A 576,716-nucleotide genomic window follows, 5' to 3' on the forward strand; every position below is an offset into this window, starting at 1 on the left:
CATTGTAGAAAATTGGTATTCTTTCTTCCTTAAATGTTCATTAGAGTTCAGTCACCAGGGCCTATTGCTTTCTGTTTTGGAAGGTTATTGCTTAATCTCATTGCTTTCATACATATAGGTCTGTTCAACTCTCTATTTCTTGTATAAGTTTTGGCATATGGTGTCTTTTGTGGAATTGGTCCATTCATAAAGTCTATCAAATTTGTGGGCATATAATTGTTGGTAATATTTCTTTATTATCCTTTTTAATGTTCTTAGAACCTATAGTGATATATCCTCTTTCATTTCTGATATTAGTAATTTGTGTCCCCCCTTTTTTTCCCCCATTTAGTTAGCCAGGCTAGAAGCTTACCAATTTCATTGAACTTTTCAAAGAACCAAATTTTGGCATCATTGGTTTTCTCTATTGATTTCCTGTTTGTAATTTCATTGATTTCTCCTCTAATTCTTATTATTCCTTTTCTTCTGTTTACTTTGGATTTAATTTGTTCTTCTTTTTCTAGTTTCCTAAAGTAGAAACTTAGATTATTGATTTAATTTTTTAAAAAAATATTTATTCATGAGAGAGAGAGAGAGAGAGAGAGAGAGAAGCAGGCTCCCCATGGAGCAGGGAACCCGATGAGGGACTCACTCCCAAATCCTTGATCTGAGCTGAAGGCAGGCACTCAACAGATTGAGCCACCCAGGTACTCTGGATTATTGATTTTAGATATTTCTTTTCTAACATGCATTTAATGCTATAAATTTCCTTCTAAGCATCTTTTGCTGCATCTCACAAATTTGGCAAGTTGTTTTTCATTTAGCTCAAAATATTTTAAAATTTCTCTTGAGATTTCTTAAGCCATGTGTTATTTAGAAGTGTTGTTTAATCTCTATGTATTTTAGGATTTTCCAGTTATCTGTTATTGATTTCTATATATATATATATTGTGGTACAAGAGCAGACTTGCATGATCTTTATTTTTTTAAAAATTTGTTAAGGTGTGTTTTAGGGCTCAGAATGTGGTCTATCTTAGTGAATGTTTCATATGAGCTTGAGAAGAATTTGTATTCTGCTGTTGTTGGATAAAGCAGTCCCTGTATGTCCAACTACATTCAGTTGATTGATGGTGTCGTTTAGTTCAATTATATCCTTACTGGTTTTTCAACCCACTGGATCTGTCCATTTGATAGATTCATCTGTTTCTTTTTGCATCAATACTCTGTTATTAGATTGTTACATCTTCTTGGAGAATTGACCCCTTTGTCATTATGTAATGTCCTTATAACTGATAACTTTCCTTGCTTTGAAGTCTGTTCCTTTTGAAAATTAGATAGCTACTTGTGTTTTCTTTTGATTAGGATGATATACTTTTCTCTCTATATATCCATTTGCTCTTATTCTATATTTGTCTTTATATTTAAGGTGGATTCTTTTTTTTTTAAGATTTATTTGACTGAGAGACAGTGAGAGAGGGAACACAAGCTGAGAGTGTGGGAGAGAGAGAGAAGCAGGCTTCCTGCCAAGCCCCATGTGGGGCTTGATGCGGGGCTCGATGCAAGGCTTGATCCCAGGACTCTGGGATCATGACCTGAGCCAAAGGCAGATGCTTAACGACTGAGCCACCCAGGCGCCTCTTAAGGTGGGTTTCTTTTTTTTTTTTTTTAAGATTTTATTTATTTATTTGACAGAGAGAGATCACAAGTAGGCAGAGAAGCAGGCAGAGAGAGAGAGAGAGAGGGAAGCAGGCTCCCCGCCGAGCAGAGAGCCCGATGCAGGACTCGATCCCAGGACCCTGAGATTGTGACCTGAGCCGAAGGCAGCGGCTTAACCCACCGAGCCACCCAGGCGCCCCTCTTAAGGTGGGTTTCTTGAACACAACATATGGTTAGGTCTTGTTTTTTGATCCACTTGGACAACCTTTTTTTTTTTAAAGATTTTATTTGAGAGAGAGATCATCAGACAGTCTTTTAATTGGTATATTAAGACAGATATGCGAGTGATTATTGATAGAATTGTATTATCTGTCATATTACTGTTTTCTATTTGCTGCACTTCTTTTTTCCTATTTTTGTCTTCCATTCTTTCTCTGGTTTTGTGTTTTAATTGAGCATTTTCTCTAATTCCATCTTCTCTCCTTCCTTACATATTGGCTATATTTCTTTTACAAACTTGTTTTTTTAATGGGTGTCCTAGAATTTGCAATACATATTTGCAGCTAATCCGAGTCAACTTTCAAATAGCACTTCACAGGTAGTGTGAAGACCTTAGAATAACACAAAATCCTTTCTCCAGTCCCTTATGTCATTGCTGTCATTCATTGCACTTATGTGTGTTTATATATAGCATACATAATCAAAGACGTTGGAATTTTGAATGAACTGTTATCTGTTAGATCAATTAAGAATTTTAAAAAGTTTTATTTTACCTTTACTTATTCCTTCTTCCTTGTTCTTCCTTACTTTATTTAGTTCTGAGTTTCTGACTTGTATTATTTTCCTTCTCTCTAAAGAAGAAAATTTAACTTTTTGCAAGGCAAATTTGCAACACATTCTATTAATTTGTGTTTGTCTGAAAAAGTGCCCCTTCACTTTAAAAGGATAGTTTTGCAGAGTATAGAATTCCAGGTTGGTTACTTTTTCCTCTCGACACTAACCAGTTCATTTTCTGCTTGTTTACACAGTTTCTGAGCAGTTGGGTATAATCTTTATCTTTGGTCCTCTGTAGGTAAGATGTTCTTCCCTCTGGCTTCTTTCAGATTTTATCTTTGATTTTCTATAATTTGAAAATTATATACCTAGGTGTAGTTTTCTTTTGGCATTTATCTTCTTTGGTATTCTGAGTTTCCTGAATCTGTGATGTGTTGTCTGACATTGATTTGGGGGAAACTCTTAGTCATTATTGTTTCAAATTTCTCTTCTTCTTTTGGCATTCCAATTACACATATGTCATACATCTTGCAGTTGTCCCACAGTCCTAGGATATTGTTTTTTGTTTTGTTTTGCTTTTTAGTCTTTGTTCTCTTTACTTTTGAGTTGTCTATTGATATGTCTTCTGGCTCAGAGATTCTTTCCTCAGCTGTGTCCAGTCTAATACACTGACCAAAAGCATTCTCCATTTCCATTAGTGTTTTTTAACTTCAGAATTTCTTTTTTTTCTTTTCTAGGATCTCTCTCTCTGCTTCTATTGCCTACATTTTCTTGCATGCTCTCTATCCATTAGAGCCCTTACCCTATTGGTTGTAGTTTAAAATTCCCAGTCTGATAATTCTAATACCCCTGCCATGTCTGGTTCTGATCTATTCTCTCTCTTCAAATTGTATTTTTTGCCTTTTAGTATAGCTTGTAATTTTTTGATAGCTGGAAATGATGTACTGACAAAAGAAACTGCTGTAAATAAGCATTTAGTAATGTGGTAGAAGGAGAAGTATTCTATAGTCTGATTATGTCTCAGTCTTTCAGTGAACCTCTATCACAAAACTATCAACTTTACAAGTGTTTCTCAGTAGCCCCCTACCTGCTTAGGTAGGGTAGGATGGCTAGAGTGGGTTAGAGTTGGGTATGTCCCTTCCTCCATGACAGGTTCTGGTTAACTGGTTTCCTTTGAGGGTAGGCCTTCTTAAAAACAGAGTACTCTGGCATATTTCAAAGTTGTTCCATCCACCCCACTCCCAGCACACACATACCAATTACTGGAAGCACAAAGAAATTTTCCTCTTATATTTACTGTGGGAACCTATCCAAGCTCCTGAAGGTAAATCTCACAATGTTTATGGAGCCCCATTATGACTGGGTTCCTTGGAGTTTAATTCTCAGATTTGTCTATGTTGAACCTCCAGCAATTTGCCAATCACAGTTCAGGTTTTCTTACTCCAGCACTAATTCCTGTGTTGGCTTCTGCTCCTGCATTTTTGCTTTCAATCTGTTCAACTTTTTACTTGTTGATAGGATGCAGTGGTAACTTCTAAGCTCTTTAAATAAATGTGGAACCAGAAACAAACTCTACAGTGCACTTGGAACACTCACCAAGAAAGATCAAATGCTGGGTTTTTATATATTCCCAAGGATTGAAATCATACAGAGGATGTTCCCTAACTATAAAAGAATTGTAACAGGTTAAAAAAAAAAAAATCATTGACAAAGCTTAATTTAAATTTAAAGCATAATTAGCATAAAAATTAAAACTTACAAAGCTAGTATGAAGGTTAAAAGACAAAAATAGTAAAAATGGATACACGAAAATTTACAAAAATTGACATCCAAAAGAGAACATGGTGGAAAAAGAGTAAAAATGTAGAGCTTTAAGAATGTATTCAGGGTGCCTGATGGCTCAGTTGGTTATGTGCCTACCTTCCCCTTGGGTCATGATCTCAGGGTCCTGGGATAGAGCCCCACATTGGGCTCCCTGTTCTGCCAGGGGTCTATTTCTCCCTATGCCCCTCTCCCTGCTTGTGCTCTCTTTCAAGTAAAATCTTTTTAAAAAGTACTTAAAGAGGGGCACCTGGGTGGCTCAGTGGGTTAAGCCTCTGCCTTCAGCTCAGGTCATGATCTCAGGGTCCTGGGATCGGGTCCCACATCGGGCTTTCTGCTCAGCAAGGAGCCTGCTTCCCCCTCCCTCTCTGCCTGCCTTTCTGCTTACTTGTGACCTCTGTCAAATTAAAAAAAAAATATATTTTTAAAAAAGTACTTAAAGAATGTATTCAAACTTAAGTTGTTATATATAAGCCTTACAGTAACCACAAAACAAAAACCTATAGTAGATAAAAAAGAAAGGAATCTAAGTATACCACATACACACAAAATCATCAAATCACAAATGAGTGCAAGAAAAGAACAAAATAACTACAAACAGCCAGGAAACAATTCACAAAATGACCATAAGGACATATCTATATCAATAATTACTTTTAATGTAAATGGACTAAATTTCCCAATCAAAAGATACAGTAGCTAAATGGATTTAAAAACAAGGTCCATCTATATATGGCTCACAAGAAACTCACTTCAGATATAAGAACACACATAGACTGAAAGTGAAGGGACAGAAAAAACTATTCCATGCAAATGGAAACCAAATGAAAGCCAGAGTAGCTACACTTACTATATTAGACAAAATAGACTTTAAGACAAAGACTAATAAAAAAGAAGAGCATTACATAATGATAAAGGGGCCAATCCAATATGAGAATATAACATTTGTAAATATTTATAAATATGCACCCAATATAGGTACACTCAAATATATAAAGCAGATATTAACAGATTTAAAGGGAGCAATTTACAGTAGTACAGTAATAGGGGACCTAACACCCCACTCTCATCAATGGATAGATCATCTAGACAAAACCAATAAGGAAACATTAGCTGTAAGTTACACATTAGACCAGATTGACTTAATAGAGATATACAGGACATTTCATCCAAAAGCAACAGAATACATATTTTTTAAGTGCACATGGAACATTCTCCAGGATGGGTCATGTTAGGCCACAAAACAGGTCTTAATAAATTGAAGAAGATTGAAATCATATGGAGCAACTTTTTCAACCAAAATGGTATAAAACTAAAAATCAATTACAAAAAGATAACTAGGAAAATCAAAAATATGTGGAGATTAGACAACATGCTACTGAACAACCAAAGGGTCAAAGAAATCGAGAAATCAAAAGTACCATGAGATGGATGGAAATGGAAATACAACATAACCAAACTTTGGGAGGGAGCAAAACCAGCTGTAAGATGCAAGTTCATAGCGATAATTAACTATGTTAAGAAACAAGAAGAATTTCAAACAAGAAATCCAACTTAACACCTCCAGTAGAAAAAGAAGAAATGAAGCCCCAATTTAGCTGAAGAAATGAAATAAAGATCAGAGTAGAAGTAAGTGAAACAGACTAAATAGTAGAAAAGATAAAAGAACAGAGAAAATAAGAGCAGCTTCTATGAAAAGATAAAATTGACAAACCTTTAGCTAGACTAAAAAAAAATAAACCAAGTGCCTGGGTGGCTCAGTGGGTTAAAGCCTCTGCCTTCGGCTTGGGTCATGATCCCAGGGTCCTGGGATCGAGCCCCACATCGGGCTCTCTGCTCAGCATGGAGCCTGCTTCCCCCTCTCTCTGTCTGCCTCTCTACCTACTTGTGATCTCTCTCTCTGTCAAATAAATAAATAAAATCTTTAAAAAAAAATAAACCTTCAAAATCAGAAATGAAAGTTGATAACACAAAAATACAAAGGATAAGATACTCTGAACAATTAAATGGACAACCTAGAAGAAATAGATAAATTCCTTGAAACATACAACCTACCAAGGCTGAATCAAGAAGAAATAGAAAATCTAAACAGACCATCTACGGGTACTGATATTGAATCAGTAATCAAATACCTCCCAACAAACAAAAAGTACAAGACCAGACAGCTTCACTGGTGAATTCTGCCAAACATTTAAAGAAGAATTAATACTAATCCCTCTCAAACTCTTCCAAAAAATATAAGAGGAGGGAATACTCCCAAACTATTTTTATAAGGCCAGCATTACCCTGATACAAAAACCAGACAAGGATACCAGAGGAAAAATTAAAGCAAATATCCTTGATGAAAGTAGATGCAAAAATCCTTAACAAAATGCTATCAAATTAAATTCAAGAATATATTAAAAGCATCACACACCATGATCAAGTAGAATTTATTCCACAAATGCAAAGATAGTTCAACATTCAGAAATTAAACATAATACACCACACTAACAAAATAAAGGATAATAATCATATCAATAGATATAGAAAAAGTATTTGACAAAATTCAACATCTTTTTAAAATAAAAAATCTCAAAAAGTGGGTATAGAGGGAATGTACCTCAACATAATACAGGCCATATATGACAAGCCCACAGCTAATATCATATGCAATACTGAAATTCTGGAAGCTTTTCCTCTAAAATCAGGAAAAAGTCAAGGATGTCCACACTCACCATTTCTATTCAACAGAGTATTAGAAGTCCTCATTATAACAGGCACAAAAAAGAAAAGCCATCCAAATCAGAAAAAAGAAGTAAAATAACTATCTAAAATATATGACATATTATACATATAAATTCCCAAAGACTCCACCCAAAAACTCTTAACAACTAATATATTCAGTAAAGTTGCAGGATACAAAATCAATGTAAAAAAAATCTGTTGTACTCCTATACACTAATAACAAATAAAAAGAAAAAGAAAGGGAAATTAAGAAAACTATCCCATTTACAACTGCATCAGAAAGAATAAAATAGGGTGCCTGGGTGGCTCAGTGGGTTAAAGCCTCTGCCTTTGGCTCGAGTCATGATCTCAGGGTCCTGGGATCGAGCCCTGCATCGGGCTCTCTGCTCAGCAGGGAGTCTGCTTCCCCTCCTCTCTCTCTCTCTCTGCCTCTCTGCCTACTTGTGATCTCTGTCAAATAAATAAATAAAATCTAAAAAAAAAAAAAAAGAATAAAATACCTAGAAGTAAATTTAGCCATGAAAGTGAAAGACTGAAAACTATTACATTGAAAGAAATTGAAGACACAAATACATGGAAAGATATTCCATGTTCATGGATTAGAAGAATTAATACTGTTAAAATGCCCATACTACCTAAAGCAATCTACAGTTTCAATGCAATCACTATTCAAATTCCAATGACATTTTAAATTCAATTAACATATAGTGTCTTGTTCATTTCAGATGTAGAGTTCAGTGATTCATCAGTTGTATATAACACCCAGTGCTCATCACATCATGTGCGCTCCTTAATGCCCATCACCCAGTTACCCCATCTCTCCACCCCCTCCCACGCACCTCCAGCAATCCTGTTTCTTTCCTGTGGCTAAGAATTTTTTATGGTTTGTCCCCCTCTCTGACTCCATCTTGCTTTATTTTACCCTCCCTTCCTCTATGCCCCTCTGTTTTGTTTCTTAAATTCATATGAGTGAAATAATATAATTGTCTTTCTCTGGTTATTTTGCTTAGCATAATACCCTCTAGTTCCATCCAACAAAATTCCAATGACATTTTTCACAGAAGTAGAATAATCTTAAAATTTGTATGGAACCACATAAGACCCTGAATAACAAAAACAATCTTGACAAAGAAAAAAGCTAGAGGCATCACACAACCTGACTTCAAGGTATATTACAAAGCTATAGTAATCAAAACAGTATGATATGTATTAGAGCACCCAGAAATAAACCCATGCATATATATGGTCAATTAATTTACAACAAAGGAGACAAGAACATACAGTGGGGGAAGGACAGTCTCTAATGTTGTTGGAAAAACTGAACCACTATCTTACACCATACACAAAATTAACTCAAAATGGATAAAATTCTTGAATGTAAAACCTAAAATCACTATAAACCTCCTACAAGGAAAAAAAGGAAGTTCCCTGACATCAGTTTTAGCACTGAATGTTTGAATTTGACCCCAAAACCAAAGGCAACAAAAGCAAAAATAAACAATGGGACTACATCAAACTAAAAAGCCTGCACAGCCAAGAAAATGAACAAAATGCAATCAACAAAATGAAAAAGTAACTTACTGAATGGGGAAAAAATATGTGCAAATCATATATATGATAAAGAGTTAATACCCAAAATAAACAAGGAACTCCTACAACTCAACAGCAAATCAAACAATGTGATTAAAAAGGGGGCAGAGAATCTGAGTAGACATTTTTCCAAAGAAGACACACACGGCCAACAGACACATAAAAAGATGCTCAGTGTCACTATCAGGGAATGCAAGTCAAAACCACAATGAGATGTCACTTCACATGTGTTAGAATGGCTACTCTCAAAAAGACAAGAAATAACAAATGTTGGTAAGGATGTGTAGGAAAAGGAATGCTTGTGCCTTGTTGGTGAAAATATAAATTGGTGCAGCTACTGTGGAAAACAGTATACAGGTCCCTCAAAAAAATTAAAAACAGAACTACCGAATGATTAGGCAAGTCACCTCAAGGTATCTATCAGATGAAAACAAAAACACTGACTTCTGGGGATGATGGCTGAGGAGGACCCTAAGCTCACCTTGTTCCACAGATACAACTACATAACATTCCCGTCAGTGTAAATAACCCAGGAAATGGCTGGAAGACTGGCAGAACAACTCTTCAAGCTACATATAGAGAAGAAGTCCCATGAAAGAGGGTAGGAAGAGCAGAGGTGAGGTTGGGAGCTAAAAGGACCTAAGGGACTGTAAGCAGGAGGGAGGGATGCTGCGGGCTGGAAAAAGGGAGTGAAAAGGATTTACACCAGGAGACCCACATAGGAAAGATGAATTGTCATAATATTTGGGTTTGAAATCCAGAGAGGCTCGATTTCATAAGTTCTTACAATCAGTGGGACTTAAAACCTGGAACTTTAAAAACCAGTGCCCTTGGCTCTGAGAAAGCTGGGAAGGCAGAAGGGAACTGGGTCCCTGCCCTTAAAGAGACAGCACAACAGCCTTGCAGAGATGTGACATAGAAGCAGCAGTTTGAAAAATGCCTGGAGTATACTGGAAGGAGATTTGTTTACTAATTTCAAAGCCCGTGCTAGAGAGGCAGGTCTCATTGGGAGACTTCTCCAGAACAGAGGAACTGACAGGCACCATTCCTGCCCACATCCCTAGCCAGCATAACACACAGCCACCTTGGGAACCAAGCAGTGCCAACACTCCCTACGGAACTTGCTAACCATACACCTCATCCCACTCTCTTGTGGAAACACCTCTTCCAGACTGGCCTCTGCTCCAGATCTCCCACAGCGGAAAAATTTCTTTCACATTCAGCATGAGTAGTGGTTATATAAGGCCATATGCTGCAACAGACACCCAGCAACAATAAAGAGGATTCAAGAGAAGAGGTATAATGTTTTGTGATTACAATCTGTGGAGACTTCCAGTCAGAAACTAGCCCTGTTCCATGAAGTCATTCAGGGACTTGCATTTTTCTTCCTGATGCTCTGCCATTCTAGGGCATTGTCCCCACCTGCGTGGGTGGAGTTGAGTTGACATGGGTTCTAATTGACAGGAAGAGAATATGTGGAAAAATAACGATGGTTAAGGCACTAATCCAGAACTAAGACACATCAAATCTGATTGTTCTATGGTAATAACTTTGTCATAGAACTACCACTTAACTATAGGCAGAAATCAAGCAATATCCCAGGCAGGTAACCATGTACCAACTACAAGAAACTATGGAAGTAGAGAAGAGCCAATTTTGAGGGATTTTGTCACAGCATTTGTGGAACTAGGTTTTTATTCAACACTTCAGGTTACTCAATAACATCTGTTCCACCAAAGAATGAGCCAACAAATTGGAGACAGTCTGTTGCATGTGTCTCACATGAAGGCATTATGGAATCAGGGATTATTGATAGAGAAGGAACACTTATTTGACAGATGTAAAAACAGATTCAGTTGAAACACCCTTACCCTCAAGTTCACAATGATCAGTAATAGAATCAAGGCCATATCTATTTTTCTGATACTTGCCAGAATGTAACCATGGAAAAACAACCATTCCCAACAGTGTCCACCTCTGCTAAGCTAATATCCAGATGTACACATTAAATAACTGGTCATTCATATAACCACCTCTAAAGCTGCTTATGGGCAATAGTTGAAATCATCCCATGGTATCTCTATTCCATATTTTAAAAGCAATGTGTTCTATGTTGAATTCATAAAAATCCTAATGATAAGGAGTAAATCCATCCATTTCTTTAGAGTACTGAGTACTTTAGTAATCCAAAAATGAAAATGAGTTATAAAATGCAATATGAAATAGTTACTCTGCAATAGAGTTCCAGTTCTTTCAGAATTTTTTTTTTATAAACATATATATTTTTTTTCCCCAGGGATACAGGTCTGTGAATCTCCAGGTTTACACACTTCACAGCACTCACCATAGCACATACCCTACCCAATGTCCATAACCCCACCCCCCCTCTCCCAACCCCCCTCCCCCCAGGAACCCTCAGTTTGTTTTGTGAGATTAAGAGTCACTTATGGTTTGTCTCCCTCCCAATCCCAACTTGTTTCATTTACTCTTCTCCTACCCCATTAACCCCCCATGTTGCTTCTCTTCTCCCTCATATCAGGGAGATCATATGATAGTTGTCTTTCTCCAATTGACTGATTTCGCTAAGCATGATACCCTCTAGTTCCATCCATGTTGTCGCAAATGGCAAGATTTCATTTCTTTTGATGGCTGCATAGTATTCCATTGTATATATATATACCACATCTTCTTTATCCATTCGTCTGTTGATGGACATCTAGGTTCTTTCCATAGTTTGGCTATTGTAGACATTGCTGCTATAAACATTCGGGTGCACGTGCCCCTTCGGATCACTACGTTTGTATCTTTAGGGTAAATACCCAGCAGTGCAATTGCTGGGTCATAGGGTAGTTCTATTTTCAACATTTTGAGGAACCTCCATGCTGTTTTCCAGAGTGGTTGCACCAGCTTGCATTCCCACCAACAGTGTAGGAGGGTTCCCCTTTCTCCGCATCCTCGCCAGCATCTGTCATTTCCAGACTTGTTAATTTTAGCGATTCTGACCGGTGTGAGGTGGTATCTCATTGTGGTTTTGATTTGTATTTCCCTGATGCCGAGTGATATGGAGCACTTTTTCATGTGTCTGTTGGCCATCTGGATGTCTTCTTTGCAGAAATGTCTGTTCATGTCTTCTGCCCATTTCTTGATTGGATTATTTGTTCTTTGGGTGTTGAGTTTGCTAAGTTCTTTATAGATTCTGGACACTAGCCCTTTATCTGATAGGTCATTTGCAAATATCTTCTCCCATTCTGTCAGTTGTCTTTTGGTTTTGTTAACTGTTTCCTTTGCTGTGCAAAAGCTTTTGATCTTGATGAAATCCCAATAGTTCATTTTTGCCCTTGCTTCCCTTGCCTTTGGTGATGTTCCTAGGAAGATGTTTCTGCGGCTGAGGTCAAAGAGGTTGCTGCCTGTGTTCTCCTCAAGGATTTTGATGGATTCCTTTCTCACATTGAGGTCCTTCATCCATTTTGAGTCTATTTTCGTGTGTGGTGTAAGGAAATGATCCAATTTCATTTTTCTGCATGTGGCTGTCCAATTTTCCCAACACCACTTATTGAAGAGGCTGTCTTTTTTCCATTGGACATTCTTTCCTGCTTTGTCGAAGATTAGTTGACCATAGAGTTGAGGGTCTATTTCTGGGCTCTCTATTCTGTTCCATTGATCTATGTGTCTGTTTTTGTGCCAGTACCATGCTGTCTTGATGAGGACAGCTTTGTAATAGAGCTTGAAGTCCGGAACTGTGATGCCACCAACTTTGGCTTTCTTTTTCAATATTCCTTTGGCTACTTGCGGTCTTTTCTGGTTCCATATAAATTTTAGGATTATTTGTTCCATTTCTTTGAAAAAATGGATGGTACTTTGATAGGAATTGCATTAAATGTGTAGATTCCTTTAGGTAGCAGAGACATTTTCACAATATTTATTCTTCCAATCCAGGAGCATGGAACATTTTTCCATTTCTTCGTGTCTTCCTCAATTTCTTTCATGAGTACTTTATAGTTTTCTGTGTATAGATTCTTAGTCTCTTTGGTTAGGTTTATTCCTAGGTATCTTATAGTTTTGGGTGCAATTGTAAATGGAATGGACTCCTTAATTTCTCTTTCTTCTGTCTCGTTGTTGGTGTAGAGAAATGCGACTGATTTCTGTGCATTGATTTTATATCCTGACACTTTACTGAATTCCTGTACAAGTTCTAGCAGTTTTGGAGTGGAGTCTTTTGGCTTTTCCACATATAGTATCATATCATCTGCAAAGAGTGATAGTTTGACTTCTTTTTGCCGATTTGGATGCCTTTAATTTCTTTTTGTTGTCTGATTGCTGAGGCTAGGACTTCTAGTACTATGTTGAATAGCAGTGGTGATAATGGACATCCCTGCCGTGTTCCTGACCTTAGCGGAAATGCTTTCAGTTTTTCTCCATTGAGAATGATATTTGCGATGGGTTTTTCATAGATGGCTTTGATAATATTGAGATATGTGCCCTCTATCCCTACACTTTGAAGAGTTTTGATCAGGAAGGGATGCTGTACTTTGTCAAATGCTTTTTCAACATCTATGGAGAGTATCATATGGTTCTTGTTCTTTCTTTTATTAATGTGTTGTATCACATTGATTGATTTGCGGATGTTGAACCAAACTTGCAGCCCTGGAATAAATCCCACTTGGTCGTGGTGAATAATCCTTTTAATGTACTGTTGAATCCTATTGGCTAGTATTTTGGTGAGAATTTTTGCATCTGTGTTCATCAAGGATATTGGTCTGTAGTTCTCTTTTTTTGATGGGATCCTTGTCTGGTTTTGGGATCAAGGTGATGCTGGCCTCATAAAATGAGTTTGGAAGTTTTCCTTCCATTTCTATTTTTTGGAACAGTTTCAGGAGAATAGGAATTAGTTCTTCCTTAAATGTTTGGTAGAATTCCCCCGGGAAGCCGTCTGGCCCTGGGCTTTTGTTTGTTTGGAGATTTTTGATGACTGTTTCCATCTCCTTACTGGTTATGGGTCTGTTCAGGCTTTCTATTTCTTCCTGGTTCAGTTGTGGTAGTTTATGTGTCTCTAGAAATGCATCCATTTCTTCCAGATTGTCAAATTTGTTGGTGTAGAGTTGCTCATAGTATGTTCTTATGATTGTCTGTATTTCTTTGGTGTTAGTTGTGATCTCTCCTCTTTCATTCATGATTTTATTTATTTGGGTCCTTTCTCTTTTCTTTTTGATAAGTCTGGCCAGGGGTTTATCAATCTTATTAATTCTTTCAAAGAACCAGCTCCTAGTTTTGTTGATTTGTTCTATTGTTTTTTTGGTTTCTATTTCATTGATTTCTGCTCTGATCTTTATGATTTCTCTTCTCCTGCTGGGTTTAGAGTTTCTTTCTTGTTCTTTCTCCAGCTCCTTTAGGTGTAGGTTTAGGTTGTGTACCTGAGACCTTTCTTGTTTCTTGAGAAAGGCTTGTACCGCTATATATTTTCCTCTCAGGATTGCCTTTGTTGTGTCCCACAGATTTTGAACCGTTGTGTTTCATTATCATTTGTTTCCATGAATTTTTTCAATTCTTCTTTAATTTCCTGGTTGACCCATTCATTCTTTAGAAGGATGCTGTTTGGTCTCCATGTATTTGGGTTCTTTCCAAATTTCCTCTTGTGATTGAGTTCTAGCTTCAGAGCATTGTGGTCTGAAAATATGCAGGGAATGATCCCAATCTTTTGATACCGGTTGAGACCTGATTTAGGACCGAGGATGTGATCTATTCTGGAGAATGTTCCATGGGCACTAGAGAAGAATGTGTATTCTGTTGCTTTGGGATGAAATGTTCTGAATATATCTGTGATATCCATCTGGTCCAGTGTGTCATTTAAGGCCTTTATTTCCTTGTTGATCTTTTGCTTGGATGATCTGTCCATTTCAGTGAGGGGAGTGTTAAAGTCCCCTACTATTATTGTATTATTGTTGATGTGTTTCTTTGATTTTGTTATTAATTGGTTTATATAGTTGGCTGCTCCCACGTTAGGGGCATAGATATTTAAAATTGTTAGATCTTCTTGTTGGACAGATCCTTTGAGTATGATATAGTGTCCTTCCTCATCTCTTATTATAGTCTTTGGCTTAAAATCTAATTGATCTGATATAAGGATTGCCACTCCTGCTTTCTTCTGATGTCCATTAGCATGGTAAATTCTTTTCCACCCCCTCACTTTAAATCCGAAGGTGTCTTCGGGTTTAAAATGAGTTTCTTGTAGGCAACATATAGATGGGTTTTGTTTTTTTATCCATTCTGATGCCCTGTGTCTTTTGATTGGGGCATTTAGCCCATTAACATTCAGGGTAACTATTGAGAGAGATGAATTTAGTGCCATTGTATAGCCTGTAAGGTGACTGTTACTGTATATTGTTTCTGTTCCTTTCTGATCTACTAGTTTTAGGGTCTCTCTTTGCTCAGAGGACCCCTTTCAATATTTCCTGTAGAGCTGGTTTGGTGTTTGCAAATTCTTTCAGTTTTTGTTTGTCCTGGAAGCTTTTAATCTCTCCTTCTATTTTCAATGATAGCCTAGCTGGATATAGTATTCTCGGCTGCATGTTTTTCTCGTTTAGTGCTCTGAATATATCATGCCAGCTCTTTCTGGCCTGCCACGTCTCTGTGGATAAGTCTGCTGCCAATCTAATATTTTTACCATTGTATGTTACAGACTTCTTTTCCCGGGCTGCTCTCAGGATTTTCTCTTTGTCATTAAGACTTGTAAATTTGACTATTAGGTGACGGGGTGTGGATCTATTCTTATTGATTTTGAGGGGGGTTCTCTGAACCTCCTGGATTTTGATGCTTTTTCCCTTTGCCATATTGGGGAAATTCTCTCCAATAATTGTCTCCAATATACCTTCTGCTCCCCTCTCTCTTTCTTCTTCTGAAATCTCAATTATTCTAATGTTGTTTTGTCTTATGGTGTCACTTATCTCTCGAATTCTGCCCTCGTGGTCCAGTAGCTGTTTGTCCCTCTTTTGCTCAGCTTCTTTATTCTCTGTCATTTGGTCTTCTATATCGCTAATTCTTTCTTCTGCCTCATTTATCCTAGCAGTTAGAGCCTCCATTTTTTATTGCACCTCATTAATAGCTTTTTTTATTTCAACTTGATTAGATTTTAGTTATTTCTCCAGAAAGGGCTTTTATATCTCCCGAGAGGGTTTCTCTAATATCTTCCATGCCTTTTTCGAGCCCGGCTAGAACCTTGAGAATCGTCATTCTGAACTCTAGATCTGACATATTACCAATGTCTGTATTGATTAGGTCCCTAGCCTTCGGTACTGCCTCTTGTTCTTTTTTTTGTGGTGAATTTTTCCACCTTGTCATTTTGTCCAGATAAGAGTATATGAAGGAACAAGTAAAATACTAAAAGGGTGGCAACAACCCCAGGAAAATATGCTTTAGCCAAATCAGAAGAGATCCCAAATCGTGAGGGGGGGCGGAAGGGGATATAAAAAGGTTCAGAAAGAAAAAAAAAGGAAAAAAAAGAGAAACAAATAAAAAAAACCAATAATGAAAAAATATAAAACGGAAAAAAAAAATATATATATATATTAGATAAACTAGTTAAAAAACGTTAAAAAAGAAAAGAGTAAAAGTTAAAAAAATTTAGGAGAAGAGAAAAAAAATTGAAAAAGAAAAAAAAATTAAATTAACTGCAAGGCTAAAGAATCATGGGGAGAAAGCCAGGAGTTCCGTGCTTTGCTTTCTCCTCCTCTGGAATTCCGCTGCTCTCCTTGGTATTGAAACTGCACTCCTTGGTAGGTGAACTTGGTCCCGGCTGGGTTTCTTGTTGATCTTCTGGGGGAGGGGCCTGTTGTAGTGATTCTCAAGCGTCTTTGCCCCAGGCGGAATTGCACCGCCCTTACCAGGGGCCGGGCTGAGTAATCCGCTCGGGTTTGCTTTCGGGAGCTTTTGTTCCCTGAGCGCTTTCCATAGAGTTCTGGAGGACAGGAATGAAGATGGCGGCCTCCCGGTCTCCGGCCCGGAGGAGCCGAGAGCCCGGGGCCCCACTCCTCAGTGCGCCCTCAGAGAACAGCGCCCAATTACTCCCATCACCCTGCCTCCGGCCACACTCCGAGCCGACCGAGCCTGCGACCGGTTCAAGGTAACCCCGAGCTGAGAGCTCACTCCTCGGACCTGTCTCTGTAGCCGGCTTCCCCGTTCTAATACCTGTAAGCTCTACGACACTCAGACACCCCTGATCCTTCTGTGACCCTGTGGGACCTGAGGCCACGCAGACCCCGCGTGCGCTTCACCCCAGTTAAGCCTCTGGAGCGATGTCCCTCAGCGGAACAGACTTTTAAAGGTCCTGATTTTGTGCTCCGTTGCTCCGCCGCTTGCCGGGAGCCGGCCCCTCCCCCCACCATCTATCTTCCCATCGCTTTGGATTCACTTCTCCGCCAGTCCTACCTTTCAGAAAGTGGTTGATTTTCTGTTTCTAGAATTGCTGTTCTTCTTCGATCTCCCGTTGGATTTGTAGGTGTTTGCAATCTTTAGATAAGCTATCTAGCTGATCTCCCGCTACCTGAAGTAGTCTCAGCCTGCTACTTCTCCGCCATCTTGACTCCTCCCAACAAGTTGATGTTAATATTTGTATGGAAATGCAAAGGACCCAAAATACAAAAAAAAAAAAAAAAAAAAAAATTGAAAAACAAGTTGTAAGAGTCCTGCTTCTTAATTTCAAAACTTAACTACAAGGTTACAGGAATTAAGATATGTGGTTCTGTCATAAGGAAGGGCATACTGATGGGCATTAAGAATCCAGAAATACACCCATACATTTATATGTAATTGGTTTTCAACAAGGGTGCTAAGACCATTCAATGGGGAAACAAAGGATAGTCTTTTCAACACGTGGTAAGGGAACAGCTGGATATTCACAGGCAAAATAATTTGCTCCCCTATTTTATGCAATATACAAAAATTAACTCAAAATAGGGCAAAGACAAAGATAAGAACTAAAACCATAAAACTTTTACAGGAAAACATTTAAGTGTAAATTTTTTGACATTGGATTAGGCAATGGTTTCTTAGATTTGATATCTAAAATGCGAGCAACCAAAGAAAAAAATAAATTGGATTTTATTAAACTTTTGTGCCACAAAAGTAAAAAGAGGATCCACAGAATAGAAAATATATGTAGAGGGGCACCTAGGTGGCTAAGTCGGTTAAGCATCTGCCTTTGGCTCAGGTCATGATCTCAGGGTCTTAGGATCAAGCCCCACATTGGGCTCCCTGCTTACCCTCTCCCTCTGCCCCTCCCCCTGCTTATGCACTCACACACTCTCTCTCCCAAAGAAATAGATAAAATCTCACCATCCCCCCCCCAAAAAAAAAAAAAACCCAAGAAAAATATTTGTAGATCATATATCTGGTAAAGATCTAGTATTTCAAATATATAAAAACACTTACATGTCAATAAGAAGTAACTCAATATAAAAATGGGCATATGACCTAACTGAATACCTAAATACTGAAGAAACAGGAAAAACTGAGCAGACAATAACTAGTAAGAAAACTGAACTTGTAATCAAAACCTCCCAACACCGAAAAGCCCAGTACCAGATGGCTTCACTGAAGAATTCTACCAAACATTTAAAGAATAATCCTCCTCAACCTTCCCAAAAATTGAAGAAAAGGAATCCTTCCAAACTCTTTCTGGAAGGCCAGCAATGCTAATACTAAAGCCAGACAAGGAAATACAAGGCAGCTACAGACCAATATCCCTGAGGAATATTGATACAGAAGTCCTCAACAAAATATAAGCAAACCAAATTCAACAGCACATCAAGGAATTAAACACCACAAGTGGGAGTCAGTCCTGGAATGCAAGGATGGTTCAACAAACGAAACTCGGTGATTCTAATACACCACATTAACTGAATTAAAAACAAAGCCACATGATCATCCTAATTGATGCAAAAAAAGCAACTGACAAGACTCAACACCCTTTCCTGATTTAAAACAAACTTTTAACACACAAGAAATGGAAGCAAACTATCTCAACATAATAAACACCATACATGAAAAACCCACAGCTAACGTTAAATACGATGGTGCAAGATGTTAAAACTTTTCCTCTAAGAAAAGTTTGGAACAAGACAAAGATGCCCACAGTTCTTTTTAAAAGAGCAAATATTAACAGACTTAGAGGGAGAAATGGGTAGCAATATAATAATAGCAGGGAACTTCAATATCCCACTTTCATCAATGGATAGATCATCCAGGCGGGAAATCAATAAGGAAACATTGGACTTAACATGTTAGACCAGATGGTTAATATCTTGAATATCAAAAGAACACATACCACTCAACAAGAAAATCAAATAACCCAATTCAAAAATGGGCAAAGAACTTGAATAGACATTTCTCCAAAGACATACAAATGACCAACTATACAAAAAGATGTTCAACATCATTGATCGTTAGAGAAATGCAAAACAAAATCATAGATATTGCCTCACACCCATTAGGATGGCTAGTATAAAGAAAAAAGGATGTGGAGAAATTGGAACCCTTGTGCATTGTCGGTAAGATTGTAAAATGGTATAATTGAGATAGAAAACAGTTGGGGGGGGGCTGCAAAAGTTTAAAAACAAAACTACCATATGCTCCAGCAATCCCATTTCTGTATATATATCCTAAAGAACTGAAAGTAGGGTCTCAAAAAGACATGTATACACTTAATTTTATAGCAGCATTATTCACAATAGCCAAATGTTCACTGACAAAATTGTATATACCTACAGTGAGATATTATTCAGCTAAAAACAAAAGAATCCCTGTCATATGCTACAACACAGATGATACTTGAAGATATTATACTAAGTGAAGTAAGCCAATCACAAGACAAATACTGTGACTCCCTTATATGAGGCATCTAAAATAATCAAATTCATAGACACGCAAAGTAGGTGTTTTCCAGGGGATGGAGTGTGAGTATGTATTTTCAATTCTCTTATATTCTTAGAAGTGGAGTTGCTGGATCATATGCTGTTTAACTTTTTAACAGCCTGTGTTCCAAACCAGAAGCACAGCTTTACATTCCCACCAACGTACATTCCCACCCTTTACATTCCAGTTTGTCCACATCTTCATCAACGCTTGCTATTGTCTTTTTGATCAAAGCAATCCTAGTAGGTGTGAAGTCCTTGTGGGTTTGATTTGCATTTCCCTAATGACTAATAATGTTGAACATCATTTCATGTGTGCAATGGCCATTTGTATAACATTTTTGGAGAAAAGTCTATTCAGATTCTTTGCTCATTTGCAAAATGGGTTGTCTTTTTGTTAAATTGTAAGAGATTTTTATATATTCTCGATATAAGACCCATTATAATTTTAAATTAAGGAAACATCTGTTGATTTTTTATAGCTTTTTGGACCACTCTTCATTAACTTTCAAAATATTTTCAAGTTAGAATACATTCTTTAAGCACATGAAATTTCACCTTAAACATAAATTGCATAGATATTTAAAAATTTAAAGCAACCACTGCTTTTTCAAACTTAATGTACTCCAAGCCAAGGAGTTGGGGGTGTACAGGGACCCACAGGTGAAAAGATTTAGAGATAAATGCAATGTATGAACTTTATTTGAATTCTGAATTGAACTAGAAAAAGAAATTTTTAAGACAATTTAATAATGACTGGAAAACTACTACGAAATTGTTGATATTTAAGTGTGTTATATTTAAGCATCCTTATCTTTTCAATATAAATACTGAAACACAAATGGAATTATCTGCTCTGTGGTACTTGCTTCAAAATAAATCAGGGTTGCAAAGATGGGTGGCATATAGATCAAGATTGGTCATAAATTGGCCATGATGAAGTAGGTTTATTATACTATTGTACTTCCGTCTTTGTCTGAAATTTTCCATTAAAAATTTAAAAAGCACTACTCCAATGTCCACTATATGTAAGAGCACAAGTAGCTGGAGGCAACTAAATACCAGCTAAATTTTTATAAATTTAAGAAATTCCCAGTTATCTTAAAGCAAAAGAGCTCTGGGAAACTTAAGAGACTGTGACATGGCTGTGCAGTGCGAGGTCTGTACAATGTTTTAAATATTACCACCAGTCACAGCAGCTTTATCAACTATGATCCACACAATAGCACCAAGTACCAGCCACGAGCACTACTCACCTACACACTTCCTCTCCTTAGCAGAGTCCCAAGGGACCAGCACACTCGCACTGGAAGGCTGTAACTTCTCTCACTGGCTACAGAAAATACTACCTTTAACTAACTACATATCTATAGTAAGTAATTTTATAGTGATCTCTCAGACCATCTTATACTCACCCACCCAATCTATGGACACACAGGTTAGGATTGCAAGGTATAATTTGCACACTTAAAATACATACTCACCAGAATGACTATAATAAAAAAAGACAAGTATTCACAAGGATGTGAAGAAACTGCAATGCTTATGCATTGTGACAGGAATATTTTTAAATAGTACAGCCACTCTGGAAAAGAATTTAGCAGTTTTTTTAGAAAATTAAACAAAAACTTTTCAGCCAACCCAACAATTTCATTCTTAGGGATCTACCTAAGAGAAATGAAAACATACGTCCACACGAAGGCAAATATGTGAATGTCCATAGCATCGTTATTCATAATACCCCAAAAATATGAACAATCCAAACGTTCATCAACTGGTGAATAAATGAAACGTAGTACAGCCATATGCTGAAAGTTATGCAGCAATTAAATGAACGAAGTACAGGCATAGGCTAGAACATGAGAGAACATCAAAAACATCATGCTAAGAAGCTGGCCACAAAAGACCTCAAATTGTGTGACTCCATGCATGTGTAATTTCTAGGTAGGGAAAACTTACAAAACAGAGGAAAGTGGCTGCCTGGGGCTGGGGTTAAGAAAGGGAATCAACTGTAAAGGACCACGAGGGGAACTTTTATGGGCTGATGGAAATGTTCTAAAACTGGATTGTGAGGATGATTGCACAACTCTATAAATTTACTACAACCATCAAATTGTATATTTACAATGGGTGAATTTTATCATGTGTAAGTTATACCTCAATAAAGTTTTGTTTGTTTTAAAAGTACCATCACACCAAAGTCTTAGGAATTACTGTTTTAAAGCTCTGGCTGACAGCCTATTCTTTTAATTTCAATAGAAGGACTTTAAACATATTCTCAGGATTAAAAATATTAGCATCTGCTTGAAACCTAAACATGCTATTTTTAAAGGATTCCAAGTACATACATCTCTAAACTTTACTGATCAACTACTACTCTTTTAGCTACATCATGTTAATTGTGAGACAAATCATTGTCTATAGCCTACACCAGCATTCTCTCTTAGCCACTTTTTCCCCTGAATGTATGCCCGACACTATTCCTTTTGGTAAAAATCTTGTTTGGTATTGCCCCAGTTTCCCATTAAATACAAAGTTTTCTTAGAGTACTTCATAACTTGAACTAGAATTTTAAGTAAATACTTATATTGAACATGCTTCTAAATATATACATTCTTAAATACAAAATATTATCCTCTTTTTGTTTTGTTTCATCATTAAGCCATTCACGTATTGCCTCTGGCAAGTTTCAGACTTCATTGTTTCAAATCAAGCTTTGCTTTCACTATGGTTCAAAATTCTTCACTTTAAAATCATTTGATGGATTCTTCTTTCAAAGCAGTTGTGGTCTTCTATGGTCAGAACTGCTTTAATTTTGGTCTAACTCCATCTATTTCCATTCCACTGAAAAATTGGCCAAAGTGGTTACGTTCCCGCTTAAACCAGACATTTAAAAAAAAAAAAAAAAAAATTTAACCAAGCATTTTTCCCAAACCAAATTTCAAACAAAATGCCATTAATCTGTAAGAGATAAAGTAGGTAGCTATGGATAAAGTGGACGAAGAGGCACCCTGGCTCCATGACCCAACCTCACAGAATACAGCAGACTCAAGGGATGGCTTAAAAACCAATGCTCTGCGTTAGAAGTCAAATTTCAGCACAGCACAAATACAAAAAGATTAAACTCAAAATATTTAAGCACTATTCATATGAAAAACTTGGGATATACTTAAATAAAAAATTGACTTTTGGGGACCTCAATTTTAAAAACAGATAATTCTAAAATAATCCCCAAAATAATGTCTTTTAAACTCCATAAATATATTACTTTTTAGGAATCCCATCTACTACAAAGACTGTGTACCCTTTATCATAATTTCCTTATTTATGACAGATTTTAAAAATAGATTAAGTAAAGCCAAAAGCCACAGTAAAACAGAACATTGAGCCTAGTGGAAAGCGGTTAAAAAAACAAGTTGGTCAGCAGGAAATGCCAATTACCCAACAGGCAGTACAGGAAAGTAAGATGGCAAGAATGCTCTGGTAAAATCATTTATGTATCTGTATTATGAACTAAAAACAAACAAACAAACAAACAAAAACACAGCACTATCTGCCTCCAGAATCAGATACAAATCAAGCAAATAGTCAACCAAAATGGCAACAAACAGTAAGGATAAACCTGGAAAAGGGGATTTGTATTGATAAGAATTTTCAAGTTTATATTAACTACAAAATATAAACCCCTTCCCCTCAGAAATCAAAGGTAAAGATACCATGACATATAACTTCACCAAATTTCTATAAAATAAAAATAGAAATTATTGCTATATGACTGTAAAAATGGAGGCAAGTAAAGAGTTTAGAAATATACTCGTTTATAATCAATTAAATGATGAGCCATAATTTGAACCCTAATTATCACATTATGTAAAAATCACAATTCAGGTATTGTGTCCTCAGTTATTAAGATATATGTTAAATAGTTCACATTTTAAAAACATTTTATCATTACATAATCAAATTTGATAAAATTTTATCAAAACATCTATGTATTCAATATAAATTATATTGTTAAAAAGTTTTATAAAGTAACATTTAAAGAAAACTGCTGAGGTGCCAAATAATTATTTTCTATTAAATATACAACTTAACATTTAAAACTACATAAATTAATTCTTGCTAAAAGTTGATTCAGGTTTACAAAGGCATACTTTGTGAACTATAGTAAATTTCCCCAGCACCACTTTCCTTTTCCATTCCAAAATTCTTTCATTAGGTTTAACTTTCTTCTGTCATTCATATGTAAAAGTTACAGGTTTACAATACGTAGTCTTCATAGTAACATGTTTTTAAAAAATCTAAGCAAAGTGCACATTAAACTAGCTACAACTACCCAAATTCCTTATCATCAAATAAAAAATAGATAAACACTTCATTCACTTAAATCTTTCTGAGGAAAAAAGAATAGTATAGCCTTGCTTAAATAAGAATTCCCCAGTAAGGATATTATATAAAAGATTTCCCATGTTATTTACTTTCTCTCATTAAAACTTTTTAAAAGTCTAATGAAGAACACACACTTATAATGCCATATTACACAACTACAGTACTGTTAATAAAGCAGCCCAGTATAGTTGTAAACATTTTAGAAATGTAGTAAACAAGACTTGGCATGTCTTTTCTTCCCAAAACTTGCCATTACAATGCTCTTTCCATGAATAATTATTCTTCCTGGAAAAGTTTAAGGTATATTTTAGTCCTTAAAATATTACACTGAAATAATATGTGAAAAGATTTAGTCATGGCAATTTCACTGAAGCTTTTATTGCCTCTGTTGGTAATATGACAGGGATTGTAAGAAGCACAATTGAACTTACAGAGATATGCAGGTGATAGTCACTAAAGATAATCTTGATCTCAAGTATTTTTTATGTGGGCACTTCTAATTTTATACACTTTACTATTTAAAAAGCATTACATTTTAAAATGTGTACCTGTTTTGACATTTGGCAAAAAGGAAACTGTACCTGTGGTTCAATTTGAAACAAAGAATCAGCCTGGGGAGTTTACCGAAATGAAGACTGAAACACTTAATGAATTAAAGCATTTCAAGTTGTGTGTGTTTGCACATGTGTGTGTATCTTTCAACCTCTCTCTCTGTCAAACTCTCCCACAGACACATTCACACACATACATGGCCATATGTATAAGCATTTTTTTAGTACAAAATATTCCCTGTAACCAGACATTTATCCTCAAAATAATCACACCACATTAAACCAGTCTTCTCTTTTCAGCCCTAGTAATAGTACTGTTTAATTCTAAGATGCCATCATAGAGTGAACAACCTTAACTTTTATGCTACATAATTATATTCAAAGCTTTATGTATTTTTTGTTTATAATTACACAGTAATTATAAATGTTTAGTACCAAAATGATGACAAACACTATTTTGTTGAAAAAGGTCTTGCATTTAAAAGGAAAAGTCTGTAAACCCAAGGCACTAAGCCATGAACCAATGTCAGACTTCTAAGAAAAACCATTTATATTGAGGGAAGAAAAAAAAAAGCTAATGGGATCTCATTTTAAAACACAGCATACTCGAATTAATCAATCCGAAAACAATACCATAACTCAAAATCTTCAAGACAAAAAAACAAAATAGTACATATATATATATATCTTTTTAAATTTTTCATAATTGAAGTTCCTCTTTATATTTACAAATATGAAATCAGGAAATACTGAAAGCAGCAGGATTCTTCTTTTTTTCTTTTTCCTTTTTTTAAAATAACCAATTCCAGTAACCCGAACAGAAGTTTTCAAAATATTCTTTTGGTAGAATTATATTCTTGAGTTAAAGTTATGATTGGAATATTAATATAGTTATCTCTGGGGAAAGCTCCATTTCAGAAACTGTGTAAATAAAAAGTAGTTGTAAGATGTCATTGTTTCTTAAAATCATTTCCACATCTACATAAAACGTACTGCTGTTCTGAAGTACATTCCTTTGATAATTTTAACATTGGTATCTTAAGAGAGTTGCCTGGATATACCAAGCAAAAACCTATTCCTTGCTAAAAACCAAAGCCATCCAATATATGAAGTTTTATGTTTTTTTTTTTACTTGCCTTACAGAAATGTTTAAGAAAGTAAGAAACCCTTCACATGTCAGGAAGTGAACAGAGAAATGAGGCATTTTCAGCAAGAAAGCAGTTCATGGGTCTTGTAATGAAAAAAATACATACAAGATAGAATTCTGCTTTGATGTGAAAACTGAGCTAATTTGAACGAAACAAAAAAAGTGAAGAAACTAAATAATTTACAAGAATAAAAACCAGATTGGTATTTTGCATCAAGTACATGCTTGCTTGAAAATTTTTGCTCCTGAAGTAAGTATTTGGCAACCACAGTGATTAGCAGTTAAAGCAATTTCAACAAAATAAGAAGTCATCAAAAATGGACTATTTGTCTGAAAGCAGTACCTATAAGGATTGAACTTCATGGCTCATCATGACCATTTCCAAAATTTAATTCCTACTATCTTCTTATAAATTAAGAGAATTTCATTTGTGTTCCATAGTGTGCTGACAAAAACAAACAAACAAAAAAACTCCAAAACAAAACAAAAATAAACCCTCATGCCTAAATTTAGAATATTGTATTGTGTAGCAATCTAAAACATTCAAAACAAATTAAATAGTTTAACTTATTCGACAGGCATATAAGCATTTCAAAATCATAATGAAATCCAATTATGTAGTGCATAATGTAGACAGGAGTAGAATCTAACATTATGCAGACATTTCCTAAATAAAAGTTCCCTGTAAGACAACTATATATAAACATGGGTAAGGTAAGTGCAGACTAGTTCTGTGGAACCTTTGAAATCGAGGGTCTGAAACACAATAAATTTTTCAGGTAGGCACACCAAGTTATCCTAAAAATTTCTCACGTTGGTTATTTTGACATCAGTTACTCTACTCACATCAACAATACATGTGATTTGCCAGGAAAAAAAAAAAAAAATCCCCCCAAACCAAACACCATTCCAGATCTGGTACACTTAAATATATCACTCTTATTGGAAGTGCTATCAGCATAGTCTTTGCAACTAGCCCAAAGCATATATTTAAGAAGTTTTTATAAATTTTTTGTGATGTTCATATGTTTAATTCTTATGCCAAACTGTTTTCTGATGAAGACAGCATTGTGCTTTATGCAAGAATGGAAACCTCAAAATAATCACCATAAAGCTTCTAAGACTTATGGGAGAATAAACTAGGATGGTCCACAGATATAAGATGAAATCCACAATGTTGGAATTATAAATGTTTAGAGCGGCCCAGACTAGAAGACAAGCCCAAACCACCATTAGAAGAATGAAATACGATATGGTCCAAGATGTATCCTTAAAGTTTTGACACAACCCTCAGTCTGAATTGTGAGGATTGATCTTCAGTTCAGTCCAGCCAGCAGAAATTGACTGTGCAATTTTCCGTTGTATTTATTGTACAGACTATGTACATTCTAGAAGGTTCCTTTAGTGCTACACTGTTGTACTTTTTGTCCCAGCAATTTGAGGGCGTGCAAATTCCACAAAGTCATCAATAAGAACAGGCCATGCTCCTGGGAGGGGGAGGGGGAGTATGGGAACAAAGAAAGGAAGAAAAGCAGAAATAAAACGTTTTAGAGAATCCTTTACTTCTTAAAATACCTTCGCCATAACAGTTAGAGTATATCATTACAAATATTCCCACTGGTAAGTCTTCCAAAATTCTGACTTTTTAGAGTTTCTACCTAAAATATTCCTGTATTCTCTCTATTATTCTAAAACTTGATAATCCCCTGAATAATAAATAATAACTCTTCTGGTAATCAATCAACAATATCATGGTTTTCTGAAGGCCACTGAACTGGCAGCTTAAATGGCAAGGCTATAGTGGCATGCTGTCAGCACTGGGAGTATAGGTAGGAGGAAAAAAGTTTCCAGGTGTTTTGTGGCAAACTTACAACAGAAATCAACAGTAAGTATCAAACTCTATCCTCCTTCATGATAATAAGTTACTAAAAGACTTTGAATAGCACATATGCATGCCTCTAAACATCCACATGCGAACCTCCGCATCAGGAAGTTCTCCAGTTTTGTGTAAGGCCTTACAGAAAGCACAGGATTAGGTATTTCTCACTTGTTACTGAAGACTGTACATCATATGAAAACAAAGAGAAAAAAAAAATCATCTCTGATTAAATAGTTCCACGACACTTTTAAGGAAGCCAAAGGCATTGGAGATTTTCCAAAGAGCACCTCTGTCTATACAACAATCTCAAAAATGCATCATATCCTGGTAATTCTCAAGGGAGGCTAGGTAAGGAAGTGTGAAGAAATCAATGTAAACCACTGCCACTTCTCAAAAAATAAAAGCACAGGTCCCCGTAGCAGATGGTATTATCATCTTTTTACATATATGAAAAAATATCAGAAAAGAATCCAACTGATGATCATTTATTGAATGCCAATAGTACTACAGTAGGCAGCTGAAGTACATTTCAAATTTAACAAACCAACTAACCTTGAGTTTACAGTCAAGTTCAGAGACAAGACAAACAGGTAACAATAAAAACACAAATACTAAAGTATATTAAGACAAGCAGTATAAGTAAACTGAAAACTTCTAAAACATGGATGGAAACTACTCATGCCTTTCTGGAAGACAGGATGACTGAGGTGGTGTTTAAAGAAACAGAACAGCATAGACTAGTAAAGAGGACAAAAGCATTTTACACATTCAAAACAACACAAATAAAAGGTCAGAGGACAGAAATCCAACTCCATGAAAAGCAGAAGTAGATAAGAAGTTCAAAAGTATGCAATAAAGTAAAACAAAACAAAACCAATATTAGTAAGGCAAAAACATTCATTACCTTCTTCATCATAATTAGACATGTCATCTGCAATCATTGTACTGAAGTCTAAAAGAAGATTCCAAGTATCTTTTGGTATGGATCGTTTATGATGTTCCTATTTTTAAAAAATAAGCAAAAAACATCCAAATCACCAAAGAGAATTTCACAATATCAGCCCAAATGATGCTAAATTCAAGAATGCAAAATAACTTGTGTAATGAAATTCTGGTAATCAAATTTCTCATTCTATGTCCACTACAAACTCTGAGATGAGTTAGTCATGCTTTAAAAAATGTTAATTTATCTTCAAAGAAAGTAAAAATGTACAGAAAAGATGGAGCTGCAGAAAACATGAACTTACCAACAAAAATTTATTCCATAAGTCTAAGAATTTAAATCTTCCATTAAGCACTAAATTCCAGTAGGCAATGGCCATTTCTAGATCTGTAATATTAAAAATAAATTATGTATTTCAAATTCCATGAATATTTATCCCTGAAAAAAAAAAAACCAAGTAAGACCAAAGATAGCCCTTTAAAAAATTAAAAAAAAAAAAAAAAGTTTTGTCCTGACTACTTATTCATAAAATTTTCAAGTACGATAAGACCATGGTTTGTATCCTGACTCCCTCACTAATGAATAGTCCCTTCAGGGCAGGAAGAATACCACTTACCTCACAGGGGGGTTCTGAAGCCTACACTGCATAATGCAGAGAAGCATACTTGACCGAGATAAGTATTAAAGAGAAGTATTAAAATGTACATCACTGTTTCTCAACTTCAGCAACTCTGACATTTGGGATCCAATAATTTTTCGTTGTCTGCCCCCAGTTGAGACCCACTAATGTACAACTCGTTTGTAATGCAAACGACTGCTTTCCACAATGACTGAACCTGACTCCAGAGACACTAAGAATACTGATTTAAAAATTAAAATTCATCAACTAAGATTTGCTTTTGGAAAAGTTTTGAAGACAATATAAATGGCTACTTAATTGGGTTTTATAGCAGAGTGAAACCATACCACTACATGATAAAGTACAATACCTGTCATGACAGAAAGAACTATGACCTCTTTCAAGGAACTAAACCTGTTAAGAAAGTATCAAGCTTTTATGAGTAAATTCACATCTCCAGGTCAGGAAAAATTATATCCCAAGGAACGTAAAAGTCCTTTCAGATATCTCCAAACCACCCCTAAAGAATCCTGAGACCAGGAAAGACGCCAAAAAGGCTCACATCCTACTTCAAAGAACAATATACAGGCCGTAAGAAAATAATCCCCTTCTGCACTGGAACTTCAGTTCTTCAAGGATAGGAACTGGGTATCCCCAAACGAGCAGACCGAAACACACAGTATGCATTCCGAAACCGCTGAATCAATGAACTTCCGACAGTTCCATGTGGAAATACACTACTTACCTTCAAGTCCATTATTATGTCTTCCTTCAAACTCAGTGGAAAAGGTGTCACTTTATCTCTTACCCAAAGATAAGCCCCTAACACCACTGTTCTCAAGCCAATACCATCCTTCAGGAATCTTACCTCTGGTTAATTTTCCTCTCTCCCTACATCAACTTTGCCCTGTCTTCTGACTTTTCCCCCTTCATAAAGAAATATGCTCAGGTTATAGAACTTACCTTTAAAAAAAAAAAAAAAAAACTTTCTTAGATCTCTCATCCCCTTAACTAGCTAACTAGCTACCTCTTTCTCTTTTGCTTCACAGATAATCTTAAAACAGCACATGAAGTCTTCTTTTATACATAATGTGCTCCTGAAATCAAATCTAAAAGTCAAATTCGGATCCCCAGGTTTTAAGAAAACTAGAAATATGACACTAACTCCGAATTGTAATACCTTTAAATCTTTGCAGTCTTTAAGGCTCTACAGCCTATATTCCTCTAAGGTTCTTCAATTTTGTTCTTTTCTTTTAACGATTAAACATACTAACTGTGTGGCTCAAGTGCAGCACAAAGGCTGTCATTAGCATGTTAATGATTTTCTTCCTCCTTTCAAATGCATGAAATGTATAACTAAGCTTATTGCTAGTGCTAGCATTTTTTTCCCTTTTCAACTAATTTTCACAAAATAAGGATAAGAAACAACAGAGATATTCAAATAACTACAAACCAGGAGACACCTATAAATGCCCATTTGTCAGCTGATACATGAAAGAAAGAATCTGACAAGGGCAGAAGTGTATGTGAATGATGTATGAAGGTTTAGGTTGTTCAAGAAGAGAATTTTTTTTTTTTTGTAATCTACATTCATTGCCCCATTTCCTCACCTCCCACACATTTTTTAAGATTTTTATTTATTTATTTGACAGACAGAGATCACAAGGAGGCAGAGAGGCGGGCAGAGAGAGAGGAAGGGAAGCAGGCTCCCTGCTGAGCAGAGAGCCCCATGCGGGGCTCCATCCCAGGACCCTGGGATCATGACCTGAGCGGAAGGCAGAGGCTTTAACCCACTGAGCCAACCAGGCGCCCCTCCCACACACTCTTTAATTCTATAAACTAGCGTGTACCTCTGTCACTCTACTGAAAGTAATCTCTACCTATTAAACACTTTTTATGTCCTTATTTTGGTTGCCAAATAAACACTTTGATGTCCTTAATTTACCTGGCTCTCTGTCATATTGACAGAGAGCCAGGTCTGAATACACCTTCTACATGGAACTGTCATTCAGCTTTAACTGATAGCACTCTATTAATAATTTTCCTCTGTCCCCTCTGGCTTTCTCTTTTATTGGCTCCCCTTCCTCCATTTTTCCATTTGATGTTGGTGTTCTGTAATACTGTATGTCAGCAATAACCATTTCTACCCTCCGCAGATTTTTCAAACCCTTACACCTTTTCCCACGTCATACTCTTCAACAACTCCTAAATATGAATCCTTTATCTCTATGTTCTAGATTCACATATAAAATTGTCCAAGGACATCTTCAACTGGGTATCCATAAACAGCTCAAATTCAACAGAGCTCAAACTGAACTCATTATCCTCCTCTACAGACCTGCTATTCCTTCTCTCAGCATCCTCACCCTAGAGTGTTTCTCAATGAAACACAATGTCCACATTGTGAAGAACTGCCCTATACACTGTATGACATTCAGCACCCTCCTAATGCCAGAAGAAACCCTCAGTCATTAGGACAACCAAAAAACACATGCATACATTTCCAAATGTTCCCTAAAGGTGTTCAGAATTGATAGAGAAACTCCTTTTTTCCTCATCACGCACTTTCAGTCAAAGCACTTTCATTGTAGCTTCTAAGTACGTTTTTTAAAAAATCTCTTCTCCATCCCTACTATAGGACCAATGCTAGAGTCCTCTTCCAGCTAAATCACTGCAAGAGCCTATAACCAATCACTCTTCCTTTAGTTCTGACTCCACTCCTTTTGAAGAACCACAATGCTTTCACATGAACCTTTCAGGCATATATATTGTCACCTCCATGTTAAAATTCTTCAATGATTAAAACAACGAGATACCACTACACACCTTTTGAAATGGCCAAAATCCAAAACACTGACAACAACAAATGCTGGCGAGGATGTGAAGCAACAAGAACTCTCATTCATTGCTGGTGGGAATACAAAACAGTACAGCTACTTTGGAAGACAGTTTGGCAGTTTCAAAACTAAACATACCCTTACCATATGATTCAGCAATTGCAATCCTTGGTATTTACCCAAATGAACTCAAAACCTATGTCCATGCAAAAACCTGCACATGAATGTTTATAGCAGCTTTATTCATAATGGCCAAAACTTTGAAGCAACCAAAATGTCCTTTAGTAGATAGATCATATAAACTGTGGTATAACCAGACAAAGTAATACTATTCAGTGTTATAAGAAAATGAGCTATAAAGCCATGAAAAGATATGCAGGAAAACAAATGCATATTAATATTACTAAGTGAAAGAAGCCAGTCAGAAAAGGCTAACTCTGAAAAAGGAAAACTATGGAGACAGTAAAAAAAATCAGCAGTCGCCAGAGGTTAGGAGGGAGGAAAGGATGACTAGGCAAAGCAGAGGACTTTAAGGGCAGTGAAAATTCTCTGCAGGATGCTATAATGATAGATAACATGTTGTTATTATGTTTGTCCAAGCCCACAGAATGTACACCAAAAGCAAACCCTAACGTAAACCTGAACTCTGGGTGATGATGATGCATCAGTACACCTATATTGTATACCCAACTGTAAAAAATAGTACTACTTTTGTGAAGGATGTTGATAGTGGAAGGAACTATGTATGTGTGGGGCAGAGGGTACATGGAAAATCTCTGTATCTTCTGTTCAATTTTGCTGTAAACCTAAAACAGCTCAAAAAACAATGTCTACTAAAATTTTTAATCTCCAATATTGTTTTCCTATTGCCTTCAGATAAAATCTACACTTCTAGTTAAATGAACTTATTTGTAGTTCCTCAAAGATGCTAGGTCTCTCACCTCTGAACAACTGAACTTGCTAATCACTCCACAAGAGATGGCTTCTATTTTTATTTTTGGCCTCAAAAGCACATACTCATTCTTCACAGCTCAAAAATTAATCATCTTTGCTTGTAGATCCTGCACTGGAGGAGACGCACGCAGCTAACATTGTCTTCCTCGCTCGACTCTTACAAGCCAGTTCTCTCTGGGCACGATGGCAACTCTTAAGGAAACACCTGATTGCACCAGTTGCAGAAGAAGAGACAACCATTCCCAAACAAGATCACTGTAGTGGGTGTTAGACAAGTTGTCATGGCATGCGCCATCAGCATTCTAGGAAAGTATCTAGCTGATCGACTTGCCCGTGTGGATGTTTTGGAAGACAAACTCAAAGGAGAAATGATGGATCTGCAACATGGGAGCTTATTTCTTCAGACATCTAAAATTGTGGCAGATAAAGATTGCTCTGTGACTGCCAATTCTAAGACTGTGGTGGTGACTGCAGGAGTCCACCAACAATGGAGAGAGCTGGCTTAATCTTCAAATTCATTATTCCACAGGTAGTCAAGTACAGTCCTGACTGTATCATAATTGTGGTTTCCAACCCAGTGGATATTCTCAAACATGTTACCTGGAAACTAAGTGGACCATGCAAGCACCATGTCATTAGAAGTAGGGATAGTCTGAATTCTGCTAGATTTTGCTATCTTATGGCTGAAAAACTTGGCATTCATCCCAGCAGCTGCCATGGATGGATTCTGGGAGAATATGGTGTCTCAAGGGTTATGGGTGTGGACACAAGGTTGTGGAGTGGACTGAATGTGGGACGTTTCTCTTCAGGAACTGAATCCAGAAATGGGAACAGACAATGACAGTGAAAATTAGAACAAAGTGCCTAAGACAGTGGTTGAAAGTGCCTATGGAGTCATCAAGCTAAAAGGATATACCAACTGGGCCACTGGATTAAGTGTGGCTGATCTCACTGAATCCATGTTGAAAAATCTATCCAGGATTCATCAGATGTCAACAGTGGTAAGAGGATATAAGGCACTGAGAACGAAGTCTTCCTGAGCCTTCCATGTATCCTGAGCGCTCAGGTCTTAACCAGTGTGATCAACCAGAAGCTGAAGGATGGTGAGGTTGCCCAGCTCAAGAAAAGTGTAATACCTTGTGGAACATCCAGAAAGACCTAAAAGATCTGTGACTTCTGGCTTCTAGGCTGTAGAAATTTAAAACTACAATGTGATTAACTTGTGAGCCTTTCGTTTTTCATCCATATACATGATCACAGTGTGCTTTTATTTTCCTAAATATGTGAATCTGGGCTCACAGAATCAAAGCCCATGCTTGGTTTAATGCTTGCAATATGAGCCCTTGAACAAGTAAAATTAACCACTGTTGTGTAAAAAAAAAAAAATTAATCATCTTTGTGAAGACTTTGCAAACTCACCCAGACAAACTTTTTTTTTTTTTTAAAGATTTTATTTATTTATTTGACAGACACAGATCACAAGTAGACGGAGAGGCAGATAGAGAGAGAGAGAGGAGGAAGCAGGCTCCCTGCTGAGCAGAGAGCCCGATGCGGGACTCGATCCCAGGACCCTGAGATCATGACCTGAGCCGAAGGCAGCGGCTTAACCCACTGAGCCACCCAGGCGCCCCCACCCAGACAAACTTAAGATGCTCCTGACTCTATGCTCACAGAGTAAAGAGTCAATAAATATTTTTGAATGAAAAAAGTATACTATAAAAGATTTAATAACTTATAATTAAGACCTGAAATGTAGGGGTGCCTGGTTGGTTCAGCTAGTTAAGTGTCCAACTTAGTTTCAGCTCAGGTCATGATCTCAGGGTTCTGAGACTGAGTCCCCCATTGGGCTCCACATGAAGTAAGGAGTCTGCTTGAAGTTCTCTCCCTCTAACCCCTTCCATGCCCCCCACCTGGCTCGCTTATGTTATGTATGTATGCATGCCCTCTCTTTCTCCTTCCCTCCCTCTTTCCCTCAAATAAATAAATAAAATCTTTAAAAAAAAAAGAATTGAAATGCATAAGAGATAAAACAGCAATTGCCTTTTAGCAATTTAGAAAAACTGCCCTTTAGAAAGAAATGACTGCATGACAGAGAGAAGAGCCTAGCTAGAGAGAAGTAGTTTGAAATAGTATTTTAGCCTCTTAAATTCCAACTCTACCACTAGTTAAGGAAACTTGGGCAAGTGATTCACGTCTCTATAATTCTGTTTAAAATATATTTAACAGTACCTACTCTCACAGGGTTGCTGTAAGGATTAAATGAGTTAATAGACATAAGACATTCAGAACAGTGCCTGGTAAATAATAAGTGAGTCCTTACTATCACTATTATTTATTTTTAATAATTTTTAGAATTATTATTAGAGATTCTGAAGCAGCATTGGAAAACAGAGCAAATTCGACAAGAAGGTAACAAGTGGCAACAATGGTTATAATAAATAGAAGGAAAATATAGAGGAAAAAGAGACAAGCACAAGCAAATAACAAAACTGCCTATAACTGATACTTGCAGAACAAATTTTTAAGCCCTTATAGTAAAATTAAAAATTTGAGGTAATTCCGGTGTCAAACAAAATCAACAAGGCAACGTGGGATTTCATAAAAGGTGATAAACTGAGTGCTGAATGAACATGGAAATGAATTGAGACTGGATCCAAATACTGTCCCTAAGGGAAACAAAATGTTGCCAATTCACTAGGGAAGATGGAAAGGTGATTAACAATCCTATTCACAATGTCTTCATTTATTTAGAAATATCCACAGTTAGCACAATGTAATATTAAAAAAAAAACAGAACAGGGAGCCAGAAAATCTCAGACTGAATCCCAGTTCTACCAACTCTAAAGTTACATTACCTTAGTAGGTCAACCTTTCTATCCATGAATTTCTCCATCTCTACGACAAAGGGGATGATAGGTTTTTTACACAGCTCAAAGGGTTGTTACAAGAACCAAATGGGATTACACAGATGAAAATATACCTTAAAAACACTCTATAAAATTATTTCTAAATATTAAATGTCTAACAAATAATCTTAAAAATTTTTTTGAAGATTTTATTTATTTATTTGACAGAGAGAGATCACAAGTAGGCAGAGAGGCAGGTGGGGGGTGGGGGGGGCAGGCACCCTGCTGAGCAGAGAGCCAGATGTGGGGCTTGATCCCAGGACCCTGGAATCATGACCCGAGCCGAAGGCAGAGGCTTTAACCCACTGAGCCACCCAGGCACCCCAATCTTAAAATTTTTTAAATCAACTGCACAGGTATAAGATTCTAGCTGAACCACGGTTCACAAGAAAATAACCTACAATCTGTAGTCTGATAAAAGTTCAGGATGGTCCTAAAAAGGCATGGTTTGTTAGAGAACAAACGTAATTTTTGACCAAACAGAATGAACAGTCTCACAAAAAATAACAGACTCATGGCGTTCTACATTAAACAGCCTCCTTCTGGAGTATTCAGCTTTAAGAGCTCTATTTTGAGAGAATCTGAGAAACTGGAAATGTGCCTGGTAGGGGACAGTAACAGGAATAACAAGGTCTTCTCAAATGAAGAACAATTAAAATAATTGGGATGCTGACCTGGAAAAAAAAAAAAAAAGAAGGGGGTAAGTGACAGCAGTCTTTACATGGTCAGACTTCCTCTGTGCTCTGCTGAGGGTGGAGGACAAATAAGGGCAATGGTAGAAGTTAGCAAGACAAAGATGCTCACTTCATAAGGAAGAACTGTGTGATAAGAAGTAGGAGTATTCTGTGACAAGAACCGACCACTTCCTAAAACAACGTGTGTCCAATCCCTGAATGTTCCAAAGTAAAAACTACATAAGCATCAGCTATGGATGCTACTTTGGACAGGTTAGACAACTTACGAAATCTCTTTCAAATTTAAGATTCAGAAGACTATCAGAAATGCCAGATGCCTGAAGCAGACAGTGAGAGTGGAAGCACCCCATCCTGGTGTCAAAGGAAATCAAGTAATAAAAAATGGGAAAATATGGAAAACACCAGCTCTCATTATAACTAGCAGAGCTATTTATAAATAAACCACAGTGCTGTCACTGTCACTCTGCCAGTTTGTTTTGGGCCTCACCTCCTCTCCTATGATCTTCTAATTCTTCTCTGCCAAATACTGTAATTTAAGAGCCCTGTGAGCCCTCAGAAAGGCTGTCAAGAAAACGGTTTTCTTTTTAATTAAGTTCTTCAACCAAGCAAGTTATTACATTTCCTGATACTCAACACCAATGCAAAACAAAAGGAGAAACTAGGATTTGTATTCCTATTATGTTTTTTCCCTTTTTAAATTAAAAAAAAATTTTAATTTCAGACTTACAGAAAAACTGAGAAGTACAGACAGTTCCCACATACCTCCCCACCTCACCCCCCCCCGTTTCCACTATTTTTAACACCTTGCTTTAGTGTGGTATATTTCTTACAACTGATGAGCCAATATGGATATACTATTATTAACTCAAGTCCATATTTTACATTGGGGCTCACTCTGGGGTGTACAGTCTACAGGGTTTTTTTAAAATAATTTTAAAATTGTGGTTAAATATAACAAAATGTATCATCTTAACCATTTTTAATTGTACAGTTCACTTAGTATTAGGTTCATTCACACTATTGTGCAACCAATTTCTAGAACTCTTTTCTCATCCTGTAAAACAGGAACTCTACATCAAAAATACTACAATTTTCTTAAGTTCAGCACTCTACATTAGATAGTAAAATTTTTAAATCTAATTCTGTACCATCTTTTTTGCAGTTTTCCCTATAATCCAAAATTCCAATTTAATATATCTAATATCTAACAAAAATTTAATTTTGCTTTATTTTCACCACATATAATGAAAACTAAAATTCAATATCAAAACTATATATTAATCCCAAAATATCATTAGTTTTGTGCTCCAATAAAGGAAAGGGATATAACTAAAGGAATAGACTCAGCCCATTTAAATCAACATTTTATATTCATAACATTTTATTTAATCTTACAAAAATATTGTGCTACATTTCTAAACACAACAAAAATAGTTACTGCAGTGTATACATACAAATTCAAAAATTTTAATCAGTTTTTACTTGTGGGAAGTAAGGAGGAAACAAGGAAAAAACAGCCCAGTTAACTGATGGCCACAAATAGTAGAGAAACTAACCCAACATATCATCCATCTCAGCTTATTTTGCCTGCAAAATGAGGAATTTTACTGCAAGAAGAAAATCCAAACTAAACTGAATAATCAGTTGGAAAGGAGGCTTCACTATTTGTAATTTTGCTTTCCAGATATCTTGTCTATCTTCAATCAATTCAATCACACTCAGTCATTCATTAGGCCAAATTTCCAATACAAATGTACACCTATCCCTTCCTCACTGGCTTTCAAGCACTTCCTTGGTCTAATCCCTATTCACATAATCCTTTTCTCAGTGCATTTTCCCTTCTAATTTAAAATATAAAGAAGGATTAGTACAAGAGGCCCCTATTAGTCTAACTACTAACTTCAAAATCAAAAACAAACTTACTTCCATCACTGGGTAAGTTATTTAACCTTCCTGTAGGCATATGAAGGTTTCCTCATCTGCAAAATCAGGATAGAAAAATGGCCAGCACTCTATTACTATGTATACGGCACACGGCAGGTGACAAATTATTGAATGAAAAAATGAGTAACTCATAGAACTGTTAAACATGAAATGAAGCAGTGGATGTACTTAGCACACTGCCAGGCACTCAGTAAATGGAAGATACTGATACCATCAAAATCTTCAGTGTATCCCAACTGCCCACAAATTCTAATTTAAACTTTTTCTGCCCTGCTTTTAAAAGAAGACTGTGGTTGTCAAGCCTTACAATGTCTCACCAACTTTATTTTCAAATAAGCAATCCCACTAAAATCACATTAATGTTTTCTCTCTCCTACAAAGAAGTCAAGCTTATCTCTGACGTTTCAGATAGTCATTCATAACCATCTTCTCGAGCACCTTTTATCTTTCCTTACAGAGTTAAATACCATATCCTTTAGTTCATATCCCATCTTGCCCAGGAAGTATTTCCCAACCACTCCTGCTTTTACTCTTTACTCCTTTTATCTAAAACCCTCACACACGTTTATTATTGTGTATTACCTGCTATCGTCAAATCTTTCTAGGTAAACTGTAAAATTACATTGTAGCTTTTACTTTCATATCCCTTAGCCATCCCCAAAGCAAGTGTATGGATATTACATACAGCACAAACTGACTGATCTAAATTGTTAAGAGTGGTGATTATAGATAGGATTTCTACATAAGATTATACCTGATAATCTTCATTTTTATTCTTTCTTATAGCTTCCAAACAAATCATAAACAAAAAGAATAGATTTCTTTAGCATTCTATGACTCAAAAATCTTACAATGCTATTTCTACAGATCCACAGTGAAACAATTTATGGTCCTATGAGCCTATAACATCTTCTAGATAATAAATATTTATATATATATACATATACACATATATACACATAAATATACACAAGTAAATAAATGTATACATGTATGCCAGTGAAATTTTAATAACTATTTATTTTCTATATTACAGTTCTTAAAAAAAAATCAGTGGTTCAGATATGGTATCCAGGGTAACCTTATTATCTAACGTGTATGGTATTTTCTGATTAATTAAAAGTTCATTGTTTCTTATTGTTTTTCAGTAACTGGTATTTTCATGATGACTTAATGCTCAAAACACAAACCTTTCTATTACAAAAAAAAAAGTAACACTGTCAACGTATTTTAATGTATTTGAAGCACCAAATATAATTTTAAAAATTCTTACCTAATCCTTTTTGTCCTGGATTCTTTGCAAAATTAAAAGTAAACTGGTAAAAATCCTTAAACCGTCCTGGCTCTTTCAGTTCTTGTTCCATCTTGGGTATCTGGGCCTTTAGTTTTTCTATGCTGTCACATCTACATTATAAAATTAAGGTTTATAAAAGATAAACTTTTTCAGTATAAAGGACTTACATATTCCTATGGTAGCTTTTATTTATTTCATAGAACTTTTTTTAAAAATCAGTTGAAATTTTACCTTTTTACATTACATAAACAAGTATGGGGTTGGCTGGAGGAAGTAAAGGTCTGGAGTGATTGTCAGAGTTACCATTTTTAAAAGAAATGCAGTATTACTTTTAATTATGTAATTCACAGGACTATCAGCATACCCAAATTATAGAAGTCAGCTACAGTGAACAGAATGTATAGTAATCACCATAACAATCACCAGTTTAAACAGTAGTAGATACTCCTTACCTGGTAACAAGTCACATGTCTAGCTCTCTAAATGAAAGCACAGTGTCTCTTCCTTAGATGAAGAAGCATTCTCCTTGAAAAGGTGTTGTTATACAAACTATAATAATAAATACCAGATGAACCCCCATCATCTCCAACTGCTTATCTCAAATCAGTATTAAGCTTTTTCTACATTTGCAAAGCATTCAACTCCAATTCAAGGAACTGAAAGGGTCTATGTACCCATCTTACTTTCCACATAATAGCCTGAAGGCAGAAACCCTCTTTTTTTTCTTAAGATTTTATTTATTTATTGGGGCACCTGGGTGGCTCAGTAAAGCCTCTGCCTTCGGCTCAGGTCATGATCCCAGGGTCCTAAGATCCAGCCCTGCATCGGGCTCTCTGCTCAGCAGGGAGCCTGCTTCCCTTCCTCTCTCTCTGCCTGCCTCTCTACCTACCTGTGATCTCTGTCAAATAAATAAATAAAAATCTTAAAAAAAAAAAAAGATTTTATTTATTTATTTGACAGAGAGAGAGAGAGAGCGAGCGAGCGAGCCGGAACACAGGCAGCGGGAGTGGGAGAGGGAGAAGCAGCCTTCCCGCCTAGCAGGGAGCCCAATGTGGGGCTCAAGCCCACAACCCTGGGATAATCCGAGATCAAAGCAGCCACTTAACGACTGAGCCACCCAGGTGCCCCAGAAATTCTTGTTTTATAGATTCTACAAACCATCACTGCATTTTTCCTTCTAATCATTTCTGCTTTTATTTCTCTTCTGTGTTCTTCATAACACCTTCTAGCTCATTAGTCTGTAGATTAAAATTTTGATTTGGAAGTTCATTACATTTTATATGAATTCAATTTCAAATGAAAAATAAGTGAGTTCTAATGGAAACTGTCCTAGTACAGAAAATTCTAACAAGTTCAGGATAGGTCAGGTGCAGGAGGCAGAACACAGTGTCTAGGCCAGTTATTAATTTATTGCTCCTCAACTTCCCTACCCTTCTTTGCCCTACTTTGTGACTATTTGCAGTCAACTACCAATTGTCAGGCGTTGTTTTCTGACCAGTTAGCTCACTGTTAGGTTCTACCAATAGAGGGCGACGAGTGGCTGGAAAAGGAAGAAGGAACTTTTTCTCTCCTCGACTGTTTTCCGCAGAGAGCAAGGGTTTCTGTGTGCCCAGGGAGCTCCCAGCACTGTTCAGCAATGGTGGCAACTCACATGGCCCGGCCACAAGTGGACTGCAGCCAGTTTTTCTCGACTAGAGTGGCAGGCAAAGCAAGCACCACAGGCCTGGTGTTCCTGCAGCAGCCACACCCTCTCCTCAGAACTCCTCAAATCAGCCTTGCAGGGATTTCTTCCTTTGTAGGTTCCTTCTTTGTTCACTTCCCATCGCCGATAAGGGTGATGGTGGCTTCCTGCATCTGCCTCTTCTGTTATACCTTAGAAATTTCTTTTACCTCTTTTACACAGTACTCTTTAAAATAAAATTTTCCTTGTTCAAACTACTGACATGGTTTTTGTGTCTCTTCTGGACCCTGGCTGATTATAATGTTCCTAGGCTCAAGAATCAGAATGCCTGGGTTCAAATTCTGGCTCTCATCCTACCTAATTCCGTAATTTCTCTTCCTCTTCTCTAAAATGGGTAAACATTACTTCTCTCACAAAGTTGTTGTGTAAGTGAAATACTTATTTACTTAGCATAGTTTCTGAAATAAAAATGAATGTTCAACAAATGTTAGTAGCTATTATTACTCGTCATCTACTGAACACAGAAGAGGGCAGCAACCCATTACCGCTCCATATACTGAATACTTTTTCATATTCTCCCTTACTATGGACAATTAGATACCACAGGTAAAATCTCTACCCATGACTTTTTAATTTATTTATCCCAAGACATTTAGCTAATCAGCTGTTCAAGGTATAAGTGGAACAAAAAGCAATTAGTAACTTCTAAGATTTTACATTCTAGGAGTTTGTTTACAAATTCAGGGTTCACAACCTCACAATGAGAAATAAACTACAGCTTGCTCATTTCACTTATCCATGTTAAATATTAAAGCATAGTAATTTATTTTAATATAATGAAACCTCCTTAGAAACAAATGATAAAAGCATAATGCAAATGGAATAGGCTAAACTACACAGAAACCTTGACAAACCCAGGAAAGTATACAACATGGGAAGAAGCTAGCAAACTACCCCATTTCTCTTTACACCAATGTTTATAGGCTGGTAAATTTAAACACTGATATTTACAAATTCATAACACAATTCATTTCCACAGTTAATTCTCATAGTAATGTACCTATAATTTCCTGTGGTGATTACAGACTCACCCTAACTCTGTCATTCCGTCCATGAACTCTTGTTTGGAGAACTCGCACTGTGTTGCTGCTCTGAACTTCCATGCAATGATCAACACACTGATGCTGGCGGGATCGAGTGCCAGGTCATCACAGAATTGCTGTATACCATCTATTCCAATTTTATTTTCATCTTGAGGATCTTTAAAAATAACAGTGCAATATTAAATTAGTGCCATACTTTATTATGCTATGCTTAAAACTGACAAAGTAATGCTCTATATTCCATTTTTAAAATGTTCATAATGGATCAGAGATATGAAATGGTAATACTCTAACATATTTTCCCACTATAATATTTTTAAAAATTATTTTTACTAACAAATAATGTATTATTTGCCCCAGGAGTATAGGTCTGTGAATCATCAGGTTTACACATTCCACAGCACTCACCAAAGCACATACCCTCCCCAATGTCCATAACCCAACCATCCTCTCCCTATCCCTTCACCCCAGCAACCCTGTTTGTTTTGCGAGATTAGGAGTCTCTTATGGTTTGTCTCCCGCCCGATCTCTTCTTGTTTAATTTTTCCTTCCCTACCCCCACAAACCCCACCCTGCCTCTCAAATTCCTCATATCAAAGAGATCTACAATAACTGTCTTTCTCTGATTGACTTATTTCGCTCAGCATAATACCCTCTAGTTCCATCCACATCGTTGTAAATGGCAAGATTTCATTTCTTTTGATGGCTGCATAGTATTCCATTGTGTATATATACCACATCTTCTTTATCCATTCATCTGTTGATGGACATCTAGGTTCTTTCCATAGTTTGGCTATCGTGGACATTGCTATATAAACATTTGGGTGCACATGCCCCTTCGGATCATTACATTTGTATCTTTAGGGTAAATACCCAGTTCCCACTATAATATTTAAAGCCATTTTGTCCCTGAAATGGCATTCTTGAGATGAACAGGAAGATTTGGGGGGGGGGGGGCCACTTGATTTTTAAGTTTTATTTATTCATGTGAAAAATGTCCCATACTCGTACACACTCAGAAAATCAGACATTCCTATACCAAAAAAAGGATTTTTTTCTGAACATATGTATAGAATTTGTTTTCTTACAGCAAAGTTCATTTTATAATGGCAATCATTTCTTAATATCAGAAAAACTATAAACTCTGAAATTCAATCCCAATCTCAACAATATAAACATCTGCTGTTCAAATTAAAGAAAAAAAACCCAACTATCAATATATTTACTGATCAGATGGCAAAAATTTAAAGTAATGACAAATACAAGAAGAGCCACTCATACAATGCACTGTTGTAGGTGATTTGCTAATATCTCTAAAAATAAAAAATAGGTGTATCTTTCGGCTTCTGGGCATAAGTTAAGCATAAAATGTAATCCCACTTTAGGAAAATTTTTGAAAGAAAGTATATATACTTCTGCATAAACATAAAAGATATGGAAGGATCCAGACCAGGCTATCAAATATTGGTTCCCTCAGGAGAATAAAGAGGGAGAAGCTATCTACTTCTTTATTCATCTGTTATATGTTGTTTAACTTTTTTAAAGTATTATTTCATAATTCTTTAAAGGTTGTTAAAATTATTTCTTAAAATTGGTTCAGCAGAATTTTATGAAAATGAGGGGAAAAATCCAGGCCCCCAGTGACTATTCTAAAACTGGATCTTGGGGGAAAAAAGAGGGTGGGGAGGATAAGGGAGGAAGAAATAAAGAGGCTAAGAAGAAATTTTAGTGAAAAGAGGGAAAGAATTTCTCTCAGATCTCTTGAAGTAATTCTAAGATCTACAGAGCTCTGTTGGACACATTCACCCAATTTATGTTCTATGTATGCCTGATATCTCATAAGCATATAACTGGAAAACCTGGTTCAAAATATTTAAAGTCACAAGCACTCACCTTTGTATCTATTGTATAGTTGTTCTAACTTCTTCCTGTCCAATGATCCTTTTACACTCTCTCGTATATAAAGTTCAGGATTTTGGAAAAAATTGTCTGTTGCAACATCTAACTTCCAGTCATTTTGAGACAAACAACTTACTGCTGTTTTTTCACTAGATTGTGTGAAGATCATAAACTGACGAACTTTATCCTTCTGCGATGATTTCAACTTGTTCTATTGAAACCAAAAAATAAATTGAAACTCTACATAAAATCAGATGACTATATCTACATGGCTAACTAATCACTCTTATCAATACTTTTTCCTCATAAAATATTAAAATATTTCAAGTCAAGCCTTATTTTTTATCTATTAACCAGATAGACAATTTTTTAATGTAAAGCACAAAGTTTGGTATTATTTTACAGAAGAAATTAAAAGGCGAAGGAAATTCAACCACCCTGCTCTTCTCTTAAAAGTGGATCCTGAGTGCATATATAAAGGTTCTAGAAAGGGAAATACAGCTATTTTCAAAACCTTGACCAACCACAAAGCTCTAAAGGGATGCATAAGGGGTGGTCGTGAAGAAGTGACATTATCTAGCCAGCCAGAGTCAATGACTCCAGAGAACAATGAAATTAACAGGTGTTACTTGCAGTCTTAAAACCTTTTATAACGGATATAGGGTACAATTCTCCCAACCCCACCCCTTGTTTTCTTGCTGTTTTTACCAAATGTGAAAAAGAAATAGGAGTACCCTACATTTCTCCTGATGGTGTTCAGAAACCAAGTTAATTATCAGAAGAATTTCCCCATACTTGCATTCAAATAGAAAGCAGTGCAATATGAACAAATACCCTGGATCCTTCCAACAAAGGTAATTTTAATAGATTTCTTCTTTCTTTCCCCTGAAAGAATCACCTCTTTCCCTTGGCCCAAGCCTAGCAGAGGCTCTCCCCAAACAGGCTCTCTGCTGTAATAACCTCTTCTTATTTGCCTTATGCTAACACAGATTCCTTTCTCATCTGACCTGAACCCTGTGCAAAATTAAGAAGGGCAAATAGGCCCTTTACTCTCCCAGTATCAAGGACCATGTTTCTCCCTCTCCTTCCACCCAAAGTGATCTCCTGTGCAATTTTAACCTCCCCATTATTATTCTTCCCCTACCAAGTCCTATAACCATCTCTCAGCAAAGTACGTGAGTTCTTGCTGAGCTACTACTTCAAGGGGGAAAAAAGCACATGAGTAAGGCACACATTAATAGACAGAGTTCCATGGATTAAGCAACACATCTGAGAATCCCAGCCTCTTTGATCTAGCCCAAACTGACAGATCACAAACCTCAATCCCGATTGTACAGATGAGAAGAGACCCAGAAAGTTAAGGAATTTGTTCAAAAATCACCAGGTTATTATTAGTAGAAATGGAACAGGAAGAGAAAGATCTCATTAATCTGAGTCTTCGTAATATTTCCACAAACCACACTACGTACTGTACACAGTTATGAGCCTTTTGAGATTTTCAAGAAAAAGACTACCAAAAATATAAATATTTCCACCTTAGTGCAGAATAAAAATAAGAACATGCAAAATCAAATATGAAAACTAAATCTATCTCTTACAATATGAAAAATGTTTATGCCCTAGAGTCTGATTTGTCAGCCACACTCCTCTCTCTGTAAATATGTTATTGTTTAGGATTACAGATTAAAATCTCAACCTCTGTTCTCATTAAAATAAAGAAACTACAAACTCACAAACCTTGTGCTACCTCACTAATAACTCTATCACCTCTGGAAACCAGATAACTCATACCACATTACACAACACATCTCTCAGATGTCTAGGATTCTTCCCTTTTGAAAAGTATCTTCTCATATGAATCACAATGAAATCAAATGCCAATGAAGATACCCACCTTATTTTAATATACTGTTTAACTGAAAGGAAGCCACTTTGATTTCAACTTGTATTAGGAAATATTTTTAAAATTAGTATACCTTTTTCCCTTGAGAGAGATTGTCTACTGATATACATTTTAATTTTTCTTTGAAGAATAGAGAAGTATCTGATGGTCACTATGATCACCAGTGACTATTGTATAAGGCTGTAAAGTGTTGGGAGATTAGTCTGAAGTATACCAACTACAGGCTACATCCTGGAAATTACTTTTTTTTTTTTTTAAGATTTTATTTATTTATTTGACAGAGAGAGATCACAAGTAGGCAGAGGCAGGCAGAGAGAGAGAGGAGGAAGCAGGCTCCCCCCTAATAAGCAGAAAGCCAGATGGCGGGGCTCGATCCCAGGACCCTGGGATCATGACCTGAGCCGAAGGCAGAAGTTTTAACCCACTGAGCCACCCAGGCGCCCCTGGAAATTACTTTTTTTAATTAAGCCTAAATTAACTTCTTTGTATTAACTTCTTCCCATTCCCCTAAAGTTGAAGATAGAAAAACAATCAGCATTATTTGGAGTTTCATCATTTAATATTAAATCCAGTGCTCTGTTCCCTGAAACTTGAATCATTTTTGCTGAAAAGAGGAAGGAAAAATATAGCTTAAGTCACTTATGCAAGCCAAAAGAACGGTTCAGTCTATAATGACTTCTTGTCACAGTGCCAGATATAAGAAAACTGGGGAACAAAGATAAAAATCATCCTACCCACACAAATTAGTAACAAAATTATACAAATGAATAATTTATCTTATTTGAAAAAGGTATATATAATAAACAATGTCTTTGTATATATAAATTAAACTGTTTTAACTGGTTAAAGTTTCCAGTATATAGGGCAATATCAATATATTTTGAGGAAAGGGCTGCAGCTACCCACTTCCAACACCATAAAGGTTAATGAGTGAAACCTGGCACAGAACTGATAGGATGGGTTTCTGCTAGGCCAAGAAGTAATAAGCAATCCCATTCTTACAAAGTCTGGTTAAGTGCCCTCCCCTTTTTGTACTTATAATGCACTCTTACCATTTTTCTGTCAGCTCTCTGTCCCTGTCTAGGGACAGAGCCATGTGCTCCCCTACTAGGGAGGATATACTCAATTCTATAGTCTCAAAGTCTGTCCTAGAATAAAGCTGGAATATACTACATACAGTTTGCCCCTTCCCCAAGTTCTCTAGGAGACCTCTAACACTCCCACCCTCTTTTCCCAGGCTACATGGCGACATCAGGCAAGGTTTTCTGATTTTAAGAGCATGGCATTAAAGGTTTAAATTTCTATCAACTTAAGGAAGAGAAAAACGGTATCTAGCCAGCAAAAAATTATTTACAGGGGATGAGAGGGTGGATAGAAAACTAAAGTACAAGACAAAAACAGATGGATTTTCTCTATTTCTACTACAAACACAGTGGGGATCTTCCTGAGAGCAAAAACATGTAACAACTACAATGATTCAGCACTCAAATAAGTATATGTCATTTACTTTGTTTTAGTTTGTTCCTTTTAATCTTATTTAAATCAATCATTATATAAATCATTAAATAAGATAATACAGTCTTCAGTACTCAAATGTGCTATCAAATTTTCAAGGAAATTCAGTACTGAAATATGCAAAATGTATAAAATACAGAATATATTCTGGTTATTTTTAATTCTAGCAAAAAAGGGGGGAACAAGAGGTAAGGGGAGAGAGGAAGAATAGGAGAGTGAGAGGAAGGGAAAAAAGGAGAGAAGTGTTATCTTTTGTAACAGAAAGCTAATTAAAATTGTATGCAGTCACCAAAGTTAGAGATACTATAATAATTTTGGACAGTAAAAAACACTTATTTGTTCACCTTTCCAAAATAAAAAATCCAGTTAACAACATGTATTGTTCAATACTTAAGTCTAACATGTCTGCAACTTTTTTTCATTCAAGAAATTCATGAATCACATTTAAAATAATAGTTTAAGGGGCTCCTGGGTGGCGTAGTCAGTTAAGCGTCAGCCTTTGGCTCAAAACATGATAAGGGTCCTGGGATTGGCTCCCAGCATCAGAGCCCAGCATCTCCCTCCCTGCTCAGTGGGGAGTCTGCTTCTCCCTCTGCCCCTCCCCCCACCAGTCCTTTCTCTCTCACTTTCTCTTTTTAAAAATTATAAAAAAGTAAAATAGTTTATCTGGGAAAAAAATGCTTTGGATGTAGCCAAGTATCATATAGTCAAGTACATTTTACCACTGAACCTATAAAGTCTTTATGATAGAAGAATGGGGACTTAGAAAGGCTTGGGATGCCTGTATGGCTCAGTTGGTTGGGTGTCTGCCTTGGGCTCCAGTCACGATCCAGTCCTGCGTTTGGCGCCTTACTCAGGAGGGAGCCTGTGTCTCCCCCATCCTTTGCCTGCTGCTCCCCCTGTTTGTGTTTTCTGACAAATAAAATCTTTAAAAAAAAAAAAAAAAAAAAAAAAAAAGAACAGGGACTTAGGCTCTACAATAATGATCATAATGTTAAGAAATTCCTTTTAAGTATTACCCTCCAGAAAAATAATGAACATGGAAAATTATTTCCTAGTCAACTAAGTCCTAATAATTCCAAAATGGAAATAATTTTAAAGGGCATTTTGAAATGCATTTTTAAAGCAAAAAATTAAAGATACATAATTTCTATTATTCTGAATTTTCATCATCTCACCGTTAAATTTCAAATACAGCGTGAACGCAAAAAAGAAAAAAGACAGAGAGATACTAAGGTCTTTACACTTTTAAAAGAATTAATTTTCTAACTTAATTCTAGTTCTCTCAGGATTTGATGAATCTAGCTCACAAAAGGCAGTTTAAAAATCAAAATACTGTAGTGATCACCCATAATACTCACTAAATGCTCTGTATATTGAATCTCCTGTGTTTACCAATGATTAACAGTTTAACTTTACCTGAAACTTAGAAGAGCTAGTTTAAGTCCAGAAAAATCACACTTTCCATATATGATACATAGTATTCAGCAGCTATAACCAAACGTTACAATATCCCAAGCCACTCATCCATAAAAGAGTCCTGGTAAGATTACCAGTATGAAGTCAAAGTGGGAAGAAAAATCAATTCAACTAATGAGACTACCCACTCCTAGAGAAGACTTTCACCTAAGGGCAAAGTTCTGCAGGAAATCTAGACTAAGAATCTAGGTAGAAGTTAGAAATCCTCTTCTCTTCTACCTGTACAGAGAGGTAGTATATGATTAGTGTAGACTCTCAAACCAGACTGGCAGGATTTTAATCCCACCTATGCCTCTTAATTGCTGTGTGACTTTGGGAAAATTACTTAATCTCTGTGTGCTTCAATTTCCTCATCTATAAACAGGGTGTGAGGTTACACGAATTAATTCAGGTTAAACTCTTAGAACTGTACCTAGCACAGAGTAAGGCCTCCTTTCAAGTTCATGAAGGAAAGAATACTCCAGAGGAAAAAAAATATTTATGCAAATGATAGAATAATCATAACCAGAAAACTAGCAGCTAACATTTGAGCTCCTACTGTGTGCCAGCACTACACTAGATATTTAATTATTAACAATCATACAAGGTGGTTATCACTGATTCCACTTTACCAATGAGAAAACCAAGCCTCAGAGCTCAATTTATCTAAAGATAGACTTATACAAAAAGTAGCAGAGCTAGGAAAGAAACCCTGGTGCCTGGCTTCAGGGCATGCAGTCTTTCCATTTATTCCATATTGTCATCAAGTGAAAGAGAAAACAGAAAGGGCAAAAGTGCAACCACTGACTAATTATGTGTGAACTGGAGGGAGGAGGGGAATTGTGAGCAATATTTCTTCACCTATTTTTACAGAAAAGTTAAGTGATCAATTGACCTTTCCCCAATCTCATGTAAACAATCTACATTCTGACTAATAACTGTCCATTAAGCATTCCCTCACGACCTAAATAAAAGGCTAATTTAGGGATGAAATGTCCTTTTTAGGGTTTTTGGGAGGAAGTGGAGGGGAGAAGAGGGAGATGGGTCATTTTTTAAGAAAAGTAATTCAACAGGAAGAAAAATGTGTTTATTGTCATGTCATCGTCTATTTTTAGAGCTGTCCACAATCTATATCTTTAAATGTAGAGATGGAAAACTGCAGGGTACTCAAAGTCAGTATTTCCTTCTCCAATGAGAAGGCTTGAAACCCAGAGAAAATAATAACACGTGTAGGTTATGCCCCCAAAATATAAACAAACATGTACGATTTCAAATATTAAGCAAAACAAAAACACTCAGTATTATTTTAAATTATAATCTGCAGGTTAGAATAATTATTTATGGTTAGGCCTGTGCCTCTTAACTTTCTTCCATAAACTTCCTGTACTTACAATGACCAACTCTTCTTTAAGATGTGTTGTACTAACACTAAATTGAATGTGCATTTATACAATTATTGTAGTCAATGAAGTTTTATATAATAGCAATTCATCTGAAAAAAATATTACAGAAAGTATACTTGTAAGATTCAAACTGGTTTTGTATGTTCCTCAGTTTTGTTTGGTTCAGTATGATTTTCCTCATAGTTTTTAAAAAAGTATCCCAGGGTGCCTGGTTGGCTCAATCAGTAGAGCAGGAGACTCTTGACCTCAGGTTTATGAGTTCAAGTCCCACGGTGGGTATGGTGCCTACTTAAAAAATTTTAAAAAGTGTTTTTAATATTTTAATAAAAGTACTGTTGACAGAAATTTAAAGGATTTTCTTCTCCTCACCCTAAGAATTACTAGATATCCAAAAGATGACTTCCACTATAAACAGAATATAATGTTTTGATTTCAGCAAGACTGTTCTATTAAAAAGTTATTTTTACTAAATCCTGATTATCTATAATAGAACAGAAATAACCTCCTTAAAATACTTCTGTTAGCCAACATATTTCAATTGGCTCCCCCAAACTAATTTCTGAACTTCTAACAATCAGTCAAGGTAGCTAATTTAAACTTGCTCTCCTCTCCATAAACATCTTCTCTAAAGAAATCTAGAATTAACAAAAAGATTACTCAGGTGAAAACAAAACAAAAAGAATTAAATGACATTTTAAGAGTTTCATAGTTAAATAACTTATAATGATGACTAATATTCAAGAGTCATGTGATATTTATTTCATAAATAAATGATCCTTGAAAAATGAAATCTCCTAATTCTAAGATCTGGTATCTATTCAGATCCTAATTCCAAAAATTTTAGAATCCTATGAATAATAAATAAGCACTCTAAATGTTTACTGAAATGAAAATATCCTAATATAACAAAGATATGGGCCATGAACTTCAGCAATTTATCTCTGTTGCTGAACACCATGTTGTGTCGAAGGATTCACAAGTGTAATGCAAAAGAATTCTTTAGAAAAGAACTTTTTTTTTTTAAGATTTTATTTATTTGATAGACAGGGATCACAAGTAGGCAGGGAAGCAGGCAGAGAGAGAGGGGGAAGCAGGCTCCCCGCTGAGCAGAGAGCCTGACGTGGGGCTCGATCCCAGGACCCAGGGATCATGACCCGAGCCGAAGAAGGCAGAGGCTTTAACCCACTGAACCACCCAGGCACCCCAGAAAAGAACTCTTTAAAAGTAAATCTCTCTTAAAATTTTACAATGCAAACAAGCAGCCAAATCACCATTTGTAATTAGGTACTAATTACATAAAAGGGATTCAACAAAGTGATGAAAAATACTTTAGTGGCATTTTTCTCTGCTGTTTTTGCTTTTTCTTAGGTGGGGTATGTACACCTAAAATGACTAGGTAAACTAGTAAACTAGTCAGCAGGTTATTCAAGAGCTTATTTGTGTCCACAAAGCAACTGAATCCTATCTGGAACTATTTCTCTTCATCAAATGTCATGGCTCATACTATCACAACTTGAACAACACACGCTGAAATTCAAAAAGGAGGTTTCTCACAGATTTTCATTATGCTTGACCCAACCCATAAGACCATAATGGAAACAGCAACTTGACTCAATGAGCTCGGCTTTTTTTTAAGCTTAAAACAAAACAAACCACCACCACCAAGAGAGTTCATTTTACTTTCAACTTTTTTACTGTATGTACTGAGAGAGTTTAAAGTTTTTCAGTTACTTAAATGTTTACATCAGATCATTTCATTTGATACAGAAACAACTAGGTCACTAGGAAATATGTTAACAAAGAAACAAGAGTGAAACTAATAAAAAATTCCACACCTATACTGAAAGAGCACTTGCTGGGTTAAAAAAAAAAAAAAAGGTGGGGGGAGGAGATGGGGACGTAGATAAAGTGTGCTAATCAGAGACCAGGCTTCTAAGTCATGCTCTGCCACATACTAGCTCTTTAACCCTGGTCAAATCATTTAGAACTGCTAAATCCCCATTTCTAGATATGTTAAAAGGACGTAGCAATACCCATGTCAAGACTGAAGATTAATAACAGTTGTAAATTGCCTGACTAGCAGACAGTATGTTCTCAATAAATGTTAATGTCCTTCTTTCTCTTCAGAGGCCCAACTTTCTGCATATAGCTATTAAACTACGTACAAACTACTAGAACATATTCAATAGCAATACATGGAAGAGGTTTTGTTGTTTTTATTAATCAGCATGGTTAGGTAAACTCAATGGTCAACTAGTTTTTAATGAATATTAGAGAGTCATCTCAAACAGAATTGAAAACCCTATATACAGAAGCTGCAAGGTAAAGAAAATTATACTAAGGGTTTTGTTGTTTTTAAAAACTGCTTTAAAAAATTACTGCCTACAGGGGCACCTGGGTGGCTCAGTGGGTTAAGCCTCTGCCTTCAGCTCAGGTCGTGGTCTCGGGGTCCTGGGATAGAGCCCTGCATTGGGCTCTCTGCTCGGCAGAGACCCTTATTTTCCCCCACCTACCCCTGCCTGCCTCTGCCTACTTGTGCACTGTCAAATAAATAAATAATCTTTAAAAAAAATTACTGCTTACAATATTGTAACTGGACACTATAGGAGAACAGAAATAGTCTATCATACCACTCAGAATCCTTCAGTGGCTTCCCATTTCTCTTGGAGTAAAAACCCAGTATCCTTACAATGCCCACCCATACCCACCCATCTCTACTCCTTACCACTCAGATCTCATCGACTCTAATGCCCAAATACCCCTTGCCGCCTTACAGTGCTCCAGCCACACTGGTCTTACTACATTTCTTCATGGCTTAATGCTTCATCTCCTAGTCTGCTCAAAATTCACCTCATCATTGATGCAGACACCATTTTGCAAACCCACTACCACTGTGTCCCCACCCTTCTCCCATTACCCCTCCTTAACACTGTTTTCTCCCACAGCAGTTAATACCTTCTAACATAGTATAAGAATAATATATACTATATTTATTTGTGTCTCCCTACTAAAATGTAGCCCTCACAAGAGGAGGGATTTTCATTTTTTCTGTAAAACACAAAAAATACACACATACACACACACATTCCCAATGCCCAGAACAATGCTTGACACAAAGTGTTTAATAAATAATTGCTGAAATGAATTAAGGCCCTCCTTTAATTTACTTGTGGATATGCAAAAGAATGTGAAATAAGTTCTAAAGAGACAAACTTAAACAGGACTACCTTCATTTGGACTTATAAACTCTGTATTTGCTGAAGGTACGATCTTAAATTTCTAAGTCCACATTTAAAAAAAAGTCATTAAAAGCATTATAATTAACATCATTAGTCATCCTTTTGAAATTTGTTATTAAACATATTCATTAATAACACATGGGTTTTCCTCTTATATGAATACTATAATTCAATATCAAATCCAATTTTCAACAATTTCTCTAGATTCCATCTGAGTTAAGATAACATGTAACACAAATACTGGCAGAAATAGTAAACCAGGAGAAAAAGTTTCAGTTCTGCAACAGTTTTGCAAATTTGAACCTCAAAACCTCCTTGATCCTCAATTTATTCTTCTGTAAAAGGGAAGAGGAATAAAACAGATGATCTCTGGAACAATTTCTGGTCTAAAAATCCTATGCCATGAATATAAAAATTTAGTAGGTTACCTGGTACACACTTTTTACACTTGATGAAATTAAGAGTCAAAATTTTTATCTGAATAGAACTTTAGAAATCATCAAATTCGATCCTGTCATCTTACAAATAAGAAAACAACCCAGAAATGCTGAATACTTTTTAAAAGATTTTCAGGAATAACAGAATATTGTCTAGTTTTGAAGTTATTTTTGGTCCATGTATGTGTCAGGTAGGGCTAACTGAACACTTTTTATACAAAATATTTCAGATATCCTATCATTTAAGCTAGCCTGGAATTAACAATAACATGTCTTCTAGAAATAGGCTGAGTTACACATACTGAGAAATACCAGCCCAAAAATTTTGTCAAGAAACAATTTTAATTTATGATGAGAAACTTAACTAGAAAAATCTATGGCCTAACTTCTATGAGTGCATGGTGACTGAGTTTCTAAACTAACGAGAGCATACCAAGACAATTCTAGTGACATGATCGGAGTTCAGCCACAGAAAGTGTTTTAAATTAGTGATATGTTGCCACTACGGGTATCATTAGATGAGTTATGGCTAAGTTCCAAAACTAGCTAATGTAATATTAACAAAAGGACAGAAGATTACAAGCTCCAATCCAAGCTGAACTCTTGCATGAACCACATAAATCCTGAATTCCTGAGCAGGTGAGGAGCACTATCAAGAGCCAGTCAGAGGATGCTTCTGATTTACAGACTATTACGAACAGAGCACATTTTAGTGCTCTCACAGAGTGTTTACCAGGGAATTACATTTCATTACTTCAAACTTCCTACTTATCTACATGCCAAGAGCCTAAAAAAACTCCAGGAGTAGTGTCTATGACCCTCAAAATACTTTAAAATTTAGAAAATGTTTAGATGCCCTCCTAGATCTTTGAACACAGCAATGTCAATCCAAACATTAACCTGTACTTTACGGCAAGTTTTCTTACAAATACAAATGGCAAATTTTCATGAAACTTACCATGGAATGTATGACAAACCAAACCACATATCCATACATGACACCGAAATTCTGCCAAGTTAGAGGCTGGAGCTAGATAAGTGTTATTCAGCAGAAATAAGCCCAACTAAAAACAAAGATACTGGGGCATTCCCTTAACACAGACACACACATATACCGTCCTCAAAGAGGCCTTTATGTTCCCCATGAGCAAAAGGACAACAATATCATTTTTACTGTCTATTCATACAGTAACCTGCATGGAATTCAACTCATGCTCAAACTATAATGCAAACATCACTTCTGGAAAAAAAGAGAACCCAAGAGAGTCAGGTACAAGATTACCAAAATGTAAACAGATAACTTGACTACACTTTTTCAAGCTACTAAGAAGACTGTTGTTGGGGGGGGGGGGTCCCCCAAAAGAAAAAGAAGAGGGGAATAACTTGACAAACTGTTTTTCAGAAATCACAAATGGTCTTTAACTGGCATAATAAAGCAATTACTCCTCCCATTCCAAGCAAATTAAACATGTGCTCAAAAGGTAGCAAGTCTGTTTCTCCTAATTTTATAAAATGAGAACAGGTTGCACTTCCGTACTCCCTGCCCCCCCCCCCAAGTCCCCCAAGCTCAGCGGTTTCTCATGTTCTGAGCGGAGAGGCGACTATAACCTCCACCAACTGGCCAGTTAAACTCTCATTTTCCAAAGGCATGGGACGCATCAAGAGGTGATGGAGAAAGGAAAAGGGCTAATACCCAACCCCAAGCGAACAGCCTGGAGACTTGAGGGGTGTTGGAACCGTAGAGGAGGAGGGAGAGGAGCACCGGGAAAGTCTTTCCTTCTCGCCGGCTGGGCGGAGGTGGAAGCCCCGGCTCCGGGGCGGGGGGAGGTTCCTCACCCGGAACCCCGGACCCCGGTCCCCGGCCAGACACAATGGAGCCGGCGAGGGGGCCCGGCAGGGGCAGGGCCGTTGCCCCATCCCCTCCCCCGCCCCAACGCCTCCTCCCCCCGCGCCGGTCCGGCGAGGGGCACCGGGGGCCGCGCCCCGCGCCCCAAACTCCCCAGGGCTCCCGACTAGGCCCAGCTCCGCTCCGCCTCCTCGGCTCTCGCGTAGCGGCGGCGCCCGGGCGGGAAGGGGCGAAGGAGGAAGGGAGAGGAGGGAAGGAGAGCCCCGCCGGGGAGCGGACGGAGGCCGCGGGCAGAGGCTTGGGGCGGCGGGGTCTCCACGGGGCGGAGGGCGGCGGGGCGGGGGTGCGCAGCTGCGCCGGCCCCCAGCCGGCGGGGCGGGCGGGCGGGCGGCCGCAGTGCCTCACCATGTTGGTGTCCTCCAGGCCTCTCCCCTCCTCCTCCGGCTCCGCAGCGAATGGACGGCGGCGGCGGCGGCGGCTCCTCTCACGGGCTTGCCGGGCTCCCGCTCATGCGCAGTGCGGGGCGGCCCCAGCGCGGCCCGAGGAGGCAGCCCCGGGCCTCGGGGAGGCGGAGGGACTGGGGCGGGCGTCCGGCACCCCGCGTGGGGCTTCCCCTAGGCGCGGGGTCCCCCAGGGCGGGGGGCGCGGGCGGGGGAGGAAGGGGGGCGACGCATGCCCCTCCACGCGCTGACATCCTCCCGTCGCGCTGGTCGGTCTCCGGCGGGGTGGGGGGCCGGGGGACACCCACCTCCGCTTCCTACGCGCTCCTTCCGCCGGAGGACACTGCCGGCTGTGTCTACACCGTTTCGAGGAGGGGACGAGTGGTGGCCAATAACCTGAGCAGCCGAGGGAGATTGGAAGGGATAGGACCGAGGCGCTAGATCCATCCCAAGCCACCCCTCCCCATCAATACCAAAAAAAAAAAAAAAAAAAAAAGAAAGAAAGAAAAGAAGTGAAAACACTTCCACCCTGTGTTTCCTTCTTGGCCCCCCGGGTGCAATATCTGGACTGCATCAGGTCCCCTGTGTGGACATACCAGAGGAGACCTTAATCTAGCCACGTGGGATCCATAATGTCCTTTAGCATGGCACAGGTTCTTCCCAGACCTAAGTGTCCACTGGGAGACCAGTGTGGTGGCCTTGGAGTTCTTGGCCAGGAGTCCTGAGGGGTCAAGGCCCAGCGCATTCAAAAATTGCAGTATCAACACCTACTATTTGCTCTAAATATCCCCTCAGGTCAACCTTACTAGGATAAGTTTTGGGAAGTATTGTGGAATTTTTTTTTTTTTTTTTTTGCTGATGGTTGACGTCAGGCCAGGTGCACCATACAGGCTTGATCTATTCTTGGTTCTAAGTCCGGTGAGGCTGAGGATACCAGGATTCTGAGCTAGGGTTCAGTTGGACAGGAATGTGCTTACAGGGGGTTCAAAACAGTTTGGAGTATGGTCCCTATCCTTAAGAAATTGATTAACCAGTTGGAGAGATGAGACTCTTACCTATGCGAAGGAAATAAGAAAACAGGTAATAAAGCAAACCTAATCAGGAAAATCACATCTAAGACTGAGCCAAGAGTTTGGATGTGTTCCAGAACAGAACCAACTTGAATCAACCTCTTAACCACTATCCTCACCAACACCTTTTTCCCTCCAACACAGGCATAAGCTACCAGATCAACCCTGTAACTTCAGGGCTTTGAAGTTTTTATCAAAGCCACAGAACTTCTTTGGCAACTCCCCAGGGCCACTTAACACTTTCTGGAGCCAGCCATATATCAGGAGTTCCCAGACCTCTACTAAGACAGATCTGTGGCCACCACAGCCCCTTGCTAGGTTCTGGGTAAACAGCTCCTTGAGGGCAGGACAGATCTGCTTTGTGTAGCCAGCCTGAAGCTGGCCCACATCTCTGGAGGTTCTCCAGGAATTCCCCTAGAGTTGACCTGAAATATGAACTAACATCTAGGGTCTTAATGAAAAGGATTCACTGTATCTCTTTCTCCACAGTGTTATATTTAACCAAGGTAATAACTCACAGGTTTTCTTAAGCTCTTTTTCTAATTGCCAGATCCAAAGTACATTTCTCAGTTCTCATTCTACTTGACCTCTCTCCTGCATCTGAACACTTCCTCCTTGAATTTCCTCTCCATCATTTTCCATGATTCCACTTTCTTCTACATTTTCCTCCTTTTTCTATGAATACTCCCCTTTGCTGGCTCAGCTTTCTTTGGCTCTGAAATGGTCCTGAACCATCAATGAATCTCCTCCTGTATACAACCTGCACCGTGTTACACTCATTTCCACAATGTCAGCTGCTACCTTGATCTTGAGGAGTACTGAATCTTGACTTCCAGCTCCTGAGTGGCAGGCCTAAACACTAATTTGTTCCCATCACCATCACAGGCACATCAATTTTGACAAATCCCAAACCTTATCCCAAGCCTGCTTTTCCTCCAGTCTTTTTACCACATCACCCAAACTAGAAGTCCAAGAGTCATGCACAATTCCTTCTACCTCAGCCCCTTAATCTAATCGGTCACCAGGTCTTATCAATTTTAACTTTGACTCTCCACCCTACCCTCCATCCCCCAGCCGAGCCTTGATCATATCTCTTCTCATCAGTAACCTCCTAACTAATCTGGCCTTTACTCATTCCCCATTGCTCCAGACTTATCTTTCTATAATACAAACCCAAATTTGTTCCTTAAAATTCTCTACAGGTCCCATAAACATGAGCCTCATGGGTGTGGCATATGAGGCTCTCTCGCCCTACTCTGTCCACCAACCTTGTCATTTCCTCCCACCTTCCACACAAATACACCTCAAATTTCAGTTTTGATAAGCCAAGTACTCATTTAGGTCTCCTTGCTTTCTCTCCTCCTGCTATCCCTGGTATTGAAGCTGATACTGTTTGAGAGCTTTCCATGTGCCATGCACTGTTCTGTGCCCATGGCACACACTTACAAAATCCTCACTTCAGCCCTATGAACTGTGCCCAGTGATTATGCCCATTCTACAGAGGAGGAAACAGAAGCACAAAATGGTTAAATAACATGCCTAAGTTTCCTTGGCTGGTAAGCCGTAGAGCTGGGATTTTTAAACCCATGTAGTCTGGCTACAGACGATTCTTTTAACCACCACACTGTATTTCTAACCAAGACCTCATACTCAATTCAAAGACCATCTTCTCTGCGGTTATCTCCTGACCTCATTCATTCCCAGATTCCAGCAGTTAAGCATTGTTTTTCTTTCTGCACTTGTGACACCTTATATATGCTTCTATTACATTTAGGACATCGTGACATCACAGGATAATCATCTGCCTGCATGACCACCTCCCCTGCCAGACTGTGTACTCCTCCAGGTCAGAGACCCAGCTGCACACATCTTGGACTTTTCAGTGTCAAAGCAAGTATCTGACATATATGACATAGAATGTGCTGCATGATAATAGATGGGAGATATCTGATGTCTGCCGATTTGCCTTTAGACTATGCCTATGTTTGTTATTGTAAAGGAATGTCTGTCCTCTTTGGCAGATGTATGTTACACCATATGGTCAGATGGTAAATGTAGTAGCAACTGTACCCATTACAGCACTTACAAGCTACAGAACTGAATGTGAAATGGAGAATTATCACTCAGTCATCGTTATTGAGAGAAACATATTTGTTAAAATTGTCCCGATTATTTTTGAAATGGAAAAGTCCCGAAGATAAAGCACAAATTACAATATGTGATCAACTGAGGAATATTCCTTAACATGTTCATGATACTTTTTTGTCATGAGGTTTCAGATATTTAAGTTAAGACTTTGAGTTTTTTTTAAGAGCAGAATTTGCAAAGATTATTTCCTAAGTGACAATCTCAACACAAAATAAGAAATAAGGTGGAACCATCCAGCTGAAATCCGCTATTCTCATTCCCTCTGTATCTATAGACACACACATCTCTATATATAACATATGTGTGTGTATATACACAGAGAAAGTACATGCATACATATATATATTCACTGTGCATTATAGCTACATGGACACATTAATATAGAGTATTTATAGATAGTGTAACTTTTCAAGGTAAAACATGCAACTATTTGAAAATGCATATTGCTTTGGATGCTTAAAAATTCATGTCAAGATAAATATAATCACTGATAAAATTGTTACAGTTCTGTTTAAAGAAACATGTGAAACCAAGGATTCCATACTTTTAAAATCTGTCTTGTAGCAAAGGGAAAGAGCAAAAGTAATCTGAAGAGACAGATTGCTAACATTTCGGGTAGTTCATCTAGCTAAAATTAAGCTTGCAGGGGAACCATGTATACATAGTTACAGTTCAAAGGCACTAGTCTGGGATCCACAGCCACCACCCTCCCACACTTCACTTGGGTGGACTTGATTTTGCCCAACATTTACATAAATGTGCTTATTGAATTCAAGCCCGCCTAGTTATAAATACATAGGAGTAAATGAGACTGACCAATGCAACCTATTTTAGTTTGAGTAAAACGTGGCATTTCAGTCTTATTGATCCAGAATGATAATATTTTAAAGGGTGAAGCAGACAGGACGAGGCCGCAGGGGCAGGGACAGGCCCTAGTGCAGTTGCAAGGAATCTAATGTGAGAGCCAGAGCCCCAAATTAATGCCTAACTCACCGGAGTAGGGGAAGAAATTGAAGCCTTTTGGCTCTCCTTTCTCTAGTAAGAATGAACAGTGTGGCCTGAAGAAATGAATGACTGCCTGGGACTCTTTCCCCCACATTCTGAACTATTTGAATAGAAATCCTTAATCAGGACAAAAGGATAAACCTTAAGGAAACCTTAGAAAAATGAGCACCATTGTCCTCTTCACACAAAAGAGCAAAGAGAAGGGTCTCCTCTAAACAGGAAAAGGGAGTATTCACCAGAACCAGTCTGTCACCTCAAGGTACATGTGGATCTGTTGATTTTAGCTGCTCCACACTCATGGTAGAGGAATGAACTTGCAGTATCAGCTGAGACTGGAGGCCCAGCAATGGGAAACCATTTGAGACCATCACTGATGATGTCACAATGTCCCACATGTCAACCCCATGTGTCAATAATTGACACAATGTCAAGTGTCAATCCTGGACCTCCCCACCCAGTCCCACTTGGCCCCTCCCACATGAGACTTCAGCTCAGCCTACGTGTCTTAGACAGCTCTGGTCAGTTGCAGATAGTAAATTCATTGAAATTGTGAAAGCTAAAATAGTTCTAACAGGTAGTACAGTTGATAGCCCTCCAGAATCCAGAGTGTCCGTCCCTGGATACTTTGGGTATCTTCACTAAGGCATTTGCCACTGATGATGACAGAGAAAATGCCAGTATTAAATCAACAACACCTTGCCTTCCTGTCTTTATTCAGCACATAGTACAGAAGGCATGCAAATTTCTCTGGGACTGGGTATTCTCAATTACAAAATGAGAAGATTGGGTTGAATTGTGGTAAGGTGCAATCAAACCGGAGTTTGTTTGATTCCTTCCTGGTAGACAATTAGGAGCTGTCCTCAGAGATCAGGAAAGTAGAGCTTATCTCCCTCATTCGCTCATCCATTCATTTCTAAGTATATGAAGTACCTAGACTAGCACTGTATGGCAAATATAATACATGCTGTGAATGTGAGGCACATAGGAAATTTTAAATTTTCTAGTGCTGACATTTAGAAGACTGGGAAGAAACAGGCTTACCCTGTTTCATTTTTAATATTTAACCTAAGAGATCCAAAATATCTACATGTACTTAACCTAAGATACTACTGAGAGAGTTTACATTCTTTCTTTCAGAGAAGGTCTTGAAAATCTGATCTGTATTTTATACTTAAAGTACAACTTAATTTGGACTAGTCACATTTCAAGTGTTCTGTTGCCACATATGGTAATGGATACTACATTGGCCAGCATAGGTCCAGTGTCTTGCCTGGAAATAGATAACAAGTGGGAGAAATAAGTACTCTTACTTCCAGGAAATAAATGAAAACCAAATAAATTGGTTATATCTATATATAACCAAGAGTAGGACAAAACTATTTAGAATTGGGGAAGCGAAGGTGGTTCAACTAGAAAAAAAATTGGGTTCAGATTAGCTTACAGCCCTAAGAAAGAGAAAAAAATGATAAAAATCACAAAGAAGCTCCTAATGTAAGGTTATCATTTTGAAAGCAAATCTACAGAAAGAAGCAGTCAGTGAAGCGATCTGCAAGTGAAACCCAAATGGGTTAATACATTGAGAGGAGCCTTCAGGACATTTAGGAGAGGAGACGATTGGGCCGAGATCTTCAGAGAGAAAATGCGTGACATGGCCACCCTCAGACAACTGGAAGGAAAATATTGTGGTTGCATATCACCACTTTGAAACAAAACAATGAATTTTAAGGAATTTGAAGCGGTCCCCTGATTTTGTTGACAGCCTGACCTGAAAGAGGGGTGCGGGGGATGAGGGTTCAGTGGTGAGGAAGCATGGTGGCCCAGGGTCAGGCCTGGTGGGCGAGCGCTGGTGACAGCACAATTGGCAGATCAGGTCTGGCTGGAAGAAACAGCCAGTGGGAGGAGTCAGGAGAGAGGAAGGGATTATTTTCATTCCTGATCTATAGGATGCAGCCCCACGGAGTAACAACAGAGCTGCAAAATGTGTAAGCGGACACCTCACTCAGGCTGGGCACATATGACAATCACACCCTGGGTGAAGTGTCTGGCTCAGAGCCCAAGTTCTTAGTCCAGTCCCCCAGGCCCAGGGGTTTGGTTGATGTTTCAGCTGAGAAAAGTCTTAAAATTTGATTCCAATCCTTCAGATGATTTCTCAAAAGAAGTAATGAATAGTCTTAAGTCCCTCATGAAGTCACTGTAGTTAGAACTTTTTTCATGCAATGTTACCTCTACATGATTTAAAAGTCAGATCCCTTGTTATTACTTTTACATGTGCATTACCTTTATATACCTTACAAACTGAAGAGCGGCATCAGCTTTGAAATGTCGGAAACTGGCCTACGGGTTCCCTGAGAAAGCCATGGACTAAGACAACTGTGTTCCAATTTGGCTATCTCCGGATGACTGGGCAAATCACAGCTCTCTTCTTGGAGCCTCAACTCCACTGACTGGCAAGTCTGGGTTAGATAAATTCCTGATTTCCTTCCAGTTTCAAATCTGAGCTTTCCTCAAAAGTCTGGGAGGCACAATTTCTCTCACTAGGTCATTATTTCAATGTTTGTTGAATACCTGCACATCAGCCACAGTATGAGGTACTAGACATACAAAGAAAGAACCAAACAGTCCTCGCGTCCCTGCCCACCCACCCCAGGAACCCAGGATCAGACGATGTGGAAACTCTGGGGGAGGGTGAGAAAAGGGTCTCTGAGACGGCTTACAGGTACTGCATCCGAGAAGCCCAGCAGGACTCCGGGGTGCGGGGGGGCCAGTGGCTGTGTGTAGCAGGAGAGGGTGGGCTTCAATTACCTAGATCAGCACTGGAACCAGACTCTACCATTTTATTATAAAGGTGATGCTGGCAGGGAACCTGAGTCACTCAGTCAGTTAAGCAGCTGCCTTTGGCTCGGGTCATGATACCGGGATCCTGGGATCCAGCCCCACTTCGGGCTCCCTGTGAGGAGACTGCTTTTCCTCTCCTCCCCACTTGTGATTTCTGTCACTATCTCAGTCTCTCTTTCTCAAATAAATAAATAAATAAAATCTTTTGAAAAGGTGATGTTGGCATATTTTTTTAAAAACATTTTATTTATTTATTTGCCAGAGAGATCACAAGTAGACAGAGAGGCAGGCAGAGAGAGCGGGGAAGCAGGCTCCCCACTGAGCAGAGAGCCAATGAGGGGCTCAATTCCAGGACCCTGAGATCAAGACCTGAGCCGAAGGTAGAGGCTTAACCCACTGAGCCACCCAGGTGCCCCGATGTTGGCATATTTCTTAATATGAGCCCCAGTTTCTTCATCTATAAAATACCTATACCTCCAAGTACTGTGTGGAGAATAACTGAGACAGCATAGGTAATGCTCTGGTGGTTACCTGCTCAATCTAGAAGAGGTAACACATGAGTGACCTTCTAAAGAATGAATAGCAGTGAGTCTCAGTCTGAGGTGACTTGGTTTATTTAGAGAAGAAGAAAGTTGTTTAAAGTGATGTTGGGGGGAAAAAAAGGCAGTTCTTTCCTATTATGTTTGGATGCCTCTTTAATCAAAAGGTACCCTCAAGTAGAGCATTGTGATTGTTCTTTATGTTTCATACACTGAAAAATAACCCAAATCAACCATGATCATAACAAATATTAAGATTACATAAAGAGGGAAACACTGGCTAGATAGTCGATTCCTTCCAAACACTGTATCAACACAAAGATTCTTCTAACACTTGATATGGCTTTGGCATCTAGAAACACTTTGGGGGCGCCTGGGTGGCTCAGTCAGTTAGGCATCGGACTTCAGCTCAGGTCATGATCTCAGGGTCCTAGGATCGAGCCCTGTGTTGGGCTCCCCACTCAGCAGGGAGTCTGCTTGTCCTTGTCCTTCTCCCTCTCCTTCTGTCCCTCCCCCACTGTGCTCTGTCTCTCTCTCAATAAATGAAATCTTAAAAAAAAAAAGACACTTTGATCAGCAGAGTGAATTTGACTGGTGATATATATAATTATCACATTTCTTCCCCATAGCTCAAGGGTCTATGATAAGAAGTTACAACAATGGTAAATGACTACTCAAGAAACATTTTTCTATCCCTCTACACTACAGAAGAGAAAAAGAAGGGGGCAGCTTTCTCTTCTGTCTGTGATCAGTTGGGAAGTGTGACTTTGAGGTAGTTAGGTCCTGGTATGCCATCTGTCTCTGCCCCTGTCTGCAATCAACAGACAGATAGTGAGAAGAGAGGACCCTGCATGGGTTCTCAGATGAAACATCTATTAAATTTTGGTGATCAAACCAGTAGATAAGATCTAGTTTCTGTTTTAAAAATAACTTATAAAACTTGTTTCTCAAAAGGAAGAAGAAACAAATAAATGCAAGAATTACAATAATGCAAATTCTATTTACCTGTCTATAGAAGCAAGACAAATGTCAATTCAATGAAGTCAGTATTCTCCTGATGTGAAACCAAAAAGAACAACAAAAAAAATACCCTCACAAAACTACAGACTTAATACATAAATGCAAAAACCCTTTAAAAAATATTAGCAAACCAAATTCAATGATGTATGAAAGAATTATATACCATGACCATGTACATAGAAATGCAAGGTTGGTTTAATAGTTGAAAAGCAGTTAATGTAAAATACTATATTAATAGGATTAAGACAAAAACAATACAATCAGGGACACCTGGGTGGCTCAATCATTAAGGGTCTGTCTTCACCACAGGTCATGATCCCAGGGTCCTGGGATTGTGTTTCGCATCACGCTCCTTGCTCAGTGGGGAGCCTCCTTCTCCCTCTGCCTGCTCTGCCTGCTTGTGTTTTTTTCTCTCTCTGACAAATAAATAAATAAAATCTTTAAAAAGGAAAAAAGAAAAGTGATGGAAGAAAAAAAGGATTAAAAAAAAATATAGCCATCTCAATAGATTCAGAAAAAGCATTTAATAAAACCTAACTCCATTCATGGTAAAAATGCTCAACAAACTAGGAATAAAAGGGAAGTTCCTTACCTGATAAAGAGCATCTATAAAAAACCCCAAAACAAACAAAACAAAACTAGTGTTATCATACTTGATTGTGAACAACTGACTACTTCTCCCTATAATGGGAATAAGGCGAAGATACTTACTCTTTCCACCTCTAATCAACCTTGAACTGAGGTTCTAACCAGTTCAATAAGAAAAAAATGTTTAAGGTATCCAGATTAGAAAGAAGAAGTAAAACTATCTTTATTCTCAGATGATATTGTCCTATACATAGGAAACTCTATGGAGTCCCCCAGCCCCTGCCCAAAGCAGCTAGAACAAAAAAATGAATTCAGCAAGGCCACTGGATACAAGATCAATATTTTTAAAATCAATAGTATTACTATATACTAGCAACAAACAATCTAAAATTAAGAAAACAATTTCACTCACAACAGGATCAAAAAATAATAATTGGGAATAAATTTAACAAAAGAAGTGAAAGATTTGTACACTGAAAATTATAAAACATCGCTGAGAGAAATTAAAGAAGATCTAAGTAAGTGAGAAATGTCCCATGTTCATGGATTCAAAGACTCAAGATTGAAAGGATGGCAAATCTCCGCTAAATAGTTGTATAGATTCAGTGCAATCCCTATCAAAACCCCAATAGGCTTTGTAGAAGTTGATGAGTCGATCCCAAAATTTATATGGAAATTCAACATCATTGGTCATTGGGAAAATGCAAATTAAAACCACAAGATAGCACTACACATCCACAAGAATGGCTATAATTAAAAAGATGGACCTTCCCAAGTTTGGGTGAACATGTAGAGAAACCTGATCCTCATGCCCTGCTGATGGAAATGTATAATGGAAACCTGGACAATAGTTTGGCAATTTCTTACAACTTAAAGTTACCATATGACCCAGCAATTGCACTATTAGATGTTTATCCAGAAGACAGGTACAAAAGTATTTACAGCAGTATTATACATAATAGAAAAAAAATGGAAAATATTCAAATGTTTGTCAGTGAATGGATAAAGCAAATGTGGAATATCCATGTAACAGCATACTACTCAGTAATAAAAAGGTGGTTCTGTTTGGTGCCTGCTTCTTCCTTTCTTCTTACAAATTGGAGTCTCCCTAGGTTAAAAGTAAGCTGACAGTGATGTACCTGCTTCCAGCAGGATTCTTAGTGAGAAAAATTCCCCAAACCCAAAAAGGATTTTCAGTTGCTATTGTTGGGTGTCATAAAACATGACAAACATCCACTGATCTTCTCTCTTTAGGACCACAAACTTCTAGGGTTACAAACTCGGGACTTTGACCCAGGCCACTGAAATTTTTAATGTTGAAGAAAATGGATGGACAAGTGCACCAATGTCAAGGGCGGGCAGTGCTTTGTATGTAGATCCACTCTCTTCACCAAACATACAAAAGCAAGCTTTGTGTACTGGCCATAGCAGTGAAATTTCTAGGCATAGCTTTGCCACTTCCCTTTCTACTCCAATCTCCTGAATCCCCTTGCTACTACTCACCAGAGTTCTGAGCTTCCTAGTCAGGCCCTCCAATCTGTCCTGCTCACCACTTCATTGTCCTTAAGATCAACTTCACTGTTGGTCCTCTGTCTCAGAAAATTCCAATGGCCACTTATGTTGATACCATCTTAATTCTTTAGCTTAATTTTTAGAAGCTCCATACTCTGGATATACTTTGTGATGGTGTGGAAAGCATCTGGTCTATATTTCCCTGAATTCCCTTTCTTATATGTTTTCTATTAGGGTGGGCCAAAAGGGTGATTCTTGGAGATTTGGAGGGCAGAAGGGAAGTGGCCATTTTGTGGCTCACACACAATTTGTTGATGTGCTGATTCATCTCATTGGCATGAATCAGCAACTAAGCTTGCAGTTTCGCTTTGTCCTGGATTCTCCCTTCAGCTTCTCCAACTCCTGAGCCAAGTATTTGTGTTCAGCTCTGTGACCTAGGGTCCTCCCCTCTGCAGAATAGCCTGGATGCCAAGGTCAGAGGTCACAAGAACTGACACAGCTTTCAGTCCATCCTCACGAAATCCCATCTCATGCTTGTGACTTCCAGCCTTCTCCTGATCTCCCTTACTTTTAACATCCAACATCCATTCCTGACTGTCTGGATGGTGGCCTTTAAGTTCCAACGTTAGACATGGAGACAAAGGCTCAGAGAGACTGCTTAACCAGCTCACACAATTAAGTAAGACCAATTCCATAGATAGACAAACAAGACAGATCTCCTGATGGTACTGCTTCTCTGTCAGCAACACCCTTGTCCCCATCTCCCTATCTTTACCTTCCTCAGGCTTCCTCTTCTTTCAATATCCAGTTCCTCCATCATGCTCCTCAGTCCCTATAGCTAGAAGTGACAACCCCCTACGCGTTCGTGCGTGTACACACACACACACACACACACACACACACACCCCTGTTCAAGTCCAAGCAGGCTGTTTGAAATCCCTAGAGCACTTGGCTCATTTTGCCTCTCAGCTTAGGTATTTCTGCCCATGTCATTTTTCCTCTACTGATGACTAGACTTCACGTCCTCCAAAGCTGGGACCACGCGTCCTACATTTGTAGGTCTCCTAAAGTATTGTCTACTGCGCTAACACTCTGCCCAATGAACCGAACTGAACCAGGCTGAACACTCAAGGGGGAGAAGAGACGGTCAGTAGGGAGATAAAGAACTTCCAAATCAGCCCCTTGTTTTACCACCTGCCTGCCTGATGAGCCCATGTCCACGTGTCAGCCTCAAGATGCCTCTCCTCCCTGGCAATGGCCAGGGACATTGGTTTTACAGCAAGAAAACACAGAAGGAAAAGAATATAAGAAAGTATATACCCAAAAGATTATTTACTAGTTCACGCAATTTTATGTGTAGTAATGCCTATCAATGAGAAAGGGAAAAATCATCTTTAAGAAAACCTATCATTTTTTTTGCTACCAAGGCTCTTTTATAGGAGCTCTGAATGACACAATTTAATGAGTAGAGCTATTACCACAACTACAGTTTGCAAAGGTGGTAATATAGATCACAGACCATTTTCACTATGTAAAAAAAGTCTAACAGAAATGGCTTAGCTAAAGAAAAAATAAAAGCTTTCACCTGCTCACAAATTGGAATTCTTTCCTTTTCGCTGGGGCTATTTTAGTTCAGGGTGATAATACATATTTTTCCAAGCTCGTTATGAACTACATGTGTTCTTTGAACACTTTGAAAAAATGGAGAAGTTACTTGATGACCTGTTAATAAATATATGTTTTTTGTTAGGGGGAAAAATTGTTTTAATGCCGAAAGCCCCTGTTTATAGAAATAATTAAAAAGAATCTAAAAGGCAAAGAGGTTGGGAACCATTAAACTGGTTATTTAAATTAGAATAGATGTTAGGTCTTCAAAATATTAAAAATTTACTCCCTTCTCATTGATAGGATCATCTTGTCTACTGTAAATCTAAAATAAAAATGGTGGCACAAGATTTTTTATTTAATGACAGTGACTTGGGTAATTACAGTGATATAATTCAATGAGTTAAGGGGGAAGAGCTTCAACAAAGAGGGAATACAACAAAAGAAATGGTTTCTGAGAGTATCTCAGGTTTATACTATCCGTTTCAATTTTAATTCAAAACAATTGAAATCGAAAGAAAAATGAATCTCTTTTACCTGACTTGAAAAGCTGCAAAAAGTTAAGTTCTTATCTTGTAATTTTCCATTTGCTTTACTGGAAGAGTTTCTATTTGGCTTTTTTTTGTGTGTAAGTTATATACTCTATTGATTAATTCAACCCAATGCCAAGGAAGCAGGAATTGAGATGTTGTTTCTTCGAACAGATAGAATATATAAGAGAAGAGCCAACCGGTTTCCACACTGCGGTTTCAATTAGAGCTTAGAATGAATAAAGTCATCTAAGAGAATTCAGGATTCCACCGGCCCTGAGGAAATTCATAAGCTGAATCATTTCTATTTTATTCCCAAATAAACATAGATCTGAAAGTTCAAGCAGGGGTCAAAGGAAGCACGATTTCTCACTAACCAAGCTTCTTTGTCAACATCTCCCTTCCAGGTAAGGACCTCAAAGTAATGCAGGACAGATGCTGCGAGCTGATCAGGCTCATGGTGAGAGTTGGGGAGAGGCCCAGGAAGAAAGGCCAGGCAGGCAGGCTGGGTAGGATATGAAGGTTGAGAGAGTACCATGTGCTGTTGGTGGATCATTGAGGCTCCAATCATAATTAGTGCTTTGATTTCATAGCCCAAGGAAAGCTAAATATGGTGTAGTAATTTATAAAATTTTTCAAATACATACAAAAGTAGACTAAATCCCCCAAATGTACCCTTCCCCCAACTTTGACAATTATCAACTCAAGGTCAACCTTGTCCCAACCATTCCCATGGTCTGCATAATTTTGATGCAAATCTCAGATATAGTTCATTTTATTCTAATTCATTTCCAGCTCTCTAAAAGAAGGGGATTTTAGAAAAAAAAATATAACATCATTAACTCACCTAAAAAAGTCACCCCATCATTCCTTAAGATCTTCAACTGTCCGGTTTGTGTTTACATTCCTTGGAGTGTCATATATATATACATATATATATGTATATATATACATATTTTTTTAAGAACATAAACTTTACTTAGAAGGTTAATTGACTCACGTTTATGTTCCTTATTGCTTAAAATATAAACTGCTTGAGCAGAAGGATTGTGTTTTGTTTATGCCTGTCTTTGAGTGTTTTGCCCATACTTATGCCCAGATTTCATAGACAAGGTAATTAAGTGTATAATAAAAAGCTTTTTATGACTCTTCACGCAATTACATTGACAAATCAGAAAAAAAAATCACCACACTACTTGTCCAGATTTTTGATACAGAAGATAGAAACAATATAGATGCTCAATTTCTTCAATTAAGTTGGAATGAAATGTCATCTAGAGCATAATCAGGCAATTGCAAATCTGCAACATTTGGCTACTAAAAATCTTTCTTGATAGCTATCATAGTTTCTGACAACCTGAGAAATGGATTCTCCAGAGAGGGACCTACCCTGCCAGTTTGGGCGGAACATCCACCATGACCAACGGAATGTAGAAGAACATCCCTGATAGGAGAAAAATGTGTTTTATGAATTTTAATGCAATAAAATTGAAGTCCTGTCTTGGATTCAATCAAGGTGAACAATTTTGAATATCTCTGGGCAGGGATGTTCCCTTTCGTATCATCTCCCCACCTTTTTCCTTCTCTCACTTCCACTCTAATTCTGGTTCTTTCTCAGAGTGCACAAATGAAATACATGCATTTATAAGAAAAAGAAAATTGAGGGATACGTATCCTGAGGCATATGACTGTAATATGAAAAGAAAGCGATGTACATCCAAATGTTAAGTACTGCATTATTTTATAATAGCAAAAATTAAAAATAATCTGAATGTCTAAGATTAGAAGCATAGTTATATAAATTATATTCTATCCATTTACTGGGAATAGCTAAGGAATAATTATGCAGTTTTTAAAACTGGAATTATGAAGACCATGTACCAACATAGACAATGCTTATGATGTGTTAGGTACAGACAATCAGGATTGAAATTTTATAGACACTATGAATTTTTTAAAATATTTATTTATTTGTAGAGTGAGAACTAGATTGGTGGGGTGGGGGTGGGGGGAATAGAGGAAGAGAATCTCGGGCAGAGTCTGCATCAAGCACAGCCCAACGCAGGGCTCAGATCTCACAACCCTGAGATCATGACCTGAGCCGAAACCAAAAATCGGACACTTAACCAACTGACCCATCCAGTCACCCACTGGACAGTAGGACTTCAACTATGTAAGAAGTGTACCTATAAATAAAAGATTGAAGGAAATAATAGTGGTTATGTTAGTGTGTGGAATTACACATGATTTTAAAATATTATTCAGCTGACCTTTAGAATATGTTAAATAAATACTAATTTCTTTTTTTGTATTCCTTCTACCTAACATTTTAAAAAATTGTATGATTGTAGATTAAAAAATTTTAAAGCTATAAATAATAGAACTTTGGTTAATGGTATTAATTTAAATCTTTACTTTTTAAAGACTGTATCCAGCTTATATATAAAATATTTTTATATTTTTAGTTTTATATATAAAATAATAAAAAAATAAGATTAACCTTTTAAAATTATGAAATAAAATAATTATTTTTTTAAGTAAGATCTACACCCAATGTGGGACTTAAACCCATCACCCCAAGATTAAGAGTCACATACTCCACTGACTAATCCAGACAGGTATCCCTATTTTATTTCTTTCATTAAATTTTACTTAGGGGCACCTGGGTGGCTCAGTCAGTTAAACATCTGACTCTTGATTTCAGCTCACATCATGATTTCAGGGTCATGAGGTTGAGCCCCTGGGTGTGGAGCCTGCTCAAGATTCTCTTTCTCCCTCCACTGCCACCACCCCTCCAACCATGGTGCATGTATGAGCTCGCTCTCTCTCTTTCTCTCCCTCTAAAAAAAAAAAAAAATCTTTTACTTCTCCTTCTACTTAAATAGCAAATACTATAATGTATTTTTTTCAAAGATTTTATTTATTTATTTATTTATTTATTTATTTATTTTTGACAAAGAATGAAGGAGAGCATGAGCAAGGGGAGCAGCAGGCAGAGGGAAAGGGAGAAGGGAGCCTGAAGGGAGATTGATCCCAGACCCTGGGATCATGACCTGAGCAGAAGGCAGACGTTTGACTGACTAAACCACCCAGATGTCCTACTATAATGTATTTAATAACAAAATACCTAGCAGGGACCCTTATACATTTAGGCCCTTGATATACAGTGGCTGAATAGATTTGAAGGTAATCATTTACTTGTGCATTAATTCAACAAATGTTTATTGAAGAACTAGTTTACCCAATGAAATGTGTACTTTTGCTGACTTAGAAAAGGGCCAAATGTTTCTTCAAATTATGAAAGATACATAAAACTATAAAAAAATGTAAGTGAATAGCTTAACAAATCACAAAATAAACCCCCCTGGTATCCACCTTCCCATGCAGGTCAAGAAATAGAACATCACCAGAACCCAGAACACCAGCCCCTCCAGTTCCCTCCTAACCCCTGCCTGCCTCCCAGTGGTCACCAGGACCAAGGCAGATGTGTGGGGACACCTGACGCCCCAGGGCCCGAGCTTGGGTGGGCCCTTCCAAGGCAGTGGGCATTTGCTCTTTGTAAAATTTGCAAGCGTAAACATTTCCCACATTTGGTTAAGATTTCTTTGTACTTTCATAAGTAACTTTGTATTCATAATTTCACATATTTTTCTTAAATAAGGTCCCTCCAAATTGTATAAGCCTCAGGACTCATGGAATCTGTATCTGCCCCACGGCAGAGCTGTCCTTTCTTCCAGATGGATCACACAATGTGACACTGACCATCTTCCAATTACAAATGTTCCACATGTTTCTATGAGCTCAAACCTGTGGCTGCTCCAGGAGCTGCTTAGAGAAAAGAATTGACAGGCTTTTCCCAGGAGCGTGATAAAAGGTTTGGGTTTGGGTTTTCCAGCAAGGACCTCCAGAGCCGGCTCTCTCTTCTTCAGGAGCCAGGCCAGTGAATCAGTGGCCTCCCTAACCAGTCCTTCCAACATGCAGCTGCTAACAGAAGCCTTGCTTGTTAGGCACACAGAATAGTGACAACAATACTGAATAGTTTGCCAACATTTAAAAATCACAAGATTCCACGTGAAAAGTTGGTTTTCTGGCTTCCTGTAAGCAGTCGGAGAGGTGACTCCTCCGAGCCCACTTCCCCGCCTGGCCTGGCACCTGCTGAGGGGAGCAGAGGCACAGCCGCTTTCTGAAGCCAGACCTCATCCCTGAAACCCTGCCACTTTGCTTTAACCTCTTCTCTCTTGAGCGTCTGGTCCCTTTAAGCATTTGCGAACCCTGCTCTGGCCAAAGAATAAGTCCCCCCTCCCCCAATACTCTAAGATGAGTTTCTTGCCAATATTTCCCAAACACTTGACAAAGGTGCTAGTAAGGGATCATCCCAAATAGAGTTAAACTATCTGAAGGCAGACAACGTGAATCGAATCAGAAATGTGCGCAGTTCATCTCCAGTGAAATAACCTCCCAATCAGAAACAGTAAGCAGCAGCGAAGCAGACCTATAGATCACTGATTCTTGAATTTGAGTATGCATCAACATCTCACCTGCGGGCCTTGTTAAAACAAATTGCTGGGTCACAACCCAGTGTTTGATTCATTACGTGTAGACTAGGAATTGGCACTTCTAGGAGGTTTTGTGGCGCTGCCCAGGCTGCTGGCCCAGGAGCACCTTTTTGAAAAGCACCACTGCCTCTTACTCAAAATGCCATCTGTCCTCTGGCCAGAGGCCTGGGGAGCTTGTTAGGAATGGGGAATCCAGGACCCTCTCCAGACCAATGGCATCAGGAACAGGTGATTGTAGGAACATTACATTTTGAGATACACTGAACCAAATGTTCCCAAGCCCTCCTGGTAAAAATCACCTGTGTGTTAAATATACAGAATGCCAGACCTTTCCTTTAGAAATTCTATTCAGAAATCTTGTTTGGTCAAGCACTCCAGGTGGAAAGTTCAGGAAAAATAGATTAATGGTGGTATTAATAAATCTAAATAAAGAATAGGTTAATAAAATGGGGGCAAGTAGACAAAACATGGGAAAGTAGGAAATCCCAGGAAAGCAAAGTGGTAGCAGGGTTTCAACCATTTGGGGCTCCTTAGCCCTGAATGCATTCCTTTCGTGGGAATCAAATTGTTAGATCCCATACCAGGCACCAAACTCCTCTTATCTTGGTCCCTGTCCATCAAGAACCTTGGTCATTCTGATTGGCTTCCCTGTGCTTTTCACACCAGGAGAAACACGGACAGTCAAATCAACAGGACTATCCGAATTGGAGTGATAGGTGCGTCTCTCAGTGTGAATCAAGAACTCATCATTAAGGTGTTGATATATTTTTCTGTGGGTTCTATTAGTGTCTCTAAGAGATTAAACCACTTTTAATAACAAAATCTCATTTCTGGGCATGTGTGCATGTTATCTGAATTGAAGAGGGGACAAACTATTTTGTCCACAAAATTGTCTTATGTGGATTCCACTGTGTAGTTTTTAACATTTTTATGCATTTGTTTAAGTCAGATTTTTTGGGGAAAGAATTGAATTAGCAAATAAAATTCTGCAAAATAGATAAGAAATAAAATATTTAAAGCAGAGTTGGTGGGGAAATTGCCTTTTAAAAAAATATTTAGTCTAGTTGACACATATTAGTTTTAGGCATAGTGATTGGACACCTTCATATATTATGTTGTGCTCACCTCAAGTGTAGTTACCGTCTGTCACCATCCAGTGCTACTACAATATCATTGACTCTATTCTCTATGCTGTATCTGTCATTCCTGTGACTCATTCATCCAAAACTAGATCTCCTACTCCCCTTCACCCATTTTGCTTCCCCACCTCCTGCAATCATCAATTTCTTCTCTGTGGATGTTGTCTTTTATTTTTATTTAAGCAGGCTCTAGAGCCCAGTGTGGGGCTTGAACTCAGGACCCTGAGATCAAGACCTGAGCTGAGATCAAGAGTTGTCCACCCAACTGACTGAGCCACCCAGGTGCCCCTGGAAGTGGTCTTTAAATTAACAAAGTTTTTCAGTTTTTGTAATGAAATAATGGCCTTGATGAGTCATATATTTTCTTTTAATCTGTCTCCACAATTCTCCACAGGAAGCGCAAAATTTTACCCTTCCGCTAAAAAGAACTGAACTGTCACTGAATCTAAGTTTTTCCAAATTTCAGGTACACCCAAAGTCCTTTAGTGAAGTAAAAATCCCTGAAAATTAGAGCACATTGCCCGCTCCCCCTTCTATCCCCCAATTCTACAGTTTTCGTCTGGCAAATTAACAAATTCCTTGTCGATGTTGAGACACGGTATTTCTCTTAAGGTTTCAAGAGAATGATCTTATTCTGGAAATAAGACCACCAGAAGATCAGTTTATCTGGAGGGTATTTTTGTTTTGTTTTATTAAGTAGTCTCCATGCTGGGCCCAAACTCGAAACCCTGAGATCAAGACCTCAGCCGAAATCAAGCCGGACGCCCAACTGAGCCACCTTGGGGTCTCTGGAGGGTGTTTTAACGTTAAACCCCATTCTGAACAAAACGGCTTTAATTTCCAGTTCCAATTCCACCTTAAGTTGCACCGACTTTTTAAGTAGGATGGTCTGGCAAGTAGCTTACCTGAGATTCTCTGGCCAAACAAGCATGGGGGCCATGGTACCACTAAGTTCTCCAGGTGGAGATCTAAGAGAGTGAGGAGATATTCAGCCAAGGAGAGAACTGTTTTCAGAAAATGGTAAGTTCTGGATCAGTAAAATTGCCTTTCCCCCTCCCTTGCTAATTCAGAAGTCAGCATTATACATAGAAAACAGGGAATTTTGGAATGAAAAGTCCCCGTTTCAGTTTTAGTCCCAGCAACTACGAGAAGCTATGAGAAGTAGGATTGTGTGGAATTCTCTCTCATAATTGCAGTTCCCTCAAATTTCCATGAGGACGGTATTGATAATTCCTCCCTCGGTGATAAAATATCAGCACATCATAAAATGCTTTATAAATGTGAGTTCTTACTGCGGGCACAGTAACACTAACCTCAAACTAAGTGTTTTAGCTTAATTTTTCAATATTTCGTTATTAGTCTCTGACCAAGGAATTGGCTTCTAGGAATTTATCCTAACAGAATTGCATATGTGCAAAATGAAATATTGTCAGGGTCTTCACTGCATTTTTGGGGGGGGGGGTGTCATAGCAAGGATTTGAAAACAACCTAAATGTCCACCAGTAAGGGTCTGGAAGAAGTTATGTCCATTTAGTGGAACAAGCGGAATCCCATGCAGCTGTGAAACAGAATAAAGAAACTCCCTGTATGTTGTTATGGAAGGATCTCTAAGACACATGGTTAAATAAAAAAAGCAAAGGGCAGAACTTGACCTTTATCGTCAAAGGTTGGAAATTAGATAATAGAGTTGTATTTGGTTTTGAGCACATAGACGGAAGGACACACAGGAAACAAATACAAGCAATTACATGTTGCTGGGGGCGAGGAGGCCGTGGGTAGAAGGGAGATTTCCACTGCAGGCCTTTTAGTATACATTTTTAGATTTTGAACCATGAGCATAGATCACCTACTCACAAATTAAATACTTATGGAAGAGACCAATGGTATTTACATGGCCAAGGAAAGAAAGACCTGTGACTTATCTTGCACATAGACCCTCAGTAGCCGTTTGGTTTATTGGATTACTGTGGAATGACCAGGGGTTCAGATGTGTGATGGGCCTGGCCCACAGAGGAGGAAGGAAGGTCGAGGACAAGCGTTGCCCATGGTGGATGAGGCAGCCTGCTTAGCATGGCCCATCCGAAATGGAAGGTCTCAGTGAGGCCGGATGAGCAATGGAAGAACAAACTTAGGCGGGATGCCGGTCCCAATGAGGACTAACATGACACATGACTTCGGGAGTGGGAACAAAACCACAGGGCATACATAGGTGGTGAGGATAAAGGAGTAAGAATAACCAAGAAGAGGGAGAAAAGCCCCAAGTTATCTTTTTGTTGTTGTTCTTAGTGGTTTTAGGTGGTTTTTGTTTTGTTTTGCTTTTGTGTTTTTGGTGGGGGTGATGGATTGGGAATGAGGACTTCTTTCTAATCTAAACAAAGCGTTTAGCATCAAGCTAATGCAGAGTCCTCTGTATAGAGAATGACGTTGGCCATCTTAGGGGGAGGGAGTTACATCAGGGCTGGGACTTGGAGGTTTAAGGGGCGAGTGCTCCTTGTACCTGACACCCGCTGCAGGAGACTGAGCCAGTTAGAGGCACCAGGGCATTCTGATTCCCATGATCCAGCATGTGGGAGAAAAATGTCAAGAGTGACAGGGTAATCTTTGGTATCAGCTCTGATCGCTAACAATCCAGCGACCCCCTGGTCCGGAAGGAATGGTGTCCTCAGGGTTATTCACAGGAGCTGGGGGCGGATGGGCAAGACTGCTTCCATCCTGGTGCGACTTTGAAAGCCATGAAGCGTGGGCAGAGCCTCCTGGGATGCTGTATACTTATAGTCTGGTGACGTAGAACCACTCCCCCCAAAGCCGCAGCTCCCTGCGGCCAGCCTTCAGGGAGCAATGTGTCAGTAGCGGGAAAGCACTAATTACCCAAGGCTCCCTGATCTGGGGACAGAGAAGAGCATTTAGGGACATCCATCTCCCTCCCTCTCACCACACAGTTTAAATCACGTTTTCCTCTTCCTGGGTATCTTGAAGCTTGGTGTGAGTATCTAGGAGTGCTTTTAGAAATCCTCTGATGAAGGTACGACAGAAGTGCAAGGTCTTACTATCAACACTGTAAAGTATCTTTTTTTTTTTTTAAATTATTTATTTATTTATTTGACAGATCACAAGTAGGCAGAGAGGCAGGCAGAGAGAGAGAGAGAGAGGGAAGCAGGCTCCCCGCTGAGCAGAGAGCCTGATGCGGGGCTCGATCCCAGGACCCTGGGATCATGACCTGAGCCGAAGGCAGAGGCTTAACCCACTGAGCCACCCAGGCGCCCCAATACTGTAAAGTATCTTAACATGGCAGAAGTGTTATGTGTAGACAGAACATAGATGCACATTTCAACTTCTAATATTCCTCAGAGAACTATTTGAGGGTTAAGAATGGTAAGTGCAAAAAAAAAATGGTAAGTGCAAAGGTGAGAAGAGAAGACAGTCGTGGGGAAAAAACAGAGAAGGAGTTCAGCTCACAGAAGAGAACCCCTACTCGACTGCACCCCATGGGAGTCGTTAACACCCACTCACATGGACCCTGAAGCCAAACAAGGAAGGTCCCCCCTCACAGTGCCATCTACACCCATGTGACAACTGGAAGATGGAACAAGTCCAGCCCATCCTTTGTGCAAGAAGCAAGCTGCTTCTGGGAATGCTGCTGTCCCATCAGCATGCAGGCTCTAGGACATGCTAGCCTAGCAACCCACGTCGCAGAGGGAGGGAACTATAGAGCCTACCCCAGACGTTGCGGCAATCTGCCTGTGGTTGACAAGAGCCTGGGCGACTCTGGAGCAGGCTGAAGATGAGGGGTGGAATGACGAGGGGCGACAGAGCAATGCATGTCCAGGTGGGGTTGCTCACCACCCCAGCACCTGGGAATTTTGCTGGCAAGGGTAAGCAGCTGAGCTGAATTTAGAGTGGTTCCTTAATTGCTCTAACTGCAGTTAAAAATTAATAACTATCAGTTGTGAATAAATGATGTTCCAGGCACAGTGCTAAAAGCAACCTATACATTTTCTCATTTAATATCCCAAATAACCCTGTGATGTAGTGTTGATACCCCCCATTTACAGATGATCCTCAGAGTGTAAGTGACTTTACTCAGGACACTCCAGTGAGTGGCAAGGCGAGGGTCTAAATGCCAGAATTTTAACTCCTAAGGCTGTTTTCACTACAATGTTTTGTGGCCTCACCAATTATTAAAAAGCAACCATCAGGGCTCTCAACTTTTGTTTTCTTCATTATTCTAGATGTGAACACAATGCATCCAGGATGCTATTGGCAGAGCTAAGGGAGCAAACTGCTTTCTTCTAATCATACAGCTCAGGTTTTGACCCATGCTTGCAAATGGAGGTTACCCAAAAGAAAAGCTACTTATACGCCCGTCGTGGACAGGTGTACCGAGCTCTGTCTTCTCCGCCTGAGCCATCCAACTCAGGCATCCGTATTTGGTGCCTCTTTTGGACTTACTCACTGTCTCTGGGCTTACTCCACTTTCCAGTCTGTGCTCCAGACTGTGGACAGAAACAACTTTGAAAAACGTTGTTTGAAAACCTCCAGGGCTCCCAACTGCCTCCAGAATCAAGTGCTTTCCCTGCTGGGCAGCCACTTCCCCAAGCCCCTCTCTGCTGCACCCGTGACCCAGCCCAAGCTGGATGGCTCTGTGCCCTGAACGCCGTGTGCACTTTCACGCCTTACTGTTATTATTAGCCCTTGCCAGTCCCTCTCCCTGTGGCGGCCTTATCTTACCTTCTTTCTCTGCTGGCAAATGGCTGTACTCCAAAGCCCAGGTCAGATGTCACCGCCTCTCCTTCAGCCTCCCGGCCCCTTTAAAGTAGACGTGATTATGCCACTCACCTGACCCCCGCCATGGCACCCAGTGCACAGGTATATCATACTATCAGTTAGAGGACATTTTTCTACATAGCTGGATCCCATTTTCCATTAATTAGGGTGGGAGCAAAAACCATTTCTTGCCATTTTGGTTTCCAGAGGCCCTGGTCTACCGCAAATGGTCTTTAGAAGGAACAGATGCAGTCACATGTAATCAGGAACCCTGCTCTCACAGCACCACAGCTGGCGATGCTCTCAAAGGATTCCACCAATATGTGGGTAATTGGGCTGGCGGGCTTGAAATTCCTCCTATGCACGCTATTACCTATGACCAAGAGAGTCAAGTAACAAGGAAATGAGAGCTCGATCTTGTTCCATGAAAGAGATGAAAGGGAGAAAATAGCAACCCCAAATTTCCACCAGGATACCTTTGCTTTTCCCTCTGTAGACAGTTTTGCTTGGATCCAGGCAAAGCCTCTGTTGCTAAAAATAGATTTTTAAAAGCTGTGTTTGAGATGGCCTTGTCCTTTATGACCCCATGCCTAACTGGTTTTCTAGGCTCTAGTTTTTTCCTCCTCTGTCCACATTCATATTGCTGCCCGACGAAATTTTTAAAAATATTATTTGAATTATGAAAAGTTTCTATGTAATAGGTTATGAAACATAATTGCATGAATATAACCAACCAACTGGTCAGGCCTGGAACATTTCCAGTACCCTGCATCTAGCTCTATAGGCCTCACCTGTCTCAACCACTGGCCTGATTAATGCCCGAAGCTTATCCCGGTCTTTAAATTTATGATTCCAAAACCCATGCCTGATGTTCTTAGCCTGTTTATTTTGTTGTTAGATAGTATTCCATTGTGTGCCATACCAGAGTTATTTATCCCTTCTCCTGCCGACCAACCGGGATTGTTTCCAGTGTTATGGGTAACGTGGCTATGAACATTCTCGGTGCACAAGAGCGTTTGTGCATTTCTAGAAGTTAGGTCATAGAGTATGCAAATGTTTAACCTTGTGAAATAATGTCAAAGTTTCTTAAAAGGGCTCTACTAGCCAAATTTTCTACAAATCACTGTGTTCCCTGCTAAGAAACAATTCAATGTAACTGCTACTTGCAAGGTAAAAATCCAAAAGGGGTCTTCCTTGCCAGTTAGTTTGGCCCCAAACTAAATTCCACACATCTTCTCTTATAGGCCTCAAGTACCCTCTATTTCAGTTGGGCACATCTGTTTTTGGATGTGGAACCCACCTTACTCTTTTTTTTTTTTTTTAATTTATTTACAACAGAGATAGAGCACAAAAGCATGGGGAGCGGCATAGGGAGAGGGAGAAGCAGGCTCCCCGCTGAGGAGGGAGATTAATACAGAGCTCGATTCCACGACCCTGAGCTCGTAATCTGAGCCAAAGGCAGTCACTTAACCAGCTGAGCCACCCAGGCACCCCATTCATTTTCTCTTTCCTTCCCTTTTCTCTTTCTTTCTTCTTTAGAGCAGGAGAGAGGGGGCAGAGGTAAAAGGAGAGGGAGAATGAACTTTTTAATTTTTAATTTTTTAAAGATTTTATTTATCTGACACACATACACACAGGGGAGGAACAGCAAAGGGAGAGTGAGAAGCAGGGTCCCCACCAAGCAGGGAGCCAGATGTAGAGCTCAATCCCAGGATCCTGGGATCAGGAACTGAACTGAAGGTGTACTTTAACTGACTGAGCCACCCAGCTGCCCTGAGAATTTTTTTTTTTTTTTTTTTTTTAAGATCTTATTTAGTTAGAGAGAGGGCGCATGCACGAGTTGGGGGAGGGGCAGAGGAGGCGGGGAGAACAGACTCCGCTGAGTGCGAGCCAGATGCAGAGCCGGATCTCGCGACGCTGAGATCATGACTTGAGCTGAAATCAAGAGTCAGACACCAAACCAACTGAGCCACCCAGGCGCCCAGGAGAATGTTAAGCAGGCTCCACGCCCAGCGTGGAGCCAGATGTGAGGCTTGAACTCACAATCCTGAGATGACAACTTCAGCAGAAATCAGGAGTCCAACACGCGTATCTGACTGAGCCACCCAGGTGCCCCAGGAAAATTACGTTCAACTCAATCATGTTTTCAGATTTGCTTCTGTCTCTGAAATATGCCTATTTTCATCATGATTTTAAATGGGAAATAATTTAAACCACCTTTCTTCCTCCAGTCCTCCTCTTTTGATCAAAGTGCTACTTGCCTTCCTAAAGGACATTACAGTGTATAATATTTGAGGCAGAAACAAACTATATTAGCTTCCAATAAAGTATAATTCGGTTTATTAGTATGAAATATTTTGAGATGATTTATTGTAGTGGTGACCCAAGTACATGATTCTCAAAGATAAAAAGGTGTTTTAGCTTAATAATAATCATTTAGTAAAACTGCTGCTTATTAGACTCCGAGAAAAGCAGGAAGGCACTTTCTCTTTTTGGCATAGATACTATACTGAAGATACTGCTTAACGGGGCATTTCTTTGACGGAGTTTATTTTGCTTTTCTTTGGTCAGATGCCTCTTCCTCAAACTCGATTAAAGGAGAGTGTCTGTTGGCCTGAGAACCTTCTTTGTAGAACACGGTCTTGATCGTGCCATCCTTTGGAGCCTTTATGGTGTGCTGCAGGGACACAAAACAGGACAGTGACTGCAATACCAACGAAGACTGAGCACGCAGCAAGGCAAGAGAGATGGAAAGTAAAAAAGCCGGTTGTTTTGAAGTTTTTCCAGCTTTTAGATACCAGAGCACCCAGAGAAAGTAACATTTAAAAAAAATTGTTTTTCATTTTTTCAATAAACATTATTATTAGCCCCAGGGGTACAGGTCTGTGAATCGCCAGGTTTACACACTTCACAGCTCTCACCATAGCACATACCCTCCACAATATCCATAACCCCAGAGAAAGTAACATTTTTATGGTGTGCTTTGGGGCTGTCAGGAGTCACTATTCTGACGCACCTGTATCGCACTCAAGGTCACTGACTGGGACACTCTGGCCTACCTGGTATTTTGCCACAAGCTTCACCGCAGAGTCTCACTTGAGAAGCTGTTGAATAAAACTATCAATCCCTGGGCCCCAGCACAGGAGATCCCAATTCAGCCATTCTGGGGAAGTAGTTTGGAAAAGCTCTCCCCATCAGGTGACTGTAATATATGGCCAGGCTGAGAACTACCGGCCTACAATTTCCAACCATCTACAAACCTCAGGAGCTCATCTAGTTTGACTGAGGTTTTCACCCTGATACTGATGCTTGGCATCCCAAGTTTGGTCTTAGAAAATACCAACAGCTTAACAATCAGCTGGGGTACTGCCTGAATTTAAGCTACTGATAATTTCTTTAATTTCAGTATCAGAACTGACAAATGCTGTTTCACAAAATTAAAATGAAAACCTATTTAAAAGAAGTGTGGTTTGGTTTTATGTCCTGCAGTTAATGGTTCATCAACCCATGGCTCTTACTATTTAAAATGGTATTAACTTATAAAATAAAGCAAAAAGCCAATTAGGTCTGAAAGTTCCCGAAGTTTAACTGGCAAGTGAGCTTGTGATTTCATTACCTCCATTTTCATGGCAATCATAACCATTAGAGAATCTCCAGCTTTTACTTTGTCTCCAACTTTCACAAATATCTAGAAATTAAGAGTGACAGGTTAATACTGAAAAAGACAGAGGTCCCTCATGGTCTACAGAGTTGGTGTAAGGATGCATACAGTGGAAGTACGGATCTATGTGGTTGTCTCATCTGCCAAAGACGGGTGCTGGGGCCAATCAGAGACCTACTCGTCAATCTGGCATTGCTGGCCCTCATGCCTTTGGGGAGCACTGTTTAGCTCCTCACCTCCATCCTCAAACCCTCTAGTTTTCCTGGAATTGGATGAATATGCTTTATATATCTTGAGATCCTTTTCTGTTTTCACATATGTACAGACAAGCCATACGACCAAGGAAGAACCAATATACTTCAATATTATAGGCATTGGAGGGTCATGCCTGGTTTTCCTGATTTTATAGTGCTCCTAGCTTTGAGGCCCCTGTGTAGTAAATGCATAGACTATCTTCATGTGAAAGAATTAAACTTATTGGCAACCATGGAAAAAAATCTCTATTTTCCTTTTTACATGTATAAATGAACTCATATATCCCATGTCTCACTGTCTTCTTGGTTAACATGGTGATGAAGCAGTTTCTGGAAACATCACACAGTGGAGTTAGGTTCTAGAGTCAATGTATAGAGCCCAAAGTGTGAAAAATGAGAAACACCTCTGAAAGCCCTCAAATCACCCAACGCTAGATGATGCCGTAATAGTGCTTGGTGGAATCCATAGTCTAGGGGGCAGTTATGGGGAAAATCTTTTCCCCACAGGTGTGCAAAGATGCCACATTATGGAATGTCCATGGGAATGGAGACTGAGTGATCCAAGTCTCTGAGCTTATACTCCCTTTGGGGCAAACATCTGTAGAGGGGAGTGGTGGGTGCAATCATTTTCACTACTTAAATGGTTATTTTCTTTTTCTTCTTTTTGGGTACCAAGAATACAGAGTTGAGTTTTTATGACTTAGATGCATTTACAGGGACTCTACTATATTCAAGTGTGTAACAAGAAGACTACTGATCCACCACTATTTGAAGTTATTTCAGTATGAATCTTAACTCTGACACATACAGCATTCAACACCAAAGCTCATTGTTCTTCACCAGTACCAGCCTTTCAAATTTTATTTTAACATACATGCAGTTAGGTACATTAGAAAAAATGTTATTTTAAATTGTTTGCTGTTAACATTAAAAAACAGCCCTTTGGCTAATGCTTGATGAATGATCCATTTTAATCATAAAAAGACAAATTTAGATTATTTGTACTTTGATGGAAATTGCCACTTTCAAAGATAATAGTATCATAAATTAGGTAAATGGATATTTTCACTGAAGACTGAACAGAGAACTTGAATCTATCATAGCCTCTTGTTTTCTCTTTTTTAAAGATTTTATTTTTAACTCATTTCTGCACAAAACATGGTGCTTGAATTTACAACTCCGAGACACATACTTTTATCTACTGAGGGAGCCAGGTGCCCCCATCTCTTGTTTTCCGGAGTAGGATGTTTTCCAATCGGAAAGATTTGGAGAGGGAAAAATGATGTATATGCCATTTACCGGGCCTTACTGAACATCCGTCTACATACGTTCATGTGATTACCTTTTCAATGGTACCCGTCATAGGAGCTATGGCTCCTTCCTGAGTTCCATCTGAGCTCATTGAAGACAAGTATTTGGGGACTGGAATGCCAATCTGAGTACTTCCTTCCTATAAATAGAAAACAAACTAGAAATGAAATCAAGATCAAACCACTGCAGTTTTATTAATATACCTAAGATAATGACTATTTTCAAGCTATTTGTTAACTATTAGTCATCTTTAACACAAGGGTTCTAATCTAGCTTGGTGACCTTAAGCAAATTATTAACCCCCTCTCAGTCTTGGTTTCCCATCATATAAAGGAGTGATGGCATCATGCCTCACAGGGAATTAAAGGATTTAATGTATTTAACTGTTGACAAAAAGATAGCCACTGTCTGAAAGCCATTTTGGGCAGCATCCCCACTTCAAGTGCTTGGTCAAAGCCAGGAAATGTTCTTAACTGCCATATATATATATATATATATTCATTGATCGTCATAGGAAGCTTATGAGGTAGGTAGATACTGTTATTTTTCCTGTTTAGAGAAGGGGGAACTGAAGCCAGAGAGTTTAACTAGCCCTAGCTCACACACCTGTTCCAAGGTAAAGCCAGGATTTGAACCAAAGCAGCTTCACATTCCAGAACTCCTACTCGTCACCACTCTACCATACTGCCTCCACCACCATATTGTTATAGCAGAGTAACTATGGAAAGGAATGCCTGATCATGTGAGATCATCCTTGACTCTCTATACGGTAAGTAGTTTAACTACTGGAATACTAAAGGCGTCTGATCACAAAGGAGTATGATCTATAAGCGGGTTCTCAAATGTGAGAAGACTCTGAAGAGGCCACAGTGTATTTGATAATACATTTTCTTTTCTGCCCATGTAGAAACTATGGGCTCATCAGGCAGCAGGCTCCTAAATGGGACCAATAAGACAGGAGACATGCTCTGATCCAAACCTATGCCACGTCTGCCTCAATCACCAACCATCCTTTGATTGCCAAGACATCACCATTAACCCCCACTACTTCCCTAATGCCCACCTTCCCCACAAGGAATATTAGTTCCACAGACTCTTTCCTCAATGGTCACCTCCTCCCAAATGCCCAGAATTCCAAGTGCCAGGAGGATGGTGGTTGCAAAAGTATTCAGGCACCAAATGCCTGACAAAATACTGCACACTGGGCAGTGAGACACTCTCTGACAAGTAGGGTGTCAGGACTTGTTTTAGAATTAAAGGCAGAGAATGGATATATGTCTATCAGTGAGGAGCTGTGTGAATAAAAGAACCAGGGAGAGCAGGAATGTGGCAAAGAAACAGGGTGGAGAGGGTGACACAGAGGGAAGGTCATAGCAGTGATGGAAGGAAGCAGGGTCTTCCTAATGTTTCAGTGGGGTGCCTCTGGTCAAGCAATGTTCTCTCAGACCTCAACAGTGTTATTATAAAAAAAGAGACGTTACCATGGAAAATAGGTAAATAGTATTTTCCAGGATAATTAGCTTAGTTTTACTAGCAACTCCATTAACAGAACATTTCAGGTAAGTGCAGTCTCCCTCAGTACAAAGATCACCAAGGACTTGGAAAGTTTCATCTTCAATCTGAAAAAAAAAAAAAAAAAAAGAAAAAGAAAAGAGAAAAATAAGATCCTTAAAATAAATAAACCACCCTATAGAATTAATAAAATCAGAGTCAATTCTTTACTATTAATAGTTTCAAAAGGTAACAGGTGAAATATATTTTTTTTTAAAAAAGCCATGTAGGAACTTAAGACTCATAAACAAAGTACTCTGAATAGAAACAACATATGATAATTAAAAGAAAAAAAAAACAGATAACTTATCTATAGCACTGTTAATGCTACAGATAAATGTTCAGAATAACAATAAAAACATGAAATAGAAATACAAATCAAATTAAGCAAGATTATTAAAATTCAGTTGACTATATTACACGTTAGAATTCATATCTGAGTACCTGAAGTCAAATTTGGCTTTACTATGCCAATGTTAGTAAAGAAAAAAGCCAGAACCACCTAATTAGATGGTACGTCTTTTCTCTCTCCAATATGTAGCTAAAATTTATGGGTTTCAGTTTTGAGTTTAAGAAGATAAATTAGCTGGAGACTAGCCACAGTTTTCTCACTGTAAGAGAAAATGCCAAAGAACAGATTTCACACTTGATCTTTCAGGGAAGCTGACAAAGGGACACGAAACCTTTCTGTTTTAAAAAATGTTTTCTCACATACACACCCAAGAAAAAAAAATTCCTTTACACACAGGAAATCCATTTAAATCTTCTCTATGTTTCATTTCAATTCCCACGGGGTTACTGTCAAAGTCCCATGGCTATTCTTTTCAAATATATTATAGAAGCTGAGGTGAACCAGGTTACACCGTAGTATTTATACGCCGGTTCTCATCTATCCTAAGTTAAATATGACATTTACTGGGTTTTGTAACCTACTAAAACAGCCATTTGAATGTTTGTGAAATTCTCAGGACATAAAGGTTAGATCGGGAACAGTTTTGGTTAAAGGTTTACACAAGCTCATTCTAAAATTGTGAATATAGTTCAAAGAGCAGATTAGAACAAATCTGTAGTTGACTTTACCAAGGGAATAAGAAGGGGTCCCCAAACCCGAGGGACCAATATGAATTACAACCCTCATAGACTTCCCAGTTTTTCTGAATCTCAGTGAAACAAAAATGGTATCTCATGGCACTTGGCAGATCTGCAGCATATCCTTAATCAATCATTTTTGTAGGACTTAAAGTCTCTTGGCTCATATTAAAAGTGATTTATTCTGCTCTATGAATTTGTACCTTACTATATAGGAATTTGGTTGCGTTCTCAGATTACTGTTGTTATTTTTTTAAATCCCTTGCAGCATTTTATTTTGTCAGTGTAAGGACTTCTTTTAATTGAGGACTACCATGAACACTTTTTGATAGGGATTCTCAAAGTATGATCTGCAGATCCCCTGGGGTCTGCAAACCACTTCATAATAACACTAACGTTTCTGGCCTTTTTTAACCCTCGTTCTCTCATGAATATACACTGGGATTTTCTAGAGACTGCAGAGCATGTGATGTTACCCTGACAGCTAATGGAACATGTGCTTGTGTAATCTTAGGTTTTAAATTTTCTCAATTTATCCTACAACTCAACAACAACAACAACAAAACCCAACCTGAGTTAAAAAAGAGGCAAAGGACTTGAATAGACATTTCTTCAAAGAAGATACACAAATGGCCAATTAGCATATGAAAAGATGCTCAACATCATTATTCATTATGGAAATGCAAATCAAAACCACAGTGAGATAACACTTCATACCCATTAGGATGGCTATTATGAAGAAGAAAAAAAGAAACAGAAAATCAATGTTGGCGAGGATGCAGAGAAAAGGGAACCCTGTGCACTGTTGGTAGGAACATGAAATGGTGCAGTCACTGTGGAAAACAGTTCTTCAAAAAATTAAAAATAGAACATGACCATATGATCTAGCAATTCTATTTATGAGTATATGCCCAAAAGGATTGAGAACAGGGTCTCAAAGAGGTATTCGTCCCCCACGTACGTAGCACCATTATCCACAATAGGCAAAAGGCAGAAGCAACCCAAGTCTCCATCAAGAGATGAATGAATAAACAAAAGTGTGGTATAGAGAGGCAATGCAGTATCACTCGACAGATGAACACCGAACATATGCTACAACACAGAAGAACCTTGAAGACATGCTAAGTGAAACAGCCAGTCGCAGAAGGACAAATACTGAATGATTTCATTTATATGAGGTACTTAAAGTAGTCAAATTCATAGACCCAGAAAAGTAGGATGGTGGCTAACAGAGGCTGGAAGGAGAGGGAGGTGGAAAAGGGCAAGTGGAGTGTTACTGTTTAATGGGTACAAATTGTCAGTTTTGCAAGAGAAAAGAGGAGATGGGTGGTGGTGATGCTTGTAAAACAATGTCTAATATGATAAATTTAATATATAATTTTTAAAATATACATTAAAAAGAATAGTAAGAAATAAAAGTATGCTTGATTTAACTTTCTAAATGGTAAATATTAATACATGTAATTAACACAAAAGCTCCTTGGGGAGTCTTAATAATTTTGAAGGGTGTACACGGATTTTGAGACCAAAAAGTTTGAGAATGGCTGCTTTAGATGTAAATACATGCACATACTTTAGAGACTTGTCAGGAGTCTGATTCAAAGCTATTATTACTATTTTTTTTTTTTTTTTACAAGTTTTCATTCTTAAGGGAACCACAGCCAAATTGAGGAGACAATCAGAACCGGAGAGGGGGTAATTTCATCAAATTGGTCTGAAATAAAAGCACATGGCACCCTCCAACTATAGTCATACTGGTCACTGGCTTAGGAGAAACCAGAGTGTAAAAAATACAAAAACAAAAAACAAAACCCTTCTCTGTATGGAAGAGATCAGATTTAGCTCTAAACTGTAGAACAAAACCAGTAAGACTTACCCGCATGCTATACGACCCATCATGGTTATATGTTACAGCTATGGCTACATCTTTATGGAAAAAGGGGGAAAATTGAAGAAAAATTAGAAGACAATCATTTATTCAGTAACTGACATTCTACAAATCTCTTTCAGCCTTAAAGATAACCATCAGTTAGGGATGTTAACACCTTTTAACTCTCGGAAAATAAAGATTAAAGAAAAAAAGTCTATAGGCAGGTTCCAATAAAGGTGAATTTCAAAGGTTTCTTTAAAAACAAACAACCAACAAAACATGGAGTTTTAGAGGTCTCTTAACTATAGAAAATAAACTGGTGGTTACCAGAGGGGAGGCTGGTGGTGCGGGGGTGGGGGGAAGGGGGGAAATCACCCAAAACAGGTGATTGGAATTAAGAGTGCTCTTATCATGATGAGCACTGAGTAATGTATAGAATTGCTGAATCACTCTACTGTATACCTGAAACTAATACAACACTGTATGTTAACTACACTGAAATTCAAATTTTTTAAAAAGTGGGAGTTTTAGCTCTTCTAATGTTGTAGGATATTTTAGATGATTTTCCTTCAACAAGAAAAGTTGCAGTGTTAAAGTAGGAAATGCAATGGATTGGAAGAGAGTAATTCTGGTTTAAGACCCAAAGCTGCCATCTGTGGCATGATCACCTCTGTGATCTTGACTAAATCATTTCAAATCTCAGAGTCCTGATTTCCTGGTCCATTCTGACCCATTAAATGGTTATGAGAATGTAACAATAATTTACTAAATGTGAAAGTGCTTTGCAAACTGTAACAGAGGATACAAATACAATATGTATTTCATAGTATTATGTGAACACAGAATTGGTTAAGGACTTTCCTAGGCGATGGATGTGGGGGTGGGTGGTTGGAGAAGACCTTTCTAGGAGATGGAAATCAAAAGTTTTGCGGCCGAGAAAATGCAGACCAAAGTCATTTCATCCACTCCTGATACTTTAACCACCATTTTGATGCTGCCAGCTCAAATCTATTTCCAGCCCTGACCTTCCTTCTCCAGAACTCTGATTAGTCATTCCCAGCTGGATGCTCTATTGCACCTTAAAGTGAATATGTAGGGCCCAATAAATCATCTCCCCGCTCTTCCCGCCTTCCCTCTCACCCTGTGAGCTCCATGACCGGCGCTACTACTTTCCTTGTCATCCAGGTTGAAAACCTGTCATTCTTACTTTCTCCTTTCCTTTCCACATTTGATAGTCGCTACAAAGCTGCCAAATTCTTTCCTATCTGTCCTACTCATGTCTTCCTCTCATTCCCCACTCAAACCGGATTCAGGGGGAAGGCAGGCCTTGGTAACACTGAAGTCTTCTTGGGACTTCCTGCTTCCTGTCTCAGCCCTCCCAGCTGATGCTTCCTAATGTGTCTCCACTATAATCAGAATACTTGGGCTGGTATTGAAGGCCCTGACCTCTCAGTCTTACTTCCCACCCTTCTTCCATAGGGTCCTATATTACAACCAAATGGGAAAATGGGCTAATTAATGTTCTCCATTATGTGCCTCCAGTCTTGCCCCTGCTGTGCCCCTTTGCTCATGCTCCCCTTCAACACGCTGTCAGTCCCCAGCCATACCAAACTGAAACCTCGCCCCTCGGTCATGTCATGCTCAGTCATGGTCCCTGGGAAAGTCTGTCTAGCTGGAATGAATTTACTCTCCTCCGAACACTTCATTAAATATTTGCATATAAAACACCATTATGATTCTTCCCTCATCCAGTTTTATGACAGAATGATTTTTCTCTTTATCAGCTGTTTTTTAAAAAAGTACAAAAATAAAACTTCACAAAAGTCAAATACTGAAGCATATAAAGTAAAAATGGAAAGTCCTCTCTATTGCCTACTGTAACTACTGTTAAACTCTCTAATGCGAGTCCTTTCAGAATGCACAAACTTATATTTTTCTTTTATAAAAATAGTATATTCTTAAACATATTGTTCTGAAACCAACTTAAAACTTTTTATTTATTTTTCCAACTTTTTTTTTATTAACATGTGACATATATATCTACTTTGTCTTTCAATAGTAGCAAGGGGATAGTTTCACCATGATGATGATGAGGAGGAGAACAGCTAATGTCTACTGACTGCTTCCTATATGCTGCACGACGAGCTTTCTATTGTCTCATTTAATATCCACAACAACCCAAGGAAGTAACTATTACTATCATTCCTATTTATGGTTGAGGACCTTGACCTTGACGCTTAGAGAGAGTGTGTGTCTTGCCCAAGGGTTACAGACAACAGAGGAACCAGGATCACACTCATAACAGCCTAACCCCAAGGTCTGCATTATGTTTATTTTATTTTATTTTTTTAAAGATTTAGTTATTTATTTTAGAGACAGAGAGAGAGCACAGTGAAACAGAGAGAGAGGGGAGTCCCAAGCAGACTCCGTGCTGACTGTGAAGTCCAGTGTGGGGCTCAATCCCATGACCCTTAGGGGCCTCAGGGCCTCAGCCCAAACCAAGAGTTGGAGCCTAACCAACACACCCTCCAGGTTTCCCTAGGGTCTGCATTATTAACCACCACACGACCTATCTTTCCAACATACCCATTTCTCCTTTTTTTGCTAGGTGGTGAATTCCTAAAGAGAGAAAAGTAGGGACAAAGACATGTTTTTTCTTCTTTTTCACATTACTCAAAACATCTGTTTTTTTGAAAACTTTGTAATGAACATATGAGTAAATGAAACCTCTCCAACCTAAACCTTGCCTATATCTTTCAACCCTTCTTAAGAGAAAATGCACCAATTAAACATTAGGGTTTTTTTCAATTTATGAAATATGAAATATATTCAGATTACAGGAATGCCAACAGAATCACAATAAACACATTGCCAGGAAAACTAAATTCTTTTAAAAAATTTCTTAAAAATTTGAATTATAGTTGGTATATAATATTAAATTAGTTTCTGGTATATAACATAGTGAATTCAGCAATTATATACATTATGAAATGCTTACCCTGATGTGTATTATATTATTGACTATATTCCCTATGCTGTACTTTTCATTCCTATGACTTACTTGTTGTATAACTAGAAGTTTGTACCTCTTAATCCCCTTCACCATTTCATCCACTGCCTCCCCCTCCTTCTGCAACCATTAGTTTGTTTTGTGTTTGTTTCTTCATTGTTTTTTTGTTCACTTGTTTTGTTTTTTAGAATCCATATATAAGTGAAATTATATGATATTTGTCTTTCTCTGGCTTATTTCACTCATTTCACTGTCTAAGTCCATCTATGTTGTCACAAATGGCAAGATTTCATTCTTTCTTAAGGCTGAGTTGTATTCCATTGTGTATATATGCCACATCTTCTTTATCCATTCATCTATCGATAACCCACAGCTAACATCATACTCAATGATAAAAAGCTGAAAGTTTTCCCACTAAGGTCAGGAAGAAGACAAGGATGTCCACTCTCACCACTTTTATTCAACATAGTACTGGAAGTCCTAGCCAGAGCAATCAGACAAGCAAATAAATAAAAGGCATTCAATTGATAAAGAAGAAGTAATTATCTATTTCCAGATAATATGATACAATACAAAGAAAATCCTAAAGACTCTACCAAAAGAACTATGAGATCTAATAAATGAATTCAATAAAGTTGTAGGATATGTAAACCAACATACAAAAATCTGTTGCATTTCTATTCACTAATAATGAAATAGCAGAAAGGGAAATAAAGAAAACAATCCCATTTACATTTGCACCAAAAAGAATAAATCCTTTCATATGTTATGGGTAACTGAATTTGTTCTTCCCTCCCCTAGTTATTTCTAAATCTCCACAAGAGAATGTTAAATATCCTCTTCTCTATTTTTTAAATTAATTTTCTATAATCAATCTATAATCTATATATATCTATAGAGAATATAGATAAAATCTATATAATCTATAAATAATCATATTCTTTGCCCAATGCGGGGCTTGAACTCATGACCCCGGGATCAAGTTGCCTGCTCAAGCAACTGAACCAGCCAGGCACCCCATCCTCTTACATATTTAATAAGGTATGGAAGTGTAGCATGGTGCAGTGTTAGGTTAGCACATATACCCTGGAGTGTGGGTTTGAATTCTGGCTCCACCAATTACTTCTCAAATGACTTTAAGAAAATTATTAATCTCTCTAAGTTTGTTCCCCATTTATAAAGTTGACACTAACAATAACACCAATTTCATTGGCCTGTTCTGAAAATGGTAATTATTCATGGAAAGCACTTAATATCTGGCATATACAAAACACTCAATAAATCTTAGCTATTATTCTTATTCTTATTATTGAGGGTAGGGCAGGGTTTTGTGAAGCATAGTCACTAGCAACAAAGTAGGAATATTCTTCAAGCCTTAAGTATTTAAAATACTTGATCATTTGCACTGAGATCATTAAGAGTTGGTTCTACTTTAGATTCATAATTGTTTCTTGGCCCTTCTGACTTCCTGTTTGGTGTATGCACTCATTCAATCATGGCTACTGTTCCTTAGCATTTATCAGACACCCATCAGAACATTTCTGAAAGCTGTTACATTCAGGCCTGGGTCACTGCTGAAAAAGACCACCAAAAGGATGTAGTGAACAGCAACCATGCTGGTTTTCAATCATGAATTCATTCTCTAATTAAAAATTTTAAAAATTTCCAAGAAATGCACCATAGTTCAAAACACTGCTAAGTGCCTTGGTGAAGATCCATACCAAATAACACAGCTGGCTCATTTGAATTTTAATCACATATGCGATTTTTCTGTTTAATTTAGGTTGAAGAGGCCACTGAAACATTACTGCTACTGATACCTATATACTCGGTATATAGGAGTCTAGAAGAAGATCATCCCTGATTTCGGAGGCGTTGTTTTTTAGAATGAAATGAATAAACATACCAGCATAAAATGGATAGGTTAACCATTTGTAGACCGCTACTCTATCAGGGATGTTTGCAAACATTTTTTTTTCCATGTATGCAACACACTGAAGGTAATGACCATCTAAGTTCAGGATGAAAAAAGATCTCAAGAGCTGTAACCCAATCAACTTCTGTGAAAAAGGAATTTGCTAAAAACCAAACAGATGTCTACAGAGAGTTGAGATAAAGAAGATCTTACTCTGTCTGGGGAGGAGGGTACTGCCATGAGCGAGCAGGAGGATTCTGTTTCACCTGGTAGGCACGTTTTTTGTAATGGCGCCTTCACAGTTCAATGAAACTTCACATTCAAGGTTATGCAGCCCTCCCAGCTCTGACTCCACACCAATGTCACTTCCCATGCAAACCGTCCTGCTGCAGAAGGGATACTGCTATCAAGGGATTCTGATCCCTCTGATATACTGTTCCAGTCACAAATATATAAAAAATTTAAAATTTTTGATGTCAGACTCTCCTGGCTTAAATTACAATAAATCAGTCCCACCCTCAGCCTACTCAAATTAGCTTTCAGTCAAAAATCAATTTTCCACTGGAAAAATAAAAACAGCATAGGCGTCAAGATCAGAAAGGCTGAGTGTCAATGTCACAAACCTTCAGTAAATTACTTCACCTTCTCTACCTCAGTTTCATCAGCTGTACATGGGAATGGTAGGGATTCCTCCTCATTCAATTATAGTGAAGACATTTTTTTTTTTTTTTAAGATTTTACTTATTTGAGGGAGAGACAGAGAGAAAGAGAGTAAGAGCGGTGGGAAGGGGCAGAGGGAGAGGGAGAAGCAGACTCCCTGCTGAGCAGACAGCCAAACAGACACTGGGCTCGAGTCCAGGATCCTGGGTCATGACCTGAGCTAAAGGTGGACGTTTAGCTGACTGAACCACCCAGGTGCCCCTATTCTGGTGAATATAAAAATTTACATGTGATCGGGCACTTAATAAACCATAGCTCCTTAATAACCCACTTCGACCTAAAACACTGCCTGACTGGTGAGTAATCCTTCTCCCTAGAGTAGTTTTGGATACTGTTCTTCGTATTTAAAAGCAGTACATTCTTGCTGAAGAAAAACTGCAAGACAAAGGAAGTATAAAGAAGTGGCCTGTGCAGGGTTGGGGTGGGACACCAACCACCTCAAATCCCGCTACCCAATGGTCACCTAACATCTTGGAATATTTTATTTTAGTCATTTTGCTACTTATGTTTTATGACATATTTTTCAAATAGTTATAAAATACAGAAAAAGGGAAAAAGAAGAAAGATAATTGTAACAAGAACTCATTAGCCTATTATGCTTTCAGTCAGCTCTTCCTAATTGTACCACCTGAGCCCATCAATCCTGGTAGTCCTACCAATGGTTAGTTAGACTAGGGAGCTTCAAAAATGTAACTGACTGCTCCGTGACTGGGATGGGTCCTTTTATTCCAGGTGAATATGAGCTATTTCTCTGAAACACATTCCTCTTTTAATAAAACATTACTTACTGTTTTTACCATCCCTCAGAGTTATGTTTCTCGTGTAAGAGATATTCAGTCTTCTTCCACTGCTGGATGCAAAAGGTGAGTACTGATCTAGAAGAAAATAAAAATTCAGCAAGAAATTTACAAACAACAGGCCTGACTTTATACTTTACAAAAGAAAATGTAAAACACCAGCCCTACGCTGGTAGCTCAAATGTGTCCTCTTTGTCCTTACTGCTTTAAATTTAAATTAGACACTTTCATTTACATCTCAGGAAATGTCATGTGAAAAATTCCAGCTTCTCTGAAAAATCAGAGTGTGTGCAGCCGAAACGTTCTTCCTCTGGGGGCGTAAGCAGCCCAGAGGTCTCCCCTTCTTGGGTAAATGCATTCCAGGTCACCAAAATCTCCACCACTCACTACTTCTCTCTCGCCTCGCCTCTTTCTGCGTCACTCGTCCCGCCCACAGGCTTGTGTGTTCATCCTCTGTTGGACGATATCCAGGAGTTACAGCACAGCTGAACTGAAGCAATTTCTTCTGAGGCTCAAATGTGTGCTGGTTATAAATTGTAAAGAGGAAGGAGAGTAAGAAGATACTTGATTCTGGGGTGTCTGGGTGGGTAGTTGGTTTAGTGTCTGCCTTTGGTTCAGGTCATGATCCTGGAGACCCGAGATCGAGTCTGGTGTTTGTCTCTCTGCTCAGTGGGGAGCCTATTTCTCCCCCTGCACCTTCTCCCTCTCACGCTTGTTCTCTCTCTCTCTCTCAAATAAATAAATATAATCTAGAAAAAAAAAAAGGATACTCGATTCTAACACTGCTATGTTCAGGCTTAGGAACACCGAGTGGGCATATTTAGAGGCCTTTCATGTAGTGTAAAAGGACAAAATGAGAAGTAGTTATATATTTTAAGATTTCAATATAATTTTCTTGAATGAGTCTAGAAATTAAAGATCCTAATAAGAAAATCCTATAATAATCCTAAAAATAATGAAAGGATAAATGGATTATTATTTTTTTTTCTTATTGGCTCCAAAGGTAGGAGTTAGCCTAAAGTAAATATTCTGAAGCAAGTTGGGAGGGTTCAGATTTTGCTCAATTTTGAGGGAAGAACTTTTAAATGAAGAGCTGACTGAAAGCATAATAGGCTAATGAGTTCTTGTTACAAATTTTAGCTTCCTGAGGTGTTAGGAAGAGGTTGAGCAACAACGCAGTGGGGGTGCTGAAGCAGAGATGTGTGTGTGAAGCAACCGGGAATCTCCGCCACAGTCCTTCCTGTGCTCAGATCCTCTGATTCGAGGAAGTACTGAGGTCTCTGGTTTGCCAGAAACTGGAGCATGGAATAGGAAAGGAAAGGAGGAAATAACACAATGATAAATCTCAGGTAACCCAAGAGAATCTGAGTCTCCAGTGCTCTGTCTTTGGTCCCTAGGACCAAGGAAGTTGCCACAGTACAGAAAATACAAGAACGTAGGACCTCGAAAGGAGCGGCAAATTAAAAAAGCTTTGGAAGGAGTCAGCACAGGGTGTAGGAAGGAACTAGCATTTGGCTGAAAAAAGATCCATCTCAACACTGTTAGGCAAGTAATTAAGTTATATTTAATGGGTTAAAAAGTCTTTAGGGGCATATGCATGATATGTGAACCCATTGTACTTCACATAAAAACCACACTGGCAGAAGATACTGTCCATCACCGAGAAAAGAAAAGGGACACAAGAGTGGCATAAAGGAAGAAAAGCACCTCCAGAAAAGCACCTTATTCACAGACTTAACAAGCAGAGGAAAGGGAAAAGCATTCCATACCTTGTGACTGAATGTTGAAAATATCAGACACAGCTTTCTCCTTGAGGATGAGACCCAGAGCTGCCCGGCATAAAAACTCCTTAGCTGTGGCCTTCCTATCGGGAAACAGTTCTTTGTGGTGTTGAGCGATGAAATCTGTGTGCACGTTCCCAGCCTCAAACTCTGGGTGGCCAGACAGGTTAAGGAGGAAGTCAATGTTGGTGTGCAGTCCGACAATCTAGGAAGAGAATAAAGCCCACATCCCCAGTGAGTGGGGAAAACAACACATTCAGAAAATCGTTTCTATGGCATCTGCTCTTTATATGAAGTATTTTCTACAATGGACAACTCTCAAGGAAAATAGAAAACCTACTAAGGTGCCACATGGTGGCAGTTAGGACAACTTGTAGGAAAAACAAAACAACACAAAAAACCCCACTTCACCATCACTATCTATGTGGACTTAACATTTAAAACTGTATTGTATAATACATTTTAAAATGTAGTAGACTACATTTCACTCTTTATGATAAAGAGGAAATAGGAAATGATGTTAGGGTAGGTAGTGTGGAGACATTTAATTGACTCATGCTAGGAAAGTGATAAATGTTAAGAAACTTAAATGAGATTTATTTGCACGATAATGAAGACATCCCACTCAGAATACTCCCACACAACAGGAAGATTGCAAACTGAGGATAGGATTGCTACACTGAAGCGGGGATAGGATTAAATGACCTCAAAGAAATTTCCGACACTAAAATCCAAACTTCGCACACTGGCATAAAAACAAAAAGGCATAAAATGAACCCATATATGCCCAATAAATGGGATCAAAGGTAAAACCAGCTATCTGAGCCTTGGGTTCATTCATTCATTCATCCAATCATTCATTTAACAGCCATTTACTGAGCACTGTTAGGTGCCAGGCACTGATCCAGGTACTGGGGACACAATGAGGAATGAAACCTCACAGAGCTTATATTCTAGGGACAGATAACATACAATATCTATAAACAAGTATCTAATATGATATCAGGCTATATGAAGAAAAATAAGGCTGGTTAAGGGGACAGAGAAGAGCAAAGGGCCTTATTTTAAATGGGATGACCTGGTTTCAAGCTACACTACAGAGCTGTAGTAATAAAAACATTATGGTACTGGCACTAAAATAGACACAAAGATCAATGGAACAGATCTGACAGCCCAGAAATAAACCCATGCTTATATGGTCAATTAATCTATGACAAAGGAGGCAAGAACATACAATGGGAAAGGACCATCTTTTCAGTAACTGGGGTTGGGAAAACAGGACAGCTACATGCAAAAGAATGAAACTAGACCACGTTCTCACACCATACACAAAAAATAAACTCAAAATGGATTATAGACCTAAATGTGAGACCTAAACAATAAAACTCCTAAAAGAAAACATAGGCAGTGATCTCTCAGCTGTCAGCTTAAGCAAAAATATTTATGGATATGTTTCCTCAGGCAAGGGAAACAAAAGCAAAAATAAGCTACTGGGACTATACCAAACTAAAAAGCTTTGCACAGGGAAAGAAACCATCAACAAAGAGAAGAATGGGAGAAGATAGTTGGAAATGATATATCCTGATAAGGGGCTAATATCCAAAATATATAAAGAACTCCTACAACTCAACACCAAAACACCTAATAATCCAATTGAAAAATGGGCAGAGGACCTGAACAGACATTGTTTTTTCCTCCAAAAAAGATATACAAATGACTAACAGACACATGAAAAGATGCTCACCATCACTCATCATCAGGGAAATGCAAATCAAAACCACAATGAGATACCACCTCATACCACTCGGAATGGACAATATCAAAAAGACAAAAATAACAAGTGTTGGTAAGGACATGGAGAAAAGGGAATCCTTGTGCCCTGTTGGCAGGAAGGTAAATGGGTACAGCTTCTGTGGAAAATAGTATGAAAGTTCTCCCCAAAATTTAAAACAGAAATACCATATGATCCAGTAATTCCGTTGCTGGCTATTTCCCCAAAATGAAATGAAAACACTAATTAGAAAAGATATATGTACCCCTATGTTTACTGTAACATGATTTCCAATAGTTGAGATATGGAAGCAATCTCAGCCCATCCATAGATGAAGGATAAAGATGTGGTGTATACATATAATGGCATATTACTCAGCCATGAGAAAGAATGAAATCTGCCATCTGTTACATGGATGGACCTAGAGAGTATTACACTAAGTGAAATAAGTCAGACAAAGATGAGTATCAGATGATTTCACTTACAGGTACAATCTAAAACACAAAGCAAACACACAACAGAAATAGACTTATAAATAGAGAACTGGTGGTTGCCGGAGGGGAGGGTGATGAGGGGATAAGTTAAGCAGATGAATGGGATCTAGAGGTACAAACTTCCAGTTATAAAATACGTAAGTCACAGGAATAAAAACAGCATATGGAATGTAGTTACTAATACTGTAATCACTTTGGTGACAGATGGTAGCTACACTTATTGTGGTGAGTCCTGTACAGAATTGAATCACTCTGTTGTACACCTAAACTAATATAATATTATATATCAACTATACTTCAATTAAAAAAAAAATGAATGGGCCTGGGTGGCTCAGTCGGTTAAATGATTCTTGGTTTCAGCTCAGGTCATGATCTCAGGGTTGCAGGATTAAGCGCTGCATTGGGGCTCTGAGCTCAATGTGAGTCTGCTGGGGATTTTTTCTCTTCCTTTCCCCCTGCCCTTCCCCCCACTTACGCATGCATGCGCACACCCTCTCTCTCTCAAGAATAAATAAAATCTTCAAAAAAAATGGAGAAGCCTGGGAAGGATTCTGAAGTGAGCAGGAGCTGAGGATGGTGAGGAGGGAGGCCTGTGATTATGTGTGGAAAGAACGTTCTGGAAGACAGAATAGGAACACATGGGTTCCAAGGAATGGCAAGGAGACCTGTGTGGTTGGAGCCACAGAGATGAGAAGTTTGGTCAAATTAATGCCATATAACACTTTGGATGTCACGGGTTAATAAATCCTTTTATGAAGCTACATCAGTGTGGTCTGGGGCTTACTCCACCAAGGAAACTAACTGCTACAAAAAAGCAACAAACTTTGTCAAATGGATAAAAGTGAAAACAATTATTTTCCTTTGGGGAAAATAAAACCAGACTGCAGGCCACACTTGTACAGCTGGCCATATCTAACAGGATGAATATGAATTTAATATCAGATGTCACTGAAGTATAACACTGACATTAACAGTTTTAGTCCTGCAATTTTTCTTTTCTAGCTAAATCAAGAAGTCATTAAACTCTATTCTGACCCATGGGAATGTGAAATCAGTTTGTTCCTGCCACCTGGGTAACTGGTAGAAATAAGCTGACAAGGACAAAGGCTGCCCAATTGTGAGAGTCATCCTTGGCTGTGGAGAGACACACATCATTGGGGTCCCCAACATGGCCCCAGGGCACTCACATTGTACTGACGAAGGCTGTACCTCAGTTTTGTTAAGGCTGCCTGGCGATCTGCACCCCATACAACCAGCTTCGCAATCATGGGGTCATAATGCACTGAAACCTCATCTCCTGAAATTGAAAAACCACAGTAACCACTCAAAGTCAAAACTCAAAGTGATAAAATATGACATGCAAGGGGCGCCTGGGTGGCTCAGTGGGTTAAAGCCTCTGCCTTCGGCTCAGGTCATGATCCCAGGGTCCTGGGATTGAGCCCCGAATCGGGCTCTCTGCTCAGCAGGGAACCTGCTTCCTCCTCTCTCTCTGCCTCTCTGCCTAACTTGTGATCTCTATCTGTCAAATGAATAAAAAAAAAAAAATCTTTAAAAAATATATATATATGACATGCAAGACATTCTGCTAGGGCTTTATGCTCATTTCACACTTAATCTTCAGGAGTTCTTGCATGATAGATATCGTTACCACTGTTTTATTCATGAGGAACTGAGGCTCGCAGGGGTTTAAAAACTTACCACAAGTCTGAGGAGATGATGGCCACCCGAGGGCACCAGTCTCAAAAAGAGTGATTGAATAACACACATGGTGGCTTTCCCCATCCTATCTTCTTCTGAACCTTCTCTTCCCTTCTCATTTTAGAAGTCAGTTCAAACTGCCTTTACCCTCTCCTGTCACAATCACTTCTGCCCTTAGCATTCCCTTCCCGCCACCCTTCGGCTTCCTCACCAGAAAAATACAGATCATAATCCTACTATCCTAGAGGGTTCTTGGAGCATTGACAATAAAAGGCCAAATGCCATACCTGGCAGAACCAATAAACAAATAGCAGCTATCATTGCTACGACAGAGTCTTAGAGAACAAGAATCCTAACAATGCAGCCCCATAAGTTCAGGGCCATGCACATGAAGGCCCAGTCGTAACCCAACCTGTGCCCCTCAAGCTGCTAGCTGGAATAGTTGAAAAAAAAAAAAAAATCTGAACCATGCACATCTCATGGTTCAAGGTTAAAAATGGTTCAAGTCAAAAGGATGTGGTATGTTATAAAGAATACTGTTCTAGGATCTTTGTGTGATTTTTGGCAGCTCACTTGACCCCTCTGAACCCCAAGGTAACATCTATAAAATCAAGGTGTTAAATTATACTCCCATATCCATCATCCCCCCACCTCCCCACCCCACCACTCACCAAGACATACAGAACACTTCTAGGCCCAGGCCTGAGCAAGGTGCTGCAAATACAACATGGAAGAAACTTACAATATAATGGGAAAGCTAGACAAGAAGTAAAAGCTTACTGTAAAAGAACATAAGGAAAGTGCCTGAGGAATACACAAGGGGCTCAGGGAAACACAGAAGAGGAAGGTTGGGGAAGCTTCTTGGAGTAGACGACCCACCCCCTGCGGAGATGTGAACCTGGGAGTCCTTCTTGGAATTACGCCTCTGTTATCCTTTGAGCACCTTTGTTAAATTACACTTCAAGTTTAGCTTGCCCTGCAGATTCTTTCTTTTCCATTGCAAGTGTTCTCTCTTCTCTCAAGTATTCTGCTGTTAAGTTCAAAAAAATGTACTGACAGTATACTAAGTCTTGCTGTGGTTCAGCCAGGGCTCTCAAAATTCTTCCAATTTGTCCTCAAGATGTCCTGACTCCTCATTTTGGCTTTTGAGACACTGTGTGACCTGCTCTCCACCTGTACCCCTAGCTGCACCATCCTGCACCCTTTCCTCCAGCCACATGTTTTCCTACAGTTCCTCCTCCACACCTGGAGTTAAGCTCGCCTTTCTTCACTGCTCTGTGTGCTGCTCAATCTGCCTACTCAGATCCACTCATGGCTCCCCTTCAAAATGTGTCCCAGCTGTACTGGCCTAACACAACTTCCGATCCTGAGAACTGCTCTTCATCACTCGCCATCCGAGTAACTTCTCTGGCAACTAGAGTCAAGGTGGTAGGAGCTCAGGGCATGGACTCTGGAGCCAGAGAGACCGGGTCTGAATCATGGCTCCAACAGGGACCTTGGGCAAGTCACCTAACTTCTCTCTGCCCCGGTTTCCTCATCTGGAAAATGGGGGTGATAACAATACCTACTCACAGGGTAGTTCTCATGGTTAAAGCAGCCCATGTAAAAAAGTCACCTGGAACAGCGTACACAGTACACTGTAAATGCTAAATAATTGCTATGACCATCATTGTGAATCACATGCTGACTATGAGAGCTCTTATGCAGTTATTGTTTTATTTCTCTTTATTTCTTTGATTGTTGTTTAGCCTGCACTGAGTTTATATATTAATTCTATATATTAATTCTCCAGCTTGACTTTAAGTCCCTTGAAGGCAGAAGGCATTGGGCATAGTGGGGATCAGAGCCTTAAATCACTTTTAGAACTAGGCAGAGTAGAAATATAAATGTGTGTTATTTAGGTTTGAAGAAGTATTGCTACATTTCAACAAAGGGCGTATTGTTTAAAAACACTAGCTATTGGGGCGCCTGGGTGGCTCAGTGGGTTAAAGCCTCTGCCTTCGGCTCAGGTCACGATCCCAGGGTCCTAGGATCGAGCCCCACGTCTGGCTCTCTGCTCAGCAGGGAGCCTGCTTCCCTCTCTCTCTGTCTCTGCCTGCCTCTCTGCCTACTTGTGGCCTCTGTCTGTCAAATAAATAAATAAATAATCTTAAAAAAAAACAAACACTAGCTATTTTTTTAAATAACTATTGCAGAAAGAAAAATAAAGATTAAGGAGAAATCAATTAAGTCTTTTATTATAAAACATACTAGACATTTCCATAAGACACAGGGAAATGATGCTGTCCGGAAATAATTACGCACCGAAAATTCAAAAAGACCGAGACTTTTCATTCATTTCACTTTACCTTGTCTCACTCCAGTTTCAATCCTAGTGCAAAGGTCTGCCTGAGGGGTGGAGAGATGCACTAATGGCCCAGCTCCCGGCATGAAGTTATTGTCAGGATCTTCTGCATATATTCTAGCTTCAAAGGAATGGCCCTGCAGAGTTATTTCTTCCTGGCTCAAAGGAATCTTCTCTCCTGCTGCAATCTGGTAAAAGAAGATGTGCTTCTATGAAAATCCCCTTAACAACACCTATGAGACTTGGGAAGTTGATGGTCTTGCCTTTTTTCATGGAAAATGTACACTTGGGCTTTATAATGAAGCCAAATAAAAATTATTATTTTATCCACCTCCCCGAGTTTGGGGCGAAAACAAAAATAGGTTAAAAAACAGATGCAGCTTGGAAATAATGTATTAATTACAATGGATTTCTAGAGTTTTTAAGTAGAAAAAAGAGGTGAACTGATGACTAAATTATAAAGATCAATGTTTTTTCAAAGTAATCACGGTTAAAATTTCTTACTAGCAAGATAATCTGTTTTCATTTAAAACATCAGTGCTCAGTTACCAAACCAATCTTTTTAAATAATTAATTATTAATTGGTGTTTAGGACCACACTCACTGCTATGGCAAAAGTGTGGCATTTGTCATCTTTGTTAACCTTTTTTTTTTTTTTAAAGTTTATTTATTTAAGTAATCTCTACACTCAATGTGGGGCTCAAACTCACCACCCTGAAATCAAGAGTCACACGTCCTACCCACTGAGCCAGCCAGGCGCCCCCATCTTTGTCATCTTCATCACCAAGTGGGTGATAAAGCAGAAGAGAAAGGGGAACACGATGGTTTTTTAATTTTATTATGTTAAACGCATATTGTGGGATACCAGATTATAAACAGGATTACCATCGTTGCTTATCGCTACTATAATTATGCTGACTGTTATGTACTAATACAACAACTCTCTCTCTTCAACTAGTAGAATTTGGAAAAGGCTATTGGAGGATATGCTGTCACTCTCTCTACTCTCTCCTTACGTTGTCCTTTAAGGTGAGAAAAGGACAAACTGAGAAAGCAAAAGATAGAGGGGAAGAAATGAAGTAATTTAGCACCACTTAGAATTAAGCAGGAAAGCATGAAACAGAGGCAAAGATTTCATCTAAGGATGTAGGTAGGAAAAATCAGGAACTACAGGAGTTAAGAATGAAAGGAAAATGGAGTACACTGAATGCCTTTTTGACACAGTCTTTCAAACCACAGACTCTGCAGCCCTATTGTCTAGGTTCCAATTCTGTTTTTATACTTTGTTCCGGGCTTTTTTCTTAATTTCTTGATGCTTCAGAGGAAAGTGCATATGGTAAGTGTTACAAGTGTTAGCTATTGTCATTTCATTCCTATCCTTTTTAATGTTTTAATGAAGAACTCTATTTGTCTTTATACAAACAAGGAGAAGAATGACCATGTGTCCGTATGTCACGATGTGATCTTATTTCTAACTACATAGCCCCATTTTAATTTGGCTTATCTTTGCTTATTTTCCTCTCAGGTTGGCTTCTGTCTGGGTTCAGAAGAAACATGCCCCAACCAAGCCTCTGGATCTTTGGAAATCTGTGTCATGTTAGTTCACTCAGGCTTAGACACTGACTCTTTGGAACTCCTAGACCTTGGCTATTTTCCCCAGCTTCCGTGGACAAGGCTACCCACCTGCATCTGCAGCCCAGATGCTGACATCACTGCAGCCTCATTCTAGGGAGTCCTTGCCTCCAGAGGCTGGTCCTGGGGCTTGAACTCTTAACTCACTAAATGGTAAGACCCCTTGTTTTACCTCTGCCTGGAAGGTGGACTCCAAAGTGCCTTGAATGTTGTAAATGAGGTCTGGTGGTATCCATCAGTTCTAGAATCCCTCCCCTGATAAGAAAAGCCTACGTCTCTTTTTAAAGGGCCTTCAAAGCTCTTGCAATTTCTTGAGAGTCAAAAATAAAGTCTACTGGTTCCCCTTATTTCCAAAAGCTTTCTCTTCCCTTCCTTAGAAACCTTTTATCCATCATGATTTCAAAATTGTAGACTCCTGGGGCACTGGAGTGGCATAGTCAGTTAAACGTCTGACTCTTGGTTTCAACTCAGGACCCTGAGATCGAGCTCTGCTTTGGGCTCTGCACTCAGTTCAGTCTGCGCGAGACTCTCCCTTTCCGCCCCTCCCACCGCCTCTAAAAATCAATCAATTAATCAATCAATCTAAAACAAAAAATAAAATCTGGACTCTCTCAATTACTGCTTCAGAAAAAAAAAAAATCCCCCTTTCCTTGAATTCTGGAAACAGAACCACTCTTTCCAAAACTTTCTAAATCTGCTATAATTTTTCCCTCACTTACTAACACTAGCCTGATGTGCCTGGTTTTCATTAGCTCCCAAGGATATAGAGGTCCCAAAGAATTTTATGGCTCAATTAAAACCACCAATCATCCCCAAGGAACCAGCAAAAGGAGCATCATATTATTGTCCATAGATGTTCTGAAAAGACAAAATTATCAAAATAATCAAGACTTTAGCATCACAACCATGCAAAAAAAAAAAATAGATTCAAATATATAAAGAACCAAGAATCCTACAGAGATCAAAAGTACTTATAGTGCTTAAATATTTTTTCATAAAAAAGGCTGTAAAATCAAATGTTTTCAATAATGAGAGTAAAACAGACTAAGTTATTATTATTTGAAGGAATATGCTTTGTGGAACTCTAGTTCAAACTGGCCAGTGTTTCTTAGAAACGATTTATAACAAAGGAATAATTATAGACTTACACTTTTGTAACATACAGTAGACATATCATAGCAATGTCAGAAATGTTATAAAAATTTCTAAGCACTTATTCTGAGTGGGCTATACTTATCCTACCAACAACAGTGTGCAAGTCAGCATTTGCATGTGGCTCACTCTATTTGTCTAGATCATTACCTTGATCTTGGTCATTATCTTCATTTCCAGCTCTTCCTTAGCTCATTTCACTGGAGCTAGCATCTGTCCTGCCTCTAAAATCAAATGATGGCCCAGGCCAGAATACTGTGGCCTCAGGCAGGGCACGAGGCTTTGGTGTTGAGATAACGTGGTCACAAGAAAGCCTCGGGGGCAGCAGCTCACCTGCCCGTTGCCTTAGGCTGCCCCATGCCGAAGAGAAATGATGGTGACAGGTTAGAAATCTGAGTCCATAAAGTAACAATAATGTCACAGCAACAAATGAAATATCATCTTTAACTTCCCATTTCCCTGTCCTCAGGACAACCTCCAAGAATTGAACCCTTGTCCAAAGTGACACCATCTTTTAGGAGGCTAGCAGGTAACATATTCTCAAGACTTATCTTTAACAGAAATAACATTCCCACCCTAAGCTGCCACTCCACCAAGTCAGTTCCTGTGATCATCTCAGTCACAGGATGTTCCACTTGCAGCCTTGTATTCATTTCCATGAAGTAGAAATTGTGCTTTGAGTCCATAATAAACTCCACAGTTCCTAAAAGATAAAATACAATGATCACATTTCAATACCATATAATCAGTAGAAATCAAAACCTTCTATGATGTATCATATCAACTTTTTATTAACATATTTTTAAAATTTTATTTTATTTAAATTCAGTTAATTAACACAGAGTGTATTGTTAGTTTCAGAGGCAGAGTTCAGTGATTTATCAGTTGCATATAACACCCAAGGCTCATTATATCACGTGCCCTCCCCAATGTCCATCACCCAGTTACCCCTTCCCCCAACCCTGCTCCACTCCAGCAACCCTCCGTTTCCTATAGTTAAGAGTCTCTTATGGTTTGCTTCCCAAAACCAGAGAGAGAAACAAATCACATCAACTTTTTTTTTAAAGATTTTATTTATTTATTTGACAGACAGAGATCACAAGTAGGCAGAGAGGCAGGCAGAGAGAGAGAGAGAGAGAGAGAGAGGAGGAAGCAGGCTCCCTGCTGAGCAGAGACCCCCCCCCCCCGCCCATGCGGGACTCCATCCCAGAACCCTGAGATCATGACCTGAGCCAAAGGCAGAGGCTTTAACCCACGGAGCCACCCAGGCGCCCGAAATCACATCAACTTTTAATGCTGCCTTCATTCAATGGTAAACAAATGGTAAACATTATGCATTTCGAGAAGAAAATATCTTACACTTTGCAGCAGCAAATGAGCCTTAATAAAAAATAGGGAGCCACACATGAAATCTAGCAACAAAAAGTATGTTTGTGGTTTTCAGCAAAGGGTAAGTTCTGAGTAGTGTCAACTGCTGCAGCAGCAAGAACACAGTCGGACCATGTGTTACGGCTTTGGTGCACCGGGATCCCTGGAGGCTCACACTGTGACATTCCATCTCACTCTCACCCGGTAGAAAAAATATAATAGTATTTTTGCCTCCTGATTGTGGGCTTTGGAGGTTTCCTTTAAAAGTCCTTTTGCTGGTGATCCAGTGGAAGACCGCTTAGCAACAAAAGCTACATCTTTCCCAACCTTATTAAGGTGTAATTTCATATAATAAAATTTTTAAGTGTATGGAAGTGTGTTGAGTTTCAATCGCAATTGAATACAGTCATAGAACCACCACCACCACCACCATGAAAATGCAAAACATTTCCATTCTCCAAAATGTTCCCTTGTTCCCCTTTGTAGTCAGTCCCTTCCCTGGGTCACTGGCTCCAGGCAACCATAGTTTTTTCCTAGTGTCATATAAATGAAATCATATACTACGTAGTTTTTTGTGTTTGAGGTTTTTTCACTTAGCTGAAAGTTCCATATAATTTAAGACAGTTTCTCAAACTGTGGGTCATAACCCATTAGCGCCTTGTAAAAATTCAGCGAAGGCTTCCACTTTCTGGTCCGTAAGAAGCTAAGAAGTCACCATTCTAACCTGACAGGAGTAAAAAGCCAAATAAACTGAAAAATCAACAATTTTTCTCAGACCCATCAGAGATATAAAGTCGTAGGGCAAACTGCTGCCCCCAAAATCGGAGAGACAGGCAAATGCAGAGATTCAAAAACTTACTGGAACAGAAACTCATGAACAAAACTTCTAAGAGAATAAGTACCAGAGGAGGAAAAACTGGGCTGTAACTGACGAGTTGCTGGACGCTCAGTGTGGACAACTCTGTGAGTTACAACCTCCAAGGACAGCCCCCTGTACTTTTGTGTTTTACCTGCAGAAGCTCTAGCAGGTCCTCACAGTGAATACTGGAGAAAAATCCCCTTGAGCCTCTCACAGCAGAAAGGGAAAAGGAATCATTTGAAGTACACCAGAGTTCTGTTCTGACCAAGATTTGTCCATAAGAGAACTATTTTACTAGAGCCTAAACTATGGGTTTTTCATCAGAGCCTAAATAACAGACGAGGAGGAAGGGAAATACACAACTCCAGCCATCCTGCCCCCATAAGTGGATAAATCACAGCAAGTAAGCAAAAACAAAAACAAACAAACAAACAAAAAACCCCAAACTGAGACCCGCTGGTGAAATTCCGGGCCCAAGCTCACCAAAACACGTAAGATGTAATCTTAGGAATACAGGACACCTCTCCTTCCCCACACCTAACCACCACATACTAAAGACCTGTTCACCACAGTTCTTTTTACCTGGTACCTCAGGTCGGGCTATCAAGAAATAAATTACAAGGTACAGTCAGAGGCAAAAAACACAGTTTAAAGAGACTGAAAAAGCATCAGAACGTGACTCAGAAACGACACAAATATTGGAATAATCAGACCAAGAACTTCTTTTTGAAATATATGTATTTTTTAGTTTATTTGTCAGAAAGAGGGAGACAGGACAGCAGGGAGAGCAGCAGGCAGAAGGACAGGCAGGTTCCCCTCTGGGCAAGGAGACTGACGTGGGACTCGATCCCAGGACCCTGAGATCATGACCTGAGCCGAAGGCAGATGCCTAACCAACTGAGCCACCCAGGCGCCCCCAGACCAAGAACTTAAAAACATTCTGATTAGTACAGTAATAGGTTTAATGGGAAAAGTAGACACATGCAAGAGCCTACATAGATAAGATTCCTTGGAAATTCAAGGAGTCAAAAAGAAATGCTAGAAATCAAAACATGGTAATAGAAATGAAGAATGCCTTTGGTGGGCTCATCAGTAGACTGGACACAGCTAAGAAAAAGAATCTCTGAGCTTGAGAATATGACAACAGAAACTTCCAAAACTAAAAGTGAAGACAAAAGACTGAAAAAAACAAAACAGACTATCCAAGAACTGTGGACAACTAGACAAGGTATAACATAGACATAAATGGGAATACCAAAAAAATAAAAGAGAAAGGACCAGAAACAATATCTGCAGCAATAACGACTAAGAATTTTCTCAAATTAATGTCGAGACATTGAATACACACCTCTGGAAGGTCAGAGAACACTAAGCAGGATAAATGCCAAAAAACACCCAAAACCCTATACCTAGGCATAACACTTCCAAAGTACAGAAAACAAAAATGAATGAATGAATGAATCCTGAAAGAATCTGGGGCTGAGGGGACACACCTCACTTAGAAAGGAGAAAAGGTAAGAATTACATATGACTTCTCTTCAGAAACCGTGCAAGCAAGAAGAGTAGAATGTTATTTAAAGTCTTAAGTGAAAAAAAAATCAACCTGGTATTCTGTTATTTTGTGGAGTTATCCTTCCGAATGAAGGAGAAATAGGGACTGTTTCAGATAAATAAAAATTGAGAAAACTTATTGGCAGCAGATCTGTCTCACAAGAAAATAGGTCGATATTCCAAAAAGACAAAAACCTTAACGTGTATGCACCTAAGAAGAGAGTGTCAAATACATGGAATTAAAAACTGAGACCTGCAAGGTAAAAACTGAGACCTGCAAATAGATGAATCCACTAATACAGCTAGAGATTTTAACACCACTCTCAGAAATGGACAAATCTAGGAGGCAGAAAAATAAGGACATAGTTGAACTCAATAGCACCACCAATAAATTGGACATATTGATGTCTACAGACTACTTTATCCAACAATAGCACACTGCATATTCTCAAACTCACATGAACATTCAACAAGACAGACTACATTCAGGGTCACAGAAAAAACCTAAACAAATTTAAAGGAATAGATATACAATGTTTGCTCTCAAGACCATAATTAAATTAAAAATCAATTGAACTAGAAATCAGTATAGAAAGATAGCTAGGAAAAAAGTCCCCAAATACTTGGAGATTAAATAACACAGTACCAAGTAACACATGGACCAAAGAAGAAATCCCAAGTGAATTTTAAAAATATTTTAAACTAAATGAAAATAGAAATACAACTTTTCAAAAATTGTGAGATGTACTGAAAGCAGTGCTTAGGGGGAAATTTATAGCACTGAATCCATATATTTGAAAGAGAAGAAAGATCTAAAATTAAGCTTCCATTTTAGGAAATTAGAAAAAGAACAGCAAATTATTTCTAAAGTAAGCAAGATAAAAGAAATAATAGAGTAGAAATCTATGAAATTGAAAATAGAAAATCTACAGAGAAGACCCATAAAACCAGAAGTCAGTTCTTCGACAAGATCAATAACATACATAAGCTTCTAGCCACGTTGTTTAAGAAAAGAAAAGAGAGAGGAGACAAATTATTAATATCAGAAATGAAAGAAGGGAAATTACTATAGGTCTTATGGTTGTTAATAGGATATTAAAAGTATTTTATGAACAACTCTATGCCCATAAATTTGATAACTTAGATGAAAGAGACCAATTCCTTGAAAGACACAATCTGCCAAAAGTAACATAAGAAAAAAAAAAATCACTCTGAAATAATCTGAACAGGCCTCTATCTACTAAGGAATTTGAAATAATCATTAATAACCTCCCAAGCCTCTAAAATGGACCCAGATTGGTTCACTGGTGAGTTCTACCAAACACTGAAGGTAGAATTTATACCAATTTTCTATAATCTCTTCCAGAACATAGAAGACAGGATACTTCCTAACTCATTTTATGAGACCAGCATTACCTTAATACCAAAACAAGAGAAAGATTTTACAATATCTCTTATGAACATGGATGCAATTCCTCAACAAGATATTAGCAAATCAAATCCAATAATGTACCAAAATAAGAATATACTATGACCAAATAGGATTTATCCCAGGTATGCAAGGCTGGTCCAACATTGAAAAATCAATTAATGTAATCCATAACATCAGCAAGCTAAAGCAGAATCAAATGACTGTATTAATAGATGCAGAAAAAGTATTGGATGAAATCCAATACTTAATTATAATAAAAACTCTCAATAAACTACTAACAGAGAGGAACTTCCTAATTTGATAAAGAAGATTTACAAGAACCCACATCTAACATTATATTTAATGGTGAGAAACTAGAAGATTTCCTACTAAGAAGAGAAATAAGGGAAGGATGTCCATTTTCACCACTCCTTTTCAACATCACACTGAAAGTTCTAGTAATGCAATTAAAAAAGGAAATAAAAGGTATGTGGATTGAGAAGAAAGAAATGACACTGTCTCATCACAGATGATTTGTCTATGTTGAAAAATCCAAAAGAATTGACAAACTCCTGGAACTAAAAAGTGGTCATTAACAAGCAGGATATAAGGTTAATATAAAAAGTGAATTGTTTTACTATATACCAAAGATGAACAAGTAGAATTTGAAATTAAAAACATAATACCATCTACACAAACACCCCCCAAATGAAATAGGTATAAATCTAACAAAGTATGTGTAAGATCTATATAAGAAAACTATAAAACTCTGATGAAAAAAGTCAAGGAAGAACAAAATGGGGAGATATTCCACGTTCACAGAAAGGAAGACTTAACCTTGTTTAGATGTCAGTTCTCCCCACTTGTTGTACAGAGATAACATAATCCCAATTAAAATTCCAGCAAGTTATTTTGTGGATATCAAAAAACTGATTTTAGTGTTTTATAGGGAGAGCCAAAAGACCCAGAATAGCTAATTCAATATTGAAGGAGAATAACAAAGTTGGAGGACCGACACTGAGCTCAGGATTTACTATAAAGCTACAGTATTCAAAATAATGAAGTACTGGGGAAAGAATAAACAGATCCGTGGAACAGAATTGGCAGCTCAGAAATCGACCTATATAAATATAGTCAATTGATCTTTGACAAAGGAGCAAAGGCAATACAATGGAGCAAAGACAGTCTTTCAAAAAAAAAAATGGTGCTGGAATGGTGTTATTGTATATGTCTCACATATCAAAAGATGAATCTAGACACAGATCTTATGCTCTCAAAAATTAACTTAAAATGGACCATAGAGCTAAACTGGGAACACAAAACTATAAAATTCCTAGAAGATAGTAGGAAAAAACCTAGATGACCTTGGGTATGGTGACACCTTTTTAGGTACAACAGCAAAGGCATGATTCATTAAAGAAATAACTGATGAGCCAGGCTTCATTAAAATGAAAAACTTCCGCTCTGCAAAAGATAATGTCAAGAGGATGAGAAGACAAACCACAGACTGGGAGAAAATATTTGCTAATGACACCTCTGATGACGGACTACTATCCGAAATTTATTAAGGAGTCGTAAAACTCAGTAACAAGAAAACTAACAAACCAATTTAAAAAATGGGCAAAACACCTAAACAGACCTTACTAAAGAAGAAACACAGATGGCAAGCAGGCATATGAGAAGATGATCCAATCATGTTATTAGGGAAATGCAAATTTAAATGAGATACAACTACACACCTATTAGAACAGAACACTGATAATACCAAATGCTAGTGGAGATGTGGAGTAACAGGAACTCTCCTACATTGTTGGTGAGGATGCAAAATGGTACCGCCACTCTGGAAGAAAGTTTGGCAGTTTCATACAACACTAAACATATTCTTACCATACAACCCAGTGATTAAACTTCTTGATGTTTACCTAAATAAATTGAAACTATGCCCACATAGAACTCTGCACACAGGTTCTTATAATAGTTTTATTTATAACTGCCAAACTTAGAAAGCAACCAAGATATCCTTCAGTAGGTGACAGGATAATCATGGTGCATCCAGACAATGGAATATTATTCAACACTAAACAGAACTGATCGACCCATGAAAAGACATGGAGGAAACTTAAATGCATATTATTAAATGATAAAAGCCAATCTTAAAAGGGTACAAACTATTATGTTTAGCGAAATAAGTCAATCAGAGAAAGACAATTATCATATGATCCCCCTGATACGAGGAAATTGAGAGGCAACATGGGAGGTTTGGGAGGGTAGGAAAGGAATAAATGTAACAAGATGGGATCAGGAGGGAGACAAACCATAAGAGACTCTTAATCTCACAAAACAAACTGAGGGTTGCCAGGGAGAAGGGGGTAGGGAGAGGATGGTGGCGTTATGGACATTGGGGAAGGTATGTACTATGGTGAGTGCTGTGAAGTGTGTAAACCTGGCAATTCACAGGCCTGTACCCCTGGGGCTAGTAATACATTATATGTTAATAATAATTAAAAAAAAGGCTACAAACTGTATGATTCCAACTATATGACATTCTGGAAAAGGCAGAACTATGGAGGCAACAGAAAGGTCAGAGACTGTTAGGAGTTAAAGATAGGAAGGGATAAAGAGCAGAGCACAGAGGCTATTCAGGGCATCGAAAGTACTCTGTGTAATACTACAAAGGTGGATACACGTCATTACACATTTTTCCAAACGTATACTGTACAACAATGCCACAGAACGCACAATATCAAGAGTGAACCCTAATGTAAATTATGGATTCTGGGTGATAAAGATGTGTCACTGTAGGTTTGTTGACTGTAACAAATAAACCCCTCTGGTGTGGATGCTGACACTTGGGGAGGCTGTGCAAGGGTGGAGGTGGGGATATGGCAACTCTCTGCTCAATTTAGCTGTGAACCAATTAAAGTTTACTAATTTTAAGAGGCAAAAGAAAGCATTTTAGTGATTTTATTTTAAAATGGGATAGAAAATATCAAATAGCATTACTCATAATTAAGATAAGTACTGTTTAGTGAATTTTTTTCCAACTATACATGTATACAGACATAAATACATATGTATACATACTTATGTGTACATGCGGGGTCTCAATGTAAAACATATTTCTTAATGTGGGTATAATTTGTTTGAAAGACAATGATTTAAAAGTTGTAAGTTTCTTTTGCCTTCTAAACATCAGTAAATGATTATTTCTTCTTGTCCATTCAAAGTAAATCTTAGCATACCTGCTCCAACATAATTTACAGCTTTAGCAGCTCGGACTGCAGCTTCTCCAAGCTTTTTTCTTATTTCAGGTTTAATACCAGGCTATGAAAAAATATTTAAAATAAATTTCCATTAGTTCTTTGCCCTACTAGAAATTTCCACTAAGATCCAATATTGCATTTCTAGGTATCAAATATTACATTAAAGAGTTAATATGGATAAATAGCTAATGCTATATATTTCATCAAGAAATATATCCTATACCACAGTCAAAAGCTCCATATCAAAGTTTAATCATTGTTAGTAATTTCTATGAACTGTAGATATTATTCAGCATAATGATATATCAATCTCCTTTGTACCTACATAAGAACTTTCATGACTATATCCAATTACATGTATCAATATGAAAACTCTGAATGATCATTATATTATTTAAAGATGGTAGAGCAATCTGGGCCATGTGACCAATAATTATCTTGGAATAATGGTAAACCTTAAGAGTCCAACCTAGTAAGAAAGGTTCATAGAAAGAAATGTAGGTTAAAAAGTAGGCAAAGGTTTTAACATTTTAAAACAGTGTTCTACAGCCACATACTTAAGCAATCACTACTTGAAAATAAGGCTTTACCGAAATTATTGTTGACATTTACTTTGAATGATACAATATAGTCTGCAGCAGAAATTAAAATCTGAATACAGTATGAGAGCAACAAACTGATTAACCAGAAACCTCAGATCCCTGACCTTTTACAAGTACTGAAAAAAACAAAAAACAAAAACCGTGTAGAAAACCTTGGACAAGAAAGCCTACGGCAGTAGTAGGCTCAAAGAAATGTAAACCCAAAAAGGGGTAGGAGTAGGCCTTCTAGGCTTAGGCCTTGACCCAGAGGACAACAGAAACCAATCAAGAGACAGACCCAAAGAGATGTAACAATTAATTCCAAGGGGGAAAAGTTGCCAAATAAGAGCAAATCTCCCTCCTCTACAATAAATTTCTATGGTAGGAAGATGACTAAAATATTTTAGGGACATCTCAAACAGAAGTTAAAAGAAACTTCAAAAAAAAAAAAATTCAGTGACCCAGGCTAACCCATTCCTCAAACATTCCCATTAAATTTTAAAATCCATATGGAATTATTACACAATTGCTCCCTATAAGTCAGATTCAGCTCTTCCTCAACTTACAGTGGGATTGTGCCCAGATAAACCCAACTTAAGTTAAAAATATCGGAAGTTGAAAATTCACTTAAATATATGTACCTACCAAACATCCTAACTAAGCTTAGTCTACTTTAAGCGTGCTCAGAACACTTACAGTGGCCTACAGTTGGGAAGAATCATCTAACACAACAGCTATTCCGTAATAAAAAGCTGAACATCTCATGTGATTTGCTGAATACCGAGTACAGAGGGTGTATGAACAGGTACAGGTAAGAACGATTTTGTTTACCCTCCTGACTGTGTGGCTGACTGGCTCACTGATGCTGCCCAGGAGAGTATCATACCACATATAGAGCCTGGGAAAAGATCAAATTCAAAATTCAAAGTACTTCTATTAAATGTGTCTGACTTTTGTACCACTGTAAAGTCAAAATATTCTAAGTTGAACCATGGTGAAGTCAGGGACAGTCTGTACTTGGATCAGAGTAGATTTTCCTAGATACCATCCAGAAGGATCATGGTCCTCAGTATGGTAGCCTGGGAATTTCAACCCCCTGATCCCCAAGGCTTCAGTGGGGCCTCATCTTTATACTACCCCTGGGAAGCAGTTATTCAGCAGGACTCTGGAGGAGACACTACCTTCACCGATTTTTGATGTGAAAATCAGAGGGATTGAGGTTTACATTATAGAGAAGCTTGCAAATTTCTTTACAAGGTCCTTACCCCTGGGGCTTCCTCAATGATCTTCTGATGCCTCCTTTGTACACTACAGTCTCTTTCAAACAAGTACACAGCATTGCCATGGTAGTCACCAAACACCTGGACTTCTACATGCCTATTTAAAAACCCAATGAGAAAGTTTCCACTTGTAGAATGAACACTCTAGGAAAAAAATTACATACATGAAGTGACTAGGAAATAAGAAAACATAGGAGACTATATTTACAGCCTCAGAGTAGGTACAAGTCACAAGTACAAACTGTCAAGGAAAACTGATAAATCTCACATCAAAATTACAAATTATAGTCACTTTTCATGCACTCTCAAAAAACCAAAGATAACTTTTTTATGATCAGGGGATTTTTATTTCATTTTTTATTATTTTTAAAAAGATTTATTCATCTATTTCAGAGAGAGAGAGCAAGCAAGCAGAGAGAGGCAGAGGGAGAGAGAGAGGGAGAGAGAGAATCCTGAAGCATACTCTCCACTGAGCACAGAGCCTGATACAGGGCTCGATCCCAAGACCCTGAGATCATGACCTGAGCTGAAATCAAGAGTCAGCTGCTTAACTGACTGAGCCACCCATGCACCCTATAATCAGGGGATTTTTAAAAATCAACTCTCATGGTCAGATTTTATAAACTCAGGCAGACTAAAAGTTATAATGGCTCATCCATAAGAAGGTTAAGGAATAAATCAGTATGGATCATGAATTTTTAAAAAATATTACTAATGTTATTATCATAAAAACAAAAAAGGCACTTTAATGTTGAATCTAAAATAGTAAAATTAAGAGAAATCATATTAAGAGTAAATACACAGAACACTTAAGAAAATGAGGGTACACAGACCATTTGGTGAACATGAAAGCATTCTTCTCAGTAGGTTTATTCTGATAGGTTCACTGTGTAGTTTACCTCACATATTCACCACCATGATGGAGAAATGAATGACCAGCAAATGTTTTTTCTATTGATTTTTTAAAATAAAAATTGTCAAAAAGAAATAACGATAAAAGAAAAACCAAGAAGGGTCTTGTAAATGTACTGTTGTAGCACAATAGTTCTTTTGTTTCTTTTTGTTCACCTCATGAAGCCACTTCATTACACCACTTGAAAAATTGAGTTTCTTGATATACCATTTCTACTGAATGTTCAATTTTAACATTTTCCAACCTGTCCAATACATGCTCTTGACAAAATAATAGGAACTGATTTCTTCCTTTTAGATCTGCCTGCTTGAGTTTTCCTCCTCTTTTCATTTATCTTTAAGCTATTATCACCACTTTCTTGCTTTTACTTCTCTGGACAAACTGTTGTCTGTGAGATCAACTGAAGAGAAAAATGAGATTTTATTTTAGCCTCATTTAGTCCTTCTCGAATGTTCTTCTTTTCTTTAGGGAGATCCAAATTTCTGGCCTGTATCATTTTCCTTCTCTCTGAAGAACTTGTTACCATTTCTTAGAAGTCAAGTCTGTGGTAACAATGTCCCTCAACTTTTGTTTGTCTGAGGAAGTCTGTTTCTCCCTCCTATTTGAAGGATAATTTCACTGGACACAGAGTTCTGTTAGTTTTTTTTTCTCCTTTCAATGCTTTATAAATATTTCACTCCCCCAATTCTTTCTTAAGCCTGATATATTTCTTACCTTGTTTCTCTATAGGTAAGACATTCTTATCCCCATGTTTTCCCCAAGATTTTCTATTTGTCTTTGGTTTCCTAGAAGTTTGAATATGATTCAAAAGATGTTTTGATATTTATCCTGCTTGGTATCCTGAGAGTTTCCTAGTTCTGTGGTTTGGTGTTTGTCATTAATTTCAGAACATTTTTGGCCATTATTACCTCAAATATTTCTCCTGTTCCTTTCTTTCTTCTAGTAGTATTCAAATAAAACATAGGCTATACCTTTTAAAACTGTCCCACAGAGCCTGGATATTAACGTTTGTTTTCATTCTTATTTCTCTTTGCATTTCAGTTTGGGAAATTTCCATTGACCTATGTTCTAGGTCACGGATTCTTTCCTCAGCTGTGTCCAGTCTACTGAGGAGCCCACCAATTGCATTCTGCATTTCTGTTACATTGTTTTTGATTCCTAGCATTTTCTTTTGACTTTTCTCTTCGAGTGTCCATCTCTCTGCTTACATTTCCCAAAGGGTCTTCTTGTTGTCCCTTCACTCCATTAGAGCCCTTCACATATTAATCAGTTAAACAACTCTGTGTCTGTAATTCCAAAATCTGTGGTTCTGATGTTTGCTTTGTCTCTTTACACTGTGCTTTTTCTTGCCTAAGTTTTGGCATTTTGGCATGACTTGTCATTTTTTTTTTTTTGTAAAAGCTGGACATGAGGTATCACTTTACAGTAACTAAGATAAATATAGACGTTTACTGTAAAGTTTAATGTGAATCTGGCCAGGGCGCTGGGTTTAATGTCTGCAGTAGCTGTAGGTACCAGAGGCTTGTTTCCTCTAGTGTCCTTGTTTTGTTTTGCTTTGTTTCTCCTGTTGTCTTTGACTAGGAGCTCTTCTTAAATAGTCTGTGTCTTACAGCTCTTTCACTTGAAACCCTATTATTATACTAGGTCCCTGGTGACATGGTAAAAGGGTGCAGGGGAGGGAACGCAGACTATGATCTAGTGATTAAATCTCGGTGTTTTAGTGGGCTCATATCCCTGTGTGCTTCCAGTTTCTGTGTTCATGAGCACCATCTGTTTGTATGTATGTGTATATATATTTTTTAAAGATTTTATTTGACAGAGAGAGCACACAAGCAGGGGGAGGAGGAGAGGGAGATATTTATTTTTAAAGTATGCTGCACAACCAGTATGAAGCTTAAATTCACGACCCTGAGATCAACAGTCACATGCTCCACTGACTGAGCCAGTGAGGTGCCCCCAGAAGTGTTTCTTAGCATTTTTTCTCTCGTTACATGAAACAGGAAAGCTAGAGGGGGTTAGAGTTGGCTAACTACCCTTCCCACACAACAGCAAAGTTTCCCTTGGAGAGCTGGCCTTTGTTAGGGAGAACAGACCACTCCAGGCCTATCTCAGATGGTTACTTTTCTCCTCCTTCTGCCCCAGAATGGGAGGGAATTTTTCCTGGATTTTCACTGTGAGAACCTGGTGGTGTTCTTGAAGGGAAAACATGAAAATCGGGGGTTCCCCAACACTGGACCTTGAGGGGTTTCTCACTATCATGCTAGTCCACACCCAGACTCCAGGAATTTATCATAATCCCTGCAGAAGCGTCCCTTATCAGTTTTTGGCTTTCCGTGGCTTTTGCTCAGGGCGAGTGGCTCTTGGCTATGATTCACTGTATTCACGTGTGCTATCTGGATTTCAGGGTGGTGGTTTGCCCTGCGGTCCCCACTCTCTGATAGGTCTAAAATTCACTGACTTTCATTTTGTTCAGAATTGCACTTGCTTTTTTGGATGTGAGTGACAACTTCCAACCTCTTTACATGTTGGAACTAAATGGGTTGTTTTTCAAATTCCAATTGTAAAATTTTACTACTCTCTTATCTGTTAGCTGCTCCAGGGAAGGAGTCAGGAGAGCAGGGACTCCAGGTTCTGAAAGGAACACATACCAGGGCCACAACACAGCTCTTTTCTGAGTTATCAGAAGTTGGACACACTTGTTCCTGTGGCAGCTTACCAGGGAAACTTTTTGAGGATCTGTGTTCTGTTCTGATTTCTGTAGTGATCTTTTGCTTTTGTTATTTTCCTTTTCCTGACTGATCCTTTTTCTGTGCTGCTTTATCTAATTTAGAGATTCTGCAGCCGACTGTCTGAGAACCAGGAGGTACACCAAACCCCAGCTGTTCCAGTTCAGCCATTGCTGGGTTCTGGCCACATGGACAGATACAGCTGGAGTCTACCAAGAATGCCTTGATATCTTCCAAAAGTTCGACAGTTTTTATTTTCCTATTTGCATTTTTAACCATCTAGAATACATATTGAATGTGAACTGAGAAAGGAACCTGATTTCCTTTTATATCCTCTGAAATAGTACATTTTGAAGACTGTTTCTATACCAGCCTTTCAGGTAAGCTCAACAGTTCTGAGCAGATTTATAAAACATCTTGATATGTACTTTTCTGAGTTATAAGCACCACCTTGACAATCTTCTGGCACTCCATTAACTCAACAGGTAATTACTTGGCAGCATACAAAATAGTGTAATTATCATGATATTAAAATATTATTACTAGAAAACAGAATAAATATATACAGAAATGCTATTACTTGTATTAAGAGAATGAGATTATGAGTGACTTTGTTTTCCATCTTCCGTATTTTCCATGTTTGTAATGTATATTACTTCTATATTTCAAAAAATACTATTATTGATGCTTGTCATGAAGAGAGTAGCATGCCAGCTGATATACACGGAAAATTAAAAAGAAATGTACTATCAGGTCCTTGATTCCCAGGAGCTTTCCAGCTATTGGGTGAAAAATTACAATGTGAGGTAATATTCAGCTAACATTTTACATGTAAAGAATTTACATCTTTAGAGAACGTTGTAGGCATTGAGTTACGGTCACTGAAATAGCTAGCCGACATCTCCAGGATAATTCTAACTCAGAAGCATGCCAGTCTGGACAGTCAGCCTATTTTTTTTTTGAAACATGTTGTGGAAGGGAGCCCTCAATTTCCCTTAGAACTTCTTCCATTTTTGCCTTACTTCCCACTAACAGGTGGCAGACTTTTTAACTATTAACATTTAAATGAATTTAACTTACCATGCTGTGTTTGGGGACAGTTCAAAGTTTTGTAGCACTTGAAACAAAAACAATTTGGGGGCTGTCCTTAAGAAGAATATAAAATTAGGTATAGGATCTTAGAAGAGGCTCACACAAGGGAGGGGCCTGAAGCTTTAGTATATTATCATCAAGGTAAAACCCTCTCTGCTCATGGTTCCCAAGTGAATTACTCTTTATGAAGCCACCTGACTTTCTCTCTCTCTCTCTCTCTATATATATATAAATGTGTGTGTGTTAATACATAATTACCACAAAATCTATGAAACAAGAAGCTTTTATAGTCAGTATCTTATTTTAAGCAATACATAGGAAAATAAAGTTTCAGAAAATAAAAAAAATTGGAAATTCACATGGTATTTGTTACAGCAGTACCTAGAGAAGCAGTTTAGTACAGTGGCTTAGAGTGTGAATTCTGAATTCAAATCCCAGCTTCATCACTTCCCAGCTGGGAGACCTGAAGCAAGTTGTTAACGACCACTCTGCTCCTCAGGGTCTTCACATGCAAAACGGGAATAGGGCCTACCTACAGGATTGTTGCAGGAATTAAATTAGGATTAGGAAAGCAAAATTTTTGGGTATATGTAAAATGCTCAGAATGTGGCAAATGGTAATTGTGATATATGGGTGAGATATTAGTATTATTTGTTAACATATCACTACTGGCCCAATTTAGATATCTATTCCCATTCTCTGAGCATCTCAACTGATGCTTATAGAGTTCTGTAAGATAAAACTAAGTTTTTTACAAGAATTCTTTTATTTTGAAAAAAATCCCTAAGTTCCATCAACAAGAAATGGATTAGGGATGCCTGGGTGGCTCAGTCGGTTAAGTGTCCACCTTCGGCTCAGCTCATGATCCCAGGGCCTGGGGATCGAGTCCCACATCGGGTTCCCTGTTCGGTGGGGAGTCCGCTTCTCCCTCTCCCACTCCCCCTGCCTGTGCTCTCTCACTCTCTCTGTCAAATAAATAAATAAAATCTCAAAAAAGAAAAAAAAAAAAGAAATGCATTGAATAAATTAAGGGTATGCCAATATCATGGAACCATTAAGCCCAATAAAAAGAATACAGAAGACTTATATTTACTGACATGGAAAGATGGCTATGGTATCATATTAGCATATGATATTATGTAAGATTGTACTCACTGTACTTTTGTATGTATTTTACATTCTGTGTGTATATGCATAAACTTTCTATTTGATTAGAAAATGCTTGGAGGAAAGCACACCATATATACTAAGTGGTTACATCAGGGCTGGGATTGGGGAACTTAATGTACTTATGTACTAGTAGAACTTTATATTTTAAATAATTTTTTATAGTTTGCATACATTTCTTTTATAATTTAATTTTAAAAATCTGAGTTGGAAAAAAGACCGAACTCACCTTGGAGTGTCTACAAATTTCTCAATCAGCATCGCATCATCATTGAAAGACTTCTTAGCTTCTCTCCGCGCTGATTCTAACTGTTCTTGAAATTCCTCTTCGGATCTGACGATCCTCATGCCCTAAGACAGCAAGACAGTATGACTACGACCTAAATAAAACCAAGAAGACTAGCCTGAAGTGAAAACACGAGCACGCACAATCTTACTTTCCCTCCTCCACCACGGACGGCTTTAATCATGACAGGATAACCGATTCTCCCCGCGTGCTCCCTCAGGCACTGGTCTGACTGGTCCTCGCCATGATAACCTTCCACAACAGGCACTCCGGCAGCAGCCATTATGGATTTGGATGTGCTTTCGAATAAGAAAGGTGAGATGCCCCATTTCTATGCGTTATTTCATACAAACAGCCCCATCGACAAATACAATGGAACTTTTTAAAAATAAAACATTCCCAGGTAAAGGAAAGACTACAGTCTGAGACAATTAACACAAATATTAAACTATTAGTTTTTCTGTGATAACTATGAATCTAGTGCTTCATGTGATAGCTCATCCCACCTTGTTCTTTATCCCTAAAACTAATTCATATATTGATTAGAAACCCTAATTAGATAAACATTTTCTGTAACTCACTGGAGTGGCAGATGAACAGCTTACGCCCATGACAACCAAAGGTTCTAACTGCCATGTCTGTTAGAGGTTAAACAAACAATTTCAGTAGACCGTCCTACAGTTATATTTAAAAGGTAGAAATGAATACCTCTTTATACCCATGTCTTTAATTGCAGATGAAGGAGGACCTATAAAAAGAATTCCTTCTTGTTTGCACAGTTTGGCAAATTCCGTGTTTTCAGAAAGAAAACCATATCCTGGATGGATAGCCTAGAAGTGAAAATGAAAGGACAAACTTACTAGTACTCCACTGGCACGCCGTGAGGAAGGAGATGGCATTTTCCTCTGGGGAAGCCCCTCCCGACACTGGTGGTAAGTACACTATGGGCTCTATCAAAATCTGTTTCCAAGAGGTATCTGAAACATTCTTACTAAAGTTCCAAAGCCTGGCCTGAAACGGAAAAATCTATACTTCTTTTTATTGTGGTAATATATACACAACATAAAGCTTACTGTTTTAACTGCTTTTAGGTGTACGGTTCAGTGGCATTAAAGTACCTTCTCAACGCTGTGCAACTATTAACACCATCCATTTCCAGAATGTTGTCCCCATCCCAAACAGAGACTCTGTACCCATTAAATATCAATTCCACATTCCCTGATAACCTCTATCTTACTTTCTGTCTCTATGAATACCCCATCTAGGAACCTAATATAAATGGAATTGTACGACATTTGTCCTTCTTTGCCTAGTTTATTTCACTTAGTGTTATGTTTTCAAGGTTCTTCCATGTTGTAGCATGTATCAGAATTTCATTCCTTTTCATGGCTGAATAATGGACCACTGTGTATATTCCACATTTTGTTTTTTTGCTTATCCATTCATGCATTGAGGGAGGTGTGGATCGTTTCTACCTTCCGCTTTTGTGAATAACACGGCTATGAGCATCGATGTACAAGCACCTGTTTGAGTCCCTGCTTTAAATTCTTTTAGGTATATATCTATACGTGAAGCTGTTGGATCATACAGAAGAATCTAAAATAATACTGCTATTAGGGTAGAGCGTCAATGAGTATTTGCAGACATGAGTAAAGGGCTCCAGAGTAGCAGAGGGGAGGGCTGTTTACTCTGCTTCCATATAAAGTTGGCCTAGAACTGAAACCATGGTACCCCAAAACTGAAAGGAACACGTTAGCACAATAATACCTCATTTATCTTCAGTTCACTATCTGCCAATATCACCTTTCCAGAAAAAAAGCTAAGAAGCAAACAAAAAGTCATATGTTAGAGTCTACATATACTTAGTGAAAGAGGATCCCCTCATATGTTAATCTAGTCACTTGAAACTTACTCGGAGTTTTAAGAAATTTATTTGTCTGGCTTTCTAGCCCACAGAAGGGGAAAATTAATACCTAAAGGACAGTAAGATTTCCAAGAACAAACATACTCACAGCAAAAAAGGGAGGATACAGAGGAAAACAAAAGCACAACAGTATAACATGATTCAGTGAGGGATAAAGCAACTTTCTCTCCAACCTCAACAGCCCTGATGTCATTTCTGTTCTTCTAAATTAATAAGACTATATAATAATTATAACCAAGAGAATGTAGAAAGAAAAAAGTTCAGCCAATACTATTTCAAAACAAACATACTGAAAGAATAGTTATGTTTCAGGGGCACTGGGTGGCTCAGCTGGTTGAGCGACCAGCTCTTAATTTCAGCTCAGGTCATGATCTCAGGATTTTAAGGCCCCATCCTGGGCTCGCGCTCAGTGTGAAGTCTGCTTGAGATGCTCTCTTCTTGTCTCCCTCTGCCCCTCCCCTGGCTTGTGCATATGCTTTCTCAATCTCTCTCTCTTTAAAATAAACAAAAAACCAAATAAATAAATTCTTTAAAAAAAAAAAAAACAAAGAACAGTTATATTTCAAAATTAAAGGAGTATGCTTCAGACATCTGGGAAACTCATGAACAGAATACCTACATTTTAGTGAGAATAAATAATAAAATGCAAGATAATCACATTTTGATATCAGTTTGATCAGTTTGATGTTTTTTAAACCAAAGTTCAATTTTAGTAATTTTATATGAAATGTCAAATATTATTTATGTGAGGCAAAGTCAAACAGATCTATATCCTAGTCTTCCCAATGTCTTAACACCCTTTCTTTTTTTACTTACAGTACATAACATTCACTCATTTACAGTTTGATTAACTAAGCAAATTTATACAACTGTGCAACTATTACTATAATCCAGTTGTAAAATACTTCTGTCACTTGAATAAATTCTTCTGTGCCCCTATGCATAATTGATAAATCCTTGCTCCCAGAACCAGGCAATTCCGACCTGCTTTTGGTCTCTTATAATTTTGCCTTTTTTAGAAATCTCATATAAATGGGATGACATAGTACAGAATCTGATGTGTTCAGTTTCTTCAACTTAGCATGTTTTATGGCTCATCCTTACTGTGTGCGTGGGTAGTTCATTTTTTATAGATCTTTTTTTATTTGTTGATGCACTGAATGGATAGCCCACATTTTATTTATCCATTTATTTGGATTTTTTTTCCAGTTTTGGACTATTATGAATAATGCTGTTATGAACACTCATGTACAAATAACATCTGTGAACATATTTTTCATTTCTCTTGGGTAAATACCCAGGAATGCAACTGTTAGGTCAAATATGGTAAGTATATATTTAACTTTTTAAAACCAGCCAGTTTTCTAAAGTGGTTGATGATAATGATCTAAAGATCATTACTATAATCTAAGATACTGAGTAAGATCTAATAACGTAACTTTTTGTTACCCCCCAAACAAACTCTATGTCTATTAGTGGTTATTGTCCATTCCCTACATATCCCTAGCCCTAGATAACCACTAATTTACTCTGTTTCTACAGATTTGCCTATTTTGGACATTCCATATAAATAGAATTATACAATACATACAGTCTTCAGTGACTGGCTTCCTTCTTCCACTGAACACAGTATTTTCAAAGTTCATCCACTTTTTAGCATGTATCAGCACCTCTTTCCTTTTTATTGCTTATTTTAGGTTTATCTTTTTGTATATAAATATCTAATTGTTCCAGCATAATTTGTTGAAAAGACTATCTTTCCTACTGAATTACTTTAGCTCTTTTGTTCAAAAATTAATTGACCATACATGTGCATGTTTATTTTGGGACTTTCTATTCTGTTGCACTGACATACATATTTTTCCTTCTGATACCATACTGTCTTGGTTACTGTAGGTTTATTGTGAGTTTTGAAATCCAAAAATCTAAACCCTACAAATTTATTGTCTTTTCAAAAAAAATTTTTAAAGATTTTTTTAAGTAATCTCTGCACCCAACATGGACCTTGAACTTACAACCCCAAGATCAACAGTTGCATGCTCTACTGACTGAGCCAGCTAGGTACCCCTCAAAATAGTTATAACTATATATTAGACTTTTGGGGTATTTTAGGACCAGCTTGTCAATATTTACCAAAAAAAAAAAAAAAAGCCTATTGGGATTTTGATCAAGATTCCCTTAAATCTACAGATCAATTTGGAAAGAACTGCCATTTTAATACTACTGATTATTCCAATGATATACGTATCCATTTATATATACACCATATACATATAACATATGTAGAACTTAGAATTTAGAACTTCTTTAATTCCCCTCAGCAATGTGTTATAGTTTTCATGCATAGATCTTAAAACTGATTTTTCTAAAGTTAGTGCTAAGTATTTGATTTTTTTGATGTTATTTTGAATATTACTGTTTCCTTAACTGCATTTTCAAAGTGTCACTAGCATCCCTTCTTTTGAACAGATACTTAATTCAATGGAATTCTGATGAACCAGATAAATACTCTCCCTTCAAACCTAAAAAAAAAGCACTATCTTCTTGCAAAAATTAAAAAAAAAAAGAAAGAAAGAAAGAGAAAGGTCCAACCACACATTACAGGAATGACCTCAAGAAGTTTTAATTAATTTATCTTAGGAAGAATAATTTAATATATCCAGATCACAGTATTTCTCGATCATTTGAATATATTAAAAAGGAAAAATCAGTAATACTATTGTTAGCTGGGGGCTAATTCTCTAGCCACTGGGCATGTATTTAGCAGCCAATTTATCCTGGGCTCCCAGGATTATAAGCCCCTATTTAGATCCTTCATTCCATAACACTAATGTGCCTGTAACAGTAAAGATAAAAACTGTCATCTCCTACCCTTAAATCTCTGCCAAAATAATTTATTCCATGCTTTTAGTTTGTAACCTTTCTGCTGCACTTTCCAAGCATATGTATAGATCCAAAGTTGTTGTTGGCTCTGCCTTCAAGCAGAAATGAGGTGTCCTTCCTTTGGTGGAGAGAACAAGTCATACTCTTTAAATTCCTACTACCAAGAATTTCCTATCTACAGCTGATACTTAAAACATATGGATTTCCATTTGGTCAACTACACAGATGATCAGCATTTAAATAACTTGCAATATTCATTAAAGTTACTTACCAGTGATCTTGAAATGCCTGTAATAAAGTTATTCATTCCTGGTGGTACAGTAAAAGAAACTGGAGCACTTCATAAAACATTAATGCTCGGAACTAATCCTGTCAACTGAGGGGATAAGTTTTTTGTTTGTTTGTTTGTTTGTTTTTTAAATCCTCCACTAAAGAGGAATACACATACAGAAAAGTGCATGTCATAAGTAGACAGCTTTTATAAACACAGTCTTGACTAACTGAATACACCTGTGTAACCAGCACTCAGCTCAAGAAACAAAATATCACTAGTATTCCACAAGACCCTTATGAGCTCTCTTCTAATAACTAACTATAGGGCCCTCCCCCAAAGCACTATGGCAACATTCTCTTTAAAAAAGGCTGCTCGGGTGATCTTAATCTTCAGCCAGCACTCACTACTTGATTTTCCCATGCAGAGAAGGTCTGAGACAAATGACAATCAGAAGAACTACAGAACCATTACATTTTCTAGATTCTTTCAAGTTAGCCATGTCACCAGGCAAATCACAAGAAATGTAGCTCACGTGCAAATGTTACTCTAGCATCTGTAAAAATGCCTATGCCAATATGACTACATTAACAATTCTACATTCTGGGCAACCTTTCAAAATCACTAGACAAATGTTATTCAAAGTCCTATATCAAAAAGATCAGTAAGTTTTTTCTTCAAAGTTAAAGCAAGGTATACTCCCCTAATTGACAAGTAACCTTTTATTAGAGAGCCTCATTGATCGTAACCCACCAAATTTCCTTCTGAATCAGGATTCCAGGAAGAACTGAAGCAGGTTTCTTTGGCCTAAGTTTTCTGACTTAATTCCAAACCCTATACCAAATAATAGTCCTATATTACTGATTTTTCTGATGTTATTCTTTGTTTTACAAACATTACAGGTAATGTTTACAAGCCATCTCGAATCTTGAATATCCAAAGTATGTGAAAGTTATTTCTTCTTTCTTCATTGTGTATTAGTATAACATCTAAATAATACTAGCCCAGATAGATACAGAGTTAATAAATTCCCCAGAATTAGCAATATCATTCACTTGCTACAAGGTTATTATTTAAACTGAAAACGGTCTCAGCAAATTATCATTAAAAAGGGAGATTTCAGGAGTGCCTGGGTGGCACAGTCGATTAAGCATCTGACTCTTGGTTTCAGCTCAAGTTGCGATATCTCAGGGTCATGAGGTTGAGCTCTGGTCAGGCTTGCACTCGGTGTGGAGTCTGCTTAAGATTTTCTCTCTCCCTCTGGACCCCTCCACTGCTTCTCTCTCTTTCTCTCAAAAAAAATTTTTTTAAAAGGAAGATTTTCACCTCTAAAATAACGATTAGAGCACAAAACAATGATAAAATACGGAAGCTGGCTGGCCTATGAGAAACTTTTTTTTTTTTTTAAAGATTTTAGTTATTTATTGGAGAGAGCGAGACAAAAAAAACCATGAGTGGGGGGAGGGAAAGACAGAGAAGCAGGCTCCCCGCTGAGTAGGGAGCCAGACATGGGGCTTGATCCCAGAACCCTGGGATCATGACCTGAACCAAAGGCAGGCAGCTGAGTCACGCAGGCAGCTGAGTCACCCAGGCGCCCCTATCCTATAAGAAACTATTTTTAATTAATTGAGATTTCTGATTAAATAATGCCTTCCTTTTTACCAAAATACAGGGCAACAAAGTTCTACTGCTCAGCATGGTCTAACACAGGGCTGTACGTCAGGAGACTCTTATTTAATCCTCTCTTTCAATGTTAAATTCTAAGTTCAAGGTACCTGGGGATCTTAATAAAAAGGCAAATTATGCATAAAAATGTAAATCACAGTGGTTTGGGGTAAGGCTTAAGAATCTGCATTTCTAGGGCACTTGGGTAGCTCAGTGGGTTAAGCCTCTGCCTTCGGCTCAGGTCATAATTTCAGAGTCCTGGGATAGAGCCCCGCATCAGGCTCTCTGCTCGGCAGGGAGCCTGCTTCCCTCCCTCTCTCTGCCTAATTGTGATCTCTCTCTGTCAAATAAATAAATAAAATATTTTTTTAAAAAGGAAAAAATAAAAAGAATCTGCATTTCTGCTGAGCTCCCAAACAATGCCACAGACCATGCTCTGATTGGCGAGGTTGGATGATTTGGGTTATTATGTAACCTTCTGTGCATGAGAGTTTACATCTGTAAAATGAAGGTAATGATACTCTCTCCTAAAAACAACAAAAAAAGAAATATGTAATGGAATTTCAGTGTTCCTGACTGGATCGTGAATGACAGCCTCTCACTGCCTTTACTCCATCCACACTGAATACTATTGTTCTTTGAACAGCAAGCTTGTTTTCAGCGTCTCAGAGTCTTGGCAATTACATTTGCCCGAATCTCGCTCTTCAAATTCTTCATATGGCAGGCTCCTCATCAGTCAAGGTCTTGGTTCAACTGTCACCTCTTTGGAAAGGCCTCCACTGACCAGCTGATTTTAGAGTATCTCCTAACCCATCTTCACCCCCTTAATCTGCTTTACTTTTCTCCACCACTTACAACATTTTTAATTATATTATTTCTTTACCTGGTTAAGTATTTAGCATCTGCCCCACCTACAAGTGTGGCTTCACAGGGTCAGAACTACGTGTCTTACTCCCTGCTGCATGTATGCTTAGAAGCTGGCACAAAACAGACCAAGGAATGCCTGCTGAGAATAAAGCCATGAAGGAGAAGGGGGAACAGAGTACTTCAGGCAGGTGAATAATACATGCAAATGCTCAGAAGAAGAAATAAGCATGTGTCTAATAAAGGAGATGGAGAAAAGTTCATGGTAGTGATAATAAAAGAACTGGTGATGAGAAAAACATTTTGACAAATATCGGACACCCTTAAATGCTAGGCTAACAAGTTTGAACTCTAACCTGTCACCACTGAAGATTTACTCACTAGGGGACACGATGAGAAAGGGTGAGGTTATTAAAAAAAAAGAGCAGGGAATAATAATGAAACTAGTATTTAAGAAACACTTGGATAAATAGTATGGAGAATTCACTGGATAGGTAATGAACTTAGGAGGGAAACCAGCTGAGAATCAGAAACCTAGAGGGGAAATCATATGGTCCGGTTGTGTGATAAAGAAAGAACTACTTCTGGGACACCTGGGTAGCTCAGTAGGTTAAGCATCTGTCTTTGGCTCAGGTCATGATCCCAGGGTCCTGGGATCAAGCGCCACCTTGGGCTCCTTGCTCGGCGGGGCGCCTGTTTCTCCCTCTGCCTGCCACTCCCCCTGATTATACACGCCCTCTCTTCCTCTCCCTGACAAATTAATTAATTAATTAATTAATTCTTAAAAAAAAAAAAAAAAAAAAAGAACTACTTCTGAAGAAATTTCAAACAAAGACTCTACACAGTTGGTTCCTGTTTTATGTTGATGTAATAATATTGGAGTTTTGAACCTGGGAGACTGGAAAACTTGGGAGTGGAGCCTAGAATGGGACTGGGAAGTCAAGAGAGAAACAGATTACTTTCTCGATTACATTTCTTCTTGAAAGTTAGAGCACAATCTACTTCCCACAAAGGAATGTTCCTAAGCTCTGGTTTTAATGGGAAGGGCAGAATTCCCTCTCAACTTTAATTTGTAATTTAAACCCTTCCTCTACCTATTTTTCAGAAGATCTAAAGTGCACACGTTTCAGTGAGAAAGTGGAGTGACTGAGGAATAAGGACATGTCTAGTATACAACAACCCAATAGTCAAATGTAAAAATCTTGGGAATAGCTAAAAACAGAGAATGTGTTCTGAAAATGGTTAAGTAATTTTGTGTAAATTGTATAAAACTTATTCCTTTTCCATTGTAAATCTCGTCAGGACTCTTACCTGAGCAGCAGAGGTCTTGGCCACGTGAATGATTTTCTCCATAGAAAGGTAGCTCTGCTGAGAGGGAGCGGGGCCGATGGAATATGCTTCATCTGCCTGTGTAAGGAATATTACATGCCTTGAAAGATCTCACAGCTAGCACACACTCGTACACAATAGAACTGCTTCAGGGTCGTTTGAGCGTTATAAATAAAAAGACTGGCTCCCCAAGAACAATGTAAGAATTAAGAAACAGAAGGACCAGCTCATGCCTGCTATTAAAATAAGACTGTTTTTGGAATCTTTTGCATGAAGAGGCTGCCCAAGCTTGATTTTTGTGTATAAAGCAATCACTAGCGTGAAGCAAAATGTCTTTAGGATAGAAAGCAACAGACATGAATCATAGTCTCATCATTAACAATAATAACCTTAAGTGCATCTAATGCCGAAAGTGTACATTTTGACGAGATAAAATATAAAGGTTGTATTCAGCAAGAAATAAAATTATGAAGTTTATTAAAGTTTGTATAATTATTCAGGTATGATGATAATGCTCTATCTATACATTTGTGAACTACTTTACACTGTCCTTTAAAACTTCCACATAATCATGGCAGCCCTTGAAGCAGACTGGATAGAAAAAACATCCCTCATTCATTTAAAGATTTATTGAACACCTACTACATGCCGTGCTTTGAGGTGGAAGCTACCTACAAGTAAATAAATGTCCCTGCCTGGAGTGAGAGACAGACATCAAACATACATCCACAAGCTTAGTGACAACTGTGATAAAGGCCATGAAAGCAAAACAAAGGACATGATGCAGATGAAGGGGAAGATGGATCAGGCCTGAGGGCACTCAGGGAAAGCCTGGGAGGGAAGATCAGGGGCTCCTCCAGGAGCACTAGGACTTGGCCAGGCAAATGGGTAGAGGATGTGGAGCTGGGAACAGGAATGGAGAAGGGGGCCAGCCTCCCCAACCCAGAAAGCAACATATATGGACATCCTGAGTAGGGAAGAAACTTGGCCCATTTGAGGGACTGACAGAGGCTTGTGTGGCTGGAGCCCAGTGAGCCAGGGGTCCATGTCCAGAGACGGGGCTGGAGAGACCAGGGAGCACAGGTTTCAGGGGACCTCCTGGGAGGCTAAGCTTTGGATCTTCTCCCAAGGGAACACATAATGAAGTTTCCTGGGTATTGTTTGTTTTTAAAACTTAATTCCAGGGGTGCCTGGGTGGCTCAGTGGGTTAAAGTCTCTGCTTTCCGCTCAGGTCATGATCCTAGGGTCCTGGGATCGAGCCCCACATCAGGCTCTCTGCTCAGCAGGGAGCCTGCTTCCTCCTCTCTCTCTGCCTGTTTCTCTGCCTACTTGTGATCTCTATCTGTCAAATAAATAAATAAAATCTTTAAAAAATTAAAAAAAAACCCAAAACTTAATTCCAGGGGCGCCTAGGTGGCTCAGTGGGTTAAGCCTCTGCCTTCGGCTCAGGTCATGATCCTAGGATCCTGGGATTGAGCCCCATATAAGGCTCTCTGCTCAGCGGGGAGCCTGCTTCCCCTCTCTCTCTGCCTGCCTCTCTGCCTACCTGTGATCTCTGTCTGTCAAATAAATAAATAAAATCTTAAAAAAAAATAAAAAATAAAAATAAAACTTAATTCCACAAAAACACAGATCCATTCTTATTCTAAAGAACATGAACCATGATACAAAGGCAAAGGAGCCTTCTGGCACCTCCCCTCCCCCTCACTGCAAACCTCTTCCAGACAGTACTATTATCATCAATTTGGGACACATTCTTCCACATCCATATTCTTATTTATTTGTATATATTTACATAAGCACATACAGTTTTAGTTTTTATTTTTATACAAATAGGATCAAACTTCTGTGTTGCTTTTTTCATTAACAGTATGTCTTGGGAGCTCTCATCTTGCTAGGGCCCATATGTCTACCTCATTTTTTATGACAATCACATAATGTTCCACAGGATGGAGGTCCCACAGTTCAGTTAATTATGTACCTCTGAACAGACACTTAGGTCATAAAGGCAAAAAGCTTGATGCTGGCAGCGTGCCCATATATGCCTTATTTGCACGTATGTACAAGCATGTCTCTAGACTGAGATCTAGAGGAACGTTTGCAGGGCTGGGTGTAAGGGTATGATGTTTTCATAGCTCCTGGCTAATCACCCCTTGAAATGGTATCACCAACATACATTTCCATCAACATACTAATTCTTCAGCACATTATAACCAACAATACTATCCATCTTTTAAATTCGTGCTAATCCAGTAGATGATGAAAATGTTTAAGCCATTTAAAGCAGAGGAGCACCATGAGAAAATCTGCTTTTAGGCTACTGGCCTGGCTGCAGTGTAGAACATACCACGGAAGTGGTCAAGATGCAAGTAGGGAGACCACTTAAGAGGCTGTGGCAAAGGTGCTGGTGGCTCTGACTTAAGCTGCCAGGAGTAGAGGGCAGAAAGAAGTGGAAAGAAGTGTTTGGGAAACAGAACAAACAGCACCAGGTGACTGCCTCGATGGGGAAGGAGAAGGATGTAGAGTGGTGGGAAGACAGAAGATGTCCAAGGACTCCTGGATCTCGGGCACTATGGCTGCTGTGGGCAACAGTGTTACCATCTGCTGGGTTAGGGAAGTCTGCAGGAAAAGCAGCTTCACTACAGAACAAAGTCATGAGTTCAATCTCAGGCACATTAGTTTGGGAGCTGTGACACATCCTCATGGAGATGTCAAGTGGGCAGCTGGATGGACCTGTACCACATTCAAAAGAGAATCTGGGCTAGAAACAGAAACAGAAATTTGAAAGGGCTTAGTAAAGCCCTAGGAGCAGACAAAATGATCTAGAGTGAGATCATTGAGAAAAGAAGCTGGAAGATGCTTAAAAGGGTAAGAGGAGGACTCCAAAGCATAGGAAGACAACTCGCCTTGGACGGGACAACGACAGACGCAGACACAGTGAACAGAGTAAGTGCATTTCTTCTTCCTCTGTGAATCAAGATCATCAGTTGAGAATAGGTGGGTAGAGGGAGAGTCAGAGGCTGGAATGGAGAACAGCAAGCTTGAGCTGGTCACTCCACAGAATGAGAGAGAAAAGTGGCCAGAGAGCCCACGGGCCTGCCATGCAATGCTGAAAGCCCAGGGGTGGCCAGTTGCCACGAATTTCTGTTGCTGCTTGGTCTTGCCACAGGCATAAGGAAGACCAAGGGCTGAATTCATCCAGGGCTGGTTCTGGCTGATGAATAACTGCGAGTAACAAATGGTAACACTCGGGGGAGTAGGATCCTTTCAGTTATAATCTTATAGTTAAGCCTGCACTCAGAAACATTAAGTGACTTGTCGAAGATCCATTGGCCAGTAAGTGGTAGCTACTAAGACTGGAACCTGGATCCTTCTTGCACATCGGGGATCCAGATACATGCCCCTCAAAGTAAGATCTATGGCCACATTATGTGAACTGTCTTTACCAACCCTTGATGAGATAAGACTTTGCTTGTAAGTCAACTACACAACCAAACACATTGTTTAGTTCAACTAGTGTTATGTTTGAAAAATGTTCCCAATAGGGATGATTGAACTTTCCCCCTTATGCCCTGTTAACACAGCAAACATAAACTATTAACATAAAGAAGTACCAACCCAATAAAAAAGCCAATCACTTATAAAATTTGACTTTGTTTTTCACCACATACCATGTCAACATGCATGGAATTCCTGTCGGCGTCACTATACACAGCCACGGACTGTATACCCATTTTTTTGGCTGTTCGTATCACCCTGCAGGCAATTTCTCCTCTGTTTGCAATGAGGAGCTTGGCAATGTTTCGTCCTGTTTAAAACACCATGAAAATCACACACAAATCTTACTGGAGAGCAAAAAATGAGAAAGCAAAATAAACATTCCGTGATATTAACCAGCTGATGAACATCTGTTTTGGTAACATCAACACAGTAGAGCCTCAAATAACCATTTTAACTGATATCAATTGTGTCTTTTTATCCTCTTCACTGAAATTCAAGGTGCCCTCATTAACATCAACTCTTATTTTACTCAGCTTTTTCAGCTTTAAAATGAAAAGATGCTTTGATATGATAAGGTCAAATCAAAATAGCCCCAACCCCCATCATAGTTAATAGTAATTAATCTTTCCTAAGTACCTTTTGTGCCTCAGAACCTTTGCTAAAGACTCAACCTGGACTTAATTGCTCACAATAAGCCTATGGAGTAGATACTATTATTATTGCATCAATTTTAAAGATAAAGAAGTTACAACTCAAAGAGATATTACTTTCCCGGAATAATACAGCTAAAACAAATAGTGGATCCGGGATTTGAACCCAGGTTAGCGTCACTCCAGATTCTGAACTCTCAGTCACTCTGCTCTATGGCCTCTAGCCCCTGTACACAGACAGGGATGCGTGGTTCTCTTGCGATATAAATACAAGTGAGGACCATGCCAGGACATTGGTACCAGTGTCATGATTATGAACATAATGTTATTGTATTAATACATAAAATGCATTTCCATCATCACACATGAAATAAATGTTCCCTGGCAGTTTATGAAAGTTATCTTTCTCAAAAAATACGGTTATAGAACTTAAAACAAGGTCATTCTGTGGGTATCTACAGAGCCTGAGCTGTCACAGGAGCTGCTGGGATGATGTAAGCACGTGTGTGTTGTGGGGAAGAAAGGGCATCCAATCAACCAGGAGTTACACTTATATATGTTTCAGAGGTGGGAATTCCATGTAACGTTTTATTTGGAAAAACATTCTGCTACTTAACAGAGCTGTTGTAAAGCACTGATTTAGACCATCATAGTTATGCCTTTGCAATTCACTGCACTAGAGATGATGAGAGAGGCAGAAATAACAACATACGTTTAAATGTTCTCAATTATTTCTGTATGTATTTCAGACTCAACAACAGAGATCTGACATAAAAAGAGATGGAAACCATGACTCAAAGTATTGAGCTTCTTAGTAAGTAACTAAGAAAATGATTATGAAAATCCCAAACTTCAAAAGTATAGGGAGAACTAATTCTACATACACAAATTAAGGAATTTAACATTTCACAATCTGACGCCAAGCCAAGTAGAGCAGAGACTGTACCTGTGGTCGTTGCGTACTTCATGGTTCTCTGCTTCCAAGTCCATCTCCTAGCAAATGAATCCAAATGGAATTATAATTCAACAGGATACACAGATCAGTTGTTTCAAAAGAATCAAAATTGTTTAAAACTTGAAACCAAGTCCAGATATGATCTTAGTTAAGCCTGAAGCCCACAAAGTGACTTAGTAAGACTTTCTTGTGGGAAGACAACCCCTCTAGAAACCGGAAGTTACAGTCCTGGCTGTTTTCCCTGGCACCGTGTGTCCTTGAATGGATCACCTATCCGGCTCGTTCCAGAGGCTGGCGTATGGCCACAGAGTCACCAACAATTAGAAAGTCAAGGTACTTCAAGAACATCCAGTTCAGCTTTTTCAAACTCTTCTGACTAGAACCCAAAGTAAAAACTATATTTTCACATGACTTCACAAGCTGGTACGCACACCAAAGAGAAGTTTCATGACAGATTTCCCTGTGTTTTGATACTCTTTGTTCTGTTCCAGTTTATTACATAAAATACGCTGGTCAAACTACAGCTTGAAAAATACCGATCTAAGTTAACGCCTAGTAAGACAGGTTTGAACAATTAAGCCCAGAGAAGTAAAGAGAAGGAGCTGATCAAAGGCAGCAGAAAGAATGCTGGTTATGGGGCTGTGAAACCCCCAACTAGCTGCTGGTGATCCCAGGCAAATCTCTTTACATCAGTGTTTCTCCAGCCTTTTTTCATTATGGCCCCCCTAATGCAAAACTATGAATACTAAGATTTTGTAGGAGGGGTTGAGCCTTGGAGGGTATGGTAACTATGGTTATATCTGAGGTTTTTTCCCCTCTCTCAAGACCCAATTTTCACTTTACAACTCAAATTTCAGTGTCCTCACAGAAGAAGACTTCTCAGTTTTCAAAGAATACAATTTAAGCTGAGTCTTTATGTTAATAAGAAATGGAGAACCAGGGAGGCTAAGTGACTTGTTTGAGGTGTTTTTTCTTTTTTTAACATTTTATTTATTTATTTGACACAGAGAGAGAAATCACAAGTAGGCAGAGAGGCAGGCAGAGAGAGGGGGGGAAGCTGGCTCCCTGCTGAGCAGAGAGCCAGATGCGGGTCTCAATCCCAGGACCCTGAGATCATGACCTGAGCCGAAGGCAGAGGCTTAACCCACTGAGCCACCCAGGCGCCCCTGTTTGAGGTTTCTTAATTAGGTAGAAGTTCATTAAGGTCTAAAGCAATTTTTAAGTTCCATGATACCTACTGATACAGTAAGTTACAAAACTTTAACCAAGAGCTGACAGAAAGCAGGCCATAATCTCTTTGGGAACAAAAGAGTATAATGCCTATCAGTTGTCAGCTAAAAGAAATACACTGGGAAAACAACAAATTGCAGAAGGAATTCCACCTGTCTTTTCCATCCAGATCTGGATGATGTGACAAAACTATAGCTATAAACAACTAACCATTTTAGATCATTTACAAAGCAGGTGATAAAAAGCATAATGTATGTTAGATACTATTCAATTATGTATGTGTAGCATGTATATGCTGTGTCTATAACTAGGTACCTGAACAGAACTAGCATTCCACTGGGGCAGAGGTGCAGGAGACGGGATTGTTACAGTGGGTTTGGCAGTCATTGGCCTCTGATGGACACTCAATCAGCTACTGACATCCATCCAGGGCTGGTGGGAAGACCCACAGCTATGGCACTTGAGTTCCACAAGAAGGCTTCCTCAGGAGGCTCTTGCTTTCCCCCATCTTCCCAATTCCACTAACCTCACTCTCTGGATCTTTAAGGAGAAATATCGTTTTTCCTTATCTTTAAAAGGCACCTTCTAGTTCACAGCATCTTCCCATCACATTCTTCAGATAGGTTTTTTTTTTTCAACTAAGATTCAAGGCCTGTATTGCACAGTTGTATCTATAAAATGCTTCTTGATAAATCCAGCTTAAGACTCTGATCAAGGCCACTGCTGAATTAAAGTGTTCTTCTGCTATTCTAGTCAAGACAATCACATACACACACACCATTTAACATAATCCTCTATCCTATTGATGTTTTGATCGATCTATTCCATTTCTCACCATTATCTAAGCTCAACTTAAAACAATGGCTTACAAAACAAAATTAAGAAGTTCCTTCCATGAGATAATTCCATCTTACTTGAAGATAACTTCTAAATCAGTTTATTCTCATTTCTAAAATTCCACCACCAGACTTCTTTTCTCTGAGTTACTAGAAAATCATGACCTACAAGACATGTAACGACTCTCTATAATGACAAGATTTGTAATTACTTTACCCATTAAGAACACTAACATTTTCCAAGAAAACAGTTCTATACACACTAGGGAAAAGGGAAGAGAGAGAAAATGGGTCTGTATAATATCCTGAAGAGCCCTGGAAACCTAAGAAAAGAAAAATGAGGAGAAAGAGGAAAGCACTGCTTTCACCACCTGTCTTACTTTACTCTGGGGCTAGTCCCACAATTAAGCAACTGAAATCTAAATACCTCTACCTTAACTTGCGGAAAATAAAAGTGAGCAAAAAACTTGACCCAAATGGGGGTCTGCAAAGGCTGCATTTATGGATTCATCTGTACCATACTGTTTGAATCCCTTCCATGCATTAATTCATTTAATTCACACAATCCTAGCTACCAATATTATCTCCTTTAGGAAGAGTATCATCACCTCCTCCTAGGTAAGTAAACTGACGCACGGAGACATTAAGTAACTTGCCCAAAGTTGCTCACAGGCTACTGAGCAGCAAAGTTGAGATTCCCTGGCTTCTGACTGCAGTCTGAGCGCCCTTCAGCACCAAGCAACGCCGTCTTTCCAGAATGGAGAAGGAGGTGAGGAGGAAGAGGCAAAGCAAGATAGAGAAGCCTGGTAGTTGGGAACCCGAGGGTGTCTTCACTAGCAAATTTATTGTCATTGAAGCTTACAGCTCATAATTTGACACTGATCTGGAGTCACGTTAGTTAACTTGCCTCCAAGACCTTTTGACAAAACAGCCTCTCGGCCCTCTGGAAGATAAATTTGCTTTTGTTAACTTGACCCATTCCAACAATAAGAACTCCAGGTCTCTGAACCGGACACCTGACCCGGGATAGCTGAACCCAAAAGCGCTTGAGGGGGTCCTGGCTCCATTTCTTTCCACTTGTGTAAACTCGGGCAAGTCGCTGAGCCCTCTGGGGCTCACCCGCACGGGGATTACCAACACACCCACACGGCGAACGCAGAGAAAGCGCCGCGTTAACCGCAGCAGCTGTGCTGTGCCGCGTCGCTCTCGCTGCAGTAGTGAGCGGAGCGTGGATGTGGCAGACCCAGCTCCACCCCTCCCCCACGCCTCAAAAATGGACAGAGGCAGACGGCTGCGGGGTGGATATGGGGAAAGGGAGGAACAGGAAGGGCCGGGGGTGAAGACGTCTCCCTCCCGATGCTAAGACTGAAAGCACAACACCCCGAAAGGGGCTCAGGTTGTCCCTCCGTCTCCACCCTCGGCCCCCGCGCGCCTCTCGCAGCGTGCAGGAGTTCATTAACCACCACGCCTGCCCCGGGCCCCAGACACAGACGCATCGCCCCTCCACCTCACGTTACCTGGACGGCAGCAGCAGGCCCGGGACTCGCAGCCACCGGTTCCTCTCCGCCGCTACTAGCAGCACCGACACCGCAGAGGCTGCGGCCATGTCCCCACAGCCCAGTCCTCCTCCGACTCTTTGGTATACTGGCTGCTTCGCACTCGCCGCAAAATCTTTCCCCCGGCTCCGCAAGCCTATTGTCCTCTACGAGCCACCGTCCAGGTCTGAGTCAGGCTCTAGGCCTCTCTAGCATGGAGGGGGCGTCTCCATTAAAACCAATCAAAGAGCAGAGCATGGCATCGGGGGCGACGATTGGCTAATCGGCCACGAACCCGCGGGGGTGTGGTCCCTGCCTCCTAGGGCCGCTTTGCGTGTAGCGCCTACCGGACGCGAGGTCCGCCCCTCACCTTCCTTGGCACCCCTGGGTCCTGGGTTGCTATTTCTTCTATTGGGCCGCTGGGTTCCTTCGTTTTCTTCGCGCTTTACGGAGAGCCCGCCTCTTGACCTTCTTCAACGCCGGGAGAAAGTGGTGGATGCGGAGTCCTGGGGGAAAAGTCAAATGGAAAGAAGAGCAAAACACGTAATTTTTCTAGTGTTCTCGAGAAAGGGGGAAAAAAAAACCCTGAAGTAAATAACTAAAATAAATTTTTAAAAAGTTAAAATTACCCGAGTTTTTAAAAAAGTGTTTTAGTTCAGAGGCGCCTAGGTGGCTCAGTGGGTTAAGCCTCTGACTCTGGATTTTGGCTCAGGTGCAGAGATGGAGTCCAGGGTGGGGCTCTTTCCTCAGCCCGAAGTTTGCTTGAAATTCTTTCTCTTCCTTTCCCCCCACCCCTCCTGTCGTTCAGGAGCTCTCTCTCTCTAAAATAATAATAGTAAATAAAAATAAGGAAGTGTTTTAGTGCACTATTGGGAAATAGAGGAAGTCAAAACCCAAATTGCAGAATATCTAGAAAATAAAAACACTACATACAAATGCTTATTTGAACATAGTTAAAGCAGGGCTTGTAAGCAAATTCATAGTGGAAATAAAATAATCAATTCAAGGGTTAAAAAAACACAAAAATAAACACAAGGAAAGCGAATAAAGAAATTAGCAACAAAAAAGAAGAAATTAATGAATTGAGGAAACATATTAAAGAATAAATCCAGAGGTTTAGAAAAGAAATTAATAATGTAGTTAACTGATTTAATAAAAGTAAATGGAGAAAAATGCATAGTTGCCATGATTAAAAAAAATAAGTGGGAAAAAGTCACAGATACAGACAACAAATTATAGATTTGCTGGAGACTAATTTTGTTCAACTTTAAGCAAATAAATCTGAAAACTTGGATGATGTTACAAGAAATGATTCAGTATTCATATAATTGATTAATTAATCTTATTAATAGTTTAAAAAATCTTATGTTCATAGATGCTTAACAGGTCATTAGTAAAATTCAACATACATTCTAGATTTTAAGACTCAATAATTCAAGAAGTGCTATTGATACAAGTGGCTAGCTCTTTGAGGAATAAAGTTGAATCCTTACTTCTCATACCTAAAATCAAAATAAATTCTAAAAGAATAAGAGATTAATATAAAAGATGGAAGCATAAAAGAGGCTAGAAAACACTATGGGAGATCTTAAAAGAGGGAAGGTTTTTCTAAGTGGAACACAATACTCAAACTATAAATGAAAATTAATCAAATTCAGTTTTTTTAAATCTGCACAGCAAAACATACATAGGAAAAAACAAAGAGTAAACTGGGAATAATTTATAACTCATCACAAAAAAGCACTACTTTCCTTAATAAATAAATATCTCCTACAAATCAATAAGAAAAAAAGAACTGTAATGCAAGAGAAAATTGGGGACTGGTTTCAGATTGCTCCTGGGAAGCTTCCAGGAGGGTTATAAACCAACAGGTTGATATGTAAAATATATAAAGAATTCATACAACTCAATAGCAAAAAATAGGGTTTCCTGGGTGGCTCAGTCAGTTAAGTGTTTGCTGTCGGCTCAGGTCATAATCTCAGAGTCCTGGGATCAAGTTCCACATGGAGCTTCATGCTCAGCCGGGAGCCTGCTTCTCCCTCTACCTGCTGTTCTCCTTGCTTGTGTTCTCTATCTCTCCTTCTCTCTGACAAATAAATGAAATATTTAAAAAATAAAATAAAATGAAGTGATGCATGCTGTTCACTAATTGTAAAAAAAATTAGCAAAAAACAAATAACCCACCTTAAAATGATCAAAGGACCAGAATAGACATTTTTCCAGAGAAGACATACAAATAGCAAACAGCTATGTGAAAAGGTGGTCAGTATCATTAATCATCAGGGAAATATAAACCAAAACCACGATGAGATGTCACTTCACACCACTTGGGTTGGCTATCGTCAAAAAGACAAAAGATAACAAATGTTGGTGGGGATGTAGACAGAAGGGAGCACTTGCCACTGTTGGTGGAGATGTAAAATGGATAGCCATTATGGAAAACAGTATGGAGGTGCCTTAGAAAATTCAAAATAGAACTACCATATGAGCCAGCAATCCCACTTCTGAGTATATATCCAAAAGAAAGGAAATCAGTACCTTGTAAAGATATCTCCACTTTCACCTTCATTGCAGCATTATTCACAATAGCCAAGTTGTGGAAACCACATAGGTGTCCATTGACTGGATGAACCAAGAAGATGCAGTATAAATGTACACAATGGAACAATATTCAGCTATGAGAAAGAAATCCTGCCATGTGGGACAACATGGATGAACCTGGAAAGACATTATGTCGAGTAAACTTAGCCAGATAGAGAAAGACAAACACCATTTTGGAAAAAACCTTTCAGCAGTTTCTCATAAATTTAAACATTTAACTACCTGAAGGCCTGGCAAGTTTTCTGTAAAAGGGAAGATAATAAATATTTTAAGTTTTGTGGACCGGTTTCTGTTAAAACTATTCAACTCTGCTGTTGTAAAGCAGCTGTAGACAATACATAAACACATGGGCATGGCTGTACTCCACAAAACTTTATTTACCAAAGCGGGTGGCCAAACCATGAACTGTAGTTTACTGACCTCTGTCCTATTACCATTTTAAGATTGACTTCATTACTTAGTGGATTTGACAGAAGTCAGCTCAACCTGGGCAATTCTGGGTATGTGGTAACAGTGTCTTAAAGTCAAGTGTTCCAGGACCCAGTAACATGCCACAAGCTGCATGTTAAAGGGCATCTATTTTTCTGCAGCAAATGGCATGGCCTCCAGAGTACTCAGGACCTGTGTTATGATTCTTCCACTGGAGTTTGCCAAAAATTCCATACTGTATGTTTCCCCAGCACTGATACCTCCAACATGAGGTTTGCCTGATTGTACACTCAAGCAGCAGAGCTGATTGCATTAAAGCCTAGAGTTGTTGTCCTGCCCTCTCCTGCTCTGGCCCCACTAAAAACTGATGGCTTTCTATGTCACCTGGTAAATGGGCCAGAGGAATTTTCCTAGCTGTGTAAAGTTGTCTCCAGACCCTCTAGGTCTCTAGACTCTAGACCCCCCCCCTCCCCTCTCCCCCCCCCCCCCCCCCCTCCCCCCCCCCCCCCCTTCTCCTTTCCCCTCCTCCTCCCCCTCCTTCCCCTCCTCCTCCTCCTCCTCTTCTTTTTAAGATTTTTATTTATCTATTTCACAGAGATCACAAGTAGGCAGAGAGGCAGGCAGAGAGAGAGGAGGAAGCAGGCTTCCTGCTGAGCAGAAAGCCCGATGCGGGACTTGATCTGAGGACCCTGAGATCATGACCTGAGCCGAAGGCAGAGGCTTAACCCACTAAGCCACCCAGGTGCCCTATGGTTTCTTCTTCATGGAAAGGATGCAAGATGCAAAATATTTGTGTTTTATTTTGGGGGGGATATCTGGCATGCCTCTGACCCCCTGAGTCCCTAAAAACTTCAATGAATTAGTTAGTCCCTACCTAAATCTTCATCGGGTTTGTCTCCTATTTCCTGTAATACACATGTCTTCCCCGGGCCTCCAACATAAGAATGGCTCTGTGCTTGTCCTGTCAAATTAGCATAATGTCATCAAAGTAATTGTTCGGTGTGATGTCTTGTGGGATATCTGTGTGGTCCAGATCTCTTTGGATTATATTATGACGAAGAGTTAACAAATTCTTGAGGCAAAGCCATCAATTAACATTGTAGACCAATGAGCCAACAACCAGGCCTGGTGAACAGGCAAGTCTGCCTGAACAGCTGCTGGTCAATAGACTGTTAGCACCAGAGGTTGAGGAGCTGCTCTCCTGGGCAGGTGCTCTACTTGGGGCAGAGTTGGCAGCAGGCTGGTTAGGGTCCTACCATCATTATCCTTTGTATAGTTTCCTATTAAGCCACTTTTCTTTGTGTACATACTGGAATTTATTTACCTGAAATGCCCCCAAAAAGTAAACCAGTAATTCAACCTTGACAGTGGACCTGGAGTAGCCAGCATCCAAGATGGCCCCCACTGATTTCCACCTCTCCTGGTCTTCACTCCATAACATACCAGAAATGGTTGGTGTGAATTCAACACAAGTGAATGGTATGTAAATTTTGTGAATAGGTGGTCAGTCTCTCTCTCTTGAACCACTCACCTGGGGAAAGTCAGCTGTCATGTTGTGAGCATTCCTGTAGATATGCCACATGATGGGAACTCGGAAGCAGAGCCTTCAGCCCCAGTTGAACTTTCAGATGACAGCTTAACCGTAAGAGAACTGTGAGAGAACTGAACCAGAACCACCCAGCTAAGCTGCTCCAGGATTTCTGACCCTCAGAACCTGTGTGAGATAATAAATGTGTGTTCTTTTAGTCTGCTAAGTTTTGGGTTACCTTGTTCCATAACTATATAGGACTAATACAGCTAATACAGGACTTCTTATTTATCTCAGCCCCTACCAGAGTGTCTGGCATTTAGTAAGGCCTTAATTGATGTTGGTTGAATGAATGAATAAATGAATGGATAAACGGTGGCAGCAGTCAAGTATACCAGTAATCTAGTCAGTTAGTCTGGTCTAAAAGTTGAGAGATTTAATTTATAATTTTAATGTGGTTTTCTTCTCAAAAATTCAGATTCTCTCATTAGGTCTTCCTAGTTAGTAGTAAAGTGGCGGTAGAGAATAGTCTATAAAATAAGTCATAAAAAGATGATGTACTGTATTGATTCAAGCAAGAACCTCTACTATGATAGTAAACAAAAATCAAATTATAAGACAGGAATGACATAAATTCACCTCCAAATAAAGTTTTTATTACAAAAACTTCTAATACAATTCAATATTCTGTTAAGACTAAACAGAGAATCTTGCCAACCCTACTGACTCATAAGAGAACAAGTCAAGAAAGTCAACCTGTCTTCTAGGGTGACCTGAATTATTCCTTTCCTAAAGAATGCTAGGGTTATGTGGTCTTTTCTGTTAGTAGACTTAGCTCCTTTCTTTAGTTGTAAAAATAAGCAGGAATTCAATTCTTGGCAGGTTGCTCTACTGAATAAAGTGAATTAGGATAGAAAATGTGGCTGTAACAGTGCAGAAGAAGCAAGTTACCACAAGAGGGGGATCTACGGTCAAGAAAGAAAAGGTGGTTGGTGGTTAGATTTCTCTATTTTCAAAGAAATAAAAAATGACTTAAGAAGTTTCCTCCATTCCTTTATCTTTAGAGCCACAGTGGCACGATCCTATACAAATAAGAAACCCGTGTTTTTCATTCAGAGTCCCCCAGTCCCCCTTCAAGGAGGTAGAGAACTTTGTTGAAGATCAGCTATTTCATTACCTATCAAGTCCTCATTTCGTGTCTCCTAATCTCTCATGACTCTGGAGAAATTAATTTTCTCTGTGAAAAAGGAGCGTGTGCTGGTGTGAGGCTTCAGGTAGCAGTCAGTGTCAATGGTGTAATGAAAAGTCCAGAGATCTTACCACAGACCAGCTGGCACTCAAATTCTGCGTCTGCCACTTGTGAGCTGGTGACATGGAGGGGATTCATTTCCTGAAGTTTGAGTTTACTCATCTATAAGTTGTGAGAATTAAATGGGCTGTATCTAAACTTAGCCTAGTGTCTGGCATAGATGCGTTAAAAAATTAAGGGCTATTGTTTCTGGCTTATTAGTGAATTCTGTTGTCCATAGCCACCGAGTTCTGAGTCTCTAGTGATTCTGAAGGAGGAGTCATCAAGATTATAAGTTGATTTGTTCTTCTTGTTAGTTTCACGTCAAACGTAGACAACCTGTGATATGATAGTTTTTTTCATGATTTTTAAAAAATTAATGTGGAAAGAAGGCAAGCACGTCATCAGATATATGTATATCATATAAAACATGGAGAGTAAAAGCACTAGAAGTCCATTTCATAGGTAAAGTAGAGGCATTTTTTTTTTAATGGGAAAGATGAAGGATAAAATAAAATCCCCAATGTGCACAGGTAGCTTTAATTACAATTGACATTTTAGTTTATAATTTGGAAGCATATACCACTTTGCATACATTATGTTAATTTAACATATCTCAAATGTTGACTTAGGAATGGTTAAAATATTTTGCAGGAAGTTGGAAAATACTCTGAAACAACTCACTAGATCATTCATAAAATGAACAAACACTCTGCAGAAATTGATTTGCTGCTTGGACTTCAATCAGAAATGACTTGGGGTTTGTGAAAGATGGTGGTTTACATTGTTGGAAGCACTAATTCTAAGGAAATATCCTGGAAATATCCCCAATATCCTGGAACCGATGAAGGAATTCTCTAAATGCCATTACATTCTTTTCCCCTGGGCACCAATTAGATTCTCTGGTATCCAGATGATTCGCGTCTTAGGCGGATTCCATAGACAATCAAACCCACAGCGCAGAGACCAAGTACAATGGCCCCAATCACAGGAAGCACAATTGTGTAGTCAGACGAACACTCGTCCACTAAGAGAGAGAGAGAAAAAAAAATACAAGATAGCAGGTAAGGTTCAGTGAGGACAGACCAGAAAGTGGGCTAGAGTAGGAAGGATATGAACTTGAGAGTCAAATCCTAACCTGACTTTTTTTTTAAATTTAAGTATAGTTGACACAAAACCGGGCTTGACTTTTAATTCCACCACTAACTGTGTGAACTGGGATGAGTTATGGAACCTTGCAATTTCCTCATTCATTTTATATATATATATATATACACAAATATATATATAAATAATATATAAAATTGTTGAAGGATTAAATAAGACACATTTTTCTTCTCAGCAATTATTCAATATTTAATAATTGTTAGACCCATTTTCTTCCAGGTGTGCTCTCTGCAAAGTAGAATGTGTTTACATAAAGAGACTTTTGTTAGATTACACATGATCTCTTGAAAACGTGTGATGTTTAACCATGTTTTCAAAAATGTAAAACATTTTTGCTACACTTAACATTCTTTTTATTGTGTTTAATGAGCTAAAAACATTAGAAAACAGACCTAAATATTCATAAGAGCTTAAAAATGAGAGATTGTAAATTTGTCAAAACTTTTTTCTTTATTTCATTGGAGAGTGCTTATTCAGTTCATGTAAAATGTAATCAGTCTCCCCTTGGAGAAAGATGGAGAGCCCCAAGGAAAAGAGGGAATGTCATTGAACACACATAAGTAGAAAACTATATCTATATCTTATTCAAGGATAGATAAGAGCCAGTAGATGAATGGATAAAGAAGAAGTGGTATGCACACACAATGGAATATTATGCAGCCAGAAAAGGGTGAGATCTTGCTATTTGCAACAACGTGGATGGACCTGGAGGGTGTTATGCTCAGTGAAATAAGTCAGACTGAGAAAGACAAGTACCATGTGATTTCCATTCATATATGGAATCCAGAAAAACAAAACAAATGAATAAACAAACAAAACAAAATCAGACCTATAAATACAGAGAACAAACTGTTGGTTGCCAGAGCGAAGGAGGCTGAGGGGATGGGCAGAGTAGTGAAGGGGAATGGGAGATACAGGCTTCAATTATGGCATGAATGAGTCACAGGAATGAAAGGCACAGCATAGGGGATAGAGTCAATAATATTGTAATGGCATGCATGGTGACAGAGAGTAGCTACACTTGTGAGCATAGCATAACCCATAGAGAAGTTGAATCACTATGTTGTACACCTGAAACTACTGTAACACTGTGCATCAAAAAAGAAAAATCTCCAGTATATGTTAAGGGGGGGAAAGCAATGCATGGAAAAATGAATATAGTACTAAAATGCTTTGTGTAAATAAAGAAGAAATGAAGATATATTTGCTTGCATTTACTTAAAGAAAACTTGGAAGAATAAGAATGCATGATAAACTAATAAAAGTAATTACCTATGGGTGGCTAAGGGGAGAATAGGATGGAAGAATAAGGTGGGGGCAAGGATTTGTAAGGTAAAACTTCTTATCATCTTTGTTTTAAACTACATGCAAAGAAAATTTTTGGTCAAAATTTCAAATATTAGAATAATATCTTAGAAGAAAAAGAATAGATAATATATCCATGAGATCCTTGCATGAACCAATATCAAAATGAATCAAGGATCAATTCTTACCTGAGGTCAGAGAAAAAAGAATCAGAAGGGACCAGGGGAGAGCGAATGATAGAGATTCCAGGAAACAACAAATCGCTACAGGATAGGAACTGTGCTTGTCCTACACTTTTGACATGGCAGTGGAAATACTTACATAATTATAATAATATATACCTTATTAATTTGGCAAAAAACAAAGATATAACCATAAAAGTAATGGTGTAAGAGTATGAAATCCTTATCTGCCATAATAAGTAGTTTAAAGCTAATAAATTAAGAAATAAGAAAGCTTTTTAACATTTTTAAAAAGAATTACCAAAGTAGTTACAATAAGAAATTATTAAAATTAGTTAAAAGTACTTTGTCTCTTAGAGGAAGGACAGGGAAATGTTGCTTTTCATAAGTCCTTTTAGAGTACACAATTTTGTCATATATGTGTTTCTATATATGTATCTAAAGTCAAAGATTTATTTATCTTAGAGAGAGAAAGAGCAGGCACACATGAGGTGGGGGAAGGGCAAAGGGAGAGAGAATCTCAAGCCGACTTCCCGCTGAGTGCAGAGTTCCACACAGGGCTCGATCCCAGGACCCTGAGATTATGACCTGAGTTAGACACTTAACTGACTGAGACACCCAGGCAACCCTGTTACATATATATATATATATATATATATATATATATATATATATATATATATATATATATATATATATATATATATGTGTATTTCTTAGATAGAAAAGAACATTGACAAATTAAGAAGTTAATTTGATTAAAATGATTCGGAAAAAAAATACAAAAAAATGTAGAACACATACCCTAAAGTAATTCCACTACTAGGAACTTATACTAACAATATATTCACGTGAATATACAAAGACATGTTACAACAATCTCATTTTATGAGAACAAAGTGGATAATCTAGATATCCATCCAAAATTTAAAATGTCATATCCATACAATACAATATAATGTAGCCACACAAAGAATGTGGTAGATCTCAGTGAGCTGACAGAGAGGTCCCCTAAGATCTGCAGAGGGTTGCATGAATACAAACAAATGTGCCCATGCACCTGAAGTGAAAAGATAAGCAAGATACTGGGGAAGGGCTAGGATGAGAATAGAGAGAGCAACTTTATTTTTTTTTAAGATTTTATTTCGGAGCTCCTGGGTGGCTCAGTAGGTTAAGAGTCTGCCTTTGGCTCAGGTCATGAACTCAGGGTCCTGGGATTGAGTCCCACATCCAGCTCTCCACTCAATGGTGACTCTGCTTCTCTCTCCCTTTGCGCCTTTTCTCCCTGGCTCTTGTGTGCTCTCTCTCCCTGTCCAATAAATTTAAAAAATCTTATTTTTAAAAAATATTTTATTTATTTATTGCAGAGGGAGAGAGAGTATGAGCAGGGTCAAGGAGCAGAGGGAAAAGGAGAAACAGATTCCCCACTGAGCAGGGAGCCCGATGTAGGACTTGATCCCAGGACCCGGGGATCATGACCTGAGCCAAAGGTAGACGTTTAACGCACTGAGCTACCCAGGAACCCCGAGAGCAACTTTTTTTTTTTTAAAGATTTTATTTATTTATTTTACAGAGAGAGATCACAAGTAGACAGAGAGGCAGACAGAGAGAGAGAGGGAAGCAGGCTCCCTGCTGAGCAGAGAGCCCGATGTGGGACTCGATCCCAGGACTCTGAGATCATGACCTGAACCGAAGGCAGCGGCTTAACCCACTGAGCCACCCAGGCACCCCCGAGAGCAACTTTTACTCTCCATATAGTTTTATACTATTTAATGTCACATTGCTGAAATGTTTTTAAAGTTCAGAAAAGTACACAAAGAAAATAATTATCTGATCACCGCAGTCCTCCCACTTGAATGAATCACTGCAAACCTTTGAAGGCATTTGCTTCCTCTGTACATATCTGAGTGTGTGTGTGCGTGCTGTATGCTTAAAGAAACATCATTCTATTTGTTTAAAATGGTATTTTCTCATTATAAATAATTGAGATGATTTACGAAAGCTCAAAAAAAAGTAAAAACTGTAGGAGAGGAAGACATTTCTTCTTTCCTCCAAGATTCTTCCAATTGGTTTAAGAATTACAGATTAATAAAAAAAAAAAACACCTTAATTTTATTTTGTGTGCACAGAGGGCCAATAATGAAACTGACACCCAAAGAAATGACCAAGGCAGGCAGTTTTGATACATTTTAGACAAAGAGATAATATACTTGCGAGGAATTGACAGGATAAAGAAAACAGAAGTTTGGAAAGTTCAATTAGTAAGGAATTCTAAGTGGAATTTGGGCTGAGACAGTAAATTAGTAAAAAGTAACAGGATTTGTTTCTATAGCTTTCGTGGCTTTCAAGTTCCTTTCTCAGGCGATAAGAATGTCTTTTTATTTCTTAGTACAGGGGTGGTATCTTTCACATGGGACATTAATTTTCTGCTTTCAGTGTGACAGAGGAGGATCTGTGGATGTCCTTGTTTTCCAAGTAGCTTCAATTCAAAATAATCAATATGCCTTTGTGGAACATTTTGGGTAACCCTCCCCTGGACCCCTGACAAAACCAATCACCTGAAAACTACCCACCCAGAAATTATCCTTGCTAAAACATGAACCAATATAACTTCACCTACAAGGATGGGTGGGTAGAAAAATAAGTACAAGCACTTGTATTAATATAGAATCATGCAAGTGCTATTTTACCAAAATTGTTGATTTTCATTTATTTGATTTCACAGAAGAAAAAAAAAGCTAAAACAAAACTGGGACAGTTACTGAACTTCAAATTAATGTATCTTTGTTTCAGAAAGTATTGTTTCATAAAAGATCCCTTTAAGGTTCAAAAAAGAGATTATAAATACACACTAAAGGATTATGAAATGAATTAAGAGGGTTATGAAATAAATGACAGGACATTATATGTTTTCTACATCCTGTGTTTCCAATTTAGACATTATCTATTGATAGTGTTTTAAAAAATGAGCACAGGCAGATTCCTTTCTATCTCTCTTCCTCCCAACTCAAACTTTGAATAGATATATTATTTTTTCAATCATTGTTTGGGTTTACATTATTTCAATTCTATTTGATAACTATCATTCCTATGGTTAAAAAATTTGTTTCAAATAGCACATTCACAATTCAAAGTCAAAATACTATAAAATGCTGTACATTGAGAAGTTCCACTTTCACCCTTTTCCATCTCAGTTCCCCCTGCTGTAACCATTTGGCTTTTTAAATTTTTTTTTTTAATTTATTTGACAGAGATCACAAGTAGGCAGAGAGAGAGGTGGGGAGGCAGGCTCCCTGCTGAGCAGAGAGCCTGATGCGGGGCTCGATTCCAGGACCCTGGGATTATGACCTGAGCTAAAGGCAGAAGCTTTAACCCACTGAGCCACCCAGGCACCCCAACCATTTGGCTTTTTATATACATTTCCAATCTCTCAGATATAAGCAAAAATCAAAGTATATTTTTTCCTCCCTTTCTCTCTCCTTTTTAAGATTTTTATTTACTCCTTTGATGGAGAGACAGTGAGAGAGGGATACAAGCAGGGGGAGTAGAAGGAGAAGCAGGCTTCCTGCAGATCAGGGAGACCGATGTGGGGCTCGATCCCAGGAATCATGACCTGAGCCGAAGGCAGATGCTTAGCAACTGTGCCATCTAGGCACCCCCTCCTTTTCTCACTATTATTGTACATTATGCTTTTTTTCATTTAACAATACATTTTGAAGATTTTTATTTATTTTTTTGTGGGGAAGAGAGAGAGTACAAGTGGAGGAAGGGGCACGGGGGAGGAAGAGGGAGAGGGAGAGAGAATCTTGAACAGACTCTGCACCAAGGGCAGATGCCCAATTTGTTCACTTGTAGGAGTGTAATCTCCCGTTCACCCCACTCTTTCATTATAACCATCACCATTACCCATTTCCAGATTATTTTTCATCTTGCAAAACTTAAACTCTACAGCCATATTTTGATCTAAGTCTTATGTTATTTTGCTGCAGTAATGTTACATAGTGGTCATAGAGCTTGTTTTTATCTTGCATATTCCTTTTTTTTAATATTTTTTAATTTTTAAGAAATCTCTACAACCAACGTGGGACTCGAACTTACAAACCCCAGATCAAGAGTTGCCAGCTCCGCTGACTGACCAGCCAGGCAGTCTTTTTCAGCTCATCCTTGAGCATCTCATCCAGGACATTGCGTTACCTTTAATATCATTCGGGTAAATTAGGGCTTTTCTTCCCACTGTGTCTGAGATCAGTTAATGTTTCCCATTGAGCTATCTATTTGGAGTCTATCTTCTTTTCTGTACCTTGGGACTTAGCCACATCCTGGGGATATCCAGTGATCTGGGGTTGGCTCCCCAGTTCACCTCCATCAGTCTCTGTGTTTACTCTGCCTCCTCTTCCCAGTAGCCATTTTCACTACTCCTAGATGAGAAGAGATGAAATAACCAGTCTTTTTCTCTCCAGTTTTAGGAATGGTAGTTAAGTGTTGAAGAGATTTTTTTCTCTCATCATATGGCTTCCTGGTGAGTATACTGGGGGGGACAGGTGCCCAGAGCCCAGCTCTGCTGTCCTGTCAACTGTTCTTCTGAATATTTTTTCTTTTTTGTTCACCAGTTTTAAAAGTTTATTGCATTAGATTATATCTTGACGGCCACTGTTGATTTTAAACACTCCCCCCGACCCCAATCTATTTGATAATGAGGAAGGAAATTCTGTGAGGGAAATTCAAGTCACGATTTTAGCTCTGCTTTTTCTTTTCATATATTTCTGTAATAAAATCTTTAAACCATCTACATGTATTTCTTTTGTTTCCACTTTTTCTTAAAAATTAAGAATCAGTACTGCAGAATAAATTATAACCATTTTAAACAGTTTATGAGGCAAAAGCGAAATTCAGGCACACATTTATACACATTTGTTAAGCAATGTCTTGTCTGTTTTTTAATTCATGTGTAATTCTTTAATCACCACGTATTCGTGAAAACCTAAAAACAATAAAAATTCTCAACAACACAATAATTAAGTAAATTATTATAGAATGTTGATAGCGTATTCATAGCAGCTGTAATAATGACACTTTGCACCTTTAATAGCACAGAGAAATGCTTATGATGCACACGTAACAAAGGATTCCAAATTGTGTACTCTGTATGCTCCAGTTTATAAAACAATATTCATGCCAGGGAAACACATCAAAATTAACAATGGATACATTATCTCTAGCTGGGCGTTCCTGAAGGTTTCTATTATCCATAGGTGGATTGTACTGGGAAGGGTGAATTCAGGATTCTCTACCCTCCGCATAAGAGAAAAATGGAGTTGAAACCCTCGGGACGGGCAAGCAGCAGGTGCGCTAAAGGTAAGGGGCTAGCACAGCCACTGGAAAGGCCCACAGAGCAACCCCCCCCACCACCACGGCTAGGGCTTCGGTCGGGGGGATTCCAGAAAGCGACCAGGAGCGCTCTGCAGTAAGCCTGGGACCCCTGGAACTACAGCTGTGAGAGTAGGATTCCGGGGCAGCACCAGAGGAACCCAGGGGCGGGGAAGGCCACTTGTCGCAGTTGCAATCTGAGACCCTCCCCAGAAATCACTACAGAAAGTGGGCAGAACTGCGGGGCAGGAATGCATTGGGGTGTATTTACTAGTCTTCCAAATGAAACCTTTGCTCTTTTTTGCTTACTAGAATATTAATTCATTGATAACAGGACTCCAAGCAGCAGCTGTCACCCCAAAGAACTCACTGAAGATGGTAGAAAGGAAAATTGAATTTATGTGAACTGCCTTATCCCTCTCTTCTTGATTTTAACTCCACGTCCCTTCCCATGGACATTTCCACACACTCGAAGAGTAACCTTCCTTTAGTCATTCTACAGGCTGGTCAGTGGCACGGTGAATAAGCAACTCATGCTCCTTGGTATAGAAGCTCTTGAGCACACTTGAGACAGAGTTGGAAAGGGGAGTAGGGAGACGGGTATTTGTGGATGGCTGCTGGAGGGACCTGTTGGAGGTCCTGCTGGAGATGGAGATGGCATCTCTCCAAAAGCAAGCCCTTCATGGTAAGCTTGAGTCACTCTGGGAAACACCAGGTCCTTGCACAGCCCAGATTTTCCTCAACACCTCCTGTTGTAAGGAGGAAACAGGAATGTCCTAACACTCCAAATGTCCTAGGGGCTCTTAAAGCTCTCTTGAAGCTGCTGTGTGCCCTCCCTACCCCCTCACTTCTGAGAAAGTGGAGAGAGCTAAAATCCTTCCAGAGAAAGCCAGAATATGCCCTAGATAAGCAGAAGTTATGGAGCTGTTGCCAAGGTTCATAAACTTCCTATTAAAAACAATGAATGGCACCTCTGGCAAATAAAGAAAAAGAAGAACACTTCTGTTAGTAAAAGCAATTAAAAACACCCAGAAGCCCATTACTCTCCCTTTTTTTGGAAATAAAAACCTCAATTTTCTTATTTACTTTTTTTTTTTTTTTTTTTTTTTTAATGTAGGCTCTGTGCCCAACAGGGAGCCCAAGGCCAGGCTTGAACTCAGGACCCTGAAATCAAGAGCTGAGGGGAGATCTAGAGTCACGGGCTCAACAGACTGAGCAACCCAGGTGCCTCCTCAATTCTCCTCTTTAAACAATGTAATAGAAAATCATGAATAACATTCCAAGCCATATTTGGTAGAATTTTTCCTCCACATATCAGTCTCTCCCAATCAGGAACCTCGTGGTTTATGATTTTTTTTTTGTAAATGTTTGCTTGAGAGGAAAGTGGGTAATACTCTGGGATAGATCTACCTATTCTCTTTGCAATTCCTGATTGTTTTGATGCTTGCCTACATCCCCTCCCCACAGCGGCCCAAATTAACAAATTTGCAAGGACAGACTAAGGATCAAAGAAAAACAGAGACAAAGCAGAAAAAAAAATGTGAAGGAGACAGACAATAAATGAAAGTGAAGAAATTGGAGAACTAAAATTTATGGAGCCTCTTTTGTTTGCCAAGATCTGTGGTGGGTGCTTTACATTAAAAAAAAAAATTTTTTTTAAATGAAACGTTGGGAAGTTATCTATTTTTTTTTTACTAGTATTACATTATAATAGCATATAATGTCTTTTTAAAAACAGTAGTCTATTAACACCATTCTGTAATTCAAGTAAACCAGAAATTGGGCAAAATCCGGGAGTTTAAAATCACTTTAGAATCTATTTTGAAATGAATTTTTTTATAACTGTAGTTTTTAAAAAACTGGATACTGAGACTCTTAAAAATGTGTAAGAAAAATCAGTGCAGTTTGAAAATGTCTTTCTTATCATTCTCCCTTTAGGTATTTGCTTTCTCCTTCTCCCAAGCACCTTCTTCATGTCCCTGCCTCTTGTCCCTAATTCTCCAAGCCAGCCCTGTGTTATCAGGTGTAGAGGGTGGAATTCAAGCCCATATGGCACAGCCTCCCTGTGCCAACAAGAGAAAGTGGATGGAGGCTACCTTTTAGGTAGCCTTTCAATGGCCCCGCAGCGGAAAACCAGGTTTCCTAATCAGATTGGGAGGGTGGTATAGACAAGTAGAAAAATTGATCCCTTCACTTCAGGCTGAATATGAAGTCAGAATACCCAAGGCCTTAACCTTGCGCATTTTGAAGAAGGTGGGGCTTTACATGCGTTCATATCCTCTACTGGGCCTCTTGCTGGCCATGAGACATGCTGTTAGCAAAACGACAAGCAGTACTGCGATACTCAGGCCCACGGCCACAGGGTTTTCTCTCCTGTTTCTGTCAGTGAAGCATTCATCCGCTGCAATTGAAGTCAGATAACAGGTGTTATAGGCTGGCCGCAATGCTGGGAAGTGATACTGCCCCTGCCTGCTTCAGCCATGCAGAGAAGGAAACCCAGGGGGAAAGGCGGAGCTTCTGGGCTTCCCACCAGCTGCCTCAGACATGGATAGGTGAAAATGAGGAAGGAAAAGTCAATGCGATGATTGGAAGTGTGCAGTGGTTGTGATCACTTAAATTGCAGATACCCTGTCCCCACACCCAGGAAATTATGATTCAGTGCATTGGAGGTGGGGTCCAGGTGATTCTCTTGCCGTTAGGAGGCAGATCCAACTTTGGGAAACGTCAGTTTGGTTCAGAGAGTCAGGATCAGACCTGTAACCCCGAGTAAGTTTTGAGGCCAGGTTTTCCCATCTCTGGCAACAGAGACCTGCCCCAAATTGCATGGCCAAGGTTATCTATCCAGACTCTGCTTCTTAAAGGTTGCTGGTGGACAGCCTGGGGCTCCAGGTACTGAAGAAACCTTTTACAGGCTCTGGGATTTTAGCTCTCTAAAATGGGTTAAGAATGTGGGGGGTTGAGAATTATATGAAAAGGGGAGGAAGGGCAGGAAAAAACGAAAAGATAAATTTTCTATATCTCCTTGGGGGCACTGCTAGGAGAGGCCAGGTGTATGTTGCCAAAAGGTTTTATTTCTCACCTCTGCCACTACACGATTTCCCACCTGCTCACTTCCTGTTTCACAGAGGTTTGGAGGAGGAAGAAGAGCAAGTGTGTATCTTATTTTTTAAGACCACATGATGAATTACAGAGGCTTTTCAAACCCTCATCATGAATTTGTAAGTTTCCCCAAATTGGAAGTTTTGAGACGAGATGACAAAGTGCCACACTTTGTAGGGCCACACCTACTAAGAAATTTTAATATTTTTATCTTAGCACTGTGGTTAAGGTCCAAAATGGTGGCAGAGGTTTGAGGACTCCAGACAAAACCTACAGAAATCAGGGGATCCAAGGCCAGCAACACTTTAATCCTTCCTCTGCTCAGTGCCTCTCAGCAAGTGTATCAGAAGGTTTTTGTCAACACCTTCAAGTTTATAATGGAACACTAAGAGAAGTTGGACTCACATTCCAGAAATTTAATTTACAGCTAAACTTCTAACTAAATCTATTTATGAAAATTGAGAGGTACTCATAATGTTCTTAGTTATTAAGAGAGGAATGCTTTAGAAACTGAAATTCAATTCCTGGACATATGTAGCAATCCTGTAACCCATTTTCCCAGAAGGGAAAAAAAGGCTTTTTCAGAAAGTCACCCTCATCTGTCCCTGGCCTTCTGCCTAGGACCGGCTTCTGTCTGTGGTGGTTAGAACTCAAAGCAAAAGTTGCATAGAAACTAACACCAACTATAAGGAAGCTCTAGCCAGGGGAATTAAGCTTGTATGTAATTGAGAAGAGGGGGCCTAACATTACTATTGCAACTTTCTTTTTTCCCTCTGCAAGTGGGAAAAAAATCTATTCTGAAATCTTGAATTTTAGATATTACTACTATTCAGGATCTTTAAAGTCTCCAAATACACTTGAGGAGTCAGAATACATCATGCAAGGAGAATGTATCCTGCTGTGGGAGACTGGTGGACATGAACATGGTAGTGTCCAATTTTGAGGTTGGTATTGACTCAAAGGAATGGCAGGAGGGAAAGTTAGAGAAACTCGGCCCTAAGAGCTTCATGGAACCATACTGTTGTAGGAAGTTCATGTGATTCTTGTCCCTTTTGACAGACACGCACAAAACAACTTGAAACTACTCTTGGGTCTCCAAAGTTTTTGTTTGTGACATGATGAAGATTTGACTTACCATTTCCAAAGTGGTCATCTTCGAAATCAAAGGCTTGATATTGGACATTCATTGTTTTCAGTTGAAGGTGATTTGACAACTGGATGCTCTGTTCACTCACACATTTGAAGGAATGCCCAACCACAGTCTCAAACATCACCACAGAACTTTTCATTCCTTGGTAAATTTTCTCTGAAAACACAAGAATGAAATATAGACACTTGTTGGCATATATCCATTGAGTGTCAGCTGTTACCAGGGGTCCATGTGCAGTTCAATGGCCTTCACTAAGATGTGGCTCTCAGGGGTTCTGTCTTCTCTTCATGAAGACCCACTCTGGTGCTCTTTGGGGACTTTTTTTCTGGTATTATGTAGTATGTAGGGCAAACTCACATAAATTAGAATGTGATAACATTAAAATGAGAATGTTTAGGAAATTTTTCTTCAGTTGTCTTGAATCATTGGGGGCAGAGTTGGTGGGGACTATTGTCAGTGCTTAGGGACTACAGAGAAGTGCCGGCAAAAACCTCAGAAATAAGAGAAGTAAGATTGCTCTCTGTGACAATCACATGTACCCTTAGTGAATCAGAACAGACATGTGCAGTCACCAAGTGGAGCATCTGCATGTTACCAGACTGTATTAATAGAGCAAAAGGACAGGCTGATCCCATCATTTGGAGGGGTGTTATATCCATCCATAGGGACACAGAGAAGGGAGAGGCCCATCTCTGTCTACCCGAGTGCTGCCGGGGAGAGAAAGACCTGCTCAGGGACTGCTGGTGTTTTAGGAGAGGTACACCCTTTTCAAGGAAGCATATGCTTCAAGGCAGGTGGGGTTAAACATTTTAATCATATAATTAACTCCATTTGCTCTAATGCTACATTCATCCTACACCCTTCTGATTATACTTTGGCTTCTTAAATGGGAGAAATTTCACTGGCCAGAGGACCCAACTGTCTGGTCTCCTTGGCAATTACCATAAGAAATAGTTGCATGATAAACACACACGTTTGCATTTTGATTTTATACATCAGTTTCATGACCTTGGTTTAAATGTCTCCTTGAAGAGATGTAGGGGGTGCTTGCTGACAGCTCTCATGATTGAGGACCGGACTATGGACCTTCATGAATTTATCAAAGATGTGCCTGAAAGGAATACCCATAGGCTATTAATGAGGCGGCTTGAAAGTCTCCCTCCTTTCCTGCCTCTGTGGGTGTGTTTGCCTGTGTCTAAGGTAGCCTTCCACATTAAGGGTCTTCTTGCTATGTGCCAGGAATAACCACACAAGTACTCTGCAGGCACTGTCCTGCTTAATTCTTTGTTTCCTTTCCTTTCCTTTCCTTTCCTTTCCTTTCCTTTCCTTTCCTTTCCTTTCCTTTCCTTTCCTTCTCTTTTCTTTTTGAGAGAGCACACAAGAAGGGGAAGGCGCAGAGGTTGAAAAGCAAACTCCCCGCTGAGCAGGTAGCTCAATGTGGGGCTCGATCCCAGGACCCCAGGATCATGACCTGAGCTGAAGGCAGACGCTTAACCGACTGAGCCACCCAGGCACCCTTGTCCTGTTTAATTCTCATATAATCTTTTGAGATCGGTTCTACTGTTTCCATTTTATAGACAAGGAAATGGAGAGTCAGAGAACTGAAAATATTTATTTGCCTAAGAGCCTACAGCTAGTAAGTGGTATTTGGACTCAAGCAGTCTCACTCTGGAGCCTGCTATCTTCACCACTACACTATTGTGTCTCCTGCCCATCACTGTACTATTTACTGTAGACTCTCGCATATGTACGTTCAAATGCCCTACACGATGCCCTGAATTATCCATGGACACCGCTATATCATGTGTTATATCCCAGAATAGTTTACTTCGATCACTCCCACTAACATTACAACAGTCATTACCACTGTAATTACAACTGACTACTGTTATAATACCACCACTGCCACCGCTGACGTGCAAATTATCATCATCATGACTCCTACAGTTCCTCCTGCTTCTGTTGAGCCTGGATTTGGAGGACCTAGAATTGTTTCATCCCCTTTCTCAGCCTCTAACTCAGCCTCTGTTCTCACTTTCCCTTTCCCTGCCTCTTGAGACATTACTACCCAACTCCTGGCTAAAATTCATCCATACCTTGTGATAACATTAGCTAATTTATGTTAGCGTGCACAATATTTATTCCCCAGCCTCTGTGAGTACAGTCGTCTAAGAGAGGTACTATATATGAAAGTGAATTCTCAACTGTGACATCTTACTTACTTTTAACCAATAATCATGGATAATATCCTCTTGAACAATATCAATAAAATACGTTATATTTTAAATAGACATTTCTCGACATTTTCATTTCTTGGCAAGTTTCTTTAGTGTAGGTTCCTTAATAAGATAAGCTTAAGCACGTCATAAGATAGAATTTTAAAAAGGAGAAAACAGACATGAAAACTTTGTACAGTAAGTGACACAGAGGAGGTGCCCAGCAATGGTTTGCTATCAAACTCTGGGCTTTCCAGAGAAACATTTGAGTCGCCTAAGAAATTTCCCCCCACTGGACAGGGAGCATTACTTTCCTGGATGGGAACCTTACTGGAGTTCTCTCAACTGGCCCCACTGTGGGCCATTCTCGATACAGCAACCAAACGGAATCTTTATCAGTGTAAATCTGATATACCGTTTCCCTACATCAAACCCTCCACTGACATCCTTTCACACTTTAAACTCAAATTGAAAGTCCTCAGCTTGCCTCACACAGAAGCCCTACATGCTCTGGCCCGGGTGTCCGTCAGACCTACTCTGTTGCTCTGCTCGCTCTCTTGGGGACATGTGACATTTGCCGCTCCCTGAACCCATGTGCAAGCTGGTTTCTAAGGGCTTGTGCATCTGTTGCTCCTGCCACCTGAAAAAAACCTTCCCCAGGCCCAGATGCTCCCAAATGGGGATATCTCTCTGCTCAAGTCTCACCTCTTCAGAGAGGCCTTCCTCCCCTGAGAGCTTCCCAAAGGCCCTACCTAAAAATATCTTTCCAGTCCTCTGCACCCCACCCCAACCTGCTTGTGTTTGCTCATAGGACTTAATACTATTTAACTGTTATACTTTAATGTGCCTGTTTGTGGTCCCCTCCCCACTTCTAGAATGTAAGCTCCATGACAGCAGGGACCATATGTTTGGCTAATATGCATTTCTATTGCCTCTTACAGGGCTTTGCACCTAGCTGGCACTAACCACATTTTTGTAGAATGAATGCATGATTCCAAGAGTACTGAAGAAACTGCACCATCACTAGCAAATCTGCCCCGGAGTCACTCAACTCTTTCGAGTTGCTGATAACGATCTCCGACATAACGTAGTCCCCCCTTCTTCACAGGCAGCTGAGCAAACGGAAGCATACAAAGATGCATGGCCTTCTCCTGGTTACTTTCTCCATTGGCTTCTCCAAAGCAGCATCAAAGATGAGCAAATTCAATGGGCTGAAAAACAAGCTAACCCGAGGCACAGTGTCACTGCTGGTGGAGTGGCCTTCTCTAACAGCTTACCTGGGTTTGTGACTGTCAAATAGGCTCTCACTTCACTGATGTAATACGAGTTTTCATCCTGTAAAACAGCAGTGTGTTAACCTTTGGGCACTCTGTCTTTACGTTTATGATCCTGCTTTATAAACTTTGTTCTGGCAGGATTCCAGCTATTCAATTCTCGATATGGGGATTTGGGGGTCTGTGGGTACAGAACCATAATTGTATTGGAAGCTTCAAAAAAGTGAAGATACCACACAACAAATAAATAATAAGTAATGGCTTACTCCTGGTCCCGAATTTCTCTACTGCATACTTGTTCCTAGAGCCTGAAATTCAAATTCCCCCAGTCTAGAGTCCATTCAGTTAGACCAAGTTTCTTCCTGTTAAAATGCATATACGTCTGGAAGGTGGAGAGCATGGAGGGGTAAACATTAAGCTTTTACTAGTAATGAATATCTTAGGGTAGAGATTCAAATGGAGACCACTCATCTTTTTTCTTAAAGGCATAAAGAACTTCAGCATTTAACGATGTATTTATTTATTTTAGAGAGAGAGAGAACAGAGGGGAGGGGCAGAGGGAGAAAGGGAGAGAGAGTCCCAAGCAGACTCCATGCTTAGCACAGAGCCTGATGCGTGGCTTGATCTCATGACCCTGAGATCGACCTGAGTTGAAATCAAGAGTCTGTTGCTTTACTGACTGAGCCACTGAAGTGCCCTGAGACCACTCATCTTTAAGGCTACCATAGGTGGACTTAATGGGGCTCATAAACTCTCATAAACAGTGTGTGCAAAATTTTTCATGCAATTTATCAATTGCTTTAAACAGATTAAAGGGTTCATAGCTCCAGTATGGTTAGATGGGGCCACCATGAGGGATTCTGAGAAGAAATGGTTTACCCTGAGATATCTGGATATTCTGTAAAAGAGGACCCCAGGAGGTTGTGTTCAGAAATATTAAGCAGTGTTCTACATTTTATTCAAGGATTGTCCTTTCAGAAAAACAAAACAAACAAACCATTACAAAATAGCTCTAGAACCTCCTGAGAGACTAAGGGTATGAAATAGTAAAGGGAACTGAAATGAGATATGGAAGTGTAAGCTGAAAAAGGAGGTTTTGGGTTTTTTTTAAAGTAGGCGATTTAGTTCTTATTTGTAAACATTCATTAGAAAACTATCCACAAGGGTGCCAGGGTGGCTCAGTTGGTTAAGCGACTGCCTTCGGCTCAGGTCATGATCCTGGAGTCCCAGGATCGAATCCCGCATCAGGCTACCTGCTCAGCAGGGAGACTGCTTCTCCCTCTGACTCTCCCCCCATCGTGCTCTCTCTCTCTCATTCTCTTTCCTCTCAAATACATAAATAAAATCTCTAAAAAAGAAAGAAAGAAACTATCCACAAGTAAGAGGTGAAGAAATGGTAGAGCAATGATAATCAGAATCTGAAATTGAAATTACCTTTAGAAGTTCTAGGTTTAGTCATAAAGAAATTTAACAGTAATAATCTCAACTACATTCAGTCCATTTGTGTATTATTTGTAGATGAAATGATGAAGGGTTGTAAAAATACAAGCTGTTTTAGTAATGTAACTACTAGTGGTACACTCAAGTCTAGAGCCTGTAATTCATTGAATAGCACCTACCATATATTGGCTTCTTACCTTGTGCCAGGCACTGGAGCAGACACTTCTCTGCCATGTTTTATTTAATCCTCACAGCAACTCTGAGAAGAAATAGAGGCTCACCAACTTGCCCAAAATCCTAGCCCTAATAGGTGGCAGGGGAAGGTATGACCCCAAGCTTCTTGTCTCCATGTCTAGCATTTAATTTCTCTTATATCCTCTCCAAACCAGGCATTGCTCTAGGTCCTGGAAGAAGAGTAAGACCTGGCTCCTTCCTTCAAGGTACTTAATCTTGGTTCTCAAAGGTAAGGTGAACAATGTGCTTGGCCCATCCATTTCTTCTAGAGAGAACATCTGTGAGCCAGGCCCCTCTTTGGTCACTTTCACAAACCATTTATTCAGGTTATTCTTTATTTGGGGTCCTTTTTAGCATATAAGAGACCTGTACTTCAGGCCCCAAGACCCTTCCCTATCCTAAGAGCAGAGAGGATCCACTGATGGGATTTAAGCAGGACAGTGACATGAGTGTGACTTTCTTTTTTGAACAATTGCATGGATTGCAGCGAGAGATTGCATTAAGGAGCAGCAGGAGAACAGTGATAAGACCAGCTCCGAGCTCCATAGGGGACCTCCTGGAATCTTCTCCTTTTTGTGGCATTTCCTTGATCTATCCTCACATAAGGAAAGGCTTTTTGTGGGGCACCTGGGTTGCTCAGTAGGTTAAGCTTCTGCCTTCAGCTCAGGTCATGATCTCAGGGTCCTGGGATCGAGCCCCACATCGAGCCCCACATCGGGCTCTCTGCTCAGCAGGGAGCCTGCTTCCTCCTCTCTCTCTGCCTGTGTCTCTACCTACTTGTGATCTCTGTCTGTCAAATAAATAAATAAAATCTTTATTAAAAAAAAAAGGAAAGGCTTTGTGTTTCTACAAAGGCTTCACAATTTACTAAGGGCATGCTGTCACCTAGATTTCCCCCTTTGATCCTCACAACAACCCCCTGGGACAGAATAAATATTATCATCCCATTTTGCAGCTGAGAACAGAGGCTTAGACGAGTTAACCATCTACCTCTAATTCACATTGTTTGTAGGTGACACAAAGCAAAATCTGGTCTATAGGATCCTGCCCTACATTTTCTTCCATAGGATGTGTGGGTATGGAAAAAAAATTCGTTGTGCAAGAACTTTCTTTCCCATTCCCTGTAATGCAGTTTTCCGTATTTAACCATCTATCAGAAATAGGACCAGCTACAAAATTTATGGGGCCTGCTATAAAACCAAAATGTAAGATTTCTTGCTCAAAAATCATTGAAGAATTTCAAGAAATGATACCATGCTTAAACTACACATGGGCTCGGCTGACTGCTCAAGTCACATGCTCATGAATCCAGCCCTGACAGGAAGGGCCATTCCTGCTCCCCAAGAACTAGTACTGTATAGGGCTAATGCCAAAAATGAGGCCTTCCAAAGCAGATGGCAGAGTGCTCACATTCACTGTGAGTTCAACTTTCTTAAGATTTTTAAAATTTATTTATTTGTGAGAGAGAGGAGGAGAGAATAAGCAGGGAGAGTGGCAGAGGGAAAGAGAGAAGCAGACTCCCCAGTGAGCAGGGAGCCTGATGCAGGGCTCCATCCCAGGACCACAGGATCATGACCTGAGCTGAAGGTAGACACCTCACCAGCTGAGCCACTCAGGCACCCCACTATGAGTTCACCTTAATGATGCAAGAGGACAGAGTCCAGAGCCCATATCCAGGTTTCCTTCTATTAGCCAAATGCTTCTTGGGCCTGTGCTTATGTCCACGGTTAAGATAAAAGAAAAACATTTGTTAGGTGAACTCATGTAAATAAAAGCACAGACAGATGTTTAGTTCCGTTGAGATTCCAAATTTTGTAAAATTTATGCTACTGGTACCAAGTGAGTCTTATCTAGACAATTGTGCCCACTTTTTCTGTAAAGTTTTAGAATAGAAATAGAAATAAGAGAATAGAAATAAAATTGTCTTTTTCTTTTTAAGTAATCTCTGCACCCAATGTGGGGCTTGAACTCATGACCCTGAGATCAAGAGCAACACACTCCAAGGACTGAGCCAGCCAGAAACTCCGAAATTGTCTTTTATTTAAACTAGAGCAAGGCATTTCTTTTTCAACTCAGAAGTTCAGAATTTGGCATAATTTGAATGGTAGTAGGGCTGAAGTTTATTCTATAAAAGGGTTTGGCAAGTTTGTTTATGTAAAGAGCCAGATGGTAAATATTTTAGGCTTCCTGGCTCTGTGTAGTTGACACTCAATTCTGCCGTTGTAGCACAGAAGTAGGCACAGACCAACACGTACACAAGTAGGCACAGACCAACACGTACACAAGTAAGTGTGGCCATGTTCCGGGAAGCTTCATTTATGGACACCGAAATTTGAAATTCATATGATTTCTATGTGCCATGCAACATTCTCCACCCCCAGCAGCCATTTAAAAATGTAAAAGTCATTCTTAGGCTGCAAACTGTACATTTTTTGGAGGCAGACTGAATTTGGTCTGGGGGGCCATAGCTTGTCAACTCCTGGTCCCCACCATCCATGAAAAACAAAGTTGCAGTTCATTTTTCAGTTGGTTAAAACAAAAGCAAAAATGAACTGTGAGGACTTTATCAAGATAAAAAGTGTTCGCACAGCAAAGGAAATAGATCACACAACTAAAAGGCAACCTACGGAATGGGAGAAGATATTTGCAAATGACATATCTGATAAGGGGCTAGTATCTAAAATCTGTAAAGAACTTAACAAACTCGGGGTGCCTGGCGGCTCAGTGAGGTTGGACCTCTGCTTTTGGCTCAGGTCATGATCTCAGGGTCCTGGGGTCGAGCCCTGCATCGGGGCTCTCTGCTCAGCAGGGAGCCTGCTTCCCCCCTCCTCCCCGTCTGCCTCTTTGCCTACTTGAGATCTCTGTCTCTCTCTGTCAAATAAATAAATAAAATCTTAAAAAAAAAAAAAGAAACAAAACACATGGACATAGGGGAAGGGAAGGAAAAATAAAATAAGAGGAAGAAGAGGGAGGCAAACTATAAAACATGCTGAGCTCTAGGAAACAAACTGCCGGTTGCTGGAGGGGAGGTGGGGGGCAGGGGATGGGGTAACTGGGTTATGGGCATCAAGGAGGGCACTTAATGTAATGAGCACTGGGTGTTATATGCAACTGATGAATTACTAAGTTCTACCCCTGAAACTAATAATATAGTATATGTTAACTAAATTGAATTTAAATAAAGATTTAAAAAATAATTTTAAAAATGTTATAAAGAGAGCAATTAATCTCCTATTTGGGAGGACAAAGTTTTGCTAAGACTTTCTAAATACCAATTTAAAAATATCTTTTTGTTTCCATGTATCCTAGTTTGAGTTGACAAATACTTGTGGGCATTCCAAAAATTTTATTTTTTTGCATATTCAATAGGATGGGAAAAATTATAACAGGACTCACCTCTTAGTTGGATGTGAAGATTAAATGAAGGAATGCATGTAAAAAATTTACCACAGAGTCTTCACTCAAATTTTAACCAGTGTTTTTCACAATGATGACAAGATATTAGATTGCCCCTTCCCAGTAAACCTCTCTCATTGAGCTCAAATGATCCTTTCTTGTCTATTTCTTAGAGCTCAGATCTACCACAGATGGAAAGAGAGAGCAAGCAAATTAAGCTTCGACAGCCCTACTCATCAAAGAAATACAGTGAAACCTCAGCTCTGGAGATGGGAGACAGGTGGGCACAGAGGAAGGAGACAGGTGGGCACAGATGTCACACTTAACCCAAGGCACAAGGGTATTTACATGCTGCACATTATGTAGTTAGTAGTATCTGCTTTCTCCTTTGATGCCCACACAGTGATTCTCTGCCAGATGTTTTTTTTTGTATTTGGGGTTCAGGTTGGAAAGTGACAAAGATGAACCATGTCAGATTCTTGAAAACAAAGTGAAAATCCTTTGTGCACCTATCAGGATTGCCAAAAGGGGCTAAGGACTCCAAAGAGCGAGCTGTGGTACTTCAGCTCTTACAGTGTGTCCATGGGAATAGACCACTGGCACATGTCCCAGCTCACCACTCAACTGATGGAAGGATGATACAGGGCTCCTCATCTCCAGTATCTAAGAGCTCAGCAGTATCTCCTCAGAGGGCCCCTAACTCCCCAAGGGACCTAAACAGCCTCCTCAGCAAAGGACTAGGTCCAGAGCAAACCAGTCAATCAACCTATCCCGGGAGGCATACTAATGACCTTGAGGCCCAGGGTCCTCTCCCTAAGGTCAGCAAAACGCATTGTGGGAGTTTCATAGTCACCGATGTTCAGGATGTGGATTTTTGTCTTCAACATCAATCAGGCCTTTTTTGCTCAGCATTGTTGCGACTATGTCAAGAAACTTTTGCTCTGTATATACCAAGGGAAAGCCAAAGAGGCTGTCTCTTTGCAGCTGCCGATCTACTTTTTGGCAGCCTGGCCAAGAGTCCCTGTGAAATTCAGATTCATTCCTTTATTGATTCATTTCTTCAAACAATTTGCTAAAGATATACTTATGTACAAAGTCAGGGCTTGGCACTGTGAGTAAATCACAAACATGCCTTCAAGACAGCAAAATGTGCAATGAGTGCATTAATGGAGTTTGAGGAACAATCAATGGAGGGTCCAGAAACCAAAGGAAGAAAGCCTCCCAGTTTTACCTGGGATGGAGGTGAGGGGTGGGGCAGTGAGGGAGACTTCACAGGGTAAAGATCTATGAGCCATCTTAAAGCATGAGTGCAAAAGGGGCTGAGGGTGAGAGGGGCATTTCAGACAGAGGGGAAGCATAGGGGAAAACGGGGCATGAAATAATACAGCATATTGGGGAAGCTTTAAATAGTACACAGGGTGTTCATATTTGAACACTGAGAACAGTTTTCCGGAGTCTCTAAGTTAAGAGGGCTCCAAATACCCCTGCAAGGCTCTGGGTAAACACCATGGCGCTGGGCAGCATTAACTTTCCAGACCTTGTCTGGCCAAAACGCTGCCTGGCTGGGTGTCCCTCCCTCTGCCCCCAGCCCTCCCACTGATTTCTCCCATGTCCCATCCCCAGGTCAGGAATGGAAGCCTCACTGAGCTGTCCTGACAGCCAGGTGGATGAGAAAAGGGTAGTGTTGAGCTGGAAAAAATAAACTCTACACTAAGTTACTGAAAGATGTTTTGAAACAAACTAACCTAGCAGGAAGGACATTGTGGGGCATGGGGGAAGGGAGGTCTATTTATCTTGCACCTGGAGAGCCTGAACAACTTTCAGTTTGTGACCTGAATTAAATGAGACACTGACATGGGAAGGTTTTCAGTTCTTTAAAAAATGAAATGAGAGAGATGAGAAAAAAAAAAAAACAACAAAAAAAACACCACTCCTAACCTGGCTAGGGGCCTGATACTGCGCTCTGCACTGCCATGTACACTAGACTGTTTCACCTTCACGGCAACCTAACAAAACAGGAGGTGGTTGGCTTCATCTCACAGAGAAGGAAACAGGCTCAGAAAGAGAGCTAGCGACTTGTCCGTGGTCACATAGAAATGACATCGATAATTTAAGTCTTGACAGAACAACATCAAGAGACAGGGAGACAGACTTCTTTACATTTCTGTCATTGGTATTATTTCAAGTAAAAAAAAAATTACATATTATTGTCTATGTTTTGAAACCTGGAACTATTGCCTATATTTCTTTTATTTTTTCTCATAATGTCTGGTTCAGTGTTCAGGACACAATAGGTGCTCAGTAAATTCCCATTAGTAATTTGTTAATTCAGGCTTGCTTACCAGCATCCATTTGCCATTCTCCAACTTGGTTCTCATTTATAACATTTATGATGTCATAACTAACATAAACTATTTTCCAAGACTCTTTTTTTCTCTAACTTGGTCGTTCTTAACCAGGGGTGATTTTCCCCCAGGGGACATCTGGCAATGTCTGGAGACATTTGGGGTTGACACAAATGGGGCTGGGTGTTGTCACTGGCATCTAGTAACTAGGAGGCCAGGGATACTGTTCAGTATCCCACGAGGCACAAGATACCACAGACTTATCTGGAGCCAAACATTAATACTGTTGCTGTCAAGAAGCACTGGTCTAGAGGGTAGCAACGTTTTGAAAGCGGCTGACAGAATTGCCAAGACCATTTCTCCTGTGGAAGAAGCTAGATGGCTTTCCTGCCTAAATGCATTTCACACAGACCATCTATTAGGGCAGAACATCCACAGGCCAAATCTGGCTTACCACTGTGTTCTGTTGGACTAGCTTTGTTGAAGTTTTCCAAAAAACGTGCTGCCAACATTTAAAGATAAAAAGATCTGGATTTCTGCCTTGTCTTGAACAGTCAGAAGATCTACAACACTGGTTTCTGGTGACCAACTGAGAGAGATGATATGTAAAATATTTAACAATTGACATAATAGGGCAGCAGCCACTCAGAATGTATACCCAGCCATCTAGGATGGATGTCCACCATAAAAGACAGTGACAGCCTCCAGGGAGTGATGCCTGCCCAGCCACTGGCATCTCTGGGACTCCCTACCCCTCCCTTGTGTCTCCTCACTTCTGAGGCTCGCCTCCGTCATCTCAATCCTCCAGTGTTTTTCTTAGGCAGACTTAATGGGAAGGTGAAGTCGTCATCAAAAGTGGGGAGAAAAAAATGACTTCCTGTTTCAAGGAAAAAAAAATTACTGGCCTACTTCTCTCTTTCAATTCTATACTTAGCCCCTGTGATCTTTGAACTTGTGGTCACTATTTTGGCTTAAACAAGTTCTCTTTTACAATGTGGAAATTCTCCAAAAGGACTAAGGCTGGTGGGAACTTTTGCTTTCTATAATCTTCCTTGCTTTCCTCTTGCAATAAAGCTAAGGTCAGCTGCTTGAGGAATTGGTGCCAGGGAATGAAATAAATAAGGTGAATTTGGTTGGCGGGACTCAGGCAAAGCAGCTATTACAAACTTGGGGCCATGGATAGTGGCTTTCCTTGCTCCTTCCAGAAGGTGAGTGGAGGGAGGAAAACCCTGCTAGTGCTTCTAGCTCCATCTCCGAACTCATTTCCTGCCTGTACCTCTGGAGGCACAGAGATTTCCAGAAAGACAGGGGCTCAACCCTTGGGTGGAGTTTGATCAAACAGAATCCAGTCTGAAGGCACTGGAAAGGCAGGCAGAGAGGGCATCAGGAGACAGAGGAAAGGAGCAAAAAGAGACATTGAAAGGTGCCAAAGAAACTCCTGGTTGCAGACCTGCCTAAGGCAGTGGGCACAGCATGCTACAGACAAATGCTGGGCTTTGATGCTTACCAAAAGTTCATACAGGCAGTAGTCTGGGTGGAATCAAGCCCTGAACTAAAGCACTTGTACCTAAATCCTCTGCCCTTTTGCTGAAGCAACTTTAAAAGAATTCCTGACCCTTCTGTAGGTTTAACCTCAGTTGTCCCGAAGTAGAGCACACATTATTCCCAGAATGTTCTTCTGGTGTGAGAGAATACATTTTTCCCTTTTGATACTGAAAGGAAACCCCTGACTTCTCCAGTGCACCTCTACCTTAAGGAGAACCATATGCACAAGGAGGATAAAGTCTTTGACACCAAATTAAGAAAGTCAACACCCTTTGTTGAACATTGTTATGTGCCAAGCACCGTACAAGACAATTTACATATACCATTTCTGACCTTCCCATGGGTCCCACTAAAGGAGGTGTAATTATTTCCATTTTATAGATGAGAAAACATGCCCTAAGTAGTCCATGATCATGTGGCTAATCAATGTTATGACTGAGAGCCAATCTTGACTTGTTTTATGCCAATGTCTATGCTCATTCCTCTCCAAGCTTTGGTACCCAAGACCCCACTAAATTCAGGGGTCACATTCAACAGGTAGGAAGGAGACCACACCAAGTCCCAGCCGTCAGTATCCTCTCAGCACCACCTCTCCAGCTCTTACCTGGCCTATCTGAATGATACTTTGGGAGAATCCGGGACAAGTCTCTCCTTTGAGAGTGGGATGACCAACGTTGTATCCCCAAGACATTCGCCCACTTGAGTCATTGTAATCATAGCTACTGGTCTTGAACATCTACTTTCCAACTACTGAATAATGTTCTTTACAGAGGTGATCTTTAATTCTCTTCCCCCATTTCTCAAGTATTCAAATAAAGCTCAGACATGTTAAGTTGCCTGCCTGATGTCACAAGGAGAACAAGTGACAGAGTCAAATTTCAGCCAAGACTCTCTGACCTCATGTCCATAGTCTTTCCACCCCACTCTGTGGTCCACCCCTTTTGTACTATGGTCTGGAAAATCCAGTGCCCGGTTAGTCCCTGAATCTTGCCTGCTACAGTTGGAAAGAACCCATCATGACATTTGATTTTGGTCTGAGAATAATCCTGTTTCTGTGTGCTCACTGGGAATTTCAGTGGGTCTGTTAATCTGTTTAACTTCCTCCTTTGGGTCGTTTGCAAAGGGCACCTGTGGCTGGGTTCCCCAAGGCAAGTCTCCCCTAAGAGGCACTGAAGCCCTTCTTGGGATGCGCAGAGGAGGCTGAAGGGGTTAGGAGGCAAACATAAGATGTTGACACTTCCCTCCTCTCCATCTCCATGCCCCTCATTCTTATCAGGGAATGTCTCAAAAGGCTCTGAGATCTATTTCCTTTGGAACTTAAAGTGAAGTGTGGGGTTGCACCACTGGGCCCCAGGGTGAGGGAAAGGGAAAACGATGCTGGAGCCTGTTAGTAGGAAGGAGCTCAGTCCTCACCTTTGTAAATGTGAAATTCACAAATCCGCTCTGGAAATTCAAGAGAAGGTTGGATTTTCGGGAGCCACAGTTCCCAGAGGCTTGGGTTGCATTGGGGTCAATGTTGAAGTATCTCTGAGGTGAAAAAACCTAAACCAGATAAAATCATCAGGTCAATGAGATTTCAAGGAAAACTCTAGCTTGGGAACCAGAAGCACAGCTAGTTAGTGAGCCTGAAACTCAAGTCCAGTGAGAGTTCACTTGAAAACTTCCAAGTCCCCAGAAAATCTCTCTCATTTCCAAACTGCTATGTTCAAAAGATTTTTCAAAGAAGGAGTTCTCCCACAGAAAGCATTCCTTGAGAGTTCATTTATAGCCAGTCTGTTCCTGATACACTGCATGGAATTTAATTTTTGTTAAATTAAACACATTACAAGGTAAGTGTGTTACGAGTTTTACAAGGAAAGATCTTGTTGTCTAATGTACTTCTGTTTCACATGAAAACCTGAATGTGGAAGTTCAATGAAACCTGTGCCAAAAAAAAAAGAGAAAGTATTATTTTTATGGCGATTCTTTTAGTAAATTAAATAATCTTAACCCCACCCCCACCTCTTCTAATCCTCTTGTTAACCTGGAATTTTGATGTGAATGTCACAGCTGGCTGGAACCATGGAGACCATGTAAGTCAAGCCCTTCCCTTCACAGGAGAGTTGCTGAGGCTTGAGGTCAACAGGAGGGGCAGGGCCAGGCTGGGGTCAATGCAGAGCACACCCCAATACCCTGCCCACGTTGGCTAAAAGTGAGAGGTGTGCATGGTTACAATTTTGGTGTGCGCCCTCCACTAGCCAGTTGCTACCAGTTTCTATTATATGCATTCTAAAACAGATTCATCCTTTCATGGAGCACCCTGGAGAAAGAGGAGCTTGTAGCTATTTATTTCATTCAAAGACACAAGATGCAGGGGGAATGTCTATTCTTAGCAAGACACCCTCCCTCACACTTTTTGAAGGCAGTGTTACAGTCCTATGGCCCCAACTTACCGACTCTGTGTCTTGAACTGTTAGCTCTATCCCCATCTCGGCTTTGATACAGAGCCTGCTTCCATTTAGAACTTGGTACATTCCAGTCTTGGCTGACGAAGGCCGAGGTGCAAGAGTGGGCCCGGAAGTCGTGGCAGCAGGTGAGGCCGTGTGGGTGGTATTGTGTGCAGCTGTGGTTGGGCCTGGGGCATGACTGGGTTGGGCAGACTGGTGACTGGTTGTGCTGTTAAGTGGTGGGGTGGACAAGGTTGCTGGAAGGGTGGTCTGGTTCCTGGGTTGGGTGGTTTTCCTAGTTGTGTGGCTGACAGTCGGTGGGCTTGTTCCTGTCGTATGGGCCAATGGAGGGAAGGTAGTTGGCGGTGAACCTGGGGCTGCACTGGGACCAATTGTAGCTTCAGTGAGAGAAGCCGCTGTGTGTGAGTTATTGGGTGTGGCCAAGGTTGTGACTAGGGTGTGGGTTGTCGGGCTGGTAGCCGGGGTGCTGTTTGTAGTTAGCAAGGACGTTGTTACTAGAGTTTTTACTGTTGTGTGTGTGGTTGGGAGTTCAGAGCTGGAGGGTGGGGCATCTCTGTGAGAGGGGGTGTGACTGTCCATTGATCTGGCTGCTGAAGTTTGGCGAGGGATGTGGTGAGTTATTTTCAGGAAAGGCTTTGCTGTGGCCTCTGCTGTTGCTGCTGTTGTAGGTAAATAGTCCTCGGTTTCTGGAAACACTTGTGCTGTTATTTGACTGCCATAATGCAAAATCACTACGAATTAGGAAACAAAAGTGTTACCACATTATGAATTCACATTGGTGAGTCCTTCCACCATCCCCATTTTAATGTTTCTTCATTGCAAATTAAGAGGCATTTATTTATTTACTTTTCTCTTTGGGATAGTGACCTTATTACACACACACACACACACACACACACACACACACTCAGAAATGTGATTCCTGGATCACATGGTAGTTCTACTTCTAATTCTTCCCAAGATAAATAGGATTTATTTTATTATTTCTAAACATGCTCATTTAATTTTAATTAGAAATGTACATATGTTTAGATTTGGGTGAAATTTATAAGGATAGAACAATGAAGTGAAGATCACCGAAGATTCTACCATAAGGCCACAACTTAAAAATTTGGGTTGCACCCATGTTTTTTATAGGGTTGTGACCACACTGCAGATATTCTTCTATGTCCAGCCCCTTTGTCTGTACGGGGCGTGGTAATAACACTGTAAACTGGTCATGCTTAGCTAGATGTCTAAGTGCGGATACCCCTTCATTCCCCATCTTCCCTGTGAATCCAGACAGTTCTGGAAGGAGAGTGTTCCTGGGTGGGGTGCTGTTGAGATGCCCTAATAGAGCTGGACAGCATGAATGGTGGTAATAAAGACTTACACAGAGATGTGTAGTTTGCATACAACCATACAATCCCAGGTTAGAAAGGGGTCTTGATGATCATCTAGTCCAAACCCTAATCTGATGTGTAAATTGTACCTATGAATATTTGCCATGTGTTCATCCAATCGATGCATAATTACCTCAAATGATGGGAGATTTGTTTCCCTTCCATTTTGTATTTTGTTGTGAGTGTTTGTAAACATAGACCCGTTTTTGTCATTTCTTTACTTCACCCTTTGAATGGCCCAGGCTTCTCAAGTAGGAAAGAAAGAAGGACAGCCCACCAGATGCTGTCCTTTGTAGTTTGGCTTAGATGCCAGTCTTCAGAGAGTCCCGACATCCTTATATAAATAGTTCCCCACCCTACAGTTCCCCCATCATAGTGTTATATTCATTGCCTGCACTGCACTAACCACAACTAGTAATTATATAAGGGGATGGTACTAACATATTTAATAGTAAGCCTGATCACCCAGTGTGAACCAGCAGAATAATAGCCCTGATTATATGTTTATTTATTGGTTTATTTATTGACTATGTATCTCTCCCACTAGATTAAAAGCAACCTCAAGGTGGAGATTGTGTGTATTTTTTTTCACCTCCAGTACTTTTGCATAGAAAGTGTTCAGTGCATATGAGTTGGATGAATAGATAACTGGATAGGTAAATTAGGATAATAGCATTGTAGACCATCTAGGATTATTGCAAGGCTCAAACAAATGGGTTTAAATGAAGTCATCCTATGGGGCACCTGGGTGGCTCAGTGGGTTAAAGACTCTGCCTTCGGCTCAGGTCATGATCTCAGGGTCCTGGGATCGAGCCCCACATCAGGTTCTCTGCTCAGCAGGGAGCCTGCTTCCCCCTCTTTCTCTGCCTGCCTCTCTGCCTACTTGTGATCTCTGTCTGTCAAATAAATAAATAAATAAATAAAGCCATCCTAGACCATCAAGAATACCTACAACATGTGTTATTGTCACAGGTTCTCTACTGGGACCTTCCTTAGGGGTGGAAGGCCTCTGGCTCTTTTACACCCAGAGTAGTTCTTCCCTTGCCTCCTCCCAAGCACAGAGTAAATCAGAAAACTGAGCAAAATGCAGATGATGTTCCTTGAGAATTTAGGATCAGGCACACTAAGAGATGGCTCTATCTCTTCAGTGCTGTGGTTTCATCGTATTTGCCCATGGTATTTACATTCACTGCAGCTGGAACTCCCCGGTGCTGGCCAGTGACTGGGAAAGCATGGGTAAAAGGGAAAGGAGATCACTCCATGCTGGTGTTTGGAGTTCTGAAGTTCATACATAATCAAAATCATCCATAAACTCCTTTACTGTCTCCCTCTTTCATTCATTACATTTCTAAGTGGTTATTTTTCCTATAGTAATAGCACTAAAGCATCTAAGTTATTGGACACTTACTACATGACAGGCCTTAGGTCAAGGGTCATCTTTCACCAACTCCTCTCAAAAACCCTCTGTTGGTTCTATCTTTATCAACCTTTCAGATGAGGGAATTCAGGTTTAGAAAAGTCCCATCGACTTGACCATAATCCCACAACTAGTGTATTCTGGAGGTAAGGCACCTAGTAAATTTTGGAGGTGAGACTTGAGCCCCTGTCTGAACCAAAGCCTGGCTTTGGATTTGGGATAGGTGGAGGTGGTATTCATCACTGGGAAGAATGGTGAGAGAAGAGACAAAAGCAGAGAAGCAAAGAGTAGGGTGCCTCTCCAGCGATACCGTATCACCAGACCCTCATAATGGTGGTCTTTAATAAGCCTTTCAAAGCTTATATGATGCAATCGTGATTATTTTCCAGAAGAAAAGTTCATACTTCAAGCCCATTATAATGCTTATGAATTATTTCTGCACAGCTGGCTTGAAAAATGAGAAAGACAAAAGCACCAGTTTAAATTGCTTTGAATAACCTTTAAGAAAGGCTTATTAATGATACTAAGTTATGTGAGACTATTTACTAAATGGTTTTTTTTTGTATCTAAAAATGTTCATTTGGATAATTTGTATGATACTTGAGGGTTGTGGATTTTATGGACTGTAGGTTTTCTTTGTAAACCTTCATAAAATCACTATATGTGGAAACTTTATGCCTGCATTGTAGAGCTTGGAGCAAGATCTTTCTTTTCAAGATTGTTATGAAGGTTGACAGTCATGGAAGATTTATTTTCACAATTCATTTGGGCTAAACCTGGCTTGCTGGTTCCTCAGTCATGACCTCAACAGAAACCCTATTAAGTTTATACTGTCACTATGGAGAAAGAAAATTCACTCCCAGATGTACTCTCAAGGAATATCTTAGAGTGATTAGCAAAGATTGCTGTAGAGAACTCTGGGAGACTGGAAAGCACTTGCCTTTTGTTCTTTTGGGAGGATCATTAGATCCTTCATAAAAATCTCACTGTTCATGTTTTATGCTTATGAGCGAAAGCACAACTTTCTCAACTGAGTAGAATATCCTCACTGAGTAGCCCACCCTTTAAAGGGGGGAACCTTTCTCATAATGTAATTAAAAGTCCTCTCTCAGTAGTGATAAATGAACTCAGACAAGGGAGGAAAAGCACACTGGTCATTCCTGAATGCACAGCCTCCCAAACAGAAAACAATGACTCATGGCACCCGTCAAGATATACTTGGTGTGCAGGAAGTATTTGTGGGGTGGCTGGATGTGATGGCAGTCATGGTGTCTTGACATCGTGTGTGGCTTTGCAATAGGCAGAAGCCTGGGCCAGCAGGTGGCTGGACCGAAAGTGTCAGAGTGTGTTACAGATTGAAACAGAGTGTGTTCCCAGAGAGAACTGGGAAATATAGTTCTAATAGTCCTCTCCTTCCCTCTGCAGCTTCTCTTCTCCCCTTCCCAGTTCCCTGTAGAAGAGTGGTGTAAAAGATGGGCAGGTAATTAGATGGAAAACTGAAATGAGTAAGTATACTGCTCATTATAATACATTCTTCAAAGTTCACATGTTAGGTAGTTAATAGAAATAATGCTCCGGAAAATACTCTGTTTTATAAAGTCTATGTATATGAACACACATATTTGACCAATCTTCATCAAAATTGGGTCACAGTTCTTAAACAGGACCTTTGACTCAGTAAAGGCTTAGTTAAGTCACTGGTCTGTCTGAGACCCACAAAGAGGGCAGTAGGCAGAAGCAAGGGTAGGGCATAGTTCAGAATCTGTCTCAACCCTTCCTCTTCAAAAGAACACAGCCCTGGAGTTCATATGTTGATTTGTCAAGCCCACACCCCTAATCCCCTAGTATCTTCTCTCCAGGATTCAGGAGACTTAGGAAATAAGTACCCCTGAACCTAGATCCAATGCTTGGATTCCTCTAGATGATAAGCTGAAGGAAGAGGTGCTAGAAGATTTGGATTCCCCTACAACCCATAGAAGGAGCTGAGAGATGACTCATCAGCCCAGCCCTGGGAAAGTCAGTGACCATGCAAGGGCTTTTTCTCTAGGTACTTCCCGGAAGGCTGGTACTTCCCAGATAGCCTTTGTTCAGTGTCCCTGTCACACCCAATTCAGTAGATTCATAGGAGCTTCTTCTGAGCCAGGCTCCATGCCAGACACTGGGTCTTTGTTTTCAGGGGCTCAAAACCTTGTGAGGCAGACTCATAAGTGGACCCCATTCCTCAGTGTGACAAGTGTTATTACAGAAGGAGGCCCTGAGTGCTATAAGGTGGGGTGGGAATCCAACACCAAGACAAATTCTTTAGGTAAATAAGAAAGTAAGTGCTAACCCAGGCAGGAGGAAAAGTATGTGCAAAGACACTGGGTCTTCAGAGCCTGGTAAGTCTGGAGAACAGCACGGGGGTAAGCATGATGGGAATATAAGGAAGAGGGAGATGTGTGCAGTTAGGAACAGAGCTGGGAAGTAAATGGAGCCCCATGGCCACACCTAGGGGCAGGGAACTGAATTTTAGCCCCTAAATACTTTCTCCTTCCCAGGGAGCAGAGGCAGCCCCAGCTGGATGCAGCAGGAAGACTGTTTCTGGATGTGTGAGGCAGCAGGGGTGGGCCCTTGGTAAGATTCTGTTTACAGTTTCACAATTTAACCTTCAATCTTTTAGCAAAAAGATATAAATCTTACCTCTGTTACTTTCTGTGGGACTTGAGATTCAAAGAGAACCCTTATATAGAAGTAGCTCCAGTCCCGTGGCACAAACTGCTGGCAAACTACTCCCAAATCCAGCCCCCCCCCCTTTCCTTAGTAACAGAACCACAAATTCACTTGTGGAGCACTTGCTGTCTGGAATAAAGAACACTTGCTGCCTGGAATAAAGAATGCTACCTCCAAGTCTCCTTTCCAGCTGGGTGGGAATGTGTAACTGCATTTGCGCCAAAGCAGTAGAAGTGGTGGGGTTATGTGGGCCTTCTGGGAATGCTGCTGGAAGGGGGGTCCATCACCTATGGACCCTCTCTATAGCCTTTATGTTTTCCTTTTCAAACCAGCCTATAACTGGTATGTGATGGCTGGAGTTCCAGCAGACATTTAGAACCATGACAAGACCTTGCAGATGGGAGTCCCACACCGGACAGAGGGTCCACACTAGTGAGCTCCTGCACTGGACCTGATAAGGATTCTTCTGGACTTGTTTTCACATGAAAGAGAAACACACACTTATTTTGCTTATTTTGCTCTTATTTGTCCATGAGGAGCAGCTAAATCTAAATGGAACCAATACAAATTTAAATCCCCTCATTTTGTGGGGGAAATAGACCAGGGCAGCAAACTGAGTGGATAAAGACTACAGAGCTACTTTACCTAGAACCTATGCCTCTCCTACGAAAATGTCCAATGGTTTTTGCTCGTCTCCAATTCAACAAGTATGTCTTGAACCTATGCGTGCAGGGTCCTGAAACCAGGCTTCCTGGATGCAAATCTCAAGGCTGCCACTTGCTAGTTGAGTGACCACAAGGCATTCCTTAACCTGCCTCAGTACCCTCATCCAGAAAATGGGGGCCCTTCACACACTTTGCTCACTTGGTTCACCTTGGAGAATCCACAGCTCAGAGAGGAGAGGGTGGTAGAGGTGTTTCCTCTCCACCTCCCCGGGAATTTATTGAGCACGCACTGCATTTCTGAATCTGCCAGTCATCTGCTCACAGGTCCACAGATGCTGACTGCTAGACTGTGATCTTTTGCTTTTTTATTAGCTTAGATTTTGCCTTTTGCCTCTAGAAGAATGTCAAACTCTATTTCTGAAAACACGGCAGAAGTAAAACAGCCAGGATGAGGACACTGCCGTGACCCTTCACCCAACTTTCCTGACAATTCATGCCACAATCAAGTGCATCTGCTTCCCCCCAATGGAGCGTGTTAGTGGGGCCACGGGTTTCCCTCACATGTTCAACTCAGTGCTTCTAGAAGGAATTGTGAACTAACCAGCAACTAGGTAACAGCACACAGGAGGACTCAATGTCCTAGAGAGAAAACCCTCTTTGTGAAAGCAGGCAGTGGGCACATAAAATGATCATCAAAAGCCCAGTTTCCCAGACAGCTTCTCTGACCTGAAGTATAATAGTAATTATTTTTAAAAAAAGTCTTGACTGCTTGGCTTACACCTCTCTGAGATGGCACAATTTGCCAGACCGCATCTCATTCAACTTCACGGTTCATTGTTTATATAATGTAAACACAGCACTTCCGTTTGAGAAAAACAGGAAAAGCAAGGTATAATGTGTTTAGCAAGAGCCCCATTTCTAAAGTCTGGTTCAGTTCTCCATCTCTTAAATCTAAGCGATTTCCAAAACTCTCCTTGATAAGGTGCTCAGAAGCCATTCGGGAACCAGGTTTAGTGTCACTGTCTTCTGGAGTTGACACCTCCTCTGCCTGACTCACGGAAAACAAGTCCAAACTGTGAAAGCCCTTGGGAAAAACATGAAAGTGTACTCCACACATTTAAGGTAATAAGGAGGAGATCTTCCCAAGCTAAATACCTAGAGTAGCTGAAGCCATACAGCTATCTCCAGCCTGTCTGATCCCTGGCACTAGAATGCATTTGTATCGAACAGGACCAGAGGTAGGAGGGCCACCACGGAAAACGACGGGTATCACTCACCAGCCAGGGACACGAAGAGCACCACCACTGCAGAGAGCTGCCAGGACATGGCTGGGGAGCCAGAGATAACCGCTCGTCACCAGGGGCTGGCTCTGCTGCTGCTCCTCGGCCTCACTCAACACTTCTCCCTCTTCTGAGTAGCAGGAGCTTAATTCCAGGGCAGGCTCCAGAACAAAGAAGATACCTCTCTTCACCCCTTGTTCACTTGCGGCAGAGAAACCAACGTCACTTTCATTATGACAAGTAGCTGAAACGCCCTCTCAAGGGGTAGGCTGAGTGGGGAGGGAAACCAGAAGTGGCCCTTGTGTGAAAGCAGCCACTTTCATCTCTGCCTTTAGTGTTGGTGAGGGGTGGGCAATACCCACCCCCCCCACTCCAGCCAAGGTGAAGGGCATCTGAGACCATTTCTGCACAAGAGATGGAGGATCTGTGGCAGTGCCAACTTCCTTCTCTCAGAAGATGGGTCTCCAATTTTCTCTAAGATCTTGAGTACATTTCTCCTCAGCCAGGAGAAAAACAGCCCCTCAGTCATGAAGGTGAGCAGATGTCTGAAAACTCAGTGGTGAGAACACTGTTTCTGTGTGTATTCATGAAAAGTCTGAGGTAACTACTTTATGTCCATGGCCACCTCACCTTGTGGAGACCAAAAGGAGTCCGAGCTTAGGAGTCAGGGAAAGCTGGGTTTGAATGTGGCCACGAGTTGTATGGTCTTGGGTAATGCCTCTGAGCCTCAGTTTCTTCTGCCGTATAATAGGGATAATATTGCCTACTCCCAAGCTGTTTACCTGGAACACACACACAAAAAATACTCAATATCTTGGAAAAGCAACCTTTCCATGTCATCTCTCCTTCCTCTACTAATCAGACAGAACAATGATGGTCTATCTCTTAGGACTGTGAGTCCCAGGGAGGAACACACATTTAGGAAGTATATTAGGATTATCTTCTGATTACTAGGTTTAGGGCTTTCAGCTTAGTCTCAAGTAATTTCCTGAAAAACAACTTTGGCTACAATGATTTGATCATATTATGTTGTTCTAACCACTCTAATCAAGCAAATTTGCCAGAGTAGTGTGTTTCCAAATTGGATTTTTATGGTGGAAGGTGAAAATTAATGTTTGTCAGTTGATCTAATTTTTGTAACTACCTGCCTAATATTCTGGACTTTGAGTCAATTTATTCTACAGACAATAATTAAGCAGATACTATATAACAGGCATTCTTCTTACTCCGTTTAAGTCCTACAGCCACCCACCCTATGTGGGCACTGTTATCATTGCTGTCTCATTTCACCAATGGGGAAATTGAGATCTGAGAGGTTAGGTGACCTGCCCAAAGTCACTTAGGTAATATATGAAGAAATTGGGTTGTGAATCCAGTTTGGCTTGAGAGTCTAGGATTTTAAGCATCACGTTGTACTAAGTGTTCTAAACTAGAATATAATATAAGTTTTCAGGTTGCTCGATACCTAGATGAGAAACAATATTTATTAACATAGGATAATAGCCAGAGTGACTGATAAGTTGTTTGTTGCTTAGAGCTACACTAAATGAGAAAAGGAATAGTCAGAGATGACTTGGTTGTTGTTGGACCTTGGAGAGACTTTGAAGGTTGTAGGGGATGTGGATAGTTGGAGAATAGTAATAATACTATTTCTAATAGTAGTAGTAGTAGTAGTAGTAGTAAAAGTATTTCCATATAAGGAATCTCTACTATGTGCCTAGCACTGTGTAATACATATGGTACTCTTCAAGGTGGATTTTTTTTTTTTTTAAAGTAGGCTCCAATGCAGGGCTTGAACTCACAACCCTGAGATCAAGACTTGAGCTGAGTTCAAGAGTTGGACACTTAGCCAACTGAGCCATCCAGGTGCTCCTCAAGGCAGATTTTTTTTAAAAAGATTTTATTTATTTATTTGACAGACAGAGATCACAAGTAGGCAGAGAGGCAGGCGGGGCGGGCGGGGGGGGAAGCAAGCTCCCTGCTGAGCAGAGAATCCAATGCAGGGCTCACTCCTAGGACCCTGGGACCATGACCCCAGCTGAAGGCAGAGACTTTAACGCACTGAGCCACCCAGGCACCCCTCAAGGCAGATTATTTTTAAAATTCCAATATTATTGATGTGGAAACTGAACCACCCAGCATCATGCAATAGGCTAAGATTGGCATCATGACCTACTTAGCCCTGAAGTCTGTGCCCTTTCTCCTAGCACCCAGGGAGCAAAATCTCTTGAGTGGTTATAGCCCTGACTGGAGAATACTGGAGAAAAAGTTGGGAATATGGTTGAAAGGTAAAGTTAGTGTCATTTTGGAAAGGCCAAAACCCAGACTGAGGAGTTCAGCTTCAACCCTAGAGGACATGGGGTCACTGAAAGTTGTACATGGAAGCAGCAGTTAGCCTGATACATAGTAAGGGCTCTGTGGCTTTAGGGAAGAAGGCTCAACCATTGATTCAGTCAACATTTACTGGAGGGTGTCTGAAACCAGTCTCCTGAGTAGGTCAGAGGATTAGAGTTTTGGAGTTGTTTATCAGGACTCCTGCCTTTGACTAGAGGAGAGATGGCTGGGTGTTTCAGAAGCTACTGGAAACTCTAAGCACTGTGTCAGATATATTCCATAAGTTTTGGTATAATTTCATTTTAATTCATCCCAAATTATTTTCTAATTTCCAATGTGATTTCTTCTTTGACCTATTATTAGGGTTATTTAAGAGTTTGATTTTAATTTCCACATATCTGTGAATCCCCCCGAATTTCTTTCTGTTATTGATTTCTAGTTTTGTTCCATTAGGATTGGAGAACCTACTTATGATTTCAATTCCTTCATATTTATTGAGGAAACAAGTTAATATGTTATAACTTAACGTACAATCTATCCTGAAGAATATTGTTTGAGCATTTGAGACAAATGTGTATTCTGCTTTTGTTGAATGTGAAGCATTCTATAGTTGTCTGTCAGTTCTAGTTAGTCTATAATGTTTGAGACTATTTCCTGTTTGGTTTTTTTGTCTAATTGTTTTATCCATTGAAAGTAGGGTTTTAAAAAACCCAATTACTGTTGTTGTATTGTCTATTTTTTCCTTCAGTTCTGTCCATGTTTGCTTAACGTTTTGGGGGGCTCTGCTGCTAGACTTCTCTGTGTTAATGACTTTTATATATTCTTGATAGAATGACCCTTTTGTAATTAGAAAATGTTCTTTGTCTTGTAACAATTTTTGTTTTAAAATGTACTTTTATAATATTACTATGGGTACTCCAGTTCTCATTTGGTTACTCTGTATATGGTATATCATTTTCTATCTTTTTGTTTTTAATCTATTTGAGTCTTGAAGTATAAATCTGAAGTGTGTCTTTGTAGATAGCATATAGTGGGATCATTTTTTTTTTTTTACTCATTCTGCCAGTAGCTGCACCTTAATTGGTGTGTTTAATCCATTTACATTTCATGTTATTCAGGTATTCTATATTCTTCCATTTTTCTATTGTTTTATTAATTCTCAAGAGAGAAGTTGAAATATTGGACTATAATTATGGATTATTTATTCTCTTTGTAGTTCTGTTTTTGCTTTGTGTATTCTGAAGCTCTGTTATTGATGTGTAAACAGTTAGGACTGCTATATTCTCTTGATGGATTAGCTATTTTATCATTTTTTAATGATCTTCTTTATTTTGGTCATATTTTTTATTCTGAGACCTGCTTTATTTTATAGTAACATAGTTTTCGGGCCTTTTTTTTTTTTTTGGATTAGTGTTAGCATGGTGTATCTTTTTCCATGCTTTCACTTTTAATCTATTTGTGTCTTTAAAGTGAGGCATATTAAAAATTTTGTATATTTGAGGGGCACCTGAGTGGCTCAGTGATTTGAGCCTCTGCCTCCAGCAGGTCATGATTTCAGGGTCCTGGGATGGAGCCCCGCATTGGGCTCTCTGCTCAGCAGGGAGCCTGCTTCCCCTTCTCTCTCTGCCTGCCTCTCTGCCTACTTGTGATCTCTTTCTCTCTGTCAAATAAATAAATATTTTTTAAAACTTTTTGATTATTTGAGCAAAAATCAATTCAAATAGGGCAGTGTCAAACCAGAAGTGATTAGGAGCACTCCACTGTCAGGTGCTAGTGGAAAGACTTTCATAGAGAAGAGGTGGAAGTGAGGCAAGGAAATTATTCAAGTAGCTATAGCCTAAGTGGTTGCATTCTTTGAGAAAAGCTAGCTGGCTGTTTGTGATTGGTTGTACTTGGGTTTCAGTTTCCTAACCTTGAGGCATTATAGGCATAGGTTTTGGTTTGCTTGCCTAAGCTACTAAGGCATTAAAACCACCTCAGTCTGATGGCCTTCTTGTTCAGTTAATCTAAAAATACTTAAAGTGGGTTTCTTAAAGCAGGCCACAAGGGTGGTCTTTTTTTTTTTTAATATCCATTTGACAATCTCTCCTTTTTAATTGAGGTGTTTGGACCATATGATAGGTTATGTTTATATCTACCATCTTGGCAATTATTTTCTATTTTTCCTGTCTGTTCTTGGTTTACTTTCTCCTCTTTCTCTACCGACTCCTGGATTAATTGCATTTTTAAAATTCCATTTCATCTCATTTGTTGGCTTATTTATTATAACTCTGCATGTTATTTTAGTGTTTGCTTTAGAGTTTATAGGATATAACTTTAAGGTGTCACAATGTACCTTTAAATGATTCAATAACACGTCACACCTTACAACAGTATACTTTAATTTCTTCCCTCTTGGCATCACTTCTATTGTTGTTATACATTTTAATTCTCTGTTTATTATACATTCTACAACATATTGTTATTATTTTTTACTTAAGCAGCAGTTATCTTTTTAGAGATATAAATAATGCACCTACTCATGTGATGATGATTTCTTGCAGTTTTCATTCCTCTGTGTAGATCCTTGGCTTCTTGTTGCTATAGTTACACACTTCCAACTCCTCAAGTGTTACCTGTGTTTAAGGTATGGATTTGTTTGCCCAAATGTTTTCCTCAGTGTCTTCTCCACCTGCAGTTTAGGTCTTCCCTGGTGTCTGTCAGACAGCCTCTCAGCCCACTGTTGCTTATTGGCCAATGCTTATCAGTTGGCCTGGGGCTGAGGGTGAGTGCTCAGTTCTCACGGAGACTCAGTCAAGCATGCATTATGTCCCCAGGTCTTGGGGTGAGAGTTTCTGCATGGTCTTCCAAGTACCTCCTCCCCCAGCAGCTCTGGGCCTGACACATATTCCCGCCTCTCCCGCAAGATCAGATTTGGTTTTTATTCTGCTGTCTTTCCTGAGCTGCTGTTGGATTTGCCAGGCCCCTAAAGTGTGTTTATTGCCCGTTCTCTGGCACTGAGTTCTGCCTTTGTTCTGTAGGAAAGATAGGGCAAGAGGATCTGAGCATAGTTTCATGCCTTTCCTGCAGCAACTGATATTCCTCTCTCCTGGTCTGTGACAAGAAGGTTGCTTTCTTAGGACTTCTGCTAATCATTTTTGTGAGTGTGTAGTGAGGCTCTTGCAGAAAAATCTATAAGTGGATGCAAATTTCCATGATACCTGTGGCCCCCAGGGTTTCTATTTTCTCTTGCCAACTCATAGTAGGTCTTTGCTTCAGGTAAACAAGTGCTGGAGTCCCACTTCCCTTTGAAGGTGTCTTTTCTTCCATTTCAGGTTACATGGTCGCCCTATGAGCTGAGCTCTGTCATGGGTCCAAGAAAAGTGAATTTGCATATTTTCCAGGGTTTTTTTTATCTTGTAAGTATGAGGATGGTGCTCTTTCTATTTTCCTACATCTCAGGCAGAAGACATTATTTTAAACAACTGCATAGAGTTCAGTTGTATGCCAATACAATACTTTATTAACCAGCTTTTTATTATGTAATATACTTAGCTATTGTTGTTTAGCAAATGACCCTAAAACTTAGCAGTTTAAAACAACATCTATTATCTCATGGTCTTCTAGTAATGACTTCCAGAGCAGCTTAGCTAGGTTCTTCTGGCTCTGAGTCTCTCATGAAGTTTTAGTCAAGGCATCAGCTGGAGCTAAAGCTATCTAAAGGCTTGAGTAGGGCTGGAGACCTATTCCAAGGAGGCTCATTCCCATGGCTGTTGGCAGGAGGCTTCAGCTCCTGCTCCATGGGTCTCTCCATAGAGCTGCTTCACTGTCCTCTCAATATGGTAGCTTGCTTCTTCCACAGGGAGTAATCCAAGAGAGAGAATGAGGAAGAAGACAAAATGCTTTTTATAACCTAGTCTTAGAGTCAATTACCATCACTTATATCACATTCTCTTTATTAGGGCCACAAATACAGCCCACACTCAAAGGGAAGATAATTTGACTCTACTCTTTGAAGACAGAAGTATCAATTTGGGGATAAATTTTAACACTATCACAGACAGGGTGTTCCCCATCTCACATTACTTGTTTTCCTATTAAAAATAACATTAAGGGGCACCTGGATGACATAGTCCATTGAGGGTCCAACTCTTGATTTCAGCTCAGGTCTGATCTCAGGGTCATGAGATTGAGCCCCACACTGGGCTCTGTGTTCAGCACTGAGTCCGCTTGTGTTTTTTTCTCTCCCCCTCCTTCCGCCCCTCCACATTGTGCGCTCTAAAATAAATAAAATTTTTAAAAAAGAGTAATATTAAAATGAACATCTGTATCCCTTATTCATTTGTATGGATATAACATTAAAATAAATTCCTAGAATTGGAATTGCTAGATCAAATCATATATATATTTTTAAATGTTGAAAGCTATTATAAATTGTCTTCTATTATAAATTAGTAACTTAGTACTAATTTACACTTTTACCATCAGTCTATGAGGGTGCTGGCTTTCTTGTATCTTCTCCAACACTGAGTTAATTATCAAAGTTTTAAATGCTGGACAGTTTGGTAATGAAAACTGCATATCATTGTTTTGCTTCTTTTCATATATTTGTTGAATTTTTAATTAATTTTCCTGTGTATATTCATGTCCTTTGCCCATTTTTCTATTGTTTTTATTGATTTGTAAATCTCTTTATATATCAAGGAAAATCAGTCTTTTACCATATGTTCTGAAAATGTATGTTTTGAGTTTCTTTTTTTTTTTTTTAAGATTTTATTTTTATTTATTTGACAGAGAGGTCACAAGTAGGCAGAGAGGCAGGCAGAGAGAGGGTGAGGGGAAGCAGGCTCCTGCTGAGCAGAGAGCCCGATGCAGGCCTTGATCCCAGGACCCTGAGATCATGACCTGAGCTGAAGGCAGAGGCTTAAACCACTGAGACACTCAGGTGCCCCATTTTAAGTTCCTAACTGTTCCTTTTTTCTATATATGATTTTGCCTCTTACACAGCCTCTATTGTCCGGATTTTCTTTTGTAGCTTCTGGTTTTCATTTTTGCTGAGAAAGGCTTTACTCTATTCAAAATTATTTTTAAATGTTTTGATTTTCATGATTTAAGTCACATAATAGAACAATATGAATAATTTTAAGGGTCGAGGTGAAACTTCTCCCCCGCCACCATATTTGCTATCTAGTGATCCCAGTACCACTTTCACACATAATTCATCTTTTTTGTTTAGAACTAATTTGAAATGCCTTTTTCATGTTTTAAATTCTGAGATGAATTTGAGTCCATTTCAAGATTCTCTACTTTGTTCCTCTTATGTTTATTTCCATAGTATGTATTCTCCGGTACATTAAAATATTATATAAATCTACAATTTTTCTATTTTATAGCCATATTTGAGGGGCTGCTGGGTGGCTCATATGGTTAAGCATCAGCCTTCAGCTCAGGTCATGATCTCAGGGTCCTGGGATTGAGCCCCACATCAGGCTCCCGGCTGAGCCTAAAGGAGCCTGCTTCTTCTCCCTCTGCCTTTCCCCCTGCTTCTGCTCTCTCTCTCTCAAATGAATAAATAAAATCTTTTTTTTTTTAAGCCATATTTGAAAGTTTATTCATACTTAAAAAATAATACCAGATTACAGATGCAATTGACACACATTTTATAGAGAATTGGTGAAGCTATGTTTTCTATCCTCATCTGACAATAAACCTGGAACTCTAGAGGCACTTGAAACATGTTGACTGAGCAAGCAAATCTTAATGTAGTAATCCTGGCCTAGGAGTTATAAGACTGGATTCTAGTCCCTGCTTTGCTTCAGGCTCACTGGTGACAGTGACACTTAAGTGTCAAAGCTGTAGTCGAGAACTAGGTTTCCAACCCCTCTCGTAGCTTGGTGTGGTCATGCAAGAAGGTTTTCACTAAAGAAATATAAGAAAATATACCATGTGACATTTGTAGGCTAGGTCTTAAAATGTTACAGTCTTCCAAGTTCTTTCTCCTCCCTGCAAGCTCCAAGTTGGGCATCCCTGAGACATGCTTTTGACTACGTAGACAAGGACAAAGTTCTAGAAGATGGTGGAAAAAACAGAACTTGGGACACCCAATGACTGTGTAGAGCAGAGCAGGTTGCATACACAATCCAGGCTGTCTCATGAGACATAACTATTCTTTAATGCACTATATGGATAGATCTCTGCTACAGCAGCTTTCCCCTTACTAATATACAAGGAAAGTTATATTCCACAAAGAAAAGGATTCTGTGGTCAAACACGTCTGGGAAATTATGAGTTTAACAAAAATGTACAGACTTCCTTCACGAAAGACTTCTCAAATCCTTTAATTCACTAACTGAGATGAACAAAATGAGAACTAAAATACGTAGTATTTAAAAAAATATATTTAAACTTTTTTTTCCCAACATGGGATTAACTCATCGAACTCTTACACTCTTCTGCCTATTTTGCAAAATATGCTCTGAGAAATGCTGATTTAGAGGATATCTATTTTGTCTGATTATTTCATAAGGCACGGCTAGTGTTCAGTGTGGACTCAGACAGCTTTCACAGATCCAGGGCTGGTTTCAGCTGGGTCACCTTCCTGTGGGGCTGCAGCATGCCCAGTCCTCAGCAGCATGTTGAAATGAGTCCCTTTAGTGGGCAACAGGCAACTCTAGCAAGCTATGGATGACTTGAATAACTGGCTGGAAGATTGTATCTGGTTTTGAATTCTTTTCCGTTTACTCAAATAGAAAGAAGATGTAAGTTTCTTTATTATTTACCCTTTATTAATATTTCTGTTGTTTCTCTGAGAGGACACCTATAAGCTGAGCAAAAGTGTGGGGGTTAGCCAAAGGAGCCAGAGTGGACGGTGAGAGTGGGCTACCACAGAGCACCCGGGGGCATCATCAGCAATGATGACTGGTCCTGACATGGTTCCTCTGGTCGTCCACTGTGATGCAAGTTTTGGGGAGAGCCTCCTCAGGTGAGGCCCGGGGGTTTGAGCACTTTGCACTCTGCCAGTACCACCAGGTGTGGCTGGTTTTGTAAATTCAGAATATGATTGATGTCCAAAGGACTGAGAAAGCTTTGGGCACATGGCTAGTCAATGGTCAAGTGTTGAAGAGGATCCAAGTGATGCATTTTCTGATAATTCTGATAGAATCCAGAGATTCTTCTGTCCAGCTCCGGGTCTTAAATATTCTCTTGGAGAAATGTATATGGTGATTGATAAGATGACCAGAAAGCCAAAGCAGAGAAATGTGCTGAGAAACATACTCAAGACTGACTGAAAGAATGTGTTCTATAAAAAAGTGTGAAAATATGCCATCATAGGTTGGGAAGGACTCTACTTTCTTTAGACTGGGTAAACCTGTCCAGTGCTGTTCATGCAACAAAGGGCCCTGTGTGCTTTTAAAAATCCCAATCTGTTAATTCACGGGTTTGGGCTTGTTGTAAAGCAGGCTCCCCACTTTGGGAAGGCAGCATCCCCACAAACTTTCAAGGGGTTTTGCTTGCAGTTGTAGGTTATGATTGGTCCACCAAGAGCTCAGTTCCCACCGTGTTGGTCAGAAAAACTCCCCTAGAAGACCCCACAGGGATTCTCCTCTGCTTCTGTCTGCCTCCTCTGCAGCTGGCTTCACTGGCACCTCACAGCTGGCTGGTCTCAACCCTCCTCCTTCCCCACCGATGTTTAAGAAGAAGGAATAAAAAGATAGAGGATGGAGGGACTCACCTCCAAGGGTAAATGGGGAGGAGTGAATGGACCAAGGATAAAGCCAGAAATGAGCTGAAAAATTCCAGAAATGACAAGTCAGAGAACCTGCTAGGCTGTGACTAGAACGGTAAGACCAGGAAAAGCATTGACTCTTGAGGTTGCTTCCTACTCTCTTGCAGATTGGCTGTGAGGACCAAATGAGGTTCTATCTGTCAAGCACCAGGGCCAACCCTAACGTTAGTGCCTTTCTGAACCCTGTGGCCTAGCGGCCTCTGTCAAAACATCCTCCCTGCCATGCATCGCTTCTTCATGCCTCTGTGTCTCTGCACGACCAGGATGTTCTTCTCCTTCTCCACCTGGAGAAAACGCCTGCTCCAGGAGACCCAGCCCTGAAGTCAGATCATCCCTGACTACATCAGGAAGTCAGTAGCAGGGTTCCATGCCCCCATGTTATTTGTCACACTGTGTTGTGATGATGTTTCCACATCTGTCTCCCCAAACTGTACTGAGAGCTTCTCACTCATCTTCATGCCTTCCTGTTCTCTCCTGATGCCAGTACCTTCCTGAGGACAGGGGTGCTCAGGAAATAGGTACTGAACAAACAAACAAACAAACAAATGTTCTATGGCCAAAATGGAAAACAATGCAAGTAGAAGGAAATAAGATTTCCTGTGGGTTTGGAAACAACTTTATTTTTGTGTTCAAACAATCAATATTGTAGTCTACAAATGTGAAACACACTCCATCGAGAAAGATATTTTGTTGTTAGGAAAGGGGCACAAGAGGATAGCTCCACAACGTAACTTCCTGAAAATTTTCAAAGAACACTCTGTTGGACAATTTTGCCGAAGAGCCTCTCCTTGATGGTCTGTCCCTTAGTCTCTGCCCTTTTTTGGCCATGTAGTCAAAGGGCTTTTTTATGAACAAAGTGAGATACTTATTTTTGTTTTCTTGAATTCTGAAGTGATTTTCTTGAGTCACATGGGAGACAGTCCTCAGATGTTTAAGAAGTTCCCACTCCATTCCAGAAACAAATCAGGGAACCAAAAACTTAGCCAGATCCCACGTCCAGTGAAAAGTTAAAATCAAATCACGCTAACAATTTCAAAACTAACTAAATCCAAAACTAGCTTTAAAACTAAACGACTCTAGAGGTCAGGGTGCTGGTTATTAGCCTTGATTTCTTAGCTTTCAGCCCACCCTTCTAATCTCTGCTTTGTGGGCTGGGGTCACTCACCTTTTTTGCCAGCTGTTCCCTGTGAAGCCTGGCCAATAGAGCAGACTGACCAGAGGACAGAAGTGGGGAGAGGGACCTCTGTGCACCTGAGTTCCTGTCGGCATCCGCCTAGCAACTGGTCTGCACTCTGAGAGCAATATCTGGTTTCAGTTACCAACCCCCACCTGCCCGCCCGCTTCAAAGACACCAGCACCAGCTGGCAGCTCCCAGACTAACTTCCAGCTCCTGGGACACCTGTCCTATGGGGCAGCACTTCCTCCTCAGAGGACTAACCCCAGCTATGCAAGGCCACCTCCAATTTCTTCCTTTTGCTCCCTCAGCCCTTGGGCTTGTAGCAGCTTTTTGCAGTTAACATCTCCATGGTATCACATTATCACTTTTTTCCCTCTTAAACTCTCCAATATCTGGATAACAATTCTTTATACTAAATTTTCTGTTGAAATAACTGATGTCATGTCTCTCTTTTGTTTGGATCCCCTAGACAAAGTAATTCTAATATTAAATAATTCTGAAAATAAACCTGAGAATGAAAGAAGTAAAAATACAGAACAGAAAAAAAAATTTTAAGTGGCAAAGATGTAACTGAAAAGTAATAATTGAGAATAAATAACTGAAAATAAATCAAAACTAGTATCTCAAAACTCTGAAAATGAAAAATTCAGGAAATATAATGTTCAAAAATGCAACAATTGAAAATAAAATAATTTAAAACCAAATAACTAAAAGATAATTAATAAATGAATATAAAAATAAACAACCCCACTCTAAAGTAACTAAAAATAACTGTGACTATAAATAACTAAAACTAGCAAGAGAAAAACTCTAAAATAACTAAAAACACTTTTTTCTGAAAATAATTCAAAAATAATTTTAAAACTTCCAGTGAGGGGGGCCTGTGTGGCTCAGTCATTAAGCGTCTGCCCTCGACTCAGGTCATGATCCCAGGGTCCGGGGATGGAGCCCCATGTCAGGCTCTCTGCTTAGCATAGGGTCCGCTTCTCCCTTTCCCTCTGCCACTCCCCCTGCTTGTGATCTCTCTTTCTGTCAAATAAATAAATAAAATTTAAAAAAAAAAACTTGCAGTGAATTTTTAGTAGCTAAATAAGTAATAAAATATTTATAAACAAGTAACTTTAAAGCTATAAAATGAAATAACTAGAAAACTAAAAGTAGAGGTTAACTAAAAATTAACTAATACAACGAAAAATAAAAAATAACTGAAAATAACGGAAACTAATTTTAAAACCAATAAATCTAAAACGAAATACCTCAGACATTAACTTGGAACCAACCCTCTCTGAAAGGATACAATCTTGGAACAAAGTAACACAAACACCACAGGAACGTTCTTGTGGGGATTCAGGGAGAAGAGCACAGGGCTGCCCCTGTAGAGTTTCAGCTCCTCCAAGGCTCGGGGAGGAGATTCTCAACGGATCTCCCCACTCCCGCCCCGGGAAAAAATTGGCAACGTCTGAAGGCATTTTTGATTGTCATAATTTGGGTGAACGGGTGGGAGAGGGCTGTTACTGGCATCATGCGGGAAGAGGCCAAGGATGCTGTGAAATATCCTACAATGCGTAAGACTTCCCTCCCCTCCCCGACATAGAATTCCCCAGCCCCCAAAGTCTGAGTGTAACATTGAGAAACCTTGGGCAGAGCGGTCCGGGACTGGGCTTCGCTAACCTCTGCAGAAGCGCGTAGAGCGGCTCCGGGGTTCGCGAGGTTCTCCGGGGTTCGCGGGGTTCTCCGGCGCTCGCGCAGGCGCGTGAACAGCCTCGAGGCTCGCCGGCCTCCACACCGAGTCCCCGCGCAGGCGCCTGTGGAGCGAGCTTGGGAGGTTGCGGGTCTCTCTGCCCACCACCCGGAGATTGCGCAGGCGCGTGGGGAGCAGCTTCCAGTTTCTCCGCGGCTCATACCTGGAGGGTGGGCTCCCCGGCAGGCCGTGGACCCTTCCTTAGTCTTCTGGAAGGTGGTCGTGGCCCTTCCCCCGCGCCAGGGTGACAGATTCGGAGGGTCCGAGGCCCCTTGGCTGCTTTCTGTGTAAGGGTGGGCCGGGCCCCCAGCGGCCGCCGCAGCCTGTGAGCGGAACGAAGGCGGCCTGGGGGCCTCGGCCGAGCGGAGAGCCGCGGGGGTCTGGTGCCAGTGTCAGTTCTCTGGGGAGAGGGTCCTCAGGCATCATCCTTCCCTCGCCCGCACTGCTTATGCCCATAAGCTAGTTGTCCCCCGCCACCGCAGGGCCGAGCAAGCCAGTGGACCCTGGCTTAGTTTTGTTTGTTGTCCTGAAATTCCAACAAGAGTCAGGGGAGCAACGGCTAACCAGTTCGCTCACTGTTCTTTCCTCTTTCACACTCACATGTCCTCATCGCCACCTTCTTTTTTCCCCTGGATGCTTTCTCCCGTTTCCGGGACAGATTTGGAGGAACACGTTTCATAACTGTCGTCCAACTGGAAAAGTCCGGAGAGCTGTAAGGGAGGGCACAGTGGTACACACTCAGAGTTGGCAGTGCCGGGGAGTGCCCGAGCCCGGGGCCAGGTGCGAGCAGTAATTCCCGGGGGCAGGTTGGAGCCCACCCTAGCTCTCCCACGGGGCCACGCAGGATTCCGGCAGGAGCCCCGTATTTATGATGAGAAACTAGTGCATTGCTAAGGAGACAGGGCCATGCTAGTCTGGGAGGGTCTGAGGCACTTTGCAGATTCAGTAACCTCAGCTTCTCGAGTTAGGCCTGGTCCTTCTGTGTGAGAATTATGAAAAGGGGGAGAGAGAGGAAACGGAGAGGAAGAGGCAGGAAGGAGAAGCTGATGGATAGGAATAAGGGAGAAAAATGAAAGAGGTAAGAAAAACATAAATTACACTCAGAGCACTGTTCTCCTTTTCCATTTCTTCTGCACCTTCAGGCTCCTCAGAGGTTTCCATGGAGATGAACTCTCTGCTGGAGCAGCCTTGGAGAAAGGGAAGAATTTGGCCTGCTGTGTGGGGGAGGGGATGGCCAGATGTTCCAGGCAGTTCCTGTCCCCAAGAACCCATTCTCCCCCATCTCTAACTCCCAATCTCCCAGGACCTGGACTGCCTCACCTTGGGGGCAGAGGTAGAGGTCTGTGATCTCCAGTTTCCCTCTCCCAGCTCAAAATTCTGTGTGTGTGACTGAGAAGACATGTCTACATGGTGCTCATAGTCCTACTCCTTGTCCTCCAAGAAAACGGTCATTGTCTTTTTGTGCTTGACGACCTTCCTCCCCTCCACCCTTCTTCCCTCCCTTCTTTTCCCCTTGCCCCCTTTTCTCTCCCCTGATTACTGCCCATTTCCCATTACCGTGGTAACCTCTGTCACCGCTGTCCCCACCGGAAGTCAGAGAAGCAAGTACATCCTGCCTCTCTCTCCAATGAATTGATTCATTAATGGGCCAGTCATGTCACTGTGCACCTGTCATGTCCCTGGGGCTGCTAGACACTGAGGGGAACAGCAACGCCCCAAACACTGAGCCACTCTTTTTGCCTGCTGGAGTGCCAGTCGGTCAAAAGTTAAGCTTCACATAACCCTGTAAGAGCTTTAGCTCCATTTCACAGATGAGAAACTGAGAAGAGGGAGGAATAATCATTTGGCCAAGTTCTGTTGACTGAATGGCTGAGCGGCAGCTGAGTAATCCATCCCGCAGGAATCTGAGTGCAGGACCAAGTTTCTGTTCAGGTGACAATTCAAGGGCGGAGATTGGGGTGAGGCCTTGAAGGGCATTAGCAGGGCATGGGGAGTGGGGGATCCTAGACTCGGGAATCCCAAAGGAGCCTACAGTTGGGGGTGGTGGCACAGTTTTACCAATGAGCAGGAAGGGCACATGTGGGAACGCTTATGCCTGCTGCCCAGAGACCTCCCAAGCTGCATTCTGGGGCCGAGGGCTCTCCCCAGAGCAGCCAGGCAGCCCCTTCCCGAAGGCCTCCAGGGACCCCACCTGATGCTGGAGGATTGTAAGGCAGCTGGACACAGTGCTCTCATACTGCAGCAAACCTGGTTTGATTTCTAGTCCCAGGACATGGTAGGGTGAGGGGTTGAGGGTAGAGGAGAAACTGGTTCAGGGAACTGCCTCCCCCTGCCCTCCCCCAGACAGGATTCAGGGGCATCCACAGTAACACCCAGAGACATCTCTCTAGGGCAGTCATCCAACCCAGACCCCCTTACACCAGGGAGCAGACAGGGAGGATGAGGAATGGCAGTCTTGCTAAAAGGCTATAAGGGAGGACACTGGAGACATTGCTCTGGACCACCCTCTCCCCAACCCCCTGTCTGAACAGAAAGACGATGTCTCCAGGGTCCGTGGCCTCAGTGCCCCAGACAAAGCGGGGTGGGGGGGACCCCAGAGCCACCTGCTGGGAGGGCAGGGGTGGGGCCTGGCCTGAGGCCTCAGGCAACCATGGAGCACTCAGTGCCTGGGGGCAGCAGGACTAGGGGGGCGATGGTGCAGCTTAGACACCTGACAGCCAGTTCCAGCCACTCTGCAGTAGGTGACACCTGGGGTAAAATGATGACCAGGCACTGGTAGCAGGTTTCCCCTCTCTTGTGGGCCCAGCCAGAGGAAAGGGGACCCTCAACCCGGCACAGGGCTGCCAAAGGGGACCTCTCGCACATTTGGCCACAGGTTGACTGCATCATTTCAAGGTCACCTGGGCCTTTTCCTGCCTTCAGGAAGGATCTGCCTGAGCCTGGAAAGAAATGATCTTCCCAGTGCTTCATGACCCAGATGCCACCTCCTGGCTGGGGACTGTCAGCACACAAGGCCTCCTTCATTCCTGGTACCATGGGTGAGGGTCGGGGAGGCCTGGAGTCCCTCAGGCCCCCAGTTTAGTCTAAACCAAAGTTGTCTATACGCCTTAGAAGCAGCTCCAGAGAGATGCCCATTTTCCATCCAACACAGTGGACACACATAACACGTCTCTGAAATGAAAACAAGTTTGTGGAAAAATATTCCCCTTACAGGTATGATATTCTGATCTCATCTAGTCTGTTCTAGTCTACTATTGTATTTTACTCCATTGTGTTCTATTCTATTCTATCCCATTCTATTCTTGGAGACAGAGGAGGAGAGGGACCGTGGAGGTGATGGGCTCCCTCACAATCACCTTGTAAGACTCTTCAAGACAGAATTTCTTCTTACACAAACAGCAGCTGCTCTGGGCAAGCCCTCCTGTGTCTCTCCCGTGGGTCCCGGGCTCTTGGCAGCGGAGACTATATCCTATTCTCCCAGTACCCCGCCCCCTGCCCCCCCAGCTCCTGGGAAAGACTCAGCATTCTCAGAACCAGCACACCTTGAAGAAGGTCCATCTATTAAAGCCGCAAGTGCAGGGGACAAAAGCGCAGCTCCCAGTCTGAGTTTTGCTACATCTCTGTCACTTGCATATTGAAGCCCTTCCTCCTGGATTCACTGGCCGTGGGCTCTCAGGGGTCTTAGGGACTAAGTCTTAGTTCCTATAAAGGTGACAGCACTCAGGGACCCCAGAATCTTGGGCTCAGAGTCTGACAGATCCTATGAGTAAATAAATGAAAGGCCCATTGTCCAGTGGTAGGAGCAGAGACTTTGGAGTCAGTGAGACCTGAGGGTAGTTCTGACTTTGTCACTCACTCACTAGCTGTGTGGTCCTGGGTAAGTCACTTGGTCTCTCTGAGCATCGGTTTTCTTGTCTATAACAATAGTGATAATAATATCCATTGCAGTTTTGATATCAAGATTAAAAAAAGGGCTTATAAAGTAAAATGTCTGGTACACCTTAGGAATTTAATAAATAACACCTGTTGTTATTATGGTTAATAGTGATGACAATAATACTAAAGAGAAGGTTTCAGAACAGCTGTGGGTACTTCAAATATGCTATTATTACTCACCTTTTGAGGAGATTTGTTTGCCATTGTCTTCACCCTCATAAATATCTGGAGGAGAAAACAAATTATAAAAGTAATAAATGGCTTTGAAAGGAAACGGAACATGTGCATGCACGCGCACGCACACACACGCGCGCGAAAAACAGATGGGTCCTCGAAAAACAGTCAATTTGATTACAGCAAAAAAATTTTTTTAATTTGGATTTTTAATTATGTACATAAATAGCAACATGAGAACGAGTTCTAAGGCTAGGCATTCTCTCTAGGTGAAAGGATTTCTGATTAGTCCACTTGTAGTATGGTATCACCCAAGATAAGAAAGAAGCCTAGCATAGTTTACCCTGAAGAAGAACGCCAATTTACTACATTTGGTACTGACTTCTCTGCCATTTTTCTGTAGAAATATTGGTTTACCGCATGGAGTTTCCAATGTTTACCTATAACTGATTAAAATGGGCAGAGCATGCAGCATTCTATTTATTTCCAGGTGAATTCTTCACATTTCCTGGCATTTGAAAGTTCTCCTTCCACAAATCTTCTATGACTATGTATCCTCGTAAACCCCAGTCATATAATTTCTCCCCACTGACCTGGACAAATATGATGGCTTGTTGTGGGTAATAAAGAGAGGCAGCAAGTCCCATGAATCCAGGCGGATATACCAGCTTCTTTATTTTTGAGCCTCTAGCCAAAAGAAGTCCAACAATGCCAGCAAAACCGGTAACACCAAGTCTTGGAAAAAATCCAGGAGGTGCATTTTGGAGATATTCATAGCTGCCTAACCCCCACTGAAACAAGCTCTGCATCTTGGGCTTAGTTTGGGAGTACATTTCCTGACACCAACTTGTATACGGCTCGCAATAATGTCGGAGATGTGAAATGCTTTCCTCAAGTGGGGTCCTTGGCTCTTCCACATATTTAGACTGACCCTCGGGAACTGAGTAGAGTGAAAGCTCATTAACCTTCACAGAAGCTTTGTGAGGTGAGTCCTTTTTAGGTGACGCATAGACTTTGAAGGTGAGCAGATTCAGGCTGGCCGGCCCCACAGCCCTCTGAATTACCTTGAACATGTTGCTGGCAGAGGTGGCTCCGGCCGATTACAGCAAAATTTTAAGTGATAGTTGCATTCTTGGAAAATGAGCAGAATGGCTCTGGTACCAGTCAAGGGCTAGTGGTGCGTTGAGTAGGTACACTCTGAGTCTCTGGGGCATTCCAAGTATATGTACCAGAATAAGCATGAAGAATGTTGGTGGAGAAGGCAAGGTGGGCTGTGAAAATTCATGCTAGTAAGGTCTGGTGTGTATTCTCTTTTCCTTCAGTGGATGATCTTTCTAGCATACATCACATAACTCCTAAGTGGTTTTGAGAATTTAATTTTAGCACTTAGTGTATAGAACTCTGAACTTTTATGTTGGTTTAAAAATTGAATGAAATTTATTGACATGTGAACCTATTAGTGAGTTTTTATCCTTATCAATATACACGTTTTGGGTAAGTTACTACCTTTGAAGATAAAATCATGCCTTTCCTCTGCTGTCCACTAGATGGCAAAATGGGACCACTGTAGAGTCCACTGGTTCCATGGTTGCTCCTTACCCTGCCGATTTCAAACGGGCAAACTATTTTTATTTTTCTTTCAAACTGGATTTTTCACTATTTCCTACAATTATGCAAAACTTTAAAAAAGATTTTTTTTAAGAGTATGCACTCCTGCATGCTCGTACAAACTGGGTGAGGGGCAGAGAGAGAGGAAGAGAATCTCATGGAGACTCCGTGCTGAGCATGGAGCCCTAACCAGAGTTTGATGTTAGGACGCTGAGATCCTGACCTGATAGGAAATCACGAGTCTGACACTTAACCAACTGAACCACTCAGGTGTCCCAATCATGCAAAAATTTTTAAGGCCACCTCTATCACATTTTCACTTGAGGGGCAGTGGAGTGGAGACCTGGTTTAAAATCATGGACAAGCCTTTCCTTTCCTTCCCTGGAGGAAAGAATGTGGTTAACAAGTTCTTAATGATAATATGCAAACAGCCATCTAGGCACTAGTCTGAAAGCTTCATCTCATTTAATTCTCACAGTAAGACTATTCAGTATCATATGCATTTTATCAAATAAAGGATGAAAAGGACTTAAGCACAAGGAAGTGACATAATTCATCCAAAAACCCAGAGCTGGGTTTGAGCTGTGAGCTCTTCACCACTATGCTGTGCTGTTAAGGACGGTCCTTCTCTGCCTTCTGGGAGTTAACTAATGGGGTCACCTTATGCCTAATGCACCCCAGCAGCTCTCTGCAGCCCACACGACAGGAGACATCTCCAGGTTATTGCCACAGGTACTATGCTGGATTAGGATTGTTTGCTTGGTGGCCTGGGGTGTAAATGTGGACATCAGAGCTGATCTATATCTAAAGTGTCCATTTCCTTGGCAAACTTGCCTTTGGCCAAGAAGAAGGAATCACTCCTAAGCATTCAATTAATAACTTTCAGATTGCACACATTCTCACGGCATCATTTATTTATTTATTTATTTATTTATTTAATTTATTTTTTAAGTGTGTTTTCTGTTGTCAAAATCCTTGCCAGCTTCTAGGGCAGTCTGAGCTTGTTGTCTTGGATGTTTAGAGCTGCTAGGAGCTGAGGTCAAAGAAACTGCAGAACTGGGAAACCACCTCCAAGCTCAGCAGTGAGCTGCCATCATATGTTTTGAGTTGGAACAGGCCCACAGGTGGGTAGTAGGACAAGCTGATGTAGTTAGCTGGAGTAAGTCAGAGCTTATCCATTTTACCAGAAATATAATAGGAATTTTTCAAGAAGACTAAAATATGAAGACCCCTAACCTGTTCATGTAGTATGGCTCCAATTTTTTTAAATATGCATTTCTATAAATGAATAGTTTGGGGTAAAATATTTACAGTGATTATTTCCAGTAATGTTTGATTCATACTTTTATTTGTCATTTTCTTCGTTACATGCTAAATTTTTTATAATCTGCATATATATTTTTTATAATCAGAAAATGAAGCTTAAAATACTGAAAACTTATTGGTCAGGTATCTAAAATAACCCACAATCTCACCAGAGAAGACTGTTTGCCAGACCATATTTTCTTTATCATAAGACTACATGAAATCATTCTGAATAACAACAAAATAACAAAATAATAAAAGTAACCAAGTCTAGGCCTAAAAGGAAATCCCCCCAAATCAGCAAACAACCCTTATGTGTTGCACTAAATGGCCCACAGATACTAAAGCAGCCTCCCCCCACCCCCAAGACCCTGAGGAACTAGACAAGGGACCCACATTCAGGCCTGCACTTAGGCCTGTAGCTAAGGATTAGTAGACAGTCTCAACTTCTGTTACCTTTGTGGCACAGTGGTCATTCTCATTTTACGTATCTTTCAACAGCGAGGGTTTTGAAAACCAGGGGTGCAACTAAACTCAGAATTCAAAGTTTTCAGTGCAGTTCTGGCTAGTAAAATACTATTAGCGTCACTCCTTCATGTCAACCAATAGCACCAGAAAGAGCATACTCCTCTGATCTGTGACAGTCCCATCTTGAAATTGCTTTGGTTCTTAGGAGAGCTCCCACCTCAGTGCCTTCTTCCCCTGTCCAGGCCTTACCCCTACCACCATGAGGAGTTCCTCCACTCTGTCCTCATGCCAGAAGCCATGCAGGCAAAGAAAGCAGTTGCCACACGGGAGGAAGTAATTGCTCCTACTCATCATGAGGAGGTCAGGCTGTTACCTAACAGTGTCAGAGAGGAATGTGCCTGATACTCAGGTGACCCACTGGGACATCCCCCAATACCTCCACACCCAGTTGTCACTGTAAATGGGCGAGTAAAGAACAATAGGCAGACAAGAGCCTGGGACAGCCACTGTGCTGATGAGAAGGCGGGGTACCTAGAACGAGTGGGAGGAGATGGTAGTAACAGTACAACCTAAAGACCAGCCGCCACAGCAGGTGGCATAGACTCAAGTTCAGCAGGACTCTTACTCTGTCCCTGGTGCAAACTCCCCCTTGGCAACCAAGACCTCTACACTCACTGAGACCAACGCTGCAGGGATGGGGAAGACAAATGCCCTGTGCAAGTCCCTAGAGAGTGGTAATGAATAAGGTAACAACTCATTCAACCTCTTGCCTCTCAGATTCACATATTCTGCTTACTGAGGGCACAGTGCCATAACATGACCATGGGTTTAAGGTATATACTGCACCCTGAAGATTAGCACCCCAACCCCACAGTGTCATGTCTAAATTATTGCACATCCTCGCTTTCAAGAGGTTATTCCATGCCTTTTGTCTGGCTGGCAGCTTCTAAATGAGGTGGTGTGTGGAAGGACTGTAGGTCAATCCTGCGGTCGTATTTCTACAGCTGAGTCTGTCCATTAGAGCAATTTTGTATGGTTAATCAGATGCTACATGAGTCCTCGAACAGTGACGCATGGAGACACCATGAGCAGGAAAGGCACACAGGTCAACCCTGCTCAGAGTGAATTATTGTACTTTCCAGCCTAGAGGGGGTCTGATGACATCGACCGTTCTCCAGGGATAGTATCCAACTGGGAGCTCAGCATCCATCTGAGCTGGCCAGGTGGAAATTCAGCAGTGGCTGTTGGTCTTGACAACAGGAAGGCCATGCTGCTGGGCCCATGCATAGCTTCCCACTCTGCTGTGAAGCAGTCTCTCTGAGCTCACTGTGCAGGTACTGGGGTACCAAGGAGAAAGCCAGCTGACACCTGCTGGCCAAGTCATCCAGTCAGTTTAGTTGTTTGGCACCTTTTCTGCAATGGATGGTCTCTGATGGGCATGAACACAGTATGAAGATCCTCACATTTTGAGCTTGAGTCTGTAGGTCTCTGCGCTTCTTCCCCAGTCAGATCACGTTATAATTAAATGCTAATTATTATTCTGGAAGGATGGTGGGGAAACATCTTGAGCAGGGTGAGCATTGTCTTGCATGTCTCATTTGAGGATTCTGCATGATCTTTGGGGGGAGAAGGATCTTTCTCCCAACAAGGGGGTGGTGGGACACTTATGCCTGCCCATAAGCAGGGGGTTTGGGGCCTAGACCCAGATGTCCTTATCTCAAGCATTACAGTCCCACATCTTCCCTATCAGGACATGAACTGCCTGCTCTTCTACTAGCACTAGGAGCCCCAAATGATCAGGCAGCAGATTTGCCTAGGCTGAGAATTCATCTTTCTCTCACACACTGCCATGCCGTAGAAGATGAGAGGCTGAATGTTGGCAAGGAAGCCCTCTGATTCTCAGATGGGACTTTAAATTGGTGGTAAATCTGAGGTCACCCTTTTCTTCACTCTCTTCAGTGCACCCATGGTACTTAGCAATAGCCTCCAAATTCTGTGCTCCTGATACTTAATAGTCTCCCCAGACCTCTCACATGTAGAGACTTCGCACCAACTAGTACATCCCTGTCCCCCTGTATATGACCCCAGATGTCACCACAGGTGAAGATCTTAGTCACTGAACCTCTACCACAAACCAGGGACCAGGGCTTTCCACACACTACCTAACCAGAGCAATGGAACCCTCATTGCCACCTGGCCAGCAAGTGACCTTATCCCATCCTTATAGGACCTTTCCTGGTTCTGCCTTGCATCAGGTTTCCCAGAAGCAGGTTGCACAAGTGAGTGGTGGAGAAAGGGCTTTCAGAGGAAACCTGTCAGAGCACTGAGGACAGAAGACAGGGCAGGGAAAAGTGGGCTCTGCTTAAGTCTGGCGCCAGCCTGATCTCCTGGCAAACCCAGACCATAGATGGCACCCCGAGTCAGTCAGCCATTGGCTGGCTGGCCATAAGTTGTCCTTGAAGGAAGCCATAACTTCTCAGGCATTTTTCTGGCTGGACAGCTCTGGTCAGCTCTAGTCGGCAATCCTCCAAAGGGCACAACTGAGAGCTGCTAGCAGCTAACCTCACAGCAACTGGACAGTGGGTGTCTTCAGGCCCTATGACACTACAGTGTGTGGATATTTTTTTTATTAAAAAATGAATAGATTTTCTTTTTAGAGCAGTTTGAGGTTTACAGAAAAATTGAGCAGAAAAGGCAGAGTATTCCCAATCACCCCTCTCTGCTGGCTCCCTACACAGTATCTCCTATTATTAACATCTTGCATTCGTGTGGTACGTTCGTTACAATTAGTGAACCAGCACCGATGCATTATTATTAACTAAAGCCCACAGTTTACATTAGGGTTTACTCTTTGTGCTGGACAGTTCTATGCATTCTGACAAATGCGCAATTTCATGCTCCACCATTATGATTTCATACAGAAGTTTCACTGCCTTAAAAATCTCTTGTGTGCAGCCTGCTGATGTCCTCTCCCCCATATCCTGGTAACCACGGATCATTTTACTGTCTCTATAGTTTTGTCTCCTCCAGAGTGTCAAACAGCTGGAATCATGCAGTATGTATTTTCAGAAGGGATTCTTTTGCTTAACAATTTGCCACTTCTGTTTCTTCATGTCTTTTTGTGGCTTGATGGCTCGTTTCTTTTTATCCCTGGATAATATTCCATTGTATGGATATATTGTAGTTTGCAATTCATTTGGTTAAATACCAAGGAATATGATTGCTGGTCTGTATGGTAAAACCATTTTTAGTTTTTGTCAGAAACTGTCAAACTGTACCATTTTGCATGGCCACCAGCAGCTGTGAATGAAAGTTCCTATTGCTTCCTATCATCACCAGCATTCGGTGTTGTCAGTGTACTATAGACTACTTTTCACACTGTAACTCTTGAGTTCTGCTTCTTGTTTTGGGGTCTTTTTCACTTTGTTTTGTTTTGAGGTTTCCGCTAATCTTCTGAAGAGCTGACTGGTTTTTGTGAAACTAATTCGTGAAAAAGTCATCAATGTTCACATGAACATTCTGGTTATTCCCTTGTATCTTCCTGACTTCTGAAATCAGCCTGCTCTCCTAGCACAATCACACACAGCCACACATAAATGTAAATTGTCTACAGCCAAGTTTACACTAAGACACACTTAACTAACTGTTATCCATTCTTCTGCTCATCTCGCACCTTTGAGTCTGGTCACTTCAAATTAGCAGGGTACAGAAGGAAAAGAAGAAAGGCACCTGGACAAACCACATCCTTATGCTTTAGGTGAAGGAGTTACAACTCCCTCAAACAGCTCACATCTCTAAATTTATAGATTATGCCACTGTGTTGACCAATGTATGCCAGTATTGGTCTTCAAGCAAGGGGTCTTTTAAAAATCTCTTTAAGAGATTCTTGGCACATGAAAAAAGGAGTTAAAGGTTTCAAGAACAAAATATACTATAGATAAGGTTGATAGGCTCAATCTTCCAATAGTCTTCAGTCCTTGAAATATAGTCCTTGAAAATCTGAAGAGTTGCCTGTTGAATAAATAACCTGGAATGGAATTATCAATATACATTTTACTCATCTGTAGGGCCCCAGCTGAAAGGAGAGTCTGGTATCAGGGGTCTTCCTTCATTTTGAGCTTTTCAAAATAGAAAAGGAAGTCAGGATGTGACTTGATTAGAGACAGTAGTGGGGGATAAAGCCAATTATTTAGGAGATGAAAATCTGATGTTCTCTTTTCTTAAAAAAGTTTTTTTTTTTTTTAATAAGCCATTACAAGATACCCATGGAAAACAAAACAAAAAAACTTCACACCTCGCAGAGATTCTGCTATATCCCATTGAAGGATAGACCTTATCATGCAAAGCAAATTTAGGGACTATATTATATTCTATGAACCCTCACCAGCCAAAATTTTTCTCAGACTTTATTTTTCCTGGTCTGTATTTCCCAAATACAAAACTTTAGATCACACATATATACCCTAATTGGAAATCACTGCATTATTTTTATTTATTTATTTGGGGGAGGGGAGAGGCAGAGGGAGAAAGAGAATCCCAAGCAGACTTCACACCCAGCATGGAGCACAATGCGGGGCTAAATCTCATAACACTGAGATCATGACCTGAGCCGAAATCAAGAGTTAGACACTTAACCGACTAAGCTACCCAGGTGCCCTGACAATCACTGCTTTATTAAATAGCATTGCCATTCATATTTGTTGACCAAGACTGCATATCCAATTACTTATTACGTGACCATTTTCCTGTTAATTTGTGATTTCATGCTCATTAACATCCAAGGGTCTAGAAGTCTGACCAAGAAACATAACATTAGTTAGCTTTGCCCCTGAGTGGGGGTGTGGGATCTGTGTATGTTTCTTCAATGACTTGTGTACTTTGTAGACACTCAATAAATGTGTTAACTAAAATTCCTCCCAGAGACCTTTACTAAATAAATTGTAGGCCTGAATACATACCTCATGTCCCATCAAATTAATCACATAATTGTCCAAAACCAAAATCTCAAATACTAAATTCCCAAGACTTTGATTATGGGCAGTGGTAAAAGCATAAAGTAGAAGGTCTTTTGGAAAAGGTTATCTACACAGCCAGGGAAAGATAAGATGATGACAAAAGCAGCACATACAGAACCCCAAAAACCATAATCTATTCTATCATTAAGATACAAAGTATAAAAAGCTTCCACACTTGTTTTTGTGATCCCATACCAAAATTTGGCCATCTGGAAAACTGATCCATAGAGGGGTCAGGGCTGAAGTCTCATGGGGAACCATCTGGGTCAAATGCTCCTAACCTCTCCATGGAAAGCTTGGAGAGGAGGTGAAATCCATAAATCTTGGACAGAGCAAGAAAAAAAGTTGCCATGAGCCAGTGTCTTTATTCCCAAGCAGAGACATTCTGGCAATGCTCTTATCCTTACTTTCCTTAAGAGGACAGCTTTTCCAAAGAGGTAGTCACTTTCAATGTGAAACATTTACCCTTCATTTTAATCTGAGCCTAACTGGATTTACACAGATGAACAGCAAAAAAAACTAAATGATATCTTTCTTCTTGCTCACATACTTAAGGAAAGGCTGAGACTCAGGCATGTCTTTTTCAGCTTCTATCACCTATTATGCCCCACTCTCCCACTGGATCCTACCTCTAATCCCATGTATGCTGGGGACTGGGTCTTCCTTACTGTTGGTAGCTCTTTCCATATTTTCAATGCAGTGTACAAATTCCACTCCAATGTCTTTGCTTTAGAGAAATATACATGAACATTGAACCACAGGAAAGAATGGCACATACATTCCTCCTTATACCAGCTGGAGTGGTGCTGCTCACGTAGGTTCTCCTAAAGTCTCAAGGACCTGCTTATCCTCCTCCTCCACTTTAGTCTAAGTCTTGGCCCAGCTCTGTGCATGACATCCAACAAGGGACTGTTCAACGGACACCACTTGCTGGATTATACAGTTAACATCTAACTGGCTGCAAGTCTTTTTTTTTCGCTTAAGGTTTTATTTTTAAGTAATCTGTACACCCAGTGTGGGGCTTCAACTTACAACCCTGAGGTCAAGAGTTCCTTGTTTTACCAGCTGAGCCAGCCAGGCGCCCCTGGCTATAAGTCTTAAAGTGGGAGAGGTGAGGGGGAGGAATCCCCCTTCATCCTCTCATAAGCTGCCCCATTGGCTCACTATAGCTCCCTCCTTCCCTCTTCCCTGTCCTGAAATGCCAACTATTAATAGTAACTCTTTGGGGTTAGACTAGCTCAACAAATAAACACTTGCAAGGCGCTGGAGGTCTGAGGTGAATGAGATGTGTCCTGAGCTAAACCTCATCATCCCTGACTCTGCTTGCAGAGGAGTTTGCCAGCCTGACATGATTATTCAACGAGTTCTTTTATTTGTTTATTCACTAAACATTTACTGAGCACCTATGAGTGCCAGGCCCTTGTATATTATGAGGCCCAAGGGAAGCTAAAACTACTAAAACAACCTTCATGCTCTAGACAAATTCATGGTCTAGTGGGGAGAAAAACTTAAACACATCATAAAATTATAATATAGCCTGTTGGATGAGGTGATAGAGTACTCTGTGAGAGTGTGGGTGCCTTGTCCAGAATGTATGAAGTTACTATGTTCAGCAATCCCAAGGGTTAAAGGTGGTACAGGAATGCACTGGGAGGATCACTGGATATGTGTCAGAGCTCTGTAAAATGCTAGACAGACATAAGGTCCTGGTAGTCCCAATCCTGAAACCTCCCTCCCCCATTGCCTGATGCTTCTGAGTCTATGTTCTGTCTGGGAAGTCTCTTCTCCTCTCAGGGATCAGCCCAAGGCCCTGCTCTGGTCAGCTGCTGAAAAGTTGTACGAAATTGACCCCCTTTTTGGCAGTCTGTAAGAGGAAGGTGCTAGACAATGTCTCTGGGCCTGTCTTTGGGTTCAGTAGGGCTTTTTTTTTTTTTTTTAATCTACATGCTAAGGTCTGGTTCTGCTTATTTTTTTGTACTTTTCATTCCAGTAACTTATTTATTTTCTAACTGGAAGTCTACACCTCTTAATCCCCTTCACCTATTTTCCCCATTCCCCACCACCCACACCCTGGCAACCTATAGAACCCATAGAACCCTGGTTCTCTATAGATCTAAATATAATAAATATAATCAGTTATTTCTTTTTTGTTATTATTGAGTGGTTGGTTGGTTTTTTAGTCCATATGTAAGTGAAATAATATAATACTTGTCTTTCTTTGACTTATTTTACTCAGCATAATACCCTCTAGGTCCATCCCATGCTGTTGCAAATGGCCAGACTTCATTCTTTTTTAGGGCTGAGTCATATTCCACTATGTACATATATCACATCTTCTTTATTCACTCATCTATCTATGGACACTTGGGTTGCTTTCCTAACTTGGCTATTGTAAATAATGCTACATTAAATATAAGGGTACATATATCTTTTTGAATTAGTGGTTTCATTTTCTTTGGGTAAATACCCAGAAGTAGAATTATTGGATAGTATGGCACTTTTATGCTTAGTTTTTTGAGGAATCTCTGTACTGTTTTCCATAATGGCTGTACCAATTAACATCCCCACTGTACCCAAGGATTCCCTTTTCTCCACTTTCTCAGCAACATTTGTTATCTCTTGTCTTTTTGATACTAGCCATTCTGACTGATGTGAGGTGGTATCTCATTGTGGTACTGACTTGCATTTCCCTGATAATCAGTGATGTTGAGCATCTTTTCATGTGTCTGTTGGCCATCTGCGTGTCTTTTTTGGGAAACAGTCTACTCAAATCCTCTGTTCATTTTTTTAATCAGATTGAGGTTTTTTTGGCATTGAGTTGTATGAGTTCTTTATATATTTGGATAGTTGTGCCTAATTGAATATATCATTTACAAATGTTTTCTCTATTCAGTAGGCTGACTTTTTTGTTTGCTGGTGGCTTCCTTTGCTGTGTAAAAGCTTTTTAGTTTGATGTAGTCCCAGTAGTTTATATTTTTGCTCTTGATTCCTTTGCCTGGGGAGACTTACCCAGAAAAACATTGCTAAGGCTGATTTCCAAGAGATTACTGCCTAGGTTTCCTTTTAGGAATTGTGTGGTTTTGGCCTTACACTTAGGCCTTTAATCCATTTTGAATTTATTATTGTGTAAAGTATAAGAAAGTGGTCCAGTTTTATTCTTTTGTATATAGCTGTCTAGTTTTCCCAACAACATTTATGGAAGATACTGTTTTTTCCCCATTATGTAATCTTGCCTCCTTTGTTACAGATTATTTAACCATATTAGTATGGGTTTATTTCTGGGCTGTCAATTGTGTTCCACTGATCTTTGTGTCTATTTTGTGCCAGTACCATATTGTTTTGATTACTATAGGTTTATAGTAAATCTTGAAATCTGGGATTGTGATAGCTCCAACTTTGCTCTTCTTTCCTGATATAGTTTTCACTATTTGGGGGTCTTTTGTGGTTCTAAACAAATTCTATAATTATTTGTTATAGTTCTGTGAAAAATACTATTGGTATTTTGATAGGAATTACATTAAATCTATAGATTGTTTTGGGTGGATATTTAAACAATATTTTTCTTCAAAAACATGAGCTTCATATATTTTTCCATTTATTTGTGTCATCTCTGATTTCTTTCATCAATGTCTTATAGTAAAGTACGGGTCTTTCATCTCTGGTTAAATTTATTCCTAGATATTGTACTCTTTTTGATACAATTGTAAATGGGATTATTTTCTTAATTTCTCTTTCTGCTATTTCTTTAGTAGTGTATAGAAACACAACAGATTTCTGTATGTTGATGTATACTGCAACTTTACGGAACTCATTTATTACTTCTAATAGTTCTTTTTGGGGTGAAGTCTTTGGAGATTCTTAAATATAATATCATGTTATCTGAAAATAGTGAAAATTTTACTTCTTGCCTGCCAATCTGAATGCCCTTTATTTCTTTTTCTTGCCCGATGGCTAAGACCTCCAGTATTAAGCTGATTAAAAGTGGTGAGAATTGATAGCCTTGGTTTTTTCCTGATCTTAGAGGAAAAGCTCTCTCTCAGTTTTTCATTGTTGAGTATAAGGTTAACTGGGGGTTTTTCATATATGGCCTTTATTATGTTGAAGTATGTTTCCTCTAAATCTACTTTGTTGAGAGATTTTTATCATAAATGGATGTTGAATATTGTCAGATGTTTTTTCTGCATCTATTGAGATGACTGTATGATGTTTATCCTTCATTTTGTTAACATGATGTATCACATTGATTGATTTGCACAAATCCATCTTTGTATCCCTGGAATAAATCCCACTTGATTGTGGTGAAATACCCTTTTAATGTATTTTTGAATTCAGTTTGCTAATATTTTGTTGAGGATTTTTCAGCTGTGTTCATCAGGGATATTGGTTTATAATTCTCTCTCTTTTTTTTATAGTATCTTTGGTTTTGGTATCAGGATAATGCTGGCCTCATAGCATGAATTTGGAAGCATTCCTTCCTCTTCCATTTTTTGGAATAGTTTGAGAAGAATAGGTATTAACTCTTTTTTAAATGTTTTGTAGAATTCACTTGTGAAGCTGTCTGGTCCTGGACTTTTGTTTTTTAGGAGTTTTTTTTTTTATGGATTCAATTTTGTTACTAGTAATTAGTCTGTTCATATTTTCTATTTCTTCCTGATTCAGTCTTGGAAAATGGTATGTTTCTAGGAATTTATCCATTTCTTCTAGGTTGTCCAAATTGTTGGCATATAATTTTTCATAGTAATCTCTTGTAATCCTTTGTATTTCTCTTGTGTCAGTTGTAACTGCTCTTTCATTTCTGATTTTATTGGAGTCCTCTCTCTTTTTCTCCTGATGAGCTCAGTTAAATGTTTATCAGTTTTGTTTAGCTTTTCAAAGAGCCAACTCTTAGTTTCATTGATCCTTTCTATTTTTTTTAGTCTCTATTCCATTTATTTCCACTCTGATCTATATTACCTCCTTCTTTCTACTAACTTTAGGTTTTGTTTTATCTTTCTAGTTCCTTTTTTTAAAGTTCTTTTCAGTGTAACAGAATTCATTGTTTTTGCACCACACCCAGTGTCTAGTTCCTTGTTTTTAAAGATTTTATTTATTCATTTAGAGAGAGAACACATGAATGCACCAGTAGGGGCAGAAGCAGAAGGGGAAGGAAAGGCACAAGCAGACTCTGTGTTGAGCATGGAGCTCCACACAGAGCTCAATCTTACAACACTGAGATCATCACCTGAGCTGAAACCAAGAGTTGCTTAACCAACTGAGCCACCCAGGTGCCCTCTAGTTCCTTTATGTGTGAGGTTAAATTGTTTATTTGAGATTTGCTTTTCTTTCTTGAGGTACATCTGTGTCACTTAAAAGAGCTTTAGCTGTGGTACAAAGATTTTTAACTGTAGCATTTCCATCTTCATTTGTCTGCAGGTATTTTTTTCATTTTCACTATAATTTCTTCATGACCCACTTGTTTAGAAACACAGTATTTATCTTCCATGTTTTTGTGTTTCTTCTAGTTTTTTCCTGTAACTGATTTTTAAAGATTTTTATTTATTTATTTTTTATTTTTTTGAGAGAGGGAGAGTTCATGCACATAGGCATGAGCGGGGAGTTGGGGGAGGGCCAGAATGAGAGTTTCAAGCAGGTTCCACACCCATGATGGAGCCCAATGTGGGGCTTGATCTCATGACCCTGAGATCATGACCTGAGCCAAAACCAAGTGTTGGACACTTAACCAATTGAGCCACCCAGGCACCCAATTTTTGTCTTTCTTAAGTAATCTCTACACCCCACATGGGGCTTTAACTTATAATCCTGCAATCAAGAGTTGCATGCTCTACTGACTAGCTAGACAGGTGCCCCTCGTGTAACTGGCTTTTTTGGTGGGGGGCAAGGGGAGAGGGGATAGAGAATCCTAGGGCTCAATATTGCAACCCTGAGATCATAACCTGAGCTGAGATCAAAAGTCGAATGCTTAACTGAATGAGCCACCCAGACACTCCTTGGTTTTTAATTTCATATTGTTGTGGTTGGAAAAGATGCTTGATATGATTTAAATCTTCTTAAATTTATTGAGACTTGTTTTTGGCCTATCATGAGATCTGTTCTGGGGAATATTCCATGTGCGGTTCTGCTTCTTATCTAGATTTTACATTCCTGTCACAACATAGGGAGCACAGTGCTAGGACTTGAGAAGAGCTTGAGAAAGTATTTCTGAATTGTTAACTAAATAAATGCCATGTCCTCATAACAAACACATATCATTTTTGTGTGGGTTAGAGCAGGGCAACATGATTCAGTTAAAATCTAAATTGTCAATTAAGCACAATTTTGTTAAGATGTCTTTTCTTACCAAGTTGATCTATAGATTTTACACAGTACCAAGCAACATCTCGGCAAGCTTTTTTGTAGAAATTGAAAAGCTGATTCTAAAATTCATACAGAAAGATAAAGGATGTAGAATAGCCAAAACAACTTTAGAAAGGAAAAACAGAAGATGGAAGTGGAGTAGGAGGACCCTAGGCTCACCTCATCCCACAAATACAACTAGATAACTGTGAAATCATCCTAAATACACCAGAAATTGACCTAAAGACTGACAGAACAAACTCTACAACTAAAGGGAGAGAAAAAGCCACATGAAGGAAGGTAGAAAGTGCAGAGATGTGGTTTAGGGGAGAAACAGATCACAGCTGCTGCAAAGGGAAGGAAGTCATGATCACAGAGTAGGGTGAGAGAGAGAGAGGAGCACACAGAGGAATGCATAAGCAGAATGTTTCCCCATAGACACCGGCTTGGAAAATGAGAGGGGCTGAATTTTCATGAGTTCTTGCAAGCAGCAGGGCTGAAAGCCTGGAATTGTAAAGGTCAGTGGGCTTGGCTGGGATAGGGCCAGGAGAGCACTGAACTGCTCCTGGAGAGAAGGCAGGCAAACAACCCCAGACCATACAGTGTGGCAACAGTCATCTGAACAATGCCTGAGGCATGCAGTGGAGAGATTATTTGCTCTTCTTAGAGTGTGTCCCTGAGAGGCAGTATTTGTAGAGATGCCTCTCTGGGGACAAAGGAGATAACTTGTATCATTGCCCTCCCTTGCCCTTCAGCATAAACATAGAACCACCTCAGGAAGTAATTCCAACACTTGCTGCCTAACTAGCTTACACCAAGCCCCAACCCTTGCACTCCAGGGGATCTACTCTTCTCAGGCACACTTGCTTCAGTCCTAGCTTGGTGGTCTCCTCTCCCAGAAGACCAGTACAAACTCTTGCCCACACCACATCTCCCACTCAGAGAATTTTGCAGGACCTCAGTTCTGATGGAGGTAGTGACAGGTCTCATTTCACAAGCAGACCAGAGCACACTTACCTGCCACATTCAGGTAAGGGACCAATCACTACTCACAGCAGGCAAGGAGAACCTCTGCAGATAGAGTAGCCAGGACACAATAGCAGAGTGCATGCAGCACACACTGAAGATACCACCTGGAGCACCAGGCCCAGGGCACTACATGACCTCTTCTTTATAAGGCTGTTATTTTCAGGAGCAGAAGATATAACTGGTTTTTCTAACATAGAGAAGAAGACAGAAACCTGGACAAAAATGCCAAGATGGAAGAATTCATCCCAAATGAAAGAACAAGATAACTCCATGGCCAGAGATCTAAGCAAAACAGATATAAATAACATGCCTGATAGAAAATTTAAAGAAATGATCATTAGAATACTCACTAGGCTTGAGAAAAGAACAGAAGGCATCAATGAAACCCTTACCACAGAGGTAAAAGAGCTACAAAAGAATCAATCAGAAATGAAGAGTGCGGGACGCCTGGATGGCTCAGTTGGTTAAGCAGCTGCCTTCGGTTCAGGTCATGATCCCAGCGTCCTGGGATCGAGTCCCACATCGGGCCCCTTGCTCGGCAGGGAGCCTGCTTCTCCCTCTGACTCTGCCTGCCTCTCTGTCTGCCTGTGCTCGCTCTCTCTCTCTCTCTCTCTCTCTCTGACAAATTAAAAATAAAAAAAAAAAAAAAAAAAAGAAATGAAGAGTGCAATAAATGAGATTAGAAACATGGTTGATTCAATGAAAGCAGGCTGAAAGAAGCAGAGAAATGAACTAATGACCTGGAAGACAAAATAATGGAAAGGAAGGAAGATGAACAAATGAGAAGGAAAAAATATGCAAACTGAGAATAGACTTAGGGAACTTAGTGACTCCATCAAATGTAATAACATTGATATTATAGGAGTCCCAGGAGAAGAAAGGGGACAGAAAATTTATTTGAAGAAATAATAGCTGAAAACTAACCTAATCTGGGGAAAGAAAGACATCCAGAGTGAGAAGACACAGAGAACTCCCATTAAAATCAACAAAAGCAGTCCAACATCAAGACATATGGTAATTAAATTTTGCAAAATATAGTGATAAAGGAAAAATCATAAAAGCAGCAAATGAATTCATTAATTTATAAGGGAAAACCCATAAGGCTAAGCTGGAGATTTTTCAACAGAAACTTGGCAAGCCAGGAGGGAGTGGCATGATATGTTCAAAGTACTAAATGGGAAAAATCAGCAACCAAGAATATTCTATCCAGCAAGACTATCATTCATAATAGAAGGAGAGATAAAGAGTTTCCCAGACAAACAAAATCTAAAGGAGCTTGTGACCACTAAACCAGTCCTGAAAGAAATATTAAAGGGGACTCTTTGAATGGAAAGGAGATAACAAAAATGACAATAGAATGTCAGGAAACACAAAATCAGTAAAAAAATGAATTTTTCTGTAAAGATCAGTCAAGGAACTCACCAAAAAAAAGGAAATAAAAGATAATAATTATGCTTAAAACATGGGGAGAAGGGGAGAAAAGAATGGGTTCAAATTTGAACAACCATCAACTTAATATAGACTGCTATTTTCAGAAGAGGTTATATACAAACCTAATGGTCACCATATATCAAAAAATACTAATAAACATGCAAAGAATAAAAAAAAAATAAGTCCAAATATATCACTAAAGAAAATCAGCAAAACATGAAAGAGAGAAAAGTATTCAAAGATCAGAGAAAATCTCCAGAAACAACCACAGAATAGTTACTGTGAATGTAAATGGACTAAATGCTCCAATCAGAAGACACAAAGTATCAGAATGGATTAAAAAAAAAAAAAAAGACCCATGTTATGTTGCCTACAAGAGACTCATTTTAGACCTAAAGATACATGCAGATTGAAGGTGAGGGGTTGGAAAACACATATCACGCAAATGGATGTCAAAAGAAATCAGGAGTAGCAATTCTTATATTGGACAAATTGTAGTTTGTTTTTTAAGTAAGCTCCATGCCAGTTTGCAACCCAATGCAGGACTTGAACTCATGACCCTGAGATCAAGATCTGAGCTGAGATCAAGAGTCAGATGCTTAACTGACTGAGACACCTGGGTACCCTAGACAAACTGGACTTTAAAACAAAGGCTATAACAAGAGACAAAGCGGGGCATTACATAATAATAAAGAGGACAGGGGCGCCTGGGTGGCTCAGTGGGTTACAGCCTCTGTCTTTGGCTCGGGTCATGATCCCAGGGTCCTGGGATCGAGCCCCACATCGGGCTCTCTGCTCAGCGGGGAGCCTGCTTTCTCCTCTCTCTCTGCCTGCCTCTCTGCCTACTTGTGATCTCTGTCTGTCAAATAAATAAATAAAATCTTAAAAATAATAATAATAATAATAAAGAGGACAATCCTACAAGAAGATAATTACAAATATTTATGCACCCAACATTGGAGCAACCAATTATATAAAACAATTTACAACATAAAGGAAATAATAATAATACAACAACAATAGGAGCTATTAACACTCCACTTACATCAATGGACAGATCATTTAACCAGAAAATTGAGAAGTAAACAATGGCTTTGAATGACACACCAGACCAGTGGACTTAACAGATACATTTCATCCTAAAACAGCAGGCTATACATTCTTTCCAAGTGCACATAGAACGTTCTTCAGAATATATCACATATTAGGTCACAAACAGGCCTCAACAAATAGAAAAAGACTGAAGTCATACCATACAACTTTTCTGACCACAATGCTATAAACCTAGAAGTCAACCACAAGAAAAAAATCTGGAAAGATCACAAACACACGTAGGTTAAACAACATACTACTAACCAATGAACAAGTCTACCAGGAAATCAAAGAAGAAATTAACAAATGCATGGAGACAAATGAAAATGAAAACACAACAGTCCAACACCTTTGGGATACACCAAAACCAGTCCAAGAGGGAAGTACATAACAATACTGGCCTACCTCAAGAAGCAATAAAAATCTCAAGCAAACAACCTAATCTTATACCTAAAGGAGCTATAAAAAGAACAATAAATGGAGCATACAGCCAGCAGAAGGAAGGAAATAATAAATATTAGAGCAGAAATAAATGCTTTAGAAACTAAAATAAATGAACAAATCAATGAAACCAGGAGCTGGTTCTTTGAAAAATTAATAAAATTGATAAACCTCTAGCCAGAGTTATTAAAAAGAGAAAGGACCCAAATAAATAAAATCACAAATGAAAGAGGAAACATAACAACAATACAAATACAGAATACAAACAATTATAAGAGAATATTATGGAAAACTATATGCCAACAAACTGGACTACCTACAAGAAATGGATAAATTTCTAGAAACATATAAATTACCAAAACTGAAACAAGAAGAAACAGAAAACTTGAACAGACGAATAACCATCAAAGAAATTGAATCAGTAATAAAAAAAATCCTAACAAAGAAAAGTCCAGGACCAGATAGGTTCACAGCTATCTGTAGAATTCTCCAAACATTTAAAGAAGAGTTAATACAGATTCTTCTCAAACTATTCCAAAAAATAAAAGAGGAAGGAAAGCTTCCCAATTCATCCTTTGAGGCCAGCATTACCCTGACACCAAAACCAGATAAAGATACCACACACACACACATAAAAGAGAACTACAGACCAATATCTCTGATGAACATAGATACAAAAATCCTCAACAAAATCTAAAAATACATTAAAAGAACCATTCACCATGATAAAGTGGAATTTGTTTCTGGGTTGCAGGATTCCTGGTTTCAGTGTTTACACATCAATCAACATGATACATCACCTTAATAAAAAAAAAAAGGATAAGAACCATATGACCATTCTACTAAATACAGAAAAAGCATTTGACAAAGTACACATCCATTCATGACAAAAACCCTCAACAAAGCAGGGATAGAGGGAACATACCTCAACATAATGAAGGCCATATATGGAAAAAACCCCAGTTAGTATCATCCTAAATGAGGAAAACCTGAGAGCTTTCCTTCTACAGTCAGGAACAAGACAAGGATGTCTACTCTCACCACTTTTATTCAAACTAATACTGGAAGACCTAGCCACAGCAAGCAGACAACAAAAAGAAATAAAAGGCATCCAAATAGGATAGCCAGGGAAGAAGTCAAACTTTTACTGTTTACAGATGATATGATATTATATATAGAAAACCAGAGACTCCACCAAAAAAATGCTAGAAACTAAAATGAATTTGGTAAAGTCACAGAATACAAAATCAAACTATGGAAATCTGTTGTATTTCTTTTTTTCCCCTCTTTCCAAAAAAACAAAAAACTCTTTTTTAAAAATTTAAATTCAATTTAAACACAACACATAGTACATTATTAGTTTCAAACGTAGTGTTCAACATTTCATCAGTTGTATGTAACACCCAGCACTCATCATAATGCGTGCCCTCCTTAATGCCCATCACCTAGTAACCCCTTCCCCTAACCCACCTCCCTTTCATCAACCCTCAGTTTGTTTCCCATAATTAAGAGTCTCTTACCATTTGTCTCCCTCTCTGATTCCTTTCTATTCAGTTTTCCCTCCCTTCACTTATGGTCCTCTGCACTGTTTCTTACATTCTACATATGAGTGAAACCATATGATAATCGTCTTTCTCCAACTGACTTATTTCATTTAACATAATACCCTCCAATTCCATCCACATCAATGCAAATGGTAAATATTCATCCTGATAGCTGAGTAATATTCTATTGTATATATACACCACATCTTCTTTATCCATTCATCTGTTGAAGGACATCTCGACTCTTTCCACAGTTTGGTTATTGTGGACATAAACACTGGGGTGCAGGTGCCCTTCACTTCAACACACCTGTATCTTTGGGGTAAACACCTAGTAATGCAATTGCTGGATTGTAAGGTAGCTCTATTTTTAACTTCTTGAAGAAACATCCATACTGTTTTCCAGAGTGGCTGTACCAGCTTGCATTCCCACTAACAATGTGGGAGGGTTCCCCTTTCTCCACATCCTCACTAAGATTTGTTGTTTCCTGTCTTCTTAATTTTAGCCATTCTGACTGGTGTAAGGTGGTATCTCATTGTGGTTTTTTGGTTTGTATTTTGCTGATAAGAAGTGATGTGGAGCATTTTTTCACTGTCAGCCATATGTCTCCTTTGGAGAAATGTCTGTTCATGTCTTCTGCCTATTTCTTGACTGGATTATTTGCTTTTGGGGTGTTGAGTTTGATAAGTTCTTCATATTACTAGTCCTTTATCTGATAATACATTTGCAAATATCTTTTCCTATTCTATAGGTTGCCTTCTGACTATTTCCTTTGCTGTGCAGAAGCTTTTTATCTTGATGAAGTCCCAACAGTTTATTTTTGTTTTTGTTTAATTTGCCTTTGGAGACCTGTCTAGCAAGAAGTTGCTGCATGGCATTTCTATACACCAATAATGAAGCAGCAGAAAGAGAAATTAAGGAATCATTATTATTTATAATTGCACCAAAACCAAAGCTGTAGTAATCAAAACAGAAGTTCCTGGCACAAAACTAGACATATAGATCAATAGAACAAAACAGAAGCTCAGAAATGAATACACAAATATACTGTCATTTAATCTTTGACAAATTAGGTAAGAATATCCAATGAGAAAGACTGTCTCTTCAAAAAATGGTGTTGGAAAAACTGGAAATGGACAGCAGCATGCAAAAGAATGAATCTTGAACACTTATATTATACACAAAAAAAACCCCTCAAAATGGATTAAGGACTTAAATGTGACACCTGGAACCATAACCATAAAACCTCTCCTACAAGAGAGCACAGGCAGTAACTTCTTTGACATCAACTACAACAACTTCTTTCTACATCTGTTCCCTGAGGCAAGGGAAACAAAAGCAAAAATAAACTATTGCAACATCAAAATAAAAAGCTTGTGCACAGTAAAGGAAACATCCAACAAAACTAACAGGCAACTTAAGAAATGGGAGAAGATATTTGTAAATGACATATCTGATAAAGGGTTAGTATCTAAAATACATAAAGAACTTATAAAACTGAACACTCAAAAAAAATCCAATTAAAAAGTGGGCAGAAGATATGAATAGACATTTTTTCCAAAGAAGACATATAGATCTCCAACAAGCACATGAAACGATGCTCAACATCACACATTATCAGAACAATGCAAATCAAAACTACAGTGAGATATCATCTCAGAGCTGTCAGAACAGCTAAAATCAACAATGCAAGAAACGGCAGGTGTTGGTGAGGACGTGGAGAAAGGGAAACCCTCTTGCACTGTTGGTGGGAATGCAAACTGGTGCAGTCATTCTGGAAAACAGTATGGAGTTTCCTCAGAAAATTAAAGATAGAACTACCCTACAACTCACAAATTGCACTACTAGCTATTTACCCAAAGGATACAAAAATATAGATTGAAAGGGGTACATGCACCCCGATGTTTATAGCAGCATTATCAACAATAGGCAAACTATATAGAGAGCACAAATGTCCATCAACTGATGAATGGATAAAGAGGAGGTAGTATGTATACACACACACACATACATATACACAATGGAATATTACTCAGCCATAAAAAAGAACAAGATCTTGCCATTTGCAAGGACATGGATGGAGCTGGAGGGAAATAAGTTAATCAGAGAAAGACAAATATAACTTGTCATGCAATTTCACTCATATATGGAATTTCACTCATATGTGGGATTTAAGAAACAAAACAATGAGCAAAGGGAGAAGGGGGGCAAACCAAGAAACAGACTCTTTACTACAGAGAATGAAGTGATGGTTGCCAGAGGGAAAGTAGGGGAAAATGGGTTAAACAGGTGATGAGGATTAAGGAAGGCACTTGTGATGACCACTAGCTGTTGCATTTAAGTATTGAGTCACTAGATTGTAACACCTGAAACTCATATTACACTCTATGCTAATAAGTGGAATTTAACTAATTTTTTAAAAGGTAGAGCAAAGTTAAAGGATTGGATTTTAAGGCTTATTATAAATCTACAGTAATCAAGATAGTAAAGTAAAGATGTCAGGATAGACAAATAGATCAATGGGACAGAATAGAGCATCCAGAAATGGATTCACTTATATAAATAGTCAGCTGGAGAAATGGTAATGGAATAACTAGACACCGATAAACAAAAAACTGAACTTTGATCCACATTTCACACTATTTACCAAAACAAACAAAAATCTCAAAATGGATTAGAGACCTAACTCTAAAACTACAGAAATAATCTTTGTGACCTTAGATAAAGATTTCTTAGGCACAAACCAAAAATATGATCCATAAATTTTTTTAAACTTGGATTTCATCAAAATTAAAATCTTCTGTTCTTCAAAAGATACTCTTAAAAAAATTAAGTAATCTCCATGTCCAACATGGGGTTTGAACTCACCAATCCTGAAAGACCCTAAAACTGAGCCAGCCAAGCACCTCCAATAGATACTCTTAAGACTATGAAAAGATAAGCCACACACCAAAAGAAAATATTTGCAAAACATAATCTAATAAAGGATTTATATCTATGGTATATAAAAATAAACCTCTCAACACTTAAGAATAAGAAAACAATGAACAAAAGATTTGAATAGACACTTCATTAAAAAAAGATATATGGATAGCAAAGCACATGAAAAGATACTTAACCATTAGTCACTAGGAAAAAGCAAACTGAAATCTCAATAACATACTGTGCATCACCTATTATAAGGCTGGCTTAAAATTAAAAGACTGACAACAGCAAGTTTTGGTGAGGAATGTGGAGCCAGTGAAACTCTCACACGCTACTCTGGGAATAAATAATAATTTGGAAAATAGTAACTTCTTAAAAAGGTAAATATGTACCTGCCATATGGCCTAACCATTACACTCTTAGGTGTTTACCCAAGAGAAACAAAAATGCATGTCCACAAGGACAATTCATACTTGAACATTAATAGCGGCATTATTCAAAATAGCCCAAGAAAATGGAAATATTCATTAACAGGTAAATGAATAAAGAAATTGGGTTATATCCAAACAATGGAATATACTTCACTTAAAAGGGATGTACTATTGTTACACACACCAACAGAAATGAATCTCCAAATAATTATGCTGAGTGAGAGAAACCAGACCAAACAAAGTACATGCTGTGTGATTCTCTGTATGGAATGATAAAAAAAGCAAACTAATCTATAGTAACAGAAAGAAGATCAGTGACCACCTGGGAAGCAATATGGGAAGGGCAGGAGAAAGGTAATACAAAGGGGCATTTGGAAACTTTTGGGGGTGATAGATGTGTTCATAGTCTTGATTGTGGTGATGCTTTCACAGCTGTGTACATGTGTCAAAACTTATTAAGTTGCATACTTTAAATAAGTGCACTTTACTATGTTAATTATACCTCGATACAGTTGTTTTAAAAATAATAGTTTGGGGCACCTGGGTGGCTTAGTTGGTTAAGCATCCGAATCTTGGTTTCAGCTTAGGTCATGATCTCAGGGTCCTGGAATTGAGCTCTGCATTGGACTCCATGCCCAGTGCAGAGTCTGCTTGTCCCTTTCCTTCTGCTTCTCCTCCTGCTCGCTCTCTGTCTTTCAAACAAATAAATAAAATCTTCTAAAAAATAGTTTAAGGCCTCTGCCCAGAAACTTTATTAAGATAAAATGCATATCTCAAGGCATTAACCCTAGCTACCCTAATTCCACAGTTCTAGGGTAGGACACAGATATCTACATTTGTAACAAGCCCTGCAAGTAATTGTAATGCAGGCTATCCCTAAAACATTTTTTGCAAAACTGTAGTAAAGATTTCTAGAACAAATCTTGTGACTAGAATGTTGCCTCGGGGGAAAAGAAGTAACTTTTTCTGCTGGGACTGTTACATCTTCCTGTCTTATGCCTCCAGAACATTCATGCTCAATTACCTTAATATGTATTTAGCACAGTATTAAGAGTAAATCATAGTGTTTCCCCATCTTACCTTTATATAAATTAAAATAAACTATACAATGTAGTTATTATTTCTTGGCAAAGGCCAATAGTTTAAATAATGAACTTACATCACTCAGTTGTTGTGACAGAAAACTGATGTGGTGGTTTTCCAGTCACAATTCTTAGGTTATCTTTTTCCTCATCTCATCATGCATACCCACCCTTCTATCTTCCTGTCCAACTAATAGTCAGAGAAGACACAGAAAGAATGTGAAATGGTTGCATTCCTGATAAGCCTCCGAGGACAAAGTTTATCTTTTCATATTTACATAATTTTCCTTACCAAACACACAAATCCTTGTCATTATAAATGATAGGAAATCAATTTTCCACATGAGACTAGCATTTCTTAGCTCTCACATTACCTGAAGGAAATATCTGAACTCAACTGATGCAGCTTGTGGATTTTCCTACCAACTATCCCTACTGCTATGAAGATCAACTGAAAAAACAAATGTGAAAGGGCAATGCCTACTCAAAGATGATTCCTAATTAATAAAACTATACAGCAAGTAATACCTATGAAAATAGCGTAGAAAAAAATACCTTCAACAATTCTCTCCTCCATGAAAACATAGAAAAAACTGGCAAAAGTAGTCAGAAACAATATTTTCAGAACACTAGAAACTAAGCAAAGGCTTACAGCAATGAGGAGAACACTTATTCAAGAGAAATGGCTGAATCTTGGTATGAACAGTGAGCTTTGTGGCGTTTTAGCTGCCCTGTTCCCAACCTATCCCCTCCTTCTTGATGGTAGCTTTAGAAATCAACAGCCTGCAGTCACGGTGAAAATTAGCAATCTCGCAGCCATAGGAGGGGGCAGAACAGGGTTAAAGTTTGTTCAAAGTCTCATTCCCAGAGAACTATCATTATCTGACTTGTTTAGGGGTTCCTTGGAACACCCTACTTACAAGGCTGTCTTTATTAGACCTATTCATAGCTAGCACAGTGTGAAAAGCCTTCTCTCCGGGGGCATTTGTAGACAATTACTAGAGGCAATTTTTTAACTTCTTGGCTGCCCGAGGCACTGGATAACAGCTGAGGCAAAAATAGGCTAATCAAAAGTTTAAAAGGAAAGACTTGGGAATGAGAGGTCCATAGTGGCTTTGAAAAGCTCCCAAATATTTCTGAGAATCTAGAAGACCATGTATAAATGCCCAAGTCTGTGTGCATTTTCAGGACAAATCTAAGAAGGCCTTAAGCTCTCATCTTTAGTGGGGAGAGAGCTTGGGGCTCTGAACAAACAGGAAGTGAAGGCTAAGGTGGAATTGTCACCTCGCTGGCTGTGTGTTGAAGGTGTGTTGAAAGTGCACCCCAATATCCACACAAGCTCCTGGCAAAGACTGGAAAAATTACCAAACAAACAATAAAAACAACAAACAATACCAACAAAAACCACTGGAGATGGAGGATACTTGGATTTCTAAAATTGCCACATTGTGTTATTAAATGTCCAATTTGGGGACTTGGGGGCACCTGGGTGGCTCAGTCGTTAAGTGTCTGCCTTCAGCTCAGGTCATGATCCCAGGGTCCTGGGATTAATACCCCATCAGGCTTCCTGATCAGTGGGAAGCCTACTTCTCCCTCTCCCACTCCCCCTGCTTGTTCCCTCTCTTGCTGTGTCACTCTCTGTCAAATAAATAAATAAAATCTTTAAAAAAATAAATAAATGTCCAGTTTTAACAGAAAAATTGTATGCTATGTAAAGAAACAAGAAAGCATGACCCATACATAGAAAAAAGAAAGAAAGAAAAAAAAAAGCAATCAAGAGAAATTGTCCCTGAGGAATTGAAGATAATTAGACTTCCTAGACCAAGAATTTAAATCAACTATTTAAAAACTGTTCAAAGAATTAAAGGAATCCATAAAAAAGAACTAAAGGAAATTATGAGAACAAACTCTCATCATACTGAGAAAATAGAAATTATATTTGAAAGGGCCAAGAGAAATTCTGGCTTGAAAAGTATAATAATTGAAATGAAAAATTCACTAGAGTGGCCCAAAAGCAAACTTGAAAAGGCAGAAAAGAGTCAGGGAACTTAGATATAGGTCAACTGAAACTATCCAGTTTGAGGAAGAGAAAGAAAAAGAATGAAATAGAATTTTCATAGCCATAAAGACCTGTAGGACTCCACTGCATACAACATAGACAGAATGGGAATCCCAGAAGACAGAAACAAAGGGGTTAAAAGAATACTTAAAGAAATAATGGTTGAAGACTTCCTAAATTGGATGAAAAACACTAATCTCCATATCCAAATGATCTATCTACAAACTCCAAGAAATATAAATTCAAAGAGGGTTACATCTAGACATATCAAACTGTCAAAACATAAAGAATCTGAAAGCAGTAAAGAGAAAAGCAACTTGTCACATGCAAGACATTTAAAAAAATTTATCTCTGATCTTTACATACATATGTATTTTTTAAAAAGATTTTATTTATTTATTTGACAGAAAGATAGCACAAGTAGGCAGAGCGGCAGGCAGAAGGAGAAGGAGGAGCAGGCTCTCCACGGAGCAGGGAGCCTGATGTGGGACTCGATCCCAGGATCCTGGGATCATGACCTGAGCCTAAGGCAGAGGCTTAACCAACTGAGCCCCCCAGGTTCCCCTGTATATGTATTTTTTAGAGGGAGCATACACATGCACTGGGGTAGGGGCAGAGCAGAGGGAGAGAGAGAATCCCAAGCAGGCTCCATGCCCAGCATGGAGCCCAGTGTGGGGATTGATATCATGACCCTGAAATCATGACCTGAGCTGAAATCAAGAGTCGGACACTTAACCGACTTAGCCACCCAGGTGCCCCAAGACATTTTCAGTAAGACTAATAGTTGATTTCTTATCAGAAACTATGGAAGCCACGAAACAGTACATGACATGACATACTCAAAATGCTTAAAGAAAATGACTGTCAACCAAGAATTCTGTATCTACGGCCAACTGATTTTCAATAAGGGTGCTGCCTTAGTTTGGGCTGCTGTAACAAATTACCACAGACTGGACAGCTTATATACAACAGATATTTATTTCTCACAGTTCTGGAGGCTTGGAAGTCTGAGATTCCGTGCCAGCATGGTTGAATTCTGGCGAGGGTCCTCTTCTGGGTTGCAGATTGGTGACTTCTCATTATATCCTCATCACAGCAGAGAGCAGACAGAGGAAGCAAGTTCTCTCATGGCACTTATAAAGGCATTAATCCTATTCGTGATGGCTGAACTCTTATAACCACATCTACTCCTAATTACTTCCCAAAGTCTTCACTTTCTCAAACCATTAGGTATTACCATTGGGTAAAGTTCTAACGAATGAATTTTGGGGGAACACAAACATAGTTATGCCACTTGAGTCCATAACAAGTGCCAAGGCCATCCAGTGGAGAATAGAATAGTCTTTTTAACAAATGGTTCAGGGACAGCAGGATATATATATATATATACACACATACACACACACACACATACGTACATATATATATATATATGTATGTATATATATATGGAAAAATAAACTTAGATTCCTAATTCACATCTTATACAAAAATTAACTCAAAATGGATCCAGGAGTTAAAACTAAATTTTTAAAGAAGAGCATAGGTGTAAATCTTGGATTAGGTAATGGTTTCTTAGATCTGACACCAATACACAAGCAACCAAAGAAAAAACAGATAAATTAGACTTCATCAAAGTTAAAAACTTTTGTACTTCAAAAGACATCACCAAGAAAATGAAAAGACATCCCACAGAATGGGAAAAAATATTTGTAAATCATATATTTGATGAATCTAATACCCAGAATATATAGTTTTTTACAACAACCATAAAAAGACGAATAACCTAATTAAAAAATGGTCAAAGAAGTTGTATAGATGTCTCTTCAAAGGAAATATACAAATGGCCAATAAACACAAGAAAAGATGCTCAATATCACCAGCATTAGGGAAATGTAAATCAAAACCACAATGAGCTACCACTTCACACCTACTGGGGTGGTAAGAAGAAGAAGGAGAAGGAGAAAAAGAGGAAGACAATCACAAGTGTTAGTGAGAGGGGGAGAAGATGGAACACTTATACACTGCGGGTACAAAGAAGAAATGGTGCTAGTATTTTAGAAAACAATTCGGAAGTTCCTCAGAAATTAACATGGATTGACTATGGCCCAGCATTTATTTATTATTTATATACATACATACTCTTTCAGAGGTTTGCACAAAAACTTGTACACAAGTTCCCTTAGCAGCATTATTCATAATATCTAAAAAATGGAGACCACCCAAATATCCATCAACTTATGAATAGATAAACAAAAATGCCATAACATACAATGCACTATATTTCAACCATGGGAAGGAATGAAATATTGAGTCATGCCACAACACCAATGAACGCTGAAAAAATTATGCCAAGTGAAACAGGACAGAAAGTGTCATTTTTTATATGATCCCATTTATGTAAAATGCCGAGAATAAGAAAATCCATTCAGATAGAAAGTAGATTAGTGGTTGCCAGGGGCAGAGGGGAGAAGGGAGAAGATGGGGAATGACTGCTAATGGGTACTGGGTTTTTTTGCCGGGGAGAGTGATGAAAATGTTCTGGGGATGGCTGCACGACCCTGTGAATAGACTAACACCGATGGAATTGCACACTTTAAGAGAGTACATTTTATGGTATGTTAATTATATCTCAGCTTAAAAAAAAAAAGCAGTACAGCTTCTGAAAGCAGTATTGGCCATTTAAATCCTCATTCGCATAATCTTGGGTAGCTTTGCGACGTGGTGTTGAGAAAGTTGATCTTGGCAATTAGGTATGTGGGGGGAACACAGCTGAAAGGCACACATCCACACACAACCACAGGAAAAAAAACCCCACACAATGTAAAACAAGCACAGGTGCTTCCAGGAACCATGAAAATGGGACCCACAGTTCTTTTCCTGGCCAGCCATTGCCTTCAACAATATCCCCAGTGTGCACACCCACCACAAAGTTGTAATCAGTATAATCCCCAGGCTAAATTTAGCAAGGTAATCTTACCTTTAATATTGTTTTGTTGTTCCATCAGTAATTTACTTATTTCTGAAAACCAACAGTCTCTGATTTCTTTTGAAGCTGCCTGCAAGTGGTAGATAAGAAGATACTATGAATATCAGACCACCTGGAACATTAACTGGACAAGGTTTTTATTCTCTGGGTGACCTCTGGAATAATGAGATAGGAAACACTTGCCAAGCCATGGGAACACAGGAAAGAGTAGCAGACACTTATGGGGAAGACGTGAACTTTACCTGCAGGATGTATTTCTCAGGTCCATTTCGGTGGGCAATTTCAAACTTTCGGCTGCTCCCCCTGCCAAGCTGGCGAATTGACAGTGTCACCAACTATTGTATGGAAAGAAAAAGAAGTGCTGTACTACCATTTTCTCATTTTAAAATTGTCCCTGTCGGCCACTCTGTTTCTTTCTACCCTTGATAGCTCTCTTCTTCCGTCTTCTTTCCACGTGTTTTGTTGCCCTCTGTTAATGGTCCCAGGGAGCATAAAGCATAAGCACAGTGTGGCAGTGTCCTCTGTCCTTTCTTTTTCAGGAGACAACACAGACTACATCTTTTTTATATGACAGGCTGGAGCCCTCAACCTTTAAGCAAAGAGATCATCTCTCCTTTAACACCTAAGTATTTCACGAATCTGTGAAATAAGTGAATTAGTATCCATTAAGAAACATAAATAACAAAAGCTACCATGAAGAATTAACAACTTTAATCACAAGAGCACAAATATGTGTGTATGTGTGTGCATGTATGCACATGTGTGTGGTGTGGGGGTGGGGATGGGGTAGTCTCATCACCAGCTATGAAATATTTCCTACACAGGCTAGAGATGATGCTTGGTGTGGACATGGGTTCCTAGACCCCCAGAGTCTTTGTCAATGTTTGTATGCAAAGATGTGTGGTTTAGAAGGACAAGTCGGAGACAAAATCCAGCCCATGCTCTAATCATCAAATCTTTCACCCCTCTGCCTAGAGGGTACTTTCCTAATTTGTTTGTCAGGACAGGCTACCATATGGTCCCTGTTCTCCATCTAGCATGAAGGCAGCTCTATCCTAGCCCTGGCCCAGTCCAGTGACTGATGACAAGTTCTGACGTTGGAGTTAGAAAGGCCTGGGTGTGGAGTCTAGTTCTGTTGTGTGGCATTTGGCAAGTTAACCTCTCCTCTCTAGGCTTCAGTTTTCCTTAAAATAAGGATAACGATTTTCCTCTCCATAGGGTCATGCTGCTTCTCCAGTGTAACAGGACCACTTTACCTTCAGAGATTTCTTAAAGCTGTAATGAGGAGCGAGGCCCTGGTCACTGGGCTCCATTCGAATCTTACAGAACACGATTCCCCTTTCAAATAGATAGATTTGCCTCTGGCTGGGCTTAAATCGAATAAAATCCTTCATTTTATAACGATCCTTGTGAACTGTCCAGACGTTGAAAGAGCCATGCATCAACAGCTTGCCCAGTTTCTTGATATCATCCTTCGGGGAAGATAGACATACATGAAAAGAAGCTGTTACATTACTAGACAGGGAAAAAACTCTTGAGGGTCTGCTTGCAAATTCTAAAGTATGCTTATTCAAAGTTGATAGTTTAAAAAGTGCCAAACAGGTTCATCTGTCACTAAATCAAAGCTATAATTTTGTGAGCTTCACTGAGCATGGCACCGTTCAGTTATATAGATCTGTGCAAGGTAATAAACATAAAGCATGTGAGAAATACTTGAACTAAAGATATTGGTATTCTGATATTTTGGCCTTTGTAATTAATCTTAGCTAACAGAATTCTATTTCCACTTCTTTGTTTTTGATACATGACAGTCTACTTTAAAAGGGCAAGAAATTAACATTTAAGTATGTCCAGGAGAGACAGAATTTTTGCTGCATTATGGACCTTTTCCATAATCATCCATGCACTCCCTCTGCATCCCAACATCTGCTCTGGGTATGACCACCTGAGAACATGAGATTTGTTCTGAAATTTGTTATGAAAACTTCATATAACCTAATCTTCATAACATTGTTAAGAAAATAATAATGACATTTAACTTTGCATTTCTCAGAGTAAGTGGAGAGTGCAAAGATAATCCCAAATGCCAAAATTTTTTAGAAAGTCTATTTGGCTTCAGGGTGCATTTTATGCCTATCCCTCTACCAGCAAACACATCTTTCTCATATGTCTGGTTGAAAGTCCAAATGAGTGACCCTGCCGTCTCTGAGTTCTCTCCAAAGGGTAGTAGAGTGAGATGAGCTAAGAACGTTGAATTTTATCTGGCATTTTTTAAACATTAGATCACTTGAAGCAGATAATCAAGAATTTATTTCCCTGAAGGAAAATGCCAAAAGGAGAAAAGTATGTGAACAGGACCAGGACAGAGAAATTTCCCTGAGTTATGTCTAGCTGAGATAAATCCCTACAATTTCTGAGTTAATACTACAAGTATGTACATTATTTCTAATTGGGCATTTTTATAATTTATTGTTTATATTGAACAAACTATGAATATTGTTTTAAAAATAATTTACTGCACTTCTGAAATTCTAAAATAAAAACTTCAAGAGCATAAACTCGACTTATTTCTATGGTGCTTGTGGCATATTTTCTGTGCTGTTCTTCTCTTCATGCTTTGTAAAAGTTACATGTGTGAACTGTGGTGAGTGAACCCCTCAGTGAGGAATAAAGAGTCCCCAGCCATAAGGACTGCTCTCCTAAAAGCATGATACTCCTGGTTTGTTTGCACAGGCTCAGTTTGACCATACTCTGAGACACACGGGCAATGGGTTCATGAGGAACCTTGAGAAGTTTTACCACTTTATCCACATCCTTCCAGGAGCCACACTATCCCTCAGTGATTGTATTCTCTTTTAAACCCATTCAATTTCTATTAGATAGACATAAATAATGCAGGAAATACATTTTTGTCAAGTTGACTGGCAAAAGTTGGTGTTTAATATTTGCCACATGAACTACAACCAGTAGTTTCTATTTTATTTTTTAAAAAGATTTATTTGAGAGAGAGAGAGAGAATGAGTGAGGGGGGCAGAGGGAGAGAGAATCTCAATCAGACTCGGCTCTGAGCACAGAGCTGGACACGGGGCTTGATCCCACGACCCTGAGATCATGACCTGAGTCCATAGCTTCACCAATTGTGTAGTTTGTATTTTAAAATGTACTTATATCCCACCTCATTTCAAAAATGTGATCTATCTGATAAAAATATATACATTATAGGCAGACAGAAAATAACCAATTAGGGTGAAAAAAGATTTTAAAAAATGAGATGAAGAGGTTATACATAAAACCCATATAATAAAGACATGTAAACCTACTGCACACTAGGCTAGGACTTTCTAGTGGGAAATATAGAAGGAAACACAGAGAGTTGTATTATACATTATATCCAAAGACATGCCTAAACCAGTTGTTCAGAAAATGCACAGCAATTTCTGAACAACTCCATGGAAGAAATTTCTTCCATGGGTCTTGGTTCTCATAAAAAGTCACCAAGTCAAATACTGAGCCCATCCTCAACCACATCCCAGAATAGATAAACAGATGGATTTTAGGTAAAGCTGTTTCTGACAACACATTTGGTGAATGTGGAGGCATCACTTCAAATCACAGCTGTTAAAAGCAATTCTAAAAGAAGCCAAAATAGAGAACCCAGAAATGGATCCTTAACTCTATGGTCAACTAATCTTTGACAAAGCAGGAAAAAATATCCAATGAGAAAAATATAGTCTCTTCAACAAACGGTGTTGGGAAAATTAGCCACATGCCGAAGAATGAAACTGTCCCATTTCCGTACACCATACACAAAAACAGACTCAAAATGGATGAAAGCTCTAAATGTGAGACAGGAATCCATCAAAATCCTAGAGGAGAACACGGGCAGCAAATTCTGTGACTTCTTGCTAGCCATGTCTCCAAAGGCAAGAGAAACAAAGGCAAAAATGAACTATTGGGACTCCAAAAGCTTTTGCACAGCAAAGGAAACAGTCAACAAAACCAAAAGACAAGCTACAGAATGGGAGAAGATATTTGCAAATGTCTTATCAGGTAAAGGGCTAATACTCGAAATCTATAAAGAACTTACCAAACTCAACCCCCAAAGAACAAATAATCCAAGCAAGAAATGGGCAGAAGACATGAACAACAGATATTTTTCCAAAGAAAACATAAAAATGGCCAACAGACACATGAAAAAAATGTAAATATCACTTGGCCTGAGGGAAATATAAACCAAAACCACAATGAGATACCACCTCACACTAGTCAGAATGGCTAAAATGAACAAGTCAGGAAATGACAGATGTTGGGAAGGATGCAGAGGAAGAGCAACCTTCTTATGCTGTGAGTGGGAATGCAAGCTGTTGCAGACATTCCAAAAAACAGTATAGAGGTTCCTCAAAAAGTTGAAAATAGAGCTACCCTATGACCTAATAATTGCACTACTAGGTACTTACCCCAAAGATACAACTGTAGTGACCCAAAGGGGCACGTGCACCCTCATTTATTTATAGCAGAAATGTCTACTATGGAAACAAACTATGGAAACAGCCCAGATGTCCAATGACAGATGAATGGATAAGAAGATATGGTATATAAATACAATGGAATACTACTCAGCCATCAAAAAGGTGAAATCTTGCTATTTGCAATGACGTGGATGGAACTAGAGGGTATTATGCTAAGGGAAAGATGTCAACCAGAGAAAGACAATTATCACATGATTTTACTCATATGTGGAATTTAAGATACAAAATAGATGATCATAGGGGACGGGAGGGAAAAATAAAACAAGATGAAATCAGAGAGGGAGACAAACCATAAGAAACTCTTAACCATAGGAAACAAACTGAGGGTTGCTGAGAGGGAGGACGGTTGGGGCTGGAGTAACTAGGTGATGGATATTTAGGAGGCAATGTGAGGTAATGAGCACTGGGTACTATCACTGAACTTTACTTCTGATACTAAAAATACACTACATGTTAACTAACTGAATTTAAATTTAAAAAATTTAAATTCAAATTTAAATAAATTTGAATTTATTCAATAAATTCAAAATTTAAATAAAAATTTGAAAAAGGACTGATTAAATAAATAAATAAATAAAATTTAAAATAAAATTAGTGGAGACATAAAATATAGGCATCTCATTACCTTTTATTAATAAAGGTTGTCTAAAAATTTTTAAAAAGTGAAAATAAATAAATGAAGCCAGAATGATGGGGGAGGGGGAACAAGTCCCAGTGTACACTCTCTAATGACCTGTGGAGGGCTGGTAAGGTTAGTTAAGTTGTCTTCCAAGACCATGGGCTGCAGAGAAAACTGCCCTGTCTGTAGTCCTGCTAAAGAGGCAACCTTAAACAGTGATGTTGCCATTATCACCTCTGCTCTCTCCTCCTCCTCCCTCTGGCAGCCATAACTGTTTGCATCTTGGTAGTGTCAGTTGACCAATGGATATGAATCCAGAGAGGGGCCAGCCCCTGACCGTAGAGGACAATCTGATCCCTGTCCGAACTGAGGAAGTAAGTAGCAGGAGTTGTAGTTGTGAGACGCTTCATAAGAGGGAAAGAGGTGGAATAAACAATAAGGCAGTAGAGCAACAAAGAAAGTGAGTCACCAGAAGACCAGAAACTATGAGGAAGAGGAAAAGACACCGATGGAGGGAAAGAACCAGACAGCAGGTGGTAAGAGGAGAAGACAGCAGGTGTGTGGATATACCTGGCACATACAGGCAGAGCACACAGGTAAGAATCCCCACTCTCTCCCAAGTCAAGATTCTAGAACTGCTATGGGTCCTCGAATTGTCCCATTCCTACCTCCATGAGCTTGGCTCTTCCCAAGGCTCTATGGTCACCCATTCTAGTAAGCCCACCATCACTAAAGGTCATGGGAGGGAACTGTTGGGTCTTTTGAATCCAGCTAAAAAAGAAGGGTTGCATGTGATGGGATTGGATATCTCAATACTCAAGCCCATCTTGCAGTGGCTGAGGTTGCGTGCCCCATGCAATGTTGCTGAAGGGCAGGTGCACGCATATTGCCACCAGCCAGGATGCGTGGAGGCAACCCCACCTCCCAAGGGAAAGGGCAGAGGGAGTGGAGTTCCTCTAGCAAGACCAAAGATAACCTATGGTCATCTTTTCAAACATATGTATCCTTTCTTTCCAATCAGACTGCAGTTGGTCCCAAGACCAGGAACCATATGCATGACTCTTGTAAATATATGTCCCCCAGACACATAATATTTATTCATTTACTGGCTTGAGTGCCTGAGGAGACATGAGGCTAAAAGCTCAGCACCATGAGGAAACTTATTCAGTGATGCCCCAGTACTAAGTTGAACAGTGACTCCAAAAAAACTCATGTCCACCTGGGACCTCAGAATGTGATCTTATCTGCAAATAAGGTCTTTGCAAATGTAATGAGCTAGAATGAAGTCCTACTGGATTAGGGTGGGCACTAATCCAAAAACTGGTGTCCTCATGAGAATAGAAAATACACACACACACACACACACACACACACAGAGAGAGAGAGAGAGAGAGAGAGAGAGAGAGAGAAGCCAATCATGAAGAAGGCAGAAGCTGGAGTCATATAGCGGTAAGCCAAGGAACGCCAGGCACTGCTGGCAACGACTAGAAGCCAAGAGAGAAGCAAGAAAGGATTCTTTTCTGGAGCCTTCAGAGGATGCAAATGCCTGATAACACCTTGATTTTGGACTTTTAGCCTCCAGAACTGTGGAGCTTTATTATGGCAGCTCTAGGAAAAGAATATGTCCACAATCGTTTTTTTCCACCAGTGATGGCCATTGCTTGTGTGTGTTGAATCTAAGGGATATGAACTCAGAGATACAACACCATTGGGTGTTGGCTACCCCAAACAGATAAGCAAGTGAAAAGTCAGATGGACTCCTCCATATGGGAAATGATGGCAAAATAAACTAGTACATGTTACCACTTTTCATGTGTGGAATTTTGTAGTTAAGAGCTCTGGTATAAGAATTTCAAACGTGACTACATCAGCCAAATGAAGGATCTGGCTGAGCATGTCTGGGGAAGCTGGCCTCCAGAAAGAGGCCACATTTGGATGCCCAGGTTTTCAATCCTGGTGGTGACAGCAGTGTGGCAGAGCTGTATGCTTCTTGCACAAAGGAGGAAGAAACTTCTGGGTAAGTGAATCAGCAGAAAGTCAGTCCAGAAACAAAAAGTAGAAGCTGTAGGACAGAGAAACCTATAACTATAATCACTACAAGTAAAAGGGCTCCATCCTTTCCAATCTGATCAAGTATCCAAATGAGTTAGCCCAGGGCCCTTTATTCAGCCTCTCCCCGGTGCCCGGCATGGTGCTGGGTGCTTTTATTATTACTTAATCCTCATTTACTCCTCACAGCCGCTCTTGGCATAGGTGCCTGGAGTGGGGAAGGATGCACAGGCAATCCCACAGAGTCATTAAGGTTATTTACTCGGCCTTCCCTCCGCAGCCAACGTTCTGCTCAGGAAAGTGAGGAATGAAATCAGAAATAATATACGTGGGCTTAGTCCATAAAACTTGCGATAAAAATGCTTCATTTATTAAATGACATAAATTTGTTCCATAAAACAAAAATATTTCATTCAGCCTTTACTATTCAACTTTGGACCTTGTTCCTGACAAGTCAGGATTTAAAAGGACCCTATACATATTTCAGTTTTATGTGTTAGGTTGAATAGAAGGGAAACTTTCTTTCTTTCTTCCTTTCTTCCTTCCTTTCTTCCTTTCTTTCTTTCTTTCTTTCTTTCTTCCTTTCTTCCTTCCTTTCTTTCTTTCTTTCTTTCTTTCTTTTTCAAATAGAGGGAGGTAAATGACATCTCGGTGTTCCACAAAACAAAAAAGCTCTAAAGCTCCTGTGATTGAATTAAATGGAAAACTAACCGAGTGTACACAACAGGAATAAAATGTAAATATCAGGGAGGGATTTTTTTCCTAGTTGTTTTAATTATGCATTCGCCCATTCAGGTTCAATGTCTTTTCTTTTCAAACGCAGGTCAATATTGGATGTCAAGTAGAGAAACTAACAGTTAAATTCTGGTTTCATCCACACACTCAGCATGTGATTTTCAGCCCCTTGTGATAAAGTTCTACAAAGTGGAGTCAAAGAATCTTTCGATCATTAGATGTGAGTTAGGAGCAACTGAGCTGTTAGTAGACTCTAAACAAAACTAGATAAAGAATGCATTCAGAGAATGAATGGCACCCTGGACAGGGAGAGGAGAGGTCCAAGAAGTGGTCTATCTAAGCTGATGCACAATGTGATCTTGGGGGAGTTAACTCAACTTTCTGTGGATCTATTCATGAATCAGAAAGGGAAAATTTCACTGCCTGCTCTTCCATAATTCAATAGGATTATACAAAACTGTCAGGGTAAAGTAGCTAATGTACTAGATGTAAAGCAAGTTAAAATCTTAGTGAAAAAAAAAAAACAACAAATAGCGTTTATATCAAAGGGGCTATTCCAAGGACATAGGGGAGAAGAAAGTTCTTTGCATTTGATGTAAAGAGTCTCTACAATTCTATAAGCTGGTTCATCTCATTTGTATGCAAGCTGGCTTGGAATGAAATTAGAGTAGATTGCTACTTACTCACTCATGCTAATTATTTTCTCATAACTTCCTCCTCCTCTGATACTTACACTCAGAATAATAACTGGGAGTTTCCTGCCCTGTGAATGGTTTCCAGGACATTCATTTGATTCAGGAAATGGACCTCTAATAGGGGTCGCTGAGGCATGTTAAAGATAAAAAGAGCAGAAAGATGTCCCCAAATGGTTAAACAAATGGCTCCCTTGAGTTTCCTTAAATGAAGAAGGAAAAAATTATTACCAAGAAAATGATCCCCTCCCACACATACCCAGCAGTTCATGAATACCCTCCTGAATCATGCATCAGTAGTAAGCAGAGAGCACTCTTGAGTCCCAGGGGACAGGAGCAGCATTACTACCTGGATCGCAGTGGGGCTGCGTCTGAGATGCTGGCCAGAAAAATGCCAGGAGGGAGGGAAATAAAAAGATCACAGGTTTTTTTTTTGTTTGTTTCTTTGCTTGTTTCTTTTTTACCCCTAATTAATTTGCATGGTTTGACTTATGACCAGGAAAGAAAAGAAAGGTCATTTCTTTTGCCCAGACCTCAATGAACAGTATGTTAAAACCAGGTAAAAATTAAAATGAAAAAGAGAGAAGGAAAAGTATCTGTCTGAAATTTAATCCTCAAAACGCTTCACTCCTGTGTGGCATACAGACTAGCCTTCCAAAGAGGTCTACATCCTAACCCCTGGAATCTGAGAATATGTCAGGTTACGTGACAAATGGTAGTAGGGTTGCAGATGGAATTAGGGTTGTTCATCAGATGACTTCGAGATAGGGAGATACTGTGGATATGAATGGGTAGGTCCAATGTAATCACAGAGTCCTCAAAAGTGGAAGAGGAGCAGAAGAGATCAGAATGATGTGAGTCAAGAAGAACACTGATAATGGAAGGAGAAACCACGAGCAAGGGAATGTGTGTGGCCTTGGCGAGCTGGACAAGGCAAGTAAACAGATTCTGTCCTAGAGCCTCCCAAAAGGAAAGCAGACACCTCGATTTTATCCTGCTGAGACTGTGTTGTATTTCTGACCTATGGAACTATAATATAATACATTTGTGCTGCTCTAAGCCACCAAGGTTGTGGTAATTTGTTATGACAACGATGAAAAGCTAATCCACCTGAGTCAAGATCTAGAGCACCTCCCAGTGAAAACCAGTGAAATAACAATGATGTCCCGGTCCCAAGGAGCTCATATGTTTCAGAGAATGGCCTGCCTAGAATTCCTGGGACTGACTCCCTCAGGGTTTACACTCACGCCCGGCTTGAGAGGGCTCAACTCCCCAGCACTGCCTCTTCTGGTATTTTTCTTCAACCATTTGGATTACAGAATGTATAATATATCCTTGTCAGTCCTCTTCTGAGATCTGTGACATAAAAATGGAGTTAGACTTTCACCTAGGATCCATTTTCAAAGGACTTTGCACAGAGAAAATCTGAGGCATGAAGGAGCATCTTTTTAGTTTTTTAGTAGTGCCATGAGTCAGAGAATAAATTACTCCTTCAGTACCTTCCCCTGCCCATCTATGTTCTGGCCTCTGAGTTCCTGGTTGTTTCAGAGTGTGGGTCAGTCTCAACATTCAGGACCCCAAGGAGTACAACCCAAGACTCCTGAAAATACTGAGAGGCTGCTTGGATTCCCACAGCACAGATTTATTGCCCAATTTTGGCTACTTTCCTCAGAGTCAGGTTCCTTTACCACAGGTCATGTCTCTACCTTTGCCACAGCATCTCCTATCTTTGTAATATTGTGCCTGTCTTTTGCTGAACTGTTTCCACACTTGCTATGGCCCATACCGGACATCCAGTGACTGCTGCCAGGTCCATGGCCAACTCACAGGACTTGATCAAATCTTCTAACATGGCCAAAGCTTGCTGTAGTTCGGCTGAGAATGTGGAATCCTTGGTCCTCTTTGGTCCATTCTGTGGAAACCAAATGCCTTGTTGGAAATCAAAAGGTAAACCATCTAACCAAGTGAACCCGGGAAACAGGACAGAAGAAAGGAGCCAGGGATCCAGCCAGGACAGAGACAGGGAGGGTAGATACATGGATCTCTTGCCCTGTTTCCAAAGAATGGTGGCTAAAGATACTTGCTGGTTCACATATATGATATACACACACGCAAAATCATCGACCACACTTTCTGTACGTTGCACTCATGAAGAATGAAGTTCATAAAGTCATGGACATTATAGTCCTGCTGCGTAAGAAACATACTGACCTTTAAAGCATGAAAAACCCAGAGCCTTTAAATAGGCTGTTCTTTTCACACCCCTAACCAAGGAGCTCCTGAAAAGTAGTATCTGAGTATCGTATTCTTGTACGTAATGTGAAAGTCCTATTCCTACGGGTGAAATTATACTTAAAACCATCCCAGGGAAGGACATTTGCAATCTCCTACAGAGGAAGAGAATGAGCTGCCATGTGGAGGTTTGCTCACGACTAACCTGTAAATATGGAACAATATGTAACTATGTACAATGTATGTACAATGTATATAACTATGTAACAATATGTAACTGTGCCTCAGAACAACATACTGCTTAAAATGTAACCCATAAGAAATTATACCAGCCACCAAGCATGCTTAGCTATAGCCTTCTGGCAACAGGTCTCTGGGGGAGAGGACGATATACTTCCTCGAAGCCGAGCAGCAGGGAACGCCCAGCTGGCTCCAGGCGTTCCTTCGGCTTTTTTCTGTCATCTCCCCTACTCCAGAGACCACCTGTGGCTAATTAGATGAGCCCTCTGAATGTGCTTGCTCAATTATAAACTTTAAACTGCTCGACCGGATATATTTTGCCTTTCTTTTTACCTACAAGACTCATGGTCAAACCGACTCCAGCTTCTTTGTTGGTTGTGACCTGCTTTCCAAAAATATGAGACTGAGGAGTTGTTTGGGGCGACAGTCTTTTCTACTGCCGACCTGGGCTCCCTTTCTCTTCCAGCTGACTTGCTTGTGCCTCGTTCTTCCCCTGTGCCCCACCAGGAAGTGGCAGCCACAACTGCTGTTTTTGCTACGTTGAATCCCCACAGCCTGCCCCAGCTCTGCCCTTCCTCCCTCTTCTCCTTCCCTAGTCTTTCTCACAGTCTATCACCATTAAAGACACTAAAGAGATAAGCCAACACGGTCTGCCTCTCCCAACCAGGAAGACTCAGAACTGAGTGCAAACACTGTAACTGCTAATGTAAGAGACCGATGTTCCAATTATTACTACAGAGACACTTAGGACATAATAGGGATGATTGTTTCAGTGGGAAAGTCTTTTGCTTACAATTCCAGTATTTTATTCCCCTGCTACCTCCATAGTATATTCATCTGTCCTATGGCAAATGCCAACAAAAAATTTTTGGTTTCTTCCTTTTTTTTTTTTTCTTTAACACATCAATTCCTATAGCAAAGAGCGGACAGATCTTTGTTGTCCCCCCCCCCCCCCCCCCCCAGTACCGCCTCTTTTTGTCCTCTACAGTGCCCTGTACGCAAAGGTTTGTGTATTCTCCTAAACTTGCCTAAGCACTGGGGATTAGCTTCTTTGCATCAGAGATATGAGTGACAGGGCCCATAAATGGGGCAGAACACGCTGCCTCCACTCAACAATCTGCCATGGGTTCTCTCTTACCTTCTCACTCATATAAACATGCTCCAGGTGCTGGGAGAAGACAGCAGACTCTAACCTGAGTTTTTTGTAACATCATTAATAAAGGATTACGTTCGTACACCAGGGGTCTTCCCTTTTACCCAACACTTAAAACTCAGTTTCCTTTTAGAGACTCAACTGTTCCCATTCCCTCTCCTTCCGCTAACCGCCTCCCACAAACGTAGGAGGTAGCTCCTTTTACATAGTGTAACGCAGGGCTCTGGAACATCCTTACAAACATTATTAGGCTAACTCAGCCTAGCTACCCTTGCTCCAGGCTATAAAATTATTACCTGTGTCTTGAGCTTCTCTTAATTTCAAGGAGTCCCTGCCATATATAATGAGCAGAGAAGGCATGCAAATGACTGTTCCTTGTGTTTTTGTTGTTTTGTTGTTGTTAAAACCAGAATATCCTACAGAAAATTTAAAAGAAACCCCACTCCTAAGTGACAGATTTCTTCCCAATATGGTATGGTCACCATTTCTTCTGAGGGAACCTTGGCTATCTTAGAATTCACACCCACAAACACACTTAGAGGCGAGCAGGGTATAATGTATGCAAATTAGATATACTAAGAAGTACAAACAAGTAAATATAAATCATACATAATCTAACCCTGCAGGAAAACCATAGCAGAGATGTTATCATATTTACTTAGAGTTTTATATATGCATTTTACAGATTCACTTAATTTTGTATTCCTGTTAAAACATTTTTATGTGGAGGAAAGAAAATATATTACTAATTATCCTGTTACAAAACCTCACTTTGAAATTGCCTTTAATTTTTTTGTTTTTTTGGTGACTATAAATTATAGGATACATGCTATTTTAGAAAATTTAAATTATAAAGATCATAAATAAGAAAAAGAAAATTGCCATAAATTTGCCCACCCAGACACAAACACCATTAACAGTTAGTTATATAAAACAATATTTAATATACAGTACCTTAGCCAAACCTTCTTCTTGGTCACCTGGGTCTATCCCCAAATCCTCCGGAGACTCAAAATCCAGCAGGCCCTGCATTAACCCAAAAACTTTATTGGAAATCAAAAAGTAGAATGCCAACTAAAACTACTGTGCAATCTCCAGCCAACACTAAATTAACGAGGGTGTACATAAATTTGTATATCGTAAGTAAGAGGGAAAGAATGGCACAGAGTTCTTTCCAAAACAGAATCATACTGGTCACACTGTTCTGTAGTCTGTTTTTTTTCACCCAACAATATATCATGAACATTTTCCCAAGCACATGTTTTTTAATTGTAGCAGTGTTGCATCCTGTAGATAAATCATAATTAATCCCCCCTTCTGTTAAACATTAAGGTTCAATAATTTTTTATTATAATAAAGATCTTTGTGCTTTTTTCCCCCCTAAGGATAAGTTTTTAGAAGTGAAATTGTCAACGTTAAAAATTCTTTTTTTTTTTTTAAGATTTTATTTATTTATTTGGGGAGGGTGGTGGAGAAGCAGAGGGAGAGGGACAAGCAGACTGTGCTGAGCACAGAGCCCAGGGTGAGGATTGATCTCAAGACAATGAGATCACGACCTGAGCTGAAATCAAGAGTTCAACACTTAACCCACTGAGCCACACAGACACCCCAATGTTAAAAGTTCTGATCCATACTTCCAAGTTCTTCACAGAAGTACTATGTTCCCACCAGTCATATATGACAGCTTGTTTCATGAGCCCCCACCCTACACGGAATATTAACATTTAATTAAATAGTTTTGCCAATTCGATCAACAGAGAAATCCTACCTGTTGTTGTAAGTTGAATTTCTCAAATAACTGGTGAAGTGGAACTTTCAAAAAAATGTTTGCTATTAACATTTATTCTTTTGTAACCTGCCTATGTCCTCTGTTCATTTTTTTATTATTTTCTTTTTATTTCAGCTTTGAGGTAAAATTGGCATATAAAATTGTTAGGTATTCAAAATATATATGGTGATGATTTGACATACGTACATATTGTAAAAGGATTTCTTCCATCTAGTTAATTAACACATCATTACCTCATATATTTATCTTTTTTTTTTTTTTTTGGCAAGAACCTTTAAATCCTTAGCAAATTTCAATTACATAATACACTGTTACCAACAGTCACCATGTTTTATATCAGATCCTCACACCTTATTCATCTTATAAACTGAAAGTTTATATCCTTTTACCAACCTCTCCCTATTAGTTCTTTTTTCTAATAGTAGTCTATTTGATTTTTTTAAAAGAAGAAAAATGAGTATCACTCCTATGACTTGAGCTGCGTTACACAGGAAATCAGAATAACCACCTATTCTAGAACAACCTTCTTTTAATAAGCAAAATTTATTATAAACAAATAATGCATCATTTTCTACATCACATCTTAAAATCCAGGTAAGAAAAATTCTCTACATTAAATTTGATAGTTTTGGGACACCTTTGGCTCCTCATGTTAAGTGTATGCCTTCTGCACAGGTCATGATCCCAGAGTCCTGGGATTGAGCCCAGCATTGGGATCCCTGCACATTGGGGAGCCTGCTTCTCCCTCTGCCCAGTGCTCCCCCTGCTTGTGCTCTCTCTCTCTTTCAAATAAATAAATAAATAAATAAATAAATAAAATCTTTTAACAAATAAATAAATAAATTTTATAGTTTTCATATATCACTTAGCCTCTTTGGCATAAATCATGACCTCAAAAAAAGTAAACTACTGTTGTCCCTAAATGCATCTATTTCTAATACAATCTTTGTGTTTTTTTCTAATATATGCTAATAAATAATATATTGTTTAATCAGCTTGTCCTGACTCATTGGACATTATGTACATTATGTATTCAAAAAACTCTGTCACAGCTGTTAATTTTCATAATATCTCAGAAAAGATATTAAGCATTTCATAGGTATCATTTTTGTTTTTGTTTTAAATTAACAACTTCTATGGGCTCATTACTAAGCATGCTGACCATCTGTTCCATATCTTGGTAATATACTTCACCCAATTTTTCATGTGTCTGTTTTTAATGGCGTAATCTATCATTCCCTTCCCTTCCTTTTGTATTTGGAAAAAGCCTTCTCACACCAGGATTCCATGATCCTTTCGAAGCTATGAGGCCATCAGTCAGACATGCATGCTCCCAAAGAAGCTGATGGTAGGTGCTGCGAAATGAGCTCTGTCCCTCAGGGTGGAGAACACTACAAAGTTCTTCCTTTCTTCACAGGCATGCCAGTGGTTTGGGACCTGTTTTTCCAGCCCACAGCAAGCGTAGCTATGAGAAAAACTGGTTTGCCTTGAAGAGCCTCCCATGGTTTCACACAGATCCCAAGGAATATTTTATAGTGATTCTGTCTTGTTTCCTCAGTGAGATGAAACTAACAAAATTCTGTAATTACTTTTAATCAGGTTTTATCTCGTTTATGCTCCCAAAAAGCATACCAGGAAAGGACTAGTACTATCTTCACTTTACAAGTGAGGAAGCTGAGGCAGAGAGAGGTTAAGTAATTTGCCGGAGTTCATGGCACCCGGAACCATGAGAGCTGGATCCCCGCCCTGCATGGCTGACTCCTCAGTCTGGGTTTCTAATTACTGCGCCCTGTAGTCCTCTGTATGTGGTTCAGAAGTTCGCTCTTGAGGCAACATCCCTTCTGTGGGAAAACTTGGGCACTTCAGTACCCGGTGAACCCAGCCCAAAGGGGTGAAGACCCCCACTCATTCCGTTCCTTCTGCACCGGACCCCGTGGTAGGACTCGGACAGCTCGGATGACAGGAAAGATGGGTTGGTCAGAGGAGTGTGAGGCTCTACATGAGCGCTGCATGGAAGCACACTCAGAGAGGCTACTCATTCAGGCAAGCAGCGGGGGTCAACCCCATTCCCACATGCTGTGGCTTCTCTATGTATAAAACAATAGCCATGTATTCCAGGAAACTTCCTGGGGGTCAGTACTGAGCCAGCTCTCTGCGGGAATTACTCACGGGCTCCTCACAGCAATTGTCTGGAGAAGGTTCTAGTATCCCCCCTCACACATGAGAAAAACCAAGGCCTAAGAGGTCCAAGAATGCCACACCTGGTGACGGCAGGGCAGGTCCAGCTGAGGCTGTTTCTTCACACTCCAGAACCTTTCCTGTGCATCCGATTGTGGGGATTAAATAAAAAAATACATACAGGAAGGTACCCAGTAAACAGCAGGTGCTTGTGTTTTGTTTTGTTTTATTTTGTTTTGTTTCTAGAGATAATAGCCACTGGGCAAGAGCGACTTATAAAAGTTAATTCAAAAACACAAGCTGGAGAAGTGGCCCAAACCTTTCCCTCAGCTCACATATGGGGAGACAGCCTGACAGAGCCTTCTCTCCTGTTTGGGGTGTCTAGGAGTGCTCTCCTGCAGGTGTGCTGTTGGCAGACAGACAAAGAACCACGTAGGGGTTCAGCAGAGCAAAATTCACTCTGTGATGTTGCTCTTGAGAAAGATCCTTAATCGAGGGATGAGGTTAATGTTGCAAAAGGAGAAAAAACTCCAGTTTTGCCTTCTCCTTTCCATTGTTTTAATGCACAGAAAATTGTGACTTTGGGGAACATCACACCTCTTTTCAGAATTTCCTCGCCTCATCTGTAAAATGGAGCAGGTGATATGTTACCTGTAGATACCTTACATGAGAGAAGAGGCTCTAGCCGCCTTCCCATCCTCTCAGCTGCCAGCAGTGAGGTGGCGTTCCCCTTGCTCCCCAGGACCTCTCCTGCCCCAAACCAGCCTCCTTAGAGATTCATGCCTCCTTAGAGATTCATGCCTTGGGCTGCCTGTTGGACTAGCCAGGCTCCTAGGTCCCTTTCAACTCTCTGATTCTTTGGTCTTTCTCCTCACTGACGTACACTGCTTTAGACTTGGAGGACAGAAAACACCTGAAGGAGAGACATTATCTTCCCCTTTGGAAGACGAAGTCACAAATCTACATGTCTATGGAAAGGAGCACCATAGCACACACATGTTTTCCCAGCACAGGAAAGCACTGTCTCATCGACTTTACCTTCAACAGCATCTGGTATTTTATAAGTCTCTGGCTTGGTCCTCTGAGATACTTAAAAAGAGGGAGCTCATGATCCAGTTGGCGCTGGCATACCTTTAAAAGCCAAACAGAAACAATGTAAAGCAAAACCAGCAACACAGGTTGCGGGGTTGGGGGGGGGGCTAAGGGGGTGCAGCTGTGTCTACCAGCTTAGTAATGTTACTGAGTCATTGGGTGTCTTAGGAACAGTGTGTCAAATGAAAGAAAAGGGAAAGAGGATGGCTCAGCTAGTAACTCTTGATGCAGGATCATTTATTTCTTTTAGAAAACAAGTCCACTAGAAGACAGTGGGGCACTTTGAATCCTGAAAAAGAGGCAGCCTGTGTTTGAGTTGGGGGTGGAGGTGTCCATTCAGGTCATTTTGAGTCTAGAAGTTACGGGATGACTTACTAACATCATTCCAAGGAGACCTAGAGTGTGGCCTTTTGGACTTAATTCCTCTTAAAATTCCCCATCCTAGACGAGGATGCTGGTGTGCTCACCAGGCTACAGCTGCTCCTCACGGTCACATCCCACAGAGACCCAGGGTTGCATCAAAACTTCTAACGTGTAATTTCAAAATAGGAGAGACTTTTCATAAACATAAACTCAAAAGCCAGATTCCCCTGCCTTGTTCATACTTGTGATTTCTTTAAAGACTTGACATACATAAACATTGTCCAGGGAAAACCATGGGTGGGAGACTCTGTGATCTCAACGTTACCCCAAAGAAGGTGCAGTCTTGACATTCTTGCCAGATTGTCCTCGCTCGGGGAAGGTTTTTATGGTATTTAAAATATATCTGTAAATCTTCTTTCTGGGTGGGAAAAGAATTGGAACAAATTAATCAGGTAGCATTTTTCAGTAAGTGGACAGGATGATACCATTTATTCTTCAGATATTGAACAAGACTGAATATTTGCACGGTGTGAGGAACTGCATGATAACCTCATTTTGGGGTGACTGTGTGATGGAAAGGTAAACAGAGGGTTCTAAACAACCTAAAGCACTAAACACAGACCAGATATGAACAGAGTGCTGTGGGAACAACTGCAAGATTCTGGTAAATTCATAAGCTGGAGCAGGGTTTTTAAAAAAATGTTTTTTAATTTAATTTTATTTTTTCAGTGTTCCTAGATTCATTGTTTATGCACCACATAAAACCTCCTCACATAGGAGCAGGTTTTAATCTTCATCTTTCCTCCTCTGGTCTTTATCCAGGACATCACTGTCTCCCCACAATAGCTTTGCAGTAAGGGACAAAATTGACAGGAAATGTGCTGGTAGATGATAACCCCTCCTTTCTCTCTCCCTGTCTTCGTATTTTGATCATCATGATGCCAACCCCAGGGGGAAAAAAAAAAACCCAAGAGACAACTAAAAGATAGAAACATCCCGAAAGGAAAATGTGACAGCTTGGAGAAAGCTCTAAGTCCTTTGGGCCACCCCCAAAGCAGCAGGCTCTGCCTCATACATCACCTTCCTCCTAAGACACTAGGCTGCAAGACAAGAAACATTATGACTATCTCAGAGCTGGAGATCAAGACAGATTCCAAGTGCTGTGTGACCTATTTCTCATTGCACCAAACACCATGAGAGGTAGGCACATACCCACCGATACCCCAGAATGTTACTCCCAGCCTATGGTGTCAGCTTGCCGGCTTCATCCACGCCATCCCTCACACCTGGACCACAGCAGGTATGCTGGTCACAAAGCCTGTGCTGCCCTATGGAGAAGACCATGGGGCTGCAACCTGGTGAATTTCTGTGTCCTTATCTTTCTCAGGCCAACTCTTGATGGACTTCATGCAGACATAGGTTATTGTTTTCTTCATAGCTTCAACTATGTCTATTTCTCTCCATTTCTGCATGTGGAAGGAAGGGAGATGACCCTTGAGAGATGTTGTTCAGACAGGTTAAGGAACTAGAATAATAACTCAGAGCCTAACAATATGGTCATTATTTATTCATTCAAGAACTGTCTCCTGTGTGCCTTTGATGTGCCAGACACTGTGCTAAAAATATTTGTTAAACTCAACGACTTCCACAGCAGAGCCCCTACACATAGGGAACACTCCGGCCATACCGAAGGCCAGGCTTATACAATACTACAAATTGATTAAGGCATCTCACCCACATTGGGTCTGTCAGAGCACAGAAACATCGGCCTTGCTCCTGAAGGAATTTAAGGTTTCACCACTTTCAACACTAACCACCAGAAGATTATAAAAAAGCTGGAGGAGACGCTGGAGCTCCAGCTGCCCACCCAGTGAAACAGTCAGCCACCTTTCCCCAAACTTCCCCAGCAACAGAGACACCTGGTTCTCTCGGTGGATGCCAAGCTAAAACGTGTGCTCCTGAAACCCTCACCCCTTGGTACTGTGTCTATGCTTTGAGCAATGCAGAACACCATAGGCCTTCAAGCACCAAAACACAACCGTTGACCTGAACTTGCTCTTCAATCCAAAATTCCTTAAGGAAAGTATATACACTAACCAGCAGCATACAAAAGTGCCCAGGTATCCTCACCTGCTTATAAAATAAATCAGAAGGCTAAAAAAATTGCTGCCCAAAACTCCTATTCACACACTATCGTTTATGCATTAGGATGGGTGGGCTCTGGTGGTGGATGGTCCAGGTTCAATTCCTGGCTTTGTCAGTTCCAAACCAGATGGCCCAAGTTCAGTTACTTAACCTCCTTATACTTCAGTTTTCTCATATATTAAGCGGATTCACAACAGCCGTCAACTATGATTACTGTGAGATTAAATGAGATGATGTATAGAAACTTCTCAACAAATGCCCAATACATACAGAGTACCCAATACATGGTAGTTATTGACAAAGCATTTTTTACTTTGTAGAACCCTTCTGTATACACTATTTTATTAGATTTCCACAATGACTTTACATATTGGTATTATTAAGCCTATTGTATGGAGAAGGGAAGTAAGACTCTAGGGGTTTAAGTGACTTAACATGAGGTCATGCAGATAGCAAGTGGCTCAACTTAGACAAGAAGATACATTTCCTGAGTCCCACCCAGTGCTCTTTCCATTTTGCCTTGTCGCATCTCAGAGGTAATGGAACTCAAGGTAGACTATTGACAAATATTATTCTGCATAGAGCTTGGTCTCTAGGGTAGAATCTTCCTGGATTCTGCGGACTATAAATTCTGATGAAAACATTTGGCCAGTGCAATATCTCAAAACTCATTTTCATGATTAATGGAATTCTGCAAATATTATTGAGAAAAGGTCAACAGTTGTAGTAAATAATGGGTGAGGGACCCACCTCATTGGCTAAAAAATAACACAGCAGCAGCCTGTTCCCTCAAGGAGCCTCAAAGATTAGCTGATCATGGTTTTTAATTACTCCATCTGTCCCGGACTAATAACTTTATGATTGAAAAGAACTTATTACCTGTACTATGTCTCCAACATCATAGATTAAATGGGATTATATGCAGGTCTGGATTAATGATTTCTTGGGTTTCTCCCAACATGGGGGACTATAGAAGGCTTTGCAAAACATTAGGTAAGGAATTCTTCTAGGAAAAGAGGTTTTGTCAGCAATTCCCTGACAATTGCCTTATACTTGGACAATTTTTTTAATCATTTCCATTTTTCCCAACAGGAATTCGATCCTTTTCTCATCCAACAATTTAAATAAGCCTTTGCAATAATGACTTAAGCAACTGTAAAATAATCCTAAGCCCTGAAACTAGATTTCGTATTGGTGGTTTGATGAGTGCAAAATTACAAAATAGTATAAAACACGAATAATGCTATTAAAGTAATTCAAAAAGGAAATTAATCAGATTAAATACAACATACTGTTCAGTGTACCTTGAATTCTGGCACTTGACCAAAAAAACCCACGATGAGGCTGTGGTAGAAAGCCCACACAGAGCCATGGAAAAGGCTTTCCAAGCTGGCAAGAGCTCTGAGGGTTGAAGGCTCTGTTTTTCCCATTATGTCAAATGCCTTGAAGCCTGGGGGTTTGTGTTTGCTTGCTCTCAGTTTATCACACATACTGCTCTTAGACTTACCAGTCATAATTTGGGCTCTTTAAAATTTTTAAGTTGTTTGATCTGTTGTCTCAGGCTCACAAAAAAGGAAATAAAGGAAGAGAATAAAATGAAGGGCTAGTTGAGAGAGGGGGAGAAATGCAAAAGACAGTAAGTTCAGGGCACAAGGATCATCTGCATAGTCCTCCCAAGATAAGAAAGTGGTGGGGAGTGGTGCCAGGTAGGGCCAGCTCGGTAGGCCCAATCAGCTCTTCCCTGCCCAAAGCAGGGGTGCAAAGAGGGCAAGAGGGAAGAGGTCTGTGCATGGGGAAGGGGGAGTAGTCAGAGATGTTGGTATAGGGCAGGAAATAATAAATTGGGTACTAAGCATAAGAGGGACCAAACACACTGAACTCTACCTCTGAAGCTAATAATACACTATATGTTAATTAATTGATTTAAATAAAATTTAAGAAAATAAACTTTGGAATATGCTCCAAAGTTATTTTTTCATTAAGAACAAAAAATTAATAATTCCAAACTAAAAAGTTAAAAAAAAAAAAGAGGGATCACAGGCTTAACATATTCTGCCCATCCTCTCCCCTGTAAAAAAATAAAATGGAGGAAAAGAAATTTTCAGAGACTTTTAGTTTAGCATCAGTACTTCTCTTGAGAATGTTAATAGAACTTTAGTGAGGAATCTAAGCCTGCTGCGTGATTCTTTTTTTTTTTTTTTTTTCCTGCTGTGTGATTCTTATTCAAAAACAGTTAGCTTAGTCACTCAGAGGAGGATCATGTTTGGGGGGGGGGCAGTCCTCCTTGTCCCTGGGCTTTGCTGAGCCCAAGCTTATAAGTTGCTCCCATCTGTCCTATGAGCCTAGACAAACTGGACTCATCTCACACTGGGGGAAATACTGCAAAGCACTTGTGCTTTGCACTTAAAAGGCATGTGTAACATTTCTGGTGCTCCCATTTGCCCTTAACCCTTACACAGAAAAATAAGGGCAAACGTTAATCACATAGTTATTTTGACGTACTGGGAGCACAGACTTACTCTCTTGAGAAAGCAACGTGCCAGAAGTTCAGGGTTTTCGGTGCACTTTTCCAATTCTTTTAGAAAAGTCCTAGGGAAGGAAAAGTAAAATCACCTTTTGATTTTTTACATGTATGTGGTTAAAACACATAAGGTGGTTTTTTTTTTTTTTTAAAGTAAAATCACATAAGATTTTAAGTGCTTAGAAAAATGCTGTTTTCCAGGATTTATTGCTCTTGACTCATCTTCAAAATACCGATTTGGAAGAAAAAAAAAATGTTCTGTGACATTACTAGGATTCCTTGAAGCCAACCACAGCTTGTCCTGATAATTCTAGGCACTAGCTATAGACAGACAAACTGCAGTGATCCTCCCTTCTACATGAGAATCACATGAATAAGAATGGTTGTTGGCTGCTTCTACTGCTAATATCACTGAGGGCTTGAGGCAAGCCAGGCATAAGCTAAGTACTTCATAAACAATATCTCATTTAATCCCCCACCAAACCTAGTAAGGTAGGGTTTCGTAAATGTGAAATCCAAGGCGTAATAGAGGTTAAATAATTTTCCAGGGAAGGTAGCAGAAATTAGATTTCCATTTCAGTTGTGTGGACAGGAGAGAGCACTGGGAAACAACTGTGGGTCAATTCACCAAGCAGTCTCTTTCCCATCAATTACATGTGTGATTTGGGGTTATCATATTGAGTAAAGGGAAGAAACGAGCTACAAGTTCATCTGTGAAATGAAAGGCTTGAAAAATGATCTCCAAAGTCCCTTCCTCCTCTAATTCTCTAGAACTCAACATCCAAGCAGCCCTGGGCTGAAAGGACAACTTGTCTGACCAGTTAGCGTTTTCCAAGACCCTAGCTCCCAGCACAACTCGACGATAGCAGGTATGTGGACATGTGTCTTGATCATCTTTGTATTCCCAACGCTGAACACAGTGCCTGACACAGAACAGGTCCTCAATAAAGGCAGACACATGAGTAGATAAATAAGCAAAAAAACACACAAAAAATATAACATTAATGCCTGACACCTGGTACACCCTCCATTGATGTCTTTTCCCTTCTCCCTCAGAGATCTGTGGCACTTCTACCCTCCTTCTCACCCCATCCCATCCCAACCAAGTCCACTGAGTCTGGACTACTTGTTTAAGCAACATATACACATGTTCAGACAAATCAGTCTGATTTCCATTTTTCTTTTACTTTCCATTTTTCCTGATAGTTTGAATTATTATATACCTGTTGTGAAATTCATAAAGTTCCCTAATATTCCCAAAGAGAAACTCCTTGTTATTCTGAAGAACATCTGGAATCAGATGCTTCAGCCAAATAAAATCCATTGGAGTGATATAGCCCTGCAAAGGAGGAAACAAGGCAGGTTTTACAGATAGGGACATTTAAAAGATGATCTAAATCAGCTACTCCAGGGACCAAAGCTTTAATATTTGGAAAAATATGGCACACTTATTTCCTGAAAGTCATTTCATCAAATGCTTTCTTTTGATATGACTCCCTTCATGTGTCCATCTTCAGAAGATGGTTAAATTTAAATGACAATGATAATAAAATGGCATTTTATAGAAAGAATAAGCATATTTTTTAAATGTTTCTGTTATACAAGTCAAGTGTGAAAATAAAAACCTTATCCATCATGTTACAACCAAATGCAATTACTATTGTTTTATTATATTTTCTTCATGACTTTTTAAAAAGCATATTTTATACTGTTTTTAACTTAATCTTATAAGCATTTTTCAATGTTGCTACATATTATTCAAAATAATTATTTTGTAGCAGTTGAACAACATTTCATTCAGCATGAACATCAAACTTTATTAACATCCCCTTTTTATTAGGGATTTTATTTCCTTCTGATATTTTATTATAAAAATTCTGTTCTTCATACAGATCATTTATTTCTCAAGATTATTTCCTTAGGAAAATAGGAAAAATTCAAATTTTCAATCTCAAGGAAAATATCCTACTTGAAACAATTCTCCCTTATTACATTATCAAAAGCATTCAAATGATTATTTCCATTGTTGGCAACCATAGGGTGAACTTATTGGGCCCTGATAAAATCAGTATGAATTGATATAATCCTTTGGAAGTTATTTGGTTACACGGATCAATAGTCATAAGAATGTTTTTATTCCTATTGGAAAGATACTTGTGATATTATAAGAGCTGAACTCTTGGAAATTCTAGAGACATATGGCAACTATTTTAAGCCTCTATGCAAAAGAACTTCTCTAATTTGAATACATGCTTAATGTCAACTATCACAGTCTACTTACATCAATTATGCTCTTAATCTCCTTTATATAAATCTCTTCCGTCTCGAGCAAGTCACGTATGATGCGCCTGAATCACAGCAGCAGGTGGGAATATGAAAGAGAAAGAGGCAGAGGGGTCCTTAGAATTCTTTTACAATAATGCTCATCGATGCAGTTCCCCTTAGTGGCCTACCTATTTAGGTTGTGGTCAGTTCATTCTGTTCTACTGAACACCCAAGGCCAACAGCTTACAAAAGCATACTCTGATCACACTGGCATAAGGAGAAACAGTAAGGTTAGAGGACTCAAAATCTATTTATATAGCCAGTGAATGACCTGTCCTCTGGTGGGTCACCGTGTAAGGGGTCAAGAAGGCAGAGATTGTGGAGTTGGAAATGCCAGGTTTGGATGTTTAGTCAGGAAGGCCCACCTGACCCCTCCATTGTACGTGTGGTTTCTGGGATTTCCTCTGCAGCTTTCTGCTGTCTCATTGCTCATATCAAGATCTTTGACCCGCATGGCTGGACTTTGTTGTGCATGAGGTTAGATGGAGTCCAGTCATGCTCCCTTTCTCTAGCATCTAATGTTTCAGTAGGATTAGTTTCCTCAGACAACACACATGACCTCTGTCTGTTTCCCTTGAGGAAGACAGGTGAGGGCTGTGGTGGGCAGAATGCTATGATGACACCCCGCCACCGCCCCCAATTCCTGAACTCTTGTGTACATACACCTTTTCCCAGTTAATTAACTGACCATTAATTTGGGTGCGGCTGTGGAGGGTCTTTGCCAGTATGTTTTGTTCCAAATCAGCGGACCTTAAGATAGGTAGAGTACCTGCTTGGGCTTTCCCAGTCACATGAACTCATCAGACCTGGGTCTGGAATTCAGAAAGATTGTAAGCATGAGAAAGATTTAAGACAAGGGAAGCTGTCCTTGGCTGGCTCTGGAGATGGAAGAGGCTATGTGGTAAGGAACACAGGGTGCCTCTAGATGCTGAGAGTGGCCCCCAGCTAACAACCAGGAAGAAAACCAGGACTTTAGCTCCCAGGCCTTTAGCAAGGAACTGAATTCTGCCACAACCACATCAACTTAGAAAACTGAGCACAGCTGACCAACTTTATTTTAGCTCTGTGGGACCTGAGCAAAAAGCCAGTCATGCTGTGCATGGATCCCCTTTGCAGGAAATTGTAAGCTGTTAAGTTAGTGGTCATATTTTTGTAGCAGTAGAAAAGTAGTAGAAAGAGTGAGACCAGTCCCCACACCTATCTCCAGATAGACTGTTTTCTTTCTCTTCTCAGACATTTTTTCTTTTGGGCTTTCTTTTAGGCTTCTGAGTTAGTGTTTGTACTGGTGATGCTGTGTAGAATACACACATTTATGGATTCCTGTGAACTGTTGGTAGGTTATCTATTAAAAAGTAGCCTATCCCAGTAATTTCTCTGACATTGGCTATAGCAACAATATTCTAAATATGTCTTCTGAGGGAAGGGAAATAAAAGTAAAAATAAACTTTTGGGACTATTGGGACTATATTAAAATAAGAAGCTTCTGCACAGTAAACAACCAATAAAACCAGAAGACAACCTATGGAATGGAAGAAGATATTTGTAAAAGACATACTAATAAAGGGTTAGTATCCAAAATGCGTAAAGAATTTATACAACTCAACACCAAAAAAATTCCAAATAATCTAATTAAAAATGGGCAGAAGACATGAACAGACATTTCTCCAAAGAAGACAGAGATGACAACAGACTCATGAAAAGATGTTCAACATCACTCATCATCAGGGATCTACAAATCAAAACCATAATGAGATATCACCTCACACCCATCACAGTGGCTAAAATCCAAAAGAGAAGAAACAACAAGTGTTAGTGAAGATGTGAAGAAAAAAGAACCCTTGTGCACTGTTGGCAGGAATGCCAACTGGTGCAGCCACTGCGAGAAACAGTATGGAGGTTCCTCAAAAAATTAAAAGTAGAATTCTAGTAATTCCATTACTTAGGTATTTATCTGAAGAACACAAAAATACTAATTCAAAAAAATATATGCATGCATATGTTTATTGCAGCATTATTTACAGTTGCCAAATTATGGAAGCAGTACAAGTATCCATCAACAGATGAATAGATAAAGAGGAGGTGGTATAGATCTACAGTGCAATAATTCTCAGTCATAAAATGAAATCTTGCCATTTGCAACAACATGGATGGATGGAGCTAGAGAGTATAAAGTTAAGGGAAATAAGTCAGTCACAGAAAGATAAATACCATGTGATTTCACTCATAGGTAGAATTTAAGAAACAAAACAAATGAACAAAGGGAAAAAAAGAGACAAACCAAAAACAGACTCTTAACTATAGAGAACAAACTGATGGTTATCAGAGGGGAGGCAGGTGGGAAGATGAGTGAAACAGATGAAGGGGATTAAGAGTGCACTTATCATGATGAGCACTGAGTAATGTATAGAATTGCTGAATCACTAGATTGTACACCTGAAACTAATATAACACAGTATGTTAATTACACTGGAATTAAAGTAAAAATAAAGAAAAATTAAAAAGCTGAACTAGAAAAAATTAGAAAAATACATGAATAAATGGTAGTCTATTCTAACAAAGGGTTTGTCTCTCATAAAATGGATATGACAAGGGCCAAATAATCAAAGGACATAATACAGGAAATTCACACATATATAGAAATGACTATTTGTCTTATGAAAAAAATGCTCAATGCATGCTAATCCAATAAGGGCATAATAAAAAGAAGTAACAATTTTCAACTACTAGAGTGGCAGAAATGTCAAACCTCAACGAAAGACTAATAGATAAGAATGTGGAAACACTCTCAGATAATATTAGTAGAAATGTAACTACATGCAAGGTAACTTGGAAATATCTCACCAAAATTTAAAACACGTGCCCCTTGGTTCAATAATTTCATTTCTAAGAATGTTCACTATCTGTAATTATTTGAACTTCAACAACATGGGGTGCCTGGGGTAGCTCAGTCAGATAAGCATCTGCCTTTGACTCAGGTCATGATCCCAGGTTTCTGAGATCAGCCTGCTTCTCTCTCTCTCTCTCTGCCCCTCTGCCCAGCTCATTCTCTCTCCTCCACCCCTTCCAAAATAAATAAATCTTTAAAAAAAGACAAACACCAACATGAAGAACAGTTTACATAGTATGACTATGTAAAAATGAGTATGTGTGCATATATATGTAAAATTGTGTACACTCAGAAAATTCACGCAAAGAAACTTAAGACACTGTTAACAGTGATTGCTTTTGGAGAGTTGTACTGAAGGCTAGAAAACAGAGAAGGAGAATTTTTACATTTTATCCTATGCTCTTCTACAGTCTTCGGTTAAGAAAACTTCACCAAGTTTTATAATTTAAAAAATGGTTTCCATGACGTTTTAAAATGAATGTTACTGGAGTTATAATATATAATATATAATTTATAATATATAAACCCTAGTGGGGTTTATATATTATAAATTATTTATTAATATATAAATATAAGTTACTGGAGTTATATAATATATAATTTATAATATATAAACCCTAGTGGGGTTTATATATTATAAATTATATATTAATATATAAATATAAGTTTATATATATAAATATAAGTTGTTTATATTATAAACAACTTAGATATCTTCTAGCTCAACAATTATTCTTTCTTAAAATAACAATTTTTGTGTCTATTTTTTCTTTTTTTTAAATTAGTTTCAGAGGTAGAGTTCAGTGATTCATTGGTTGCATATAACACCCAGTGCTCATTGCATCACATGCCCTCCTTAATGCCCATCACCCAATTATCCATTCACCTCCCATTCAGCAACCCTCAGTTTATTTCCTAGAGTTCAATGTCTCTAGGGAGGTTTGCCTCCCTCTCTATTTTCATCTTATTTTATTTTTCCTTCCCTTTCCCTATTATGTTCATCTGCTTTGTTTCTTAAATTCCACATATCAGTGAGATCATATGATAATTGTCTTTCTCTGGCTGACAACTTCACTTAGCATAATACCCTCTAGTTCCAACCACACCATTGCAAATGGCAAGATTTCAGTCTTCCTGATGGCTGAGTAATATTCCATCGTACATATACATATCTTCTTCATCCATTCATCTGTCAGTGGACATCTGGCCTCTTTCCATATTTTGGCTATTGTGGACATTGCTGCTATAAATATTGGGGTGCATGTGGCCCTTTGAATCACTATGTTTGTATCCTTTGGGTAAATACCTAGTAGTGCCATTGCTGGGTTGCAGGGTAGCTCTATTTTTTTAACTTTTTGAAGAACCTCCATACTGTTTTCCAGAGTGGCTGTACCAGCTTGCATTCCCACCAACAGTGTAGGAGGGTTCCCCTTTCTCTGCATCCTCGCCAACATCTGTTGTTTCTTGAGCTGTTCATTTTAGCCTTTCTGACCAGTGTGAGATGGTATCTCATTGTGATCTTGATTTACATTTCCCTGATGCCCAGTGGAGCATTTCTTCATGTGTCTGTTGGCCATTTGTATATCTTCTTTATGCCTATTTATAAGCGCTTATTATAAGACAAGACTGGTAAAAAGATAGTCACTGACAGAAGATACAATTTCAAGAAGTATAGAGACTATCAAATAGCTACTTTAAGATCACATTTAGCTACAAAGTCACTAAGAGGTTCTGCTTTTTATAATCATCCCAAAATGACAACAGTTACTGACAGAAGGAAATAGGGGCCTCAATTCCAATCTATTTCTATGAGCTGTGGCTCAAGTAGGACCATAGCCACAGTTAAGTATTCATAGAAAACCAGAGTACAGCCAGCCTCTTCAGCCCTTATGAAGCACTGGGCTTAAGCAACTTGGAGAATCTGTTTAAGGACCTATTGGCAATTACATGAAGTCAGAAGACAGAAATAACTAGGTGGTGGGTAGAAATCAATTTTAGTACCCAACAGTTACATAAGAACTTAGAGAATCTTAAGAGTTTTTAAGAATCTGACACAAGAAAATATTCACAACTCAGAAGGAAAAAAAAAAAATCTTCATCAGGTCATGTCCCAGTTTATAGTTTGGAAACTGTCTAGAGATCTCATCCAACTGCTTCATTTTACTTGTTCAAGTGCAATGGGTACAACTCCAATGATAAGAAGTTCCCTGTACACCCATCCGCCTAGATTTCAGTTCAGATTCTTTTTTTAAATAGCCTTCACACCACTGTTAAGCCATTCTTTTCCCTTTCTCTCCTTAGCCTTTTAAAAAAAAATAATATTATTAAATGGGAGAAAATCTATGATTCTGATGATTGTCTGCTTTATTATTCCAAAGCACATGACTTTGTAGAAAAGGCTATCAAGGACTTCACATCTCCAATCATCTAGTATATATAATGTAGATGAAGAGCAGAAAATATGAAAAGTACTTAAATGATGTAAAAACCTTTGAACACCTAGAGCAACTTATGTCCTGATGGATATCTATCCAGAGGTAGAGCACTGTAATTAGGGCACCAAATGGAGTTGACCATGCCAAAACAGTCTGCAGTAGTAATGAACTCTGCACTAGTGTACATTTCATTGCTTTGCTTTACATTTAAAAGTGGACCTCCCCCCACCTCCTGATCCTGAGGTCATTAAGGAGGAAATGAAGGGGTAATGTTTTAAGGAACTGTTTCTTCTCTGAAGCCGTATTTCAAGGCACCATAAAAACAGAGCTTTAGATATCTGGTTGCATTCTATATGACATCTCGTGTTTTTTTCAGATGACACCATAACCAAGGGGCAAGAATTGAACTTCTTTTAAAAACTGAATGCAGGGGCTCCTAGGTGGTTCAATTGGTTGGGCAACTGCCTTCAGCTCAGCTCATGATCCCGGAGTCATGGGATCAAGTCCCACAGCAGGCTCCCATCTCCATGGGGGGAGTCTGCTTCTCCCTCTGAACTCCCTTCTCATGCTCTCTCACTCTGTCTCTCTCTCAAATAAATAAATAAAATTAAAAAATAAACAAAAAAACTGAATGCAGGATGCCTGGGTCAGTTAAGCGTCTGCCTTCAGCTCAGTTCATGATCCCAGGGTCCTGGGATCAAGCCCCACCTCAGGCTCCCTGCTCAGCAGGGAGTCTGCTTCTCCCTCTCCCTCTGCCCCTCACTACCCGCCCTGGCCCGCTCCTGCTCTTTCTCTCTCTCTGTTCTCTCTCTCAAATAAAAAAATATTTAAAAAAAAAAATAAATAAAAGCTGAATGCAACCCTATTTTGTAAGTAAGATCATTAATGTATATACATGTTAGGATTTCCTGATGTTTCTTCTTAGTCCACGCATCCTAATCCCTTCCTTCTTCCCTCCCCATTTCCTAGCTCTCTAATAGAAGAAAGAGTATCCTTTCGGAAACCAGCCTGTCTGAAGTATATTTTTATTTTTGCTCATTTAATTGTCAACACAATTTGCCATCAAGAGTTTTTATATACTTCTGGTATGAGAGATCACGGCATACACACCAGAAAGTATTACAGATTTTTCCTTTTTAACAGTTAGTTTTCATCTAAAATCCTTTTTGCCAAGTTGAAAGGACTGTTCTTATTCTTCTCAAACTCTAGCACATCTGACATAATGGATACTCACCTTCTTAAGCATTTTTCTCCCTTTGGTTTCTCTTTATTATTCAACTTCCATTCACCACCCACCTCTCTGTTTCTTCCCTATTCCCTCTTTGCCTCCTCTTCCTGCTCCTATTGCTGCTCCCACAGCTCTGAGATCAGGTTTCAACTTCCTCTTTCCTCTTCTTTCGTGCTATTGACCCTCCCACACCATGATCTTCCTCCCAGACCTTTGGTTATACTCAAGCCCATGTTGACACACTTGTCAGCTGGATGCCTCCCAGACGCCTCAATCACCTTGGATTGAAACAGAACTCATTAGACAGAAGTAGGCACCATTTCCTTGGTCCCTAAAGCACAGTTGTCATTTCAAACTCCTCCCTACCATTACTGCTTATTTAACCTATCTGGAGCCAAGCCTCATTATTTCATTTCTCAACATGCTTTTTGGAGTCACCTTTTATTCACCATTTCTGGTGTGGCCAAGAGAAAGCAAGCCTTCCACTCCTCTTATCTGGAATACCTTGGTGCACTCCTGACAGCTCCTCTGGCCTCTGAGGGCTCCCTCCCACCAATCTATTTTGCAGACTACTCGTCTATGCCCTTCCTAAAGCTCCATTTCCATCATGCCATCATTCTCCCTCTTCAGAAACTTAAAGTAGTTTCCAATTGCCCACAATCACCAAAGTTCCTTCCAGGATTTCAAGACTCTCCACTCATGTGATAAGAATCTACTTGGGGATCTTGTTCTAAAAGTAGATCTGGACCGACAGATCCAGAATGGGGAATAACATGTGGGTGTCACAGGTAGACTCTGTCATTCGCACAAGCACCCCAGACAACCTATTGCCGACATTCTGCTGTTTGAACAAGTAACACTGATCTGACCCCATTCCTTTAGCCACCTCCTTCCCTCCCCTCTGCCTTTACTTTCTTAAACCCATGTTATTATTTTACACTCCCTTTCAAATTCTAATCATTCTTGAAAACTCAGTTCCAAGTCTCCCTTTTCCATGAAAACTCTAACAGCTTTGAATGGAATTGGTACCACAGTCTTGTCCTTACTTCCCAGGCAAAAACCATTAGATCCATTTACCAAACATTTATTGGTTATAGGCACCATTATAGCCACTTGAGCTCAAGAAACTCACCATAATACTAGGTCTTAGTTTGCAGTCTAGTAGCAGAGGCAAGAAAATCAATACAGTGTGATAAGGTACGCGGTGGTCAGAGGAGTTAGGTGCAGAAAAGGGGCTGAAATTAAGCCAAGGGTAGCAGGAAACACTGCCAATTTTGCATTGAGTGAAGTTTAAGCTGAGTTTAAAAAAGAAAGGAAGCAAGGGGAACATCTGAAAGAAGTATGTCTCAGGCTGAGGGGAACAGTAGAAGGAGAAAATGAAGCGAGACACGTATGCTCTACCAGTACTCATAAATTCTTTGGTGGTGCTGGGCCAATGGTCTCATAGGTTCAAAAAATGCTAGAAGCAAATATAACCTTCAAGACCATTCAATTCGTCCTTATTTTGCAGATGAAAAAATAAGAGGTCAAGAGCCTCAAAGTGACTTGCCAAATATCATTGCCTTTGGCAAAGCCAATGTTCTTCACACTGTTACGTTGCCCCTCTCTGCCTGTGTTTAGAATACATCCAAAGTCCTATCTCCTGATTACTAAATAAAACACAAATTAAAATGAAACTAGTATGCTATTTTAAAAATACTGGGTTTCAGGACATTAGGTTTTCAAGTCTATTTCCACCTCCAATATACAAGGTGACCTTGAGCAAGTCACTTTCTTTCCCAGGGTGCTCATTTCTTTATGTGTCAAAAGGCCAAATTAGATAAGCCTGAGTATCTGTGCTGGCTCTCAGTGAACATTTCCTAAATATATTACCATTTCTAATAAATGTATGATGTGGTCTTTGGTCTAATCACAACTTGCTCTTCATCTCTCACAAGACTTTCTGTTCATCACATCCCCAATGAACTAACTAGCTAATGTGTAACTGAAGAGGGCACCTGGACGGCAAAGAGAGGGGAGTCAGTGTGGGTTGGAGATGTCCCAGAGCAGGGGAAATCTGAACCAATCTCTGGAAGAGGTGAGGGCTTGGCCAAGAAGGCAGTAGGGTGTTCCATGAAGAAGGAAACATGAGTAGGGTGTGGGACTTCTGGCCACATGGGGCCCTGGCAGGAACCATGCTGCTGGGGAGGGGGCTGGATAGGGAGCCAGGAGGCACGGGGGACCCCAGATGGAGGAGATCGTGGTCCTGCCAGGCTACAGCATAGACTCAACGCAGGAGCCCAGGGGAAGGGGCACGAGATGCTTTGGCCAGAAGGACAGGCCACTGTCCAGGAGCCGGTTTCCTTAAGAAGAGAACAGGCCCTGCAGGCTCGGACTTAAGAAAAGATGTTCTTCATTCTACATCCTTCTGTTTCGATTAGGTGTTCTGTCATGACACAATCAATTCTCAGAACTGTAAATGGCCATGAACAGCACAGACTCAAACAATGATCCTGTTGAAACCAATGGTATTTCACACATTAAGAAAAGGTCTGATGAACAGAAACTCTTCCCTGGCTCCTGGAAGGCTCACAGTTGAGACTTGCTGTTGTCCATGTGCCATCTGTTCCCTCTCCTCTTCTTTTGTTTCTCAGGTTCTATATTTCATCTTATGTCAGTTGGATCTGACCTCATTCATTACTCTGACACGTTGAGAGTAAACTACCTCAAATTCTTTTTGGAAAAGGATGGGGCATAAATAAATTATGATTAAAGTTTATCTGAATGGATGCTTGTTCCTCAATATCGTAGAATAAATAATGACAAAGTAATTCTACTCATACCACCCTTTTTCAAAGAGGGATTGATTATAAACTGAATCTCATGAATCCTAACTCAAGTTAACCATCCTGCATCTGAATAGCATTTTAGGGATTATGAAGTTTTTTTTTTAAATTACAAAATATATATAATATCAAATTTACTATTTAAACAAGTTGTAAGTGTATGATTTAGTAGCTCTAAGTACATTCACAATGTTGTGCAGCTATCACCAGAACTTCTCAGTCATCCCAAACTGAAACTCTGTATCCATTAAACACTAGCTCTCCATTCCTCTCTCACTCCCCCCAGTCTATGGTCACTTCTTTTTTTTTTTTTTTTTTTTAAGATTTTATTTATTTATTTATTTATTTCATGGAGAGAGAGAGAGACAGAGATCACAAGCAGGCAGAGAGGCCGGCAGAGGCAGAGAGAGAAGCAGGCTCCCCACTGAGCAAGGAGCCCGATGCGGAGCTCGATCCCAGGACCCTGAGACCATGCCCTGAGCCGAAGGCAGCGGCTTAACCCACTGAGCCACCCAGGCACCCTCCAAGGTCACTTCTATTCCACTTTCTGTCTCTGAGAGCTGGCCAATTCTAGGCACCTCGTTTACATGGAATCATCCAACGTCTGTCCTTTTGTGTCTGGCTTTTTTCACTAAGCACGGTGTTTCCAAATTCATCCGTGTTTTAGCATGTGTCATACTTTCATTTCTGTTTAAGGATGAATATCTTTAGTTGTTTGCATATATTACATTTTGCTTATCCTTCTGTTGATGCATACTTAGGTTCCTTTCACCTATGGCTCTTGTGAATAATGCCGCTATGAACATTGCTGTACAAGTCTCTGAGTCTCCGCTTTCAATTCTTTGAGGTATATGTCCAGAAGTAGAAACACTGGGTCATACGATAATTCTATTTTCAACTTTTTGAAAAACCACCACACCGTTTTCCACGGTGACTATACCACGACATTCCCGCCAGCGATGCACCAGGCTTCTAATTTCTCCACATGCTTGTCAACTCTTGCCATTTTCCCATTTTTTTTAAAATGATAGCCTGCCTAATGGATATGAAGTAGAGTTGTTTTCTTAATGTGTGTATTTCTTTAATCCATTCAACACCTGAAAAAGAGCTCCTCCAGGGCATATACCCTGTTTCATTTATCCTTGTCCACCTGCCTTATAGGTAGGTAAATTCTCAATAAATGTTTATCGAATGGATGAACAGTAGAGTTAAGGAACAATTCTGTGAGTAAGAGTAGGTACTAATTGTCATTCTTATTTCGCAGAAGAGGAAACTGGGACTCAGAGCATTACGTGACTTGATTGAGCTTAAACTGCTGGCAAGGCGCTGCCACGGAGGTCAAGTCCAGCCCCTCTAGCTCTACAGCCAGTGACAGGGGAACTGATGTGCCCAGGCTGAAGTCCGGTCCACTACAATAGGACCCACTGTTCTGACTCTGTAGCATGTCTCCGTAAACGACAGGGCCCACAAAGTGAGGACACAGGTAAGCAGGTTAGAGAAAAAGGGCTGGCTCAGGCTGTCATCTGTTTATGTGTAAGCTTCAAGGGATCTGCCTCAAATCTCAGAGCCACGGTGCACATGCGTATCAGCAACCCAACCTAAGATATCCTGAGCGAGACTTCTGGTACGCCAAGCAGATTCCTGGACTACTGCTGATAGGAAAACCATTATTACTTCAGTTCATGGCAAAGGGCAGTGCTGGTACTAACTCCAACAGGAATATCCAAGTAACTCAATAATTTTTGGCAAGGAAAAAAATTTGAGACTGCGAATAGGCTTCCACTTCATACAAACAAAGAGAAATCTATTGCAAAAAAGAGATTCCCAAAGGGAAAATACATATGTATAAAATAAATTTAAAAAGACCAAAAAACATTGAGAAAAGACACATTGCTTTTTCCACCTTACGTACCTCTTTTGCAGACCCTTATCTTATCTGTATCTACTCAGCAGATATTCCATTATTCTACTAACCCCTTTCCTCCCAAGAGGGTTTATTTGTTTATTTATCTGATATGATAAAAAACATACCTCTCAGAGATATTGCTCTCTTTTCTCAGTATTCCTTAGCCCTGTACCTGCAGGATCAAATAGGTGTTGATATTGGGCTTTACGACCTTATACCATCAGACCAACCAAGACTGATTCATGAAATGTATGCTGTTTCAGATTATATGATGTGTCAAGGACTTTAGAGCTGGCCTTTTGGAAGTGCTGTTATAAGAAAAATCTCAGTATAATAAAACTGTTTCTAACTCCTAATTAATGGTCCACTTATTTTAAGTAATACTCAATAAAAATCCCAGGCAGGCTTATAACTGTCCTTTAGAATTGGTTTGAGTAGGATTTGAACCACAAATACTCCACAATAAGCACTTAGTAATTATTAAATATTAAGAAGAGGGACACATAGGGAAGCCTGGCTGGCTCAGTTGGTTGAGCCGCTGCCTTTGGCTCGGGTCATGATCCCAGGGTCCTGGGATCGAGTCCTGCATCGGGCTCCTTGCTTGGCAGGGAGCCTGCCATTGCCTGCTTGTGTGTACTCTCTCTCTCTTTGACAAATAAATGAATCAGTAAAATCTTAAAAAAAAAAGAAGAAGAAGAAGAAGAAGAAGAGGGACACAGAGAATGATATTCTATCAGCACAACCAAACTTAATTTTAAGTACAACATTTCTAACACAAATTACTGCCTCTGGGCTAGACATGTAGCCCCTGTCCCACAGCCAGTAACTATTTTCTGAACATTCCCATGCTCTGTATTGTCTTCTCCTCTGTCCCAGCCCATCCCAGGACCCAGTCATTCTACTCAGTTTGGAGAGCTCTGCAAGGCTGGGGCAATTACCAGACAACACTCCAGATTGTCCCTACACAAATGTCACTCATTCACTCCATTCGGATATGCTGTCCTGAGTAGTAGGTGGAGCGAGAGGCAGCCCTTGGCCTTGCACAGAACCCCACAGGCCCGGGGTAGGGGCAGGGGGTACAGGGTGCCGGTAAAGCCTATGCCAGATCTGCAGGTGGGGAGGGGAGAAGAAATGTTGAGCGAGCCCTTGTATGGGAGTGGTACCAAGTTCACTTTCCCTGTGGCTGCCTGAGCACTGGCAACATGGAGGGGAAACGCACACCAGCCTCCCTTCCACTCACCACCTCCCCAGTGGGGCTCCCCCCATCAGCTCTGATGGGCCAAGGAGGATCCCAGCAAACAAGGCCTGGCTCCAAGACTGTCCCCACCCCTGTGGGGCCCCCAATGAGGGTAAGATGAACACATCAGAGAAGCCTTGTATGTTGATGTGGAAGGAGCTGACCATTGGGGGTCGGGGCTCCCTAGGGCAGATGAGAAGAGAAAGGAACAAGGTGGGTTCTGAGAATGGCCTGCGGGTGAGGGCCTCTTTGTGCCCTCAGTCCCCTTCAGTTTCCTGTTCTGGGCAGACTGACAATGGTTTCATCCAAGCACTGAGGTCCTGGAATTGAGGGAGGGTGCCGAAGGGTGCCAAACCACAGGAGCAGAGGCAAGAGCTGTAAGAAAGGGGCTGGTGTGTCTTCAGTGCCTGCTTTGGGGCCTTGATGGCTTTGGGAGAGAAGTACACAGGAACCTTTGTTCTGGGGGCAAAGCTTCGTGGAATGGAAATTTGAACATCTGACGAATGAAAATTCAACTTGACTGGCAGTTAATCCACACTTACTCTGTGCAAGGCATGGCAGGAGGTTTTTCAAGGGAACTGGAGGTGTGTGGGATGGGGTGTCTGCCCTTGAGAGGTCTCAGGACACTCAAGAGCAGGGAACACAGATCCGCAGACAATTTCACAGTGACAAAAGGCCACCGACTGTTACCGACATGTCACTTGTTGTGCTGGGTCCACTGATGAGAAGGAGGAGGATTCTGGCCTTTGGGGCCTTTGAGTCCCATCCCTTCACGGGCTCACTAGCATGCATTTGAATAGTTCATTTCACACGTGCTTGGCTTAAGACCGATGTGGCACACTTGAGTGGAGACACTGGAGTTTGGAGCCCAGAATCTAGATTAGAAATAGAAATCAGGCACTAATGGCGATGGATAGGATCACCAAGGAGCAAGCGTAGACAGCAAAGAAGCCCAGAAGGATATGTGTGGGGTGGGAGGGGCTGGCAGGTGGGGAGGGAAGAGGGGGCAGCCAAGGAGGGGCTGCATTATTTTCATGGGTGACGCTGTAGTAAGGGAAACTACGTTGGAAGATGCAGAAAGAAACAAGCAGATCCTTTTAGATTGTGGACGGAGGCAGCATGAAGACCCTCTCTGCTGGCTCCTCATGTGAGAGGGGCTTTCTGCAGCCTGGGGTGGGCACGAGGACAATGGCCATCCACGCAGCGCATGCAGTGGGCCCTACCCACGCTCAGTTCTCCACATACGTGATGGTTTTTATATTCAGTCTTCATTGGTCCCATCTGGGCAGGAATTACCATGAGGTGTGCAGAAGTCAGGTCCCTTGCCCAGATCCCCGGTTGGCGGGGAGTGAGGTCAGGACATCACCCCATCTCTCTAGCAGCCCAGGACTCGCAGGAACCTGGCTGGTTTGGGAACCCATGGCCTGTGGGGTGTCTGAATTCACAGAACAGTATCTGTACAAGGTCTGTGAGGGAATTTCTTATTTAAGAGAGTCCAGAAGGTACAAATTGACGTTAAATGAGTCAAGCCTGGCACCATGTCGGTATGCTTCAGCTGTGTTAGCCATTAAGCCAGTCAGTTATCAAATCCATTGCTGCTTTCATGATTTCAGTCAACATTCCTCTCTTCTTCAGGTCTCCTTTGCTTCTACCACTGCTCAGGTTCTTTTGGAGGTAGGTGAAATTCTTCTTTGCCCGTAACTCATGATAACGCCCTGATGCCCTCCCCTCTGGCCCTCTCTCCTACATCCGCTTCCCCTCTGCTTTATCTCTGCCTTGTCTTGTCCCTTCTCAATCTAACATGCCAATTGTAATTCTTCTCATTTTTCAAGTTTACCATTTTGATGGTACAGTACTTTTTCCAGTACTTTCCATAGCTCTCTAGTGTTCTGTGAAGCACATTTCTGAGAGAGAGAGAGATTTAAAGTCATTTATAAATCTAATTGTAGTGGTCTCTGTTCATAAGCAGCTACTGTGGACACCGAGGACCGTGACAGGGTCCTTTTCCGTGCTGTCAAATCAGCATCACTAGTATCACCTAATTTTATTTCCAACTAGTTTTAGGATGTTCCTATATTCTCTCCCAATAAAAGCAACATGAGTACTCTGTTCTATACCATCAACTCTATCATCCTCTTCCTCTCCCTGTGGGGTGAGATAGGGAAACAGCCTGCAGAAAGGAAATGCTCCCAGATGGGCAAAGGGCCTGCCAGGTTGCTGCCCCCTTCCCTGCATGGTGTGTGTGGGTGGGTGGGTGGAGTGTGAAACCAGAGCAGGCATTCTGGTTCACTCTGCTGGGTCCCTTCTCCCATCTACATCCTCTCCCCTCCCCTGACCGCAAGCCCTACATCCTCTTACCAACCTCCTGACTCACTTTTGAAATCATTTCTCTGTCTGCCGTGTCTATGTGTAAATAGAATGATGTAAATGAATGATTTCATGTTTTACTTCTTTATGTTTTTCAATATTTGGTTCAGTTTATATTTCTTGCAGGTACAGTCCTATGTGTTCTTGCCGGTGGAACACAGGTGCTGACATCTGTGTATGTGGATCTGGTTCCAAATGACCTGAAGGGAATATAATGGTAATTCAACATTTGCACATAAATAGAATATATACATATGACAGGTGGGAGGGTACTGTATGTGGAACCATGATCAAGGGTTTTATTTCATACAAATAAAGAAGGGAGGTGATGCGTTGTACGAACAGTGTATCAACTTACATATAGGTCACTGTCAGTGACTCCCTTACAAATCACATTATGTTAATATTTCTGTATGTGGTCTGACATGCATATGGCACTATGATCTCTTAGCAATGCTGACCATGCTCTATAGGTAACATGAAAAGAATTGCATGGTTGAAAGTATGGTGAAGTGCTTAAAGAGAGCTATTACAAAACTTCCTAAAAATCGAGTTTGAAATAACAAATACAATGTTGTGTTTACAGTTTCAAACTGATTCAGCAATCTACTTTTAACCTATTACCTGTCTTACTGCCTTTATGACAAGAAACCCAAAGTTTTTTTTTTATCTTACTGAAGTATTTGGGTTAATGTTTTGTTTTCTGTCATGTTCTGAAACATGTATAATTACAAAATCATTCAAAATATTACTTGTTAAATGATAATGTTTGTTCTATTAGGAGAAGGCTAGAACATTTGGGGGACAAGAAACCAAATCCATAAAGCATTTATTTACAATCTCTTTCCTTATTAGAAATTTATATTCTCCTGATTTTGTCCAGTTACGTGCATGAAGTATTTTGAAAAAGGGGAAACAACTCAAAGGGGCCCTTCTTGCGGATTCTGGCTCACAGTGGATCATCGAAGTTAACGATCTCAATTAAATGAAGACGCGGTAGGGTGGGTACTTCCTGGAGTCGTCAAACACCAACAAGAACTGGCGGGGCGGGACCCATCACCTTCAGCAACAAGCCGAGTTGGCGGCGGAGGCGCGGGCCACGTTCGACTTTGGCAGTGAACACCAAAAGGTGCAGGAAACAGGCACTGGCAGTGCCGCAGGGCAGGCTCCCGGGTGCCGCACCCCCACCTTCCGCGGGGAGCCCCTGATTGGGTCCTCCCCAATCCTCGGCTCCAGCCCGCCCCCGTCCGGGGAAGGTAGCCGAGTTCAGCGCTGACTGCCCAGTCCTGGCCCAAAATTTAAAGCGGGCAAGTTTTGTTCTTGAGACCACCGACTTTCGCTCCAACGCCAGGAAGACAGCCGACCTCTGACAGGAATTTAAAGAGCTGGGCTTGGACTTGGTGAGTTTTGCTTTAAGCTGTCTTCTGATTTGGGCTAGGCTTGAAGGTAAAATCATTGGGTGGGGGGGGGGGGTGATCCCTCCCCAATTGTATTTTTAAAAAAAGAACCGCTGTAGGGAAGCTTAGTTTGATGTAAATTAGGGTTTTCTTCTGTTGTGACTTAGGCCCCAGAAGCTCAAGGCTTAAGTGGCGTTACAAGAGATCTTTTAAAAGACTAGTCTGCCCTTAGAACTCTTGGCTCTAAGAATGAAAATCAGATGATCAAAGAACTGCAGCTCGGTCAAAACTTACCCACCGTCTATGCGTAACTGTTGTGTGCTCTGAACGAAAGGATCATTGGTCTAACACATTCTACTTCCTAATGAAAAGTGTCTGGACACCAGTTTCGCATGGAATTCATATGTGTGATCAGTCGTAACGATTAAAAAAATGCTCTGCAGCCCACCGCACCCTAACAGGGGCCGAGGGCCCTCGTGGATGGAAATGTTGTCTTCCCTTCCGGATCACTAAATGGGGGAAGTTCTGGCACGCTTGGAGGGGACAAGCCTCAGCTCCGCGGATGGTTGGTTCTTTGTGCCGGGAACGGGAGACCGACTCCCGTGGTCCGCAGAGAGGGCTCCGGGCCGCCCAGCCTCTGCCCCGCCCCTGCCCCGAGCGGCGGCCCCTCTGCACCGCGCCTCCTCACCGGAGCCGCTCTCGGGCTACGGCAAGGGAGACTCGGACTCTCCTTTAGCTTTCTTTGGACCGGGAGAGGTCTCCGAAGGGCGGACAGGGGAAGAAAGGAGAAGGGAGCCGAGAGGAGGTGAAGGCACGCCTGCTCGCATGGGTGGCTCCAGGACTTAAGGTTGGAATGCGCGCCGGGGCCAGGGCGCACGGCTGGAGCAGACACCCGGGCCTCGGCCCTCTGCTCTGGCCCGGACCGCGAGCGGCCCAGACTCGGGAGGCCCTAACCGCCACGGGGCAGGATTGCCCGCCGCCCGCCAGCGCGGCGGGGAAGGGGAGGGCGCGTTCCCTCTCCGGAGCGTCTTTGTTCGCTCTGGCTGGCGGGCGCGGGCGCCCGGCAGCCGACACCCCGGGGCCGAGTGCCGCCCGAGTGCGGCAGGTAGGTTGGGGCCCCGGAGCTCCAGTTGGGGTTAAGTTTTTTGGGGCCCAGCGGGTTCCTCGTCCCCCGGGGAGCTCCGGTGAGGCGGATACCGAGACGCAGCGCGGGGATACCGAAGCGGGCCGGAGCGCGGGAGCCCGCGGGCGAACACCGCGCCCTGTGGTTCCCGGATTCCGGATGGGATCCCCAATCGGGCTACCATCCCTGAGCTGCAGGGGTGAATTCGGGTAGAAAGCCTGTGTCGGGCTGGAAATTAGGAAGCCGCCAGACTGGGGAAACTTTCGGCGAGTTACCGACTAGGGAAATGGAGACAAGGAAGTGGGCAGGCGGAGGAAACTGGGAAAGGAGACCTCTTGTTACCGGTAGGTCTTGGCCACTCTATTTTAACTGCCGAATTTTATTTTGTATCCTGAAGTGACAGCCGGTTGCTTACCCAGATACAATATAAGTCAAAGTAGTAACTTTGCATCCGATTCTAACCACACAGCCTATATTTTTTCTTATCCAGTGTTGGTTTTCATAGGTTATGGGTCATGTTAAAGGGACACCGATGTTGTAACTGCACAGTGTCTGCTGGTGGCTTGTAGCTCTTATTTAGGGTAATTCTCTGATGAAAGTACATCAGTTAGAATTGGATTTGTTCCTCTGTGTCTTTATTTTGGGAACTTTGCCTGGTCCCTATGGGGGAAGGGAGAGGAATGTGAGAAACTGAAATTGACCCAGAAAAGGATGCTCAAAGATAGTTGTGTTCAGTGGTAGCGCAGAAAAGAGCCCCTCTTGAACTTTCTGAAAGGGAAATTGGTGATTAGCAGCTGAAAAATTAAGTTGAGAAATTAAGCTTCTCAAAAGAAACTTAATGATAGATTTTGTATCTTGTCACATGGGAGGGAGGACTGCTTTATTTGTTCAACTTTTTTTTTTTTTAAGATTTTTATTTTTTTATTTGACAGAGATCACAAGTAGGCAGAGAGACAGGCAGAGAGAGAGGAAGGGAAGCAGACTCCCTGCTGAGCAGAGAGCCCGACGCGGGACTCGATCCCAGGACCCTGAGATCACGACCCTAGCCGAAGGCAGCGGCTCAACCCACTGAGCCACCCAGGCGCCCCTTGTTCAACTTTTTTAATTATTATTTTAAAACAAGATAAACTCGATACCTGAAAGGTTTACATTAGACACTTCATATGACCCTTCTGTCTCCTGCTCCTTCTCTCCGTCCCTTCCCCTTCTCCTACAAGCCCCCTCCATTTATTGAGCACTGGGAGGCTAAAGCTGAGGCTCACTCCCTCTAACTCACCTCAGTTCCCCTGGGGCTCACCCCCAACACCTTCTGATGGGGATGAGCTTTATGACAGGGAGAGTTCAGGCTAAAGCTCAGAGAAGCTGTTTCCGAGTAAGTGAGAAATGAAGGGTGGTTAGGAGGCATTGGTGCTATTACACACAAATGACTTGCCCAAACAAAAAAGTCCCCAAAACCTCAGAATGTAGAGAATAATTTTCAAAATAAACTGCAGGCTCTAGCAAGTAAAAACGTCACATTACATTTCCTTAAAATGGAGATCAAATTCCCCTTTTATAAAAGATTGATTCAAATAAAAATATTGTAGGAAAGTGAAATAACTTTCTAATTCTTAAATATAGAACAGCTTGAATAATAACTCTTGGGTTTTGAAATGGGTCATCTTTTAAAATGGGTCACTTTGGCTGGAATTATTGCACTTGGTGACTTTCAAATTGTAGGTAGAGTTCTTTCTCAGGACCAACTGCCCCATAATCTACATAACAGAATATTAGGATGTTATAAGAAAGAAACTGGGAGAAATTCAGAAGGAAGTGGTCTCTTTTTGAAGTAACACTGTATCCTATCTTTTTGGAATTTTATACATGCTCAATTGAATTGCCCTAAGCTTTGCATTTTATAGCACATTAAACCTTTTTTGGAATATTTCCATAGCCATTATTTTATTCCGTTGTTAGAATAATCTTGTTAGGAGCTGCATATATTGTGTTTGTGTTCCAGAAATTAAGGCACAACAAATTATTATAAGAGCTCTTCCATTTGCCAGCAAAGATTTAGCCAGAAAGATGCAAATCCAGGATATTTTTCTTTTTCTTTTTTTAAGAGTTTATTTATTTATTTGACAGAGATCACAACAAGTAGGCAAGCGTTGAGAGAGAGGGGGAAGCAGGCTCCTTGCTGAGCAGAGAGCCCGATGTAGGGCTCTATCCCCGGACCTTGAGACCATGAACCCAGCCAAAGGCAGAGGCTTAAACCACTGAGCCACTCAGGCGCCCCCCCCAGGATATTTTTCTTATATTATGCGTGTATGTATGTATGTATGTGTATATATATACATATATATGTGTGTATATATATATATATATATATACATATATATATATAGGAGGTATAAGAATCTTCATACTGAAAGGTAAGAAACTTGATGAGGTGAAATGCAAACTTAGAATAAACAAAAGTGATTTTTTACTTTTCAATGCTGGAAGTTTAGAGACTGGCTTTTATCTATAACTTATTTTTTAAACTTTGTTTATATTCTGTAGTGAAGGCTTTGATCCTAGAAGACCGTTTTCTACAGAAAGGAATGTTCTACCATGTCTGTAAGCAATAAGCCCCTAAAAGTCCAAGTTTGAAATATTATCACACAGCTTAGATCCAAAAAAATTTCATATTTTATCTCTTTATTCCTTTTCCTACAATTTTTTCTGCAACTTTTTGATAGTGCTCTAGGCAGAGCAATTTAAAAAGCTGACTCAGCTTGGGTTTCCTCCATAATTAACAGGGCCTTATAATTTTTTGGCTGTGTCATCTTTGTAGAAATTCTTTTTTTTTAAGTGCTTGTGGGAGCCATATTGTTCTTTCCTATCAAAGATGATGGAAAGGCATGTTCAGCCAATTAGTAATGATACTACTGTTCTCAGTCTCACCAGTACTTGGGATGTGTTAGCAATCAGATCAGTATTTCTAAAAACTTGTATCTAATAAATATTTTTTTAGAACAATATTAGTGTATAGCTTATCATTTTGAAAGGTGATTAACCCCTAAAGAACATTAGCTACTGACTAATGGTATTGACATGGTACAGATGTATGAACAATTTCTAGAGAGAGGAAATTAGCATAGATTGAACACCTGATTTAGATGACACTTTGTCAAATAAATGGTCTCAAATGATCCTCAGAAAAGACTGTGGCACATTGTTTAGAGCGAAGTCAAACTCATGTGACCAGTAAATGGAAGCAACAGAATATGTCTACTTTTGTTCATGTTCTAAAACTCTTTTCGCTTTTCTACCCATGTGCCTCAATCAGGTCTGGATTCCAGATTGCACCTGCTTACTCCACTAGGGGGTTCTACACTGGAAACATCTCGGAAGCCTTCCCCGCATCCTGCCTGTGGCCTACTACACAGTATGTGGTAAATTCATATTTGTTGAATTAATTAAATGTAGGCACTACCTACTTTTGGGGCTGTTCCACCTAATGCCTGCAACAGGTAGATATTTAAATAAATGTTACTAATCTATTATAATAAATGTTGATTGAGACTGGAATGTTAAATATACATCTTGTATTTTACACCATTATTTTTTGTATTCTGTAAACTCTCAAATATTATTTCCAAATACAATAGAAGAGGACATATGAACTGCCATTAGACAAGAAGCCTGTATATCTAGTTCATATAATAGGTTTATACCAGGTTATGGTGTCACCCTATATTTTTTTTAAGATTTTATTTATTTTTATTTAGTGAGGGAGCACGTGTGCAGCAAGCAGTGGGGGTTGGGGAGGAACAAAGGGAGAGGAAGAATCTCAAGCAAACTCCATGCTGAGCATGGAAGCCCACTGCAGGGCTTAGTCTCATGACCCTGAGATCATGACCTAAGCCAAAATCAAGAGTCACGCATTTAACTGACAGAGCCACCCAGGTGCCCCGTCACCCTATTGTTAAATCACTGTTTTTCATATCATAATATTACCTCAGACGTGCCTTTCATTTCATCCAATACTTATTCATCAAATAGTTGGACTCTCTGAGTCCTGTACTTTTTGCTCTCCTCTCCTTCCCGCCTCACTTCTTGACCCCCTTCTGCCCTTAAATCCCCCAGTCTTCTTTGTGGAGGAAAGATTTTCTGAACCCAAAGGACACAAACTCACGTCGCTTTTGCCTATTCTCTTATGCTACTGGGACCAAGAAAAAGGAGGGAAAACTGAGACAGAAGGTTAAAGAAAGGGTGGGTTACAGAGAGAGTGAGAACAAGCTCTGACAAAAGGCAGGCGATAGTAAAATGTAAATGACTGCAGACTTCAGGGAAGCAGATTCTTTGCCTTGGTGGGTGCTTCTCTTGGCCCTGCCCCTCTCACTTCCCTGGCCTCCCATCCTGATGGACGCTGTAGGAAAAGCAGCTGGCCAGTGCCAGGGAGGAAGGCAGGTGCGGAGCTCAGGGACAGGACCTCCTGGAACCCATCAGCTGCTTCTGAGCTTCCACAGATTCTGGAATTAACCCATCAGCTGCTTCTGAGCTTCCACAGATTCTGGAATTTTGGAGGTTACGTGGTCAGCCCCATGTCTGGGTGCCTCAGTTTCTCCTGCAACACAGGGAGAGCTTTCTCCCTCATAGGTTGCTGTGAGGTTTAAAGAGTCTCTATAGAACTTAAAGCACTCTGAACAGAGCCCAGAGCACTGTAAACACTCTTAGGCTAGCAACTGTTGCTAGAATGGGCAAATGGAGAAATTGGTTTCTTAACTAGGCAAGAAAAAAACTGACAAGAATTGTATTTAAAAGAGCAAGCGGCCCTGTCCACACAAACAACTATGCCTCAGGAATCAGTACAGAAGGTCAAGCTTAGAGAATCAAGTGTTTGACCTCCCTGAGACCTACTTTGTATTTCTGCTTTTTTGTTTGTTTCAAATTCTGTTATCGGGAATTTTCAGTCACTTTTAATGTAACTCCTCTGAAATATAATAATACTCTATAGTCCCTCACCACCAGTTTCCTTAGTGCTTGTCTTTACTTAGGGCCTGCCTTTACTTGTTTGCTCATTTGGTATTCCCTTGTCTTTTTTTTTTTTTCCCCCTATAACCGGCAAACAGAAATCTATACCCGTGTTTAACTTATAAAGAAACATATAATTTAGTTTATATAGATGGGGAACTTGTTACTAGATTCACACTGTGGGTTTTATAACTAATTTTTCCCTCTGTCCCACATCCATGCTTGCTACAAGTTGTAATTTAGAGTCTTTGGGTAACACTGAATCCAGAACTAACTCTGTATTGTTTCTGGATAGATAACAACTCTAGATGGTTTCTGATCTCTGCCAATGGCTTCAGCTAAATTTTTATAGCTAAAGTCACAGCCACAAAAACACCTAAAGACCCCAACTAGGTAGAATTTTTCCTTTTTTATAGGCTTTATATTGGAAACACTCAAATATGGATTAAAAAATAAATACCAACTGAGGAAATATTTAATTTTTCACACTTAAGATGTGAGTTGTAAATTCAAATTTTGGGTTGTTACCTTCCGTTTTGAGCAAACGGAATAGGCAGTTTGTACTAAACTGTACCCAGTTGTGTTACTCATCACCAATGACTATAATGAATTTAACTAAGAAAAATGTAGGAGAACAAATTACAGCATTTACCATAAATTTAGGGCTAAACCTGATTTCCTTTAACATGGCAGCTGGGCTCTTGAGGATTGGTCCTAGCTCTCTTTAGGGGGAATAGATGGTTAGAACAAGCCAGGAAAATAATGCTTGGAATGAAGGGCAAAATGTCACCTAAGGATGGATAGAAATGTCATATTTCTTCCCTTTGAGTTATGCCTGGACAGGAACCAAAACTGTCTCATATGGGACTGACTATAAGTAATACAACTTTAAATATCAAGTGTTGAAGTACTCTGGCTTTTTTTTTTTTTTAAACTGATGTACTGAAGGAACATCCCTGGTTTATAATTATACTTTTATGACCTTTAAGTTTTGTGCCCTAAATGAGTGCCTCCCCTGCCTCTCCCTGAAAGTGTGCTCTGCCGAGGGGATGGAAAGGGTTGGCGAGCCTGGGGATCCGGGAAGAGGGGGCCCACATGGGGATGAGAAGGGACAATACATGTGATGTCTTCTCCTTTTTCTGTGGGCAGGAGGGGAAGCCCCAGCTAAGAGTGAGGGGCACAGACAGAGGGAGAAGATTGAGCATGGCTGATGAGGGGACTGGAGAGAGAGAGAAGGTCCAGGACAAGTGAAGGCTCCTCTTACAGCATTGAGCCCTCTGCCCACAGCTTGATATCACCATCTCTAGTAACACAGTCTGCCCAGGGGTTATGCCTCCCCTGCAGCCTAAAGGCAGGAAGGACCCGAGATCTGGTGTCATTGGGGTGGAAGAGCAGGAACCAAGGAGAGGAGGACAAAGGTGCCAGACGATTCTGCATCTGAGACAGGCAGGTGGGGAAGAAGGAAGGTCAGGAGATTGCTGGGTGGGGTGGGAGTGTTAGGGAGCAGGTAAGGGGTGGGCAGAGGATTCTGGGAGATTATTTAAGAGGCTGTGGTTGAAGAGTGATCAGACCAGAGAGTGCGAACTGGAATTTGAAATTTCAAAGGAAACGCAGTTGTAGGTGAAGCCACCTAAATGACTTTCTTGCCAATAAGTTGAGTGTGTGGGAGGGTATGTGAAAAAATGGTATACCCTTCATAACATAAGGGCTCCTTAGACTTGAGTGTTGCAGGTCTACTAAGTAAGACTTGGAAATACAGTTTCTCTAAGAATAGATGTTGGTGATCTATGACAACAATGGCCAGAAACAATGGTCAAGAAACAGATGGTTGGAAACAAAAACAGATACATTTTGAATTCAAACCCACGGGCTTTCTCTAGTTCCCTTCCTCAGCCTTCAGGTCTCAGATTCAGTGTTGCTCCTCCTGGAAGTTGCCTCCCCTGCTCCACCCACCCCCATCTCTCCCCTCCTGATTCCCAGCACAGACCCCACTCTTTGCTCCAGGACTCTCCTCCTGTTCAGAGCACCATCAGGGGCCTCATCTTTCCTGCCCTCCGACTGTCACCTTCTACTGTTCTTTACCTCATATTAACTTTCTATGAACTCGCCCTTTAAAATAGTTCCTTTTTAGGGACGCCTGAGTGGCTCAGATGATTAAGCTTCTGCCTTTGGCTTAGGTCATGATCTCCAGGTCCTGGGATGGAGCCCTGAGCCCTGCATCTGGCTCCCTGCTCAGTGGGGGAGTCCCTCTGACCCTCCCCCTGCTTGTGCTCTCTCTGCCTTTCTCTGTCAAAAAAAAAAAAAAGGAAAGAAAATAGTTCCTTCTTAGAAGAAATAACCATCTGAAGTTTTACAGAATTTGTACAGTATTCTCTTTCATTTGTCAAACGATATTACCTAGTCCTTGAACTCAAACCTGTGCAGATAAATTGAGATGCCACATAAATATACACATGCATGCACGGGCACATCAAGTAAAACACACACATGCACACAGACGCGTAAAGTGAAATACACACAGCATTTATGTGGGCATAAAGTAAAATCAGATGTTTCCTTTTCTTCCTCCTCCCGCTCCTCCTTCCCCTGAGTTTCCTTCCTCGGGGCCCCTCTGCTCCTCTCTGGTCCTCCTAGCAGCCACCTTCCTTATGCTTAGAGCACTGCCCCCTCTGCAGTCCTGCTGCCTCCTCCAGTCTCACCTCACCCCCTGGACTGCCCCACCTGCTGTCTCTCTCACACCTCTGCTCAACAGCAGCCGAAACCCAGACATGCTGTCCTCACTCCTAACTCAGGAAACCAGCTGGCCCTCCTGTGTGGCTAATGCTGGAAACCAGATGTCCCCCTCCTCCTTTCCTCCCATCCCAGGCCACTCAGCAGGGAGTGCTCGGTTTGTTTTCCTCCAAAGGGTCTTCCTTACCCCTGACTTCCCTCCTCACTTCCACCACCCTAGACCAGGCCTCCTCACCTCACTCTGCTTCAGTGTGAGGCCCCGAGGGAGCTGGGGGCCCCATCTCCAGGCATCCTCCATCCATCCCGAGAGCCACCACCAGCGTAGTCCCTTCATATGATGCTTAGTGCATGCATATTGACAAGGCAGTTTTCGTTCAAACAAAAACTGAAACGTCTGTGACTTCTTGCTGCCCTCGGCACACGCTGACTCCTCTGCCTCATTTTCAAGGTTCCCGACCATAAGCAGGCCCCAATCTCTCTGCTTTCAAATACCTGCTTGTATCTCAAATATTTGTGATGTTATTTTTTTTCCTTTCTTGCCTGAAACAGATTGCTTCTTTTCCTGTAACCATCTAAATCCTGTTCATCCTCAGGCCCTCCTATCCTGCTGTCACTGATCTCTACTACCGGGGACTTGTCTTTTTTGCCTAGAGTTGGTATTGTCTAAATTAGTGCTGTGACGCTATCTGCAATTTACTGTGATCTGCTGCTTTTTGTCCTTGGAACTGAGTTTTCAAGTGAGCATCCTGAGTCTTGTCTCAGCTAGACTGTAGATGCTTTCAGAGAGGAGACTATGAAATACTACTGTATGACTCCCACCACGCCCAACTGGCATAATGATTCCTTAGCAAATACTCACATACTTGTCGGATTTGTTGAAAGGTTGAACACTGAGGTTGTTTGACTTGAACTTAAAGTGTAGGCCTCACCATCGTGATTAAAACTTCAAAATTTTCATTAGGTTTTGTATAGTATTTCAGGATTCACTAAAGTAGACTCAACATAGAAATGGGTTACCAGCAAGAACAAAGTAGAAAAAAAAAATCAGGGGTCATCTAGGGTTACTTGTAGTCCCTAGTTGTTTCTGGAAGAGTTTAAAGAGTTCTCTTGTGAAGAAATATTCTTGAGTAACTGTGGGGCATAGCTCCCAGACTGAAAAGCATTTGGGGTAGGGTCAGCCACCTTCTTTTCTGACGTTCCTATTCTTTATTCTTCTGGCTACTTCTATTAGGAAAGAAAATTCCAAGAGAATCTGCTCCTTCTTTTTAGTCCAAATAGAAGCAAACCCAAGTTATAGTCCAAATATTTGCGTACAGGTCTTGCTCAATGGAGGAATGGGTTATATCCCAGTAAACCCACTGTAAGTTGAAAATACTGGAAGTCAAAAAAGCATTAATACACCTAACCTACCAAACAGCATAGCTTAGCCTAGCCTACCTTAAATGGGCTCAGAACATTTATATTAGCCTACAGTGGGGCAAAAGCATCTAACACCAAGTGTATTAGATACGAAAATGCTGCATAGCTCATGTAATTGAATACTGTAGTGAAAGTAAGAAAGAGAATGGCTGTAAGTGTAGTGCTTGTTTACCCTCATGATTGCCTCGCTGACTGGGAGCTGCAGCTCGCCGCTGCTGCCCAGCACCACCAGAGACTATCACATGGCACATCACTGACCTGGGAAAAGATCAAAATTCCCAGTTTGAAGTATGGTTTCTACTGAGTGCATGGTGCTTTCACACCATCATAAAATACACAAATCGTAAGTCGGGGACTGTCTGTATTTGCCTCTGAGCAGTTCTTTGTCCTGTTCTCTCCTGTAGTCTTTCCTGTTTCCTCTTCCCAGCAAGACTCTGAAGTCATCTGTAATTTCTCCATCCCCTAGATAACAATACATTGACATTCACCCCCAATCTGCAGATGAAGTCACGGACTCAGAGTGCAGGGAGAGTGGCTGAGTTGCACAGTGAACCTGGCCCCCAGTGGGGGTGGCCCTGGGGCTTGCAGCCTGTGGCCTGGTCCCTGTGCTATGCACTGTGCACACAAAGGAAGCTGCAGGCACAGCATTCTGGTGGGCTGGTTCCTGAGCTCACAGGCATTATCTGGCTCCTCTGTTCCCTGGCAGGCCCAGCATTTTCTCTCCAGCTCCGGCAGGCCTGTGGGTTTCTCTGTGTTGGCCTCCCCTCCCTTTGGAGCCGGAAGCTAGAAGGTGTGTTTGCGACAGGCCCAAAGGCTCTGTGTGAAACGGAAGAGGGGAGTCCATGAGTGTGCGTGGTGCCCACCGGCAAAGCCAGGGCTGGCGGGCAACGCTGTTTGGTTCTGATTCATGAATTTAGACCATGGAAGGGCCTTTTGCTTCTGGTTGGGCAATGCTGCCTAGGGACTATGTTTGATTTGGAGGAGTTTGGGGGTTCTTTTGTTATAAAAGTGAAGCTGGGTACTGCCAAAGAGTAGTTCACCTTTCCTAATCACCCCTTCATCAGATCAGTCCTATCAGTGGGCTTTGGTTATGACTGGTATAAATGACAGCTAAACAATTCAAGCTGCTGAGGTGGGAGGAATCTTGTTTTGGAATTGCACGTGCTGTTCTGAACCTAACTAAGTAGTGTGGGTTGTTGGCTTTGCAACAAGTTCTTTGTCATTTTTTTCAGAAACTGTTGTGACTCTTTGAGATCAATGGGGAACAGGTGAAGAAATATAGGGAAATAAGGTAAATACACATGTATCAGGGGTGGGGAGCAGGGGGATAAATGCATGTTCTGGGCTGGTTGCTAGAATGCATGCTAGCAGCAGAACACACCAACCAAAGGAGTAATAGGCCCCATTCATTGGAGAGATACTAGGGCCTCTGTGAGTCAAGTGTTTATGTGGGTGTTGGAGGAGTCAGGCCTGTGGGTTGATTGTCTAGCAAGAAGCTCAGACTTGTAAACAACTGGGAATAGGTGCAAAGCGAGCTGACATTGCAACATTATGAGTGCAGCTGCTCAGAAATGAGAAGCTGGTTTTGCCTGCAGTTCCAAAGGTTATTCTTTGTGTCTTGCCCAGGGTCTGTTGGAATAGAAACTGCAGATTAGTCTCAATTGATAATTTTCTTAGAATTCTTAAACAGTTAGGGGATCTTAAAATCTGCTCTTAAGAATTCTCTGCTGTTTTACATTAAGCATCCAGTTCTAGAGGAAGAAGGGGATATCCGCCCTCACAGGGGGACTCTTATCTAAGTGAGCACTATTAAGACCAAGAGGAAGTGTCCCCTCCCCCCTGAATGAAAGTGATTCTGCAAAGTTTACGCAGATGCCACTATCAGAAACTGGTGTTTGCCACCATCAGAAACTGATGTTTCCCACTGTCTTTCCCATTCTACTCTAGAGGATTCGGTCTACCAAGACCAGCCAAACCAAGAGGGGAAATTACTAATTCTGATCTATCCCTTGCTCTGTTGATGGTAAAGCACACACACAAAAAATACATTTTACATTACAACCTGAAGCCACATATACATAAAACTGAAAGTTTCACAAAATGATACTTAAACTACTTTCAGGGCATTATGCCATTCTCTATTTTGTTCTTTTCCTTTTCCTTTTTTAAATACTGGTTGTGACTTCCTCAGAGGCACTAGCAAGTTTTAAAATCTATACCCTATGAGATAAGATGATTATCTCTGGACAAAGTCTCTATGAGGATTGGCTCTGATCTCCCATACTCCTTGGACTTTTGCATGCCTGGTCTTTGCTGTTATCAGCCCAACATGGAGTAACTTTGGCAGATAGGGAACACAGCTATATGTAAAGGGCCAGAAGCTGGGAAGGAATTCCCATAGCCAAGGTTAGCCCAGCAGAGCAGGGTGCTCTCAATGTATGCAGTTGGTTTCATAGCACGGCCAAAGGGCGGGGGACTTGAGGTTGAGATCTTTGAGCAAAATGCAGAGCCTTTTTCCTGGGGCTTGTGATGTAGGCTCAGCTACCCAGCCAGCGTGGACTGAGTGGAGCTTGCGTGGTCTTTTCCCTGTCAATCTGAAGCTCAGGAGACTGATATGTTAACCCTGAGGGGAGAGAGTACTTCTCTAGGCAAAAGGATGTATCTTACTTCAGATAAGCCACGGGGGACAGAGTACTTGAGGACAGGAGGTGCTGTCTCCTAGTCATGAAAGAAAGGGGAGGACATGTGACTGACTGGGCCTCCTGACCCCAGTTCTTCCCAAGTGACCAGCTGTTTGAGTGAAGGATGTCTCCACCCCCACCATGGTTCTTTGTACCAACACTCAGAGAATGCCTACCAGGTCAGACACTGACCTGCATGCTGAGGGCAGGGTGTCTATGACATCATGCCCTAGTCACAGAGTTCACAGTGTAATTGGCAGAGACAGTTAAATGTAAAAAGTCAGTCCGGGAAGATGGGTGCAAGAATGTGCTGTGGTAATACAGGAAGCCACATCTTTGGTGGTAGTGCTGGAGGGTGTCCTCAATTCTGACTTCCCAGAAAAGGATGCCTATAGAATTTAGTGAAGATTATAGTATACTACTTATTAGCAGAGAGAGCAGGGCTCAGCAGGCCACAGGACTGTGGTACAAAGGCTGCCACGTGTGAACTAGCAAGCATGGCTGAGCTTCCAGCCAGCACTCTGGTACTGACAACTGTTAGAGAGAACGTCTGAAGGGGGTGAAGGAGCTCAGTTAGTCTCATGGTTAGATCTGAGTTTTATTTTTATTTATTATTTTTTAAAGATTTTTATTTATTTATTTGACAGAGAGACAAAGAGACTGCGAGAGAGGGCTCGCAAGCAGGGGGAGTTGGAGAGGGAGAAGCAGGCTTCCCGCCAAGCAGGGAGCCCGATGAGGGGCTCGATCCCAGGACCCTGGGATTATGACCTGAGCCAAAGGCAGACGCTTAAAGACTGAGCCACCCAGGCGCCCCTAGATCTGAGTTGTGGAAAGGTCACTCTAGGGTAGCGGATGGGTCGGTCAGTGATCGTTTTGGCTGCTGCACTCGTCTGGGTGAGAGGTGATGGTAACAGGAAGAGGTGAAGAGAGAGATTTAGAAGAAACAATTCACAGGATCAAGTAACTGGCTATGGAATGCAGGAAAAGGAGGACTTTCAGATTTTTGGCACAGATGCATGAACTGCAGTCAGACACAAAGAAAGAGAAAATGGCAACAGCAGGTGTTAGGGGAGAAGACCGTAGAAGGGGTGAGAAATGGCACTGGAGTGTCCCTGTGTGCAAGGTAATTATCTATCTACCTCCCTCTATCTATATTTCTGTGAATATTCCCACTTAACTTGCATAAGGACTGAGTTAAATGGGGTCATCCCAGTTTTTCAGATTCCTGGATTAGGTGCACGCCGCAGGGCAGTGGGAGTGCCAGCGCTGGTGTTCACATTGCCGGACTACAAAGACAGTGCTCTTTGGCTATAACCCTGTGCCTTCCTGGTTTGAATGTACTAAATTTGAGATGCCTGTTGAGTTTCCAAATGAAAAAGGAGGAAGAGGACTATATAGATGTGGGGCTCACAAAGTTATTTTGGTTTGAGAGAGTTTGGGCTGTGCTTTTTGAAAATATATCTCGACTCCCTGATTTACAAACCTTGATTTTTTAAAACAAAATCTTATTCTTATTCCTGTCTTGTCTGGGGTAAGCTTTAATGAATTTTAACTGTTACGAACTTTCTTTTCATCATTCATCTATTTTGCCTTGAACTATATACAGGCATAATCTTGGAGACACAGCAGGTTTGGTTCCAGACCAATCACAATAAGGCAGATATCATGATAAAGCAAGTCAAATGAATTTTTTGATCTCCCAGCACATACAAAAGTTATGTTCACACTATACTGTGATCTGTGAAATGTGTCTTAAAAAATATACATACCTTAATTAAAAAATGGTTTCTTGCTAAAAAATGCTAACAATCATCCAGGCTTTTACTGAGTCACAGTCACCTGATCACAGATCACTGTTACAAATATAATAACGAAAACATTTGAAATACTATGAGAATCATCGAAATGGGACACAGAGACACGAGGAGAGCAAATGCTGTTGGAAAAATGGCAATCCTTTGCTTGACGCAAGGTTACCACAAACCTTCAACTTGTAAGAAAGGTGTTGTGCCCTAAAACAAGGGGTCCCCGCTGCTCTTTTCATCCTGGCTGCACTGCAGATCAGTATATTCCTGGACACACCCATGTGAGATTGTGAACTTCAAGTGTATAGGCTCATAGCCATTTGGGAGGCTTTTTATTTTTTAAGGTTAAGATGAGGAAAGGGTCTCCATATGCTGAAGGGGAGGACAGTAGGGAGTGAATGGTTCTTTCCCTTTCCCTAGCCTCCTCCTGCCCCCACCAAGAAATAAACATCTGTATGCCCCTGCTAAACACGAGCTGCCTCTCATCACCTTCTGTCCACATCTGGCACGTTACATTTCATTTTGAAGAACAAAAAGTTGTCTCTTCCTTTTTGGTCACTCTCACCCATTCACTTGGCATCTTTTCTCTTCCTGACTCTAACAGGTGGCACTTTACTCTCACAGAAGGAAGCCCATGGACTAGTGACACGAGGCCTGTCACCTAAGTCAGTGAAGGATGCCGGTGTGGCAACACTCTGACGGACCAGTGTCCTCCTCCTTCTGCGTGTTGCACTCTTTCGCAATCTCAGAAAAAATGGTATGAAAAGACAGTATTTTGTGACACGAGAAGCTCCTACTTTTCTAATGATGGACGTGTATTAAGATGGACATCTGTTCTACACGATACCACGTTCTTCGGTCTCGAAGGAGCAAGCGCCCATTTAAAACCAATCCTAAGTAAAAACGGAGCTGCATGGATGTCAGAATGTTTGTGAGTGGCAGAAGAGTAAAAAAATGGCAGTTCATTCAGTTATTTGCCACTTGTTTTATACTAAGCCTCATGTTTTTTTGGGGACCCATCGATAATCACATTGTGAGCCATATGAAGTCCTACTCTTACAGATACCTCATAAATAGCTATGACTTTGTGAATGATAGCCTGTCTCTTAAGCATAGTGTGGATGGGGTGACTCGCTACCAGTACCTGATTAACCATGAGGAGAAATGTCAGGCACAAGACATCCTCCTGTTATTATTTGTAAAAACTGCTCCCGAAAACTACTACCGACGTTCCGCAATTAGAAAAACGTGGGGCAATGAGAAGTACGTTCAGTCTCAGCTTAATGCCAACATCAAAACTCTGTTTGCTTTAGGGACACCTGCTAACCCACTGATGAGAGAAGAACTGCAGAGAAAACTGGTCTGGGAAGATCAAGTGTACAGTGATCTAATCCAGCAAGACTTTGCTGATTCTTTCTATAATCTTACTCTTAAATTACTTCTGCAGTTCAGTTGGGCAAACAGCTTTTGTCCTCATGCCAAATTCCTTATGACAGCTGATGATGACATATTTATTCATATGCCAAATCTTATCGAATACCTTCAAAGTTTAGAAAAAATTGGTGTTCAGGACTTTTGGATTGGTCGGGTTCATCGCGGAGCTCCTCCTGTGAGAGACAAACGCAGCAAATACTATGTCCCTTATGAAATGTACCAGTGGCCAGCTTACCCTGACTATACTGCTGGAGCTGCCTATGTGATCTCTGGCGACGTAGCCGCCAAAGTCTACGAGGCGTCACAGACACTTAACTCTAATCTTTACATAGATGATGTGTTCATGGGCCTCTGTGCCAATAAAATGGGGATAGTACCACAACACCATGTGTTTTTCTCTGGGGAAGGGAAAACTCCTTATCATCCCTGCATCTACGATAAAATGATAACATCTCATGGACACGTACAAGACCTTCAGGACCTCTGGAGGGATGCCACAGACCCCAAAGTCAAAACAATTTCAAAAGGGTTTTTTGGTCAAATATACTGCAGGATAATTAAGATAGTTCTCCTCTGCAGACTGACCTCTCTTAACACGTATCCTTGTAGGGCCGCCTTTGTCTAATGGTACTTGAATGTTGTATGTTTTCACTGTCACTGAGCCAAACCTGGGTGAAAAAACTTTATGTATTTGTTGATACCTTAAGTAAAATGAGTATGAAAAAGCGAAGAAATATTTTGAAAACCCAGTCTATCAGAATGTTTCTTTGATTCTAGAAGCTATTCAGTGTAACTTATCTACTTCATGGCCCAAATTCATTTCAAGGAATTTATATTTAGAGAAGGGTTATGGAGACAAAACTAAAGGGAAACTCAAGTTCTCACTCGATGCCACGTGTATATTTGAGGCATAGAGAAGTTATTAAGGTGCCTTGGTGTTAGAGTAAGTGCTTTTGGAAAATACTAAGTGAATGTAAAGTACAACATTTCAGAGAAATGGGTATGTTGTCAGACCAGATTTACAAATTAGTTTTCACTGGAGAGCACATGACTGGGGGAGATGGGAGCAGCAGAGGATTGGCATAGGAGAAAGTACTTGAACCTGAAAAGAAAGTTACTGTTCTTCAGAGGGGACTTAGAAAAATGTACACAATTTCTTTAGAAACAGCCAAATCAATTGTTGTCACATCCCTGTAGCTAACTTACCTATATAGTATTAGAATCATTTAAAATATATTTATATCATTTTTCAAAGTGTAATGTGAAATTTGAGCTGTCATTCGCTCTGGCCTAACTGGTACTTCATGTGAATTTTTTGATTATTAGAAATGACACAAAACATTGGCAGTTTATTGCTCACAAGGTCTTTATCTAGGGAGAAATCATTGTTCATTCAAATCAGCCAATTTTAATGAATTTTTCAGCTGGTTTTTAAATATTCAATATCAGCCTGTTTCTAAGGTAGTTATTTGAATGTAGTTTGCAGAGAGGAATATAATAATGGAGAGGACTTCAAAAAGAAAGAACATTAAATGCCTCTTTTCTCCTTTTCTGTAATTTATAAAATAAAATTCTTAGTGTGTAAATTATTGTGACAACGAAAATTAGCCTATCCCTCCCCAACAACATCTCCTAAACCACAGTACTTTGTCAGATTCTAAAATCAAGAGTATTCAACATCAAATCAAAGCTATCCTACCTTAAAAAAAAAAAATCATCAAAATGATTATCAGAGGTGTCATCAATTTTGAAATACCTCACATTGGAAAGCAGAACGAAGTGATAAAAATGTCACCAGAATGAGGTTTAAAATATTTGCGAAGCTTCCTATTCAAAGAGATGTGGCTGAGCTCTGAAAGAGTAAGTTGCGTTCATCTCACAGGGCATGATAGAAATGTGGTCATGATGCAAAACCTCCCCTCACTACAGAAAGGACTAGGTGACGTCTATTGTCACAGGGATTATACGACGTCCAAAATGGTGACTTCAGCAAAAGCAGTTGAACTGACTGTAAAACCTCTGTTTCTGCAGAGGTGACTGTTAGGGAAAACTAAGATGTCTCATTTCATTAGATGAGATCTGAAACATGCAGAACATAAAACTGAAAGAACTGGCAAACAATTGGAGGATGATACATACTGTAATTTTTTGCAGATAGCTTTTGAATGTTTACAGGAATTTTTTGTTAATTTTTTTTCTATTTTGAAAATTGAGGCTTGTTTACATTGATTGCTCAGATTAATTTAGGATTTTTAACTAATATCCAGACTACGGTGTCCACCATTCTGGGCTTGTAGTGACTTTCGGAGTAGGTTCAATATTTTTAGATCACAACAGTTTCAATTTTCTGACCAATTTTAAGACCTGTAGATAACAAAATCACATTTTGACAAAGCTGGTTTACAATTAATTTTTATTAGTTGATTCTTTAATAATCGTTTGCCTTTTGGCCATACATACCCTGGGTATCTAACTGTTTAAATTTTCCATTGGTTGAAAACATAAGTGTCTCTCTGGCCATTGAGATGATCTTGTTTACAGCAATACTTTTGTGAAAAAATTATTTATTTGCAAAAGAGCTCCCCTCAACTGTGTTCATCTTCTTATTTTTGCTTAGAATATTAAAGGAAATATGAAGGCACTTCCTTTTTTAATAAGAAGGAAATTGCTAGATGCTTCCTTCGTTCGATTTAAAGTACTGAGAAGAATATTTGTAAATAAAAGGATTCCAGCCTTTTAAAAAAAGAAGGAAAAAATATTTTTGGTGCTTTAATGCAGGGCTGTCTCAAAAATCATCAACAAAGGGATACTGAACTATCAGAGTGGATGGTCACTTGAGTTAGACGACGGTTGTACACAGTGTTAATGCTAAAAACTTTTTACGTCTTGGTTGGTTTGCATCTTTTTTCCATATTATTAATTTTATACCAGTATGTTAAATATTTATATTATTTTGAATTTTGCTCTTGTATGGCAAAATAATTAGTGAGTTTTTAAAAATAAATCTGTGATTTCCAATAAAGAACTTGAAAATTGTCAGTGTATTTGCACAAACTTTTTAAACTCCTGTATGTGAACCCCATTTGTTTATATAATCAACTTGTTCTGTTTAATGTCAGGGAGGTCTATAGCCCACAATCTTAATCCTGTTGCTGTTCAGACCTGCTGCTGTGCCCAGCACAGAGGATTATCTTGTCCTCTCTCATGGAACCACCTAAAATGCTTCTTTAGTTTGTTAAATGATGTATGCTGGAATGTCTAAGTTCGGGGAAATCTTTTCTAATCAATTGTTCAGGAAAGAGATGAAAACCTGCAGCCATGGGGCCATCAAACACCATTGGAAAGGGTTACATTTTCCTTTTATTTGCTATCATTACTTGTTGGAAAGTAGATTCACATTAACTCTAGTCTTTGAAAGTCAGGAACGTTCTTAGGCCTCCTTCTGTCCGAGTGCTGCTTCTGTATATTTGTACATAGTATGTTTTCCTCTGCTTTTTACCTGATTCCTGCTCAGTTCTTAGCCTAAGATACGGTGTGATTCAATCTATATACGTTTTTAAAACTTGGAAGCATGCGATTTTTTTGCTTGTGGATATTTTTTCCAGGCCTCAAAGGCTCCTTACTGTCTTGAGCATCAAATCTAATCTCTTCAACCTGGTCCCCAAGGCCTTATGGAATCTTCCTTTCCTTCTTGATTTCCCATAGCAGTATTTTTCCCACTGCCACTATCATCAGTCACGAATCTTATTCATGACCACACCTTGTGTAAGTTAACCAATGGGCCATCATTTCTCCTGGACCTTTTGAAGTCTTGAAACTCCAACCCTAACTGTGCTCTTCCATTAAGCATCTCTTCCTCCCAAAATATATACTTAATCACATATGTTATTGTGCTACTGACTAATTGTTTCATGTGTTTTTTCCTAGCTAAAATACAAGTTCTGAAGGTAGGGACTGTGCACAGTGCTATCACAGGGGGCTTAAAGTAATCCCCCCGCCCCCTTAGGCGGTTAGCATCTGACTTGATTTCGGCTCAGGTCATGATCTCAGAGTCATGAGTTCTGAGCCCCAAGTTGGGCTCTGTTCTGCACATGGAGTCTGCTTAGGATTTTCCCTCTCCTACTGTCCCTCTCTGCCTTCCCTGCTCACTCTCTCTCTCTCTCAAAAAAAAAAAAAAAAAAAAAAAAAAAAAGATACACTGTCACTTAAGGACAAAAACAGAACACATCAGTCTAATGAAACTAATATGGGCTTTAATCAAATGGCAAGTTCCTGAAGACTTAGGTTCATTTACTTTACAGACATATTTTGAGGGCCTGCTAAAAGCTAAGTATTATCATAGTCCCTGGGCACAAGAGTGGCTCATAAGTCAGTAAGTTAAATGGCGTAGATACAAGTAGTGTGATGATTGCTAGAATAGAACTAATGATGTAGATTCTGAGTATAAAGAAGATTTTTTTTTAAATGAATTTCCTCTATGCTTTTGGTGTTTACCACACGAATTTAGGCTTTCTGAATGGCAGAGCAGTCACATGCATGCAAATATCTTCCTGTGGTCTGAAAATAGCATTGAATTTGTATAACTTGTGTCTTTGGGGAACCTATTCCTTTTAAATGCTTTCAAACCAGTAATTCAATCTATCAACATTAGTTTACATTTACTGTTTTGTTTTCTCTTGATAATTCATTTTTTAAAAATACTGAGTATACTTGGAACTTGGTTTCTAAGTCATGTGCAGCTCTTGCTTTTGCTTTTATGAAATCTGTGAGTTTGTTCTCAGGTACATAAATGAAGATTAGTATGCAGAATAAATATGTGATTTTACCTGGGGAAATGAGTGATGAGATTTAAAACAGAGGATCCACTCTCCTCTCCCTACCATCTCAAGGGGTTAAAATGATTCCTGCCCAGGAACTGCAATCTTACCTGGTGGGGGAAAGATTTTCAGGACTGTCAAGCTGCTCTGGCTTAGGGTTCTCCCCATCGTGACTGCTTTCCAGTATTTCTTCATTCTGAAGTGAAAGAAATTTTGGTAAGACCGTCTATTTTATTTGGGGGCTGTATATTTTTTCTTTTCCCCAATTTATTTGTTTTGTTCATTTTTGTTTTCAGTGTTCTGGATGAGCACCACGCCCAGTCCCTCATCTTTCTCTTTCTCGGATTTTTCCCAGCCCCTCTGCAGATCCTTTACAGTTTGCCCTTCAGGCTTCCTTTAGAAACATCAAAAACTCTTTCTCAAAAGCAGATAACACTTTTCCTTAATAGTGAACAGCTATTAATATTGTACTACCCCTTCCCAGTTGACTCACAGTAAGGATTCAGAGTTTGAGCTAAGGGGAAACAGTGAAGAGATCATTTGACTCAGTAGTTCCTTTCTTTCCCCTCTGGGGGTAAGAAATGAACATGTGGAGAAATTGCAACCTACCCAAGGCCAAAGAGTTAAAGACAGAGACGAAATAAACCCAGAGTCCACTCTCACAGGCTGGTAATCACAAGTCCATTCTAGCATACCATGTCCTGGGACAGCTGGTACATTACGGTGTATAGATTGGCTCCTGGTACAGGCTTGAAGCTGGGGGTCGGAAGCCTGGCTCACTACCTGCCAGCTCTGAGACCCTGGGCAAGTTCACTGAACCTTTCTACCTCGGTTTCCTCCCCTAGTACATGGACCGCACGGCACTATCTACCACACAGGGCTGGGGCTCTTTTTCAGAATATTAGGCATTTAATTATCAGAGAGAGGCAAAACTACTCATTTTACTTTCAAGAAAATATAGTTTTAACAAGGAAGTGAATTTATAGAAACTTGATATCAACAATAGAATCTTAAAGATATTGACTAATAATGAACACGTCGATAATTAGCCAGCTTTTGAATTCTTCCTGCCTTCCAGGTTCTGTTTAAATGAGTCCTTTCGTGCTGTCACAAAAGGGAGTATAGATTTTGAATGGGCCTCTAGCAAAAGTATTGTTTAAGGAAATATAGTGAGTAGATACATAGATTCTCTATAAATTAGAGCTGAAAGGTGAAGGATGAGCTTTCCCCAGACTAAGGAACAGATGAGAAGTCTCCTTGTAAAACAGCTCAGCTAGGCTCTCAGCTGGTTGTTGACAATGCAAGAAGAGAGGCCTCTCGGGCACCTGGGTGGCTCAGTGGGTTAAATCCTCCGTCTTCGGCTCAGGTCATGATCCCAGGATCCTGGGATCGATGGAGCCCCTCATCGATCGAGCCCCACATCAGGCTCTCTGCTCAGCAGGGAGCCTGCCTCCCCCCCTGCCCCTCTACCTGCCTCTCTGCCTACTTGTGATCTCTGTCAAACAAATAAATAAAATCTTAAAAAAAAAAAAAAAAAAAAAAAAAGAGGCGCCTCTCACTGGATTAACAGAAAGCAGTCAAGGTAAGGTGGTTTTTGTCATTCACAATGCCAGGCACAGAAACAGCAATTCAAAAATGTTCAATGAATGAAAGAAAATCAGGGATCATTGATCTTTTTCACTGATGTCCTCCCAAATCTGGCATATCCAGAAAGCAGGCTAACAAATAAAGGGCTGTTTGGGATACCAGTTTTGCATTCAGCTCTAAACTACATAGACAATCTTCAATTCCAAGTTCCTATTTGTTTCTTTTAAAATAGGATATCATTTCACTAGGCATCTAAATTGTTAGTATCCGCTATTACATATATATGACCAGATACTCGTAGATATTTCTCATTTCAGTCAATATACAGAAGTAAAATATCGGTCCCCAGATTCAAATCAATCTGGTTATTTTCACCACACCACCAGAACTCTTTCTTCACATTTTCTCTATAATGTGGAACTGATCACTATGGCTGTTAATGCTACATCACATCCTTCTCTAGTTCCTCCCTGTGATGTCACTATGCCTGTGACGTCACACCTGCTGGACTTTGAGCTCTAGCTTTATTTGTCTTTGGGTCCCTAAAACATCATACACGACCTTTGTAAGGAGTAACCACTATTCCTAACCAAACTTCCTCTCACCATAAAACTTACTACTGCTTATAAAATGAACTGTGCTCTTTCCAACTCTTCTGTTGGTCTATAGTAAGTGTGGTATATTGTACAGTCTTTTATTTCATGACAATCTAAGGACAGAAAAATAACAATGACTCAAGGTAGTATAGGTATGGACTGTGATCTTTTACGCTGAATGATGATGTCCTAATTTATAGATTTTGTAATGCATGAGACATGGGCTTGCTGAAATGCCTGGGCATGGACTTGGTGTCAACCCATATTCCTAGGACCACGAGTCAAATGGTTGATGTCAGGGTAGAAAAAGAATCCTCTGTTGATCAAGTTTGATGGACTATAACCCTGTTGCCACTGAGAATGTGATGGGAAGGATCCACAGCAGATCTGGGTGCTGTTTTAATAACTTTACTGTATACCAATATTTCGCTAAGGTTTAGACAAATTAGTTGTGTTCTAGTGCAGTAGCTTTCAAAGTCTGACCATGGCCCACAAGAAAAACATCAAAACATACATACACACATATTGGGATTTATAATAAATATGTATTTGATCTTGTCCTATATCTGGTACAGATCTCCTAAGACTTGCAATTTCCTAAGTGATAAGAGCCATGAAGTTTTCTTTTGTTATTCATAAAAAACCCCTTTCAATCCCACCAGAGTTTATGTTAATAAGGTAGCTTATGGGGGCTGGTTGCCAGGGGAACCAAGCACATGATTCTAATTCGGGGGTGGGAACTTTCAGTTCCCTTGACCAACACCCTCTGGGGGCTTGGGGAAGGGGGCTGAAGACTGAATTCAACTACTAATGGCCAATGGTTTAACCTGTCATGCCTATGTAATGAAGCCTCCAAAACACCCAAAAAGGGAGCCTCTGGGTTGGTGAGCACATAGAGATGGGGAGTAGGTGGCTTGCTCAGAGAGCACGGAAGCTCCATGTCCTTATACCTTGCCCTATGCATCTCTTCCATCTGGCTGTTCCTGAATTACATCCTTTTGAGATAAACTGGTAATCTAGTAAGTAAAATGTTTCTCTGAGTTCTCTGAGCCACTCTAGCAAATTAATCAAACCCAAGGAGGGTATAATGGGAAACTGATCTATAGCAGGTTGGTCAAAAGCGCCAGGGACAACCTGGACTTTTCAAATGGCGTCTGAAGCGGGTAGGGGAGCAATCTTACAGGACAGAGTCCTTAACTTGTGGGAAGTGATTCTATCTCTAGGTAGACAGTGTCAGAATTTAGTTAATTGCTTGGTTGTGTTGTATACACACACACACACACACACACACCAGACATACGTATAGCTGATATGACATACTCTATTTTTAAATTAGGCCATCCTTGTTGCATTCTGCTCTTCTTTATCTTTCAATGCTTGTGAACCCACTAAATTGAGTTCACGGTCACCATTGCCACCTGAACTTTGAAAATCTCTTAGATAGTGAAAAGAACACAGATTCTTCATGTGAAAGGTACATCTGGGTGGGAATCTCTGGCTTACTTTTTATTTAAAAGTGACCTTGGGCAAGACTTCTTTGCACCTTAGGTCTCTCCGTAAAAGTGGACTTACTGTATCTGTATCAGAGGGTTGTTGTGGTGATTTGAGGTAAGGAATTCAAGTACTTGGTACAAAGAAACCTTGATAAATGGTATTTGAGGTTGGCTCTTTAATATCTTTGTGGGGATTAAAATGGGTAATGTCTGTAAAGCACCCAGGGACACTGACCTGCAGTAATTGCTGGGCAGTTCCTACCTGCTCCTGTGTAATAGAGACCCCGTATTTCTCACTAGCTGGGAAGTGTTGGCCAAGTCACATAGGCTCCCTGGGCATCAATTTTCTTCCGTATAAAATGAGGGAGATGTGTGAATTGGTGATGAAACACCCCTCTGCTTATAATATCAAATACTAACATAGATACTATTGCTTCTGATTTTGAGATGAAAGCTAAAATGTAGCCACATTACTTTGGGGGAGAACTTTAAATTAAGCTTCCTCAAAGGTCTAGAAGGAAGACCATATTTAAATAAATGCTTGCTTTTTTCAAATATTGGGTCTTCTGCTCCTTTTATTTTGAATAATGAACCAAGAAAATTGACCACAGACCAACCAACCAATTGCTGCTATGCTTTTTGTTAGAGATTCCTTAGGAGTCTCGTGAATTATAGAATATGCTTTTTGATTTTTTTAAAGATTTTATTTATCTGTTTGAGAGAGAGAGAGAGAGAGCATGAGTGTGTACGGGGAGGGGTAGAGGGGGCAGGAGCGGGACAAGCGGACTCCATCCTGAGCATAGAGCCTGCCGTGGGATTTGATCCCACGACCTTGAGATCATGACCTGAGCCAAAACCAAGAGTTGGATGCTTAACCAACTGAGCCACCTAGGGCCCCTAAAATGATGCCTTTTTAAAGCAGAGCAACAAGTTCCTCTGGAATCATATCCTGTTTCCCTTCAGTCAACCCTGACTTAGAGTTGCCCCTAGGGTATCTCAAAGAGTGCATTTTCTCAGCCAGCTGGTGATTTAAAAGGGAATTGATCCACAAATCACCTTACTGGAGGACTAATCAGGTGGAAAATACCCTCCTCATTTATGTTTATTTTATTCTCAAGAAAAAGTGGTGGCTATGAAGGCAAGCAGCTGTCAACTGCTCTAGGCCCAACATCACTCCCCATACCCTCATCTCTACCCCAGTCTCTCCTGACTTTCGAAATGACATCAACCGACATACAGGTCCTCTAGCAACAAACACGTAACCTAACTGTTTTCGTTACATCTTCTCAACAAACATGTAACCTAAGTGTTTTGTTTCCCCCATATTTTGAAGAAGGCTGTGTTTCAAAATTGAGAGAACAGGCTAATTTCCTGGCTTGAAAGGAATTTTGTTTAAAAATTTTATTTCAGGGTCGCTGGGGTGGCTTAGTCAGTTGAGTGACCAACTCTTGGTTTCAGCTCAGGTCATGATCTCAGGGTCATGAGATCAAGCCCCGCATTGGGCTACATGCTCAGTGGGGAGTCTGCTTGAGATTTTCTCTCCCTCTCCCTCTGCCCCTGCCTCTGCTCCACTGTGTGCATGCTCTCTCTCTCCCTCTGGAGAATATCTTTTTTTTCTTCTTTTGAGAATATCTTTTTAAAGTATCAATCAACTTTTTAAAAATACCTACTTTTTAAAAAGTATCAGGGTGCCTGGGTGGCTCAGTGGGTTAAGCTACTGCCTTCGGCTCAGGTCATGATCTCAGGGTCCTGGGATCAAGTCCCACATCGGGCTCTCTGCTCAGCGGGGATCCTGCTTCTCTCTCTCTCTCTCTCTCTCTCTCTCTGCCTACCTCTCTGCTTACTTGTGATTTCTCTCTGTCAAATAAATAAATAAAAATCTTAAAAAAAAAAAAAGTATCAGTAGCTGGGGGCACCTGGATGGCTCAGTCACTCAAGTTTCCAACTCCTGGCTTGGGCTCAGGTCATGATCTCAGGGGTGGTGGGATTGAACCCTGGTTGGACTCTGCATTCAGCATATAGTCTGCTTTAGATTCTTTCCCTCTGCACCCCCTGCCCCTGCCACCTCTTGCATGCATGCACATGCACTAAAATAAATAAATGAACAAATCTTTTAAAAAAGAAAGTGTCAATAACTGATTTTCAATTGATTATTAAGGTTTTTGGTTTTTTGTGGGTTTTTTTTGTCCCCAAAGGAGAGATAGCAACATTTGAACTGAATCAAATTAGATTTTCCCTACAGTTAAATTATTACACTTTATGATTTTAGGGATGCTTGGAAAGCAATTTCAGTTCCAACACTTTTAAAGTGATGGTACCTGGTAAATCAAGGTGAAAGTATCATTTATTGTTTTATCACATTTCTTTTAAAAAGAAGCTACTAAACCTTATTGTGAGGAAAAAGTAAGGTAGATAAAGGCTGAACCATCCTCTTCATTTCCATATAAAGAGTGACCATTGCCAAGTATTTATAGTTAAGCATTTTACAAAATTATAAATTAATCTTGAAAACCAGAGGTGAAGAGGTAGGACAAGTAAGAATTACTGAAAAATTACACAATGGTGGGGTAAAGGGAGGATAATGGGGGAAAAAGGAAAAAGAAAACTCTCCAAAGGCCATTCAACCTCCAGCCTCAGGCCAGTCCAAGGTGGTCTCAGAGACAGTCCCAGAGTGAAAAGCATCAGCCCTGGGAAGGGATGGCTCTGCCTTTTCCTTTCCATTGCCAGAACTTCTGGGGGGAGGAGGGGGGGAAACCTTTTCTTTGTCATTTTTTTTGTTTTTGTTTTCTCTTTTTTTGAGATCCAGGGAGTTCTGATGTGGAGAATAGGAAGAACTTTTGAAAAACAGGACCACTTAGAGACTCTACCATGGGAACAGATTGCTAGCTGGCTAGTCTGTCCTGTTTACGCACCATCTCACCAGCCCTTCCCAGCACATCTTTTCTTATTCTTCATTGCCACTGCCAGAAGAAGCCACTGCCTTTGGATAATAGGGCAGTCTTTCTTTCTTTTTCTTTTTTTTTTTTCTTTTTAATGACAAGTATTTCCAGAAGGGTTAAGGAGCTGTCAGTCACTCATCATTCATGCACTGCTATGAATTAGCTCATTCAGATATTCTCCTACCATTAGACCAGATCAGCTGTATTGTGTAGGCACTTCCAAGAGGGAGGGGAGAGGAGACGAAGGTTTTAGCACATATTAGAGCCTTTTGGAGGAGAAGGACAGGCTTGAGAAGACAGGCAAGAGCAGTCCTGAGGCTTTGTGGGAATGGGAAATGAACAGAGAAAGACAGGGGAATGGGTCCCAAATGTAAACTTTTCCTATTTAAAAAATTTTCCAGGGTCTCTTTTATCTAAGATCTTGGATTTCCCAGCCATTAGTAATTAGTCCAATGATCTTACTGGTTAAATTGGTTTTTAAAGACTGGACTAACACTCGAAAACAATGTTTATAATATTTTGTTCATGAGAAAAGTGTCTTTTTAAAAAAAATGCAACATTGTTTTGACAATGATTTACAATGCTGTAGTTCTGTTTAAAGTATCAGAAATTGAGAAACATGTTGCAAGATACCTTTCTCCCACTCCCAAACCAAGAAATGTTGCCAAGGACATTGAAGTTTCCTATATATTTGGAATTCTCTCAAGCTATTTGATTTCATGTGGTTTTAATTCTCAATGTATAACTGTCAATGTAACATTATTTTTGTGTGTCTGTAAATCTTAACTTGTAAATAAAATCACAAGTTTGAAAGGTATTTTTTTAAACCAATCTTTGATCCCTAACCTATTTCACAAGTAATTTCCACATAACCTCAAGGTCAGCTGGCTTATTCTCTTTGGTATGTGTGTTGGAGGAGAAAGCTACAGCTCATAGGAAGAGAAGGTGTGGGTTGCTGTTACAGACGTACGAAACCCTACAAATGTTGGACTCAAATTTTTAAGTCCTCACTTTCTACTGTTTTTTTTCTGAGTGCTCTATATTAGCAAACAAATTCATCCAATTAGAAATCCATGATGGAAACCTCAAGGTATCTTCAATATCTTCTCTCCCTCTCTATTAAATCAGTCCCCTTTCTTCTCTGCCTTGATCTACTCCTCATTCATCACACTTTCTGAGACAGTCTAGTGTGTTCAGGCACTGGGGAGGATATCTGGATTAACTGGTATAAGCTCTGCCCATCTCCCTTTTTCTGCCATTAGGAGGCTCTTAACACTGGAGTTACACCTAGACTGTGATACCTGCTGGCCGCTGGTCCATCTACCTGCCTTCTTCTATTCTACTCTTCATTGCCATACCAGAGTCATCTTTCTAATACATAGGTGTCCTTCCTGGCAACAACTTCTAACCAAAGCCTTCAGCAACCTGTTCTGGTCTACCTCTCTGGCTTTCTCGAACCATTCCCAGAATAGCCTATACCCCTTCAGATTTTTGATACTTTATATCCTTCCCCATCTTGACTGCCTTTCTCTGTCTTACCCAACTTTCAAAGTTGTATTTATTTTTCAAAGCTAAGTTCAAATGCCATCTCCTTTATAAAAATATCCCCAATATTGTTGTTATGAACTGTTCCTTCTTCTGCCTTCTAACATGTTATATTCCTTTTAGCAAAGGTATGTCATTCTCATCTACATTATAAATTATTTGAAATATATAGTTTCCCTCATGAAACTTGTAAGTTTCCTGAGTTCAGGCCCCATGTTAGAATTGTTTCCATATGACCCATAGCAATTGTTTTAATATATAGTAAATGGAGCAGAATACGACACCCAGATTGGACCAATGAAATATTTTAGTCAACAGTGGTCTTAACTGTTATTCTGTCCTTTGTCATATAGCTCCCTCAATGAAAGTACATTCTCATAGATTAATATAATCACACACTTACTTCACTAAGTTCTGGACTGTATTAGCCTAAGAGATCTATATCTACCTTAATGAGCTCTCTTCATCCCGAGTCTTTATGACATATGAATATAGCCTCTAGGCAAGTGTGGCCCAAAATGCAATCCTTATACCACCTGCATTCTAGTTGCCAAATTAAAAATATTGAATTTAAAAGTTAAAAATTCAGATTCCTGGACTATACTCTAGCCCTCCTGAATCACAATCTGAGGGTAGATCTTGAGAATCTGCATTATTAATAAGCTGCTCAGGGCTACAATCCATAGGAAACCCTGATAATCTCCATTCTAGAAATTCCTCAGAAAGCTTAGTTGGGGGCTGCCTCAAAGACTTTGTAGATTCTCTCAATGACTAGACTTCAAGCATCACAGAGGGTGAACCCTGAAATGTGCTTACAGTTTATATAGTTCTCCTGTTGAGAATCAGAGGTAAATGAAAGCTCTGGGGACTCCAAGGACTGAGAAAACAAGGAACTGAATTTGGACCTGATCTGCTATCATTTGGCAAAACAGTACATATTCAAGATCAGGAGAAGCTATTCAATTTAAGACCCGGGCCTGACCTCCCTTCAGCCACTGTTCATCTTTTACACAGAACATTTTATCTATAAACATGGGATTAAATGGGAAACTAAAATTACAAAGAACCCGCTGTATGTGAGGCATCATGCTAGGTGCTCCCCACATATTTCTCATGTTTTAAATATTTTTATTTCAATTTGTTAACATTATCATTATTATTGAAGTCATGTAGTTCTCATTTAATCAGTCACCTGTGGGGTGGCTTTATCCCCATTTTGCAGAAGAGGAATTTAGTGTATGAGAGATTAAGTAAACTGGTAAATAGATTAAGTAACTAATAGGTTATAGGTAAATAGATTAAGTTAGATAGATAAGTAAACTGTTAGATTAAATAAACTACGAGTTTCAAATCCCGGTTCCACCATTTACTAGTTGTGTGACCCTTAGGGAAGCTCACTTAACTTCTCAGGGTCTCAACAGCATCACGGATAAAACAAGGGAAACATCAGCTTCCTCATCTTTTTCCTTAAGGTATTGAGGATTTGGGATGAAATCAGGTACATACAGCATGCAGCACAATGTCTGGGCCTCGCCAGTGTTAGCAACCTCTCCCTCACCTTCTCATTCTCTAACTTACAGAATTTTTTTTTTTTCCTTTAATTTTTATGGAGTAGGCTGTTTGCTTGCCAGCCTAAAAAGGCCTCTGCTATGCTAAGCCACACGAACAGGTGCCCAGCAACAGTTTGTTGGTGCTCACAGCCAGTAGCTCCGCCTTTATCCTGAGGGTTCACATTCATGAAAAAGGAATTTTCATCAGCGTCTGGCCTCTTTCCAGCTCTGAAGAAGCTGTGATGCAAAGAGCCTGGAAAAGCAGCCCTTGTGAGTCATGCTTCCAGGTTCCAGCTTCCAGCTGGTGATGTAAAGGACCCGAATCAGCCATATCACCACTGCCAGCAACCACCACAAATCCCCACGGTTGGGCTTTCCCAGACTTCGTCGGGGAGTCTAGCGCAGGGGTGCACAGCTGCCAGACGGCCCCGGAGCCACAGCCCATTTGTCAGGTTGAGTGTGCATCCCTTCCAACAAGAAAAGCCAGGAGTACCCCACCTGAGAAGATGGAACGCCTTTTTTGGAAATGAGTTCTCTGATGACGATAAAATCAGCTTGATTTGGTTGCGTGATTTTGTTGTATGTAGTGACTATCAGTGAGTCTAGGGGCAATCATGAGTGGCTTTGGTTTATTTATTTATTTATTTATTTATTTTGGTCTGTGAGCATTTATCCAAGGAAAGCAAGGCGTGGCATTTACCACAGTGTTATGATCTGCATTGTGCTTTCATTTTGTCTTTACATTCTATGTCAAAGGTCAAGGATGTCTGATTGTCCTCAGAGTCAGAGGTTATGCATTTTGGTCCTCTGTCCTGGACAGTGGCCACAAAACACAAGCAACAATGATTGTTCTCGATGTTAGCCAACCTCCTTGCCCCTCCTTTCAATAAACCATGAGTCACACAGACATAAATCGAAACCTTTTTTCTAACCTACTCTTTTTTTTTTTAACCAGTTTTCTTACATATTTTGGAATGACGATTTCCCTGGTTATACTACCTACCTTGTCAAATGCTGATGGAATTTATTGGTCCTGAATTGATTTTTAAGTCTAGGACTTGGGGATTAATTCATAAACCCTCTTCCTTCCTACTCATGGTCATTCATGACTATATGGATTCTGCTCACACTTCTCATAGCCTTGGCTTTTAGAAGTAGAAGTCTGACCAGCCTCTGTTTGCCAAATTGAGGAAGTCTGGCAGACAATTCCTACTCTGCTTCCTTCACTGCCTTGACTGTTAACATAATGTTGTTGCAGGAAAAGCCCTTCATTAAATACACAAGTGAGGTAACAATAAGGAAAAAAAAAAAAACAACAAAAGCCCAGGACAATTGTAACATGGGCTTGCATTGGCTTACCAATACCTATGCTATTGGTGATCTGCCTAACTATGAGGCAGCCAGCACCCTAGAAGGATGGGCTTAGAATCTGAATTAAATAAGCAGCACGGGCAAAGGGAAGAAACCAAAAATTCTAGTGGCCAGAGCTTCTTGGATTCTACCTAAGATTTTCCAACTCTATAGGCCTCTGGTTCTTTCCCTGCCCTAGTTCCTGCATTATCTATTTTTACCAATATATAAAATCAAAGTAAATAATAAATGTAGCTTATGGAAACCTTTCATCTTAAACACCCTAAGGTCTTCCCTGAGAAAAGGTGCCTTACACTTACTGACTATATTTTCCTTTTTTTTTTCAACAAATAAAACAACAGCACTCATATTTATTGTTCACACTTAACTGAAATAACTCACTCAATTTTTGATTCTTTTGTATGAGAACCTCCATGTACACACAACCCCTCTGGCATCTTTGTAAATTGTATAGGCCATAAATACACTGTTTAAAGATGAGGCAAAGAAAATCACAGAGCAGGGAGGTAAGTTCAAATCACACTGTGGGTTAATAGCAACAGCATGTAAGTTCAGGGGCTGGACCTGAGCTTTGGTGCAGTTGACCTAGCTCTCACCTTCAGAGATGAGATTCTCGGAAGCCCAGGGTACAGAGATGGTAAGGTGGTGCTCAGTTTTGAAGGTGATCACAGTTAAGCCCTTTTTATGTCGTGCAATAATTCCGCAAACTTCATGGATGTCAAGTCTAACGAAGCTTCATTACATTTGCCCATTTCAAAAAACTGCTCGTTACTCTTTAAAATGGCTGATCACAGCTGTGTGAAACTGCAGAGTGTTACCTAACTCTGGAAGACATGGTAAAGCAATTTCTCCCACCGCAGGGGATTCTGAAACACTACAGCAATGTTCTCATCTACCTAAACAGACAGAAGATTGCAGCTTGTTAAGAAAAGTCTGCTGGGAACTCCACTTCCCACCTTGTTTATGTCTCAAGGAAGAAAAGTCGGAGACCCCCTTTCTGCCTGACTCCATCATGGGCGGTGGAATACCTGTGGGGTCCTCTATTCAGACCACGAGGCACAGAAGCGGAGTCCAAACTGTTGCTAAAGTGCGTGTAACCCAGGGTCCACGGGCGTCTGCCTTCAGAACATTCCGTCAGTCAGATACTCACCTTTTAGGGAGGCAGGAGGAAAGGAACCCCTTCTAGGGTTGTTTTTACGGCAACACATTTTTTATTTGGGCATTTAAATATAATGTTACTTTACGATTATACGGTGCTTGGCACTTTTCAAATTTCCGTTTGCTGCTCAAAATTAGTTTCAGGTAATAGCTATTGTTATCCCCATTTTTACAGATGAGAAACGGAGGCTTAAAGTGGCTTCTGTGGCTTCCAGGCAGGTGTGCCTGATTCCAAAGTTTATGCTTTCTTTTTTTTAACTTTGATTTTGAAATAATTATGGATTCCCGTAAGGCTGCAAAGAAACATACAAGGAAGTCTCATGTACTCTTCCCCCACTTCCTCTAATATTAATATCTTACACAACTAGAGTATAGTACTAAAAGCAAGAAAATGGTGTTCACACAATCTACAGAGTTTATTCAGAGTTCACCAGTGGTGCATGCATGCGAGTGTATGTGGCTGCATGCAATTCAGCCATGGTTTTTTGCACATAAACCACACACTGTCCTAGCAATTTTAAATATGAGTCAGAGTATAGGAATGCACAAAATGACTTTTTTCTTAATAACATAGTATCTACCAACAATTACATCCATGACCAGTTTTTCTAGTTGCAATTAAGAAGAAAGAAAATGAAGAAGTCCTACCAACCTCAGCTCTTAAAAGCACTAGTCTGTGCTATGTGCCGTTATGGCCACATCGCCTGGAGGTATGATAGGTATGGGATAGGGGAATTTCATTTATTGGTAATTATGGCAGCAATATTCGTGTATGTCAGAAATCTCAAGTCATAAAAGAAAAGGTGATCTTACCTTGACTTCAAATTTAGTCTTGTCATCTTCCTTTTCCAATGTCCCTGTATAAGTTTCCTCAGATGTTCTCTGAAGAGGAGCTAGAGAAAGAAAACATGCCATTATTGGCAACTCAGCTTAAAAATACCCCAGAGCATGTAGCCTGGCTTGGATGAGCAGCTGGACTGGGTTGGGCCAACTGAAAAACAAAGCTTAATTGAGCTACTGTGATTGATTTCCGAGGTGTGAGATGAAATTGGAGGTGAAAGAGAGATGCAGAAAAGAAATAGCCTTTGACCCCAGGCATTTAACATTTGATCCGAAGAGATAAAAATCACACACAACACCACATGAAACGTTAAACTACAACAAAACAGTAAACATAATGTGGTAAAAATGAGAAAATTTCCATCATTCCCATTTTCAAGTCTTGGTGAAAAGGTCCCTTTCTTCAGGAAGTCTCCCTTGACATTCAGACTTCATGGATTCTTTTATGCACCACTGCTTTAGCATTTATCTTTGTACTGTATGAAATGCAGTTGATGTTGCTCTTGGATTAGAAGACCAGATCAATTCTAGAGACCACATTTATTGAATATATCCTTTTTATTATACAAGTAGCTAATTTGTGCTTACCGTAGACAATTTTAAAAAATACTAAAATCTTACCACTTACACATAACCATTTCCTTACAATCTTTAATAAAGTGTTCTCTCTCCCTGTCTGTACACACACACACACACACACACACGCAACCACCCCAACCCACACTCACATAATCATACTATGATTATATAAGAGGATGTCTATGCCTGCCCCAGCCAGAAACTGTTGCTAATTTAACAATTGGATTCCAAAACTGATGGAACCACATTTATTAGTGGATGAGACAACTATGCGAAGAATGAGTTAGCTTAGTCAGGATGGAACTGGGCTCTCTTGCTCTTGCTCTCTTCTCTCTGTCACTCTGTCATTTTCCCCTCCTTTCCACAGAGCTCTTGGGACACCTGGGAGATATCTTTTCTTCAGGCCTCTAAGGCCATTTGGCAGTAAGAATGGGACTTGGGGAGGAAAAGCCCTGGTTAGACCTTGAGACTTTCTAACCTAGCATTACCAGAGGGCTGCACTGGGGATGATGGCTGCAAGGCTAAAAAGTAAGTGGTACTTTGAGTTCTTGTCACTGTCAACACCCGTGTGAATACAGTTCCCTTGGAAAATTCATAGCATACCTGTGAACGACCTAAGAACGACCTAGGTCCCATGGCCAAAATGCCATCCACCTAATGGCCCCAACATAGCACCCTGATTCTTATCTGTGGTGAACAGTGGCCTGCAGAAATTCCTCCCAACCCTCAGGTTCTCTGAGTCAACTGGAATCTGCTTGGGCTTTCTATGGACTTTTTTATAGATATTATTGAAATCTGTAGTGAAGTGTCCTGTTTGCTGTCCCTGGTTATATGATCCCTGAAGCTACTTCATAACAATCAACAATCCTTTGGGCATCCCTGTAAACTGAGCAATTCCAGGCATAATAACTAGATGCTAGGAGTGCATACATTATAGCTGATAACACCCACGACTGAGAAGCACCACCCTGCCCACTGTAAGTGCAGTAATGAAGTTCAAGGCTCGGGCGAGCAGCCACATGGCCAGCATTCAAGTCTTGCTCCTCCATGTAAAAGACACATATTCTCGGAGTAATCTCTGTGCCTTAGCTGCTTCATCTGTGAAGTGTGGAGTAACGAGAAAGCCTACAGTACAGGCTTGTTATAATGGCTTAATGAGTTAATGTGTACAAAGTGTTTAGATCATGGTAAATAATATATTTTAGCTATTATTATAACCACAAAAGAATTTTTTTGCATTCCTTATAAACTTTAAAGAGGTAAAATGTTGTACCCAAGGCCCCCAGCAAACGAGTCAGAGCCAAGATTCCAGCTCCCTCACGTTCCTTACACTGTGAAATATAATGGTTTCTCTTGGAACAGACTCCGTTACTAAGGAACTGGATAAATGTGTTTGAAAATCCTGTTAGTGACTTGCCTGAATCCATACTCAGTGGTTAGTATCCAAAACAAAAGTGTAGAATTGTTCTGTAAAATGAGCAAGATGTCTGGCCAAAGTCAATGATACTTGTTCAGACGTGACAAAGATCTGTTTATGCTAGAAGGGTCATTGTCCATTATAAGATCTTGTAAAAAAAAAAAAAAGAAATGAGAAACAAGCTATCATTCCTGCTTTATTTACTTGTAACAAACATATATCCCTTAAAACAATGACAGTGGAAACATCATAGAAGTGAACATAATTTAGTTTTGGGAACGAGCCCTAAATGAAAATTAAGGAAAACCAAGTCCTATTTCTAGCCATCCAAAAAGATGTCTCTATGTGTGTGAAAATCTATTTGTATTTGTCAGTAGGATGTGTGCATAATAAGTGCATTGAGTGTGTGTAGTGGAGTGCATTGAGAGTGTGTGTGTGTGTGTGTGTGCACAAAAATTCAAGAAAAAATGCACTACACTGTTATCAAGGCTTGCTTCTAAAAATTGCAATATGTGATGGGAGATAGGGGACTGTAAACCAAACAAAATGGAGAATTACCAAGACCCCATAATTTACAGATAAATAAAAGCCAAAAGAATTCATTGTCATCTGATTTGCACAAGAAATGCATAGGAAATTCTTCAGCCTGAGAAGAATGACACAGTGATAATTCAGATCTATTATAAGGAATAAAAAGAACACTGGAAATGATTGAAAAAGAGAGTAGATGTAAAAGATGAAATATAAAATATGAGACTATACATAAGCATATATCTGAGAAAAACAATGCAAACAGGTATGGTAAAAAGCCAATAAAAGAATTAAAAGAGAACACTAAAAAAAAAAAAATTCTAACCTAAAAGAAGGCAGGAAAGGAGGAACAGAGGGAAAAAATGAGAAAATAAACAAATAATGAAATTATTACTCTAAATCCAACTATATCAATAATTGTATTGTATGTAAATGGACTAAATACTCCAATCAGAAACAGAATATGTTAAAAAGTCAAGATCCAATTGGGGTGCTTGGGTGGCTCAGTTAAGTATCTGCTTTCTACTTGGATCATGATCTCAGGGTCCTAGGATTGGGCCCTGAGCCCTGCAAGGGGCTTACTTCTCAGTGGGGATCCTGCTTCTCCCTCTCCCCATCTCCATCTGTGCACTCTTTTGTGTGTCCTCTCTCTCTCAAATAAAATCTTAAAAAAAAAAAAAAAGTCAAGACCCAATTATATGCTGCTTACAAGAGATACACTTTGAAAACAAAGAAATACAAAAATGGAAAAAATATATTATCCAAACACCAAACATAAGAAAGCTGGCATGCTGTGTTAATATCAGACAAAATAGACATCAGGACAAGGAGTATTACTAAAGATCAGGAGGGAAGGAGAGATGTTTCCTAATTGGAAGAGGGCCAGAATATCTGGAAGACATAACAATTATGGACATGTATATTCTTAATAACAGAGTTTCAAATAACAGAGTAACAAATAACATATATAAGGTATCCAAGAGTAGTTTATCCCAGGAATGTACAATTGTTTTAACATTTGAAAATAAATCATTGTAATCCACCATTTTAACAAATAAAAGAGAAAAACTATATAATCATTTCAATAGATGCACCAAAAAGAGCATCTGAAAAAGTCAACAGTGATTTATGATGAAAACTCTGATCAAACTAGAAGAGAAAGGAACTTCCTCAATCTGATAAAAGGCCTCTGTGAAAAACTTACTGTTAACATCATACTTTAAGGCTGAAAAAAGGAACTCTGTCTTAATATGGGGAAAAGGCATGGATGTCTGCTCTCACCACTTCTATTCAACATTTTATCAGATGTCTCAGCCATTATAATAAGGTGAGGGAGGAAAAAGCATAAAGATTGAAACAGAGGAAGTAAAACGTCCCTATTGACAGATGGCCTGATTATATTTTATACAGACATATATCCCTATTGGTAGTTAAATATGGTAAATTCCATTTACTATACAGTTAAATAAACAAACAAACATGAAATGCCTAAGACCTTAACACTCAAACCTATTATACTACCAAATACCATATGATTTCATTTGTATGTGAAATTTAGGAAACAAAACAAATGAAGAAAGGGGAAAAAAAGAGAGAGAGAGGGAAACCAAGAAACAGACTCAACTATAGAGAACAAATTGACGGTTACCAGAGGGGAGGTAGGCAGGGCACAGGTTAAACTGGTGACAAGGCTTAAGGTGTGCCCTTGTGATGAGCACGGGGTGACATATGGAAGTGTTGAATCACTATATTGCACACCTGAAACTGATATTACATTGTATGCTGACTAACTGGTACTTAAATAAAAACTTTTTAAAAAGAGCAAACCAAGACCAAAACCAAAAAACTTCTATACTGCCAAGTGAAATTATACAACGCCTAAATAAATGGAGAGTTATAACATTTATGAATTGTAAGACTCAATGCTGGTATGATAATAGTTCTCCCCAAATTGATCTATAAATCAGTGCAACCTCAAGCAGAATCTCAGCAGAAACTTGAACGTGATTCTGAAATTTATATGGAAATGAAAAGGACCTAAAAAGCCAAAGTAATCTTGAAAAAGAACAAAGCTGGAAGACTTACACTACCTTTCTCAAGACTTACTATTAAGCTCTCATAATCAAGACCAAGCAGGACTGGTGTAAGGACTTATCTATTGTTTTTATCTTTACAAAGAACCAACTTTACCACTGGTCTGATAATAGAATCTTGTGAGCATTTTAAAAGTCTTTAATGGAGTCTATCTCATGCTGATGTTATTTGCACATTTATATTATTCCTCTTCTAGACTGTGAGTGTCTCCTTGTACACAGGCATTCCATTTTCTCTCTCTAAAGTCTTCAATGCCTGTACGATTCCACACTGTAGTTTATTTTAAATAGTATTTGTCAAAACAACAACCATTATGCATCTTAAACAAGCACAATTTCAACCCTCATGAGTACTGATGAAACATAAGGGCACAAAGCTTCCTCTCCCCAAATAACCTACCCAAGATGCAGGGCTGGCTGGTTTTTGGCGACACCCATTTTGGGGACGACTCAGGGTGGGGGGCCACGGGTTGCACTGGGCGAGTCTGTCTGGCTGCCAGTTTCATCAGACTCATTTGCCTCTTGTGAAATATTTCCTCTACGTCGCTCAGCTTCTGCAGGACTTCCTGGGCTCTGGCCTGCAGGAACAAAAGCAAATCATGACCAGGTCTCTCTGTACTCAGCCTGATGACATGAAGATTTCCCTTTCTCCCTTCTTCCCCCTCCCCCAAACTCACTTCCTTCAGGTGACCCTTCCATCCACACACAAGTCATGGCACAGCTCAGCCTGCACCAGAATTGTGATTCTGCAAATCTGCATCTCTCATCTGATGGACAAAGATCATATCCTTTTCACTACTGTATCTCCATGCCTAAGACACTGCCTAGCACAGAGTAGTGCTCAGTAAATATATATGGAGCAGATAAATGTTCACAAAGCCATGTCCATTAGTAGAAGAGGATGCCACAGACCATGAATAAAGGATATTGGGCCACTTTATAGAACAGGAGGGTTTCAAAGGAAGAGGTGTGTACCCTGAATAAAGGCCCCTGTCGCAGAAAAGAATTTACATGTTCTGGGGGGAAACAGCTGGCTACATACTGAGGCAGGATCAAGGGAACCCCAAATACTCAAAAGAGAAACATTTAAGTTTTATTCTGTGGGACCCCTTCTCTATACCTGAGTAATAAAGAAGTAAACTGAAAAAATACCAAGGGAAAGATGAAACTCACTGACATTCCCGTAACTGACTGTATGTTCTAAAGCAAAGGTTCAAGAGAATAAGAAACAAGGCCTGGAAGTCTTCGAGCTTCACCAAGGCCTAAATTCACCTGAATACATTTTTTCTGGCCTTGCTTCCAACATGACATCCATCTACCTCTGGCGGGTCAAAGGCAGTGGGTAGTCTTTTCTTTGTCATGCCAACTCGGACGGGTGTCAGACATCTCACATCTAACATCTGCCTCCTGGATGATTTTAGCCACGAAGGAAAGGACCCCAAATCAGAAGAGCTCAACCATCACAATCCATGCAGGGTGCTCTGAGGATGCCTCATTCCGAAAGTACAGGTTTAGGACACACTCAGGGAAGTTGCCACATTTCACAACTAGTAAAGTAAATATGTCTTTTTTTATGCTGGCCATCTTCTGGAAAGAGCCAAGAGCCCAGAGCCCTGAGGGAGGACTACCGAGTCAGCTACAGAACAACCATTTCCCTTCAGCCTGAGGGTCCCATCAAGGCTGATCCCTCCTCCAACATCTAGTACTGGTCTCAGTCCTTGTAGAGTCTGAGTATAGACCTGGATGGTCTGACACAGCAACCACTAGCCATGATCCCTCCTCCAACATCTAGTACTGGTCTCAGTCCTTGTAGAGTCTGAGTACAGACCTGGATGGTCTGACACAGCAACCACTAGCCACATGAGGCTACCGAGCCCCCAAAATGCAGCTGGTGTGAACTGAGCTGTGCCATCAGTGTAAAACACACACTGGATTTTGAGGACTTAGAATGAAAAAAGAATGTAAAATATCTCATTAGTAACTTCTGATATTGATTATATATTGAAACAGTATTTTGGATTTTGGTTAAATAAAACATCATTAAAACTGATTTCACGTGGGTTTTTTTTTTTTCACTTTTTTCAATTTTTCCAGACCAAACCTTAAGAAATCTTAAGTCACATATACAACTGGTGTTATATTTCTACTGAACAGTGTTGGTCTGGATTAGGGGTTAGCAAAATTTTTCTGTAAAGGACCAAAGAGTAAATATTTCAGAATTTGCAGACCATCTGGTTTCTGTTACAACTACTGACCTCTTTGTAGCATTAAAGCAGTCACAGACAACATACACTACATAAATGAATGAGTGTGGTTGTGTTCTGATAAAACTTTGTAAAAGTAGGTGGCAAGAAATTTTCACGCACAGGCTGTAGTTTGCAGACCCCTAATCTAGATTAAGGTGGGGCTTATGTTTAAAAGGTCTGATAGGAGGAATTTGAGAGACAGGGCAGGGGGTGGTGGGAGTAAAGAGGGAAAAAATGAAGCAAGATGGGATCATGAGGGAGACAAACCATAAGAGACTCTTAGTCTCACAAAACAAACTGAGGGCTGCTAGGGGGTGGGGGGCTAAGGATAGGGTGACTGGGTTTTTGGCATTGGGGATGGTATGTGCTATGGTGAATGCTGTGAAAAGTGTAAGCCTGATGATTCACAGACCTGTACCCCTGGGGCAAATAATACATTATATGTTAATTTAAAAAATGCTAAGGTGGCAAAAAATAATTTTTTTTTTAAGAAAAAAAATGGTCTCTTTAAGGAATGTGCCTCTGGCCTCAGGAAGCTCAGCTGTACAGTGGACTAGAGGTTCTGACAATACAGCTATAAGTTCAGATCCCAAAAAGAAGCCAAATCTCCTATGTTAGGATTAAGCAATGTCAGTTTGTGTTTCTGGGGTGATGGTGATGAGACTTGGTGGCTAGCCCAGTGATAAGCTAGAACACTGAGTCACGGGTGTTAACTGCTACACAAATATCAAGAAATCTGACTGAAAGAATGACTGTCGAATTAGTGGTATATGGTGTACAGCCCTGATGTGAGATCAGTGCCACATGCTGGAGCCCCCTGGCCCACCATTTGGATTTAACAGGATTTGAATCACCTTTGCCCTTTTGTATCTCTCCCTTAAGGTCCCAGAGTGAACCCTGGAAATGGCGAGGTGGTCTCCCTCAGATGAGGGAGAGGATTGGGGCAAGATTAACAACTGCATCCCCTCCTTTCCTCTTTCTTCTTTTTACTTGCAAATCCATTCTCCATACCATAATCAGAATTCTCTTTCCCGGAAATAAATCTAATCATATAACTTCCTTGTTTAAATGACCTGCTAGGATAAAGTCCAGACTCCTCATGAAACACTGGACCCTTCATTAACTACACTGATTTCCCTCCAGTCCAACTTCTATGAGTCCCTGCCCCTCACTCCAGCTTCCAGCCGTGGCATTTACAGGAACATTCTTGTTTCCAGTCTCTCTGCTTTTGCATCTTCTGTTCCATCTGCTGAGGTTCCCTCCCTCTGCTTTGTGTCCCTTGAAAACTCCTACCCAACCTTCAAGATCAAATTTAGGCATCTTCTCCTATGAACATCCTGACTTCCCTAGGCTGAGCTGACCTTTGCATCCCCTATGTGCTCCACTGTCCCTTTCACTCCCTATGTTCTTGGACCAATGGGCACTTAACTGGGCATGTGCTTGTCTTCCACTAAACTGTCACCACCTTCATTATAGGTGAATGAAGTGAATGTTTAAAGAATTGAATTTTGCTATTTGTTACTGCAATGGTTTCATTTTTTAGACTGCGTGGTGAAAGTGAACAACGGAGGAAAATCAAAACAGCACTAAGAGGGTGGTAGAGTAGCAATGTATTGTAGAAAAGCACCTGAAGAGCCTCAGACAGACAGGGGGGTGAGTGGGGGGGGGCTGCTACAAGCATAATCTTTTAACTGTAGATGCAGTTTTCGTAATCACTATGCCTTAATTGTAACAGATTCAATTGTTTACACGTAGACTACCACTGTTTTAGAAATAAATTTTATCTTTTCAAACAGTTTTAGAATTACAGAAAAAAAAATACAAAATAGTACAGAGTTCCCATATAGACCATCCAGTTTCCACTATCTTAACAGTTTACATTAGTATGGTATATTTCTTACAATTAATAAAATAGTATTGATGTTACTTTTATTATTAAAATAAATAATTATTATTATTCAATAAAGTCCACACTTTAGTTAGATTTCTTCAATTTTACCTAATGTACTTTTTCCCCCAGGGTCCCATCCAGGATACTATATTACATGTAGTTGTCATGACTTCTTAGATTCCTTTTGGCTGTGGCAGTTTCTCAGCTTTTTCTGGTTTTTGATGACCTTGACTATCTTGAGGAGTATTGGTCAGATACTGAGGTAGCATGTCCCTCAGTTGAAATTTATCTGATGTTTTTCTCATGATTAGACTTGAGTTATGGGTTTTGGGGGTAAGACCATGGAAGTAAAGTGGCATGTTCATCATATTACATCAAGGGTACCTCAAATCTGCATGATAACACAGTTTTGATGTTGACCTTCATCACCTAGTTGAGGTCGTGTATATAAAGTAACTTTACCATAAACTCAGTTTTTGTTTCTCCCTCCTTGTACTGTATTCTTCGAAAGGAAGTCACTATACATAGCCCACATTTAAGGGTTGGGAAATTATACTCTACTGCCTTGAGGGCAAAGTATCTACACAAATAATTTAGGATTCTTCTGCATGGGAGATTAGTTTCTTCTGCCCCATTTATTTATTTATTTCACCATTTATTTATATCAGAATGGGTTCATGGATATGTATTTTATACTTTGGGTTGGAATCCAATACTACTTTATTAATTTTATTGCTCAAATTATTCTAACATTGGCCGTGGGGAGTTCTTTTCAGTTCCCGCCTATGTCCCATCACTGTGGTTTGTTGTTTTGTTTTTAGTAGTTCCTTCTGGCACTACAAGATGCTCTAGGATCATCTTGTATATTCCCCGCCCCAGCCCTAGAATCAGCCATTTCTCCAAGGAGCTCAGGAGTCTTCTACTGAAGAATGGTATTAGAAACAAAGATCTCAGGCCTAGGTGGGCTCATTGACACTAGGGGTCTCATTGATTGTAGGCTATCTCAATTGTCAAAGTAAAAAGATACATGTGTCTGTACCATATCTACACGTACATATATTTAGGAATATTTCTATATGTATAGAGTACCGTTTTGACGACAAAGTCATTACTTCTCAGTGGACACAACTTTCTCTGACACAACAAGATCTTTAAGTCTTATAACCTAAAATTTTATTCCAAACTAAAAGAAGAAAAGATGGGCTTGGGGGATATTTTTATCCACTTGACATACAGGATTTTAAAAAATATTTCTCTTATAATCCTCTCCTTCCTCCATGTTTCTGCTTATTTTCTAGAGATGGTTGATTAAGTTTACTCATTTCCTGGTAGGTGGTATGGCCAGGCAGTTTGCTGAAGTTGGCCGGAACAGCAGCTGTAGCCACATCTGCCCAAGGCCACAGCCCTTACCAGTGCCTCTCACAGTCACAGCTACAGTGCTTCCTGGGGTCTCCTTTGCCCTTTATGCTGATGGCTGGTAACTGCTTCTTATTTCTTGCTAACCCCAGGGACCTTCACCATCCCTACTGAGTTCCCTAAACTCTGCCCATATCTTGGTAAAAAGTACCTACCTCAAACTTCCTTAAATACCCTTGAGTACATAGAACCCTGAAAGTATGTGAATCAGATTCTGTGACTAAAAAGAGATCGGTGACTCAAAAGAAATAAATACGACCCTATGGGAGAGATACATACAAGGTGATGTGAATCTCAGAGGAAGGTGTGCTCTCCATAACTCTGCTGACTTCATAAAAGAGAGCTTGTCTTAAAATGCAAACCCAATCAAGTTTTCACCTGCTTAAACCCTTTAGTGGCTTAATATGAACTTAATATGGCCCACAAAGCCTTGCCTCATCTGCCCCTCTCTTGCCTCACCCCCAAACACCCTTCCTTTGCTCTTGTACTCCAGCCACCCTGGCCTTTGGGTTCTGCATTTGTGCCAGTTTACCTCCAGCCCTGTGTCCTCTGTACATGCTGTTACTTCTGGTCTGGAAAGGCTCCCCCATTATCTCTACTCAGTCTCCAGGCCTTGGCTCTAGGGATCCCCAGTCAAGGTCAAGTTCTTTTATCACATGTCCAGCAGGATCCTAAATCTCTCCTCCAGAGCACTTATCTCAGCTTGTAACACATTCTTGTGTTTTGTGTTTGACATTTATTTATTTTAAAACTGAGTGGTTTTGTTTTTGTCTTTAAAGATTCTTTTTTATTTGACAGAAAGAGAGCACAAGTAGGCAGAGCAGCAGGGAGAGGGAAAAGCAGGCTCTCTGATGAGCAGGGAGCCTGATGTGGGGCTCGATCCCAGGACCCTGGGATCATGATCTGAGCTGAAGTCAGCCACTTAACCGACTGAGCCACCCAGGTGCCCTGTGTTTGACATTTTATTAATGTCAGCCTCTCCCACTAAGTTCCATCAGGGACGGAACCATGTCTATTTCTTCTCATTGCTATGTCCTCAGCACAGTGCATGATACATCAGAGATGCTCATGAGTATCTGGAGAGAAATGAATGACTGAAGATGGTATTTGGGTCAGACCATGAAGGGTCACATTTCCATGAAGCACAGAGTCTAGGATGCTACCTGAGATTCAGGAACTGTTAAGCCTGCTCAGTACATCCTACCTGGACTTTTATTTTTTTCTTTAATTTTATTATATTATGTTAGTCACCGTACAATACATCATTAGTTTTTGATGTAGTGTTCCAAGATTCATCATTTACATATAACACTCAGTGCTCCATGCAATACATGCCCTCCTTAATACCCATCACTGGGCTCACCCATCCTCCACCCTCTCCCCTCTAAAACCCTTAGTTTGTTTCTCAGAGTCCACAGTCTCTCATGATTTATCTCCCCCTCCGACTTCCCCCCCTTTACTTTCCCTTTCCTTCTCCTAATGTCTTCCATATTATTCCTTATGTTCCACAAGTAAATGAAACCATATGATAAATGATTTTCTCTGCTTGACTTATTTCACTCACCATACTCTCCTCCAATCCATCCATGTTAATGCAAAAGTTGGGCATTCATCCTTTCTGATGGAGGCATAATATTCCATTGTATATACGGACCACATCTTCCTTATCCATTCCTCTGTTAAAGGGCATCTCGACTCTTTCCACAGTTTAGCTATTGTGGACATTGCTGCTATGAACATTGGGGTACATATGCCCCTTCGGATCACTACATCTGTATCTTTGGGGTAAATACCCAGGAGTGCAATTGCCAGGTCACAAGGTAGCTCTATTTTTAATTTTTTGAGGAATCTCCACACTGTTTTCCAAAGTGGATACACCAACTAACATTTCCACCAACAGTGTAAGACAGCTCCTCTTTCTCCACATCCTCTCCAAAATTTGTTGTTTCTTGTCTTGTTGATTTTGGCCATTCTAACTGGTGTAAGGTGGTATCTCAATGTGGTTTTGATCTGAATTTCCCTGATGGCTAATGACGATGAACCAGACTTTCTTAAGCAACAGGCAAAAGGCCCCCCAGTGCTTCCTTTCTAACCACAAGATTAAAATAACCCAGACACATTACCTTGACGTCAACGGTGAGTATCAGCTCAAACTGGTTGTAAAACTCCATGTGGCTGAGCAACTGGTACTCCTTCGCTGTACTCAGGAATGCTTCAATGTCGTTCAAGGCAACATCAACCCCCTCTCGTGATTGGCACTTGTCTACAGCTTGGGAAGCCAAAAGGTAGATTCCTGCTTCACACCACTGGCTGACCTTTCAAAAGAAACACAGTGCCCCATGCAGTCAGCCTGCCCACAGCTCAGAACACCTGAGCTTGTCTGTGGTACAGAAGGATCCTGAGACAATGGAAAATTGTTGTGGGACAGCATAAAGTTCATAGGTCTAACCACCGTTAACACAGCTGTAAGGTGGACAAACCCAAACTAATTTTACATCTGTCCATTTCTCGGGAGAGTCATTCAGTCAGTAAAAAGACTTGTATAAACATTCTCCTCTTTTCTACGGATAGTAATTGCTACATCACCAAAAGAAAAGAGTTAGGTATTCCTAAATTTGGTCTAACCATTAGGAATGCAACCAATGACTTATCGGGTTTGCCTTCTAAGCTACTCATCTTGCATCCTAACTGGTTATAAGGGCATAGGATGACCAATGAGGCATTAGACCTGGCCCCTACATGTCTTCCCAGGGGAGGAAATGTCCCTCTTAACAAAAACACTACCTTCCGCTGCTCACATTTGCGTTTACTGGCATTTGTCTGTCCCAGGGAAGCATCAAAGTCTGCAAAGCTTTGTAACTCAGGACAGCAATACTCAAACTTTCCAGATTGCTGGGATGAAATCAGATAGGTGACGAATTCTAAAAATTCAATTTTTAAAAGACTCAAACAGAAAGACAGGGGTCCTTGTGCTGCCTGAATATGTATGTGGAAAGAAGCTGCCAGTGCAAGTATGTCTGCATTTCCATTTATCATGTGACCTGAAGAGCCACACAAAAATAATTATACAGGGAGGAAAGAGCAAAAGGGAGCACTCCAAAGTAGTTAGCTTTAAGTGGGAAAATTATAGGCAACTTCTATCTGTCTTTATTTTTTCCTTTAAATTACTTACACTGAATGTGGACTACTTTTAGAATAACAAAGCATAGTAAAGGTATTTAAAAATTAATGATTATCCCTATGTGGTGATGAGGCAGGAAATGGCACATGTAGGTATTCCTAGTAACTTCTTCCGTCCTCCTTTGTACATTTTTGGATTTTCAAAACAATTTAATCATGTTTGGATATATACACTCAATGATTTTAGATATATGCTCTATATGCATGACATATGTATGCTTTTATATATTTCTCTTGAAACAACATGCCTAGATCTGTAGAAAACATTAAATTGTGTTCTTCTGCAGTCACAGTGGATACCTCCTCTCCCAGACACATACACACACACACACCCAAACATATATATTAGCACTAGGCTATTATCTCTGGAGTGGAAATGGAGTGAGGAAAACAGCAACTGATCCTGCGGAGTTCAGCACACGGAGCAGGTTGTGGGCCAGGCCCTTCTGAGGCACTTGTTTCTGGACCAGTTGTATTTCATTGACATTACAATCCCTTTGGCATCAGGATGACAGAAATAGCCTGGGTGTGTGCCTCCAGCCGTCACAGAGAAACAGCTATGGGAACGGAGCATGCTGACTCATGGCCATGGGTTACGTGCTGCCTACAAACAGCTGACAGGGAAGGCTCCAGAAGCCACTGCCCCTGCTGACCAGGCAACTGCCCCAGAGATCACCACTGAAGGGCACCAGGGGCTATGCCCCTTCTGTGTGAGCCCTCTGCACAGAGTGCTGCTGTCTAGTCTAGAGAGCCTGGGGTTTGGAATACAGCAGTCCTGACTTCAAATCTGCACGCCCTATTTTTACCCCAGGTGTGGTCATGGGCGACCACGTATCCCACAGTCTCTCGTGCCATCCCTGTACCACCTGCACCAGAAACACCTGGAAATTTGATGAAAATACCGATTCCTGGGCATCATCCTAGACTACTGAATCTGAGTCTCCAGAATGGCACATTAGAGAATCTGCAATTCTAGCAAACTGGTTCTCATGTATTAAATGCGGTGAGCCACTGATTTAACCAAGCTATCAGTTTCTGCCTCTACCAAATAATGCCATTCATACTCTTCTCATAGGTTGTCTTGAGGATTGAATAGATGACATAATTATGTTTCTGGCAGGAACATAGTAGGTGCTCAATAAATGGCAGGAGTGTATAATGGTCATTATTACTTAAGCTTTTCCAAATGGATTGATTTGATGCCTATATATAAGGAGAAGCACTTTGTAAATATAGTGTGCTTGGTTCTCTGCCTAAAGGGAATCATGGGGCCAGGCCAAAACTCTAAGTCTAGGTCCACATAGAGGAGAATGAACATTTGTTCATTCTAATGGGATATGGTGGGATGGTGAGGGCACTTCTGACTTCTAATACTTCTATGACCTAGAATCTGCACAGTCTTTAATGCCTCTTGAGACTATTTAACATGAAGTAATTACCCTCTCAGTAATTCTGTAGGGTAGGGAGGATGAGTATGATTAAGACTCTTGCACAGAAAATTTAGCAAACATCATGGTCATGGCTTTGCTGTGCTCACCTTGTCCAGCTGTCTATGCAACTCCAAGGACTTTTCTAAAATGTCATATTTTTTCTTATTTTCATTGATGAAGTCATCACAGAGGTGCCTGAGCTCTACACATCTGGGTCTGATGGAATCCACTGCATAGTGGTGGCTTTGGATGAGCTGGTCCCCAATTATTGAAAGCAGCTGGGCCTTTTCCAAGGTATCCTGTGAAGTGAGAATCCACAGCCAAGCATCAGAAGCCAGGTCATGGTGAGGGTGATATTTACCATGTGCTCCAAACCCGGAGGAAGCCTAGCAGATGTCAGGTCTTAGGCTGAGAGTCTTGGCTCCGGAACCTGGGGAAGCTCTGTCGCAGTTCAAGGTCTCCAGAAGTCTAGCCTAGTCCAGGGTCAACTACATTCTGAAAAGCAAGCCAATCATTCAAATTTCTGTTGAATTCTCATCCAGGCACTGAGGATATAGCATTAACAAGCTATGATTTTCAATGTAATGGAGAACTTAGATTACTAAATAAATAATACCAGTAATTCAGGTATTACAACTGTGATAACTTTTTGGCAGAAGAGCATGACAGGTTATACCGACCAGAACTGGAGACTCTGAATTCCCCTGTAAATTAAATGGAAAAGTAAAAGGATCAGACATGGGGCCCTGAGGGGAGAGAGGACTCAGCTGAATTTGGGAAGCTAGTAAAGATCTGGTTTGGACAACTCTGTGGGGAATCCTGAGACTTAAGAAATATGTTTATCTAAACCCCTTCCTGCAACTCACAGGACTAGGATCCCAGTCTTCTCTGACTTCAGCCTCCCAGCAACCATACCTCCTACCCCTCTCTGCATGGCTTACTTTGTTCTAATCCCATGTGCCACGTTTTACTGTTTTGTTTTGTTTTGTTTTGTTTTTAAGAGAGGGAGAGAGAATCCTAAGCAGGCTCCATGCCCAGGACAGAGCCTAATGTGGGGTTCAATCTCACAACCCTGAGATCATGACCTGAGCTGAAGTCAAGTGTTGGACATTTAACCAACTAAGCCACCCAGGTGCCCCCACGTTTATCTATTTTTAATTCATTCATCACATACTACTGAGGACCGTCCATGTGCTAAACACCGCTCTAGTTGCTAGGGGCCTGGTAGTAATCAAGGAAGCAAAATACCTGCCCTCATGGAGCTTACATGTTAATAGAAGATGTAACCATGCCTTAGAACAACATACTGCTTAAAATGTAACCCATGAGAAATTACACCAGCCACCAAGCACGCTTAGCTGTAGCCTTCTGGCAACAGGCCTCTGGGGGAGAGGACGGTAAACGTCCTCGCAGCCAAGCAGCAGAGAACGCCCAGCTGCTTCAGGGCATTCCAGTGGCTTTTTCTGTCATCTCCCCTACTCTAGAGACCACCTGTGGCTAATTAGATGCGGCCTCTGAAAGTGCTTGCTCAATTATAAACTTTACACTGCTCGACCAGATATATTTTGCCTTTCTTCTTATCTACAAGACTCATGGTCAATGTATAACCAACTCCAGCTTCTTTGCTGGTTGTAACCTGCTTTCCAAAAATATGAGACTGAGGAGTTGTTTGGGGTGACAGTCTTTTCTACTGCCGACCCGGGCTCCCTTTCTCTTGCAGCTGACTTGTTTGTGCCTCATTCTTCTCCTGTGTGCCGTCAGGAAGCAGCAAGGAGACATGGGCAATGAATAATTAGATATGTAGATTATATAATATCCTAGTTAGTGATGCATGTTGTGGAGAAAAGCCAGACATGGAAAGGAGGGTAGGGAGTGCTGGTGGAGGAGTTGCTGTTTTAAGTAGGATGGGTGAGAGAAGGGCTTACTGATAGAGTGCCGTCCACAATGTCCACTGGGGAGGTTATGTGTTGTAATGAGCACTGGGTGTTATATAAGACTGATGAATTACATACCTGTACCCCCGAAACAAATAATACATTATATGTTAATTAATTGAATTTAAATTTTTTAGAAAATGGAAAAAAGAAAAAAAAAAGATTTGTAGTTGAACTTGAAAGCTTAAGGAAAAACTAGACTTTACTGTTACTTCAATAAATTGAATATTTATTAAAAGAAAAGAAAAGAGCCATCCAAGCAATGCAGAAATGTTAACAGGCGTGAGACTGCTGCTGTCTTTGAAAGGCCTATTTGCAAGGTTAGCCCTTTGGGTGCCCTCTAGGAATGTCAAGAGGGTACCTATCATCCCCTGATAAGAATGGCTCACCATGCCTTAATTGTTTGTGCAAACAATATGGTTTACACTAAATCCCTACTTTCTTTCTGGGAATATGGAATTCTGGTACATGGCAGGTAGAAGATACCTACATGACCAGTCCCCAGTAAAAACTGGGGACTGAGCTTTCCTGATAGACAACACTTCACCATGGTGTCATAACCCTTTGGGAGGTTTGGAATCCAGGGGCATCAGGATCCTATAGGACTCCACTGGGAGACAAATCTTGGAATCTTGTACCTGCTTCCCAACAGACTTTGCCCCATGCATTTTCCCGTGCTGATTTTGCTTGGTATCTTTTCACTGTAATAAATCATAACCATGTGAGTATAATTACATGCTGACCTATGAGGCCCCCTAGCAAATCTTCAAACCTAAGTGTGGGCCTGGGAACCCCTGACAAAGGAGCCAAGGCCTAAAGTGACAGACAAAGCACGTAGTACTTGGCTGAGAGGTAGGGGCGTGTTTGCCATGTTCAGGTAGCAGGAGGTGGCCACTGTGGCTGGAACAGAGGATGAAAGCAGGAAAGGAGAAGACATAATCAGGAGAAAGAGGGAGACTGGATGGGGAATGCCCCAGTGCCATTCTGAGCACTTTAGCTTTTATTCCGTGTGTTGTGGGAAGCCCTGGAGGGCTCTGAGGAGTGGGTCTCATTCATATTTTTCAAAGAATTGCTCCTGCTATAATGTTGAGAAAGACAAAGAGGCAAAGCAGCTGGTGGCTACTGCACTAATCCAGGTAGGAGGTACAAGGATGCCAACCAAACTAGCTCCTGCATCAGGGCACCTCCCTGGGATGCTTTGCCCAAGGTCCTTCAGGTAAATTCTTGGCTCGCCTCTTCACAAGGCTATCCCTGACTACTACGTCTAAGTCACTCCCAGCAACGCACCCACCCAGGCCCAATCTCTTCCTTGTTTCATTTTTTTTTTTTAAACAGCACTTACCTCTACCTAAACTTATCTTGTTTACTTTTTTTTTTTTTAAGATTTTATTCATTTGAGAGAGAAAGAATGAGAGAGAGAGCACAAGAGGGGAGAAGGTCAGAGAGAGAAGTAGACTCCCCTCGGAGCTGGGAGCCTGATGTAGGACTCGATCCTGGGACTCCAGGATCATGACCTGAGGAGAATGGTGGCTTAACCAACTGAGCCACCCAGGCACCCTTCTTTTTTTCTAAGATTTTATTTTCACTTTCACTTAGTAAACCTCCACCCACTCTTCCTCCTCCTCTCACTCCTACCGATAAACAAGCTCCATGAAAACACTTAGAAGTATCTCATAAATATTTATTTGATCAATAAAATGAGTTAACCAGGGAACTAGAAGACGCAGTAACATACTTGGCTGGAATTGTGTGAAACAACATTGCCCTGTGAGTGAACGCAGATGACTCCTGTGTTTCCAAAGGGCTCCAGGCGCTGAGAGGCCACGTGCACCCTTGCTGAGCATGGTAAGTGTCCCAGTCAGACACACTGCCCTGGTTTAACTTCTTACAGAAATACAAGGACATCCCTCTCTCAACTGCACCAGTTCATTTTGATGCCCCTCCTCTGTGCTCCCCTACCACTCTGTACCCTTTCTTGATCAGAGCAGGTACTTCTGCTGTGATCACTGATCTATCACTCGCACTACGCTGTGGACCCTTGTGAGCACGCACCAGCTGTTATTCAACTTAAGACATCCATGATACAAATCAGCTACTTGAGAATAAATGATTGTTGTGCAAAACAAAAGTGAGTAATGATATAGGAATAAAGTGACACAGGTCAAGCAGTGGCTATTTTAAAAGAACTCAGGGATTAAAAACTCAGGGTACTTGAGTACTTGAGTCCTGGTACTTTGCCCAGCAAAGGCCAGATGCACTGGTTGCCATCCCTGAGAAAAGGCCAGAATGCTAATTCCTTAGGCAGTAATTTTTAACTCTTTTCCTCACTGCTGTGTTCTCATAACATAGAACAGGACTTGGCATAGTAGGAGATGAACAAATATTGCAAAATGAATGAAGAATGGATGAGATGCTGTTACTAGAACTGCTCGGCCACTTGCAGGTTGAACCTATGGAATGTTCCATAGCACAGAATTCGCCCCACTACCTCTGTGATGCTAATGACAGCAGCTAAGATTCACTGAGAGCTTTCTGTATGCCAGGCACCATTGTGAATGCTTAAACTGACTGTTTCTTTCACTCTCTGCAAGAAACCCTTCGACATAGGCCCCGTTTAACAAAAGAGAAGTAGAGGCAAAAACGGCCCAAAGTGACCCAGGTAGGAAAGAGAAGAGCCAGGCTTCAAAGTCAGGCAGCTTGGCTCCAGAATCTGGTTCTGACCAACCCGAGAAAAACGCCAGCATTTGTTCCGCCTAAGCTTAAACCTAAGCCTAAGCATGAAAACTTGGCAAGGAAGTCTGATGAATTTTTTTTTTTAAAGTCCAGCTTGTGAATTTACTAAGAACAGCACAAGTCTTCTGGGCCCAGGGAACTTCCCCACAGATTATTTCCCAAGTAATTTGTGGTGATGACAGCCTGCCCTTGGCTTGGCATGCAGCATCTCACCCTTCAGAACTGTTCTTAAAGCCCTGAGATGTTGGAGGAGAGATGAGCAGTAACTCAGGAGCCACACCGGACGGCTGGAAGAGCACTCAGCTGAAATGAATGGGGACTGATAAGAGCTTCCAGCTTCTGACCACCTACTACGCTCCAGTCCTGATGAAGCCTTGACCTCATTCATCTTCCCACGGAGTAGGGAATGGTTATTCTCAGTTTTACAGATGAAGGGATGTGTTCAGAAAGGCTAAGAGACTTGACTAAGGGCACACAGCTTGTAGTCTGTAGAGCAGAGATTTGAATCCAGTTCTGACTGCCTCCAAAGCCCATGTCTTGCCACCTTCCAGCCCCCTTGGCCTCCTTGCATGTGCTATAAACGATGGCTGTATAGTCATGTATAGTCATGACATCCTTCAGGCACCTGCAAAGAACTTTACTGTAAAACCTCCAATTCATAGCTTCTTTCTTAGCCTATGTAGCTGCTACTAAAGAAAATCAGGTGACAAAATCACCAAAGTCAAAGAGAAATAATGAGAAAGCAATGGCTGAAATCTGGTGCTCTGATCTCAAGCCGGGCTGGCATCTTTCAGGTGCTGAAAATTCCAGAAGGCTGGATAGTCAAGTTGTAACACGTAATTCAGAGATCATTAGTGTAATAACAGTTTTTTTCCCCAGAATCTACTGTTAAGACAGATGAAAGAGAAAAGTGTCTACTGTGAAAGAAAATGATGAGAAAGGGTGATGTTCTATGTCAGGGAACCCAGAATGAACTCACAGATAATGGCACAGGAATTAAATGTACATGTGTGGTCAGATGAAACAAGAAAGGCAGAGAGCTCAAGGTTGTGGAAACAGAGCATACACATGGGAGTTCATTGTACTAGCTGATCTGCCTTAATGTGTGTCTGAAAATTTCCATTAAAAAAAAAAGTCATGCCCCTCCAGCTAGATTATTACATCCTTAGGAATTTAATGATCAGGGTTCTAAGCCTTCCTAGACATGTACTGTAACTGCTGGCCCCTGGCCTTCTGGGGAGAGGTCAAGACTAAAATCATGTTGATTCCCCTGCCTGGTCCTTGTCAACTCTCTCCTGACCCATCACCAAGGTCCCCGGACTGCCTTATAGCCAAAACCCCACAGCAAACTTTGCCTTAAACGGAATAAGAGTGGGGACTAAAATCACCATTGTTTCTCAGAGTTAGAAATGAACATTCAAAAGATTTAAATCAGGGGCACTTGGGGGCTCAGTGGGTTGAGCGTCCAACTTCTACATTTCAGGTCGTGATTGTGGGGTTGTGGGATCAAGCCCAAGGTGGGGTCCACACTAGGCATGGAGCCTGCTTGAGATTCTCTCTCCCTCTCTTAAAAAAAAAAAAAAGATTGCTGAACCATCAAACCAGAAAAAGATAAAAGAACAGGCTCAATTAGCATGCAGCAGATGTCTGGTTAGTGAGTTGGCTCAGAGGTTACCCATGAGGATGACATCATTGTACAGAATAAGGAAGTTGGCAACAATCTAGATATCAGTGAGTGGCTCTGCTCGGGGTGGGTGGGGGGGGGGAAGCTGACCCCTGAGTGCTGAGTGAAGGACAAACCCAAGCAGATTTCGGTGGACTCTAGACAGTTATCACCTTGTTCCTTTAACACTTTATAGGTAGGACAAATGGAAAGATTAGCCAAGCCTTTAAAATTACCTGAGGAAATGCTGCCTTTTAGACATCTGAGGGAAGACATGTTACAAAGGTCCTGGTTATGATAGGATAGTTTTGTTTGGTTCATCTAAAGGCAGAGAAGTGGGTCTACTGCATCCTTTAGAAAATAAGTAAAATAACAGGGTAAGCAAGGCACAGAATAGGTAGAACTAATATACCTGGGCTCTGCAGGTCATGTGCTGTGAGTCAGTCTACCTGGTTCTGATACTTTGCCCCTGAAAGACCAATCATGGGTGCACAAAGCATACCTACGTCCCATGACCACAGGCTTCTCCCCTAGCTCTGGTCAGCAATCTTTAATGTATCCAAGATCTCAAGTCCAAGAAGAGGGGCAGAAGAGAGAAAGTGGATTCAGATCAGCCACACTATTTATTATTTTTTTAAAGATTGATTCATTTATTTGAGAGAAAGAGAGATCGGACACATATGTAAGTGGGAAGAGGGGCAGAAGGAGAGGAAGAGAATCTCAAGCAGACCTTGCGCTGAGTGCAGACCCCAACATGGGGCTGGATCCCATGATCCTAAGATCATGATCTGAGCCAAAACCAAGAGTTGGACACTTAACTGACTGAGCCACCCAGGTGCCCCTCAGCCATACTATTTAAAACCCAACCCATACCCTCCAATAGATTCCACTGAAAATAAAATCTAGTCCTCACCACCATAACTCCCACCTTATACCCCCCTGCCTCACTATGTTCCAGACACATTCCTTGAACTCACAAACCTTGGTCTTGCCTCCAATGTTTTATGCTTGAGGCTTCTCTGCCTTGTACACTATTCCCCTAAATCTTTGCATGGCTATCCAGAGCTCAGATCAAAGGTCACCTTCTCAGAGAGACCTTTCCTGACTACCTGAGCAAAAGTAACACCCCTAGTCACGCTCTTATATCCTGTTATTTTCTTCATACCATTTGTCACTGTCTGATATTAATACTTATTTGATTGCTTTTTACTCATTTCTCTCTGCAGTGGAACATAAACTCTATGAGAGCAGGGTCTTGACTGTCTGGTTTGCCACCACATTCACAGAACCTAGGACAAGGAATACCTGGTGATGAATGAAAGCCTCCTGGCAGGTCAGTAGCTATTTTCATTCATATATAAGACATGACTGTATTTTTTGAACCCAAAATATAAGGACTGGGCTTGATGAGGCTTTTTTCCCCAAAGTATATGAATGTATGCAAGTGAAAATACATAGTATCTACACTTAATAAGGAATTCTCTTGAAAAAAAAAAACCTGAAATTACAAAAAATTGGGTCTTAGAGAATCTGAGACACCAGATATATGAAATTTGTTTTTTTTTTTCATTGTTTGATAAATGTTTCTGATTACTCAAGCCTACAGTACTAAAATGTTTAGTTGTCGAATGATCACTGGTAATAGAGGGAGTGCTCATAGAGGAGGATGGGATTCTTGAGTGAGAGTCTGGGTGCACAGGTGGGTTCATGTGTTCACACACATGGAGAAGCACCTCCAGGTCAGAATCTATAACTGATACCTCCTAGGGTCAGAGGGAACCTGGTTTACATTTGTTACTTGTCCTTTGGGGAGGAGAAGGTGTATCTCAGTTAACTATAATGTACATGTCAATCACCTGGGGATCTTACTAAAATTCAGATTCTAATTCTAAAGGGAGCCTGAGATTCCATATTTCTAATAAGTTCTCACTCAGGTGACATCTATGCACTGGTCAGAGGATCACACTTGGAGAAGTAAATCTCTGATACTATAAAATTACCATATGAGAAGAATGCATTTAGATAAGCTCAGAGAGGAAGTGCTTAATCATCAAGGACTGGGTGCCCAAAAGACAAAAAGATAGAGACTCTAATTTGAGAAGAGCAAAAAGGAACTTCTCTAGAAAGAGAGGACTCGGTTTTCTTAATTCATAATAATTCAAATTCATAAGGACTTAAAATAGAATCACTACCACCTGCTGACTTGTGTGCAGATCCAGGAAACTGTCTAATACTGGTATGAGAATTGTGCAACACATATTCTTTTACAAGTTTGATATTGACAACTCTTGGGGTATGAGAAAGGAGAAAGCTTTTCCAATTCTGTGTAGCAGCAGAACTAATGTGGACCCATTGCCCACTCTGCACTGTTCTGCTTATTATAAACCCAGCTGGTATTTTTTCTGGTTTCCCCTTTTCACGTTTCCCCTCCTTACCACTGGCTCCCACCCACACATCCTGCTGGTAGATAACGTGTCTTTTGTGACCTTTCCTCCTGCTGCTTTTGTGGGGGCAGACAAGTCAACCGGAACCCTCATCTCACCTGGGGTGGCAGTGGGGACTGAAAAGGCAGGATTTGGGCATTCCTGTGTCCTTCAGCCACCTTCCAACAATAATGAATGGACATGATCTGTCACTGTACACAGAGACTTCCTTCCCAGTCCGTAAAAACAGCAAAAAACAAACCTGGCCTTTTCCTTCCAGGTTTTTGTGTTCCTTAAGAAGGTGCTCCACGCATATCACACTGTTGCCAATGTCTGTAAACTCTGCTTGCTCTGCCAACAAGCTGTCCAGGGCAAGCTTAACCTGTAAGACACATTAGAACATCCAGAAATAAGCCCTGAGGCCCTCTCTGGAGGTATAGGTTCTACATACTCAAAGAAAACTTGAAAATCCAAAAAGGATTCAAGACTTTTGTGTATCTACATATTCTTTTTTTTTTTTTCTTTTTCTTTTTCTTTTTTTTTTTTTTTTAAGCTTATAAGCTTTTAGCTTAAGCTCAGGGCAGGGGTCGAGAGGAGTATGGTGCTGAGACACATAGAGATGACAGAGTAAAGCTACATTCACAGACTATCAATCAAAAAGGAAGATAAACCAGACATGAAATAGCATGTATGCCAACAGAAAAATGGGGGTTCTAGAACATTGCTACCCCACTGAAAAAGGGAGAAGAGAATGATCAATGAGGAAGCAAGGATATAAGGAGGGGGCTGGATTAGGGAGAAGAGGGACACTCAATATCCAGAGTTCAAGGGAGAAGGGAGACCCAGAAGTAACCAAACCATGAAAGGGAGCTCTGTTCAACAAGGAAGTAACAACCTCATAAAAATTGCGCTCAAAGTGTTGTAGCTGTAGGCATTGGTTAAGCTTCAAGTGATGCTCTGACCAAAACTGATTAAAGGCTCTTTCTGTCTCGTCCAACTGAAGTAATAACCTGTCAAGAAAGAGAAAGTAACATGAGGTTAGTGTTCTCTTCCACAGGAGTCCATATAGGTTTCTGTAGATAACCCCTATGTTTCTAGCCAGTGTTATGAACTATGGGAATCTCCTTTTTATGCAAGTCTCTGTCACCTATGACCTCTCACAGTTCAGCTGGAAATGGAAAATTTTTCCATTTTTCAATTAGGACACCCTCAGAACTAGCCAGAAACTTCACTTCGGAGGCAGCTGCTATGCTTTGAAATGTGCCTCCAGGTAACCTTACCTTTGTGCCTTTTGTTTTCTAACTCAGATGACAGGTGTGTAAAGCACAGCACCCAACCAAACCCCTATTTAGAAATGAAGATAAATATGTACTACCATCTCCCCTGAAATCCTGGGATGAGAGCAAAGCACAAAAGGAGGGAATAGCATTCTCCTAAAAACATCTCTGTCGGAGAGTACCATCTTTTTGCCTTTGTTGTCACAAATATTATTCTTTCTTGACTCCGCCAACACCCAGGAGTAGCTGTGCCAATTGATCTCAGTCGTTTCAGATCATTGAGTTCTACATAATCCCCCCTCTCTCACTCACCGTTCCATGGTAGCTACATTCTCTAGTTCACTGGGATTGAGTTTGCTGGCTGGACTTTTGGTTGCTGGTTCTTGAATACATAACAGTAATGTAGTCCCTTGCTTTCCAAGTAATTTCAGCTCATCCTAGAGAAAGGAAAATATAATTTGTCTCAGAAGAAATGAACAAAAGCAAATTCTTGGTAGATTGGTGGTGAGGAGAATGGTAGATTAGGTGTATCTTTCATACAGGAAATTAAATGCTAAAGAAGTCAAGCTGCAGCTTTCAAAAATTAACTAACTCATTTATTTTTTATAATTCCAGTATAGTTAACATAGTTATATTAGTTTCAAGTGTACAATCCAGTGGCTCAACGGTTCTACTATATTACTCAGTGATCATGAGGATAAATCCCCATCACCTGTTTCTCTCATCCCCTCACCCACCTCCCCTCAGGTAACCATCTCTTCTGGGTAGTTAAGAGTCTATTTTTTGGCTTGTCTCTTTTTTTCTTTGTTTTGTTTCTTAAATTCCACACATAAATGAAATCATACGATATCTGTCTTTCTCTGACTGACTTATTTCTCTTAGCAGGATACCCTCTAGACCCCACCGTCATATATATACACCACATCTTCTTTATCTATTCATCTATCAAAGGACACTTGGGCTGATTCCATCACTTGGCTATTGTAAATAGTGCTGCAATAAACATAGGGGTGCATATATCTTTTCATATTAGTGTTTTGTCTTCTTTGGGTAAATGTCCAAAAGTGGTATTATTAGATCATATGATTATTAACTTATTTTTCACAGGAATACATATATATACATACATATGATACAAAATCCAAAATATACAAAAGGGTATATATTGGAAAAAGTTGTTTTTTGTCCCCTGCCCATCCATTTTTCCCCTCCAACGTAACAACTGTTAAATTTTATATCTCAAACTGCTGTTATATATTTAAAGCAAAAGCAATAAATCAATAATTTTAATTACTTGTTTATGTTAATTACTTAATCATTAATAATTTAAAATTTATTAATGAATAAATAAAATCGGGTTCTAATCCAAGGCAGTGACCAGAAACAAGATAATGACAGATACTGAATAATAAGTGCTAGAAACTGGCCTGTACTAACAATGTAAGAGTTGCTAGTTGACCAGGAAAAAAACTTCATCTGGTCTCAGCTGACACCTGCCTCTCCTTCTATTTGCCCACAAAGTGTGGCCTTGTTCAGTTATGGAAGTTTGGTGGAGATGGTCCACAACTTCAGCTTGACATGTAAAGAGTCATACTTCAAGGCAACTCTGTTCTGCTTCTTTTACATGGGATGTGGGGCTTTGCAACTGGAGAAGATGTCAGGTTATCTCCTGCCAAATCCATGGGCTCAAATCCTCTGATTACATGGCACCAGTCATCTCTCAATGCTCTGAGTGTGAACCACAAAACAAGCCATGGGGGTGGAGCCAGACAGGGAATTCTGCTCCGAGGAGTTAGGGGTTTGATCCGTGGGTCCCACAGGATGCTGGTTAGTATGTCCTAAGCATTAGGCTTAGGCCCATGGTTATAAAACAATATCCTCTATGCACACGAACCCTGAATCTCCCCTCCAGGCCTGGCCACCTCCAGCCTTCACACATATGGAGCTCATTCCCCGTGGGAGGAGTTTTAAGTCTCTCCATCCTGTTCACACACAATTCCTGGCCTGCTCGCCCTCATACCTTTGCTCCCTATCTCCCATCTCTCTCCAGTAGTCATCCCCTTGCAGGCTTCTGCTGTCCACATCCAGCCTCAAACTTGTCCCCGGATTTGGTTGATGATACATGTGACTTCTCTGATCTGGCCCAAGTTCTTTGGACACCACCTGTGGTTCTGTCCGCTCTAGGTAATGCCCCGTAGTCAGCCTCTTGGCTTGTACTCCTGCCTAGGAACTGAACAGATCCCTTCTTTTCCACTCTCAGATATCAACCCTCATTTCTTCTTATCTGTCCAATGCTCATTAAATATTTGTAGGTTGGATAAATTAATAATAGTCTAAAAGAAATTAGGTTGCAGATGAACAAGGACAAATAGGATATGATGGGGACAGGGGCGAAACCGTCAGTAGCAAGTACTCTTACCTTGCACTCTTCCTACCTTCTAAAAGGGTCTTGGCTTTTCTCAACTCAGTTTATTAGATGTCCTTGAGATTTCCAACATTCCCACAGGACTCTGGCGTTTCCATTACCAGATTTTATATATACAGTGTCTGTGTGTAGAGTGGAGAGGAAGAGTAGAAGAGCCAGAATAGCAGGAAAGTATTGTAGGGCAGTAGAAGACCTTTAGAAGGGGAAGAGAGATATACCCAAAGAACTGCAGAGTGTGAGGAAATGTGTGAGAGAGGGAGGGTGGGTTTGAGTAAGTGGTGTCATTCACTGTGTGTCCCTTTGCACTATCAAAAAACACAAGGAAAAATAATGACTGGTTATTGCTTTGGGACTAGGCCATACGTGGTCAGGTTCGGCGGGGTTATAAAAAAATCTGCCATAGATACATGGGGAAAGACTGAGGAACTATGGTATTGGAAAGTGAAAAGATAAGTTACCAAGGCCTAAACTGGAGTTTGCCCTTGTCCACTATAGTAACAATTCAGAATATTTAAGAACTGTTTAGAGCAGGCACTGACCAATCAGCACAGATGTCAGATGCAATGCCCAAGCAGTCCTGAGGCCAACTGCAGTCCACGTGTTAAACCCTTTAGTGGCCAGAATCCCAAGGAGGTCTCATGGGTCCTAGGAAATGGGCCAGGGAAGTAAAGTCAAACACACAGTGGGGCACCTGGGTTGCTCTCAGTTGGTTGGGCGACTGCCTTCAGCTCAGGTCATGATCCCAGAATCCCATCATTGAGTCCCACATCGGGCTCCCAGCTCAGCAGGGAGTCTGCTTCTCCCTCTGACCCTCTCCTTCTCATGCTCTTTCTCTCACTCTCTAATAAATAAATAAAATCTTTTTTAAAAGTTGGCCACTCAAGGAACATAAATATTTAACAACTGGTATGGCTGTCCCAGTGTGTACTCATCATTACAGTTCCACTATAATAGAAATAAGCCACAGGATCTGAAGACCCATTTAATAGGGAAAGCAGACTGCTTCAGGCTCAAAAGAATTTAAATTTTCTGCGGGGAATTCTTTCCTATGACAATGGTAGGCATGAATCTATACATTCATTCGTTCATTTACTGAAAATACATTTATAAAGCACAACTATCCATGCCAGGTGCTGTGTTCACCTGTGTCATGGTCTAGGGGTGGAGGTGGGGTGGGAAGTTAAAGGATGAATCAGAACCCAGAGATTATATGAATGACTAATGTTTTAGACTCCTCACTTCACTTTTATTACTTAACTCCATTTCTGTGACTATAAGTTAGCTCTGTGTGCTTCTGTGTATAATGCTGACTAATGAATTCTAGAATCTAGCCTTTAAAACTCAAGTCTTCATAACTGAGAAAAAAGAAATACCTAAAAGAAATGAAACACCCCTTTCCTCAGCAGCTACTGAGAGAAACCTTCTTGTGGTATAAAATTAATGCAAAAAGCTAATTTGTTAAGGTGTCAACACTGAAAGCATTCCTAAGTATACCAAGTTTGTCTCCCTGTACAAAATCAAGACCCCTGTGTCTATCCTTTCCTAACTTATATTTCCCATAAGTAGAGTTCTAACAAAAGGGTCTCTGAAAACTCGTAAGACTATAAAATTATTTCTATGGCCTACAAAAAGTCACTTATAATTCTGATTATCTTCCTGATTATTTGTAACCCTGGAAATACCAATAGAACTGTCATCTCTGAATACAAAATTGAATAAATCCTGAGTGGAACAAATACTGAATACTAAACAGTATTGATACATTTTTTTGTTTTTGTTTTTTTAAAGATTTTATTCATTTATTTGACAGAGATAGACACAGAGAGAGAGAGAACACAAGCAGGGGAAGTGGGAGAGGGAGAAGTAGGCTTCTCGCAGAGGAGGGAGTCCAATGTGGGGCTCAATCCAGAACCCTGGGATCATGACCTGAGCCAAAGGCAGACAGACGCTCAGCTGACTGAGCTACCCAGGTGCCCTAGTATTCATATTTGTAAAAGAGTATTTTATCACATAATCAAAATGAGAGAAAGGCCTTTAGCTCTGTTAGATTTCTTATTTCAATAACAACAAAATATGAAAGGCTTACCCTATTTAAATGAATACATGGTAAAGTGTCTCAGTTGACTTAAGCATCTGAGAGCCAAAGACCAAGACTCTGGAGTTTCTGGCCTAAGTAAGAGTGGCAAAGAGGTGAGAAACCCCTCCTTTGAGATGAGAGAGGGAGACTGCACCTGCTTCTGCAAACTGCTCCCAAAACCAGCTCAGAGGTAGATAATGGGAAGAACTGTTTTGCTAAGAAAGAAGGTCGGCAGGACCATCATAAACAGTAAGAAAAGCATATCTCTATAGGCTTCATGGTTATTTTATTGTTGTGTTAGGCCCAAAGGTCTTTTTCTTTTTTAAAAAATTGAGATATACTTCATATAGTACCATAAAATTCACCTTTTTAATCCATACGATTTCAGGATAATTTTATCACCATCAAAAAGAAACCCCATACCTATTATCCATCATTCTCCATTTCTCCCTCTTCCCAGCCCCTGGCAACCACGCATCTACCTAGTTACTCTTCAGATTTACCCACCTGCACACTCCGTGTGAGTGGAATCACACAATATGTGGCTTTTTGAGTCTGTTTCTTTCACTCTGCATAATTATTTCAAAGTTCATACATATTACAGCATGTATCAGTCAGTACTTCCTATGGCTGAGTAACATTCCATTGTATAGATATACCACATTTATCCATTCATCAGCTGGTGGAAATGTGGGTTGTTTCACTTTTTGGATGTTATGCATAATGCTGCTACAAACATTAAATGGGTAACTTTTTATACAAAGCATATGATTTCAGATCTCTTGTGCATATACATAGAAGTAGAATTTCTGGGTCATATGGTAACTCTATGTTCAACTTTTTGAGGCCCTACCAGACAGTAAATGAGGGTTCCAGTTTCCTCACATCCTCACCAAACTTGTTATTGTCCGTCTTTCTGATCAGAGCCACTTTCATGGGTATATCACTGTGGTTTTGATTGGCATCTCCTTAATGACTAATGATGTTGTACATGTTTTCATGTGCTTAATAACCATATATATTTATCTTCTGTGAAGATATGTCTGCTTGAATCCTTTGCCCATTTTTCAATTGGGTTATTTGTCTTTTTACAAAGGTTGAGTTGTAAGAGTTGTTTATATATACTGGATACTAGACCCTTATCAGATACATGATGTGTAGATATTTTCTCCAGTTCTGTAGGTTGTCTTTTCACTTTCTTGATAGTGTCCTTTGAAGCACAAAAGTTCTTAATTTTGGTGATGTCCAGTTTATTTATTTTCTCTAGGTGTTTGTTCTTTTGACATTATATCTAAGGAACCATTGCCTGATGCAAGGTCATGAAAACTTACAACTGTATTTTTTCCTAAAAGTTTTAGGATTTACATTTAAAGTCCCTTGATCAATTTTGGGTTTTTTTTTTTAAGTCTTCTTTTTTCTTTTTCTATTTATTTATTTATTTATTTATTTATTTGACAGAGAGAGATCACAAGTAGGCAGAGAGTCAGGCAGTGAGAGAGGAGGAAGCAGGCTTCCTGCCGAGCAGAGAGCCCGATGTGGAGCTTGATCCCAGGACCCTGGGATCATGACCTGAGCCGAAGGCAGAGGCTTTAACCCACTGAGCCACCCAGGCGCCCCAATTTTGGTTTATTTTTATATGGGATGTGAGATAAGCATCCAATTTCCTTCTTTGCCACGTGGTTATCCAGTTGTCACATGGCCCAAAGAGTTTAAGCAGGTTTTTGTTCCCACAAAAAGAAAATACCCTTCATCATTTGGGGGTATTTAATTATTTAACTGTCAGCACTCAGGCTACAGGAGTTCAGGGACTGGCTTCTAGGAAAATATATAGAAGTCCATGGGAGTTTCTGTGAATTTCCCCCTTGTGCAGACAGTGTCTTAGTGGCAGCCGGGTGCATGCTGCCATACTGTTTGTAAACCAAGAGATGGCCTATAGCTTGTTAAAGTCACCTTTCATCAGGAAATGGAAGTTCTCCATGGAGAAAAATCCAATATGCAGAAAAGTCTGGGAGTCCTGCGTGCACCTGTTCTGAAGATGTGCTCTAAGTCTCCATCCACGTGTAAAAACAAGTGTAAAAAACACATGGGAACAAGATGGGTTTGCTAAGTTGTGTGTATTTTTCAAGCTCGTCAGAGATATTTCCCGGGAAAATTTCTAGGATGCTTTCAGGTTTTCCCAGTGTCAAACCAGATCTTTTAACTATGCAGAGTAATGTAGAAAGTACATTTTAAACTCCTTTTGGATATCAAGCTCCTTAAAAAGAGAATTTAACAGTGCTCCCTGGCACATGGAAGAATTAATTTGCCTTAACTTCTAGACTCTGGAGACTCCCCTAATTCAGCTCTGTGTTCTTTGAGTTTACATTTTTTTTTTCATTTGTTTTCCTGGCATGTAGGGGTAGGTCATCAATAAATGTTGCTTAAATGAACAAATCAACCACATAGCAAAGCATTTTGGTAACTCTAGGGCCACAGATAAAAGAGGTCAGCTCTTACCAAACTCCGGGAAGCAAGAATACATGTAATGCTAAGATGTATCTACCTTCAAATACTGTTTGCTGCCCTATGGAGTTCTGGTCTCCCATGAAATAATGGATATGGTGCGTTTGTGCTTCTGGAGGCAGAAAAGAGCTGACGCCCATCCTGTAAGCCCCAGGAAGACTTTGCTTTACTGCATGATCTGAAAGAATCTGCCAGCCTCCATTCATAGCACGTTCTGACGTGCTTTTATGAAGTTAATAGGTGCCTCTCCTTAAACCCAGTTCAGAGCACTTTCCATATCTCAAATTATTCTCCAAATAAAAAGACATATCCCTGAGAAAGTGAAGCAACATATCAGCTTATTAGTTTGCCCCAAACTTCACAACAGCCTCAGGAAAGCTTCTGCCTTGAAAGCCAGCTCCTACCCTCCTTCCCTCACTACAGTTTTAACCATTGTATCTTGTTCTGTGAGCAGATCATAGGAGTGCAGTCCTTGAAACAATGTTCAAACACCTCTCCTACAAGCACAAAGGTGGACTGAGTCTCCCTTTATGTGGCAGCTTCTCAAAGGTTTTAATTACAATCCTCTTATATTCACCAAACAGTCTCAAGAGGTTTTTTCTTTATTCCCACACTGGCTTTAAACCCATCTAGAGGGTTTAAAATGATCAGTCACTGCCAATTCATTGGTAAAGGGGGAAAATGGGAGCTTAACTTCTAATTCTTCTCCTGGCTTTCTCCAAGAGGCTGGCCCATGAGAGGCCACTGACTACTCACCTGAAGCTTGTCCCGCTGCCTTGTGTGGGACATAAGGAGGTCTTCAGCAGACAGCACACTGCTGGGCAGCTCTTTTGTGGCGAGGCAGTCCCCAAACATCTGGAGCATCTCAGCAGTGGTCTTCAAAGACATAGCAAAGTTTTCGATGGCCTGGAAGGTCAGACAATCATAACAGTCAGGAGAGCTTAACATTCACCATTATACTCTCTGAATAGAAGGATAATAGAACTAGCTACAATCCGAGTACCTGCACTGGGCAATGCATTGTACCTGATGCTATACATTTGTTTATCATCTCAAGAATCCAGAGTGGAAGGTATTTTATCTCCATTTTATAGCAGAGGGAACTGAAGTTCCAATAGGCCAAGTGAATTGCCCAAGATGATATTATTTGGACCATAAGGAAGGAATGAAGGCAAGATTCAACCAATGTCACCAAGTTTGGGAAGCAAGTTTGACACCAAGAGAGAAGATGGACATAATGATCTGACATCCAGAAAGTACACTGTTACCCAAAAAAGGGTTTATATATATTGTATATACATGAAATGGATTGTATCTTTATAGTTTTAATTGTATGTGTGTATATATAAAATGTATACATAAAACATATAAAAGGCATATAAAGATATGTCTGATGTTTCAATATAGTTGTTTTTTAAAGTTCACTATTATATGATTAATACATGCACAAACACAAACCATGGATACAAACTAGGCCTGGGATGGGAAGGTGTGTGCACATGTCTGCTCATGCCATATCTTTAAATAATCTATGTTCGTGGTTTTTCAGTCTTCTTTACTTCTCTAAGTTCTCAGAGAACTATTCTTGTCTTTGAGGTCAATGTGCATTCATTTTTTTTCTTTATTCATTTGCTGCAAATTTGTGTTATTTCAAAAAAGATCTGAGGCAATTTGAAAAACATTAATAACAATAAAACTAAGGGTTGGTAGAGAAGCAATTGGGAGTTTTGGGGGGGATGGGTGAACCTGGTGGTGGGTATTAAGTAGGGCACCTCTTGTAGGGAGCACCGGGTGTGGTACATAAACAATGAATCTTGGAACACTGAAAAAATAAAACAAAATTTAAAAAAAAAAGCTGCTATATTAACCAACAAACAAACAAAACAAAACAAAAAAAACCAACAAAACAAAAGCTATAGAGATTCTTCTCTAGTAGAGCTGCTTTGTCCTACCTACGATGCTGGAAAATCTTGGAGACCAAAGGCACATACATCTTGGTCACATTTGTGTTTTCAACACCTAACACTGAGCTAGGCACAGAGAAAGCGATCAATAAAACTTTGCAAATGAATGAATAAAAAATGAAAACGGAGAGCTAGCTAGGCCAAATAAGACTGGCAGGACAGTAAATTCTTCTGATTATTAAAGTAATGTAATAAAATCCTAGGAAGTGAAGAAATAAAGCTTGGAAGCACTCCAGTTCCATTTTCATAGGTTTAATGAAATTGCAACACAGGACAACCCTGACCACACTTACTTGTGTGTGATATTCTACATACACTTCCTTCCATATTTTTTCTATTTAGACCTAGTGAGGATAATGTTTGTGAAGAACTTCACCATTTCTTTTTTCATTCTCAAAAGTTCTCTTGGAGTCACTGTCATTGAGGTATAACTGATGAGAAGTTAAAGGGTTCGTGCCCAGGTTGTGGGTCTTCCTCTAGGTTTTGGGAAGGGTTGTGTCTTCCTTAGAATTACATAGTGTCCAAAGAAGTGATGGAAAGATTAGTATCTGTAGTTTTGAAATAAATGTACTGTGTTGCTAGAAATCTATTTTTGTTTAGTTCTTTAATTTCCTTTTTTAAAAAATCACAAAGCTTTACACTCTAAAGAGAGTAAATTCTCCTACCTAATTAAATGTCATTCAGGTGTTTATTGGTAAATGTTGAGCAACATGGTTCCAAAGTGCCCGGATATAGAGAAGGGGGGCTGACACCACAACTTGTCACTGGGGTGGTGAAGGGAGCTTCACCTCAGCTCAGAAAACCTAGTCATTTTGAGCATTTGGGGGCTATCTATGAGAGTGGGAAAGGGGAATGGCAGCTTTATACAGAAACACTCAATTATTTGAGTTTCAATCCCACTTTTTCCTCCATATTACTGACCCTTTAGTTTAGCATAGTAACCATTACTGTGAGTGAATCAAGTAAAATACTTTATGTCAGGTGCTTTTACGCACATTACATCACTCTGTCTCACATCAGACTCTCAGATGGCTTCTGTCAGTCTGAGGTTTCTCATCATTGGCAATATTGACATTTGAGCCAGACAATTCTTTGTTGTGGGGGGCTGTCTCATGCGTGAGATGCTTCGCAGCATCCCTGCCTCCTACCCAGCACTAGGTGCCAATAACACTGCTCTTCCCAAGTTATGACTATAAAAAAAATCTGTCTAAAACTGCCCCCAGCTGAAAACCACTGCTAGTTCCATTTTAACAGGAGAAAACAAGCTGAAAGAGGTTTAACAACCGGGCAAAGGTCAGACAATAAATAATGGTGACAGTATTCAAATGCAGCTCCTCTGACTCCGTGGGTTTTATTTTTCTGTACATTAGAATCATCTGGGGAGTTTTGTGGAATGCTAATGTCTGAGACACAACCCTGATCAAGCAAATCAGTTTCTCTGAGGTATAGCAGGGTGCTGGTGTGTTGAAAACTCCGCAGGTGCATTCTAAGTCAAGTCTCCCTAAAACCCCATGCTAGATGATGAGGTGAGGCAAAGGGAGATAGTAGGACAAGCCACAGCTTCTTCCCTTCTTCCCCATTTCTCCCCCACCTGTGGCTTAGAAAATCTAATCATCCCAGTGGGCAATGACCACCCACCAGTTGATCTTTAACTGCCCTGTCTTCTGGAAAACAAGGAGAGAAAATATAAATGGCACATAAGTTGGTACTCACAGTTCGATGATTTATCCACTGACTGTGGCGGTATTCCAAAGTTCCCCCTAAGTCCTCTGTCAGTTGGCTTTTGTCAATGTAGCCATGAAGGTCAGACACAGAGTTTAACATAACAATCTATAGAGAAAAAAAATCAATATATTCCTCACAGGTAATTGAAGAGTAGCTTATCTAGGTTCTATTATTATTTAAACAGCACTTGAACTTTGCCTAATCAGGAATTCATGTACAAGGAGTTACTACTACATCTGGCAGAGAAATGTTTTATATTCCCTTTACATTTTCCCCACTTAAGCGAGGAGTACGAAAGGTTGTACAGTCTGTGACGAAATGGTGACCTGGTTCAGAGGACTCCGTTCTAAGCTACCCAGAAGTCGGGTCCTACTTCAGGTGGATTTTTGTCACAAGTCACCAAGCTTTAGTATACTCTTCAGCCACCAAAATCAAGTGTTATATTGAGACCTAAAAATATGCAATGAGAAGCCCAGTAAGGGGTAGACTGGTGAATATAAAAATAAAATTAGAATACTGGCACATACTGAGGAGTGTGTGTTAAAAAGATTTACTACACTGATGCCTCCTGTGAGGAAGGTTGATACACCCCAATTTATCCTGCATGGAGGAGATGTGGAGGTACTAGGGAGTGGATTTTTATGAATTAACAATCTGGTTGATGAACAAACCAACGCTGATGAACAAATGCCCACACACCTAGAGGGAGCAGACACATTCCAAATTGTCCCTTTCTGCTCCTCTGTAGTGGCTCTGACCAGGTCATGATCCTAGCTCTGTTTCAGCGATTATATCACACTCCCTACTCACTCCTAAAGAGAAACAAGGACCTCTCACTCCTACTTCTGAAACATGCCCCTGTAAGCCTTTAACTTATGACTTCATATTTCTTCACTCCTTGTTGATTATTTTGAAAACTGACTCTTTTTCAGAGGACGTAAGAACATAGGCTCTCTGGGGTGCCTGTCTGGGTCAGTTGGTGAAGCATGCAACTCTTGATCCCCCACATGTGGTATGGAGATTACTTAATAAAATCTATTTTTTTTTAAATAGGGGTTTTCTTCTATTATTATATAGTATTAGTCAAGTGATAAATCCACTTTGGAACAGAAGGAATGTAAATTAGGGCCCAAAGTCTATAGGTGAAAAACAAAATTGATATACTCATTCAACGAATAAGGTATTGAATTTCTAATAAATGCCAGGCTCTAAGGGATAACACAGTCAGCACAACAGTCAACAGTTCCTACTTCAAGGAACTCAGGTTTTGTGGGATTTGGTTACTACATATCACTGTTAACCTTATCAGGTCCCTGCCTTTCTCCCTCACTTCTGAAAAGGAGTTTGGGAATTTTTTAATTAATTAATTAATTAATTAAATTAATAATAATTAATTAAAAATTTTAAAACGCTAAAAATAAAAAAGATTTTTAGGCTTTCTAAAATAAGAAATTAATAGGACACAAAACAAGAAGTTGCCAATATATTTTGCTTCTTGAAATATTAATTGCTATGGTAACACTTGGAGTTTTGTTTTGTTTTGTTTTGTTTTAATACTAATGTGGAACATCTTATTAGGCTGAAGTAACTTTGCCACACAGACTGGAGTTTTAAAAAACATATCCTGGGGCACCTGGGTGGCTCAGTACGTTAAGTGTCTGCCTTTGGCTCAGGTCATGATCCCAGGGGCCTGGGATCAAGCCCTGCATCAGGCTCCCTGCTTAGCAGAGATCCTGCTTCTCCTCTCCTTCTGCTGCTGCTCCCCTTGCTTGTGTTCTCTCTTTCTCTGTCAAATAAATTAATTAATTAATACAAATAATTTTAAAAATAAAATAAAAAGTATATCCTGCCAGGTTGCACATCTTCTGTTCTACCTAATTGAACAGCAGAGGGAGGCATGTGTTCCACGCTTGCTGGGACTCTGCCTACTCATCTTTAGCTATCAAGGACTAAGAGAAATTTTAAATTGGAAGAAAAAATGAAAATTAGAAATAAAAGGAAGATATTAGGGGTGCCTGGGTGGTTCAGTTGGTTAAGCAACTGCCTTCAGATCAGGTCATGATCCTAGGGTTGCAAGATCTAGTCCCACATCAGGCTTGCTACTAGGCAGGGTGTATGCTTCTCTCTCTGACCTCTCCCATCTCATGCTCTCTCTCTCAAATAAATCTTTTTTTTTAAAAAAAGGAAGATATTAGAGGATTTAGTACTGTTAAATATTGATCAAAGCAAGCCCAATTAAAATCCCAGAAGACCTTCTGTAGAAAGTCTCAAGCTAACTCTAAAAGCTATATGGACATGCAAAATAGGTAGAATAGGCAAAACAATTTTGAAAATGAATAAAGTTTCAAGACTTATAAACTATAGTAGTTAAGAGTTTGGTAACAGCAAAGGACAGCCAAATCAATCAATGGAATAGAATAGGAAGTCCTGAAATAAGCTCACACAAATATGGCCAAGTGATTTTTTTAACTCTTTATTTTAAAGTAATTATAGTGGTTATAGTAATTTTGAAATAATTATATAAGTACAGATCCACAGGAAGTTGCAAAGATAGTACAGAGAGGTCCCATGTACCCTTCACCCAGTCCCTGCCCTCTATGGTTGCATCTTACATAATTATAGTACAAAATCAAAGGCAGGAACTTGATATTGACTCCCTGCCAAGCTGGGAGCCTGATGTGGGGCTCAATCCCAGGACCTGGAGATCACAACCTGAGCTAAAGGCAGATGCCCAACTATCTGAGCCACCCAGGCACCCAACCCTTGTGCTATCCTTTATAAGCACATCTCACCTCCTAGTCATCCCTGAACCCTGGCAAACACGAACCTGACTTTTGACAGAGGTGTAAAAAATCATTTCCATGGAGAAATAATTCCATTTTCAATGAACAGTGCTAAAACAACTAGACATCCATATACCAAAAAAGAAACCTTAATTTTCATCTCATACAAAAATTAACTCAAAATGCATCAGAGATCTAAATCTAAGACATAAAACTTGGAGAGGAAAACATAAAGGAAAAATAAGGAGAAAATCTTTGAGTTAGGAGAGTTCTGAGATACAACACCAAAAACACAAAACATAGAAGAAGAATTGATAAACTGGACTTCATCCAAATAAAAAGCATTTGCTCTTCAAAAGACATAGGAGGGTGAAAAGACAACCCATAGACCAGGAGAAAATATTTGCAAATCACATGTCTGACAATGGATCCACATCTACTCTCAAAACTTAACGGTAAAAAAAAACATATAATTAAAAATGGGCAAAGAGGACTTCTGAAAAAAATGGTGAAATAGGCCACACAGAAAGAGGTAGGAGGGGCAGAGAGGCAGTTGGGAGCCAAACTCCTCAGAGACTTAACCACAAACAGTAGGGACACCACAAGCATGGAGAAGGCTGAGAAGCAGACCCCATACCAGGCACCTGGGGCACAGGGAACCTGCAGTGGGAAGATAAGTCCTATAACGTTTGGCTTTGGAAATCCAGTGGGGCTTAACTTTGTGACTTTTTACAATCAGTAGGACTTAACTCCGGGCACTTAAAAATCAGCAGGCTTAGCTCTAGGAAAGACAGAGGGTGAAAGGAAAATGAGTTCCAGTCCTTAAAGAGCCAACACAGCAAACAACTCAGCCAAGGTACGGTACAGAAATAGCAATCTGAAAGCACCAAGAGTATATGGAAAGAAGACTTACTTACTAATCTCAGAACCTGCACTGGAGGGGCAGGAATCTTTAGGTGACTTCTCCTAGAACAAAGTCCTAGCAAGTGACATCACTCCCCAACCCCACCCCAGCCTAGATAGCCAGACACCTGTGGAAACCAGTTCAAACACTCTCCCATAGCTTGCTAATACCACAGACCCCACTCCTGCATTCTCCTAAAGAGCCACCTCATCCACCCCACCCCACCCCACTCCACAGGATTCCCTCCAAAATGGCTCCTGCCAAGACAAATCCTGCAAGCAACCCCCAGCAGGGACCAGTGCTACTCCAAAGTAACTCCTGCCCTGGGGAGAGAGGAAGATTAGCCACACACATCAGTGTGACTACAGTCCCAGCAGGTGGGACTGGAGACATCTGGTCTAACTGCCAGCCCCACACACCAATAAGGCTTTCAGGAGGCAGCATGAGAGAGCACTCTGCTGTTTAGTACCACTGCAGCCCTAGTAGATGAGCTGAGGGCAGGCATCTAATCTGACTGCTGCCATCACCCAACTACAAGCCCACAGTGGCCCCAGACAAGCCCTTTAACATCACAGGGAATAAACTGCCATGTGCAACCACAACAGGCAAAGTCGGCCATTGCAGCCAACTGGATTGAAGGCAAATGAGGCTCAGCCACAACAGTGGGACACACACAAGCCACAAAGGAGATACCCCTAAAGCATCTGGTTCAGGTAAATGGGGGCGTTGTGGTACAGGGCACTACAAGACCTCTTCTTCATAAGGCTAATACCTTCAAGAGCAGGAGAAAAAGCTGACTTTCCTAACACATAGAAACAGACACAGAGAGTTAGACAAAATAAGAAGACAGGAGTATGTCCTGAATGAAAGAAAAGGACAAAAACCACATTAAAAAAAGTTAAGTGGGGGGTACTTAGGTCCAGTTAAGTATCCAACTCTTGATTTCAGTTCAGTCATGATCTCAGGGTCCTGGGATCAAGCCCCACATCAGCTTCATGCTCAGTGGGGAGTCTGCCTGAGGATTCTCCCCCTCTCATTCTCCCTCCACCCCTACCCTGCTCACGTGTATGTGTACAAGTTCTCTCTTTCTCTCTCTAGGATAAATAAATAAATGTTAAAGAAAATAGTTAAATGAAAGAGATAACTAATATGCCTAATAAAGAACGCAAAGTAACAGTCAAAAAGATACTTGCTGGACTTGAGAAAAGAGTGGAGGATCTCACTAAGACCTTCAACAAAGAGATAGAAAATATTGAAAAAGAACCAATCAGAGATGAAAAAGTCAATAACTGAAATTAAAAATACACTAGAGGGTATCAATAGCAAATCAGAGAAGACAGAAGAAGAGATCAGTGATTCAAAATATGGAGTAATAAAAAGCAACCAAGCTCTCTGCTCTGGGTAGCCAGACCCAAGGAGGGATGGCGAGAAGCAAACAAGTTAAATGGCAAAAGGAAAAAGAATAATAAAAGCTGAGAATGGATTATAGAAACTCAGTGATATCATCAAGCATAATAATATTAGCATTACAGGGATGCCAGAAAGAGTAAAGAGAGAAAAGGAGATAGGAAATTTATTTGAAGAAATAATAGCTAAAAACTCCCCAAATCTGAGGAAGGGAATGGAAATCCAGATCTAAGAGGCACAGGGAACCCCCAACAAAATCAATCCAAGGACGTCCACACCAAGACACACAGTAATTAAAATGAAAAAACAATGATAGAGAAAGGAATGAGAAAGGAAAACAGCACGAGAAAGGAAAACAGTAACATAAAAGGAAAACTCCAGAAGGCTATAAGCTGGTTTTTCAGCAGAAACTATGCAGGTCAGAAGAGAGTGGCATGATCTATACAAAGGGCCGAAAGGAAAAAACAACAACAACAACAACAACAAAACAAAACAAAACAAAACAAAAACCCTATAAACAAGAATACTCTATCCAGCAAGATTACTATTCAGAATAGAAGGAAAGATAAAGAATTTCCCAGACAAACAAAAGTTAAAGGAATTCATCACCAATAAACCAGCTTTACAAGAAACACTGAAAGGAATTCTTTGAGTCAAAAGAAAAGGCTATAATAGGAGTAAGACAATTATTAAATGAAAAAAATTTCATAATTAAATGCAGACACAATAAAAGTAGTAGATGAGGGGCATCTGGCTGGCTCAGCTGGAAGAGCATGCAGCTCTAGTCTCGGAGTCATGGGTTTGAGCCCCACGTTGGGTGCAGAGATTACTTAAATAAACTTTTTTAAAAAGTAGTAGATGAATCACTCACAAAACCATTAGGTAGGTTAAAGCACAAAAGCAGTAAAATAAATTACATATACAGAAATCAGTAAAGGGATTCACAGAATAACAGAATGTTAAGTATGACATCATATACAAAAAACATAGAGGGTGGAGAAGTAAAAATTTAGTGCTTTTAGAATGGGTTCAAACTCAAATGACAAAAAACTTAATATAGACTGCTTTATGCATCACATGTTACAAATGGACCTAATGGTAACCATACAAACACACACACACACACAAGCTTGTAATAGTCACACAAAAAATAAAGAAAAAGTAATCCAAGCAAATCAATAAAGAAAGTCATCAAACCACAAGAGAAGACAGCAAGAAAAGAAGAAAGGAGCAGAAAAGAACAACAAAACAACTGTAAAACATAACAAAATGGCAGTGAGTACGTATTTATCAATAATTACTTTGAATATACTTTGAATCAAAAGACATAGGGTGACTGAATGGGTAAAAGAGCAAAACCCATTTATATGCTGCCTACAGGAGACACATTTCAGACCTAAAAATATATGCAGATAATGGAAAATGGAAGAACATTTACCATGCAAATGAAAAGAAAATGAGGATACCAATATTTATATCATACAAAATCAACTTTAAGACAGACTATAACTTGAGAAAAAGAAAGACTCTACATGATGATAAAGGGTACAATCCAACAAGAGGATACAACAATTGTAAATATTTTTGCACCCAACATGAAAGCACCTAAATATATGAAGTAACTATAAACAGACATGAAGGTAGAAATCAATAGTTATAATAGAGATATTAACACTCCACTTACATTAGTGGATAGGTCATCCAGACAGAAAATGGACAAAGAAACAGTGGATTTGAATGACACATTGGACCAGATGGATCTAACGATATATTCAGAATGTTCCACCCTAAAACAGCAGAATACATTCTTTTCAAATGCATATAGAACACTCTCCAGAATAGATCACATATTAGCCACAAAACAAGTCTCAATAAATTCAAAAAGGCTGAAATCATATCATGCATCTTTTCTGACCATAATAGTATGAAACTAGAACTCAACCACAAGAAAAAATTTAGAAAGAACACAAATAAATGCAGCCTAAATAACATGCTACTGAACAATGAATGGGTCAACCAAGAAACCAAAGAAGAAATAAAAAAATACACATGGAGACAAATGAGAATGAAAATACAACAGTCCAGATTTTTGGGGTGAAGTACAAGCTGTTCCAAAAGAGAAGTTTATAACGATTCAGGCCTACCTCAAGGAGCAAGAAAAGTCTTGGGGCACCTGGGTGGCTCAGGCATTAAGCATCTGCCTTTGGTTCAGGTCATGATCCTAGGGTCCTGGGATTGAGTCCAACATCTGGCTCCCTACTCAGCAGGAAACCCGCCTCTCCCACTCCCCCTGTTTGTATTCCCTCTCTTGCTGTCTGTCTGTCTCTCTCTCTCTCTCTCTGTGTCAAATAAATAAATAAATAAAATCTTAAAAAAAAATTTTTTTAAAGCAAGAAAATTCTCAAACAAACCTAACCTTATACTAAAGGAGCAGGAAAAAGAAGAATAAAGCCAGAGACAGTAAAAGAAAGGAAATAATGACAAGAGTGAAAGAAATGAAATGGAGACAGCTTTGTAATATGGCTTGAAGTTCGGATTTGTGATGCCACCAGCTTCGGTTTTCTTTTTCAACACTCCTTTGGCTAGTCATCATCTTTTCTGGTTCCATACAAATTTTAGGATTATTTGTTCCAGCTCTGTGAAAAATGCTGATGGCATTTGATAGGGATTGCATTGAATGTGTAGATTGCTCTGGGTAGCATAGAAATTTTAACAATATCTGTTCTTTCAATCCATGAGCATGAAATGTTTTTCCATTTCGTTGTGTCTTCCTCAACTTCCTTCATAAGTATTCTATAGTTTTCAGTTTCCCTTACCTCTTCGGTTAGGTTTATTCCTAAGTATCATATGGTTTTTGGTGCAATTGTAAATATAAAAGATTCCTTAATTTCTCTTTCTGCCATTGATTTCTGTGCATTGATTTTATATCCTGTCACTTTTTTGAATTCCTATATGAGATCTAGCAATTTTGGGGTAGAGTCTTTGGGTTTTCCACATAGAGTATCATGTCAATCTGCAAAGAGTGAGTTTGACTTCTTTGCCAATTTGGGTGCCTTTTATTTCTTTTTGGTGTCTGATTGCTGAAGCTAGGACTTCTAGTACTGTGTCCAAGCTATATCACAAAGTTGTAATCATCAAGACAGTGTGGTACTGACACAAAAACAGACATGTAGATCAATGGAACAGAATAGAGAACCCAGAAACGGACCCTCAACTCTATGCTCAACTAATCTTTGATAAAGCAGGAAAGAATACCCAGTGGGTAAATATAGTCTCTCCAATAAATGGTGTTGGGAAAATTGGACAGCCACATGCAGAAGAATGAAAGTGGACCACTTTCTTACACCATCTACAAAAACCTTGATGGGACTGGAGGAGATCATGCTGAATGAAATAAGTCAAGAAGAGAAAGTCAATTATCATATGGTTTCAATTACTTGTGGAACATAAGGAATAACATGGAGGACATTAGGAGAAGGAAAGGAAAAGTGAAGGGGGGGGGATCAGAGCGGGAGAGGAATCATGAGAGACCACGGACTCCAGAGAAACAATCTGAGGGTTTTAGAGAGGAGGGGAGGTGGTGGGACTGGTGAGCCTGGTGGTGGGTAATAAGGAGGACATGTATTGCATGGAGCACTGGGTGTTATATATAAACAGTGAATCTTAGAACACATCAAAAACTAATGATGTACTATATGGTAACTAACAGAAGACAATAAAATAAATAAATGAATAAATAAAACTTAAAACAGATGAAAGACCTAAATGTGAAACAGGAATCCATCAAATTCCTAGAGGAGAACACAGGCAGAAATCTCTTTGACCTTGGCTCTAGCAACTTCTTACTAGACAGGTTACAGGAGGCAAGGGAAACAAAGGCAAAAGTGAACTATTGGGACTTTATCAAGATAAAAACCTTCTGAACAATGAGAGAAACAATCAACAAAACTAAAAGGCACCCTAAGGAATGGAAGAAGATATTTGCAAATGGCATATCAGATAAAGGGTTAGTATCCAAAATCTATAAAGAGCTTATCAACTCAACATCCAAAAAACCCAAATAATCCACTCAAGAAATGGGCAGAAGACATGAACAGACACCTTTTCAAAGAAGACATCCAGGTGGCTAACAGACACATGAGATGATACTCAGCACCACTCATCATCAGGGAAATACAAATCAACACCACGATGAGCTACCACCACACACCTGTGAGAATGGCTAAAATTAACAACACAAGAAACAGACGTTGGCAAGGATGTAGAACAAGGAGAACCCTCTTGTACCGTTGGTGGGAATGCAAACTGGTGCAGCCAGTGTGGAGTTTCCTCAGAAAGTTAAAAATAGAACTACCCTACAACCCAGCATTTGCACTAGATATCTTCCCAAAGGACACAAAAATACAGATTTGAAGGGCTACATGCACCCCAATGTTTATAGCAGCATTATCAACAATAGCCAAACTATGGAGAGAGTCCAAATGTCCATTGACTGATGAATAAATAAAGATGTGGTATCCATATACAATAGAATATTATTCAGCTGAATAATGAATGAATGAAATCTTGCCTTTTGCAATGACATGGATGGAGCTAGAGTGTATTATGCTAAGTGAAATAAGCCAGTCAGAGAAAGACAAATATCATATGATCTCACTCGTGTGTGGAATTTAAGAAAGAAAACAGATGAACATGTGGGAAGGGGGGCAGAAGAAAGGGAGAGAGGGAAATAAACCATAAGAAACTCTTAACAAAAGAACAAACAGGGTTGATGGAGGGAGGGAGGTGGGGAGATGGGACAGGATGGGTGAAGGATGGGTGAAGGGTATCATTTTTGTGATGAGCCCTGGCTATTTTATGTAAGTGATGGATCACTGAATTCTACTCTAGAAACCAATATTGCACTGTATGTTAACTAAGTAACATTTAAATTAAAAAAAATTAAAGATTAAAAGAAAATAAAAACAAAGCAAGGAAGACAAACCAACAGCTTGGACTGTCATTTAAAAGGCTAAATGTAGGGGCGCCTGGGTGGCTCAGTGGGTTAAGGCCTCTGCCTTCAGCTCAGGTCATGATCCCAGAGTCCTGGGATCAAGCCCCACATCGGGCTCTCTGCTCAGCGGGGAGCCTGCTTCCCCCCCCTCTCTCTGTCTCTGCCTGCCTCTCTGCCTACTTGCGATCTCTGTCTGTCAAATAAATAAACAATGAGAGACTATGGACTCTGAAAAACAATCTGAAGGGTTTGAAGAGGTTGCGGGGTGGGAGGTTGGGGGAACCAGGTGGTGGGTATTAGAGAGGGCACGGATTGCATGGAGCACTGGGTGTGGTACAAAAACAATGAATACTGTTATGCTGAAAATAAATAAAATGATTTTTTTTAAAAATAATAAATAAATAAATAAATAAAAGGCTAAATGTATTTTGAAGTCTAGTTTCCTCAAGTTTGGTAACATTACACTGAACTCTGTGGTGCATCAGAACAGTGAGAATGTGATCATCTTCCACAGGTGAAACAGTAGTTGACAAGGTAAATGTTTAGCATTTAAAAATGTCCTACTAATAAGCCTTTAGTTTGGGTGACAGAGAGCTTTTAAAAAGTTGACTTTAAGTTTAAAATTGAAAATATGGTGGACAAGGTATCAACATACATTACCACATACAGAAGTAACTAAAAACATGGTATCAACACAAAGTAGATGGTCCTTCTCTCTTTAGTATAGATGCACCACATGAAAAGCAAGGCATAAATCACGTATGTATCTGTATACATACTATCTCTTGGAGAGGTGTGTTTTATACACAACCAGAGAAACATGTATTTGACATTTGGTCAAATGCTTAGTGTTAACTCCAAACCTTTTTGAGTGACACAAAACAATTTTCTTTATCTTTGAAGGGGAACAAGCTTATGAGGATTACAAAAAGTTCATTCATTTCCTGTAAGTCATCCCTTTCCCAGTGCTGTTACTCAGTTCAGGAAAACGGAGTAAGAAACTTATGGCTTACATTTTCTCTTAAACACTCAAGTTATTTTGAAATAAGTATTTAAAATAGAATAAGAAATACATTTTGTGTCTGGTTAATGCCCAAAATATAGGGAAGAAGTGTTTTAGGAAATTTGAGTATTCATATAAAATTAAACCAAAAGAGGGAAAATAAGAGTGGGAAAAGAAACAGAAAAATCCCTTATCTGAGATACAGTCAGTTTTCATTGAGATGGATTAAATATTTTCTCAGAGCAATTTCAATTAAAGTGAGGTTTTTCATTTTGAACAGTTAATATGTGTATGTGATAATAAATTCAAACAGAAAGAGTTAAGCTAAATTGAAAATAGTCTTCCTCTCATCCCTACCCCCAGACCTCCAGTTCTACATCCAAGAGGCAACCACTTCAACCAGTTTTTTGATGTCTTATACAGCCTTCCCAAGGTGCGCTATTATATGCAATCACATATAAGCCACTTCTATTTTATTCAAATGGGAATATATTATCCATATTATTTTCCTTTTGCTTTTATCCCCACTTAAAAATACATGCTAGAAGACCTAAAAAAGTTTTTTTAATGACCTACTATGTGACTTTCTTTTTACTGAAAGTATCTTGCTTTCATGATGGATGTTTTCTGGGTTTTGCCAGATTTTTTAATATTAAAGATTAAATTACTTTTTTATATGCAACTAGTGTAAAGTTTCCCACACAAGGGATCACTGATGATGACCTAAAATTTAAAGTGCCACTGTAAACTCTATGATTTCTGGGATAAATAAATATATTTAGAGAGAAAGAGACATATATGTCTTATGATGATAGAGATAAGACACATATATGTCTTATGATGATAGACAAATAAGGGAGAAGGGAAAGCTCTAGCTTACAGTAGAGTACCAACTTCTGATTAGTATATGTTCAGAGAGTATTATAGTTGGGAAATCATTATTTTGCAATCAATTTAATAAAGATCATTCCAGGTAAGAATTACCAATAGGTATTAAATATAGAGAGGAATCTTTTGAGGAGCAGGGTATTTGTGTGATCTTAAAATGTTTCTCTAAAGATTCTGTATTAGTTGTAATGGAAACATTTGAGAAACTAGACAACACCTTAACTAAGGGACCAAAATCAATGTTATCAATGGGGGGGGCAGACGAACACTGTGTTTTCCACATGTGATACCCTAAGAAGGACATGACATCACTTAAGCAGTATTCTAACTAGGAATGCATTATCTGAATCAAATCCCGAGAAATCATCACGTGACCCCCAAATAAGGTAAGTTTTGTCTTTAAAGGACTGTATTCTTAAAAAATGCTAATGTCATAGAGGACAAAGACTGTGGAAATATTTCAGATTAAAGGAAACTAAAGAGACATGACAACTATGTGTACTGTTTGATCCTAAACTAGATCCTATATATACAAATACACGTATACATATTCCATATATGTATAATATATATATACCTTTATATTTAAACCTATCTATATATACTATGAATAGAGAAATAAATATATATATTCATATATGTATAATATTAGAGAAAGAGAGGTTATCTATCTATAGGAGAAGCAAATAATAAGTAAATAAAGCAAATGGGGATAAAATGTTAACAATAGGTGAATGAATCTGGGTAAAGAGCATAGAATGTTCTTTGTATCAATCTTATTGAAATTTTTCTGAGTTTATTTCCAACTAAACAAAAAATGAAACAAAAATATATATTAGAAACTTTTCTATCACTATTGATTCATCTTACCTATTTTTTTCCTTTTTATGTTTTTTCTTTTTCAATTGAGATGTAATTTACATCAATCAAATGCACAGATTTTAAGGTGATAGTTCAATTAGTTCTGACAACTGTATACATACATGTAACACCATCCAATCAAGATACACATTTCCCTAGAAAATCCCCTTATACCTACTTCCAGTTAATCTCCACTCCACCTCACCCCTAACAGCAGCCATCATTGTGATTTTCTAGGTTAGTTTTGTCTCTTCTTAAATGTTACATAAGAAGAATCATAGAACATACACTCTTTAGTGGTTAATTTCCTTCTTTCAGGAGAATATTATGGAGAGTGTCCATGTTGTTAAAATAATCAATACTTCACTCTTTTTTATTGCTTGTTCTTCCATTATGTGACTATGCCACAATTTCTTTATCCATTCACATGTTGATGGACATTTGTGTTTGTAAGGGTCTTTTTGTGGACACGTGTTTTCATTTCTTTTGGTTGGGTCATTGGTTAGGTGTATGATAACTGCCACCTGCTTTTCCTGTGGTTGTATAATGCCTTATCACTTTTGCTGTCTACAAAGTATTTAGTTGATTGTGCAGACCATTATTTATTTTTTTCATTTATGGTATTTCTAATCATTGATTCTTAAAAACGATTTGGTAATTAATATCATCATATATGCAGACTTAAACGCATGTATGAGAGTATCTGTAGAATAACTTTTATTGGAAGGTCAATGAGTGTAAATCCTTTAATTTTTGATAAATGCCACCAATTAGTCCTTCATATTGGTCATTACCAACTTCATTTCAGTCAGCAAAGTATGAAAGTGCCTGTTTCCCCCCACATCTCTGCCAAAGTTATCAGTAAAATATTTACTCTTGTTATTTTAATTTATTTTTGTTTTATGAGTATATCACATATTAGTTTTACTTTTACTCTACAGTTGCCTGTATTTATTTTAGATCCTTATTTTCTTTTACCCATACTATTAAAATAACTCTCCCTCTTTCAATCACTTCTACCTTCAGATTATATAACTGCAATACCACTTTACCCAAGTTATTCCCCAACTGAAAAACCTTCACTGGATCCCCACTGCCTACTGAATAAAATCCAGAACCCTTATTCTTACAGTGAAAACCTATTCCATGTTTTCTACTTTTTTTCTTCCAAACAATTGTCCTATATATAATCCAACAAGAATGGGGCCTCCCCGTGGACCTCACGTAAAGTATGTCCTTCCTGCCTCCATGTCCTTACACATACTGTTCACTCCAAACAGAATGCCTCTCCTCTCTCTGCCTATAGAGTCCTACCTCCCTTACAAACTCAGCTCAAATGCCATTTTCTCCACAGGCCCTGACCAAATGCAGACAAGACTGAAAAGTCATGCTTACCGGCACTTTCATTTTAAATTCTTCTCGATAATATTTAATGCCAATGTCAGTGAAAGTCCTCTGGATAAAGCGAGATGGACGAAGGATGAATATGAGCTGCAAGTTTCCTGGAAATGCTACCTGGAAGGGTCATGGAAAGTTTCAGGGCAAATGTCACATCCATTGGTCTCCTCTTGCCCAAAATCACAGACAGGAAAGTTTAAGGAGACAACACAGATGCCAAAGAATTAGAGTATATATCACAGGATTTCAGAGCTGAAAAACATACTGTTTGAAAAAACCAAACCTCTCCTTAAAAATCAAAACAAATAAAAAAAATTTTTCTGATTATAAAAGTATTTCATACTTCTTACAGAAAAATTGGAAATAAAAGTACATATTAGAAAAAGAAAACCACCAAAACTACCCATGATCTCATAGCCATTTTTAATATTCCAATCTAATTATTTACAGGCTATTTTCTCAGCTGAAATATCTTTATCATGGTTAAATTCACACTGTAGAAATATTTTGTAACATGCTTTTCCCCCTTAATATTATACCATGAGTTTTATTTCTATTATTTAAAAATTCTTTGGAAATATCTTTCATGGGTGCACAATTTACTTAACCGATCCCTTATTGCTAATGATTTAGACTTTTTCATACTTTTATATATCTTAATCCACATTTTGGAACACTTTCTTTGGATAGTTTCCCAAAAGAATTACTGAGTCAAAGACTTAGTATTTTAATGATTCCTGATGCATGTTATTGCCAAGTTGCTTTCAGGAAGTATTGCCTTTCTCTGGAGGCAAGTTCCTGAGAAATGAGATAACTCAGATTCATATAACAACTTAATGGCACAAATGGGGACTCCAAGCCTCCCATTGCTCATGGCTTTCTCTCCTTCTAGTTGTTCCCAAAAAGCAACCTCCTAAAGTGCTTGTTAAAAAGTAATCTGGTCTTCATCGGGCTCTCTCCTCAGCAGGGAGCCTGCTTTCTCCTCTCTCTCTCTCTCTGCCTGCCTCTCTGCCTATTTGTAATCTCTGTCTGTCAAATAAATAAATAAAATCTTTAAAAAAGTATTAAAAGGTAATCTGGTCTTTAGCTTGAATATTCTGATTCACTAGAACAGGGATGAAGTTCACATATCTATTTTCGACAAGCACCTGAAGAGATTCTGATTGGAAGCCAGGTTTTGGGATCCCTGTGCTACAATGTCTTTTACTCACAAAGTGATAATGTAATTCTTGAACAAATTAGGCTCAAGTATTAGATTATTCAAGTATTGTCAATGGATCCTGGAAAACCAGAACTCTCTTGAGGCCAGTCCTCTAAAATATTCATGGGCACTGTCAAGGGTCTAAAGCCTCAGGCCATCAACCACCATTGTATTTTTCCCAAAAACTAAAATTTTCCCAAAACTAGCCAAAACTAAACCAAAGGAACAAAACAATCCATACCCAAGGGGAAGGGAGTCTTCCTTTCCCCCAGTGTTTGAAATGCAAGCTCCTAAACAGAAGCAGCTTGCATTTTGTTACATCATGGTAGGACAAATAGGCTGAGACACTATTTGTATTTCTGGTCGAGGCTCTAGGTCTGAGACTCCATATATGTGCATGTTTGCATGCGTGACTACCTTTGTAAGTAGGCATGAATGAGGCTTCTAAAGTCCCTCTCCCATCCCAGCCTCTACACACACATCACCCTACCATATCCCATCCTCTTCAGCCTTCTCAACTGCCCTAGGAAGCCTGTGCTTTGGTGGAAATGCTGGCATGGCTGCCCTGAGGTGTTTCTCCCTGCACATGTGGTTGAGTTCCCTGTCCCCACAGAGAGAAAGGATACGTCTACTTGCTGAAAGGCAACAAACAGGGATCAAAATCAGACTAAATAGATGAAAAAGGAAATTCATCCAAGGTTGTACAATCTCATACCAAAAACAAGCACATATTATATTTTGTCTGTTTTTTCCAGTATCTTTCAGTATGTGGAAAACTAATTTGAATACCGAAATGAAGACTGGCTTACATTGGGTGACCACCCTCACCAAAAAATCTCTAAGACAAGGATTTGGGTATAGAGTTTATTGAGGAAGTGATCCTAGGAAACACAGAGGAGTGGGGGAGAGTGAGAAAGTGATAACAAGAAAGCTGGTATAATAAGATGGGGCACTGCTGGGGGCAAGAAGGGTTGGGGCTCTCTGAGATACTGTGTGGTACATATCTCAGAATTCTGAGGGGTGTGGAGGCTGGGGCATTTATCCATCAACTCCCATATCCATCAACTCCCATAACTCATCATTTGTCACTCCTGGGGCATTAACTTCCCAGCATTCCCTATTCGCCCCCCACCTCAGTGACCAGGAGGTCAATAAGGTAGATTCAGGAAGATTTTGATGGGCTCAGGAATTGTCTGCCATGACAGGCAGGTGGCAGAGGGGACATGGATGTGACACAACAGCCTCTGCTACAAAGGCCTTCCTAAAATTTGGCATAAAACAATTGCCTTTTCCCTGTGACTTTGATAGGAAATAATTGAACAGACAATTTAAATTACTTCTTATAATAACAGCAGAAAAGTGAATATTTACAGCTATTCTTGTCAATGATGCTTTTATGGAGCTCCATTTGTCCCTTCGCCGGTCGATAACAATGATGAATCCGATGCTGGCAGCCTCCACACTGCAAAAAAGGATGGTCGGTATCAGAGACCAGGTGAGACACATGGGTTCTGGGCAGCTCCCTCACCAGGATATTCTACAGCCTCTGGTACCCTGGGCTCATGCATAAACATGCCATGTGGCAAAAGGGAAAACCTGGTCTGACTTCCCTGGCAAAAGAATCAACTTCCTCTCCTCATCTCAGCCCGGCAGCCTTAACAAAACAGAAATATTTGGTGTCTCAAACCCTCTCAAGGCTCTGTTTATGGTTGGGAAGTGTCAAAACACCCAAGGAGCACATGTGCTCAGACTTAGAGGAAAATGCACATGTCAGGTAGGCATCATATGTGTCAGGATATGCAAAGGAACACAAGGTTGAGCTCTGCCATCCTTCCACTCCCAAAACTGATGTACATGGAGCTATCAATATGCTTCCTTAGGAGTGAATTCTAGAGGTGTTCAGAAATACCACATGTTTATGGGAATTACAACCCCCTTCCAATGCCCAACGATGAACAGCCAGCAAATTATAGGCACAAGAAGATATTATTTTCATCAAGGATGAAAGGAAGATGTTTTACTCCCTTCCAAGTCCTCACAAAATTCTTTTAAACTAATGTCCCCAAAATGAAAACATTTTTCTTCTTTCTCTCTTTGGGAGGAACTATGATATACAGGAAAGAGCAAAGGCTTTGGATTCTAGTGGCTCAGATCCTAGAGCTGCCACTTAATAGCACTGTGACCCGGGGAAGCCACCCACCCTCTCTAAAGCTCAGTTTCCTCACCCATAAAATGAAAACAATACCACCAAAAATGAAGTCCTTAAAAGCATAAATTCTGAAGCCAGATTGCCTAGGTATGAAACATTAATTCTTCCATTTATATAGTGTATATGGGGGCGGGAGGTGGAATTACTTAACCTCTATAGTTTCTAAGAGACCCCATTTGTTAAGTAGGAACAAAAATAGTACCTATCTATATGGTTGACGTGAGGATTAAATGAGTATGAATAAGAAATACATAAGAGGCTCAAAACAATGCCTGGAGCTTGGTACATATACACTGTATATATACTGATATTATGATTATTTTATATGTCCTTGTCATGGCAATGAAAAGAGATCAAGTACATGAAAAGTAGATGGCCTCTAGTAAACTTTTAATAACTCTCTAATATTAGGCAAAAGATAAGCTTTACCATAATGAGTGCCTGTATGGGGGTAAGGCAGAAGATCTAAGATCTAAGCAAACATTGAGAAAACACAAGTAGTTGATCTGAAGTAGGTATTATTGGACCAAGCCATTATCACAGTTCTACAATGACCCAGGTTCTCTCACTGGGAACACTTTCCAAGCCACAGTACAAGGGGGCGGGTGTCTCACTGGGTAAAAGAGGCAGAGACTGGGGATTATATAAGCAAAAGTTGCCAGAACTTGAGGAGGGTGACTGTGAAGAAGGAACATAGAGGGAACCCCAGAAATTTTCATGGAGGTTCTCCTTTAACACTGCCAATGTCCACGCCCCACTATTTCAGGCAGGAGTCCAGAAGGCTGACAGAGAATAGCAACTACACATATGAAAACTGATGAAAAGTTATAAAGTTTGTGCAGTTCTGGGGAAAGAAAGACAGTAGGCGTTGGACCCACCCAGAATAGACAGACTTTGATGAGCACCCTGGGCCTTCAGGTGAAACTCTAGAAAGGCAATATTCTAGGATAAATGAAACATCATAGGAATTGCCACAGGATTAAGGCTATACTCTAGGAATAAGGACCAAGCAGAAATAGACTTGCCCTAAGAAAACCTAAAAAGCAGTCTTCAAAAAAATCAAGGTGATCTACCAGTAATTTAACTTCCCACCAGATCAAACTCAATAATTTTTGTAAGCAAATAAGCCTCTATAATGTATAATCTACAATATCTAGCATAAAATAAAAAAATTAATAGAAATGCAAAAAAGCAAGAAGAAAACAATAAATAAGAGATGAAATAGTCAACTACTATAGACTCAAAGATAATCCTGGTTTTTGGCAGAAAAAAGTTAAATGCAATTATGATCAATATGTTAGAAGAAGAAGAGGAAAGGGTAGACAAAATAGATTAAAAGATACATTATTTCAGCAGAGAATTAGAAACTATAATAAAGAATCAAATGAACCTCCTAGAATTACAAAACACGAATATCTGAAATTAAGAACTCAGTGGATTTAACAGCAGACTGAACATAGCAGAAGACAAGATAGGTGAAACTGAAAACATACGACTTGAAAATATTCAAAGTGAAACACAGAGAAATAGAAAGGACAGAATGTTAAAGAGATATGGGCCATGAACAGACTCCCAGAAAGAAAGGAGAGAGAGTATGTTACAGAAACAATATTTTAAAAAGTAACATTGAAGAATTTTCCATATCTGATCAAAGACATCAATTCACAGATTCAAGCAGCTCTTCTAATACCAAGCAGGATAAATACAAAGAAAACTTCATCCAGACATATCAGAGTCAAGTGGCGCAAAATTAAAGATAACGAGAAACCTTTAAAAGCAACCAATGAAGGGGCACCTGGATAGCTCAGTGGGCTAAAGTCTCTGCCTTCGGCTCTGGTCATGATCTCAGGGTCCTGGGATCGAGCCCCATGTCGGGCTTTCTGCTCAGCGGGGAGCCTGCTTCCTTTCTCTCTCTGCCTGCCTCTCTGCCTGCTTGTGATCTTTGTCTGTCAAATAAATAAATAAATAAATAAATAAATAAATAAAACCTTAAAAAATAAAAAGCAACCAGTGGGGAAAAAGACACATTACCTCCAGAAGATTAACATTTAAACAAAAAGCAATCACTGACTTTTTAACAGAAACTATGGGAGCTATCATCCAATGGAATGTTATCTTTCAAGGAGTAACCTGAAAAAAGGGACCCACTTAGCATTATATACCAAATGAAAATTTATTTTAAAAAATTAAGGTGAGGGGTGCCTGGGTGGCTCAGTTGGTTAAGCAACTGTCTTTGGCTCAGGTCATGATCCCAGAGTCCTGGAATCAAGCCCCACATTGGGCTCCCTGCTCAGTAGGGAGTCTGCTTCTCCCTCTTTTGGTCCCCTTGCTTGTGCTCTCTCTCATTCTCTCTCTCTGTGTCAAATAAATAAATAAAATCTTTTTAAAAAATGAAGGTGAAATAAAGGTGTTTCCAGACAATTAAGCTGAGAGAATTTATTGCCAGTAGGCATTCACTTCAAGAAATATTAAAGGATGTTCTCCAGGCTGAATAAAGTTGGAAGCATGAAAGGGGAAGAAAAATTAACAGCCTGAAAAGGAGATTCAGTGCTGATTAGGAAGACTTTTATTCTTACATTGGAAAAAAAAAAAACAAAAAAACAAACTATTAGAGAGTATTATGTAAGTGAAATAAGTCAGTCAGAGAAAGACAAATACCATGTGATTTTACTCATATGTGGAATTTAAGAAAACAAAACAAAGGAGTAAAGGGAAAAAAAGAGAGAGATGCAAACCAGGAAACTGACTCAACCACAGAGAACAAACTGATGGTTATCAGAAGGGAGGGGGTGGGGGGTATGTGAGAAATAGGTGATAAGGATTAAGGAGTGCACTTGTGATGAGCACTGACGGTTGAAAGTGTGGAATCATTATATTGTACATCTGAAACTAATTTTACACTGCATGTTAACTAACTGAATTTGAGTAAGGAAAAAAAAAAAAAACCTTCAGGGTGGCTGGCTGGGCTGCACAATGAATTCTGACCCCTCTTCAGCTCAGTTAGTTTTCTCTATTGCCCAAAACACTGATAGTGACACTGAGGTTTGCTGACATCTAATGAGATGCAGTGTGAGATTAAGGTGCCCATAAAGCAGCTGGTGCAGCAGCAACAACAACAAACTGGTTAAGTTAAAAACCCATATTTGGGGTACCTGGGTGGCTCAGTGGGTTAAGACTCTGCCTTTGGCTCAGGTCATGATCTCAGGGTCCTGAGATCGAGGCCCACATCAGGCTCTCTGCTCTGCAGGGCGCCTGCTTCCCCCTCTCTCTCTGCCTGCCTCTCCGCCTAATTGTGATCTCTCTCTCTGTGTCAAATAAATAAATAAAATCTTAAAAAAAAAACATATTTGTCCTTAAAAGACATTAGGGAACACTGAAAATAAAGAAAGCTAAATAAACAAATTCCAGAGAGGGTTAAGAGTCAAGAGTTGTTTCCATAGGCAGCAGCTACTACTACTAGAGGCTTTCATTTGAAGTGGTGGTTGCTTATTCTGGTAATAGGCTAAGGAATGTCCATCCATGAAAGGAAATAATGCTACACAGTAACCTGAATCTGCAAAAAGAATGAAGAGTACTGTAAACATTGCATATATGGATAAATATCATCAACTGTGTTTTTTACTTCACAAAAACACTACTGACTATTAAAAGTGAAAACAGAGGGCCTGGGTGGCTCAGTTGGTTAAGCATCTGCCTTCGGCTCAGGATCCCAGGTTCCTAGAATTGAGCCCTGCGTATAGCTCCCTGCTCAGTGGAGAGCCTGCTTCTCCTTCTCTGCCTGCTGTTCCCCCTGCTTGGGCTCACTCTCTCAGTGTCAGATAAATAAATAAAATCTTTTTTAAAAAGGTGAAAACAATAAATATTAAATACATTATATGTGCAAAATATGTATGTATATATTAAATACATGATATATAGTATTACATACTATAACACTATAGAAACCATTGCTTAAAATCCAATAGAGGAAATTAAGTGGAATGCTGAAAATATCTGAAAAATTCAAAAGAGAGCAAGGGCTATAGACTGAATGTTTCCTTCCAAAATTTGTATGTTGAAGTTCTAATTCAAATTGTGACTGTAATTACATTAAGGGCCTGCAAGGAGGTGATAAAGATTAAATAAGGTGCGGGGCGCCTGGTGGCTCAGTGGCTTAAGCCTCTGCCTTTGGCTCAGGTCATGATCTCAGGGTCCTGGGATCGAGCCCCACATCGGGCTCTCTGCTCAGCAGGGAGCCTGCTTCCCTTCCTCTCTCTCTGCCTGCCTGTCTGCCTACTTGTGATCTCTGTCTGTCAAATAAATAAATAAAATCTTTAAAAAAAAAAAAAAGATTAAATAAGGTGTAAGGGTGGGGTCCTAATTTGATAGGATTAATGCCCTTCTAAGAAGAGGAAGAGACAGCAAAGCTTTTTTTTTTTAAAGATTTTATTTATTTGAGAGGGAGAGAATGAGAGAGAGAGAGAGCACAAGAAGGGGGAGAGTCAGAGAGGGAAGCAGACTCCCTGCACAGCAGGGAGCCCGATGTGGGACTCCATCCCAGGACTCCAGGATCATGACCTGAGCTGAAGGTAGTCATCCAACTAACTGAGCCATCCAGGCACCCCAAAGCAGAGCTCTTCCTCTGCCATGTGAAAACAGAGGAAGAATACAGCTATCAGCAGCCAGGGAGACAGCCTTCGCTAGAAACAGAATCAGCCACAACCCTGATCTTAGACTGCTAGCCTCCAGAATTCTGAGAAAATAATTTTTTTCCTAAAGATTTATTTATTTATTTGTTTGAGATAGTGAGCATGCAAGCACATGTCGGAGAGGGGCAGAGGGAGAGAGGAAACTCAGACAGACTCCCCACTGAGTGTAGATCCCAAGTGGGGGCTTGATCTCACGACCCTGAAATCAGGACCTGAGCCAAAATCAAGAATCAATAACTGTGCCATCCAGACACCTGGTGGGAAAACAAATTTTGTTGTTTCAGTCATCCGGTGTGTGGGGGTTTGTTATGGCAGCCAGAGCAGACTAACATGGCAGGAAAGGAGAAAAAAAAGAATGAGTCACAAATGGTACAAACAGCAAGATGGTAGATTAAACCCAACCAATTTCAGTGATCACATTAGATGGAAATGGTCTATATTTCTCCATTTAAAAAGCAATAGTGTTAGAATGAAAATACTGATTACAAGAGCCAGTGATTATGCTTTAAACATGAACCGAAATAGGAAGAAAAAGGATGGTAAAAGGTATACTCTGCAATCACTAATCATAAGAAAGCCAGTGTGGCTATATTAACATTAAAAAAAGTAGTATTCAGCCCAAGAAGTATTGGCAGAGACATGTGATTCACAAAGATAAAAGGGTCAGTTCATCAAGACAATATAAGAATCCTAAAGGTCTACATAGGCAACAACATTGTTTCAAAATGAATTCATCAAAAACTAATAGAACTAGGGTGCTTGGGTGGCTCAGTCAGCTAAGCTTCTGCCTTCAGCTCAGTTCATGATCCTAGAGTCCTGGGATTGAGTTCCACATTGGGTGCCCTTCTCAGCAGGGAGTCTGTTTCTCTCTCTGCCCTTCTTCCCTACTCATTCTCTCTCTCTCAAAAAGAAATTTTTTAAAAACCTTTTAAAAAACTGATAGAACTAAAAGAAAAAATAGATAAATCCACAAAGTTAGAGACTTCTCTCCCAGTAACTAAAAACCAGTAAGGACATAGACTTGACTTTGAAGAACCTGACATCCAACAACTGCAGAACACCCATTTTTTTTTCAAATATACATAGGACATTTATAAAATAGTCCACTATCCTTGGTCATAAAGCTAATGTCAAAAATTTTAAATGACTACAATCATTCAGGGTGTCTGATTATTGTGGAATTAAAATGGGACTCTATTAGTCTTTTGCTTTCTTTTTCATTTACCTTTTTTCTTTTACAATTTCCTTCCCTTTCTTTTCTTTGGATTTAATTGCAAGTCTCTTATTTAACTTTTTAAAGTGGAAGATCAGATCATTGATTTTTAAACCTTCCTCTCTTCTAATAAAAGTATTTACAGCTAAAGCTACATATCACTTAAATTTTGATATACTGTTTTGTTGTTACTCAGTTTTTAAATGTTCTAATTTCCTTTGTGATTTATTCTTTGGTTCATAGATTATTTAGAGATGGTTGCTCAACTTCCAAATAATTTGCAACTTTTCTAATCAGTGGTGACAAAAGTGAGATTTTCTTGGGGGAGGAAGGTAAACAAGTGAAGAGGTAAGGCTGTAGACATTAATGGGAAAGAAGCAGAAAGGAACCTTCATAGGAATATTTCACACCCTGATTTTGCTGGTTGTTACACAGTTATATAACCAGGCAAATATTCATTGAGCTATACAGTAGAGATTTATATACTTTGTTACGTGTAAAGTGTAACTCAGTTTTAAAAACCAAGGAATTAGTTAATTCAAGTTGTGAAAAAGGAAAATTATTACAAAATTTAAGAAGATACGTCCTTATCAAGTTCCCAACATGTGTCCAGCACTGATGAAACGACCAAAACTGTTCTGCAGTAGGGCAAAAACAAACTGATGTTAGTAACAAAGAAAATAACTTTAGATAATGACAGCCACTGTACATTGAGTGCCTATTATTTTTCAGGCACATTTCTTTTTTAATTTTATTTAACCTTAAACAATAAATATTGTTATCACCACTTTACAGAAGGGGAAACAAAGGTTGCTAGAAATAAAATAACTTGTCTGATATCACACTAGCAACACTGGATTTTAAACGCTGTGTTCTCTGATACCAATGTTCATGCTCAACCCTGTCCTGCTGCCCCCTTTCAGTTTTTTCTCACAGATGATATGCTTGCAACGTGTGGAAGTTTTATTTTGTCTATTTTTCTGTCAGTAGTGTTTTTCTTTTCTTTTCTTTTTTCTTTGAACCAAATAATCATTGAGAAAAAATGTTCTAAGAGGACATCTGAGGCTCTTAAGCCAGGTGGAGCTGGGAAAGGCTCAGCAAATACATATAGCACATAAACACAGGCTGTTCTTTGATCTACGAAATAAGCAGCTGATGCCTGTATGGCCTCCCCAGCCAAACTGAGGGCAAATGCTCCTCACAACAATCTCAACCTAGCTTCATGCAGTTGAAGTTGGATGTATCTGGTCAGAAGCCAGAGCATCTGGTCAAATAGGGTGGGATCTCCTGGGAAAATACCTGTGTACATAAAGGGCTATGTTTCCTGACACAGCTGTGTACAGACCTCAGTTCAGAGAAGAGAGATAATAAATCATGACAATGATTTTGAATATAGTCAAATTCATATAGTTTATCTTGGTATAAAAAGATAAATATTTTAAACAACATGGAGTAATATCAACTACTGTGGGATTACTGGGGTTTTCTTTCTACTCTATCTGGTTCAACACAAGTGCAAAAACCTCAACTAAACCAAATGCACAAGAAATGGGGTTCCTGGACAGCATATTTCTTTAACCAAAACTTGGCTATTTTAATCCCTATTGTTCTTTTTAACATTAAGGTCCTATGATGTGCTAGATACCCACCTAAATGCTATTTAATATAATCCTTACAACCACTCTCATAACCATGTTGCTGGTAACAATTATACTTTATAGATGAGGAAACTAATCCTCAAAGATGTTTAAAAAGTAATCATGACTTGCCCAAAATCATATACCATGTGCACAGTTAAAATTCAAAGTCTTCAGACTCTGAAACCAATGCTCATGCCACAAAATTCATACCCTCTTGGTATGGAAAATGTTTTAACACTGTATTTCTTCATTTTCCAATCTCAGTATCTCCTCTATAACAAATATAACTGAATTTTTAATGAGTCAAATGCAGCATTTTAAATATGACTAAGTATAAATGTAGAAGCATACATGATAAAGGTAAATGTGGTGTGACCCCAAAACGCTGGGGCAGTTTTATGGTGTATGTGGTATTTATTTCTTTAATTAAACTCTTATGTTAAATATTTTCCTATGATTTGCCTTTTTCAGTAAGCTAGGTATGAAAAATATTTTAAGTAACTGAAATTTACCTCATTGCCATAAAAACTGAGTCAAATGTAGGGTGACCATCCATCCCACTTTGTCCAGGACTGAACAGTTTCCTGGGACACAGAACTTTCAGTGCTAAAACATGAACAGTCTCAGAAAAACCAAGACAACTTGGTAACCCCAACTCAAATGCCTAATTCCAAGTGTATGACTGCTCACTGGCATACTGTTTATGGGGCTTCTTATTGGAAAAAATCAAACTACTTTTTAGTACCATTTACATCTGTTGACAGTTACTTTGTGATCTTTCATAATTTTAGGAATTCTCTTTCGAATGGCAGTCCTCAAAGCTGTTCCTAATATAGGAGGTAGAATGATTAATCTATTTATTTATTTTTTTAAAGATTTTATTTATTTATTTGACAGACAGGGATTTGACAGAGAGAGACACAGCAAAAGAGGGAACACAAGCAGGGGGAGTGGGAGAGGGAATAGGAGGCGTCCTACCAAGTAGGGAGCCCAATGTGGGGCTTGATCCCAGGACCCTGGCATCATGACCTGAGCCAAAGGCAGACGCTTAACAACTGAGCCACCCAGCTGTCCCATTTTTTTTTAAAGATTAAGAATGATTAACCTATTTTCTTAAAAAATATTATTCTAATTCAGAAGTAAAGAATTCATAATGCTTTTAGTCTTACAGCATTCTCTTGGCATCTTCATCCGTAAAATGGCTGGCTGACACAAGTACTTCTTCCAACTTTAACATTCTATGACTCTAATTCTGTATAAAGACTTCAAGTCCTTGGGACCATGGATGTACAAATTCAGTGGGTAATTTTTAGAGTTTGGAAGAGATTATGAGATAATCCAAAATTAAGAATGGAACACATAGGGGACAATTTAGTTTGATCTCTGGAATATCTCAGAATCTTTATCACGTCTTCCCTCTCTCCTCAAACCTGGAAACTTCACCTTACCTCAACTTTTGCTATATTCTTTCATGCCTCATCAAAAGTAGAAACTTGCTTCCCATTTTCTCTGTAGGAAAATAAACGCCCTTCTTTAAAATGGACTAGAAAAGATGCAGAGGATGCTGGAGTAGGAGGACCCTAATGTCACTTTGTCTCACAGATACAACTAGACAACACCCACATCAATCTGCCAGAGAATTTAAAGTAGTGGTTTTAAAGTTACTCACTGGACTTAAGAGTGGAGGACCTCAGTGAGATCCTTAACAAAGAGACAGAAAACATTAAAAAGAACCAATGAAAAATGAAAAATTCGATACTTGAAATTAAAAATACACGGGATGGAATAAATAATAGATCAGAGGAAGCAGAAGAACAGATCAGCCACCTGGAGGACAGGAATGGAAAGCAATCTGGCTGGACAGGTGAGAAGAAAAAAAATTTAAATAAAAATAGACTTAAGGAACTTGACAACATCATCAAGCATAACATCTGCATTACAGGGATCCCAGAATTAGACAGAGAAAAGGGGACAGAAAATTTATTTGAAGAAATAATAGCTGAAAACTCCCCAAATCTGGGGAAGAAAACAGAAACCCAGATCTAATAGGCACAGAGAGCCCCCAACAAAATCAACTCAAGGAAGAACATATCCAGACATATAGTAATTAAAATAGCAAAACATAGTATTAAAGAGACAATTTTAAGAGCAGCAAGAGAAAAGAAGAGTTAGATACAAGGAAAACCCCATAAGGCTATCAGCTGATTTTTCAGCAGAAACGGCAGGCCAAGAAGGGAGTGGCATGATATATTTGAAGTGCTGAAAGAAAAACACCCACATCCAAGAACACTTTATCCAGAAAGGCTATCATTCAAAACAGAAGGAAAGATAAAGAGTTTCCCAGATGAACAAAAGTCAAAGGAATCCATCACCACTAAACCAGCCCTACAAGATTTGTTAAAGGGGACACTTTGAATGGAAAGGAAAGATTCTAGGAAGGAACAAGATAAGTAGGAAGCATAAAAGCAGTAAAACTTAGTGTATCTATAAAAAAATCCATCAAGGGATTCACAAAATACAAGAATATAAAGTATGACACCTTATACCTAAAACATAGGGGAAGGAGAGGAGGAAAGAATGGGTTGAAATTTAAGTGACCATCAACTTAATATAGACTGTTATATGCAGAAGATGTTATATGCAAACCTAACAGTAACCACAAATCAAAAACCATAAATAAAGATAAAGGAATCCACATATATCACTAAAGAAAGCCAGCAAACTGTGAGGGAAGAGAGCAAGAAAAGAAAGGAATGGAGAAGAACTATAAAAATAACCATAAAACAAGAAACAAAATGTAAATAAGTACACATCTATCAATAATTATTTTGAACATAAATAGATTAAATGCTCCAATCAAAAGACAAAAGGTGACTGAATGGATAAAAAAGCAAGACCCATCTATATACTGCCTATAAAAGACTTTCCCATACCTAATGACACATGTAGATTGAAAAGTGAAGAGATGGAAAAGTACTTATCATTCAAATAGAATTGAAAAGAAATTGCTACTGGGGTACCAATACTTATATCAGACAAATTAGACTTTAAAACAAAGACTATAATAAGAGACAAAGAAGGACACTATATAATCATAAAGGAAATAATCCAACAAGAAGACATGACTATTACAAATATTTACACACACAACATGGGAGCACCCAAATACATAAAGCAGCTAATAACAAACATAAAAGAAAAAATCGAGATGAATACAATAATAGTAAGGGATTTTAATTATCCCATTTGCATCAATGGATAGATCATATACAAAAAATCAACAAGGAAACAGTAGTTTTGAATGACATAGAGGACCAAATGAATTTAACAGATAAATTCAGGACATTCCACCCTAAAACAGCTGAATTCACATTCTTTTCAAATGCACATGGTACCTTTCCCAGAATTGATCACATATAGGCCACAAAACAAGTCTCAACAAATTCAAAAAGACTGAACTCATACCACACACATTTTCTGACCAAGAAGCTATGAAACTAAAAATCAACTACAAGAAGGATCTGGAAAAAGAAAAGGCTCAAATACATGGAGGTTAAATAACATGCTACCAAACAATGAATGGGTCAACCAAGAAATCAAACAGGAAATTGAAAAATACATGGAGACAAATGAAAATGAAAATACAATGGTCCAAAAATTTTGGGATGCAGCAAAAGTGGCTCCAAGAGGAAAGTTTATAGCAATATAGGCCTACCTCAAGAAGCAAGAAAAATCTCAAACAATAAAACCTTTCACCTAAAGGAGCTAGAAAATGAACAAACAAAACCCAAAACCAACAGAGAAAAAAGAGATAATAAAGATTAGAGCAGAAATAAATGAAATAGAAACTTAAAAAAAAAAAAAAAAAAGAATAAATCAATGAAACCAGTAGTTCTTTCTTTGAAAAGAACAACAGGAGCACCTGCATGGCACAGTTGGTTGAGCTTCCAACTTGGTTTCAGCTCCATTCATGATCTCAGGGTTGTGAGATCAAGCCTCATGTTGCACTCTGCGCTCAACATTGGAGTCTGCTTAAAAAAGACTCTCTCTCCCTCTGCCCTTTCCCCCTCCTGTACTTGCTTTCACTCTCTCTCTGAAATAAATAAATAAATATTTAAAAAAAAAAAAAGCCAAACAAATTGATCACCTTTAGCCAGGTTCATCAAAAAAGAAAAAACAGAAGAGAGAGAGGACTCAAATAAAATCAGAAATGAAAAAAGAGAAATAAGAACCAACACCGCAGAAATACAAAGAATTATAAGAGAGTCTTATGAAAAATTATATGTCCAAAAATCGGACAATCTAAAGAAAGTAGATAAATTCCTAGAAACATATAACCTCCCACAATTGAATCAGGAAGAAATAGAAAATTTGAGCAGACTGATTGCCAGCAATTAAATTGCATCAGAATCAAAAAACCAAACAAGAGTCCAGGACCAGACAGTTTCGCAGGTCAAATCTACAAAATATTTCAAGAGTTAATGCTATTCCAAAAATTTGAGGAGGAAGGAAACTTCCAAACTCATTCTACGAGGTCAGCATTACCCTGATACAAAAACCAGATAAAGATTCTATAACAAAAGAGAACTCTAGGCCAATATTTCCAATGAACAGAGATATAAAATTCCTCAACAAAATACTAGCAAACTAAATCCAACAATACATTAAAAAAATCATTCACCATGATCAAATGGGATTTATTCCTGGGATGCACGCATGATTCAATATTCCCAAATCAATCAACATGATACATCACATTAACAAGAGAAAATATTAAAACCATATGATCACTTCAATAGATGTAGAAAAAACATTTAACAAAGTACAACATCCATTCATGATAAAAACTCTTAGCAAAGTGATTTTAGAAGGAACATATCTCAACATAAGAAGGCCATATATGAAAAATCCACAGCTAACATCATACGCATTAGGGAAAAACTGACAGCTTTTCTTCTAAGATCAGGAACAAGCCAAGGATGTCGACTCTCACTACTTTTATTCAACACAGTACTAGAAGTCCTAGCCACAGCAATCAGACAAGAAAAAGAAATAAAAAGTATCCAAATCCGTAAGGAAAAAGTAACACTTCCACTATTTGCAGATGCCATGATACTATATACAGAAAACCCAAAAGTCACCACCAAAAAACTACTAGAACTGATCAATGAATTCAATAAAGTCATAGGATACAAAATCAATGCACAAAATCTGTTGCATTTTTACACACAAATAATGAAGTAGAACAAGAAGAAAATAAGAAAACAATCCCATTTACAAATGCACCATAAATAATTAAATACCTAGGAACAGACTTAACCAAGAAGGTGAAAGCCTGTACTCTGAAAACTATAAAACACTGATGAAAGAAACTGAAGGTGACACAAACAAATGGGAAGATATTCCATGCTCATGAATTGGAAGAACCAGTATGGTTAAAATGACCAGACTACCCAAAACAATCCATGCATTTAATGCAGTCTCTATCAAAATACCAATAACATTTTTCACAGAACTAGTACAAATTACCCTAAAATTTGTATGGAACTGCAAAACACCCTGAATAGTTAGAGAAACCTTGAGAAAGAAGAACAGAGCTAGAGATATCACAATCCCAGATTTCAAGATAAACTACAAAGCTATAGTAATCAAGTCAGTATGGTACTGCCACAAAAATAGACACATAGATCAATAGAACAGAATAGAGTCCAGAAATAAACCCACAATTATATAGTCAATTAATCTATGACAAAGGAGGCAAGAATATACAATGGGGAAAAAGTCTCTTCAAAAAATGGTGCTGGGAAAAGTGGACAGCTACATGCAAAAGAATGAAACTGGAGCACTGTCTTATGCCATAGACAAAAGTAAACTCAAAATGGATGAAAGACCTAAATGTGAGACCTGAACCCATCAAATTCCTAGAAGAAAACATAGGCAGTACTTTCTTTCACATTGGCCATAGAAACCTTTTTCTAGAAATGTGTCCTGAGGCAAGGGAAACAAAAGCAAAATTAAATTATTGGGACTACATCAAAATAAAAAACTTTTGCACAGCAAAGGAAACTATCAACAAAACTAAAAGACAACCTACAGAGTTGGAGGAGATATCTGCAAATGATACAGCCAGTAAGTGGTTAATACCCCAAATATATAAAGAACTTACACACCTTAACACCAAAAAAACTCCACAAATAATCCAATTTTAAAATAGGCAGAACACATGAACAGAAACTCCTCCAAAGAAGACATACAGATGGCAAACAGACATATGAAAAGATACTCAATATCACTCATCATCAGGAAAATGCAAATCAAAACCACAATGAGATATCACCTCACACCTGTAACAATGGCTAACATCAAAAACACAAGAAACAACAAGTGTTGGTGAGGATGTGGAGAAAAAGGAACCATTAGGCACTGCTGGTAGAAATAAAAACTGGTGCAGCCACTGTGGAAAACAGTATGGAGGTTCCTCAGTAGATTAAAAATAGAATTACCATGTAACCTAGTAAGTCCACTACTATTTACCCAAAGTATATGAAAACACTAACTTGAAAAGATATATGCATGCCTATGTTTATTGCAGCATTATTTACATTACTTACATTAACATTATTTACAAAAGCCAAATTATGGAAGCAACCCAAGCATCCATCAACAGATAAATGAATAAAGAGGAGGTGATATATATATTCAGGAGAATATTACTCAGTCTTAAAAAAGAAAGAAATCTTGCCATTTGCATCAACACAGATAGACTTAGAGGGTATAAAGTTAAATACCATGTGATTTCACTCATATGTGGAATATAAGAAACAAAACAAATGAAGAAAAAAAAGAGACAACCCAAAAAACAGACCCTTAATATAAGAATAATCCCCAGAGGGGAGGTGGGTGGAGGGGTAAAATAAGTCAAGGAGATTAAGAGTACACTTATCCTGATGAGCCCTGATAAAGTATGGAATTGTTGAATTACTATATTGTACACCTGAAAATAATAAAATATAACATTGTATGTTAAATATACTAGAATTAAAATTTTTAAATAAATGAATAAATGAATAAAAATAAAATAAAATGGACTAGAGGCCATCACACTAGTACTCTCTTGATGATAATGATAATTCCCTGCCCAAATCAATGAGAGAGCCAGATGTGCTAGTGCTGCACAGGAAAGCCAGCAAACAGCAGTGCATGTAGAACATGAAAAGCTCTTGGCTGAGAGAACGAGGGAGAATCTATAGAGCAACAAATGGCAATGTACCCATTCTACCTCCTTTTTTGGATTCTAATTCAAAGTTAAAAGAAAAAAAAGATATTTTGAGAAAGACAAAAAAATGACTAAATTATTTGGTGGTATTATGTTTTAAAGAGTCTTTTAGAAATGCATAGTGAGGGGTTCCTGGGTGGCTCAATCAGTTAAGCATCCAACTCTTGATTTCAGCTCAGGTAATGATCTCAGGGTGCCCGAACTGGGTTCCAAGATAGAGCGTGCTTAAGATTCTCTCTCTCTTTCTCTCTCACCCTCTGCCCCTCCCCAGTCTCTTTCTCTAAAAAAGAAAAAAACATTTTTTAACTAAGAAAAATTTGTTTTAATTGAAAAAGAAATGCATACTGAAACACAGATGAAGTGATAATGATATCTGCATCAAGATAATGGAGGAAGGGAATATGGGTAGAGATCCTGATGAAACACAACTCTTCATGCATTGACAATCATTGCAGCTTAATGACAGAAACTTAGATTTTTAGATAGAAACTTAAATTTTTCTATAATTTATACCAAATTTTTAAAGATTTATTTTAAAAACCCAAAAGCTCTTGGGTTATTTCTGAATTTAAAAAAATCTAGAATTCTAGAAGGCTGAAACTTTAAGAATCAGCTCTACCGATTCATAGAATAGCCAACAGTTTAAGGACATTTCCTCTTTATAGTAGTAAGAAACATGATCAATGACTTCATTGAGTTCTTTAACAATGAAGAAATCCCTTTGCACATCCCTGCAAGATGCATCCAGCTCTATCGGAAGCATCCAATTATAGGGCACCCACTGCCTCTAAGCCAACCAAATTCTCTGCCAGGTTGCTCACAGAATGTGGTGGCTTTTCTCTACATTCAAATATTCCTTCCTATATAGCTTCCGTTTTTTGTTTTTGTTTTTTTTTAAGATTTTATTTATTTATTTGAGAGAGAGAAAGTACAAGCAGGGGCAGAAGCAAAGGGAAAGGAGGAGGGAGGGGAAGAACCTCAAGCAGACTTTGCACTGAGTGCAGAGCCTAACACAGAGCTTGATCTCAACACTCCAAGATCATGACTGAGCCAAAACCAAAAGTCAGATGCCCAATGGACTGAGCTACCCAGGCACCCCCTTCCTATACACCTTCCATATTTCAAATTCCATTCCTGCCACCACCCTTTTTTTAATGGGATAAGAAGCAAGGATGTTAATGACCAATAATAAAACCTCTGTAAGCCTGAAATGTCAATGAGTAAATAGATGAACAAACTACATTGCTGGGTGTGTCTACTGTACATCATGATGTAAGATAAAACGCAATTGTTTGAAGTATTTGCATAAAATTCTCCTAGATAGTCTAACAGACTGCATTTTCTTCACAGAAATACTCAGCCACAACTTTCCTTAAATAATACTCATTTCTAGAATTTACATTAAATATTTGAAAATGAAAAAACTAGGATATTCTGTGCAGGAAGCAAAAACAGATAATGTCACTAGAAAAGAATGAGATCTTTTTGGGATTGCAGATATGAGTGAATTCCTCTTCCTAATAATCCTGAATATAGAGGGAAAAAAAACCTTAAGAGCTTCTTCCTCTGATGCCAGGACAGTCTCAGTCTTGAAGGAGATGAGGTCAGAGAGCAGGACAGGCAGAGTAATTAATTAGTGTCATGTATAACAATATATCTCAGACTTGAGTGTCCTCACCAATCACCTGAGAATCTTTTTTTTTTAATTTTATTTTTTATAAACATATAATATATTTTTTCCCCCAGGGGTACAGGTCTGTGAATCGCCAGGTTTACACACTTCACAGCACTCTCACCTGAGAATCTTAATATGCCAATGCTGACTCAAAAATTCTGGCCCAGGTTCTGCTTTCTAACCAGCTTCTAGGTTATGTCCATTATATAGGCCAACCTTGGCCTTGTTTGGAGGTTGTGAATAGAGAGCAGCTGGTTGTTCTGCAGCCTTGAGAGTACCTTCCTTGACAAATTATAATTGCCTGAGATGCTAGATTATAAGTTTTAAAGCTGGGGAGAAAGCAGAGCAGAGCTTGAAGAAACTTAAGACCTCACAAAAGACTCAGAAGAATATGTAAAACAGGTCTTTCTGGAAGGGAATTGACTAAGACACTCACTCTGCCTCCAGGAAAATATCCTCTTTGTTATGATAAATAAAACCCTGCCTGCTACCTAGCCAAGCATCCTAAAGGGAAATCTGTTCAGAGGACCCTCATCCCCACTATGGCCTTACTCCCCTCCCATTGGTTAAAAACAGCCCTACCCAAATGCAAAGGAAACGCAAGCCAGATAATTATATTAATAATATAAACTTCCATTCATAAATATGGAAAGGCAACCAAAGGCCTTCTGAAATTAATAAAACTGAAGCATCAAAGAGAAGGATTGAGGCAAATAAACAGAACTGCCAATGTAGAAACAGAAATAATTAAAAAAACCAGAAAAGAACTTTTTTATATTTTCTAATTAGTAATCTCAGATACTTGAAAGGATACTGTGCCCATAATATAATGATACCCAGTTATGAAAAGAAAGTAATGAGAAATAAGAAATAAATGCCCAGTATGAACTGAATGTTTGTGTGCCCCTCCCTCCAAATTCATATATTGAAATCCTAGCCTCTGATGTGATGGTATTAGGAAATAGGAATTCTGGGAGGTCATTAGTCATGAAGGCAGAGCCTTAATGAATGGGATTCGGGCTCTTATAAAAGAGATCCCACAGAGATTTTTAGCCCTCTTTCTACCATGCAAGGATACAAGTTGGTAGTCTGCAACCCAGAAGAGGATCCTCACCAGAACCTGACCATGCTGGTACCCTGACCCCACACGGCTAGCCTCCAGAGCTATGAAAAACAAATTTCTATTGTTTATAAACCACTCAGTCCATAGTACTTTGTTATAGCATCCTAGACTAAGACAATGCCAGTACCTAAAAATTTATAAAAGAGTTTACGAAAAAGGACATGGCTAATGACAAAATTAGCAATTTGAAGTTGAAAGATTATAAAAAATGATAAAGACAGGAACTTCTGGATATTGAGCAAAATCTGAATCTTTACACATCTTCTAAAAGTTATACCAATCAATAAAAAAGAATAAACAGAGCCATACAAATTTAATGCATTGAGCATATTTAGAAGACAGAGAACACTACAAACTTCGTTACTTGTAAATAGATTTTTTAAAAAAACAGACACCAATTTCCAGCAGAACTATTTCTTGAGCTTCTGCTACAAGTGTTTGCAGAGAGCTAGAGTATAATAGTTAATTTTATGTGTCAACTGGACTGGATCACAGGATGTCCAAATATCTGGTTAAATATTATTTCTAGGTGCACGCATGAGGGTGTTTCCAGAAAAGGTTAGCATTTGAATTGGTAAAGTAAGCCAACTGCCCTCCCTATGTTGAGTGGACATCATCCAATCCATTGAGGGCCTATATAGAACAAAAATGTGGAATAAGGGAGGATTCTCTCTCTCCCTGACTATTGAGTTGGGACACTGATCTCCTACACTCAGTGCTCCAGGCCTTCAGACTTGGACTGGAATCTACAATTGGCTTTCTGGCTTTCAGGCCTCTGAATTACATGACTGGCTTTCCTGGGCTTTCATTATACAGAGGGGAGATTGTAGGACTTCTCAGTATCCATAATCACATGAGTCAACATCTTATTGTAAATCTCTTTACATATATATCAGGGATCTCCAGAGAAAAGAACCAATAAGGTATATTCAGATATATAAAAGAGGAGATTTATTATAGGAACTGGCTCATGCAGTTACAGAGGCCAAGAAGTTTCACAATCTGCCAAATGCAAGTTGGAGAACCAGGAAAGCTGGAGATGTCACTCAGTCCGAGTCCAAGGCTGGAGAATGAAGGGCCAAATGTTCTAAATCCTGATCTAAGTCCAAAAGCCCAAAACCCAGAAGAACCAATGTTCAAGGGCAAGAGAAGATGAGTCTCAGCTCAAGCAGAGAAAGACTCACCTCTCCTCTGCCTTTCTGTTCAATTTGGGCACTCAATAGATTATACTATGCCCATCCACACTGGGGAGAGCAATCTGCTCTACTTAGTTCATGAATCCAATGTTACTCTCTTCAAGAAACACCTTCAAAAATACATCCAGGAATAATGTTTTACCAGCTGTCTGGGCATTCCTCAGTCCAGTCAAACAGACACATAAAATCAGCCATGATATATATTTGTATCTATATCTATATCTATATATCCTATTAGTTCTTTCTCTGATTAATACATAGGGAGTATCAAGAGATGAGGGGATTGATGTGAAACAACTCCCAGGGGGAAAAAGCACACCCTAATTACAAAGGTACTAAAAAGAGAGTCCTGGTACATTAGGGTACAAACTAAAGAAGGACTCAATGAGGCAGTCTTAGAAAGGCAAATCTGGGAAAGAAATGGAAATGAAAAAAAGAGGTATGCCTGTTGGTAAAGGAAAAAAGAATCAAGAGGTAAAATTTAGCATCCTACAAGACCAAAAAAAAAAAAAAAAAAGGACGCACAAACCCCTTCCCTTAACCACCTGCCACAAATTTTTTTAGGCCATTGATAAAAAGAAATTATATATAGATATACTAACAAAAGATGGTATTCTTGTACTAGAAATCCTGTAAACTACTCTAAACCACCAAACCTGTTCACTAAGTACAAAGTTGTGAGCAGTATTCATCTATAGAAAAGTACTGTAAATGGGGGAAAACATAAGAAAAAAAACTTTTTCAGTTTCAAGATAATGAGAAGATAAGCCACAAATTATAAGAAAATATTTGCAAAAGAGCATATGTGATAAAGAACTCTTATCCAAAATACACAAAGAACTCTCAAAACTCAACAATAAAAAAATAAACACCCCAATTAAAAACCAGGCAAAAAAAATGAAAATAGACACCTTACCAAAAAAGATATACAGATAGAAAATAAGCATATGAAAAGATGTTTAACAATGTATGTCATTAAGGAATTGCAAATTAGGGGCACCTGGGTGGCTCAGTCTGTTAAGTATCTGCCTTCAGCTCAGGCTATGATCCCAGAGTCCTGGGATAGAGCCTGGCGGGGAGTCTCTTTGTTCTTCTCCCCCCACCCCTGCTTGTGTTCTCACACTCTCTCTCAAATAAATAAAAACTTTTTTTTTAAAAGGAATTGCAAATTAAAACAACAATGAAATACCACTACATACTTATTAGAATGGCCAAAATCCAAAACACAGACAACACCAAATGCCGACAAAGATGTGGAACAACAGGAACTCTCATTTAATGAGGTATTCTCATTTAATTAGGTATTCAAAATGGCATAGCCACTTTAGAAAACAGTTTGGCAGTTTCTTATAAAACTAAACATACTTGTACCATATGATCCAGCAAGTGTGTTCTTTGGTATTTACCTAAATGAGTTGAAAACTTACAGCCATATAAAAACTCACACATGGGTGTTTACAGTAGCTTTATTGAGAACTGCCAAAACTGGAAGCAACTAAGATATCCTTTAGCAGGTGAATATTCATTCAAAGATCAATGAAGCCATGAAAAGACATGGAGAATCTTAAATACATATTATTAAGTGAAAGAAGTCAATCTGAGAAGGCTACATACCATATAATCCCAACTATATAACATTCAGGAAATAAGAATTACAGAGATAGTAAAAATCAGTGGTTGCCAAGGGTTGGGGGTGGGGGCATGGGAAGGAAGAATAGGTGGAGTACGGAGGACTTTACAGCAGTGAGACTATTCTGTAGGATACTACAGAGGCAGATACATGTCATTAAACATTTGTGCAAACCCATAGTATGTACAACGCTATGAGTGAACCCTAATAATAAACTAATACATACTTTAAATATAAACTATAGACTTTGAGCAACAATGGCATGTCAGTGTAGGTTCATCAATTGTGAAAAATATACCATTTTGGTGTGGGATGTTAATAGGGAAGTTGACTGATGGTAGGGGAGGAAGTAAATGGGAAATCTCTGCAATTTCTGTTCAATTTTGCTGTGAACTTAAAACTGCTCTAAAAATAAAGTCTATTAAAAAATTTTTAGAGGGCGCCTGGGTGGCTCAGTGGGTTAAGCCTCTGCCTTCGGCTCAGGTCACGATCTCAGGGTCCTGAGATCGAGTCCCGCATCGGGCTCTCTGCTCGGCAGGGAGCCTGCTTCCCTCTCTCTCTCTGCCTGCCTCTCTGTCTACTTGTGATCTCTGTCTGTCAAATAAATAAATAAAATCTTTAAAAGAAATATTTTTTAGATGATGAAAATTCCTCCAAAAAATTAGTTACTAAACAAAAAACAAACAAACATACAAAAACCTATAACATACCTCTTCAAACTGAAATGCATGTCTACAAACAAACATTTATGGGTATGGAGGGGCACCTTAAATAAGAAACTCAAAAACCAAGAACAAAAATGGATTTTTTTTAAAACAAGACAAAACCAGAGAGGGAGACAAACTATAAGAGACTCTTAATCTCAGGAAACAAACTGAGGGTTGCTGCAGGGGAAGGGGGTAGGAGGGATGAGGTAGCTGGGGAATGGACATTGAGGAGAGTTATATGCTATGGTGAGTGCTGTGAATTCTGTAAGACTGATGAATCACAGATCTGTGCGCCTGAAACAAATAATACATTATATGTTTATTAAATTTAAAAATGTCTTAAAAAAGAAAAAAAGTGCATCAAATAGAAAAAAAATGGATTTTTTTACTATACAAAGAGAAGAGGAAATAAAATTAGAACTGACTGAAGTCAGAAAAAGAAAAAGAAAAGATAAAACCATTTAAGAAATGGAGTCTAAATTACAAGAAACCTAAAGGATAACACATTTAAAAAAAGTTTAATAAGGGGCAGTATATAACATAAAACAAACAGGCAAAGAAAGTGGTTGAAATGGAAACCAGACAAAAAGGAATCAGCATACTTACAACTAGAGTCTCTAAAGACTAAAAATAAAACAAAGGAACAGAGATAATATCCATAAGCATAACCCAAAACTTCCCAAAAATAAAATATGACCTGAATCTACATAAACCTGAAAGGACCTAGCAAGGCCCAAGAAAACTGATCTGAAACAATCAACTCTGAGACTCAGCCCAATAAAATGATTAGGCTTTAAGGATAAAGTAAAAATTCTCAGCATTTCCAGGAAAAAGAGTAAACAATTTACCAGGCCAAGAGAAACAGACAGGCACCATACTTCTCAAAAACAACATACAAATCATGGGAAGAATGAGACAGTATTCTAGAACAATTTATGAACCAAAAGTATGAACCAAGAATTTTATATCCTGACAAGCTGGCTTTCAAGTAATAAGGCAATAGAAAAACAGTTATACAAAAACTCAAGGGAATTCTATTCCTGTGAGCCCCCTTTTTGAAGAATCTAGGAAAGAATGACTTCCATTGAATCAAAAGATAACTTGGGGAAACTTGAGCAAAAGGATTAATTCAATATATTTAATGGTGGTTCTAATGTTAGATGTAGTGGAAGAATAATATATAGAAATAAGGCAAGTAAGATGGTAAGAACTAAGATAGTAAGAAAAAGGAGAGGGGAAGAGAAAAGAATAAAATACTGAATAAATACTGTTGTGCAGGCAGCAGATTGAAGTCAAGGATATTACTGAAAACTGAAAAACAGATTTAAAAAGTTTATATTTAAAAACAGACAATAAGAGCATTAAAAAAGACATAAATACAAGGACAAAAATCACAAATCTTCCTAAATACCAAAAGAAGTTAAAAGCAAAAAAAGCAAAGAAAACCTGTCACTAGAGATATACAATAAATATAATACATTTAGTAGTTATAAAATAATGACAAAATTAAGACCGAATATATCAATCATATCAATATACATAAATGGGCTTAATTCACCTAATATAAGAAAAAGATTTTCAATTTGGCTCATGAAGTTAAGATCTAACTATAAACTGTATCTAAGAAAAAGATCTAGAACAAAGTCAGAAAGGCTAAAAATAAAGGAATTGGCAAAATTATACTAGGCTGGGATGCCTGGGTGTCTCAGTTGGTTAGGCATTCGATTCTTGGTTTTAACTCAGGTCATGATCTCAGGGTCGTGGGGCTCCATATTCAGGGCAGAGTCTGCTTGAGATTCTCTCTTTCCCTCTGTCCCTCCTGCTTGTGTGCTCTCTCTCTCTCTCTCTCTAAAATAATAAATAAATCAATCTTTTCTTTAAAAAGTATACTAGGTAAATGGAAACAAAAGCAAAGGGTTTCAGTCTTGACATCAAAACAGAATTCAAGCCATAAAGCATTAAATAATCAGGAACACTTTTTAATGCTGAAAGTCACAATTCACAATGAAGATAAAATAAGTATAAATAACTATACTGCTAATACCCTACTAGCCAGCTTTTTAAGGCAGAAACTACAGAAGATATGAGGAGACAAAAATACATTTTACATGAGAGGTTACAGCATGAAACTGAACAAATAGACAACATGTCAGTAAGGTTATAGAAGACCTAACCAACATAATCAGTAAGGAAGAACTAATGAATATGTGTTTAACTTTACATCCTGATAATAGAGGATTCATCTTTTCTCAAGCACATGTGAAACATCCACACAAAGAAAGGAAAGAAAAAAAAACCTGAAAATTTTAAAACCTTCTAATAAACAACTCTTCAGTATGGGGAAATTTAAAACACAATTACATAATTTCTAAAATATAGTGATAACAAAAATACTACATATCAGCATCTATGGAATACATTTAAAGCAGTGATCAGAGAAAATTCATAACCTTAAACATTCTATATCAATAAAATGAAAGAATGAAAATATATTTACTTTGGAACTCAAAAATGAGGAAAAAAAGGAAAACCTAAAGAAAGCACAAGGGAAAACATATTAAAGATATGGGATGCCTGGGTAGCTCAGTTGGTTAAGCCTTTGGCTCAAGTCATGATCCCAGTGTCCTGGGATGGAGTCCCACATCGGGCTCCCTGTACGGTGGGGACCCTGCTTCTCCCTCTGTCTCTGCCTGCTGCTCTGCCTGCCTGTGTGCTCTCTGACAAATAAATAAAAATTTTTAAAAAATTTTAAAAAGATAAAGGCAGAAAGACTAGAGAAAAGGAATGCAGTAGACCTAATTAATAAATGAGAATCCCATTTTTTAAATTAACAAGATAAGTAAGCCACTTAGCTAACTTAATCAAGGGGGAAAAAAGGGACAAAGCACTGGTATATAAAGTAAGAAATAACAAAAGGAAAATAACCACCAAAACACAGGAAACCTTAAATTTCCAAGAAACTACTTTTGCATACCTCTATGCAAATAAACTCAGAAATAAAGGCATGAATAATTTCCTAGGAAAATCTAATTTAACAAAATTGATGTCATTAGAAATATAAAGTTTAAACAGAACAATTTCCATGGTGGAAACAGAGAAAGTTATCAAGGCTCAGATTCACCAAGGAATTTCAGAGGGGAGCTCAAATTATCAATGACCATAAAGTCCCAAGGCCACACATACACCCAAAAAAAAAGCTTAAAAACTGAAAGAAAACTTCAAAATACTAGATATTGACATTGCTACCTAACAAAGACGATAGGAAAATAAAATTATCAGTTAACAGATACAGTAGTAGAGAGATCTCATTCACAATAGCAACAAATGATAAAATACTTAGGAATAAACTTAAGAATAAATCTACAAAACTATGTCAGGAAAATCGTAAACACTCCTGAAAGACACAAAAGTAAATTTTAACAAAATGGAAAGACTTTTCCTCTTTTTGATGAGATGCTTTTAACACCATAAATATGTCACTTTGTCCTAAACAAATTTATAAATTTAACAGAGTCCCAATGAAAAGACCAACAAGCTTTTTTTTTTTAAATGGAGCTAAATGCATATAAAGAACATAAGAAAGAACAGTTAGAAAAACATGAAAAAAGCAAATAAAGCCCAAGGGGCCAGGAGGGGAAAGGGAATTAATCCTACCAGATATTAAACATCCTCTATATGTAAAGTAGTGTGTTATTAACTTATGAACAGACAGACCAATTAACTCTCAAATCACTGAGGCAAAGATGAACTCTAAAAATTTAGTGGTGGTAGGATAACTGAATATCCATTAGGAAAAAGATGAGCCTCTATCTATTCCTCAGACCAGCACAAAAATAAACCCCAACTGCATCAGAACTACCTGTAAACAATGAAATTATGCTGTATTACAAGAAAGCATGGGTGAATTCCCCCTATAACCTAGGTATAGGAAAGTTTTCTGACAATGATTCAAAATCCATATGCAATAAAGGAAACATCAATACATTTGATGACATAAAAATTCTACAGGGCAAAAAACATTCCAAGCTAAGTGCAAGGACAATAAAAAGGTGATAGAAAATATATGCAGCATAGATCACGGATAAAGAGCTAATATCTCTAACCCATAAAGAAGTCTTAAAAATGAAGAGGAAGATAAAGATTTAAAAAACCTTGATGGAAAAAAGATTAAAGGCATGAACAGACAATTCATACATATATTTAAAATAAGAAGGGGAGGTGCCTGGCTGGCTGAGGTGGTGGAGGGGGTGGCTCTTTATCTCCAGGTTGTGGGTTCCAGCCTCATGTTGGGCATAGAGATTACTTAAAAAAAAAAAAAAAAAAGTGAAGTGATAAAGAATGGAAAAAATGAGAGAAAAGTTAAAGACACAGAAGAGGGATTCAGAAGATACAGTATCCCTAGAGTTGTTGAAGCAGCAGAAAACAGACTTGGAAGAAAAAAAATTTTGTTTAATTAAAAATAAATCTAAGGGGCACATGGGTAGCTCAGTTGGTTAAGTGGCTGCCTTTGGCTCAGGTCACCATTCCAGGGTCCTGGGATAGAGCTACTCAGCTCAGAGCCCTGCTCAGCAGAGAGCCTGCTTCTCTCTCTCCCTCTGCCTGCCGTTCTGCTTACTTGTGCTCTCTCTCTTTATCTCTCTGTCAAATAAATAAATAAAAACTTTAAAAAATAAAGGAAAAGGGGTGCCTGGGTGGCTCAGTGAGTTAAAAAATAAAGGAAGGAAGAAACGAAGGGAGGGAGGAAGGGAGGGAGGAAGGAAGGTAAGAAAACACAGAAAAGGGGCGCCTGGGCGGCTCAGTCGTTAAGCATCTGCCTTCAGCTCAGGTCATGATCTCAGATTCTTGGGATCAAACCCCACATTGGGCTCCCTGCTCTGCAGGAAGCCTGCTTGTGCTCCCTCTCTCACTGTCTCTCTTTCTCTCTCTCTCTCATTCTGTCAAAGAAAAAGAAAGAAAGAAAGAAAGAAAGAAAGAAAGAAAGAAAGAAAGAAAGGACAAGACAGAAAAAAATTTCTAAAACTAAAACAGACTCGAATCTCCCATTCAAAGTCCCAGTAGAATGAAAGAAAAAGTTTGAAATCAAACCTGCAAGACAGAAAGAAAAAACCTCCTATGGAAATAAAGAAACAGCTTACCTATGAAGGAGTGAGACTCAGATGTCAGAAAGAACAGCCTTGTTATCGGTAACACTGGCTGCCAGAAATCAATGCATTAAGGGAAGCCAGGGTGGCTCAGTCCGTTGCATGACCAACTCCTGGTTTCTGCTCAAGTCATGATCTCAGGGCTATGGATGAAGTCCCATGTACCAACCCCACGCTCACCGCCAAGTCTCCTTGAATTTCTCTGCCTCTCCTGCCCCTCCCCTGGCTCCTACTCCTTCTGTCTTAAATAAATAAATAAACCTTTTTAAAAAGCTACTATTTGCTTTCTATTAAAAAAAAAAAAATCAAGGGGCACCTGGGTGGCTCCGTGAGTTAAGCATCTGTCTGTCTTTGTCTCAGGTCATAATCCTAGGGTCCTGGGTTGGAGCCCCACATCTGGCTCGCTGCTCAGCAGGGAGTCTGCTTCTCCCTCTGCCTCTCACCCCCCTCGTGCTGTCTCTTTTTCTCTCTCTCAAAAAAGTAGATTTTTAAAATCTTTTTTAAAAAATCAATGCATCAATGTTATTTTACATAAAAAATTCCACATTCAGGCAAACTGCCAATCAATCAAATGTGAAGACAAAATGCAGTTTTTTCTGACATTTAAGATCTTTTTTTTTTTTTTTTAAGATTTTTTATTTGACTGAGAGAGAAAACAAGCAGAGCAGAGGAAGAGGGAGAAGCAGACTCCCTGCTGAACAGGAAGCCCAACACAGTGCTCCATCCCTGGACCCCGGCTGGGATCATGACCTGGGCTGAAGGCAGACACAGAATCAACTGAGGCACCCAGGCACCCCTGACATTTAAGATCTTGTTAAGATTCACTTACCATACACCTTTTCTGAAAAAGAAACAACTTAGGTGTTTTCCAGTGAAAATGAAATCACCATGTTGTATACCTGAAACTAATATAACATTGTGTGTCACCCATACGTCAGTTAAAAAGCAATCCCAGGGGGCACCTGGGTGGCTCAGTGGGTTAAAGTTTCTGCCTTCAGCTCAGGTCATGATATCAGGGACCTGGGATCGAGCCCCGCGTCGGGTTCTCTGTTGAGCGGGGAGTCTGCTTCCCCGTCTCTCTGCCTGCCTCTCTGCCTGCTTGTGATCTCTGCCTGTCAAATAAATAAATAAAATCTTAAAAAAAAAAAAAAAAAGAAGAAGAAGCAATCCCAGGTTAACATCTAGCAGCAGTTCAGACAACAGCCACCCCGAGTTATGAGGGTAAACCGGAGGGCCTCAAAGGAAAAAAAAAAATCTTCAAGAAAAAAAAAATATATGTATTACATAAGTTCTATGATAAAGAATCTACAAGATAGTAATAATGCAATAGAGATATATGGTACTCTATAAATAAGAAAAAAAGAAAGCCGGGATGTCTAGGTGGATCTGCCTGCTTCTCCCTCTCCCACTCTCTCTGCTTATTTCCCTGTCTCACTGTGTCTCTCTCTGTCAAATAAATAAAATCTTTAAAAAAAGGAAAAGAAAAGCAATTAGAAATGTCAAGGGAAAAAAGTATATAAATAACAGCCATTGCCTGAGTCTAAAATGAATTAAATTGTGGCATGATTTGGGGCAATTGATGGATTTTTACAAAAGAGAACCCCATTTACCTGCACATATACAAAACCCCTTTGAGTGGAGACAGGTTTAATGATGTCAGACTACATTTCTCACTCTAGAGTCTAATGATATTACATAAGTTAATTCACTTTTACTTATTTCTGTGATTGAGAATCAACCTACAGTAAAAAAAAAAAAGTATATATATAGTAAAAATGTAAAATTTAAATTTTACCAACTGGAAGAAAATGGTATATAGGTAGAAGAACTTGAAGGATGAGAGAGAATGAAGGAAGATGGAAACGTATAGGAGAAAACCAGCAGATTATCACCTAAGGTTGTTGGATCACCAGAAGAGAAGTTAACTGTGCTTTTTAAATTTATCACAGTAAACATTACCTGATCTAAAAATAATAATATAACCAACAAAAATTAGGGAGCAAGGACAGAGAAGCATCACAGTATGCAAAACTAATTTTTCATAGCAAAGAATCATAGGATACTGTCTAAAGATGAAAAATCAAAAAATAAAAACATAAATATGTAAGTTAGCATCATGAAGATCACCACCATAACATTATCTGAAAACTTCATTATGTGCTGGAGCACTGAGGCAGGAGCCAGGAAATCTAAGTGCTAAGCTTTACTTTTCACCAGATATGTATACTTATACACGTTTTTGTTTTCCTTCTACCTGGTCTTAATATCCATCTTTGTAAGTGTGGGAGCACCTGGGTGGCTCAGTGGGTTAAAGCCTCTGCCTTCGGCTCAGGTCATGATCCCAGGGTCCTGGGATCAAGCCCCACATCAGGCTCTCTGCCTGCCTCTCTGCCTACTTGTGATCTCTGTCAAATAAATAAATAAAATTTTTTTAAAAATCTTTGTAAGTGCAATCTTAAAACCAGCAGCGGCAGCAGCATCTCCTGGGAACTTACTAGAAATGAAAACTATTTGGCTTCACCCAAACCTACTGAATCAGAAACTCTGGAGTGGAACCAGCAATCCACGTTTTAACAAGTCCCCCAAAAGATTCTGAGGCATGCTAATGTCTGAGAACAGTCAACCAGGACCAACAAATTGCGGTCCGTGTGCCGAATCCACTCCACGCCCTCCATTTTGTAAATAAAGTTTTATTGTAACACAGCCACATTCATTGGTTTATGTATTATCTATATTTTCGAGCAACGACAGAGTTCAATTGTTGAGGTGGAGATCATATGGCCTGCAAAGCCTAAAATATTTACTCTCTGACCTTTCCAGGAAAAGTTTGATAACCTTCAACCTAGAATATTCTGACTGATAGAGTACTGATTGCACATCATTACTAAACTGCATTCAATGCTTATCACCCCAGTAAAGTTGTAAAGATTATTCAATCACAAAGGTATTTGTGCTAATAATGGCTAGAGTCCTTTAATGAGGTAGTATGGACTGAGTGAATCCTCCTACCCATTCTCAGGACTCCTTAAAATAGTAAGTAGTAGGGGGCGCCTGGGTGGCTCAGTCATTAAGCATCTGCCTTGGGCTCAGGTCATGATCCCAGAGTCCTGAGATCAAGCCCTGAGATTGAGCCCTGGGTTTGAGCCCTGCATCGGGCTTCCTGCTCAGCAGAAAGCCTGCTTCTCCCTCTCCCACTCCCCCTGCTTGTGTTTCCTCTCTCACTGTGTCTCTCTCTGTCAAATAAATAAATAAAATCTTTAAAAAAAAAAAACAGTAAGTAATATACAGTAAACAACCATGTAGTAATTAATCAATAAATGGTGTAATAAAATAAACAGCAAAAGTCAACATCCTCTGTGGCTCACAGAGTCTTAGGAAACGCTGTTGACCACATAATGACTGGTGGAGAGCATGATGAGTTGATTTTTAAAAAACAACATTCACATTTCAAAGTCAATACAGCACCCAATATCTTCTCCAATTTCATCTCAATTCTTCATATCACCCAATCACCAAAATAACCCACATCATATAAGAAATAGGAGATGAGGCTGTTTGTTTCAGGTTATAGCAATTATCTTCTTTACAATTAACAATACTACTGAATAAAACCAAATTCCAGATGTTTACAACCATTAGCACCCATAAATTCAGGCAAGGGGCTGTGCTTTGAATGTCTAAATAAACCTAAATTGAGGGGTGCCTGGGTGACTCAGTGGGTTAAAGCCTCTGCCTTCGGCTCGGGTCATGATCCCAGGGTCCTGGAATCAAGCCCCGCATCGGGCTCTCTGCTCAGCAGGGAGCCTGCTTCCTCCTCTCTCTCTCTCTCTGCCTGCCTCTCTGCCTACTTGTAGTCTCTGCCTGTCAAATAAATAAATAAAATATTTTTTAAAAAATAAATGAATAAATAAATAAATAAACCTAAATTGAACATAATCAGAAAAGACAAAGTGCGCTCCCATCTGAACTGGACAGGTGACACAAAGCAGGATAGTAAAGATAATCTAAAGCAATGAACAAAGAAAAGCTATTATGCACACACTAGGTCATCCTACTGGTGAGAAGTGCTGTCAGACTCCTAGCTCTTACACAGAGAAGGACAGGAATCTAGCCTATTAAATTGCTTTTTCTGCCCTCCAGAAGAGTTCATTCAAATTCTCTTAGCATTTCTTCCAGGCTTTCTTAGCAGGGTCACCATATATTCATAACAAATCCATGGGGCACTCTCTAATTTCAAGCCTTAGCTGGGTGTTTAAGGTCTGGCCTCTCAAGGCATCCCTCTTGAGGGCTGAAGCAAATCCACCCACCCTGGGCAAAGCAGCAGGCCAAGAAAACTCCCCATCCCGGGCCTCTATCCTTAGACGTCAAGCGAATGATTCCATCTCCCTGAATCTGGGGAGCAATTCCATGGCCAGTCCAGGAAGTAACGGACCTCACTCTTGCCACTCAATCAAAGCAGCACTTTTCCAATCAATGTCATTCAAAGCCACTTAAAAACAGGGCTTTCCTATAGCCTTCATAACAGTAAGAAACCCAGACTGAATTTACGTCTGTGGCAGGACTGGTTTCTAAAACTGACAAATTGTTATAATATCATTCAGTTTTTTAATACAAAGAAGCAACTCTCATTATAATTTGCAAAGCAAATAGTGTCCTTCTCCCTTCCTTTCCAAAAGTAGAAATGCCAGATAACATTTTACCATACAACATATCATAAATGAGGGTATGACTCTTCTCAAAGACTTTATGGGAGGAAAATGGACAAAGGAGAATTCATCAAATATAAACAGGCCTCTCAACAGATTCATTACAAAAAAGACCCTTTAGAAAAGGGTAATTATTTAGTAAATAATCAGGAGTGCCTAGGTGGCTCAGTGGGTTAAGCCTCTGCCTTCGGCTCAGGTCATGATCTCAGGGTTCTGGGATGGACCGCATCGGGCTCTCTGCTCAAGAGGGAGCCTGCTTCCCCTCTCTCTCTCTCTGTGTCTCTCAGCCTACTTGTGATCTCTCTCATTCTGTCAAATAAATAAATAAATTAAATCTTTAAAAAAAAACCAGTAAATATCATAAAATTACCACTGTTATGAAATATAACTCTTGTACCATCTAATAAAAGTACTTTCTCCAATCCCTTTCAAATAATGAACTCAAAACTGTAAGTAAAACAAAGGAACTGAATAGAGTAATTCAGTAATAAAATACATGCTTAAGGTATACAAATAATTGATTTTGAGAAAAACAACTGTGATCTAAAAATAGCTAAGCATCTCAGTTGTTCAGAATGCTTTACCAACACCTTTTTTTAAATTTTTTTAATTTTTTTTATTAACATATAATGTATTATTAGCCCCAGGGGTACAGGTCTGTGAATAGCCAGGTTTACACACTTCACTGCACTCACCATAGCACATACCATCCCCAATGTCCATAACCCCACCACCCTCTCCCTCCCCCCCTCCCCCTGGCAACCCTCAGTTTGTTTTGTGAGATTAAGAGTCTCTTATACCAATGCCTTTTCAAAGGTGTTGTCTACAATCAGTAGCCACAGGAGACATGTTTTAAGTGACAGTATCTTATATAATATTTCTGAGAAACTGACTCCTAGGATTATCCTGTACTTGTTATAAGACAGATTTTGAAAACCCTTAGTAGTGTAGACACATAGCAAGTGGTACCTGAGAGGCTAAAGTGGGCCCTCACTTGTTACTGGAAACATAACGGCAAGGCAGCAGTGATACAACCATATATATTTTAACACCATGAGATCCATGTGGGAAGATTTCTATCTCAAGATTTACATACTACATTTAATTCACAAAGAAATCGCAGAGTCAAGGAAGCTCAGGAAATAGAATTTTTGGCTTTTGTTGCATTTAAGGAGAAGAACTACAGAACTGTGAAAACAAAAGTAAAAGATTTGGGTACAGTCTTCCCTCTGTCTCTCAGCTTCCCCAGATGCCCCACCACTGCATCTTATCCAAAAGTTGAGCCTGATTCCACATTTCCTTCCTCACACCTCACAGTCCTCTTCTCTCTCCCCGTCAGTCTCACCCTTGAAGGCACACTGGGATCACTTGTGGAACTTTCAGCCCTACAGAAGCCTGAGTTCCACCCAAAAAAATTTCTGATTTAATTAGTCTGATTTCTGGTCTGGACATCAGGATTTTTTTTTTTTTTTAACTCCCAAAGTGATCCTGGAGTGCCTGGGTGGCTGAGTCGGTTAGGTGGCTGACTGTTGGTTTCAGCTCAGCTCATGATCTCGGGGTCTCGGGATTGAGCCCCATGTTTGTCTTCATGTTCAGTGCAGAGTCTGCTTGAGATTCTCTCTCCTTCTCTCTACCCCTCATTTGTACATGTGCTTGCATGCATGTTGTCTCTCTCAAAGAAATAAGAGGCTCCTGGGTGGCTCAGTCAGTTAAGCATCTGACTTCAGTTTAGATCATGATCTCAGGGTCCTGGGATCGAGCCTGGGATAGAGCTTGCATCAAACTTCCTACTTAGCAGGCCTTCCTCCCAACCCCATGTGCTTTCTCTCTTTCTCAAATAAATAAATAAAATTTTTGTAAAATTTTTTTTTAATTTTTAAATAAATAAAATCTTGGCAAAAAAAACAAAAACAAAACACCTCCCCAAAACTCCCCTAATGTGCAGCTAGGATGGAAACCACTGTCCTAGCATACTTTTGGTAAGAAGAGCCAGGCAAAGTAGAAAAATAAAACAAGATGAGACAATCAAAACCAAAATGAGGGCTCAATTCCACATGCCCAGATAAGCAGTGACACCTATGAATACAATTCCTAAAACCAAGCACCATCATCAGTTTCTCGCTCTTCCCCTCCCTGACCCTGAACAGCCCCTTTCTGTCTATCCCTTTCTACCCAGTCCTCCTGCTATCAAGCTAGCTCACTCCCCTTCACTTTGCACCCATCCCAGTGTAGAAGCCCCTCATCAGCCTCCCTGCCTCCTTTCCTGGCTCTGTCTGATCTACACTGCACACCACCACCAAACCGATCTGGTTGTCATTCTCCTCCTCGAAACCTCCAACAGCCTCTTCCTGCTATGTCTAAACTCCTTAACTTGGTAGAGGAGAGGCCACCACCAAGGCCTTGCCCAGTCTGTTTCCAGATGTCTTTCCAGCTCTCATTTCTCACTACTAGCTGAAAAGAGCCTCACTCTGTTCTGATCAACCTGCACAGTCTATAATTCCCCAAACATACTCTATTTAAAACTTCAAAATTCAGGGGCCTTTGGAAATAGAAGCCAAATGTTTTGCCCCAGATCACACAGCTAGTGAGCAGTAGACTGTGGATTTCATTCCAGATTGGGGCTGTGTCCAAAGCTGTTAAACACCACCCTATTCTCTCTCTGTGGACTGTCGCCTTCCATGTCCACCTGTGGAAATCTTACCTATCTTTCAAGCCTATTCGTTCCTAAAACTTTCCTTGTCTTTCCTGTCTGAAGTGACTTTTCTCTCTTCTGATCTTCTTTAGCACTCTATTTGCTTATTTCACAAAATATCATGACAACAGAGTCCTGTGATGAGCTTCCTGAGGTTCAAGATACTGTGTTATGGCCTCATTGGTCCCTTATAACTCCTAACAGCACCATCCACACTGTCAGCAGGCAGCAAAGGTCTGGTGAAGAATGAACTGTCATGGGAAGCTTTCTGTACTCACCCAACCCAGCCACAGTGAGGCACAGAGGTATCCTTTCCCTTACCCTGGGTATCCTGCCATCCTCCTCTTCACATGCATCCATTCTGCCTTATTCTGTGTCATGAGCCCTCTGCCAACTGCCTATAAAACATTTTGCAACCTGGGAAGGGCTCTGTTGCCTGGTAACCACTGTAAGATTTAGAAAGATGCATATGGTGGTAGGTAGGAATTGTAGAAGAAAGAAGGGTACTTTCATTCTTTGGAACCTGAAATGGAAGCTGGACAGAAAGGTTTAGGTTAAATTCCTGTTTGGGGCTTTCTTACCCATTGTCTCTGTTTTATGTTGAAAGAAATAGGGGTGGGGCAGCGAGTGGGGTATGAGCAAATGTCAGGAAGAGGAAAGGGGAATAACTGGTCAGACGGCTATTGCTTCTCAAGAAACAAACAGCATTCTAGGAAAGGGGGAAACTCCTATTTACAAGAAATGACATAAGGAACATAGAGCAGAAAAAAGACACCAGACCAAAACATTAGTCCCTGATTTTGTCTTCTCTTCTCTTCTACATATGGAAAATACAGGTGCTACCACTCAGTGCTTCTCTCTGCCCTGGTTCAGATGGCACTCCCTGTATGCTCCTCAGTGTGACTCAGAAAATGCTGCAAGTACAAGATGAAAACCACCCATTTTGTTTAGCATATGACTGCATCTAGGGATCGGTAAAATCAGATGGTGAGTTTAAAAAGAAACATAATGAGAATGGGGGGACCATGTCTACCTGTTGCCCACCTCCCTGCTTACCCCCTTCCTTTCCTGCTCACCATGGAAGGAGAAGTTGCTAAACTGATGGATCATTGTTTTAGAATGCAACTGAGCCAAAGAGGGAGATGAAGTTCAACTCCTATAAACCAGAGAGGTAAAGGCAGGAGGACTGGATTTCCCCCCCTTTTCTATCAGCAGCCTCCTTCTAGCTCTATAACAAATACTCATTGATTGAAATGAATTATATCGGAACTGGAAATTCCACCAATACTTCTTGAGAACCTGTTATGCGCTGGGTACTGTGCTAGGATTACAGATAAAACAGAAACAAAACAAAACAAAACAAGCACTGGTCCCTCCTCAACTTGTTCAGACTAACGGGAAATGCAAAAATAATTTCCATATACTGTGGTATTATATAAGAGGTAAGCTCAGGAATCTATGGAAATTAAGCATCTGTGAGAGCAGAACTGAAGTGAGGGAAGGAGCCCTTGAGGAAATGAGATAGACTGAGGACTGATGAATGTCTAGAATTTAGCCAGATCAAGAAGGGCAGGAAAGGCGCTCAGTAGAGAGAACCACTTGAGCACAGCCCAGAGACACAAAGCATCCGTCCTTCAAACCAATAAAATGCCAAATCCTCACGTGTCTGTGTAATACATACCATATTCAGGGATCAAAGGAAGAAAGGAAGTGAATTTAAGCACTAAACTTTGAAGAAGTACCTTAAAAAATAATCCATAGCCTCCTCTGAAGAAATAAGAATGGTAACAAGCAAACACAAAATTCAAAAAAATCTTTTAGAGTGGGTTTGGTTAAAGCAAACAACTCAACTGCCTGATCTCCATAGGTGGGATGAAACATCAGGTGGGCTTTCAATCACAAAGCTGGTGTTGACCTTGAAATCATATGAGGCAGACAGAAGACAAGCTAAAGAGCACACACATGGCCCAACCTCACAGCAGTTGGGTAAGAGAGACTGTCATAAGCACTATAACCCCATGGAGGGCAGGGCCTTTCCTGGCTGGAAAGTGGACACAGCACTAAGATTTGGGTCTGGACCCCACTCCCGGCTCAAGCTCTGTCTGTGAAACAGTTGTCTCCAATACAAACTCTGTTCCACACTCCATCCCTTGGAGGCCTGGGTATTTACTCACTTCACTGGAAAAAGGTATGAGGTCCAGGTTAGAGAGAGTGGAAACAGCAGACACCAAAAACATCTTTGTCAAGATCTCAGCTATAAGGACAGCTTTTATTCCCAGCCTTTGTTTCCTTGCTCTCTGCCTTAAGTTTCTTCATCTGAATAGGACAGGTATAATATCTGCCCTTAAATTCCTTATTTAGGGGAGATAAACTAAATTAACTCCTAAAATGGCTTGACTCCTTGAACAATGGCTATGTGTCCCAGAACACAGGCCCCAGGAAGACAGAATCACCTTAATCCGGAGCACTGAACCTGAAGGCACAAAATCAGCATTAGCTTCTCAAAGTTTCATTCACTCAAATGTTTATTAAGTACCTCCTACGTGCACACCAGAGTCAGAATGGACACTCATTTATCACTGTTTTCTAGACTCTTCCGCCATCCCTTGTCTGTGATGAATAAATAAGAGAAACTGGCCAAACTACATACTAGTGTGGGCTATGCTCAGGGAAGATTCCATCTCAACACAGCCCTGCCACATGGGAAATTCAGAATGAAGCCAGTGACTGGGAAGGTAGCAAACCACTGTGTTCAGCTCACCTGGGGATGCTAGTCAGGTAAGTCATGACATTTAGGAAGTCTTCCTCTGGGAGGTGTTTGAACCCCACAAACTCTGGAAAAGTGATGATGGGGGCACCATCTTTCCCTCGGCCTCCTGCAACAAAAATGGGTGGTCAAGATGTTAACAAAATGTCTTCATGTCACATCCTGCAGGTAAGGGACTTTGACTAATATCAAGCTGGGAGATAGATACTGGTCTCCCCCTTTTCTCTCTGTATTATTTCAGACTAGAATGTGAGAAGGTTGACATGGAACTATTTTGAAAAAGTCTCTTCTCCTTCATGCTTGTTCAAGTGATGTGAGAATTCAACCCTTAAATCCTTTGAAGATAGTTACTGTGTAAAAGGTAGTATTAATTTAATTACTTTAGCATAGGAGGAACAGTAAATAATGCCAACGTGAATATATAATATTGTTCTTTATTTCTGTAATCAGTAAATATCAAAGCTAAAAGAGCATGGTGGTTAAGAGAATTCATTCTAAAATCAGGCAGCCCAGGAGTGCCTGGGTGGCTCAGTCGGTTAAGCGTCTGCCTTCAGCTCAGGTCACAATCCCAGGCTCCTGGGATCAAGCCCTACATCGGACTCCCTGATCAGCGGGGAATCTGCTTCCCCCTCCCTCTCTACTGCTCCCCCAGCTTGTGCTCTCTCTAATAAATAAATTTTTAAAAATAAAAAAAATATATATTGTTCAAATCCTGGTTTGCTACTGGATTTCTACTCCTAAACAGGAGTTTCCATCTATATATATATCTCATAGGAATAATACTTGTACCTATCTCAAAAGGTAATGTGAAGATTAAGTGAGAACATATATGGAAAGCAAGGGAGTACAGTGCTTACTACATATAAGTGCTCAATAAACAGTGACCATTATTACAGTTATTACAAGGAGGAAATAATCAATGCCCTTCAATAGTTTACCAACAGGAATAGAATACACCACTGTGAAAACAGAAATGTAAAATTAATATTTAAATATTTAATCTATCAGAACAGAGGTTACTAGATTAAATGAAACAGATGCCCTTTCCTCATCTCCCTGCAGCGAGGTGCAGTTATATGACTGAGTCCTGGATCCATGGTTCCCAAACTGTGTCCCACGTACCCAGAGAACCAGGGTAAACTCGCAGAAGCACCATGAATATTTTAAATCTTTAAGGGAAACAGCAATAGTTGGCATCTATAGGACATCATATATGCTACCAGCTTGAGATAGTTCACAATTACAATATTAAATTGCACTATATTCTTTGGAAAGTCACTGCATCTTTGTGAAGTTGGGTTTTTGGTGGCTGTTGAGATAAAGAGCAAGTACAGTATGAAAAGTAATGTAGGGGGAGCCTGGGTGGCTCAGTTGGTTGAGCGACTAACTACCTTTGGCTCAAGTCATGATCCTGGAGTCCCAGGATCAAGTCCCACAACCAGCTCCCGGCTTCATGGGGAGTCTGCTTCTCCCTCTGACCTTCTCCCCTCTCATGCTCTCTCTCACTCTCTCTCTCAAATAAATGAATAAAATCTTTAAAAAAGGAAGGAAGGAAGGAAGGAAAGTAATGTAGGACAGGAAATAAGGGTGGTGATGCCCAGTCCCATTCCAATGCTTGAGATTATTGTAGTTACCTAAGAATGCAACTTAACCATTGCTTTTTCTTTCAACTTACGTGTTTGTTTGTTTTTCCAAACAGCTACTAAGTCCTAAGGATATATAGGGTTACTAAATTGTTTTAACTGTTAGGTATTGCTTTTGGCCAAAATACTAAGATAGGCTGAGATATCTATCTGAGACTGAAAAACTAAGGCCCCAAGAATGGCAAAAGCTACAGAACCTATGCTTTAGTCAGTGAGGTAAGAAATGAGTTGCTGGGAGCACCTTCTGGGTTGTGCCCATGGAGGAAAACTACTTAAAGAAAAACAAAAGCTCCCAAGTGAGGCCAACTACAAATGACAGCACACATTACACATCTAATGAAAGAGGTATGGCAGGGTGTGGCTTAATGAGAACTGTGTGATTAATGAGGGTGTGGCATCAGTGAAGAAATTACAGAAAAGAAGACTCAGAGAAGCAAGGGCGGGCCATGCACGTCAATGCCTTCTTAAGGAGAGGACCATCTTCCTAAGGAGATGGTCCATCATCACAGGAATCTAGGCCGTGCCAACAGCGTATTTGATGACACCACCACTCAGACCATCCAATCCACTCTGCTGCTCTGAGTCCACACCTGATAAGCACTTTCTGCTTAGACTCCAACTTTCCCTGTAAATTTGTTTCCAGGACAAAACTGTGCTGTCAGGCAAACATGAGTATTTGTATCACATAAAGAGTAAGAGAGTCTTGTGGTTTTCTACACCAGTCTCTTCTAGGTACTGTTAATGTGGGGTGAGGCTCTCAGAGACCAATCACTATGGAATGAAACTGTGTGATACTTGTCTGGATGACTAGCCATTCTTCTCTGGGAAGTATTTCTTTATTAATTCTACATGTTTATTTTAAAATTTTTAAAAATTTACCTGCAGATTAGATACTTGTCAAACTTTGACATGTGATTAAGCTGCCTCATTGTGTTGACCGAAAACAACTTAAATCGGGATACTATCAGCTTTTACATCATATTCTTCCTGTTTGCAGTTTTATACCCATAGGAAGTTTTAGATAAGTGCAAATTAAGAGAATTTACATCTCTAGTAATTAGTAAAATTAGTAGTTAAAATTAGTAAAATTTAGTACTAATTACTAAAAAGTAAAATTAGATGCATTGTAACACTGTACTAATTGCATAACCAATATTTGCCAAGAAAATGGCTAAAACATTTCAAACACTCAGAACACCCTAAAATATTTATTAAGATAGGATTATACTATTTAATGATTTTGTCTTTTATTGTTAATTATAAATTAAAGCTCTTCACACCTAAGTAGAGAAAGATAGGTGGAGTGTTCTTATATCTTGGTTAATACCAATACTGAACACCAGAGAGACCCAAAGTTAACTGGGGATACCACAAATTAACCTTAAGGGACAGAAGCCCCAAGGAGACAAAGCTAAGCCTCAATACAGTCATTGACAACCCACAGCAAGGCATTTGGTGCCACCTTGTGAGAAAACATGGAAATGCAAAAGGATGAAGGTGTGCCAAAAAAGTCCTATTCAAGGAAAATAAAGAAAACTAAACCACTTGGAAGTTAAGTAAAGTGGTGACTCAAATTTTAGTACTCCTGGTATAATTTTTACCTGCTCATATAAATGGAAGAGGACTAGGTTCATTGCAGAAAACAGCAGTAAGTTCTTGGGATACATAAGAGTACTCCCATGAGGGTCTGGGTGTTGGCTGGCACGAACTTTTGTCCTATAGAGAATTTAGAACACTAGGAAATCCTATAGGAAGATGGTGAAGACCAACAATGAAAGAAAGAGGTAGTTAACCGTTATTTGCCTCCCAAAATCCGTTTTCCTTCTCTCTCCCCCCAAAAACTGATTTTAGCTGGGAAAATGGTAATACCACTTCCTGGGAGACACATTAGAAATGTCAGGGCCTGGGATACCAAATAATCTATTCTATATAATAAAGAATTGTCCTACAACCTGTGTGATTCCTGAATATCTTAACAGAAACTCAGTGTAAGTAAGAAATCCAATTACAGTGATCAAATCCTACAAATTCTGTTTTATACATAATAATAAAGTTTTTTTTAAGTTTTCCATTTTATTTAGATATAATTGACATAACATGGTATTAGCGTAAGGTATACATGCAATGATTTAATATATGTATATATTGTAAAATGATGACCACAATAAGTTTAATTAATATCCATCACCTCACAAATCACCTTACAAACTCTTCAGATCTAATCTCTTAGCAATTTTCAAATATACAATATGGTACTGTTAACTGTAGTTACCACGTTGTACATTACATTTCCTAGAATGTATTTATGTTATAACTTAGAAGTCTATACTTTTGACCACTTTCCTCCATTTCCCCCCCACACCCTGCCTTTGGCCACCAATCTTTATCTCTGTTTCTATGAGCTCAGTTTTTCTTAGATTCCACATACAAGTAAGATGGTAAAGTATCTGCCTTTCCTTGTCTGACCTATTTCACTTAGCATAATGTCTTCAAGGTCCATCAATGGTGTCACAAATCAAAAATTACTTTTAAATGGTTTAAATATATACTGAATTTTTCAGAATTGTAACTACCCTATAAACTGAAGGAAGATAATACTGTGCTCGGCATTTATCAACTCTGTTCAGAATTATGTCAACAATTGTTTACTCTTTCAGAAAATCACTACAGTAAGGCCACTGAGGGGGTCTGATCACCCACACCACACCCCAGCATTTACAGCTATCACATTCATGGTGACTCTGAACACCTATTTTACTATTTTTTCTAGTACAGCTAGAACTACATATTGAAATACATATTTTTTTTTTACTACTCTTACTTTCCTTTTATTTCTCCTTTACTACTCTCCTTTTCATTTTCTTTTTTTTTTTTCAGTATATGCAAAAGAGGGGATAGCTATTCACCCACCAGGAGCACACAACTGAACTAAATTGGCTAGCTTCCCATGACATTAAGTGTATCCATATAACTGATCCAGGTGCAAGTCAGTGGTATGCGGTGTGTGCTGCTGCTGAGCTGAAGCTTCTAAGAAGCCGTATGCTGTCTTCTCTCTATGTGCTTCCTGGATACAGATAATAAGATGGCCACAAAGTGGATAATAGTAACATGAGCCATAAAGTGAAAGGAACCTTCATGTGTGAGGAACATGGAGAAAAGTCATCTGCTGACCATGAACATACATGCTGGAGTGCTCCAAGCCAAATAACTAAATTCCTGTTGTGTTTGTCTGAACTACTATACACTTAGGAGTCTATTTGGTATAGCGGCTCAGCCCACCCTAATACAGATGATGGTATCCTAAATTCCAACTCAAGATAGTGTGGGGTAATGTAAATCATTGTTATAAAAATCATTTGTTATAAAAAGAAGCTTTCAGTCCAACCTGGTTGAGAACCATTTCCGTAGTCTACACCACTCAATACAATAGCCACTAGACATACGTGGCTATGGAGCACTTGCGATATAATCAGTCCAAATTGAGATGTGCTACGAGTGTGAAATACAAACTGGATTTCCAAGACAGTGTGTGGAAAAATGTAAAGTACCTCAACAATAATTTTGAATAGAGATAATGTGTTGGAGTAATATTTTAGATATGCTGGGTTAAATAAAAATGCTATTAAAATAAATTTCACATGTTCCTCCTTGTTTTTTTTTAAACATTTTTATTTATTTGAGAGAGACTGAGAGGAAGAGAGATCACAGAGGCAGAGGGAGAAGCAGGCTCCCTGCTGAGCAGAGAGCTGGATGCGGGGCTTGATCCCAGGACCCTGAGATCATGACCTGAGCCGAAGGCAGAGGCTTAACCCACTGAGCCACCCAGGCACCCCTCTCCTTGCTTTTTTTAATATGGTTACTATAAAATGTAAAATTTTGTGGGTCAAAACACATGTGGGTCATGGTTTATTTCTATTAAGCAGTACTGCTCTCTATACCTTGTTGCATTGGTTCTCATTTCCTGGATGCCAAGTTACTAACTCTATCTCTGATTTCAGCAGAAGTTCTGACTCTGGGTAGTTCCTTGATTTGACATTCTCCATTGCTTCAGTGAGAATTTCCCACTTTCTGGGGGGAAACACTGTGGACTCCACAAGCCTAAGAGTATTTTACGACTTCATTATTAATTACTTCTAAAAGGTTATGTAACAGTGTGGGGGACTTAAAGAAATGATTTCAAGGCAGGGGGGGAACAACTATTAAGTGGCTAATTTATAACCAACCCTCTCTCTCCTGAACACCTTCTATTGTAGCCATTTCAAAGCTAAATATCCGTCTCTTCTGACATCCTTGCTGGCAGATACGGCTGCACAACACAGTTCCAGGATGACACATAAGCAGAAGTCTACCAAGAGCTCCTGGGAAAGTTCTTGCTCTCCTGGCCAAAAGAACAGAAGAAGCCAGCATTGCTTCTTTACCTTCTTCCTCCTTTGGACACAGACTTGATATCTGGAGCTGCAGCCACCGTACTGACATTAAGACTTCAGAAACAAGAGAATCATCGAGAGAATCGCAAAGATGCACCCTTAATGTCTTTGAGCCACTGATCCAATACAAGGAATTTCTACTTTTGGACCTCTTGTTATGTGGCTCAGAAAACAAAGAAACAAGTCCTACAAGCTAAGTTCTCTTACAGCCGGATACTATGCAAGGCAATTTCCTTAAAACAACCCACTTTATCAATGAGAAACCTGAGGTTCACAGTGACATAGTAATTGTGTTGGAATGTGAACCCAGAGTTGTCTGAGCCCAAAGCCTGGAGTGTTTCCATCACACTAACCTGCTTATATTTTCTTACTTCCTAGCTAAGCCCTAAATTTAGAAATATCCCAAGAGGCCCTGACCAGTTCTATCAGTCCACTATCAGTTCTACCAGTCACTATCCAGTTCCTACAGTGGCCCCGGCCCATGGACTTGACCATCCAGAGGACTCCAACCATCTGGCCACAAATCTGGGTCACCCATCTCTCCCACTAGCCATGGGAACACACTCGGAACACAGCAGGCCAGGCAGCTGGGGCCTCACTGAGAAAAAGGCTCCCTGCTGTCCTTCCCAGCATTCCTGGTTGACGGGGCCTCTGGCTCTTTCAAGAGCTCAGTGGAATCTGTAGAAAAGTCTGTAGCTGGAGTACCCTCACCCTACTTGCCTGAATCAGGAAACAGAAAATGGCCATGACCCAGATCAGAGGCCATAGCTGGGTTGCCTCAGTGATGGGGAAAGACCTAAGCATGGAGATTTCTGTTTTACAACCACAAAGACATAGGCACCCACAACGGCCTCCTTACTGACATTTCATGCCACTTCAGGTAAGGACGAAAAGCAGGTCTAGTAATTCCAAGAACGTGCTGACTCAGAGAACCCCAGGGCTACTTATTTTCTTCGAGACTTGCCGCATTGCAAAGGCTATAACTGCTAATCCATGCTCCCCTCTCATAAGAAGGGCAAACTTGAGGCCACAAGATGACAAGAGAAGCTCAAAAAATGAAAGACTGTCTCTGCCACGGTCAAAGTAACTCTCCTAATGCAGAGATGTCCCCTTTGGTCCAGTGTGTTTTTCTATAGTTCTATGCTCTCTGTTAAAGACTGACAATTATCTCTATTACTGACTTAGTTGTGGCATTATACACCATTTCAACTACGAGCATGGCTTTGGTTCCTTACACAAATTATATCATGCCAGAAAAAAAAAAATACTTTTTGTACTACAATCCAAAAATAAACATTTTTATGGGATTAAAGTATATCAGGAAAAAAAGTCAATTAGTTGGTAGTTGCAATGTTAAGCATTTTTCATGCACTATGTCTTTGATCCTCAAAATTACGATGATCCCACCCATTCATTACACAAATGAGGAAAGTGAAGCTTAGAAAACTGAGTTGCCCAAGGAGATGCAGCTGGCCAACAGCAGAACCTAAATCCATACCTAGGGCTGTCTGACATCCATTTCTTTATTGCCTCTGAGAAATAAGAATAGAGAGAAGCACCTCAGTAATACTCCAAAAAAGTAACTTTGGATCCTTTAATGCATGAATTAATCAGTCACTGGACTCCTTCCCTAGATGAACCATTATATATGCCAGAATCCTATGCTGGGACATTCAACTTTTGGTGTAAGGATACAGAAATCCGCTCCACCTCACTCATCATCTATTCCAGACCCTGACACGTGTGAGCCTTGCAGCCTTCTGTGGCATAAGACCCCAGCAGCAATTGTCAGAAACCCAGAGGGCAATCCCCATTCTGCCTTTTGTTTTGCAGAACCCCAGCCTCCCCATGAGAAGCTATGAACCTTCAGGAGGCTGGTTAGCATCCCCACCAGGACCATGACTACACTGCCTAGGTTGGGGATATAAGGAGCAGTCCTCACAAGACAGACCAGGAGGACTCAGATAATTTTGAACTGAGCTTCTATTATGTTATAGTTTCTGTTCCAAGCAATACAGGTAGAAATTTTAAAATGAGGACTTTGTACTTATAGAGCCTTCAGTGACTATAGGAGCAGTGATCAGTGTAGAGGAAAGACCAGAGAATTCCCCAGAATGTCTGGATTGTATAAGATGTCCCCACCCACAATACAACTCTGGGATGGGGAAAAGTATGCCAATAACAGAGACTGCATTTCCCTCAAACTCAGTAAGATAAGGACTTGGAAGCAGATTAAATATGATTTAGAAAAAAGAAAGAAATGTGTCTTTTTTAATATCCCATGTTGTAGGGTTAAATTAATATCAACTTCATATTCTTCATGATAGAACTAAGGCAGCTTTGTTGCTTTTTTCTGATCTAGAAGATGAAGAGAGTTACTTAACCTCCTTATTCCTCTGTGACGTGTGCTAAAGACAATCTCACACCATGCTTCTAACACAGGTCTAATTGTAATTTAGGGTTTGGTATGTACCTCCAGCTTCAGTAATCAAAGTCATGTCATCATTCGTTAAGTGAATAAGAAAGAAGAGTGTTCTAGTAATGACAACTTCTCAGGGTTGTGCCTAGGCTCAGAAGATTCCTAGCCTTTTATGAACATTAGCCTCTCTTTATTCCCAAATGCTCAATGGAAATCAATGCATTAAAATTAGGTCCATAAAAGCTAAGATTAACAGATAAATTTCTCAGAGATCAAATAACCTCACCAATGCTCAACAACGCTTAAAATCAAACTCTTTTAAGGTTAGATCTTAGAAAAACCTCCAAGAATGTAGGAAGAACATCATGATGGCAGCTGATATCAGTAGTTATTTCCTTTTCCTTCCTCAAAATCTTTTTAGCTCCATTCTTCACAATCTCAAAGAAATTTATTCCCTTAAGGAAGATCAAATTGCCCCCAACAGCAATAAGAATGACATCAGTGAGATCCGACCCTCCTCCATCTGTTCATTGTAACGCTGGGAGAGGCTGAAGGGGTGATTGACTAAGACTTGGGTCCACTGTTCATTAAGGTCCAAGAGGCTGGGCCCTTCTCAACACGATCTCTGCAGCAAAATCTAAAATACACATTAATTTGCACCTTACCTGAGAGAATGGCAAACTGTCTGTGAAGTTGTTCAATTATATCCACTGCCACCAACGGCCTGATTTCCTGCTGCATAATTTCATCTGCACAAATGAAATACAAATTAGTTTAAATTTATGTAAATCACAAAGAGAATTTAAAAGGAAGTAGGGGTAAGAAAGGGAAGCTTCACTACTAGGGAAATCTGGGACTTATCTAGGTATGATTATAGGCACTTATTCTCTTGAGAATGTTATTCCCAAGATGCAGGAATGGATCTGGGTTTTGTGTGGTTATACCCATGAGCACAGGAACACATTCCTAGAGCCTCTCCCAAGGCTTTAGGAGGGTCAACGCAAGGAAGGGGCCCTGAAGCTTACACTTCAGCAGCCTCACAATATAGCTGCTCAGAGGGTCTCATTGCCAAGGCAGGTACTCAGGGACCTGCCTACTTTAGGTCTGCAGGACATCTTAAACACAAACAATCTATGTCCCCAGAGTTCATCTGAAGCTGGGTCATAACATCTATCTGACAATTATGAAGTTTCTTTGCTTTTTGTTTCCTTCCCTCCCTCATTCCTTCCTTTATGCCTCCCTCCTTAATTACTTTTCTTCTCCTTCCAGAATACTTCAAGGGAACTCTTCCCACTGCCAAGCATGTTTAAGGGGACCTTTCTCCATTTTGTTAATTAAAGATACTCCATACTGTATAAAAAGTTATAGGCTTCCAAGGCAAAAATTCAAATCTTTCAAGCACAAACCTACAAATGTCCTCTAACCCTAAGAGTGATTCGTAAGACTTAAGATTTGCAATCTATCCATCTGGGGGAAGGGGATTAAAGAGGAGAGAAGACTGAATGGAAATCGTTAGCCTGGGGTGGAAAGAGGAAGACATTTCACACTCTCACTGTCTAAGATATGATTATCCTCACTTAACTACTTCCCAGAGAATCTCAAAAAATAAACTGGCTCTTGTTTCTAAAGAAGTTAAACATCAGTTAGGATTAAGGCGGGGCCATATAGTCTTATACACTGATGCTAAACAGGAATCTCCCATTGATTCGGCCTGGAGTCAGGGTAACGGTATGATACTGTGACGCTGACCAATCGGAAGACTGTATTGTGGAAGCTCCTCCCAGAACCTTGTTTTCCACTTCTCAGCTTTAGTGTGAAAGTTAAATGAAGTGATATATATGGGGATATACACAGTAGATGCTCAGTAAATACTAGTTATATCCCTTTGTCTGGAAAGGACTTTCCCATATTTGTTTTCTGAAAGTTTTCTTTTTAAGATTTTATTTATTTATTTATTTATTTATTTATTTATTTATTTATTTGAAAGAGAGAGAGAGCACATGAGCAGGGGATGAAACAGAGGCAGAGGGAGGGGGGGAATCTCAGGGAGGGAAAAAAATCTCAAGCAGACTCCCACTGAGTGCAGAGCTGACTGGCACTTGACCTTAGGACCCTGAGACCATGACCTGAGCTAAACAAAGAGTGGGATGCTTAACCCAGTGAGCCACCCAGGCGCTGCCAGAAAGTCTTGTAAGGGCTGGGGCAAGTGTCAGTTTAAATGCTGAGACCCTTCTTAGGTGCCTGGGTGGCTCAGTCAGTTAAGTGTCTGCCTTCAGACATGATCATGTTCCCAGGGTCCTAGGATCAAGTCCTGCACTGGGCTCCCTGATCCACACAGAGCCTGCTTCTCCCTCTGCCTCTCTCTCTGTCTCTCTCTCATACACACATATGAATAGAATAAAAGGAAAGAAAAGAAAAGAAAAAAAAAAGAAAAGAAAAGAAAAAAGAAAAGAAAAAAGATATGCTAAGAGCCTTCTCAGTGAATTCTACCCCTTTCTCTGGAGGAAAGCGGGTAAACCCAGTCAGAGCTCATTCCTTCATCCCTCCTTTCTCTTTTCCATCTTCCTCTTTCCATCCTGAATTCACTAAAAATTCACTAAACCCCTGTTTCACTGTTAATTATAGTGGGTACAATAATGACACTGTAGTTATATTTGGCAAAAGGGGAGGGTCTTCTTGGTTTTATATACAAACTAAAGTATTTAACAGTAAAATGATATTAAATCTGGGATCTGCTTAAGAATGCTCAAGAGTTCCCTCTCCCCAGCCAAAAATGTATGAGGCAGGGGGAGGAGGGGATGAAATCAGATTGACAAATACGGATAATTGTTAAAGCTTGTTGGTGGGTCCATGGGATTTCATTATATAATTATTTTGCATATATTTCAAATTTTTCATAATAAATTATAAACATAGGGAATTTAAGCAGGAACAGGAGTTATATAATTGAAGAGTTTTCCAGAATATAACCTCCCAGTAGTCTGAGAAAATGGTATAGTCAAAAATACAGCTGGATTACTGTATTTTCATACCTGAGAGCATATTTAAGAGATAACGACCCAAAGAAAATCCAAGACCATAAGATGCAATTTATTGTTATTGTACCTCAATATTTGAGGTGTGTTTTAGACATTTCAAATAGGTAAGATTTGAAAATGGACAACAGAAGTGAGTTAAGCCAGCCATCCCCCAATCCATCTGATTTTTTAAGTGAAGAAATGGAGACCCAGAGAGATTCTGACCTTGCCTGTGGTCATGTAATTTAAGCATGGCCTCAAGGTCAGCCTGGGATCACCCAACTCTAAGGACAAACCTTGGCTTTCCATGATAGGCGTTCCCAGACCCTTGGTCTTCAGCAGCACTGGCCTCTACCACACGTGAGAGGGTATCTCTCATCATGGGAGTCTGTGGAGGTTTTCCCAGCCTTCCAACAGAGAAGGGTTACCAAATGGGTAACCTGGGGTTACCCAATGAATGGGACTAAGATGTATAATTTGTTTTTCAAAAATAGAAATGAGCTGGTTTGCCTTTACTGAGAAAGCTTGGCCCCTAGCCAGGGAGTGAAGGGGCTGTACTTGAAGATATCCCAACAAAGAAAACTCATGACCCCGCCTGACCAGCCAAAACAGATCATGCGGGTTTCTTAGACTCAATGCTGACCCAGAGCAAGGAGATGATCTCAAACACACCAAGCTTTTAGTGATGCCTGACATCTATGGCCCTGTTGGAAGAGATTTGGCCCCAACTCGGTTCAGCCCCAAACAGGCCACATTCCTACAGTGACCGAATGAGACACAAAGACCAGCCCTACTGCCTGTAAGCCTTGCTATCCACTCCTGTCTAGATGGAGTAAGGAAGGGAGGGCAGGAGCTCTTTGGTGTAAAGGAGAACCCTTCTCTGCAGTGGGAAAGATCCCAGACAGCCCTGCATGGGAAAAGCTGTTTCTGCCAACTCCTATCTAGACAACCAGAGCAAGAACACTCAGCTTCAGCGTCCTCTGTTGCGGAATGGCTTTGCCTTCTCCAGAAACAGCTGGGCAGTGATGACCAGTGATGACCCACCGAAGTGGTGATGCCTGCTACACTCTGCTTGGGCCCTGGGTCCTATGTGGAGGCTTCCTGCTTGCTGCTTGCTACTTTTGGTGTGCATGGATTAGGGAGAAACTTGTCTATTTCAACCCACACAAGGCCAGGGGAAGTGATAATTCAATTTCAACACAATCTGTATCCTGGGCAAAGTTACAAATAGTTCGGGAGAAAACCTGTCCCTTTTCTATCCCTGATAAGTATACAGGTGAGTGACTGTATGCTACCCTGGACCCAGAGTTTCAGAGATGCAAAAGGCATCGAAGGGTGTAACACAGCCTCCTCAGAGATGGATTAATAGCCTCACACAATCCATGGAAACTCAACTTGGGAAGGCAGCAAATGCCCTGCACTGTCTGCCAGCCAGTCTGAGAGAGTGGTGCAGGCTCTGGGGCAGGACCTTTCCCACTGATGGCAGCCGTCCTCACAGCAGAAAGCAGGGAACTGCTGATAACAGCTATTTGCAATCTGCCTGCTGCAACTGGTCAGGAGTAAAGGGCAGCAAAACCCTTAGCCTTTCACCCTGGCTGTTCTGAAATTTCAGTCACATTGGGATTTGAAAGGTTCCAGTATGATCTGAAGAAAAAAAGAACCAAATTGCTAAGTAAGTAAGTAAGTTAGGGAAATAAACTTTGGTCTGGACCAAAGAGGGAAGGCAGTCCCAAGTTTGACAGACCCTGCCACATTTCTACTTTGCCAAGGGAATGTGGTGAACAGGAAAAATGGAAGAGTTTGCCACCTAACTGGACTAGGAACGGGCCCAAGATCCCCGGTCCCAGCCTGTTAGTAACACTAAGGAGCCCCAGCTGTGAGCCAGCCCTGACCACACACCTCACAGATTAACTTATTTAATGAGTTGGATAATGACAGTAAAGGAATGCACCCCTGCACTAAAATGAACTTCTTCTGACCCACCCCATCCTCTTATCCCCTCAACTAGACCATACTTGACTGCCGGGAAAACACGTATGGACTAGAAGCTTGAGAAATCAGTTGCTGGGCTGGTACGCAAAGCCACCTCATGGAGACATGCTGTTTCACTTCTCTTTTTTTATTGGCCAGGTCAGGAATAACACAACCCCATTTTCCCTTCTTTTACTGGCCCCTGTGCTATCACAATGCTTTCCTGAACCATAAGATAGCACTAAGTCTTGTCCACAAATTTAATGATGAATAAAAAAGCAATAGAAAAGCAGGTGGAAGAATTTTTTTTGAAGGAGAAATTCAGAATTTTAAAAGCAAGAACACTGAAAAATGACCAACTTCTTATTAGTCAAATAATGCCATTAAAACAGCAATAGAATATCTCATTCACCCATAAAATAACCGAGATTCTCATATCCAATGCTGGGATCTTGTTGGAAAACCAGAACATGTACATAACCTTGGTGAGTGAAGCTGGTAGAGCCCTTTTAGAAAGTAGTTTCACAGTATTTTATCCAGTGATTATTGTGTAGCTACATACCAAACCCTTTGTATGCAGTATCTCATTTAATCCTCAAAACAATGCTAGGGGCAGTTTGAACTAGATTTGCAGTAGCTCATCCAAGGTGAAGTAGAGTCACAATTTGAATCCATCTCATTCTGAACTCCAAAGCCCAACATCTTAACCATTACAATACACAGCTTCAATACACACTCATTAAAATCTTCATAATCCTTCATCTTTTATATGGAAATTTATGCCAACAAAATAGTAAAATAAGAACTTTATACATAAAAAGGTAGACTGGAATATTATTAATAAGAGTGAAAAAATGAGGGATGCCTGGGTGGCTAGGTCAGTTAAACAGCTGCCTTCTGCTCAGGTCATGATCTCAAGGTCCTGGAATTGAGTCCCACATTGGGCTCTCTGCTCAGCAGGAAGTCTGCTTCTCCCTCTCCCTCTGTGGGTGCTCTCTCTCTCTCTCTCTCAATAAATAAAATCTTTTTTTATAAAAAAGAGTAAAAAAATGAAAGCAAATATTATATGATTATGAAAACCATCTCCATAGAAAAAGATTTAAGATATATCAAGGACATAAAAACCATATGTGATTGTAGACAAGTTAAAAGAGAAAGAAGAAAACATGCAGTGTATTTGTGCATATGTGTACAGGCATATGAGAAAAGAACACTTGAAATAGTTATGTTAGAGTAACAGAATCATATTATGGTTACCCTCTTCAGCTTATGTAGAGAAAAGTATGTTCTGGTAGCCTTTATTTTTCTGCTAATAGGATTTTATTGAAGTATAATTTACATGTGGTACAATGCACAGATCTTAAGTGTACAGTTTGATGAATTCTGATAAATATATACACTCATGTAACCATCAGACAGGTCAAGATATGGGACGTTCCCATCACCCCCAAATTTCCTTGTGACCCCTGGTCCAGGCCCCACACTTTCAAGAGCACCAGATCTCACCGCTCTTCTGCCCATAAATATGTGTGTTAAAGACCACACAGGTGCGTTTGTCACTTGCAATCTGGTATTCCACGCTAACAGAGCATACCGCAGCCCCATACATCTACCATCTTAACACCAGTGGAGCCCCAGGGAAGTACTTCGTCACATCTTTTGATCTATATCTTCAAAAGAAAAGGCGACTGCTTTCCAATGCTACGCCGCCGGTTTGTGGGCTGTGCCATGGCTGACATCAGGGACAGACACTGCTTCTGAGCGCAGGGAAGACTGGAGCCGCAGAAGTGCTTAGTAAGAAAAGAGACAAATTAATTATCACGTCAAATCCTTCCTCTCACATGGCATGAATGCTGTAGATTCTCATCTAATGAAATCTCAGGCCAAGCACTACCAAGCATCAACCTTCTTTCTTCCTTCCAAAACGTAAATTCCTTGAACACAATTACAACACTTAGATCACATTGACTTCAGGTCACTGCTCTCAAGAGCTCAAATTATGTGAAAATCTCAATCATAACAACAGTGCTTTGCTGACATGAAAAATCTTGCTAGCAAGAAAAAAATATATGTATTTCATGGATTAATTAATGACTTACAGATTACAGATAACTTTACTACACATCCACATTTCACAGGTCCATCAACACAACACTCAGACACATTCAATAATTCAGTTTTGTCATCTTTGCTATTTTATGACTTTTACTCAGATAAAAACCACTGCTTTATACATATTTTAATTTTGTTCCTATGGCAGTATGTTTGTAAGGTAGGTAGGAAGATAAAACATATTTTATTTAACTGTGGCATGTGGGCCTCCATTCGTTCCCTTGTCCCAGGCTCTGCAGTACCTGTTTAAAACTGCTTTGAGAACTGGTAAGATACTACTAAGCATAGCATTTCTGCTAATACTTACCTAAACCCCATTTCACCTTTCTTTCCTTTGCAGAGTGGATACATTTTTTTTTAAAGCTCCTTAATTTCTGCTGACATTTCATATTGTACCCTTGTATAAGCCAAGCACTGCAGAGGTGGACATTTCTATGCAATGAGTTTCCTTAGCAACAGTGGCTGGAGAGGACATTCCCTTGTAGCCCTTCTTAACTCCAGGACAGATGAAACTGAGCTCTGCAGCCTGGGGTATTCTGCATAAAAAGCAATCACGGTCAGCAGGAAACTGAGAAAATCTATGAAACTACTTAATCCCTCCTTCCCATAAGGCTTCCTGTTAGAACACTGGATTTCAAATGCCCCACCTGCATTTTAATCAATACCTCGCCCTGAGCCGTGCTTCTCAAATTATAATGGATATATAAATGACATGGTTTTTAAATGACAATTCTGATTTAGTAGGCCTAGGGTGGGGCATTTTAACAAGTTCTCCTGGTGCTGCTGATCCAACAGAGAAACCAGCACAACTGTTCTTGGTCCTGAGACTATTCTTGGTCCTTTCCTGTTGCTTATGAAAATACAGCTCAGGGAAGGAAAAAAAATTGTTTTTATTTGGGTTGTTTGCTGTCTGCTTCTTTTATCACTCAGTAAAAATAATCATCTCTGTGTGTTCAAAGTATTCTTAAAACAGAGGACTAGATGGTGTAAACGTTTCCTTCTGTGCTGATTGTGAGGTCAGCACCCTGAGAAACAAAACCCTGGCCTGAGAACATGCTTACCTCTCCTTCCTACACTATCCACCTCAAGCCTGCCACACTGCTGGGCGGGGGAGGGGCTCCCTCATGCCTATGCCCTCTCATTCTTGGCCCATTCAGACCAAGTTTAAGGTCTGGAAGCAGTGCCTTAGGCAAAACAATATAATATAGTATACGGTGAAGAGATTAGAAGACCTGATATGAGTAATAATCATTTAATGTTGCATCCTTCCAAAATTTTCTACACTTTTCTAAAGCTCCTAGGGAAAAAAAAAATCTTCACACAAAAGAATCAAAATGGTAGGATTTTAGATGTTTTAGCAATGTGATGGCTAAACAATTTTATTTTTGTTTAAGAAAAAGTTCTGGAAGCTCTAGCAAACATTCCTTCCTTCCTCTCTTAATTGATTGATTGATTCATTCATTCATTCATTCGTTCAGGTATGGAAACAGAATGAAAAGAACTGGACTTGCATCTGAGCTCTGCCACTAACCAGCCCCTCTATCATCAGGGTCTCCCTCTGTAAAATGGGAATGAATAATAGTTCATCTCTTTGGAGGACCATTGTGAGGATTAATACTACCATTTATTGAACACTTACTGCCTACTGGGCACTGAACTACATGCTTTATGTACATTATCTAACTTACTTAATTAAAAACCATGTGAAAGCAGTTTGTATTTAACAGATTCAACAGAAGCTAATTAAATTGATCATTCAGTCCTTGAGCTATGATCTCAAGGATACTACAATGGATTTCTCACAAACACCCATGTTATTGTCATGCATTGTTGGTTTGCACTGAAATTCTGCTCATAAATTCCCCTTAGTTGACCTTTCTCTTTCACTATGAAACAAGTCTGATAGAAATTGTTTTGTGTTCAGAAGGACTCAGGAGCAAAACAGAGATTACAATCAGGTCAAAATATAAATAAGCATGTAGTATATGATAAAAGTGGCATTTCACATGGGGCCAGAGGGCGATTATTCAACAAGTACTGTTGGGTCAATCCGCTGGTCACTAAAGGACATCAAGTACAGTGATTAACAGCATCACCTCTGGTACCACAATGCCTAGGTTCAAATCTTAGCTCTGCCACTTACAGCAGACTAATCTCAAGCAAGTTGCTTGATGTCCCTGTACCTTAATTTCTTGATCTGAAAATGGAGGAAATTATAACACACCCACCTGATCTAATCATTGTAAGAATTGAGTTAATATAGCTAGAAAACTTAAGAAAAATTCCTGGTATATGGCAGGTGCTATGTAAGTTTATTTTATTATTATCAAAATGTTTAAGTGTATCCATATTTTTACTTCTTGCCAAAAGGACAAACTCCAGCCAGATTTAATAATGAAACCATAATAATACTAGAAGAAAATGTAGGAAAATATTTTTATGATACCGGAATCAGAACAGCCTTTCAAAGTATGGCAGAAATACCAGTAAGAAAAGACTGTTAAAGTTAATTTAAAAATCACTTTGGCAGGGCAAACATACCTTGAACAAAGTCAAAAAATAGCAACAAATTAGAAAATGTACCACATATATAGTTGATAAAGGGCTTATCTTCCTAGAATATAAAGAACAGGCTGGATAGGGCCTCCCCAAAAGATAAGACCATGTCCTAATCCTAGTAGCTGTGAACACTGCCTTGTGTGGAAAGAGGGTCCTTGCAGACATGACTAAGTTAAGGCTCTTGAGAGGCAGAGTCTACTTGGAATCAACTGGGTGGGCCCAGAATGCAATCATATATATTCTCATATTCTCCACACACAGCAGAGAGTCTGTTGGAGGTTCTCTCTCTGACCCTCCCCCCCAAAATAAATTTTTAAAAAAGAGAGAAAGGGAAACAGAGGAGAAGACCATGTGAAGAGGGAGGCTGAGACTGGATTGTTGCAGTCACAAGCCAACACAGGCCTAGAGCCACCAGAGCCCGAAAAAGCCGAGGAAATAAATTTCCCCTGTAGCCTCCAGAGACCTGCACCTTGATTTTGGACCTCTGACCTCCAAATCTATGGGAAAATAAATTTCTGCTGTTTTAAGCCATAAAATCTGTGGTCAATTCAACAACCACATGCAACAAACACAAACTAAGATCAGACAATTCCTGGAATAAATACAGCCAGTGAATGAACGTCAGATTGCAGTCATGTCAAAAAGGCCTTTTAGACACTCCCAAAACCCACGTTAAGATACTCAGATTTTCATAGTTGTCTTGAGTCACAAACAGAATAAAATGATTGACAGCTAGAACATGTAGGCAATCGTTTTATATATAACATTTTGTAGTGGGGGGGAGAAGAAAAGCTAAAACGTGTACATAATGCTATGAGTTTAGAATTCAGAAATTCTTCATAAGCTTTCAAATTATTTCCTTTCCTCATTACCAAAAAAACTGTAAAGCTCTTGTGATTCAACTTTAATAAAAATCAGGGCAATAATTTACACTTGAATTCAAGTGTATCTGTGCACATGCACAGGTGAGCGTCTATGGGTTTTAAGAATGGAAAGCAAAATTGGATTAACAGCGGTGCTTGGGTGGCTCAGTCATTAACTGTTGGCCTTTGGCTCAGGTAGTGATCCCAGGGTCCTGGGATCAAGCCCCACATCAGGCTCCCTGCTCAGGAGGAAGCCTGCTTCTTCCTCTCCCACTCCCCCTACTCATGTTCTGTTTCTCGCTGTGTCTCTGTCAAATAAATAAAATCTTTTTTAAAAATCTGATTAACAAGTTGTTCTTCCTTAAGTAGCAAATACATAGTATTCCTTGCCTTCGATAAGATAGCATATTAGCCTATATAAGTATATGATGTATACTCTAAGCATGAATTCAGAAACTATACTGTAATAATGATAAAGCATACTTCTCTATTCAGTAATTCCCCTCTTCAGGTTCCAAATATAAGTAAAGAGGAATAAAGAGAGACAAAGACAGTTGTTTAATCACTTTTCCTAGTCTGTGATCCAAGGGGAATGAATGTATTATAAACATTTTCAAGGCAAAAAAAAAAAAAAGAGGAGGGGGGATGGGATAATATCTAAAAGCCCATCCATAAAAAAGTAGTCTTAGAAACGAGTAGTCTCTTCAGCTCTTAAAACATGTGTCTTACTGGCTTCCAAACACAAGTAAGGCATACTCAGAAATGCTGTTCCTGCTCAGCCAGCCTGCTGAAGGGAACTGTTTTTCTTTTTTCTACTCTTAAACCACCAGTCTGTTATTAGTTCATATGTTTAAAAATGAAGTCTTAGCATTTCAGATTTAACACTTTTTTCAGATTTAACATTTTTCTTCAGGAACATGAGTTTCATATCTGGATTTTTATTTTCATTTTATGAAAGCAATATATGTTGGTTATTTTTAAAAATTAAAAAACACAGCAAAAATAAGAAAAATAAAATTCCTTATCCCTCCTTCACCTCAAATGAAACAGTTATCTCACTGGTGTATAACAGTCAATACACATATTTATGTATAGACATAAATGCTCTTAAGATGGATTCATACTTACACATTCCATCCTACAACCTGATTTTTTCAGAATATTTGGTCATCTCTTTTTAATATGAATTTTTCAATAAATGACCATCTACAATATTGTTAATAGCTGATTAATGCTTTTTGAAAAGCCCTTTTATTTCAGCTCAGGTCATGATCCCAGGGATCCCAGGATCCCACATCGGGCTCCCAGCTCAGCAGAGAGCCTGCTTCTCCCTCTCCCTCTGCTTGCTGCTCTACTTGTGCTCTCTTTGTCTCTATCTCTCTGTCAAATAAATAAAATCTTTTAAAAAAATAAAAAATAAAAAGCCCTTTTAAACTCCTCAATAAACCTGAAATAGTACTGCAAGTAAATTCTTTTAATATAAATTTTGTTAGTTAAGTCATTATTCCACAGAGAAGGAGGATAAATAATGAAATATACATAAAAGAAAGGCATCATTGCTCTCACAGTACCTTGTTCTGCCATATATTCTAGCCTGGTGCAACTTCCCAGGAAATGGTGGTAAGCCCTCATCTCTGCCTCTGTGATCCGCACCGAGGTGTAAGGTAAGTATCTGGGGTCTTGCTGTCCACACTTCTTACACCAGGAAGCCATTGGATCCCAGGAAATGGTGCCACCTTGTTCTCTCTTCATTCCTCTCAGCACTGCACTCGAATAAACGTGTTTAATCCTTTCTCCTGACTAATCTCACTGACGTTCATTCAAGGTCATTTCACTGCTGAGAGTTTATCTTTGGATTGGTGAGTGCTCACAGGATTACAGGCCCAATAGCTACTGGGCTTTCTTATTTGGAAACAAAGGGAAACAGGGGGCTGAAGATGTGGGGTAGAGAGAGAAATCCTAGAGTCAATGAGAATCAGAATTTTTTTTCTTTTTTCTTTTTTAGCAGAATCACAACATGAGACATACATCATGCCAGTGGGTGTTTAAAATAAAATAATAGGGATAAACTTTTTAAAGGATGCTCCTAAAAAATTTATTCCAGGCCACAATCCTCCCCTCCCTCTCTTCCAACCTCTCCAGGCTCCAGAGGAATAAAATCCAGAGACTTAACACTGTAGCCAATAGAAGTTACTATCTAGGCAGACATCATGTGTTGGCACAGCAAAAGGTCAATGTTCAAGTCCTGAAGGAATGTAGTGTTTCCTGAACTACTTCTAAAGACCAGGTACAAGTACAATATGATTCAAAATAAAGGATGTTCTTTGTCTGTCATAATCTGATGGAGACCTCCTGCCCTTACTACCATTTAGAGAAAAGCAAGCTCACCATTCAGAACTGTGCTGTGCACAGAATGTGGTATACTCAGAGGGAGGCTGATTTTACATAATGATATTTTATCTTGGTTCTTTGTGATTAATGCTTTTGTTTAGTAATGTCATGCTCCAAGATTTAAAGAAAGGGCAAAATATGGAATATCCAACAAGTAATAAATGTTTGAATATAAACTTCTAATTTTTATTCGTAGGTTTCAAGCTGAAATTTGAGTAAGGCTTGCAACTGGCCAAGGAAAAATTGCAAACACTGTCTTACAAATAAATAAATATTTATTTTTAAGCAGAAGGTAAAATTCATATATATTGAATACTCAGATCTGAAGTATATATTTTAACGAGTTTTGACAAATGGATACATCCATGTAACCCATACTTTCAAGATATAGAATGTTTCCATCTACAGAGAGTAACTTCATGCCCTTTCCCAGTCCACCTTAGTTCCTAACCCCCAGGCAACCACTGAAGTGATCTTTCTTTTATTTCTTTTAAATATTTTATTTATTTATTAGAGAGAGAGAGAGAAAGAGAGAAGATGCAAGTGGGAGGAGGGACAAAGGGAGAAGCAGGCTCCCCACTGAATAGGAGCCCAATGCAGGAATCCATCCTAGGATGCTGGGATCATGGCCTGAACTGTAGGCAGACACTTAACCAACTGAGCCACCCAGGAGCACTGAAGTGATTTTTCAATAGAGACTAGTATTGCCTTTTTAAAAACTTTATGTACAGGACAGGAAACAACAAGTGTTGGTGAGGATGTGGAGAAAGGGGAACCCTCTTACACTGTTGGTGGGAATGCAAGCTGGTACAACCTCTCTGGAGAACAGTATGGAGGTTCCTCAAGAAGTTAAAAATAGAGCTACCCTACGATCCAGTAATTGCATTACTAGGTATCTACCCTAAGACACAAATGTAGTGATCTGAAGGGGCAACTGCACCTCAATGTTTATAGTAGCAACATTCACAATAGCCAAACTGTGGAAAGAGCCAAGATGCCCACCAACAGATGAATGGATAAAGAAGACATGATATGTATATATGTATATATGCATGCACACACACACAATGGAATATTACTCAGCCATCAGAAAGGATGAATACTTAACCATTCACATTGACACCAATGGAATTGGAGGGTACTATGCTGAGCGAAATAAGTCAATCAGAGAAAGACAACTATCATATGGTTTCACTCATATGCAGAACATAAGAAACACAGCAGAGGACCTTAGGGAAGGGAGGGAAAACAGAATGGGAAGTCATCAGGGAGGAATAAAAATCATGAGAGACTCTTAACTATAAGAAACAAATTGAGGGCTGTTGGATGGGAGGTGGGTTGAGGAGTGGGATAATTGGATGATGGGCATTAAGGAGGGCAGGTGACATGATGAGCACTGGGTGTTATATGAAACTGATAAATTACTGAACACTACAACTGAAATTAATGATGTATTATAAGTTGGTTAACTCAGCTTAAATTTTTAAAAAAACTTCATATAATGTAATCATATAGAATATACTCTTCTGTCTAGCTTCTTTATCTTAGAATAATGCTTTTCAGACTCAACCATGTTGTATCAAAAGTTCATTTATTTTTATTGTTGAGTTGTATACCATCGTATGGATGGTCACAGTTTGTCCATTCTCCTGCTGATAGACACCCAGGTGTGTGTGTTTGTTTGTTTGTTTTCAATTTGGGCTGTTATGAATAAAGTTGCTATGAACATTCATGTAAAGTTCTCTGCATGGACACATGTTTGCATTCCTCTTGGATAAACACCAACTAGTGGTATTGCTCAAAGGAAAGGTGTACATTTAATTTGTAAGAAACTGCCAAATGTTTTCCCAAATTGGTTATACCAGGAAGCCTTTAAGATTAGAGGCTGCTCCAGGAAAGAACCTAGATGTCTATCAACAGATGAATGGATAAAGAAGATGCGGTATATACATACAATGGAATACTATTGCAGCCATCAAAAGAAATGAAATCTTGCCATTTGCAACGACATGGATGGAACTAGAGGGTATTATGCTTAGCGAAATAAGTCGATCGGAGAAAGATAACTATCATATGATCTCCCTGATATGAGGAAGTGGAGATGCAACGTGGGGGTTTGGGGGGTAGGAAGAGAATAAATGAAACAAGATGGGATCCGGAGGGAAACAAACCATAAGAGACTCTTAATCTCACAAAACAAACTGAGGGTTGCCGGGGGGAGGGGGGGAGGGAGAGGGTGGTGGGCTTATAGATATTGGGGAGGGTATGTGCTATGGTGAGTACTGTGAAGTGTGTAAACCTGGCAGTTCACAGACCTGTACCCCTTGGGCTAATAATACATTATATGTTTATAAAAAAATAAAAAAAAAACTATACAAAAATTAGAGTCTGCTCTGTTCAGCCATCCTCAGAGCCAATCTCTTATTAGTGTTAACTGCAGATGAAGTACTTTAAGAAAATACCTAAGAATTAAGAGGAAGAAATTTAATATAATTTGAGATGCTAAAACTTAAAAGAGCTCTTTTTTTCTCTACCATTAGGTATTGTGAACATGCTACCTCCAGTTAAAGCCAAGTCTGAAAGTCCTGATGCAGGGCAGCAAACAAGCAATTTTAAACAGTGGTCTGTGATATATAGCCGAATTTCCCTCCAAAACACTTGTGCCACTTTTCATTTTCACCAACAATATGGAAAGTGCCTGATTACCCATATGGAAGCTCTTTTTCCTACTAAACATGAGCTTCTTTACCCATTCATGTAGATATGAACAGCCATGAATGCTTGGCTGGCATCACAACACCTACAAACATAAGAGGTATCTTTGTCAACCATGTAAATCCACAATGGCAGTGGGCATGCAATTGCACACACTAAGCAATGACCATAATTATATTTTTGCAGCTTAAGCACCTCTAGGGAGAGGGCAGACAGTAAAATCTTGGAAAATTTCTTTATAACATTTGAATCTCTATTACATGAACAAATTGTACAGCCCTTACAAGTCCTGTATTCCGTGCACTGACCTTTACCATTTGACCAAGATCAAATATCTGATAAAGGACTATATTTGCTTTGTGTTGAACAAGAGAATCTGAAATAACTGGGCACTAGGTAACTCTCCTTGGAAAAGAGCTGATTATTTTAATAGTAAAGGCAATGGAAGATGAATGTTCTTATTCATTCATTTCATCCAGCCTCCCTACAAGAAAAAAAAAGCTTTTTTAGCATTTCTAGATTCACACCTATTTAATATAAAATTGTTTTGTATCTGAGCAGCAGATATAAAATGAACTGAAGCAACCCACTTGTCCCTACCTATTGGTGCAAAAGGAGAATAAGTAGCCACCTATAAGCTCCAGAAGGATCTGAATTATCCACACCATGAAAGCATCAGGGCTGTCATCTCACCAGAACTAAGACCAAAGTAATATTAAAGGAAGGGACATTTTTTCCTTACATGAACTAGATTTTCTTTTCTTTTTTTTTTTTTTAAGTCAACATTCAAATGTCCTGATGTATTTGCTGAGATTAAACTGACTTTCTCCCAGAGTTGGCCAGGGGGGCAGAGGGAGTAACAGGACTCTTGGTGGTGGAGCTCTCAGGGCCACCACACTCCATCAGTTGACCAAGGAGCTGCAAGGGCTGCAGACCATCTCATCTTCCTGGTCTTCCTCTTTCCTAGAGGAGCAGAGACACCTCACTCCCTCTGAGTCAGGGAAAGGGGGCTGCCACATCCATTCACATACATGTGGAGGAACCCCTAGAGGAAGCATGCTGAACAGCTATGTGGTTCCCATTTGGGAGTGAGACCAAAGTTACAGGGGACAAGGAGACTTTGACTTACAACTTTCCACCCTTCTGTACTATTTGCAATTTATATGAAAAAGCATGGATTACTTTCATGAGTAAACTTAACATACACTAACAAAGATTTTTAAAAATTATTTTGTCTGGGTTACTCCATATATCAAGCTTTCCAACATGCCCCTGGATACTATTTTTAGAGCACTGCCTTTATAAACTTTTATAAGTTTTACTGACCCCTATGGCAAAATGTCCATGGTTGTTGGAGTTAAGTGATGAGTAAGGTTTGAAAGACTATTCTGTTTTTGTGATTTATTTATTTATTTATTTAGAGAGAGAGAGAGAGAGAGAGAGAAACAGTTGCAAGAGTGAGAGGGTGGCACACTGGAAGAGGGAGAAGGAGAGAATCTTAAGCAGGCTCCACTCTCAACAGCACAGAGTCACCATGGGGTTTGACCTCATGGACCCTGAGATCATGATCTGAGCTGAAATCAAGAGTCTGATGCCTAACCTAACCAACTGAGCCACCTTTTGTTTTTGTTTTTAAAAGTTTCGTAATTAAGGAGAACCTGCGTGGCTCAGTTGGTTAAGTGTCCAACTCTTGGTCTCAGCTCAGGTCATGCTCTCAGGGTCGTGGATCCAAGCTCCACATTAGGCTCCATGCTCAGTGCAGAGTCTGCTTGTCCCTCTCCTCCCCTCTCTGCGCCTCCCCCCACTAAGATAATAATTTTTTTTTAAAAAATGAGTGGTAGAAAAAGGGAATTTCTACTAGAAGACAAAATTATGTAGCATTAATAATCTAAATTATGTGGAACTGATACAAAAATAAATAGAAGAATATAAACAGGAAGACCCAGAAATGGATTATACATTCTAAAATAACTTACGTAGAAAGGGAGGCATTACAAATTAATCAAGGAATATTTAATAAATGCTACTGAAAAAAATGTAGTTTCACATCACATCAGAAATACACTTAGAGATTTAAAAACAAAAGTAAAAAATAAATAAAACCATTAAAAATATTAAAATAAAACTCATGATTATTTACTCATTCTTTATTGACGTAGGATATAAAAGCAATAGAAGAATTCATAAAATAAAAGATTTATAGGTATAATTACATAAAACCTTAAACCCTTTATATGTTAAAAGTCATCAAAAACAAAATTATAAAATAAAAGTAAACTGGAAAATAAAAAAACAACTGCTACAAACTTGACCAAGGCTTAATATATTTAACACTGGAAAAAAAACCTACACAAAAATATCTTTTTTTTAATATTTATTTATTTATTTGACAGACAGAGATCACAAAGAGGCAGAGAGGCAGGCAGAGAGAGAGGAGGAAGCAGGCTCCCCGCTGAGCAGAGAGCCCGATGTGGGGCTCGATCCCAGGAACCCAGGATCATGACCTGAGCCAAAGGCAGAGGCTTTAACCCACTGAGCCACCCAGGTGCCCCCACAAAAATATCTTAACCCACAAAAACACACAGACAAGTCACAGAGCAAAAATTCAAATAGCAAATAATAAACTTGATAAAAATTATTCTAGTTCACTAGAAAGTTTTAAAATTCTGTTAAAATGACTACTATGCCACTATTATCTACCAAACACACAAAAATTCAAATAATATCACCAAGAGGGGCTAACAACATTGCAGCTATTGTGCCATGCACTTAACATGCATCACTTCAAAATCCTGTAAGACTAGTTCTCTCATTACCGCATGTGCCATATGAGGAAACAGAGGAACACAAATGCTGATAAGGTGATCCGGTAAAATCAAGAATCCCCACACTCGGTTGATGTGTCCCTAAAATGGTATAAATTTCCCAGAAGGTAATTTGACCAAAATGTATTTTAAAAGTTATATTCATACTTTTTGATCCAATAATTATGTTTGCTAGAAATGTATCCTTAAAAAACAATCTGGAGGTGCCTGGGTGGCTCAGTTAGTTGAGCATCTGCCTTCAGCTCAGGTCATGATCCCAGAGTCCTGGGATCGAGTCTTTCATCGGCTCCTTGCTCAGTGGGGAGCCTGCTTCTCCCACTCCCACTGACCCTCCTTCCTGCTCATGCTCTCTCTCACACTCTCTCTCCCTCTAAAATAAATAAAATCTTAAAAAAAAAAAAAAGGCAAACTGGAATGTGTGAGATATGTGCAAAGATTTCTGAGCAAAGATGCTCCTTGAATTTTTGCAAAAATAATCCTGACAAACTGGAAACAACCTATCCAACCAACACCAGGGTGATATTTAAATAAATCATAGTATAACCATGTAGTGAAAAATTCTGAATCTATTTAAATATTATTTAAGGAAATGTTTTATAACAAGGAATTGCTCATTCTATAATTTGGCTTAATTTACAGCATAGTGTTAAAAAGCAGAACAGAATTCACATCATTACATATATAATATGCATGGTACACATAAAGAGAGATCATATCATTTTAACTCTAAAAATGCCAAAGGGAAAAAACTAGAAAAATATATACTCAAAGGATAACTGTGATTGTAACTAGGAGATGGAATTATGGACTTTCTTCTTTGTACTTTTTGTCCTTTCCAAATACTAAGCAATGAGCATCCATTTTTTTCCTGTGTTTTTCTGTTTGGTAATGTTTTTTAAGATCTGTTCTTGTGGCACCTGGGTGGCTCAGTTGGTTAAGTATCTGCCTTCAGCTCAGGTCATGATCCCAGGTTCCTGGGATCGAGTTCTGCATGGGGTTCCCTGCTCAGTAGGGAACCTACTTCTCCCTCTGCCTGCTGCTCCCCCTGCTCATGCGCTGCCACTCCCCATCAAATAAATAAATAATCTTTAAAAAAAATAAAATTTGTTCTTAAACTGATACACAGTATAATTCACTCCTCTTGACATACAGTTCTGAGTTTTGACAAATGCATGGAATCATTTAACCTTTGCCACAATCAGGTAGGGAGTAGTTCCATCATTCCCTTATAGTCACACCACCTCCTTGCCCTTTTAACCCTGGGCAACCACTCCATTTTAATAGTTTTACCTTTTCCAAATGCCATATAATATGGCATTTAGTATGTACCTTTTGAGTCTCATGTCTTTCCTTAGCATAATGTATTTCAGATTTATTCATGTTGTGCATATCAATAACTTCTTTTTATTGTTGAATATTCCATTGAACAGATGTGCCACAAATTGTTTACCCATTCCCCAGACGAGAGACATTTGGGTTGTTTCCAGCTTTTAGTGATTAAGAATCAAGCTGCTATAAGCGTTTCCATAAAAATTCTTGTTTTCTAAGCAGCCATACCATTTTACACTTCCACCAACATACTGTGTGGGAGATCCAGACACTTCTCATCATCACATGACTTGGTATTGCCATTTTTTAACCACTCTAATGGGTGTGTGACTTCCCTGATGACTACTGATGTTGAGCATATTTTCCAATGCTTATTTTCATCTGTGTATCCTCTACGGGAAAGTATCCATTCCATTTTTTTTATCCATTTTTAAGTTGGGTTTTTTATTTTCATTTATTGTTGAGTTTGAGAGTTCTTTACATATTCTGGATAGAAGTCTTTTGTCAGACATATGATTCACAAATTTTTTTCCCCAGGGAGTAATGTTTCCATTCTCTTAACAGTGTTTTTTGCAGAGGAAATATTATTAATTTTGATTAAGTCCAATTAGGTATTACATTTTGGTACATGATCCATTTTTTTAAAAGATGTTATTATTTATTTTGAGAGAGAGGGAGAGGGCACACATGCATGAGCAGAAGGGAGGGGCGAGAGAGACAAGGAGAAGGAGAGGGAGAGAGAGACAATCCCAAGTAGGCTTCCCCCTGAGCTGAAGCCTGACCCCAAAGCCAAAGCCAGGATCCATCCTGTGACCCTGAGATCGCTACCGGAACAGAAAACAAGAGGCAGTGCTTAATTGACCAAGCCACTCAGGTGCCCTGGTACATGATCCGCTTCGAGTTAACTGGTGTGTATAGGGTGAAGTATAGGTCAAGGTTTTTTTTTTTTGTACCCAGATGTCTAAATGTTCCAGAACCTTTTGTTGAAATAGCCTTTACACTTTACTCCACTGAATTGCTTCATACCTTTGTCTAAAATCAATTGACCATATTTGGACATATTTCTGGATTCTTTATTCTGTTCCAGTTTGTCTATCCTTTCACCAATACCCCACTATCTTGATTACCTTGCTTTATAGTAAGTCTTGGAATTAAGTGAGTCTTCCAACTTTTTTTTTTTTCCAAAAGATTTTGACTATTACAATGATTTTTACCTACTGTAGTACCTTTTATTGTTTATAAATTTTAGAATCTGTAGTTGATTTCCACAAAAAACAAACCTGATAAACTTGGGACTGGAGTCATGTTTAATTTATAGATCAATTTGGGGAGGATTAAGATCCTAAAATTGACTCTTCCAAACCTTAAACACAGACCATGTATTATTTTTATAAACCATTTTTAAAGCTTTTATGAAAGCCACATAATGTTCATTCCTCTCTCATTTCTTCCACTTCTTTTTTAGGTTATACCACAAAGCCATAGGAAATGATGAACATGATCTTTCTCTTTAAAAATCTGGTTTGCATCGCTTCTCGGCCTTTTGGCTAAGATCAAGTGTAAAAATCTGGTTTGGTTTTCCCAAGGCTCAGAAAGAGAAAATGCTCATGCCACACCTGAAGGGCAGAGCAAGTGTGAGTAGTGGAATTTTCCTTCTCATCTCTGCACCATTTGTCAAGGTCTAAATCCCATTTTACAGCCTCAGGGATTTTTTTCCTCCTTTGTAAGCAAAGCTTCTTTTGGTTGCTGGAGGGACAAATACTGTAATGGAAACAAATCGAATGAAAAGTAGAGGGATGTGGGTAGGGGAATTTAGGAGGGCCATCCTTCTAGTCCAGTCCTGTACCAGAGCTTTCTCACCAGTGAGGGAGCAAGAAAGAGGAAAGTGAAGGGAGCAATGGGGAGGGAAGAAGTGAAAAGGTGACTCCAGGGGCCAGTGAAACCCCCAGGAGCTGAAGGGCAAGAGGATATTTTAAAAAGTAATGTTCTGGGCACCTGTGTGGCTCAGTTGGTTAGGCAACCTTCGGCTCAAGTCGTGATTCTGGAGTCTGGGATCAAGTCCCGCATAGGGCTCCGTGCTCAGCAGGGAGTCTGCTTCTCCCTCTGACCCTCCCCTCCTCATGCTCTCTCTCTCTCCCATTCTCTCTCTCTCAAATAAATAAAGAAAATCTTTTGAAAAAATAAAATAAAAATTGATGTCTTGGGGTGCCTGTGTGGCTCAGTCATTAAGCATTTGCCTTCAGCTCGGGTCATGATCGCAGGGTCCTGGAATAGAGCCCTGCCTCCAGTTCCTTGCTCAGTGGGAAGCTTGCTTCTCCCTCTCCCACTCCTCCGGCTTGTGTTCTCTTTCTCACATCTCTCTCTCTGTCAAATAATAAGTAAATTCTTAAAAAATAAAATAAATAAAAAATAAAAATTGGTATTTCCAGCTCCATTTCAAAGTGTCTATGGATGGAACTGGAGGGGATTATGCTAAGTGAAATAAGTCAGGCAGAAAAAGACAATTATCATATGGTTTCACTTATTTGTGGAACATAAGAAATAGCATGGAGGACATTAGGAGAAGGAAGGGAAAAATGAAGGGAGTGGGGAATCAGAGGGGGAGACGAACTATGAGAGACTATGGACTTCAGGAAAAAACTGAGCGTTTCAGGGTGGGAGGATGGGTTAGCCCAGGGATGGGTATTAAGGAGGGCATGTATGGCTTGGAGCACTGGGTATTATATGCAAACAATGAATCATGGAATACTAGATCAAAAACTACTGATGTACTGTATGGTGACTAACATATGAAATGAATGGAATGGAATGAAATGGAATGGAATGGGCAAGAGAAAAAACAAAACCAAAAAAACATAATGTCTGTGTTTCCTGACCATAAATGTCTCCTCTCCCATCTTCAAAAAATTCTCCTGAACCCTCTCATCTTCTGTGTACATGATTTTTGAAATATTGAGGAAGAACTGAGTTTCACACCTAAATCAACCAGATGCAAAAGCAAAAGAGCTAATGTGGAAGGAAAAGAAGCAGGGAGGCTGGAAGACCACAAGAAGAGAAGCGCAACAAGAAAAAGGAGGAACTAGGGAATGATGGCTGTCTCTGCCCAAAATTTTCCTCCTGGAGCTTACAGCTTAACATCTGCCTCCTCCATAGACTGTAAGGTCCAGGAGGACACCTTTCATTCCTGCGGTCCCTGGGGAGCAGCAGTGGGGCTGCAGCAGGGCAGGTCACAGGGGTCACCGTTGCTCCTTCACACCCGTCCCTAGCACCTGCCCTCATGCCCAGCCCTGAAGGCCTCTGTAAATGTGGTCAGTCTCAAATCAGGTCTTACATAAGGAAACAAGGGCAGAAGGACCTCTTTCCCCTCAGTGACTGAATTAACTCTAGCCTCCTTGGGTACAGAAAGAGAAAAGGGCTAAAATGAATTTAGACTGATTTGATAGCATATAAACAAACAAAAAGACACACAAACCAAAACCTCAGCTGAACATGATCTGGGCTCAGACACCTGGACAAAGAAATCCAGAGGTAACTCTCATAGGCTGGGCAAGCCCAATGTGCTCTTAACACATGGGGCACCTGTCGCTTGTCCACCTGCGTATACTTTGTGTTTGATTCTCCCTCATAGTAAAGTCCTTTAGACCCAGGGGCTCTTCTGTACTAAATAAAAGCACCTGCACATGCTGTTACCTTGCCATTGTAACTGGGGGTTATAACTTTACTAGACTGTTTTTCCCTAAGGTTCTGGTGGTTAGCACCAGAAGTACATGCAGACAGCACTCCTAAAAATTTCTTCCTTCACAAAGGCTTATTCCTGTCGAAGTGTTACACATTTATTACTTTTGCTTACTTAAAGACTATAAAGTAAATTTCACATCTTTTTTTAAAGATTTTATTTATTTGACAGAGAGAGAGATCACAAGTAGGCAGAGAGGCAGGCGGGGGTGGGGTGGGGACAGGCCCCCTGCTGAGCAGAGAGCCCGACGCGACGCGGGGCTCCAGCCCAAGACTCTGAGATCATGACCTGAGCCGAAGGCAGAGGCTTAATCCACTGAGCCATCCAGCCACCCCATATCTTCACATTTTTAATGGTAGTTTTCTTTGGAAGAAAGTGACTATTAATAAACGAACATTTCAAGTGGTGGGTAAAATACTTACACTCAGGGGACTAATGCTTTTAGCTTCCATTAGGTTTTCCAAGAGATTTTTAAAACTCACTAATAACACATCTATGCTTCATTGGTTTATATGCTCTTCTGTAATGAGAAATTAAACCAAGGCCTTGAAGCCAGCCAAACCTGACTTTTAATTCCACTCAGTTTGACCATGGACAAGTTTCTTAATCTACTTAACCCTCAAATTTCTCCTCCATTAAAAAAGGACTGTACTTCTGACTAAATTTAATGAAATCAATAGTGTGGATAAAGCACAATATGTGACATTAAAATAAATGGTGGCGATGATACCACCATTTTTTAAAAGATTTATTTGTTTATTTGACACAGAGAGAGCATATGCACAAGAGCAGGGAGCCTCATGCGGGTTATGACCTGAACGGAGAGCAGATGCTCAGCCAAATGAGCCACCCAGGCACCTGACAACATCATTTTTAATATTATTTCCATATCCTCTAGCCTCTACAACTTCTCTCCCCCAGAAAAATGATCTATATTCAGAAGGAAAGAAAGTGAGATACCATATATAGATCTACCTTCCAGCTTGAGGTCATTCCTTCTTTCAAGGTAAAGCTTAAAGCTTCTCAGTTGTCCGGTGAGTTCTATGCAGAGAATGGAATAAACAGGACACCCAGCACAGGAAGACCAGTGCAGTTAACCAAAATCAGCCATTCCCTTACCCCACCCGCTTAGAAAGCTTTCCCCTCTCTGCCAGCCTAAATCTTCTCCTTCCTTCCAATCAAGCTCAAGTCATAAATCTAGTATACAGCTTTCTTGAATCACGGAAGTTCACAACTTCAGCCTCCAAACAGCTCACAGGCTATAAGCCTGCCACAAAGCCTTGCTTATGGTTGGCACTCTCCAAAAATCTGTTCACTGACCAGTTGGTTTCTTGATGTAGTTGTGGTGCCTAAGTACCTAGGTGGCCACACAAAGGCAGTGAGCCTTGGAATATAACCCAAAGAAAGAAACAGTACAGTGCACACAGGGAATGGTTTCTATTTTGCCCAGGGCTAGCCCTTAAAACTGTCTAAGTATTTCATACTCTTACTGATTCTAAAGGTTGAAAGTGCCTTCCAAGTTCCCACACTTGTTCTGATAGGTGAGTGCACAGCTTGAAGCCCTCTTCTCTGAGGACTTCCTCCCCATTCCAAGACCAAACCAATTTCTGAACCCACAATTGATACGATCAGAAATGCCTAAGTTTCTTCTGAGCTGGGCCAACCAGGCTCTCCAGAGAGAGACTGTGTACAGAGAGATCCAGAGACTGAGAATCAGTTAGTGATTTCTCTAGATCTGGAAGGGGATCTGGCTGGAGTGGCCATGTGAAGTTCATACTGATAAAAGAACAGAGGGCTAGTCTGCAGAGAGAAGCAGAAGAATGTTACAGACACCATAGAGAAGCAGAGACCAAACTAGGTAACACCAGGGAGAGATGCCCAGCCACCTCAGTTCTCCACTGTACATCTTGTTGATGAGGCCCATGGAGCTTCCTGTTCTGAGGTTCCCATACTCCACAGCCTGGAGAGTATGGAACACTTGAGTAATAGTGCTCAGGAGTTCAAATTCTGGAGCCAAATCTGTCTGAGTTCAAAGCCTGGCCTTGCCACCACTAGCAGAGTGCTACAAAACAAACTATTTTGTCCTTTGTTAATCTGAATTAAATATACACATCTTTAGTAACATCAGTGTGTTAAATTCCAAAATCTCTAAAGCTTATTATAATCATTATTTCCTGTTAGTAAGAAATAAGTGCTTGAATTCAATAAGTCTATGATAATGAGATAGTCTTGCTTTTTAGATTCATTAAAATCAATCAATTCCTACCTTTTAAAATAAGCAGAAAGAGAACCTACACCCATTTGGGAAGAGCTAGTCCATGGTGCCAGACTAGGCTCAGAGGCTCTCTGGCTGGGCCATACTCACTAACATCTAGAGGGAAACAGACATGACAACAGCCTTACCCTTCAGGAAAAATCCCAAGAGAAGCAGGACCATTTCCATTTTGATCCTCAATGATTTCAACTATCCTGGCAGAGATTTTTACATTAGCTACATTAATTATTAATTCAGCAGAAATTTCACACTACTTGATGCCTTTTTTAAATATGAGAAACACAGATGGGCCTTTATAGCACAAATGTAGGCCCCTGGCCAAGGCAGGCCAAGGGAGGCCCTGTTAGGGGGCCAGGCATCCGATAACTGTGCCTAACACCCATGATTCCTGGACACAAGAGACCCCTCTGCTTAGCTGGTTCTCGGATAATAGACGGGAGGAAGCATTTTCACCCAGCTGAGCACTCTTAAAAGTGAACTGCAGGGTTTTTTTAACATTCAAGATCCCCACCACCTGGGAAAACAAAAAAAAAATTTTGAGACCCAATTTACTAATATAGTTTGCAAAGTTCCTAGTAGCTTGCCTGTAACAACACTGTGATGAAAGGAGGTTATGTGAATGAAGCACATTTTCCCTGTGAAATATACACAAGGTGAAAAGCCAAGGAGACAGTCTGCTTCCCCCCTGGAACTCAGAATGTTGGAAAAGAGTGCTCACTCTTACCCTGACACCAAGAAAAAGCCAGATAAACTATAGAATTATAACCTGTCCAGAACCTATATAAACAAATAAAAAGAAATCACCTAAAAGATTTAAACGAATTATGGAAGGTTTGAGTATGGGCTAACATGAGCCGGGACATAAGGGGTGCTCCCAGCTACCTGCAGGCTCTTCTCCCTAGAGCGGTTACAGGCTGGGAGTCTGGAGAGAGCCTCTGTCGGGGTGGGGGTGGGGGGCAGACCAGAAAGAGAGGAGATGCCCAGGAAAAGCTCATTTCTCCCTGTGGAAAAAGCCTTCAAATGCGGGGGGGGGGGGGGGGGGGGGGGGCGGGGGAGGGGTTTGGCAGCCCACCCTTTAACTGGACTCTAGGGTACAGGTGAAGACCCACTGCAGCTTGAAGAAGATTAAAAGAAAACAAATAAAAATCCCTACTTCTGGGGGAGGCATAGAAAACTCTCCCAAAGAATGTCTGCCCAAAAAATCTGGTTCAGGGGCGCCTGGGTGGCTCAGTGGGTTAAAGCCTCTGCCTTCGGCTCAGGTCATGATCCCAGGGTCCTGGGATCGAGCCCCACATCAGGCTCTCTGCTCCGAGGGGAGCCTGCTTCCTCCTCTCTCTCTGCCTGCCTCTCTGCCTACTTGTGATCTCTGTCTGTCAAATAAATAAATAAAACCTTAAAAAAAAAAAATCTGGTTCAAATTATTTTAAAGCCCTTGCAAACACAGCCCAGCTCCAGTGCGTCATGAGACTTCGTTCTGTCCCTACAGCGGTGACAGAATGTGGAGCAGCAGCCCCTCACTACATGGTGGCTTCACCATCTCCAAAGCACACTGCACAGGAGGCAGGCTCTTCAGGGGCTTTGCGTTTCTCTCCAGCATCTCTGGACAGTCCCGGCTCATCCCAAAGCAAGAAGCAAGGACAGGGGCTGATCCTTGGGAGGAGGACACACGCTTCCTCCCTCACTCAAGGCTACCGTTCACCATTGCTGCCGCTGCCACCTCTGCCTGCCTCCCTCCCTCGGCTGTGCTGGCCCTACTGCTTCATCCTGCAGGCATCCTTTTTTCAACCTGTGCCCTGCAGAGCAAGCTTGCACCACTCAGGCTGCAGTTTCTAGTGAGTACTAGGGGCCTACGGGTAGAGTACTCCTCTTGACTAAACAGAGGGGCAATAAAACACTCCTTCTCTTGCTTCTCCTGCTAGTCCATAAAGCAAACAATTGAAGTCATTCTATACTCATGGAGTCTCTTTTGCTACAGTCCTCAAAGGATTTCTGTTTAACCACTTTCACTACATAGGATCATTCCAACTTGTAAAATAAACAGAGGGACCGATAAAAGTATCACCCTACATTAGAGATGAGGAAATTCAGGGAATAAAGACATCTTTTCCATCCAATTAACATGTGATTCTTGATCTCCTATAATGGGTTTAATTTAGCCTACCAGGCCATTAAGCAATCTTAGTTGGGATTTCTACCCTTAAGTAAGACATGCCTATGTTATTACATAAGGCTTGAGAACATGTCCAACCAACAACTAAAATATATATCAGTACTTGGAACAAAAAGGAAAAATCCAAGCTAGACTGTAATCAAATGCTCAGAAACACGTATGAGAGGGATACCAACTATTATAGGCGTTCAGAAGAGACAGGGAGGCTGGCCTGGCCTGGCCCACCCCGCAAAGGGCTCCCTGGGGAGGCCAGGCTTGAGGGGAAGCCCTGGAGATTCAGACAGACAGGCAGAGTACTGCTGGTAAGAGTAATCACAAATGATGGGGCGCCTGGGCGGTGCAGTGGTTAAATCCCAGCGGTGCCTGGGATCGAGCCCTGAGGTCAAGCCCCATATCAGGTTCCCTGCTCGGCAGGGAGCCTGCTTCCCCCTCTCTCTCTGCCTGCCTCTCTGCCTACTTGTGTCAAATAAATAAATAAAATCTTTAAAAAAAAAAAAAGGGTAATCATAAATGGGACCTAGACAGAAGAAAGGGAGACCCAGGGAGGCTAGCAGGTGGGTGGACCTAAATGAGGATGCTTTCCAATCACTCAAACAGAAGAAAGAGCTTTTTCATGAACAGTGCCAGGTACGGAGCTAAACCTCAGGATATACAGATGACTCAGACATCTCCCTGCCCTCGGGGAGCAGACAATGGGATGGCAAGGCAGAAATCCTTCCCCAATACCAAATTAACATAAAAACCCAGCTTTTTAAAAAAATTACTTTCAAGCAGCAGTAAGAATTTTTGCCTTGATATAATAGAACATAGACTTTGAAATCAGATCTGACAGATCCTGACTCTCTATCTCTTGTAACACAATGGCTTTAAGCAAATTACTGAACTTGTTTTTTAATTTGCAGTTTTGACATCTTCAAGATGAGAGTAATAACGCCTACTTTCCAGAGCTGTAAAGATACAGAAGCATACGTGAAAACTAACTCTCAATAAATTTAGCCAATATTTCTAAACAGTTTAAGTTGAAATACTTCTTCTTGGACTTTCTAGTTTCTTGCTTGAAATCTGTGCCTTTGGTTAGGTTGTTAACTTCACAGGTTTTTTCAAGGTCAGACCATGTAGAATCCTGGTCTGGAAGCCAGCAGTAAACTAGAGGACTAAAGCTTTAGTAGTGCAACTGTTGAAAGCAAATCAGACTCCCTGGCTAATAAGCTCGGTCACAACCTGCAGACACTCTGGAAATAGAAGCCATCATGATGTGAGAGGTCCTCTCCAAGACTAGGAGGAAGAACACTTGCTGGTAGCAATACTCCCCTCTCCTGTGCTTTTATAACCTGCTACCACCAGTGGGAAGACATTGAGGGTGTCTCAAGGGCCAAGAGTCAGGTAATCGGGTTCTGCTTCTGAGTTTTGCTTTTGGCACTACAAAGGAGAAAGCAGAGAGGTGGCCCCAGGTAGTGAGAACATACTTTTCTCTAAAGCAACATGTCAGGATTAGCCTTCAGCCCCCTGGAACAGCCTTCCACAAGAAGGTGGGTGCCAAGAAGAAGAGAAGGACACTGATGGTGCCTATGATGTACTAGGACAAAAAACAAAGTAGATATGCTGTCCTTGTATGTAAAGCCATTCTCATTATCTCTGCTTCTCAAGTTTCTCCCTCCAACAGAACTAGGCATTCACAAGGCACTATTTACACATTCATCTTCTACCAATCCTGTGAGATGAGGATTAGGTAATCCATTTTACATATGAGGGAACCAAGACTTGAGGATTAGATAATCCATTTTACATATGAGGGAACCAAGACTTGGAGGGAAAGTAATGAGCTAAAGCTGTTTGCTGACAAAGACTGTGCAGTCTTAGTTCACATCTGGAAAGGCAGGAATCATCATTGACATTCTCCACATTAGAAAAGATGGTCACCTCCAGAATCAATATTGTCTAGACACTGATTCTAAGAAATCCTAATATAATAAATGACCATTTTCTATAACATGGATAGTTGTTATTATCATAACATTTTAGTTAATACGTGCTTGGTATCCTTCACCAAAATCCGGCATTTCAGATCATAAATACAATGGCATCCATTCAGTCTTTAGATCGCTACTATGTATCTGAGTAACTCCTATGCCTGACACAGGTTACCAAAAAAATGAAATTCCACTCCTCTTCCTACTATCCCAATATGAACAACTCAAAGGCATAAGTCACAATATACATCACCAATGCTTGATGGAACAATGAGGTAGCTAGTCTCCAAGGTGGCAACTGTGGCAGCAGAAAAACTCCTTCAAACCATGCCCCCACCCCCAAGATATCTGCATCCTAATGCCCAGACACTATGTAGGTCAGGTTACATGGCAAAGAGAATTAAAGTTGCAGATGGAATGAAGGCTGCTAATTAGCTGACCTTAAAATAAGGAAGGCCAGGGTAATCACAAGAGTCCTTAAAAGTGGAAGACGAAGACAAAAGAGAAAAAAATGGAGATGGAGACATGAGAAAGACTAGCCAGATGTTGCTGGCTTTGGAGCAAGATGGAGGAAAGGGGCCATAAGCCTAGGAATGCAGGCAGCCTCTAAAAGCTAGGAAAGGCAAGAAAAAGGATTCCCCACAGCACCTTCAGAAAAGAATGCTGCCCTGGCTGACACCTTGATTTCAGCCTGGTGAGACCTGTGTCAATATCTGAGCTACAGAACTGTAATAAAAAGAATTTGTGCTGTTTTAAGCCATTAAGTTTGGGGTGATTTATCATAGCACCCATAGAAAATGGATATGGCAACTAACACTTCCGCCCCTCATGGTGGGGTATGCCGATCCTGCCATCAAGAATAAGAACTTGTGGACGCCTGGGTGGCTCAGTGGTTAAAGCCTCTGCTTTCGGCTCAGGTCATGATCCCGGGGTCCTGGGATCGAGTTCCACATCGGGCTCTCTGCTCAGCGGGGAGCCTGCCTCCTTCTCTCTCTCTCTCTCTCTCTCTCTCTCTGCCTGCCTCTCTGCCTACTTGTGATCTATCTGTGAAATAAACAAATAAAAATCTTTATAAAAAAAAAAAAAGAATAAGAACTTGTGCCCCTCCCCTTGAATTTGGGCTGGGCCTGGGACCACCCCGACAAAAAGAACTTGGAAGTGACTTCACAGACTTCAAGCCCAGTGATCAAGAAGTCCTGGCAGCTTCTGCTTCATCCCCATCAAAGACCTGAGCTTCGAGGTAAGAAGTCTAGACTACCCTGCTGGAGAACGGCCACATGGAGAGGACCTGGAAGATGAGATGCCACCATGGAAAAAGAGACCACATAAGGGAACACCAAGACGCCATCCACACAGTGCCAGCTATTGCCCCAGTTGCCATCTGATTACAAACGCTTGGGGGGATCAGCTTGTCGGGTATTTTATAAATCACAAAAAGGTATGAAATTTTGTCAAATAACTTTTCTGTCACTATTGAGATGATTAATAAGGTGTACTACATCAATTGATTTTCAGATGTTAAACCAGCCTTGTGTTCCTGGGATAAACCATATATGGCCATGGTGTATAATCCTTTTTATATGTTGCTGGATTTGGTGCTAGTATTTTGTTGAGGCTTTTTGTATCTACATTCATTAGAGATACTGGCCTATAGTTTTCTATTCTTATAATGTCTTTGTATGATTTTGGTATTAGGGTAATATTTGCCTGAGAAAATGAGAAGTGTTCCCTCCTCTTCTATTGTTGAGAAGGGTTGTGAATAATTCGTATTTATTCTTCCTTAAGTGTTTGGTAGAATTTGCCAGTGAAGCCATCTGGTGCTTTACTCTTTTTTTTATTCTGAAGTTCTGTAAATGAACCAACGTGATTCTATAGTCTAGAAAAAAGGAAAAAGGATATTCCTACTGTGTACTGCATGGGTTAAACACGTCTGGACACTTTTCACATGTGAGCTGCATAATTTTTGCGGGCATCCAACAAACTAACAAAATTCAAAGGAGGTCCCCACAGTGAGTGACATCATATGAAGAACATTTAAGGGGTTTAATGTTTACTTAAAAATGGGATTTAGGAGGCAAGAGTTATCTACAAACACTTCAGAATTGCCCTTAAAATTAAAAAAAAAAAAAATCTGCCTGGCATTACTCAATATTCAAGGTCCATCCCAAGGCACAACAAATCATTCATTTATTCAACAAACACTTATTCTGCAATTCCTTGGGGGAGGCTGTGTTAGGTAACAACAGATTGGTAATGTAGAGTCTAGGAGCAGAGATAAGACAAGCACACAAAAACCAACCAACCATAATAACACAAAGGAGAGAATGAGAGGGGTTATGAGAGTAGAACAAAAACTACTTTGGAATTCAGAGGCAGGAGTTTTTATTTCCCACTGGCAGGATCAGAGATACCTGGAGAAGGAAGCATTGAGTTGGGCTTGAAAGGTGTTTACTATTTTTGTGTGAAGAAATATATCAAGGCGTCATTCCAGGTGGAGAGAAAGCAGACACAAAAATTTAGAGGTGGAAACAGAGTCAGACAATATAGTGGAACAAAGCTAAAGAAAGAAGAGTAAAGAGTAAAGAAGAGTAAAAAAAAAAAAGTAAAAAGAAAGTAAAAGAAGAATAAAGAAACATACATGTAAAAATATTAATTATTGGCGAAAAAAACCAGAAGAGTGCCAAATAAAGTACAAAGAGCTCATACTCCAAGCTACAGAGAATGACAATGTAGAGGTATCATTAAAGGTTTTAGGGGGTGCCTGGGTGGCTCAGTTGAGCATCTGCTCCATCTCCTGGATGGAGCTCCCTCTTCCTCTTCCCCTCCCCCTGCTCATACTATCTCTCCCTCTCTCAAATAAATAAGGGTTTTAGAAAATACAAATGCTGTGTGTTTATTCCTGGTGTAAGTTGGAGGCAAACAAAGGAGAGGCAGAAGGCTTAGACAATGGTTAGTCAAGAGGAATGAAGTCCTGAAGCGAGTCACAGGAAGGTCACAGTGGGAATGGACATTAGGAGAGAGACCCATGAGATTATTTCAGAAACTGAATCAACAAATTCCAGACCTGAACTGTCAAATCTAAGAGACTGTGAAAGCAGAGCAGAGGAAGAACTGGCTGGAGGCACAGAGGCGGCAGAGTGAATATGGAAGCACAGTATTATTACCCAGATGAGTGTTTAGTATAGAACGAGGGGAGTGTTCTCACCACAGTCTTGCTCCCAGCACCTCTCAACCCTCTCCCAACTCATCACACCCCTCAGGCTGCTCACCAAGAAAATGCCTGAAAAGAACAGTCAAACACTGAGCCAATCTACTCTCGCAGATGCTAGGTTACTCAGTGAGACCGGTTACTCAGTGAGACTCTCCATGAAGGTAAAGGCTGGCTGCCCCCTCAATCAGATCCCCAGACAGACATCTAAACAGTTGCCTTCTGGTCCTGAGCCCACCATTCATTACCTCTGAAACCTTAAAAGATGAACTTTCTAAGTCTCAATTTTTTCATTTGTAACATAGGGATGATAACCTATTTCACAGGTTTGTGAGATTACAGGAGGATACGGAACACTGCGAGACACACAAATGCCAGAGGTCATGAGAAGCTCTCTGACAGCAGAACCTACAACAAATTCATGTTTGTATCCTTCATGGAGCTGTAGAAAAAGAGGGAGCAAGATAGGAGAGAAAATACCAGAGCCTGGGCCCCACAGGGAGCCTGGGCCCCACAGGCAGCCTGGGCCCCACAGGCAGCCTGGTGTTAACCAAGAAATACTGCCTACCAGATCTTTGAGAAGATCCCATATCCAGAGAAATAAGTGGGACCTTAATAATCATCTACATCTACCTCCTCCCTTAACAGATGGGAAGTTTCATGCTGAGAGAGGCCCAGTGATCTGTCCAAGATCTTTAGTGGCATATGGGAATATGAACAATAACACATTACAGTTTAGATGGTGCTTTTACCCATATCAGCTTACAAATAGGCTTCGAGCTGGGTGGGAAAGAATTCTTAAGATTTCCATTTTTAGCCTGAAGTTGAATGACTTGTCCAGGAAGGATTCAAATCCATACAGTCATACCCCCCAGTCCACGGCTCTTTCCCTGCACAGCAACTTCATGCCCGCACAATTTCAAGCAAAATCATTTCAGCATTCAGTATATTTCAAACTCCAAATTCTGTTTGTTTCCTCCTGCCTCCAGCAACATTTCACATTCAGCCTTCCCTGGTAGTATTCCAACGACCTTCTGTCTTAAAGAAAAACCAGTTTGGCAGCCACGCTGGCACCAGAAACATTTTTTTAAATGAATCATCAAAACTGGGTCTTTCCAGATAAATCATCTTCACAAAGTATATCCCCACATGTGTATCATTCAAGATGTATATCATTATTGCACTAAATACATTGGATTAGGGTGCTCAAAGAGCAACGAAACTCATTAATTGAAGCAATATATATCAATAATAAGAAGGCAGTTTTAGCAAATGGGCAGAACACTGAAGTAAAGACTCCCAGAGTTTAAAACTAATTTGCATGATGGAAGGGTCTCAACATTAAGGGACCAACACTGAAAATTATGCCGATAATTCTAGTCATCTGCATCCAAAGAATCTCTACCTGAATGTGTTTTTATGTGGGGAGGTGCGGGGAAGGGGTGGGGGAAGAAAATGCTAAGAAGCAATCCGCGTACCACAGTCTCAATGCCCTCTTTACTGAACTTGGCCTGTCCTCCCACCACAATCCTTATTCCAGGAGCAAGGCATGCATGTTCTGCTGCCCTGTTTTAACTCAACGGAAGAGGATTAACATGGCTCAGTCTCCTAAAGGCTGCACTGGCTTGTCATCCGGGGGTCACCACAAGTGCGCGTACACCTCCAGGAGGTAGTTTCAACGCGCGCGGGCGCCAGGGTGCCTACCCTCTACCGTAACCTGCGTTTCACTACGCAGGCTTGTGGACAAGCCTCCGCGGTTGGCAGTAGTTTCTGGAAAGCACCTGCACTCGCTCAAGTTCCCTCTCCTTTCTCGTTATCTCGTAAACGGCGACACAACTCCCCACCCCCGCCGGGTCAGCGCGGGTAACGGATCCTAACAGCCCAGCAGCCCTCAGGGGACCAGGCACCTGCCTGGTGAAGGCACCGGCCCCGCCGGGCGTGGAGAACCCCAGGGATGTCTGGCACTGGCCGCCCCCAGCAGCAACGAGGCCGAGACGCCCGGCCCGCACCCCACCGCCTTCCCACGCAGGGTGCTGCCGAGGGGCTGCGGGCGAGCGCGGGGAGGAGACCCGCCCCAGAGACTACGCCCCCACCTCCATTAATATAAACGCAAGGGGGAAAGAAGCTCCATTTACCGACATGAGTGATCATTGCGGCCAGTCGCCGGCTGAGCTCCTGGGGGGCCATTTCTTCCTGTAACCAAAACCGCGTTTCACCGAAAAGCCACTCAGTATGTAAACAAAACAAAGCAACACGTAAGTGTTCCTGCGGCTGTCATGGATGGTGTTTCAAAGACATCTCCTCCCGAGGATGCGCTGCCCTCACGCTCTTCCTCGCTCTCTTCAGGCACGAAACGAGTCCCTCCCAGTCCAGGCCAACTTTGCTGGGCCGCTCGGCCAGCCACGCCCTTCAGGGAATTGTCTCAAAGACTAAAATCCAGCAGCTTTCCCAACGTAATGTCTGGCTTTCGGAGAGAGGGAAATGGCAATTGTGGACGTAAGAAAAACAAGTCGCCCCAAATCCCGCTGCAACTGCGCGTCGGGCTGCCCCGGCCGCGGGAGCGCCCGGCTCTCTGGATTTGCTGTCCCGGTGGGTCGGGTCTTCGGCGCCGCCTTCCGGTGGGGTGAGGAAGAAGGATGCTCCGCGGGCACGCGGAGGGAGCTCGGATCCCGCGCGCACCAGGCGGAGGAGCTGGAGGAGCGGAGGAGAGAAGGAGCCGAGGAAGGGAGGGCTGAGGCGGGGGGCGGCCTGAGGCCCCTGCTCCTCCGCGCCGGCCGCCTCACGCCCCGCGGCGCGCCCAGCGCTCCCGCCTCCTCGCCCACCGCTCCCCGCCTCCCGCAGCGCGCAAGCGCCCGAGCGCCGTCTGTTGCCAGGTGGAGCTGCGCCCCTGGCCCTGCGCGGAGCCTGCGGATGTGGGTCGACTCACGGCGCGTCCTCGCAGCTTTCGGGGAGAGGAGACGGCGATTTAGGCGCTCCTGCTGGTACCGGGGTTCTAAGCACCTGCCTCGGCTCCCCTCCTTGCCTGCCAGGTGCCTGCAGAGTGGCCGAAGCGAGGAGGAGGGGGCTGACAGGGAGAGGCGCAGCCACCCCGCTGGGGCGGCTGCTCGCACGGCCGCCCCTACCCCAGGGCTTGTCTCACGCGGTAATCGGCTTGCGCTGGACGCACCTGCCCTCGGAGCCGGGAGCGCGGGCTGTACGCGGACAGGGCGGGGCACGCATGTGCGCACACCCATCTCCACCGTGTGGGCCTTTTCCTTTGTGCAGCTACTCCATGGCGCCACCGCTCCGTCTGCCACGGTCAGGAGCGCCGAGGCTCCATCCTAACAAGGCTCTGGCACAGACCCCACGCGGGGCTCTCCTCCATGTCAGCCCCGGGAGCGTCTTCTCTGTGCCACTCTCCCGCAGCAGTCGACGTCCTGCAGCTTCCTCAGATGGCCCCAGATACTACCTGACGGGTAGCGAAAGACTAACCCGGTTCCGCAGAACTCCACAGCCAAAGCCTAAGCAAATGGGAATCGGGTCAGGTTGTTCCTCAACCCATTCTACAACGGGCGACCCTGAGGATCTGGTCGCAAGAATGCCACGACCATCACAACTTCTTCTTCTTCTTTTTTCCCGAAGATTTAAGGCTTTTTTTTTTATTATTGTATTATATTGTATTGTACTGTACTGTATTGTATTTATTTGACAGAGCACAAGCAGGCAGAGAGGAAGGCAGAGAGAGGAGAAAGCAGTCTCCCCGCTGAGCAGAGTGTCCGGATGCAGGGCTCGATCCCAGGACTCTGAGATCATGACCTGAGCCCAAGGCAGAGGCTTTAACCCATTGAGCCACCCAGGCGCCCCCATTACAGCTTCTAAGCCAATGCCAGGAAGCTCAGCTTTCCTCTTTGACATGTAAAAAGCCAGACCCCAAACACTCCGGATCTAATTTCAAATAGTGGCCAGTCATCCCGGGGGTGTGAGGACATTTTTAAATGCTTTCTGTAAACAATTGTGAGCTGTGGTTAAGAGACGTTACTCCACATATAACTTGAGTTTCACGTGGAAAATTGCTCTCTCCTCTGAGGTGAGGTCTCCCCACTCTGCCTGCCCAAGTAGAGAAACCATTTTCATAGCAACCACTTGAAGATTCAGGAAAGGGTTAAAGACACAAAGAAGTAAGACAGCTCTGGATTGCGTTTCCATGGTGGTTTCTCTGCCTGTTCAAGAGTCACAGGTATTTTTGAAGAACCAAAGAAGTGTTTCTTGACGATCATAGTCAGAACCCCAGTGCCCAGAGTCAATTGTGAGTTTCCATCACTAGAAACAAGCACATTGCTAAAGAGGCAGATGATGTGCAGCATTCTGGCCTTTCCGGATCTGGTGACCTCAGGCTTCCTGGAAAGGCCCTTATGTGTGAAAATTATGAAAAGGAGGGAGAGTGGGAAGGGGGAAAGAAGAGGAGGCAGAGGAAACTGATAAATAGGAATGAGAAAAAAACTGCGCTCCTTTCCACATCTGCACCTTCACAATCTTCAAAGGTTTCCATGGAGATGAATTGGCTGAATTTATGACAAGATGTAGCAGGCAGTGCCTGTCCTCAGAATCCAATTCTGTCCCTCAACTCTAACATGTGCTCTTCCAGGGCCCCAACTGCTTTATGTGGGCTATGATGAGGTGGGTCTGTGGTCTCCAAGTTCCCTTTTCCAGTACTGAAATCCTGACATTGTAACTAAGAAGATATGACCGCTCAGTGTGCAACAACCCATACCTTGACTTTTCTCCAAGAAAACAAATGGTCATGGTCTCCATTGCTCTTGTGAATATGGACATTCCTGTTGTCTTCTCTTCTTCCTCTACATCCTCCTCCTTTTTGTGCCTCATTTTCTCCTTCCTAATTATGATCTATTTCCTATGTCCGACAAATCACATTGCTCCAATATCTGGCAAAATCAAGGAACAAGCCAGAATAGTCTGCCTCCTTCTCCAGCGAATCACTAAGCAATCAGTCACATCCGTTGCACATCTATCATATGCCCGGGGTTGTGATAGGTAGTGTCAAGTACAGCAACTGCCACCATCATATAGTAAGTGACTCTTCTGCCTGGTGCATGGTAGGCATTTCACAGATGTCATTTAAGCCTCACAACCACCCTTTAAGGGCTTTAGTCTCATTTTACGATGTTGCTAGTACAAAGACAAGACTGCGTATTACTAGTCTTATAAATCTAGACCTTTCTCTGCCTTCAAGTAAAGATTTGTCTAAGCTTGGAAAGAGAAACCACCTCCAAGCATTGCCAAGGTAGATTTCATCTCTGTTGGTGAACTTTCAGCACAATGAAGAGAAAGAAAGGACCCACTTTGGGTGACACAGATGAGGGTGAGGGATGCCTAGGCATCACGGGTTCACCCAGTTGAGTCTAGATACATGGTTTTCAAAGTAACAGAATCACCTAAAATACAGTTGGTTTGTTTTCAATACGACTTCCTGGCCCCAACCTCCAGAGATCTGACTCAATAGTATGGAATGGAACCCAAGAATTTGCATTTTGAACAAGTCCCCGGGAAAACTGATACTGCTGGTCCTTGAACTACATTTTGAGCATCACTGGCCTAGAGCAGGGTTCTTCAAATTTCTTAGACTGCAAATCACAGTATGATATAAATTTTACCTCAAGGCACAGTAGATATACATACACACAATCAAAACAAAAGTTGTATGAACAATTTCTTTTCCTTCTTTTTCCTACACATGAAGCCCTGAAATACTTTCTATTCAATTTCATTTTTAAAAAACAATGGCCCAGGGTGCCTGGGTGGCTCAGTTGGTTAGACATCTGCCTTCAGTTCAGGTCATGATCCTGGGGTCCTGGGATCAAGCCCAGCATTGGGCTCCCTGCTCAGCGGGGAATCTACTTCTTCTTCTCCCTCTGCTGCTCCCCCCGACAACTTGTTCTGTGTGCGTGTGTGTGTGTGTGTGTGTGTGTGTCGAATAAATTTAAAAAATTTTTTAAATTAAATTAAAAATGTTTAAATGACCCAAATTGGGGAAATTTGCATTTGGAAAGTGGGGTATTTAGTTATGTAAGAAAATGTCCTTATTCTTTTAGAGATATATACTGAAGTTTTTAGGGATGAAATATCACTGTCTGTAATTTAAGTTACCTTAGCAGGGAGAATAAATGAGATAAATACTAGGAAATGTTCATAATTATTAAATCAAGGTGGTATATGGGTTGTTTAAATATTCTACTTTTATGCATGCTTAAATCTTTTTCATAATAAAACGTTTTTTAGAATGATTGTTTGGACCTACTCAGTTGCTTGTATGACCTGTAAGGAGCTGCTGCCAGCAGTTTGAAAAGCCATGGGCGAGGGCAGAGCAGCGGAAAACAGAAGAAGGAGAGAAATGGTAGAGATAAGGGAAGGAAGGTAGGGAGAAGGTGACAGGAGATGAAGGATAAGGGAGGTAGAAGTGCACTCTAGGAGGGGGGAAGGGTACCACAAATGCCTCAAGATAATGCCCCTCTAAAGGGCCTCATCCTCCACATCCCACTCTATCTTCACTGTCGTTCTGCATTGGACCCTGGGCTACTTGGCAAGGAAAATACCTTATTCAGTTCTGTAAACCCCACAGTTCCTGGACCAAGCCCAGAATTAGAGAACATACATCAGTCAAAGCTTCTCATTTCACAGAGGCCTTGGAACTACCTCAAGGTTGCAGTGTTGCCTCTTTCCCCCAGTGCTGCCAAGTAGGATAACCCTCTCTGTGCCGGGAGCCTGGCTGTTCTCATGTGTAAGACCACATTCCTGTCTAGAGAGTCACACCATAGGGCATCTAGTGCACAGCTGACTGGATAGGTGAACACAAGAATGTGAAAAAGTCACCTGGACTCACACCATCCTGACAGTCATTCGACTGTCACCTTGCATCTCCTGAAAACAGCTGCCCCTGGCACAGGGGAGCATGTGAGCATGCAAGTTCGTGTACTAGGAGGGGGACAGGACACCTGCCTGTACCTCTGTACTTTCACTCTCCTCCCCCATATATGTCCTCTCTCATATTTAATCTATGGTCAAAATAATGTATTTTCTTTGCAGAACACATTAGCAAAGTACAAAAAACTGAAAGGAAGAAGTAGGAAAAAGGAGAATTGATCATAATTCCATCACCTGTAGGCAAAACCACTTGGAATTTTATTTTTTTAATTATTTTTATTAACATATAATGTGTTATTTGCCTCAGGGGTACAGATCTGTGAATCATCAGGCTTACACATTTCACAACACTCACCATAGCACATACACTCCCCAATGTCCATAACCCAGCCACCCTATCCCTACCCCCCTCCCCCCAGCAACCCTCAGTTTGTTTTGTGAGATTAAGAGTCTCTTATGGTCTGTCTCCCTCCTGATCCCATCTTGTTTCATTTTCTCCTTCCCTACCTCCCATAATCCCCTGCCCTGCCTCTCAAATTCCTCATATTAGAGAGATCATATGATAGTTGTCTTTCTCTGAATGACTTATTTTGCTTAGCATAATACCCTCTAGTTTCATCCATGTCATTGCAGATGGCAAGATTTCATTTCTTTTGATGGCTGCATAGTGTTCCATTGTATATATATATACCACATCTTCTTTATCCATTCATCTGTTGATGGACATCTAGGCTCTTTCCATAAGTCTTAGGTTCACTCTTTGTATTGTACTATTCTATGGGTTTTGACTAAAGCGTAATGTCTTGTATGTATCCACCATTACAATTATACAGAATAGTTTCACTGCTTTAAAAATCTTCTATGGTCCACTGTGGGGGGGAGTCATCCTCCCTTCCCCTCAAATTTGGAGCAACCACTAATCTCTTTACTGTCTCCATAGTTTCACCTCTTCCAGAATGTCATATAGTTGGAATCATACAGTATGTAGCCTTCTCAGACTGGCTTCCCTCACTCACCAATATGTATTTAAGTTTTTTTCTGTGTCTTTTTATGGCTTGTTAACTTGTTTCTTTTTATCACAGAATAATATTCCTTATATTCTGTTGTATAGCGATATCTGTTTATCCATTCCCCTACTGAAGAACATCTAGGTTGTTTCCAGTTGGGGGCAATTATGAATAAAACTGCTGTAAACATTGTACACAGGTTTTTATGTGGGTTTAAAATTTTTTTTAAAGATTTTCTTTATTTATTTGACAGACATAGGTCACAAGTAGGCAGAGAGGCAGGCAGAGAGGCAGAGGGGGAAGTAGGCTCCCTGCTGAGCAGAGAACCCGATGTGGGGCTCGATCCCAGGACCCTGGGATCATGACCTGAGCTGAAAGCAGAGACTTTATGTGGGTTTAAAATTTTTAAATCATTTGGGCAAATACCTATAAATGCAATTGCTTGATTGTGTGGTAAGACTATGTTTACCTTTGTAAGAAACCACAAACTGTCTTATAAAACCATTAACATACCCACCAACAGTGACTGAGAGTTCTTGTTGGTCCACATCAAAACTAGAATTTGGCGTTGTCAGGATTTGGGATTTTGGCTATTCTAACAGGTATTAGTGTTATCTCATAGCAGTTTAAATTTGCAACCACCTGATGATATATGACAGTAAACAACTTTTTGCATGCTTATCAGTATATTTTCTTTGGTGAGGTATCTGCCCACTTCCTGTTCTTTTTTTATTGTTGAGGGGGTTTTTTTGAATATTTTATTATTTATTTGACAGAGAGAGAGAGAGAGAGCACAAGTAGACAGAGAGGCAGGCAGAGAGAGAGAGGGGGAAGCAGGCTCCCTGCTGAGCAGAGAGCCAGATCCCAGGACCCTGAGATCATAACCTGAGCTGAAGGCAGAGGCTTAATCCACTGAGTTACCCAGGTGCCCCTTATTGTTGAGGGTTTTTTTTAAGATTTTCTTTATTTATTTGACAGACAGAGATCACAAGTAGGCAGAGAGGCAGAGAGAGGAGGAAGCAGGCTCCCCGCTGAGCAGAGAGCCCAATGCGGGGCTCAATCCCAGGACCCTGGGATCATGACCCCAGCAGAAGCAGAGGCTTTAACCCACTGAGCCACCCAGGCGCCCCTTATTGTTGAGTTTTAGTAGTACTTTATATATTTTGGACAGAAGCCCTTTATCAGATACATGTTTTGCAGATATTGTCCCCCAGTCTTTGGCCTGTCTTTTCATTCTCTACACATTGTCTTTTGCAGAGCAGAAGTTTTTAATTTTAATGAAGAATAATTTATCAATTTTTTTCTTTCATGGATCATACATTTAGTGTTATATCTAAAAGTCACTACCAAACCCAAGGTCACCTGGATTTTCTCTTACATTTTCTTCTAGAAGCTCTAGAGTTTTGTTTTATATTTAGGTCTAGTCCATTTTTAGACAATATCTGTGAAAAATGTAAGGTTAGTGTCTAGATTCATTTTATCACATTAGATTCCTAGCTTTTCCAGCACTACTTGTTGAAAAGACTATCTTTTTTTCCATTGAATTTCCATTGCTCTTTGTCAAAAATCAAGGCATTTTATTCTGTGTGGGAGTATATCAAGGCATTTTATTCTGTTCAACTGATCTATTTGTCTATTCTTTCACCAACATCCTGCCATATTGATTCCTGGATGAGAATGTCTACAGTTGGGTGGCTCAGTCAGATAAGCATCTGCCTTCAGCTTAGGTCATGATCCTGGAGTCCTGGGATAAGCCCTGTGTTGAGCAGGAAGCCTGCTTCTTCCTCTCTCTCTGCCCTTCCCCACTGTTCATGCTTGCTTGCTCTCGGTCTTGTGTGTTCTCTCTCTCTCAAATAAATAAATAAAATCTTTTTAAAAAGACTGTGGTCACTGTGTATATGTATGTATCAGATATATGTGTGTTTTATTAAATTTTGCTATCAGTATTATACTCACTTCATAAATAGAATTTGGAAGGTTTCCTTATTTCTGTGCTCAGGATAGAATCAATAGCAACCAACTCATCTGTTCCTTAATGTTTCTCAGTAGAATTTTCCTATGAAATAATATAGTCCTGGTGATTTTGTGGATGGAGTTGTGGGAAAATACAGTTTTCTGACAACATCTATTTATTCTATGGTAACCATATATATAGAATTTCTATCTTTCCTGGGATGTTTTGATAAATTATATTTTCTTGAAATTTCATCTGTTTCATGTAGGTTTTCAAATATATTACAGAGAGGTGAGTAATGTGATCCCATATAATTCTATTAATTTTTTGCTTCTGTAATTATTTCTCCTTATTTTGATTTTGATTTTACGTCTTCTGTCTACCCAACTGTCTTTTATATTGTTATTTTTTCATATCTTATACCTATGAGTATTCCCATTTCTATTTTCTAATTTATGAATTTCTTCTTTTATCCTTCCAAACAACAACCCATTGCATGGGTGCTTATAGCAGTTATAGTCATAATTGCCAAAACTGGAAGCAACCGATATGCCCTTCAGCAGGTGAATGAATAAATAAACTGTGGTACATCAAGACAATGGAATATTATTCAGCACTAGAAAGAAATGAGATACCAAGCCATGAAAAGACACGGAGGAAACTTAAATGCATATTGCTATGTGAAAGAAGTAATCTGAAAGAAGTGATTACTTACTAAAAATGTAAACAGCTACTGTATAATTCCAACTACATGACATTCTGGAAAAGGCAAAACTACAGACACATTTTAAAAGATCAGTGGGGGTGCCTGGGTGGCTTGGCCGGTTAAATGCCTGCCTTCGGCTCAGGTCATGATCCCAGAGTCCTGGGATCGAGTCCCAAGTCAGGCTCCCTGCTCAGAGGGGAGCCTGCTGCTTCTCTTCCCATGCTCCCCCCCCCCACCCGCTCATGCTCTCTGCCTCGCTCTCTCTCGCTCTCTCGCTCTCTCTCTCTCTGTCAAATAAATAAATAAAATCTTAAAAAAAAAGATCAGTGGTTGCCAGGGGTATGGGGGAGAGAGGAATGAATAGGCAGGCACAGAAGATGTTTAGGGCAGTACAACTACTCTTTATGGTATTACAATTGTGGACATATATCGTTAAAAATTCATCTGAACTCATAAAAGTACACCAAGAATGATTTCAAAAAAATACAGTCTTTCGGTGATAATGATGTGTCAGTGTAGGTTCATCTGTTGTAACAAATGTATCACTCTGGTGGGAGATGTTGATAATGGGGAAGGCTGTGCATGGGTGGGGGCGGGGGGCGGGTACATGGGAAACCTCAGTATCTTCTGCTCAATTTTGCTATGAACCTAAAACTGCTGTGAAAACGTCTACAGACTTGCAACTAGAAAATGAAAAAGTTCTGGAGATCTAATGCCCAAGATAGTCACTATAGTTAACAACACTGTTTTATATACCTCAAAGTTGCTAAGAGACTAGATCTTAAATATTCTCACTATGCACAAAAATAATTATGTGACTTGATAGAGGTGTTAGCTAACGTTATGGTGATAATTCTTTTGCAATATATAAATGTGTCAAATCAACCCATTGTACACCTTAAACAATGCGATATGTCATTTATATCTCAATATTTAAAAAGCAAGTCTGTTTAAAAATTGTGTAATTTCTGTTTTGAGATGATTAGGAGGAATTTAATATGTTTTTCACATTCTTGAAAACATAAAATTTTGTATTCTTCTTAGCCCACATCCCTTTATATTATGACAGTTCTCTTCCCTTCTTCCCCTCAGAGCCTTTAAAAATTAAAGATCATGGAGGGTTCCTCGCCCTAGAGCCCGCGACAGAGAAAGAACCCCACGGATCACAGGTGAACACTTTAGACCCCAAGGGCCTAACGAGTCTGAGGACCGGTCCCACATCTCCCAGCAGGAGATGAAGGCGCAGAAAACCAATTGACCAATCGCCATCACTGAATTGACCAATCGCCATCCCTGAAGCCCTCTGCTCTGTTCTTTGATTGGCTTTAATGGTGACGCCCCCTTCCGAATTCCTTGCTCGGATTGGTTTATTTCTTGCTTCTGACCTGGATGGTGGCCAGAGGAGGACAAGAGACTTCCAGACAGAATGGAGGGACGATTTGGGTGACATCTGAGACGCAGTCGCACATCAACAAGCAGCCGGGCTCCGGGGATATGGCGGCGGCCTCTGTGGTCTCGGTGCTGCTGATGGCGACTGAGAGGAGCCGGTGGCAGCGCCTCCGTAGCCCGCTGCTGCGGCGGAGGTAACGGTCGCGCTCTGGGGCGGGGGATGTTTGGCCTGCCAGCGCCCAGAGAGGTGAGGAGGGGGAGGAGGAGCAGAGAAAAGAATCCGCGAGACCCGGAGTTCTGCTTTCAGTCCCACCCTGAAAGGTAATCTTTCAGATTACTTCTTTCACCTAGCAATATGCATTTGAGTTTCCTCCAGCCTTCCTTCTCTCCCCCCTCCTTACGTTCACCCGTCAGCCCGCTGCCTGCCTCGGTTTCTCTACTGGGGCACGGGGGAGGTGGAGGGCGGTGGAGCTGGGCTTGCCATTCTCCATGCTCTCTTCGCCGTAGAGTTACCAGATTTGGCAATAAAAATACCAGAGGAGGGGGACGTGGGTGGCTCAGTCGTTAAGCATCTGCCTTTCCGGCCCCGGTCTGGGGGTGGAGCCCCCCGGTGGGGCTCTCTTCTCGGCGGGGAGTCTGCTTCTCCCTCTGCCCTTACCCCCGCTCATGCCCTCTCTCTCTCAAATAAATAAATAAGATCTTTTTTTTTTTTTAATACAAGATGGTAGTTAAACTTAAAATTTCAGATAAACAATTATTTTTAGTATAAATATGTCCCCAATATAAAGAGAAATTTAAATATAAAACATTTTTTATTTGTTATTTGTCTGAAATCGAACTGGGTGTGTTGTTTTTTATCTGGCAACCCCAGACTAAAATAACACTTGTACACCTCCTAAGCATTTACAGCCTAATTCTACAGCAGAACCTATGTGGGGAGTGTTGTTATAATCCATGTTCTGATGAAACAGGGAGAGACTTGTCCAAGGTTATGCAACTAGTGGGTGATGAAGCCAGGACACCTTAAAAACCCATTTCAGTTCTGCTGTCCTTCATCAGGAGAAGACTCCTCAGGAGTTCTTATTGTTGGAATAAATTGGGTTAACAAAAGCAAACTTACCTCTCAGAGGGCTGGACCGCTTTCTTTTTATTTTAGGGAAGAAGTAACTGTATTACACTGTCAAGGTACAGTACAGCTCTGTGATGATGAAAGTGTATTTTATAATTAATAAACAGTGTCATATCATTTGGCTCTGATGTTAGCATACAAGGTTATATTCATATGTATTGAAGGAGATCTACACATCACTATGAAGGTAGGGATTAAGGGAGTATATCCTACAGAGGCTAAGGGCTCAAATTCTGGAATGAAACACACCTGGGTTCAAAGCCTAGTTCCCCCACTTTGATGGCAGTAGGCAAGTTACATAATCTCTTGGGGTCTCAGTTTCCTCTTCTTTAAAATAAAGATGATAATAATTATATCCACTTCATAGGATTGTCAAGTGTCTGGAACATCAAAAGTAATTATTTTAGCTATTATTAGCTATTACATTTGACCTTTAGTAAGTGAGAATCTTTGGCATACCAAATTATTCTACAATTAATTTTTAATTTATAAACTTTTATTTTAAGTTTAAAAAGCCAAGCAATTAAAAATACTATGGATATCTGAATTTCAGTGAAAAGAAATGTACTGTTCAATAATGGTTAAAACAAGTATTTTTGATTGTAATATACCAATTTTACCAATGAAATATCCATAAGCTGGGCTAATAAAATATTTATTTATCAGTCTCATTCATTTTCCCCATGCATAATTTTTTATATTGTTTTTACTTGCATTGTGTTTTAAACAGAAGAAACTAAAACACCATGGGAAAGAAAATAACTAAAAGGTGACAGGTAAAACTAGAAAATGGGCTTATAGTCAGTGTTTGTTTATAGTAAGGTAGACATCATATGCTTTAAAAACCAGAACTCAAGCCTGTAGAATTTTATATTTTTTGCATATTGTTTTATTTCCTTAGTGTTTACAGTATTCAAATAGGTTACTTTCAGCAGCATTGGGTAACTCAGTCAGTTAAGATCTGCCTCTTGATTTCTGCTCAGGTTGTGATCTCAGGGTTGTGATGTCGATCCCTGAGTAGGGCTTTGCTGCTGGGCCCTGCCTAAGATTCTCTCTCCTTCTCCCTCTGATCCTCCTCCATTTTTCCCCATATACCTGTGCTCTCTCTCTCTCTCTCTCTCTCTCAAACAAACAAAACAGTTTACTTGCAGACTATTTGCTAAAATTCCTCTTGGGAATTTTTTGCAATTTTTCTGCATAAAACAACAAAACTTTTCCACCCCCTATGGAGGAATGTGGAATTATGAAGATTAAAGTTTTACTCTTAGTGACTACTCTTTATTATTACCCAGGTGATTGTAAACAAGTCACTTATCACATCTGATCCTTAATTATTTGTAAAATCATAACAAAAACCTGATTCTGGCTCCCCCAAGGTTTGTAAATGCTGTCAGTTATTACTAGCTATTTGTCTACCAAAGAAAACTGCAACCATGAATGAATCCAACTATTTGCCTTCTTTGTGCCTGCATCAAGCTTCTAGAAGAGCTGGAGAAACTTGTGCGCTGAGAAGTCTTGGTACTAAAAGAAATTTGTGGTAGGCAACTTCACCTGAGCATTGCGCACCTCATTTTTTCAATTTATGCAACTGCTGTATCAAATTCTCTTCAGTCTTTTCAAACGTCTGACATTCCTTACAAGCCATTCTCAGGAATTGATCTCAGTGTTACAGAGGAAAGAGAATACCTGAGTTCTGAGGTTTCTCCCAGCAAACATTAGTATTTCCATCCCCCTACCAAGGTCGTCCATGTCATATCAAGGTTCAGTTTGGAGTCCCATAGTCCCATAGTAGTTTAATAGAGGACAGGCTCTAAAGCATTTTTCCTGAAAATGCTATTCTCCCTTTCTTTAGGGACTGTGTTGTGCTTCCTCACTGCACAACACACTGGGCTAGATTGGGGCCTGCACATCACACTGGCTTCTTACTCCACCTGTTAGACCACACAGAGTTTAAGGCTGGAAATCACACACACATCATTCAGCAACACAATGATCAATTTTCCCTCTGGCGGCTTCAGCCGGAGAAATTTTCTGCTGGGAAGCTCATCCTCAAAGAGAAAGCTGAGACCACTGCTTTCGAAATTCAGATGTGACATAAGGTATAGAATGCTTTTCTATTTCCTCGATTATCATGTTTTTCTGAAACTTCATTTAAACCTGCTTTTCTTTCTTAGACAGCATTTTCTGCAGATATGTTTTATTACCAAGTAGAGCTTTGCACTCATAAAGGCTAAATATACCTTAACCATTCCCCTAATGTTATAGAAATGGGTCTCTCACTGATGACCACACACTAGGTCTTCCTACACCCTGTTCTGGTCCATTCTGGTGTATTTTGCTCACTCCTCATGTGGCTGTGTCTTCCGTATCTGCAGCCACTTCCTTAGACACTGGGGCTAGAGATAGAGTCGTGCTTCAGTGGACCCCGGCTGGCTGGCTCATGGTTTCTCCTTCTAAATCACACCCTGGAGGCTCAGATGCCCTTGAGTTCCCATGATTTATTGTTGAGTTGTTTCATATTCTCTTTACCATCCTGTGACAGAAGTGTTGGTTTACCTAGAGACGTAAGCACCCCCATAGAATCATGGATCTGAGCATAGGAAGGACCATGACAGGTACTCCTGGCTGCTGCATACATGAGTTGGCTTCCCGCCCCCCAACAAACACCCCACTTAGCATCCTCACTAAATTGTGGCCCAAACTCTAACACTTCAGGAAGCTGGAAATCCATCACCTCCTGAAAGTAGCTTAGTACAGTTTCAGTCACCCATTAGAACGTTCTTCCCTCTAAATGGAGTCAAAACATGTGCTTTCCCAAATAACCCTCATAATTTTTCCCCAGGTTAATTTTGATCTTCAGAGCACGAGAAAAAAGAATCTCATCTAGTCATCCCTTTTATATTTAAAATTTTTAATTTCCAGATTCATTTAACTAATTCTCATTGAGTGCTTTTTGTGTGATCTTTCATCTTCTAGTAAATGAAAACACAACTACATATTTCTCACAAGAGATTCTTGGGCTTGAACAAACTTTTCACTTTGCCTTCCTCTTTTCAAAATTAGTAATTGGCACAGACAGAAGCTCCAGATTAAATTACTTAAGTTTAGCAGAGCTGGAGCTCCTGGATAAATCAAAGACCTCACACTCAAATATCTGCAGGGGGCTGGCCCAGCGACATACGTGAGTAAAAAAGCCAGTTTTTTAAGAAAAATAAGGATAGGTAGAGATCCAATGATGTGCAGGGCATATGCCCATCTAAAGAGGGCAGCCACTTGTTAGTTGCCATCAGAGGATAAGGAATAAGATTACAATCTACTGTTTTTTCAGTGAAGGTGGAAATTTGGATTTGCATCTGAAATTTTCTCAAAAAGCCTCTAATTCAGATTTAAAACACTGTGCAAAACAAAGAAAACAAAGGAGCTGCCAGTTTATAACTTCTGTTGTTTCTCTTCTGTAAATTATAAATGTTAGTAGGGTTGATATTCATATTTTGAATTTTTAATGACTTTTAATTTGAAATGATTTTGGACTTACAGAAAAGCTACAAACATGGACAAAGAATTCCTATATTCTATACCTAGATTTCTCAAGTGTTACTATTTGTCACACATTTATTTTATTCTCTGTATATAAACACAACTGCATACACACACACACACACACACACACACACATATATATATGCTTTTTCTGAAGCATTTGGAAGTAAGTTACTGACATTAAGCCTTGTTACCCTTTATTATTTCAGTGTGTGTTACCTAAATATAAGGGCATTGTCTTACATCATAACACAATTATCAAAATCAAAAAATAAGAGATATAATATTGTTTATAGACTTTATTCAGATTTCATCAATTGTCCAACTTATGAATGTTTTACCAAAAAAAGAGAAGAAAAATGGTTGTTTACTGGTCCAGAATCTCATATAGCATCACATGTTGAATTTAGTTGTTCTGTCTCTTTGGCCTTCTGCATTCTGGAACAGCTTCTCAGTCTTTGTCTCCATGATTTTGTAGGTTAGGTGATGAAGTGATTTTTGTTATTCACAAGTATATCCAGATCTCTGCATATACTAAAAATACATCAGTAGTGGTTGGTGCCGATCACTGAGAATGGAGGCCAGTTTTTTAAATAGAATATCCCTCCATTGTGGGTTTTTCGTTGTTTTTTTTTTCCCCCAACACTTCTCACAAATAAACTCAAGCTATCCATTTGGGAAAGAAATACCACAGAAGTGATGTTGTGTTCATCTCAGTGCACCATATCAGGAGGCTGGGCAAGCTGAACTCTCAAGCATGTTGCCCTGAAGGTGGCTCAATCCCATAGAACTCTGAGATCAGTGTAGTCAATCCTTGGGCTTGTCCTTGTGTGTTAACATCTGTACCCTCCGACATTGCTTCATGGCTCCTGCCTGGGCAACGTAAATCCTCAGAGGCTTCAGGTGTTACAAAAGTGAAGAACAGCTTAAGATTTGGTGTGAAGTGGTGGTCCATTCATAAACTTCTTTTTAATTATTGTCCATATGCAAGCATAGAGTTTTTGTTTCAAATTAAGCAGGAACTAGTTTGAAGGGCTCTATCTCACCAGACTGAGATTCTAAAACGTTCTTTTCTTCAGGGTAGACAGAATCCTTGAGCTTTGTGTTATTGTTAAGTCTAAATGCAATTTTGCAGCATGAAAACTGCAATGATCTGTAATTAGTTGGGAATCTTTGTAGTCTGTGATATATCTGTGGCATGCTGTCTGTTTTCAGTGTTCACTGGTATTAGCTATGGAATAAAGCTTTTCTTAACAAAGCTGTAGGCTTTATGAAGATCAAGGTTGTATGTCATAGTTTCCTATTGGAAAGATTTCATTTTTGGTTTTTGGTGGTTTTTTTAAAAATTAACATATGATGTGTTATTTGTTTCAGGGGTACAGGTCTGTGATTAATCAGTCTTATATAATACCCAGTGCTCATTACAACACATACCCTTCCCAGTGTCCATCACCCAGTTACCCCAACCCCCAAACCCTTTAGTCTTAAAGTAAGTGATAATCAGTGAATATGTACTTATAAGCAAAAACAGAACTTGTTTCCCTACTTACATATCCTGCACATAGAAGAATAATGCAGGAAATGTATGTCTGGGTTCTCTGGTTCTCTAACTGGTATCTCGAGGAACTGAGGATCCCAAGTTTGTAAAGGCACAAAAGTCTAATTAAAAATGAGATACTGAAAGGGATTTTATCATGAAGCAGTTTGATAATTCTGTGTTTTAAGCTTAGAAGAGACTCTGTGTTCACCTGCTTAAAAGCTGTTTGCAAACCAGAATCTGAAACTAAATGTGAGCCGTTCAGCATTTAGCTATGTGCTTCAGAAATTGCTTGCTAAAACTTGTTTTTCTACAACATAATAATTTAAGCTTTGACTTTTTAGATCCAAATGGCAATCCTGGCACTTCACTACTGTGTGGAAACAACTTGCCATGCCTGCGTTGTGGAAACGGTATTCAAAATGAAATGCACAACATACAAGCTGAAATAGCGCTTACAGTTGTTGGTATTTCAAGGAGAGCATCCAATACATTAAATACAAGATATCTTTGTAAGTATCATTGTATTTTTCTGAGGGCATTTTTAAACTAGTGATATTTGCAGTATGGGAAGGAAAATAATTAGCCTACCTATTTAAGCCAGTTGCCATGGGTGAATACCTTGACATGAAACTAAGACTTTCCTTTAATAAACTTTATATTTTAGAACAGTTTTAGGTTCACAGAAAAAATTGAGAAGATAGTTTAGAAAGTTTCCATATACCTTGTCACCAGTTTCCCATATTATTAACATCTTATATTAATATGGTACATTTGTTAAAATTAACAAACCAACTGACCTTGATACAGTATTATGAACTGAAGTCCAGAATTTACTCTGATTTCCTTAGTTTTTACCTAATGTCCTTTTTCTGTTCCAGGATCCCACCCAGGATACCCCATTACATTTAATTGTCAAGCTCCTCTTGGCTGCGACGGTTTCTTAAATTTTCCCTGTTTTTGATGACCTTGGCAGTTTGGGGGAGTCAGATATCGGTCAGATATTTAGTAGGCTGTCCTTGTATTGGAGTTTGATGTTTTTCTCAAGATTAGACTGGGATTATGGGTTTTTTTGGGGAAGAACCCAGAGGTAAAGTGTCATTTTCATCTCATTATATTAAAGATTACTACTGTTGATGTTGAAGCAGATAAAAATGCTGAGTCCAGGCATTAAAGGTCAAATCCACAAGACTTACCAGAAAGTAAATACAAGTATTCAGGTGGGCACATGATTTGTCGATCGCTGGCAGGTTGGGTTACTTGTTACAATATAGCTGTAAAGTGCTATATTGTCCTTGCCCCTGCTGAAAGCAACTGTTTCCTACAATCTCTGTCTAGCTCAATTCTATAGTAAGACAGGGACGCTTGGTCTCAAACATTATTCCTTCATTATTGTTATGAGAACTGTTATATCTGCTTAATTGATATGTCAACATAATTAGCCATCTCTCTTTTTTTTTTTTTAAGGTTGGGTTTCTTTCTGCCTTAATGTCAATCAGTATGTTGGAAATAATCAAGAAGTTCAAATTCTGATGAAGAAGGAAGAATTGACCCATGAAATTGTCAACATTTCATAATATTTTTGAAAAGGGGTAATGTTTTTCTAGTTGATATACATAAAAATTATAGCCATTTTTTTTACCTTCTTACTTAAGCTCTCTACTAAAATTGCAGAAACTAGTATCATGTCTTTGTATTGGTAATAAAACCAGCAGAATAAACTCAAGAAGAAAAGTAACTATATCAGATAGTAGAAAAACTGAAATGAACCTCTTAAGTCTGGCATACTTTGTTTGAAGATTTGGGATGAGAATATCTGTATTTAGGCAGAATTAATAGAATGAATTTCTAACTGGTCCCTTCCGATGAAAGGATGAGAGTTAGAAATCAAATGGTTTTTTATTCCCACTCTGATAGGAATTAACATTTTCCTCTCTGAAATACTGGAGGGAAGAAAATTGTGTCCTCCCTGTGTCAAATGACGGACCACACATGCTGTACTTTTTCAGAGCGTGGCACAAAGGGTAGACTGGCTTCTGAGAAAATGCATGCTAGGAATTTCAGTATCTGATGTGCTAAGAGTAGTTCCTCCCTAGTATCTGTAGTTAAGACAGTGTTAACGTCTAACCATGTCCTTAATAAACTGATGCAGGATCTAGTTACAATGTAGCTGTAAAGTGCTGCCTTGTCTTTGCCCCCTGCTCAAAATAAAACTGTTACCTTTCTAGCCTTGTCTGCTGTGGTACTTAGCAGCCAGGGATGCATGGTCTCAGACATGTTTACCAAGTTGAACACTACTTGATGAATGACTCTCGAGAATTAAGGCTTGTTAATATTTTGCGGGTGGTGACAGAAAGAAAGAGACATTATCAAGAAGGAATTCAGATAAGGGACAAGCCACATTTTGATTACTACCAACTTACTGGTATTTCAGTTCTTTATTTAATCGTATTTATCTATCGCAGTTGGTTTTGAGGGGAAGATTTTTAACAGTCTTGGTCAGCTCTAGCTGTGTGGGGGAATGAAGACTACACTCCACAGTGAGGTGTATGATTTATATGTGGTTCATTACTATTTTATGGCCTGGAAGATATGCAGTACTTGTTTTTTAAATCAGAATTTGAATGTCTACTATCATAATCTTGGGCTCTTGATTTTTATGAACAACTAGTATCTATGCTTATAAACTATGACTGCCTACTACTTGTGAAAACTGTACTCTCAGCTGACTATTTGTCATCTTCATTGAGTATTTGCTTTTATTCCGGTGAAATTAATTTATATATTGTGTGATTTTGTTAGCCAGACAACCTTCAAAATCACGTATGTGAATGAGGAAAATAATCTTACCACCCAGTTACATGATAAGATGTATTTAAATTCTACTTGGGTAGATTTATGGTTGATCAGAACACTGTAGGAAAACAAATGTGAAATGTAGCCTAGACTTTGGGTTTTGTACAGTTGATATTCAAAGGAAAAATCAATAATGCTGTTAGATCTGGTTGCCTTCTCTTACACATAAGTCTTTTGTTGTTGTTGTTGTCCTGTTATTCATATCCCATGCTTTCTTGATGATTCTTCTATAATTGGGATTTTGTTAGCATTTACTGGTAGAAATTTACATTGACTCTGGCTTAAATACAGTGGTTTTATTACTAAATAAACTGATTATGTCTTGCTACTGAGGCAAGAAGAACTTTGTTTCAAGAAATATAGGAGGCAGTGTTCTGAAATGGCATTGGTTTGATTTAGGACATGGTTTCATGAGTGAAACAGCATATTGTTTGGATAGAGTGAGTCAGTATTTCCATATTTGTTTTTCTCTTGTCCTGTTTATTGGATCTTTTAAATTGCTCCAGCCAAGACATTTTTGATTGGCCATATTATCTGTTTTAGTAGAGAACTTCAGTGATAAATATATCCCAGCTGTTTGTGTTACGTGTATGAGGTAAACTAAGCAGAAAACTGTGATAAATATAGGTTACCGTAACAGATTTTTGGAGCTTCCTTACACACACACACACACACACACACACACACACACACACTGTAAAAAGTTTTAAGTCCTAGACCATGTCTGTCCAATAGAACTTTCTGCAGTGATAGAAATATTGCACATCTGTGCTGCCCAACAAAGAAGTGACAAACCACAATGTGGCTACTAAAATGTGGTTAATGCAACTGATTAAATGTGTTTTCTGTTTAATTTTAATTTCAATATCCACATGTAGCTAGTGGCTGTTGTTTTGGACAACATAGTCCAAACAATAGCTAACATTCCAGAGTTTATATTTGCAGTTGGTAGTTCCAAAATTGTGTCAAAATGAATTATGTAACTGTTCTTTTTGTTTAGTCCCTCTGTTTGCATCCGTCCCAGGCCAACAACTGCTCTTGGGTGGCCCTCTTGGGCACCGGCTTTAATTTCACTACCACAAACACAATGCTGCCATCTGCTTTATAAATAATAATACTTAAGATGCCTGATAGAATCTGATTTTGCAGCCAAAGGAATCCTTTTGCACTATCTACAAAAGAAACCTGTTCTTTTTCTCTAGATATTGTAATTAGCATCTAGTTAGAAGCACTTTACATATAATCCTGGCAAATAAACAGCCACTGATGGTTACAAGTAGCTCATACTGTTAGTAGTCCATATTGTCTTTGATAAGCAATATTCTGATTGATAATTTTTCTTTTGTTCAGAATTGGCAGTGGAGGTTGATTTGGGAGAAAAGCTGTGGCCATAAACATTGAAGAAGACGAGCAGATTCTTTGTGACATTGAGACTTTCTACAGTACCACAGTGGAGGAAATGCCAATGAATGTGGCTCACAGCACTCACTCTTGTGGACTAGGTGATAACAATGTGCATTGTGCTTTTTTCTTTGGGGGTATTTGAAGCTTGTCTCAAAGCTCATAACGGATCAGAAATACAGATTTTGATAGTAATGCTACTCTTGCTCATGAGCTCATATGAGGAAGGTCATTGGGTTTATCTTCTTTAGAATTAGAATAATGGACTTGGATATTAAAGGTAGGATTGTAAAAGTCATTCTTAGAAGTTTATTTCCTAGTTCTGTAAAAATGGTTACCCTGAGCGTTCTCTGTCATCTAATACTATATTTGTGGCCTGGACAATATGTGCTGTAGAAAAGAAGCCAATTCTATTAAGCTAGTGTATCTGCTTTTATTGTGTAGTCATTAGACTGAATAGAACAAACTTGAAAACAAACTTGATTTTTTTTTAAAGTATTTGAATTCTTTTTGTTTGGTATTGTGGGTTTTTTTTTTTAAGATTTTATTTATTTATTTGACAGAGAGATCACAAGTAGGCAGAGAGGCAGACAGAGAGAGAGGGGGAAGCAGGCTCCCTGCCGAGCACAGAGCCCGATGCGGGACTCGATCCCAGGACCCTGAGATCATGACCTGAGCTGAAGGCAGAGGTTTTAACCCACTGAGCCACCCAGGCACCCTGGTATTGTGTTTTTATTTCATAAAACATTATATTAGTGGTAAGTGTGCACTGGAGCCCTCCCTTTTTTTTTAAGATTTTATTTATTTATTTATTTATTTATTTGAGAGAGAGAGAGAGCATGAATGGGGGCAGGGGCAGAGGGAGAGAGAGAAGCAGATTCCCCACGGAGTGCAGACCGATGCGGGACCCAATCCCAGAACCCAAGATCATGACATGAACTCAAGTTAGATACTCAACAGACTGAGCCACCCAAGTGCCCTGCACTGGAGCCTTTTGCTAAGCCCCAGCAACAGTCATATTCTGGGGAGGAACCCCAGAAAAATTGCCATATTACATATTGAATACTCAATATACTATAATAGGGAATATTTTTCTTTAAAGTGGTTTGGTCCTTATTCCTTAAAGAATTACACTTTTTGCCACAATTCCACATTTTCCAGGTAAGAAGATAAAACAGCATTCTGTGATAAAATTTTATTCTGGTTACAAAACTACACTGAATGGATACAACCCATGTGGCTTTTCATAAAAAGTTGTAATAGTTCCAAGTTAGCTGCTGTTCGGCCATGGCCCAAAGACTAGTCAATCGGTCAATTACAAATGTTCGTCAGCAACATCTGCTAAGCATTATCTGCTTTGTTGACAAAGAAGAAGTATTAGGCTATAAGATTTCTCCTTCTGGTGTGGCAAACATGTCCTGGTATATACAAAGTAGCTACTTAATAGCAAGATTTTCTGTATTAATAAACTAATTAATCAGTAAATTTCTTTTTCCTGGAACAATAACATAGAGTTGCTCTAATAGGTCCTATTAGGGAAGAATTGACACTGAGTATGATCCTTGTTTCTTCTTACTTACAAGCTACTTACTGAGCAATCTTTATGTTGACCACAGTTCATAACTGGTCAAAAGAACCACTGACAGGCAGTGACCATTCCACCAGCTATTTGGATTGGTATCACACAGAAAGGACTATAGTGGTGAATTTCTAGGTGAAAACAGCCCCCAGCCTTGCTTGCCACTTTCATAAAACCACTGTTGTGACAAATAAGGCAAATGCTTGAATCCTTGGAGGTATCAGATCAATTAAAAGTCACATCACTGTCTTCAGTAAGTAAATGTACAAAAGGAAATCCTAAATAAGGAGAGGCAAGGGATGACATTTACCCTGATGATCACTCCCTATGAAGACTAGAAGGCGGGGGGAGAGAATGACATAAAGATGAGGCAAAAACAAACAGACATAACTTGCATTCGGAAAAGGTATGACTACAAAATGTACTAGAAGGCCTTCCTTTCTCTGTCTCATAATGTGGATTTTATTCAGGATTCAGTCATCCATTATCTCCAGCCAAGGACACCTTTGATTACTTCTTTAAACTTAGTACCATAAGGCACCACTTCCTCTTCCACACTCCCTCCATTCCAGGGCCTCACTCCCACTCTTCCTCCTCTGTACCTGGCCCTCTGCTGTCCTCTTCACTGCCTTTTGGCTTATGCTCTTCTAAGTATTAGACCGTCTGCTCCCTGGATGTTTTCAGTCCCACGGCTCTGAAACTTCCATATGTTCAAGACCAAACTTTCCGTCTTGCTCCAGGGTACTTATCCCATTACCTTAAACTTTCTTCTCTTATCTAGACTTTGGCAATGATCTCCAAATTTGTTTCTCTGCCCTTGGTCTTGCTTTATCCAATCCAGTTACCACTCAGCCCCCAGGATGATCTCATAAAAATGAAAGTTTTTCAGTGGATTTCCTTTCACCTCAGGATAAATTCTAAAGTACAAGGCTCCCCTGCTTTTTGTGTCATATCTAAAACATTGTCACCAAACCTAGGGTCATCTAGATTTTCTCCTATGTTATCTTCTTGGAGTTTTATACTTTTGTGTTTTACATTTAGGTCTATGGCTCATTGTGAGTTAATTTTAATGAAGGGTTTAAGGTCTGTATTTTTTTTTTTCCATGTGATGGCCAATTGTTCCAACACATTTGTTGAAAAGACTATTTTTTCTCTATTGTATTGCCTTTGCTCCTTTGTTAAAGATCAGATGAATATAGTTGACTATGTTTATGTGGGTCTTCTTCTAGACTCTTGTAAGGGAAATATTTTTTTCTCCTCCACTTTCAAAACTCTACTCTCATAACGTTTCCTTCTGACACTTCCTGTCATCAAATGTTGGGGTTTTTCCCAACTCTGTGACACCAACTGGGTTTCCTAAAATTTAACTCAATCCGGACACTGTCTAACCTAGAGATAAAATCATGTCCCACAGGTTAAGGGTTTGATCCCATAATACTGCCCCACACCCACACATTTGAGATGCCAAATGTAAATCCAGGTTATTTATGCTTCTGACCAACTGGCTATAAATTAAAGATTCCCGTGACACCCCCGCCCCCTTCTTGGGTTTGATTAATACACTAGAGTGGCTCACAGAACTCAGAAAAACATTTTACATACCAGGTTACCAGCTTAAGACAATATAGGTCAGGAACAGCCATATGGAAGCAAGGCATAGAGCAAGGTGTGAGGGAAGGTACACTCTTCCAGCCTATCCATGCATTCACTAACACAGTAGCTCTCTAAACCCTGTCATTTGGGATTTTCATACAGGCTTTGTTATGTAGGCATGATTGATTAAATCTTTGGTCACTGGGGACTAATTCAACCTCTAGGTCAGAAGGTGGGGTTTAAAGTTCTAACCCTGTAATCACAGGGTTTGTTCCCCTGGCAACCAGCCCCCATCTTTAGGGGCTTTCCAAAAATCATCTCATGAATATAAACTCTGGTAGAGTTGAAAGGGCTTATTGTGAATAACAAAAGACACGTTTTCACCTTTATCCATTGGAGCTATTTCAGGAACTGGGAACAAAACAATAGTATAACAAAAGATGTCCCTATGGCTGTATTGTAGGAAATTATAAGGGTTTTGGGAGCTATGTGCCAGGAAGTGTGGAAGACAAATATATATTTTTTATTATAAATCACAGTATCACAGGGGTACCCGGGTGGCTCATTCGGTTACAAATCCAACTCTTGATTTCGGCTCAGGTCATGACCTCAGGGTTGTGAGATCAAGCCCCAAGTTGGGCTCTGTGCTGGTTATGGAGCTTGCTTGTGATTCTGTCTCTCCCTCTCCCTGCTCCCTGATCAAACTCTCTCTCTAAAACAAAAAATAAAATAAAATAAAACACTAAATCACAATATCACAGTCTCTATTCTGTTCCATTCATCGATTCATCTGTTCTTTTACCAATATGACACCATCTTGATTACTGTAGCTTTACAGCAAGTCTTTTTTTTTTTTTTAAGATTTTATTTAATTATTTGACAGACAGAGATCACAAATAGGCAGAGAGGCAGGCAGAGAGAGAGGGAAGCAGGCTTCCTGCCGAGCAGAGAGCCCGATGTGGGGCTCGATTCCAGGACCCTGAGATCATGACCTGAGCCGAAGGCAGAGGCTTTAACCCACTGAGCCACCCAGGTGCCCCTAAATTAAGACTTTTTAAAAGAGCATTTTTAGTTTACAGTAAAATTGAGGGGAAGGTGGAAATTTCCCATATACCCCCTACTTCCCTCACTATCACCTTTCTTCACTAGAGTATTACAGTTGATAGAACTACCTGGTTGATGGCTTCTCCTGTCCTCATTTGAGTCTCTTCTGTAAGGGCACTTATTTTATTCATGAGGACTCACCCTCATAACCTAATCACTTCCCAAAAGTCCAGTTTACCAAATGCATCCCACTGGGCATTAGGATTTCAACACACTAATGTGAGGGTGGTGGGGGCATTGGGACATAAATATTCAAACCATAGCACTGCCCATCCTGTATTATTTTCTGTCTATTGGGCAGAATGTACTCTTTTGGTAATTACATTTCTTTCTTTTTTGTTTTTTTGAAGTTTTTATTGAAATTCCAGTTAGTTAACATACAGTGTTACTTACATTAGTTCCAAGTGTACAATATGGTGATTCAACACTTCCAAACAACACCCAGTGCTCATCATGACAAGTGCATCCTTTAATCCCCATCACCCATTCAACCCATCTTTCCACCCACTCCCCTCTGGTAACATCAGTTAGTTCTCCATAACTAGGGATCTGTTTCTTGATTTGTCTCTCTCTCCTTTTTTCCCTTTGCTCATTTGTTTTGTTTCTTAAATTCTACATATGACTGAAATCATATAGTATTTGTCTTTCTTTGGCCTATTTCACTTAGCATTATACTCTCTAACTCCATCTATGTCATTGCAAATTGCAAGACTGCATTCTTTTTTATGGCTGAATAATATTTCAGTGTGTGTGTGTGTGTATAATATAATAATAATATATATATATACATACATATATATATATATATATATATATATATATATATAACCTCTTCTTTATCCATTCATCAGTTGATGGACATTAGGGCTGCTTCCATATCTTGGCTATTATAAATAATGCTGCTGTAAACATTGGCCTCCATTTATCCCTTTGAATTGTGTTCTTGTATTCTTTGGGTAAACAACCAGTAATATGATTGCTGGATAATAAGGTAGTTCTTTTTTTAACTTTTTGAGGAACCTCGTACTGTTTTCCAGAGTGGCTGCCCCAGTTTGCATCCCCACTGACAGTATAAGAAGGTTGCCCTTTCTCCACATCCTCACCAACACCTGCTGTTTCTTGTGTTGTTGATTTTAGTCATTCTGACAGCTGTGAGGTGATATCTCATTGTAGTTTTGATTTGCATGTCCCTGATCGTAAGTGATGATGAACATCTTTTCACATGTCTGTTGACCATCTGCTTCACTTCCTTGGAGAAATGTGTGTTTATGTGTTCTGCCCATTTTTTAATTGGATTTGATTTTGGGGTGTTGAGTTTTATAAGTTCTTTATAGATTTTTAGGTACTAACCCTTTATCAGATATGTCATTTGCAATTATCTTCTCCCAGTCTGTAGCTTGCCTTTTAGTTTTGTTGATTGTTTCCTATCCTATGCAGAAGCTTTTTATGAAGTCCCAATAGTTTATTTTGCTTTTGTTTCCCTTGCCTCGGGGGACATATCTAGTAAAAAGTTGCTTCGGCTGATGTCGAAGAGGTTATTGCCTGTGTTCTCCTCTAAGATTTTGAGGGATTCCTGTCTCACACTTAGGTCTTTCATCCATTTTGAATTTATCTTTGTGTATGGTATAAGAAAGTGGTCCAGTTCCATTCTTCTGCATGTTGCTGTCCAGTTTTATCAACACCATTTGTTGAAGAGACTGTCTTTTTTCCATTGGATATTCTTCCCTGCCTTGTCAGAGATTAGTTGACCGTAGAGCTAAGGGTCCATTTCTGGGCTCTCTATTCTGTTCCATTGATCTATGTGTCTGTTTTTGTGCCAGTACCATTACACCCTTGTAATATAACTTGAAGTCTGGATGCCTCCAGCTTTGCTTTTCTTTTTCAAAATTACTATTCAGGATTTTTTGTGGTTCCCTACAAATTTTAGGATTGTTTGTTCTAGTTCTGTAAAAAATGCTATTGCTATTTTGATAGAGAGTGCATTAAATGTGTAGGTTGCTTTGGGTAGTGTGCACATTTTAACAATATTTGTTCTTCCAATCCATGAGAATGGACTGTCTTTTCATTTCTTTGTGTCATCTTCAATTTCTTTCATCAGAAAGAGAAACTAATCAAATAATCCCCTTTAAAATTGCACCAAAAATAATAAGATATGTAGGAATAAACCTAGCCAAAGTGAAAGGTCTATACTCTGAAAATTATAAAACACTGATGGTTATTAAATTTCTCAATCCAACTGTATGTATTCTTCCATCTTTCATTAAAATAAAATAGCCAGGGGCACCTGGGTTAAACATTTGCCTTTTGCTCAGGTCATGATCTCAGGGTCCTGGGATGGAGCCGTGTGTGTGTGTGTGTGTGTGTGTGTGTGTGTGTGTGTGTGACTACTCCCTGCTCAGTGGGGAGCCCTTTTCTCCCTTTCCCTCTGCCCCTCCCCAGTGCTCATGTGTGCGCTCTCACTCTCTCTCTCTCTCTCAAATGAATTTTTAAAAACCTTTAAAAAATAACATAAAAAATGAAACAGTCACTTAGCTTTGTTTTCAAGTAATGTCTGTGTCATGCTGGCTTTGATATGGTCATTGTTCTCATGTTCATTATCTGAACCCTTAGCAAATATTGTCACAATATTCACAGCGTTAAAATTAAGCTAGCACCACTACCATGCAAAGCACAGTCAGGCCACGGGCCCAGTCAAAGATAGACACACAGAGGCTGCATACATCAGTTACTCCACTTAGAGTCCTACACGAATGGATAATGGGTTATTGTGAACTGCAAATCATGACTGCCAACATCAGCAACCCCAGCTCTGGAAGACATAATCTAAGTCATATCCACTCGACACTAAAAATAGTGTTACTTCTGGGCCACTCAGGGGGTGCTGTCTGGACTTAACATTGTCCCCACGCTTTGGCACACCTTGTCTAGAGCTGGGATTTTTCATGTACGAGGGTAGGAGTTTTCCTAGAATTTAGGACTTTCTATGCTGACTCAACGGTACTGTGCAAATAGGAACAGCTTGTCATAGAAGCAGAAAAAGTTAGGGGTCCCAGAAAAAAAAGGGGGAAACACAGCTTTCCTGACACAAAAGAAGTCATTTTAGGCCCCCAGCTATTTTCCATGATCTGTGCCCTGCTGGCCCAAGCACACTTTGGGCAGAACTTCCTAGGAGCCATCAGAATTACAGAGAAACACAAAAACCTCAACTGTTAAGGATTTTAAGGGAACCAAGGGAATTCAAAAGCTAACAGGTTACCCTACCAGGAAATAGCCCAACCACATCAGAAATAGCCCAACCACAAATCAGTGGTTAAAAACTCCCAGTGATATTCCAAAAGTAAGCAAGGCCCTGGATTCCTTACCCAAAATAAAAAGCTCTCAGAGCCTGGCCTTAGCCCCTTTCCCTAGTCTGACAGTTACCTCTGCCTCATTATCATGTTAAAGTCTCTGCCTGAAGAGGAGCCCAAGTTTCATAGCAGACCATCACACACATGTGGAGGCATGTTCTCTAAGTACACTTGTGCAGCCTTGCAGACGATGAGAAAGCTCCCCTTTCTGAATATTCATCCTAAACCCTAAATAATAGGAACCCATTCTCACCGTTGCTCAGGGAGTCATGGTTTTGGAAGTTACTCCCTGTGATCTCCTTATTTGCTGGAAATAAAGTTTCCTTTGTGTGACCACTCCTCCCCTACCCCGCCCAGTTGTAGTCTCTATCTGTAACTCACCAAGGAGCAAACTCACGTTTGTTCAGTTGCAGTCATCCTCCTCAGGTCAGTGTAGTTAGGAAGTTTTAAAACTCAAATACACCCCCCCTCCCCCATCCTCAGCAGCTTGAATAGTTTAGCTGCCATTTACATAAACTAGAACTAAACCCCACTGATAGGACTGACCTGATGAGGAGAATGATGTGGGAAACAAGGGCAGAAGAGAAAAGTGTTAAATTTCCTTACTACTTGAGCCCACTGACAAGTCCTTGAAACAGGAATAGTGACATTCCTCCAGGGATTCAACTGCCTCAATGTTAATACTTGGCGAAGGGTAAAAGGCAATCCTAGCCTGAGCAGCCCCCTTCCCCCAGGATCCTGTAAGTCTACTTTAGCATATAAAAATTCCTCTAGAAATTCCCTTTATCCCTAAACCCCCCAAGATAGGTGTTGGCAATCACCCTCCAAGCATATGACCCACCAATACATCTGAAGGGTCTCTTGACTAAGGTATTATTGGACAGTAATAAATGGTCTTTTCCCAACAATAGCTAGCCCTCCCAAGGTCCCGGAAACCTTGCTTCCAAAATTCCTTAGAGACTTCCGCTATCCTTAACCCCCTCTTAACTTGAGGGTACATAATGGGCCACTCTTCATGACCCCGGTGCAGCTCTTTCTGCCCACAGGTCCAGTCCCCATGCTTTAATAAAATCACCTTTTTGCACCAAAGACATCTCAAGAATTCTTTCCTGGCCGTCAGCTTCGAACCCTAATGTCTGTCCTACATTAGGGAAGACTAGGAAAGGTGAACCCTTTCTTGGGACCCAGTTCTGTAACCGAACCAATGTGACTTTGTTCTTTGGTGAGCTGAACGGTACCAGGTTGAACTGTGGCACAAAGAAAACTTCATTTGCAGCAAATAAGAAAATCATGAAGAATAGCATCCAAAGCCATGACTCCCTGAACAAGGGTGGATGGGTGCCTTTTATTTAGAGTTAAGATGGATATTTAGGTAGGGACGCCTTGTCACCTTAGGTAGAGGTGGGCCTGAGGTCTCGCACAAAACACATCTATGCATACACTGTATGTTATGTAAATGAGGCTTGTGCTCCTCCTTGGGTGGAGATTTTAATATTTTAATGAAATAAAGGTAGTTATTGGTCATTCTAGAGGTCACTCCATCATCCGTCTATGCAGGCACAAGTCAGGGGTTAAGCTCAAACTGGTTGGGGTGGTCTGGGCTCACTGGGGGTGTTGTCAGAGCAGTCACTATCCCTGGAGGGCAGTTTCCCTTTCCATTTGCGCTGTTAAGAGATTAGCTAGAAGGAAGAGCTTAGGATAAATGTGGGACGAATGTAGGTGAGCACAAGCAGGCAGGCAGTAAAGGTCAGGTCTTGGGATCTAGCTGGTGACAGCTTCTCTTTTATAACAAAAGAACCCCCAAACTCCTCCAAATTGAACATAGTCCCTAGGCGGCATTGCCCAACCAAAAGCAAAAGGCCCTTCCTTTGTCTAAATTCACGAATCAGAACCAAACAGCAATGCCCGCCAGCCCTGGCTTTGCCAGTGGGCACCCCGCACACCATGGACTCCCATCTTCGCTTCACACAGAGCCTTCAGGCTTATCAGGGTGGGGAGGGGACCACAGAGAAACCCACAGGCCTGCCCAAGCTGGAGAGAAAATGCTGGGCCTGCCAGGGAACAGAGGAGCCATATAATGCCTGTGAGCTCAGGAACCAGCCCACCAGAATGCTGTGCCTGCAGCTTCCTTTGTGTGCACAGTGCGCAGCGCAGGGACCAGGCCCCAGGCTGCAAGCCCCAGGGCCACCCCCGCTAGGGGCCAGGTTGGCTGTGCAACCTTGGTCATCCTCCCTGCGCTCTGAGTTTGTGACTTCATCTGCAGACTGGGGATGAGCGTCAATGTATTGTTATCTAAGGGATGGAAAAATTACAGATGACTTCAGAGTCTTGCTGGGAAGAGGAAACAGGAAAGACCATAGGAGGGAACAGGACAAAGAACAGTTTAGAGGAAATATACAAGTATTTGGAATATAACTTGAGTTCACGTTTGCACTGGAGAAAGATTTATGTCCTTTTTTTTTTTTTTTTTTTTTTAAATAGGCAAGAGTAGTCAAAGGGATAAAGAAGAGAAGAGGAGAATAAAGGAATAGTGAAAAGCAGGGGGCAGGCCCCACCCCAACTCTGGGAGCTGTGCTTCCCAACTATTCAAAAAACACTTCTTCTCAAGAGAGTTTTTCAACAGTTTCTGGACTGAGCTGGTTTACTACAGTCACCTCTCATTCATTCCACCTCACCCCTGCTGGTAACTCATTTCTTTGTTGAGTCTACTTTTTCTATCTTAAAATACATGCAAAACCAACCGTATTCACTGAAAGTGTAATGAAAGTAATGAGGCCTGCATTTTGATTGACATTAAACCACCACAGTTTCCAGGATTTCAGTTCCTCCTGTATTAGAGTGCTTTCTATGTACGTGCTCACAATAGTGTCTCGCAATAGTGTCTTCCACCTTGGTGCTGTCCCTGGGAGCAGAGATCCACAGGGCTTGGATGAGTCACGGGATTTCAGGAGAGCCGGAGGATCAGCGGGATCTAGGTGGTCTCAGGAGAAGGTGGGATCATTTTTTCCATCGTCAAAGATGAAGTGAGACCTTAGTTAAAGCAGTGGAAACAGATTTTATCCATTAAATATGGTCAGTAGGGGAAAGAGCTGAGCCCATTCCGATTTGTGCAGAGCTGACAGTTTTCATATTCTTTTAATTTTTTAAAATGTATTTATTTTAGAAAGAGAGAGTGCAAGTGGGGTTGGGATAGAGGGAGAGAATGAGAATCCTTAGGCAGACTCCTGAGGCTCCGATCCCATGACCCCGGGATCATGACCCGAGCTGAAACCAAGAGCCAGCTGCTCAACCCACAGCGCCACCCAGGGCTCCCTGACCAGTGTTTTTAAAGCAAGGTGGAGAGAGTAGGGAGGGGGGCATTAATGGGGGGCCTAAGCTGAGGCAGGGAAATGAAAACTTTCACGAAGTGGGTATGCGTGGGTCAGTGTAATGATGATTAGCCCAGCTGCATCTGCTGACTGGCAGTCATGAAGTTAGGATCCTGTCCTCCCACAGGGACCAGCACATAGAGGTCCTGTCCTTCCTGATGACTGCATTTCAGAGGAAAGGCTTTCAGGTCCTTGAGAAAGACACTCCTGGGTTGTAGGAGATACGTATACATCTCAAAGAAACAGAGGAAAAATTCACAGTTGTAAGCTTATTTTAGTAAAAGCTCCAAGAAAGAGGCCAGTCAGGGATCTATCTTCAGGTCCTGGTTGGAACAAACAATACATTCCTTGAGTTTTTTCAGAGGGGAACTCAAAAGGGGGCTGGCTCAACACAAGGATGCAAGGTTGGGCTTCCAGAACCTATGGTAGGGTTAAGTCTTAGTGCTAGGGTTTGGACAGTGTCATTATGTGCTGAGCGTTCTCTGTAGTTGGGGTAGGGTGGCTGACCCTACCCCAAATGCTTTTCAGTCTGGGAGCTATGCCCCACAGTTACTCAAGAATATTTCTTCACAAGAGAACTCTTTAAACTCTTCCAGAAACAACTAGGGACTACAAGTAACCCTAGATGACCCCTGATTTTTTTTTCTACTTTGTTCTTGCTGGTAACCCATTTCTATGTTGAGTCTACTTTAGTGAATCCTGAAATACTATACAAAACCTAATGAAAATTTTGAAGTTTTAATCACGATGGTGAGGCCTACACTTTAAGTTCAAGTCAAACAACCTCAGTGTTCAACCTTTCAACAAATCCGACAAGTATGTGAGTATTTGCTAAGGAATCATTATGCCAGTTGGGCGTGGTGGGAGTCATACAGTAGTATTTCATAGTCTCCTCTCTGAAAGCATCTATAGTCTAGCTGAGACAAGACTCAGGATACTCACTTGAAAACTCAGTTCCAAGGACAAAAAGCAGCAGATCACAGTAAATTGCAGATAGCGTCACAGCACTAATTTAGACAATACCAACTCTAGGCAAAAAGACAAGTCCCCGGTAGTAGAGATCAGTGACAGCAGGATAGGAGGGCCTGAGGATGAACAGGATTTAGATGGTTACAGGAAAAGAAGCAATCTGTTTCAGGCAAGAAAGGAAAAAAAATAACATCACAAATATTTGAGATACAAGCAGGTATTTGAAAGCAGAGAGATTGGGGCCTGCTTATGGTTGGGAACCTTGAAAATGAGGCAGAGGAGTCAGCGTGTGCCGAGGGCAGCAAGAAGTCACAGACGTTTCAGTTTTTGTTTGAACGAAAACTGCCTTGTCAATATGCATGCACTAAGCATCATATGAAGGGACTACGCTGGTGGTGGCACTCGGGATGGATGGGGGATGCCTGGAGATGGGGCCCCCAGCTCCCTCGGGGCCTCACACTGAAGCAGAGTGAGGTGAGGAGGCCTGGTCTAGGGTGGTGGAAGTGAGGAGGGAAGTCAGGGGTAAGGAAGACCCTTTGGAGGAAAACAAACCGAGCACTCCCTGCTGAGTGGCCTGGGATGGGAGGAAAGGAGGAGGGGGACATCTGGCTTCCAGCATTAGCCACACAGGAGGGCCAGCTGGTTTCCTGAGTTAGGAGTGAGGACAGCGTGTCTGGGTTGTTGGGGTCTGTTATCAAAGGAACAAGACTGAGACAAAGTGAAAGTTATGTAGAGCTTTGTTCTATGCCAAGCATTAGAAGTCAGACTGACCAGCCAGGGCCACCTCCGAAGAAAGCAACCCCCTCCCGATCTCACAGGCTGGTTTTATAGGGCATAACCACAGACCCAAGGTACGAGGCTTCTACTGTTAAGGCGTTTACTCCTGGAATCAATACCCGGAACCATACCAGTAACTACTGGGGCATTTATTCCCGGAATGAAGTCCGTGGATGTAAACAACAATATGGCTCCTAGGCAATATGGAGTTGCTCTGGCTAAGCAGGCCCTAACAGTTAAACAGGTTTTAACATTAAATTGGCCCTAACATTCCCCCCCTTTTCTTTGGAGATTAGTCAATTCTTTGACTTTTTAGCCAGTTTTATGTTTTCCTGTTGTAAGGTGTTATATTGAGTTTGTAGGACTAACATTTTTATCGCCCCAATTTCTTTTTTTGTACAAATGATATTAGGGCGATAATACCCAGAATCAGTAATTCTTTCCCAGGGCTACGCAGAGCCCCTCCTTTTTTTTTTTTTTTTTTTTTTTTTTTTGGAATAGTATGTTAAGTCCTCCTTTATTAAAGCTGCGGTTTTTATTGTTGTGGACCCTGTTATCCCTGCCACAACTAGTGCTGGAATTAGGATGGGAACCACACACTTTGTCCGTTTTATTCCTGCAGTAAGATGTTGGAATCCCTCGGGTCCTCCGTAGGATGACAGTAAACGGTTCCTTCTAACGAGGCTCCAAGTTTTCCACTTGGTGATGGCATATCCAAACCAAGTCTCCGGTTTGGTATGGATGTGGTTCCACTTCTGTCTCTGTCTCAGTGTAGGCAGCTTGGATCCCTGCATGGGCTCTTTTTAAGATAGACTGTAGCGCCTGCAGTGACTGGAGTACAGACTGATCAGTCATTTCTGTTAGGGCAACCTCTTATAGCCATGGGCAGAGTGGAGGGGGGTCTCCTGAACATTATTTTAAATGGGGTAACCTTGTAGGGTGTATATCGCGCCCTAAGGAGGGCGAAGGGAAGAAGGTCACCCCTCGATCGCCAGTCTCCAGAATTAACTTTGTCAAGGTCTCTTTAAGAGTCCGGTTCATTTTTTTATTTGTCCAGAGTTCTGGGGCCGGTAGGCACAGTGTAGTTTCCAATTAGTGCCCATGGCCTTGGCCAATGCCTGTGAGACTGAACTCACAAGTGCAGGACCGTTGTCTGACCCAATCACGAGAGACAACCCAAACCTAGGAATTATTTCCTCTAGTAGCTTTTTGGCTACCATTCCTGCTGTTTTATGTTTGGCAGAAAAAGCCTCTACCCAGCCTGAAAAAGTATCCACAAAAACTAACATATACTTGTGTCCATACTTTCCCTGTTTCATCTCTGTAAAATCTACTTCCCAATAAATTCCTGGTTCCCTTCCTCTTTCTCTTTTTCCTCTTCCCATCCTAGTTCCTCCCGCTTTTACCGCCTGACATTGAGCACATCTATCAACCACATCCTGAGCCATACGCCCTAATTTAGAAACCTGGAACTGTTTACCCACGAGCTCCTTAAACTTGCGTGTCCCTAAATGAGTGCCCTGATGTATTTGGCTTACTAATTTTTTTTCCTAGTCTTCAAGGAAGAATTAACTTTCCTGCCCTAGTCTTAGCCTGATCCCCTTTATAGTCTAATTTAGTCCATTTTTACAAATATTTTAAACCTTCCTCTGAATAATCTGGTTTTTCTGGTAGGGCTGGAGCCGGGAGTGTAACCAGTTCTTGAGCCGTTTCCCTGGCTGTTTGCTTTGCTGTTGGATCTGCTAATTGGTTTCCTTTTGAAACCAGATTAGTCCCCTTTTGGTGCCCCAGGCAATGCATAATGGCTACCTTTTTGGGTCCCAAATAGCCTGGAGAAGAGCCAATATTTCTTTTCTGTTTTGTTTTGTTTTTTATTTATTTCTTTTCCTTCTGCTGTTAATAGGCCCCCCCCTTTTTTTTTATAAATAGCCCCATGTATATGGAGAGTAGCAAAGGCGTACCTGCTGTACCTGCTGTCCGTATAGATGTTGGCGGTCTTACCCTTGGCCATCTGCATTGCCTTGGTGAGTGCAATCAGCTCCGCTTTTTGCACCAAGGTTCCGTGTGGCAGGGCCGCCTTCCAGAGCTCCTGTTCAGAAGAAACCACCGCAGCCCCCGCATACCTCTTTCCATCTACCATGTACTCCCATCTGTGAACAGAGTCATCTCCGCATCCGGGAGGGGAGTGTCTCTGAGGTCAGGCCTTATTTCTGTGATCTGGGTTAGGACCTCTCCGCAGTCGTGATGGTGGTCAGCTAGCTTTTCTGGCAGCAACGTGGCTGGATTTAGCACTGCCAGGGGCCTGAAAATCACTTTCAGTTCATTGAGGAGGAGGGCTTGATACCCTGTCACTCGGGCGTTTGTCATCCACCAATCTGGTGGGGTCCGGAGGAGGCCTTCGCTAGCGTGAGTGGTGGTCAAATGAGATTTTGACCCAAAGTCGATTTACTTGCATCCTTGACCAGGAGGGCCGTGGCAGCAATTATGCGGAGGCAAGGGGGGAACCCAGCCGCTACTGGATCTAGTGTTTTTGCTAAGATAGGCTACTGGCCTTTGCCAAGGCCCTAGAGTCTGAGTTAAAACTCCCTTGGCCACCCCTGCCTTTTCATCCACATACAAGTGGAAGGGCTTGGTAACATCTGGGATGGCCAATGCTGGGGCACTCAGTAAGGCTGTTTGTAATTCCCGAAATGCTCCTTCTGCCTCAGCTGTCCACTCTACCATGGTGAGTCCTCCCTTAGTCAGTTCATAGAGGGGTCGGGCCATCTCCGCGAACTGCGGTATCCACAGTCTGCAGTACCCCACTGTCCCAAGAAACTCCCTCACTTGTTGGGGCATGGTGGGGCGGGGATATCGGGTGATCACCTGTTTCCTGGACTCAGACAGTGAACGCACTCCCTCGTGGAGATCAAAGCCTAGGTAAGTGGCGTGGCTCTGACAAAGCTGTGCTTTCTTCGCTGACACCCGATACCTTTTTTTCCTGCAGAGTCTGTAAGAGAGTTTTCATCCCCCGCAAACATGACTCATAGTCCTCAGCAGCTACTAGCAAGTCATCAACATACTGTAACAGAGTGACTCCCGGGTAGGTGATTTTGTACTCACACAAATCCTCGTGTAGGGTCTCCTCGAAGATAGTGGGTGAATTTTTGAATCCTTGGGGAAGTCTTGTCCAGGTGAGCTGGCCCTGGAACCCTTCCTGTGGGTCGGACCACTCAAAAACAAAGAGGGGTTGAGACTCCCTTGCCAAAGACATGCAGAAAAATGCATCCTTGAGATCTAAGACGGTATACACAGTTCTTTAGGGGCCCAGGAGGGAGAGTAGGGTATAGGGGTTGGGCACCGTCAGGTGGATATCTTCAACCCGTTTGTTAACTTCCCGCAAGTCCTGAACGGGTCTGTACTCCCCATTTTCAGCCTTTTTGACGGGCAGTAAAGGTGTGTTCCATGGAGACTTTTAAGGAACTAGGAACCTGTCTCTTTGGAGGTGGTTAATGTGTTTTCTGATCCCTTCCTTTGCTTCCCAGGGGAGGGAGTACTGCCGGACTCGAACGGCCATAGCTGTTGCTTTTAACTGTACCATTACTGGAGGTTGTCCCTTGGCCAAGCCAGAGGGCCTCCCTTCTGCCCAGACTTTGGGAAATTCGACCTGTAGGGTTTGAAGAAGGCTTCCCTCCCTTAACTCCTCTGTTTTTGAGACTGGCTTGTAAAGGAGATGTTCATCTACTGCTGCCACAGGCATCTGCACAGTGGGTTGTCCCAAAGTCACAATCATGTCTCCTCCCGAGAAGTGAATGCCAGCTCGTAGTTTGTGGAGGAGATCTCTTCCCATCAGGTTATACAGGGCATTAGGGAGGACCAAGAATTGATGTTTGACTACTCCTGAGGCCAAATTTAAAGTCCTTTCTGTTGTCCATTTCTGTCTTTCTGTGCCATTTGCCCCTTGTACCCAGACTTCTTCTCCAGATAGTTTTCCCATAGGCTTTAGTAATGATGAAAATTGGGCTCCTGTGTCCACCAAAAAATCAATTGATTTCCCCCTCCACCTCAATTTTAACTCAAGGTTCAGGGAGGGGCTCCGAACAACCATGGCCCCTTCAGTCTTTGGTATTGCCATTTTTTTCTTAGGGCATTCTCCGGTCCAGTGTCCTTTTTCCTTGCAGTAAGCACACTGATCTGAATCTAAGCCTTCCCACCTGCTTTCTCTATGTTTAGGCTTTTCTTTCCATTGACCATCTCCTACCTGCCTTTTTCTTTTCCACTGACCTTGTTTTTTTCCTGTCTCCTTTCCACTTCATGTAATGCCAAAACTTTAACTATTTTTTTAGTCTGTTTTTCATCTTCTTGTGTATCCCTGTTGTTAAATACCTTTTCTGCTATTCCCACTAACTCAGTCAGATTCTTCCCTTCAAAGCCTTCAATTTTCTGAAGTTTCTTCCTTATATCTGGGGCTGACTGACTGGCAAAAGCAAGAATTACTGCCCTCTGATTTTAACATTTACTTGAATGGATCACCAATATAGATTGTGCCATGACACAGGGCTTTAGTCTTCCTTCCTTAAATACTATGGCTCATTTGAACAGAAAGATTTTACAGAAAAAGATTTATTAGTCTTTTTTCCCTTCTTGTGAATAAATCCATCAAAACTGATCTAATATGGTCAAATTTTTAACATGTTTCATTGTTTCCTTTCAAACCTATAAACCAAGGCAAATAAAAGTTACTTTACCCAAGCCTTCTACGAATTACTATATACCCTCAAGTTTAGTTTTTATCATCTCCTTTCATGTTCTTGTGCAACCAGATATTTTTACTTTAAGACAAAACTATTTACTCTCTTAGGCCCTCTTTTTTGTGTGTACAGGTTTTTTAAACTTATTATCAGTGAACTGCCTTTCCTCTGGTTTTTCAGACAACATTAAAACTTTTAATAAAAACTTATGGCATTTTTCTTTTGGTAGTCTGTCCTGACCATAACTAAATTTTTTTGTTGTTGTTTTCTGAAAATTTCCCTTCACAAACGTTTTACAACTTTCTTTTGTATCCAGGTTTTGTCCCAAGCTATTTCTTTTCAAACAACCATCTCATTTAGGACAAAATTACATTTTCTTTAACAAAATGTATTCCCATTCCTTATCTTTCTTATGTATCTCCTACTTTTTTACATATAGGATTATTTCCCTTACTTCCATCAGTCTTAGTTACAGTTAGCAGAATTTTCTATTCTTAGAAACATTTCAGTTTCTAGTGATGGTTAAGTATTAACCAATTGTGAACAGTTACAACAGAATTGCAATAAGAAGTCAAAAGTATAAACCTACATCAAGTACTCAATGCTTTAGCATTTTATCCCATTTGGTTAAGACCTAGATGTCCAACAAATTTAATTCCATTTTTCATTTAATCAAAACTTTAAAGTTTCAGGTTACCAAAGACTTTGAAAGTTACTTTAACAATTACCCATTAAAACTTTGAGACAGACAATTAACCATCAGTTCAGTTATTTCTTTGCTAACAGATTTTAACAAATAGTATGAGCTTATTTGACCTTCAGTAAACTTTGATTGAAGTTTCACATTTACTGCTATAACTTTAAAGACATGTCTATCTTAATTAAACCAACAAACTTAACTTAGTTTAAATACTGACTTACGTTTCACCTGGACCCACTCCACTTTTAATGTTTACCTGAGACACAGGTGGGAAGATCTGGAGTGGGGGGTGTTAGGTCCAGGGGCTGCTCTTCTTGCTCCTTGACAGTGAAGAGGGAAGGAGCCATGGTGTGGAAGCACCGAGGACGGTCTAGAGGCCAGTAATGCAGACCACACCCAAGTCAGTGCAGAAACAGAAGGGGGAGTGCTGCCAGAAGGCAGAGAAAGGATTCCCAGTTTTAGAGAGTTTTCCTGGATAAACCTTGTCACCCAACTGGGTGGTTTTACCTTGAAAATCCTTGAAATGCTGGAGAACAAGACTTAGGGGTGTCATAGGTCCCTTACTCTCCACTTGCCCTATTTCTTCAAACATAACAAACAACATAACAGACAACAAAAAGACAAGACAAAGACAACCGCAGACCAGACCCAGCAGCCCTTCCTCAACCAGATATCAAGTCTAAGGGTGTGCAAGATATAATCCCAACTCAAAAATACAACCTGCCGCTGGTGGGGATTTTCTTGGTCTCCTGACCACCTAGGGGTACTTGAACGCCCTGGCAGTTCCCCTGACCACCTAGGGGGATTCGAACCCCCTGGCAATCTCCCAGTGGAGGGATGGGGCATCCCTGCATCCACTCCAGCCCTGGGGAGCAATGCTGCGTCCAGCTTTTCCCCAGTGGGCTATACCCTGGAGCTCCCCAACCAGACAGACAGACCAGATCCTGCAGGATAAAATCTCGAGATCTTACCTCCGGAGGCTTTCCACTGAAATTCTGATGCTGACTCAGTTCTCGTCCTTTAATCCCGGACGAGCCCCCAGAATGTTGGTGTCCGTTATCAAAGGAACAAGACTGAGACAAAGTGAAAGTTATACAAAGCCTTATTCTATGCATTAAAAGTTAGACTGACCAGCCAGGGGAACGAGACTGAGACAAAGTGAAAGTTATGTAGAGTTTTATTCTATGCCAAGCATTAGAAGTCAGACTGACCGGCCAGGCCGCCTCCAAAGAGAGAAACCCCCTCCCGATATCACAGGCTGGTTTTATAGGGCATAACCACAGACCCAAGGTACTTGGTTTCTATTGTTAAGGCGTTTACTCCTGGAATTGATACCCAGAACCATACCAGGAACTACCAGGGTGTTTATTCCCAGAATGAAGTCCGTGCATGTAAACAATAATATGGTTACCTAGGCAATATGGAGTTGCTCTGGCTAAGCAGGTCCTAACAGTTAAACAGGTTTTAACATTAAATTGGCCCTAACATGGGTTTGGGCTGGTCTTGAGCAGAGGTGTGAGAGAGACAGCAGGTGGGGCAGTCCAGGGGGTCAGGTGAGACTAGAGGAGGCAGCAGGACTGCAGAGGGGGCAGTGCTCTGAGCATAAGGAAGGTGGCTGCTGGGAGGACCAGAGAGGAGCAGAGGGGCCCCGAGGAAGGAAACTCAGGGGAAGGAGGAGCGGGAGGAGGAAGAAAAGGAAACATCTGATTTTACTTTATGCGCACATAAATGCTGTGTGTATTTCACTTTACACACCTCTGTGCATGTGTGTGTTTTACTTGATGTGCCCATGCATGCATGTGTATATTTATGTGGCATCTCAATTTATCTGCACAGGTTTGAGTTCAAGGACTAGGTAATATCGTTTGACAAATGAAAGAGAATACTGTACAAATTCTGTAAAACTTCAGATGGTTATTTCTTCTAAGAAGGAACTTTTTTTTTTTTTTTTTTTTTTTTTTTTTTTTTTGACAGAGAAAGGCAGAGAGAGCACAAACAGGGGGAGGGTCAGAGGGACTCCCCCACTGAGCAGGGAGCCAGATGCAGGGCTCAGGGCTCCATCCCAGGACCTGGAGATCATGACCTAAGCCAAAGGCAGATGCTTAATCATCTGAGCCACTCAGGCGTCCCTAAAAAGGAACTATTTTAAAGGGCGAGTTCATAGAAAGTTAATATGAGGTAAAGAACAGTAGAGGGTGACAGTCGGAGGGCAGGAAAGATGAGGCCCCTGATGGTGCTCTGAACAGGAGGAGAGCCCTGGAGCAAAGAGTGGGGTCTGTGCTGGGAGTCAGGAGGGGAGAGATGGGGGTGGGTGGAGCAGGGGAGGCAACTTCCAGGAGGAGCAACACTGAATCTGAGACCTGAAGGCTGAGGAAGGGAACTAGAGAAAGCCCGTGGGTTTGAATTCAAAATGTATCTGTTTTTGTTTCCAACCATCTGTTTCTTGACCATTGTTTCTGGCCATTGTTGTCATAGATCACCAACATCTATTCTTAGAGAAACTGTATTTCCAAGTCTTACTTAGTAGACCTGCAACACTCAAGTCTAAGGAGCCCTTATGTTATGAAGGGTATACCATTTTTTCACATACCCTCCCACACACTCAACTTATTGGCAAGAAAGTCATTTAGGTGGCTTCACCTACAACTGCGTTTCCTTTGAAATTTCAAATTCCAGTTCGCACTCTCTGGTCTGATCGCTCTTCAAACACAGCCTCTTAAATAATCTCCCAGAATCCTCTGCCCACCCCTTACCTGCTCCCTAACACTCCCACCCCACCCAGCAATCTCCCGACCTTCCTTCTTCCCCACCTGCCTGTCTCAGATGCAGAATCAGAGTGCATCAGAATCACACCTTTGCCCTCCTCTCCCTAGTTCATGCCCTTCCACCCCAACAGAGGGCTCAGTGCTCTGTGAGGAGCTTCACTTGTCCCAGACCTTCTCTCTCTCCTGTCCCCTCATCAGCTATGCTCAATCTTCTCCCTCTGTCTGTGCCCCTCACTCTCATCCGTGGCTTCCCCTCCTGCCCACAGAAAAAAGAGAAGACATTACATGCATTGTCCCTTCTCATCCCCACGCGGGCCCCCTCTTCCCAGATCCCCAGGCTGGTCAACCCTCTCCATCCCCTCGGTAAAGCACAGTGAATGTCCGGAAGAGGGAGGGGAGGCACTTATTTAGGGCACAAAACTTAAGGGGGCTCCAAAGAGCACAGTAATCAAAATAAATAATATTTAAATGCAATACTTTTTAAAAATAAAAATTAATGCACAAAAGCCATGAGGAACTAAACTTCAAAACTTTGAGTAGAGATAGGATCCAATCCTGCACTTACTCAGTCCTGCCTCACTCCCCTCACCCTGACCCTGTCCTGGTGGGTGTAGTTCCCTGGGGCTAAATATTGCTAACAGGAAAATCATTTGGATTCTACATCATATATAGATAATGGAAACAAAGTTTCACCAATGAATATTTACACTTAGTATCTACAGCCTACATTTTCACTTTTTAAAAAACAAATTCTTTTTTTAACATTTTATTTAGTTATTTGACAGAGAGAGACACAGTGAGAGAGGGAACACAAGGGGGGTGTGAGAGAGGGAAAAGCAGGCTTCCCGCTGAGCAGGGAGCCTGATGCGGGGCTGGATCCCAGGACCCCAGAATCATGCCCTGAGCCAAAGGCAGGCGCTTAAGGACTGAACCACCCAGTCGCTCCTAAAAAATAAATTCTTGTGGAACCCACAAAACGAATTCCATGAATGAGTGGAGGCCTGAAATTTGAAGAATCTACCATTAGAGGGCACCAAAGCTTTCTCCTACTGTAAAGAGCTCATTCTCATCCCTTCTGCACCTTGCCAAAACAAACACCAACCCCAAAGTTCTACAAACTTTGTAATGTAATCCAAAGGGAAGACTAGAGGAATAGAATTAGGAGGTACTATCAGAAAAAATCAATTGAGGGGCACCTGTGTGGCTCAACATTGGAATCTTGGTCTCATCTCAGGTCTTGATCATGATTTCAAGCCCCAAGTTAGTCTCTGCATTGGGCATGGAACCTACTTAAAACAAAAACAAAGTCGTTTACTCATTCCATTGTGACTCCAGGTTCCTCTTTGGGGAAATAAAGCATTATAATAAAATCTGCCCTCTTAAATGTCCCTATATCCCCTCTCTGGAAATGCACTCAAATTTTAGTATGAATAGTTTCATATGAATTAGGAAATGGGAATCGTGTTCTTGATGTGGGAAACAAAGGCAGAAGAAAAATTATTACATTTCTTTACTACTTACAGCCCACTGACAAGTCCTTGAAACAGGCAGAGTGACCTTCCTCCAGGAGCTCAGCTGCCTGGATGGTAATACTTTGCTAAGGGCAAAGGCAATCTTGGCCAGACCCCCAGGATCCTGTAAGCCTCCTTTAACATATAAAAATTCCTTTGGAAACTTCTTTTATCTCTACCCTCCCCCGCTTCCAGGTACATGTTAGCAAACATCCTCCAAGCATATGACTCACCCATATACATCTGAAGAGTCCCATGACTGAGCTTTCATTCAATGATAATAAATGAGTTTTTCCTAACAGTAGCTAGTCCCCTCAGGATCCTGGAAACCTTGTTTCCAAAATACTTAGGAAGCTTGGGCTATCCCTAACCCCCTTGCAATCTGAAAGTATAAAATGGGCCACTCCTCATGACCCCAGTGCAGCTCATTCTGACCACAGGTCGTTACCACGCTTTAATAAAACCATCTTTTTGCACCAAAAACATTTCAAGAATTATTTCTTATCTGTGGATCTGTGTTCCCTGCTCTTGAGTGTCCTGAGTCCTCTCAAGGATGGACACCCCATCCCACACACCTCCAGTTCCCTTGAAGAACCTCCTGCCATGCCTTGCACAGAGTAAGTGCGGATTAACTGCTGGTCAAGTTGAATTTTTGCTGAACACTTCCCTCATTTGTCAGATGTTCAAATTTCCATTCCAAGAAGCTTTGCCCCCAGAACAAAGGTCCCTGTGCACTTCTTCCCTGAAGCCACCAAGGCCCCAAAGCAGGCACTGAAGGCACACCAGCCCCTTTCCCACAGCTCTCGCCTCTGCTCCTGTGGTTTGGCACCCTTTGGCACCCTCCCCTCAATTCCAGGACCTCAGTGCTTGGGTGAAACCATTGTCAGTCTGCCCAGAACAGGAAACTGAAGAGGACTGAGGGCACTCAGAGGCCCTCACCCGCAGGCCATTCTCAGAAACCACCTTGTTCCTTTCTCTTCTCATCTGCCCTGGGGAGCCCTGCCCCCCAATGGTCAGCTCCTTCCACATCAACATACAAGGCTTCTCTGATGTGTTCATCTTACCCTCATTGGGGGCCCCACAGGGGTGGGGACAGTCTCGGAGCCAAGCCTTGTTTGCTGGGATCCTCTTTGACCCAGCAGAGCTGATGGGGGGAGCCCCACTGGGGAGGTGGTGAGTGGAAGGGAGGTTGGCGTGGGTTTCCCCTCCATGCTGCCAGTGCTCAGACAGCCCCCGGACAGTGAACTCGGTACCACTACCCTACAAGGGCTCACTCAGCATTTCTTCTCCCCTTCCCACCTGCAGATCTGACACAGGCTTCACCGCTCCCACCTCACCCTTGCCCTGAGCCTGTAGGGTTCTGCTCAAGAGGCCACCTCTCACTCCATCTCCTACTCAGGATGGCATATCTAAACAGAGTGAATGAGTGACATTTGTGTAGGGACAATCTGGAGTGTTGTCTGGTGATTGCTTATAGTTTAGAAGACGCCCGCCCCAGTCTTGCAGAGCTCTACAAACTGAGCAGAATGACTGGGTCCTGGGATGGGCTGGGACAGAGGAGAAGACAATACAGAGCATGGGAATGTTCAGAAAATAGTTATTGGCTATGGTGCAGGAGCTACATGCCTGGCCCAGAGGTAGTCATTTGAGTTAGAAACATTGACTTAAGGGCACCTGGGTGGCTCAGGGAGTAAAGCCTCTGCCTTTGGCTCGGGTCATGATCAGGTCATGATCGCAAGGTCTTGGGATCGAGCCTGCTTCCCTCTCTCTCTCTGCCTGCCTCACTGCCTACTTGTGATCTCTGTCAAATAAATAAATAACAATCGTTTAAAAAAGAAAGAAAGAAAGAAAGAAAGAAAGAAAGAGAAAGAAAGAAAGAAAGAGACTGTACTTAAAATTAAGTTTGGTTGTGCTAATAGAATATGGTTCTCTGTGTCCCTATTCTTAATAGTTAATAATTACTAAGTGCTCATTGTGGAGTATTTGTGGTTCAAATCCTGCTCAAACCAATTCTGAAACTGAAACTGAAAAGCAGTTTTAAGTCTGTCTGGAACTTACAGTGGATATTTTAGAAAGTGGACTGTTGGTTGAGTATTTTTTCCACATTGAGATATTCTTATACTAACACTTCTTAAAAACCAATAGCTAAAGTCCTTGATACACACAAGTGACCTGAATCTGTATGATTTTTCTAGTCTTGGTTGGTCAAATGGTCTAAATCACAAGGACAACATCTTACTGAGGCTGCAGGCTTAGAGCAAAGGAGTATTAGAAATAGTGGGCAGTCTCCCATAGAATTACATCTGCATCACAGTCAATACATTTGTTGGGGAGGAAGGCCCTCCTCTGCCCTATGGTCCCTCTTGCTGGACTTAGAATTAACTTGACATGAGATAGATTGACAGGAAGAAACCCAATTTAATCCCATATGTGTGGGGAATCCAGACAGACAAGGGATTCCAAAAACAATGAGGCCACAGGAAGTTTCCGGGAGCTACGGAGAGGTGGAGGGTCTGAGGACACAGAAGGGAGAAAGCTTATTAGCAAGAAAGCGGAAAGAGATGTTTGGAAAAACCAGGTTGCCTTGTTCTGCAGATAAGTTCCTTAAGCAGAGAGTCTCCAATAATAGCTCTCTTCCTGTTGCAGGCTCTGCTTTCCAACTTAAATTTAGGCATTTATGGGGGAGGCAGACAGCTTTTCCTGCATCTGCTGAGTATTTATTACTTTTAACTCGGAATAATCTTTATGCCAAAGTGACCCATCTTGGAGCAGCCTGCCCTTAGCCCCTCCCCATTTTTCTGGGAGTAAAGGGATGGATTAGTAGAATAATAGACTTCCTTCTGGTTCCGTAAAGATGAGAATGGGTATAGAAAAGGCAGCAGGCCTTTGACTCAGGTCCTGATCCCAGGGTCCTGGGATCCAGCCCCACGTCGAGCTCTCTGCTCAGCAGGGGGTCTGCTTCCCGCGCCCCCCCCCAGCCTCTCTCTGCCTGCCTCTCTGCCTACTTATGATCTCTCTGTCAAATAAATAAATAAAACCTTTAAAAAAAAAAAAAGAAAAGAAAGAAAAGGCAGCAGGCCCTTCTGAACATTTCTGGAATTCACCCATGAGAATTTTTGTACTAATTCCACTTCTGCTTCTGCGTAACCCAGCTGAGAGCACGTTGATCATTTCAGCATGTTTTTCTTCACTGAAGATCAGTGACTTGGATAATCTGCTGGGAATTACTGGCAGCACAAGTCTCTCCGTCGCGTTGAAGCAACGATGGTTTTCCCAGCAGTTCCCATCTGCACAATTCCAGGAATCTCCATGGTGTAAGGGGAACCTCTCTCTCAGTGTCCTGCTGTGTTTGGACGGTAGGTGAGCTGCACACGCTGACGCTGAGGTTCAAGGCCAGGTTCCTTAAAACCCAGGCACAAACAGGTGAGGGCTTGATGCAGTCTCCTGTCTGGGTTATTGCTGCGCAGACCTTGTCCCAGAGCTCTGCTGCAGGGTCAGAAACTGGCTCCCCTCTTGTCCTTGACTTGTCCCTTTCCGTAATGGTCTCTTGTTAGAACATGGAGTTGACCTCTTTTTTTTTTTTTTTTTAATTTTAATTCCACTACAGTCAACATACAGTGTTATGTTAGTTTCAGGTGCACAATACTGGCATTGACCTTTCAGCCTTCAGTTTACCCTCAGCTGAGTCATTTCAGGAGCATGAGTCGTAATTTCAGAAGTCTGCCAGCAAATGCTTCAAACCTGGCTCTCATGGGCTGGGGGAAGGGCGCTGACTTACGGTATTTTCTGATTTCCTGGGTGTAAGTACTCCCGCCAAGGCCAAGTTCAAACTATCCACGTGAAGTCATTTGGTGGTAGGGGAGCTGGGAAGAGAAATGTGCTATTGGCTCTCCTGAGACTGTCCTCCCGCTCCCCGTCCTTTCCTTTCTGGTGATGCAAGAGTGATGATGAGAACATGTTCTTGCTCACACAATGATTTCTGACTTAATTCAATCAGGTTGGAAGAGCTCACTGTTGAGATTGTGGCTCAAATAAAATAACACACATCAAGGAAAATCTCCACTTTTTAAAAAAGATTTTATTTATTTGTCAGAGAAGGAGAGCACAAAGCACTGGGAGCAGCAACCAGAGAGGGAAAAGCAGACTCCGCACTGAGTAGGGAGCCCCATGCCGACCTATCCCAGGACCTCAGGATCATGACCTGAGCTAGGGGCAGCCACTCAACTGACTGAGCTGCACTGTTGTCCACTTTTTTGATCCTTAAAATGCTATACAAATGTAAATTAACTTCAACTAGGTTTAATAACATGGGTTTACCAAGGACTTCTGGTCTTCTGTCCAAAAGGGCTCTATCTGCAAAGAGCTATTTTGTAATTATGAGTATAATGAGATAGTGAAGAAAATAGATCTAGAGAAACTTTAATAATTTATTTATATCCTACCCACTTCCAAAAAAGCATTTGAAGTAGTTTGGTATGTAAAAACATTAGAAACATAAGACCAAGTCCAACCAACACAGTGACAGAAAGTCAGACACAAAAGGAGAAAGGAAGGAACCAATGAGAGAAGGAGCAAGTGAGCAACACTATCACCTCCTAAAACCAGGGAAGAGTCTCTGTTCATCAGACCTTTTCTAAATGCTTGAAATACCATTGGTTTCAACAGGATCATTGTTCGAGTCTGTGCTGTTCACGGTGTTACCATTTGCAGTTCTGAGAATTGACTGTGTCATTACAGAACACCTAATCAAAACAGAAGAAGGATGTAGAACCAAGAACATCTTAGGTCCGAGCCCACAGGGCCTGTTTTGTGCTTAAAGAAACGGGCTCCTGGACAGTGGCCTGTCCTTCTGGCCAAAGCATCTCGTGCCCCTTCCCCTGGGCTCCTGCGTTGAGTCTATGCTGTAGCCTGGCAGGACCACGATCTCCTCCATCTGGGGTCCCCCATGCCTCCCTGGCTCCCTATCCAGCCCCCTCCCCAGCAGCATGGTTCCTGCCAGGCCCCCGTGTGTCCAGAAGTCCCACACCCTACTCATGTTTCCTTCTTCATGGAACACCCTACTGCCTTCCTGGCCAAGCCCTCACCTCTTCCAGAAGTTGGTTCAAATTTCCCCTGCTCCGGGACATCTCCAGCCCACACTGACTCCCCTCTCCTTGCCGTCCAGGCGCACTCTTCAGTTACACATTAGCTATTTAGTTCATCGGGGATGTGATGAATACAAAGCCTTAGAAGCTTTGTGTCATTGCTTGCAGAAGGAAATGAAAAGCCAGGTGTGATTACACCAAAGGCCACATAGTAAAATATTTTAGAAATAGATATACAGGGGCACCTGGGTGGCTCAGTTGTTAGGCATCTGCCTTCGGACCAGATCATGATCCCAGGGTCCTATGATGGAGCCCTGAGTCAGGCTCCCTGCTCCCTGGGAGCCTGCTTCTCCCTTGGCCTGCTCCCTCTACCTTGTGCTCTTTTTCTCTCTCTGACAAATAAGTAATCTTTAAAAAAGAAAGCAATAGAAATACATTTATAGAATAATCTTAGAGTGGGGAAGGAACACTAGCAACGACCTAGCCCAGCTCGTTTACACATAAAGAACCCGAGATCTGAGACAAGAAGTGACTGGCTGAAGGTTCTGATTCGGTGGTCTACTGAATCTTGGTATTTTATAGCACTAGTTTCATTTTGTGTTTCATTGAATAGCCAGCAAATAGGATTTTACATATTCACCAATACAAGCCCAAAACATCATGATTTAGGGAAAAGAATATTGAAGTCACTGAGAGCCAGGACATCTCAATTTCCATTCTAACTTTCCAAAGCCTTAGACCTGTAACAAATCACTTCACGGATCTGGGCCTTTATTGTTTCATCTGTAGAAGGAGGGGATGAGCTAGATGGCCTTCTATCTGCTTCTGTCTACTTCTATCATTCTATAAACCTACCACAGTTGGCCCAGCCCCACCGCGGAACTCCCAGGAGAGTGGACATCTCCTGCCTCTGCTCCCTCCTCCACTCTGTGCCCTGGACACACCTCCCCCTCCTGATCCCCTCCCTTGCTTTTTTCAAAACTTTGTTCAAACTGCACAACCTAACATTGCCAGGGTCTTCCCCCTACCCCTCACTAAGTTAGATGTCCAGCTAATGTAAAATCTTGTGTAAATATCACTATCACCTTCTTGCTCTATAGTATCATAATTTTTTCTTATCTTATCTTATCTTATCTAGTAGGAAAAGAACTTACCAAAAAGGCTAGGAGTGTGTCTGATTCGTTGTTCTATCTTAAGTAGCTATGATTATGCGTGGCTTATAACAGGAGTCAAAAAATATTTTAATAATATTTTAGACCAGGAAACAAGATCAAGCCTGTGGTACTACTGATTGTGGCTGAATTTGTTAAAGAGGCAGCTTGACTGAAGGCTGGGATGGAAACCGAACATTCAAGGATGGTTAGAATATGAGAGATGTGGAAAACGGTGACAGAACACCGGCCCAAGTCAGGGGTCAGCAAGCCTTTTCTGTAAAGGGGCTTGTAGTAAATATTTTAGGCTTTGCAGGCCATAAGGTCTTATCACAATAGCACAAAACAGCAGAAGATAACAAAAACAAACAGGCACGGCCATGTTCCAGTAAAATGTGACACATAAATAAACTGACTTTGGACATTGACATTTGAATTTCATATAATTTTCATATGTCACAAAATATTCTTCTAGTTTTTTTCAATTATTTAAAAATATATGGGGTGCCTAGCTGGCTCAAATGGTAAAGCATGTGACTCTTGATCTTGTGAGTTCAAGCCCCACACTGGGTGTAGTAATTACTTATTTTATATATATAATATTTTATAATATATAATGTAATATATATTATATAATATAATTATATATAAACATATAATTTTATATGTATATAATTTTTAGCTTGGGGCTATACAAACACAGGGAGTAGGTGTGTGGGATAAAAGTGTTATATCAATGTAATTTATAAAATCAATACTGCACTGTGATTATTCTAAGGAAGTACACACTGAGGTATTTAGGAGCAAAGGGCCCTGAGGAATGCAACTATGCTACAGAACATAATAATTAGAAGCCCAGATTGTTGAGGTTTTTTTTCTCATACTTTAGAAAGGGTCATGGGATCCTAGTGTGGGGGATTCTTTCTAGGACTAAAACAGGGAGCAATAATAATACAATACACTATAGAAAATTAAAAGACAAATGAAAAACTGAGGAAAATATTTGCATCATATATGACAAGAGGTTAGTAGCCTCAAAGCCTAATGAGCCCTTGCAGATTAATAAATAAAAGATAAACAAAGGCAGTTCACAAAAGAAGTAGGAATGAATAATAAATATGAAAATATACTTAACCTCTTCAGTTATCAAAGAAATTCAAGTTATAACAATGAGATAGAACGGCTTTGTTTATTCAGTTAACTAAGCTTTATTGTTAAGTGATAATACCCTACCTAGACCAAGGGGAGAATTTGATCTTGCTCTAAGGACTCTTGGAAATATGCAACAAAACCCTTACTGCATGCAAATAGCTTGGGCAAGCAAGTCCACCTCTATTGAATATTTGGAAATAATGCCCAAAGATGCTTATGATTATTAAAATAGTAAAAATTGACAAACATCTGAATGTTCACCAGTGGAAGAGGCTAAATCAATTACAGTTTTATTTTGGGGATGAAATATTCCACAACTATTAAAAAACACGTGTTAGAAGAATTATGATACCATGACATGAACGGATCATGATGTGTTGTTGTGTGGTGGGAAAGCAGGCTGCAAAGAAATATTTACAGTGTGATTCTACATATGTGGGGAATCCTCTGCATTGCATATGCTATGAGCCCTCACCCTTTTACTCAGGAGCAACAGACGAATTTACCCACGTTCTCAGTTTAGCCCCGGCTAGAGAGTGTTAGCCCAGGAGACTTACTTACCATTCTGCCTGTTGATTTTCACTGAGGCACTGGGGTAAATGCAGGGTCTCTGGATTCTGCTGAAGGTTTGAAGTTAGACCCAGGGGATATAGAAGGAGGTTTGGCTAAGTCACTGGATATCAGATATTAATGTTTATATATAACTATTGATGGTACTTGACTATACATGAGATTTATGGCAATTTGAGTTTCCTTGTTTATGCTCTTTGTTGTCTAAATAAGTATATATTCTACAATAACTATATATTCTATAATTTATTATAAAAATTAAACTTTAAAGGTAATGTTAAAGTGAAGATTTCAAGTGGAGTGTGAAATAGTATTTTCTTCCAGATAAAAATATTGAATCAGAGGGACATCTGGTAGCTCAGTCGGTTAAGTGTCTACCTTCAGCTCAAGTCATGATCCCAGGGTCCTGGGATCAAGCCCCACATCAGGCTTCCTGCTCATCAGGGAGTCTGCTTCTCCCTCTGCCTGCCACGCTCCCTGCTTGTCCTCTCTCCCTCTCTCTCTCTGACAAATAAATAAATAAAATCTTTTTAAAAATATGTATTTAATGAGAAATCAAATTAAGCTAAGAAAAAATTATGTATGTGTAAATGTATATATAAAAAAACTGAGGTAAATATGCCAAAAATCTCTAGTGTGGTTACCCCATTAGGATTATTAATGATTCATACTTCCTATTCATACTTTATGCTAAATACAATCTTCAGACACAAATGCACACATATTTGTGTACATGTATTATTAAATATATAAAACATTTAATATTAGTGTTATATTTATTATGTATTAGTATTATATTTATTATTATGTACACATTGTATATGTATTATGCATATATATTTCTAATATAACAATGCATTATATTTGATATAATATGTAACCTATTATTATATCAAATATATATTACATAATATACATTATATGTAATATAACTTATTTATTATGATAATATATACATACATTTTTATTAAAATATATATATGTATTTTTTTTAGAATATATATATGTTCTAAGAGACACCACACCAAGTTTGTCTTGGAGAAAATGGTAGTCATTTTAACATGAGACAGAACCCCAAATTAGATAGAAATGTGTGGTTTAGCAGAAGGGCTTCTTTCTTTCTTTCTTTTAAGATTTATTTATTTATTTGACAGAGGGAGACACAGTGAAAGAGAGAACACAAGCAGGGGGAAAGGTGCAGAGGGAAAAGCCAGCTTCCTACGTAGCAGGGAGCCTGATGTGGGGCTCCATCCTAGGGTCCTGGGATCATGACCCGAGCCGAAGGCAGATGCTTAATGACTGAGCCACCCAGGCGCCCCTGCTTCTCTCATTGTTCTTATGGAATATACAGGTTTTAGCCAGTGCAAAAATTCAAGACCTATAATAGCATCTTAAAGGGTAGCATCTTTGGCCCCTCTGTGCTCCGAGTGTATGGTGGGGATCTCTTGAAATGGCCTTGGCTGTGTTCAATAACATGTGACACTATCATCTACTGATACCAAAGTTTGAATTTCATATAATTTTATTGTCATAAAATAGTATGCTTCTGATTTTTTTTCCAGCCATTTACAAATGTTAACACCATTCTTAGCTTGTGAGCCATACAAAAATGGGCACTCGGTCTACAGGCTGTATTTGCTAAGTCTTGATGTAGAAAACAGAAAGGAGGGATTTCCAGGAGCTGCAAAGAGTAATCTATTCTTAGTTGTAGAACTGATGTGTTCAAAAAGAAAGGAAGAGGGGCACTTGGGTGGCTCAGTCTGTTAAGCCTCTGCTTTCAGTTCAGGTCATGATCTTGGGGTCCTGGGATGGAGACTCATCTCGAGAGTCTGCTGCACTCTCTCTCTCTCTCCTTTCTCTCCCTCTGCCTCTCCCTTGCCCTCATACTCTCTTTCTCAAATAAATAAATAAATTCTTTAAAAAAAAATTAAAAAGGCAAGGAAGAAACCAGATGAGGTTAGCAAGAGAAATCTGGAGGAACAAGAGTGTGCAGAAATCTGGAGGAACAAGGCCTTGGGAGAACCTTGGCTCTAGGGAAGTGGCAAGACATTACAGGGTTTTAAGCAGAAAAATGCCATGATCTGACTTTGGTTTAAAATTATGAAGTCCTAATTTAACCCAGTTTTGTAATAGAAAGTAGTTGAATTTGGTTTTTTGGTTTTTTAAATATTTTATTTATTTTTTTTGACAGAGAGACACAGCGAGAGAGGAAACACAAGCAGGGGGAGTGGGAGAGGGAGAAGTAGGCTTCTCCCTGAGCAGGGAGCCTAATGCTGGGTTTGATCCCAGGACCCTGGGATCATGACCTGAGCTGAAGGCAGATGCCTAATGTTTGAGCCACACAGGCACCCAGGAAGTAGTTGAATTTGAGTAAATAAATTCACAAATAAAACATTTAAAGAAAATTTCCTTCCAATACTTAATTTCTCTCCCAGTTGTGTGTGCTCAATTTGTTCATGACTTCCATAAATCATGGGGTCTGGGGTAGGGCAGGGAACATTTTCAGACACTGTCATTATGGATCTCAACTGGGATGAATTTGATTTCTCTCCATGTGTCACAAACTTTTCTCTGTTGAATCCAGTGCATGATAGAAATGCATTTGGGGATGCCTGGGTGGCTCAGCTGGTTGAGCCTCCAACTGTTGATTCGGCTCAAGTTATGATCTCGGGGTCCTGAGTCCAGCCCCACGTTGTCTCTGCACTATGCTGGGAGTCCGCTTGAGATTTTCTCTCTCCTTCTCCCTCTGCCCCTCCCCCTGCTTGTTTTCTCTCTAAATAAAGAAATAAACAAAACCTTTAAAACAAGCAAAAAGAAATGTATGTGGATTCCATTTAGATCCTGGCTGATCACAAACAAGTTCTGAAGTTTGACTACTCATGTTGAAAAAAAAGACTCTTCTTTTCAAGGCCTAGTTTGTGCGATCCAACAATGGAAGGATTTTTATTGCAAGTTCTGCAGCGGCAAAGAGCTTCATTTTGTAGAGGCTGCTTTTGGGCAACAGGCCTGAGTCATGGAAACCTGAGTAGAGTCAAAGAGCCACAGTGACCATGGAGCTGAATGCATGCCAAGTTTACTAAGGGACCCACCTCAAAATAGCCATAGGCCCCCACCTCCTGGCAGATGGCCTCACCTTCGCTGCCCAACCAGCTGCTCCCTTGCAGTGTATTCAACAAACCTCTATACCTGAGCCTCTGGCTTCTGCCCAGTGGGGTCCCCCCAAACTTTCCTGATTTCATTCCTTACTTCCCTAAGCAGAATGTTGGCTGCGGAGGGAAGGCCGAGTAAATAACCTTATCGACTCCGTGGGATTGCCTGCGCTTCTTCCCATGCTTCAGGCACCTATGTCGCGGCTGTGTGGAATAAATGAGGATTAAGTCATAATAAAAGCACCCAGCACCCTGCCGGGCACCTGGGAGAAGCTGAATAAAGGGCCCCTGGGCTGACTCATTTGGATACATGATCAAATTGGAAAGGAAGGAGCCTTTTTGCTTCTAGTGATTATAGTTCTAGGTTCCTCTGTCCTACAGCTTCTGCTTTTTGTTTCTGGACTGACCTTGTGCTGATTCACTTGCCCAGATGTTTCCTCCTCCTTTGTGCAAGAAGCATACAGCTCTGCCACACTGCTGTCACCACCAGGAATGAAAACCTGGGCATTCAAATGTGGCCTCTTTCTGGAGGCCAGCTTCCCCAGACACTCTCAGTCAGATCCTTCATTTGGCTGATGTAGTCACGTTTGAAATTCCTGTATCAGAGGCCTTACTTACAAAATATCCATGCAGGGATGCCTGGGTGGCTCAGTGGGTTAAGCATCTGCCTTCAGTTTAGATCGTGAGCCCAGTTTCCTGATATCAAGCCCTGCATCGGGCTCCCTGGTCTCACTGTGTCTCTCTCTGTCAAATAAATAAATAAAATCTTTTTTTTTTTTAAATGTCCATGCAACAAAATGATAATATTTTTTAAACAAAATGGAAGCAACACCTTCTAGTCTCTCTGTGAGGAATAAATGAGATGAAGCTCTTAGCATAGCATGTGGCTCAGGGCACGGTTTCACTCATTACTAATTGGTACCATCAACTGTTTATTCCTCAGATATAAGAGGAAAACACTGCGCTTAGAGCTTCCGACAGGGAAATGGCATACCTTCCTTTGTGTGTTAGAGAGGGTCCTTAAAAAAGTTGTACTTAAATTGTTTACCTTTCTTTTCTTTTTTACACATGTTTTCTTTTCTTTTCTTTTTTTTTTTTTTTAAAGATTTTATTTGTCGGAGAGAAAGCACACAAGCAGGGGGAGCGACAGGCAAAGGGAGAAGCAGGCAGAGAGAGAAGCAGGCTAGAGGCAGGCTTCCCACTGAGCAGGGAGCCGTACATGAGGCTCGATCCCAGGACTCTGGTATCATGACCTGAGCCGAAAGCAGACACTTAACCGACTGAGCCACCCAGGCGTCCCTACCTTTATTTTCTGAAAGGGAAAAAATAATCTTAGATGGAACCCCAACAAGAATATGGTTCCCTCCCTTTAAACCGGTGCTGGAGAGGCGCCTTTGAGCTTGTGGTATCTAGCCTGGTCCCATCCCGCCATCTAGTGGACAATAAAGGAAAATCCGAATTTAGAGCAAAGTAATTCATCAGTCATGATGTATCCTTCAAAGTCTTTAATTCACTGAAAATGTGTTTTCTAATCAGGATAATTTAAACTCCGTAGTATATTCACTAGTTACAAGATTTTATTCAATGAGCTCAAGCAAAACGACAGTGCTATATTTTAAACACTAAACCCAAACACTAATTTCCTAAGTCCCACACTGATGAAGTTCTGCCTGGGAAAGACAGAATGCTTCCCAGGTCTTATGAGCATGACTTTTCATGCTCCACCATTCCCATTCACCTGGTCCTTCTCTATCAACACACCTCGTGCTTCTTCTGCACGTGGACTGGGAGTGTCCCCAGAGACCAGGGTTACGTCTTCCCTGCAGATTGCTGGACACTGGCCAGGACCAGAGTCATTCCGTTCATTTTCCAAGAATGCAACTCTCCTTTGTAACCAGGATGAATGCTTGGCAAGGGCCCATGTTCTTGGTTTGTTTTGGAGTGTGTGTGTCTTTTTTTCTCCTCCCCTTTTATTATTAAGGCTGTTCATGACAAACAACTAGCTTCCTCCCCTAGGGGTTTATGAGTATTTCTTTTCTGTCTAGGATGAAAACAATAGTAGCCCAGCATCCCCCAAAACTCAGTCACAGCAGCATACCTGAAGTATTCAGAGTAGTCCTGAGACGGTCTAGTGAGTGTGGTTGTAATTATGATTAACAACGATCATTGCATGTGTTATTTTTGAGGTCCCAGACACCCTGAGTTTTACACATTTTTGCTAATCCTCACACCAGCCCTGCAAAATAAGTAGTGAGAAACTGATGCTCAGAGAGACCAAGTGACTTACCCAGGACCACACAGCTAGTGAATGAGCGATTAAGTCAGAACTGCCCTCAGGTCTCACTGACTCCAAAGTCTCTGCTCCTACCACTAGACAATAGGCCTTTCATTTATTCATTCATGGGATCTGCCAGACCCTGAACGCAGATTCTGGGGTCTCCTGAGTGCTATGCACTCTATAGGAACTAAGAACTTAAGACCTCTGAGAGCCCATGGCCGGTGAACCCAGGAGGAAGGGCTTCAATATGCAAATGACAGAGATGTAGCAAAACTCAGACTGGGAGCTGCGCTTTCCTCCCCTGAACTTCCTTTGATTGAAGGACCTTCTTCAAGGTGTGCTGGTTCTGAGAATGCCGAGTCTCTCTCAGGAGCTGGGGTGTGGGGTACTGTGTGAATAGGATATAGTCTCTGCTGCCAAGAGCCTGGGACCTGGAGGGAGACACAGGAGGGCTCACTCAGAGCAGCTGCCGTTTGTGTCAGAAGAACTTCTCTCTTGAAGAGTCTTACGAGGTGATTGTTGCTCTCCCACAATCACCTCTCCTCTCCTCCTCTGTCTCCCAGAATAAAATGGGATAGATTAGAATAGAATAGAATAGAATAGAATAGAATAGAATAACACAATGGAGTAAAATGCAATAGTAGACTAGAACAGACTAGATCAGATCAGAATATCATACCCGGAAGGGGAATATTGTTCCATAAACTTGTTTTCATTTCAGAGACATGTTATGTGTGTCCCCAAACCAGGCAAAGACCCCACCAAAAAGGAGAATTTCAGACCAATATCACTGATGAATATGGATGCTAAGATTCTCAACAAGATCCTACCTAATAGGATCCAACAGTACATTAAAAAGATTATCCACCATAACCAGGTGGGATTTATCCCTGGGTTGCAAGGGTGATTCAACATTTGCAAATCAACCAATGTGATAAAACAAATCAATAAGAGAAGAGAGAAGAACCACATGGTCCTCTCAATTGATACAGAAAAAGCATTTGATAAGATACAGCATCCGTTCCTGATTAAAACGCTTCAAAGTATAGGGATAGAGGGAACATTCTTCAACTTCATAAAATCTATCTCTGAAAAACCCACATGGAATATCATTATCAATGTGGAAAAGCTGACAGCCTTCCCTTTGAGATCAGGAACACGACAAGGATGCCCACTCTCACCACTCTTGTTCAACATAGTGTTAGAAGTCTAAGCAACAGCAACCAGACAACAAAGAGAAATAAAAGGTATTCAAATTGGCAATGAAGAAGTCAATCTCTCTCTCTTCACAGATGACATGATACTTTATATGGAAAACCCAAAAGACCCCGCCCCCAAACTACTAGAACTCATACAGTAATTCAGTATTGTGTCAGGATACAAAATCAATGTACAGAAATTAGTTGCTTTCTTATACACTAACAATGAAAATGCAGAAAGGGAAATTAGAGAATCAATTCCATTTACTATTGCACCAAGAACCATAAGATACCTGGGAATAAACCTAACCAAAGAGGTAAAGGATTTGTACTCAAGGAACTACAGAATGTTCACTCATGAAAGAAACTGAAGAAGACACAAAAAGGTGGAAGACCATTCCATGCTCATGGATCGGAAGAATAAACATTGTTAAAATGTCTATACTGCCTAGAGCAATCTATACTTTCAATGCCATTCTGATCAAAATTCCACCGGCATTTTTCAAAGAACTGCAGCGAACAATCCTACAATTTGTATGGAACCAGAAGAGTCCCTGAATTGCTAAGGAAATGTTGAAAAAGAAAAACAAAGTGGGGGCATCACATTGCCTGATTTCAAGCTTTACTACAAAGCTGTGATCACCAAGACAGCATGGTACTGGCACAGAAACAGATACATAGCCAGTGGAACAGAGTAGAGAGCCCAGATATGGACCCTCAACTTTATGGTCAACTAATCTTCGACAACACAGGAAAAAATATACAGTGGAGAAAAGACAGTCTCTTCAATAAATGGTGCTGGGAAAATTGGACAGCTATGTGTAGAAGAATAAAACCCGACCATTCTTTTACACCATACAGAAAGATAAACACTATGTTGGATGGAAAATGGGCATCTCTCTAGGGCTGCACCCTAAGGAGTATAGACAACTTTGGTCTAGACTAAACTGGGGGGTCTAGGGGACTCTAGGCCTCCTCCCGCCCTCACCCGTGGTACCAGGAATGAAGGAGGCCTTGTGTGCTGACAGTCCCCAGCCAGGAGGTGGCATCTGGATTGTGAAGCACTGGGAAGACCATTTCTCTTTCCAGGCTCAGGCTGAAGGCAAGAAAAGGCCCAGGTGACCTTGAAATGATGCGGTCAACCTGTGGCCAAATGTGTGAGAGGTCCCCTATGGCAGCCCTGTGCCGGGCTGAGGGTCCCCTTCCCCTCTGGCTTGGTCCACAGGAGAGGGAAAACCCGCCATCAGTGCCTGATTATCATTTTGCCCGGGTGCCACCTACCTGTGGAGTGGCTGGAACTGGCTGTCAGGTGTCTAAGCTGCACCATCGCCCCCCAGTCCTGCCATGCCCAGGCCTTGAGTTCTCCACGGCCATGGAGACCTCCAGCCAGGCCCCACCCCTGGCCTCCCAGCAGATAGCTCTGGGGTTCCCCCCGCCCCCGCTTTGTCTGGGGCACTGAGGCCACATCCTCTGGAGATGCCATCCTTCTGTTCACACAGGGGGATAGTGGGAGGGTGGTCCAGGGCAATGTCTCCAGTGTCCTCCCCTATAACCTTTCTGCAAGACTGCCATTCCTCATCCTTCCTGTCTGCTCCCCAGTGTAAGGGGGTCTGGGTTGGATGACTGCCCTAGAGAGATGTCTCTGGATGTTATTGCGGATGTCCCAAGTCCTGTCTGGGGAAGGGCAGTGGGAGGCACCTCCCTAAGCCAGCTTCTCCTCTGCCCTCCACATTCCACTCTATACACTGTAATCCCTTGCTATGTACCAAATTCCCCTATATCTTCATAGCTTAAAACAACAGACATTTGTTATCTTATGGTTTCTGTGGGCAGCTCAGCTAGTGATTCTAGTTCAGGGTCTTTCTTGAGAATCCAGTGAAGTGGATGGCTGGGGCTGTGATCATCTGAAGGCTTGAGAGCTGGAGGACCCACTTCCAAGACAGAGGAATTCAGCATGGCTATGACAGGAGGCCTCAACTCTCTGCCATGTGGGCTTTCTCCAGGGATGCTTGTGTGTCCTCACAACATGGCCATTGACTCCACCTAGAGCAAGTGATCCAAGAGAAAGAAAGGAAGAGGACCTGAGGCTTTTTATGATCTTGTCTCAGAAGTTACATTCTCATTTGGATCACATTCCATTCTTTATACATGAGTCACTAAGTATAGCTCTGCCTAAAGGGAGGGGAATTCACCCCCCGCCTTTAAGGAAGAATATTAAAGAATTCATGGACATTTGTTATCATCACCATATTCAATAATCTGGGATTTGGAATCACATCCAGAACTAGACAAGCAAGTGTCCCAGGACATAAAACTTTAGGAACTCAAACAAGTATAGAGTAAAAGTATATAGATGACATATTACTTTTATCAGATTTCCAGAAGAATACAAGAAGTGATATTGATTTTTATAACAATTTCTGATTATTCATTGTTAGTTTATAGAATTACAATCCATCTTTTTGTATATTAATGTTTCCTGCAAACTTACTAAATTCTCCTATTGGTTCTAAAAGTTTTCGTTGTTGGTTTATTTTCTATTTTTTACTGACTCCATCAGATTATCCACATAGATATTTTTGTCATCTGCAAATAAAAATAATTTTAAATCATCCTTTGCAGACTGGATGTCCTTCCATTTTTCTTCTTTATCAAGACAAGTCAGTGGGGGAAAGTATAGACTTTCTTTTTTTTTTTTAAGATTTTATTTATTTATTTGAGAGAGTGAGCGAGCGAGAGAGAAAGAACGACCTGTGGGAAGGGGCAAAGGGAGAGGGAGGAGGAGCTCCCCACCAAGCAGGAAGCCTGATGTCGGGCTCCATACCAACACACTGGGATCATGACCTGAGCTGAAGGCAGATGCTTAACCAATTCCAGGCACTGCTGTTGATGGTATTTTGATAGGGATTGTATTGAATGTATAGATTGCTCTGGAAAGCATGGACATTTTAACAATATTTGTTCTTCCAATCCATGAGCATGGAACATTTTTCCATTTCTTTGCATCTTCCTCAAGTTCTTTCATGAGTGTTCTATAGTTTTGAGAGTATAGATCCTTTATCTCTTTGGTTAGATTTATTCCCAGGTATCTTCTGGTTTGGGGTGCAATTGTAAATGGGATCAATTCCTTAATCTCTCTTTCTTCTGTCTCATTGTTAGTGTATAGAAGTGCCACGGATTTCTGTGCATTGATTTTATATCCTGACACTTTGCTGAATTCCTGTATGGGTTCTAGCAATTGGTGGTGGAGGAGTAGGAGTCTTTTGGGTTTTCCACATAGAGTATCATGTCATCTGTGAAGAGAGAGAGTTTGACTTCTTCTTTGCCTGTTTGGATGCCTTTTATTTCTTTTTGTTTTCTGATTGCTGAGGCTAGGACTTCTAGTACTAGAAGTTGTTGAACAACTGTGGTGACAGTGGACATCCTTGCTGTGTTCCTGACCTTAGGGGAAAAGCTCTCAGTTTTCCCTATTGAGAATGATATTCGCTGTGGGGTTTTCATAGATGGCTTTTATGATATTGAGGTATGTTCCCTCTATCCCTACATTGTGGAGAGTTTTAATCAAGAAAGGATGCTGTACTTTGTCAAATGTTTTTCCTGCATCTATTGAGGGGATCATATGATTCTTGCTTTTTATTTTATTAATGTAGTGCATCACACTGATTGATTTGCAGATGTTGAAGCACCCTTGCAGCCCAGGAATAAATCCCACTTGATCATGATGAATAATCCTTCCAATGTACTGTTGGATCCTATTGGCTAGTATTTTGGTGAGAATTTTTGCATCCATGTTCATCAAGAATATTGGTCTGTAATTCTCCTTTTTGGTGGGATCTTTTTCTGGTTTGGGGATCAAGGTAATGCTGGCCTCATAGAAAGAGTCTGGAAGTTTTCCTTTCATTTCTATTTTTTGAAATAGCATCAGAAGAATAGGTATTAATTCTTCTTTAAATGTTTAGTAGAAATCCCCTGGGAAGCCATCTGGCCCTGGACTCTTGTTTGTTGGAGATGTTTGATTATTGCTTCAATTTCCTTGCTGGTTATGGGTCTGTTCAAGTTTTCTATGTCTTCCTATTTCAGTTTTGGTAGTTTATAGGACTCTAAGAATGCATTCATTTCTTCCAGATTGCCTAATTTGTTGGCATATAGTTGCTCATAATATATTCTTATATATTTTTTTATTTCTTTGGTATTAGTTGTGATCTCTCCTCTTTCATTCATGATTTTATTAATTTGAGTCCTCTTTTCTTTTTGATAAATCTGGCTACACAACAACAAGTCTGGCCAGAGGTTTAATCAATCGTGTTTTTTTCAAAGAACCACCTCCTAGTTTTGTTGATCTGTTCTACTGTTCTTTAGGTTTCTATTTCCTTGATTTCTGCTCTAATCTTTATTAACTCTCTTCTCCTGCTGGGTTTAGCCTTTATTTGCTGTTCTTTCTCCAGCTCTTTTAGGCATAAGGTTAGGTTGTGTATTTGAGACTTTTCTTGTTTCTTGAGAAAGGCTAGTGTTGTTATGTACTTCCTTCTTAGGACTGCCTTTGCTGCATCCCAAAGATTTTGAACAGTTGTGTTTTCATTTTTATTTGCTTCCATGAATTTTTTAAATTCATCTTTAAGTTCCTGGTTGACCCATTCATTCTTTAATAGCGTGCTCTTTAAAGTCCATGAATTTGTTTTCCTTCCAAATTTCCTCTTGTGATTGAGTTCAAGTTTTAAAGCATTGTGGTCCTAAAATATGTAGGTAATAATTCCAGTCTTTTGGTACCAGTTGAGACCTGGTTTGTGACCCAGTATGTGATCTATTCTGGAGAATGTTCCATGTGCACTCAAGAAGAATGTGTATTCTGTTGCTTTAGAATGGAATGTTCTGAATACATCTGTGATGTCCATGTGGTCCAGTGTGTCACTCAAAGCCCTTGTTTCCTTGTTGATCTGCTTAGAAAATCTGTCCATTGCTGTGAGTGAGGTGTTAAAGTCCCCTACTATTATTGTAATATTAACAGTGTGTTTCTTTAATTTTGTTATTAAATGGTTTATATAATTGGCTACTCCTGTGTTAGGGGCATAAATATTTACAATTCTTAGATCTTCCTGTTGAATAGACCCTTTAATTATGATATAGTGACCTTCTTCATCTCTTATTATAGTCTTTGGTTTAAAATCTAAGTTGTCTAATGTAAGGATTGCTACTCCAGCTTTTTTTTTTTTTTATGTCCATTAGCATGATAAATTGTTCTCCACCCCTTCAGTTTCAATCTGGAGGTGTATTTGGGTCTAAAATGAGTCACCTGCAGACACCATACCATTGAATCTTGCCTTTTTTACCCAATCTGATATCCTGTGTCTTTTGATTGGCGTATTTAGCCCACTGACATTCAGAGTAACTATTGAAAGATGAATTTAGGGCCATTGTATTACCTGTAAAATTGCTGCATCTGTATGGTGTCTCTGTTCCTTTCTGGTCTATGTTACTTTCATGCTCTCTCAAGAGACATTTCTTCAAAGAAAATATAAGAATAGCCTATGAGCATATGAAAAAATGCTCATTACTAGTTGTTAGGGAAATGGAAATCCAAACCACGAGATACTATTTCATACCTGTTAAAATGGATACAATAAAAAAACACAGACAATAGCAAATGTCAAGGATGTGCAGGTACTGAACCCTTGTACGTTGCTATAAGGTGTATAAATGGTACAGTCACGGGGCAACTGGGTGGCTCAGTGGGTTAAAGCCCCTGCCTTCGGCTCAGGTCATGATCCCAGGGTCCTGGGATCGAGCCCCACATCGGGCTCTCTGCTCAGCAGGGAGCCTGCTTCCCTTCCTCTCTCTCTGCCTGCCTCTCTGCCTACTTGTGATCTCTCTCTGTCAAATAAATAAATAAAATCTTTAAATGGTACAGTCACTTTAGAAAATTGTGTGGCTTTTTTTTTAAGAATGTTAAACAGGGTTGGAGTGTTTGAATGTTACAGCATGATCGAGCAAATTCATTCCTAACTATACACCTGAGAGAAATGCAAGGGATGTCCACATAGAAACTTGTATACAAATGTTTATAGCAGCATTATTCATAATGGCCAAAAAGTGGAAACAACCCAAATGTTTCCACCAATGGAAAAATGGATAATTGTGTTATATCCATACAATGGAATATTACTTGGCCATAAAAAGAAATGAAACATTGATATGTGTTACAAAATACCAGAACCTTGAAAACATTGCTAAATCAAAAAAGCCAGTCAGAACACCACATATTGTATCATTTTGTATGTATGAAATGTCAAAAGTAAGTAAACATAGAGAGGCAAAATGTGGAATGGTGGTTGCTTAGGGCTGGGGATAGAACTGGGAGTGACTGCAAAGAGGCATGAGGTTTCTTTTGGGGATCATAAAAATGATCTACAATCAGATTCGGTCAACATTTGCACAGCTCTGTACATGTACTAAAACTCATTGAATTATATACTTACATCAGGTGAATTTTGTGCCATCTAATTAATATCTCAACAAAGATTTTAAAGAAATGAATGTATTGATACACACAACAACAATGATGAAGCTCAAGATAATTGTTGAGTGAAAGAAGCCAGGCAAAAAAGAGTACAAGTTGTATGGTTCTTATATAAAGAAACTAGACAATGCAAAAGTTCTGGAAAATGTGCACTGATTTATACTGACAGAAAGCAGATCATTGTTTACCTGTATAGGGGTGATGGAGAGATGGGGATGGGTGGGAGGGAGGGATTCCCAAGGAGCAGGAGAACCTTTGATGGTGAATGGTTTTATCATTTTGTTTGTAATGATGGTTTCATAAATGTATACATACGTCAAAACATCAAATGGTAAACTTTTTTAAAAGTTTTTTTTTAAGTAATCACTATATCCAATGTGGGGTTCGAACCCACAACCCCAAGATCAAGAGTTACACGTTCTACCGAGCCAGCCAGGTGCCCCCAAATAGTATACTTTAAAGATGTACAGTTTAGGGACTCCTGGGTGGCTCAATCAATTGAGCATCTTACTCTTGATTTCAGCTCAGGTCATGATTCCAGGTTCCTGGGATTGAGCCCCACATCAGGCTCACTGCTTAGCGGGGAGTCTGCCTTTCCCTGGCCCTCTGCTTCGCCAACACCCCCACCCCACCTTGTGCTTACATGCTTTCCTCTGTCAAAAAAAAAATTTTTAAAAAGATATACAGTTTATTGTATGCCAAGTATATCTCAACTAGGCTTTTCTAAGAAATGATTTCAAGATGATAATGCTATGATTTGGCACTGAAACAAAAAGTTACCATGTACAGGAAAGCAAGGCAATAGAGCATTGGGGTATAAGTTTTATATTAGTGAAATAAATATTCATTAGAGGGGGATTGACCACAATCCTATATTTTCTTGCAAAGCACCAAGCAACTGCTGTAAGACATCTGAGTAAATGATGTTCTATTTATGCTTTATTACTGAGAATAGGTGCTAAAGATTGCCTATGTCATGCTAAGGAATTCAAGTGAAAGGGGGAAGTAAATGGCTAGATCTCTGAAGAGAGAGAAAACAAATTTCAAAGCAAAGGAATGCGGGTGTGACCAAGCAGTGTGAAATTCGGTCATTAAGGCATTGTACCATCTTCCCTTTGTTAGGGTCACCTAAAATAAAGAGGCATCTTAATCAGTAGTGTGTTAGACTCAATGACTTCAGGATAGAACAGACCACAGTGCACCTGGGTGGCTCGGTCGGTTAAGCCTCTGACTCTCAGTTTTGGCTCAGGTCGCGATCTCGGGGTCCTGGGATGGAGCCCCGAGTTGGGCTCTGCTTAGCAGAGTGTTTGCATGTCTCCGTTTCCCTCTACTCCTCCCCCTGCTCGCATGCTCTCTCGCTCTCTCTTTCTAATAAATAAATCTTAAAGAAAAGAACAGGTCATAGGCACTTAGGAGCTCACTCTGAGGAGGGGGCCTGGCACGGAACTAGGAGGACAGGACAGAGACGTAGGGCTTGGCAGTTCCCGCCAGACTTTTCCTTTTAAGACAATAAACCCCGAGAGTTCTTGGCTCCGCCCCCATCGTCGCTTAGTAACTAAGGAACTCACGATCATCTTCTGCCCCCACGTGGACGCCTTTAAAAGTGCAGCCCTGCCTCCTGCAAGAGAGTCCGTCAGGGCCAGAAGTCGACGGAGAGTCCTCTCCAACCCCTTTGTTGTTTTGTTCGAGGTCTCTGGCCTTGCGTAGATCACATAGTGAGTTAGCAATATGTATTTCTAGATTTCTCAGGGTGGCTCTGGAACTGCGACACGCATAATCTAAATCCTCATATCAAACGATCATGGAGTCACGTGGGTTCTGTGTCATCACGGCATCCAGTACAGCCCCTCCTTGCAAGCCCAGCGAGCATAGCAGAAGCATCTCCAGCTTGGGAGACCCACAGACCTGTGTCCAGCCCTGACCCTAAGAAGTTACTCAACATCTCTGAGCCTCAGTTTTCTCATAAAGCATGGATGTACTTCGCAGAGTCGGTGCAAGCATTACACAGTATCTGTCAGACACTGCAAACTCAAATGCTTTTGGGCCAAGCTAGGTAGGCGGAGTCTGGTAAACTGGAGAGCACCACCCCTTTCTAAAGAGAACATTCCCTACTCTGTTCCAGCCAGTTGTTAAGTAGAAATGTGGCCCCCGTGTTGCCAATTTTCAAAAATATTGCACAGTCCGAACCAAAGATCTCAGAGGTTTTCACTGTTCAACTTCTAATGGATGTATATGGTCCGGGAGGAGATCAGTAATGGTGGTGGCAATGGCTGCGGCGGCCCGTTCTCAGGACCCCGCCCCCGTACGTTCTTCCTGCCAGGTCACAGCTTCTGCACAAGGTGCTATAGTCTGGAAGGCCACTAAAATCCAGCCCGTATCATCACCCTCCTCGGGAGTCAGGGAGGTTGTGCGACAACACTGGAACCCATTCTAATGCGCCTCATCTCCAGGCTGTTCCCACTGAGGATTCCAAACGCCTCCTGGGAAGACGCGATCTCTGAAGTCATCCTGAAATAACATTTTTAGTACCTAATTTCTAGTTTGCATCTAGAAATTTACATCTGGAATTGCCACATATTTTAGAGAGTTGTTTTTTGGGTTTTTTTTTTAAATAGCTTCCTGGTTTGTACTTAACCACCAAGGATTTTTATTTGTTTTTTAATGTGCTAACCACAGGCCACATTATTTTGGGCTACTGATAAGAGGTTTCCAAATATCATCTAGGCTTCCTAGGGGAGTCACTGACTTGAAGTTCCAGTTTTCATCCCCCTTGCCCTGCCCCACCACCATCACCACTAGTGATCTCGTGATCTGAGTGATGCCCATGGATCTGAGTACTGCCATTTCTATTGATGCAGGGAATGATAGATCTTAGTTATTTCAGAGGCTTTCCCAACCACCCCATTCCCCCACCCCACCCAGCACAGGCTCATGCAACTAGGCAGCTGGGAGAGGCAGCCCAGCCTACCTTAATGCGAGCACACAGGGCAGGATCAGAAAAACCAAGGATTTCGAAAAAGAGTTTAATGTTTGTTGCTATCACAAAACCCTTGCGTTCAGCAGATCCTAGTTCCTAACTGCCACTGGGAATGCAACAGACTTGAATGTGAAAGCCATAGGCTTGGGTACCTAACATTTGTGAATCTTTAGCATTACTAAACTCATCTTATGCCCTATCATCTTACTCTGATCACACACAAAGTGCTTACAATGGCCTTGAGACTCATTATCATCACTCAGAATTTACTCAGCTACACAGACCTTTTTGCTGTTTCTTAAAGACACTGAGCCTCCTGCCTAAGGGCCTCTGCACTGGCTATTCCCTCTACCTGGAATATGCTTCCTCCAGGCATTCACAGGCCCTGCACTTTTTCTTCACTCAAGTTTCTCTATAGTAGTCTCTATCAGAAAGCACATCTGCTCACCCTGTTTAAAATTACCCTGATTTTCCAGCATTTATCACTACTTGGCATTATTTATATACTTGTTTGGTTGTTGCCGATCTTTCCTTATTAGAATGGTAGCTCATGAGAGCAGTGACATTGTTTTACTTGAGGATGTGGAGCCCTAGAACCTAGAATGTGCCTGGCATGTAGTAGGTGCTCAATAAACATTTGCTACATTGTTTCACAAGGACTAACCCCATTACTCCCTCTACCAACATCTATTTATGATTTAGTCAGAACAAAGTCTAATGTATTGTTTCCTTTCTAGGGTGACCTTTTCTGGGATGCATTTTGATAAGAAAAAAAAAAAGCATTTCTGCCTAGACTGGTTTTGTCACTGTCCCAATCTCTGACTACTTCTGGCTCTGGGTCATGTTTCTGGAAAATTACACAATAGAGGCTCCCATTATTATACTTATGTTATAAAAGAATAGACCCTTACCAACAAAACTTCTGTTTGTCTAAGGTCAGAACTCATGGGTTTCTTCTTGCAGGTAGATGTTTCCCTCCAGTTTCTGTTGTGTTAAACCAAGGGTTTACCAACCTCCACTCCCCTCGTCCCTACGCAGTCTTTGTCTGGGTCTGTGCCCAGAAGCCTTGTATTTTTCAGGTGTGGGTTATGACTTGTGACCCACTGGTAGGTGATGAAATTAACTTAATAAATTTTGAACAGCATTTTAAGAAGAACTAGAATAGAAAATATTGAAAATGCTTCTATTTTGAAATTGTGGGATATAGTCCAAAAAGTTTGAGAGCACCACTCTGGCCTATATAAGTTGAAAGAAGTTTTAGCATTATTATTCTCTTTATTTATCTTTAGAATATTCTAGAAGGAGAGGTTATAGCACTCCTGGTCTCACAGTGGGCTTATGTTGAGTTGTAGAAAACATGCAGCCCCGTTTTAAAATTCCCCCACCAGCAGTACGAGTGGTAGGCACACTTATCCGTTTTATTGTCTCTGTTCCATAAAGCAAATATACCTGGGGTGTCCCAAATGGCAAAAGATCTTTGCGTGAACACTCCTTTCAAGCTATTGCAATAACAGATGTGATCAAACCTATCACGGCTACCTAACAATACATCCTCGGAATGAACCAGCCTTCCTTTTGTGCTTTTGTCTGGAAAAGCTCAAGAGTGTCAAAAGAACTTACCATGTGCTGTAGCCAAGATCTGAGGATAAGCCCCAGACCTTCCTTTCTTAGAGCATTTACTAAAAATGGCTTACAACAGTAAATCCGTCTTCTGTGCCTTTGAGATATGTATACCTCCTATAGCCCAGGAGTGTCTTTCTCAAGGACCCGATAAGCCATTCCTTTGAATGTAACTACCAGGAAGTAGAGGGCCTCTGCCTGCCAGTCTCTGTGGAAGGAGGGAACCCTAACTTCAACATTGCCAGCTGGCAGACACAGGAGGGCTAAGCGCACTTACTGACCAATGCTTTCTGGCTTTTCACTTCCTTGCCTCTACCTCAGTGCCCACCTGTTCCCTCTCTCCTCTCAGTTTTCCCTTTAGTACCTGTTCAGCTCTGCACAAAGCAGAATGGGGCTCAGCCCTTTCCTCTACTGTCAGTAGTTGCTGGATAAAATCTGTTCTCTCTGATTTAGCTGTGTGCAGCTTTGTTTATTGTTGACAGCATGTACACACATGCGCACGCAGGCACACATACGTATATCCCCACCCCCACCTAAGGATAATGCTGCTTCTCAAAGACAGCTGAACCCTGTCATCCTCATCACCCAGAGCATTGCTCCTTTTTGTACTTACTTTCCTACAGCATCTCTAAGTCTATTAGTAAAGTCTTATTCAGCTGTTCCAGCCTGGTCTGTGATGTCCTTTGGGAAATTAAGAGCCATGTATAGGACTCTTTCCTTACAGGGATAAGCATTGAGGCTATGAGATCCAACTCTCTGTCCCCACTGGGAGTTTCTCCCTCTACTACAAACTTGGAGGAACTGGGTTAGTTTTACTAAAGGAAAAGGAAATTTTCCTTACACACATACCTTTTTAAAGAATTTGTAGCCAGGGGCACCTGGGTGGCTCAGTGGGTTAAAGCCTCTGCCTTCGGCTCCGGTCATGATCCCAGGGTCCTGGGATCCAGTCCCGCATCGGGTTCTCTGCTCAGCAGAGAGCCTGCTTCCTCCTCTCTCTCTGCCTGCCTCTCTGCCTACTCTCTCTCTGTCAAATAAATAAAATCTTAAAAAAAAAAAATGTGTAGCCACAGTCAGTATCCTATCTCCTTTTGATTTTTCTTGAAACACAGAAATTAGGGGACCCGAGAGATACTATGGTGCTAGGATAGCTAGAAGTCAACACAGGAAGGGTAATGAGTTTTCTACGTTTGGACACCCCAGGGGAGGCAGCAGGTTAGGGACTCAGACAGATGACCAGAGATGAGGGCAGGCATGGATGTCCAGGTTGCCTGCCATGCAGGAACCAATAACAAAGGAGATATCTGAGCATGCAAGAAGGAAAATTCCTAGGAATTAGAAACAAGCATGGAAGTGAAACCACAGTGATTAGTAATTAGGCAGGCTGATACAGGGCAGCTTGGGAGTTGGGGAGACCTGACCCAAATTAGTTCCCAGCACCAAGGGTCTGAATTGTGGTAGCATATAAGAACAGAAAATGAGGGGCACCTGGGTGGCTCAGTCAGTTAAGCGTCTCTTGGTTTCAGCTGAGGTCATGATCTTAGGGTTGTGAGACTGTGCCCCACAATGTAGGTCTCTGAATTCAGTAGGGAGTCTGCTTGAGGTTCTTTCGCCCTCCCTTTACTTCTCCTTCTGCTCTCCCCTCACTGGCGCTCTCTCTCAAATAAGTAAATAAATAAAACTTAAAAAAAAAAAGAAAGAAAAGAAAAACAGAAAATGAGGCGCAAGCCCACAGGAGGTAGAGGAGAATTGAGATCCTATATAAAGGCCATATCCCCAGTGAAAAGGGGACACGTCCAGAGGATGCCACATACTAGCAGAGACCACCGAGAGCGGCGAGAGAGGCCAAGGAAAGGTGGGCAGATGCCAGGCCCTGGCTGAGCAGCCCAGGCCTCAGATTACCACTTAGACCCAGCAGGGAAACTGGAGAGCTCAGCAGTGAATTTAAGGTCAAAACCCCCTCTTGGCTCACAACGGTGCGCTGGCTGTTGAGCTGTTGTCCAGGATTAACTCCAGAATACTTCCCACCAGGGAGATGAGGCTATGCTTCCCGAGCTTTTCCATCCAGAGTCCCCAAAGTAGAGGAGCCAGAACCTCCATTTCCAGGGAGGACAGGAAGAATGGTTAAAGTTATTCATGTGACTCCACATTTCTTTAAAACCTCAGGTTTTCCCTTTCAGTGGCACAGGATCTTTGTAATGTTATCCAAAACAAACTAAACTGATGACAAGTTTTCCAGTGGCCAAAAACTACAGCTCTCTGTCTCAACTGCCAAGTTCCAAGTGCCCTGATTTAAGAAGCACAGGTTGGTTAAAGCTTCAGAAAAAACACAGTGATGTTGGTATGGCGGGGTTAATTTTTTTTTATTATTATTTTACTTTTTAGAAGATTTTATTTATTTATTTGACAGACAGAGAGAGAGAGAGAAAACACAAGCAGGGGGAGCAGTGGAGGGAAAGGGAGAAGTAGAATCCCCGCTAAGCAGGGAGCCTGATGTGGGGCTCGATCCTAGAATTCTGGGATCATGACCTGAGCTGAAGGCAGACGCTTAACTGATTGAGTCACCCAGGCGCAAGATTAAGTGTCAGACCAGAAATCCAAAACCTAGAAGGGGGCCTCCTGTAAGAAGGAGTAAGGCAGGCAGGATGAGAGTCCCACAGCTTGCAAGTGGGTTGGTAAAAGCATGCTCATAGCGGCAATGAGACTTTAGGGAGGGAAAAGCTGTCTACTTTTTTGCCATTTTCTAGACCACTTCTGATCAGTTCTAGCTTATGAATTTATTGAAACCCTGTTGAACCAGCAGAAATGTTTTAAATTCCCATCTCCTAAATTAATTTCTATTCAGATACTACTTACTCATATTAACTAAAACAAGCAAAAAAAATTTCACCTAATAATTGTGTACAACATTCTTATTCATTCCACACATTATTGAATAAATACAAAATTTATTTGTATATTTATGCATAAACAATATCCTTAGTTTGATAGTTTAAAAAAATACAAATTCATGTAGCCAAAATGCTGAAAGGATTTGGTCAAGTTAGCATTGACATTTTTACCTATAAATATGAAATTGGTCAAAATTGGTCTTGCAAGGGCCACATTTGAGATATTTGTGGATTTCCATGAAGTTTGACTCTTCAGATTCCGAGATCTAATACAACACTCAAATCAGATATTAAGGGAAAAAATGATTTTGCAACCCCAAGGACCTTATATAAGAAATTCCAGCGGTATTTACTCACTTTGAAAATTCTGAGTACTTTTCTTATTCAAATCAAGTAGGATTCGACAACAGTATCTCAAGTGCTTTTATAAATAGCAAAGCTATAGTTTCACAGCTATAAGCAAACTATATTTCTATTTCCCTGAGAGCACAGTTCGAGTTCAAGAGCAGTGTGTGAGCATGTGTGTTTCCTGAAGCCACTGATGGCAGAATGTGGTGAAGGCTAACAAGAGGACATTTATCTGTGGATGTTCAGGTGAGCTTAGCTCCCTGTCCATTTCAGATCATCTTTGACAACCAGAGTCCTTTAACCTCTCCGACAATTTCAATCCCATCACAGCCTCTGGGCCTCATTTTCTTTAGGTCCAGTAAAATAGGAGACCCAGCCAGGCAGCTCAGAGACCCCCGCCCCAACAAGTGGGTCTGGCTGCCAGTCCTGTTCGAACTTGTGCCTCTCTTCTCCTGGAACCCACTTGCCTGAACTAGCTGTTCCTTATCTCTTTTGCCTTTGAGAATGGAGTCATGCTCACAAAATCTAGAGACTACGGTATCATTTTCTAGACCTGTATCCTTAAACTTGACTTCCTCTTTCTCCTCCCAGCTCAACCTCTTCCTCCTGGCCAGGGAGGTCCCTCACACAACCTGCTTGCAGATCCAGTCTGCTGGGCCAAGAAGAGCCCCTTGCCCTGCCTCAGTCCCTGGAGCCCTTTGCCTCTAGCTCATCTGGCACCCACCTGCCTCTTCCCCCTGCTGGTGGGATGGGTTATGACAGCTACACAAACAAAATTCTTTGATTGATTGTTCATCTGCAAATGGAAATTAGATTTTAAGAACCTCCATCCGGGCTGGTGCCTAGAAGCTTAAATCCCAATATGCTTAGAAAGTTTCACCAAATTACTTGAACTCTTCTTTCTCTAAAACCTGCTGACTGGCAGCTTTAAGTACAGAACTCTGCACCGTCTTAACAGGTGTGACTGTCTGCCAACCCATGCCATTGTTGAGAATCTCTATTTCTTAAGGGTCAGGCACCTGAGATTTTACAAGTCGCCTGCATATCTGATGACATAAAAATCACATAGAATCCTTCCCTTGCCTTCATTTAAATATTCTGAACTAGTCCTGATACTTGGGTCCTGCAGTGAGAACCAGATTTATAACATAGAGATCCTAAATCCCTTTCCCAAGGATGATTCACTGATGAGCGCAAAATTTGCTGATTGTTCTTATCAAAGGACTGCCATGACAAGGAACACTCTCTTTCTGAGGGGAGCTCTCTGCATATGCCACTGATGTTGTCATTGGATATCCATCTTGGAAGTTCTTCCCTGAAATGGTCTTGGGAAAATGATTTCTCCTGTAGCTCACAAATGGTTTCCGAAGGCGATCTCAAAGAAAGTCAAATATGTAAGCAATGGCCACATCACTGGCCCAAGAACACAGCCTTCTAAGATGCTCCTGGGAGGGCAATAAAGACATGGATGTAACCTCATAACTTCATATACATCTCATTTTTCTCCAACTTAATGAAAAGAAAAAATATAATGTTGACTAGTGGCCTGTTTACTGGTTTACTGAGTGTTTCTTGGTCGGGAAGAATTTGTCTTATTCATTGGTGTCCCCGAGTCTTGACAAACAGAACGAACTCCTTGAATATTTGCTAAATGGAACTAGATTAAATTGTTTCAGTTGAAATCTTCATTAAGGTTATTAGTGCTTATGAGTAAGTACATCACTTACTGTAATGTGTTCTATATTTCCACAAATATGTATTTTCCCACCCTGCTTTTCAGAGCAGGGAGCTGAACCTAACCTCACCCAAAGGCACAGAATTTTTCACACACCAACAAGTGTTTATATTTATCCCCAGTGACATAAGTGTACATAGAAATCTTATTTGTAATGTTCCAAGTCTTTTTTTTTCAGCTTTGAACTTTAGCTTCTAACCACAACTTTTCTATGAAAATTCAGCTATCAACTCTAATACCTCTAACTTCCCAAACTATTCAGAAGTACAAGCACAGTCTGCCGCATCTGACATGAAATAAAACTCTGTAAAAAGATCTGAAATAGTATGATGAAAATAAAACACATTGGGTAATGCAGTTACTATGTTGTTACCATGGTTGTTGCTTTTTAAGTACAGCACATGAAACAGGATCTCTTGATCTGTTTCCCCAATTTGGAGATTAGAATAAATTTCCAGTGAGCTCATCTGAAAGCTCTATCTCTTAGAGTGGACAGAGTCCATTCTTTGCAACCAAATTGTGCCAGACTGATCCAAAAACCAAACAGAAGGGCTTCAAAAGATCCTGAAAACTAAGGTTCCAGGAAGGTGGGGACTCAGGGACATGGACTCAAATCTCAATCTAAAAGGCAGAAAGTATATGGTTCAAGAAGAGTCAGTCATTCCTGCAGTGGCCAGCAGGGAGGGAATTTTTACATTAAAAAAAAAAAATAGTAATCTGAGTCTCTGGAAAACCCTTTCTATACTGCAATATAGGTGTTGGGCATGAAGAGGCGAGGGCACTGGCCTGTGCTGAAGGTACAATTCTGTCTAGCAAGGACAGTTCTGGTCTGAATGTACCTCTGTGATCCTAAGAAATAAAAGTTTTGATGGGGGAAAAGTCTTTTATCTCTTTCTAAGCATATAGGTCTTCCCAGAGCCAACTCCCAGTCCTGTTAGATAGAACAACATACAAGACACTCTTGACAAGGAGCCGAAGGCTCTAATAGAAGAAAAAAAGAAAAGGGGGGAAAAAAAAACAACAACTTTATTTCCTTGCCTTTCTGAGTGAATCCTTTTAGCAAACTTGTCAGAAGAAAAAATGAACCAGCTTTTGTTTGTTTTGTTTCCTACTCAGAGATAGACAACATGACAGAACACCACTGACCTTGCAACGGGAAGAGCTGGGTTTAGATTCCTGGCTTAGCTACTTATAATAAGAGTCACCAGGGGCGAAGACCTTAGCCTCTCAGAAACTCAGTTTCCTCAGCTGTAAAAGTGAAGTGATCATACCCAGTCACCAGGTCGTTATGATGGTTAAATGAATTGATACACACAAGTGCCTGGCACAGAACCTGGCATGGGACAGGTGTGTCCTGAATGTTAAGTAGTCTTCTTCTTTCCTCCTGAGGTAGGTCACACAAACATTCCTGGCTGGTCTCAAGTGTCCTAAAGCTGTGACTTCCAAGGAGCCCCCATGGGGAGCCCAGGTGTAAGGCCCGTAGCTCAAGGCCAGCCTGCTGTCTTTAGTGGCATGAACCCGGGCAACAGGTGCAGAGGGCGATCTCCCGGCACCTGGTGCCCTTGCGCAGTCACACTGACACGGCTCCTGGCACGATCCTCCGGATGTGGGTGTAAGACTTCCTGATGGTGACACTGCCATGGTGTGACACCCCCCGGGGCAGGACACACTCTTCTGTCAGTTTCTGGGCCTCAGGGTCCCAACACAACACGGTGGCAATGACCTCGTTCTTTTCGTCCCTTCCCCCGGTGATGTAGAGCCGGTTGTTGCAGGGCGCGATGCCGCAGCTGGCCCTCTCATGGCTGAGCTGGGTCACCAGGCACCAGCTGTCCTCCAGGGGGCTGTAGGCGTACAGCGCTCTCATGGCCCCTCCTGAAGAGGAAGGGAAACACGGTGGGCATCTCACTGTTCTGGTTTTCTTCCCTTTTACCCACAAAAATCCCACTTCTGCTCGGTAAAATCTACCATCTTGCCAATAGAAAAGGTATATTCATGGCTCTCCAGAAAGGTTGAAAGGGTAGAAGGGGCAGTAAGTCTCACGTTGGCAACCCTTCAAAGAGCCCTTTAAACTCTGCGGTCAGGTGCTAATCAGGTGTTAAATGACAATTGGTTTCACACGGTGCCAAAATGTACCCTAAGACTGCTCCCTAGAAGAAATACCATCTTGTTCATTGGGTGCACTCAGCTCGTCATCCCAGCTCTGTCACGTTTTTATTGTAACGATAATCCCTGAGACCAAGGTGATTTTAAAACACCAGAAGGACCATGGGCATAAAGCACCTGCAGAAGGCCTAGTGCATAGAAGCTATCAACACATGACCATGACTAGAGGAGGTGGCATCTCTCTGTAGACTGAGCATGACCTGGCACACCAGTCCAAGTCACCATTTTAAGATGAGCTTTGAAGTCACGAGACTGACCATACAGATACAGGAAACCTGAAGCAAGGGTGAGAAGGGCTTTTTCCTTAATCTCTTCCTGTATTTTGCCTCCAGAAAGCCTTCTCTAATTAGCTCTTATTTGCTGAAGTTACATATTTTTGGCATCTCCTTACATCAGTGACTCTCAGTCGTGGCTGCATGGGAAAAATCACTTGCACATTCAAAACACTTTGCTCTGCTGGCCAGCGTCCTCCCTCTCATTCTGATATCATTGGTCTGGGGTAAGCTCCAGCAATGCATAGTTCTTTAAAAAGCTCCCCAGGTGATTCTCATGAATAGTCAGTATTGAGATCCATCATCCTTAACAATTACATGCCTACTGTGGTCTGACCAGCCAGGCTTTCCTCTTGGCTAAATGCAACTTGTCAGAACTCCCAAAGCAAGTAGAAAGGGTAAAATTCCCATGAACACAAAATAAGAAATGATGATAGCTACCATTTATCGGTCACTTATCACATATACTGTGCACATTTCAATATCTGTACATTTGCCAATGTTTACAATACACTTTGTTCCTGTAGCAGCTTCTGGCTCCTCCACTGGATCCCACTGTCAGTCTGCTTTGTGTGTCCCCTAAAAGTGAGCTGTTTCTGCATCCAAGACTGGAAGGTAAATTCCAATCTGGTCTTTTCTTTTTTTTCAACCTCACCCACATCACCCAGGAATCTGAGTTCCCAGGAGGACCTCATCTGATCTCCCTGCAAGGCTGCATGTGTGGGCTCAGATAAATAAGATGTTATTCATTCACTTACCAACAACATAGATGCGGTCCCGGAAACTGACTGCATTGATGCATTTAGCCTCCACTGGCATGGACGACTTTAAACTCCATTTATTAGTTGAGGGGTCATAACACTGAGTCTTGTCTGTGGCCAATTTCCCATTGGGTCCTCCCCCAATCACATAGAGCTTCTTCTTATGGCTCGTAGCTGCGAAGGAACTGACGTGGACAAGAAGGGGCGCAGCCTGCAGAGGCACAGGGCACCAGGAGGAGCTGTCAGTCACACAGCTACAGACTGCTCCCAGATTGCTGCAGTGGCTCACAGGACACAGGCCAGGAGCTAAGGGACGCAAGTCTGCGCATCCTCTGCCTGAGGTCACAAGGCCTTTGGGCTTGACTCCCTCTGAGATGCAGAGAGGTCAAAGCATGCATTTACCACCTTCCCTGAAAGCTCAGGGTGGGCTAGAACAGGCTGAGTTTCTTCCAAACTCCAGCTATCAGGTGAGGAAAGGTGTACATGGGAATAAGTGTTTATACAGATGAAACCAGCCAATGTTGGAGGAAAATGCTTTCTCAAACATGCATATTTATATTCATTCATGTGTTCCTTCATTCAAAAAATATTCACTGAGTGCCTCCTATGTGCCAGGCATTGTCCTTATTGCTACTATCTAGGAAGAAAAGCTGGTATAAGGGTTTCAGGTGGTCATAGGTAAGCAGACTCCCACTCTGGGGCAAAATAAGATTTGGGGATTAAGCCATACTTGTACTCCCACCCTGTGAACCCCACAGCACTTAAGGGGACTTCCCAGAGCTTCTTAACCAGGGACATGGCCCTCATTAGTCATGGTGCAACTCTGTAACAGGACTTAAACAGCTGAGCAGATCTGGGGCACACCCCCATAAATTAAGGGCTATACAGCAGTTTTCAGGTTGACAGATCATGGCTGGATGCCATGACGACCTGGCTACCTTTGCTTGTGCCCCTAATGACCAGGTTTTACACTCCCCCAATGTGGAACATATTCTGACATGTGATCTAATAAGGAGAAAGAAAATTTGAAATTGGGCATAACCTGAAAATACAGGAAGTGAGATCGTATTATTATTATTATTATTATTGTAAAGACACTTAACATGAGATCTACTCTCTTGACAAATTTTTTTTCACATAAGACGGGTAACGTTCCAAGGTCATAAAAAAGTTTGAGGGAGGCACATATCACACAACAGTGTGAACATGCAATCATCACACTTATGAACTACAAAAGGATCTCTCTTAACACATTTTTAAGCATAAACTGCAGTACCATTATCTGTAGCAGACCACCAAATCTCATTCACCTTGTGTAACTGAAACTCTATGCCCATTAACTAGCAATGATATACACCTGAGATTGAACAGCTAAAGTCTTGCAAGCAGCATGTAAATTGTTCACCAATAGGCAAATAAATAAGGGCTAAGCTCTAAACACTGCCAAATTACTCCGACTCAGTAAACAGTATATTAAAGGGATCCCTGTATGCTCACTGTGGAGACAACAAGGGCAGATGGCATCTGGGGAGATAGCGACTCTGAGCTAAGATATGCCAACTGAGTTTAGGACCAAGTCTCCCCTCTACACCTGGGGTTCTTGTCCGCACAGAGCTTCCCCACCTGGAAGGAAGTTGTTTCTGTGACCTGATCAGCAATGCTGAAGCAAAGGCTCCTTTTAGGAGAGAAGCTCAGAGCTACCAACAATGTTCTCAGTGGGAGCAGAGAGATCAGAAAGCCATATGCCTACATGGGCATATACTTTTCTTTTTTTTTTTTAAAGCTTTGAAGTAGTAATACAAAGTCAGTCATAGAAATAAATCTCCTATACCTCTGACCAGCAGTTATGGAAGGGGTCGTAAGTCTCCACATTGTTGATCCTCTGCAAGCCATCAAAACCTCCAATCACATAGACCTTGCCACCTAACACCACCATCTTATGCCTCCAGCGGCCTATATTCAAATACTCAATTTGAATCCATTTGTTGATTGAAGAATTATATTTCCAAACATCATGTTGTGTTTCTTTGCCACCTAGAAGAGAAATAGAGCATTTAAGAAACCACTAGATGTGTCAGAAATACAGCTTCCTCCTTAAGAAAATGGTCTGGATCAGGAGACAGAGCTAACGCAGGGGAAAAGAGAGAGCCAGTATGAGGCTGGGGTGAATTGTGTACCAGACTATGTCATGTGTCACCTCTGTGCTTTGAGTTCAGAGAAGAAGTGGCTGAATGAGTTGGGTCCAGAGAAGTCTTCAGGGAAGTGGCATCAAGTCCGCATAGGTGGGTAGGAGCCAGCAGGTGCCTGGACTCCATGTCTGTGCAGTGAAGGGGCAGGAAGTAAGGCAGGTCAGGTGAGGTTGGACTTTTGCCAGTAGGGACTGTAGGGCCTTGACCAGCTGCTAAATTAGAAGGCACCTTGAGTTTTGTTTGCTTACTTATTTAGACAAATACAAACCTGGAAAAATCACTAAAAAATCTTACAAAATTGTCTCAGTTCAAATCTCTGATCTATACAAAAAAAAAAAGTGGAATTTGTCCTATTGTTAAATAATTTTTATTATAAAAGAATGAGATTCTTACAATAGGTAATTTGAGAATGAGCTGGTAAATATTTTCTTCAAGACCACTCTCCTTGGGACGCCTGGGTGGCTCAGTTGGTTAAGCAGCTGCCTTCAGCTCGGGTCATGATCCTGGTATCCTAGAATCGAGTCCCACATCGGGCTCCTTGCTTGGCAGGGAGCCTGCTTCTCCCTCTGCCTCTGCCTGCCACTCTGTCTGCCTGTGCTCACTCTCGCTACTCTCTCTCTGACAAATAAATAAATAAAATCTTAAAAAAAAAAAAAAAACAAAACCTTTAAGACCACTCTCCTTAATAAACTGAAAATACATAATTTAGTTAGGGTGAGAGATCAAGACAAAGGGGAACTGACCCTTTTGGTGACTTTAGTATTCTATCAGCTTTGTGTTTCCATTCCTTATCAGCACAGAGTACCACCAACTCCTCAAAGCAAAGATGTACTTTTCAGACTTATAAATGTGCACTAGTGGGGCAATATGTATCCCTGATGATGTTCTGTGTCCTGGGTAAGCGTTTCTCCAGCGTAGAGCCCAGAAGTGAGACTTCTGAGTCAAGAGCACACACTCTGAATTTTTATAGGTGTTGCCAAAGAGCCTTGCACAGCTATCTTGGTTGACCTACCCCTCTCCTACCCACGACATATATTAAGAGAGTTTTTTTGTTTGTTTGTTTTATTGTATACGCTGATGGAGAAAAGTATTGTCATAGTTTGGTTTTTCCTGGCTGCTCAGGAGACCGAGCTTCTTCCTCTTCCATGAATTTTTTTGTTCATATAGTTTAGCCATTTTTCCTTGGGTTGTATACCTTTTAGAGGTCTCTATTCAAAACACTGTGTATGACATTGATCCCATTAAGGTAGTGTCAAAAGTTATAAAATAGGGGCGCCTGGGTGGCTCTGTTGGTTAAGAATCCGACTCTTGATTTTTGACTCAGGTCATGGCCTAAGGATCATAGGGTGGAGCTCTGTATTGGGTTCCACACTCAGCAAGGAATCTGCTTGAGATTCTCTCTCTCTGCCTCTCCCCCCTCACACATGCACACACTCTCTCTCAAATAAATAAAAATCTTTTTTAAAAGAGTTATAAAATAACTATATGCTTTCAAAGACATGTATGTACACTATATTGAAAAGAAGAAAAATTTATGATTTTTACTGCAAGATGTAAAGGAAGATCTGATTAAGTGGGAAGCATATCATGTGCATAGATGAGAAGACAGGTTATTGCAAAAATGTCAACCATCCCTGAGATAATTGATGCATTCAGTGCCTTCGGAACTTTTCAGGGAACTTGAAGAGATCATTCTAAATTTCATTTGGAAGAGTAAATTTGGAAAAATTCCTAAGAAACTTTGGAAAAAGAATGAATAAGAAGGCTTTCGTAGCAAATACCAAAATATACTAAAAAGCTATGATAATGGAACACTGTGGTATTGGCATAAGATGAGACAAACTGACCAATGAAAAACAAGAATACAGAAGAGATTGAAAGATATAAGGATCATTAAATAAATCGTAGTAGAACAATTGGCTATTTGGAGAAAAATTAAATTAGATCCTTCTTTCACATTATGGTGAAAATAAAATTCAAAAGTAAATGGTTTTATAAAAATAACTGGAGAGTATATAGAAGATGTTGATGATCTTGGGGTGGGGAGGGGCTTTCTAAGCATGACATGAATGAAACATAGAATCACATAGGAAAGAAAGTTACTACATACAATATAAATCAAAGTTAAAAGAAAATCATAGTCTGAGGGAAACTATTTGCAATACAAACAGCAAAGGGTATATAGTAAGAGCTCCAAAAAATTAACAAAAAGGCAAACTACCAATAGAAAGACAAAGGGTAGGAACAGATAATTTTTTTAAAAAGAAAGTGTTAGCTAAAAAAAAAAGTGTTAGCTAATAAATATATGAAAATGTGCTACCATCATTAATGAATTAATTATTGAATTAATGAATTAAATATTCTAGGCTATTAAAAATGTAAATCAATAATAAAAAATGTTAGCAAGGATGTAGAAAATGGGCACTGTTCAACATTGGTTGAACTGTAAATTGTTACAAACTTTCTGGAGCACAATTTAACAATATCTACAACAATTCTAAATTGATAAATCTTTTTTTTTTTTTTCACATCAGATGGGTAATGTGCCATGATCGTAAAAAGGTTTAAGGGAGGCACATGTCACACAATAGCATGAACACCCAATCATGACACTTACGAACTACAAAAGGCACCTCCAGGAATCTCTCCAAACAGCAACACAAGTTCTTAAATATATGTGTATTAAAATACCTATTGTGGGGCAACTGTGTGGCTCAGTTGGTTGAGTGCCTGACTCTTGATTTTGGTTCAGGTCATGATCTCCAAGTCACGGGTTTGAGCGTTGTGTGGGGCTCGGTGCTCAGTGTGGAGTCTGCTTGTCCCTCTCCCTCTTTCTCTGTTCTTCCCCCCCACCTCTAAAATATATAAATAAAATCCTTGAAATAATAAAATAATAAAATAAAATGCCTATTGCAGTATTTTTTTCCAGTGGGAAAATAAAAGCTAAAAAAATTGTTTCATTCATTCAATAGACTTAATCCATAATTAAGATTCATTATATTGATATGTAATTATGTCCAAAATCATTAATTGAAGTACAAGTTTCTGTGATTTAACTGTGTGTAACAAGCATGCCTTCATGCACTGCCTGTATCAATTTTCAATAGACAACAACAAATCTAAGTGAAGGAAAGGACAAACTGTAGAATATAACGTGTGTAGCATTTGTGACATAGACTATGATTGCCAAACCTGTCTTTTCCTCCTGTGCACGCAGCTAAACTACATTTCCTAGACCCCCTCCATGGGGGCTGGTGGTGCAGCAGGGAATGTGGCTAGTTCTTGTCCATAGAATGTAGGCAGATTGATGCCTCCCATCCAGGCTGAGGCTGTTATGAGCAGGTGTGCTTTCTCAACTCGTTCAGTATCTCCCTCTTCCTGAATTCCATCAACCTTGAAAGGCCATGTATGGAAAACAGCAGCAGCATCAGATGGAAGGAGGCTAGGTCTCTGAATGACTGAGTGAAGCAGGTCCACTCTCCCCACATACTATTGCAATAATTCATTGAGATTTAGCATTTGTGACAGCAACTAGCATTAGCTTACTCTAAACCAATATAAAATTATTTTTGTAAAAAAGTTAAAACATGGGGGCGCCTGCGTGGCTCAGTGGGTTAAGCCTCTGCCTTCGGCTCAGGTCATGGTCTCAGGGTCCTGGGATCGAGCCCCGTGTCCGGCTCTCTGCTCGGTGGGGAGCCTGCTTCCCTTCCTCTCTCTCTCTGCCTGCTTCGCTGCCTACTTGTGATCTCTGTCTGTCAAATAAATAAATTAAAAAAAAATCTTTAATTAAAAAAAAAGTTAAAACATGTAAGATAGTAATGGCACAGAGAAACTGCCATATTTTACTTTATACTCTCTATATTATTTGAATCTTCAACAGCAATCAAAAAATATTTCTATAGTGGGGCGCCTGGGTGGCTCAGATGGTTAAGCCTCCGCCTTTGGCTCAGGTCATGATCCCAGGGTCCTGAGATCGAGTCCCGCATCTGGTTCCCTGCTCAACGGGGAGCATGCTTCTCCCTCTCCCTCTGCTGCTCCCTTGCTTGTGCGCTCTCTCTCTCTCTCTCTTTCTCTGTGTCAAATAAATAAATAAGATCTTTAAAAAATTATTTCTACAAGATAAACAAAAGTTATCACGTAATCTATGACATTAATATTCCCAGGGAAGAAATGATGTGACTTTGATTTTGGAGGATACTGGTTCTGGGAAGAAGCTCTTCCCCAAACAAATACAGATTAGAGAAAGCCACCAAGAGAGGACAAGGGATGATTGTCTCCTCCCCAGGAGCCCCAAGAAGAGCTGGGGAGAGCATGGGACTCAGAGAACCTGGGTTGAAACCCTGCCTGATGTTTACCAATGTGTGACCTGTCTTCAGATACATTCCATAACCCTTCAGAGCCTGCATTTTCTCCATTTGTAAACTGGAGATTAAAATCACCTACCTTAGAGAGTTGATGTGAGAGGAAAATGATTAAATACCACCAAAGTGTAAATTCACCTACTGTGCTGTAAAGATGATAGAGACTTTGTCACTTAATAAATATATATTAAGCATTTACTAGTAGCTAGGTGCAGGGCTAGGTACTGGCAATACAGTATTGACTCTCTGGAATTCAAGGACTAATGGGAGTCAGGCGCAGTGTAATAGTAAATAAGCAAGTAACTTAGAAGTGACAAATGACAAAGTATTGTGTGCTACTGGAGCATCTAAAAGTATGACAGTTGGGGCACCTGGGTGACTCAGTCAGTTAAGCGTCGCCATCGGCTCAGGTCATGATCCCAGAGTCCTGGGATCGAGCCCTGCACTGGGCTCCCTACTTTGTGGGAAGCCTGTTTCTCCCTCTCCCATTCCCCCTGCTTGAGTTTCCTCTCTCACTGCATGTCTCTCTGTCAAATAAATGCATTTAAAAAAAATCTTTAAAAGTATAACAATAAATTTGAGGTGAGGTTCAGGTTTGGGGTGAACAGCAGACATTTTTATTCATTACCCAGTGCCCAGCTCAGTGTCATACCCCTCTAGCAAATGCCAAATAAGCTCTAGTATCACTTTCCTTCTTCCCTTCCATGAAGGACCGGACCTGTCTGCTGCTTCCCCAGATCCTAGTACAACTGCTCACAGGTTAGCCTCCATTAAGTAAGAATGTGCTTTCCAGGATAGGATCACCTAAGCTCCTGGTTTCCATGTGCTGACCCTGCCAGAGCTAGATCATCACCATTCATAGTAATCCTTCTAAGCCTGTTGCCTGGCTCTCATTCAGAAAATACATAGTGCTCCTGGGGACTTGCTTTGGCATCACTTGGCTCCTGCTTACCTGAGATGTAGACCTCATTTTTTAATGTCACGCATGCAAACTCCACCCACTTCTTATTCTCACTGTCCAGCTCATGCTCCGTCATGGGGAGCTTGGCCACCTCCAGGCGGCTGCGCCGCAGGGGGTCCAGGCAGGTAACCTCCGCCACAAACCGTTCATCCTTCGTGCAGCCACCAATGATCATGAATACCTCAGACTGAAACTCATGCATCCTGGGCTTGGTGCGCTCCGAAATGATCTGGAAAACCAATGGGAGTACGTAAAGGCAGGATGACACAGAGGTTCAGAGCCCAGGCTATGGAGCCAGACCGAGCAGAGCCCAGTTCCCAACTCTGCCACCATGTGACCTCACCTTGAGCCTCAGCTCCATCATCTGTGTAATGGGGACTTGAGCCGTAATTACCTCATAGGTCTGTGGTAAGGATGAAATGGTATCACATATGCAGTGTGCCTGGCTTGGAAGGGCCCAGCGTATATATTAAATACTCAACAAAGGTTACCTATTGTTGCTTTTGCTGCTATTTTAAGAAGTCCAGGTCCATTTACCATCAAAAGTACTTCACCCTTCCTGCCCAGTCTGAAAGTTTGAACCCTGGAATTTCATTTCTGGCTACCTTCCCCCACTCTCGGTTTCAATTTCTTAATGATATCCCAGACTTTGCTCACCACCAGACCTCTTCTGAAAGAGAAGTCCTGATGGTAGGCACACAAGAGCACTTGGAGACTTAGGGGAAAAGTCTCAAACAGGAGCATGGTGTGGCCAGGGACATTGGAGGACTGGGTCCCAACATCAAAGATATGACCCTTCAGAGCCCTGAACAAGCAAAACAAAAACAAAAACAAACAAACAAAAAAACCCACACACCATAGAAATTTGAACCCAGCTGAAAGAACAGAGGTTTGAAAGTCAAATACACCAGAGTTTAGTCCTGGTTTCACCACCTGTGGCTATGTGACCTTGGAGAAGCAACACAATCTCCATAAATGCTTGAGATCACTTCTGTGTCACCAAGTCATTGTGAGCATTCATGAGGTTGTGATGTAGAGGGATGAGCGGAGCACCTGGCATAGGCACAGCCCTTAACAGTCATGGCAGAAGGAGCAGCTAGAGATGTCATATCAGCATTACTGGGGAAAAGGGAGAGCTGCCCTCTTCCTGGTTCCATCCATCCCCTGGGCTCAGTGGGGCAGGTTCTGCAAGTGGGCTAATAGGAAACGGAAAGGTAGCACCCATTTCTCAATACCAAAGCAGGCTGCAAGGTCAGGCTGACCTCACACAGGCTATGACACTTCAATTTTGACCACAGGTGTGACAAACAAGTTACAGTAGCAAAAACTGCCCCCTCAAGTGGCGAACTTGAGGTTCAATGGTCACAAATAAGCAGACCAAACAAAGTAAGAGACTTTGGTTTTCTGTACCAAAGAGTCAGATACAGTAAATTTTTCGTACTCAATTCATGGCCATAAAGTATGTTGCAGGGCTCTCCTTTGGAGGTCAGCAGAAAGAAGTGGGGGAGGGCAATGGGCAGAATCTGAGGGCACTGACAGTGGAGAAGACAGCTGGGATAAGGGTGGAAGGGGTGGTCCTGGGAACTTAGAGGCACTGTGAGAAACCAAGCTGGCAGGACAGGATCTGAGCAATGAGCCGGCACCAAAGACAAATTTTGCCACTCTGTCATTTTCTTTCCCACTATCTGCCCTGCTTCATGTCCCTAAATCTCCCCTCCCCACAGCTGAGATGCAACTCCAGCACAAATTTGGTCCTTTCAAAAGAATTAGGGACTGCGGAGCAATGCTTAGATGATAGCACTAGCTTCCCAGAACTGGTCCCTGTATGACCTTTATTCCAGTTCTGAAAGCCAGACCTCGGCCTTCCTCTGAAGGCCCCGTCTTCTTCACAGTGGCTGCTCTCTTGCCTCAATAGCCTGTTGGCCTGTAGGGAACTGGACTAGCTGTGATCTTACTCCTGATTCCCAGCCTGGGACCCTATTCCTGAGTCCTAGGCTGTGAAAGACTGCTCCCATTGACTGAAAACTCTGCATTCCTGCTATCTGGATCCTCCCATAATATTTGTCCTTGATTTCCCATACCACTTCCCCATCCACCTACCCTTTAAGTCACAGGCATTATTTGTAATGTCCCTTGGTCCTTTCTTCCAAGAAGTCATTCTTGACTTTCTACACATGTTCCCACAGTCCTGAATTCCCCTATCACAACACATTTCCTACTTCTTTGTAATTTACTATAAGGTCCTGATGGCAGAAACAGCCCTTATTCTCCAATAGATCCTCAGCATCAAGAATAGTGCTTGGAGGTTGTGGGATTCTATGAACACTTGCTGAATGAATGAATGAATGAATGATTGATTTAGGTAACCCAGGACCCAATACAGACTTTTTTCCAGTCTAGATCACCATTGTAGCCAGCTTCCACAGTGGCACCCAGCAATCCCCACCTCAGGGTATTTACATCTTATGTTGTTCCCCCGACATTGTTCCAGGGTTGGCCTCTATGCCAGCAGAATACAGCAGAGGTGAAGATTTATCAGTACTGAAACTAGGTTTTAAAAAGCACTACAGCTTTCAGGGTACCTGGGTGGCTCAGTGGGTTAAAGCCTCTGCCTTCGGCTTGGTTTGTGATCCCAGGATCCTGGGACCGAGCCCCGCATCGGGTTCTCTGTTCAGCAGGGAGCCTTCTTCCTCCCCTCTCTTTGCCTGCTTCTATGCCTATTGTGATCTCTGTCAAATAAATAAATAAAATCTTAAAAAAAATAAAAATAAAAAGCACTACTGCTTTCATCTTGATGGATCTCTCAGTCTTTCTGGGACCATTTTCTCTGGAAAAGCCAGCTGCTGTGGAGATGCCCACGTGGTAAGAAACTGAGGCTTCCAGCCAACAGCCAGCAAGGAACTGACACCTGTCAACAATCCTGTGAGTGAGCCTGGAATTTGATCCTCCAACCCTGTTTGAGCTTTGAGATGACTGTAGCCTCTGCCAATAGCTTGACTACAGCTTCATGAGAGACTCTGGGCCAGAACCATCCAAATAAACCATGCCTAGATTCCTGTGAGCTGTGAGATAATAAATGTTTATTGCCTTAAAGTTTAGGGACAATTTGTTACACAACAATAGATAACTAATACAACCATCTAGTAGACGGCATTGTTAGGTATTAAGACCCACTTCATCACTTGGCACCACAGAACTCCTAAGTGGTGGCTATTATCAAACTGTAAATTCAGCTACATTTGACAAAATATTAACCCCAAAGTCATCATGACAAGGCCAGTCTTGAAGTCAGAGATGTGCAAGTTTTTGCAGACACACAGAAGGGTTTGCCGGTGAATCACATGCAACAATTAGGCCTAACTAGTTTCTTTTCAGATTGTTAAAAATAGAACAAACAGTTGCACCTTGCTGACTATTCATTAACAAGGCCTATACTAGGGGACCAGCAGAAGAGACCATGTTGCTTTAACAAAGCTGTCCTCAGGGGTGAGCCTCTGCCTCACTCAGGAGTGAGAGACACCACGCATGCCAGAGCAGCTTTGGGTATAAATCAAGGTGGTCGCTAGACATTTAGGAGGCAATGAAATAAAGGGGAAACTATCTCTGCCCCCAAAGACTTCTCTCCATGAAGGTACTAGCTACCACTCCTAAATCGAATGCAGACTGACATCTGCTTTTAGGGTTCTAAAAGATCTCACTGTTTTCCACCTCCCCAAACTTAGAGAAGGAACAAGGTTAAAAGGGAGAGATGATGATAGGACAAGAAGAGCTGAAGTTTGAAAAAGGAAGGTTAAGGGGATAACTGTGTTCAAAGAGCGGCCTCCAGACTTAGACCACTATTATCAGGAGGAAACCCAGGATTATTCAAGTAGTGAGCAGACGGAGTTTCAAGGAATGAACTGGCAATTGATACCCCAATTCAAAGATCACAATGGTTGGTTGGTTCAGTTACCCAGATTGTAAAATAGGAATGAGAAAGTGCCCTGAGGAGGATTTGGGGAAAAGCAGCAACCCTTGGACACAATGAAAAGAGAAATCTGGGATGCCTGGGTAGCTCAGTCAGTTAAGCATCTGCCTTTGGCTCCGGTCATGATCCCAGGATGCTGGGATCGAGTCCTGCCTACATCAGGCTCCTTGCTAAGCAGGGAGCCTGCTTCTCCCTCTGCCTGCTTTGCCTGCTCTGCCTGTCACTCCCCCTGCTTGTGCTCTCTCTCTCTCTCTGACAAATAAACAAAATCTTTAAAAAAAAAAAAAAAAGAAAAGAAAAGAAAAAAGAAATCACAGATTTAGAGAGAGAAAATGCCTGGTTGTGAGAGATAGTGTACCATAAAGGAATTGCAAGAGAATGAGAATGGTCTCATTTGTGGGGCCTTAACCATGCACCAGACACTGTGCTAACCACATCTCATTCATTATCCTATTTAATTCTCACTGTATCAGTTGGTAGGCATTATTATCTCCATGTTATAGGTCAGGACAGAGCTTTCAAGCAGCTAACTGGCTTACCCAAGGTCACACTGTCAGTAAATTGTGCAGTCAAGATTAAAGCCCAGATCTGCCTAAATATAAAGCCCAAGTTCCTGCCACTGGAAACTCTGCCAGATATCAGAATTCTCTCCTCTCCTAAACCCAAAATTCATAATGCCACTCTCCCACACACTGCAAATACCAAAGTCAGAGTACATACTTCATAGCAGCAACTTAGGTAATTTTTATCAGCAGAAAACCTTTATTACCTGTATTTTAGGGACTTAGGATACAGGAAGCAGAAATAAAAGTAGCTAGAATAATGGAAGTGTAGTTGAGCAAGACTCTATACTTTGAACACTGAACTGAGAGCAGTTGTAGAGACAGACACTGTCTGCAGTTTTATGAGGGCTTTGATGACCCAGTGCTGAGCCATCTGCCAGCGACCCACATACCCAGCATGTGGTAGGACCCATATGGTTGCCTGGACTCTCTCTTTCAGTCTACTCATCACTGTTCATTCACTTAGTGTCTTAGCTTCTCTGATAGACCATAAGGCAGAGACTGTTTTTGTAGTGCCTGGTGCCATATCTGGCACACAGTTGGTGTTCAGAATTTATTTGCAAAAAATACATACATACATATATAAAAGTATAGCTTATTAAAATATATGGGATGCTGTTAAAATAGTTTGCAGGAAATTTATAGCACCACTGATAATACTAGAAAATATAAGGAAGTTCTCAAATCAATGACTTCAGCTTCCAATTTAAAAAAAACAAGAGATAATTAAACCCAAAGTAAGCAGAAGAAAGAAAATAATCAAGATTAGATTCAAATAAATGAAATCATAAAAACTAATGAAACCAGAAGGTGTTTCTTTGAGAAAACTGATAGAACTGATAAACCTCTAACCAGCCTGATCAGGAAAAAAAGAGAAGAAACATTAACTACTAATATCTGGAGTGAGAGATGTGACATCACTATAGATTCTACAGATATTAAAAGGATAATAAAGGAATGCCATGAGCAACTTCATGCCAGTAAGTTCCATAACCTCTATGAAATGGGGAAATTCTTTGAAAGATGCAAACTACCAAAGCATTCTAGAAGAAATAGATAACCCTATATATATTAAAGAAATACAATTTGTAGTTAAAAATCTCACAAAGAAAACTCCTGGGGCACCTGAGTGGCTCAGCTTGTTGAGCATCCAACTCTTGATTTCGGCTGGGTTAACGATCTCAGGGTTGTGAGATTGACATCAGTCTCCGCGCTCAGTGCAGAGTCTGCTTGTCCCTCTCTCTCCCTGACTTGCGTTTTCTCTCTCTCTCTCTCTCTAAAATAAATAGATAAAATATTTTAAAAAAAAACCCTCCTGACCTCCTGATTCTGATAGTATCACTGGTAAATTCTACTAAACATTTCAGGATAGTTGCAGAGTGAATCAATGACAGCAGATCTGAAGGCAACACACAAATAGAAAAGGACATATAGGAAAAGAAGGAGGCTCCGGTGGCCTCAGAGAGATAATTTCTAAACCACTTGTGGTTAGGATTTCTATCAATGGCCTAATGAAGGTTTAGAAGCCTATCCCAGAATTACTGTACAGTGGTATATAGGTGTGTGTGTTCATGCATATAAGCTTAACACGCTGTCCCTATATTATTATTTCCTGATGGTTTTGTTCCTTTCCACTAAGCCTATTTTTGTGTGTGTGAAGTTTTGAATAAAACACTTCTTCAGAAGTTGTTAAGGAGAACCAGGTACAGCCAAATGATATGCGTATTCATCATCTTGGTACCCATTTATTCATTCAACAAACATTTACCAATCAGTTACTCTATATCAGGGATTCTCCTAATGTCTGGAGATGGAAAGTCCAATAAGACATATTTCTGACCATAACAAGCTGCCAGTATAGAGACATTTACAGATGAGGAAGTCAATGGTTACCATGTGGCAGTTGGTGCTATGACAGAGCAATGAACCAGGTGCTAGGGGAATGAGGGAGGTCTCTGAGGTGGTGCTTTTAACTTTTTGCAGCTGGTGCAGAAGTCAACTAGACGGAAAGAGGAAAAAAGCACTTGAACCTTAGTCTGCATTAGTGGATGAAAAAGCACATCCCCACACCCTAGCAGTGGGGAGAGGCTGGAGATGGCGCTAGAGAAGTGGGCAGAGGTAAAGTATGTAATCGAGGCTCTGGGAGCTCAGGCAGGAAAGGTGTGGGCTTTACCCTGAGAGTCATGGGGAGCTGTGAAGAGGGTAAGCCCAAGAGCACAATAATTGGGTTTGAGTTTTTTTTTTTTTTTAATTTTAAAGATTTTATTTATTTATTTGACCGAGAGAGACACAGCTAGAGAGCAAACACAAGCAGGGGGAGTGGGAGAGGGAGAAGCAGGCCTCCCGCTGAGCAGGGAGCCTGATGCAGGGCTCGATCCCACGACCCTGGGATCATGACCTGAGCTGAAGGCAGTTGCTTAAAGACTGAGCCACCCAGGTGCCCTCAGGCTTGAGTTTTAGATCATCCAGCTGATGAATAAATTGGAGGGAGGCCAGACTGAGGGCAGGAAGATGAGTTTTGGGGAATTTTCAGAAACTCAGGAAGGAAACAATGACAGTCTGGACCAAGGTAATGTCACAGGATATCCAAGAGACTCGTGGTTCTCCAGAGCAGGCAAACTAGGAAAGCAGTACTCCTATGGGATGGCAACCAGACAGGGCACATTCCGTCCTGTGTGTGTCACCCCCACCAACCTCCACCCTTATGCCCTGGGATGAGGGAGGATGTGCCCGGCATGGTGCTGAGTGATTTCCCATCTCACTCAGTCCTCTTAGTAGGTGTTTATGTCATATCAGCCCCATTTTACAGATCAGAAATCCAGGGCCTTTGGAACTGCCTGACTCAAACCACAAACAGAACAGTGCCTTCTCTGTGCTGTAAAGATTGGTAAGCCAGCCTCACCTATATTTCTGTAAGGCCACTGACTCCTCTGCTTCGTTGCTTAACTACAGGCTCATTCAATGTCAACTCACCTCATTGCCTGAAAGGTGGTACATCCTGGCTTCCTGAAGCAGCGGGAAGACCTCTGGGCACTGTCTGATAAGAGGATCTGCCTCCACCGTCTCCACAAAGTACCATGGGTCCAGAAGTGGCAAGCGCACATTCTCAAGGACATAGGGGAGCAAGCAGAGTCGTTCTGACTGTTTGTGCCGGACCCAACTCATCACAGTCTCAAACACCTGAGCCTCCTCGGTCACATAGAGGTCATCACTCTTCAAGATGTGGTACAGAGTGTCCACAGGAAGTTCGAGAAACTCCTCAGAGTTCAGAATCTGCACAAAGTTTTGAATGATGTAATTTTGAACCTGCTTCTTCAGACTGTCCAACGAGTGTGTATCCGCCAGCCTCAGTATTCCAACACAGTTTTCAGGGTTCAAGGCTTCTGTTAGGAAGCTGGCACAGGCATCCACCATCCGCAGGAACTAAGAGAGCAGAAGGAAGCAAATCAGGCCAGAGAACCATCAGTCCAAAGGAAGCCTTATCAGAAAGTTGTGTATGGTGGCAAAAAATGAGAACAATCCAAATGACTGACAGCAGAGGACCAGCTAAAGAAATTACATAGATTCTTATTTTTGACAACTCTGTAGTCATTAATACAACAAAAATGTTCATAATGTATTGAGTTTAAATATCTGTTCTCTGAATCTGATCAAGTCTCTCGATTTAATCAGCAATTTACAGGAAATATAGTAGAAAGAGGAACATGTTAAATGGTACCATGGGAATATACAATCAGCAAAATCTGGACTGTGAGAAACTTTACGGAATCAGTTCAGTTTCTTCAACAAATACATCACAAGGGTAAACAAGAGAGAGAGGTGGGGAGAAGGAACTTAGAAATGAAGAGATGTAAGAGACACATCAACCTTGTGCAAAATCTGGACCTTATTTGGATTAGTATTCATTTTAAGTGTGATCATGGTATTGTGATTATATTTCAAGAAGAATCCTTGTGTTTTAGAGAGAGATATATACTAAAATTTTGCAGGTGAAATGAGAAGAACACTTCAAAAATCATAGGTACATTATGATCCTATTTTTATAAAAAAATATAGAATATAGGTATAGAAAAAAGCATGAAGGATATACACCAAAATATTAACAGTTATTATATTTCATTGTATCAGGTATCTTAGGACAATTTATGCTGCATTAACCTCCAAATCTCAGGCACTGACAAGAATAAATGATTATTTCTCACTCACATTACATGTCCAACAGAAGTCTTCATTCCAAGATCTAGAATGACAGAAAAGCTAGTCTTGTGACAGGAGGAAAAAGATGGCAGAGCCTTACTAGGCTCTTAAAGCTTCAGCTCAGAAGTTGCACGTGTCATTTCCACTCACACTTAATTGGCCAGAGTAAATCACAGGGCAAAATTTGTTGCCAAAGGAAAAATAATCCTCCCATAGACACAGTCCCAGAGGCATAGAAAGGGCAGATACTGTATATATACTGTAAGATATCACATTTTCTAATAAGACTCTGAGAATTTCCCTTACTTTTTTAACATATATTAAAAATCTTCTAAAATGAATAAGTAGCACTTTTGTAAGATAAAAATTCATTTGAAAAATTGTTGGTTTCTATGTCTTAGTTTTAAATTATCATCATCCTTATAAAAATATGAGCCCCTTATGCTTATATAGCACTTACAAAGCATGTCATATCCATTATATTATTTAATATTCATTTTACAGATGAGGTGCCTCAGATGCATCAGCTTCTTTTTTTATTAAGTTGGTTCTTTAAAAAGATTTTATTTATTTATTTGACAAAGGCAGTGAGAGAGGGAACACAAGCAAGGGGAGTGGGAGAGGGAGAAGCAGGCTTCCCGCTGAGCAAGGAGCCCAACACAGGGTCATGACCTGAGCCAAACGCAGATGCTTAACGACTAGGTCATCCAGGTGCCCTATTAAGTTTTTTATTTTAATCCCAATATAGTTAACATGCAATGTTATATTAGTTTCAGGTGTATAATATTCAAATGCATCAGTTCATTCTTATTCACTGCTCTCTGGAGCTTAGCTCTGAACAAGTCCAAATTCCTATCCCCCCTCCTTGTCCCCTGGGTCAGTAAAAGGTCAAGTTCTCAGTGTTCTTGGGTTGATGAATTAATTAACAGGAGGGAAAGAGGAAGTCTGAGTAGAGAGAACCTGGTCTCTCCGGCAGGGAGGGCTGGTCTGAAGGCAGTGAGATAGCCCAGTGAGAGTTTGGACGGACAGACCTGCATCCGATGGGGTGCAAACTGCAGAGGAGACGAGATGCTCCAGTGATGAACTGAGGGTAGCGGGGCAGTGGAGCAGGACTGGTCTCAGAGTAAGCCATATTGATTTAGGCTCTGGCCTTCACTCCAGAGCATTCTAGGAGACACACATCTCTGATTTTCTAATCAATCCCAATTGCAACATATTATCTTTCCATGTCAGAACACTCATTCAAGCCATCAGTTTAGAAACATTGACTGTCAATGAAATGCTGGAGAAGCTTGAATTCTGCTTCAGACCACCTTGTCTGCTGGCCCTGGCCATTGCCTGCAATCTGTTCCTCGCATGAGCAACTGTAGAAACGGTTGAGACTGAGAATTCTAACACCTGTTTTCTTGTTTGCAGATTTTCAGTTCAAAGAGTAAAAATGCACAACCGAGACCAAGCCTTGCTAGCCCTCAGAACTTGTCACCAGAGCCCTACGTGGCCCTGCCCACAGACGCCTATGAGCACTGAAATGGAACTCACTTTTGTGGCGGCCTCCAGTGCAAAGGGCAGGTACACTATTCCAGTGTTTGCGTGAGAAGATGATTAAATAGATCTTCTAAATATGTAAACTAGCCCTGGGAGGCCACCTAAAAACCTGGTAATAGCGGTTGTCTCTGAGGAACAGGGGAACTGGTAGCTGGGGTCAGGGTAGAGAGAAGACTTACTTTTCTTTCATTTATTTATTTTTCATTATTTTTAAAAGATTTTATTTATTTATTTGACAGAGAGAACACAAGCAGGGAGAACGGCAGAGAGGGAAAAGCAGACTTCCCACTGAGCAGGGAGCCTGATGCAGGGTTCGATCAAAGGATCCTGGGATCATGACCTGAGCTGAAGGCAGATGCTTAACCGACTGAGCCACCCAGGCGCCCCACTCTTCACCTATTTGTACTCCCTTGCTTTGAGTGCCATGTGATAGAATTCTCTATTTAAAATAGTTTCTCATAGAAACAAAGAAATAAAGTTTCTCATGAATGGAGAAAACACTAGAAAGTAACACATCAAAACGCTATCCATGTTTATTTCAAATGCAGTGTCATAGATAAAGCAATTAATTTGTCTTTTAGACTTTGCTGTTTAGAACAAATGTTCTACATTGAGCATGAAGTTGCTATTTTATTTTATTTATTATTATTTTGTTTTTTTAAGAGGGAGAGAGAGTACAGGAGCAGAAGGGTGCAAGGGGAAAGGGAGAGGGAGAGAAAGAGAATCCCAAGCAGGCTCCACACCCAGTGTGGAGCCCAAAGTGGGGCACAATCCCATGACCCTGAGATCATGACCTGAGCTGAAATCAAGAATTGGACACCCAACCAACTGAGCCACCAAGGCACCCAATATGATGTTTTTTTAAAAATCAGAAAAAATAAAATACTTCCTCGTGATTTTCAAGTACACGATGAGAAAATAAAACAAAATGTAAAAAATAACACCCCCTATGAGCCAGCCCCTTTATATTCCCAGATAATTTAATCCTTACAACACTATAGCTATTTATTGTCATTCCTGTTTTATAGATGAGGAAAGGAGATCCAGAGAAGTGAGGTAATTTCCTCAGAAATTTATAGCTAATAAGAGGTAGAGCTAAAATTTGAACCAGTCTTATCTGATTCCAAAAACGCATGTTTTTAGACCATTTCAAGCTACCTTAGGTCAAATTGTGTGTGCACAAATCAAGAATTTGGCAGATGTCAACCATGATTTGTATGCCTCACCAAGGAGAGCTCCAATAATCTGATCTGCCCAAAGGAAGGCTTGGCCGACAAGGTGCTAATTTCTACCCCTGCTTGATGACTACTGATGAGCAAAGAAGGAAACCATGAAAGAGCTCACATTTGTGAGAAACATTGATCCAAAGTGTCGCTCCCCACTCAGAAACTGTTCATCCCTCCACTCATCCACCTGTTAATTTCCAAAATGTGTCCTGAACATCATTATGTAGTAGGCCATCAACCAGTGCTGGGAGTACAGAGCTGAGCAGAAAGAAACATAGCGCCTATGCTCATTGGACCTGACAGACCAATGGGGAAGGCAGACATTAATCAAATAATCACACAAATGTCAAACTATAACTGTGAGAAATGCATGTAACAAAACACCTATTCTTACCCCTCAAGCCATGCACTGTCATCAGAACTCGCCCTGATGGAACCCTTCCACAGTGAGACCTGTCTGCTCACCTTACCCAAATATTTCTAAGCTCAACTGTCACAGTGCCTTTCTGTGCTCATGCTGCTTCATCAGCCTGGACCAGCTTTCTCCCTCATCACTATCTGTTAAAATCCTGCTCTCCCTGCCTAGGCAAGTTTTACTTCAGAGCTCCATTTTTTAAGAAAGGATTCAGGATGGTTCACCCTTTCAACTGAAAAGGCCCCTTTCAAGTTAACTTCAAAAAAAAAAAAAATAAATGGGGGGCAAGAGTACCATGACCATCAACTTATCTACATAGGGGCTGTTTTCTTCATTCAGAGTGTTAAATCTGGGACTGATGGATGGGCTCCAGAGTCTGTGAACCCCTACGATGGTGTACAAACATCTGTTTGCACATGTGTCAGTTTTCCTGAAATTGAGTTTACAGGAGACACTGAGTTGCTCTTTATTATCCATAAACCTGAGGACAAAGCCAGCACAAGAGGGAGAACCAGGCTGACAGAACCAGAGGGTCTTAACCAGACTGTGCTTTAAGCCTTCTCTACCTCTGGATATTTTTAATTCTGGGTCAATACTTGCTTAAGAAGAAAGGAAGAGAATGAACGAGGAGAGAAGAGAAAAGAAACAGAGAAATCCTATCCATTCATGAGGTTCTTTCTCAAGAGCCACTTCCTCCTTCTCGGCTTCTCCAGTTGCCAACATGGAATCAGCTCCTACCTCCTCAGTGCTCCACTGGGCAAGTCACTTGCCCCTCTGTGGAGCACTGATTACATTTCTCCCTGTACTATGGTCAAGCATCTCAAGGGCAGATTCTAGGTAGGTCATAGTTGTGTTTTTATTTCCAAGAGCACCTAGCACAAATTCTGCCAAAAGAAGGAAAGGAAAGAGAGAAGGAAAATAGTTTGGATACCCAGCATGCACCAAGATCTGTTAGACACTTTCCCATCCATTTTTTAATTTAATGAATGTTTTATTTTTTTAATGAATATTTTTACTTTATAAGTAATAACAAGGCCGGTATTTTATATACTATATATCTATATATAATATGAGGTTTTATATATATAAAATACCGGCCTTGTTATTACATATTTTTATAGTAATATTACTAAAAATATACATATACACAGGCCCAGACCATTGCACAGAGGAAGAATCAGAGAATTCGAAGAGTCAAATACATTGCCTTAGGTCACACAGCCAGTAGGTGGTACAGATGGCACTCAAGGTCATGGCTAGCTCACTCATCTTACTGGCCATTGCACTTCTTTTGTAACTGTCACATTGTTGAGCTAACAAACTTCCAGGAGAGTCTGAAGAGGACTTATGAGGACAAAGGTAGTGCAGATCTCCAAGTTGCCTACATTTCCCCTAAAATACTTCAAGAAAGTGCTTCAAGAAACACTTTCGAGCACGAGGGGTGTAGAGCAGCATCCTAACCAGTGGTTGGGAAACTGCTGATATACAGGGCAGTCATGGGAATAAGAAATTGTTTTCTTTACAATATATATTGTAAATATAATTTATATAATTTATATTTATATAATTTATATTATATTTATAGTATATTGTGAATATAATATAGATATTATTAATATTTATTAATTAATATTTTAATTAAAAATAAATAATTAAACAAAATTAATATTAATTAATATTAAATTATAAATATATAAATAATATAAATATAAAACAATTTATATGTTGTTTATATTATATTACAATATATATTGTAATATAATATAAACAACATATAAATTATTTTCTTTACAATATATATGCTTTTTGCTTCTTCATAGTCAAGATTACTTAGGATGTTAGCATAAATTTTCTTGCTCAGCCTGTCCCAATGACACATGAACTTGTTTATTAAAGCTGAGCTATGACAGATAATGGCAACAGACAGCCAACTTCCTGTTTGAGAGGACATGTGAGCAAAAGGTTACAGTCAGGCACCTGACTCTCGAAGAGGGAGACTAAAAATACAATCAAAGAAACCACTTGAGACATGGCTGCTGTTCCCATGAGAAGTCTCTGCATCAGTGTGATTTTACCCCCTGCTCCCCAACTCCACTGGGCCTCCTCTGCTTCCCTTCATGCTCTCCAGAATATGGGGTCTTAACAGATTTAACCAGTGTAATTCCACAACTCCCAGAGGTGCCTTCAAATCAACTGCAGAAAAACTGAACCCTATTTTGGCCCAAATAAGCAATTTCATTGACCACAGTCCCCAGATGACCTTACAGTTATTGCAAAGGATATGTATAGACATTGGTATTCTTACCTTCAAGTCCCAACAAATCAGTGTTTGTGAAGAGTACATAATTTGTTGATGAGATTAATAAACCAAAATCAGGGGCGCCTGGGTGGTTCAGTGGGTTAAAGGTTCTGCCTTCGGCTCAGGCCCTGTAATCGAGCCCTGCATCGGGCTCTCTGCTCAGCAGGGAGCCTGCTTCCTCCTCTCTCTCTGCCTGCCTCTCTGCCTACTTGTGATCTCTGTCAAATAAATAAATAAAATTAAAAAAAAATCACTTGAAATTCTTGTGATTTTTCGGTGAATTGTTTGTGAATTCACAATAAATCTTCTGTCACCATTTTTCTTCTCAGACAATAGTTATGAAAAGTAAAGTTGTTCTCCTATGGGGTGTGTACTGATGTCAAAGAGAGGTCTTCAGGGGCACCTGGCTGGCTCAGTCGGTTAAGTGTCTGACTGGATTTTGGCTCAAGGCATGATCTCAGGGTAATGAGATCAAGCCCCACATCAGGCTTCACACTGGGTGTGGAGCTTACTTAAGATTCTCTCTCTGCTCCTCCTGGCCCCCCAAAAGAGGAGTCTTCATACTTAAAAACTGTAAATTACCGCTGATCCTAATCTCTCATCCCTTCCCCTTTCCCTCTTTCTCAGGTATACATCTATTTTAGACCAATGGGAATATGTGTCCCCTACCCCCAGGATGTCCTCTGCTCCCTCCAAACTTTCAATCCTTGCTCTAGATTTTGCTGAGGGGTCTTCTGGTCCCTGGAAACTATATGGGGTGGGCAGGAAAGGGAATAAGACCTGCAAAATGTGCTCACTAAGGTGGGGCAGTGCTGTGGGACTGATACAACTATAGAGGTAGACTGACCTCAGAAGTGGAATCAGAGGGAAAGGAAGGGGTGTGGGAAGCTTGGTCAAGATTCTGCCAACAGACAGCTCCTGAAGTTTCAGAGGAACCAGTGGGGCCACCAACAGGCCAATAGCACACATGGGGGGCAGGGGGACTACATGGGCCATACTAATGTTCAATGGGCCAGAGCCACAGCTGGAGAATCGTGACTCAGCCCAGGAACAGAATGAAGGCCAGGGAGGGACTAAATGGAATAACTGTTTCTGGAATGTATTTGATGTTCAGGATAAGGGTTATGTGTGGGGTTAGAACCAGTAGGGCATCTAAGCAAAGCCAAATCCTGAGAAGCAGGTCCATGCGCAGATAACTATAATAAAGTTAACAGGTAGAGAAGGTGGAAACTTAAGTCTCTGCCTGAAGTTCTCTCTGCCTAGAATACATTTCCTCCAACTCAGCTGCAATGTGTCAAAATCCTACCCATTCTATGAAATACAGTTCAATGCCACCTCCTTCAGACCCAGAACTTTTTTCTACTTGGGCACTCTGCCCTAGGGTCTGACTGGATTGCTCTGTGGTTTGAAAGCTCTGTGGAAATCCTTGCTTTTGAGGCTTTAGGTGTAGTGGTAGGTAGCAGGAATGGGAGTCAGAAGTTCTGGATTTAGGCCCCAGATCATAGCTTCAATCTTTGATGACCTGCTCTTTGAACTCTCTGTGAGCCACAGTTTCTTCTTCTAGAAAGTGTTGAGAATAATAAAGCCCATCTTGCAGTCTCACTGTGAGGGTACTCCCTGGCCAGCCCACTCACAGAAATGTCAACATCAGATGGGATCATGTAGGGGAAAGAGTATGATAAATGGTTAAATAAATGTGATCTATATTTATAACTTTATTTCCCCCTGATAGTTTCCTGTAAGTACCTTGCACATAGAGAATGGTTAGTAATTTGAGGTAATTAAATAGAAGTAAAAGTCAGAATCTGGTAGCAACATGGGTTTTCATTACAACTAAAACCCATATCTCACTTCCTAAATTTTAACAACCTACAGGCAACAACTAGGGCATTTCAGGCTTTCACATCCAGGGAAGGGGTAACAGGATAGACAAAAGAATACAATTTTGGTTTTTGAGTTTCTAAATACACTTTCAGTACTATAGTAGAAAAATAGTTTCAAAACATCAATTAGTGGTGGGGCGCCTGGGTGGCTCAGTGGGTTAAAGCCTCTGCCTTCGGCTCAGGTCATGATCCCAGGGTCCTGGGATCGAGCCCCACATCGGGCTCCCTGCTGGGCGGGGAGCCTGCTTCCTCCTCTCTCTCTGCCTACTTGTGATCTCTGTCTGTCAAATAAATAAATAAAATCTTTTAAAAAAAAAAACACATCAATTAGTGGTAATAACTGGGCCCTTTGAATTGGAAAAGCCAGAATGCCAAAGAGTCTAGGCATAAAGTTTATATCAAAGCAGTAGTTACAGGAGAATGGATGATAATGTAGGAGCCATCTTTCCAACAATGATTCCCAGGACAGGAAGAAAGAGGAGAAAGAGTCTAGTAAAAGTGTGAGAATCAGTCTCTGAGATGCTCTCCTGCCTCTCAACCCAGATCAAACTCTAGAGTAAGGGAGATGCAAAAAGCTCCTTAGAGGTTGTGGATCTGAGAGCAAAAGAATGTGTGCCTTGACTGCTGAAATGAAATCAGAAAAGCAGAAGCCCAGTAGAGCAGCCACAGAAGAGAAGCTGGAATGCATTGTTTCTAGACAAAGGGGGTCTATGGCAGTCGCTCCAAGTTCCCTATAGTTCCAGACTGACACAGAAGAGCAAATGGAAGTTTCTTGTGTGTCTTTGAGAGGGACACAGAAGTTGCAGAGAGGACTGGCAGACCTGAGGAGGCCTTCTAAATGGGACAAAGAGAAGCAAAATGGCCCACAAAGACTGAGGGCCAGAACCTGGTGGGCCTGAGGATTTTCAGCTGATGGCAGGGGGTGAGGGTGTCAATGATCAGAGAGAGACTGATGAGAACACAGATGCTCCAGCAGGTTGCCAGCATGGACCAGTGATGCAAATAACCACGGTAAGTCTGGGCCAGATGCCTCTTTCTACTATGTCCTGGCATTATGTAAACACCCCTTATAACTATATGAGCAACCCAGATTCTAAAGAGAGTGTTCTGGGATGCCTAGGATGTTCTGGAGCTTGATCTGGGTGGTGGTTACATGGTTGCAAACACATGTAAAAAATTAAAAAACCATATACTTAAGATGTGTACATTTTACTAAATGTAAGTTATACCTAAAAATCAAAGTCACCACTGAGATTAAACACAGAGCTGTAAAGACTAAAGAGACACAGCGTGGACAATAGCAGGCTCACTGTTGAGATGGGGACACCTGGCAGCCCCAAGTGTCCTAGTTTCCCCAGAGGGAGATAGGCATGAGGGGTGGCAGCTGTGCCAATCTCACCCCCGACACAGTTACAGGGCCCCACTGGTTCCCAGAATTTTCCACTGGGCAGCCTCCCCTGAGGCTGCTGATAGCCCCAGCTGCCTTTAGGATCATGACTTGTTTTGGGCCTCACACCTAGGGATGGATGCAGAGTGTGCAGTGGAGAACACACAGGCTAGCATAAGCAGACAGGAGTGAAATTCAGGTTCCTCTCACATTAGCCATGAAACCATGAACATTTAACTTTATATCACTGAATTTTATTTCTCCCATCTTTAAATTGGGGGTAAAAATACCGACCTCATTTTAAATGAAACAGTACAGGCAAGAGCTGCCACATAGTGAATGCTCTGAAAAACACAACTATCACTGCCTGTGGACCAGGAAACTAATCCTAATGTCTTAACACTTACAGCGGCCACAAAGTAACACTGGTTGACAAAGAGGGTGTGTGGGGCATCAGTCAACAGATGGATTTTATCTAGATAGCAACAAAGAAATAGTTGGGCTGGTTTCCTTGCTTGGTTCAACTGACTACTCTGATATTGGGTCCATACAACCTGTGGGTCCCTGTCAATGACAACAGAGGTTCATCTGTAACTTGCAGTAATGAGAACTGCTTTTGCTAGGTGCCTGGCACTTAATAGGTACTTAAAAATAAGGCAGTTATTAGTATTAACCCTGGAATACTTCTTCCTCTACTACCTACAACATTTCTTAAAGTCGGGAGTGGGCTTCTTAGTATCCTCTTAAAGCAAGTCAGGCCATTTTTGATGGGGTCTTGAGCAATTTCTGAGGCAGTCCACATATTCAGCTAATAATGAGCAAGAACAATGCATGCCTTCATTGATTCAACAAATATTTATGGATTATGATCCACATACTGAGTAAGCCAAGAAGCCAAGCCAGGCCATCAGGGTCAGCCTCTGACCACATGGCTACCTCGTCTGTACAGATGTCAGCCCAAAGCGTGTTGTGGCTTGTCTCTCCTCAGGCTCAGGCCAGATGATGAGGCTCCCACTCTGGCAGACCCCTTTCCTTCCTCATGTCAGGCCTCAGGACACAACATGATCTCTTTTTGGCTTCTAAGCTCCTTCTTCTAACCAGCTGCTCTGTTATCTTAGGCATCCTCTGTCCCAAAACTAAATGAGGGGTGAGCTGGTCTTCATGGCCTCACAACTTTTGCTGCCCTGCTGATAAACTCATAAGCCCTTATTCTTTCATGAGTTTTTAATAATAAAAATGAAAGTAACAAATAAGACAAAGTTCTCCAAATGAACACAGCAGTTCTCTAAAACCGAAGACCCTTACCAAGTTCTTAGAGCCATTGTCCCAGTCTACAGTCTTTATAGCTTCTAACTGCCTTGCTCATATAGAACTCAAGAGCCTGAAGTTCCAACTAAGGCAAGTTCTTGGGGCCCCCACTAGATGACATTCATCTCAAAAACCCTGCCTTCCATGTGAAGGGTCACCCAGGCCTTTCCTCATAGGTGCTTCTCTTACTCTTACCTTTCTAGAAACTACTTGGAGAAAATACATTTCTCCCATATTCACCAATAAATTATGGTTAGATTACTGCAAATTCCTTTTATGGGCAATTCATTCAGTATCTTCCCCACACTAACCTTCCTCCTAAAAGAAACTATCCCACCCTAGGCACAGCAGATTGGAACAATGACAACTGACAATGGTAATGGTAACTGACCCCAGGGTTAGATGTCTTCATGAGGCCAGCAACTCATGAAATTGCCTCACACAGAAAGCCCTTTTCATACAGCAATAGTGGTGACTGGCTGGGTCAACTGAAAGATCTCTTTCTAGACTGGGAAATTCTGCATAGAAGCAATCAATCGATAATAGCAAGAGAACAGAAAAGAGAAGGAGAAAGTGAGGGAGCAGCTGAGCATCAGCGATGGTGTGACAACTAAAAACCTTTATCACCAGATGGGGTAGAGAACTCCAAGATACTCTGATTCCCATCAATTTCAGTCCCACAAATGTGGTATCGGCCTCTGTGGATGTTCTAAAATAACAAGATAAAATGCCCACTCTGTCACTCTTTTCTCCACCTATAATTCTGTGTTAATTAAATATAGCACCAGACCAACTCATTCTACTAACCAAGTGTCATATGAATATGATAAAACAAAACTTTAAACCATGGTCTCTTATAATCCTAATATGGGAAAAAGCAAAGATTTGGGGATGGCATAGGAAAATGTTCTCACAGCTCAATGTCAGCCCAGTTTATTCAAAGCACTAACTGTCCAAAATAAAATTAAAATTAATGTACAAATAATGGGAAGAAAATTCTATCCAGTATCTATAATGCGTCAGGCATTTTACAAATAGCATCTCATTAAATAACTCTCCCTAAAAGGTAGGTAAAAGTATTGTTATCATCCTAATTTTACAAATAAGAAAGCTGAGGCTCAGACGATCTAAGTAACCCATCCATATCCACACAGCAAATAAATGCCTGAACTGGAATTTAAACCCAGGTTCTGCCTGACTCCAGCACCCATGTTCTTTACACTCTACCACTCTGCCTTATAAGAGACCATTAAGATAACTCGACATGTTTCATTTCTCAGGAGACCCCAAAAATTTTTTGCAGCCATCAGAAAGGCTCTATTAGGGGGGCACCTGGGTGGCTCAGTGGGTTAAGCCTCTGCCTTTGTCTCGGATCATGATCTCAGGGTCCTGGGATCGAGCCCCACATCGGGCTCTCTGCTCAGCAGGGAGCCTGCTTCCCCCCCCCCCGCACCTGCCTGCCTCTCTGCCTACCTGTGATCTCTGTCAAATAAATAAATAAAATCTTTAAAAAAGAAAAAAAGAAAGGCTCTATTAAGGAGCACCTGGGTGGCTCAGTCGGTTAAGCATCCTATTCAGTTTCGGCTTGTGTTGTGCTCTTGGGGTCATGAGATTGAGCCCAGGGTCGGACTCTAGGCTCAGCAGGGAATATACTTGGGAGTCTCTGCCTGTCCCTTTCTCTCTGTCCCTCCCCCCATTCATGTTCACTCTCTCTCAAATAAATAAATAAATAAAATCTTCAAAAAAAAAAAAAAAAAGAAGAAGGAAAACTCTCTATGCATACTGATCTATAACAATCTCCAAAATATATCGTGAAGCCCAAAAAAGCAAAATGCAAAATGGGGTGTATAGTGTGCTAACATTCATGTTTAAAAAACTGGAGACAATGAGTGGGAGTAATATATGCACACACACGCTATGCATAGGATATGAAGGATAGCAAGACATGGTTAAAAGTGAACATGGCAAATGCTCCACTGTCTCCCCTTCTGTTTTTCTGAATTTGGAACAAGGGTATATTTCATCCATTCAAATGAATACATACTTTTTTTAAATCACAAAGTGATTTCAACAACCTATAAACTTCTGTCCCTTGTGGTGTTTTCAAGCATGAAGATATTCCCAGTTTTCTTTGCCTGAGACTTCAAAGCAAGTCATCCAAAAGCAACAGAAATCAGAAAGTGGGTTCAATAGACACCCAGATGCCCAGAGCACTCTTCTCTCATTTTTATAAGAATTAACACTCATAGGAAAATAAGTAAAACAGCCTCAAAGAGAAACTTAGTTATTTTTTGCCTAGAAAATGAATGAGATTTGGAAAATTCTGAGGTGAGGGATTACCAGAATAGGGGAATCAATAATAAACAGAGCACACTTTCTCTCTAACCTGTCTCTATCTTCCTCTTCCTTCCACCTCTGATTAAAACCAAAATCTCTACTGAAGTTGCTCCCACTTGAGAGAAAATGAGGAGGAGGTGGAGGAGGAAGAGGATGAGGACATGGAGAAACTTTATGCCAAAATAATTTCCAGATCCATTAAAGATTTAAGTATCAAAGGTGTGGACATAACAAGACTAACAGAAATTACAAGTGAATAAGATATAATTAAGTAGTGGGGAAGTTCTTTCTAAAAACATGTAACAAAGGCAAAAAACATCAAGGAAATGAACAATAGATCTGACAAAACACGAATTTTAAATTTTGTACATAAAAAAGTCATAACCAACAATTATGAGTCAAATAACCAATGGAAAATATTTGTAACATTACAAAACTCTTTACTATTTGAAGAGTTTTTATTAAAATCACCCAAAACTGAAAGGAGAACAAGAAACAGAAAGACAAACTCCCTCCTCCATGAAATTGGGAGTTATCAGTAACCCCAAACCACAGACTATGAAGACTGGCAAATGGTTTTGCTGAGAGGAAAGAGGTCAGACCAAGTGCCTACAAAGGAGTTTGTCCCTCAGAACCCTCAAAAGCAGGAATATTAAAATCCCAGAGAAAGAGCAAGGCCAGGGCAGGTGGGGCTAATACCAGGGGTGGTTTTAAGAAGAATTTAAGCTTCCTGAGACTCCTTCCACCTCTTATGATCGAACAACTCCACTCCCGCTGGAAAAGATATATCCTCTGGAGAAACCAGACCAGAGAGGTTCTGGACTCCAGAAATTGAGGAAGACACAGGAAGACATCATACTGAAAATAAAGAGGCTAAGTAAAGATTTGCAAATACGCCCACGTGCACACACCCTGGTAGAATACATGCAGCTGTCTTACAGTTCCCAGGCAAAAGCTGAACTAGATAGAGGTCCTATCATGGAAGGTTTTTCCTGTGGTCAGATTGTTGGACCAGTGGGGGCTGCTGAGCGTGAGGTTGCTAAGACCCTCCCTCCACAGAAAAGAGAGTATTTTCCTGCCAGTTGAAAGGATAAGGGGTGAAGCTGAAAGGGGTAAACACTGAAGGGGTAAGCAAGTCAGGATGAAGAAAGGGGGAAGGCTTTGGGGGTAGGGGTGGGTAACCGACTTGCACACATCACCAGAAGGCGTGACCAGCCCTGTCAGAAGTAACTTGCTCTGTTATCTTTAAAATGCCCTGAGGATGGGGCGCCTGGGTGGCTCAGTGGGTTAAAGCCTCTGCCTTCGGCTCGGGTCATGATCCCAGGGTCCTGGGATCGAGCCCCGCATTGGCTCTCTACTCAGCAGGGAGCCTGCTTCCTCCTCTCTCTCTGCCTACTTCTGATCTCTCTCTGTGTCAAATAAATAAATAAAATCTTAAAATGCCCTGAGGAAACTGAGACAATAAAATTGGCAAACAATTATTCAGAACTCATCAGTGCTGTTTCATAGAGTTTCCTCCCTCTTTCTACTCTCCCTTCCTTGCTGGACTCCACAGATACTGTCTAGACTCCAGCTTCAACAAAGATAATCCCACTGTCCATGGTCTTGACTCATGACCTCTCATTCCCCACCTTCCCAGACTTTGTTTTGTTTCCCCTTAAATGCTGACCTACAGAGGATCCAAGAGGATACCACCTCCCAAAGTCCCAAATCACGCATAAGATCTGATGTTTGTCCCAGTCCCTGCGAATGACCAGGCTTGTCCCTGGACTCTGTCATAAATCTCAACATCTTCAGAGAGACAATCCGCTTAACCTGGCAAAACCAAGTCCAAGGTGTACTTTTAGACCTAGGCAAAAACAGTAATGGGGGTGGGACCCCTATGATAACTATGGATGCAACCCACAGAATCTATGTGTCTAATTATCCCATGAAGCTAAATATAATTGTAATTGGATTGAAACCAACATAGTCAAATGGAAACCATAAAAGTTAATCCCAAGGTTTCTCTCTTTTATCTTCTGTAATACCCCTCATGAAAAGTGCTCTTCTTCCACACCCACCACAAAGTGCTGACCAGGCAAGGTCCTGCATTCCCTCAAATCTAGACACTGCTCCCAGAGAGACTGCATGGTATACGGCAAAAATGCTGCGCCTGGCCTCGGAAAGCCCAGGGTTCAAATAACCCCTCTCTGTACATTATTACTTTTCCCACATGCAAAGTAGGGAGAAGTAACCGTCTCCCCCTGTTGTGCTAAGGATTAGAAGTTACATATATGAGGGGTGCTGGGGTGGCTCGTCAGTTGAGCACCTGGCTCTTGGTTTCAGCTGGGGCTGTGCTCTCAGGGTTGTGAGGATCGACCCCTGTATCGGGCTCCAGGACCAACGCAGTCCGCGGGAGATTCCCCCTGCTCTTTGTCTCTCTCAAATAAGTTTTTTAAAATCTTAAAAAAAAAAAAAAAAAAAAAAAAAAGAGGGAGAGAGAGAGAAGTGACATATTAAAGTGATGACCGGAACCCCTGGCTCCAATTAGGCTTCTGCAAATTGTAGCCATTGCAGTCAGGAACCAAGTAGCGATTCCAGGCACCAGGCTGTCCTGGCTTGATGGTATTAAGAAGTGAATGCTGCATCTCACTACCTCTCAGGAAATTTCCAAAGGAGCCTCTTCGGACTTCCAAGTAAGCAGAGGCCCAGCTAAGTGTGTGTGTGTGTGTGGGTGGGTGTGGTGTATATATGTGTGCCAGGTACGAGCTTGGAAGCCAGTCCGGGCAGATCTCTGGGGAGTCGCTGCTTTCCCCTGCTCCGGAGGAGAATACTGAGACTGTTCACACACCTGGAAGAGGTTAGCAGCTTCCAGGACCCGCTGCACATTCTGCTTGGTGATCAAAGCCTTGCTGGTATATGTGTAGTCCAGGAGAGTGTGCATGGTCTCAGCATCGACCCCTTTGATAATGATCCTCTTCTCGTACTTTTCCTTTAAATCATTGCAGAACATGGCCCTGGAAGAGAGATGTATGAATGTGAGTCCTACTGTGATTCTTAGTTCTAGGTTTAAACAGACCCCCCTCACACCCATCTACCCCCATGGAACAGCGAGGTTCCTAAGGTCAAGACCTGGGATGATTGCTTTCTGTTCCTCCAACACCCAGCACACACCAGACATTCAACTGGTACTTAACTAAACTGAACTGCTGTGCCCAACTGTGGTCCCTACAGCAGTCCCAGATCTGAAGGGACAATAAGAGCCCCACTGGCCAAACTGGTGGGATCTAGAACTACTTTACTGGCCCAAAAAACTACTTCAATGGCTCAGAGTGCTAGAGATTGTTCTGGGAGCATTGTGGGTCCCCTCTCCTGCCCAGGCCTTATCTACTTTCTCAATGACTAGTATCCCAAAACAAGGTTTCTGACTTCATTCTCAGTCCTCATTCCAGGTTTCCTCTGGCCTGAAGCCTGGCCCTATAGCCTGGTCTGGCCAGCGGGGCCTCAAATGCTGGAAGGGATTTAAATATCAGGCAGTCTCTGGACTTGTGTCCCCCTAAAATTCATATATTGAAGCCCTAACCCACCAATGTAGATAGCACTTTTTTTAAAAGATTTTTTAAAATTTATTTGACAGACAGAGATCACAAGTAGGCAGAGAGGCAGGCAGAGAAAGAGGAGGAAGCAGGCTCCCTGCTGAGCAGAGAGCCCAATGCAGGGCTCGATCCCAGGACCCTGAGATCATGACCTGAGTCGAAGGCAGAGGCTTAACCTACTGAGCCACCCAGGCGGCCCCTGTACATAGCAATTTTAGCAGATAATTAAGGTGAAATGAAGTTGTAAGGGGGGGGGGGGTCCTAATCCAATAGGATTGGTGTCCTTAAAAGAAGAGGGAGAGACACCAAACTCTTTCTCTCTCTCTCTCTGCCATGTGAGCATAGTGGCTATAAGCCAGGAGAGTCCTCACCAGAAGGTGACCATGCTGGTCACCCTGATCTTGGACTTTCAGTCTCTAAAAGTGTGAGAAAATAAATTTGTGTTGTTGAAGCCACCCAGTCTATGGTATTTTTTTTTTTTTATGACAGCCCAGGCTGGCTAATATAAACAGTCTCTCCCCTAACCCCTAGTACTCCAGAATCTAGCAAGACACATATGCACAAATTATAGTCTACAAGGGTCAAAAAGACTTACAAAGTGCTGTACTGGCCAGAGATGGCTGCTCATGGAAAAAATGTTGCTATGTGACAACTGTGGTTAGGACTTTCAGGTAATAAACATGAGAAGTAGATGCAAGAGTGTGGGACATGCAGAGGCTCTAGCAGGCTGGTGGTTTGGCCGGAGCCCAGGGGCTATGAGAGAGGGTGGGGAGAGATCAGTGCAGCCAGATAACCTAGGTCCTGATTGTGGAAGGTACTGGAGGCAGGCTGAAGAGTTCGGTTTTTATTAAGTAGGCAATGGGGAGCCATTGAAGGGAGCAGAAGCAGGACTCAAAAAGAACATATTTAACAGGTGTGTTCTCATTTTAGTTTGTTGGTGACAGGTGCCTTTAGAGTAATGCATTAATTGCACCCATACAGAGCTTGGAGGCTTGTGACAATGCCAAAGCCTTATCCCAGAAACCGTACTAATTGAGGCAGTCGCCACCCTGCTAGGCAACTGGACCTCCTGAACTTCAGATACATGAACAAGACCTTTAGAAAGCCGTTATCTCCTCGCCAAGTCACTGAAATGGGAAGGCGCCAGGGTCACAGAACGCACTTCCCCAAACTGGGACTTCCATGCCAACACAGAGGGATTTACTCCTAAATCCTGCTACTCCTCCCTTCTCCACACCTCCTATTTATCTCTGGGAATCCCTCATCAATTTTTTTACCCCATTTCCTAATCTGCAAAACCAAAGTAACTGCTTCTGGTGTCCCAGGAACAATTATAAACATCAAAAGTCCCCAGAAAGAAAGAGATTGAGAAGAAGAGAGAAAGAAGAAAGAGAGAGAGAGAGAGAAATCACTTGACTAGCTGACTTTTTGAACCTTCTGTTTTAACCAATGAGATCTTCTCCCTAGGGTCTCCTTGTGTCCTTCCCAGCTCCTTATTGTAATCAACATTAATCTTCCCACCCCTCTCTCCCTCCTCCTCTTCTCTTCCCTCAACTGGCCTCTTTCTCTTAGGGAATATGACAGCAAGAAAGAAAGTAAAAATGTGAATTCTGCAGAGTTACTAAATTGCAACTTGAAAGCAGAGAGGCAGTGATGTCATTTGGGCAGATGGCTGATTTACAAGCCACTTTTGTCAGCCATAAATTCTCTTGACCAGAGATGCACAGCGCCATCCGCAGAACCATATACCTTGTGAGGTGGTATCACACAGGACCCACCTTGCCGCCTCCTGATCCCATAGAGAACCCTGCCATCACAGCAAGCACACAATTTCTTCCCAGCTCAGCCTCTCCAGGATTTGAACAACTTCACTTGCTAAGCCTCTCTTTTTTTTGAGTCCCTAGAGGAGCGCCACCCAATAGAAATATAATGCAAGCCATATGTGTAATTTCAGATTTTCTAGTAATGATGTTTTTAAAAGTAAGAGGAGATAAAGTTAATTTCATTTAACCCAATACACTTCAAATGTTATTTCAACACGTAACAAATATTTCATAATTATTAATGAAATAAGTTACATTCGTTTTTCCACACTGAGACTTCAAAATCCCTCATGTATATTTCGTACTTAAAACACACCTTGATTCAGACCAGTCATAATTCAACTGCTCAACAGCTGCATGCACCTAGTGGCTATTCTATTAGATGGCAAAGCTCTAGAGCATCACCCAGATCTGCCATCATCTCAGGGGTAAAGTGAATGTCACCCACATGAATGTTATGTACATCAATATGGAAAATGGGACTTTTGGCAGGAGAGGGTGGGCAGTGATGATGGGGTCGAATGAGTCTTCACATAACTGAGGCAACATATCGACAGAGTCCCACCAAGGTGAAATTTAGAAATGCTATTTCACCTGCAATGTGATTTTAAGATTAGTAAAATATGAATTTTGTTGAATCTATATGATCTCAAATATTACAATGAGAGCTGTAAAAGTCCAACAGAGAGATGTTTTAATATTAAACAAGATAGGTATATAATTTATTATATATATACTATATATATAAGTTATATAATTCAATGTCTTACACTTTGAGGGGCTCTTTTGAAGGCTATGTCTTTCCCATGTGACACGGTTATTGGAATCTCTGGGATCATCTGAACTCTTGGTCAGGCCTGTCACTGCTAGACACAGCTTCTGAATTTTCTGTTGGAATCAGTCATTGAGTAACATCCTGCTTCAGCTCAGACCCTACCCAAGTGGGACTCTTGATTGCCCAGAAGCTGACCCTTATCAGCTAGTGATGTGTTAGGGATATAGGAAGAACAGAACAGGGGAAGGCAGGAGGTTAAGCAAGACAAAACTCATACAGAAACTTCTGCTTGATCCTACGTGGGACCATTGGTGAATACACTCCAGAGCTGTCCCCATAAGAGGCAAAGAAGCTGATCTATGATTCTCCAGCACCTGCTGACAGTCTTAGTTATGGGCCATCCCAGAAGTAGGTAAATTCTCAGGCACTTTCGGCTTTCTGTGTGTGTGTGACTGGATGTGTGCACAAGCAAAGGGGCTCCGGGAACCCAGGAGAGGGTAGGAAGTAGAGTCTGCAGTGCAGGCTATTGGAAGGCAAAGGGGGCTGTGGTCTAGACTAGGCTCTGATGCTACTTCGTTACATGATTTTGTACAAGTGAGCAAACCTCATTTCCCCCTATGTAAAATGATATGATAATAGTCCCTACCCCAGTGAACTGTTGTGAAGAATAAGTAAGATAATATAAACAAAGTGGTTTGCATGATACCCAGCACTTACTAGGGAAAGGTATTTTAGACCAGGTCAGAGGAATCTTGGCAGGCTGTTGGGAGATACTTAGAATAGGCAGGCCCATCACACTCTGTCTTGCAACTCTTGACTTGCCAGCATTTGGCCTGGTGCCTATCAGGTAAGTGGGTGTCAGAGTCACTGCACTGCTGTCCACAGCCCCTCCAGAACAGAGTAAGGGCTAGGGCTACACACAGTCTGGTCCAGAGACATTAGCACGGTGCCTGTCACATGGTAGGAGCTTAATAAATGTTCATGGGAGAGAGAAAGGAAGTGCCCTAAAGACAGGGTCCTCTCTCTAGGGCTCTTTTTGCCTGCTTTGGCTCCCAAAGTGCCAGTATTTTTCTGCTCTTTTCCGAGACTTTGTCACTAATTTTCTGTCACTTAAATACATTCTCCTGGGCCACAATCATGCTCAATACTGACAAGGTGAAACTAGAAGAGATCTACATATTTCTCATAGACCAAACTCCCAGGCCCCCTGCTGCTCTCTTGGGCAATCCATGGAAATACCTAGGCCAAATTGGGACCCCATAAAAGGTATATAAATCTATGTAAAGTGGGTCATCCCTAGATTTACACTTTAATAACAGTAATCTCTTACATTTATGATTTTAGCACATTGTAGGACAAAGAATAGTACTTTTTTATTATTATACCCATTTTATAGCTGATAGACTATAGAGATAGAACCTAAGTGAATTGCCCAACGCCATATGGGCTGTCAGAAATAGAACGGAGATGAGAACCTTGGGCTTTTTAGTCTGGAGCTCAACAGTGTGCTGAAACCAAGAAAATCAGCAGGGGTTCAAGGCTACCTTTAGGGGTCAGCTGAACGAGAGCACCAACAGAACCAGACCAAATTTCACTCTGTGAAACAAAGCCGAGTTAGTTGCTAATCGTTTACTCCTTGGCTTACACTTGAGATAAATAAATTTTTGTGTAATAAAAAATACTTTCTAGACAGACACTGACCAATTCTCATGAGATTCTTGTAAAACAGAGGTAGCTATTAAGATCCTCATTTCTAATAGAAATAGTCTCAAGTAGGGAGCCAGTTGCCCAATACTCAGCAGTGAGTCAGTGCCAATCCCAAAATAGAGGCTGGGCAAGTGAGCTCGTCTCCCACAATAGCCATAAAAACCTCTATGGGCCTAAGAGTGTTCTGGAATGAAGTTAGGGTGTGGCCCCAAACACAGCTTGGGCCACACTCTTTTCTGAGCTCTGCCAGCCTTATTGCTCACATCATTTAGGTCTCTGCTCAGAATTCACCTCCTCAGAGAGGCCCTCCCCGATGCTGCCCCCAATCTAGTCACTCCCTAACATCTTCACTTCCTTTCTTTTTCTTTACAATCTGTCACAACCTGAAATTAACTAATTTAACAGTGGTCTCCCCACTACAACATGAGCTGAGTGAGGGCATAGGTTGCACCATGCTCACCACTGTATCCCTGGGGCAAGAACAGTGCCTGGAGCCTAGAAGGGACTCAGTAAATATTTGGGGAGAAAATGAGTGAGTGAATGAATGAACAAATGAACTTGTCCTTCCTAATGCCTGTGTGTTTTCCTTTGGACAGTATTCTACCCCTCCAAAATTATCAAACACCTTTGGAAGAATCGGATCCATAAGGCATGCCTTATATGCCCTCTACCCTCATACCCATCACACCCCCAAGTCCAGGGCCTGGAGCTTAGAAAGGAAGGACACAGCCACACTGGAATGAACATTCCACTTAGACCTCCGATAAGTGTTAACATGCCCCAGCAGTTCCTAAATATAATCAACTCAGAGTCTTTCACCCAGCCCAACATTACTATGGTTCACCCCCTGTCCCTGGGCCTCCACACCTGCCTCTGAAACCCCTGCCTCCTATACCTCTAACCCCAATCACAGGCCCATAGACCAACACCCACCCCATCATCCCCACTATCTCATTCCTAGGCTAACTCCACCCATGTTGTCCCCTGCTCTGTCCTTCCTCTAATCCCCTCACCATCCCATTTATACCTGAAACTAACTGTGCATCAGTGACACATATTCTGTATTGGAATAGCTCTAACATTGGTTAACTAAGTTAAATTCTATTTAATTCTATTTAAGAATATAAATGTTAGGGCACTTGGGTGGCTCTGTTGGTTAAGTGTCCAACTCTTGATTTTGGCTCAGGTCATGATCTCAAGGTTACAAGATTGAGCCCTGCATTGGGCTCCATGATGAACCTTCTAAGCTCCAGCCTCCTAGAATTCCATGAGGCTTAAGGCCCCATCTCTACCTGGGGCCTGGAGTCAGCTCCCCGAGCCCCCAGCTGCTGGCTGAGTCTTTCCTCCAAACCGACAGAGGAGCTAGAACCCCAGAACTGCCCCCATCTGACTCTACATAGCAAGCCTTGAAAGAACTGCCTTCTGCCAAACTCCTTGCCCAGTTCAGCACTCCTCAAGGACACTGCACATGGACCCTTTGAAGACCAGAACTTCAGCTATGTTTCTACAGAACCAGTGTCCCTCCCAGCCCCATTGGACCATTGCTGAGACTTCAGCATGCCATGTAACTCAGCCCATCCAAATGTATAACAGAAAGAAGAGCTTGTTCTGTCCTGCAAGATCAAGCAGGATAGAACATCAATCACAGGAAATGTTTATGGCCAGGATTCAGCAATGATTCAACTACAAAAATATAATAGGCAGTTCTTATTATGCCCATCCAACATCATTCCTAATCTTTTTAGTAAGCATACCCAGATTTTCCTTTAAGAAACTATCCCTCTTCCAATATCTGAGAGGTTTGGGGGGAGCTAGCCCCACCTCCCAGACTAAGGGTGAGCATAGCCCAAGTCACCATATTAATCTCCCATGTTACAGGGAGCAGTTCACGGATGGGCATAGAAAGAAACAAGTCCAATCAAAGCCAACTCTAGACCTTTTTCTGGAACCACTGGGAAAGAGAAGTTCTGTACTGTAACAGCTGAGCTGGGAGAAATAAAATTTGGAGGTGCTGGAAAGTGTCTTGCCTCCATGTGTGAAGACCCTCCCTAAGAGAGAAACCAACACAGAGGAAAGTAGAGACAAGAGACAGAGAAAGAAACTGATTCCTGATGACATTATATGAACATAATTGATTTAGAGAGACCTAAAATCAATACCTTGAAATTTTAAATTATGTAAGCAAATAACTTCTTTTCAAAATATGCTTTAACCAGTTTGAACTGAGTATCTGCCATATGCTGACTGACACAATTAGACATGATGAATAATGAATAACAAATGGGCCCAAATGCTAAGGAAGATTGTATTAAAAGTGCCCAGAAAATGAAATATTAATGTACTGTCAATATTACCATTCCAGGCCCCTTAGAGTCTGGTCTATGCACCCCCTCCCCCATCCTCTGATGCAGCTATGCCCAACAACCACAGTTTCCAGCATGTGCCTCTGTTTACCTCAACAGCCTTGGGTTTGAAAGACTTCTCTGTACACTCTACATACCCTTTTTTTAAGCCTATTTTTAAGTAACCTCTAGACCCAACATGAGGCTTGAACTCATGACCCCAAGGTCAAGAGTCGTATGCTCTACGAACCGAATCAGCCAGGTGCCCCTACATGGTCTATTTTTAATTAGTCTTCTCCTCTATTAGATTTATAAGGCTCTGAAAGGCAAGGGCTGGATTTTACTTCTCTCTCAATTATTTGCTGGCCCACAGTAGACATTTAATATTTGTTGAATGGATGGTTGGGTGGATGGATGGACGGATGCGTAAGTAGATAGAAGGAGGCTACACATGCAGTGCCATCCTGTACTTTGTCCTGCCAGCCAAGTGGATTTGCCTATTTGACACTACAATCTCCAAACCCACATTGCTCCTCTAAGGGCTGATATCTAAGATCTATAAAGAACTCCTCAAACTCAACAAACACAAAACAGATAATTATGTCAAAAAATGGCCAGAAGACACGAACAAACACTTCTCCAAAGAAGACATACAATTGGCTAACAGACACATGAGAAAATGTTCATCATCATTAGCCATCAGGGAGATTCAAATCAAAACCACATTGAGGTACCACCTTACACCAGTTAGAATAGCCAAAATCAACAAGACAGTAAACAACAAGTGTTGGAGAGGATGTGGAAAAAGGGGAACGCTTTTACACTGTTGGTGGGAATGCAAGTTGGTGCAGCCACTTTGGAAAACAGTGTGGAGATTCCTTAAGAAATTAAAAATAGAGCTACCCTATGACCCTGCAATTGCACTGCTGGGTATTTACCCCAAAGATACAGATGTAGTGAAAAGAAGGGCCACCTGTACCCCAACGTTCATAGCAGCAATGGCCACATACCAAACTGTGGAAAGAACCAAGATGCCCTTCAACAAACGAATGGATAAAGAAGATGTGGTCCATATTCCATTTGACTATTACACCCTTCAGAAAGGATGAATATCCAACTTTTGTATCAACATGAACAGGACTGGAGGAGATTATGCTGAGTGAAATAACTCAAGAAGAGAGACTCAATTATCATATGGTTTCACTTATTTGTGGAGCATAAGGAATAACACGGAGGACAATGGGAGTTGGAGAGGAGAAGTAAGTTGGGGGAAATCGGAAGGGGAGACAAACCATGAGAGACTATGGACTCTAAGAAACAAACTGAGGGTTTTGGAGGGGAAGGGGGTGGGGGTGTTGGGTGAGCCTGGTGGTTGGTACTAAGAAGGGCACATATTGCATGGAGAACTGGTGTGGTACAAAAACAATGAATCTTGGGACACTGAAAAATAAAATTAAATTTTTAAAAAAGGAATAAATAACAATGAGCTCCTGGTACAAAGTGTGTTACAAAGAGAACTGGATTATCTAGTGATTCTCCAAATTGGAATCTCAGGCCCATGAAGTCTACCCTAAGCCTTCCTGACTTAGATCTTACAATACAAAACATAGTGATTGTTCTTCACCTTAATTAGCTTTGGCACATCTTCCTTCTCCTTACCAGAGATGAAGCCTGGCTTTCCCTGACAAAAACACCACTTCCTTCTTCAATGAGGTCTGCTCTGATTTTCACTTCCCACTGGGCCATGAGCAGGCTCAGCATTTGTGCTTACTGCCCACTGCCACATCCTGACCGGCTGTTGTCCTGGAGGCTCCTTATCAATCCCCTTTTCCAAACACGTTCCATCCCAACCCCCCAAGGACCCCATGCTGGCTTCCTTATGACCTACCTTGTCATTATCCAGAAGTCATGGATCAGCCTCTTCTTTGAGATTTTTCTGAGCATTTCCTAGCTCTGACCACTTGGAAACATGTGAACTGGCACTGGCCCTTATCCTCACCACAAGGTATTCCCAAGTCATAAGTTATCCCTATTGTGATAGAGCAAATTTGATCATCTTGGTGTTCCAGACTTCTCCCTCTACCAGCTGCCATGGAGGAATCTGGACTTCCAGGCCTGGTCCTTAGGCTTTTGTGATACAGATCCAGAGAGAGAGGGGAGAGGAAGACAGGAGATGCTCCAGCTGGGAGTGGAGTAGAGTTTTAAAGGCAAAGATGAAGAAGTACTACCATAGTTTGGGCTGTACTGAGGGCTGCTCAGATAGCTGCTAGAGTGGGTCTGAAATCCAGCCCGTGCTATACCCCCTAAGTCTCATGCCCTCAGGTGGATGGTGACAACCCCAGAGAAGAGGACATCTATTTCTAATCGGTCTTCCCAAAGAGAACTTTTATTTTTATTTATTTTTTTAAAGATTTTATTTATTTATTTGTCTGAGAGAGAAAGAGCACAAGCAGGAGGGAGCAGCAGGCAGAGGGAGAGGCAAGCAGAGGGAGAAGCAGGCTCCCCACTGAGCAAGGATGTAACACTCAATCCCAGGACCCTGGGATCATGACCTGAGCTGAAGGCAGATGCTTAACCAACTGAGCCACTCAGGCGTCCCCAAAGAGAACTTTTAGAAACTCATACAAAGCTGCCCTAAAAGCTAGCAGTTGTCCAGGTCATAGATGTAGATAAGAGAGAACGGATTTTAATAACAGCTGTGGTGCATATCTCCTTCAAGGTGTTCAAAAAATTCAAGTTCAAAACTTAAGTTACTTCAGAATGATTTGGGTTTCTGGGCTTTCCTCTAAAAGGGGATGGCATGGTAGGTGAAGAAATTATAAAGTTACTTCACCTTTGCTTTCTTTTCCCAGTCCTGAAGCTCAGAGTTGGCTCTTGCCAAAGTATGGTTTGGCTTCCATTCAACCAATCAACCCAGAGTGCTGTGATCCCTAACCCCACCTTTTAAGAATTATTCACTGGCCATCTGCCCCTCTCCTAATTCTCCTAACACCAAAATGCCCTTGATATTTATCCCATGTAGAGCTTACTCTACATGACACATGATCTCTTGAATGTCAGTGATTTATTTAAGATTTCATTTATTTATTTATTTGACACAGAGAGAGAGAACAAAACCAGGGGGAGCAGCAGGCAGAGGGAAAGGGGGAAGCAGGCTCCCTGCAGAGCAGGGAGCCCAGTGAGGGGCTTGATTCCAGGCTCTTGGGATCAGACCTGAGTGGAAGGCAGACACTTAACCAACAAAGCCACCCAGGTGCCTGGTGAAAGTCAGTGTGAGTTCTTACTTGACCCTGGACCTGATACATCATAAGCAAACTTGCTGGAGGGTAAATTTGTAGATCCTTGAGTGTCTCCTCAGAAAGGGCTATGAGGCAACTTTTGGTTTGATTATGTTTTAAAGTCATAGCAGTATTAAAACTCCTATAATTACTGTGGCCTTAAAGCTTTCCACAAAAGTTAGATGTAATAAAATAATGTCTACTCTTACAGCTTGCAGAGGAGATGCAGGTTGCCTGAATGATATTTTTCATAGCAAAGGAGACTTATCTTTATACAAAAATGGCCTCTCTAGGGGCATCTGGCTGGCTGTCAGTAGAGCATGAAACTCTTGATCTCAGGGTTGTATTCAAACTCCACATTCGGCCTAGAGCTCACTTAAAAAAAAAAAAAAAAGCCTCCGTGAAATAACTTAAAGAGACTCATACTAAAGCCTCAGAGGTATTATAAAAGACAAACAAGTAACAACAAAAAGTAAGAAGATCTAAGTAATTAAAGTAGGAGGAGAATATATCACTGAAACCTAGGCTAAGGAAAACTCATGCAGGGAGTCTCCTGACAGCCAGAGCTAAGACAGAAGTATAATAAGTTAGCTAATAAAAGAAAGTAAATGAGGATTTATTATCCCTCTTTAATGTACATTTATTTTCCTTTAGTCCAGTACCTTCCCATTCTGGGAAATGCTCTCCCAAGTCCCACCCAAATCATGTGGCTCAAATAGAAGCTCTCTACCTTTTTACCAATCTCCCCTTCTTCACTCCCCTCCACCCACATCCCCTTTGGCCAACCTTGGACTCCTAACCTAAACTGGGCTGATCATTGTGCCCCACCTCCCTGACACAGTGACTGGTCTAGGCTTGGGTAATTGAATGAAACTGGGCCAATTAGAGTCTTTCCTGGGGGCTTTTCAAACTGAAGCTAGCCTCTCAGTTTCTCTCTAGAACCAACCAAAGAGAAGCGAGTCTCAGAGCTGCCAACAAGCAAACCCCCAACCGTGTGGCAGAAGTCCATCTGGGAAATCCCACCTGAGAAAGAAGCCAAAGGAGGGTGGAAAGAAATACCCAGACTGTGTTCAAGGCCCTGGTTCCTCTTCTTCCCAGGCTCTGCTACATCCCGGCCCTTCCTATGAATTGGCTATGTGGCCAAATACCTTCCTCTTTTGCCCAAGCTGATTTGACCTCAGTTTCTATCTCTGGCAACCAAAAGAATGCTGACTAATATAGGAACATTGAGCAATGTGATGGATGGTGAGCTCTAAGGCACTTTTACCAAAAACACAGATGTTCTGCATATGGGCAGCTCTTCTCATGGACTGTTTGGTATTTACCATATTAAAATCTACTCTACAAAGGCATTTTTGTAAATGGACAGCTACATGTCTGTGTACATAACATAGGGGTAATGATCAGAACTTGAGATGTGGATGATGAAAGTATTTCTCTGTTGTGTTTTATTTGAGAGCTCCATGGAACATTATTCAAAACAGGAGAAGAATGGATTTTCTGGTCTTGACTATAGGATGACCCACATGCCCTAGGCACCAGGGGTGGAGATGACAGAAATGAATTTTTATTTTTGTTCTTATGTAGGCTCCACACTCAGTGCAGAGCCCAACACAGGGCTTGAACTCACCACCGTGAGTTCATCTCACGGTGGTGAGTTCAAGCCCTGAGCTGAGATCAAGAGTCGGATTCTCAACTGACTGAGTCATCTAGGCACTCCCAGAAATGACATTTCATTAAAAATTCAAAGGACCCAGGCACCTGGGTGGCTCAGTCAGTTAAGCGTCTGCCTTGGGGTCAGGTCATGATCCCAGGGTCCTGGGATTGAGTCCCGTATTGGCCTCCCTACTCAGTGGGAAGTCTGCTTCTCCCTCTCCCTCTGCCTGCTGTTTCCCCTACTTGTGCTCGCTCTCTCTGTCAAATAAATGAATAAAATTTTTAAAAAATTCAAAGGACCCAATTATACTTCTACCTTGGGGCAGCAACTTCTGCCCACTACCTTCCAATTTTAAAGAAAGATCTGCAGGATTCACTATGTAGGCCTAGCACATTTGTGTCCAAATAGTCAGGTGAGTAACTTACTGAATCCACAACATTCTGAAGCATTTTGGACTTTTTAACCGCTCCTCATAATTTTTACTATGGTGACCACAGTTGATCATCCTTCCCTTTTGTAAAGCTGTGCAATAGCCTCCCAACTCTGTGAGGACTTCCTGCTCTGACCAGGATGCTACCTAATCACTAACTGAAGAGGAGTAACAAGTTTGTATTGACATAAAATATTTACAAGTTGTCTGCTAAATGCCAGCCATTGTAATGTTGTCAAAGACCCTCTCATATCTCACTTTCAGCCAGTTTCTAGATCATGCATGATGGTTGACGCCTGTACACAACACACTCTTGCAGATATACGGGGGGCTACTCAAGATTTGAAGGGAGAAAACAACTGAAAGTGCAAAAGAACTGTCCTCTTGCCTGTAATATCTCAGGATCCTTATCTCTGATGCATATGAGACAAGAGTCATGGAATTCTCTACCACTTGCATATTTTTAATGATGCCTTAACCCTTCTTCTGCACCTAATGCAGGTCTGGCACATAATAGCTGCATGTAATAGACTCTTGCCAGTTTTTGGTTGCCCAGTATCTGAAGCCCTTCATAGGTATGGCAATTCTCCCTTGGAATGAGATGTCGTGTGTGGCAGAAGCCACTTCCTGATCCAGAAGCTGCAAAGGTCCAAGGCACACTTACCCAGCCTCTGTCACAGCTAAGGCATTGGCATGTGTAACTCAGCCTGGACCAATCAGATTAACTAACTCCAGGCTAGGAACTGGGAGCTGCTAATGCAAAGAAGCAGGGACAGAGGAGAGCCCATTCAGCGGAGGTAACAGGAGAAGCAGCAGCCTCCGGTTTCCAGGAACTGCAAGGGCAAAGATGCCCATGGTCAGAACTGCACTAGCCTTGACCTCCAGGATCCTGCAGCAGTAAGGGAGTCCTCCCCACATGGTTCTGGGTGGTTTTGGGCTGTGGTCCTGGCTACTGCCTGGCCTCCCTGGCCCCTGTCTGTTTTCTGAGTTTGGCCTTCTGGGGCACTCTGTAGTTACCTACATGAATCCAGTTGATTTCTCTTCCTTAAAATGAAGAAATCTGAGTCATTATCCTGAATAAAATGTTTAGGAAAATAAATTCATAAATGAATCTATTTTATTATGTGTATTTCACAAACTTACTGGGACAAACACAAATCATTAGCTTCATTGTGTTGTATAATGAATGGCACTGAACATCAGAAAGGCCAAGCAATTCCTCCAAGATTTACACAGCCAATAAGTGGAAGGGTATAGACTCAAATGCCAGTGACAAGATTTTAAGATGCTATTCTTTCCATTATACCAAGCAGTTATTTGTTCCTGCTCCAATGATATCCTATAGGTTCTTGAGACCCTATACTTTCAAAGCATACTGTCTCTTTACCTTGCATCCTGACCTGTTCCCTTATTTCTTATTTAATCCTTTGACCCAGACTGGTGTCCTAAGGCATGCTGAGTCTTTGCTGCTATGGGGTCTGTTATCTCAGCCCCCAGACAAAAATTGGCTTGAATGTTCCCATAGTATCCTGTTTATGTGTGCAAGGTGAGGGGCACATACACATAGAGGCAATAATTTTTATATTTTCTCCTCATTTTCAGCCCATGTAGGTCATACTAGTGCATGGTGGGGAGAGGGAGTTAAGGGTCTTACACAGGAAATGTCTCAACAGCCACATTTCTGCCCAATGGAAAGATCTGTTTTCAGTTTGGATCCCAATGGGGAAGCCCCCTTCCTATCAAAGTGAGTTCCTTGGAGGGTAAAACCGAGACAACGTTATCTACTCGTTGTTACCTAATTGTTGATATTGTGAAGATTAAACCAAATGAAAGAGAATCCAGCAAAGTTGTTGGTATGCAGAAAGGACGCAAAAAATGTTGGCCTTTCCAGATTCCAAACTGCAAAAAACACTTACTACAAAGATGTTTATTACCACATTATTTACAAAAACAAAATATTGAAGTAACCTACATGCACAATGAGGGAATGATTTTCATATTATGCATCTATTAAAAATTATAGCAAAATAAATAGGAGTTATGAAACTGGGGGGAGATTATAATGAAAAAAAGATGCAAAACTGTATGTAAACTATGTTTACAAGTATTTTATGTTTACAAATATTCTGATGAAACAAGGTAGAAGAATAACACCAAAATGAAACAAATTTTATCAGAAAGTCCCATAATACATTATCCCCAAATCTTGCAGTCAAATGAGCTCTGGCATTCAGAATTGTTTGGGTATTGCCGTAGTTTGTATGTTACATAGCACCTCCAGCACTCCTTGATCCAGCACACGAGGGCTCCAGCAGCAAATATATGAATAGTGGCCCTAACTGGAATAAACAGACTCTAAGTAGCCTCCCCTCAGTTCAGGATAGATGTCTCCATCAGACAAATGCAGTTTAAGACACAGATCTGTCCACCAAATAAGTTATGAAAAGCTCTTCAATTATCAGCACTTTGGGGATTTTAGAATTGCAGGTAAGAAACTATACACCTAGGGGCGCCTGGGTGGCTCAGTTGGGCATCTGCCTTCGGCTCAAGTCATGATCCCAGGGTGCTGGGATCAAGCCCCACATCGGGGTCTTTGCTCAGCCGGAAGCCTCCTTCTCCCTCTCCCACTACCCCTGCTTGTATTCTCTCTCTTTGTCAAATAAATAAATAAAATCTTAAAAAATTTTTTAAAAAAACTATAGACCTAAAGTACTTAAATATTAACCACCACATTGGCTCAGCCAAATGAACAATATTAAAAGCATAAAATGCAGGAACTCATGCTAGAAGTACAATCAGTACTTCTTCCAATTTGCTTGAGTTCACCACTGTAGCAACAGCAATCTTCAATGTTCTCACCATTAGCCAGATTTCTAATCCAGACCTAGAGGGCCTTAACTCATTCTTGTTTTCTTTTGCACTTACACTATCATCCACGCTTGCTGGCTTCTTTGTAGACACCTTACACTACTATGCAGCAAAAGCAAAGACTTATAACTTCTACACGTGGTTTGAGAGTAGCTTCTCACCCCACTTTATGTCATACAGTAACTGGTTACTATATAATAATATTATTAACAGATCATCCCACAATGCCATTCCCATTCCTGACCTGTGCTTGATTTTTGTAGCCAGTGGTCAAAGGCCCCTCATCATGGCCTCAGGGAAACAGATCCAGAGACTGAAGTACAGAAGTACAAGGCAGGAGCCAAGATCCAGGCAGATCTGGGGCATCAGCAGCAACAAAGGAGCTTGCTGTTGACTCAGCCTCAGTCTGCAAGCTTTTTTGTTCATGAAGAAAGGTTTTTTGTTCATGTAGAAAGGCCAGTTATGAGGTAGGGCTGTGAGAAACCTGATGATCCCTCTCTTCCTCACCACTCCTTCCCTCAGCCATCCCTGGGACACACAGCATGATTGCCCTCAGGGGTCAACATCACTTATGGGATGAACCAAAGTGGCAGTGAGTTGCTCCATGCCCCCCAAAATGGCAAGAACCACTTCCTTAGATGGAGATCCTTTGGGAGCTGCGGTTCAGTACACAGGATGCACAACCAGTTGCAAAGACTTAGATTTAGGGACATGCCCAAAGGCATAAGACAAATGGCGGCTCTCTTAGTCGTCTTATAAAAGACACTAATAATCTTACGACATTAAAAAAGAAAAACATTATTATGAATGTTAAATCATGCTTCCCTTGATATTCCTGCCATGAGACTAATTGGACATCTGATATTTAATGTATGTCATGAGCTACTTTTAAAGCTTTATTCTCCTTTGCTCTTTTCTCAGCCTCAACTCTATATATCTTCCCAACTTCCTCATTCCACTCAAGACTTTAAAATAGGCCCCCAAAGGGAACTACATTGTCTGAGTTACTAGTAATGTCCCTGTTTACAGCCACCAGGGCTATATATGCAGCTCAATAATAGCTGGGCAGCAGGTCCAAAGAACATGTATAAAATGCTGTCAGTGAGGAAGATTCTCGGGGCAGGGGGAGTGGAATCGGTAGATTCTCTGATGCACTGAACCACATAAAAGATCATGGTGAGAGGCTGTGAGTGAAAGATAGCCCCAAAATTAAGCAAATGGAAAAAAGAATGAATTATTAACTTCAGATAAAAGGCTTTACAAGAAACAAAGTAAAACATTATCACACAACTTGGCTCAACAGGAAACAATGTTTTCATGGACACAATGTAAATTCTTAATACAAACTTAACCAAAAAAAGTGATAACATTATACTGAGAGATTATAGGGAAAGGAAGTGTATGGTAAGGGATTTAGGTATAAGTGCTAAGTCTTTATTAGACATGCTAGGAAATCAATAAATAATGTCTAACATTGAGAAATCAGAAAAGAATAGGAGTAAGCATATTTTGAAGAAATATAAATATAATACCAGAACAGCTAAATGTCAAAAATGGTGGCTTCTGATGAGAAAAACGGAAGGGTAGAGGAGGTAAAGAGAAACTTTTGTCATTATAAGCCTTTAAATAATATTTGACTCTGGGCACCTGGGGGGCTCAGTTGGTTGAACGGTTGCCTTCGGTTCAGGTCATGATCTGAGAGTCCCTGGATGGAGTCCCGCATCAGGCTCCCAGCTCCATGGGGAGTCTGCTTCTCCCTCTGACCTTCTCCCCTCTCATGCTCTCTCTCACTGTCTCTCAAATAAATAAAAATCTTAAAAAAAAATTGACTCTTTGTTAACTATCTGTGTGTAGTACTTTGATAAAAATAAATCTTAATTTTAAAAAATATACACGAAAATTGGAAATGTATGAGAGACCTCACAGAAAAAGAACTACAGCCAATCCTTAAGCATATGGGAAGATGTTTGAGCTTATTAAGAATAAGAGAAATACAGGGCACCTGGGTGGCTCAGTTGGTTAAGTGTCTGACTCTTGGTTTCAGCTCAGGTCGTGATCCCAGAGTCATGATTTCAGGGTTGTGTGATTAAGCCCCATGTGCTCCGTGTTCAGAAGGGAGTCTGCTTAAGATTCTATCTGTCCCTCTCCTTCTGCCCCTCCCCCCAAATAAATAAATATATCTTTTTTAAAAAATTAAGAGAAATGCAAATTAAAACAAAACAGATACTGTTTCTCTCATCTGTTAGATTGGGAAAAATCCAAAAGTTGGAAGCCATCCTCTTTTGGCAAGCCTGTGGGGAGTGCGCAACAACTGAACCTCTATCCGGGAGAATCTGCCATATCCCCTTCAACTGCAGATGCATTTCTCCCTGACTCAGCAAACCCTCTTCTAGAAATACAGCCCCAGATAGTCCTGCATGCATATAAAATGACATGTATAAGGTCATTCATTACAGCATTGTTATACAGGAAAAGATAAGAAACAATCCAAATGTCTGTCAACAGGGGACTAGTTAAATACACTATGGTTCCATCACTCCATGGAAAATATTTATGTTTTCAAAAAAAAAGGAGGGAAAATTACATAATTTAACAGCCAGCTTCCAGGCCCTCCCAAGCACAGAGGACTGTGTCGGAAGACTCTCAGACAGAGCAGACTCTCTGCCCTTCTGAAGTGTGAGCATAAAAGGAACTTGGCTCCCAACCCCTTTCAAAACCTTAGAAGCAAAGCAAGACAGGCAGTGAGGCAATGTCTGACTTAATATCAGTCCTAGGGCCAAATCCCACTTGGTCACTTTATTAGCAGAGACCCTCCGGGCTTTAGTTCCTTATCTATAAGCTGGGATAAAATGTCCTTCCTCCCAGGGTTGCTGTGGGAGAGCATGTGTGACACTGGTGGCCCAGAGCTCTGCTCACAGTACTAGAAGAAAGAATCCTGTCTCCAGGCCTGTGTTCGTTATAGCAAAAAAGTCATCTTGGAAATACCAAGATAAGAATCAAAAGTCACTGCTCTGAAGAAAAGAATAGAAGGAATTTCCCTCCATGACCAGGCAGTTTTGGAAGCGACTCTTCATCCCCAGGCTGACATGCACACCATGTGGGAGTCTCCAGCAACTCATTGTACCACCTCCTCTGAGGGCTGGTAGACACTTACCCTAAGGATCCCACATCATCAAGGAGCGAAGGACCTGGGCCCAAACACCTTCAAAAGGACCAGAGTAACCAGCGACGCACTGGAGAGCATACAGCCAGCAGTCCTATGCCAAGCCACTAACAAAACTGCTAATCGGATATACTTTTGTATGACAACCATTTTCCAGTGATTCAAAACAGAATGAATACACCTAAAAACAGGTACTCAGGATATTGATTGAGCCAAGTTGACTTTCCTTTACTTCTGAAAGTGGTTGTGATCAATGCAAAAGCCATGCTGGAAACTGGTGAGTAAGAAATGTGTCTATCTTTCTCAACCCATCTTTATGTTGTGCCTACCCATTACCTTTTATATATTTCCTGTGGAACAAAGCCCTAAATTTAGGGGCAATTTGTATTACAGTAAAAAACAAGGATTTCTACAATGTGTCCAATCCCTGCTCTAGCAATGATTACATATGTAAAGCTGGGTTTCCATTTCCTCATCTGTAAAAGGGAACATCAGCCACCTTCACCACACTACTGCAAAAATAAAATTAGATAACTGTGTCTGTCTGGCACATAGCAGGCGCTACTTCCCGCCGACCCAGGTGTCCCCTTGCCTTGTCTACATATGGGACCTAATCAATTCCACAACAGCCCATTGACCCTGCTCTTCGAAGTCCAAGGAAAAATTTCCCTCTAAACATCTCAGAAAAATGAAAAAACAATACTTTTGAAGATATTTCATAGGTAAATACTTTTTAATTTCCTCAGCCAGAACCAAGAGTTAAGAAGAATATCATTTAAAAGAATTATAAAGGCATTTCTTTTTCAAGTTCTGCAAATACCTTCTTCATCCTCATTTCCCTTAGGGACTGGTTCTCACCACGTCTGCAGTAATCTGGAGAACTCTGGATCCAGCCCTATTCACTGCATTCCTGATTCTCCCACATTCCTGTCCCAGGCATTTGCTCATGGTAAATACTCATTAAACGGTTCTAAGCTGAACCAAACAGAATGAGGTTAAGAATTTCACAAAGACATATTGAGCATCTACTATACCCTAGGCACTGTGTAAGAGCATTTTCCCTCTCCCATTTAGTTATCACAACAAACCAGAAAGGTAATCATTGTCCCCAGCTAACAGATGACAAAACAGAAACTCAAGAGCATGCAGTGACTTTCCTTGAGTCCCAGTGTCAAGAAGGGCAGGACAGGATGGAGCCCAGGTATGAATGTGTTATAACTGGGAGCCCCTCACTGCAAAAGCACCTTTGTTATGCTTTCTTTTCTAATCCAACCCCTGTGCACAATAGAAGCCCTTAATTTTCAGCAAGTCATTTGATAACTCCAAACGAGGGGCCACAAACTTTTCTCTACCTCTATTGGTGAACAAAGACAACATCATGTTTCCAACACACTAGTCAAACCAAGGGGGAAAAAAATCCCCATGACTTCAGTAATTTTCCATCTTCTGGAACAAAGACACATACAGAGAAGATTCACTGTAATATATAAACATTGCTTTTAAATGATACCAATCTCTCCTTTAATATGCCTCCAAACCTAAAATCTAGGGTTTAATAACTTCCTTTCTTGTATCTTGAATAGATACACAAATCTAAATAGTTATACAAACTGTACATGCAACAATGGCCACCTAGTTAGATTGGGCTCTCACATCGTTACTGATTTTCCTTACAACCTGCACCCAGTTTGACTGTAATCCTAGGCGTGCTGACCTGAAATAGTTGCTGGCCGCAGCGAGCACCACGCGGTGGCAGGAGAATTCCTGAATGTCCACACACAAGATGACATCGGTCAGAGCATTTTCCACACGGAGGGTGTCCAGGCCATTCTGCAGAATTAAAGAGAGTCCCGTGTCATCGAATTTTACCTTATCCCCATTTAAGATTTCTACCAGGTCTCCCCTTTTCTGGGAGGGCTCATCTGTAGAAGGTGCCAGAGGCCCTTCCAAACTCTTCTCTACCACATCGCCCATGGTCCAGGCGTCCCTTTGTCCTGCCATCAACATCCAGACTGAAGGAGCACCCAAGCTTCAGGCAGGTCACATTGCAGAAGCTGAGCGGATTTCCTGTGTAGAGCCCTCCACTTATCACCAGCTGTCACACACACACAACAGGAAGTCTCGTACTTTCTCATCCTGTTACTACAAACGCCAGTAACTTCTATTCCTCTTCTTTCTGTGAGTCACCAAAAGGTTAGAAATTACTTAGAAGGGGTGTGTGGATAGAGGCTCCAGGAGAGAAGGGGTGGCTTCTCAGAGTCTGCTATTAGTGCTGTAAGGTTATTTTGGTCCATCTCCCCCTCATATCCGTGAGCAGGAAGCCTCTGATTCTGGCTATTACATTTGTACCTCTGGTGTTTTATAACCAAGGTTGTCAATGATAGGATGGGCAGGGAACATTCTATGATCTTCCCCCTCCCTCTTCTCAGGAGTCTGACACCCCATGATAAGCCCCCACCCAGTCCCTTGGGAACTTTGTAAAACTTTGTGGCATTCCCACTTATATCAGCACTGCACATCTTCTGCCTTTGTCTTCCTCCACTGCTCAGGGGAAAACAATGTCGTAGCAAATATTAATGTTCTTCCCCCACACAAGAAAGTCTATTGTTTCAGAAAAGTCTCTGGGGACAGAGGAGAAATGGTCTCCAGAAACTCCATCCCCAGGGGCTTCTCTCTTAGCAGACTAATCAGGGCAGGTCAACACCAGTTTACTCTTGCAAGTCTCAACTCAAATTGGCCTGATCTCACTCAGCATCTAGTGGTCAGGTTTCTACTGAAGTATCTCCACCATGAAGAAATCTTCATTACCTTTGCAGGTGTCTATTAAATAATAATAACTACCTTTTCATAAACTTCTAGTATATTACAGATTAGAGAAGTTAACTTATTTTAATGTATTTTAATCCTTATAAGAATCCAATGGGGCAGATGACTTTCTTCATTTTACAGAGAAGGAAACTGAAGCTCTGCTCAAGCAAGTAACGGGACCCACATCTGTTTGGCTCCAAAGCTCGTTTCCTCCACCACCAACAGGTTACAAGAGCTATAATATCATGTTGGTCCTGACTCCTGCATCTCCCACAGAGAGAACCGCAGGGTTTGCCTGCCACTGCTGCTCCAGTCCTCTGCACCTCACCAAAGTGGCCTCTGAGGTCTCACTCCTGCTTTCATGCACTGTCAAGCAGTGGGGAGCACCAGCTGTCCTCCTGATCAGCAAGGAGTCCCCATCCTTTCTCTGTCCTGGTCAGTGGTGACTGAGCACTCTCCAGGGTCCCAGTTGTGCCTCAGTTCTTCTTCTCTTCCATGGATGCTTACTCCTAATGTCAGCGTCTTTGTTATCTCCCCACCACCAGACTTGTGCTGTAACCAGAGCTCTGTCAATCAAGACATGTTGGCCTCAAGAACAGAATAGCCCATTGAAGTCATTTAAACAATAGAAGTCTCACATTATAAGAAGCCAGCAGAATGGAGTCCCAGACTAATCTAGACGCTGATCCTTCTGTGTTATCAAGAACACGTAAATTTTCCATTTTCCCATTCTGTCATACTCTCCGTGTGATGGAGATGCCCCTCATGATCACATAATAGCTGCCACAGTACCAACAAGTCCAAAAGCAGGAAGAAGGGCAGGTCTTTTCTCCTTCATGTCTTTTTACCAGGAAGAAGATATTTCTTAAAATCCCCATCAGACTTCTCCTAAGTCACTTGACCACCTCAGACCAAACTCCAGGAAATACAAATGGAATAACATGACTGCTTTGCACAAAACATGATTCATCTACGGGCTTGAGTCCACTTTCCCCCAAAAGAAGGATCTGATAGCCAAATGCTAACACAGAGAAGGGGCAAGGGCTGGTGTGCAGCTAGCCTCCTGAGCCCACCACACAGAACATGCACAACACTGACACTTCGCACACACCTCAACTGGGAGGAGCTCAGCACTTCCACCTCCATGGCTCTAATCACCACCTCTGGTAGAACTGAGGATAACACATGACACAATCCCTCTCTTGGCATCTTGTCACCCAGAACCTCTCAAAGTATAAACAACACTGACCATATTCAGCTCCACTCCACCCTCCTATTAAAACAAAAAGAGAATAAAACTCAATTCTCCATTCACAATAGATCCTGGTCACCAAGTTCCCTTATTATTTTTCATATACTTCCAAGCCCACCTACCCCATTCTCTTGACATAAGCAGATAGCTATTACCTTCCCCCCACCCCTACATCTTCCTAGTAGAGATGCATGCACAGACATGTACTGTAGGTGTGATAATGCCTACAATTAGATTTAGTACAAAGGAAAAAAACACAACCAGTTTGGCAACCATGTCAACTTGGATATGCTCTGAGATTTAGCATGAATTGATAAATATTCTTTATAGCTATAAGCAAAATAACTCCGTTCTGTGGAAGTTTTATTTTCCCTACCAAGCAACAAAATGTACAAGCCACTGGCAAAAGCTTTAATACTGAGAAAACAATCTAATTATATCTTACTAGACAGTTGGCTTTATAACGCTTGAAAGGAATAGATTCTGCCCCCGTGCAAATGGGTAGCTTTACTTAAGGGAAATCTCTATTCCTAAAACCACAGTTTGCCCCTTCTGACCCCAGTCAACTGTTTACTCTAACACAACCTACAGCGATAGAAACAAGTCTTAAGTCAACTACAAAAGAAGAACCACTGGTCCCTCATGTTAACTTATTACTATTAAAGCAATCATTTATTGAGTATCGACTATTTTTCAAGAAATGTGAGAATCACTTTATGAATTCTGATGCACTTAATCTTCCCACCAATCCAGTGCAGTTACATATTATGATCTCCATTTCAGAAACATGAAGACAGGTAAGATCACATAATTGGTATCATGTCCATATCCCCTCAGTCTATCCTGGAGGTCACCCACAGACAGTTCGTATAAGCACACCAAAAGCATCACTCTGCCTGAGAGCATTCTTCAGCTATAAGGGCAGGTGGTCTCATCAGAAGTGCCCAAGAGTGACCTGCAGCTGAGAGCCAGGAGTTGGTACACAAAAATGCTAGCTTCCTTCTCTCGGTGGGAGTGCTGAAGTGTGTTCTACCCTAGCAGAAGACTCCCAGAGGACTGAGCTCTAGTTGCCCAAATAGTAACCCTTTCACCCTCTAAGGAAAGGAAGCCTCTGATGCTATTTCCTTATATTCCAGGGTAGGAAGGGAAAAGTAAAGACTGTCATCCCTCCCCAGAGAGGATTTGTTTATATTCCAGAATAAAGGTTTCTCTCTCACGAGGAGGAAGATGGAGGAAACATACCCATGTGCCAGCTGCCCTATATAAGTTCCGAGTCTCATAATTTCAGCATTCATCTCCTGTGGTGCAACCCCATTGTACACTCACAGTAACATCAGGCTTTCATCGCATTATCTATAGAGATAGGGATGCAGAGAACTGGTAAGATGGTCTGTGCATAATAAATTATCTTTTTTCTGATTCAGAGAATTTGTGTTTCCTGTCAGACAAAAATTGAAATACATACATACATATGCATTTAACATGCAGTTTATTTTTTATCTATCTATCTATCTATTTAGGAGTGGGAAGAGGACGGGCTGAGGGAGAAGAAGAGAGAGAATCTTAAACAGCCTCCACACTCAGAGCCCAGAGCCTGATACGGGGCTCCATCTTACAATCCTAAGATCATGATCTGAGCCAACATCAAAAGTTAGATGCTTAGGAGTACCTGGATGGCTCAGTTGGTTGAATGTCTGACTCTTGGTTTTGGATCAGGTCATGATCTCACCATGGTCAGCTCAAGCCCAAGTGGGGTTCTGCACTCAGTGCAGAATTTGCTTCAGATTCTCTCTCTCTCTCTTTCTCCCTCTCAAATAAATAAATAAATAAAATCTTTAAAAAACTTTGGAAGCTTAACTGATTAAGTCACCCAGGTACCCCAACATGCAGCTCATTTTAACTTGATTTCTCCAGAATGAGTGGTAACAGGTGTGGGAGGGTAGAACCTGCAGAATGAACAAAATGCTTCAGGGTCTAAATTCTACTAAAGGTGACCTAGACTTCATACTTTCCCGATGCCTGCAAAACTTCTCCTTCAGGATAAATGTCCTTCCTGCCTTCATAAAGCTTCTCCAATATACCTACATGTATTGCAACCCTTGCCTGTGTACACACTGCTCTCTGCTTTTGCTCCTATGGGTTCACTGAAACACTGTATTGTCATTTCCTGGCTACTTGTCTGTCTCCCCCAGTAAGCTGTGAGCTCCAGTCAAGTCATCTTATATCCCAGAATATGGCACAAGACCAGTTACATATGCTTCAATCAAGAAATAAGGGGTGGATAGATGGATTTCATGGTGGAATGAAAGAATCATCAAAAACTGGAAGAAGACGTCTGCCTTTGTAGCCAGTGGCTCTCTTAGGAGGACATCCTGCATGGCTGAGGTAATATGTGAGCTCACCTGGGAGGACAAGAATTTATGAGAGAAAAGGGAGAGGGTAAAGGCTTTCCAGAGAAAAGGAGGAATGAACACACCAAAGGTATAAAAGAACAAAGAGTACTTGGAGAAATACAAACCATTAGGCATCACTGGAAGACAAGGTGTGTGAGCGGGGTAGGTCTGGAAAATGGGGTATAATAATAAGACACAGGGGGCTGAGGGCAGGTGCTACTGGCCTGATGCTGCATGAAGCCTCTGCTCAGCTCTCTGTGCATTAACTCCCAGACAAACATGAATGGATAGCAACAGAAAATGGTATTGAGACTGTGGAAATCAGCAATTTTGTACAGAAAGGTTTGGGAAATGTTGTTTACTGTAGTCTGCCTGCAGTTGGGACAAAAGTGGAAAACAAGATGAGTTTGATGCTTTGGAAAGTGAGAAAGCTGATAGTGAATTCTATTCTCCTCTATCAGGAGAAGTAACTGAAATAATGAAGCTCTTGTATAAAATCTGGGACTTGTCAACAAATCTTGTTATGAAGATGGCTGGCTGATCAAGATATACTGAGTAACCCTTCAGAACTGGATGAATTAATGAGTGAAGAAGCATATGAGAAATACATAAAATATATTGAGGAATGAAAATGGAACCCTTAAGTAAACAACTTAATCTAGCAACGTGGTCTTAAATTAGTGGTGTATAGAGGATTTAAAAATTGCAACTTCCAAAAAGAGAGCCAAAGTTGGTAGCATCACAATCCCAGACTTCAAGCTCTATTACAAAGCTGTAATCATCAAGACAGTATGGTACTGGCACAAAAACAGACACATAGATCAATGGAACAGAATAGAGAGCCCAGAAATAGACCCTCAACCATATGGTCAACTAACCTTCAACAAAGCAGGAAGGAATGTCCAATGGAAAAAAGACAGTCTCTTCAACAAAGGGTGTTGGGAAAATTAGACAGCTGCATGCAGAAGAATAAAACTGGACCATCTCCTTATGCCACACATAAAAATAGACTCCAAATGGATGAAAGACCTCAATGTGAGACAGGAATCCATCAAAATCCTTGAGGAGAACACAGGCAGCAACCTCTTTGACCTTAGCCGCAGCAACTTCTTCCTAGAAACATCACCAAAGGCAAGGGAAGCAAGGGCAAAAATGAACTATTAGGGCTGCATCAAGATCAAAAGCTTTTGTACAGCAAAGGAAACAGTCAACAAAATCAAAAGACAACTGACAGAATGGGAGAAGATATTAGCAAATGACATATCAGATAAAGGGCTAGTATCCAAAATCTATAAAGAACTTATCAAACTCAACACCCAAAGAACAAATAATCCAATCAAGAAATGGGCAGAGGACGTGAACAGACATTTCTACAAAGAAGACATCCAGATGGCCAACAGACACATGAAAAAGTGCTCAACATCACTCGGCATCAAGGAAATACAAATCAAAGTCACAATGAGATACCACCTCACACCAGTCAGAATGGCTAAAATTAAGTCAGGAAATGACAGATGTTGGAGAGGATACGGAGAAAGGGGAACCCTCCTACACTGTTGGTGGGAATGCACACTGGTGCAACCACTCTGGAAAACAGCATGGAGTTTCCTCAAAAAGTTGAAAATAGAGCTACCCTACAACCCAGCAATCACACTACTGGGTATTTACACTAAAGATACAAATGTAGTGATCGGAAGGGGCAAGTGCACCTGAATATTCATAGCAGCAATGTCCACAATAGCCAAACTATGGAAAGAACCTAGATGTCCATCCACAGATGAATGGATAAAGAAGATGTGGTATATATACACAATGGAATACTATGCAGCCATCAAAAGAAATGAAATCTTGCCATTTGCCACAATGTGGATGGAACTAAAGGGTATTATGTTGAACGAAATAAGTCAATCAGAGATAGACAATTATCATATGATCTCCCTGATATGAGGAATTTGAGAGGCAGGTTGGGGAGGGGTTGGGGGATAGGGAAGGAAAAAATGAACAAGATGGGATCAGGAGGGAGACAAACCATAAGAGACTCTTAATCTCACAAAACAAGCTGAGGGTTGCTGGGGAGAGGGGTATGGAGAGGGTAGTTGGGTTATGAACATTGGGGAGCGTGTGTGCTATGGTAAGTGCTGTGAAATGTGTAAGCCTGACGATTCACAGACCTGTACCCCTGGGGCAAATAATACATTATATGTTAATAAAAAATTTTTTTAATTTAAATTTTAAAAAATTAAAAAGATAATAAGTTAGTAAAAAAAAATTGCAACTTCCAGCAATGCCAATGGAAAAAGAAACTACTTGCAACAATGTTCATGGAAGAAAACATCCCTTGATTTTCTAATGATTGCAGATAAACACAATATGCATCCTTTTTGCAACACCCTATGATTTTTAGGCAAGGCTCCAGTTGTAATAGTCAAAATCCTGAAATGATGTGTGGTTAAAAACCAGTTATAAAAATTATGTAATTCAAGGGGCCCCTGGGTGGCTCAGTGGGTTAAGTCCTCTGCCTTCGGCTCAGGTCATGATCCCAGGATCCTGGGATCAAGCCCCGCATCAGGCTCTCTGCTCGGTGGAGAGCCTGTTTCCCTTCCTCTCTCTGCCTGCCTCTCTGCCTACTTGTGATCTCTGTCAAATAAATAAACAAAATCTTTTTTAAAAATTATGTAATTCAAGAATAATATTGTAATCTTAAACCTTAGGGAATATTGTAACTTGCTTACATCTGTCCCTGGGCTGGGGTCAAAATACTTAAATGATCTTTCCTTTGGAAATAACTGACAGTGGAGAAAGGTTAGTTAGTTGCATAGCATCAGATAAAGAGGAATACTATCTTAATTTTGCAATATACTGTGCTTGCTGGTGCTATTTTTATACAATGAAGCAACAGCCTTGCAAGAAGATAGTTTAATAATAAAACATTCAACTTCTTCCTTAAGAAAAAAAGAAAAAGACCAGGCCAGTGAGGGGATTTGGACCCATGGCGTCTGGCATTTACGCTGTAACTGGAGCAGGCATCAACATAACCTGGGCCCCAACCCCAGACTTTCTAATTTGGTGGGTCTAGAGTGATGTCTGAGAATTTGCATTTCTTTTTTTTTTTTTTATTTCTTTTCAGCGTAACAGTATTCATTGTTTTTGCACCACACCCAGTGCTCCATGCAGTCCATGCCCTCTCTAATACCCACCACCTGGTTCCCCCAACCTCCCACCCCCCGCCCCTTCAAAATCCTCAGATTGTTTTTCAGAGTCCATAGTCTCTCATGGTTCACTTCCCCTTCCAATTTCCCTCAATTCCCTTCTCCTCTCCATCTCCCCTTGTCCTCCATGCTATTTGTTATGCTCCACAAATAAGTGAAACCATATGATAATTGACTCTCTCCGCTTGACTTATTTCACTCAGCATAATCTCTTCCAGTCCCGTCCATGTTGCTACAAAAGTTGGGTATTCATCCTTTCTGATGGAGGCATAATACTCCATAGTGTATATGGACCACATCTTCCTTATCTATTTGTCCGTTGAAGGGCATCTTGGTTCTTTCCACAGTTTGGTGACCGTGGCCATTGCTGCTATAAACATTGGGATACAGATGGCCCTTCTTTTCACTACATCTGTATCTTTGGGGTAAATACCCAGTAGTGTATTTCTAACAGGCTTCAGGTGATGCAGATGTTACTGGTCCTGGTCCCACGTCTATCCTTTGAGAACCATTGTCATAGGTGAATCTGTCGGAGGCTCTGCTACTGTTTAACAAAGGGGAAAACCAGGACTCTGATAATGAGATTTGGAAGGCCATCAGGTGGAAGAAACTAGAGGATGACTCCAGTGAATCAAATAAAAGCCAACAAAAAAGAGTTACAGGCAGGCCACTTGGAGCCCGATATAAGCAATTCTCAAATCCTTAAGAGTCTTCCCAGGCTGGTTTACAACTACTTCAAACAAGCAGTTTGTAGATCATGAAATAAACCCAGACAATTAAGTGACTTCCCCAAAGTCACACAGCTAGTTAGTTGCTGAAATGAGGCAAGAATTAGGGACTTATAGCTCCTGAGCCAATGCTTTTATCCACCCCAGGCTCAAGTAGGATGATCAAGACTTTGTATATATCTTACTTGTAAGTGGGATGTAACTGGAATATCCACCCATGTGTCAAACAAGAGTAGCCTTACCTTCTGTCCTGTGATCGTCTTCTGGTTCCAGTTAATAGCTGAGGGTCCAGAGGACAGAGAACCTGCAGCTTCTACCTCAGATCAGGTTCACCTGTGTGTCCCCAGCTCATGGGTGGAGCACACCAGCCTCTCACACTCCCATCCTGCAGACACTATGGATGGTCTCTCTTCCTCACCTGATTTGAAGCTGCCCAAGTGTCCTAGACTCCTGCCCATCACACGTTAGCCCTGGGCCTCTGAGGCCAAGTCCTCCTGACAACCTTGTCCCAGCTTAATAACAAAAAAAAATAAATGCTTTCACAAAGAACAATGAGCTGGGGGGCCTGCCTGAGTCAGAAACAGGAAGGTGGGAAGTTGTATGAGAAGGAGCATAAGGCTGATCTAAGTGGGGAGCCCAGAAACCAAAATCTGATACAGGGCCAAGTCTAAAGCCAACTGTTTCATCATTTAAATCTGGAGATGAAGGGCGCCTGGGTGGCTCAGTGGGTTAGGCCGCCGTCTTCGGCTCAGGTCGTGATCTCAGGGTCCTGGGATCGAGTCCCACATCGGGATCTCTGCTCAGCGGGGAGCGTGCTTCCCTTCCTCTCTCTCTGCCTGCCTCTCTGCCTACTTGTGATCTCTCTCTGTCAAATAAATAAATAAAAATCTTTTTTAAAAAATCTGGAGATGATTATTTTTAAAAGATCTGTCAAGGTTTTATTTTCTCTTACAAATGCCACATACAGAAAACACTTTCCATAGCATAACTTTTCAATTTTTAGTCAACATAATGAAAGAAGTGTCATGTACTGGTTATAGTTTTCCCAAACTCTACTCAGAGCCACCTAGCCAGGTCCCTGAGCATCACTCTGGAATGTCCTCTGCAGATCTGAACTTAAGGAAGTCCAGGTGGTTCCCAAAACCCCTACCAGGCTGTTCTGAGCAACCTCTCTCTGAAAAAATGTCCACAAAATAGGGAGTCAAAATTTGGAAGGGAGCTCAACCAAACCTGTTGTAAGCCCTGAGGTGGACCCGAGGGCCAAAGGCAAAAGTTAAGACTGACCTTCAACAAATGGCAAAACCAGAGAAATTTATTCATAATACACCAGTCCATATCCCATGGGGGCTCTCTGCTCAGTGGGGAGCCTTCTTCTCTCTCTCTCTCTCTCTCTCTCTGCCTGCTTCTTTGTCTACTTGTGATCTCTGTCTGTCAAATAAATATTTTTTTTTTAAATGCAGGATTGGAGGGGCGCCTGAGTGGCTCAGTGGGTTAAAGCCTCTGCCTTCAGCTCAGGTCATGATCCTAGGGTCCTGGGATAGAGCCCATCAGGCTGTCTGCTTGGCAGGGAGCCTGCTTCCCTTCCTCTCTCTCTACCTGCCTCTCTGCCTACTTGTGATCTCTGTCTGTCAAATAAATAAATAAAATCTTTAAAAAAATAAAAAGAAATTTTGTTACTTTTTTCTTACTATAAAACAATAATAAACCACATTCTTGAAAACTTGGAAAGTTCAGGAAAAAATCAAAGTTGACATTTAATGTGTTAGCATAGACTTAAACTGACTAGAGAAATAGAGTTGCATGTATTTCTTCCCAACTTCAAGTTCAGTTATACATGTTGGTTGAAATTGGCCATGATAGGAGAATTTACACCACAGAAATTGGTAAATGCTAAAAATCAGCACCTTTTCATCTGTCTGTTTGTTTGAAATCCAGTTATTACACATTTACCAGCATATGACTGATATACCACCTTCCCCCTTGGACTGTAGAGGTCCTGAGATTACTTTGAATCTGGACCACCCTCCAGCTCCAGTCAAGGGTCTACTACCAGATTTTAGAGAAATTCTGCCTCAATCCCCCTTTTCTCAAGGTAGCTTGATTGATCCTCTGCTCCTTACATCCAAATGGGCTTCTCTGGAACAGAAACAGCAGTACCAGGATGTTCCTCTCTCTATCCCTCACATTTATCACCATATTACCCTTCCTCCAGACTCTAAGCACCCCACCTCCAAACACTCACTACAGAATCACATCTGCAGCCCTTCAAGCTTCTACACCTGCCCTAATGGCAATTCCAGTTCTCTTGTAAAGGGACTTTCCCAAAAGACACTTATTTTTGAGCAATTTATCTTCATGTAGCCTCTCATTCATTGTCCCATTATGGTTTTCTGTCCCAATTCACCTCTTATCCAGGGTTGCTGAAGATATTAAGAAGTTTTTTCTTTTTCTTTTTCTTTTTTAACCAGAACTGCCATATTCCAATAGTTCACCAAAATGACTAACACAAAAGGAAAGAAGAGAGGCACCCACTATATGTTCTCTAGGCCTTTTAGAAAACATGGACTTGTTCCTTTTTGAGCCATGCTACTTCCTTATGTCTACAATATCACCCTTCTTCTAGACTTGTGTGTATGTGGCTCAAGCAATGGCATTGCTCAAAAAGGGGCATGTTCCATGG

At 40.5% G+C, this 576,716-nt stretch overlaps 7 protein-coding genes, 1 long non-coding RNA gene, 5 other non-coding genes and 1 pseudogene across 29 annotated transcripts; 6 read left to right on the forward strand and 8 right to left on the reverse strand.

Annotated features, from left to right (window-relative positions):
• Positions 1-24,198: 24,198 nt before the first annotated feature.
• Positions 24,199-61,104, reverse strand: DCUN1D1 (defective in cullin neddylation 1 domain containing 1). Of its 6 annotated transcripts, none has more exons than XM_032875441.1 (7): positions 61,010-61,104; positions 44,287-44,503; positions 42,382-42,550; positions 39,589-39,719; positions 28,665-28,747; positions 28,322-28,418; positions 24,199-27,025 (listed from the first exon to the last, which is right to left on the reverse strand). In XM_032875441.1, the coding sequence occupies exons 1-7, from the start codon at positions 61,019-61,021 to the stop codon at positions 26,946-26,948; spliced, it is 789 nt and encodes a 262-aa protein (XP_032731332.1). In that variant the 5' UTR covers positions 61,022-61,104; the 3' UTR covers positions 24,199-26,945. The 6 variants fall into 6 exon arrangements, with proteins under 6 accessions (XP_032731332.1, XP_032731334.1, XP_032731336.1 ...); XM_032875443.1 differs by having other exon boundaries at positions 60,993-61,082; XM_032875445.1 differs by lacking the exon at positions 61,010-61,104 and adding an exon at positions 56,842-56,861.
• LOC116878288 lies at positions 29,370-33,943 on the forward strand (annotated as a pseudogene).
• A 21,063-nt stretch (positions 61,105-82,167) lies between the features above and the next one.
• MCCC1 (methylcrotonoyl-CoA carboxylase 1) lies at positions 82,168-141,486 on the reverse strand. 3 transcript variants are annotated; one of them, XM_032875446.1, is made up of 19 exons: positions 141,017-141,196; positions 137,425-137,471; positions 135,999-136,135; positions 132,310-132,405; positions 124,100-124,221; positions 123,543-123,690; positions 123,335-123,456; positions 117,193-117,304; positions 115,326-115,407; positions 107,470-107,597; positions 104,115-104,298; positions 101,256-101,365; positions 97,792-98,008; positions 96,014-96,100; positions 89,587-89,636; positions 86,552-86,689; positions 85,102-85,209; positions 83,461-83,532; positions 82,168-82,521 (listed from the first exon to the last, which is right to left on the reverse strand). In XM_032875446.1, exons 1-19 carry the CDS (start codon positions 141,103-141,105, stop codon positions 82,393-82,395), a joined length of 2,178 nt encoding a protein of 725 aa, XP_032731337.1. In that variant the 5' UTR covers positions 141,106-141,196; the 3' UTR covers positions 82,168-82,392. The 3 variants fall into 3 exon arrangements, with proteins under 3 accessions (XP_032731337.1, XP_032731338.1, XP_032731339.1); XM_032875447.1 differs by lacking the exon at positions 141,017-141,196 and adding an exon at positions 141,405-141,486 and having other exon boundaries at positions 82,393-82,521; XM_032875448.1 differs by lacking the exons at positions 137,425-137,471; positions 141,017-141,196 and adding an exon at positions 125,159-125,210 and having other exon boundaries at positions 82,393-82,521; positions 135,999-136,116.
• Positions 141,487-147,283: 5,797 nt separating this feature from the next.
• Positions 147,284-181,711, reverse strand: LAMP3 (lysosomal associated membrane protein 3). Of its 2 annotated transcripts, XM_032875449.1 has the most exons (7): positions 181,498-181,711; positions 174,033-174,778; positions 173,014-173,142; positions 162,644-162,701; positions 159,136-159,306; positions 157,136-157,302; positions 147,797-147,907 (listed from the first exon to the last, which is right to left on the reverse strand). In XM_032875449.1, exons 1-6 carry the CDS (start codon positions 181,544-181,546, stop codon positions 157,163-157,165), a joined length of 1,293 nt encoding a protein of 430 aa, XP_032731340.1. In that variant the 5' UTR covers positions 181,547-181,711; the 3' UTR covers positions 147,797-147,907; positions 157,136-157,162. The 2 variants fall into 2 exon arrangements, with proteins under 2 accessions (XP_032731341.1, XP_032731340.1); XM_032875450.1 differs by lacking the exon at positions 157,136-157,302 and having other exon boundaries at positions 147,284-147,907; positions 181,498-181,710.
• Positions 181,712-194,946: 13,235 nt separating this feature from the next.
• Positions 194,947-437,280, reverse strand: MCF2L2 (MCF.2 cell line derived transforming sequence-like 2). Of its 3 annotated transcripts, none has more exons than XM_032875453.1 (28): positions 436,782-437,280; positions 402,171-402,254; positions 393,011-393,125; positions 355,725-355,815; positions 353,150-353,269; positions 338,904-339,020; positions 335,983-336,132; positions 328,535-328,659; positions 327,841-327,955; positions 327,208-327,327; positions 318,300-318,491; positions 315,706-315,897; positions 308,430-308,607; positions 303,383-303,462; positions 290,441-290,526; positions 252,998-253,064; positions 251,940-252,055; positions 250,715-250,784; positions 246,376-246,468; positions 245,634-245,726; positions 241,583-241,654; positions 238,790-238,915; positions 229,636-229,851; positions 228,622-228,714; positions 228,371-228,449; positions 198,634-198,678; positions 195,616-195,704; positions 194,947-195,227 (listed from the first exon to the last, which is right to left on the reverse strand). In XM_032875453.1, exons 1-28 carry the CDS (start codon positions 436,831-436,833, stop codon positions 195,114-195,116), a joined length of 3,090 nt encoding a protein of 1,029 aa, XP_032731344.1. In that variant the 5' UTR covers positions 436,834-437,280; the 3' UTR covers positions 194,947-195,113. The 3 variants fall into 3 exon arrangements, with proteins under 3 accessions (XP_032731344.1, XP_032731343.1, XP_032731342.1); XM_032875452.1 differs by having other exon boundaries at positions 195,616-195,728; XM_032875451.1 differs by having other exon boundaries at positions 195,616-195,731.
• On the reverse strand, positions 198,990-199,855 carry LOC116878208 (MICOS complex subunit MIC26-like). The gene has a single exon (XM_032875458.1). The coding sequence runs from the start codon at positions 199,698-199,700 to the stop codon at positions 199,104-199,106; it is 597 nt and encodes a 198-aa protein (XP_032731349.1). The 5' UTR covers positions 199,701-199,855; the 3' UTR covers positions 198,990-199,103.
• On the forward strand, positions 273,774-287,224 carry B3GNT5 (UDP-GlcNAc:betaGal beta-1,3-N-acetylglucosaminyltransferase 5). 3 transcript variants are annotated; one of them, XM_032875455.1, is made up of 2 exons: positions 273,774-273,855; positions 284,684-287,224. In XM_032875455.1, the coding sequence occupies exon 2, from the start codon at positions 284,993-284,995 to the stop codon at positions 286,136-286,138; it is 1,146 nt and encodes a 381-aa protein (XP_032731346.1). In that variant the 5' UTR covers positions 273,774-273,855; positions 284,684-284,992; the 3' UTR covers positions 286,139-287,224. The 3 variants fall into 3 exon arrangements, with proteins under 3 accessions (XP_032731346.1, XP_032731347.1, XP_032731348.1); XM_032875456.1 differs by having other exon boundaries at positions 273,776-273,862; XM_032875457.1 differs by having other exon boundaries at positions 273,782-273,855; positions 284,704-287,224.
• Positions 437,281-446,628: 9,348 nt separating the features above from the next.
• On the forward strand, positions 446,629-457,590 carry LOC116878209. 5 transcript variants are annotated; one of them, XR_004384791.1, is made up of 4 exons: positions 446,629-446,941; positions 453,950-454,046; positions 454,294-454,418; positions 457,033-457,590. It is a non-coding gene; the product is annotated as an uncharacterized LOC116878209 (long non-coding RNA). The 5 variants fall into 5 exon arrangements; XR_004384793.1 differs by lacking the exon at positions 446,629-446,941 and adding an exon at positions 453,292-453,338; XR_004384792.1 differs by lacking the exon at positions 453,950-454,046.
• On the forward strand, positions 454,075-454,205 carry LOC116878290. The gene has a single exon (XR_004384813.1). It is a non-coding gene; the product is annotated as a small nucleolar RNA SNORA63 (small nucleolar RNA).
• Positions 454,467-454,641, forward strand: LOC116878302. The gene has a single exon (XR_004384821.1). It is a non-coding gene; the product is annotated as a small nucleolar RNA SNORA81 (small nucleolar RNA).
• LOC116878289 lies at positions 454,973-455,103 on the forward strand. The gene has a single exon (XR_004384812.1). It is a non-coding gene; the product is annotated as a small nucleolar RNA SNORA63 (small nucleolar RNA).
• Positions 457,591-510,892: 53,302 nt separating the features above from the next.
• Positions 510,893-565,701, reverse strand: KLHL6 (kelch like family member 6). Its single transcript, XM_032875460.1, has 7 exons — positions 565,361-565,701; positions 544,859-545,024; positions 528,402-528,851; positions 520,890-521,127; positions 515,219-515,421; positions 513,385-513,598; positions 510,893-512,063 (listed from the first exon to the last, which is right to left on the reverse strand). Exons 1-7 carry the CDS (start codon positions 565,651-565,653, stop codon positions 511,762-511,764), a joined length of 1,866 nt encoding a protein of 621 aa, XP_032731351.1. The 5' UTR covers positions 565,654-565,701; the 3' UTR covers positions 510,893-511,761.
• On the reverse strand, positions 514,524-514,627 carry LOC116878297. The gene has a single exon (XR_004384818.1). It is a non-coding gene; the product is annotated as a small nucleolar RNA U13 (small nucleolar RNA).
• Positions 518,105-518,208, reverse strand: LOC116878296. The gene has a single exon (XR_004384817.1). It is a non-coding gene; the product is annotated as a small nucleolar RNA U13 (small nucleolar RNA).
• Positions 565,702-576,716: the final 11,015 nt, after the last annotated feature.

This window comes from Lontra canadensis, unplaced genomic scaffold (genome assembly GCF_010015895.1).
Source record: "Lontra canadensis isolate GAN:19392208 unplaced genomic scaffold, GSC_riverotter_1.0 scaffold56, whole genome shotgun sequence".
Lineage (NCBI taxonomy): Eukaryota > Metazoa > Chordata > Mammalia > Carnivora > Mustelidae > Lontra > Lontra canadensis.

What these genes read in the sequence shown, in the direction of transcription:
- DCUN1D1 (XM_032875441.1), bottom strand. An exon ending in ACTATACAATAGATACAAAG is followed by an intron (nt 42,551 to 44,286) that starts GTGAGTGCTTGT and finishes TTATTTTTAAAG; the next exon opens with ATCCTCAAGATGAAAATAAA. An exon ending in TCCAGGACAAAAAGGATTAG is followed by an intron (nt 28,748 to 39,588) that starts GTAAGAATTTTT and finishes TTAATATTACAG; the next exon opens with ATCTAGAAATGGCCATTGCC.
- MCCC1 (XM_032875446.1), bottom strand. Translation starts at nt 141,105, where the DNA reads ATGGCCGCAGCCTCTGCGGTGTCGGTGCTGCTAGTAGCGGCGGAGAGG. An exon ending in ACAGCCTTCGTCAGTACAAT is followed by an intron (nt 98,009 to 101,255) that starts GTGAGTGCCCTG and finishes TTCTCTTCCTAG; the next exon opens with ATTGTCGGACTGCACACCAA. An exon ending in TCTGAGGGATGGTAAAAACA is followed by an intron (nt 89,637 to 96,013) that starts GTAAGTAATGTT and finishes TTTTCCATAAAG; the next exon opens with ATGTAGCCATAGCTGTAACA.
- LAMP3 (XM_032875449.1), bottom strand. Translation starts at nt 181,546, where the DNA reads ATGTCCTGGCAGCTCTCTGCAGTGGTGGTGCTCTTCGTGTCCCTGGCT. An exon ending in CAGTTCAAGACACAGAGTCG is followed by an intron (nt 173,143 to 174,032) that starts GTAAGTTGGGGC and finishes TATCTGGTTTAG; the next exon opens with GTTTTTTCACCTCAGAGATA. An exon ending in TTTGACAGTCACAAACCCAG is followed by an intron (nt 159,307 to 162,643) that starts GTAAGCTGTTAG and finishes TTGTGTTTTCAG; the next exon opens with AGAAAATTTACCAAGGAATG.
- LOC116878208 (XM_032875458.1), bottom strand. Translation starts at nt 199,700, where the DNA reads ATGTTCAAGGTAATTCAGAGGGCTGTGGGGCCGGCCAGCCTGAATCTG.
- B3GNT5 (XM_032875455.1), top strand. Translation starts at nt 284,993, where the DNA reads ATGGATGTCAGAATGTTTGTGAGTGGCAGAAGAGTAAAAAAATGGCAG.
- MCF2L2 (XM_032875451.1), bottom strand. Translation starts at nt 436,833, where the DNA reads ATGGCCCCCCAGGAGCTCAGCCGGCGACTGGCCGCAATGATCACTCAT. An exon ending in CATCATTGACAAGAATAGCT is followed by an intron (nt 353,270 to 355,724) that starts GTAAATATTCAC and finishes TGACCCTTCCAG; the next exon opens with GTAGCATTTCCAGGAAACTT. An exon ending in CAAACAAATCTCCTCAAAAG is followed by an intron (nt 195,732 to 198,633) that starts GTGAGTAATAAT and finishes TCCCCCACACAG; the next exon opens with CAGGCCAAATTCTTCCCTTT.
- KLHL6 (XM_032875460.1), bottom strand. Translation starts at nt 565,653, where the DNA reads ATGTTGATGGCAGGACAAAGGGACGCCTGGACCATGGGCGATGTGGTA. An exon ending in ACCACCTTTCAGGCAATGAG is followed by an intron (nt 521,128 to 528,401) that starts GTGAGTTGACAT and finishes TTGGTTTTCCAG; the next exon opens with ATCATTTCGGAGCGCACCAA. An exon ending in TCCATAACTGCTGGTCAGAG is followed by an intron (nt 513,599 to 515,218) that starts GTATAGGAGATT and finishes GTGCCTCTGCAG; the next exon opens with GCTGCGCCCCTTCTTGTCCA.